This window comes from Corythoichthys intestinalis, chromosome 5 (genome assembly GCF_030265065.1).
Source record: "Corythoichthys intestinalis isolate RoL2023-P3 chromosome 5, ASM3026506v1, whole genome shotgun sequence".
Lineage (NCBI taxonomy): Eukaryota > Metazoa > Chordata > Actinopteri > Syngnathiformes > Syngnathidae > Corythoichthys > Corythoichthys intestinalis.
The window spans coordinates 3,849,088-4,306,933 of NC_080399.1; the positions used below are offsets into that span (position 1 = coordinate 3,849,088).

A 457,846-nucleotide genomic window follows, 5' to 3' on the forward strand; every position below is an offset into this window, starting at 1 on the left:
AGCAGGGCTAAGCTACTAGCCATGCGTATATCTTGGAAGTTAATTTTATTGCTGACACTGCATTTTGGGGTCATCAACATTTTTGTCCCGTGCCGCAAAAGTCAAAATCCACCTTTGTGTAAAGGCCCTGATAATAAAATCCTACAACTTTATTATATTGGGCTTTGCATTGCAAAGACTTAGGGTTCCCCAAAATTCTGTGTAAAAAACTCCCATTCATTTCTAATGGGATGCCATTGACAGCAATGTTAGTCCAAATTTCCCATTCATTTTCAATGGCAGGAAAAAAAATGGCCTTGTGATTTTTGACCATTTACCATGACAGCCCATTGACATTAAACTAGCCCCCAAGTAAGTCTGCCATTGACAGCCATCCACATCCATGCCACTGACGGCCACGTACGCCTAGAGATGGGAATTGATACGATTTTTACGATTCCGATACCATTATCGATATTGCTTAACGATTTGATTCTTCATCGATCCTCTTATCGATTCTAATTTGGAGAAAAGGAAGAACGAACATTTTGATCGGCATCTAGTTTGTTTAACTCATTTGCTCCCAAAAATGTGTAACTACATCCTATTTTTAATTGTTTCAGTGTCCCAAAGACGTATTTATATGTCTTTTGCCTTTTTTTTTCACAGGAGACATCTCTAGGTTCTGATGCAACTTAGCTCCAAAGCACAATGCTAAAAATCCATTTTAAAGCAATAAAACTAGCCACTGGAGGGCAGTAGCGCATTTGTAAGACCCGCAACCCTATTCAACGGCAACAAACGGCCAAGCCGCAAAGCCGGGGCGCCGGTAGAAGACGACCGAATGGATGCCAGACGGCCGATGACCGAGCAGTACAACCGGTAGGACGCCCGGGATGCTAGGCACTGGACAACTGAGCAGAACGACCGGGACCACTAGTGCAGTGGATGATGCCTTTGAGTCTGTGCTGCTCGCGAGCAGAGCCCGCAGAGACTCAAAAAAAATTCATCTTTATGAGACAGGCGGCGATGAGGGAAAAGTCTAACCGGCTGTCAAAGCCACAATAGCGTCATCTTTCAGTTAGTAATGTGTAAATAAATTGTTACTTTGCTATCAAAAGCTCTATTTGTCTTGTTCTTAGTGCGAAGGCCCTATTGATTTGCAATTTGGAGGCCTGAACATGCACGAAAAGTGACCAAAATTTGCACATACGTGCGGAAAATTGTAAATTTCAATAATTTTGCAACGTTGCAAAAAAATGTAATAAAATGGCTCAGTGGCGCCCCCTTGAAATTGAAAAATTGGCCTATAACATTAGGGTCTGTCAGCGTAGAGTGATGAAATTTGGGGAGTCTATACCTTGTTCAAAACCGATCCAAAAAAGCATTTACACCCATATTCCAAACCCAACAGGAAATCGGTTATTTTGGATCGAATATGAAATTTTTATCGATTTACAGGGTGCACATTTGAGACCTTTTCGCCGAGGGAGTTAGTTGGATCATCTTCAAAATTGGTGAGACTGTTCAGGAGACATATGAGATCTTAAGTTTTTAAAATGGTGCGCTTTCATTCACGGGTCTGACCTGGGCGTGGTGGCAAAGTCGGCCATTTTTTCGGCAAAATGACAAATTCAGTAAATGACTAATAGTTCCATGACACAACGTTCAATCTTTTTCATATCTGGCATGTATGTGCTGTATCCCACCCTTAACACGAGTGCATTGAAATATTACCCATTAGGCCTAGCGCTCCCTAGTGAGAACAGAAAATGCCTTTTTTTACGAGACAGGTTCCTCCTCCAAGGGAAAAAAATCTGTTGACCTCAAACCTGCATCAGGGGAGCCTTAAGACCTGTGTTCAGGTGCCTGATGAAAAATATTGAGGTTTCGTTGAAGCGGAGGGGTCCAAACAGGAAAGTGAAAATGACCGTCAACAATTTGTCTCGCAAAAAAATTTGAACAGTCATAACTCAGCAGATATACAACATATCTGCGCCAAACTTCCCGTGCTTGTTGAGAGTCATAGCCTGAAGGGTCTTGTAAGGGTCATTTGCATCAACTCTACAGTGCCAACTAGTGGCGACAGAAAGGAGTTTTAAAAAAGGCCTTTCCTATTGGGTTTTTTCAACGTAGAGCAATGAAATTTGGGGAGTCCATACCTTATGCAAAACTGTTCCAAAAAGTCTCTTGCACCCATTTTCCAAATCCAACAGAAAATCGGGTATTTTGGATCGAATGTGAAATTTGTATCCATTTGTAGTATAGTTTACATTTGGAGGCCTGAACATGCACGAAAACTCACCAAATTTTGCACATACATGCGGCTTTGCATGGATTTTGATAATCTTGCGACGTTACAAAAAAAAAAAAAAAAAAAATGTAACAAAATGGCTCAGTGGCGCCCCCTTGAATTTTTCAAAAAGGCGTTTCCTATTAGGTTTTTTTTTAACGTAAAGCAATGAAATTTAGGGAGTCAATACCTTGTTCAAAAGTGCTCCAAAAAGTCTCTTGAACCCATATTCCAAACCCAAAAGGAAATTGGGTATTTTGGATCGAATGTGAAATTTTTATCAATTAACAGGGTGCACATTTGAGACATTGTCACAGAAGGAGTTGGTTGGATCATCTTCAAAATTGGTGAGACTATTCAGGAGACATAGGAGATCTAAAATTTTCAAAATGGTGCGTTTTCATTCATGGGTCTGACCTGGGCGTGGTGCCAAAGTCGGCCATTTTTTCGGCAAAATGACAAATTCAGTAAATGACTAATAGCTCCTTGACACAACGTTCAATCTTTTTCATATCTGGCATGTATGTGCGGGATCCCACCCTTAACACGAGTGCATTGAAATATTACCCATTAGGCCTATCGCCCCCTAGTGGGAACAGGAAATGCCTTTTTTTAACGAAACAGGCTCCTCCTCCAAGGGAAAAAAATATATTTACCTGAAACCTGCATCAGGGGAGCCATAAGACATGGGTTCAGGTGCCTGATGAAAAATACTGAGATTTGGTTGAAGCAGAAGAGTCCAACAGGAGAAGTGAAAATGACTGAAGCCATTTTGTCTCACCACAAGTTTTGAACAGTCATAACTTCTACAACATATCTGCGGCAAACATCTCGTGCTTGTTGAGTCATACTCTGAAGGGTCCTGTAGGGGTCATTTGCATCAACCCTACAGCGCCAACTAGTGGCAATAGAAAGTCACTCATTTTTCTAATATATGTCCAGTTCTTTTCAGGTTGGTCATTATAGTTTCAAGACCTTTTGAAATATTTATTTTATGGCCCATGTCCACATGTCTCTGTCTGTTGCCGTGACGACCCTTTATTCGCTCCTTTTTTGTAGTACTCTGTCCAATAGGGGTTTTTATCTCTTAGGTGTGTGAATGTTAAGAGGCGACTTTCGAGCATGTTAGGTTCTAATGAGATGATTAGAGAGGACGATCTGCCACCACCCTGACCTGCACACTGTCCGAATTGTGTGACGTCCGAGTTGCGCGAGATTGCGAGGGCCCGCTCAGTCCTGCTTGCAGGCCTAGTATTTTATTTATTTATTTATTTTTCAGGGCAAATGAAAATGGCCAATTTGGAGGCCTGAACATGCACGAAAAGTCACCAAAATTTGCGCATACATGCGGCTTTGCGTAAATTTTTAATAATCTTGCGTTGTTACGAAAAAATATCAAAAAATGGCTAGGTAGCGCCCCCTTGACCCTTAAAATTTTCAAAAAGGCGTCTCCTCTCAGGTTTTCAATGTAGAGCAATGAAATTTGGGGAGTAGAAACCTTATGTCTAACTGTTCAAAAAGGCCTCTTGCACGCATATTCCAAATCCAACAGGAAATCGGGTATTTTGGACCGAATGTGAAATTTTTATCGGTTCACAGTTGGAGTTTACATTTCGCGGCTTGAACATGCACGAAAACTCACCAAAAATTTGCACATACATGCAACTTTGCGTAAACTTCCATAATCTACCAAAAAAATTAACAAAATGGCTCAGTGGCGCCCCCTTAAAATTTTCAAAAGGCCTCTCCTATTAGGTTTTTTCAACTTAGAACAATGAAATTTGGGGAGTCGATACGATGTGTAAAACTGCTCCAAAAAGTCTCTTGCACTCATATTCCAAACCCAACAGGAAGCCAGAAATTTTGGATCAAATGTGAAATTTTATCGATTTACATTTGAGACCTTGTCGCCGAGGGAAATAGTTGGATCGTCTTCAAAATTGGTTAGACTATTCAGGAGACATATGAGATCTTAAGTTTTCAAAATGGAGAGTTTTCATTCAAGGGTCTGATCTGGGCGTGGTCCCAAAGTCGGCCCTTTTTGGGCAAAACACCAAATTCAGAAAATGATTAAAAACTGTGATAGAACGTTCAATCTTTTTCATTTCTAGCATGTATATGAGATATCCCAGCCTGAACACGACTGCATTGAAATATTACCCATTAGGCCTGGTGCCCCCTGGTGGGAACAGGAAATGGCCTTCTTTACGAGACAAGCTCCTCCTCCAAGGGAAAAAAATCCATTGACCTCAAACCTGTTTCAGGGGAGCCTCAAGACATGTGTACAGGTGCCTGATGAAAAATATTGAGGTGTCGTTGAAGCGGAGAGGTCAAAACCGGAAGTGAAAATGACAGTCAACAATTTGTGTCACCAAAAACTTTGAACAGTCATAACTCGGCAGATATACAACATATCTGTGCCAAACTTCCCTTGTTTGTTGAGAGTCATACCCTGAAGGGTCTTGTAGGGGTCATTTGTATCAACTCTATAGTGCCAACTAGTGGCGACAGAAAGAAGTTTTAAAAAAGGCATCTCCTATTGGGTTTTTTTCAACGTAGAGCAATGAAATGTGCCCCGAAATGTGTTTAACCTTCCATCCATCCCTCCATCCATTATCTTCCGCTTAGTCCGGGGTCAGGTCACGGGGGCAGCAGCTTTAGCAGGGAAGCCCAGACTTCCCTCTCCCCAGCCACTTCAGTCAGCTCCTCCGGCGGGATTCCAAGGCGTTCCCAGGCCAGCCGAGCAACATAGTCTCTCCAGCGTGTCCTGGGTTGTCCCCGGGGCCTCCCGCTGGTGGGACATGCCCGGAACACCTCTCCAGGGAGGCGTCCAGGAGGCATCCGAACCAGATGCCCGAGCCACCTCAACTGGCTCCTCTCAACGCGGAGGAGTAGCGGCTTGACACCAAGCACCTCACCCTATCTCTAAGGGAGAGCCCAGACACCCTGCGGAGGAAACTCATTTCGGCCGCTTGTATCCGGGATCTTGTTCTTTTGGTCACGACCCACAGCTTGTGACCATAGGTGAGGGTAGGAACGTAGCTCGACCGGTAAATCGAGAGCTTAGCCTTTTGGCTCAGCTCCTTCTTCACCACAACGGACCGGTGCAGAGTCCGCATCACGGCAGACGCTGCACCGATCCGCCTGTCAATCTCCCGCTCCCTCCTACCCTCACTCGTGAACAAGACCCCAAGATACTTGAACTCCTCCACTTGGGGCAGGATCTCATCCGCGACCCGGAGAGGGCATGCCACCCTTTTCCGGCTGAGGACCATGGTCTCGGATTTGGAGGTGCTGATCTTCATCTCAACCCCTTCACACTCGGCTGCGAACCGCCCCAGTGAGAGTTGGAGGTCACGGCTTGATGAAGCCAACAGCACCACATCATCTGCAAAAAGCAGAGACGCAATGCTGAGGTCACCAAACCGGACACCCTCAACGCTTCGGCTGCGCCTCGTGTCAGCCACGACAGCCCCACAACATCCAGAGCCTTGAGGAACTCCGGGCAGATCTCATCGACCCCCGGGGCCTTGCCACCGAGGAGCTGTGTTTAACCTATCATTTGGAATGTCATAGTGCTGATCCGGCACCGACATTAAGCGGGCGTGATTACTATCCGGTGAGCTGAAGCCGGGTCCGGCATACTGGGGGTAGAGCGTGACATTTAGTCGGGACGCCCGTCGTGGCACGGAATTCATGCAGGAAGTGACATCTCTTTCAGCTGGTCGCACAGCACACCAAATTGAAGAAGCAGCCAGATGCTTGTGCTAGTCATCTTTCAGTGACCAAACGCTGTTTTGACTTGGGTTAGCAAGTCAAAATAACTACACAATATCCCATAATCCATCTGTGCTTGTGTGGCACACAGTTAATGTCAAAATAGTGATTTTAATATTTTGTTGTGTCCACAGATTCCTTCACCCTATGTTTAAAAGCTTTATTTGTTTTAGTTGTGTTTTGGGGAAATAAATACACAAATTTCAACTTTCAACTCCCTCCGCAGATTTTCTATGGGGTTGAGATCTGGTGACTAGCTAGGCCACTCCGGGACCTTGAAATGCTTCTTACGAAGCCACTCCTTTGTTGCCCTGGCTGTGTGTTTGGGATCATTGTCATGCTGGAAGACCCAGCCACGTCTCGTCTTCAATGCCCGAACTGATGGAAGGAGATTTTTACTCAAAATCTCTTGATACATGGCCCCATTCATTTTTTCCTTTACACAGATTCGTCATCCTGGTCCCTTTGCAGAAAAACAGTCCCAAAGCATGATGTTTCCATCCCCATGCTTCACAGTGGGTATAGTGTTCTTCGGATGCAATTCAGTATTCTTTCTCCTCCAAACACCAGAACCTGTGTTTCTACCAAAAAGTTCTATTTTGGTTTCATCTGACCATAACACATTCTCCTAGTCCTCGTCTGGATCATCCAAATGCTCTCTAGCAAACCGCACACGGGCCTGGACGTGTACTGGCTTCAGCAGGGGGACACGTCTGGCAGTGCATGATTTGAGTCCCTGGAGGCGCATTGTGTTACTGATAGTAGCCTTCGTTACTGTGGTCTCAGCTCTCTGTAGGTCATTCACTAGGTCCCCCCGTGTGGTTCTGGGATTTTTGCTCCCCGTTCTTGTTATCATTTTGACGCCACAGGGTAAGATCATGCATGGAGCCACAGATCGAAGGAGATTATCAGTGATCTTGTATGTCTTCCATTTTCTAAAAATTGCTCCCACAGTTGATTTCTTTACACCAAACATTTTACCTATTGCAGATTCAGTCTTCCCAGCCTGGTGCAGGTCTATAATTTTGTCTCTGGTGTCCTTCGACAGCTCTTTGGTCTTGGCCATTGTGGAGTTTGGAGTGTGACTGACTGAAGTTGTGGACAGGTGTCTTTTAGACCGATAATGAGTTAAAACAGGTGCCATTAATACAGTTAACGAGTGGTGCCTCGTTAGAAGAAGTCAGACCTCTTAGATAGCCAGAAATCTTGCTTTTTTGTAGGTGACCAAATACTTATTTTCCACTCTAATTTGGAAATTAATTCTTTAAAAATCAAACAATGTGATTTTCTGTTTTTTTTTCTCCACATTCTGTCTCTCATGGTTAAGGTTTACCCATGTTGACAATTACAGGCCTCTCTAATCTTTTTCAAGTAGGAGAATGAGAGAAAATATATGTATTTTCACAGGTTTTATTAAAACGTATAACCATGTTAAGGTGAACTGATTTCAACTCTGTGCTTTGTGCTTTCAAGGAATCTGCTTTCCAGGGAAGGGAGTGTCAGCTAGGCATCTGGCCAATGCCTTATTTTCGGGGTAAAAAAACAAGGTCTGTGGCAACCCCAAGTGCTCAAAGGGGAGTCACATACCTTAATAGACAAGGGGTTTCGAGCTTACTCGTTTCTCAGGAAACTGTTTGATTTAAAGAACCAATCACCGCATGCCATGTACTCACTTTTTGCATATTCTTTTACTACGTATTATCATGTGTTTTGCCAAATAAAAAGCCTGCACAGCCAGAAAAGAGTTGGAGGTTGTCCCTGTGGCACGTTAAAAGAAACCGAACTCGAGTGGGCTGATTTTTGAATGTGAGCTTTTTCTCCTTGCTACTGTTCTTAGAATGAATCCTGTTTTATTCCCTGACAGAGAACTTGCACAATTGGTGGTTGACTAAATACTTATTTGCCCCACTGTATGCCATGCAGTCTGAACGCAGCCTTAGATGGATCAACTCCAAGTTTAAGTTATGCATGCGATCGATCAGAGCATTAGTAGTCCCTATATGGTTTCCGGGTTCATGTGAGTTTCACGTGAGAATTCTTGGCCTGAAAAGTTGGCATGATCGCTTGTTTAAAAACCCGTTTGGCAAAGACTGAAAAACAGTCATATAATTTGTTTGGTTATTACAGTGGGGAGAACAAGTATTTGATACACTGCCAATGGGAAAACCCATTGGCAGTGTATCAAATACTTGTTCTCCCCACTGTATTTGTGGACTTTCAATAAGTAATTATCGTGTAATCCAGTTGGGTGACATGACTGGCATGACGTGGCCCATTTGCCATCCTCCGACTGGGAGAACACTAATATAAAAGCAATCATCGCCATCGACTTTAGTATCAAGCCTCACAGCTGCAAAGGTAAAGTCCTGGGTGATGTGATGAGAATAATTATTGTCAGATATATCCATTTTTTTGCTCTTGTTTCACAGATGGCCTTCGCTCTACGCTTGTTCTTCCTCCTGTGTGCGATCTGTGGACTTTTTACTAAAGTCGTAAGTCAAAATCTCACTTGACCTATATTGACCGATTCACTATTGGGCTTGTGTCTGTACTGTATGTTTAAATATAACATTTGTTCATTCACTGCTACTCCTCCCACTTTAAATAGATTCTTTTTAGTAGACATCCAAACGCATTTATATTCACTTCATATATATATATAATGTATATATGGCAGAAAACACTCAGGTGACTTGAAGTTCCGCTCTGAAACCCCCAATTTAGCCAACTTTCAAAATTGTCCAATATGCATGTGTGATACATCATTGAAAAACTTAAAATCTCAATTTTCTGGGGGAAGAAAATTTTTGAACGGGAGGGCATTTAAAAAAAAAAAAAAGAAAAAAAAAGTTTTTTTAAACAGCAAAACACTATCTGGAGGTGAGAGCACACGAGAGCAGAATTACAGACGCAATGATTTTTACGAGATAATATCGCGTACTTACTTTGTTTTGATCCAAAAACTCCATGTAGCATGTATCACCGAGTGTCAAGACAGCTGTGAATGGCCACAGCTGTATTTTTGGGTGATTTTATGGGTGAAACATGGTAATATAACAAGGGTCCTGTTGCAGAAATCGCAGACATCAAGGAGTGGTCCAGATTTTCTTTTATATATATTTACCCTTTTAAACATTTTTTTTTTCCAATTTTTCTTTGTTTGGATCGATTATTTAGCATCTAACATATCGGAGAAAATGCGACAGTCACAAAAAAAAAAAAAAATACAACTAAGCGATAGTTATGAGGTACATATCCGTAACTTTTTTACAGACGCCATTTTTTTCATTGTGACATAATTTGTTTAAGTTTAAAATATGTGTGTGAATAATTTTTTAAAGTCTTTTTTCTTTTTTTTTTTTTAAACGAAATATTAGACATCAATTAATGATTCTAAGCTAAAAACAACAGACATTTTGAATAATAAATATCATTAATTATCTTCGTTTTATGGCTGGGTTGAAACAAAGGCGGTTGCGCGACGTCTGTAAACGGGGGTTTTCAGGGTAAAACGGACGGAAAACACAGACGACTGAAAAAGCAGTTTCTGCTCTTGTACTCCTCTTTAAAAGAAACTGCTGTATTTTAAGCCAAAACAACCGCTGTGTTTGATAGAACAATATGTCTATATGCTGCCATAGCAGCTTCATGGCGCATTAAGCCCCTGAACAATTTTTGATTTGTCCGTTTTACCCTGAAAACCCCCGTTTACAGACGTTGGGCAACCGCTTTTGTTTCAACCCAGCCATGAAACGAAGGTAATTATTTATATTATTCAAAATGTCTGTCGTTTTTAGCTTAGAATCATTAATTGATGTCTCATATTTAAAAAAAAAAAAAAACGACTTTAAAAAATCATTCACTCACATATTTTAAACTTTTAAACATATTATGTCCCAATGACAAAAATGGCGTCTGTAAAAAAGGCACGGATATCTACCTCACAACTATCGCTTAATTGTATTTTTTTTGTTACTGTCGCATTTTCTCCGATATGTTAGATGATAAATAATCGATCCAAACAATTTTAAAAAATTTGAATAAAACGTTTAAAAGGGTAAATATATGAAAAAGAAAATCTCGACCACTCCTTGATGTCTGCGATTTCTGCATCGCGACCCTTGTTATATTACCATGTTTCACCCATAAAATCCCCCCAAAATCCAGCTGTGGCCATTCACAACTGTGACTTGACACTCAGTGATACATGCTAAATTGAGTTTTATGATCGAAACAAGGTAAGTACGCGATAATATCTCGTTAAAGTCATGGCGTCTGTAATTCTGCTCTCGTGTGCTCTCACCTCCAGATAGGGTTTTGCTGTTTAAAAAAACTTTTTTTTTTTTTTAAAAAGTCCTCCTGTTCAAAGTTTTTTCTTCCCCCAGAAAATTGAGATTTTAAGCTTTCCAATGATGTATAACACATGCATATTGGACAATTTTAAAAGTTGGCTAAATTGGGGGTCTCAGAGCGGAACTTCAAGTCACGTGAGTGTTTTCCGCCATATTATATATATATATATATATATATATATATATATATATATATATATATATATATATATATATATATATATATATATATATACATATTTATACATACATACGTATGTATATACATATACATATCTACATATATATACATACATACGTACGTATATACATATACATATACATATATACGTATATACATATACATATATATACATACGTATATACATATATATATATACATATACATATATATATACACACACATACATATATACACATATATATACATATATATATATACATATATATATATTTTACAATGTCTCGCCCGCCACTGTCTTCGGTCATTTTTAAAAATTTATTAAAATTTTTTTTTTTTTTTGGGGGGGGGGGGGGTGCGTAAACGGCACCTTGTTGTACCACACAGTATCTTAGTTTTAACTAGTGTTGCACCGATACCATTTTTTGGCCCCGATACCGAAACCTGGCTGTGCAGTATCGGCCGATACCATACCGATACCACCCCGTTTTTATATATATATATTTTTTTTTTTCAAATGGCAACAGATTTGGATGTGAAAATTGTCAGGCTGCTGCTTACCATTATAAAACAGGAAAAAGACTAATACAAAGGGAATCCAGTAGAACCTTTTATTGCATACCTGGTATGGGTGACAATAGTTGAATACACCTTTGGCTCTCACAGGCCAAAATAGTGCTAAATTTGTGAAATTAAAACATGTATAACACAAGCCCAACCGTAAGAAAGTAAAAATACAGTCATAATAATAAACTCTGAATGAACTGATCATTTTTAACTCTCGAAGGCCATACAGTGCGACTTTCATGAAATTATAAGTAATAATAACAATAATTGATCACAGCATCCTGTCTATCTATTAGCCTCCCTTTTTGTGCACCAGCACGGGTCAGGCCCAAAATGTCAATTATTTACGTTCCGGTGGGGTCGGGCCGGACTTAATAAATAAATATATATTTATTAATGTATACTCAAACGATCTATGGATGTTAAACTAAGGATTAATTGTCATAAAATAAATAATTTGGCATGCCTGCGCATGTGAACGCCATGGCCCCGCCCTCTTTTTAGTCTTCCCCACCCTGAGTCTGCATCCATTACGTTTACGACCTGGTATTTGCTTTTCGACGTGAACGCCGTAGCCCCGCCCTCTTTTTAATCTTCCCTACCCCGAGTCTGCATCCATTACGTTTACGACCTGGTATTTGGTTTTCGACGTGAACGCCGTAGCCCCGCCCTCTTTTTAATCTTCCCCTCCGCGAGTCTGCATCTATTACATTTTTGACCTGGTATTTCCTTTTCGTTATGGAGCAGCAAGAAGTGAAAAATAAACTAAAGCCGGGGGAATTGATAAGGCCAACATGCACCGGTAGGAGAGGGGTATGGAAAGGCTTCAAATTGATTGTTGAAGATGCCATACAGAAACCTGTGCCGGCTTCGCTGAATGTAAAAAAATGTGGCGCTTTGCTCTCATACGAGAAATATATGTAACAAACATTTCCAGCGTTATTTCGTTGTGTAAATGCAATTATAATGACCATAAAAATATTTAGACTATTTAAACATAAAATTAAAATAAATGTCATATCCGCTATCCACCTGACAGAACAGAGACACAAATATAAAAGATATTTTTATTGAAAATGCAGCTTACAGGTTTTGCTGAACTGGGAGAATCCGTTACAAAAGACAGGCTTTAATTTGTTATCAATATGCACAGGCATCTTCACAAATGTTACGCAAAACGCAACCTTTTTCCAAGCAGTGCTCTGTCCAGGTCTGACTGACGCATCGCATCCCCGTATGTCCTCCTTCTCCTTAGTCCTCACAAATAAAACATACAATTTCAGGGGGTTTTCGGGATGAAGGCTACAAATAAAACATAACATTTTCAGTTTTTTTCGGGCTCGGGCCGACAGATAAAATCTAAAATTTAGGGGTTTTCTTCGGGCTCGGGCCTGAATATCAAGTTAACTGATCGGCCTCGGGCCAAGTCGAGCTTTAATACCCGTAATACCCGGGCTGGATTTTTTAGGACCGATCTTATCTCTACTCACAAAACAGAGTGTAGTGAGGGTCAGGAGAAAAAAAGCTGTGTTCAGTGTCACCGGACCGGTTTGTTGGTACTTGCCGATACCGATACCAATATTTCGGGCCGGACCCCCCCGCCATTGGTGCCGTGACCCGGATCGGCAGCGAAGGTTTTCGGGGGGTGAGTGTTACGGGTACACGCAGGTCCGCCTGTGTGAGGTGGTGCGTGGAAAACCTTCCCTCCGATGCCTTCAAGTAGGGACGCTGACGGCTGCACTGTTGGCACGAGCATTATTGGCGCAGTGGTTAGCGTCCCGGCACTGTTGATGTGGAGCTTGTCGTGCAGCGCAGTGTGGGCTCGTGTCCCAGCCTGGTCAGAGGCACTTCCAAGCAGTTTGGGAAGTTCCATAGCCACCAGAAATCTGCAATGGCTTCCCACTGACTGGCTGTAGGACACGGCAAACAAATCGAACCAGAGACCTCGGACAAAACGCTAGACGCAGTGCTCGACGGCAGTTTGAACCTAGCCGCTACAGCTAGCTGGTTTCCATCCGAGGCTAAAACTCTCCATGCGGCATCAAAATTTGGACAGACCACCTTGAAACCGTCGCCTGCGCCTCAAGATATGTATGATCAACATTTATTCAAAGTTGATGAGCTGAAGATCCGCATTCAAGCGTTCCATCTTGCATTCTTTTTTTTCTCCGTTAAACTAGACAAGAAGAAGTCAACAAGCATGTCCCAAAACCGTACAAACATAACGCCACACCCCTCTAGTGGCTTGGAGGTGGATTACAGAGCAACGCGTTCCCCCAACGCAAAACTATCGAATGCCAAATGACGCCGTAGACGCTGCGCCGTCACCGCAACGCGGGAGCATAACTCAGGCTTAAGAATGGAACTGGTTCGTTACCCAAGACTACCTGTATATACGCATGTATTATTTTTAGGGCTGTCAAACGATTACAATTTTTAACCGAGTTAATAACAGCTTAAAAATTAATTAATCGTAATTAATCGCAATTCAAACCATATATAAAATATGCCATATTTTTCTATAAATTATTGTTGGAATGGAAAGATAAGACACAAGACGGATATATACATTCAACATACGGTACATAAGTACTGTATTTGTTTATTAAGACAATAAATCAACAAGATGGCATTAACATTATTAACATTGTCTTAAAGCATGCCATGGATAGAAAGACTTGTAGTTCTTAAAAGATAAATGTTAGCACAAGTTATAGAAATGTTATATTAAAACTAGGGCTGTCAAACGATTAAAATTTTTAATCGAGTTAATTACAGCTTAAAAATTAATTAATCGCAATTCAAACTATCTATAAAATCTGCCATATTTTTCTGTAAATTATTGTTGGAATGGAAAGATAAGGCACAAGATGGATATATACATTCAACATACGGTACATAAGGACTGTATTTGTTTATTATAACAATAAATCAACAAGATGGCATTAACATTCTGTTAAAGCAATCAATGGATAGAAAGAATTGTAGTTCTTAAAAGAGAAATGTTAGTAGAACTTATAGAAATTTTATATTAAAACCCCTCTTAATGTATTTGGTTTAATAAAATTTGTAAAAATTTCAATCAAAAAATAAAGTAGTAGCCCGCCATTGTTGATGTCAATAATTACTTACAAAATGCTAATGGGTGCTGAAGCCTATAAAATCAGTCGCACCCAAGCGCCAGCAGAGGGCGGCAAAACTCCATAGACACAACAAGTGAGCGTTCCACTGTACTGTCATTTAAATCTGTCTGAACGGGCCATCTGCGTTAATTGCGTCAAATATTTTAACGTGATTAATTTTTAAAAATTAATTAACGCCCGTTAACGCGATAATTTTGACAGCCCTAATTAAAATCCCCCTTAATGTTTTCGTTTTATTAACATTTGTAAAATTTTCAATCAGAAAATAAACTAGTAGCTCGCCATTGTTGATATCAATAATTACACCATGCTCACTCATTGTGCTAAAGCCCATAAAATCATTTGGACCCAAGCGCCAGCAGAGGGCGACAAAACTCCAAAAAAACACAAGTAGGAAGTTGACATTGCACTGTGCTGTCATTTTAATCTGTTTGAGCGGGGCATGTGCGTTAATTGCGTCAAATATTTTAACGTGATTAATTTAAAAAATTAATTACCGCCCGTTAACGCGATAATTTTGACAGCCCTAATTTTTTTACCATCTTGGGTAGGGAAACTACAAGTAGTTCTCAAAAAGTACATGTGTAAAATCTTTTCTTAGTACTCCCAGATAGTGATAATGTCATTTTAGGCCGTATCGGTGCAACACTCATCCTTATTTATGGCAAGGTGCTGGCGGCCAAGATCTAATCGAGTGCTTTTCTTTACAGTCGTCTCTTCATAAGGAAGAACAGAAAGGTACAACACTATGACAGATACAAAGATTTGTCAGAATTGACACCAGATATGTTTGTTTTCTTTCTAACACAGTCATTTTGTTGTAGATAATAACTGTCCCAAAGGATGGATTCGCTTGGACTGTCACTGTTACATCTACCAACGAAATCCGAGGATGCTTGCAGATGCAGAGGTATGGAAAACAACAGTCAGCTGACGTTCCTAACCATTGTCTAAATCTCTGACCAAGTGAAAATAATTTTTCTTTTCGCATCAGAGCGTCTGCAATATTCTTGGTGCAAATGTAATGTCCATTCACAATTCCCTGGAAAACGTGTTTGTTCACGAACTGTTTAAAAGGGAAGCGTCTTCGAATGACACCGCTGTCTGGACCGGACTCCATGATACGTTTGAGGTAAAATAATGACAAGCATCTTCTAAATGAATGACGTCGCTAGCAGGAGTGGGAACCACAGGGCACCTCACGATACGATACAATTCACGATACAAGTCTCATGATAACGATTATCTCACGGAATCACAGCGAATATCAATATATAGGTCAGAAATTTGATACATGATATTCTACTGTATACAGAGATAAGAGGCAGTGTCAAGTGAGTGGAGTAGACACAAGCATTCATTGGGGTCGTGCTTTTAATTGGCAAAAGCTTTGTCATTTCTCCTACAGCAACTATAAATATTGTGGGAAGCAACGTGGGGAATAATGACCGGAGTTGATCTTTTTCTTAACACCCTGTTGTGTACCCAACGCAGAGAGGATATAGCATTTGCAGCAACCACACACAGTCATGGTTGCACACTTCCCATCATGCATTTGGGCAGAACAGTTAAGTCGCTACAGTATAATCTTAGGGCACCTCACGATACGATACGATTCGCGATACAAGGCTCACGATAACGATTATCTCACGATATCACGATACAGCGATTATCGATATATTGGTCAGAAATTGGATACATGACATTCTACGATACAACTGTTGAAACGAAAAAAAAAAGATATTTAAAAATAGAAAAAAATACTGTTTAAGTCATTTATTAAACAGTGACACCTTTTCTGTGCAACATTGCTGTAAAATATAAATTTACTGCAAATTGTGCACCTACACATATAGAGGAAACAAACCACAACCACTGATATCGCTTGGAGAGATCATGATGAATGGCACCCTTAATTTCTTTAAAGTTTTAAATCTTAAAAAAAAAAAAAAAAAAAGTGCCGTAGGTGTCAGCAGTTGAGCTTGGAGTGGGGCAATGATAAAATGGTGGGTCTTTTCTTCGTATTTGACCTTTGTTGCTTGGTTTGAGCACTTCCACTATCTGCTTCAGCATTTAAGATGTCAGACTTGCCCAGTCACAGTCTTCCTCACCTTGAAAACAACAAAATAAGACAAAAAAATATTAGCTACTTCTTAGCTTTTGAGTTGAAATCCTGATTTTTTTGTGTGTTGGAAGTATTGAATTAAAAAAATATATTAATTGAATGTATAGAACTTAAAAATGCAATAATTACATATTTTTAATATGTAGGCTACATTAATTATCATGCACATCACTTTATAAATCTTGGAACCTATTCAAACCATTTATATAGCTTATTGTATCAAAATGACGGTAATAACAGTCTGTGTAGTAAACTAGATGGAAAGTGGTTCTCAAATAATATCAAATAAATCGGTAAATTCACGTGGGCTTGTTCGATATTCATTTTCATCCAGTTTAGGATCCTGGTTTATTTTATATCATTCAACACCAAATTTCATCAAAATAATACATGTAAATTAAAAAGTCAATTACATTGCAAAACTTTCTTACCTCAAGTGATGAAAGCGAAGCTCACAAACTCCGGTGTCCACTACGTCATCAGCTGCCAGTGAAACTTATTTTTCTTAGACAATTCTTGCATACAGCAAAGTCCTTGTTCACCTTACTTCCTTTCTTGTTGGTGTAAAATCTAAAGTGTGTCCCCATGTGTGATTTGTAGCAATATTTTTCTCATTTTTTCCAACACCGTTCTCACGGAGCTTTTTTATTTTTTTCAAACCACTTGGAGCTTCTTCTCTAGACGACTTGTGCGCACTTTACCCTCACCGCCACTCCCGAGCGCCCCTAGTGGACCGCCAAGGAATTGCTCAACAAACATTGAGCAGTTTACAGCATCCATACTCCATTGTATGGCCAATATGTTAAATAAAAGTATCGATACTTGGCGGGAGCATATCGATAACCGATCGGCTTGCAAAATATCGCGATATATTGCTGTATCGAGATATTGTCACACTCTTAATATACTCTCATACTCTCGGGACGCAATGCGGTCCGTTTCTCATTGCTACCCGAAGACTGCGCTGTGTATTAGTTCCGCTTTACTTGACATATTTCAATAATCGGAATTTGGATGTTTGTGAATCGTTCTCGAATCTTCCATGGCCGAATCGCTCAAGGATGTAATGACGGCTGGGCATGTTGTACCGTGGTTCTAAGTGTTGGATGGTGCATCTTTACTCACGAGAGATAATGTCTCGTCATCCAGAATGAATTCTTCGGCAATGACTCTTGTTATTCCCTGGGTTTTGGGACTGTCGAGTGCCAGTTTGTCACGCATAGCAAAAGTTTCTGCCAGTGTTAGTTGCGTAGGACCTTTCTTTTTGTCTTCGGTTTTCTTAACATACTCCTCATATTGTTTGTGGTGGTATTTCACTAAATGCTTGATTAGGTTGGTTGTTTTTAAAGTTCTTACAGCTTTACCACCACGCTTGACTTTATTGTGGCATATGTTGCACTCTGCCTCATCGTCTTTGTCGTCCTTTAAGATGAAATGATCCCACACAGCTTACATTTTTACCGATAAAGTCTCTCGGTAAATTGGGAGACGGTAATGTAGTGTGTTGTAGGTTTGCCGTAAAATGCGGACCGGATTTTAAGGGAAACCGAAGCAAAAACTGGAATGGATTATGTAAATCGGTGCGCTGGAAAACCCGGACCGGATGGGCAAAAAAACTGGATCGGAAGTCGGATCGGAATTTTTCCGTGTCGGCCGATCCGATACCGATGCGCATTTTTTTGCCCATATCGGCATCCGATATTTGGATCGGATCGGGACATCTCTAGTATGCACACTGTAAAATTATTTTAATAATTAAATATACTGTACAGAAAATAATTTTGGAACATTTTTGGTTTGTGGTGTGCCGCGAGATTTTTTCCAATGTAAAAACGTGCCGTGAGTCAAAAAAGGTTGAAAAACACTGACTTAGAGGACTGAAGTTCAGTGAAGCATTTTATTCTTTCAGCAAATTGAACAATTTTTAACACTCTGATCACGTCATCTTTTCCTAACTCGTCCTACCTCAAAATCTAGTGTGACATTAGTTTCCTGATGGTATTGTATGACTGTTGTGGCTAATAAGCCACCCCCCCCCCCCACATATGACTAATTAATATGTAAATGTATTCCAGGACAATGAATTCTTATGGATTGATGGCGTAGAATTTGATTTCAGCGCATTTGATACGGGTGACGGCGAGCCTGATAGCTACGCTAGTGGTTGTGTATCGTTGGCTCTGGATGGTAAGTCATTGGTTAATATTTTCTAAAATATCATGTCACTATACTAACGCCTTTATTTCTTACAGATGGACTCTGGGACACTGAAGACTGCTCAACGGAATATCCGTATATTTGCCTCATGGATGTTATGGATCATTCACACTAATCACACTCTTCCCATACTGCCTTGAGTAACAATCGTGCTCTTTGTGTGACCATATCACTCTTTTGTGGTGGATTTGAATGACTTGGTTTACTATTAACTCTTTGTATCTTCTTCCGCAATGCTTAATAATTGTTAACGACAAATTTGTTACGTCAAAGAGTATTGCTCTCTTAAATGAAGGAATCTGTCTGCATCAAAATATCTTGTCGTGTCTGATTTTTCCACTCCATTTTAATCATAGCACTCAGGAATTTAAGTTAAAACCACTATTACGATAAGCTATGACAACGTTGTATTCATTTAAGATTACAATTAACCAGTGTTGGGAATAACGCCATTAAAAATAACGCCGTTACATAACATATAAAATATGATTGGCAATTAATATTATAATTATTATAATACTATTATACAGTGGGGCAAATAAGTATTTATTTAGTCAACCATTATTTGTGCAAATTCTCCCACTTGAAAATATTAGAAAGGGCTGTAATTGTCAACATGGGTAAACCTCAACCGAGACAGAATTAGGGGGAAAAAAACAGAAAAACACATTGTTTAATTTTTAAAGAATTTATTTATTTTTATAATTTTTATATTATATTTATTTTTTTTAATTTATTTCAAAACAATTCTTATAAAAAAAGAAATGTCTAGCATTATTATTATTATTATTATAGTATACTACTATATACAGTGGGGCAAATAAGTATTTAGTCAACCACCATTTCTGCAAGTTCTCCTGCTTGAAAAGATGAGAGGCCTGTAATTGTCAACATGTGTAAACCTAAACAATGAGACAGAATGTGGAAAAAAAAAAACAACAGAAAATCACATTGTTTGGTTTTTAAAGAATTTATTTCCAAATTAGAGTGGAAAATAAGTATTTGGTCACCTACACACGCAAACTGCCACAACACGATCCCCAATTCCTAAATCGCAAATTGGCAAAAGCACGAACCCCAATTGCCACAACACGACAGCAAGTATGGAGGACCAGGAGGGCAAAAATTCAATAAATAAATACACAATTAAATAAATACTTAAAAGTGTCATTAAAATGCTTTTATTTCAATATTTCTTTATTTATTTCAATATTTATTTCAATTTTTATTTATTTATTTCAATTCATATTTATTTATTTCAGTTTTTATTTATTTCAATTCATATTTATTTCAAATTTTTTTTCGATTTTTATTTATTTATTTCAATTTTTAATTATTTTGATTCATATTTAATTATTTCTATTTTCATTTATTTATTTCAATTTATATTTATTTATTTCAATTTTTATTCTTTTATTTCAACTTTTATTTATTTATTTATTTCATTTTATATTTATATATTTCAAAATGTATTTCAATTTTTATTCATTTATTTCAATTTTTATTTATTTATTTCAATTTTTATTAATTTATTTCATCATTCATTTATTTATTTCAACATTTATTTATTTCACTTTTTATTTATTTCATTCTTGCACTCTTGTTCCCCATGTGGCCGCATGAATAGGGCCGCATGAAATAATTTTATCTGTCATTGGCTCATCAAACTCAGTGGGCGGGCGTGAACTAGGCGGGGTTTGAGTTGATCGAGTAATAAGCGATTGCTTCGTCCTATTTCTTCCCAACATGGCAGCATTATCTGACATTTTGCATGAGCTCTCTTGGGACATGTTAGATTTCTCAGAACAAATTGAAGCAGGACATTTGGACCCTGAGTACGTGTCCTACAAAACAGAGCAATGAATTAACGTTACTGGCATCATCTCGGCTCTGTCAGATCAAGATGTTGATCGAAGAGTTTTCGATAGTTTAGAACTGCGGTCAAGCCAGCCTCCACTCGTAAAAACGAAGTCAAACCAGCCGCCCCTCATTTGGATTATTGTTTGCATTGTGTGCATTACTGTAATGAAATGCGCTGGCTTCAGAATGCATTGAGGTGGCTTCAGAGCGCAAGTCCCTTTATTAAATATATGGGGGGAAAAAATGGTGACCTATTCGACAACGGGTCCACTTTAGAGAGACACTGGAGCACCCCTAGACCCAAACTAAATCATTATCATGTAAAAATGATGTCGGAGTTCAGAGTAAAACTACTTAAAAACTGCTAGTTATTTCTGTCATTTAGCCTTATTTCAAAACTTGATTAAAAAAAAATAAATAAAAATCTGGTAAATATCCAAGGACCGTTCCACTTCTGAGTTATACTAGAGTTTCACGTATGCAGACATCAGCCCGTTTAAAGGCGCTGGCCCGCGCGATGTAGAAGCCATAGACTGGACTCCACCATGGGCTGCTGGTGGAGTTCTCCTCAATTAAATTTGCTGCTTCTCTGAGCAGCTCTGGGCACATTTTGGACATATGTATGTTTTGCTTGGACAACACGCGAAATGTGTCAAAGCCTACTACCGCTACACTGACCACGCTACTAATCTTCGTCGTTTTTGTGATTTTGAGGGAGCAATTACAGTGCCTTGCAAAAGTATTCGGCCCCCTTGAATCTTGCAACCTTTCGCCACATTTCAGGCTTCAAACATAAAGATATGAAATTTAATTTTTTTGTCAAGAATCAACAACAAGTGGGACACAATCGTGAAGTGGAACAACATTTTTTGGATAATTTAAACTTTTTTAACAAATAAAAAACTGAAAAGTGGGGCGTGCAATATTATTCAGCCCCTTTACTTTCAGTGCAGCAAACTCACTCCAGAAGTTCAGTGAGGATCTCTGAATGATCCAATGTTGTCCTAAATGACCGATAATGATAAATAGAATCCACCTGTGTGTAACCAAGTCTCCGTATAAATGCACCTGCTCTGTGATAGTCTCAGGGTTCTGTTTAAAGTGCAGAGAGCATTATGAAAACCAAGGAACACACCAGGCAGGTCCGAGATACTGTTGTGGAGAAGTTTAAAGCCGGATTTGGATACAAAAAGATTTCCCAAGTTTTAAACATCTCAAGGAGCACTGTGCAAGCCATCATATTGAAATGGAAGGAGCATCAGACCACTGCAAATCTACCAAGACCCGGCCGTCCTTCCAAACTTTCTTCTCAAACAAGGAGAAAACTGATCAGAGAGGCAGCCAAGAGACCCATGATCACTCTGGATCAGGGGTCGGCAACCTATGACACGCGTGTCAGCACTGGCACGCGAAGGGTTAACCAGTGACACGCGAGTGCATGGCAAAACAAAACAACAACAAAAATCGTGTTAAGTTTTATGTTTATTGTCAGTTGTATCTTTATCAGTTGCTGAAGCGCCCCATCTTGTGGCCGTTTTATTTATTGGTTCTAAAACAGTAGAAGAAAAATGCAAATAGGAAGTTCTTCAAATGTGATTCAGTGTGTTACATGGCAGCTCCACTCTCACAACTTCTGTGGCATTTGTGTTTGTTAGAGCAACGTCTGTGAGTATTTTGTTGTCAAATTGAGAATTTCACTCTTTATATTGTCTTTAGGTTGCATGTTTGAGGGGAAATGTGTTTGATATTTCTAATTAAGAACTACTGAATACAGGCTAATTGTGTTTGCATATATGGATGGCATTTATGTTATTTGCAGCATTGTTGCTGATTGCATGTATTTTTTCATTGTTTTAGTCTCACAAAAAAGGAAAGAGAGACATAAAGGATTACTGAAAACATCCGGAGTGTGAACCTTTTCATGTTTAGCTGCTTGGATAAGCGGAAGCGAGCCCATTTACAATGCGCCTTTTTACCGGAAATCAAGGCATTTTCAGATGCGCGCCCTGTTATTTAGGGGCTTTACTGGAGCGCCCCAGTCACCCACTTTGCCTGTGGCGTTATATGCGAGCAGTCATGGATTTTGAGCACACCTCCAGCTCTTCCTCTATTTCTCGACTCCTGCGCTTGTCGGATTTTTTTCTCTGCGCGTTTAATTCAGCCGACGCTACTAACGTGTCACGAAGCCGACCAATCAGAGAGCTGGCGGAGGTACACTGTGTTACTAATTGCACTTTTTGGTAATTGCAGTGGTTTCAACTCTGCACCGTAGTGTGTAGTAGAAAGGCGATTAAAGTGGCTTGTTGTCATCGATTCGCCCAGTGCTTACTTCAGAGAGGTGGTGATGTGTATAAAAACACAGTGACACGTTGGATGGCATTTTGCTGGAGACTTTTATTAACAAAACTAAAACCATCATGGGACACAGCCACTTTTCAAGGCGCTCTTCGCACAACTCTCTCTCTCAACACCTTGTTTCGCTGCCTCTCTTTTTCTCACCCTTAACTAGTAAGCCGGTCAAACTGTCAGGGACAGCGGCCCCTTGGGGATGCCGGTAACAACTGGTTGGCTGGTTACTTCCGCTAGCTCTGTGCATTATGCCTCAAGAGCGTTGTGTGTGTGTGTCACACAACAAGTGTCAAACACCACTATGAGACAAAACATGAAAATTCATGGAAAACAGGGCCAGGGATCACATTAAGGTAGGCATCTTTTGTATTTGTTATATAAAATCTAAAATTGTGCATGGAATTCACTGTTAGTGAACAAGACAAAGTAGTCGCCTGTTCTGACTTTGAAGGTTAAAACAGCCTGCTCTGTACTGTGAGAGACCTGCACTGAGAATCACGCTTGTTCCCGTTTTCTTGCTGGGTTGTGTGTGTGTGATATGTTTACATAAGATGATGCTCAAGTTTTGATTTTTTCTACAATATACATTTATTTTTTTAGTTATTTGATAAAGAATGGTAGTTATAAGATTTCAACGTATGTTCATGTTGTTTTCTTTGGAGTAAAATTACAGCTCTGTTGAATATAAAAATTCAGATGTGCGTCATTATTCTTGGTGTGGCACACTGATTGACAAGAAAATTTGAAAGTGGCACGCCACACCAAAAAGGTTGCTGACACCTGCTCTGGATGAACTGCAGAGATCTACAGCTGAGGTGGGAGAGTCTGTCCATAGGACAACAATCAGTCGTACACTGCACAAATCTGGCCTTTATGGAAGAGTGGCAAGAAGAAAGCCATTTCTCAAAGATATCCATAAAAAGTCTCGTTTAAAGTTTGCCACAAGCCACCTGGGAGACACACCAAACATGTGGAAGAAGGTGCTCTGGTCAGATGAAACCAAAATTGCACTTTTTGGCCACAATGCAAAACGATATGTTTGGCGTAAAAGCAACACAGCTCATCACCCTGAACACACCATCCCCACTGTCAAACATGGTGGTGGCAGCATCATGGTTTGGGCCTGCTTTTCTTCAGCAGGGACAGGGAAGATGGTTAAAATTGACGGGAAGATGGATGCAGCCAAATACAGGAACATTCTGGAAGAAAACCTGTTGGTATCTGCACAAGACCTGAGACTGGGACGGAGATTTATCTTCCAACAGGACAATGATCCAAAACATAAAGCCAAATCTACAATGGAATGGTTCAAAAATAAACGTATCCAGGTGTTAGAATGGCCAAGTCAAAGTCCAGACCTGAATCCAATGGAGAATCTGTGAAAAGAGCTGAAGACTGCTGTTCACAAACACTCTCCATCCAACCTCACTGAGCTCGAGCTGTTTTGCAAGGAAAAATGGGCAAGAATGTCAGTCTCTCGATGTGCAAAACTGATAGAAACATACCCCAAGCGACTTGCAGCTGTAATTGGAGCAAAAGGTGGCGCTACAAAGTATTAACGCAAGGGGGCCGAATAATATTGCACATCCCACTTTTCAGTTTTTTATTTGTTAAAAAAGTTGAAATTATCCAATAAATTTTGTTCCACTTCACGATTGTGTCCCACTTGTTGTTGATTCTTGACAAAAAATTTAAATTTTATATCTTTATGTTTGAAGCCTGAAATGTGGCGAAAGGTTGGAAGGTTCAAGGGGGCCGAATACGTTTGCAAGGCACTGTATTTTTCAGATTATACGGATCTCTACTGCCACCTTATGTATCGGGTGTACATAAAAATTAGCCAACGCCTCAGGCGTCAATCTATTATCGACTAGTTAAGACTTGCTTTGCTGAGCAAACAATCAGACGTTAGAAACTTTGACGAGCAATAAATAAATAAAAAGTGAAATAAATAAAAGTTGAAATAAATAAATAAAAGTTGAAATAAATGAATAAAAATGGAAATAAATAAATAAAAATCAAAATAAATTTTGAAATAAATAAATGTAAATTGAAATAAATAAATATAAATTGAAATAAATAAATAAAAATTAAAATAAGTATTGAAATAAATAAATAAATATTGAAATAAAAGCATTTTAATGACACTTTTAATTATTTATTTAATTGTGTATTTATTTATTGAATTTTTGCACTCCTGGTCCTCCATAAGCAAATGGCTCGCAGCACGAATGCAAATTGCCACAAGACAATCCCCAATTCCTAAAGCGCGATTGCAAATTGGCAAAAGCACGAACGCCAATTGCCACAACACGACAGCAAATGGCTCGCAGCACGACCGCAAAAGGCTCGTAAGACAATTGCAAAGACAATGACCCAGAAGTTAAAAAAATAAATAAATAAATAAGACGACAATTTGCTATATGTGCTTTGTGACCATCTCTACGGGCCTCCGTAAAGTTGCCCCCCCCCCATCAGACGCAAAAAATGATGTTAATCGTTTGTGCTGCAACGGTTTTGTAGATACAGTATTATGCTTTTATTGAGATATTAATTTCGAGTGGGGACGTCACTCGTAGCTTTTTCTTAGCTTAGCTCCCGCAGCTAATGGAGCGTACCAACTCTCTCAATAACAGAGGGGTGTCCTAACAAATAGCACGAACAGAGCACAAAAAAATTCGTGTCCATTTGGCGGTAAATTGGGGGGCTTCAGATACTAATTTTGAGTGATCACGTCCCTCTAAGCCCCTCATTTACAGCAAAATGGTTCCGAATTGGTGCCATTCATTTGTGCTAGTTGTTAGGACACCCCTCTGTTATTGAGAGAGTTGGTACGCGCCATTAACATAACATAACCCCTCTGTTATGTTATGTTATGTTACAGTTTTTCTCGAATGTCAGAACACATTTCAGGAAACTGCCCTCCATTTTCTCTAAACTCTAAACACAAAACACTTTTCTCAAGCTAACGCCACAAAAACTCGCATTCTCTTTGCAAAAAGAAACTCCCACTCCAAAACCCAAACTTTCAATTCAAAACTGTTGCCCCAATGGCCAAGACCAAACTTTGACAACAAAATGGTCCTCACACCTTGCAGAAATGTAAACACTATTGGATAGCTATCGCACACTTCAATAAAAATTTAAAACACAAAGTTCAGGGTGTGATGTTCTAAGTACCCCATCATCTGTATAGTAATCAATAGTAAGTCACAGATTATTTTTTTAGGGGGAATTGAACCCCATTTATTGATGACAACCTGTACAAATGTACTTTTCCCAAAACAAATATTTCAAAAGAGAACAAAAGCTTACATGGGGAATGAATACACGTCACAAATTCTTGTATGCACAGTAAAGAGGTACTATGGTGTCTGCAGGGGGGCCTGTGCGGGGGCCTGGGCATCACGTCGTCGGGTGGGGTCAGGCCACAGGACCTCGTCCACATTGCAGGCTATGTTTTCTCTTGCCAGGCAGCGGGGGAAGAAAGCTCTGGCATGCTGGACCCAACCTGAGTAATCCCCCACATCATCACAGGCCAGGTCTATGGCCCTGAGGAGGTTCTCTCCACTACAGACCCTACTCACGTGACGTAACAGCCACGCCCCCGCGCCATGTTGTCCGTATACTCGTCGGCATTAGCGCTTCGTAAATTCCTCCTATTATGGCGTGTTTTTCTGCTCGTTAACATTAATAATCAAAATGGTGAAGTCGTGTGTGGCGGTCGGTTGCAAAACCAGAGAAGATAGACGGAGAGACTTGAAGTTTTACCGTATTCCGAGAGACCCGGAGAGGAGACCGAGATGGACTGCTGCAATTCGACGAGAAAACTGGGCTCCAAACGACTACCACAGATTATGTAGTAGTCATTTCATATCTGATAAGATGCATTTAATATATATTTAGAGGGTTTTGGGCTGACAACCACAACTAAGATCATTGCTAGGCTAATCGCCGACAACATACAGTCAGACGTTGTGAATGAACTACCTGAAAATATATAATTATAAGGGGATAATCAGACAGTTGTCATACAATTAATTTACAATTTCACTATTGAGGTCAAAAGCCAAAAAATAAATTCAACTAGGGACAATCTGGAGTAGTGCTATCGCACTTCATATTTATTACATATTATATATGTATGTAGTGAGAGTGCTATCGCTAAACCATATAAACATTAAAAGCCCTAGCTCCATTGACAAATGACATGAAATACATTAGACTTGACAGTGGATGTTAGCAAGAACAAAAGATTTTGAATTGAAAATTTCGTAACTCACCTTCCCGAGCACACGATAGATTCCTGCCGAATTTTCGTGGACGAGGACCTGTTTCACCCAACCAGCAACGAAGTATTTATAAGCCTCCAAGCTCTTAGTTTTTCAAACTTTCGTGAGAATAGGTTGTTTTTGTGTGGACAAGATAGTTGTAAATATCAGGGTAGCTAACAGATGTCAGGCGAAGACAGTGGGTCGAAAAACATCGATTTAAGCATCAAATATGGATCTGACGAATGGATAAACTGAAGCTTTTCCACATAACGCCTTTTATGCAACGCATCCAATGAGTTTACAGCGTCAGATAACACCGGGGCTTCCATGAATTGCTCTATAACTTGCACGACTAATTGAAAACAATGAGAATAAGTCTAAAAAATACGGACAATATGGCGGCCGGATACAGCGACACGTCAGTTTGTGATGTAGGTGAGTAGGGTCTATATGGTTCCCCGTCATACACCTTCAACTGCCATGATGAGAAGAACTCCTCTATGGGGTTGAAGAAAGGTGTGTAGGGTGGCAGACATACATTTAGGAACTGTTTGTGTGTATTGAACCACTCTCTAATCTAGTTGGTGCGGCAAAAGCCGATGTTGTCCCAGATGATGACATAGATAGGAGGAGGCTGTAATGGAACCAGATTCTGCTGCTCACAGTCAATCAGGATGTCCTGTAGCTCTCCCAAGAATGTGAGCAGACACTGGTTGTTGAAGGACCCAAGGAGAGCATCAATTTTGAGTCGTTGTGCATTCTCAAGAGGCCAACGTGGATAGTCTCATGTGTCTTCAATTTTGAGTTACGGTGTTTAAGCAATGACGCCTGTGCTTTCATTGTGTGCACCTTTTGATGTCTGAGTCTACCATTTTGCATTGTGTGAGCAAATGTGTTTAGTGAATGAGAATGTGTTCATATGATTGCGCAAAGTGTGTTTTAGCAAGAGCGAACGTGTTTAGCCTAAGTGTGAATGTGTTTAGAGAATTGCAATTGTGTTTAGAGTTTTGTGAAATTGGAAATTGAGTTGAAATGTGTTTATAGTTAAGCCAACTAGCGGCCTGATTTAATAAATGCGTTTCGGCAACTGGTCATTGTGCTCGGAGATCAAGAAATTGTGCTTTAGCAATCGAGAAAAACTGTAATGGGGCCATTAACATAACATAACCCCTCTGTTATGTTATGTTAATGGCACGTACCAACTCTCTCAATAACAGAGGGGTGTCCTAACAACTAGCAGAAACGAATGGCACCAATTCGGAACCATTTAGCAGTAAATCAGGGGCTTAAAGGGACGTCATCACTCAAAATTAGTAACTCAAGCCCCCCAATTTACCGCCAAATGGACCCGAATTTTTTTGTGCTCTGTTCGTGCTATTTGTTAGGACACCCCTCTGTTATTGAGAGAGTTGGTACGCTCCATTAGCTGCGGGAACTAAGCTAAGAAAAAGCTACGAGTGACGTCCCCACTCGAAATTAATATCTCAATAAAAGCATATTACTGTATCTACAAAACTGTTGCAGCACAAACGATTAACATCATTTTCATATAAAATCGCATCTGATGGGGGGGGGGGGGGGGGGGGGCAACTTTACAGAGGCCCGTAGAGATGGTCACAAAGCATATAGCAATATGCAACGTGACGTCTTTTTTATTACTATTATTATTACTTTTTTTTTTTTTTTTAACTTCATCGTCTTTGCCATGTCTTGCGAGCCTTTTGCGGTCGTGCTGCGAGCCATTCACTGTCGTGTTGTGGCAATTGGCGTTCGTGCTTTTGCCAATTTGCAATCGCGCTTTAGGAATTGGGGATCGTGTTGTGGCAGTTTGCATTCGTGCTTTTTTTCTTTTGGAAAGCGTTTGCAATTGCGGTTCGTGCTTTTTCTATTTGCAAAGTGTTTGGACTTTGCATTTCGCCTGACACATCTCGGCCACTGTAAAAATGCGACGAATAGAGCCGCAAAATGTCATTGTTTAGGTCTCCCTACTCCAATATTTTTACAGGATATTTTTTTTATTCAAGTATTTTCCCCAATATCAAAACGAATGGTATGGTCATGACAAATAACATTATTGCGCTAAATGGAATATGAAATCATTAAAATGCATTCATTCAGTACGACATGGCAAAATCACTCCATAATGGTCAAAACTGGCGACTTCACCTTTACTGTCGCACTTCCCGAATGATATTTTATGCCACCGTAGTTAGTCGAGCTTTTGTCATTTCCCTGCCCCGGCTTCGGAGAATGTAAACAAACCAAGAGACTTTACAGCTAGCCGACATGCTAACTCGAACCGAGTGATGTTTCAAAGTCTTCGAAGCGAAAAATCACATATAAAAAGCTCTGATCTTTTCACACGGCGGTGGGGTTGTCGATTGTCTTCGCCGATCGGCAACCCACCTGGTGGCGAGCAAGTTAGGGCTCGTCGTTCCCCTGCTGAAGGCTCGTTTGCGGGGAAGCAGCTGGACTATGACCGCCGGACAAACCGGCCGACGTTGGCGGAGTGCCTCGCTGCCACATGGTCAACACGAATATGGCGTAAAATAATGCTTTACTACACGGCGAAGATGTAAACAGCGAGAGAGTCATACGAGACCGGCTGCAGTTGTTGTGCAGCTAACATGGCAGAATGTGTCTGAGGATAGCTTTTCTACAGGTCCGTCCATGATCAAACGTAAGTAAATTGTCCTTTAGGAAGTTTGTAGTGTTTACTTTTTAATCGCTGTATTTGCAGCCATTTTTAACACAAATTTGCAATTTCTGATCGGGTGGAAAATTTGACACAACACTGGGCACACGAAGAGGGCAATAAGCTGAGTATAGTGCTCTCCCGGCGGGGGGATGTCGGTCGTCTGCTGAGTGTACAAGGTACGTGTCAGCTACAAAATGCAAGCCACCTATGTATCAAAATGATCCCAGTATTTGACATAATACAAAACACGATGTTTACTCACTTCCTCGTAAGTCCGATGGTCCCACAGTTGTCACACACTTGTTTTGGCCGATCTCGGTGTGAACGGGAACTTTCTGAAACCCCAAAAAGGCTCACACGCCTCTTCCTGCTGCAGCCACAAAAGCCCACAGCCGTTCGGCTGGCATGATGCGAAAAATAAATGAATTAATCCGCAAAATCAGCTGAATCCGCAGTTTATCTGCATGCTATAAAGCAATGCTGTATTGTGAGATGCTGACCCGGGTGATGTCACATTCGCATTCGTCCTAAACCCAAGACTGGAGCCGGAAGTCGCTCATTTTCATTGCGCGGGATTCCAAAATTGAATATATAGAACGATCGCTTCCGCACACATTCAAGCGGTCCATTTCATTCAGGAGCATAAAACACCACGTAAAATATGTCATATTTTTCAGAGATCATTTGTAGAAACATCAACAATACCCACACACTATTTTCTGTAGTTGACAAACAGACAAACCTGCAAGCATCAGTACCTCAGGGATTGGCATCTGAGGTGTCCTGTAATGATTTCGCAGCATTCTTTACACACAAAGTATTAAAGATTAGACAGACTGTGTGCAACTCCAGATTAACAATTGTTACACTAAATGCCTCCCAAAATGTTCTCCACGTCAGTCTTAGACAGTTTAGCCTCATGGACTATTTCACTTTAACAGAAATTGTGTCAAAATTAAAGCCCACAACATTTTGCCTTGACATTCTTCCTTCAGACTTTTTCAAAACTGTTTTTCATTGCGAAGTGTAAAACTATATTTCCATTTATTCACAATAATCATATGTGGTAGCAGCCACTTTGCTTTTCTTCCTATATTCACACAGGCCCTTTGTCCTATTACCAGTGTATGTAATCTGATCAGGGCTGGGGGTTGTATTGGGGAAGTTAACCTTCCCCCAAGGGGGAAGTAAGAAAAAGTGTAGGAGCTGTGAAGCGGGACACCGGTTCCGGCATGTCAAGTCTTTTCCGTTTGTCTGTCTTTACGTGTAAATTCTTTGTTCTTTTTATTCCTGAATTCTGTGTCAACATCTCCTGTTCGTTATAAGAATAAAACAACCTGTCACAAGGGAAAATCGACTCTTTTCCTTCAATAGCCCTAAACATACTTCAGATTATAAATACTTCTCTCCAAACAAGAGAGTTCCCACAGACTGCAGTAATAAAACCTCTTCTTAAAAAAAACCTAATCATGATGCCTCAACCATTAATAATTATAGGCCAATATCAAATCTGACATTCCTGGGGAAAATTATCGAGAAGGTTGTGTTCGAACGGATCCAGGTTTTATGATGCAAAACAATCTTTTTAACTCATTTCAGTATGGATTTCGGCCACAACACAGCACCAAGACCGTGCTTATCAAAGTCCTAAATGATATTCTTTGGAATACCGATGCAAGCAAATCATCTTTCTGCTACTATTGGATCCCAGCACCGCATTCGTTGATCACAACATACTACTCAGCAGATTGGAACATTGGGTAGTGCTTACTGACACTGTTCTTCAGTGGTTCACAGCTTATTTACATGATAGGGATGTCTTTGTGTCAATCGGAAACCATCAGTCAGAACGAAACAAATTCACGTGTGGAGTCCCTCGAGGGTCAACTCTTGGACCACTCTTATTTAACATCTATATGCTTCCCCTAGCTCAGATTATGGAACAGTATGACATCAATCACACCTATGCAGATGACAAACAACTCTACTTTTCTGTGTCCCCATGATTATAGTCCCTTAGTCTCCCTGAGTAATTGCATTCATCAAATCAATTAATGGATGTGCCAGAATTTTGTCCAGCTAAATGTGGAGAAGACAGAGGTGATCATTTTTGGGCCAAAAAAGGAAAGGTCAAAGATAAGCAGGCACCTGAGCACAATGTCACTTACAGCTACAAATCAAGTCAGAAATCTTGGCGTAATTATTGACTTAGACCTCAAATTTTATCGCCACCTAAAGTCCGTCACTAAAACTGCTTATTACCACCTAAAATTGATCGCCATCTAAAGTCCGTCACTAAATCTGCTTATTACCACCTAAAAAATATAGCCAGAATTAAGGGGCTTCTGACTCGACAAGACATGGAAAAACTTATGCATGCATTCATTTTCAGTAGATTGGACTATTGAAGGGGTGTCAAACTGGTTCCACAAAGGGCCGCAGTGGGTCCTGGTCTTTGTTCCAACAGATCCAGCACAGACAGTTCAACCAATGAGGTTTCTGCTTGAATAAGCAGCACCTGACTGCAATCAAGTGATTACACTTGTAAGACACCAGATTAGTAAAGAGGTATTCATCTTGTTTCGTTGGAATGAATTCCAGTACCCACTGCGGCTCTTTGAGGACCGGTTTGACACCTGTGGACTATTGCAACGGTATATTTACAGGTCTTGATAAAAAAAAAAAAAAAAAAAAAAAAAAAAAAAATCAGTCAGGAAGCTGCAGCTAGTACAGAATGCTGCAGCCAGAGTCCTAACAAATACAAGGAAACTGGACCATATTACACTGGTTTTGAAATCGTTACACTGGCTTCCAGTGAGTCAAATGATAGACTATAAAATACTACTGCTTGCCTACAAAATACTTAATGGCCTTAGACCAAGTTACATGCTTGATTTGTTAGCTCCTATGAAGCATCTAAACCCCTAAGGTCGTCTGGAACCAGTCTCCTGTATGTTCCAGGAACAAGAACCAAGCAGGGTGAGGCAGCATTAAGTTATTATGCTCCTCACCTCTGGAACAAGTTATCTGAAGGTCTGAAGTATGCTCATACTGTTAGCTCCTTTAAATCTGTCAGGAAAGCTCAAGTTTGAACTCCAAGACAAGTGTTACCTCGATAGCTCGATTAGAGAAATGAATACGACCCCAACCATGGATTGCTTTGCTTCGAAGGCTTTATGGACAAGAGCTCTTGGGGACAAAATGATGTGATTCAGCCAGGAGCCAGAAGTACGAAGAAGTACAATCAGGGGTGAAAGTGGGCCGGAACGCACCGGATTGGCGTTCCGCTATGAAATACGATGGCGGAACGCCGTTCCGGCATACGGTTCTTTGATCCCGAAAATATGACGGCAACTGTCAAAACCCAATGTTTTTTAAAAAAAAAAAACCTGCCATGCTGCCACACGCGCATCTCCAATAAGAACAATCTACTAATGTCAGATTTACATACGCAAGTGTTTACAATACAAGCTTAATAAAGAGCTTGCTTAGCGTCATCCGTTTCCACTGATTTTTATTATTCATTTATTCTACGTAGTTCACCCCAGCGTCTCTCTCTATCTGACAAGTCGCATCGCCTGTAGTCCTTTTCACACATATTACCAGGGAATTTCCCGTAAAAGGTGACACAGGATTTATTCTCGTCATTGCTTGAAAAGATTCCAGAGAATGAAGCCGGTTGGACGCTTTCACTGACTTGTCCTGTGTTGCCCACTGGCGCTCTCTGTGCGTGGAAGGCTGCTGGGCGATTTTATAACCTGGACATTACGTCATTTTTGGTCAGCATGGTCACAATGTTGGTCAAAACCTGTCGAGTTTTGTTCCGGAGGGAGCGTTCCCCTATGTGTAACCGCAACCAATTTAAGGTCATCAAGAGGTAAGATCGGGCCTAAAAAAATCCAGCCCGACCCGACCCGGGTCCGCTGGTATTAATGCCCGACCCGCCCGAGCCTGTCAATTAACTTGATTTGCAGGCCCGAAAAAATCCCGAAATGTTATGGTTTATTTGTAGGCCCGAGCCCGGGAAAAAACAAAATTTTATATTTTATTTATAGGCCCAAGCCCGAGAAAAAACCCCTCAACATTCTATGTATTATTTTTGAGGAGGAGAGGGAAAGGGATGCCCCAGTCAGACCTGGACAGATCACTGCTTGCTGCTTGGAAAAACGGACTGATTGCATTTTGCTTGATCACATTTGGTGACAATGCCTGTGCATTAAAGCCTGTCTTTTGTGACGAATTCTCAGTTGGCAGAAAAAAACTTTTCTTAATGTTTAAATAGTCTACATATTTTTATGATCATTTTAAATGCATTCACACAACAAAATAACGCTGGAAAAAACTGCAACTTTTCTTAATGTTTAAGTAGTCTACATATTTTTATGATCATTTTAAATGCATTCACACAACGAAATAACGCTGGAAAAGTTTGTTAAATGTAAATAAACAGATGCGGTTTTGCATCGCAGAGGAGAAAGAGTAAAAAGAGGGCGCATGGCACGCTCTGGCTCTGCAATGACCATACAGCGCCTTGTCTTTTTTATCCAAATTATTTGATAACAAGTATTCCTTTGTTTAACATCCATACATCGTTTTGGTATACGTATATAAATATATATTTATTTTAAAAATTTTGCGAGAACCACGGCCCGACCCGAACGTAATGATTGACATTTTATTTCCTTATGTTTTCAGTTTAATTTAGCCATTTCCAGCTTGCCCTGTATATAGCCCTGCTTTCACACACACCAGGAGAAAACCAACGCAGGCATGGTGAGAACATGCAAGCTCCACACTGGAAGGCCGGAGTCCGGGATTGAACCCTTGATATCAGAACTGTGAGGGGAACGTGCTAACCACTGTGAAAACTGTAGTGTGAAGCGGCGTGCAATGTTAAAGAGTCTTGTTAGCTCAATTGCTGTGTCCAGCGCTGTAACTCTCATGCTCTATGTGAACTCTCTAATCAGCCGGAACGCACGCGGCTCTTTATAGGGTCTGTGTCACGTGACTGACGTAGCCGGTAACGCGCACGGCCAAATGGACACTCAAGTACGGTGGGTGAATTATGTAAAACAAAGGGTCGCCACACAGGTCCCCCCAGAATTCACCCACACAGGACGCCAGGCGCAACCCGAATCAACAGAACGGAACGGAAGGGTTGCGCGGCCGGGGCGTCTGTGGAAAACGACAGAACGGACAGTCAGGCGGCCGTCCAGGATGCCAGATTCGGGACGCCCAAGCAGAACAGTCTGGAGGACGCCCAGGATGCCAGGCAGCAGGTGACCGAAAGCGACGTTCAGGCGGCCGTCCAGGACGCCAGATGCGGGACGTCTGAGCAGAATGGTCTGGATGACGCCCATGACGAGGAGTGCGTCGAGCAGCACCGCCCAGGCGAGGCCGGGGAAACGGACGCCGAGAGAGGCGGCACGCGTCGCTCAGCAGCGGTCAAGGAAGAGGTCAAGACGTGCGACGAGCAGCACCACCCGGTCGAGGCTGCAGACGAGGGCGACGGGCGCGGCGGTCGGAGTCGCCCGGCCGTGGACAAGGGCGACTGGCGAGGCGACCCAATTCGATCGGTCGCAGCTGGAGCGGGGGAAACGCCGAAACCGGAGACGAAGCGATGTCATCGTTGTCCACAAGCGGAGGAACAGGAGAGACGGCGGCGGCGGCGTTCGCAGGCGCTGGCCGAGGTGCGACCACGGAGACATCCGGAGGTGCAGGCACAGCAGCGAGGTTAGCAGCAGAGGCCAGCGGCGCTGGCAGAGGACTGACCTCGGAGACCCCTGGAGGCGCAGGAGCGAGGTCAGTGGCGGTGGCGTCCAGCAGCGCCGGAAATGTGGCGACCTCGGGGACTTCCAGAGGCGCAGGTGCTGGAGCGACGTCGTTAGGAAGTCGACGAGAAGACGAGGGCCGGACGGGACGCCGTCGAGTAGACCAGGGCCGGACGGAACGCCGTGGAGAAGACCAGGGCCAGACGGAACTCTGTCAAGCAGGCCCGAGGCTGACGGGGCGTCGTCGAATAGGCCCGAGGCGGACGGGGCGTCATCGAGTAGGCCGCAGGCGGGCGCACCGTCGTCGAGTAGGCCGCAGGCTGGCGCAATGGCGCCGCAGCCGGGAAAGCCAGGGACGGGCGCAGTGGCGTCGATGGAGAGCAGCGACGGAGCCGAGGCGAACTAGAGCGGGGCTGGAGGCGAGACAGCAACGTCGGCGTCGGGAAGTGCCAGAGCGGAAGCGCGCGGCGGTGGCGTGGGTACCGGGACAGAAGCACGGCTGCGAGGAACCGGGGCGGAAGTGCCGCCATCTTTGGCGGGAACCCCGGGCAGCAGGGCTCTCGAGGCGGGCACCCTGGGCGCCTCTGAAGTCGATTTGTACGACGGTTCAAAAAGTGGTGCGCCTTGAGCCCCGTGTACTTGCCCACCTTCGGCGGATAGACCACGAAGCGCTGTGCTCTAACCGCCGTTGAGTACCCGAGCGCGGCCACCACGTGGTAGAAGCGCATGGTGTCGTCGGAAACACCACGGAGGACGAACTGCTCCTCCGCGCATGCAAACCACGCGGCCGCAGCAGACTCGTTAAACATCGCTAGCTTGTGAAAGCCAGCATCCGCCATTTCGTAAAGTGTTCAAAAATGCCTCTGAGACTTCAGCGAGGCTCGTCGGGGTCACCAGTGAAGCGGCGTGCAATGTTAAAGAGTCTTGTTAGCTCAATTGCTGTGTCCAGCGCTGTAACTCTCATGCTCTATGTGAACTCTCTAATCAGCCGGAACGCGCGCGGCTCTTTATAGTGTCTGTGTCACGTGACTGACGTAGCCAGTAACGCGCGCGGCCAAATGGACACTCAAGTACGGTGGGTGAATTGTGTAAAACAAAGGGTCGCCACAAGTGTTTTATTGTGTGTTATATTTATAACTGTGCCAAAAGTTCTTGCATTTTGGTGGTTTTATGAGGTGGGCAGGCAGGTTGTGTGGACCCAAATGCAGGGAATCAATAATAATAATAATTTGCAGTGTGAAAGTTAGTATATGTCAATACTAAGAGTGGAACGGTACATGTATTTGTATTGAACCGTTTCGGTACGTGGTGCTCGGTTCGGAACGGAGGCGTACCGAATGAGTTTGTGACGTAATGTAACCCTTACTTTTTGAGGCTGTGAGTCGATCAGGTTACAGTTTCTTTGTGTATATATTCACTCTGTCTTCTCTATTATAATGAGGACCAACATGGTAGGACAGTATATAACCCAGAAACGTCAACGGCGCGACAACGTGGCAGCCGCGAGAACGCAGTGAAACGCGGGCGTTAAAGTTGATCAGCCAATGCACACTAGTCGCAGTGCGGCCGCGTGTTAGACGCGTCCCAGAAGCGGCTCAACGTGACGCACGCGAAAAGAACGGCAGAGTTTATTATTTGATGCGAGACGCCACTCTCCTGCGTCAATACTTGTTGTGTTTCTCAGTATTTGCACTGCTCTTAATGGCAAACAGAGGTGTGGTGCATTTAGCGAACGGTCCTTTAAATGTTCGTGTGTGACATCGTTGACATGTGATCAAATTTCCGTGCGTGTCACGTGATCGTCTTGTCACATTTGAAAAGGCAAATGCCGCGATCGTTCAGCGCGACAAGTAGTGAGCCTTGACCCGGTGTACAGCCAACAGGTAAAGCACTTCTATTTCGTTATGTTGTGGGTGATGTTGTTTTCACTGTTACAATGCAATGCTTTATACTTAACAATCTCGCAGTTTACGCTACTTGATGATGCCGCTTTGCTAGCGTCTCTGAGCTGTCATTCTAACCATGTAGCGATGTTTGCAAAGTCCTCAAAATGGCATACTCACATGATGATGATTGGGGATTGTGTTATCTGGGTTTGTGGATGTACCGCGTGCCTTGATCGTCACGTTTGCTCTGTACTGGACTGTCTCAGGAAATTAGAATACACAATATTCTAATTTTTTGAGACAGTCCTGTGTATATATACAGGACTGTCTCAGGAAATTAGAATACACAATATTCTAATTTTTTGAGACAGTCCTGTGTATATATACAGGACTGTCTCAGGAAATTAGAATACACAATATTCTAATTTCCTGACTGTCTCATTAGAATACACAATATTCTAATTTCCTGACTGTCTCAGGAAATTAGAATATTGTGTATTCTAATTTCCTGAGACAGTCCTGTATATATACACAGGACTGTCTCAAAAAATTAGAATATTGTGTATTCTAATTTCCTGAGACAGCCCAGTAAAATGTAAGCCGTGAGAGCGGGTTTAACCCAGCTGCGAGTGATTTCCTGGTACCGCAAGGCATTATGGGACTTGTAGTTCTCGTAGAGCAGACTGTATATTGTATAGTTTCGCACTGGGTTATGTGAATTGATGTAAATACGGTTATACTACTGAAACGTATATAAATATAAAATATGTATATTTATAAAATATATATATATAATTCATGAATTTAAATTTTATAACATGAGTTAATTAATTTACATTGATGCTGCTGATGTGTTGGTGATGGTGCTAATTTATTAATAATTTATGGATCACTCATGTTTTGTTCACTGAATACATTGAGACAGTTTTAAATGAAATTGTGTAGTTTGATATGATCTTTATATTGGCGATATGCTTGTTAACACATTTGTGGTGTTTATGCTACCAGGACCGTATTTAGTAAGTGGGAGAATTATTGGTTTAATATATGCATCTAACCATTTTTTTGGGAAACTGAAATTTATTTAACATTGTTCAGGTTGTTACCTGCTGCCACGACTACCACTATTGCTACAATGGCTGATCCTGTTCCTGCCTGTCATTTTATACTGCAAAGAGCAAAATAAAAAAGGAAAAAGTGGAAAAGTGTGCTGAGTAATTCCCCATACACCGTGGTCAACCCCTTTCCGTGGGGAAAACGGAACAATACCACTACCAGTACTTATGTACTGTATGTTGAATGTATATATTCGTCGGAGTTTTATTCATTTATTTCTTAATGCATTGCCAAAATGTATATGATCGGGATAAATTATCGGGAATGATTGGAATTGAATCGGGAGCATAAAAAAAGCAATTGGATCAGGAAATATCGGGATCGGCAGATACTCAAACTAAAACGATCGGATCGGGAGTAAAAAAACATGATCGGAACAACCCTAATAATAACCAACATGGCCCCGTGTTCAATACAAAACCCTCCTACCACAACAAAACAAGTAGGAACTAATATTCACATAGGAACCAAAGTTTTACAACATAAAATATACAATATAAATGAATACTACATCACATTTGTAAAATATAAACACATAATAAAATAAATAATAGCCCATTTAAATAAAATAAATTGAAATGAGCTAAAACACCTGTCATTAAATAATAAGAATAATACACAGATCCTGCTTACACAATTGAATTGATTAATTTCTGTGTGGCGCTTTAACTTGAGAAAATCCACCAATAAAGCTTTTGAAAACCGTTCCTAAGAAAAGAAATATGATTCATTGAGGCATTTCATTTGTAAAATACATGTTCAAATCTTTGTCATTGGGATTGCTTTTCTCTTTAGCACAGGACTTCTTTTTTCTTCTTTCTTCCAGAAAGAAAGCTGACCAATACGCGGGGTCTGAAAGGCAAATTGTTGTTGGATTATCTTTAAATACCCGCTACTTTTTGAGCAGAATTCTACCTTTGTATAGGTTAATGTTCCTATTGTTGAAAGCACAAAGGTGTGTAATAAACATCTAGCACATTTATATTTTGGATTTTGTATTCTTACTGTACCAAAAATGAACCGAACCGTGACCTCAAAACCGAGGTACGTACCGAACCGAGATTTTTGTGTACCGTTACAGCCCTAGTCAATACAGATTTATTTTACAGATATATTTATTATATCATTTAGCCTATCAATTAAATAGGTGGATATTGCTGAGAAATGTAGCCCACACCCCGTCCACCCAATCTATTTGGTCTTATTAATGTCCCGTCACCAGCAAAAAGTGTACATGCAGGTTATGCTGTTAAATCGTTTCTCCCAATATTGAGTCCAAACCTACGCCCTTGGTGTATTGGTCATCAAAACACCGTAGAATTAAAGTTCAGACATACAAAATAAGGAAACACATCTATATTAAACACTGTAAACGGTAGCATTGCTACATTGAGGCTAATGGGAAAAATAGACATCCTACAGTGGGGCAAATAAGTATTTGGTCAACCACTAATTGTGCAAGTTCTTCCACTTGAAAATATTAGAGAGGCCTCTAATTGTCAACATGAGTAAACCTCAACCATGAGAGACAAAATTTGGGGGAAAAAAAACAGAAAATCACATTGTTTGATTTTTAAAGAATTCATTTGCAAATCATGGTGGAAAGTAAGTATTTGGTCAATACCAAAAGTTCATCTCAATATTTTGTTATGTACCCTCTGTTGACAATAACAGAGGCCAAACGTTTTCTGTAATTCTTAGGCTTTTCACACACTGTTGCTGGTATTGTGACCCATTCCTCCATGCAGATCTTCTCTAGAGCAGTGATGTTTTGGGGCTGTCGTTGGGCAAGACGGACTTTCAACTCCCTCCTCACCCCAAAATTTCCGGGGAAGCGTAAATTTTTTCCAAATTCTGTATACAACTTTTATGCCCCTCACCGTCCCGGAATTTTTGATGCCCAAATTATGTGATTTGGTCAAAAATTGTAGGACTAGATACATTTTGAAACTTTTTTTTTTTTTCTGGAAAATTGCCATTTATAGGCGAACGGAAAATTTTTCAGGGCCGTTTGAAAAATTCCCATCGTTGCGCGAAAATTCCGGTCGTGCCGATACTTGAACGGTGCCGATCGGTGCTACGGTTCGGGCTGTGCGGCGCGCCGAGAAACGCGGAGAATAGGATGAAAAATAATAATAATAAGGAAGAAATAAGTAGGCTAAAGTTGCAGAACAACACTACCTTGGCTTTCTCTTTGGAAAAGACCCAGGTAATAAATAAATAAATAATAATAAAGTCGCAGAATAACATTATCTGGCTTTGCCAAAAAGGCAAAGACCAGATAATAATAAAGAAGAAAAGATATAAATAGGCTAAAGTTGTAGAACAACATTACCTTGGCTTTCCCTTTGGGAAAGACCCAGGTAATAAAGTTGCAGAACAACACTACCTTGGCTTTCCCTGTGGGAAAGACCCAGGTAATAAGAATAAAGTTGCAGAACAACATTACCTTGGCTTTCCCTTTGGGAAAGACCCAGGTAATAATAACAAAGTTGAAGAACAGCATTACCTTGGCCTTTCCTTTGGAAAGACCCAGATAATAATAATAATAAAGAAGTACAATAAAGGTGCAGAACAACACTACCTTGGCTTTCCCTTTGAGAAAGACCCAGGTAATAAAGTCGCAGAATAACATTATCTGGCTTTGCCAAAAAGCAAAGACCAGATAAGAATAAGTACAATAAAGTTGCAGAACAACACTACCTTGGCTTTCCCTTTGGGAAAGACCCAGGTAATAGGACGAATAAAGTTGAGAAACAACACTACCTTGGCTTTCCCTTTGGGAAAGACCCAGGTAATAATAATAAAGAAGTACAATAAAGTTGCAGAACAACACTACCTTGGCTTTTCCTTTGGGAAAGACCCAGGTAATAAAGGAGAAAAGATATAAATTGGCTAAAATTGCAGAACAGCATTACCTTGGCTTTCCCTTTGGGAAAGACCCAGGAAATAAATAAATAATAAAGTTGCAGAATAACATTATCTGGCTTTGCCAAAAAGGCAAAGACCAGATAATAAGTACAATAAAGTTGCAGAACAACACTTCCTTGGCTTTCCCTTTGGGAAAGACCCAGGTAATTAAATAATAAGAATAATACACACATCCTGCTTACACAATTAAATTGATTAATTTCTGTGTGGCGCATAACTTGAGAAAATCCACCAATAAAGCTTTTGAAAACCGTTTGTAAGAAAAAAAAATGTTTCATTGAGGCATTTCATTTGTAAAATGAAACATACATACTGAGCACATACTGAACCAAGATTTTTGTGTACCGTTACACCCCTAGTTGCGGCTTGGCCTGAACGGTTACATTCCCTTCACTTTTTTCAAAAATATTTTTGACAGACTTAACAACTGTATGTAATTTATATTAGCTCGTTTTAGCATCCACAATTAGTTGTGGAATCCGGTTAAATACCATGATATGCAAAACACAAAATGTTGCCAATCCTTCTAGCGGCAGCATCGCATACAAAAGGAATGATTGCTAGTTGTTTAGTTAATTTCGAGCACCACAGCTGCAAAGGTAAAATGCTACTCTTGGAACTTGGTTGCAAGTGACTTTTTCTGCATGAATCGCATTGTTGTATGACGTGATGAGATGTATTTGTTGTCCGATGCAGTTTTTTTGCTCTTGTCTTGCAGATGGCATTCGCGCTTCACTCCTTCTTCCTCCTCTGTGCGATCAGCGGACTGCTGACTGGAGTCGTAAGTCAAAATCTCACTCATCAAACGAAATTGACCTAATCACAATGGCGTTTTGATTCTAGTATATACAGTGAGGAAAATAAGTATTTGAACACTCTGTGATTTTGCAAGTTCTCCCACATGGGAATGATGGGTGGGTGTATTCCCAAATAAGTATTTGGACACCTGAGACAATCAATGTCAATATTTGATACAATAGCCTTTGTTTGCTATTACAGAGGTCAACTGTTTCCTGTAAATTTTCACCAGGTTTGCACACACTGCAGCAGGGATTTTGCACCACTGCTCTGCACAGATCTTCTCTAGATCAATCAGGTTTCGGGATTGTCACTGAAAAACATGGAGTTTATGCTTCCTACAAAGATTTTCTATTTGGTTTAGGTTAGAACCTTGATATGCTTTTTACAAAGCCACTCCTTGGTTATTCTGGCTGTCTGCTTTGGGCCATTGTCATGTCGGAAGACCCAGTCACGACCCATTTTCAATGCTCTAACTGAGGGAAGGAGGTTATTCCCCAAAATGTTAGGGCAAGGTAAGCAAAGTTGATGTGGACCAAAATGCGAGCTGGAAACAGATGAAGGGTGAAGTGATATTTATTGTACAAGGGCAAGGTGTTGAGATGCTGGTGGGTTGAATGGTCAATGGCTGTGACTGCGAGGGCTTTGATGGGTGGGTGTCCTGATTGCAAAAAAATAGAATTAGTTAGCAGTGATGCCTCCAGAAATTTTTCATAGGGGTGGCCAGATGGGGCCACTTAAAATCTTGAGGTGGCCAAAACTAAAAGCCATAATTTCAGGTTTTCATTATATTATTGTAGTAAAAAGGTCAGGGGGAAACTATCAGAAAGACTTAAAGTGCATGTGACACGAAAAAGCATGTTTATTTCATAATACACGCTGTATTTTATGCCCCTGAATGATATGGACCGCTTGGATGTGTGTGGAAGCGATCGCTATATTTATTTAGTTTTTTGAATCCCGCGCCATGAAAATGAGTGACTTCCGGCTTCGGTCTTGCATTGAGGAGGAGGGTGCTGTGACGTGTACGGGTGAAGGCGTCCTCTTCACTAAACAACCGTACTGTTGTTTATGAAGACTAAGGATTCAGCTGATTTTGCGGATTAATACGTTTATTTTTCGCATCACACCAGCCAAACGGCTGCAGAAAAATCATTCTGTATGAGGGAGAGGCGTATGCGCCTTTTTGGAGTTTCAAAAGGTACCCATTCACCGTGGATATTTACTGTGGGACCATTGGACTTACGAGGAAGTGAGTAAACATCTTTTTTTGTATTATGCCAAATACGAATACAGCGATTACAAAGTAAACACTACAAACTTCCTTTAAATGAAGACTACTTACGTTTGATCATTAATAGGCATGTAAAAAGCTCTCCTAATGCTCATTAGCAGCAGCACGTTAGCTGCACAACAACTCCAGCCACCCTCCTCCGGGGAACGAACTGTAAATTGCTCCCCGCCTGGCGGTTTGCCGATCCGCGAACACAATCGACAACCGGGTCGTCATGTCAAATAATCCAGGATAGTTATGTGTGATTTTCCGCTTCGAAGACTTTGAAACATCACTCGGTTCGGGTTAGCATGTCGGCTAGCTGTCACTCCTTCTGGTTTGTTTACATTCTCCGAAGCCGGGGAAGGGAAATGACATATATCCGATTTAGGTGTCATAAAATATCGTTCGGGAGGTGTGACAGTAAAGGTGAAGTCGACAGTTTTGACCATTATGGAGTAATTTTGCCATGTCGTCCTGAATAAATGCATTTTTATTATTTCATATTCCATTCAGCACAAGACTGTTATTTGTCATGACCATGCCATTTATTTAGCAATTGGGGAAAATACTTGGATAAAAAGAATATCCTGTAAAAATATTGAAGTAAAGAAACAGAAACAATGACATTTTGCTGCTCTCTTCGTCGCGTTTTCCTCGTTGTGAATAGTTCCCCCTCGACGGGCTGACTGGTCCTTCTCAAGCCATTTATATAGCTATTGGGGAAAAATACTTGGATAAAAAGAATATCCTGTAAAAATATTGGAGTAGAGAGACTGAAACAATGACATTTTGCGGCTCTCTTCGTCGCGTTTTCCTCGTTCTGAATAATTCCCCCTCAATGGGCTGAATAGTAAAACCGATGAGCCCAGTCTACCGCTGACGTCATCCACCTGTTGGGGACGCTAAAGCCCTATAATGGTAGGCGTGGCTAACCGGCAGATTAAAAGACTAATTTCTCGTCATCTGTACTTTGCTAAATTGTAGTATATAGTCGAATCGTCTCAAAATATAATTCTAATTCACATAATAATGCCATTTAAGACTTTTTTTCTCGTGTCATATGCTCTTTAAAAGACTAATTTCTCGTCATCTGCGCGTTGCTAAATTGTTGTATATAGTCAAATCGTCTCAAAATATGATTCTAATTCACATAATAATGCTATTTAAGACTTTTTTTTACTCCTGTCGTATGCTCTTTAATCAGGGCCGGTCCAGGCCATTTGGGGGCCCTAAGCAAAATAATGCCAAGGGGCCCATATTTTTTGTCACAGTGTACTGTGAAACCCATACATGCAATCCAACCCATACGTCCATATTTTGTATATTAATCAGATTTTTCGTTTCTCTGCTCCAGAAGGATAAATTCTCTTCGACATATTCGTGCATCTATTTTCCAAGCAAATTTGAGCACCAATTATTGCAAAGCAGGTTCAACGTCACTCCCCAGGTTGCCAGATTGTAATGACAAGAAAATGGATGTTTGCACCGATAAACGGCAATGCGCGACACATTATTCAAGATGCTCTATTAACAACGTATAAAATGAGGTTGCCAGATTGGGGGCTCTTAGTGGTCAGGGGCCCTAAGCAGCTGCATAGTTTGCTTATAGGCTGGGCCGGCCTTGTCTTTAATGTTTTCATTCGAATAAAATTTGTAAAATTTTCGATCAAAAAATAAACAAGGAGCTCACTATTGTTGACGTCGCCGAGCGGGACGTCACATGGGAAACCTGCCGTTCTTCCACAGTGTCTTTAACTAGGTAAGGTAATGATTGAAGTACACCACAAGGTGTCAATGGCGAGTTTTAAATGAACTTAGAAATCAAGCCAAATAGTGTGTTTTGTCCCTTGACTGAGGCCGTAGTTCCCTGTTTACTGGTGCATCCATTGTAATTCACGTCATTTGAGTGCTGGTTTCACAACATACGAGACCTCTGATAGTTTGTATGTTGTGACTAAATATTGCCATCCAGTGTATCCGTTGAACTAAACGAAATGTTTGAATAGAGTATGACCAAAGTCTGAATAAGTTTTGTGTATTTTGCATAGCTGTTTTGATTAGGAGTGCCAGTTCTCTTTGCACTGTTGTTTGACTGTGTGAGAATAGGGCCTCATTAATACAGATTGCACTTTTCTTTTTGTGAACATTATTTTTTTGAGAGATATTGTTTTTGTTGTGCTTTCACTAAATGATGAGTGTGTCATTAAATGTGTCAAATATTTTGTGATTAAGTTTAAAAAAATAATTACCGCCCATTAACACAATAAATTTGACAGCACTAATAATATATATATATATATATATATATATATATATATATATATTAGATTTGTGTTTTTACAAATTACTGAACCCTTTGTTGTATTTATCATGCAAGACAGTCAATTAAAACACTTCTGAAAAGCGTTGCTTAATATACAGTGATCCTAGTTTTTCGCGGTTAATGGCCCGACCCTGCGATAATCGATATTCGGGAAGTAGAGATGTACCATCATTTTCTTACTATACTGTAATCTGCTACTTGTTTTTATTCACTTTGAATCCTGCGGTTTATACAGTGGGGAGAACAAGTATTTGATACACTGCCGATTTTGCTGGTTTTACCACTTGCAAGCCATGGAGAGGTCTGTAATTTGTGTCATACGTTCTCTTCAACTGTGAGAGACGGAATCTAATACAAAAATCCAGTACACTGCCAATGGGTTTTCCCATTGACAGAAACGGTAACAGTGGCAGTCAGATACCATTGTAATTTTTTTCAGGTCATTCATTGTCAGACAGAAGCAGTACGGCACAACGTTACGCTAAAAAAATTAAGTAAAAATAATAAAAATGGCTACCCGCTTTGTCCTCTGAAAGACCATGCCAACCCAACATAATGTTTACTGCATATGAAACGTGAATGGATTTGCCGAGCTGGTGTTAAAGTCCGCGCAAGTTGATTCGGTCTTCACATTTTTTCCTCCCGAGTTTTTGGTTTCCGGGAACGTATGAAGAAAACAACCTTCATGGTCGTAATGTCTAGAGTCGTTTCTACAAGTTCCAAAAAAGCAATGCGTGATCGGCATGTTTGTTTTTGAAAGATTACCGGCGAAAAGTAGCACTTTTTACGTTCGGTCTATGCGAGGGCGGGTCTATAATGTCCCACTTCGGCTTTACTTCCGCTTTACGATGCAACGTCACGGTCTAAAAATAGCCTGCGTGCGATACGCCATTGGTTCGAGGCTTCATGGTGGTTCATTTGGTCTTATGACAAACGTATCATGCCGCTGTCAAATAAAGTATTACCGGTTAATATCTTTTGGTGTAAATATCTAACAATACAGTGAGGACAGCTGCGGCTTATAGTCCAGTGCGGCTTATCTATGTAGCTCCCTGGTGAGACAGAAAAGCTTCAGGAGAGAGACGCTGTGATCGGATGGGACATCTCTAGAAAATCCTGCATTTATTTATTAATTTTTCTAATTGGGAAAAAAAAATCCGTGATGGACTGAGGGCGCGATGTTTGTGCCCCATCATTTCTTAGGATTCCCCAATACTGATGACATCATTTTAGGCCGTATCTTTGCAACACTCTTTATATGTCAATGTGCTGGCATCCAAGATCTAACTGAGGGTTTTTCTTCACAGTCGTCTGTTCAAAAGACACCAGCAAAAGGTACGGAATTATGACAGATACAAAGATTTGTCAGAAGTGACACTATGTATGTCTCATTTGCTGTCTTACACAATCATCTTGTTGTAGATAATAACTGTCCCAAAGGATGGCGTCGCTTTGACTGTAAATGCTTCATCTACCAACCCGATGCGAGGATGTTTGCAGATGCAGAGGTATGGAAAACGACAGTCAAATGACGTTCTTAACCATTGTCTAAATCGGTGACCAAGTGAAAACCAATTGTCTACTCTTTTCACATCAGAGCGTCTGCAATATTCTGGGTGGAAATGTAGTTTCCATCCACAGTGCCGCGGAAAATGCGTTTGTTCATGGACTGTTTGAAGAGGGCAGGTCTTTCTTAGACTTTGCTGTCTGGATTGGACTCCATGACGTGTTTGAGGTAAAACATCGACAAGCGTCTTCGCTCTGAATCCTGTCGCTAGTGTTAAAAACAGTAGTGAAATATGCCAGGTCATAGATTTCACTATCAGTTGACGGGAAATTGGGCGCGGGGTCGGTTCGTGGCCAATTTTTTTTACGAATTCAAAACCTTGGAAGCTAACGCCCTAAGTCAGGGGTCGGCAACCCAAAACGTTGAAAGAGCCATATTGGACCAAAAGAACAAAAAACAAATATGTCTAGAGCCGCAAAAAAAAAATTAAAAGCCATTAAGCCCCCAAACTACTTTTAATCTGTCCGTTTTACCCTGGAAACCCTCGTTTACAGATGTCGCGCAAGCGCTTTTGTTTCAACCTAGCCATAAAAAGAAAAGTAATTACCAAGTAATTACCAAAATAACATATAAAGGAAAGACCAGGTATATGTTATTTTGTTTTGTTTTTTTTGAATGGGAATCCTTCGGTGCGCAGCGCAGCCCAAACCGCTTGACCGATCGGCACCGTTCAAGTATCGACATGTCTGGAATTTTCGCGTAACGCAGGATTTTTTTCAAACGGCCCCGAAAAATTTTCCGTTCGCCCGTAAACGGCAATTTTCCGGAAAAAAAAAAAGCAATTTTCAAAATGTATCTAGTCCTACAATTTTTGACCAAATTACATAATTTTGGTATCAAAAATTCCGGGACGGTGAGGGGCATAAAAGCTGTATACAGAATTTGGAAAAAAATTACGGTTCTCCGGAAATTTTACAAAAACTTGCCCATTCATTTTTAATGAGAAAAAAAAGTTTCAAAATGTATCTAGTCCTACAATTTTTCACCAAATCACACAATTTGGGCATAAAAAATTCCAGGACGGTGAGGGGCATAAAAGTTATTAACACAATTTGGAAAAAATATACGGTTCACTGGAAATTTGCCAAAAACTTGCCCATTTATTTTTAATGGGAAAAAAAGAGTTTCAAAATGTTTCTAGTCCTTCAATTTTTGACGAAAACACACAAGATGAGCATAAAAAAAATTGGGACAGCAAGGGGCATAAAAGTGACAGAGAAAATGTTTTTGATAAAATGTACGGTTTCCCGGCAATTTGCCAAAAAGTTGCCCATTCATTTTTAATAGGAACCAAAGAAAAGTTTCAAAATGTATGTAGTCCTTCAATTTTTGAGCAAATCACACAATTTGGGAATCAAAAAGTTTGGGGGGTTGGGGGGGTTTACGGTCCCCCGGAAATTTGCCAAAAACGTTCCCATTCATTTCCAATGAGAACATTTACCATTCACTTACAATGGGATTTCTAATTGAATTTACATTGTATTGATGCCATTGACGGCCGTGCATGTCAAATCTATTGATGCCTATGTACTTGGATTCAATTGACTGTATGGATGTCAATGCCATTGACGGCCATGGATGTCCAAAATTTTTCCCATTCATTTTCAATGGGGAAAACACAAAATTTCCCCAAAACAACAGAAAATGACCAGATATCAATAGGACATTTCCCCCAAATGTCCTCGATTCCATTGACGCTTATGGAGGGTGCTGCCATTGACGTCCATGGACGTCCTAATTTCCCATTCATTTCTCATGGCATTTACTTTGTTTAATGCCATTGACGGGCATGTTTCTCCATTGTATTGACGCCTATGTAAGTCAATGCCATTGACAGCCATGGATGTCCAAAATGTTTCCCATTCATTTTCAATGGGGGAAAAAAAAAAACAAAATTTCACCAAATCAACAGAAAATGACCAGATATTAATGGGACGTGTCCCCCAAACTTCCCCGCTTCCATTGATACTTATAGAGGGTGCTGCCATTGCCAGCCATGGATGTCCTAATTTCCCATTCATTTCTAATGCCATTTACTTTGTTTATTGCCATTGACTGGCATGTTTGTCCATTCTACTGATGCCAATGTATTTGGAGGCCATTGACAGCCATGGAGGTCCAAATTTTTTCCCATTCATTTTCAATGGCAAAAAAAAAAAAAACAAGGTCCCCAAATCATCAGGAAATGACCAGGTATCAATAGGACGTGTCCCCCAAACTTCCCCAATTCCATTGACGCTTATGAAGGGTGCTGCCATTGACGGCCATGGACGTCTAAATTTCCCATTCATTTCTAATTGCATTTAATCATGTTTTTTTCATTCTATTGATTCCAATGTACTTGGATTCCATTGACGCCTATGTAAGTTGATACCATTGACGCCCATGGACGTTAAAATGTTTTCCCATTCATTTTCAATGGGATTTTTTTTTTCCCAAATCAACCGAAAATGAACAGATATCAATAGGACGTGTCCCCCAAATTTCCCCAATTCCATTGACGTTTATGAAGGGTTCCGCCATTGGCGTCCAAATTTCCCATTCATTTCTAATGGCGTTTACTTTGTTTAGAACCATTGACGGGTTTGTTTGTCCATTCTATTGATGCCGATATACTTGGATTCCATTGACGCCTATGTAAGACGATGCAATTGACGGCCATGGACGTCCACATTTCTCCCATTCATTTTCAATGGTTAAATTATAACAATGTCCTCAAATCAACAGGAATTGACCAGATATAATAGGACGTGTCCCCCAAACTTCCACGATACCAGTGACGCTTATGAAGGGTGCTGCCATTAACGGCCTTGGACGTCCAAATTTCCCATTCATTTCTAATGGCATTTAATTTGTGTAATGCCATTGACAGGCATGTTTGTCCATTCTATTGATAGCCCTGGGAGGGGGGGCTACGATCTGTATAGCCACACAGGAAAGACCAGGTGTAATTTCTTCAGAAATTGCAGTTTCTAGTTACATTTATTATATTTATTTTTTTTGTATTTATTTAATAGGGACAGTGCACATTGATGAACATCTAAAAAGATGTAAATATGCCAGATTGTAGCAAGTATATGCTAATTTACATCTGTAGTCCCTATTATTCGAAATGTCTGTCATTTTTAGCTTGGAATCATTAATTGATGTCTAATATTTAGTTAAAAAAAAAAAAACTTATAAAAAAAATTATATAAAAAATATTCACTCGCATATTTTAAACTTTTAAACAAATTACTTCACAATGAAAAAATTGGCGTCTGTAAAAAAGTCACGGATATGTACCTCATGACTATCGCTTGATTGTATTTTTTCCTTAATGTCGCATTTTCCCCGATATTTTAGATGATAATCGAGACAAAGAAAAATTGGGAAAAAAATGTTTAAAAGGGTAATTATATGCAAATGAAAATCTAAACCACTCCTTGATGTCTGCAATTTTGCAAGTTCTCCTATTTGAAAATATTAGAGAGGCCTGTAATTGTCAACATGGGTAAACCTCAACCATGAGAGACAGAATGTGGAAAAAACAAATCGAAAATCACGTTGTTTGATTTTTAAAGAATTTATTTCCAAATAAGAGTGGAAAATAAGTATTTGGTTACCTACAAACAAGCAAGATTATTGGCTGTCAAAGAGGTCTAACGAGGCTCCATTCGTTACCTGTATTAATGGCACCTGTTTTAACCCATTATCGGTATAAAAGACACCTGTCCACAACTCAGTCAGTCACACTCCAAACTCCACTATGGCCAAGACCAAAGAGCTGTCGAAGGACACAAGAGACAAAATTGTAGACCTGCACCAGGCTGGGAAGACTGAATCTGCAATAGGTAAAATGCTTGGTGTAAAGAAATCAACTGTGGGAGCAATTATTAGAAAATGGAAGACATACAAGACCACTGATAATCTCCCTCGATCTGGGGCTTCATGCAAGATCCAACCCCGTGGCATCAAAATGATAACAAGAACGGTGAGCAACAATCCCAGAACCACACGGGGTGACCCAGTGAATGACCTGCAGAGAGCTGGGACTACAGTAACCAAGGCTACTATCAGTAACACAATGCGCCGCCAGGGACTCAAATCTTGCACTGCCAGATGTGTCCCCCTGCTGAAGAAAACACTCGTCCAGGCCCGTCTGCGGTTTGCTAGAGAGCATTTGGATGATCGAGAAGAGGACTGGGAGAATGTTTTTTGGTAGAAACACAGGCTCTCGTGTTTGGAGGAGAAAGAATACTGAATTGGATCCGAAGAACACCATAGCCACTTTGAAGCATGGGGGTGGAAACATCATGCTTTGGGGCTGTTTTTCTGCAAAGGGACCAGTACGACTGACCTCTGTAAATAAAGGAAAGAATGAATGGGGCCATGTATCGAGAGATTTTGAGTGAAAATCTCCTTCCATCAGCAAGGGCATTGAAGATGAGACGTGGCTGGGTCTTTCAGCATGACAACGATCTCAAACAAGGGCAACAAAGGAGTGGTTTCATAAGAAGCATTTCAAGGTCCTGGAGTGGCCTAGCCAGTCTCCAGATCTCAACCCCAAAGAAAATCTGTGGAGGGAGTTGAAAGTCCGTGTTGCCCAACGACAGACCCAAAGCATCACTGCTCTCGAGGAGATCTGCATGGACGAATGGGGCCAAAATACCAGCAACAGTGTGTGAAAAGCTTGTGAAGCGTTACAGAAACCGTTTGGCCTCGGTTATTGCCAACAAAGGGTATATAACAAAGTATTGAGATGAACTTTTGGTATTGACCAAATACTTATTTTCCACCATGATATGCAAATAAATTCTTTAAAAATCAAACAATGTGATTTTCTGTTTTTTTTTCCGCATTCTGTCTCTCATAGTTGAGGTTTACCCATGTTGACAATTACAGGCCTCTCTAATATTTTCAAGTAGGAGAACTTGCACAATTAGTGGTTGACAAACTACTTATTTGCTCGACTGTAAATGCTTAAATCCCGAATTTCTATAGATATGAACGTACACAGTCAAGATTCTTGGTTAAAAGCAAGAAAAGGGGAAGTTATCATTCATTTTATGTAAATGTTTCAAGCTAAAGTTCCGCTATTTTTTTTCCCGTTCCTTTCATGTTTTTCACAATGTTTCAGAGTGCATGCATTGTGCTATTTTATACACTAATAATTACCTTGAATCCTCGACCAAATCACTCTCGAGAAACTCTTGCCTGCTTGTATGCGCTAAAACTTTCGTCCCGTTTCCACCTAAATCCGGCATTAGAACGCAGCATGTTTGAGTTTGCATGGCCCGGCCCCCGACGGGAAGCCGAGGCGCAATGTCTGTAGAAGCTGTCTCGTCAACTGATATTGAACTCTATGGCCAGGTGTTCACTTGGAGGACTTGAGTTCAGCTTTGGAGAAAATCCATTGATTCTTTTAGTAAATTGAAGTTTCTCTAACACTCCGATCACGTAGTGCTGTCCTCACTCTTCCTACCTCAAATATAGGATTGCATTAGTTTCACTATGATATTGCATGACCTGAATTCTTTTTTTTCTTCCACATATGACTAACTCAGACTTTATGCAAATGTGTTCCAGGAAGATAAATTCCTTTGGATGGATGGCTCAGAATTTGATTTCGATGGCTTTGATGCGGATGATGATGAGCCTTCGGTCATGTCAGAGGGTGTCTGTGTATCCTTGGATGAGGATGGTGAGTCAGTGGTTAATCTTTTCCTAAATATCATGCTATTATATTTACACCGTTATTTCTTCCAGATGCACGGTGGGACACTCGAATGTGCACAACGGAATTTACGTATATTTGCATGACCGACGTTCTGACTCACTGACACTAATCATTACTCTTCCTATATGGCCTTGAGTAACAATGAAGCCCTCAGTGTGATCATATCACTTTTTCGTGGTGGATTTAAACAACTTGGTTTACTATCAATTCTTTCTTTCTTCTACAGCAATGCTTAATAATTGTTGACGACAACTTTGCGTTGTCAAAGAGCATCGCTCTGTTAAATAAAGGAATCTGTCAGCATCAAAACATCGTTTTGTGTCTTCATTTCCACGCCATTTTAAAACTACCACTCAGGGATTTATTGGTGCAAAACCATGACAAAGATGAAGCTGTAACAACATTGTATGGTCATTGAATATCATAATTCACACATTGAAAGCTATTGACAGCGATCAACATCAGGTCCATTATTATTGCCGTGCAAGGCAATGAATGCCAATGAGTTAGTGGAATTTATTAAATAGCATTAAAGAGCATACGACAGGAGAAAAAAAAAGTCTTAAATGGCATTATTATGTGAATTAGAATCATATTTTGAGACAATTCAACTATATTGTGGCGCCAGGAAAAAGGAGTCGTAGGCGGAGTGATGGGATCACCAACTGGGAACATTTATTTCCCTGCTCAGCTCAAGCTTGCAAGCTATCAGTTCGCAGACACGTGCGTAGTGTAACCAAAAAGAAGAAGAGGTCCGCCAGGGGGGGAAGTCTGGGCGGAACTCTCAACACACGTAGAAATTCCTTTAGGTGAATTATGTCCGAACAAACACCATAATATACAACATTTTACAACATACAACAACATTTCTTCCATGCATTTCATGGAAGACCCGGTGCTTTCGGATGCCGTAAACTCACTTGATGCGTTGCATAAAAGGCGTTATGTGGAAAAGCTTCAGTTTATCCATTCGCCAGATCCATATTTGATGCCTAAATCGATGTTTTTCGACCCGCTGTCTCCGCCGTATTTGCCTGACATCTGCTAGCTACCCTGAACTGTACAACTATCTTGTCCACACAAAATCAGCCTATTCTCACGAAAGTTTGAAAAACTTCAAGAGCTTGGAGGCTTATAAATACTTCGTTGCTGGTTGGGTGAAACAGGTCCTCATCCACGAAAATTCGGCAGGAATCTATCTTGTGCTCGGAAAGGTGAGTTACGAAATTTTCAATTCAAAATCTTTTGTTATTGCGAACATCCACTGTCAAGTCTAATGTATTTCATGTCGTTTGTCAATGGAGTTAGGGCTTTTAATGTTTATATGGTTTAGCGATAGCACTCTCACTACATACATACGTGTATGTTGTCGGCGATTAGCCTAGCAATGATCTTAATTGTGGTTGTCAGCCCAAAACCCTCTAAATATATATTAAATGCATCTTACCAGATATAAAATGACTACTACATAATCTGTGGTAATCGTTTGGAGCCCAGTTTTCTCGTCGAATTGCAGCAGCCCATCTCGCTCTCTTCTCTCCGGGTCTCTCGGAATCCGGTAGAACTTCAAGTCTCTCCGTCTTCTCCGTCTATCTTCTCTGTTATTGTACTGGTGATACTGGTATCGGTGCAACTTTACTTTTGGAGATCTTGGTTTTGATGTGTCTGATGTGGGGTTTCCATGATAATTTACTATCTACAATAACTCCTAGAAATTTGAATTCATTTACATTCCCGATTGGGACCCCATCAATCTTTATTTGTAGTTCTGAGTTATATTTTAGGTGACTAAATACCATTACCTTTGTCTTATTTAAGTTAAGTGATAATTTGTTTATATCCATCCACCTTTAATTTACTTAATTCCTCATTTACGGTAGTTATTCGTTCATTTTGGTTTTCACTACCATAGAATATGTTTGTGTCATCTGCAAAAAGTATAAATCTCAATAACTGAGATCCAGTATATATATCGTTGATATAAATATTAAATAATTTTGGTCCCAAAACGGACCCCTGAGGAACCCCATGAGAGATACTGAGATATTCTGATGACCATTTCCCCATATTGTACCCTTCCTGTTGAATAACTTCTCAACCACTCCCCAGCAACCCCCCTGATACTATACAGATGTAGTTTCTTGAGTAAAATTGTGTGATCAATTGTGTCAAACGCTTTCTTTAGATCAATAAAAATTCCAACCGCATGTTTTTTTTCATCCAATGCATTTGTGATTTCTTCTACTGCATCTGTAATTGCCATTGAGGTGGTTGTTTTTGTTCTAAACCAATAATGGCCCTGGTTAATTATGTTGCGTAGCGGCTTGGCCTGAACAGTTACATTCCTTTCCCTTTTTTTCAAAACTTTTGACAGACTTAACAATTGTTAATTGTATAAGGTCGTTTCAGCGTCCACAATTATTTGCGGAATCCGTTTAAATACCATGACTGGTCCAACATGAAATGTTGGCAATCCTACAAGCGGCTGCAGAGCATATAAAAGGAAAAATTGCTTTCGTCTTCAGTATCGAGCAACACAGCTGCAAAGGTAAAATGCTACTCTTGCAAGTCGGCTGCAAGTGACTTTTTCAGCATAAATCGCATTGTTGTATGACGTGATGAGATAATTTTATTGTCCGAAGTATAATGTTTTTTTTGCTCGTTTCGCAGATGACATTCACGCTTCACTTGTTCTTCCTCCTCTTTGCGATCAGCGGACAGCTCACTGGAGTCGTAAGTCAAAATCTCACTCATCAAACTAAATTGAGCTAATGACCATGTTTTTTTTTTTTATCCTGGTATTAACTGTGAGGAAAATAAGTATTTGAACACCCTGTGATTTTGCAAGTTGTCTCACACGGAAATGATGGGTGGGTTTGAAATTTTCATGGTAGGCGCTTGTCCACTGTGATACACAATCTAAAAAAAAGAAATCACAGTGTATGATTTAAAAGAAATAATTTATTTGTATTCCCTGTATTCCCAAATACAGTGGGGCAAATAAATATTTAGTCAACCAACAATTGTGCAAGTTCTTCTGAGTCCCTGGCGGCGCATTATGTTACTGATAGTAGCCTTTGTTACTGTGGTCCCAGCTCTCTGTAGGCCATTCACTAGGTCCCCCCGTGTGTTTCTGGGATTTTTGCTCACCGTTCTTGTTTTTATTTTGACGCCACGGGGTGAGATCTTGCATGGAGCCCCAGATCGATGGAGATTATCAGTGGTCTTGTATGGATTCCATTTTCTAATAATTGCACCTACAGTTGATTTCTTTACACCAAGCGTTTTACCTATTTAGATTCAGTCTTCCCGGCCTGGTGCAGGTCTACAATTTTGTCTCTGTTGTCCTTCGACAGCTCTTTGGTCTTGGCCATAGTGGAGTTTGGAGTGTGACTGACTGAGGTTGTGGACAGGTGTCTTTTATACCGATAAGGAGTCAAAACATGTGCCATTAATACAGGTAATGAGAGGAGCCTCGTTAGACCTCGTTAGAAGAAGTTCGACCTCTTTGACAGCCGGAAACCTTGCTTGTTTGTAGGTGACCAAATAGTTATTTTCCACTCTAATTTGGAAATAAATTCCTTAAAATCAAACAATGTGATTTTCTGTTTTTTTTTTCCACATTCTGTTTCTCATGGTTGTGGTTTACCCATGTTGACAATTACAGGCCTCTCTAATCTTTTCAAGGAGGAGAACTTTCACAATTGGTAGTTGACTAAATACTTATTTGCCCCACTGTAAGTATTTGAACACCTGAGAAAATCAATGTCAATATTTGATACAGTAGCCTGTGTTTGCAAATACAGAGGTGAACTGTTTCCTGTAACTTTTCACCAGGTTTGCACATACTGCAGCAGGGATTTTGCACCACTGCTCCACACAGATCTTCTCTAGATCAATCAGGTTTCTGGATTGTCACTTTAGTTTAGTGGGTTTAAGCTTCTCAAACGATTTACTATTGGGTTTAGGTTGGAACTTTGATATCGTTTTTACAAAGCCACTCTTTGGTTAGGGTTAGGGTTCGGGCCATTGTCATGTCAGAAGACCCAGTCAGGACCCATTTTCAATGCTCTAACTGAGTGAAGGAGGTTATTCCCCAAAATCTAACAATACATGGCCTTGGTCACCATTTCCTTAATACAAAATCATTTTCGATTACCAACATAGGCGCCCGCCTCTGGAATGTTCTGGACCCTGCACTGACCAACATGGAGTCATGTTCTTTTTTGACAGATTACTGGCAGAAAACAAACAGTAATAACATGAGTTGTATGCAAGGGCGTGTCTGTGTTGACCCACTTCCGGGTTACGATCGTGACGTCACAGTCTAAAAATAGCATTCGTGCGGTACACTATTGGAAAAAAATCCGCAATGGACTGAGGGCGCGATGTTTGAAGCGCGAAATAGCGAGGGATCACTGTAATGGGCCTCATCATTTTTTTAGGACTCCCCGATACTGGTGCTCCTTTATATATGTGTCAATGTGCTGGTATCCAAGATCTAACAGAGTGCTTTTCTTCACAGTCGTCTGTTAACAAGACACCAGCAAAAGGTACGAAATTATGACAAAGATTTGTCAGAATTGACGCTACGTATGTCTCCTTTTTTGTCTTACACAATCATCTTGTTGTAGCTAACAACTGTCCTAAAGGATGGCGTCGCCTTGACTGTAAATGTTTCATCTACCAACCCAATGCGAGGATGCTTGCAGATGCAGAGGTATGGAAAGCAACAGTTCAAATGAAGTTCCTGACCATCATCTAAATCTCTGACCCACTGTCTGACTAAATGAAAATATTTTGTCTACTCTCCTTTTCAAATTAGAGCGTCTGCAATATTCTTGGTGCAAATTTAGTTTCCATCCACAGTGCCGTGGAAAATGCGTTTGTTCATGAACTGTTTGAAGAGGGCAGGTCAACAACTGACACCGCTCTCTGGATTGGACTCCATGACGTGTTTACGGTAAAACATTGACAAGCATCTTCTCTCTGAATCCTATCGCTAGTGTTAAAAACAGTAGTGAAATATGCCAGGAAACGGGGCGCGGTTTTTTTTTTTTTACAAATTCAAAACCTGGGAAGCTAACGTCTAAGTCAGGGGTCGGCAACCCAAAATGTTGAAAGAGCCGTATTGGACCAAAAGAAAAAAAACAAATATGTGTACAGCCGCAAAAAAATTAATGCCATATTTAAGCCCTTAAATGAAGGCAACACATGCTGTATGTACAGTTGTGGTCAAAAGTTTACATACACTTGTGAAGAACATAATGTCATGGCTCTCTTGAGTTTCCAGTTATTTCTACAACTCTGATTTTTCTCTGATAGAGTGATTGGAACTGATACTTCTTTGTCACAAAAAACATTCATGAAGTTTGGTTCTTTTATGACTTTATTATGGGTGAACAGAAAAAAGTAATCAAATCTGCTGGGTCAAAAATATACATACAGCAGCGCTAATATTTGGTAACATGTCCCTTGGCCATTTTCACTTCAATTAGGCGCTTTTGGTAGCCATCCACAAGCTTCTGGCAAGCTTCTGGTTGAATCTTTGACCACTCCTCTTGACAGAATTGGCGCAGTTCAGTTAAATTTGATGGCTTTCTGACATGGACTTGTTTCTTCAGCATTGTCCATAAGTTCTCAATGGGACTTTGAGAAGGCCATTGGAAAACCTTAATTCTAGCCTGATTTAGCCATTCTATTACCACTTTTGATGTGTGTTTGGGGTCATTGTCCTGTTGGAACACCCAACTGCACCCAAGACCCAATCTTCGGGCTGATGACGTTAGGTTATCTTGAAGAATTTGAAGGTAATCCTCCTTCTTCATTATCCCATTTACTCTCTGTAAAGCACCAGTTCCATTGGAAGCAAAACAGCCCCACAGCATAATACCACCACCACCGTGCTTGACGGTAGGCATGGTGTACTTGGGGTTAAAGGCTTCACCTTTTCTCCTCCAAACATATTGCTGGGCATTGTGGCCAAACATCTCGATTTTTGTCTCGTCTGACCACAGAACTTTCCTCCAGAAGGTCTTATCTTTGTCCATGTGATCAGCAGCAAACTTCAGTCGAGCTTTAAGGTGCCGCTTTTGGAGCAAGGGCTTCCTTCTTGCACGGCAGCCTCTCAGTCCATGGAGATGCACAACATGCTTGACTGTGGACACTGACACCTGTGTTCCAGCAGCTTCTAATTCTTGGCAGATCTGCTTTTTGGTGATTCTCGGTTGAATCTTCACCCTCCTGACTAATTTCCTCTGAGCAGCAGGTGATAGCTTGCGTTTTCGTCCTGATCGTGGCAGTGACAAAACAGTGCCATGCACTTTATACTTACAAACAATTGTTTGCACTGTTGCTCTTGGGACCTGCAGCTGCTTTGAAATGGCTCCAAGTGACTTTCCTGACTTGTTCAAGTCAATAATTGTTCAAGTCAATAATCACTCACAAGAAATTGCTAATTCGTGTTGCTGTATGTAAATTTTTGACCCACCAGATTTGATCACTTTTTCTGTTAACCCATTATAAAGTCATACAAGAACCAAACTTCATGAATGTTTTTTTTGTGACAAAGAAGTATCTGTTCCAATCACTCTATCGGAGAAAAATCAGAGTTGTAGAAATAACTGGAAACTCAAGAGAGCCATGACATTATGTTCTTCACAAGTGTATGTAAACTTTTGACCACAACTGTATCTATACTGTATTAGCTATAATAGCCTACTATCAAAATGACTAAGTTGGCTACAGATACATAATGAGCCTTCATGATTAAATGTTTTTCCTGCAGTGCATCCTATAGAGAATGATGCTTCAGGTGACTACTCTGTTGTACAATGCAGCATCAAGTTTAACATAATTACAATATTATGAGTTAGAAAAATGTTTGTGTCATGTTTGTACGGAGTCCCCAAAGGGACATCGACAGAAATAAAATAAACTTAAGCAATCTGGTGCGCACCAGAAACTATCTGGTAGCATTAGCATTACAGTATACAGCATTTAAGCCAGCAGACTTTTGCTATGCAAGTTAGCCAATTGTTGCAATTGGCCTTTTCTTTATTTTCTTTATTTTTTTATGACTGTGGTCAAGCTCGCCTACTGCGCAAAAGACGAATTCAAGCTAGGTGCTAAAGCTATTACCGAGCTCCATCGCTACCGTAGCGTACTGTCTCTCTCGCTCTTTGCCGTCGTAATTGCTGTACGAATTCCAATTTGGGAGACTTGACAGTTCAGACCGCTACCACATTCAGAAAATATGTGGCCCAGATCTGATTTAAACCACATAGATCCTTATGATTTACAAATTAAGCACTGCGTTGCGCAATTTCTGTCGGAGCTGTCTCGTCAACTGATAGTGAACTCTATGGCCAGGTGTTCACTTGGAGGATTTGAGTTCGGCTTTGGAAAAATAATCAATTTATTCTTTCAATAAATTGAAGTTTTTCTAACTCTTCGATCACGTGATGCTGTCCTCACTCCTCTTACCTCAAATATAGAGTATAACTAACGACTAACTTGATTTTTATCCATGGGGCCAAATTTAACTTATTTTTCTAAAATTCAGGACTAACTTGATTGGTAGCCCGTCTAATTGATCATGAAAAAAATCGTTCTCAATACACTTGTACAAAGAGGTCACTGTGAGCTGATGCCTACAGCCACGAGACCAGAGGGCGCTTGGGACGTCAAGACCAGCGTCGGTCACTGTGGCAACTACGTCCTGTCCGCGCACGAACCTAACCGCCCATAACCGGCCACAGAGGGATGATCCCGAAACAACACCCTTCAGCCCGGCCCACTCGACCGCAGCCTTCAAAAACACTGGACACTGAGATAACAAACAAATTCGCTGCTCGGAAACTTTTCTATATAGCCTTGTTTTGGACTGAGAATTGTTCCTCCGTTGTCTATTTTTGCCTTGTTTTTTGACCATTGTCGATGAATAAATTGTCAACCTGTTTTTTGGTGAGCCTTCTTCAAACTTTTGGAACATGGAGTCAGTACAAAGGGTTAACACAAGAGGTGAATGCGCGGAATATCATCCCTCCTGGTTGACTCACCGAAGCAGTAAGCAGCGGAGCAACATTTCCGTTCGGCTGTCGCCGTTTCCGTGCAGCTTGGCTTAGACATTAGTTTCAGTATGATATTGTATGACTTGTATTTTTTTTCTTCCGCAATGACTAACTCAGACTGTATGTAAATGTCTTCCAGGATGACGAATTCTATTGGACAGATGGCACAGAGTTTGATTTCAGTGGCTTTGATACGGGTGATTCAGAGCCTGGGAGCACGGCAGACGGTACATGTGTATCCATGGCTCAGGACGGTAAGTCAGTGGTTAATCTTTTCTTTTTTTTTTTTTTTTTTTTTTTTTTTAAATATGATGTTATTATATTTACACCGTTATTTCTTCCAGATACATTGTGGGACACTGAAATGTGCACAGAGGAACGTCCGTATATTTGCATCACTGAAGTTCTGACTCACTCACACTAATTATTACTCTTCCCATCTGGCCTTGAGTAACAATTAAGCTCTCAGTGTGACCATATCACTCTTTCGTGGTGGATTTGAATAACTTGGTTTACTATCAATTCTTTCTTTGTTCTACAGCAATGCTTAATAATTGTTGACGACAAATTTGTATTGTCAAACAGCATCGCTCTCTTAAATAAAGGAATCTGTCTGCATCAAAACATCTTTTTGTGTCTTTATCTCCGCACATTTTCAAAAGTACCGCTTAGGAATTTATTGGTGTAAAACCGTGACAAAGATGAATCTATAACATTGTATGGCGATTGAATATCACGATTTCCACATTTAATGTAGGGCTACCAAAATTATCGCGTTAACGGGCGGTAATTAATTTTTTAAATTAATCACATTAAAATATTTGACGCAATTAACTAGAGCTGAAACGAATACTCGAGCAACTCGAGTAACTCGAGTTTAAAAACTGATCCGAGTAATTTTATCCACCTCGAGTAATCGTTTATTTTGACAGCTCTAAGCATCACGTTTTGCTCGGGCTACTTTTAATGCGGGACAGCGCGCTGATGTCACGTGCGTAGAGGAAGAGGCAAAAAAAAAAAAAAACTTACTGCAGCCGACAGCCGCTACAAACGATGCCAACGTTGCTAAATACGAGCCCGCATGATGCTACGTTGGTAGCCGGTAGCGTCTGATGAGTCTCATAGAGATCACATGTATTTTGAACTAGATGCAAAATGACAGACTCGGCCGTGTCTGGGCAGCGTTATTAAACAGCCGCCATCTTAAAGCAGTAGAGCGCTAAGCGCTAATAAAGAGCGCTAGGCGCTAATAAATAAGATTAACGGTACTGTCACTAGCTCACGTAACGTTAGCCCTGCGGAGGGCTAGGTTTTTATTAATTATGACCACTTTCGATGCGTGGCTAACGTGTCTTACATGCAGGCTTTAACATAACATAGCGTTGTGGAGTGATGAGGGTGTAAAATAAAAACTCAATAATGCTAACTATCAATTTTAGCACGGCAGTCATTGCTGGATAAAACACCAAGTAGCACTGGTCCCTAATGTGCTCCAATACAGCCTGTATCATACATTTATTTTGAACAGTGCAAAAACTCAAAATCCTATCAGGACTTACAGTTTAGACTAACTTAAAACTTAACTAGAACTTAATAATGGCTTGACACAAATAGAAATTCAATTGAAACACGTGGGAAAAAATCCAAACTTTTAAGTGATGTGTGTTATCAAGTGTAACGGCATTTTTAGGTGCATATTTTTAATAAGATTTAATAAGTTTTTTTGAGTGAAAGCAGTGAATTAGTCTTTTTTTTTTTTTTTTTTTAATTCTAGTTACATCTGAGATGCAATTGTTGGCTGTTTTCAACAATATACATCGAAAATAAAGACATTGATTGACTGAAAATGGTTCAAGATTAGATGAAATGTCTTGTTTTCTCATTTATATTTATAATTGCTATATTTGTTTGATCCGATTACTCAATAGAATTTTCAGTCGATTACTCGATTACTAAAATATTCGATAGCTGCAGCCCTCCAATTAACGCACATGCTTAAACAGATTAAAATGACAGCACAGTGCAATGCCAACTTGTTACTTGTGTTTTTCGGAGTTTTGTCGCCCTCTGCTGGCGCTTAGGTACGACTGATTTTATGGGCTTAAGCACCCATGAGTGTTTCAGGACACTCAGAGACTCTTAACATTGCGTTATTTTTTAACCTAGTATTGCAGCCACAGCTGCCATGGGGCAGTCTGACAGAAGCGAGGCAGCCAATTTGCGCTTCTGACCACGGTCAGTCACTTGTTCTCACGCTAATTTCGCACAAGCAAGTCGGATGAAGTATCTTGCCGACCGCATTTTTCAGACTATAAGTCGCAGTTTTTTTTTTCATAGTTTGGCTGGGGGTGCGACTTATGCTCAGGAGGGACTTATGTGTGAAATTATTAACACATTATGATATAATTTCACTAGGGCTGTCAAAATTATCGCGTTAACGGGTGGTAATTAATTTTTTTAATTAATCACGTTAAAGTTGTTGTGATCCAGGGCTATACAAATAAAATTGAATTGAATTAAAATATTTGAAGCAATTAACGCACATGCCCCGCTCAAACAGATTAAAATGACAGCACAGTGAAATGTCATCTTGTTAATTGTGTTTGGAGTTTTGTCACCCTCTGCTGGCGCTTGTGTAAGTAATTATTGACATCAACAATGGCGGGCTACTAGTTTATTTTTTGATTGAAAATTTTACAAATTTTATTGAAACAAAAACATTTTGAGGGGTTTTAATATAAAATTTCTATAACTTGTACTAACATTTATCTTTTAAGAACTACAGGTCTTTCTATCCATGGATCGCTTTAACAGAATGTTAATAATGTCAATGCCATCTTGTTGATTTATTGTTATAATAAACAAATACAGTACTTATGTACCGTATGTTGAATGTATATATCCATCTTGTGTCTTATCTTTCCATTCCAACAATTTACATAAAAATATGGGATATTTTATAGATGGTTTGAATTGCGATTAATTACGATTAATTACTTTTTAAGCTGTAATTAACTAGATTAAAAATTGTAATCGTTTGACAGCCCTAATTTAATGCCATTGACGCCGATCGACATCAGGTCCATTTTTTACTGCAATGCTAGGCAATGAACAGTGTTGTCACGGATTACTTGAAAAAGTAATTACCGTATTGACCCGAATATAAGACGGCCCCGATTATAAGACGACCCCCTCTTTTTCATGGCTCAAGTTTGAAAAAAGACTTTTTGAACACCAAATTAATTTTTATACAGAAAATAATTACAGTACATCCAAAACAAATGATTATAACAATATATTTGAAAGAAAAAGCATGTTATCTTGCCTCATTCAAATCTTAATATCTCAACATTTAAATATGTAAACTAAAGTGCAATCAGATTCGTAAATGAATGGCTTCTGGTTTTTGAAATGTAAATAAACCAATCTTTTGTGATAAAACAACAAAATTGCAATAACTGCATTTAACCATCAAAGTGAAGTCTAACTGTAACTGTAGCCTTGAAACAAATCTGAATAAGGAAAAACATTGCAATAAAATAAAGCAAACTGGTTCAACTTGAGAGTAGCTGACAGAACATCGCATCTGCCATTTAGCGTCATGAATAGGTATAATGTCTAGACCGCGAATATAAAGACGACCCCCTCTTTTTCAGTGTTATTTCAATGCAAAAAACACCGTCTTATATTCGGGCCAATACGGTAAATGACTGATTATGCCTCAAAAAAGTTAGTCTAGTTACCTTACTGATTTCTTTATTTTCAAAGTAACTTAGTTACTTTAAAGGCCAAATGTGAACTAAGGTGAGCCAACCATGTTTTTGAATAATATCATATTTTCTTTTTTTTTTTTTTTAACGCAACCCTTCCAGATTGTTTGTTTAACCCATAGCAACGCCCCTGACAACGAAAAAGCTTTTCTTCGGCGATCTTCGGAAATCTTCGGAAATTACGTCACACCGGGAAGTGCGAGAAAGTCCGCCATAGAAGAGTATTGTTTGTTGCATTGCTTCTCGGTAAGATGCCACGGCGGTGTGTGGCGATGTTTTGTTCTTGCTCAAACGAAAAGTTGTATGAGTGGCCAAAGGATAGCAGGGCATGTAAATGGACATTTCGTTTGCACGAAGCGAATGAATTTCACGCCATCATCGAGTAGTGTTCTCTGCTGCAAACACTTCGAAGATGCCTGCTTCCTTAACCGGTCTGCTTATGATCAAGGATTTGCCAAAAAGTAAGTGTGATTTTTGGATCGATGACTGATGACTTTGTCAAAGCAGAGCTGCCAACTGTTGTGGAATGTACAGTAGAAGCTAGCGACGTTAGCCGAAAGCCAACTCGTGGCAATAGGCTTGGCATAGTTGTTGTTGTGTTCGCTAGTGTTACGTCCCAAGGACGGCTCGCGAAGGGCGTAACATAAAACGAGCCACACAATTTCACAAGTAGCACAAAATTTACACAACAAACTCGCAATGAATATGGTAAATGGTGTTATACTTATATAGCGCTTTCCCACCTTTCAAGGCAATATGTACAATATGTAGATGAAGTGCGGCTTCAGGGCAAACAAAAGGAATCTACACTTGAACCCCAACCGCTAACTAAACCCTGATCATGAATATGAACGAAGAAAAGACAGCCACTACCCTAGCTTCTTACGCTAAAAAACACAGGAGAAAACGGGTTGAACAGAAATGGTGACTTACCCCTTCTTGCTTCAGTGCTCTTATTTACAGTGGTGAACAAAAACGATCCTATAACGAATAAACACAAAAGACCTCACCGAAAAAGCGGGAGTGTATCAGACTAGCGATCAAATGCAAACGAGCGTGAATGGCGAGCTAACAGCTGCAGAATGCTGTCAAATGTGAACGTTGACAGCTCAAGTCTCGCAGTGAATCATGGGAAATGTAGTCTCAGGACAACACTGAAGTGGTGCTTTATAATCTGTTCGCTTGTGTGAAAAAACTACATTTCCTCACGCCATTAGACGCCACTTCCTGCCGATAGCCCCAGGAAGTAGTAGTAGCTGGAAGTACGAGGCGAGGCGGAGATGAGCGACAGGCAAAACTTTGCGGTCGAATGTGGCGGCAGTCCGCTATTATTTTGTTTTCTTATTGTTACCACAATAAAGTGGAGAAAGCCATCAGCGACTCATCTCCCCCCCCAACGTTTTTATATTATTATTTTATATGCATGAGCACTGCTGGATCTGCCAAAATGAACATGCAGTCTGATTATTATTTTCTTTAACAATGTCATCAGAAATACAAAACATAAAATTATGTGCAAATGCCTGCATCTTCAAATCATGAAAATAATAACAGCCTATATCTTACCAATCTTGTAATCTCGATGGGTCTTGTCTCCATTCCATGTCAGGTAGTCTGGGCACATTGTTTGCATCCTGATTAGCGTCCGGCTAATACATGTACGATCCAACATAAAATTCCAACCTCCTCTTCCTCCAACTCTTCAAAAACTTGGATCTCCTCCCTTGCGCTCGATCTATCGCTCATATCGCTGTTTGAATCATTGTTTAAAGGGCTTTGTATGGCGGCCTTATGTATGGAGCTGCCATCGCTGTTCTCAGTGTGACGTATCACTTCCGGGTTCGTCCCCTTTCAGGCTCGAACTTCGGAAACGCGATTATTTTGTATTATATACAACATCTAAATTATTTTTCATGCTTTATTTGTTGGACAATGTTTAATTACTTTAATTTGTGACCCTATTTGGCATGTTATGAAATTACTTCACAGTACAGCTTTAAATGTAATTAATCAGTTACTTTTTACCAGTTTTTCTCCCTTTGTTACCACACCATAAAAATGTCATCGCATGTAATTGACTTTCCGATAGTTGAATTTAAAGGAGAAGATCAGAATTTTTCACATAAGGCTTAATTTTCGAGGTAGTGGGGAATTAGTCAATGGAGTTGATTTCAAACACGACTTACTCGTGCTAGCTTAGCCACTCCGGAGCCCTGAAACTAGCAAGTGACGGATTTTATGGAATTTGTTGAAATCAACTCAACTGACTAATTCAACCCCCGCTAACTCAAAGATTAAGCCTAATGTCAAAAATTCAGAACTGCCCCTTTAAAATAAAGACCTAGCCATTAAAATGTTGTCCGTAAAACTTGTACAGCAGTAAAACACACAACAAAAATGAATGAACAAGAATCCTACAAAGCATTTCATAATGAGTCAAAAATATTTTTCGAACAGATCATGTACCTTCGAGACAGTCGTTTGCTTTGCTTAGCCAAAAATATACCTGAGGAGGCAGGAGGGATATTTTGAAACCAAAGCTTTCAAAAGCTTCAACAACAAGTGAGCTTGAACCGAGGATTGTACACGAACAGTGTCAATATGTATACAGTGGAGCAAATAAGTATTTAGTCAACCACCAATTGTGCAAGTTCTCCTCTTGTTTAAAAGTTTAAAATATGCGAGTGAATTATTTTTTTAAGTTGTTGTTTTTTTTTTAAACGAAAAAGCAGCCATAGCTTTTTTTCTCTTTCTTTAAATATTACATTGTACCAGTAATATTCACACATTTAAAAAATATCCAAATTTAAGTTAATGCTTATGCATCTGCCATTCAAATGCAACATAACATCATCATCTACAGTGGGGCAAATAAGTATTTAGTCACCACCAATTGTGCAAGTTCTCCTACTTGAAAAGATTAGAGAGGCCTGTAATCGTAAACCTCAACCATTAGAGACATAATGTGTGTGTGTGTGTGGGGGGGGGGGGGACAGAAAATCACATTGTTTGTTTTTTAAAGAATTTATTTCCAAATTAGAGTGGAAAATAAGCATTTGGTCACCGACAAACAAGCAAGATTTCTGGCTGTCAAAGAGGTCTAACTTCTTCTAACGAGGTCTAACGAGGCTCCACTCGTTACCTGTAATAATGGCACCTGTTTTAACTCCTTATCGGTATAAAAGACACCTGTCCACAATCTCAGTCAGTCAGTCAGACTCCAAACTCCACTATGGCCGAGATCTAACAGCTGTCGAAGGACACCAGAGACAAAAATTGTAGACCTGCACCAGGCTGTGAAGATTGAATCAACCATGAGAGACAGAATGTGGAAAAAAAAAAACAGAAAATCACATTGTTTGATTTTTAAAGAATTTATTTGCAAATCATGGTGGAAAATAAGTATTTGGTCAATACCAATAATTCATCTCAATACTTTGTTATGTACCCTTTGTTGGCAATAACGGATGCCAAACATTTTCTGTAACTCTTCACAAGCTTTTCAGACACTGTTGCTGGTATTTTGGCCCATTCCTTCATGCAGATCTCCTCTAGAGCAGTGATGTTTTGGGGCTGTCGTTGGGCAACACGGACTTTCAACTCCCTCCACAGATTTTCTATGGGGTTGAGATCTGGAGACTGGCTAGGACCTTGAAATGCTTCTTACGAAGCCACTCATTTGTTGCCCTGGCTGTATGTTTGGGACTATTTTCATGCTGAAAGACCCAGTCACGTCTCATCTTCAATGCCCTTGCTGATGGAAGGACATTTGCATTCAAAATCTCTCGATACATGGCCCCTTTCATTCTTTCCTTTACACAGATCAGTCGTCCTGGTCCCTTTGCAGAAAAGCAGCCCCAAAGCATGATTTTTCCACCCCCTTGCTTCACAGTGGGCATGGTGTTCTTCGGATGCAATTCAGTATTCTTTCTCCCCCAAACACGAGAAACTGTGTTTCTACCTAAAGTTCTATTTTGGTTTCATCTGACCATAACACATTCTCCCAGTCCTCTTCTGGATCATTCAAATGTTCCCTAGCGAACCGCAGACGTGCCTGGCTGGGCGTGTACTTTCTTCAGCAAGGGGACACGTCCGGCAGTGCAGGATTTGAGTCCCTGGCGGCGCATTGTGTTACTGATAGTAGCCTTTGTTACTGGGGTCCCAGCTCTCTGTAGGTCATTCACTAGGTCCCCCCATGTGGTTCTGGGATTTTTGCTCACCGTTCTTGTTATCATTTTGACGCCACGGGGTGAGCTCTTGCATGGAACCCAAGATCGAGGGAGATTATCAGTGGTTTTGTATGTCTTCCATTTTCTAATAATTGCTCCCACAGTTGATTTCTTTACACCAAACGTTTTACCTACTGCAGATTCAGTCTTCCCAGTCTGGTGCAGATCTACAATTTTGTCTTTGGTGTACTTCGACAGCTCTTTGGTCTTGGCCATAGTAGAGTTTGGAGCCTGACTGACTAAGTTTGTGGACAGGTGTCTTTTATACCAACAATGAGTTAAAACGGGTTAATACAGGTAACGAGTGGAGGCTTGTTAGACCTTGTTAGAAGAAGTTAGACCTCTTTGACTTGCATAATTGGTGGTTCACTAAATACTTATTTGCCCCTATGTGTATCATCGGTTCAATAAAATGTAAACAAAGCTACTCGTGTGGCTATCTCACGACATCATTTCCTCGTTGAGATTTTACAACATTGCTAGCAAACATGCAAAAACGGCGGACCTCTTTCAACAGACTAATTAGCACAATTTTCTCGTCAAAAGCAGTCAGGAGTCGTTCGACTGTTTCTGCATGCTTTGGCAGCGTGACGTGGACGTGAGCAGCGGGAACAACGTGGCCGTAGTACGTCATGCGGAGAGTCAGAAACATAAAAGAATGAGGTGGGTAGCAGGTGCGTCAACATTGAAAACATTTTTTCGAGAGCCCTCATAGCCTCGGGATTACAAAAAAACCTGCAGGTGAACTTTGTCAAATTCTTCCTCTTATATATTGTTCACCTCATCTGAGCAATTATATGCTCTCATTGCTTTTACACAAAAAAATCTTGTTCTTAAGAATTTTGTTCGTTTGTTCTGCCAAAATATCCTCCATCGGTGAAACGTCTGCCAATGGCGAATTTGACACCCTAAGTACTACCGTGTGCTTTCAGCTTGTTTTTTTTCATGCATACAGGAAGAATGTACCAAAAAAATGCCTTATGAAAATACTTAAACATATTAACTCATTCACTCCCCGCCATTTTCACCGGAGCGAGGCCCTTCGCCCCCGGCCGTTTTACTGGATTTTGACTGATTTTGCAAGGTCTGCAGAAAATTCTGTTCTATTGCTATATAAACATGGAACCAACCAAAAGAAAGATTAATATCTTTTCTTTAAAGGGTATGTCATGCCCTGGGAAAATGTTAATATTCCATCATTTATCCATAAACGCATGCCTTTTGTATTCATATCATGCCACTTCGTGTAATTACACACAAGAAAATGAGAGAAATTTGGCTCTATTGTCAAGCTAAAACGACCGGCGCCCAGAATCTGACAGATTGTGTGTGTCACGTCATTTCAAGTAAAGAGAGTGCCACCGCCACAAGGGGGCAGCGCCTGTCTGCATCAATATAATTCCTTCTAGTGAGGGGAGAATTAGCGGTGTTTTGAGCTGTTTATGCTGTTGCATTGTGTTCGTCCTGCACATATTCCAGGTTCCCTCATGAAGAAACACCCCTCGTTGTCAATAAAAGAGAATTCAGAATTGACAGTGAGGGGTGTTTCTTCAACAAGAAAAAAGGCTCAGTGCTTTAATACTGAATGGCGGCGATGATGGCAGACAATTTCGTTTCTAGTTTCAGCGACGAATCCGACATAGAAGGACGTAACGAATGTTCATCTAATGGTGACGAGGAGAGTTACGAAGCTTTAATTGATGTTTTAGGTTACCAATTTGAGCCCAAACGAACGCCAATGCAGCGTAATGAAACGGTCATTGAGGGGAGCAATGACACTGATGAAACGTCGGCAGCAGATCGTGTGGGAAACAACAAATGATATTTTTTGCATTTCTTTTTGTGAAGCTGATACACCGTGACCGCATAATAATGTATAGAATAATTATCATTTATTGCGCTATCATAGTTTTTCGCTCTGCCAACAGACACAAATATGAATGGGATCAGAGGATTTGTTCTATATATTTTACGAGCGATAATTTATACATGTGTCCAGTCCTGTATCCAATGCGTGACATTTTTTTATTATAAAAAAGTACTCACTCTGGCCATTTCGAGCTTGGCTGCTCCCCTCCTTTGCTTAGCCTTAGCCTCCTTTGCCAGTCATCGTCCTCTTTCTTGATATCTCGGGACATTTAGGTGGCTGGTGTATGGTGGGCACCGCATCTGCTTTGAGCAGCAATCTTGCAGCAAAACCCGATTTCACTTGTCCATAGTTCGAGAAGCTTTCAGGTGGAAAATAACAGAAAACGGTGCCGGAGGCTGGGTCTAGAAAATTAGCCCTCTTTGCACGGACGAACTTTACCCATTGTCTGCGTAGTCCAGGTTTTTTTTTTTCGCGTTCAGGAACTCATGGATACTATATTCCGATAAATAACTATTTGTACACCACATAGCACAGCAGTTTTGAACCATTTTAGTGATGTTTTGGTCAAACAAACCCGAACGCTACTCTCTCGTCGATAAAAAACAGTGGCACCTGGGTCCGCCTCGACTGTCAATCACTTGTTGTGATGTCCCCGCCCCATTCGGCTGTTTCCGGAACACTTTCGGAAATGTTCGTCATTTTCGATCTATTTTCGATAATTGCTCATTAATGTGATTGATTTTTTTGTTAACTTTATCAGTATTTGTTATCTTGGCACAAAACAGTTCTATTGATGTCTCACACCCCCTTTGCCGTTACATACCCTTTAAGCAGAAAAAAAGTTCATATATTTTTCCATTCTTTAGAAGTCAGCATTAGAAAATAGCTTAATTTGAGCAATTTTCCAATTTCTGATGAAAAAACGGAGAAATTGAGCTTTCTGGGAAAGCATACATTTCAAACATAACTTTGACTTTAACACAGCTATTTTTTTGCTTTAGGAACATCCCAAACATCTGAATAATGTTTTCCTTTTACAAAATAATATAAACAACAAGACAAATAGAGCTTTTGATAGCAAAGTTACAGTTTATTTACACATAACTAACTGGAAGATGACGCTATTGTGGCCGCGACTGCCGGTTAAACTTCCCTGATCATTGCCTGTCTCAAAAAGAGAGACAGAGACTCGCAACACCGACTCAACGGCATCTAGTGGTCCCGGTCGTTCTGCTCGGTTGTCCAGCGCCTGGCATCCCGGGCGTTCTACTGGTTGCTCTGCTCTGTGGTCCGCCGCCTGGAATCCATTCGGTCGTCTTCCGCCGGCTTTGCGGCTTGGCCGTTCGTTGCCGTTGAACAGGGTTGCGGGTCTTACCAAATGCGCTTCTGCCCTCCAGTGGCAGGTTTTATTGCTTTAAAATGGATTTTCAGCTTTGTGCTTTGGAGCTAAATTGAATCACGAACCAGAGATGTCTTTTTTGGGGGACAAAATATATAAATAAAATGTAAAAGACATATAAATATGTCTTCGGGACACTGAAACAATTAAAAAAATTGAAAGTATTCATAAGTTTTTAGAAGCAAATGAGTTAATATAAAATAAGGGTGGTTTAAATACACTTACAGTAGGGAGAATAAGTATTTGATACACTGCCGATTTTGCTGGTTTTTCCACTTGCAAAGCATGTAGAGGTCTGTAATTTGTATCATAACTTCTCTTCAACTGTGAGGGACGGAATCTAATACAAAAAAAAACAGAAAATCACGTTGTATGATTTTTAAATAATAAATTTGCATTTAATTGCATGAAATAAGTATTTGATACATCACAAGAATCGAACTTAATATTTGGTACAGAAACCGTTGTTTGCTATTATAGATACCAAACGTTTCCTGTAGTCCTTGACAAGGTTTGCACACACTGCAGCAGGGATTTTGGCCCACTCCTCCATGCAGATCTTCTCCAGAGCCTTCAGGTTTCGGGGCTGCTGCCGGGCAACACGGACTTTCAGCTCCCTCCATAGATTTCCGATCGGGTTCAGATCTGGTGACTGGCTAGGCCACTCCAGGACCTTAAGATGCTTCTTACGGAGCCACTCTTTAGCTGCCTTGGCTGTGTGCTTTGGGTCGTTGTCATGCTGGAAGACCCAGCCACGACCCATCTTCAGGGCTCTCACTGAAGGAAGGAGGTTGTCAGCCAAGATCTGGCGATACATAGCCCCATCCATCCTCCCCTCAATACGGTGCAGGTGTCCTGTACCCTTGGCAGAGAAGCAGCCCCAAAAATTGATGTTTCCTCCTCCATGTTTCACGGTTGGGATGGTGTTCTTGGGGTTGTACTCATCCTTCTTTTTCCTCCAAACACGACGAGCCGAGTTTAAAGAGCATATGACACGAGAAAAAAAGTCTTAAATGGCATTATTATGTGAATTAGAAGCATATTTTGAGACGACTCGACTATATACAACAATTTAGCAAAGCACAGATGACGAGAAATTAGTCTTTTAATCTGCCGGTTAGCCACGCCTACCATTATAGGGCTTTAGCGTCCCCAACAGGTGGATGACGTCAGCGGTAGACTGGGCTCATCGGTTTTACTGTTCAGCCCATTGAGGGGGAATTATTCAGAACGAGGAAAACGCGACGAAGAGAGCCGCAAAATGTCATTGTTTCAGTCTCTCTACTCCAATATTTTTACAGGATATGGATGGAATATGAAATAATAAAAATGCATTTATTCAGGACGACATGGCAAAATTACTCCATAATGGTCAAAACTGTCGACTTCACCTTTACTGTCGCACCTCCCGAACGATATTTTATGACACCTAAATCGGACATATGTCATTTCCCTTCCCCGGCTTCGGAGAATGTAAACAAACCAGAAGGAGTGACAGCTAGCCGACATGCTAACCCGAACCGAGTGATGTTTTAAAGTCTTCGAAGTGGAAAATCACACATAACTATCCTGAATTATTTGACATGACGACTCGGTTGTCGATTGTCTTCGCGGATCGACAAACCGCCCGGCGGAGAGCAATTTACAGTTCGTTCCCCGGAGGAGGGTGGCTGGATTTGTTTTGCAGCTAACGTGCTGCTGCTAATGAGCATTAGGAGAGCTTTTTACATGCCTATCAATGATCAAAAGTAAGTAGTCCTTCATTTAAAGGAAGTTTTTAGTGTTTACTTTGTAATCGCTGTATTTGTATTTGACATAATACAAAACAAGATGTTTACTCACTTCCTCGTAAGTCCAATGGTCCCACAGTAAATATCCACGGTGAATGGGAACCTTTTAAAACTCCAAAAAGGTTGTTTTTGTTTTTATGTGTGATATGGGAGTTGAGACCCAGGGTGCGCTGGGTTTTCAACATGGGGAGGGAAGCACATATCTCTTTTTGTATGCATATGGTCAAGTTTATGAGTCACAGACCGTTTCAGATATATTCTTTTCCAATATTTCCCCTTGTCTGCAATGGCCAATGCTAGACTAGGTGGAGATGTCAAGTTTGTGAGCTGGAATTGCAAAGGTCTAAACAATCCTATTAAACGGAGTAAGGTCCTGCATCATATTCATCAACTTAATGCTCATGTTGTCTATCTACAGGAGACTCATCTTAAAAATACAGATGCCTTCAGACTGAAGCGGAGCTGGGTTGGCCAGACATTTCTTTCCTCCTTTACCAGTAGAGCAAGAGGGGTGGCTATAGTTTTGCACAAAAACATTCCATTTGCCCATACCAAAACCATTTCCGATTCTAATGGCAGGTTCATTATTGTCATTGGCCACATTTATGAGGTCAAGGTTATCCTTGCGAATATATACGCGCCAAATTGGGATGATGTGGGTTTCTTTAAACAGATTTTTTCAATGTTACCGGACTTGGCACAATATAAATTAATTCTGGGTGGTGATTTTAACTGTTGGTTAGATCCCTCATTAGATCGCTCCTCTTTAAACTCAGTGCCACAGTCAAAATCAGCTAGAACGATTAGAGCCTTTATGGATGAGTTTGATGTTTCTGATCCTTGGCGCTTTTTTAATCCGGATAAAAAGGAATATTCTTTTTTCTCGCATGTACATCGAACTTTCACTCGAATTGATTTCTTCTTATTAGATAATTCTATACTTACAGCTTGCTCTGGCTGTAAATATGACTCTATTATTCTATCCGACCACGCCTTAGTTTCTATGAAGATACATTTTCGCAAATTTATAAACACTCGCCCACCGTGGCGCCTTAATACCCAACTCTTACTGGACAAAGACTTTGTTGAACATATGACAGAGCGATTGAATTTTTACTTTCAAGTTAACAGAACTCCAGGTATTTCGGCTGCGGTGCTATGGGAATCCATGAAGGCATTTATGAGGGGGGAAATTATTTCATATGAAGTACATCAAAAGAGGACAATGAGCTCAAAATTGGCCAAATTATCTCACAATATAGCTGTGCTGGATTCTCAGTATGCCATCTCTAAATTACCAGAAACTTATAAGGAGCGGATGTCTCTACAGGCAGAGTATGATTTCATCACTTCTCAACATACTACAAGGCTCTTACTCCTATCAAGGTCAAGATTCTATGAGCAGGGAGATAAAGCCAATAAACTCCTCGCTCACCAACTACGTCAAAGGTCATCCTCTCAGCTAATTTCACGTGTGTGTACCGACTCGGGTATTACTTCAGACCCATTAGAAATAAACAAAACATTTTTAGAGTTCTATAAACTATTGTATACATCGGACCACTCTCTTGGTCCTGAACAATTTGAGCCATTTTTTGGCAAAATAACGCTCCCTGTCTTGAATCAAACATTGAGAGAGGAGCTGGAACGCCCTATTACAGGACTTGAACTGGAAAAGGCAGTCAAATCCTTACAAAGCGGGAAGAGCCCAGGATTGGATGGAATTCCGTCTGAGTTCTATAAAACATTTTGGAAGCCATTAGCTCCGCACCTGTTGGAGGTGTTTACAGAGGCTTTTGAACTTGGTCAACTTCCCCAAACATTAAATCAGGCATGTATATCTCTGATTCTCAAGAAGGGTAAAGACCCATTACAGTGTAGCTCATATCGCCCTCTCAGTTTGCTGAACGTGGATTTTAAACTTCTGTCTAAATTGCTGGCTCTTCGCTTAGAGCGAGTCCTACCATTGATCATTTCGCAAGACCAAACTGGTTTTATTCGTGATAGACACTCTTTTTCCAATCTTAGAAGGGTTTTTAATGTTGTGTACAACCGTTCATCAAAAGCTCGGTCGGAGGCCTTGGTGGCCCTGGATGCTGAGAAGGCTTTCGACCGAGTGGAATGGGATTATTTATTTTACTGTTTGGGAAAATTTGGGTTTGGAACCAAATTTGTGTCTTGGATCAGACTGCTGTACTCGTCCCCGCAAGCGTCAGTTAGAACTAATAATACTAATTCTGAATATTTCCACCTATCCCGATCCACCAGGCAGGGCTGCCCTTTGAGCCCGCTGCTGTTTGCAATGGCTATGGAACCTCTTTCGGCTGCACTGAAGTGTTGCCCTGACCTAAGTGGTATAGTGCGACATGGAGTGGAGCTGAAAGTTGGACTTTATGCGGACGACCTTCTGTTATTTTTGTCTGACTTATCTCGCTCCATTCCTGCAGCACTCTCCGTTTTAAATGATTTTAGTAAAATTTCAGGGTACAAACTGAATTTGGGGAAGAGTGAAATATTTCCTGTAAATCAGTTAGCCAAGGTTTATCCATTAGAGAACTTTCCATTTACAGTATCTAAATCAGGGTTTGTCTACCTGGGGGTTTATGTGGCTGACACACTAAAAAACCTGCGTAAGATGAATTTTAACTCACTGCTTGTGCAGCTCAAACAAGACTTCGAAAGATGGTCTTTGCTTAATCTCTCCGTCCCGGCTCGGATAAATTCGGTTAAAATGAACATTCTCCCCCGCTTCCTTTATTTATTCCAATGCATTCCAATATTTCTCCCGCTTTCTTTTTTCAAATCGGTGGACAGCCTTATTACTGATTTTATATGGAACAAAAAGAAACCCAGACTGCGCTATCAGGCACTGCAGAGACCCAAAGAATTGGGTGGAATGGCTCTTCCAAACATTTTGTTCTATTATTGGGCAGCAAACATTAAGAACTTGTCATACTGGCTCCATGGTGAGAGTACTGATACCACCCCATTGTGGCTAGTTGCTGAAGCCAACTCTGTTAAACCGGTGACATTGAAATCCTTATTGTTTTCACCGCTTATGTCACATACATCCTCGTATTCAAAAAACTTTGTGGTATTATCTTGTATTAGGATTTGGAACCAATTTAAGAGATACTTTGGTTTACAGGCGCCTTCTGTCCGAGCTCCAATTTCACTAAATCATGCCTTCCCCCCTTCTCTATTGGATAACACATTCACAATATGGTCTAGGCTGGGCTTAGAAACATTTGAGGATTTATATCTGAACTCAACTTTTGCCTCCTTTCAACAGCTAGCTGAAAAGTTTTCATTGCCCAATTGTCATTTTTTCAGGTATCTCCAAATTCGCAGTTATGCTCGCTCTATTTGGCCAAGTTTCCCAACACTCCCTGCTGCCTCTGCCTTAGATATCTTTTTAAAACCCTTATTATCGTCAAAGGGTGCAATAACTACGGTTTATTCTAATATTTATAAAATCAGCTCAGATAGTACTGTAAATGCCCTTAAGGCAGTCTGGGAATCAAATTTGGGAATGAGTATATCTGAAGAGGTCTGGAGGAAAATTTTATGTAGGACACACAAATCTTCAATCTGCGCCAGACACAGTTTCACTCAGTGTAGGATTCTACACAGAGCTCACTATACCAAAGCTAAGCTAGCTAAAATATTTCATACAGTCTCCTCCACGTGTGATCGCTGTAAGCAGGCCTCAGCCGATTATGCACACATGTTCTGGTTTTGTACGTCTTTAACTTCATATTGGTCTGATATTTTTACTGCTCTATCAAAGATTACAGAGATAGATATTGCTCCAAATGCCTTGACTGCTTTGTTTGGTGTGGTTCCTTCTGCATATGGTCTACCTCCTCAGAAGGGGGACCTCATAGCATTCGCAACCTTGCTGGCCAGAAGGCTAATTCTTTTGAGGTGGAAATCTTCAGTTCCACCTACGCAATCATATTGGATCAAGGAGATGTTTTTTTTTCTCAAATTGGAAAGGATAAGACTGACACTCTGTGGATCAGTTGCGTCCTTTGAGAACGCTTGGAACCCGTTTTTTGCATATGTCAGAAGCACAAATTGCCATCTCTGTGTGGATTCTTGAACTATGCCTGAAAAATTACACCAATATAAAGGTGTATATATATTTATATGTTTTTTTTTTTTTTTTTTCTCTCCCGTTTCTTGGTCTGTGCTCTTTTCCCCTTTAAAGGGAAATAACTATATTAACAATATATTGCTTTTTGAGGATATGTGCTATGGGTATTGGTTGGGTGAGGGTTTTTTCTGTTTTTTTTTTGTTTTTGTTTTTTTTTTTTTAAGGTTCAATGGGGGGAAAAAAAAATGCTCGAATGTTGTTACCTCATTTGCTTGTACTATATTGCTTCAATAAACAAAGTTTAAAAAAAAAAAAAACTCCAAAAAGGTGCATACGCCTCTCCCTCATACAGAATGATTTTTCTGCAGCCGTTTGGCTGGCGTGATGCGAAAAATAAACGTATTAATCCGCAAAATCAGCTGAATCCTTCGTCCTCATACACAAAAGTACACTGTAGCGTGAAGAGGATGTCTTCTACCGTACACGTCACAGCGCCCTCCTCCTCAATGCGAGACCGAAGCCGGAAGTCACTCATTTTCATGGCTCGGGATTTTAAAAAAACTATACAAAAATTGCGATCGCTTCCACACACATCCAAGCGGCCCATATCATTCAGGGGCATAAAATACCGCGTGTATTATGAAATAAACATGCTTTTTCGTGTCACAGGCACTTTAAAATTCCATTTTGGTGTCATCCGACCACATGACCTTCTCCCATTGCTCCTCTGGATCACCCAGATGGTCAGTGGCAAAGTTCAAACGTGGCTTCAGCAGCGGGACCTTGCGTGCGCTGTAGGATTTTAATCCATGACGGCGTAATGTGTTTCCGATGGTTTTCTTCGAGACTGTGGTTCCAGCTCTCTTCAGGTCATTGACCAGGTCCTGCCATGTAGTTCTAGGCTGATTCCTCACCTTCCTCATGATCAGCGATGCCCCACGAGGTGAGATCTTGCATGGAGCCCCAGAACGAGGCAGATTGACCGTCAACTTGAACTTCTTCCATTTTTTAATAATCGCTCCAACAGTTGTTACCTTCTCACCAAGCTGCTTGCTTATTTTCCTGTAGCCCATCCCAGCCTTGTGCAGATCTATAATTTTATCCCTGATGTCCTTACACAGCTCTTTGGTCTTGGCCATTGTGGAGAGGTTGGAGTTTGTTTGTTTGAGCATGTGAACAGGTGTCTTTTATACAGGTAACAAGTTCAAACAGTTGCAGTTACTTCCGGTAATGAGTGGAGAACAGGAGGGGTTTTTAAAAAAGAACTTAGAGCAGAAATATTTACTAGTTGTTAATGTATCAAATACTTATTTCATGCAGTTAAATACAAATTTATTATTTAAAAATTATACAATGTGATTTTCTGGATTTTTGTATTAGATTCCGTCCCTCACAGTTGAAGAGAATTTATGATACAAATTACAGACCTCTACATGGCTTGCAAGTGGGAAAACCAGCAAAATAGGCCGTGTATCAAATACTTGTTCTCCCCACTGTATGTGACTAATGTGGTCAACAGATAAACACTCTGCTTTAAAGCTACCACAAGAAAACACAATGCTTAAAAGCTAACAGAGGAAAACACATGGCAAAAGTATTTTGAGGCAATGGAAAGGTAAAACAAAAAGACTAAAAAAACCAAAAATAATAAGTACTAGCTGCTTTTAACTGCACACTGGACATTAGTAAATGTTTCGCCATGTAGGATATTTTGGCAGAACACCATTTCAAAATAAGATTTGTTCTTGGGCACGTTGCAATTTAAAAACACGGTCCAGTAAAATAAATTAATTGTCAAAAAAAGTTTGACCTTTAATTGGTATTTTTTTGCTATCTTAGTTAATTTTTATTTTATTTTTTATTTTTTTACTATTTAGTTACACCACTATGATCTATAAACCGTGCAAAAATTTGTTGTTGATGAAAATACACCATAAGTCTGATTTTTTTTAATTTAAAAATATGTCCTCAATTTTGACCTTACGGAAGTGGACACCCGAATATGTACATACATACATACAGGATGTCTCTCAAAAAATGGGTGAATAAATATGTACAGTGGCATGAAAAGTATCTGACCCTTTTGGAGTTTCTCACATTTCTGCATAAAATCATCATCAAATGTGATATGATCACTGTCAAAATCACATAGATGAAAAAACAGTGTCTGCTTTAACTAAAACCACCCAAACATTTATAGGTGTTCATATTTTAATGAGGATAGCATGCAAACAATGACAGAAGCGGGAAAAATAAGTAAGTGAACCCTCTGCCTAAGGAGACTTAAAGAGTAACTGAAACCAATTTTTACTAAACAATTTAAGTCAGGTGTGTGCCCAATCACTGATGAGTGGTTGAAAGCTGCCCTGCCCACTATAAAACATACACCTGGTAACAATTGTCTTGATGAGAAGCATTGGCTGATGTGCATTACGGCTTGGTCAAAAGAGCTGTCTGAAGACCTGTGATCAAGGATTGTTGATTTGTCTAAAGCTGGGAAAGGATACAAAACCGTCTCTAAAAGTCTGGATGTTCATCAATCGACAGTCAGAGAAGGTGTCTACAAATGGAGAGAGTTTGGCATTGTTGCTTTTCTCCCAAGGAGTGGCCTTCCACCAAAGATGACGCCAAGAGTTCAGAATACTCAATGAGGTAAAAAGGGAACCCTAGAGCACAATGATTTGGGGCTGTTTTGCTGCCTCAGGGCCTGGAAAACTTGCAATCATTAATGGAAGAATGAATTCAACAGTTTATCAGGATGTTTTGCGGGAAATCCTGAGGCCGTCTCTCACACAGTCGAAGCTAAATAGAGGATGGATGCCGCAACAAGACAATGATCCAAAACACAGAAGTAAACAAACTTAGAATGGTTTCAGAAGAACAAAATACACGTTGTTGAGTGGCCAAGTCAAAGTCCAGACTTGAACCCCATTGAGATGCTGTGGCATGACCTAAAGATAGTGATTCATGACAAACATCCCAGGAATCTGACTGAACTACAGCAGTTTTGTAGAGAAGAATGGGCCAAGATTAGTCCTGATCGATGTGCCAGACTGATCTGCAGCTACAGGAAGTGTTTGGTTGAAATTATAGCTGCCAAAGGGGAGGGGCACAAAATATTAAATGTGATGGTTCACTTACTGCACCCCCCCTGTCATTGTTTGCACACTATCTTCATTAAAATATGAAAACCTCTAAACGTTTGGGTGGTTTTAGTTAAAGCAGACACTTTTTTCATCTGTGGGATTTTGACAATGATCAGATCACATTTGATGGTGATTTTATGCAGAAATGTGAGGAATTCCAAAAGGTTCAGATACTTTTTCATGCCACTGTAGGTCATTTAGATTGTATTCCCATATATTGTACGGATAGAATTGACCCTACTATTATTAAGTGAAACATTTTCATCATGTTCAAACTTACATTTAGCACTTTTCACTTGCTGAATGTACCATTTCTTCCCTCTAAAACGCATATTTCATTGGCTGATGACTTGACCCACCCGACACACACACGCACACTCACACAGCCCCGACAGAAATACATGCCGACAACATGCCGCCTCCTCGGAAGAGGAGGGATGTAAGAAGTTTGTTTTTCGGCCAGCAGCAGCCACTGCAAATAATTTAAAAAGACGCCAATGTTGTGGAAGTGGGAAACACACCACTAACTTTGCTACTGAAAGTCCAACCTGAGTTAGCGTAACAATAAACTGTGTGAACTTGCTAACCTGCAAAACGCGAGTAGGAAGCTGCCTAGAGGGAAGTGCCCTTTTGTTTGTGTTTTCTTCTGTTAACTTTAAACTGTTACTAAAGAACTAGAAAAACGTGAGCAAGAAACTGCTTTGGGGGGGGGGGGGGTGCATAACCTTATACAGTATGTTGCTAACACAACACAACATCCCCCCAAATAATTAACTATGTACATTAATTTTTTTTTTTTTTTTTTGTGGGTGGGTGCCGCATGCTACCCACACTAGCGTTGCAATCGACTGGGCAATCTAAACTGGAGATGTTCTGGAAAGAAAATTGATCTAAAATACCTTCAACCCACAATCCACACCCTCAGTGGAAGCTGTAGAAAGTGTTAAGATGCTGTTATTTTTTTCAAAAGGTGATTGATGTCCATTTTCATTGAAGGTGCCCACATTTCTGGACCTGCTTTTCTTTAAATAATTTCCCCCACACATTTTCGGAACATCGACCAACTATCAGACTGTTAGTCTACGATTTATTACATTTATTTACATCATCATTTACATCATAATGCTCAGCCTTCGCCACGTACAGACGCACTCTGAAGCACTCTCTTATCTTAACCGATAAGCGCTCAGGGCCAGCAAGCTCGACTCCCAGTATGGCTCCAAAGAATTTGAAACCTGGAGACTTGGATGAAATAAAATCCTCCATATAGAAGTTGGAGGTCTCCTTGACTGGCTTGATTCAAAACCAGAATCAAGAAATCATCAGAGAGCTCCATTTAATTCGCGCTGAAAACGAGAAACTCAAGCAGGCGGTCGAGGAGGGAGATGTTCGCATCAAGAAGCTGGAAATTTTGCCTGACGATCTCGACCAGTGCTGACGCGCAAATGAGCTCATCATTTCTGGGTTACAACTGACGCCTGGCCCAGGGGACACAGTGGTGCAACTGGTAATTGCTAAGCTGAAAGAGTATGGAATAAACATGGAACCGCTGGACATCCGTCGCTGCCTTCTGCTCCCATCTGGGGGGAGAGGACCGGCGACGGTGCTCATGAAGCTGGCAGACCACAAGACCAAGACTGCCCTGCTTAACCAGCGCCGCCACCTGAAAGGGTCGAATATTTTTTTTGAATGACAACTTGACTCGCCGAAATGCCGAAATTGCAAGAAAAGCACGTCAACTCAAGAAAGCTGGGAAAATAGCCAACACCTGGGTCTCTGATTGCAGGATCCTTGTCAAGACGCAAGATATGAAGATTAAAGCTATTACGAGTCTTGACCAATTGACTACAATAGCTGGATAACTGTAAATACTACACAGCCAACCAGTATAACAACTCGTGGATGTGGACGGTAAGCTGAAACTTATCAACGGCAGGAGTTACAAGAATCTTGAACACATTAAGAATTATCTACTAAAGGCAACAAAGGCTCTGACTTTAATTTGCACGGATATAACATGACACAAAAGTATTGGGCATCTAGGGGGTGGGGGGGGGGGGGGGGGGGTTGCAATTATGATTGAAAATCTCCTGGAATGTATTGCAATTGAACTCCTAATCCCCAATTGTAAAAACATAAGTATCTGCTGATTCTACCGAGCTCCTGATTCAAATGTCTAGTTTACTGAGTATATGGAAAAGATACTGTATAAAACGAATAATAAGAATGTTTTCGTTGTGGAGACATTAATCTTGGGATAAAATATGTACAACATGTTGTTTGATTTTCTCATACATTCATGAAACTGTTACAGTGACCTTGTGTGCGCCAATTGTTGCCACCATGTACACCTCAGCAATGTATCCTAAGAGACTTATAAGAAAAGCATTTTGAGTCGCTACTCACACCAGCTGTGATAACACGTCACACACATAGCCACGACAAAATGTTCCACAGCAAACAGATGCAAAAATGTCAGGGACATGACAAAGTCATAACCTTGTACGGCCTAAAATGAATCGAGCTGTTTGAATGGACGCTTAGGCTACGTTCATACTACAGGTCTTAATGCACGAATCCGATTTTTTCGTGTTTTTCCGACTCGAGTGAGGCATTAACTTGACGGTCTGAACAGGACAAGTCGCATAGAACTGGATCATTTCAAATCCGATCTGGGTCACTTTCGTTTGTGGTTCAAATCCGATCTGGGCCACATTTTTCCAGACTGTCGCGGCGGTCTGCACTGTCCACTCTCCCAAATCGGATTTCATGCAGCAATTACGTCATTGAATAGCGAGAGAGACGCTTACCGTAGCGGTGCCGCTGTGCGTTATTAGCGCCTAGCTTGCAGTGAACACGGCTTTTGGGGAAGGGCTGGGCTTGACAACAGTCATAAAAATTAAAAATGGGTTGAGGATAAGCCTGAGAATGCTCAGTTTTCTCTCTGCTCCAAGTGAGCAATATTTCAACATTGCCTACACGGCCGAGGTCGGGGCAAACTGCCCGTATGTGTGTTTGACGTGCACGGACCGTGCGTGCATGCCATCAATCCATGTAAACTTTGAATATAAGCCTAAACGGGGATTATTTATGTCTGTTATTTGTGTCCTCCTTTTGAAAAGCAAAATATGATATCCCTGGAATGACGGATGACGTGTGTCATTTGTTTTGATGCTTCTGCGCATGCGGGTTGTCTTGCTCAGCGCGTGTCGGACTGCGAATTAGTGTGCATGCGTTATACTTGAATGGTCTCAATGGACAAAGGCAGTCTGAACGGGCACGCCAAAAAAACAGATATGACAAAAAAATCGGATTCGTGCATTAAGACCTGTACTATGGACGTAGCCTTAGTTACAAATCCCAGATTGTTGACTGTGTTATTTTACAGTTTTGATGTTTGTTCCATGCCTGAATGTGCGTCTTTAGTTGTATGGGGGACGGGAAACTGATAAGCATATGCTTCATCTCGTCCGCCTTTGTTGTCTTCTTCGGTTCCTTTGGGCAAATCATATCACATTTTGTAATTGTCAATGAATGTCAATGATACCGATGATGATGACAATAAAATTCCATAAACAATTTAACTGAAAGTGCTGCCCCATAATTATTTATAAAGGAACAGCTTGGAAATTAAAGGAGTGCCCACGCCATTTTATGCTACTATACAGGCCCTAACCCTAACCTCAGCACTGAGACTAGGCTCTGTGTGCAATCTATCATCCTCAGTCCTGACCTGTAACGTTTTAGAGTTACAAACGGTGATTAATAATGAGATAGGTGAGTGAAAATACCTGGCATATTGACTGCTTTGTCAAAAAACCTGTTTGACAAAGACTGACATTTGGCATATACCAGTAATTTAATTTGAGGTTGCTCGGTTCAACAATTAAATATTCTCCAATCCGGTTTGATTACATGATTGACATGACACTTCACATTGGCAATCCTCCAAGTGGCAGCATATAAAAAGTATCATTGCCGTCTCTCGTATTGAGCATCACAGCTGCAAAGGTAAAATCTTACCCTTCAAGGGATTTTTCAGCATGAATTGTATTGTTGTATGACGTGATGAGCAGAGGTGACGTGAATAGCCCAAAATTCTACTCAATTAAGAGTAGCATTACTTCCAAAAAATTGGTTGCACAGATAGCTGAGCATAGGATCAGGTGCCGCTGATCATCACCTACAGTTGTGGCCAAAAGTTTACATACACTTGTAAAGAACATAATGTCATGGCTCTCTTGAGTTTCCAGTTATTTCTACAACTCTGATTTTTCTCCGATAGAGTGATTGGAACAGATACTTCTTTGTCACAAAAAACATTCATGAAGTTTGGTTCTTTTATGACTTTATTATGGGTTAACATAAAAAGTGATCAAATCTGCTGGGTCAAAAATATACATACAGCAACACGAATTAGCAATTTCTTGTGAGAGATTATTGATTTGGACAATCATTGACTTGAACAAGTCAGGAAAGTCACTTGGAACCATTTCAAAGCAGCTGCAGGTCCCAAGAGCAACAGTGCAAACAATTGTTTGTAAGTATAAAGTGCATGGCACTGTTTTGTCACTGTCACAATCAGGAAGAAAACACAAGCTATCACCTGCTGCTGAGAGAAAAATTGGTCAGGAGAGTGAAGATTCAACCGAGAATCGCCAAAAAGCAGATCTGCCAAGAATTAGAAGCTGCTGGAACACAGGTGTCAGTGTCCACAGTCAAGCGTGTTTTGCATCTCTATGGACTGAGAGGCTGCCGTGCAAGAAGGAAGCCCTTGCTTCAAAAGCGGCACCTTAAGGCTTGACTGAAGTTTGCTGCTGATCACATGGGCAAAGATAAGACCTTCTGGAGGAAAGTTCTGTGGTCAGACGAAATAAAAATCGAACTGTTTGGCCACAATGCCCAGCAATATGTTTGTAAGAGAAAAGGTGAGGCCTTTAACCCCAAGTACACCATGCCTACCGTCAAGCACGGTGGTGGTAGTATTATGCTGTGGGGCTGTTTTGTTACCAATGGAACTGGTGCTTTAGGAGTACCTTCAAATTCTTCAAGATAACCTAACGTCATCAGCCCGAAGATTGGGTTTTGGGCGCAGTTGGGTGTTCCAACAGGACAATGACCCCAAACACACATGAAAAGTGGTAATGGAATGGCTAAATCAGGCTAGAATTAAGGTTTTCAAATGGCCTTCCCAAAGTCCTGACTTAAACCCCATTGAGAACTTGTGGAAAATGCTGAAGAAACAAGTCCATGTCAGAAAGCCATCAAATTTAACTGAACTGCACCAATTCTGTCAAGAGGAGTGGTCAAAGATTCAACCAGAAACTTGTGGATGGCTTCCAAAAGCGCCTAATTGAAGTGAAAATGGCCAAGGGACGTGTTACCAAATATTAGCGCTGCTGTATGTACATTTTTAACCCAGCAGATTTGATCACTTTTTTCTGTTCACACATAAAGTCAAAAGAACCAAACTTCATGATTGTTTTTTTGTGACAAAGAAGGATCTGTTCCAATCACTCTATAGAGAAAAATCTGAGTTGTTTAGGAAGGGTCGGACTTGACAACAGTCATAAGAATTTTTTTAAAAGTTTGAGGATAAGTCTGAGAATGATCGGTTTTCTATCTGCTCCATATAAGCAATATTTCAACATTGCTTACACGGCCGAGAGTCGGGGCAAACTGCCCGTATGTGTGCGTGACATGCACGAACAGTGCGTGCATGCTATTGATCTGTATACTTTGAATATAAGCCTAAACGGGGATTATATATGCCTGTAGAAGCATCAAAACAAATGACCATACAATCACACATGCTGGCTGTCGTCCGTCATTCCAGGGATATCATATTTTGCTTATTAAAAAGAGGACACAAATAACAGGCATAAATAATCCCTGTATAGGCTTATATTCAAAGTATATGGATCGATAGCATGCACGCACTGTTCGTGCATGTCACACAAACATACGAGCAGTTTGCCCCGACTCTCGGCCGTGTAAGCAATGTTGAAATATTGCTTATATGGAGCAGAGATAAAACCGATCATTCTCAGGCTTGTCCTCAAACCCCTTTTTTAAATGACTGTTGTCAAGTGCGACCCTTCCTAAAAAGCCGTGTTCAAGGCAAGCTAGGCGCTAATAACGCACAGCTGCTTTATGTGTGATGGCGCGGTGTGGATTCTCTGTTGTTTGGACAGAATATTAATTAAAGATGAATGAAAACTAAATATTCTTGAATATGTCATTATTATCATTTTAAAAATGTAAGTGACAGGTAAAAATAGATTATGACCGGATTTTTATGACCCTGTCAGTCAAATGACAGACAACAAAAAAGTCTAGCGCAACCTCCGACTGAAACAATTAAAAATAGAATGTAATAATACGTTTTGGGGAGCAAATAGTTCATACCTGTTAAGTTGTAGAAATTGCAAATAGGGAGATTTCTGTTTGCCAACCCCGATGACGCGCGCGCGCGCGACAATCGCTAAGACAAAATGCAACCATTTTTTTTCAAGTTCATTTTGGTCACAACACTTGTGTAAAAATTAACTACACTGTCAAAGAACCTCTTTTTGGTGGCATCAGAGATACTGTAGTCTTCAACTTGCTCCATGTATTGTCTGGCATCATGTGATACTGCTATGTTGCCTGTGTCATGCCAGTTCTCCTTGTTCCTGTAATCAACATCTAGGATATCCTCAGCTTTCCTGATCACATCCATTTGCACAAATTTGGACATCAGCTTCCTCAGCAGCCTCTTCATCTCATCAACCATCACTCCAATTAGGGTTTCGTCAGACTAAATCAGCAAGATTAAAAACATTAATTACATCATTTAGAAAATTAATCATATTTGTTTTTAAAAGTATCTTTGTCATGGCAGTTTTTTAATTGAATTGTAACCTAGAATTGAAACTTTATATTTTTTCTTTCAGCACAGTAATAATGATATAATGTAATAAAGTGTATAGTATACACTTTAGCTTTAGCATAATAGCGAATCTAAATGATTAAACTTCAAATATGTAACGATACGCTTTCTCACTTAAATTCATATATTGTGGGGGTAGGACCGCAGTGGTTTAATATTCCATTATGTTTGATCCACGAAAACACAGAGTAAAGCAGCGACTTCTTCCTCGTCATCGTTCTCCCATCATTAGCTCTAATGCTATTAGCATTAGGCTGGTTAGCTATCGCTGGCAGGTAAGACTTACGGCAATTACGTTGACGAACGTCGTTTTTCCCGAATACTGGAGGCCGACCAGGGTCAGCTCCATCTCTTCCTTCCAAAATAAAGACTTGAACCAGTCTAAAAGCCGGTTTATTAGTGCCAGCATCTTGGGAAGTCGGTGGTGCTTCGCCTCTTCCCTCCCTGTCAGATGTTTGGTTGGGCTTTTCCAGCTCTGAAGGGGAGGGAGGGCAGGGAAGTCGGAGACGGGCAGACTATTCGTTGTTGGTCACTTTCCGAATCGGGCCGAATGGTATCGTTACAAAACGGTGACAAACAAAAACGTTAAAAAAAAAAATTTGACATTTTGGGAAAATCGGGAGATTTGGCTTTCTAATCGTGAGGCGTGAGCATTGGGGTCAAAATCGGGAGTCTCCCGACCAAATCGTGAAACTTAACAGGTATGATAGTTAAGTGGCTCCATTTGCCCACGTTTATTGTGCCACTGTGCACGCCTAGTATGGAGAACAACTGCGAGTATGACAAATTTAGACTGAAACGGCTGTTTATCAGGCAAAACTAAGAAAGATCCTCAGCACCCCCTGCTGCGAGTGACTTCCATTGCACCTGACAATATCTGAAGCAGACACTGTCATTTACACTATCAGATCAAGTCAGCGATCTGCCTCCAAGTCTTAGTACTGTAAATTGTCATATCCGCATTGTTATATTACCTCACCACTTGCGGCTATTCACTTAATCCCCAATCTGTGTACACTGTAGCCTATTATTTTATATTAGCCTTATTGTACTTCTGCTTCTTTTTAATGTGGTGCACATTATGGCGAAGCTTTAAATCTAATTGTACTCTGTATTATGACAATAAAGCCTTTTTATTTTACTCTATTCTATTATGTCATTTTAGTGAGATTTATATATCAGTATCGGTGAAACACTTAAAAAGGAAAGCTCTCATATAAGTATCTACCGTTGCGTGCCTAGTCCCAACCCACAAAGGGAACAAACAGGTTAGCGCCCCCGCTCGGAACCTATAGAAATGCTTAATTATGACTTTGCCGCTGGGTTACAGACAGACTAATTATCATACTTTTTCTGGAAACAGGTTTAGCCTGTCATGTGTCCATTCCTAAGATGATAGCCCAACGTATATAAAAGGTACCATCGCCATCGTGCTCAGCATCAAGCATCATAGGTGCAAAGGTAACATCCTTCTTTTGAAATTTCAGCATGTATTACATTGTTGTATGACACGGTGAGATTGTTTATTGCCAGAAATAATACGTTTTTTGCTCTTGTTTCACAGATGGCGTTCACTCATGGCCTGTTCTTCCTCCTCTGCACAATCAGTGCACTGATGACTGGAGTCGTAAGTCAAAATCGCCCTCACCGACTTAAACTAACATATTCACCTTGGTGAACTGGTGTGTTTATTGCTGGGATGATTTGCAAAGGTCTCCACATATAAGTTTTTTTTTTTGCGTCCACTTTTTCGGTATGCCGCACGGTGCACGCACTTTGACTGATTGTCACCGTTCCTCAACTTTTGTTGTGGCAAAATGCGTGTTTTTGAAGCAAAAACAACAACGTTCTTTTCGAATGGGAAAAACATTGATCATTTCAAATTTCAAAATGTATCTCACCTGACTTCTTTTTGATCCAATTCACAAAATTTACAAATATAAAAATTCAAGGCGCCCAACATTTATGTGCAGTTTTTGCAGACGTGCTTTTCCACCAAACTTTGACAAAAACATTTAAAGCTTCATAATGTACATTTTCCTATATTTTCTATCCAATTCACATAATCTACCCTTAATGAAATCAAGGCAAAAAAAGTTGGCTCCAGTTTTTGCTGAAAACGTATAGTTCCACCAAAATTTGACAAAGACATGCCGGTTTTTTCCCCAATAGCCTTATTGATTTCTAATGAGTGAAACATTTTAAAAATATCTCAACCTGCAATTTTTTTGTATCGAATTCAAATTGTTTAGACTTTTTTTTTAATGAAAATCGGTGCAAAAATTATGTACAGTTTATGCCAAAAGCATACGGTTCCAATAAAATTTGACAAAAACACGCACTTCCGAAGGCCCATTTTTCCAAACGGAAAAAAAATACCTGAATAGAAATTATGGAGGTAGATTTGTGTCTTTATTAGTGCTGTCAAAATTATCGCGTTAACGGGCGGTAATTAATTTTTTAAATTAATCACGTTAAAATTAGGGCTGTCAAAATTATCGCATTAACGGGCGGTAATTAATTTTTTTAAATTAATCACGTTAAAATATTTGACGCAATTAACGCTCATGCCCCGCTCAGATTTAAATTACAGTACAGTGAAATGCCCACATGTTAATTGTGTTTTACGGAGTTTTGCCGCCCTCTGCTGGCGCTTGGGTGTGACTGATTATATAGGCTTCAGCACCCAGGAGCATTGTGTAAGTAATTATTGACATCAACAATGGCGTGCTACTAGTTTATTTTTTGATTGAACATTTTACAAATTTTATTAAAACGAAAACATTAAGAGGGGTTTTAATATAAAATTTCTCTAACTTGTACTAACATGTATCTTTTAAGAACTACAAGTCTTTCTATCCATGGATCGCTTTAACAGAATGTTAATAATGCTAATGCCATCTTGCTGATTTATTGTTATAATCAACAAATACAGTCCCTATGTACCGTATGTTGAATGTATATATCCATCTTGTGTCTTATCTTTCCATTCCAGCAATAATTTACAGAAAAATATGGCATATTTTATAGATGGTTTGAATTGTGATTAATTGTGATGAATTACGATTAATTAATTTTTAAGCTGTAATTAACTCGATTAAAAATTTTAATCGTTTGACAGCCCTAGTTAAAATATTTGAATCATTTAACACAGGCGCGGAATGACCCGCTCATGCATTGCCTCAAACAGATTACAATGGCGCCGTTTTTTGCACGTTGAGCAAGGCGAGTAAACACAGGCGTTCATTGGACCGCGCCGTTTATTGGCGTAAGCTTCGGCAACTGCTTCACAAGCACAACAAAATAATAATCCTATCTCTCTCTCAAAAAAAAAAAAATGTTCACAAAAAGAAAAGCGCTTCAATCTCTATTAATGAGGCCTCACACAGTTAAAAAACAATGCGAAGTTGAACTGGCATTCCCAATCAAAATAGCTATAGGGCTGTCAAACGATTAAAATTTTCAATCGCGTTAATTACAGCTTAAAACTTAATTAATCATAATTAATCGCAATTAATCGCAATTGAAACCATCTATAAAATATGCCATATTTTTCTGTAAATTATTGTTGGAATGGCAAGATAAGGCACAAGATGGACATATACATTCAACATACGGTACATACGGACTGTATTTGTTTATTATAACAATAAATCAACAAGATGGCATTAACATTATTAACATTCTGTTAAAGCGATCCATGGATAGAAAGACTTGTAGTTCTTAAAAGAAAAATGTTAGTACAAGTTATAGAAATTTTATATTAAAACCCCTCTTACTGTTTTCGTTTTAATAAAATTTGTAAAATTTTCAATCAAAAATTAAACTAGTAGCCCGCCATTGTTGATGTCAATAATTACTTACACAATGCTCATGGGAACTGAAGCCCATAAAATCAGTCGCACCCAAGCGCCAGCAGAGGGCGGCAAAACTCCATAGACACAACAAGTGAGCATTTCACTGCACTGTCATTTAAATCTGTCTGAGCGGGCCATCTGCGTTAATTGCGTCAAATATTTTAACGTGATTAATTAAAAAAATTAATTGACGCCCGTTAACGCGATAATTTTGACAGCCCTACGCATTACATAAAAACTTACACAGACTTTGGTCAAACTCTATTCAAACATTTCGTTTAGCTCTCGTTTAGCTCAAGAAATACACTGGTTGGCAATATTTAGTCACAATTTACAAACTATCAGCGGTCTCGTACGTTGTGAAGCCAACACTCAAATGAACGTAAGGTGCAATGAACCCGGAAACTACGGTGTCAGTAGAGGGACAAAACGCACTCATTGGCTAGAGCTCTAATTAATTTAAAACACGCCATTGACACCTTGTGGTGTATTTCAATCACTACCATACGTAGTTAAAGACACTGTGGAAGAACGGCAGGGAGCCCATGTGACAACATCAACAATGGCGAGCCACTAGTTTTTTTTTTTTTTAATTGAAAATTTTACAAATTTTGTTAAAACGAAAACATTAAGAGGGTTTTCAATATAAAATTCCCCACGTTAATGTTCTGCTGTCCAAATTTAATTAATAACCATGTTGTTTTCTTCTTCACAGTCATCTATTCGAAAGCCACCTAAGATAGGTCTGAAACTGCATCCTTATACTTTTTTCCACTCCACCATTTTGTCAGCACTGACACCTAATACGTTTCGTTTTCCTCGCAGACAATAACTGTCCCAAAGGCTGGACTCGTTTGGACTGTCACTGTTACATCTACGAAGAAAACCCGAGGCTTTTTGCAGACGCAGAGGTATGGAAAACAAAACTTGCTAACCATGCTGAAAATATCTTATCAACTGTCTGACTATTCCATTTTCATATCAGGCCGTCTGCAATATTCTTGGAGGAAACTTAGTCTCCATTGAAAGCGCGCTGGAAAATGCATTTGTTCACGAAATGTTTAGAGCGGGCAGGGCTTCGGAAAATGCTCTCTGGATTGGACTCCATGATGCAATTGAGGTAAAACATCAACCAGCACCTTCTGACTCAATACTGTGATTCAAACCATGCCACTGAGTACTTTACTTGAACACCAAAAACACCTTTGAAAAAAAAAAAAGCAGTCTGTGTGCCTCTAAGCCGCCGCACAGCCCTGCACGCTGTTCCTTTTTGACCTGGGTGTATGGTGAGGAGTCCGAGGACATCTGGTGGTTGGAAACAAACAGTGTTACCCTATTAAACCGTGTTCAAATAGTGAAAATTCTTGCACCAGGTTTATTGTGTGGATTATTGCAAAATAATTAATAATAGGTCATTTTCTCCTTTAAAGTTTTCTACTTTAATAATTAATAACCCCGCCCCATGGCTATTTCGATCCGTGTGTCTCTACTCTCTATAGGCAATCATATTTGTCCGTTCTCTTCACGTTATCTAGAAAGGTACGCATCTTTAAGTTCTTCTTTTAATCTAAATTTTATATTTGCAATCCGCCCCTTTATTTCATTTTCTGTGATTCCGGTGGCAAGGCCCCGGGGGTCGTTCAAGTCGAGCGAGCCAGCTGGTACTATACTGAAATTTACGGGTTGGCGGAAAGGCAGATGCACTCACCAAAAAGGCAGAAATGACACACGAGACATAGATTCCTGACACCTGTTCTACAGTCTAGATCAGGAGTCTCCATACCGGTCCTCGAGTGCCGTTGTGGGTCCTGGTCTGTGCTTGAGCATACCGATCAAGCACAGATTTTTTTTTAACCTGTCCTGTTCGGCTGTTTGACACGGAGAATGGAAGTCTAAGTGCCCGGATAGTCTGAACAGTTTTAATGTTTCACATTGAGAGTCTGACATACTCCCTTTGTGATCATTCAACATACCTCATTTATTATGAAAAAACAGCGAACAGGAAGGGGTTATGGGGGAACAGAAGAAAGAAACTCAAGAGAAGAAACACAAACACCAACAAGAAATACATTGAACGCATAACTACACTAACTACTAATACGTTGGTGCTATCGTCAGCTAAATGTATTTCCGGTTGACACCATGTGGGGGGGCTTGTTGACCAGGGAAAGAGGGGGAAGAAGGTGGGGGAGTCTATAAGCTAAGTAATAGAAAGGGGTAGAGTGTACACAAATCATCTCTGTGATCTAGAACCCAGTAATCGTGTGAATCCGTTGTGAGTGTAAGCCTGTTGGCGACCAACCTTACGCCACCCCATCGCCAATCCTGGCACCGGGACCCGCCCGCCCGAGTGCACCCAATCACATCCAGCCGCACGCGAGCCCCGCCGGGCACGCAACAGCCACGCAGACAAGCAGAGACGGCACACGGGCGCCAACACAGGGCCACGGCCCCCACCCAGCCAGCGAGGGAGGGCGGGCCCGAAGGGGGGGGGGGGGCAGCGCAGCTCATCCTTCCTCCCGCAGCCCAGCAAAGGACCCTCCCCCCCGGAATCCAGGGTGGTCCCCCGGGCCATCCGCGTGCCCATCTACCGGCCCTCAGGGATGGCAAGAGGAGACGCACCACCAACCCCACACCCGTCCCAACCCCGTCTGCCCACCCGGGCCACTAGCCGCCGCCGCAGCCCCCCAGCCAACACGGCACGCCACGGGGCCCCCAGCGGCCCACCAAGCCCAGGGCAGGGTCCCCCGCCGTAGCAGGCAACATCCAGCCGCTACACCGCCACCCAGCAACCGATCCGCGGCAGCGCACAGGACGGATACCCAGTTAGAGAAGAGAAGGGAAGGCGGAGGCAGGAGAACACCGAGGAGCCGAAGTGGGGCGACGCGAGACCGGAACCCCGACCTCCCCCCACTCCCGCGGCCGGCAGCCCAGGCAGAGAGTAGGCCACGCCTCGGGAGAAAAACTCTATAACTACACTAAACTATATAGAAAAATAGTGTGGGTCCCACCTACCACCCTATTACTGTCTGCCAGGTTCCCAGCTGTTAGCCATAACCCAGCACCGTGATGGGATCGTGAGGGGAGGGTAGTGCAATGTATGCATTAAAATAGCAGATCTTGGCTTGGGGCAGTGGGAACGCAGCATGGAAATTCAGCCCAACTGCCCGTCCCACCGCCCTTTGCCAGAGCTTTCCTGTGGAGTAAGACCAGCACAGACCTTTGAGCCAATGTGGTTTCTACTAAAACAAGAAGCACCAGACTTCAATCAACTGATTACACTTATAAAACACCAGATTGGTGAAAAGGCGTGGTCTTGTTTTGTTGGAGTGAAATTCTGCACCCCTTGCGGCCCTATGTGGAATAGTTTGGAGACCACTACTCTAGATCATGGGTCTGCTAGTCCGGTCCTCAAAAGCCGCTACCCAGCTTGTTTTCCATGTCTCGCTCCTTTAACACACCTGAATCAAATGATCAGCTCATCCGCAAGCTCGGCAGGAGCCTGAGAACGATCCTGATTACTTGACGCACTCTTAGCACAATGACACTGAAAAATGAGTCAACTAGGAAATGATTTGAAAATTCCCCAAAATGAATAGGAAGTGACCAAAAATCTACTTGGCAAATTCCTCCAGAAATTGTCATTTCTAGTGAAAATTTAAATGTCTTCTAGAATCAAACCTTCTTATGGATGGATGGCACAGATTTTGACTTTATAAACTGGGATGCCTCAGATCCTGATACATCGGCTGGTGACTGTGTGACTATGGTTGAGAGTGGTAAGTCAGTAGTTAATCTTTTCTAATGATATCCTGCTATTATATACACATATTTATTTCTTACAGATGGAGAGTGGGAGGTTGCGTCGTGCTCAGATAGCAACCCGTATATTTGCATCACTGATGTTTCAACTCACTGACACTAATCATTCCTCTAACCATTCCGTCTCGGTTTTCAGTGGAATTTGCTAATCATGAAGACTTAAAGAGACCATATCATTCTTTTGCGGTGTAATTTCATGACTTGGTCTACTATCATCTCTTTTTTTTTTCTCATCTTCTGCAATGGTTAGTTATTGTTGACAGCAAATTTGCGATGTCAAAGAGCATCACTCTGTCAAATAAAGGAATCTGTCTGCATCAAAATGTGATGGTGTCCTATTTCATTCACTCCATTATAACACTTCAAGTACCGTAATTTCGGACTATAAGACAGAACTTTTTTCCATCATTTCGAATCCTGCAGCTTATAGTCCAGTGCGGCTTATTTGTTAATTTATTTAGGTCAATAGGCAACACATGCCTCCAAGTATGCATTGCAGCGCTACAGATGTAAAAACAATCAAAATTCATGTTATGTGCTAATTATTCATTCAGTTACTGTTCCAGTTGTTTCATTAATTCCTTGTTATGGTATTTGGTAACACTTTATTTGACAAACGCGTTATAAGACTATCATAAGATGGTCATATTTATGTCATGACACTATCATGGGCATTACTGAATGCTTATGACAGATGTCATTAAGTGTCATCTGGCAATTTATGTTACTAAATCCAATTTATGTCCAGTTTGGATCTTTTACATCCATTCAAAAGTGAGATAATTTGCCGGATAACACTAAATGACATCTGTTATAAGTAGGGCTGTCAAACGATTACAATTTTTAATCGAGTTAATTACAGCTTAAAAATTAATTCATCGTAATTAATCGCAACTCAAACCATCTATAAATACGCCATATTTTTCTGTAAAGTATTGTTGGAATGGAAAGATAAGACACAAGATGAATATATACATTCAACATACGGTACATAAGGACTATTTGTTTATTATAACAATAAATCAACAAGATGGCATTAACATGATTAACATTCTGTTAAAGCGATCCATGGATAGAAAGACTTGTAGTTCTTAAAAGAAAAATTTTAGTACAAGTTATAGAAATGTTATATTAAAACCCCTCTTAATTTTTTCGTTTTGATAAAATTTGTAAAATTTTCAATCAAAAAATAAACTAGTAGCCCGCCATTGTTGATGTCAATATTTACTTACACAATGCTCATGGTTGCTGAAGCCGATAAAATCAGTCGCACCCAAGCGCCAGCAGAGGGCGGCAAAACTCCATAAAACACAACAAGTGAGCGTTTCACTGTGTACTGTCATTTAAATCTCTCTGAGCGGGGCATCTGCGTTAATTGCGTCAAATATTTTAACGTGATTAATTTAAAAAATTGATTAACGCCCGTTAACGCGATAATTTTGACAGCCCTAGTTATAAGTAGGGTTGTTCCGATCATGTTTTTTTGCTCCCGATCCAATCCCGATCGTTTTCGTTTGAGTATCTGCCGATCCCGATATTTCCCGATCCGATTGCTTTTTTTTTTTGCTCCCGATTCAATTCCAATCATTCCCGATAATTTTTCCCGATCATATACAGTACATTTTGGTAATGCATTAAGACAAAAATGAATAAAACTCGGACGAATGTATATATTCAACACACAGTACATAAGTACTGTATTTGTTTATTATGACAATAAATCATCAAGATGGCATTTACATTATTAACATTCTTTCTGTGAGAGGGATCCACGGATAGAAAGACTTGTGACTTTGTATAATTCGTCCGAGTTTTATTCATTTTTTTCTTAATGCATTGCCAAAATGTATATGATCGGGAAAAATGATCGGGAATGATTGGAATTGAATCGGGAGCAAAAAAAAGCAATTGGATCGGGAAATATCGGGATCGGCAGATACTCAAATTAAAATGATCGGATCGGATCGGGAGCAAAAAAACATCATCGGAACAACCCTATTTGAAGTGTTTACTTTGTAATCGCTGCATTCGTATTTGACAAAATACTATACAAGATGTTGACTCACTTCCTCGTAAGTCCAATGGTCCCACAGTAGTAAGGCTTGTTTTGGCCAATATCCACGGTGAATGGGAACCTTTTGAAACTCAAAAAAGGCGCACACACCTCTCCCTCATAAAGCAAGATTTTTCTGCAGCTGTTTGGCTGGTGTGATGCGAAAAATAAACGTATTATTCCGCAAAATCAGCTGAATCCTTCGTCCTCATACACTACAGTACGGCTGTTTAGTAAAGAGGACGCCTTCACCCGTACACGTCACAGCGCCCTCCTCTTCAATGCAAGACCGAAGCCGGAAGTCTTTATTTTCATGGCGCGGGATTCAAAAAACTAAATAAATATAGCGATCGCTTCCACACACATCCAAGCGGTCCATATCATTCAGGAGCATGAAATACCGCGTGTATTATTAAATAAACATGCTTTTTCGTGTCACATGCACTTTAAGTCTCCTTAGGCAGAGGGTTTATTACTTATCTTTACACCTTATGTCATTGTTTGCATGCTATCCTCATTAAATATGAAAACCTATAAAAGTTTGGGTGGTTTTAGTTAAAGCAGACAGTTTTTTCATCTGTGTGATTTTAACAAAGATCAGATCACATTTGATGGGGATTTTATGCAGAAATGTGAGAAATTCCAAAAGGTTCACATACTTTTTCATACCACTGTAAGAGGAACAATTTTACAAAGCACACCTGAAGTTATTTTGCTATCCAGAGGCGATGACGGCTCTCGAAAAAATGTTTTCAATGTCGACGTACCTGCTGCTCCCCTCATGATTTATGATTCGCGCTCTCCGTGCGACATTCTACGGCTACTTCGCCCCCGTTGCTCACATCCATGTCACACCAGCAAAGCGTGCAGAAACTTTGTAACGACTCTTGACTGCTTTTGCCGAGGAAATTGTGCTCTTGAAGTCAGTATGCATCTCGCCCAATGCAATCAAAGCCTTACAATCCCTCCCCCTGCAATTAGAAAAATCGTGGGAAGCAATGTGGGGAAGCAAGGTAGCAATTGATCTTTTTCTTAACACCTTTTATTATTTCCCAACGCAGAGAAGATATATCAATTGGTAGCACTACGCACAGTCATGGTTGCACTTCCCATCATGCATCTGGGAATGGCTACAGTATCATTTACTGAAAGCTCAACAAATACACTAAATGGCAATATTTAGTCACATTGGTCCTTTAAGAATTACAAGTCTTTCTATCCATGGATCCCTCTCTCAGAAAGAATGTTAATAATGTAAATGCCATCTTGAGGATTTATTGTCATAATAAACAAATACAGTACTTATGTACTGTATGTTGAATGTATATATTCGTCCGAGTTGTATTCATTTTTTTTCTTAATGCATTGCCAAAATGCATATGATCAGGAAAAATTATCCGGAATGATTGGAATTGAATCGGGAGCAAAAAAAAAGCAATCGGATCTGGAAATATCAGGATCGGCAGATACTCAAACTAAAACGATCCGGATCGGATCGGGAGCAAAAAAACATGATTTTTAACATTCTGTTAAAGCGATCCATGGATAAAATGACTTGTAGTTCTTAAAAGGTAAATGTTAGTACAAGTTATAGAAATTTTATATTAAAAGCCCTCTTAATGTTTCGTTTTAATAAAATTTGTACAATGTTCAATCCAAAAATAAACTAGTAGTCATGTCAATAATTACTTACACAATGCTCATGGGTGCTGAAACCTATAAAATCAATCGCACCCAAGCGCCAGCAGAGGGCGACAAAACTCCGTAAAACACAACAAGTACACATTTCACTGTCCTGTCATTTTAATCTGTTTGAGAGGGGCATTTGTGCGTTAATTGCGTCAAATATTTTAATGTGATTAATTAAAAAAATTAATTACCGCCCGTTAACTCGATCATTTTGACAGCCCTAAAATAAAGTTAAACAGTTCCTTGATCAGAACGCACTCCGCACTTTATACTGCTCTTTGGTTCTCCCATACTTCTCATATTGTGTTGAAGTCTGGGGAAACACTTATCAGAGCATGATAAATCCTCTAGTTACCTTACAGAAACGGGCCGTACGGATCATCCATAAGGTCGGGTTTTTGGATCACACACACATTTGTTTATTCAATCAAAGCTGCTAAAATTTAACGATCTTGTAAAGTATAATACATCAATAATCCTCTATAAAGTAGGGTGACCAAGCGTCCGCTTTTGCCCGGACAAGTACTACTTTCACGTAGTGTCCTCGTGGTCCGGGCGGGTTTTATAAATTCATAAAAATGTCAGGTTTTTATGATTTTTCACGGGATCAATTTAAAGAGAATCCCTCCGGCCGCTGGGTGGCAGCAGTTGACATGGCTCCTACTAGAATGGAGGGAAGTAGTAGTTCTTCTTGTTTTTGTTGGCAGTTTACCCCTATCACGAGGCATTACCGCCATCTACTGGGTTGATGATTTGGCCACAATGCCTGTTTTTTTTTGTTTTTTTTTAATGATAAATACGTATATAATGGCAACTGTTGACTTCTGTCGGAGCTTTGACTGTAAAATCCCGTTTGGTGTCGCATCGGCACGCTGCCGATGATTGTAAACTTTTTTGCCTCAGCTAGCTATCAGTAAGCTAAGCCGCGCTAGGCATTATGGGAAACGTAGTTCTGAACTGCTACGTTTGGAAACATGCTGATTGAATAGTTTGTCAGTTTATTTCGGTTTTGTTTGTGTGCAATCTAGAACATTGAATGAGAATGTCAATGGAATGGGAATAACAATTTGTCAAGGACAATTGTCGTGATAGTAATTTATAAAAATGTTTAGTTGGCAAATAGCCTACTGTGTGTGTGTATTGACCGGACTACATTTCTATGTGTCTGCATTTTTTATATATGTGTATATATATATATATATTTAAGTCATGAAGTCATTATTATTTTTTTATTTTTTTCAAACTGCATTTTTCCATCCAGAGTGAGGGGGCACACTTTAAATATATTAAAGTGATATAGGCATCTTTGAGTGAACTTGGAGTAAAATTCAAGTATCTTGAGGCCGGGCTGAGTGTCCTCTTTTTTAGAAATCAAAATATGGTCACCCTACTATAAAGCATTCAACAAAGTATTACCAAATAAATTGCAAAACTTTTTTACAATGAAAGAGAGAAGTCATAACTTAAGAGGATATGGAGACTTCTTAATACCAAAAATTCGAACAACTCATAAAGGTTTTTGTGTGTCTGTGTGTGGAGTGAAACTTTGGAATAATCTGGGAATGCAACACAAGCAATGCCAAACTATCTACAGATTTAAAAGGTTATACAAATTTATGGTCTGGTCACAGTATACTGACATAAGGTCTTAATTACATCAATAAATTGTCTTGGTATGAATGCTGGTTGTTTCTTACCATTGCTGGTATATTGTCCGTGACCGTTGTTGGTATAGTTATTGTTGCCATTTATAATTTGTTGTCCTGTGTGTGTGGCCTTTACCATTGTTGGTATGGTTTTACTTTCATTTACCATGTTGGTATGAAATTGTTTTTGGTTTGGGTGCTACCTGTGGTAACTTCATCACAAGGGACAAAATTTGTTACAAAAATGTATATGTGCAAAACTGTTTGGACTGATTTTTTTTTTTTTGGTGGCCTACATATTTGGAAGGAAGTAGCAAGAATTTTTTGTTCTTAATTAGATGAGAATAGGGGTGGGATTAAAAAGTTTTCTTCTTCCCACTCCTTTTCAGGCATGTACAGTGCCTTGCAAAAGTATTCGGCCCCCTTGAATCTTGCAACCTTTCGCCACATTTCAGGCTTCAAACATAAAGATATGAAATTTAATTTTTTTGTCAAGAATCAACAACAAGTGGGACACAATCGTGAAGTGGAACAACATTTATTGGATAATTTCAACTTTTTTAACAAATAAAAAACTGAAAAGTGGGGCGTGCAATATTATTCGGCCCCTTTACTTTCAGTGCAGCAAACTCACTCCAGAAGTTCAGTGAGGATCTCTGAATGATCCAATGTTGTCCTAAATGACCAATGATGATAAATAGAATCCACCTGTGTGTAATCAAGTCTCCGTATAAATGCACCTGCTCTGTGATCGTCTCAGGGTTCTGTTTAAAGTGCAGAGAGCATTATGAAAACCAAGGAACACACCAGGCAGGTCCGAGATACTGTTGTGGAGAAGTTTAAAGCCGGATTTGGATACAAAAAGATTTCCCAAGCTTTAAACATCTCAAGGAGCACTGTGCAAGCCATCATATTGAAATGGAAGGAGCATCAGACCACTGCAAATCTACCAAGACCCGGCTGTCCTTCCAAACTTTCTTCTCAAACAAGGAGAAAACTGATCAGAGATGCAGCCAAGAGGCCCATGATCACTCTGGATGAACTGCAGAGATCTACAGCTGAGGTGGGAGAGTCTGTCCATAGGACAACGATCAGTCGTACACTGCCCAAATCTGGCCTTTATGGAAGAGTGCCAAGAAGAAAGCCATTTCTCAAAGATATCCATAAAAAGTCTCGTTTAAAGTTTGCCACAAGCCACCTGGGAGACACACCAAACATGTGGAAGAAGGTGCTCTGGTCAGATGAAACCAAAATTGAACTTTTTGGCCACAATGCAAAATGATATGTTTGGCGTAAAAGCAACACAGCTCATCACCCTGAACACACCATCCCCACTGTCAAACATGGTGGTGGCAGCATCATGGTTTGGGCCTGCTTTTCTTCAGCAGGGACAGGGAAGATGGTTAAAATTGACGGGAAGATGGATGCAGCCAAATACAGGAACATTCTGGAAGAAAACCTGTTGGTATCTGCACAAGACCTGAGACTGGGACGGAGATTTATCTTCCAACAGGACAATGATCCAAAACATAAAGCCAAATCTACAATGGAATGGTTCAAAAATAAACGTATCCAGGTGTTAGAATGGCCAAGTCAAAGTCCAGACCTGAATCCAATCGAGAATCTGTGGAAAGAGCTGAAGACTGCTGTTCACAAACACTCTCCATCCAACCTCACTGAGCTTGAGCTGTTTTGCAAGGAAGAATGGGCAAGAATGTCAGTCTCTCGATGTGCAAAACTGATAGAAACAAACCCCAAGCGACTTGCAGCTGTAAATGGAGCAAAAGGTGGCGCTACAAAGTATTAACGCAAGGGGGCCGAATAATATTGCACGCCCCACTTTTCAGTTTTTTATTTGTTAAAAAAGTTTAAATTATCCAATAAATTTTGTTCCACTTCACGATTGTGTCCCACTTGTTGTTGATTCTTGACAAAAAATTAAAATTTTATATCTTTATGTTTGAAGCCTGAAATGTGGCGAAAGGTTGCAAGGTTCAAGGGGGCCGAATACTTTTGCAAGGCACTGTAGTTGATGTTGCAATGTTACTTAGCTTTGCTGCTCTTTTTTGTTATAAGATTGTATGAGCTGTATATATTTGTTGTCTTGACAAGGAATACTGGCCTGAAATAAACGAATGAAATGAAAATGAAAAAATAAAAGGTAGAAGATCACTTTAAAAGCCGGACAAATAGCGTTCGGCTAATCGGTTGTGATGGGCGTCACACACGTCACTGAAAAGTGTCCTTCCTGAAACCGGACAGGTGGTCACCCTAGCTCTGACGTAAGGATCAGTGGTGGATACAAACAGGAGATACAAACAGGTTAACCCGGTCTTTTAGAACCCCCAAAACTGCGTAATCATGACTTTGCCGCGGGCTTACTGACAGAATAATTAACTTTCTTATCTTATTCTGGAAACAGGTCTACCCTGCCACACGAGTTACATTTTTTGGCATATATCCATTTCTAAGATGACAGCCCCACGTATATAAAAGAAATCATTGCCATCATCAGCAGCATTAAGCATCACAGGTGCAAAGGTAACACCCTTCTCTTAAATTTCAGCATATACTGCATTGTTGTATGAAATGAGATCGTTCAATATCAGATAAATTACATTTTTTGCTCTTTCACAGATGGCGTTCGCTCATTGCTTGTTCTTTCTCCTCTGCGCAATCAGTGGACTGATGACTGGAGTTGTAAGTCAAAATTTCTCTCACGGACATCAACTAACATACACTAACCACTAATTGTGCAAGTTCTCCCACTTGAAAATATTAGAGAGGCCTGTAATTGTCAACATGGGTAAACTTCAACCATGAGAGACAGAATATGGAGAAAAAAAAACAGAAAATCACATTTTTTGATTTTTAAAGAATTTACTTGCAAATCATGGTGGAAAATAAGTATTTGAACGTTAAATGTTTTCTGTAGCTCTTCACAAGCTTTTCGCACATTGTTGCTGGTATTTTGGCCCATTCCTCCATGCAGATCTCCTCTAGAGCAGTGATGTTTTGAGGCTGTCGTTGGGCAACACGGACTTTCAACTCCCTCCTCACCCCGTGGCGTCAAAAACGGGGAGCAAAAATCCCAGAACCACACGGGGGGACCTAGTGAATAACCTACTGAAAACTGGGACCACAGTAACAAAGGCTACTATCAGTAACACAATGCGTCGCCAGGGACTCAAATCCTGCACTGCCGGACGTGTCCCCCTGCTGAAGAAAGTACACGTTCAGGCCTGTCTGCAGTTCGCTAGAGAGCATTTGGATGATCCAGAAGAGGACTGGGAGAATGTGTTATGGTCAGATGAAACCAAAACAGAACTTTTTGGTAGAAACACAGGTTCTCTTGTTTGGAGGGAAAAGAATACTGAATTGCACCATACCCACTGTGAAGCATGGGGGTGGAAACATCATGCTTTGAGGTTGTTTTTCTGCAAAGGGACCAGGACGACTGATCTGTGTAAAGCAGACTTGTCCAAAGTCCGGCCCGGGGGCCAAATGCGGCCCTTTGCCAAATTTCATCCGGCCCCAGGCTCTGTCATAAAATCAATAACGTCTGTCCCGCACACAGACTTAATAAATTGGTCAGCAGTACTGCTACCAGCATATGAAGTAGCTTACACACTAAATGCTGCTCCTGATTTACCCACTAAAAGGCAGCAGCACTCTAAGCAACATTACCCCAGGTGACCGTTTATTCCTAACTTTCTAAAATGGCGACAATCAACAAAAAAAAAAGAAAGTTGACTGCGACGGCCGACGCTTCAAGGATAAGTGGAAATTGGACTATTTCTTCACTAAAATACGCAACAACTGTGTCTGCCTCATTTGCAAAGAGACAGTCGCTGTTTTTAAAGAGTTCAATGTGAGGCGATATTACCAAACAAGACACGCTGACATGTACGACAAGTTTACAGAGAAGATACGTAGTGAGAAATTCAAGCAACTTGGAGCTAGTTTAATTTTACAGCTGCAGTATTTCACAAGAACCCGAGAGTCGAAAGAGAACGCCACAAAAGCTAGTTGCGAGATTGTTGAAATTATTAATTAAAAAAATAAAATAAAATAAATAAAGCAAAAGTGACACAAGGAATGGCGTGCTAAAATTTGCTTCAATAATTTGTTCTAAGTAAAGGACATCAGCCAAGGTCGGCCCCCCACATTTTTACCACAACAAATATGGCCCCCTTTGCAAAAAGTTTGGACACCCCTGGTGTAAAGGAACGCATGAATGGGGCCATGTATCGAGAGATTTTGAGTGAAAATCTCCTTCCATCAGCAAGAGCATTGAAGATGAGACATGGCTGGTTCTTTCAGCATCCCAAACACACAGCCAGGGCAACAAAGGAGTGGCTTCGTAAGAAGCATTTTAGGGTCCTGGAGTGGCCTAGCCAGTCTGCAGATCTCAACCCCATAGAAAATCTGGGGAGGGAGTTGCAAGTCCGTGTTGCCCAACGACAGCCCCAAAACATCACTGCTCTAGAGGAGATCTGCATGGAGGAATGGGCCAAAATACCAGCAACAGTGTGCGAAAAGCTTGTGAAGAGCTACAGAAAACGTTTGGCCTCCGTTTTTGCCAACAAAGGGTGTATAACAAAGTATTGAGATGAACTTTTGGTATTGACCAAATATTTATTTTCCACCATGATTTGCAAATAAATTCTTTAAAAATCAAACAATGTGATTTTCTGTTTTTCCCCCCCCACATTCTGTCTCTCATGGTTGAGGTTTAACCACGTTGATAATTACAGGCCTCTCTAATATTTTCAAGTGGGAGAACTTGCACAATTAGTGGTTGACTAAAATTTGTAGAGCTGTTCCGATCGATCGACATCCCGATCAATCGGGTCCGATCACGTCATTTTCAACGTATCGGAATCAGCAAAAAAATATCGGCCATGCCTTTTTAAAAATTATTTTTTTAATTAAATTGTTTTCTTTTTGTATTTAACGTTACAGACATAATATGTTACACTCATCCAGAGCCTTTAGTTTAGGCCAGACATGTCCAAAGTCCGGCCCGGGGGCCAAATGCGGCCCGTGGTCAAATTTCATCCGGCCCCCAGCCTCTGTCATAAAATCAATAACGTCTGGCCCACACACAGACTCAATAAATTGGTCAGCAGTACTGCTACCAGCATATGAAGTATCTTACACACTAAATGCTGCTCCTCATTTACCCAGTAAAATGCAGCAGCACTCTAAGCAACATTACCCCGTATGACCCTTTACTCCCAATTTTCTAAAATGGAGGCAATCAACAACAACAAAAAGTTGACTGCGATGGCCGACGCTTCAAGGATAGGTGGAATTTGGACTATTCTTCACTATAATACGCAACAACCATCTGCCTCATTTGCAAAAAGACAGTCGCTGTTTTTAAAGATTTCAATGTGAGGCGATATTACCAAACAAGACACGCTGACATATACAAAAAGATTACAGGGAAGATATGTAGCGAGAAATTGAAGCAACTTGAAAGCTAGTTTAATTTCACAGCAGCAGTATTTCGCAAGAGCCCGAGAGTCGAAAGAGAACGCCACATAGGCTAGTTGCGAGATTGTTGAAATTATTGATTAAAAAAAAATGATAAAGCAAATGTGACACACAAAATGGCTAGCTAAAATTTGCTTGAATGTATTGTTCTACATAAAGGACGTCAGCCAAGGTAGGCCCCCCACATTTTTACCACACTAAATCTGGCCCCCTTTGCAAAAAGTTTGGACACCCCTGGTTTAGGCTCAAGGTAGGGTTATCAAATTTATCCCAATTACGGCGGTAATTAACTTTTTAAAAAATGTATCACGTTAAAATATTTAACGCAATTAATGCATGTGCTGCACGACCCACTCACGCATTGTCGCGCTCAATCTGTAATGGCACCGTTTTACCTATATAGGGATAAAAGGCAGCGTAAAACGAGTAGAGTGAATTTTGGCAGCCTTTGGAGCCTTTTTTTAATTGGCTAAAGCCTCCTTGAAAGGTGGAAAAGCGCTACATAAGTATAACACCATTTACAATCCCTCTCCCTAGGATTCAAAATATCATGGGAAGCAATGTGGGGAAGCAAGGTAGCAATTGATCTTTTTCTTAGCACCTTATGTTATTCACCAACACAGAGAAGATATATCAATTGGTAGCACTACGCACAGTCATGGTTCCACTTCCCATCATGCATTTAGGCATGGCTACAGTATAATTTACTGAAAGCTCAACAAATACACTAGATGGCAATATTTAGTCACAATATACAAAGTCACAAGTCTTTCTATCCGTGGATCCCTCTCACAGAAAGAATGTTAATAATGTAAATGCCATCTTGAGGATTTATTGTCATAATAAACAAACACAGTACTTATGTACTGTATGTTGAATGTATATATTTGTCCGAGTTTTATTCATTTTTTTCTTAATGCATTGCCAAAATGTATATGATCGGGAAAAATTATCGGGAATGATTGGAATTGAATCAGGGGCAAAAAAAAAAAGCAATCGGATCGGGAAATATCGGGATCGGCAGATACTCAAACTAAAACGATCGGGATCGGATCGGGAGCAAAAAAAACATGATCGGAACAACCCTACTTATTTGCCCCACTGTATATGTTCATTGCTGGGTTCATTTGCAAAGCAAATGTCTCCACACATAAGTCGTTTTTTTCCAGTCCACTTTTTTTGACCTTTGACTTTTTTGTGCATTTCATTCATTTTTGTTGCTTGTTCTACAGTCCCTGACAAAATTCTTGTTGCTTATCCATTTTGTAGAAACAATTGCTAATGACATGACTTTTAATTATTCAATTGGTTTCAGAAATGCCTCGTATGAAAGCTAAGACCCTCTCAAATGATGTTGAATGTACAAAATACTGTATATTTGTTTCACTGAAAAAAGATTTATCATTTAATGAAGACATAAAGGTCAAATTTTGGCAAGACAAAAGATTTGTCGCCGACAGAAAGTAGTGTCAAAATGGAACCAAAAAATGTACTTTATACAAAAATATGTTACACAACATAAGCGAATTAAGAAGTGGTGCTGTGAGATCCAAATTTAACATTTTGTATGACTTCCATGGGCTTCAGCAAGGATTCATACAATTTATTGATCTTCCATGCTTCCTCTTTCATCCTATTCCTAACCCTAACCCTAATGATGTTCATATCTGGTGACTCGGCTGGCCAGTCCTGGAGGATCTTGATCTTCTTTGCCTCGAGGAACTTTGAGGCAGAGATTGAAGCATCCGATGGAGCACCATCCTGCTGCAGAATTTGTCCCTTTTTATGGTTAGGAATGTAAAAGGCAGCTAAGATTCTCTCAGGGTGCAGACAATAAAATAACCATGTAGCATTTGCCAAGGCCCACACCCTGTCAAAAGGATGGATGCTGGAAAAGTGGCAAAAGTTGAATTTTCAGATGAATCTTCCATTGAATTACACCACAGTCGCTGCAAATATTCCAGGAGGCCTACTGGAGCCTGCATGGAGATCTACAGGTTGGAAGGCAACATAAATAGTCGGAAATATCAACAAATCTTAGCTGCCTCTTACATTCCTAACCATACAAAGGGACAAATTCTGCAGCAGGATGGTGCTCCATTGCATACTTCAATCAAGATCCTCCAGGACTGGCCAGCCCAGTCACCAGACATGAACGTCACTGAGCATGTCTGGGGTAGGATGAAAAAGGAAGCATGGCAGACGAAACCCAAGAATGTTGATGAACTCTGGCAGGCATGCAAGACTGCTTTCTTTGATGTTCTTGATGACTTCATCAATAAATTGTATGAATCCTTGCCGAAGCCCATGGAAGTCATACAAAATATTGAATTTGGATCTCACAGCACCACTACTTAATTCGCTAATATTATGTAACATATTATTGTATTTGAAGTACATTTTTTGTTCAATTTTCACACTACTTTCTGTAGGCGACAAAGCTTTTGTTTGCCAAAATTTTGACCTTTATGTCTTCGTTAAATGACAAATGTTTTTTCAGCGAAACACATATTTTTTTGTACATTCATCATTTGGGAGGGTCTTAGCTTTCATATGAGCCATTTCTGAAAACAATTGAATAATTAAAAGTCAGGTTATTAGCAATTGTTTCTACAAAATGGATAAGCGACAAGACTTGTCAGGGACTGTATTGCTTTGCAACTTTTATAAACAATATTTTTAACTCTTAGTTTTAAAAGCATATATAGGAAAGTCAGTTACATGCAATGACATTTTTCGGCCACCCGGTCCCTCCTTACACTTCGCGTAAGACTTTGACCAATTCTCACCGTTCCTTCAGCTTTTGTTGTGGCAAAACGCAAAAACATCAACCCAACAACATTCAATTCCGATAGAGATGTCCCGATCGATCGAGTCCGATCACGTCATTTTCAAAGTATCGGAATCGGCAAAAAAATATCGGACATGCCTTTTTTTTAATATATATATATATATTTTTTTTTTTTTTTTTAATTAAATCGTTTTCTAATTGTATTTAACGTGACAGACATAATATGTTACACTCATCCAGAGTCTTTAGTTTAGGCTTAAGGTAGGGTTGTCAAATTTATCCCGTTAACGGCGGTAATTAATTTTTTTTTACAAATTTATCATGTTAAAATATTTAACGCAATTCACGCATGCGCTGGACGACCCACTCACGCATTGTAGCGTTCAATCTGTAATGGCGCCGTTTTACCTATGTATATATGGAGAGCTTAAAGGCAGCGTATAATGAGTAGAGTGAATTTTGGCAGCCTTTGGAGCCTTTTTTTAATTGGCTAAAGCCTTACAATCCCTCTCCCTACGATTAGAAATATCGTGGGAAACAATTTGGGGAAGCAAGGTAGTAATTGATCTTTTTCTTAACACCCTATTTTATTTCTCAACGCAGAGAAGATATATCAATTGGTAGCACTACGCACAGTCATGGTTCCACTTCCCATCATGCATTTGGGCATGGCTACAGTATCATTTACTGAAAGCTCAACAAATACACTAGATGGTAATATTTAGTCACGATATACAAAGTCACATTTGTTCTTTAAAGTGCATGTGACACAAAAAAGCATGTTTATTTCATCATACACGCGGTATTTTATGCTCCTGAATGATATGGACCGCTTGGATGTGTGTGGAAGCGATCGCTATATTTATTTAGTTTTTTGAATCCCGCGCCATGAAAATGAGTGACTTCCGGCTTCGGTCTTGCATTGAGGAGGAGGGCGCTGTGACATGTACGGTCGAAGACGTCCTCTTCACTATACAGCGTACTGTTGTGTATGAGGACGAAGGATTCAGCTGATTTTGCGGATTAATACGTTTATTTTTCGCATCACGCCAGCCAAACGGCTGCAGAAAAATCCTTCTGTATGAGGGAGAGGCGTATGCGTCTTTTTGGAGTTTCAAAAGGTTCCCATTCACCGTGAATACTGGCCAAGCCCTACTACCGTGGGACTATGGACTTACAAGGAAGTGAGTAAACATCTTGTTTTATATTATGTCAAATATTAATACAGCGATTACAAAATAAACACGACAAACTTTCTTTAAATAAAGGACTACATACGTTTGATCATTGGTAGGCATGTAAAAAGCTCTCCTCATGCACATTAGCACGTTAGCTGCACAACAACTGCAGCCACCCTCCTCCGGGGAACGAACTGTAAATTGCTCTCCGCCGGGTGGTTTGCCGATCCGCGAAGACAATCGACAACTCAGTCATCATGTCAAATAATCCAGGCGAGGTATGTGTGATTTTCCGCTTCAAAGACTTTGAAACATCACTCGGTTCGGGTTAGCATGTCGGCTAGCTGTCACGCCTTTTGGTTTGTTTACATTATCCAAAGCCGGGGAAGGGAAATGACATACAGTGTGTCCGATTTAGGTGTCATAAAATATCGTTCGGGAGGTGCGACACTAAAGGTGAAGTCGACAGTTTTGACCATTATGGAGTGATTTTGCCATGTCATCCTGAATAAATGCATTTTTTTTATTTCATATGCCATTTAGCACCAGACTCTTATTTGTGTCATGGCCATGCCGTTTATTTAGAAATTGGGGGAAATACTTGGATAAAAAGAATATCTTGTAAAAATATTGAAGAAAAGAGACAGAAACAATGACATTTTGCAGCTCTCATCGTCACGTTTTTCTTGTTGTGAATAGTTTCCCCTCGACGGGCTGACTGGTCCTTCTCAAGCCATTTATATAGCTATTGGGGATAAATACTTGGATAAAAAGAATATCCTGTAAAAATATTCAAGTAGAGAGACTGAAACAATGACGTTTTGCGGCTCTCTTCATCACGTTTTCCTCGTTCTGAATAATTCCCCCTCAACGGGCTGAATAGTAAAACCGATGAGCCCAGTCTACCGCTGATGTCATCCACCTGTTGGGGACGCTAAAGCCCTATAATGGTAGGCGTGGCTAATCAGCAGATTAAAAGACTAATTTCTTGTCATCTGCGTTGTGCTAAATTGTTGCATATAGTCGAATCGTCTCAAAATATGATTCTAATTCACATAATAATGCCATTTAAGACTTTTTTTCTCTTGTCGTATGCTCTTTAAGAATTACAAGTCTTTCTATCCGTGGATCCCTCTCACAGAAAGAATGTTAATAATGTAAATGCCATCTTGAGGATTTATTGTCATAATAAACAAATACAGTACTTAAGTACTGTATGTTGAATGTATATATTCGTCCGAGTTTTATTCATTTTTTTCTTAATGCATTGCCAAAATGTATATGATTGGGGAAAATTATCGGGAATGATTGGAATTGAATCGGGAGCAAAAAAAAAGCAATCGGATCGGGAAATATCGAGATCGGCAGATAATCAAACTAAAACGATTGGGATCGGATCGAGAGCAAAAAAAAACATGATTGGAACAACCCTAATTTCCGACAGGAAAAACATTGGTCATTTCAAATTAACTACAAAAACATCGTGTTCTGCTGTCTAAATTTCTAAACATGTGATTTTCTTCTTCACAGTCATCTATCAATAAGCCACCTGAGATAGGTCTGAAACTGCATCCTTGTACGTTTTTTCAACGCCACCATTTCTTAGTTTTTTTCAGCACTGACACAAAATATGCCTCGTTTTCTTTGCAGGGAATAACTGTCCAGAAGGCTGGACTCGCTTTAACTGTCACTGTTACATCTACCAACCTTCCTTGAGGATGTTTGCAGACGCAGAGGTATGAAAAATAGGAGTTGAGTATTCGATTAGAAAAAAAGATTCAAATTAAATTTTGCTGCTTCCAGTATTCGTTTAATTAAAGTGGCCTTGGTTTGTTTTGGAAGTGTTTGCATTTATTTTCATTGATTTGGGTGGATACACAGCCCTCGAGTCTACCTCATTTCACATGGCTGAATTCATCTGCTCCCTGTTAAAACCAACATAAGCTAAGTTTTTCCATCCATCCATCCATTATCTTCCGCTTGTTTCGGGGTCGGGTCGCGGGGGCAGCAGCTTTAACAGGGAAGCCCGGACTTCCCTCTCCCCAGCCACTTCAACCAGCTCCTCCGGCGGGATCCCAAGGCGTTCCCAGGCCAGCCGAGAGACATAGTCTCTCCAGCATGTTCTGGGTCGTCCCCGGGGCCTCCCGCCGGTGGGACATGTCCGGAACACCTCTCCAGGGAGGCGTCCAGGAGGCATCCGAACCAGATGCCTGAGCCACCTCAGCTGGCTCCTCGCTACGCGGAGGAGTAGCGGCTCGACGCCGAGTCCCTCCCAGATGACCGAGCTTCTCACCCTATCTCGAAGGGAGAGCCCGGACACCCTGCGGAGGAAACTCATTTCGGCCGCTTGTATCCGGGATCTTGTTCTTTCGGTCACGACCCAAAGCTCGTGACCATAGGTAAGGGTAGGAACATAGATTGACTGGTAAATCGAGAGATTTGCCTTTCGGCTCAGCTCCTTCTTCACCACTACGGACCGGTGCAGAGTCCGCATTACTGCAGACGCTGCACCGATTCGCCTGTCGATCTCCCGCTCCCTCCTACCCTCGCTCCTGAACAAGAACCCAAGATACTTGAACTCCTCCACTTGGGGCAGGATCTCATCCCCGACCCGGAGAGGGCACTCCACCCTTTACCGACTGAGGACCATGGTCTCGGATTTGGAGGTGCTGATCTTCATCCCAACCGCTTCACACTCAGCTGCGAACCGCTCCAGTGAGAGTTGGAGGTCACGGCTTGATGAAGCAAACAGCACTACATCATCTGCAAAAAGCAGAGATTCAATGCTGAGGTCACCAAAGCGGACCCCCTCAACGCTTCGGCTGCGCCTAGAAATTTTGTCCATAAAAATTATGAACAAAACCGGTGACAAAGGGCAGCCTTGGCGGAGTCCAACCCTTACTGAGAACGAATTCGACTTACTGCCGGCAATGCGGACAAAACTCCGGTCGTACAGGGACCGGTGTCGGTACCCCGTACTCCCGGCGCACCCCCCACAGGACTACCTGAGGCACACGGTCGAACGCCTTCTCCAGATCCACAAAGCACATGTAGACTGATTGGGCGAACTCCCATGCACCCTCGAGGACCCAGCCGAGGGTGTAGAGCTGGTCCACTGTTCCACGGCCGGGACGAAAACCACACTGCTTGTCCTGAATCCGAGATTCGACTTCTCGGCAGACTCTCCTTTCCAGCACCCCTGAATAGACTTTACCAGGGAGGCTTAGGAGTGTGATCCCTCTATAATTGGAATACACCCTCCGGTCCCCCTTCTTAAAAAGGGGGGCCACCACCCCGGTCTGCCAATCCAGAGGCACTGTCCCCGATGTCCACGCGATGTTGTAGAGTTGTGTCAAAGCTAAGTTTTTGTTTGAGCTAATGATTTCTTTGAATGCATTTGTAATTTAGTTGAAGTCCATCTTCCCGTCAATTTTAACCATCTTCCCTGTCCCTGCTATGGAAAAGCAGGCTCAAACCATGATGCTGCCACCACCATGTTTGACAGTGGGGATGGTGTGTTCAGGGTGATGAGCTGTGTTGCTTTTACGCCAAACATATCGTTTTGCATTGTGGCCAAAAAGTTCACTTTTGGTTTCATCTGACCAGAGCACCTTCTTCCACATGTTTGGTGTGTCTCCCAGGTGGCTTGTGGCAAACTTTAAACGAGACTTTTTTATGGATATCTTTGAGAAATGGCTTTCTTCTTGCCACTCTTCCATAAAGGCCAGATTTGTGCAGTGTACGACTGATTGTTGTCCTATGGACAGACTCTCCCACCTCAGCTGTAGATCTCTGCAGTTCATCCAGAGTGATCATGGGCCTCTTGGCTGCATCTCTGATCAGTTTTCTCCTTGTTTGAGAAGAAAGTTTGGAAGGACGGCCGGGTCTTGGTAGATTTGCAGTGGTCTGATGCTCCTTCCATTTCAATATGATGGCTTGCACAGTGCTCCTTGAGATGTTTAAAGCTTGGGAAATCTTTTTGTATCCAAATCCGGCTTTAAACTTCTCCACAACAGTATCTCGGACCTGCCTGGTGTGTTCCTTGGTTTTCATAATGCTCTCTGCACTTTAAACAGAACCCTGAGACTATCACAGAGCAGGTGCATTTATACGGAGACTTGATTACACACAGGTGGATTCTATTTATCATCATCAGTCATTTAGGACAACATTGGATCATTCAGAGATCCTCACTGAACTTCTGGAGTGAGTTTGCTGCACTGAAAGTAAAGGGGCCGAATAATATTGCACGCCCCACTTTTCAGTTTTTTATTTGTTAAAAAAGTTTAAATTATCCAATAAATGTTGTTCCACTTCACGACTGTGTCCCACTTGTTGTTGATTCTTGACAAAAAAATTAAATTTCATATCTTTATGTTTGAAGCCTGAAATGTGGCGAAACGTTGCAAGATTCAAGGGGGCCGAATACTTTTGCAAGGCACTGTGTATATATATATATATATATATATATATATATATATATATATATATATATATATATATATATATATATATATATACTGTGTGAGGCTCAGCTGAGTTATTTTAATTTTTTATATTCCTTATCCGATTACTTGATTATTCGATTATTAGTTCATCGATTAATCGGCTACTAAAATAATCGATAGCTGCAGCCATATTTCGAATGAACGAACGTTTCCAGTCTAAATGGATTGGGCGTCGAGCAAAGTCAATGGCAGCCTTAGAGACACTATTATTGTGGAAGATTCTGGTCGCAACAAGTTGGTCCCTTTATTTATTTATTTATTTTTTTAAACACTGACACCTTTTTAAAACGTTATCTCGATTCTTGGCAGGAGCATATCGATAACCTTTTGGGATACAAAGTATCACGATATGTCACCATTTTGATATTTTGTCACACCCCTAATTCACACCCCAGACCACAGGGTGGCGAGTTAGCATATTAATTAGCTATTGTCTCTCTTAATGCATGACGTCGTTGGCTATTCTGTCAGAATACTGTAGCGTAACCGGGGTCTGGCGGCGGCACCGTGATTGACACATCAACGCGAGGTTCTTATTGGTGCACCCGGTGTGCCAGCGCGTCATCCAATTGATGGACAAGATTGCCGCCTATGTATAGACCCCAATCACATGACGTCACAACTCCGCCCCCCTGACCGGAGCCGCCATATTGTGTGTCAGCCCGTCATTTTTATACATTACCGCTACGTACACGCCTCCTATTACGACGTGTTTTTCTGCTCGTCAATATTAATAATCAAAATGGTGAAGGCGTGTGTGGCGGTTGGTTGCTGTAACAGAGAAGATAGACGGAGAGACTTGAAGTTCTACCGTATTCTGAGAGACGCGAAGATGAGAGCGAGATGGACTGCTGTAATTCGACAAGAAATCTGGGCACCAAACGATCACCACAGACTATGTAGTAGTCTTTTTATATCTGGTAAGATGCATTTAATATATATTTAGAAGATTTTGGGCTGACAACCACAATTAAGATCATTGTGTGACGTTGGTGATTGGGGTCTATATCGTTGCCTCTTTTTCTTTGGGGGCGGAGTTGTTGGTAAGCAGAGTAAAAAGGGAGAAAAATACCACGACTTCCGTGTCTAATTTTTCGCCGCCAAGCAAGTGTTACAATATTAATTAAAAATGAATGAAAACTAAATACTATTGAATATGTCATCATTATCATTTAAAACATTTAAGTGACGGGTAAAAATAGACTATGACCGGATTTTTATGACCCTGTCAGTCAAAATGACAGACAACGAAAATGTCTCGCGCAACCTCTGATACAGAGATAAGAGGCAGTGTCAAGTAAGTGGAGTAGATTCAAACATTCATTGGGGCCGTGCTTTTAATTGGCAAAAGCTTTGTCATCTCTCCCGCAGCAACTATAAATATTGTGGGAAGCAACGTGGGGAAGAATGACAGGAGTTGATCTTTTTCTTAACACCCTGTACTGTACCGAATGCAGAGAAGATATAGCATTTGCAGCCACTGCACACAGTCATGGTTGCACCACTTCCCATCATGCATTTGGGCAGAACAGTTAAGTCGCTACAGTATCATTTACTGAAAGCTCAACCAATACACTAGATGGCAATATTTAGTCACAATATACAAACTCACATTTATCCTTTAAGAATTACAAGTCTTTCTATCCATGGATCGCTTTAACGTAATGTTAATAATGTTAATGCCATCTTGTTGATTTATTGTTATGATAAACAAATACAGTTCTTATGTACAGTATGTTGAATGTAAATATCCGTTTTATCTTTCCATTCCAACAATAATTTACAGAAAAATATGGCATATTTTAGAGATGGTTTGAATTACCAATAATTAGTTTTTAAGCTGTTATTAACTCGATTAAAATTTTTAATCGTTTGACAGCCCTAGTTAAATGTACACCTTATGCCTAATATATACATAACACAATAAAACAAAATTGTTGTGGAACTCAAAATGTTGACTGGACAGTTATGGACTATGCACATGAAATCATTAGTAACATCAAATATTACACAATACACCAAAGTATATCAGTAGCCGTGTCCTTAAAGTGATCCTCTGATTTAAATACATGTAGGCTCTAATAAACCAAAATTGTTGTCTTGTACTAAAATATGTTGTTAGAAACACATAAAATGTTAAATTAATGGCAATATTTTATAATATTTAGTCCATATTTTGACCGTTAGTTGGCGCCATGGTTTGCGGGCTCGCAGTGATGACGTCATTAGTATCTTTCCGAATGTGTAGCGTGTTCAACAATTGCTTATTGCTGCCTAAACTCGCGAAGTGAAATGCCAAGATGTGCTGCTTTTGGATGCAATTTCCAGTCAAATGGAAAAAAAGGGGAGTGAAGTGAGTGGTCAAGGTGGAATTATTAGTTTTAGTGAATAAATGTGCATAAGTGGAAGCTTCTCCCCCTTTTTGGTCCCTGTATGCATGTATCCTACCCACCACGCGTTACAACTGGCGCCCGAAAATTTTTCCTGGATCCTCAGTCAAGTAAGGGTCCCATCGCGTCTGCAATAATGGTTTTGGCTCTGTCAATTTTTTTTTATTCGTCGGTCCCACAGCGGCTTTTCCGATCAGTCTATTTTGTGGAATCGATGGCCTAATCGCGGCTGTGATATTGCCATGGGATCGGTCTAATTCCTGGATCTTCGAGTGAGTAAAAAACGCGGATTTGGATTAGTATTGCTATCTTTTTTGTTGACAATTCTTCGTGGGAGTTTTCCCCATATCATCCTAAATAATTAAAGCACTATGGCACGCTACAGTGACGACAGTGACTCTGACGTGGACCTTACAACAATGTTGGAGTTCGTCAGGGAATGCGTGTTTGTGTATTGCTGAGCTCCCGAGTTAAGAGTGGTCAAGGTGGAAATATTATTTTTTTGTGAATAAATGTGCATAAGTGGAAGCTTCTCCCCTTTCTGGTACTTTTATACACGTATCCTAGCTACCACGCGTTACAATGTACAAGACCTGGATTGCACAAGGTGTGCTCTTTGGCCTGTACTGTATGTAAAGCACATGACAGCTCTGGATGCTAACAATCTACATATATGTATAATTATATTGGGGAAACGTTTGAAAATGCAATATGCTTACCTTGAATATCTGCTAATAAAACCGGTTCCCGAATCCCAACAGCATGCACTCTCGCTCCCAACAGGACTCTCTCGCATCACCAGTTTTGCCCAACTTTTGTCTTATCAGGTATTTGCTGCACGCATTTTTCCCTGAAGCTCGTCTTGTGAACGACCGACAGTGCTGTCCTGCTCTTCACTTTTCAGATCTGGTTCAAATAGGAAGGGTAGTACTGACGACATGTTGGAAAAGCTAACGAGTGACAAACTGGAATTTCGCCATTCGGGGCCAGTGACGTCACGCACTGTGACGTAACAAGAATGGCGACCTATCACTTCAAATAATTTTACAAACTTTATTAAAACAAAAACATTAAGAGGTATTTTAATATCAAATTATTATAACTCATACTAACATTTATGTTTTAAGAATTACTTATTATTATTTAAGAATTAAAATAGAGGATCCCTTTAAGAGGCACGGTCTATTATTTTTAGTTGTGATTTGTTAAAAAGTATTTTTGAATTTAAGACTAAATATTTATCGCGTTTAAATGGGTGTACTTGATCTATTAATATAGACGGTATTCTCACTGTGTTATTGTAAATTGGTTTTTTAAAAAAAAAAATTGGGGGGCGCTATAATATCGCATATCGCAATAATTTATGAGATAAATTATCGCACACTAAAATTTGTTATCGCGACAGGCAGAGTGCCAATACTTTTGTCTGGCCCATTTTTGGAGTTTAGTGATTTAAAAAAGAAAAAAAAAAATCCATTCTCTTTTGTGTTTATTCATTGCAAGCAAAATACATGAAGATATTACTTCCAAAGCATTTGTAATTGCAATCATTTTCTGGGAGAAATTGAGCATTATCTGACAGAATTTCAGGGGTGCCAATACTTTTGGCCAGCAGTGTATAGTGCAGCATTTAGTAATTGTTGCAACGTTCATTGGTGAAAATGAGAGCGCCTCTGTCGGCATCTCTGGCAAAAATAAGGTCAATGTGTAGAATAAAGAGGAAAAATGTAACAACTCTACAGTGTAGCCCAAAATATAAAAAGTATTGCACTATAAAACTACTATAAGAAGTACATTACTCTCAAAAAGTTACTCAAGAAAATGCAAAGTGTTACTACCCACCTCTGGTTACAACATTAACAAGTACATGCAGGTACTGTATCTTGTCTAAATCAAAACACGTAATCGTGTTGACATTGCACTCATTTATTCAAAAAATTTGGAATCAAGATGTCAAGTTCAAAAATAGACCCTTAGGTAAACATTTGTAAAATTACCCAAAAATAAGTAGAGAAGACACTCAGTTTTCTTGGCCAAGGAGAACAAGGAGGGACTAGACAGAGAAATGCTAGATTACGCTGTATAGTCACCAAAATTGATCTAAAGAAAAACCCTCCTTGCTCTTTTTATTAGGGGTTTGTCCTAACACAGAAGGGTGTCGCCCTAAAGGGAGGGGGAAAGCAAGCTGGAGACACCCATGTGATTTTGGTTGGCTATGTGTGAGCATGTAGGTGGAACTAACTAAATACACGTGTGTAAGCAAGGGCACTTAGGTAAAATGGTCAGAATGACCCGGACACTTCAGTTTTGCAACGCTGCGGCCATGGAAGATGTCCTCGAATGGAAGATTGTCCTCGAAAGTCTAGACGAAAGTCCAGACGTAAGATGCTGAAGATGTCCTAGAAGGTCTAGTTACGTAATGATGCGGCCATGAAGCAAGGCAGTTGTCATCCCGACCCTTTTTAAACTTTGTAATACTTAAACATTATACCTCGTATAGCAAGCAATAATCATTTACTGGTTATATCAAATAAGAAAAAAATATGGCAATATGTATTATGTATGTATTAGGGCACAAGCAAATATTCATTCAACCCTCGATAATTAACTCAACACAAGATTTGCATCAAGATTTTAATCTGTGAATGTGATTTTTTTCCCCCCCACCACCAAAATTTACCTTTACTCTTGCACCGAAACAATTTTAAATAGTGTAGATCAGGTGTGCTCGATTGCAACGCTAGTGTGGGTTGATCGCAGCAAATAATGTTCTCTTGTATGTTGTCTGTGCAACAAATATAGTTAATCAACATAAATTGTAAGAATACAGATTATTTTGACTTGGTCATTTCATGAGTAGCTCGCAAAATACATTGCTGCTGTGCTTTCTAGGCTGTCAATAAAAGATTGCGGGAGGTTGTCTCCTTGAAGAGTAGATCTTGGAGCAAAAAATAGTGAGCACTTCTGGTGAAGATCAGTAAGGCCACCAATATTTACATCATTACATTGCAGGACAGAATTCAGGAGTGTCAGGATTTCCACGAATGCACAAATCTATGCTGCAAACAGATGCCTTGGTGGCTGTGCAATCTTCTTCATCCCAAGTTCCATCTGGAAGAAATACAGGTACATATAATATTGTGAAAAAGGTTTTTGTCAGTCAGTTCAGAAAGCGCAACTCACACATAAAGTACATAGTACATACTGTACCTTACACACAGATTGAAAGTTACGGGCCTTTGAATTTTGTAATACAGTGGGGGAAATAAGTATTTAGTCAACCACCAATTGTGCAAGTTCTCCTACTTGAAAAGATTAGAGCGGCCTGTAATTGTCAACATGGGTAAACCTCAACCATGAGAGACAGAATGTGGGAAAAAATAACAGAAAATCACATTGCTTGATTTTAAAGAATTTATTTCAAAATTAGAGCGGAAAATAAGTATTTGGTTACCAGTGTTGGGAGTAACGGCGTTATTTTTTCAGTAACGGGGTAATCTAACTAATTACTTTTTCCGCCGTTACAACGCCGTTACCATTACTGACAGTCAAAAGCGGTGCGTTACTTACTCTGAATAAATCGAAGAAACTACCAGCCGTGTCGAGTCGACTCTGTTCTGTTGATTTGTCATCCAAGACTTGGGGTGCGTTCAGGTTCCAGAATAGCGCACGTACTTCTGACTCCAACCTGTTTGTCCCTGCTCATTCAATTAGACAATGCTTTCCAAAGTTTGGTAACGTTTCTGTGTTTTTCCTCGTTCCCATCTCCCACTATCAGCCAGCAATAATTCTGCTTCCATCTTGAGGACGGCAGACGATTTGAAGTTGACGTGAATTGTCGGGAAACGAGCCTACCTGAATGCGGCCCCTCGAGAGATGCGATGGAAGTGATTGTGATTGGCTGAGGGTTAGAGTCATGTGTGGTGGTAAGCCAATCAGAGCCGGTGATTTTACAAGCAAACCGGAACAGCGCGTGCGGTACACACACACGCAAAACAGATGCACAGGGTCGGGATGGCAGAGCATTCAGAAGAAAAATTGTCCTTTACGAGGTGGAGATATCAACACTATTTCAAGTTTGTCGAAATTAAAGGAAAGAACCTGCATGTAATGTGTAATTTATGTCCCGGGGCAAAGCTTGTGTCGACATCTGTGGTAAGCAATTCAAATCTGCTGAAGCACCTAACAAGTTAACTACCTGTCTGTTCTTCTCTATTCCACTGACTCGAATACTGTTCAGAAAACTTAAAATTCTTTGACATACAACAAGTTCTTTTTAAAGTAACGGAAATAGTTACTTTCCCTGGTAACCAGTTACTTTTACTATAGAGTAATTCAGTTACTAACTCAGTTACTTTTTGGAAGAAGTAGTGAGTAATGTAACTAATTACTTTTTTAAAGTAACGTGCCCAACACTGTTGGTCACCAACGAACAAGCAAGATTTCTGGCAGTCAAAGAGGTCTAACTTCTTCTAACGAGGTCTAACGAGGCTCCCCTCGTTACCTGTATTAATGGCACGTGTTTTGACTCATTATCGGTATAAAAGACACCTGTCCACAATCTCAGTCAGTCACACTCCAAACTCCACTATGGCCGAGACCAAACAGCTGTCGAAGGACACCAGAGACAAAATTGTAAACCTGCACCAGGCTGGGAAGACTGAATCTGCAATAGGTAAAACGCTTGGTGCAAAGAAATCAACTGTGGGAGCAATTATTAGAAAATGGAAGACATACAAGACTACTGATAATCTCCCTTGATCTGGGGCTCCATGCAAGATCTCACCCCGTGGCGTCAAAATGATAACAAGAACGGTGAGCAAAAATCCCAGAACCACACGGGGGACCTAGTGAATGACCTACAGAGAGCTGGGACCACAGTAACAATGGCTGCTATCAGTAACACAATGCGCCGCCAGGGACTCAAATCCTGCACTGCCAGAGGTGTCCCCCTGCTGAAGAAAATACACGTCCAGGCCCGTCTGGGGTTCGCTAGAGAGCATTTGGATGATCATGAGGAGGACTGAGAGAATGTGTTATGGTCAGATGAAACCAAAATAGAACTTTTTGGTAGAAACACAGGTTCTCGTGTTTGGAGGAGAAAGAATACTGAATTGCATCCAAAGAACACCATACCCACTGTGAAGCATGGAGGTGGAATCATCATGCTTTGGGGCTGTTTGTCTGTAAAGGGACCAGGACGACTGATCTGTGTAAAAGAAAGAATGAATGGGGCCATGTATCGAGAAATTTAAAGTGAAAATCTCCTTCCATCAGCAAGGGCATTGAAGAAGAGACGTGGCTGGATCTTTCAGCATGACAATGATCCCAAACACACAGCCAGGGCAACAAAGGAGTGGCTTCGTAAGAAGCATTTCAAGGTCCTGGAGTGGCCTAGCCAGTCTCCAGATCTCAATCCCATAGAAAATCTGCAGAGGGAGTTGAAAGTCCATGTTGCCCAATGACACCCCGTAAACATCACTGCTCTAGAGGAGATCTGCATGGAGGAATGGGCCTAAATACCAGAAACTGTGTGTGAAAAGCTTGTGAAGCGTTGCAGAAAACGTTTGGCCTCCGTTATTGCCAACAAAGGGTACACAACAAAGTATTGAGATGAACTTGATTTGCAAATAAATTCTTTAAAAATCAAACAATGTGATTTTCTGTTGTTTTTTTCCCACATTCTGTCTTTCATGCTTGAGGTTTACCCATGTTGACAATTACAGGCCTCTCTAATATTTTCAAGTGGGAGAACTTGCACAATTAGTGGTTGACTAAATACTTATTTGCCCCACTGTATACGTCAGTGGAATCCAAGTACGTTGTCATCAATAGAATTGACATACATGGGACACAGGGTTTTTTTCCATTGAAATTGAATGGGAAATTTGGACGTACATGGCCATCAATAGCATAGACTTACATATGCGTCATTGGAATTCAAGTGCATTGGCATTGATAGAATTGACATAAATGGCCGTCAATAGCATCTGTGTAAATCGGCTTCAGTGCAGTGTAAATGCCATTGGAAGTTAATGGGAAATTTGGATGTACATGGCAGTCATTGGCGTTGACTTACATATGCGTCAATGGAATCCAGGTTCATTGGCATGATTAAAATGAACACACATTGGCTAAATAGGTGTCAGTGCGTTGTTAATGCCATTGGAACTTAATAGAAATTTGAACGTACATGGCAGTCATTGGCGTCGACTTACTTATGTGTCAATGGAATCGACATTCATGGGACACAGGTTTTTTGCCATTGAAAATGAATGGGAAATTTGGACGTACATGGCCGTCAATAGCATTGACTCAAACATGCGTCAGTGGAATCCAAGTGCATTGGCATCAATAGAATTGACATACATGGCATCCGTGTACATGGGCTTCAATGCAATGTAAATGCCATTGGAAGTGAATGGGGAAATTTGGACATACGTGGCTGTCAATGGCATCAACCTACAAATGCGTCAATGGAATCCATGTTCATTGGCATCAATATAATGGACACACATTGGCTCAATGGGCGTCAGTGCATTGTTAAATTGTTTGGTAAAAATTGGTTTTAATTGCTCTTTAAGTCTCCTTAGGCAGAGGGTTCACTTATTTTTCCACCCTCTGTCACTGTTTGCATGCTATCCTCATTAAAATATGAAAACCTATAAATGTTTGAGTGGTTTTAGTTCAAGCAGACACAGTTTTTACATCCGTGTGATTTTGACAAAGATTGGATCATATTTGTTGGTGATTTTACGCAGAAATGTGAGAAATTCCAAAAGGATCAGATACGTTTTTTTATACCACTGTATGGACAAACCACCCCCATAACTTCAGTTGAAGTTGTTCTCCTATTTTTTACCGAATTTTCATTTAAAAAAACCTTGAAGTTGTTACATTTATCATTATTAAAGCGTCCAGTGGGGCATCACAATACAATTAGCCATAATATGTTCAGTCCACGATCGTATATATCAGTATCTGTTTGATTTTGGTATCAGATTTTTGGAGTCGGTCAATATCAAGGCATCGGTTAAAAATTCATCATTGGACAACTTTAATATATGTTATACATATTACTCTTATATTATTTTGGCACAGTGAAAGAATGGTTAGCATGATGACGTATGTATTAATAGGGATCACTGAAACTTAATACATTTTTTTACAAGTAAAGTAACTGAACATCGAAACTTTGAATCCATCTCGACTGCGACAGGCTAAGAAACCAATGTCAGAAGAAATAATATAATAATAATAATTGCTAATATAAAATGTTTTAATGAGCAAAAGTAGTCAGGTTTTACTTACCAGATGTTTTAATGGATACACATCCGAGACCTGCCATATTAGGCTGTGAGGTAGTTTGATCAAAATTGCGGAAACCTTCAAATGTGCCATCATTCCACATGAAATCAGAATCCTGGAAGACAAAGTTTAAAACAGTATCTTACAAATGTCAGCCAGTAGGTGGAGCTAGTCAGTGGCGCCTCCAGAAATTTTTCATAGGGGTGGCCAGATGGGGCCACTTAAAATGTTGGGGTGGCCAAAACTAAAAGCCATAATTTCAGGTTTTCATTATATTATTGCAGTAAAAAGGTCTGGGGAAAACTATCAGAAAGACTTAAGGACACGGCTACTGATATACTTTGGTGTATTGTTTAATATTTGATGTTACTAATGATATCATGTGCATAGTCCATAACTGTCCAGTCAACATTTTGAGCTCCACGACAATTCTGTTTTTGTTGCGTTGTGTATATATTAGGCATAAGGTGTACATTTAACCAGGGCTGTCCAACGATTAAAATTTTTAATTGAGTTAATCACAGCTTAAAAATTAATTACTTGTAATTAATCGCAATTCAAACCATCTCTAAAATATGCCTTATTTTTCTGTAAATTATTGTGACAATAAATCCACAAGATGGCATTAACATTGTTAACATTCTTTCTGTGAAAGTGATCCACGGATAGAAAGACTTGTGATTCTTAAAGGATAAATGTGAGTTTGTTTTGTATATTGTGACTAAATATTGCCATCTAGTCTATTTGTTGAGCTTTCAGTAAATGATACTGTAGCGACTTAACTGTTCTGCCCAAATGCACGATGGGAAGTGGTGCAACCATGACTGTGTGTGGTGGCTGCAAATGCTATATCTTCTCTGCGTTGGGTACACTACAGGGTGTTAAGAAAAAGATCAACTCCTGTCATTCGTCCCCACGTCTCTTTCCACAATATTTATAGTTACTGTGGGAGAGATGACAAAGCTTTTGCCAATTAAAGTCAAAATTAATTTTAAATTCAAAGGCATATATAATTTGATGCCATTGACGGCCATTTACGTTAAAATTAGGGCTGTCAAACGATTAAAAATTTTTAATCGAATTAGTCACAGCTTAGAAATTAATTCATCGTAATTAATCGCAATTCAAACCATCTCTAAAATATGCCATATTTCTCTGTAAATTATTGATGGAATGTGTCAAGTTCAAAAATAGACCCTTAGGTAGACATTTGTAAAATTACCCAAAAATAAGGAGAGAAGTCACTCAGTTTTCTTGGCCAAGGAGAGCAAAGAGGGACTAGACAGAGGAATGCTAGATTACGCTGTATCGTCACCAAAACTGATCTAAGGAAAAAACCCTCCTTGCTCTTTTTATTAGGGGTTTGTCCTAACACAGAAGGGTGCCGTCCCGAAGGGAGGGGGAAAGCAAGCTGGACACACCCATGTGATTTTGGTTGGCTATGTGTGAGCATGTAGGTGGAACTAACTAAATACACGTGTGTAAGCAAGGGCACAGGTAAAGTGGTCAGAATGACCCAGACACTTCAGTTATGCAACGCTGCGGCCATGGAAGATGTCCTCGAACGGAAAATTGTCCTCGAAGGTCTAGACGAAAGTCTAGACGTCAGGTGCTGAAGATGTCCCGGAAGGTCTAGTTACGCAATGATGCGGCCATGAAGCAAGGCAGTTGTTATCCTGACCTTCTTTACTCTTTGTAACACTTAAACATTATACTACAACCTAGTATAGCAAGCAATAATCATTTACTGGTTATATCAATAAGAAAAAATATGGCAATATGTAGTATGTATTAGGTATGTATGAGCACAAGCAAATATTCAATCAATCAAGCAAATATTCAATCAACCCTCGATATTAACTCTACAGAATGGAAAGATATTGTAAGACAAGACGGATATATACATTCAACATACTGTAGATAGGTACTGTATTTGTTTATTATAACAATAAATCCACAAGATTGCATTAACATTATTAACATTCTTTCAGTGAAAGGGATCCACGGATGGATTCTTAAAGGATAAATGTGAGTTTGTATATTGTGACTAAATATTGTCATCTAGTGTACATGTTGAGCTTTCAGTAAATGATAATGTAGTGACAAAACTGTTATGCCCAATGCATGATGGGAAGTGGGTACCCATGACTGTGTGTGGCGGCTGCAAATAATATATCTTCTCTGTGTTGTGTACAATGCATGGTGTTAAGAAAAAGATCAAGTCCTGTTATTCTTCCCCACGTTGCTCGCCTCAATAGTTATAATTGTTGTGGAAGAGATGTCAAAGCTTTGCGCAATTAAAAGCACGGTCCAAATGAATGCCTTCATCCACTCCACTCACCTGTCACTGCCTGTTAGCTCTATATATACGTAGAACGTCGCCATTATAGTCTATTTGTGGCAATGCGTGAGTGGGTCGTTCAGGCATCCGTTAAATATTTTAACTAGGGCTGTCAAAATTATCGCGTTAACGCGCGATAATTCATTTTTTTAATTAATCACGTTAAAATATTTGACGCAATTAACGCACATGTCCCGCTCAGAAAGTATTCTGCCTTTTGGTAAGTTTTACAGCAAGGCTTTTTTTGCTGTCCAACAGCAAACTCTTGTGGTCGCTTTGCGACATGGTTTATTATTTTCTTGCCAGTTCATTGTGGCTGCACGACATCTCGGGCTGATAATGTTGTGCTTATATGATCCTTGGACAAGATTTGTCCGTAAGTATGGTTGTTGTAAAGAATGTACATATTATCTTAGTAAGCGAAATGTTATATTTTTTGTATGAGACGCTTTTTGTTTATGTTTAGTGAACCTGTATAGCGTGCTAAGCTAACGTTGTTGCTAATGCAATGCTTGTGTACTTTTATTTTGTAGTTTTACAACGGTCTAAAGAGGACAATGGTTTGAGGCCATTTTATTAATAAATCAGATGAAAAAGGAAGAAGTCTAATTATTAAGGCGTCGTTCACTAGCTGTCTAGCTTTGGAAAAAGTAGACGCTTCGGAGTGAGGACAGCATACAGATTTAAATGACAGTAGAGTGAAATGCCCACAACAGTCCTTATGTACCGTATGTTGAATGTATATATCCATCTTGTGTTTTATCTTTCCATTCCAACAATTTATTTTACAGAATATATATATAATTTACAGAAAAATATGGCATATTTTATAGATGGTTCGAATTGCGATTAATTGCGATTAATTACGATTAATTAATTTTTAAGATGTAATTAACTTGATTAAAAATTTTAATCGTTTGACAGCCCTAATTTTAACGTGATTAATTTAAAAAATTAATTACCGCCCGTTAACGCATAAATTTGACAGCCCTAGTTGTGCCGTATGTTGGCTCAACATGTGTGCTTTATGTTAAAAGAACACAATTGCTAAATACTGAAGGAAAGCAATTTAATCAGGTGCAAATTATGTATTTCTATAATGTCGGTTGAAAATATATTTTGGGCTGAACATGAGTGCCTTATGTTGGCTCAACAAGAGTGCTTTATGTTCGCGCAACATGAGTGCCTAATATTGGCTAGACGTGTGCTTTATGTTAAAAGGACACAATTGCTAAATGCTGAAGGAAAGCAATATTTTCAGGTGCAAATTCTTTCCATAATTTTTTTATGTCAGTTCAACACCCCATTTTTTTAGTGTACCCACCTCTGGTTACAACAGTAACAAATACGTGCAGGTATCTTGCGTAAATCAAAACACGTAATCGTGTTGACATTGCACTCATTTATTCAAAAATTTGCCTTGGAATCAAGATTTGCAGCAAGATTTTAATCTGTTAATGTGACTCCCCCCCACCAAAATTTACCTTTACTCTTGCACCGAAACAATTTAAAATTGTGTAGACCAGGTGTGCTCGATCGCAACGCTCGTATGGGTAGATCGCAGCAAATCATGTTCTCTTGTATGTTGTTTGTTCAACAAATATAGTTATTCAACATAAATTGTAAGAAAACAGATTGTTTTGACTTGGTCATTTTATTAGTAGCTCGCAAAATACATTGCTGCTGTGCTTTCTAGGCTGTCAATATAAGATTGCGGGAGGTTGTCTCCTTGAAGAGTAGATCTTGGAGCAAAAAATAGTGAGCACTTCTGGTGAAGATCAGTAAGGCCACCAATATTTACATCATCAGGGAGGACAGAATTCAGGAGTGTCAGGATTTCCACGAATGCACAAATCTATGCTGCAAACAGATGCCTTGGTGCTTGTGCAATCTTCATCATCCCAAGTTCCATCTGGAAGAAATACAGGTACATATAATATTGTGAAAAAGGTTTTTGTCAGTCAGTTCAGAAAGCGCAACTCACACATAAAGTACATAGTACACACTGTACCTTACACACAGATTGAAAGTTACGGGCCTTTGATTTTTGTAATATGGGGCGGAAAACACTCAGGTGACTTGAAGTTCCGCTCTAAGACCCCAAATTTAGCCAAATTTCAAAATTGTCCGGTATGCACGTGTGATACATAAGTGGAAAGTAGGGTTGTTCCGATAATGTTTTTTTACTCCCGATCCGATCGTTTTAGTTTGAGTATCTGCCGATCCCAATATTTCCCGATCCGACTGCTTTTTTTTTTTTTTGCTCCCGATTCAATTCCAATCATTCCCGATTATTTTTCCCGATCATATACAGTACATTTTGGCAATGCATTAAGAAAAAAATGAATAAAACTCGGACGAATATATACATTCAACATACAGTACATAAGTACTGTATTTGTGTATTATGACAATAAATCCTCAAAATGGCATTTACATTATTAACATTCTTTCTGTGAGAGGGATTCACGGATAGAAAGACTTGTGACTTTGTATATTGTGACTAAATATTGTCATCTAGTGTGAGGGATTCACGGATAGAAAGACTTGTGACTTTGTATAGTGTGACTAAATATTGCCATCTAGTGTATTTGTTGAGCTTTCAGTAAATGATAATGTCGTGACAAAACTGTTCTGCACAATGCATGATGGGAAGTGGGTACCCATGACTGTGTGTGGCGGCTGCAAATAATATATCTTCTCTGTGTTGTGTACAATGCATGGTGTTAAGAAAAAGATCAAGTCCTGTTATTCTTCCCCACGTTGCTCGCCTCAATAGTTATAACTGTTGTGGAAGAGATGTCAAAGCTTTACGCAATTAAAAGCACAGTCCAAATGAATGCCTTTATCCACTCCACTCACCTGTCACTGCCTCTTAGCTCTATATATACGTAGAACGTCGCCATTGTAGTCTGTTTGTGGCAATGCGTGAGTGGGTCGTTCAGGCATCCGTTAAATATTTTAACTAGGGCTGTCAAACTTATCGTGTTAACGTGCGGTAATTAATTTTTAAAATTAATCACGTTAAAATATTTGAGGCAATTAACGCACATGTCCCGCTCAGAAAGTATTCTGCCTTTTGGTAAGTTTTACAGCAAGGCTTTTTTTGCTGTCCAACAGCGAACTCTTGTGGTTGCTTTGCGACATGGTTTATTATTTTCTTGCCAGTTCATTATGGCTGCACGACGTCTCGGGCTGATAATGTTGTGCTTATATGATCCTTGGACAACATTTGTCCGTAAGTATGGTTGTTGTAAAGAATGTACATATTATCTTAGTAAGCGAAATGTTATATTTTTTGTATGAGACGCTTTTTGTTTATGTTTAGTGAACCTGTATAGCGTGCTAAGCTAACGTTGTTGCTAATGCAATGCTTGTGTACTTTTATTTTGTAGTTTTACAACGGTCTAAAGAGGACAATGGTTTGAAGCCATTTTATTAATAAATCAGATGAAAAAGGAAGTCTAATTATTAAGGCGTCGTTCACTAGCTGTCTAGCTTTGGAAAAAGTAGACGCTTCGGAGTGAGGACAGCATACAGATTTAAATGACAGTAGAGTGAAATGCCCACTACGGTCCTTATGTACCGTATGTTGAATGTATATATCCATCTTGTGTTTTATCTTTCCATTCCAACAATTTATTTTACAGAATATATATATAATTTACAGAAAAATATGGCATATTTTATAGATGGTTTGAATTGCGATTAATTGCGATTAATTACGATTAATTAATTTTTAAGCTGTAATTAACTCGATTAAAAATTCTAATCGTTTGACAGCCCTAATTTTAACGTGATTAATTTAAAAAATTAATTACCGCTCGTTAACGCGATAAATTTGACAGCCCTAGTTGTGCCGTATGTTGGCTCAACATGTGTGCTTTAAGTTAAAAGAACACAATTGCTAAATACTGAAGGAAACCAGTTTAATCAGGTGCAAATTATGTATTTCTATAATGTCGGTTCAAAATATATTTTGGGCTGAACATGAGTGCCTTATGTTGGCTCAACAAGAGTGCTTTATGTTCGCGCAACATGAGTGCCTAATATTGGCTAGACGTGTGCTTTATGTTAAAATGACACAATTGCTAAATGCTGAAGGAAAGCAATATTATCAGGTGCAAATTTTTTTAATGTCAGTTCAACACCCCATATACCCACCTCTGGTTACAACAGTAACAAATACGTGCCACTGAAAAATTAATTTTTTAAATTAATTACGTTAAAATATTTAACGGATGCACGGAACGACCCACTCACGCATTGCCGCAAACAGACTACAATGGCGACGTTCTACGTATATACAGAGCTAGGAGGCAGTGACAGGTGAGTGGAGTGGATACAGGCATTCATTTGGACCGTACTTTTAATTGCGTAAAGCTTTGACTTCTCTTCCACAACAGTTATAACTATTGATGCAAGCAACGTGGGGAAGAATGACAGGAGTTGATCTTTTACTTAACACCCTGCATTGCAAACATCACAGAGCCACACACAGTCATGGTTACCCACTTCCCATCATGCATTTGGACAGAACAGTTTTGTCACTACATTATCTTTTACTGAAAGCTCAACAAATACACTGCATGGCCATATTTAGTCACAATATACAAACTCACATTTATCCTTTAAGAATCTATCCGTGGATCCCTATCACAGAAAGAATGTTAGTAATGTTAATGCCATCTTGGGGCTTTATTGTTATAATAAAGAAATACAGTACTTATGTACAGTATGTTGAATGTATATATCTGTCTTATCTTTCCATTCCAACTATAATCTACAGAAAAATATGGCATATTTTAGAGATGGTTTGAATTACGATTAATTATGATGAATTAATTTCTAAGCTTTGATTAACTCGATTAAAAATTGTAATTGTTTGACAGCCCTAATTTTAACATAAATGACCGTCAATTGCATCAATTTATATACAGTGCTGCTCGAAAGTTTGTGAACCCCACAGCGATGGTCAGATTTTTTGTAAAAAAAAACTAAAATAACCTTATTAAATGTTAAGTTATACCCAAATCCACAATACTGACATTCCAAATAATGGACTGAAACAAAAGAAATAGTTATATTGTCATTCTTTATTTAACAAAAGTGGTTGATTTAAGAAAAACTCAGATATCATGTGTGCAAAAGTATGTGAACCCCTTCAGTTAATAGGATATTGCGCCTCCTTTTGCAGAGATTACCTCAACCAAACGGTTTCTGTAGTGACTAATCAGCCTCTCACATCTATTTTGGGGGATTTTTGCCCATTCTTCCTTGCAGAACGCAGTCAGTTGAGAGAGGTTTGATGGGCGTCTGGCATGAACTGCTCGCTTCAGGTCCCGCCACAGCATTTCAATGGGATTTAGGTCAGGACTTTGACTGGGCCAGTCCAGAACACGAATCTTCTTCTTTTTCAGCCATTCCTTGGTTGTATTGCTGGAATGCTTTGGATCATTATCATGTTGCATGATCCACCTTCTGCCAAGCTTTAACTTCAAAACAGATGGCGTCAGGTTATGTTCTAGGATTTGACAATATTCCTCAGAATTCATGATTCCCTGGACTATGTGGAGTTGTCCAGGTCCTGAGGATGAAAAGCAAGCCCAGATCTTGACATTCCCACCTCCATGCTTCACTGTTGGGAGAAGGTTCTTTTGGTGGTATGCAGTGTTGACTTTTCGCCAGACATGGCGGTTTTGGTTGTGACCAAACAGTTCAATTTTGCACCTACATCAGTTGATGAAAACTCTTTTTAATTTAGTCTCGACAACACAACTGTTAAAAAAACAAAAAAAACTACTGAATTGATTGATTAGGAAATCAGGTTGAAATAATAGAAAATTCCAAAATGTTGAGGGGGTTCACAAACTTTTGAGCAGCACTGTATGCCTCAATGGAATCCAGTACATTGGCATCAATAGTAGCGACATTCATGATAGTCAATGGCATGGACATACATAGCTGTCAATGGTACTGACTTACTGAGGTGCCACTTCAATGTCAATGGGTTGTAACGGTAAGTGGTCAAAAATCACAACCACCTATGTTTTCCTGTCATTGAAAATGAAGGGAAAAAGTTTGCCATTAAAAATGAATGGAATTCGGGTCATTTTGATATTTAAACGGTGCCGGTCGGTTAAACAATGTGGAGTCTCCAGTGCGCCGAAAAAATGTGGATAATAAGATTATGAAAGAAAGAAATAAAAATAAAGTTGAGGAATTTTACTAGCTGGGCCTTTGCCTTTCAAAGTCCCATCTAATAAAAAATCATTTTTCACATACAAAATAATAATTCAATGGTGATGGTACCAATGAGGTTTACCTTACTTTTTCAGGGAGTTGGCAATCCTACTTTTAAATCTCGCTAGAAATCACGAGACTATTGCAATTAGTTGGCAAGACACATTAACATTATGTTGCATCAACAATATCTAATCAAGCTCCTCATTCACTGTTCATGTTTATGTAAAGACTGCATGATTCAATCATGCTCACCTTGGAAACATGATGGTTTCTTGCTGAAAATGCACACTGTCTTTTAGTAAACTTTACAACCTGCCTGATTCTTTTTTTTTTTTTTTTTGAGTGTAACTCCAAGATTACACCTATCACTCAAAAAATGAATCAGGCAGGTTGTAAAGTTTACTAAAAGACAGTGTGCATTTTCAGCAAGAAACCTTCATGTTTCCAAGGTTAGCATGATTGAATCATGCAGTCTTTAAATAAACATGAACAGTGAATGAAACTCCAAGATTACGCCTATACCCACCTCTGGTTACAACAGTAACAAATACGTGCAGGCATCTTGCGTAAATCAAAACACGTACCGTATTTTTCGGACTATAAGTCGCAGTTTTTTTCATAATTTTGCTGGGGGTGCGACTTATACTCAGGAGCGACTTATGTGTGAAATTATTGACACATTATTAGATCATTTCACATGTTATTTTGGTGTTTTAGAGTGACACTGATGGTTTGGTAAACTTGTTAGCATGTTCTTTATGCTATAGTTATGTGAATAACTCTTAATAGCTATGTTACATTGGCATACCCGCCACGTTCGCCTTTTGTTGTTCATGTATCATGTAACATTATCATACTGTTTATTTATTTCAATGTTGTTCTCGATTGTATTTTTATTTTAAATTGCCTTTCAAGATGACACATCTGCTCTATGTGTTAAGTAAATTTCCCCCAAAAATGCGACTTATACTCCAGTGCGACTTATATATGTTTTTTTCCTCTTTGTTGGGCATTTTATGGCTGGTGCGACTTATACTCAGGTGCGACTTATAGTCCGAAAAATACGGTAATCGTGTTGACATTGCACTCATTTATTCAAAAATTTGCCTTGGAATCAAGATTTGCAGCAAGATTTTAATTTGTGAATGTGATTCCCCCCCACCAAAATTTACCTTTACTCTTGCACCGAAACAATTTAAAATTGTGTAGACCAGGTGTGCTCGATCGCAACGCTCGTATTGGTAGATCGCAGCAAATAATGTTCTCTTGTATGTTGTCTGTTCAACAAATATAGTTATTCAACATAAATTGTAAGAAAACAGATTATTTTGACTTAGTCATTTTATTAGTAGCTCGCAAAATACATTGCTGCTGTGCTTTCTAGGCTGTCAATATAAGATTGCGGGAGGTTGTCTCCTTGAAGAGTAGATCTTGGAGCAAAAAATAGTGAGCACTTCTGGTGAAGATCAGTAAAGTCACCAATATTTATGGCGTTTGCCCAGGCACTGCAGGACAGAATTCAGGAGTGTCAGGATTTCCACGAATGCACAAATCTATGCTGCAAACAGATGCCTTGGTGCTTGTGCAATCTTCATCATCCCAAGTTCCATCTGGAAGAAATACAGGTACATATAATATTGTGAAAAAGGTTTTTGTCAGTCAGTTCTGAAAGCGCAACTCACACATACAGTACATAGTACATACTGTACCTTACACACAGATTGAAAGTTACGGGCCTTTGATTTTTGTAATATAGGGCGGAAAACATTCAGGTGACTTGAAGTTCCGCTCTGAGACCCCAAATTTAGCCAAATTTCAAAATTGTCCGGTATGCACGTGTGATACATAATTGGAAAGTAGGGTTGTTCCGATAATGTTTTTTTTGCTTCCGATCCGATCCCGATCGTTTTAGTTTGAGTATCTGCCGATCCCAATATTTCCCGATCCGATTGCTTTTTTTTTTTTTGCTTCCGATTCAATTCCAATCATTCCCGATTATTTTTCCCGATCATATACAGTACATTTTAGCAATGCATTAAGAAAAAAATGAATAAAACTCGGACGAATAGATACATTCAACATACAGTACATAAGTACTGTATTTGTTTATTATGACAATAAATCCTCAAAATGGCATTTACATTATTAACATTCTTTCTGTGAGAGGGATTCACGGATAGAAAGACTTGTGACTTTGTATATTGTGACTAAATATTGCCATCTAGTGTATTTGTTGAGCTTTCAGTAAATGATACTCTAGCCATGCCCAAATGTATGATGGGAAGTGGAACCATGACTGTGCGTAGTGCTACCAATTAGAGCTGAAACGAATACTCGAGCAACTCGAGTAACTCGAGTTTAAAAACTGATCCGAGTAATTTTATTCACCTCGAGGAATCGTTTAATTTTGCCAGCTCTCAGCATCCCGTTTTGCCCGGACTACTCATAATGCGGGACAACGCGCTGACGTGACGTGCGGAGAGGAAGAAGCAATACAAATTTTTTTAAAAACTTACCGCAGCCGACAGCCGCTACAAACTACGCCCGCATGATGCTAGTTTGGTAGCAGGTAGAGTCCAATGCGTCTCAGATATCGCATGCATTTAGGACTAGATGCAAAATGACCGACTCGGCTGCGTTATTAAACAGCCGTGAGTCACATGCTCACGTAACGTTAGCCCTTCGGAGGGCTAGGTTTCTATTGATTCTGACCACTGTCGATACGTGGCTAACGTGTCTTACATACAGGCTTTATTTAATCTGTAAAAACACAGCGCTGTAGAGTGATGAGGGTGTAAAATTAAAACATAATAAAGCTAACTGTCAGTTTTAGCTCAATAGTCATTGCTGAATAAATGTGCTCCAATACAGCGGGTATCATACATATATTTTGAACACTGCAAAAACTCAAAATCCTACCAGTTAGGAGTGGGAACCTCAGGGCACCTCACGATACGATACGATTCGCGATACACGGCTCACCATAACGATTATATCACGATACAGCGATTATCGATATATTGGTCAGAAATTGGATACATGACATTCTACGATACAACTGTTGAAACGAAGAAAAAAAAAAGATATTTAAAAATAGAAAAAATACTGTTTAAGTCATTTATTAAACAGTGACACCTTTTCTGTGCAACATTGCTGTAAAATAAAAATCTACTGCAAATTGTGCCCCTGCACATATAGAGGAAACCAACCACGACCACTGATATCGCTTGGAGAGATCATGATGAATAGCACCCTTAATTTCTTTAAAGTTTTAAATCTTTAAAAAAATAAATAAATAAAAAGTGCCGTAGGTGTCAGCAGTTGAGCTTGGAGTGGGGCAATGATAAAATTGGTGGGTCTTTTCTTCGTATATGACCTTTGTTGCTTGGTTTGAGCACTTCCGCTATCTGCTTCAGCATTTAAGATGTCAGACTTGCTCAGTCACAGTCTTCCTCACCTTAAAAACAACTACCGTATTTTTCGGACTATAAGTCGCAGTTTTTTTCATAGTTTGGCTGGGGGTGCGACTTATACTCAGGAGCGACTTATGTGTGAAATTATTAACACATTTTTATATCATTTCACATGTTAATTTGGTGTTTTGGAGTGACACTGATGGTTTGCTAAACTTGTTACCATGTTCTTGATGCTATAGTTATCTGAGTAACTCTTAATAGCTATGTTACGTTAACATACTGGCCACGTTCGCATTTTGTTGTTCATGCATCATGTAACCCTTATCATACTGTACACTTATTCAGCATGTTGTTCAATATTGTATTTTAACTCATTCACTCCCAGCCATTTTCACCGGAGCAAGGCCCTTCGCTCCCGGCCATTTTACTGGATTTTGACTGATTTTGCACGGCCCACAAAAAATTCTGTTCTATTGCTATATAAACATGGAACCCACCAAAAGAAAGATTAGACTCTCTTCTTTCAGCAGAAAAAAAAAAGTAAGTTCATATGTGTTTCCATTCTTTAGAAATCAGCATTGGAAAATAGCTAAGTTTGAGCATTTTTCCAATTTCTGATGAAAAAACGGAGAAAATGAGCTTTTTGTAAACGCAAAAATTTCAAACATAATTTTGACTTTAACACAGCTATTTTTTGCTTCAGTGACACCCCAAACATCTGAATAATGTTTTCCTTTTACAAAATAACATGAACAACCAGCCAAATAGAGCTTTTGATAGCAAAGTAACAATTTATTCACACTTACCTAACTGAGAGATGACGTTTGGTGGCTGCGACAGCGGTTAAACTTTTCCCTCATTGCCGACTGTCTCGTAAAGATGGATTTTTTTTTTTAGTCTTTTTTTGTGGTGACCACTGTCTCGTTCGCCTGGGGAACTTATGTTCCTGGGGGGGGGGGGACTGGTTTGGCCGTGCGCGTTTCCGTGCAGGACACTCGAGCGTGCGGTGGACCTGAGCAGCAAGCTGCGGAGGGGCTCTGCTACCTTCCCTAATAAAGTTGTACTGTTTGAATTGGGTTGTGGGGTTTTAACAAATGCGCTACTGCCCTCCAGTGGCCAGTTTTATTGCTTTAAAATGGGTTTTGAGGCTTGTTTTTTGTTTCGGCGATAGATCGGAAGCTCTAGATGCTTCTTGTACAAAAAAACGCAAAAGACGTATAAATACGTTTGTGGGACAGTTAAGCATTTAAAAATAGAACGTCTTTATACGTTTCTGGGAGCAAATGAGTTTAATTTCAAATTGCCTTTCAAGATGAAATATCCATTCTATGTGCTGGATTTTATCAAGTAAATTTCCCCCAAAAATGCGACTTATACTCCAGTGCGACTTATATATGTTTTTTTCCTCTTCATTGGGCATTTTTTGGCTGGTGCGACTTATACTCAGGTGCGACTTATTGTCCGAAAAATACGGTAAATAAAACAAAAAATATTAGCTACTTCATAGCGTTTGAGTTGAAATCCTGATTTTTTTTGTGTTGGAAGTATTGAATTAAAAAAAAATTCAATAATTACCTATTTTCAATATGTAGGCTACATCAGTAATTACCTATTTTTAATATGTAGGCTACATTAATTATCATGCACATCACTTTATATATCTTGGAACCTATTCAAACCATTTTTATAGCTTATTGTATCAAAATGACAGTAATAACAGTTGGTGTAGAAAACTAGATGGAAATTGGTTCTCAAATAAATCGGTAAATTCACGTGGGCTTGTTCGATATTCATTTTCAGCCAGTTTAGGGTCCTGGTTTATTTTATATCATTCAACACCAAATGTCATCAAAATAATACATGTAAATTAAAAAGTCAATTACATTGCAAAATTTCTTACCTCAAGTGATGAAAGCGAAGCTCACAATCTCCGGTGTCCACTACGTCACCAGCTCCCAGTGAAACTTAATTTTCTTAGACAATTCTTGCATACAGCAAAGTCCTTGTTCACCTTACTTCCTTTCTTGTTGGTGTAAAATCTAAAGTGTGTCCCCATGTGTGATTTGTAGCAATATTTTTCTCATTTTTTCCTCCACCGTTCTCACGGAGCTTTTTTATTTTTTCAACCCACTTGGAGCTTCCTCTCTTCTTCTCTAGACAACTTGTGCGCACTTTACCCTCACCGCCACTCCCGAGCGCCCGTAGTGGACCGCCAAGGGATTGCTCAACAAACATTGAGCAGTTTACAGCATCCATACTCCATTGTATGGCCAATATGTTAAATAAAAGTATCGATTCTTGGCGGGAGCATATCGATAACCCATCGGGTTGCAAAATATCGCGATATATCGCTGTATCGAGACATTGTCACACTCTTACTACCAGTACTTACAGTTTAGACTAACTTAAAACTTAACTTAAAAATAGCTTGACACAAATGGAAACTAAATTGAAACACGTGGGAAAAACACGTAGCTTTCAAGTGATGTGTGTTTTCAAGCTTAATTACATTTTTTAGGTAAGAAATAGAAAAAAAATAGAATAGAAATATGTTTTTAAATACAGTATATACAGTATACACACACACACACACACACATATATATATATACAGTGCCTTGCAAAAGTATTCGGCCCCCTTGAATCTTGCAACCTTTCGCCACATTTCAGGCTTCAGACATAAAGATATGAAATTTATTTTTTTTGTCAAGAATCAACAACAAGTGGGACACAATCGTGAAGTGGAACAAAATTTATTGGATAATTTAAAATTTTTTAACAAATAAAAAACTGAAAAGTGGGGCGTGCAATATTATTCGGCCCCTTTACTTTCAGTGCAGCAAACTCACTCCAGAAGTTCAGTGAGGATCTCTGAATGATCCAATGTTGTCCTAAATGACCGATGATGATAAATAGAATCCAAATGTGTGTAATCAAGTCTTCGTATAAATGCACCTGCTCTGTGATAGTCTCAGGGTTCTGTTTAAAGTGCAGAGAGCATTATGAAAACCAAGGAACACACCAGGCAGGTCCGAGATACTGTTGTGGAGAAGTTTAAAGCCGGATTTGGATACAAAAAGATTTCCCAAGCTTTAAACATCTCAAGGAGCACTGTGCAAGCCACCATATTGAAATGGAAGGAGCATCAGACCACTGCAAATCTACCAAGACCCGGCCGTCCTTCCAAACTTTCTTCTCAAACAAGGAGAAAACTGATCATAGCTGCAGCCAAGAGGCCCATGATCACTCTGGATGAACTGCAGAGATCTACAGCTGAGGTGGGAGAGTCTGTCCATAGGACAACAATCAGTCGTACACTGCAAAAATCTGGCCTTTACGGAAGAGTGGCAAGAAGAAAGCCATTTCTCAAAGATATCCATAAAAAGTCTCGTTTAAAGTTTGCCACAAGCCACCTGGGAGACACACCAAACATGTGGAAGAAGGTGCTCTGGTCAGATGAAACCAAAATTGAACTTTTTGGCCACAATGCAAAACGATATGTTTGGCGTAAAAGCAACACAGCTCATCACCCTGAACACACCATCCCCACTGTCAAACATGGTGGTGGCAGCATCATGGTTTGGGCCTGCTTTTCTTCAGCAGGGACAGGGAAGATGGTTAAAATTGACGGGAAGATGGATGCAGCCAAATACAGGAACATTCTGGAAGAAAACCTGTTGGTATCTGCACAAGACCTGAGACTGGTACGGAGATTTATCTTCCAACAGGACAATGATCCAAAACATAAAGCCAAATCTACAATGGAATGGTTCAGAAATAAACGTATCCAGGTGTTAGAATGGCCAAGTCAAAGTCCAGACCTGAATCCAATGGAGAATCTGTGGAAAGAGCTGAAGACTGCTGTTCACAAACACGTTCCATCCAACCTCACTGAGCTCGAGCTGTTTTGCAAGGAAGAATGGGCAAGAATCTCAGTCTCTCGATGTGCAAAACTGATAGAAACATACCCCAAGCGACTTGCAGCTGTAATTGGAGCAAAAGGTGGCGCTACAAAGTATTAACGCAAGGGGGCCGAATAATATTGCACACCCCACTTTTCAGTTTTTTATTTGTTAAAAAAGTTTAAATTATCCAATAAATTTTGTTCCACTTCACGATTATGTCCCACTTGTTGTTGATTCTTAACAAAAAAATAAAATTCTATATCTTTATGTTTGAAGCCTGAAATGTGGCGAAAGGTTGAAAGGTTCAAGGGGGCCGAATACTTTTGCAAGGTACTTTATATAAGGTCTAAGTTTTTTGAGTGAAAGCAGTGAATTTTTTTTTCTAGTCAACTCTTAGATGCAATTGTTGGCTGTTTTCAACAATGTACATCGAAAATAAAGACATTGATTGACTGAAAATGGTTCAATATTAGATGAAATGTCTTTTTTTCTCACGTATATGTATAATTTAGAGCTGTCCCGACTAGTCGACGTAGTCGACGTCATCGATGACGTAACTCCGTCGACTAGCACAACATCCCGTCGACGGTTAATGAAGGGTTAAAAAAATATAGTGTCCAAAACATTGACTTATTTCAAAGAAACAAAAGAGGGTACACTCTTCTGTCCTGTCTCTTCAATGCTAAACTTGGCTGCACGTCGGCCGTGAATAAACACCTCAAGCGCCGTCACCGTTTGTAATTTTTTTTTTTTTTTTGTACACCAGAGGGTGCTGTCGCCTTACTAAATAATAATGTTTCATTGACAATGGGCCTATAAGTGCAATTAGTATTGTTCTTAATGCTAACTGAAAGGTTTATTTCATGTTATGGTTTATTTTATGGTATAGACAATTATATAAGGTCAAAAGGTCATAAATATATACAGTATATACAGTGATTGCACACAAGGGAGAGACTGTCAATGATAAGGTAATAAATTAAGATAAAGGCAATTCATATAGGCAATTCATTGATATATAAATAAGCTTTAAAAGGAAAAAGGTGAAAAGTTTTCGTTAATTTCTAATTGTGTTGTTTATTTGTGTTTTACGTTGCCTTTTATCTCTCTGTATAGGTAAAACCACGCCATTGCAGATTGAGCGCGACAATGCGTGAGTGGGTCGTGCAGCGCATGCATTAATTGCTTTAAATATTTTAACGTGACAATTAATTACCGCCGGTATAGGGATAAATTTGATAACCCTACTTTAAGCCTAAACTAAAGACTCTACATCTAGAGTGTAACATATTTTGTCTGTAAAGTTAAATACAATTAGAAAACGCTTTAATCAAAAAAATAAAAAGGCATGGCCGATATTTTTTTGCTGATTCCGATACTTTGAAAATGACGTGATCGGACCCGATCGATCAGGATGCCAATCAATCGGAACATCTCTACTGGAAAGCTAAAAATATCAATTTTCTGGAGGAAGAACAATTTTTAACAGGAGGGCATTTTAAAAGTAAATAAATAAATAAACAGCAAAACCCTATCTGGAGGTGAGAGCACGCGAGAGCAGAATTAAAGCCGCCATGATTTTAACGAGGTATTATCGTGTACTTACCTTGTTTCGATCCTAAAACTCCATGTAGCATGTATCACTGAGTGTCAAAACACAGCTGTGAATCGCCCAAGCCGGATTTTTGGGGGATTTTGTGGGTGAAACATGGTAATATAACAAGGGTCGCGATGCAGAAATCGCAGACATCAAGAAGTGGTCGAGATTTTCTTTTTCATATATTTACCCTTTGAAATGCTGTTTTTCATTTTGTCTTTGTTTGGATCGATTATTTATCATCTAACATATTGGAGAAAATGCGATAGTAACAAAAAAAAAAAATACAATTAAGGGATAGTTATGGGCAGGGGTGAAAGTGGCTAGAATTTCCCGACGTGAAGGTCGCCACGGAGCAAGAAATTTTATTTATTTCATCATTTTTTGGGGTGGGGTGTTCAAACCTCCTAAAACTACTGAAATGCAAAGAAAACTGTTCTTTCTATAACACACACAAAAACAGATTTTCATTCAAAATTGTATTTTTCCAATGATTTGCAAAATTAAAAGTTAACAAAAACAACAATAACCCATCTAACTCCATCTCCTAATTTTTATTTTCCCTCATTTCCTCACATTCTAAACGCCAAATCTCATTTTTAACTACTTAAAGTGATCCTCTAACTTAAATACATGTAGGCTCTAATAAACCACAATTGTTCTCTTGTACTAAAAAATATGTTGTTCGAAACACATAAAATGTTAAATCAATGGCAATATTTTATAATATTTACTACATATTTTGACCGTTAGTTGGCGCTATGGTTTGCGGGCTCGCAGTGATGACCTCATTGGTATCTTTCGTGTTCAACAATTGCTTATTGCTGCCTAAACTCGCGAAGTAAAATGCCACGATGTATTGCTTTTGGATGCAATTTCCAGTCAAATGGAAACAAGGGAAGTGAAGTGAGTGGTCAAGGTGGAATTATTGTTTTTTGTGAATAAATGTGCATGAGTGGAAGCTTCTCCCCCTTTTTGGTCGCTAAAATGTTTAAATAGAAGTTGACCGAACTCTGAGTAAGTTATACAGTTGTGGTCAAAAGTTTACATAGACTTGTGAAGAACATAATGTCATGGCTCTCTTGAGTTTCCAGTTATTTGTACAACTCTGATTTTTCTCCGATAGAGTGATAGGAACAGATACTTCTTTGTCACAAAAAACATTCATGAAGTTTGGTTCTTTTATGACTTTAACAGAAAAAGTGATCAAATCTGCTGGGTCAAAAATATACATACAGCAACACGAATATTGACTTGAACAATCATTGACTTGAACAAGTCAGGAAAGTCACTTGGAGCCATTTCAAAGCAGCTGCAGGTCCCAAGAGCAACAGTGCAAACAATTGTTTGTAAGTATGAAGTGCATGGCACTGTTTTGTCACTGCCACGACCAGGAAGAAAACGGAAGCTATCACCTGCTGCTGAGAGCAAAATTGGTCAGGAGGGTGAAGATTCAACCGAGAATCACCAAAAAGCAGATCTGCCGAGAATTAGAAGCTGCTGGAACACAGGTGTCAGTGTCCACAGTCAAGCGTGTTTTGCATTTCCATGGACTGAGAGGCTGCCGTGCAAGAAGGAAGCCCTTGCTCCAAAAGCAGCACCTTAAGGCTCGACTGAAGTTTGCTGCTGATCACATGCACAAAGATAAGACCTTCTGGAGGAAAGTTCTGTGGTCAGACGAAACAAAAATCGAGATGTTTGGCCACAATGCCCAGCAATATGTTTGGAGGAGAAAAGGTCAAGCCTTTAACCCCAAGTACACCATGTCTACCGTCAAGCACGGTGGTGGTGGTATTATGCTGTGGGGCTGTTTTTGCTGCCAATGGAACTGGTGCTTTACAGAGAGTAAATGGGATAAGGAAGAAGGAGGATTACCTTCAAATTCTTCAAGATAACCTAACGTCATCGGCCCGAAGATTGGGTCTTGGGCGCAGTTGGGTGTTCCAACAGGACAATGACCCCAAACACACATCAAAAGTGGTAATGGAATGGCTAAATCAGGCTAGAAATAAGGTTTTCGAATGGCCTTCCCAAAGTCCCATTGAGAACTTGTGGACAATGCTGAAGAAACAAGTCCATGTCAGAAAGCCATCAAATTTAACTGAACTGCACCAATTCTGTCAAGAGGAGTGGTCAAAGATTCAACCAGAAGCTTGTGGATGGCTACCAAAAGCGGCTAATGGAAGTGAAAACGGCCAAGGGACATGTTACCAAATATTAGCGTTGCTGTATGTATATTTTTGACCCAGCAGATTTGATCATTTTTGAGTTGTAGAAATAACTGGAAACTCAAGAGAGCAATGACATTATGTTCTTCACAAGTGTATGTGAACTTTTGACCACAAATGTGTAAAGTGCTTAGTTTTCACCACTTTTATGAATAAAGCAGTTGGGGGGGCACTTTGAGTGTCCTAAAAAGCGCTCTATGAGAGCGAGGTGTTATTAGACTTTTATTAAATATGCTATTGCTCCAAGTCCCCCTTATTTGCACATGCTCGAAGGGCCCCATGTTGCTTGTTGTCTAGGGCCCCCGGGGACCCTTGCTACGCCTCTGTCCATAACTTCAGTTGAAGTTGTTCTCCTATTTTTTTTACAGAACGTTCATTTGAAAAACCTTGAAGTTGTGACATTTATCATTATTAAAGCGTCCAGTGGGGCATCACAATACGATTAGCCACACTATGTTCAGTCCACGAGCGTATACAGTATATATCGGTATCGGTTCGATTTTGGTATGGGAGTTTTCAATTTCAATTCATTATCGGACAACTTTAATGTATGTGATTCACGATGAAAGAATGGTAGCATGATGATGTTTGTATTAACAGGGTTGTGTACACTTAAGTGAGGGATCACTGAATTGGGAATACATTTGTTTACAAATAAAGTAACCGAACTTCTAAACTTTAAATCCATCTCGACAGCGACAGGCAAAGAAACCAATGTCAGAAGAAATAATATAATACAGTGCCTTGCAAAAGTATTCGGCCCCCTTGAACCTTGCAACCTTTCGCCACATTTCAGGCTTCAAACAAAGATATAAAATTTTAATTTTTTGTCAAGAATCAACAACAAGTGGGACACAATCGTGAAGTGGAACAAAATTTATTGGATAATTTAAACTTTTTTAACAAATAAAAAACTGAAAAGTGGGGCGTGCAATATTATTCGGCCCCCTTGCGTTAATACTTTGTAGCGCCACCTTTTGCTCCAATTACAGCTGCAAGTCGCTTGAGGGTATGTTTCTATCAGTTTTGCACATCGAGAGACTGACATTCTTGCCCATTCTTCCTTGCAAAACAGCTCTAGCTCAGTGAGGTTGGATGGAGAGTGTTTGTGAACAGCAGTCTTCAGCTCTTTCCACAGATTCTCCATTGGATTCAGGTCTGGACTTTGACTTGGCCATTCTAACACCTGGATACGTTTATTTTTGAACCATTCCATTGTAGATTTGGCTTTATGTTTTGGATCATTGTCCTGTTGGAAGATAAATCTCCGTCCCAGTCTTAGGTCTTGTGCAGATACCAACAGGTTTTCTTCCAGAATGTTCCTGTATTTGGCTGCATCCATCTTCCCGTCAATTTTAACCATCTTCCCTGTCCCTGCTGAAGAAAAGCAGGCCCAAACCATGATGCTGCCACCACCATGTTTGACAGTGGGGATGGTGTGTTCAGGGTGATGAGCTGTCTTGCTTTTACGCCAAACAAATCGTTTTGCAATGTGGCCAAAAAGTTCAATTTTGGTTTCATCTGACCAGAGCACCTTCTTCCACATGTTTGGTGTGTCTCCCAGGTGGCTTGTGGCAAACTTTAAACGAGACGTTTTATGGATATCTTTGAGAAATGGCTTTCTTCTTGCCACTCTTCCATAAAGGCCAGATTTGTGCAGTGTACGACTGATTGTTGTCCTATGGACAGACTCTCCCACCTCAGCTGTAGATCTCTGCATTTCATCCAGAGTGATCATGGGCCTCTTGGCTGCATCTCTGATCAGTTTTCTCCTTGTTTGAGAAGAAAGTTTGGAAGGACGGCCGGGTCTTGGTAGATTTGCAGTGGTCTGATGCTCCTTCCATTTCAATATGATGGCTTGCACAGTGCTCCTTGAGATGTTTAAAGCTTGGGAAATCTTTTTGTATCCAAATCCGGCTTTAAACTTCTCCACAACAGTATCTCGGACCTGCCTGGTGTGTTCCTTGGTTTTCATAATGCTCTCTGCACTTTAAACAGAACCCTGAGACTATCACAGAGCAGGTGCATTTATACGGAGACTTGATTACACACAGGTGGATTCTATTTATCATCATCGGTCATTTAGGACAACATTGGATCATTCAGAGATCCTCACTGAACTTCTGGAGTGAGTTTGCTGCACTGAAAGTAAAGGGGACGAATAATATTGCACGCCCCACTTTTCAGTTTTTTATTTGTTAAAAAAGTTTAAATTATCCAATAAATGTTGTTCCACTTCACGATTGTGTCCCACTTGTTGTTGATTCTTGACAAAAAAAAATAAATTTCATATCTTTATGTTTGAAGCCTGAAATGTGGCGAAAGGTTGCAAGATTCAAGGGGGTCGAATACTTTTGCAAGGCACTGTAATAATAAATGCTAATATAAAATGTTTTAATGAAAAAGTAAAGTAGTCAGGTTTTACTTACCAGATGTTTTAATGGATACACATCCGAGACCTGCCATATCAGGCTGCGAAGTAGTTGCATCAAAATTGCGGAAACCTTCAAATGTGCCATCATTCCATATGAAATCAGAATCCTGGAAGACAAAGTTTAAAACGGTATCTTACAAATGTTAGCCAATGGATAGATCTAGTTGTTACGGTTTTGTTTGTTCTCCATTTCCCCGTTTCTCCAGTTCTCCACGAATGCTCATGTTTCATCATTTTCAATTTGTTTATTTGTTATAAATGTACAGTATATGAATTAAAAAAAAAGATGACCAAGATGTTTTTTGTAAACATTTAGAAAATGAAAAAATGTACCTGAGACGAAGTTTTTTTTTTTTTATTTAATAAAACACAGTCGACTGTTTTTGTTTTCCTTTTCTGTTTTTATCTTTATTTAAATTTGTAAAATAAATAAACATTTAAGTGATTAAATTGAAAATAGTTATGGTTAACTCTTCGGATGGCCTTGACTGCGCTAGATGCCCAATCCATTTTGACTGAGAGTGAACGAACGTTTATTCGATTGGGTGTCTAGCGCCGTCAACGGCATTGAAACATGAGCATTTGAAGCCACCCCTCCCAGTATAATTACATTGGCTGTTTATCATTGTCAATGGCAGGCAATGAGTTATGTCACGGAAACGCGGGAAGGCAGGCAGGTTGTGTGGACCCAATTGCAGGGAAACAAAAAAAAAAAAAGGGCAAGGCAGGTGGCGGTGCAAAAATGATTTAATTAAAGCCAACTAAAAATAAAGTACAAAACAAAGGCTGTGGTAATCAAAAGATAGCACTGAGGCAAACAAAACTATCACTAACAAAAGACTGCTTTTCAAAAACTTACACGGAACACGAGGGCTTGGAATAATGCTGACCAGACCATGGACGTGGACATTGACGATGAATAAAATTACCAATTACCGCTCGTTAACGCGTTAATTTTGACAGCCCTAATATATATATATATATATATATATATATATATATATATATATATATATATATATATATATATATATATATATTTTTTTTTTTTTTTTTTTTTTTAATAAGATGTTAAAGGTTTTTGAGTGAAAGCAGTGAATTAGTCTTTTTTTTATTCTAGTTACATCTGAGATGCAATTGTTGGCTGTTTTCAACAATATACATCGAAAATAAAGACATTGATTGACTGAAAATGGTTCAAGATTAGATGAAATGTCTTGTTTTCTCAGGTATATTTATAATTGCTCTTCACCTAAAAATATGTTTTATCCGATTACTCGATTTATCGACAGAATTTTCAGTCGATTACTCGATTACTAAAATATTCGATAGCTGCAGCCCTAGTGTATTGATACAATGCATTTATTTTCTGCGTAAATTTGGTTAACAGTTACAGTATATCATTCGTTGTCTCACCTCTATTCCATCATGCAATCCGATCCAGGCTTCACTTCCACTACCAGATTCGATTAGATCAACGATGATTGCATTTTCCAGGCTTCTGTGGACTGAAGCCAGATTTCCTCCACTACCAATGCAGGCCTCCTAATGGAAAATAATGCAAAAAGTTTGCCTTTTTTGAAATTCATTGTTTTATCGCCCAGGGTAAATGCAAAGTCTAAACACTTTGCAAATAGAAAAAAAGCACAAACACCAATTGCAAACGCTTTGCAAAAGAAGAAAAGCACGGATGCAAGCTGGCATAACACGACTCCCACTTGCCAAAGCACGACTGTAATTTAGCAAAAGCACAAACCCCAATTGCCACAACACCAGTGTTGTCTTGGCAGCCATTTTAATTTTCGTCATTCTTTTGGACAAAAATACTTATTAGCAGAGATGCCGATCGATCGGGTCCGATCACGCCATTTTCAAAGTATCGGAATCGGCAAAAAAATATCGGCCATGCCTTTTTTAAATATATATATATATACCTAAAAATGTAACCTTAGTAATGTAAGGTGTAAATGTAAATGTAGCCTTTTTTAATATATATATATATATATACTTTATTTTGGTTTTTTTTGTTTGTTTTTTTTTTTGTTACAGACATAATATGTTACACTCATCCAGAGTCTTTAGCTTAGGCTTAAGGTAGGGTTAGCAAATTTATCCCGATAACGGCGGTAGTTAATTTTTATAAAAATGTATCACGTTAATAAATTTAACGCAATTAATGCATGCGCGCAATGGCGCGCTCAATCTGTGATGGCGCTTTATTACCTATACAGAGAGATAAAAGGCAGCGTAAAATGAGTAGAGTGAATTTTAACAGCCTTTGGAGCCTTTTTTTAACTGGCTAGAGCCTTACAATCCCTCTCCCTACGATTAGAATTATCATGGGAAGCAATGTGGGGAATCAAGGTAGCAATTGATCTTTTTCTTAACACCTTATGTTATTTCCCAACGCAGAGAAGATATATCCATTGGGCGCACTACGCACAGTCATGGTTCCACTTCCCATCATGCATTTGGGCATGGCTACAGTATCATTTACTGAAAGCTCAACCATTACACTAGATGGCAATATTTAGTCACAATATACAAAGTCACAAGTCTTTCTATCCGTGGATCCCTCTCACAGAAAGAATTTTAATCATGTAAATGCCATCTTGAGGATTTATTGTCATAATAAACAAATACAGTCCTTATGTACTGTATGTTGAACGTATATATTCGTCTGAGTTTTATTCATTTTTTTCTTAATGCATTGCCAAAATGTATATGATCGGGAAAAATTATCGGGAATGATTGGAATTGAATCGGGAGCAAAAAAAAGCAATCGGATCGGGAAATATCAGGATCGGCAGATACTCTAAAACGATGGGATCGGGAGCAAAAAAACATGATCGGAACAACCCTACTTATTAGTCTTAGTCATATTTTAGTCATTTTAAAATATGTTCGTCTTCGTCTAGTGTTAGTTAACGAAAACTCGGACAAATTTCGTCTAGTTTTGGTCGACAATTCTCAAAATGTTTTCATCGATAAACTTCAAAAGTTTTAGGCCATGAATAGATAAATAAAGGTTTCCAACAATTTTGAATGAACATGACAGACGAGCACATCACTGTAGAGCAGGGGTCGGGAACCTACAGTGGGGCAAATAAATATTTAGTCAACCACTAATTGTGCAAGTTCTCCCACTTGAAAATATTAGAGAGGCCTGTAATTGTCAACATGGGTAAACCTCAACCATGAGAGACAGAATGTGGAAAAAAAAAAACACAAAATCACATTGTTTGATTTTTAAAGAATTTATTTGCAAATCATGGTGGAATATAAGTATTTGGTCAATACCAAAAGTTCATCTCAATACTTTGTTATGTAGCCTTTGTTTTCTGTAACTCTTCACAAGCTTTTCACACACGGTTGCTGGTATGTTGGCCCATTCCTCCATGCAGATCTCCTCTAGAGTAGTGATGTTTTGGGGTTGTCGTTGGGCAACACCGACTTTTAACTCCCTACAAAGATTTTCTTTGAGGTTGAGATCTGGAGACTGGGTAGGCCACCCCAGGACCATGAAACACTTCTTACAAAGCCACTCCTTTGTTGCCCTGGCTGTGTGTTTGGGATCATTGTCATGCTGAAAGATCCAGCCACGTCTCTTCTTCAATGCCCTTGCTGATGGAAGGAGATTTTCACTTTAAATTTCTCGATACATGGCCCCATTCATTCTTTCTTTTACACAGATCAGTCATCCTGGTCCCTTTGCAGAAAAACAGCCCCAAAACATGATGTTTCCACCCCCATACTTCACAGTGGGTATGGTGTTCTTCGGATGCAATTCATTATTCTTTCTCCTCGAAACACGAGGACCTGTGTTTCTACCAAAAATTTCTATTTTGGCTTCATCTGACCATAACACATTCTCACAGTCCTATCCTAGATCATCCAAATGCTCTCTAGCGAACCGCAGGCAGGCCTGGACGTGTACTGGCTTCAGCAGGGGACACGTCTGGCAGTGCAGGATTTGAGTCCATGGCAGCGCATTGTGTTACTGATAGTAGCCTTTTTTACTGTGGTCCCAGCTCTCTGTCGGTCATTCACTTGATCCCCCCGTGTGGTTCTGGGATTTTTGCTCACCGTTCATGTTACCATTTTGACGCCAGGAGGTGAGATATTCCATGCGCAGCCCATCCCTCCTCCCGCCGCCCAGCAAAGGAGCCACCGTCCCCCCCCCGGGACCCAGGGTGGTCCCCCGGGCCACCCGCGTGCCCATCAACCGGCCTTCAGGGATGGCAGGAGGGGACGCATCACCAACCCCACGCCTACACCCACCCCCGCCCACCCACCCGGGCCACGAGCCACAGCCACAGCCCCCCAACCGGCACGGCACGCCATGAGACCCCCAGCGGCCCACCAAGCCCCAGGCAAGGCAGGGTCCCCCGCCGGTGCAGGCGACACCCCGCTGATACAGCGGCGCCCAGCCAGCGACCCGCGACGGAGCGCAGGGCGGATGCCCAGCCAGAGAAGAGAGGGGAAGGCGGAGGCAGGAGAACGCCCAGGAACTGCCACGGGGCGATGCAAGATCGGAGACCCGACCCCCCAACCCACTCCCGTGGCCGGCAGCCGAGGCAGAGGGGAGGCCACACCCCGGGAGCCACGCCATATAGAAAAAGTGTGGGACCCACCTACCACCCTATTACTGTGGCTGCCAGGTTCCCGACTGGCAGCCATCACCCAGCACCGTGATGGGGGTGTGAGGGGAGGGTAGTGCAATGTATGCATTAAAATAGGAGAGCTTGGCTTGGGGCAGTGGGACCGCAGCATGGAGTTTCTGTCCAGCCGCCCGTCCCACCGTCCTTTGCCGGAGCTCTCCTGTAGAGTATGATGTGTGTGGTGCATTTAAAAAAGGTGCAGGGATGGCGAGGCCTGTGGTGAGGAAGCAGCCGTGAGCCCCCCCCCAACAGGTCCCAACCATCCCACAACCTTGGTGTGTGGTGCATTAAAAACAGGGGGGAGTCGGGCTGGGACTGTAAAGCCCCGTCCCAACTCTCCCCGGAGATATTGTCACACTCTTACTACCAGTACTTACAGTTTAGACTAACTTAAAACTTAACTTAAAAATAGCTTGACACAAATGGAAACTAAATTGAAACACGTGGGAAAAACACGTAGCTTTCAAGTGATGTGTGTTTTCAAGCTTAATTACATTTTTTAGGTAAGAAATAGAAAGAAAATAGAATAGAAATATGTTTTTAAATACAGTATATACAGTACACACACACAGCCACACACACACACATATATATATATATATATATATATATATATATATATATATATATATATATATAAGGTCTAAGTTTTTTGAGTGAAAGCAGTGAATTTTTTTATTTTTTATTTACCACATTCTGTCTCTCATGGTTGAGGTTTACCCATGTTGACAATTACAGGCCTCTCTAATCTTTTCAAGTAGGAGAACTTGCACAATTGGTGGTTGACTAAATACTTATTTGCCCCACTGTATGTTAATTTCATTCTTGTGTATTTCGTATTAAAAATACATGACTGATAATTTGTTTTTTAAATGTGCTTTTATCACTCAAATATACACCTAATTAATTCAGATTGTAATAACATTATAATTATATTATTATTTTTAAATCACTTTTTACATTAAAAAAAAAAAAAAAAATTAAAGGGTGACGGTTATTGGGCCGGCGGCTCTACCGAATAAGTGTCCCTTTTTGTTTTTGTTGTTGTTTTTTTTTCTTTTCTCAGTGAGCTGGCAACCCTAATTGTCAGCCATCTTTGGAAGAGGTGACAAGCTCCGCTTCTTATAGGCAGCATGTCGAAAGCCAATGTTAGGAAACCAAATCGTGAAGCGTTTATGTTGCACAGAATCGGTACGTTTTTCCTGAGCCCACACCGATACCTACATTTTAGTGCCGCATCGTGACCCTTTCCGATACGTGTATCGATATCTGTGCAACACTACAGATTAACAACCGTTTGTAGTAGAATGACTTCTGTGTAAAAGCATTTCAAACCTCTGCGTCGATAAAGGTACTCGAGGTAGATTCAAAGATGAAACAGCGGCAGTCCAACATTATCCAGCCTGCAGGACAGTTTAAGTCTGTTGTCGTTTTAGGAAGAAAACAAGACATGTCAGTAAAATTTGGCATCATTGTCGACACAGATGAACTCGTTCAGTGCCCTTGACGACGATAGACATCCAATCATCTGGCGGCCAATCAAGCCTCTGCTGTGAGTTTATCACTAGCAGACGTCCAATCCAATTGTCTTTCTATCGCCGTCAATAGCATGAGGGAACTCCTCGATGCCTGAATTTAGATTTAATTGAAATCATTACAATCAACAGAAACATCATGGGAATACATAAGAACATTGAAGTGCATGTGACATGAAAAAGCATGTTTTTTTTCATAATACACGCGGAATTTTATGCTCCTGAATGATTTGGACCGCTTGGATGTGTGTGGAGGCGATCGCTATATTTATTTAGTTTTTTTAATCCCGCGCCATGAAAATGAGTGACTTCCAGCTTCGGTCTTGCATTGAGGAGGAGGGCACTGTGACGTGTACGGTTGAAGGCGTCCTCTTCACTTTCCAGCCGTACTGTTGTGTATGAGGACTAAGGATTCAGCTGATTTTGCGGATTAATACGATTATTTTTCGCATCACGCCAGCCAAACGGCTGCAGAAAAATCTTGCTGTATGAGGGGAGTGGTGTGTGCGCCTTTTTGGAGTTTGAAAAGGTTCCTATTCACCGTGCATATTGGCCAAAACAAGCCCGACTACTGTGGGACCATTGGACTTAGGAAGTGAGTAAACATCTTGTTTTGTATTATGTCAAATACAAATACAGCGATTACAAAGTAAACATTACAAACTTTCTTTAAATAAAGGACTACTTACGTTTGATCATTGATAGGCATGTAAAAAGCTCTCCTCATGCACATTAGCTGCACGTTAGTTGCACAACAACTGCAGCCGCCTTCCTCCATGGAACGAACTGTAATTTGCTCTCCGCCGGGCGGTTTGCCGATCCACGAAGACAATCGACAACCCAGTTATCATGTCAAATATTCTGGGCTGGTTATGTGTGATTTTCCGCTTCGAAGACTTTGAAACATCACTCAGTTCGGGTTAGCTTGTCGGCTAGCTGTCACGCCTCTTGGTTTGTTCACATTCTCCGAAGCCGGGGAAGGGAAATGACATATGTCCGACTTAGGTGTCATAAAATATCGTTCAGGAGGTGCGACAGTAAAGGTGAAGTCGACAGTTTTGACCATTATGGAGTAATTTTGCCATGTCGTCCTGAATAAGTGCATTTTTATGATTTCAAATTCCATTTAGCACAAGACTGTTATTTGTCTTGACCATGCCATTTATTTAGCAAAGGGGAAAAAGAATATCCTGTAAAAATATTGAAGTAAAGAGAAAGAAACAATGACATTTTGCTGCTCTTTTCGTCGCATTTTCCACGCTCTGAATAATTCCCCCTAAATTGGCTGAATTCTTAAATCAGATGAAATCGTGGCCCTGCCGACGTCATCCAGCTGGGGACGCTATAGCGCTATAATGACAGGCAGAGGCTAAACGGCAGATTAAAAGACTATTTTCTCGTCATCTGCACTTTGCCAAATTGTTGTATATTGTCCAATAGTCTCAAATTATGATTCTAATTCACATAAAAATGCTATTTAAGATTTTTCATGCTGTCACAGGCACTTTAAATTTTGAAAAATATGTTTTTATTAATTAAAAATGTCTAAAATACCATAAATAAGAGGAGAAACCAATACATTGAATTCATTTTTATAAAAATCTCATCTTTTCAATGGCTTTTTTTCTCCATTCGCCAGTCAAAATGGAATGGATGTCTAGAGCCGTCAATGGTCTATGTTATGGAACAACTAAAATAAATAAATAAAAAGGAGGAAATGATCAATAAATTCGTAGTTTTTATTGTTTCAATTTTTATCAAAATGTTTTAATTTTTACGTATTTAAACTAGGGCTGTCAAACAATTAAAATTTTTAATCGAGTTAATTACAGCTTAAAAATTAATTAATCGTAATTGATCGCAATTCAAACCATCTATAAAATATGCCATATTTGTCTTCAGAAAGATAAGGCACAAGATGGTTATATACATTCAACATACGGTACATAAGGACTAGGGATGTCCCGATCCAGGTTTTTGCAATTCCGATCGGATACCGATATTCTTTTGCACTTCCGATCCGATACCGATACTGGCCGATACCGATACCGGCCTATCTGAGCATGTATTAAAGTTTAAAGTTATTTAGCCTCCTTACTTAGTTGTCAGACTCATGTTGAAAAGGGTTTTAGTACTCTTGATAACAACTAGCCAGCTGAATTAGGTGAGTTTGAATAACACACAATGATTGGTAACAAGAAACTGACCTGTTTATTCAGTAACACAAAACATTATAAATAACAAACAGCAATGGCATAGTCAGTCAGTAAAACGTGCAAATAATATTGTGAACTGTCAGTGGAAAATCCCACAAACCCCCCAAGCTATTAGATGCTTTTAATGTTTCGTGCATTAGTTACAATAATTGTGTAAAAAGCCTCTCAGGTTTAAATAAACGAATATTTCAGTATCAAGTTAACATTTTAAAACAGTAAATAAAATACTCAAGTCCCCATTCTGTATCAGCAGCTTTAAACTACATTCAATGCATTTAATTTTGCGAATCAACTGTTAAAGTTGTTAGAATTGCTCCCGTTATTCCATAATTTCCCTTCTCTCTACTTTTAATATGTGAAAGTTTTAAAACTGTTTTGAAGATGGATTCAAGTCAAGATTTTGCCGATATAGGAGTATTTTAGATAAAAAGTTAATTACGTTCGCTTGAAAGGTTCACTACAACAGCCTACAAGGGAAGTCTCCTGCTTTAAGATGGCGGCTGTTTACTAACGCACGTAGTTTTTAATGCACGTGTTGCTAACGGTGTCGAGTCTGTCATTTTGCATCTAGTTCTATATACATATGATATCTATTAGACAAGCATGATGGACAGCATTGCGTCCCGAAGACCGCGCTGTGTATTAGTTCCGCTTTACTTGACATATTTCAATAATCGGAATTTGGATGTTTGTGAATTGTTCTCGAATCTTCCACGGCCGAATCGCTGAAGGATGTAATGACGTCTGGGCATGTTCTACTGTGATTCTAATGCTGCGTTCCAGAAGAGTGGGATGTCGGACTTTTCCGACCTCCGACTAGGAAAATATCATTGGAACGCCACTCGAACTGGGAGGTCCAAGTCGCGAAGTCGGAGAAAAAAATAACTACCCCGACTTCCAAGTTGTTTCAATCTGACGTCACTGGACAAAATGGCACTCAAGAAAACGTATTGAATGATAACACAATAATGAAGTAAATCAAGTTTATTTGAGACGCCATGTATTTTTTCTCAAACAGTGAATTATCTTTGTTGTGCTATGTTTTTATATTGACGATCAGCAAAGGATGTAACTAAAAAAAGGCAGTTTACAGTGTGGGCAATAACGCAGCCGTCGTTTTTCCTCTACTCTTTGATCGCTTATAGGAAGGCAGGTTCGCTGGAGGTCAAAATGTCTTTGGATGGCCAAAATAAAACACACCTCGTCGCGATCAGCCATCGTTGTTGTTTACATTTGCTTGGAACGTTTTGAGGTCGGAACTGGTTCCATTCAAGTGGGATAAATCCGACTTCCCACTTCTCTGGAATGCAGCATAAAAGTGTTGGATGGTGCGTCTTTACTTATGAGAGATAATGGCTCGTCATCCAGAATGAATTCTTCGTCAATGACTCTTGTTATTCTCTGGGCGTTGGGACTGTCGAGTGCCAGTTTGTCACGCATAGCAAGTTTCTGCCAGTGTTAGTTGCGTTGGTTCTATTGAAACTTCTTACAGCTTTACCACCACGCTTGACTTTATTGTGGCATATGTTGCACTCTGCCTCTTCGTCTTTGTCGTCCTTTAAGGTGAAATGATCCCACACAGCTGACATTTTTACCGATAAAGTCTCTCGGTAAATTGGGAGACGATAATGTAGTGTGTTGAAGGAGTGCCGTAAAATGCGGACCGGATTTTAGGGAAACCGAAGCAAAAACTGGAATGGATTATGTATATTGGTGCGCTGGAAAAACCGGACCGGATTTTCAAAAAAAAACTGGATCGGAAGTCTGGATCGGAATTTTTCCGTGTCAGCCAATCCGATACTGATCCGCATTTTTATGCCCATATCGGCGTCCGATCCGATCCAAATATCGGATATATAGAAATTTTATATTAAAACCCCTCTTAATGTTTTCGTTTTAATAAAATTTGTAACATTTTCAATCAAAAAATAAACTAGTAGCTCGCCATTGTTGATGTCAATAATTACTTACTCAATGCTCATGGGAGCTGAAGCCTATAAAATCAGTCGCACCCAAGCGCCAGCAGAGGGCGGCAAAACTCCATAGACACAACAAGTGAGCGTTTCACTTCACTGTCATTTAAATCTCTCTGAGCGGGCCATCTGCGTTAATTGCGTCAAATATTTTAACATGATTAATTTAAAAAATTAATTAACGCCCGTTAACGCGATAATTTTGACAGCCCTAATTTAAACCAATCGTCGAAACTTTACGATTTAAAAAAAACTGCATGTATTAATCATATAATGTACCTATGTATTGTCCCAATGTTTTTAATGTACATGTGTTCAATATAAATTCAAGCATCGAGCATTTAAGCATTTGTTTAATTGAAAAGGCATCACCAACCTCTCCAGTGATTCAAAGGGAAAGACCACTGAAAAGAGGAAAAGGCACATAAGTCAAATACGACCGTAAAACACTTACGCAAACGAAGGCGCCGACACGTCAAACGACATCGAATACGTACACGACGTTCAACATATTCATGAATATGAAATTTCTACTTACGACTCCGGTTAACAGTGCGCTGATCCCACAAAGGATAAACCAGCAACGAGCAAAAGCCATCTGTTTTGAAATAAAAATATTTCTCACTACAATCCTTTTCGCATTTACGTGAAACCTAATCAAAATGGAGTTAACTCTGAAAATTGGATTTCAGAGGTGGAAAGTTACCTCGGCAGTCTCGACGCTCAATGTTGAAAAACACGACGAGCGACCCGAGTATATATGTTGGGTCTTGGAATGTTCAGAATGTATAGGGTAAGTCAGTGTCTCAAGTGATGAGAAAATAACCTTTAACTCTTTCACGAATTATGATTTGGGTTTTTTTTACATTCATATTGGACTAGGCTCTCAAACATACGGACCGGGGGCCCACCCGGCCCATCATACCCCCCATCATTGCAATTGTTAGGGGGTTAGCGATATATTGCTATATTGAAACCAGAAGAATTTTCACCAGATAAATTAAATAGCTCAGTTTGGGATAGCCCTGAACAATATTAGAAAATAATAACATTGCAGAAGTTTATTATTGTGAGCTAAAACATCATTAATTCCAATATCAAAGTATACAGTGGTATAAAAAAAGTATCTGAACCTTTTGGAATTTCTCACATTTCTGCATGAAATCACCATCAAATGTGATCTGATCTTTGTCAAAATCACACAGATGAAACACAGTGACTGCTTTCACTAAAACCACCCAAACATTTATAGGTTTTCACATTTTAATGAGGATAGTATGCAAACAATGACAGAAGGAGGGAAAATAAGGAAGTGAACAATCATATTTAATGTTTTGTGCCCTTTGGCAGAAATGTCTTCAACCAGACGCTTCCTGTAGCTGCATCGATCAGGACTAATCTTGGCCCATTCTTCTCCACAAAGCTGCTGTAGTTCAGTCAGATTCCTGGGATGAATCGCTGTCTTTAGGTCATGCCAGCGCATCTCTATGGGGTTCAAGTCTGAACTTTGACTTGGCCACTCCAGAACATGTATTTTGTTCTTCTGAAACAATTCGGAAGTTGATTTACTTCTATGTTTTGGATCATTGTCTTGTTGCAGCATCCATCCTCATTTTAGCTTCAAATGTCTGACAAACGGCCTCAGGTTTTCCTGCAAAACATCCTGATAAACTTTTGCATTCAGTCTTGCCATTAACGATTGCAAGTTGTCCAGGCCCTGAGGCAGCAAAACTCCCTCCACCATGCTTCACGCTGGGGATGAGGTGTTGATGTTGGTGAGCTGTTCCATTTTTCCTCCACACATGACGTTGTGTGTTACTCCCAAACAATTCAACTTTGGGTTCGTCAGATCACAAAATATTTTGCCAATACTTCAGTGGAGTGTCTAAGTGCCTTTTTGCGAACATTAAATGAGCAACAATGTTTTTTTGGTTTTTTTTTTTTTCGACAGCAATGGCTTTCTCCGTGGAGTCCTCCCATGAACACCATTCTTGGCCATAGCTTTACATATAGTTGATGTGTGTACAGAGATATTGGACTGTGCCAGTGATTTCTGTAAGTGTTTAACAGACACTGTTAGGTTCTTTTTTACATCTGAGTATTCTGCGCTGAGGTATTGGCGTCATCTTTGGTGAACGGCTACTCCTTGGGAGAGAAGCAACATTGTCAAACTCTCTCCATTTGTCGACAACTTCTTTGACTGTGGATTGATGAACATCCAGACTTTTAGAGATGGTTATGTATCCTTTCCCAGTGTTATACAAATCAACAATCCCTGATCGCAGGCATTCATAATGCTATTTTGACCGAGCCATGATGCACATCGGACAATGTTTCTCATCAAGACATTTCTTACCAGGTGTGTGTTTTAAAGTGGGCAGGGCAGCTTTAAACCACTCATCAGTGATTAGGCACACACCTGACTTAAAATGTTTGGTAAAAAATGATTTCAATTGCTCTATAAGGCTCCTTAGGCTGAGGTTTCACTTAATTATTTCCCCCCCCTTCTGTCATTGTTTGCATGCGATCCTCATTAAGATATGAAAATTTATAAATGTTTGGGTGGTATTAGTTAAAGCAGGCACTATATTTTCATCTCTGTGATTTTGACAAAGATCAGATGACATTTGATGGTGATTTTATGCAGAAATGTGGGAGATTCCAAAAGGCTCGATACTTTTTCATACCACTTTAAGTATTTTCCCCAATTGCTAAATAAATTGTACGGTCATGACAAATAACAGTCTTGGAATGGAATATGAAATATTAAAATTGCATTTATTCCGTACGACATGGTTAAAATACTGCATAATGGCAACTGCTCCTGCCATTTCCCTGCGGGGACTCGAAGACTAAGAGCTAGGCTATATGCTAACCCGAACCGAGCGGCTCTTAGAACATTTCGAACACGAAAAATCACATAAAACTACACCGAATCTTGTCACACACGAACGACGGCGGGTTGATTGCCTTCACCGATCGGCCAGCCTCCGGCGGTGAGCAAGTTTCGGCTTATCGATGAGCACTGCCTGCCTGCCGGGGCTACAGCAGGGGAATAAACTGAGAAAATGGCGCATTCTCGGTGGACAAACCGAGCCGACGTCGGAGCGCGTGGCTGCTGGAGCCCGAGCCGAGGACAGCGATATCTCGGCACAAGCCGCCGGTCGTCGGCCGAGGGAGGCGGCCACTCCCGCCTTCTCGGTGGACAGGGAGCATTGTAACCAGCAAAATGCAAGCCACCTCCTTATGAATAAGTGTGCCATAATCCCAGTTTTTGGCATAATATAAAACGGGTAGCTTACTCACTTTCTCGTCCGTCCAATGTTCCCTCGGTTGTCGGACTTGTTTTGGCCATTCTTAGCGGTGTACAGGATCTTTTCAAAATTCCAAAAACCTCACACCACTCTTCCTGGTGTAGCAACAAAAGCTTGCAACACATTAGGCTGGCGTTCGAAAAACAAACTAATTAATCCAGAAAATCGAATTAATCCGCAGTCCTTCTCATACAACAGTGACTGAATAGTAAAGATGATATATCTCGTTGACGTCTCATCTGCCTTCTTTCTTAATCCGAGACATTTTCGTAGCGCTGGATTCAAAAATTGAATAAATAAATCGATCGCTTCTGCACACATCCAATTGGTCCATTTAATTCAGGAGCGTAAAATACCGTGTGTAATTGAAGTCGTCATTAGTCATTCCCATTCACACTCACCAAACCATAGGGTTGGATTGCTCCAATTAGCAACTTGGGTGTTTGCAGGGCAGGGTTGCCTTGGCCTTGTCGGACAGTGGACCGCTCAGGCAGGCAATCGGGCGGACAACCTTTTTACATATTCCAAAAGCTGCAGTTTGCCTACACTTCCTTTTTCTACAAGCTACTGTGTAGCTAATTTTTCGGACAGAGAGGGATTGTGGTGTTTTCATGTCGGACACTTCTTCTCAGTGAATCCTCAGCAAAAAAACGAAAAAGTGTTTTGATGTTTTCCTAACATTTTATCAAATCTTACGAGTCAATCAAAATTGAAAAATGAGCAGTCTCTCATCATTATTCATTTAGGTGGATGGTTTGATGGTTTCAGAGTTGTAAAAGAAAATGTTTTGTCAAAGCATAGACAGCATCTCTGAATTGAGGGGGAAGGTTACAACTAGAGGTGGGAAACTTTGGGCACCTAACGATTCGATTACAATTACGATTCAGAGGCTCCGATTCGATTATAAATCGATTACTGATGCACCACAACCCCCCCCCCCCCCCCCTTTATTTTTTTTGTACACTAGTTCCAAAATTGTTCAAAAATCCTCTCAGGCTAAACAAACTACTGTTTCAGTATCAAGTTAACCGTTAAAACAGTAAATAAAATACTCAAGTCCCCATTATGTATCGGCAGCTTTAAACTACATTCAATTAATTTAATGTTGTGAATCAACCGTTAAAGTTGTTAAAATTGCTCCCATTATTCCATAATTTCCCTTCTGTCTACTTTCAACGTGAAAGTTTTAAAACTGTTTCATCATTTAAATATAGATTGAAGTCAAGATTTTGCTGATTTGGTTTTTTTTTTTTTTTAGATAAAATGTAATTAGGTTCGCTACAACAGAGCCTTCTAGAGAAGTCTACTGCTTTAAGATGGCGCCTGTTTACTTGCGCGGGAAAGTCTGTCACTTCACATCTAGTTCTTGGTATATGATCTAACACGGCCATCGTCTGTCATTTCACATCTAGTTCTAGATATATGTGATATCTACCATAGCCGTATGTTGCCGTATGTTTGTAGCAACTAGCAACTGGGCGCTGTTTGTAGCGGCTGATCGCCGCAGTCAGGTATTAATGTTTTTTTTTTTTTTAATCTAGCGGCATGAGTTGAACATGATATTTACTCTCGGTCCGTTCCTCATTGCGTCCTGAAGACCACGCTGACTGTGTTTTATTTCTGCTTTACCTGGTATAATTCAATAATCGGAATTTGGATGTTTGTGAATCGTTCTCGAATCTTCCACGGCTGAATCGCGAATAATCTAAGAATCGGAAATTTCGCACGCCTCTAGTTACGACACCACCTCTCATCCACATACAATGCAGTATTGGACTTTGCTACCTTCTACACCTTGGTGCATATCAGCACTACAACTTGTCTTTACTCTATTTTTCAGTTTACTTTATATTATAACTTATCTCTACAGCTTCATGTCCTGATCATTATGTTTTATTGTTTGGTAATTGCTCAGTATGGTTATTTAATGTGACCAAATCGTGCACGATTTGACGAAATTGGGAAGATTTCTGAGCTTTTTTTTTTTTTTTTTTGCTGGGGTTTTGTTGCAGAGGACTGTCTGACATTACAGCATTGAGAAGGAACAGCTGTCTCAATAATTTTGAATATTTAGTTGCAATGTTTCTTGTATGAATGGAGCTATACTTGTCATATTGCTGATGGTGGAAGGCTGATGATGCACAACACAAGTCATTTTTTGCACAAAAAAGGAGAAACGGCGAGAACCAAAAGTGGTATTTGGTATGTGGCAAATTGGATTTTGCCATGTGGCATTTTTCTGCCATGTGGCAAAATTGGATTTTGCCATGTGGCATTTTTCTGCTATGCGGCAAAATTGGATTTTGCCACATGGCAATGGCCAAAAAATGCCACATGGCAAAATCCATTTTGCCACATGGTTAAAAAATGCCACATGGTTAAAAAATGCCACATGGCAAGAAAATGCCACAGGACTTAAAAAAAAAAAAAAAAAATCCCACATGGCAAATACCACTTTTCTTTCTCAGCCCTGCCACAAAAAAGCTTTTTATTCAATAAAGAAACGTATGTGAAAAAGACAACAAAAGAAACTGCAGTATATACAAGGCACGGTGTAATAAAAAACAAAATATTTTTTATGTGGTGACATATGGTGCCCTTTTCCCGGGTCTAGGTGTTGGAGGTTGTTGCCAAAGCAATTTTTCCTTCTGGGCCTTCTTTGCGCCCACATGAAAGTGAGCCAATTCCTTTGCGAGACCTACCTAGAAGTGCATCTGTCTCTCTTGCCTTCTGGTGCATGCCTGATACAACACATATGCATTCAGTGCTGCCATGTTAATCATCTTGTAGAACACGGCGACCGGCCATCTCAGTGTTCCTCCGTGTTTGACAAAGCCAAGCAAATATTCAAGATGCAAATTGCAGCTATCCGGAGTGAACCCTACTCCCAAGACACATTTTTAGCCTGTCACGTCATCGTCATGAGAAAATCGTTCGTCGACGAAATGTTTTCGGTATTGTCATCGGTGCAGAAAACAGCAATGCTATTTATATGTGTTGTTGTCATTGACGACAATAATGAAAATATTTCATCGATGAAAAATGTTTCTTGACGATACGATAACGAGGGTAAAACAGACTGATGAGAACGAGACGAAAATATAAGAAAATAGTAATTAAATAGAGATATAATAATAAAAAAATAGTTTCCGTCACATGTTCACAATGTGTAACATGCTAATGTTTAGTTAGCCTGCATCATAGCAGTGTATTGTTGTGTGACTCATGTGACGTCCTGCGCCCCCCCCCCTCCCCCACTCACCAGTGTCCTCTTCAGGCTTACTTCTTTTGAAACATGTTAAGATTTGCACGCTAAATGTAACTCCTAGCATTAGCATAGCATTCACGTCTGTCTCTCTAATAACCATGAAGAGGTTGAAAATCAATTTTGAATGTGCCACTGGAAATGAAAGGAGCCATTCAAAAATATTTCATATTAAAACACATAATTGCATGTTTTTATAAAAAAATAGCTGATATTTTTCGTCCCGCACTGCGAAAATGTTTTCATGTGTGAATCATAACTTGACAAAACCTGTTGGATAGTAAAAATTTTGCATGTTTTTACAATGAAAATAGATAGGGCTTTAGTTTTTAACTTTAAGAGTGGTGTGAAAATAAGCACTGGAAACTAGGTGTGCCGGCTGACGAGCACAAGCACGCTAATTATCGGAGAGAAGACAATTCAACTGGATAAGCTACATACCAAGAAATTAAATTAATTGTCTTCACTGTGACAAGTCGAGTTCCACACCTCGATTTAACGTGAAGGATTCACAAAAATCAATAATTATCATGTAAAAATTCCATGAGTGTCTTTTATAACTGTAATTGTTGTTGTTGTCTTGCCGGTATTATTTACTGGATTATTATGTGGCGTCCAGTCATTTGTGCTGTGATATGAAATAGTTTATCACTCGTTGTCGTCCAATCCATTTGAAGTGAGAGGTTGAACGTTCGTACATCAGTGGAATTCAATGAGCTAAAACCCTTTACATATTCAACAAATATACAGAAAGCATTTGAGGAATAGATTAATACATACAAATAATATAAATCAAAAAAGTTTGAAATGAAGGAAATTAAATGGGAAAGTACATCTGAAAATAAGTGAATGAACTCAAAACTAAATCTATAAAATTGCAATTTTAAAATAATATTTCTATATCAGATTCTATATTTTATATCAAATCTATATTTAAAAATATTTTATTTTTTTTTCTTTACCTAAGTTTAATTTTTTTATCGTTACTTATTTTCTTAAGAATTTATGATATGCATTTTTTGTGTGTATTTCTCAATCAGATGGAAGCTCAGTATGGACATGCAGATACAAAATTATAGATTTTTAATGGAAAAATGTAAATGAACAAATTAGGTATGGTAAAATGACTGATTTTAACCCATTAGCTGCCATTGACGTCGATAGATGTCAAATAATCGTTTCAGTCGCTTCAGATTGGACGTCTATCCCCGTCAATGGCATTGAAACAAGAACTTTCACATCCAATCCTTCTAGTTTTAAGAAATTCAGGTCACTTCCTATTTATTGCTCACCTTATACTGATTTATGGGCATTTGCAGGTCACTTCCTGTTGATTTCGGGGCACTTCTATGCCAAGTCCAAATGGATTGGACGTCTATCATTGGCAACGAATGTGTTAAAAAAAAATTTTTTTAAAACGAGAGCAAATGCCATGTAGAAATGTAATGCTTGTCTGCGTTTGGTTATGACTCAGTAACGACATAAAATCTGGTCTCAAACTTGCTTACCTAACTTAATTATATCTCTTACAATTACAACCCGCCCTACAGGAACGTAACATTGTCACACATGTCTGTTTAGAAATATTCAAAAGAATCAGATTAGTTCAGGGGTAGGCAACTCTCGGCTCTGGCTTTGAACCCTCTGATGCGGTTTAGTTTTGTATGAAAGCAACACAATGTAACTTTTCTCTTATTTGTCCAAAGTCGGCAGAGCAACAAAAGAGACAAAAAGCTTTGTCCGAGGAGGGGAAAAAAAAGGGAGGCTACCAGGATAAACGGATACTTAAGGTTAAATATTGGCCTGCCTTTCACTAGCTGGCATGACGCCCCCCAGCAACCGAACACAGCAGAGCTGACGGGTTCAGGTGATCTGGGGAGGGGGGTAGCCACACCAAGGTCGTAGGTTTGCATATGGATGGTAGGGACATAACACTACCAACTTTTCAGGATGCTATGTATAATGCTCATGTATAATTATATCAGCATACCAAACAAACAAATAACAAAACAGAAAAGAAAGACATTTGAATGCTGCATTTATATTATCTCTCCCCACACACACAAACTACTATAGACTGTTCCACGACGACGGACTGAATATCAGTCGCTTAGCTTCATTTAGCGCCGTTTAGCTTCGCTTGGCTCCGTTTAGCATCGTTTAGCTCCGCTTAGCTGTTCGTTAGCTTCACTTAGCTCTCCCGCGTTTTTCACTCCTCGCTTTTCAGCTCGCTATTTTTACAGCTCACTTGCTACTTTGCACGTCGGCTATCGTTTATTTTGAACACATGAGCAAACGTGCTCTCCATGAGAGCCAAGGTGCAGTGAAGGAGAAGTTGAGAACAGGCCACTAATGCCTTTTTCAACTTTCTTCTTCACACCGAACATAAAATACACGACAGCACACCCTGTGGTGAAACAATGCAATACAGTTCAAATCAGTCGTTCAATTACACTCAACAGCTGGTTAACAGCATTTGCTAACGGAAAAAAAAAATTAAGTCTATTAGTGACGCCACCAGTAATGACGAAGAATGTTTTTTTACGGAGTGTAAAGCTAGCGGTTAGCGGTTTAGCGAACGTACCTCCGTTGAACATTTCAAAATAAAAGCACGTCATGTTCGTCATATAAATAATGATTCATCCCACATACTTCAGAATTAATATAATAATAGGTTGAGTAAATACTATAGAATACAGATTCTACACTAAGAATAGCTTTCAATTGACACTCTTTATGACAAATATGATTGGCAAATATCATACTATTATATACAGTATAGTAGTATACTATAATAATAATGCTAGATTTTTTTTAAGAATTGTTTTGAATAATGTTGGAAAGGCAAAGTCAGTGTTCTGAATCTTTTTATTTTCCATTTTTTGCACTAGTAAATGCTATCAGCATTTAACCTCATTGTTTATTTATTTGGGATTAATCATTGTTATTTACCTGATTATTTGTACTTTAATAAAGAATTCAAGTGTTCCAAAAATAGTTTTGTGAATTAATAAGCGTCAACAAAAAATTCATTGCTAAATTGGTAAAAAAATATATATATATTGGATTAGTCGATTAATCGTAAAACTAGTCAGCTGACTAATCAGGAGAAAATTTTTCGTTTAAGACAGCCCTAGTCAGGGGTCGCGTTACCCGAATAGTTTCCGTCGTTGACCGGTTTTTTAAAATGGTGACGGAAAAAACTGAAGTCCATCCGTCATTTTGGCCGGTTGCAATTCACACCCCAGACCACAGGGTGGCGAGTGAGAATGTTAATTAGCTATTGTCTCTCTTGATGCATGACGTCGTTGGCCTTACTCGGAAAATGTCAGGGCAACTGAGCGTCCGAACTAAGGCTACGTTAATACTACAAGTCTTAATGCACGGATCCGATTTTTTCGTGTTTTTCCAACTCGAGTGAGGCATTAACTTGACGGTCTGAACGTGACAAGTCGCATAGAACGGGACCATTTCAAATCCGATTAATTTTTTAAAAATTAATCACGTTAAAATATTTTAACGCAATTAACGCATGCGCTGCAAGACCTACTCAGTATTGTCGCGTTCAATCTATAATGGCGCCGTTTTACCTGCAGTATATATAGAGCTAAAAGGCAGCGTAAAATGAGTAGAGTGAATTTTGGCAGTCTTCGGAGCCTTTTAATCCGTCTCTCAACAATTAGAAATATCGTGGGAAGCAATGTGGGGAAGAAAGGTAGTAGTTGATCTTTTTCTTAACACCCTATGTTATTTCCCAACGCAGAGAAGATATATCAATTGGTGCCACTACGCACAATCATGGTTGCACTTCCCATCATGCATTTGGGCAGAACAGTTAAATGGCTGCAGTATCATTTACTGAAAGCTCAACAAATACACTAGATGGCAATATTTAGTCATAATATACAAAGTCACATTTATCCCTTAATAATTACAAGTCTTTCTATCCGTGGATCCCTCTCACAGAAAGAATGTTAATAATGTAAATGCCATCTTGAGGATTTATTGTCATAATAAACAAATACAGTACTTATGTACTGTATGTTGAATGTATATATTCGTCCGAGTTTTATTCATTGTTTTCTTAATGCATTGCCAAAATGTATATCATCGGGAAAAATTATCGGGAATGATTGGAATAGAATCGGGAGCACAAAAAAAAAAAAAGCATCGGGAGCAAGTAAACATGATCGGAACAACCCTAACTGTGAGATTCCGACACGGATGATGTCACATTCGCATTCGTCCCCAACCCGAGACCGGAGCCGAAAGTCGCTCATTTTCATGGCGCGGGATTTAAAAAATTGAATAAATAAAACGATCGCTTACACGCATATCCAAGCGGGCCATTTCATTCAGGAGCATAAAATACCACGTGACAAATGAAATAAACATGCTTTTTTTCTGTCATAGGCACTTAAAGGCAAAACACTACCGCTTTTGTCCACCGGCGTCGCTAAAATCGACAAAAACTGGAATGTTATCTAGTGTTGCTTTAAGTGTTAAAATATCCGCTCCACCCAGGGGCCCGCGAAAGCGTAGACGGGCCAGCAAATAACTGTCAACGGCACCCCACGCCCCCGTTGGACGGTCCCGTTAATGCTAATCGCACCCGGGTCCTGTTCACATTTATTCCGCCACTGGTTATGTTGTATAATTATGCCCCTTTTGAGCTTTTAACACCTGTCCACCATCGCCTACTCCATGCAAATGTCCGATCCATAAAAAAGAAAAAAAGATATGTACATATTTTTTAAGCTCAAATAAGAGAATACAGTATACTCTTTATTGATCACCATGCCTCTGGGCTAAACAGGTCAAATCATTTCAAAAGTGACAGGCAGAGTTTGTTATCAGTAACCAATAATAAGTAAGTATTGTGGAAGGAGAAAATAAGAGATGAAGTGGAGCCCTAAAAAGCAAACATAGCTCAAAAGAGCGATATTGTATCGTGTTTACTGCAAGGTATGTTCAAGTAGCTGTCTCAGTTGGTGATGAAGGGCAGGGGCTTGAATCATCCGATTTTGAGCCATGGCACACATCCAGCACGCAAACATATGGAAAGCTCGAGGCGCAGTCTTCGTCCTCCCACTCTCCGCCTGTGAGAAGAGATTATTAATATCTGACAGTGTATTTTTTTTTTATCCAAGCATTGGGGGAATAAAAAGCACATAAAAATAGCAATAATAATACCGTAATAATAAATGAAATATATTCAAAAAAATAAATAAATTGAAAAAATACAACTGGAAAGAGTGAAAAAGAAAAATCCTAAATAAAAAAATATTTTTAAAAAGTTAACAAATATTTTTTTTTCTAAACATTAAATGAAAAGGAATTTATTCATACATTCTTTTTTTTAATATATATTTAAGAAACTGGGAAAAACAATAGTTTTGAACTGTTAAATAAAACCCTTACCCACGTCTGCAATATTGGTTTCGGATCTGTCCATTTTTTTAATTCGTCGGTCCCACAGCGGCTTTTCGGATCAGTCTATTTTGTGGAATCGACGGCGCGACATTGCCATGGGATCGGTCTAATTCCTGGATCTTCAAGTGAGTAAAAAAAACGCGGATTTGAATTACGATTGCTATCTTTTATGTTGACTATTCTTCGTGGGAGTTTTCCCCAAATCATGCTAAATAATTAAAGCACTATGGCACGCTACAGTGACGACAGTGACTCTGACGTGGACCTCACAACAATGTTGGAGTTCGCCAGGGAACGTGTATTTGCTTACTGCTGAGCTCCCGAGTGAAGAGTGGTCAAGGTGGAAATATTTTTTGTGAATAAATGTGGATAGTGGAAGCTTCTCCCCTTTTTGGTACTTTTATACACCTATCCTAGCTACCATGCGTTACAATGCACAAGACATGGATTACACAAGGTGTGCTCTTTGGCCTGTACTGTATGTAAAGCATACAAGACAGCTCTGGATGCTAACAATCTACATGATTATATTCGGATAAGTTTGAAAACGCAACATGCTTACCTTGAATATCTGCTAATAAAACCGGACAGCAGAGTTCCCAACAGTACTCTCTCGCGCAGGGGTCGCGTTAACCGAATATTTTCCGTCGTTGACCGGTTTTTTAAAACGGTGACGGAAAAAACTGAAGTCCATCCGTCATTTTGACAGGTTGCAATTCACACCCCAGACCACAGGTTGGCGAGTTAGCATATTAATTAGCTATTGTCTCTCTTGATGCATGACGTCGTTGGCCTTACTCGGAAAAATGTCAAAGCAACTGAGTGTTTGCCTAGTACGGCCAGACTGTTCTCTCTGTATTTTTCAAACACTGAGAGAAAAGTCTGGGACACAGCCTCTCGAGTAGGTACAAAATCAATCGACAAATCAGATTTGTTTATTTGTGTGACGTGTTCTTCACGAGCAACGTCCCTCTTGCGCGCCGAAAGTCGTCTCTAGAACAACACGGATGGCGAACGGGTGAGCCGAGAATATGTTCCAATCCGCGGTAAATTCAGTTTTAAATGAGCTAAAGCACATCGACAGTCTGTCTCGCGCTAGCCATGTTGAATAAACTCCGTTCTCCTCGTATGTTTACTTCCACGCGCAAGTCTCTCGTCCTGCCCTCGTCGCTTTGCTAACGGCAAGTCTGCCCGTCGCTGATTGGTGCACTCCGCTGTCTGTTTGCCTCTTGTTAAGCTTGTTCGGACAGATTGTTAATTAAAAATGAATGAAAACTAAATACTATTGAATATGTCATTATTATCATTTTTAAAATGTAAATGACGGGTAAAAATAGATTATGACCGGATTTTTATGACACTGTCAGTCAAAATGACGGACAACGAAAAAGTCTAGCACAACCTCTGCTCTCGCGTCACCAGTTTTGCCCAACTTTTGTTTTATCAGGTATTTCCTGCACGCATTTTTCCCTGAAGCTCGTCTTGTGAATGACCGACAGTGCTGTCCTGCTCTTCTTTTTTCAGATCTGGTTCAAATAGGAAGGGTAGAACTGACGACATGTTGGGAAAGCTAACGAGTGTCACGCTGGAATTTCGGCATTCGGGGCCAGTGACGTCACGCACTGCGACGTAACAAGAATGGCGACCTATCACTTAAAATAATTTTACAAACTTTATTAAAACAAAAACATTAAGAGGGGTTTTAATATCAAATTATTATAACTCATACTAACATTTATCTTTCAAGAATTACTTGTCTTAAAAATAGAGGATCCCTTTAAGTGTTAAAATATCTCTGTCAGCCCTTGCGACTTGGTTATCTAAAGGGACCTGCAAAATAATTTGAAATTGCACCCCAAACACACACATACACGTACACAAGACGATCGTCTTGAGGGGCCCATGAATGATTGTCCACTAGCAACTCCCCCAACTGTCACAAGATCCACTCGGGGGATCCCGTTTATGCTCATCGCACCCAGGCTCAGTTCAGATTTGTTCCGCTATTGGTACTAACTGTACGTATTCCCCCAATGCATTGTGGGTATTTTTTAAAGGGTATGAAAACGCAAAGGGGGTGTGAGACATCAATAGAACCGTTATGTGCCAAGATAACAAATATTGATAAAGTTAACAAAAAAATCAATCACATTAATGAGCAATTATCAAAAATAGATCGAAAATGACGAACATTTCCGAAAGTGTTCCGGAAACAGCCGAATGGGTGTTGAGACGTCATAACAAGGAAACAAAAGGTCGAGGCGGGTGCCATCGTTGTTTATCGACGAGAGAGTTGCGTTCCTTTTTTATCAAAAAATCGCTAAAATGGTTCAAACCTGTCATGCTATGTGGTTTACAAATAGCCATTTGTCGCAATGTAGTACCCATGAGTTCCCGAACGCGAGAAAAAGAGCTGGACTACGCAGACAATGAGTAAAGTTCGTCAGTGCTAAGAGGGCTAATTTTGCAATTTTACAGGGAAAAGGCAACCTGACAAGCCAGAAGATATGCCTACAACCTCAAAGAAACATAATTTATGCTACTTCCCAATCACTAAAGACCCACGAACTGCGAAGGAGTGAATTCGTGCCCCGTATTTGAATAAATCGAGTGATTCGAGCATGTCTGTGGAACAGGAATATCAGCTTGAAGAGATCGCAAATCACGGCGACTTAAACGTACATTTGAGACAACAACTCTCCCGAAGTTCTGGATTAAAGTCATTTCAGAATATCCCGACATCGCTAGGAGCGAGCTGAAAACTGTGCTACAATTTCCAGCATCGCTAGCTTGATGCTAGCTTCTCTCACTCTTCCATCTCGTCTCAACGAAACAAACTCAGCCCTCCCACTGATTCAGCGGGTGAGTTGTATTTTTTCCCTGCACTTAACACGACGGGGCTAAAAACAAATGCTATTTTATATTTGCTGTATTTTTCTGCCGCACATTGCCGGTGTTCTAACAAAGTTGGCGTGCGCGTAACGTTAAAAAGGACCGCGAATGCAGCGATTCCTAAGTACACACTACAAACTTTCTTTAAAGAAAGGAATATTAACTTAGGTTTGCCATGTTTGGCGCACACAACAACTGCACGTAGCCCTCTCACTTAACAACTTCGCCGTGTCGTTAAGCGTTAATTTACGCCATTTCCGTGTTGCACATTTATGTTTGTGATGTAAATAGTTTTTTAGCACCATTGGATAACATCGAGAGTCCAACTGAATATAAAAGAGGGACACCTGTCCGTGAAAAAAGACCCAAATCACACCGGTCCGTGGTGCAAAAAAGGTTGGGGACCCCTGCTCTAATCCCATTCATATTTGTGTCGGTTGGCAGAGCGAAACCGATGATAGCATATTAAATGATAATTATTCTATACATTACTTTATTTTGCGGTCACGGTGTATCAGCTTCACAAAAAGAAATGCAAAACAAACCATTCAGTGATTCTATTTCCGCCGGTGTTTCATCAGTGTGATTGCTCCCCTCAATGATCCTTTCATTAGGCTGCATTGGCTTTCGTTTGGGCTCAAATTGATAACCCAAAACACCAAAGAAAGGTTCATAACTCTCCTCGTCACCATTAGAAGAATTTTCGTTTCGTCGGATTCGTCGCTGCAAATAGAAACAAAATTGTCCGCCATCGTCGCCGCCATTCAGTACTAAGCACTGAGCCGGCTGTTTCCTCGTAGTGACGTCACGCACACAATATGCTAGATTTCCGGCATCTCGGGGGCGGGTCCTTTTAGCTTGACAATCGACCTAATTTCTATCATTTTCTTGGTGTTGCGATGTGTGTAATTACACGAAGTGGCATGATATGAATTCAAAAGGCATGCGTTGATGGATAAATGATGGAATATTAGCATTTCCCCAGGTGTTGTCATACCCTTTAAATGTAGATTCACGTGTCAAAGGGTAAATGACAGATTTTACTTACTTGACACGACCATCTCTACACAGTTACCGGTGTCATTAGGCTCCATATCTGCAAAGTTTCGGAAATCTGTCGATGAGCCATCCGTCCATATGAAGTCGTCATCCTGAAAGATGAAAATGCATTTGAGAGCGTCAAATTGGGGCTGTTAGATTTTGCCTAACAAGAACATCCCGACTATTTTCTCTCAAACCCGATTTTTCTAGATATCAGCTCTGTTCTTAATTAAAGCGATTAATGAAAAAAGAAATACATATACAATTTTTGAAACTAAATCAAACAAAAGGTAGTAAATGGTATGATAAAGTATCTGAACCTTTTGGAATTTCTCACATTTCTGCATAAAATCACCCTCAAATGTGGTCTGATATTTGTCAAAATCACACAGATGGAAATACAGTGTTTGCTTTAACTAAAACCACTAAAACATTTATAGGTTGTCATATTTTAATAGAAATAGATAATAATAATAATAATTAACTGCTAACAGTTAATTAGCTCCAAGCCCCAGCTAACAGCAGAAAGTCCCATGTAATTAAAAAGCCAAATGCTCCGTGTTTGAAAAAATGAAAACCAAAATCTCTGCGCACGTCTTATCTTTTTTGTTTTGCGGTCAAAAGTTTCCTCCTTGATTGACCTGTAGGAGTCAGCGCAGAGGAGCAAAGAGGGTGAGAGGGGAGAGACCTCTATTGTAAAGGTGAGTAGGAGAGTAATGATTAGAAAGTGGAGAAAAGCCAAAAAGATGGTTATATGTAGCATTCACACACACCCATACATTATATTTATATATGTACACTGCCTGTCAAAAGTATTGGCACCCCTGCAATTCTGTCATATAATGCTCAATTTATTCCAAAAATTGATTGAAATTACAAATGCTTTGGTAGTGATATCTTCATTTATTTTGATTGTGATGGAAAAACACAAAAGAGAATGGGGAAAAAAAGGAAATCATTATCATTTTACACAAAACTAAATCACACTTGCAGCCAGTTAAAATGGATTAAAAGCAGCCATTTAAAATGGATTAAAGTTGACTCAACCTCTGTCCTGTATCCTTGTGCGTACCACATTGACCATGAAGAAAAGAAAGAAGACTTGACAAGCAAAATTGTAAGGAAGCATGGGCAATCTCAAGGCTAAAAGTCCATCTCCAAAGACCTGAATGTTCCTGTGTCTACCGTGCGCAGTGTCATCAATAAGTGTAAAGCCCATGGCACTGTGGCTAACCTCCCTAGATGTGTACGGAAAAGAAAATTGGACGAGATATTTCAGCGAAAGATTGTGCGGATGGTGGATAAAGAACCTCGACTAACATCCAAAGAAGTTCAAGCTGTCCTGCAGTCCGGGGGTATAACAGTGTCAACCCGAACTATTCGTCGGCGTCTGAATGAAAAGGGACTCTATGGTAGGATACCCAGGAAGACCCCACTTCTGACCCAGAGACATATAGAAGCCAGGCTGGAGTTTGCCAAAACTAACCTGAGAAAGCCAAAAACGTTTTGGAAGAATGTTCTCTGGCCAGATGAGACAAAAGTAGAGCTTTTTGGGAAAATGCATCAACATAGAGTTTACAGGGGAAAAAACGAGGCCTTCAAAGAAAAGAACAGTCAAACATGGCGGCAGTTCCCTGATGTTTTGGGGTTGCTTTGCTTCCTCTAGCACTGGACTGCTTGTGCATGGCATTATGAAGTCTGAAGACTACCAACAAATTTTGCGCATAATGGAGGGCCCAGTGTGAGAAAGCTGGGTGTCCCTCAGAGGTCATGGGTGTTCCAGCAGGACAATGACCCAAAACACACTTCAAAAAGCACTAGAAAATGGTTTGAGAGAAAGCACGGGAGACTTCTAAAGTGGCCAGCAATGAGTCCAGACCTGAATCCCATCGAACACCTGTGGAGAGATCTGAAAATGGCACCCTTCAAATCTCAGAGACCTGGAGCAGTTGGCCAAAGAAGAATGGTCTAAAATTCCAGCAGAGCATTGAAAGAAACCCATTGATGGATACTGGAAGCTGTTGTTCACAGTTATTTTGCCAAAAGTTTGTGCTACCAAGTATTAGGCTGAGGGTGCCAATACTTTTGTCCGGCCCATTTTTGGAGTTTTGCGTAAAATGATCATGATTTTTTCCCCCCATTCTCTATTGTGTTTTTTCATTACAAGCAAAATAAATGAAGATATTACTACCAAAGCATTTGTAATTGCAATCATTTTCTGGGAGAAATTGAGCATTATCTGACAGAATTGCAGGGGTGCCAGTACTTTTGACCAGCATATGTATGTAAAATGGGTGTATATTTATTTGTATGTGGGGGTGGGTACGTGGGTGTGTGTAAGGCAAATTAGCCTGACCTAGATATTCAAGAAATTAGAAATCAATAAATTAGTAGTATTTTACAGGGTTTAAAATTACAGATATTTTAGTTACATACGTGCCCAAAATGTAATCTTTGTGACTTAAAAATATTTGGGAGCAAACAATTACTGTGTTGTGAGCGAAGGTTATGGCATGAGCCTCTATGATTAAACGACTATATGAATGTATGTATGTAGACGCTATGTTCACTTACAGTGGGGCAAATGAGTATTTAGTCAACCACCAATTGTGCAAGTTCTCCTACTTGAAAAGATTAGAGAGGCCTATAATTGTCAACATGGGTAAACCTCAACCATGAGAGACAGAATGTGGAAAGAAAAAAAAACAGAAAATCACATTGTTTGATTTTTAAAGAATTTATTTCCAAATTAGAGTGGAAAATAAGTATTTGGTCACCTACAAACAAGTAAGGTTTCTGGCTGTCAAAGAGGTCTAACGAGGCTCCACTCGTTACCTATATTAATGGCACCTGTTTTAACACATTATCGGTCTAAAAGACACCTGTCCACAACCTCAGTCAGTCACACTCCAAACTCCACTATGGCCAAGACCAAAGAGCTGTCGAAGGACACCAGAGACAAAATTGTAGACCTGCACCTGGCTAGGAAGACTGAATCTGCAATAGGTAAAACGCTTGGTGTAAAGAAATCAACTGTGGGAGCAATTATTAGAAAATGGAAGACATACAAAACCACTGATAATCTCCCTCAATCTGGGGCTCCAATGAAGATCTTACCCCGTGGCGTCAAAATGATAACAAGAACGGTGAGCAAAAATCCCAGAACCACACGGGGAGACCTAGTGAATGACCTACAGAGAGCTGGGACCACAGCAACAAAGTAACACTATGCGCTGCCAGGGACTCAAATCCTACACTGCCAGATGTGTCCCCCTGCTGAAGAAAGTACACGTCCAGGCCCATCTGCGGTTCGCTAGAGAGCATTTGGATGATCCAGAAGAGGACTGGGAGAATGTGTTATGGTCAGATGAAACCAGAATAGAACTTTTTGGTAGAAACACAGGTTCTCGTGTTTGGAGGAGAAAGAATACTGAACTGCATCTGAAGAACACCATACCCACTGTGAAGCATGGGGGTGGAAACATCATGCTTTGGGCTGTTTTTCTGCAAAGGGACCAGGACGACTGATCTGTGTAAAGGAAAGAATGAATGGGGCCATGTATCGAGAGATTTTGAGTGAAAATCTCCTTCCATCAGCAAGGACATTGAAGATGAGGCGTGGCTGGGTCTTTCAGCATGACAATGATCCCAAACACACAGCCAGGGCAACAAAGGAGTGGCTTCGTAAGAAGCATTTCAAGGTCCTAGCCAGTCTCCAGATCTCAACCCCATAGAAAATCTGTGGAGGGAGTTGAAAGTCCGTGTTGCCCAACGACAGCCCCAAAACATCACTGCAACAGTGTGTGAAAAGCTTGTGAAAAGTTACAAAAACGTTTGGCCTCCGTTATTGCCAACAAAGGATAAATAACAAAGTATTGAGATGAACTTTTGGTATCGACCAAATACTTATTTTCCACCATGATTTGCAAATTCTTTACAAATCAAACAATGTCATTTTCAGTTTTTTTTTTTTCCACATTCTGTCTCTCATGGTTGAGGTTTAACCATGTTGACCATTACAGGCCTCTCTAATATTTTCAAGTGGAAGAACTTGCACAATTAGTGGTTGACTAAATACTTACTTGCTCCACTGTACATCCTGGTTATCTCCTGGGGGCTAAGCCCCCTGTAATTCTTAAAAGCTAGTGACGCCCCTGCTCAAGATAAAAAAAAAAGAGGTTTCATTCAACTAGTTGTCGGTCGGCATATTATCAAAAATGTTATCAAATTATTTTGTTAAGGTTGAAATGTTACCTAGTGTTGCTTTAAATGACATAAAAGCAAAGGATTGTTGACCTGTTTTTTTCCTGTATTTCCTGTAGTTATAAGTGTTAATAAGCCAAAGTTTCTGTTCATTTTTCATGCGGTCCACCCACCACCGTCAATGGCACTAACTAGACTAATTAAGCTCAGAGAAGGAAATAACAACTCTAACAAAGTTAAGAGAATCAAATAGTTTTTAACCTGACCTAAAAAAAATCCCAAATTTGAGAAAAAGACTCGATCAGAATGTCAATGTTTTACCAAAATTGCATCATGGAGTCCAAACCAACCCGTCGAAGCACTACCCTCTCGTAACAATTCTTGAACGACGATATTTGCCAGCTTATTGGGGATAGACGCCAAATTTCCGCCAGACCCGATGCAGTCCAACTGATCAAAAATGAGAGTTTAAAAAAGTTTTTTTTTTCAGATCTGTGAGCCTATAAAGGGCTCAATCTACAACTGAAAGTTTAACATACCTCCGCGTCAACGAAGCTCGACGGGCCAGCTCGAAATTGGTAACAGTGGCAGTCCAACTGAGTATAGCCACTAGGACATCTAATCTCTGCGAAAGAAGACGTGTCAACAAAAATCGGGTGTCTTGTTAACAAAGTTTTTCCATTGGAAAAGGTGTCATTTGGTTACAGCTACTAACTTTTCCAGTGATTCAAGGGGTTGGAACTCTGCAAAAAAAAACATCATAATAATGCAATCGATCGGCAAAACATTCAGATAGCTAAACATCGAAGACTACAAGATTTTGACTTACGGCTCCAGGTAACAGTCCACTGATCCCCAAAAGAAGGAAGAAAGAGCAAAGAGCAAATGCCATCTGTGTGATGATATAAAAATACATTTTTATCTCCAATAACATGCGAAATGAAAATTCAGTTAACGTGGGAAAACTTTCGATTGGGATTGAGTACAAAAAGTTGGATTGGAAGTTACCTTTGCTGTTGTGTAGCTTGATGCTGACGACAAAGACGACGACGATTCTTTTATACACGGGGTTGGCAGTCTTGGAATGTTGAATGTGTCAAATCATGTCAAAGTCACATGGCACATCAAGTCCTGCAACAAGGAAATAACTTTTAAGTTTAGCTTGTATCTAGAAAATTAAAATAAATCAGTCAATAAAAACATAAAATGTCCACATACCTGGACATAACAGTGTGGGTCATTTAGTGTGGCTGACATGACTCAAAACGTGATGTCCATGTATGTGGATGCCAGGTCTTGGGAAGTGACTGTTTTCGTCGTTGCCAAACAGGTTTTATCGTCGAGTGAGTCACCAGGGAAATAACAAAGAGACAAATGAAAAATTAAATAATATTGTAGGAGCTACAATTAAGGTAAACACTTCCAAGCCCGTCGACAGGGGGGGCAACCAGGTATGTTGTCCTGGGCCTCAGGACCATAGGGGCCCATGAATGACCCTTAATTTGTAATACTTTACATCATAGGCGGAGTTCGACTTTTGGGGCAGGGGGGCACAACATATTGATGACCGCGAAACACAGTGTCACCAATAAAATTAACCTATAAGAATATAATAATAAGTTGAAAATAAGCCTCTTTTTTTTTGTTTCCCATCATTCTTGAGGGGAATCCTAAATCAGGCTGCGGGCAGGACAGCTATACTTTTCGCCAAGATCATCATCCATTGAATATGGTACGCCTGCCGGTGTCGTGCCAATGTAGTTACCTCAATCAAAAATTGTATCCCCTGGGCGGCGCCATATGGAAGTAGATTTGTGTCTTCATTATTTGATCCAAAAAAAAAAATTTATATACAGTGCCTTGCAAAAGTATTCAGCCCCCTTGAATCTTGCAACCTTTCTCCACATTTCAGGCTTCAAACATAAAGATATGAAATTTAATTTTTTTGTCAAGAATCAACAACAAGTGGGACACAGTCGTGAAGTGGAACAACATTTATTGGATAATTTAAACTTTTTTAACAAATAAAAAACTGAAAAGTGGGGCGTGCAATATTATTCGGCCCCTTTACTTTCAGTGCAGCAAACTCACTCCAGAAGTTCAGTGAGGATCTCTGAATGATCCAATGTTGTCCTAAATGACCCATGATGATAAATAGAATCCACCTGTGTGTAATCAAGTCTCCGTATGAATGCACCTGCTCTGTGATAGTCTCAGGGTTCTGTTTAAAGTGCAGAGAGCATTATGAAAACCAAGGAACACACCAGGCAGGTCCGAGATACTGTTGTGGAGAAGTTTAAAGCCGGATTTGGATATAAAAAGATTTCCCAAGCTTTAAACATCTCAAGGAGCACTGTGCAAGCCATCATATTGAAATGGAAGGAGCATCAGACCACTGCAAATCTACCAAGACCCGGCCGTCCTTCCAAACTTTCTTCTCAAACAAGGAGAAAACTGATCAGAGATGCAGCCAAGAGGCCCATGATCACTCTGGATGAACTGCAGAGATCTACAGCTGAGGTGGGAGAGTCTGTCCATAGGACAACAATCAGTCGTACACTGCACAAATCTGGCCTTTATGGAAGATTGGCAGGAAGAAAGCCATTTCTCAAAGATATCCATAAAAAGTCTCGTTTAAAGTTTGCCACAAGCCACCTGGGAGACACATCAAACATGTGGAAGAAGGTGCTCTGGTCAGATGAAACCAAAATTGAACTTTTTGGCCACAATGCAAAACCATATGTTTGGCGTAAAAGCAACACAGCTCATCACCCTGAACACACCATCTCCACTGTCAAACATGGTGGTGGCAGCATCATGGTTTGGGCCTGCTTTTCTTCAGCAGGGGCAGGGAAGATGGTTAAAATTGACGGGAAGATGGATGCAGCCAAATACAGGAACATTCTGGAAGAAAACCTGTTGGTATCTGCACAAGACCTGAGACTGGGACGGAGATTTATCTTCCAACAGGACAATGATCCACAACATAAAGCCAAATCTACAATGGAATGGTTCAAAAATAGACGTATCCAGGTGTTAGAATGGCCAAGTCAAAGTCCAGACCTGAATCCAGTGGAGAATCTGTGGAAAGAGCTGAAGACTGCTGTTCACAAACACTCTCCATCCAACCTCACTGAGCTCGAGCTGTTTTGCAAGGAAGAATGGGCAAGAATGTCAGTCTCTCGATGTGCAAAACTGATAGAAACATACCCCAAGCGACTTGCAGCTGTAATTGGAGCAAAAGGTGGCGCTGCAAAGTGTTGACGCAAGGGGGCCGAATAATATTGCACGCCCCACTTTTCAGTTTTTATTTGTTAAAAAAGTTTAAATTATCCAACAAATTTTGTTCCACTTCACGATTGTGTCCCACTTGTTGTTGATTCTTGGCAAAAAATTAAAATTTTATATCTTTATGTTTGAAGCCTGAAATGTGGCGAAAGGTTGCAAGGTTCAAGGGGGCCGAATGCTTTTGCAAGGCACTGTACAATGCATGGAACATTGAAAAATGCATTAATATTTTTGTGGCTACAACATAATGATAATGCAGCCGTGCGACTGGCTGGCCACCAGTTCACCGTGTACCTTGTCTCCTGCACTTTGTTAGCTGGGATAGGCTCCAGCACCCCTGCGACCCTTTTGAAGATACGCGGTTCAGAAGATGAATGAATGAATCATGTTTTAGACTCATTTAGCGCTTTTTTTGGACACTAAAAGACACTCAATGTATGAATAAAATTATGAATTAATAAAAATGTTAATTAAAAATTAACAAAATTAATAAACCCTAATATAATCTTGTTATGGGCCCAAATGTAACACTCTAAAGTAGATTTGTTTTTATAATTTCATAGTATTGAACTCACTGCCTGCCACCGACAACAATAAACGTCCAATTCATTTAAACTGAGTGGACTAACTGTGACTTACCATCGACAGTGCTAGACGAACGAACGTTTACTCGCCACTCCCTGTCAAAATGAATTGGACGCCAACAACGTCAATGGCAACCAATGACTTAAACTAGTGTTAAATTTACACAAATGTCCTGATTTATCTAAAAAATCATGACTAAATCATGCGGGAACTTAAGAGAATAAACGTGAATAAATACAAATTGTGTAGCATTAAAACTGTTCAACCATAGCAAACTCATTTGAACTGTGCAAAGATTGAGTTATATTTTTATATCATGTAGGTAAACTTGTTTTTTAATGTTGTTGAACATATAAACCGGTTTAACAATCAAAGCCTCTTTCTACACCTTAATTGCTTGTTGACGCTCCCTTTTTTAATTCCGATGTTACTCTAGAAGTCTTTTGTTTTCATCTAGAATGGTAAATTAAGGACAAATTTTGAACGTGTTTACACATTTTCTTGAATCAAATGGACAAATAAACAGCACTTTGCTAAGAAATGTTTTTAGCAAAAGCTAGCACTAAAATGCTACTTTTTCGGTGGTGGTTATCCATCCGTCCATCTTCAACCATTATCCGAAGACGGGTCGCGGGGCAGCAGTTTCAGAAGGGAGCCCTAAACTTCCCTTTCCCTGGCCACATTAACTAGTTCTGACTGGGGGATGCCGAGGCGTTCCCAAGCCAGTGTCGAGATATAATCCCTCCACCTGGTCCTGGGCTTACCCCAAGGTCTCCTCCCAGCTGGAACTGTCAAGAACCCCTCTCTAGGGAGACACCCTGGTGGCTTTTGCACCAGATGCCCGAACCACCTCAACTAACCCCTCTCTACGCGACTCGACTCTGAGTCTCTCGCGAATAGCAGCATTTCTCTCCCTGTCTCTAATGGAAACGACAGCTATCCGACTGAGAAAACCCATTTCAGCCGCTTGTACCCGCGATATTGTTCTTTCGGTCATGACCCATCGGTCATGACCATAGGTGAGGGTAGGAACAAAGATGTGAACAGTTTATGGAGAACTGTGCCTCTCTGCTCAGCTACCTCTTCGTTGCAACGGTGTGACAAAGCGACTGCAATACCGCTCCTGACGCCCCGATTCTTCGTCTAATCTCACACTGCAATGTTCCCTCACTTGTGAACAAGCTGAGATACTTGAACTCCTTCACTTGAGGCAGGACCTCATTCCCTACCCGGACAGGTTAATCTAGCAGTTTCCTGTCCTTGGATTTCGAGGTGCTGATCCTCATCCTCACCACTTCACACTCAGCTTCAAAATGGTCCAGTGAGTGCTTCAGGTCACAGGCTGATTATGAAATAAGGACCACATCATCTGCAAAAAGCAGTGATGCAGCCCACCAAACTGTAAACCTTCTCTGCCACGAATACGCCTGGAAATCCTGTCCTTGAAAATCACGAACATATTTGGTGACAAATCACAACCCTGGCAAAGGCCATCACCCACTGGGATTGGATGGCCACCCTCATCCCATACTCCCGCAAGACCTCCCACAATATATCCCAGTCATACGACTTTTCCAGGTTCACAAAGCACATGTAGACTGAATGAGCATACTCCCAGGATTCCAGCAACAACAAAGAGCTGGCCCATTGTTCCACAACCAGGACGGAACCCAAATTCTTCCTCCTCAATCTAATTTTTTTTTTCAACCACTTTTCATCTTACTGCGAAGAAAGAGGAAATGACGATCAACCCGCCATGATATTTACGTCATCAGCCTTCGTGCCGTGACCCGGGAATTAAACGTATGCTTCCACACGTGCCGTGTCCCGGACATTAGACTAGGACGCGACCCGGTAAATGTCCGTGTCATCTCCGTGTCAGTCGACCCGGAATGTGTGAAAGAGGATTTAGAAGCATGCAAATGTATGTTGAAACGCTGACGACTTGACACTGATCATATACTGTTCTCAGTTGTTCTTTGTGACATATTAAAGAGTACACGGTCCATGTGATGAAAGCTTTGTGATATATGAGTGTGATGCAATATGTACATTGATCCATGACAGAACCCCCCTCTCAAGGAATGGCTCCAGAAGTCCCAAGAATTGAGCCCACCACGGGCTACCAATCCATCGACCCGTCAGAGTCCATGGCCTCATCCACTGAGGGCATTAGCTCAATCTCCTCCTCGCCAGTGGAGGAATCAACGACCAATGGCACAGGGTTGGGTTCAGAGTCAGAGTCTGAGTCAGATGCAGGCATGGGTTGAGAGCAAGCAGCTCTAGGTCGACCCCGCCGGACGGACAGTTGGTCATGATGGAGGCGGTGGAAGTCTGAAACGAGGGTCCGATCTACAATCCGCCCAGCTGGGAACCACATCCTCTCCTCAGGACCATATCCTTCCCAGTCCACCAGATATCGAAGGCCCCTTCCCTGGCGGGGTGACTTGAGCAGGCGGCAAACTGTGTAGACAGGACCCCCTTCCACCCGGCGAGGAGGGGGAGGTGGCGCTGCATTGAGGACCAGGGGGCTTTCATGGACTGGCTTTTGTTTGGATACATGGAAGGTTGGGTGAACCTTCATAGACCTGGATAGTTTGAGTCGGACAGCTGATGGGCTGATGATCTTCTCGATGGGAAAAGGACCAACGAACCTGGGTGCCAGTTTACGTGATTCCACCTGGAGTGGCAGGGCCTGGGAAGAAAGCCATACCTTCTGGCCCACTTGGTACGCTGGGGCTGCAGTAAGGGTGTGGCTGCACAGCTCAGTACGACTCCTTTTTTGTAGGCCCCTTTTAATTGGTTTTTTTCCACCTAGGTGTGTGAATGTATTTCTCAGAATATACATATACATCTCTGTCAGCAAAGCTCACAACACAAAAGAAGTTCCACACAAAAATGTTTTTTCTCACCAGATGAAAGGGGGGGGGGGGCAGTCAGCCATCACCCTGAGCTGCGTCGGCCGTCGAAGTTGCGCCAAACTGCGACGGCCTGTTCAGTCCTGCTTGCAGTCCTAGTTTTTGTATTGTTGTGTATACAAGATACAAACATTGGAAGCCTTGTTGATCTGTTTTTACAGGTCTTTTGAATATGGATGGATTTGGAAAGGGATCTAGAAATTTTGGAGCAGTCAAGGCTACTGTTATTACACGCACGGGCTGTTTTCAGTTTCCCATGGTTCTGAAATTAGATTTTTCGAGGTGCCCTGTGGCAAACGATGAACAGGTTTGTGCAGCAATGGATAAAATGTTGAGACACAGCATTACATGGCACAATCAGTTCCTGCCATAATCACTGTTTAAGTTGCAATATTTTACTGTAAAGTCGTTAGTAACTACAGTGCCTTTCCACTGGCGTACAAAATTCAAATTACTGAAAGATTCATTTCTTAATTCTTCCTAGTGAACCACTTTGTTTCCAAACCTGTTTGACGAAGCCAAATCATCAGTAATGAAGTGTTTTCCTCGTTGCTAACTCGACTTAGTTGCTTCCCTGTCGTGCGATCTAGTCTGATGTGTCATGTGACTTTGACATGATTTGACACATTCAACATTCCAAGACTGCCAACCCGACATATAAAAGGAATCGCCGTCGTCTTTGTCCTCGCCATCAAGCAACACTACTGCAAAGGTAACGTCACATAAATATCAACACAATTTTAGTCGCTGTACATATTCTGCTTTACATGTTGACAATATCATTCGATGTGAGAAATATGCCTCTAATTTTTTTTTTTTTTAATTAAATCTTTGGACAGATGACGTTGTTTCTTCGCTCGCTGTTCCTCTTTTGTGGGATCAGCGCGCTGTCGACCGGAGTGGTGAGTCCGAATTTTACCGTTTCGAAGTCTTCCTTTGTGACAATATTCTTCTTCTCTTTGCAGAACCCTTTCTCTTTTTGGAATTTTTGGAAACGTTGGTAGCTATGACCCAGTGATATTTTTCCAAACAATTGATTTATTTTGTCAACATGAATGGCTGATTTAATCGTCCTCTTTTTCTGCGTAGCAATCAATAACTGTCCGAAAGGTTGGACTCAGTTGGACTGTCACTGCTACATCTTTCAAAGTGAAGCAAGGGATTCTGCTGATGCACAGGTAGTTATGACACTTTCTCAATCAGTTTATGGTTATAACTAAAGATGTCCCGATCGATCGGCAGATCACGTCATTTTCAAAGTATCGGAATCGGCAAAAAATATCGGACATGCCTTTTTTTTCTTTTTTTTTTTCAATTAAATCGTTTTCTTATTGTATTTAACTTTACAGACAAAATGTTTTACACTCATCCAGTCCTTCGATTTGGCTTAAAGTAGGGCTATCAAATTTATCGCGTTAACGGCGGTAATTAATTTATTTTAAATTGATCACGTTAAAATATTTAACGCAATTAACGCATGTGCTGCACGACCCACTCACCCATTGTCGCGTTCAATCTATAATGGCGCCGTTTTACCTATATATAGAGCTAAAAGGCAGCGTAAAATGAGTAGAGTGGCAGTCTTTGGAGCCTTTTTTTAATTGGCTAAAGCCTTACACTCCCTCTCTCAACAATTAAAAATATCGAGGGAAGCAACGTGTGGAAGAAAGGTAGTAGTTGATCTTTTTCTTAACACCCTATGTAATTTCCCAACGCAGAGAAGATATATCAATTGGTGCCACTACGCACTGTCATGGTTGCACTTCCCATCATGCATTTGGGCAGAACAGTTAAATGGCTACAGTATCATTTACTGAAAGCTCAACAAATACACTAGATGGCAATATTTAGTCACAATGTACAAAGTCACATTTATCCTTTAAGAATGACAAGTCTTTCTATCCGTGGATCCCTCACAGAAAGAATGTTAATAATGTAAATGCCATATTGAGGATTTGTTGTCATAATAAACAAATACAGTACTTATGTACTGTATGTTGAATGTATATATTCGTCCGAGTTTTATTCATTTTTTTCTTAATGCATTGCCAAAATGTATATGATCGGGAAAAGTTATCGGGAACGATTGGAATTGAATCGGGAGCAAAAAAAAAAAGCAATCGGATCGGGAAATATCAGGATCGGCAGATACTCAAACTAAAACGATCGGGAACGGATCGGGAGCAAAAAAACATGATCGGAACAACCCTATTTATAACTAAACTGCATGTGTTTGTTGTTGTCGTTCCACTGACAGCGCGAGACAACAAAATCTATTTCGACAAGTCAAATAAATGTAATCAAAATGGCAAACATTCCTTTTTTTTTTTACACATTTTTGGATTTAATTTTTAAAAATCTCCCAAGTCAACATGGAACGTTAATTTGGCCCTTCGAGTCAAGATGGATTGCGCGTTTAGCCATATAAATGGCAGCCAATGACTTAACAAAACAAAAGAAAAAAAACTAGGACTGTCAAAATTATCGCGTTAACGGGCAGTAATTTATTTTTTAAATTAATCAGGTTAAAATATTTGACGCATTTAACGCACAATCTGTCTGCTCAAACAGACTAAAATGACAGCACAGTGTAATGTCCACTTGTTACAGTACTTGTGTTTTTGGTGTTTTGTCACCCTCTGGTGGCGCTTGGGTGCGACTGATTTGATGGGTTTCAGCACCATGAGCATTGTGTAATTATTGACATCAACAATGGCGAGCTACTAGTTTCTTTTTTTGATTGAAAATTTTACAAATTTTATTAAAAGGAAAACAATAAGAGGGGTTTTAATTAGGGTTGTTCCAATCATGTTTTTTTGCTCTCGATCGTTTTAGTTTGAGTATATGCCAATCCCGATATTTTCCGATCCAATTGCTTTTTTTTTTTTTTGCTCCCGATTCAGTTCCAATCATTCCCGATAATTTTTCCCAATCATATACATTTTGGCAATGCATTAAGAAAAAAATGAATAAAACTTGGATGAATATATACATTCAACATACAGTACATAAGTGCTGTATTTGTTTATTATGACAAAAAATCCTCAAGATGGCATTTACATTATTAACATTCTTTCTGTGAGAGGGAGCCACGGATAGAAAGACTTGTGACTTTGTATATTGTGACTAAATATTGATATCTAGTGTATTTGTTGAGCTTTCAGTAAATGATACTGTAGCCATGCCCCAATGCATGATGGGAAGTGGAACCATGACTGTGCGTAGTGCAACCAATTTATATATCTTCTCTGTGTTTGGAAATAATTTAAGGTGTTAAGAAAAAGATTAATTCCTCCCTTGCTTCCCCACATTGCTTCCCGTGATATTTCTAATCATAGGGAGAGGGATTGTAAGGCTTTAGCCAATTCAAAAAAGGCTCCAAAGGCTGGCAAAATTCACTCTACTTATTTTACGCTGCCTTTTATCTCTCCATATAGGCAAAACAGCGCCATGACGGACTGAGCGCGACAATGCGTGAGTGGGTCGTGCAGCGCATGCTTTAATTGCGTTAAATATTTGAACGTGATACATTTTTTTAAAAATTATTTCCTGACGTTATCGGCATGAATTTGATAACCTACCTTAACCCTAAACTTAAGACTCTGGATGAGTGTAACTTATTATGTTTGTAACGTTAAATACAATTAGAAAACGATTTAATTAAAAAATATATATGTTAAAAAAAGGCATGGCCGATATTTTTTTGCCAATTCCGATACTTTGAAAATGACGTGATCGGACCCGATCGATCGGGATGCCGATCGATGGACATCTCTAGTTTTAATAAAATTTCTACAAATTGTACTAACACTTATCTTTTAAGAACTATAAGTCTTTCTATCCATGGATCACTTTAACAGAATGTTAATAATGTTAATGCCATCTTGTTGATTTATTGTTATAATAAACAAATACAGTACTTATGTACAGTATGTTGAATGTATATATCCGTCTTGTGTCTTATCTTTCCATTCCAACAATAATTTACAGAAAAATATGGCATATTTTATAGATGGTTTGAATTGCAATTAATTAATTTTTAATAATTTTTTAAGCTGTGATTAACTTGATTAAAAATTTTATTCGTTTGACAGCCCTAAAAAAAACAACAACAGTAATAATAAAAAATGCATTACTTTATTTCCTGAAAGTCATTTAAATTTCGAGGTAAATGTTCACTCTTTATTTTTAATTAATTTTCGATGTTTTTTTTTTTCTATTTATTTATTCATTTCATTTAGTATTTTCACATTTTTTAATGTATTTTTCAATTTCATTTTCTAGATTTTAATTTTGTTTTTACTAATATAACTATTTTGTGAATGCTCATCTTTCAACGGGAGCCACTGAGTTGAGCCAATGAGAATTCACCCCTCCCAGTCAAGATGGATATTGGACATTTAGCGCTATCAATGGCAGCCAATGACTTAACAGAGAAACAACTTTAAAATAATAACAATGAAAACAGGAAAATTGGATATTTTGGATTGAATGTGAAAAAACTAGGGCTGTCAAACGATTAAAATTTTTTAATCGAGTTAATTACAGCTTAAAAATTAATTAATCGCAATTAATCGCAATTCAAACCATCTATAAAATATGCCATATTTTTCTGTAAATTATTGTTGGAATGGAAAGATAAGACAAGATGGATATATACATTCAACATACAGTACATAAAGACTGTATTTGTTTATTATAACAATAAATCAACAAGATGGGATTAACGTTATTAACATTCTGTTAAAGCGATCCATGGATAGAAAGACTTGTACTAACATTTTCCTTTTAAGAACTACAAGTTATAGAAATTTTATATTAAAACCCCTCTTAGTGTTTTCGTTTTAATAAAATGTGTAAAATTTTCAATCAAAAAATAAACTAGCAGCCCGCCATTGTTGATGTCTATAATTACTTACACAATGCTCATGGGTGCTGAAGCCTATAAAATCAGTCGCACCCAAGCGCCAGCAGAGGGCGGCAAAACTCCATAAAACACAATTAACAAGTGAGCGTTTCACTGTACTTTCATTTAAATCTGTCTGAGCGATAATTTTGACAGCCCTAGAAAAAACATTACATTTTAGTCGATTTACAGGGTCACATTTGAGACATTAGCGCCAAGGGAGTAAATTGGATCCTCCTCAAAATTGGTGAGACTGTTCATGAGACATATTAGATCTAAAGTTATCAAAATGATGTTTTCATTCATGGACCTGACCTGGGCTGGGTGCCAAAAGTCAGCCTTTTCGAAACACGCCAAATGGTGTTATACTCGTATAGTGCTTTTCCACCTTTAAAGGTCCTCAAAGCGCTTCACACTACATTTCCATCTACCTATTGGAGCAATGTGGGGTTTTAGTGTCTTGCTCAAGGATACTTAGGCGAGTTCATCAGGGCAGAGAATCAAACCCACAACCTCTGGGTTGGGGGACAACTAGTCTACCACTGAGCTGAGCTACTGAGCTATGCCATCCCATCCCTAAATCACTAATAACTCCCTTATCCATGGTTCAGTATTTTTCACATCCGGCATGAATGAGAAGTATTTCAGTCTGAACACGACTGCATTGAAATATTACCCATTTAGCCACGTATATGGACACAAGGTCCTTTTGCCGTTATTTTTTTCCCCAATCACCGAAAATAGCTTCTTGCCCTATGAAGGGTTAACTGTCTGATGAACGATTCAAATCCATTTGTTTTTTCTTTTATTCCTTCAGAGTGTCTGCGAAATACTCGGTGGGGACTTGGTTTCCATTCAGGATATGCTGGAGAATTCATTTGTTGCAGGAATTGGTGAAGATGCTGAAGATGACTTAATCTGGTTGGGGATTGATGATCTCTCTACGGTAAAAAAAAAAAAAAAAAAAAAAAAAAAAAAAGAGACTGATTTAATTGAATATTGCAGTGATGGATGAAGTACCTACTTTTTTATACATGGGCAAAATTATTACTGAAGCAAAAGTAGAAGTAGACAAGAATAAAAAAACACTCAAATAAAAGCACAAAAAGACTTGCTTTAAAATGTACTTACAAGTATGCAAATGATTCACCTTGCTGGCATTAAACTGGTCTTTGGACGTCCAGTTGATCCATTCTTCACATTTTTTACCCCCCGAGTTTGTGGTTTCGGGAAACGTATGAAGAAAACATTCTTCATATGCCATAATGTCTAGAGTCGTTTCGACAAGTTCCATAGCAGCAGTGTTGACTCGGGATGTTCTTTTTTGTAAGATTACCGGAGAAAACGAGCAGAAATAACGCTGGTTGTATGCGAGGGCGTTACGATGGCAACGTCACGGTCTAAAAATAGCATTCGTGCGGTACTCTATTCGAAAAGTAGTGCATTAAAAAGCACAGACACGTACTGTAAAATGTCGTGAAGTCAAAGCAAAATGTACCACTTCATATTTGTACTGAAGTACAGATAAAAAATGTTCTTAAGTACAGGAACAATGTACTGTTAGTTTGTTACATTTCACCACTAGAATACTGTCATAAGCATGCCCTGCAGACTCTCGATTGCTATGCTAACTCGAACCAGGTAAAAGGAAGACTGTGTAAAGTGTTACCCGAACACTTAAAATGTGACTCCTTCAAATGTCACTTTGTCTTCCAGGATGGGACGTTTACATGGAATGATGGATTAAAATGTGACTCCTTCAAATGTCACTTTGTCTTCCAGGATGGGACGTTTACGTGGAATGATGGAGCAGGCACCGGCTTCAGTGCCTTTGGTGAGGGAGAACCTAGTGAAACTTGTGTTGCGATGGATGTGACCGGTAAGTCAAATCTGTGGTTACCTTTTGCTATGAATTAGAGCTGAAACGGATACTCGAGTAACTCGAGTTTAAAAACTGATCCGAGTAATTTTATTCACCTCGAGTAATCGTTTATTTTGACAGCTCTAAGCATCACGTTTTGCTCGGGCTACTTTTAATGCGGGACAACGCGCTGATGTCACGTGCGTAGAGGAAGAAGCAAAAAAAAAAAAAAAAAAAAAAAAAAAAAAAACACTGCAACCGAAAGCCGCGCCAAACGACGTCGTTAAATACTAGCCCGCACTATGCTACGTTGATAGCAGGTAGCGTCTGATGAGTCTCATAGAGATCACATGTATGTTGAACTAGATGCAAATGACAGACTTGGCCGCGTCTGGGCAGTGTTAGTAAACAGCCGCCATCTTAAAGCAGTAGAGCGCTAAGCGCTAATAAATAAGATTAACGATACTTTCACTAGCTCAAGTAACGTTAGCCCTGCGGAGGGCTAGGTCTCTATTAAATATGACCACTTTCGATGCGTGGCTAACGCGTCTTACATACAGGCTTTAACATAACATAGCGTTGTGGAATGATGAGAGTGTAAAATAAAAACTCAATAATGCTAACTATCAATTTTAGCTCAGTAGTATTTGCTGGATAAAAAACCAAGTAGCACTGGTTGCTAATGTGCTCCAATACAGCCTGTATCATACATTTATTTTTAACACTGCAAAACTCAAAATCCTATCAGGACTTACAGTTTAGACTAACTTAAAACTTAATTGAACTTAAAAATGGCTTGACACAAACAGAAATTCAATTGAAACACGTGGGGGGAAAAAATCCTAACTTTTAAGTTATGTGTGTTATCAAGCGTAACAGCATTTTTAGGTATATTATATATATTCATAATATCTATAGGTTTTTTGAGTGAAAGCAGTGAATTAGTCTTTTTTTATTCTAGTTACATCTGAGATGCAATTGTTGGCTGTTTTCAACAATATACATCGAAAATAAAGACATTGATTGACTGAAAATGGTTCAAGATTAGATGAAATGTCTTGTTTTCTCATGTATATTTATAATTGCTCTTCACCTAAAAATATATTTGTCGAGAGAATCGACAGAATTTTCAGTCGATTACTCGATTACTAAAATATTCGATAGCTGCAGCCCTACTATGAATATATTGATGCTCTATTTACATCACATTAACCTCAATTAACTCTAGGGTTGCACCGATACCGAATTCCGACACATGGCTGTGTGGTATTGGTCGATGCTGTACCGATATCACATTTTGGGGGGAAAAAAAATACATTTGTTTCTCTTTTGAGAATAAATTACTGCATATTCAGTTGACTGTAAAGTAGAGCTGTCAAACGATTAAAATTTTTAATCGCGTTAATTACAGCTTAAAAATGAATTAATCGTAATTAATCGCAATTAATCGCAATTCAAACCATCCATAAAATATGCCATATTTTTCTGTAAATTATTGTTGGAATGGAAAGATAAAGACACAAGATGGAAATATACATTCAACATACGGCACATAAGGACTGTATTTGTTTATTATAACATTAAATCAACAAGATGGCATTAACATTATTAACATTCTGTTAAAGCGATCCATGGATAGAAAGACTTGTAGTTCTTAAAAGAAAAATGTTAGTACAAGTTATAGAAATTTTATATTAAAACCCCTCTTAATGTTTTCGTTTTAATAAAATTTGTAAAATTTTCAATCAAAAAATAAACTAGTTGCTCGCCATTGTTGATGTCAATAATTACACAATGCTCATTGTGCTGAAACCCATAAAATCAGTCGCACCCAAGCGCCAGCAGAGGGTGGCAAAACTCCATAAATCACAACAAGTGAGCGTTTCACTGAACTGTCTTTTAAATCTATCTGAGCGGGGCATCTGCGTTAATTGCGTCAAATATTTTAACGTGATTAATTTAAAAAATTAATTAACGCCCGTTAACGCGATAATTTTGACAGCCCTACGGTAAAGTAATTGCTATCATGGATTGATCAGACACTGCTTCACAAATTTTCTGCCATTGACGGCACTAGACGTCCAAACCATTTGAATCCTACTTTAAATGAATTCGGTGTCAACTAGTGAAAAACTCATTGCGATTTACAGTAGAAGGATGATTGGACGCCACACGATATATATATGTATACCTTGGAAGGGTGCGTTCCAGGTGTTCTGTCAGATATTGTACCTCATCAGAAACTGCACGCATAGGCGGATTTACTATTCAGGCAAAGTAGGCAATCGCCTTAGGCCCCCAGCCAGTAGGGGGCCCCCAACCATCTGCCCTTGCCCCAACGAGCCAAGGCTTGGGGCACCGGAGCCAGCAGCACCGCCAACTATTCGTCATGTATAATTATGTCAGCATACCAAACAAACAAATAACAAAACAGAAAAGAAAGCCATTTGAATGCTGCATTTATATGATCTCTCCCCACACACACACACACTACTGTAGACTGTTCCACGACGACGGACTGAATATCAGTCGCTTAGCTTCATTTAGCGTCGTTTAGCTTGCTTAGCTCCGTTTAGCATCGCTTAGCTCCGCTTAGCTGTTCGTTAGCTTCACTTAGCTCTCCCGCGTTTTTCACTCCACTAAGCTCGCTATTTTTACAGCTCACTTGCTACTTTGCACGTCGGCTATCGTTTATTTCGAACACATGAGCAAACGTGCTCTCCATGAGAGCCAAGGTGCAGTGAGGGAGAAGTTGAGAACAGGCCACTAATGCCTTTTTTAACTTTCTTCTTCACACCGAACATAAAATACACGACAGCACACCCTGTGGTGAAACAATGCTGTACAGTTCAAATCAGTCGTGCAATAACACTCAACAGCTGGTTAACAGCATTTGCTAACGGAAAAAAAAATTAAGTCTATTAGTGACGCCACCAGCAATGACGAAGAATGTTTTTTTACGGAGTGTAAAGCTAGCAGTTAGCGGTTTAGCGAACATACCTCCGGTGAACATTTCAAAATAAAAGCACGTCATGTTCGTCATATAAATAATGATTCATCCCACATACTTCAGAATTAATATTATAATAGGTTGAGTAAATACTACAGAATACAGATTCTACACTAAGAATACCTTTCACTTGACACTCTTTATGACAAATATGATTGGCAATGAATAATTATTATAATTATTATACTATTATATAAAGTATAGTAGTATACTATAATAATAATGCTAGATTTTTTTAAGAATTGTTTTGAATAATGTTGGAAAGGCAAAGTCAGTGTTCTGAATCTTTTTACTTTCCGTTTTTTTGCACTAGTAAATGCTATCAGCATTTAACCTCATTGTTTATTTATTTGGGATTAATTAATGTTATTTACATGATTATTTGTACTTTAATAAAGAATTTAAGTGTTCCAAAATAGTTTTGTGAATTAATAAGCGTCAACAAAAAAATTCATTGCTAAATTGGTTAAAAATATATATATATTGGATTAGTCGACTAATCGTAAAACTAGTCGGCTGACTAATCAGGAGAAAATTTGTTGTTTAGGACAGCCCTAGTGTACAAAAACATATTTCCTCCACACCCTTCACACCTTCTTAACCCCTGACCCATGAAGAGGGCTCCTAGATATGTTCGCCTTAGGCCCCAAAATTGCCAAGGCCGCCACTGACTGCACGCCTCCAATTGCTAAGCTAAATGAGATGTCGATGTATGTTTGTGTGGAACTGCAATTCACAACAACAACAAAAATCTATTTAGTTGTCGCCGAAACTAGTAAAGCTATTTACAAGGCTATTACAATCTCTCCTACTCCTTAAAATAAGACTGTGGAACAACAATAACAAGTGGAATCGATCTAAACCACAGCAAATGCACTTGTTTGTCATAATGTGCAGACGCTAACCGATACTTGCTAATTGTTTGTTATTGCTGTATCAGCAGCTACTTGTAAATGCAAATTTGAATTGCTGTTATTTTAGATGATGTTCATTTTATTTTAGTTTCATTCTGCAAGTGTTGATGTTACAAGCAGCTGAAAAAAGTCAACAAACAACACCGACGTCTGACATCATCATTTCGGAGTTTAGCTCGCTGTCTAGCTAGGACTTAGCTCCAACGTCTTGGCAAGGATGATCATAATCATTAAAGGTCCCGATCGATCGGGTCTGATCACGTCATTTACAAAGTATCGGAATCAACAAAAAAATATCGGACATGCCTTTTTTTAATATATATATATATATATATATATATATATATATATATATATATTTTTTTTTTTTTTTTAATTAAATTGTTCCCTAATTGTATTTAACGTTACAGACAAAATATCTTACACTCATCCAGAGTCTTTAGTTTTGGCTTAAAGTAGGGCTATCAAATTTATCGCGTTAACGTCGGTAATTAATTTTTTTTTAATTAATCTTGTTAAAATATTTTAACGTAATTAACGCATGCGCTGCACGACCTACTCACGCATTGTCGCGTTCAATCTATAATGGCGCCGTTTCACCTCCTACAGTATATATAGAGCTAAAAGTCAGTGTAAAATGAGTAGAGTGAATTTTGGCAGTCTTTGGAGCCTTTTTTTAATTGGCTAAAGCCTTACAATCCGTCTCTCAACAATTAGAAATATCGTGGGAAGCAATGTGGAGAGGCAAGGTAGTAGTTGATCTTTTTCTTAACACCCTATGTTATTTCCCAACGCAGAGAAGATATATCAATTGGTGCCACTACGCACAGTCAAGGTTGCACTTCCCATCATGCATTTGGACAGAACAGTTAAATGGCTCCAGTATCATTTACTGAAAGCTCAACAAATACACTAGATGGCAATATTTAGTCACAATATACAAAGTCACATTCATCCTTTAAGAATTACAAGTCTTTCTATCTGTGGATCCCTCTACAGAAAGAATGTTAACAATGTAAATGCCATCTTGAGGATTTATCGTCATAATAAACAAATACAGTACTTATGTACTTAATGTTCAATGTATATATTCGTCGAGTTTTATTCATTTTTTTCTTAATGCATTGCCAAAATGTATATGATCGGGAAAAATTATCGGGAATGATTGGAATTGAATCGGGAACAAAAAAAAAAAAAAGCAATCGGATCGGGAAATATCGGGATCGGCAGATACTCAAACTAAAACGATCGGCATCGGGAGCAAAAAAACATGATCGGAACAACCCTAATAATCATAATTACTTTTTTCAGTGCTTGAAAACCAATTATTAAAATATGCATATACTGTACATAGTATATACAGTATACACATATATAAATACATGTATATTTGTACTTTATATTCTGTGTTCTGTTGAAAACTTGTCTGAGTCAATTTTGTGAACGTACACAGGGGCGAGAGTCATACACTGCTTTTACCAGCAGTAGCCGAGTTGTAATCGAAATAAATTTTGATGAAACAACAAATCTGAAGCCTAACCTTGGATGTTACAGTCATTGCTCAGTTGCACACTCACCACTTGAAGATTACGGGTTGATGGAGAGCCAGATACACTCATTAAAAGAGCCAAATGTGGCTTGTGAGACATAGGTTCCTGACCTCTATTCTATAGTGACGTTAAGCATATTTCTGTGTTTTGGACATTTTGATTGCAGTGTAGCCCCGCCCACATTTTCAAATATTTATTGCCTGACGCAGAGCCTTTGGTATTGGTTTGGAGTCATTTGAGTCAAAATTTAAACCGTAAAGAGTGTTTGGATCACATAAATGGTCAAAATTCTCCATTTTTAAACTTGCAAAAATTCGTAACAATTCTTCTCTTCATCAGACATTTTTGTTTATTGTTCCAAGATATACTAGTACATGCATACCCATTTTCATAAATACAGTGGGGCAAATAAGTATTTAGTCAACCACCAATTGTGCAAGTTCTCCTACTTGAAAAGATTAGAGAGGCCTGTAATTGTCAACATGGGTAAACCTCAACCAAGAGAGACAAAATGTGGGGGAAAAAAACAGAAATTCACATTGTTTGATTTTTAAAGAATTTATTTCCAAATTAGAGTAGAAAATAAGTATTTGGTCACCTACAAACAAGGAAGACTGTCAAAGAGGTCTAACTTCTTCTAACGAGGTCTAACGAGGCTCTACTCGTTACCTGTAATAATCGCACCTGTGTAAACTCATTGTCGGTATGAAAGACACCTGTCCACAACTCAAGTCAGTCACACTCCAAACTCCACTATGACCAAGACCAAAGAGCTATCGAAGGACACCAGAGACAATATTTTAGACCTGCACCAGGCTGGGAAGACTGAATCTGCAATAGATAAAACGCTTGGTGTAAAGAAATCAACTGTGGGAGCAATTATTAGAAAATGGAAGACATACAAGACCACTGATCATCTCCCTCGATCTGGGGCTCCATGCAAGATCTCACCCCGTGGCGTCAAAATGATAACAAGAACGGTGAGCAAAAATCCCAGAAACACACGGGGGGACCTAGTGACTGACCTACAGAGAGCTGGGACCACAGTAACAAAAGCTACTGTTAAGCCTGTCGCAATATGCAATAATTCTATTTATCGCGCGATAAATAAAAATAAAGGCGGTAATTTTTCTGCTGCGATTTATTGCCTCGTGTGCACGTGCGTGCGCGCGTGCGGCAGACATGCTGTTAAAAGTTCGGATTCCTCGTTACCAACTATATATATATATATATATATATATATATATATATATATATACAGTGCCTTGCAGAAGTATTCGGCCCCCTTGAACCTTGCAACCTTTCGCCACATTTCAGGCTTCAAACATGAAGATATGAAATTAATTTTTTTTTGTCAAGAATCAACAACAAGTGGGACACAATCGTGAAGTGGAACAACATTTATTGGATAATTTAAACTTTTTTAACAAATAAAAAACTGAAAAGTGGGGCGTGCAATATTATTCGGCCCCTTTACTTTCAGTGCAGCAAACTCACTCCAGAAGTTCAGTGAGGATCTCTGAATGATCCAATGTTGTCCTAAATGACCGATGATGATAAATAGAATCCACCTGTGTGTAATCAAGTCTCCGTATAAATGCACCTGCTCTGTGATAGTCTCAGGGTTCTGTTTAAAGTGCAGAGAGCATTATGAACACACCAGGCAGGTCCGAGATACTGTTGTGGAGAAGTTTAAAGCCGGATTTGGATACAAAAAGATTTCCCAAGCTTTAAACATCTCAAGGAGCACTGTGCAAGCCATCATATTGAAATGGAAGGCGCATCAGACCACTGCAAATCTACCAAGACCCGGCCGTCCTTCCAAACTTTCTTCTCAAACAAGGAGAAAACTGATCAGAGATGCATCCAAGAGGCCCATGATCACTCTGGATGAACTGCAGAGATCTACAGCTGAGGTGGGAGAGTCTGTCCATAGGACAACAGTCATACACTGCACAAATCTGGCCTTTATGGAAGAGTGGCAAGAAGAAAGCCATTTCTCAAAGATATCCATAAAAAGTCTCGTTTAAAGTTTGCCACAAGCCACCTGGGAGACACACCAAACATGTGGAAGAAGGTGCCCTGGTCAGATGAAACCAAAATTGAACTTTTTGGCCACAATGCAAAACGATATGTTTGGCGTAAAAGCAACACAGCTCATCACCCTGAACACACCATCCCCACTGTCAAACATGGTGGTGGCAGCATCATGGTTTGGGCCTGCTTTTCTTCAGCAGGGACAGGGAAGATGGTTAAAATTGACATGAAGACGGATGCAGCCAAATACAGGAACATTCTGGAAGAAAACCTGTTGGTATCTGCACAAGACCTGAGACTGGGACGGAGATTTATCTTCCAACAGGACAATGATCCAAAACATAAAGCCAAATCTACAATGGAATGGTTCAAAAAGAAACGTATCCAGGTGTTAGAATGGCCAAGTCAAAGTCCAGACCTGAATCCAATGGAGAATCTGTGGAAAGAGCTGAAGACTGCTGTTCACAAACACTCTCCATCCAACCTCACTGAGCTCCAGCTGTTTTGCAAGGAAGAATGGGCAAGAATGTCAGTCTCTCGATGTGCAAAACTGATAGAAACATACCCCAAGCGACTTGCAGCTGTAATTGGAGCAAAAGGTGGTGCTACAAAGTATTAACGCAAGGGGGCCGAATAATATTGCACGCCCCACTTTTCAGTTTTTTATTTGTTAAAAAAGTTTAAATTATCCAATAAATTTTATTCCACTTCACAATTGTGTCCAACTTGTTGTTGATTCTTGACAAAAAATTAAAATGTTATATCTTTATGTTTGAAGCCTGAAATGTGGCGAAAGGTTGCAAGGTTCAAGGGGGCCGAATACTTTTGCAAGGCACTATATATAAAATATAATTTAAAAAAAAAAAAAAAAAATTGTATTGAATCGGATCGAAAATTGTGTCCCCCGTATCAAAAATCGTACCGAACCATGACTTAACTGTATCGTTGCATCCCTATGGAACACCATTGCAGAAGCTATGACGGGAAAAGTTTTCATTTGCCTAAATGCTTAAGTTATTAAGTGCATTTTTTTTTCATTTTTTTTTTAAAACACATTTTATCTATTCTGTGTTTCTGTGCGGTATCGATATTGTTGTTTTTTACTTAAGAGGCATGGTCTATTGTTTTTAGTTGTGATTTCTTAAAAAGTATTTTTGAATTTAAGAGTAAATATTTATCGCGTTTAAATGGGTGTACTTGATCTATTAATATATACTGTATTCTCACTGTGTTATTGTAAATTGGTTAAAAAAAATGGGGGGGGGGGGGGGGGCGCAATAATATCGCATATCGCAATAATTTATGAGAATAATTATCCGCACTAAAATTTGTTATCGCAACAGGCCTAGCTACTATCAGTAACCCAATGCGCCACTCGGGACTCAAATCCTGCACTACCAGACGTGTCCCCCTGCTGAAGAAAGTACACGTCCAGACCTGTCTGCGGTTCGCTAGAGAGCATTTGGATGATCCAGAGGAAGACCGGGAGAATGTGTTATGGTCAGATGAAACCAAAATCGAACTTTTTGGTAAAAACACAGGTTCTAGTGTTTGGAGGAAAAAGAATACTGAATTTCACCATACCCACTGTGAAGCATGGGGGTGGAAACATCATGCTTTGGGGCTGTTTTTCTGCAAAGGGACCAGGACGACTGATCTGTGTAAAGGAAAGAATTTATGGGGCCATGTATCGAGAGATTTTGAGTGAAAATCTCCTTCCATCAGCAAGGGCATTGAAGATGAGATGTGGCTGGGTCTTTCAGCATGACAATGATCCCAAACGCACAGCCAGGGCAACAAAGGAGTGACTTCATAAGAAGCATTTCAAATTCCTGGAGTGGCCTAGCCAGTCTCCAGATCTCAACCCCATAGAACAGGGGTCATGAATTAAAAATCCTCCGGGTCCGAAATTAAAAAATTACAACAAGCTCGGGTCCGGATATATTTTTAATGCTTCATTTTTTTTTCCAAAAAATACAAACGTAGCTTTACGTGGCCATGGTTATAATTACAACATTCAAAAATGTAAATAAAATATAAAACATAAATTTATAGTAAGTAATAAATAATATTTAATAATAATAATTAATTAGTAATAAATAATAAAGCGATCATATTGAGCCCTTAATTCCGCTATTTTTTGAGAACAGATGGCAGAGTTCATAGGGAAACTTTGTGAAAAAGCTGCGTGCTTCGTTTCATAGTGCCTTTTCAAATGGCTGCTTTTTACAAGCGCTTCCGTTGTTCGGCCATTCCTTACTACGAGGCGAAACGTCTACACAAGATGGTTGCTCGCGCAAGCATCCGCACGCATGCGCACATCGGGTAGAAGTGGTGAGTACTCACTATTTTTGTTTTTATTTAGTTTTTTTAGAACCTTTTCATTGCCAGAAAAATGCTTTTTGCATGTATTACCCTCTCATACTTTTAACCATTGTGGCTTTTTGTGTTAGCTTTGAAGCAGTTGACCTCATTAGTCACGTAACATATTATAACTGTCCTTATTTGGTATAACTGCATTTAAGTATTTTCTTAAGGCATTTTTTTAGTATGTTCTGCCTTTATGCATCCAAACAAAACAAGTTTAGCGCGCACGGTGGTACTTTGGGTGTCAAATTCGACTAATGTAGGACGTTTCGCCAATGTAGCAGATTTTAGGAGAACACAGTCTCTGAACAGATGAGGATAGCGGTCTTGTGCTGCCGCCAGGTAAAATGAACAAAAATGTGTTGGTCTACTCCTCCTTAAACACGGTTTTCTGCATCAATCTTGCTTAGTTTTGACCACGCCATTTGCCGTACCTTTTCGCTCTTTCCTCCAACCTCATTCGGCTCAGTTTTTGGCTGTCAATCCGCGGAGTCTGGAAAGCGAGTGTGAGACGTGCTGTTCTAAAAATAACTTTCAAATGCTTCACTCCCATTGGCTGGTTTACGCGCGTCACCGCTAAGGTTTTTGTTTGTTGCCGCTCTGCAAACCTGGAGAAAAAAAATTTTGTTGTTGCAACGTTTATTAGTTCGGACATCTTGAGATCCGGTCCAGACGGCTTGGGGGTCCGGAACCGGACCGAGGTCCGCGGTTCCGTGACCTCTGCCATAGAAAATCTGTGGAGGGAGTTGAAAGTCCGTGTTGCCCGACGACAGCCCCAAAACATCACTGCTCTAGAGGAGATCCGCATGGAGGAATGGGCCAAAATACCAGCAACAGTGTGTGAAAAGCTTGTGAAGGGTTACAGAAAACGTTTGGCATCCGTTATTGCCAACAAAGGGTACATAACAAAGAAATTAACTTTTGGTATTGACCAAATACTTATTTTCCACCATGACTTGCAAATAAATTCTTTAATAATTTAAACAATGTGATTTTCTGTTTTTTTTTTTTCCACATTCTGTCCCTCATGGTTGAGGTTTATCCATGTTGACAGGCCTCTCTAATATTCCCAAGTGGGAGAACTTGCACAATTAGTGGTTGACTAAATACTTATTTGCCCCACTGTATGTTATGCTCCTTAATTTTCAATGTTTCTTTTTTTTCTTTTTTTTGAACAGACGGTTCTTGGCAGGATGAAGACTGCGACTCTGCGTACCCGTATGTTTGCATCAGAGATGTGGTAGATCATACATGAGACAATGTAAAAGTCTTGAGGTGTCTTCGTATTGCTGGGTTTGCAGTCAACTGCTTTTCATCAATTCTGCTCAACTGTTATCGACAACAAAATTGTAATGTGGAATCGCAACCCTCTGCTCAATGAAAACATCCTTCTGAATCCAAATGTTTTTTTGTCTTTATTTCTATTCTTGCCATTTTGAACATGCTGGTTTTCTCACCATTTAACCCTTTCAGTGTTCACTACAGTGGACAGCTATTCAAAAGTTGCCACGTAATCAATTGTAACGTCATCTTAATAAACTTAAAAAGCAATTTTTATTATATATTTTGTGATTTTTCATATGTTTTTGATATTTCTTTACAATTATGAATACATATAGCGGAAAACAGTCAGGTGACTTGAAGTTCCGTTCTGAGACTCCAAATTTGGCCAAATTTCAAAATTGTCCGATATGCACGTGTGATACATCATTGGAAATCTTAAAGTCTCAATTTTCTAGGGGAAGCAAATTTTTGAACAGGAGGGTATTTAAAAAATGTTTTTTTATTTAAACAGCTTAACCCTAACTGAGATTATAATTAACTCATTCACTCCCAGCCATTTTCACCAGATCAACCCCCTTCGCTCCAGGCTGTTTTACATGATTTTGACTGATTTTGCAAGGCCCACAGAAAATTCTGTTCTATTACTATATAAACATGGAACCCACCAAAAGAAAGATTAGACTCTCTTCTTTCAGCAGAAAAAAAAATTAGTTCGTACAGTGCCCTCCATAATTATTGGCAACCCTGGTTAAGATGTGTTTTTTTAGCTTCTAATATTTTTTTTAATTCAAATAATATTGGGCCTTAATGGAAAAAAAGAGAAAAATCCAACCTTTAATACAAGTGCATTTATTCAGTGGGGAAAAATTCCCACATAAAGAAATAATTATTTGACATCAAATAATGTGTGTCACAATTATTAGCACCCCTGGTGTTAATACTTTGCACAACCCCCTTTTGCCAACAAAACAAGGTCTGGGGACTGAGATGGCCATGGGAGGAGCTTGATTTTGTGTCTGCTGAACCATTTCTGTGTAGATTTGGCCATATGTTTAGGGTCATTGTCTTGCTGAAAGACCCAGTGACGAACTATCTTCAGCTTTCGGGCAGAGGGCAACAGATTTTGATTAAAAATGTCCTGGTATTTCAAAGCATTCATGATGCCATGCACCCTAACAAGGTTCCCAGGGCCTTTGGAAGCGAAACAGCCCCACAGCATCACTGACTCACCCCCATACTTCACAGTGGGTATGAGGTGCTTTTCAGGATGCTCATCTTTCGTGGCACGCCAGACCCACTTAGAGTGTTTGTTGCCAAAAAGCTCAATCTTGGTCTCACACAAAAATACATTTGTTTGTTTGTTAGTTTGCGTTAATTGACTTAGTTTTGTGTTAGTGTAGTTATGTATTCATGTTGTTTTATGTTTCTGTGTGAATATATTTTGACTTCATGTATATATTTATCTGTGCTGTATGAAAATGATCTGACTTAATGTATATATTTGTCTGAACTGACCTTATGTATATTTTTATCTGTATTGTTCAGTTCTCACGGCATTGTCAAGGCAATTCAAGGCATTGTCAAGGCAAATCAAGTTCTGTGATTAAAGCCCGTAAATGAGAAACAGCTTGGTTCGTCATTTCGACTCGAGAGGGAATTACACACTCTAAGTGGGTCTGGCGTGCCACGAAAGATGCGCATCCTGAAAAGCACCTCATACCCACTGTGAAGTATGGGGGTGGGTCAGTGATGCTGTGGGGCTGCTTCGCTTCCAAAGGCCCTGGGAACCTTGTTAGGGTGCATGGCATCATGAATACTTTGAAATACCAGGACATTTTAACTCAAAATCTGTTGACCTCTGCCCAAAAGTTGAAGATGGGTCGTCACTGGGTCTTTCAGCAAGACAATGACCCTAAACATATGGCCAAATCTACACAGAAATGGTTCACCAGACACAAAATCAAGCTCCTCCCATGGCCATCTCATTCCCCTGACCTTGTTTTGTTGACAAAAGGGGGTTGCACAAAGTATTAACACCAGGGGTGCTAATAATTGTGACACACATTATTTGATGTCAAATAATTATTTCTTTATGTGGGAATTTTTCCCCACTGAATAAATGCACTTGTATTAAAGGTTGGATTTTTCTCTTTTTTTCCATTAAGGCCCAATATTATTTGAATTAAAAAAAATATTAGAAGCTAAAAAAACACATCTTAACCAGGGTTGCCAATAATTATGGAGGGCACTGTAATGTTTTGTTTTCACTGTCATATTCTGCTAGTGCCTCTTTGGCTAATGATTGAACACTGTCTGACTGTTATGTAATATGTCATTCCAGTGAAAAAAAACCTCGTGACGATGATGTCATTTTATATCTTTTTTAACAAGTGTCCCTTTGCAACATTCACACTGCTTACATTTACAACATGTTTTACATAATCATGGATTGGGTGCGACTGTGGTCAGTATAGTGGACATCTATGGCGGAAAACGCAGACAAGGCTGAAAAAGCAGTTTCTTCTCTTGAACTCCTCTTTAAAAGAAATTGCTATATTTTAAACCAAAACAACTGTTGCGTTTGATAGAACAATATGTCTATATGCTGCCATAGAAGATTCACGGCACTTTAAGCCCCTGAACTAGTTTTAATTTGTCCGTGTTACCCTGGAAACCCCCGTTTACAGACGTCACGCAACCGCTTTTGTTTCAACCCAGCCATAAAACGAAGGTAATTAATTATATTTATTATTCAAAATGTCTGTCGTTTTTAGCTTAGAATCTTTCAATGATGTCTAATTTTTTTGTTTGTTTTTGTTGTTTTTTTTTTTAAACTTAAAAAAATTATTTACTTGCATATTTCAAACTTTTAAACAAATTATATCGCAATGAAAAAAATGTTGTCTGTCAAAAAGTCTCAGATATCTACCTCATAACGATCAAACTTATAAATGTTTGGGTGGTTTTTAGTTAAAGCAGACACCGGATTTTCATCCGTGTGATTTTGACAAAGATCAGATCACATTTGATGGTGATTTTATGCAGAAATATGAGAAATTCCAAATGGTTCAGATACTTTTTCACACCACCGTAGATGCATGTCCACTTCTAGAGACATCATCTAAAAAATAAAAATCCAGAACTCACATTGTATGATTTTTCAATAATATATTTGTAATTTACTGGTGTTCATAAGTACCTTGTACCTTAAAAAAGTCCACCTTTACCTCATAAGTAACCACCCACCCAGCACTCATTTGAGCTCATTATTGTCATCTGTGCACCCCACAGTTAGTCATAATCCCACAGCTACCAAGGGCAAGACCAGAGAGCTTTCGAAAGACACCAGAGGGGGAAAAAAATGTTGAGCTCCACAAAGCTGAAAAAGGCTCTGCGAGAATTGGAAAGCAGCTTGGTGAGAATAAATCAACAGTTGCAGCAATTGTTAGAAAAGGGAAAAGACTAAACATGAGTGATAATCTACCTCGGACCGGGGCTCCATGTAAAATCTCTCTTCGTGGGGCATCACTCACGACGAGAACAGTGAAGGCTCAGCCTAGAACTACACGACAGGAGCTGGTCAATGACCTGAAGAGAGCTGGATGCACAGTTTCAAAGGCTACTGTCAGTAGAACACTACGGGGCAATGTTTTCAAATCACGCATTGCTCAGAAGGTTCCCCTGTTGAAGCCAGTATATGTGGAGGCCCATCTGAAGTTTTCCAAGTACCATCTGAATGATGCAGAGGGGCCATGGGAGAAAGTCCTGTGGTCAGATGAGACCAAAGTAGAACTTTTTGGTGCAAAATTTACTCGTCATGTGTGGAGGAAAATTAAGGATGAGTACAATCCCAAGAACACCATCCCTACTGTGAAGTATGGGAGAGGAAAACATGCTTTCGGGCTGCTTTTTTGCAAAGGAGACTGTATAAAGCAGTGGATGAATGGTGGTCAGATTTGGAGCAACAACCTCCTTCCCTCAGTCAGAGACTTGAAGATGAGTCGTGGCTGGATCTTCCAACATGACAATGATTTGAAGCACACACCCAAGCTAACCAAGGAGTGGCTGCGTGAAAAGCCTATCAAGTTTCTGGAGGTTCTTCGGACCTCAATCCAATAGAAAATCTTTGGTTGGAGCTGAAATTTGGTGTTTCTCAATGACAGCCCTGAAAACTGACAGATCTAGAGAAGAATTGTGTGGAGGAATGGGCCAAAATCTCTGTTTCTATATGTGAAAACCTGGTAAAGAACTACAGAAAGCGTCTAACCTCTGTAATTGAAAACAAAGGCTTCAGCACTGAATATTAGCACAGATTTTTTTCAGGAGTACAAATGCTTATGAATCCCAGCAAATTACATATAAATTATAAATAAAAAATCATACAGTGTGAAATCCGGACTTTTTTATATATACCAGTATATAGTAGGGCTGTCAAAAATATCGCGTTAACGGGCGGTAATTAACTTTTTAAATTAATCACGTTAAAATATTTGACGCACATACCCCGCTCAAACAGATTAAAATGACAGTACAATGTAATGTCAGCTTGTTACTTGCTTTTCAGTGTTTGGCGCCCTCTGCTGGCGCTTAGGTCCAACTGATTTTATGGGTTAGTACCATGAGTGAGCATGGTGTAATTATTGACATCAACAATGGCGAGCTACTAGTTTATTTTTTGATTGAAATTTTTACAAATTTTAATAAAACGAAAACATCAAGAGGGTTTTTAATATAAAATTTCTAATACTTGTACTAACATTTATCTTTTAAGAACTACAAGTCTTTCTATCCATGGATCGCTTTAACAGAATGTTAATAATGTTAATGCCATCTTGTTGATTTATTGTTATAATAAACAAATACAGTACTTATGTACCGTATGTTGAATGTATGTATCCGTCTTGTGTCTTATCTTTCCATTCTAACAATAATTTACGGAAAATTTTGCATATTTTATAGATTGTTTGAATTGCGATTAATTATGATTCATTAATTTTTAAGCTGTAATTAACTCTATTAAAAATTTTAATCGTTTGACAGCCCTAGTATATAGATTATGTCTCTATATGTAGAAATGCATCCATGATTGAAATTTCAGAGCTCTAACTATTCTCTAAGTGGGTGTAATACCTTTGCTCCTCACTGTATTTTTTTATTACTCATGGCTTGTATTCAAACAAAATGATCTCTGTAAAAAAAAAAAGAGAAGTGCGCAACAGGCAAAGGTGGAAGCAGCATCACGTGACTTGTTTCACTTTACATTTGTGTTCATTAACCACGATACACGTGCTGTATGTCAAGCTACCGTTGAGGAATGTTCTTTAGCATGTAGGTTGAAGCAAACATGACTTTTACTTCATCCGATTTATCAAGCATGGGGCTCAACGGTACGCTCACGGCTTATCAGGTAATAAGACCTTCCAAATTTTCAGCCGCAAGACATAGAAAATCTGAGCTAAAATATTGTTTTGTTTTCCAGATTGATGTTCTTTCAACCGTGTATTTGCTCTCCTTAACTCCCAGGTGATATGTGTCATCATTCCTTTTTTTTCCTTCAGAATTTTTTCAAATTAAAATCATACACATTTCCACAATCCAATCAATTTCGAATACGTGTGCTTTTTTTTTTTTTTTTCCCCTGTACTTTTATTGATGAAAACAACTCTGCGACATCATCAGCAAATGCTAGCACAAACACAATGGACAAAAATGTCAATGAATTTTTTTTTTTTTTTTTTTAATTCATTATGGGGACTACTGTGAGATCTATTCAAAATTGGACATTTAAGACTTTTATCCCTTTAAAAAAAAAAAAGTCAAATTAAAACCTTGAACCATCTAATGGTTCGACCAATGTCGCAATTCCGCATCAAATGTAGTATTCATGACAGGCCCTAGGGGGCACTACAGATTTACAAGGCGACAGCCAATGATGCACTTTGATCTCCTCAGCCCGGAAGACATCATGTAATCAACATATTTAAATTAAAAATATTGTATAAAACAATATGACGTGTACGAGTGCTGACGTTATCGGTGCGGGTCCCACGCCGCGGGAGCTTTTGATATGCATGCGCAGCAAGCCCCCCGCGATCAAATTCTTCCACTTTGGAGGCAGGATTCCAAGGTTTGCGCCTTTGCCTTCGCCGACACTATACGAACGCGAGGCCACTCCACAACACAGTCATTGCGTCTTGGTGTCGCAGAGTCGCCATGTAAACTGCCTCTAAGCCACAGGTTGCTAAGCGTCATATGCTATTGTTTAGCCACAACTGGGTCATTACCTTATTACTATTCATCCTTCACACAGCTGCTGGAAACAGAAATGCTGTTTATTCCATTTGCAGGCAACCGGGAGATTGAGTTTTAATTGACTGATGATTTTACGACACTGCAGGTGTGCGCTGGTCCTCATGGGAAACACAATCTCCCTTAAGGCAAAACATTACCTCTTTTGTCCACCAGCGTCGCTAAAATTGACCAAAACTGAAAAGTTAAAAATAAAGGGCATTCATATGCGGCTCCCACATAAACTCCAAGCCTTTGTAAAAATGGAACGTCCTCCTCATAAGAGCTCATTGAACGTGCATGTTTAGTTTTGTGAAATGCGAGCAAAAACACGTTTGTCAGTGCATGGCGCTGTTCTTCAATAACTTTATTCCGCCACTTGTCCGTAGGGCGAGTGGGGTCCTGTCTGACATCGATAGAGGCAGTCGGACATCCGGGCATTTAATGACGTCACCAGCCACAACAAAGCGTCGCCATATTGACAATGGGGTAAAAGACCAGTCACTTATAATAGAAACGCATTGAACTTTCGTCTTATTTGCCGTCTTTTTTCCGTGGGAACGGCTAAAAGTTGCTGTGTTGCGGGTTGTCACACAAAGAAGAGTTCACAGCTGCATTTGAAGTTCTTCATTCTTCCACGTGAGAAAAAAAGGAGTAACAAATGGCTGAGCGCAATTGATCGAGGAACAGTAAAAGAAGACGGTTCCGTAGACTATTTTCGCCTGTGGGAACCTAAATCCAAGCACATTTACGTTTGCAGCCGACATTTTATTACTGGTGAGTTTAATCGATTATTTTTTGCCCCAATTAGCTGCTACGATTCAATAGACTAGTCAGTGGTTATTTTTACCTTAACCGGCAACTCGCAAAGCGTTTTTTTTCTTTTGCCGTGAACTGCTCTGATTAGTCAATCGGTATATTATTGGCCTGGTGGGATTTGTTTTTTTTGCCATGACGTGTTGACGGCTAAATAAAGCTTGGAGGCGAATTACTGGTAACGGCAGAAATAATCACTTCGTATGTACTACTAATTTTCTTAGTTCCACACAGTACATATTCCACGTACATGATAAAGGTCAACTTACTGGGTGACTTTATGAGGTAGTTGTAGATGTTTCCGAACTCCACTGCAGGTCATTCCTTTGTTTATCCAGCTATCAGCTGCGACTTTGTATCGGCAGCTTTGTACACCAATAAACGCTAATTTTAAATTGCATCGTCTCCTCGCGTCTGTTGGCAGTGACTCTTGATAATAGTAAGCCACGTTTAAGACGTTTTTAGGAAAAAAGACGCAAAACACACCTGAAATATATGAATTTCAGACGTCTGTCTATGGAATGTTAAGCTGTGCGTAGCCCCTTCACAAAATGGCGACACGTTGCTAAGCGAGGTGACGTCATCGTGACATCACACCGACTTCCTCCATAGTTTGCTAAATTGCCACATGCTCCGTTTTTTCGTGCTTTTCAAAGTTTGGATGGCTAAAATTATTTGACCCTACATAAAATGCGCGGCTCTTATTAGTGACATTGGGATTCTCACGGCAAATGTTGCACCACATTTCCGTGCGAGCATCATTTGCTTCTAGCCATGGTACCTCCTGCAGCCACTTTTCAGCAAAAGTCCTTTTTTTGGGTAGCTCCGGTGACGTCTGTCGTCTGTCTGTCTTTTGACGGGGGTGGGGGAACACGGAAATAATTACTCAGTGGGGCCTGCCTCTTTGACATTTTGAGAAGTGATTTTCTCGTGTCCGCCGCAAATACAGTGGTCAGCCATCGGTACGCAAAAGCATATGGAAACCGTTGAGGGCCAGCGCGTTTGTCTACGTCCAGTACGCATGCGCGCATGCGGACCATTTATGTGCACCCCTGATTATAAATACCTTCATAAATGAATGCAATATAAATAAAAAATAAATTGAAGTCATTAAAATGAACAAAAGCAGAAATGCACCCTGGTTATAGCCATTAGTAACACTCCAAAGTTGATTTCATTGAATATTAAAAAAAAAAAAAAAAAAAAAAAGAAATGACCCCCCCCCCAAAAAAAATAAAATAAAATAAAATTGTACAATTAACAGCAATGAATAATAATTTAAGAGAATTATTTCTTTAATCTTTGGCTCCCATTGACGGCACTAGACGCCATTAATGGTAGCCAATGAGTGCCCTGTAAGTGTTTAAAAAATATATATCATAATTCTTGCGTGAAAAGGGTTAGATTTGTATCAAATTGATGAAATCTGCCAAGTTAAATTTTCTCAAATAAGCCTTTTTATCCTACGGAAATTTGACATTTTAAGGGATCTTATCAGGGGCGCAACTACCAATTCATGTCACGGTATGCGAAATGAAAGACTGTAGATAGCCGAAGGTTTGATTATGATTCATTCCTAGTTGTCTTTATTATCGTTACGCTAATTATTGTTTTCGTGTGTGATAAATGTAACCCGTCAATTCACATCACCTTCATTCCAATTGGGGAATTTTCAATGCCACAAAATGAGAACAACTTTGACGTAAACTAGCGTCACCGAACTTCGGCGCGCCCGTTGGAGCATAATTACTAGTTTTAGCAAACAAACATGTCAGTTACAAAAGAGCAACTCCAACAACTCAACTGAATACCGATGAGAGAGCATTTAAAAAACTTTTAAATGCTCAATTGTACAGAAATGAATACCGATGAGAGAAAACTTCAGCAACTGAATTGTACAGAAACACAACAGAACACGCCAAAAACAATGCTAATTGACGTTGACGCGTGTGTATTGTATTTGCTTGTAATTGGACAAACTGAACACATTGTTACAAAACGGTTGCGTGTTGTGTTCTGCAGCGTGATTGGCAGCTGTTCTGTGCTGGTGGTTTCCTTAATGCGATGGAGGCATCTGAGAGAACAGGTTTGATTGTCTAATGGCTAACGAACTGGTTAGCAAGAATTAAAGCATGGTGTTAATGTGTGCAGGTGCTTCTCCTGGTCCAGCTGTCCTTGGCAGACCTTGCGGCTGCTGTGGTCCTGATGTTCACCAGTGTCTTGAATAAAGTCCAGGAGGACAACAATGTAACCATTTGCCAATATAGCCTGCCTCTGTCATTGGTAAGCAATAGCATGTCTGAATTTTGTTTTACATAACAATGTAACTAGATCAGTAGTTCCAAAAGTGCATACGACATGATAAAAACAGTCTTAAATAGCATTATTATGCGAATTAGAATCATATTTTGAAACGATTCGCCTACAGTGCCCTCCATAATTATTGGCACCCCCCTCTAATATTTTTTAAAATTCAAATAATGTGGGACCTTAATGGAAAAAAATCCAACCTTCAATACAAGTGAATTTATTCAATGGGGAAAAATTCCCACATAAAGAAATAATTATTTGACATCAAATAATGTGTGTCACGATTATTAGCACCCCTGGTGTTAATACTTTGTACAACCCCCTTTTCCCAACAAAACAGCACCTAATCTTCTCCTATAATGTTTCACAAGATTGGAAAAGACAGAAAGAGGGATCTTCAGCCATTCCTCTTTGCAGAATCTCTCTAAATCCCAGACCCAGTGACAACCCATCTTCAGCTTTCAGGCAACAGATTTTGATTTAAAATGTCCTGGTATTTCAAAGTATTTATAATGCCATGCACCCTAACAAGGTTCCCAGGGCCTTTGGAAGCGAAACAGCCCCACAGCATCACTGACCCACCCTCATACTTCACAGTGGGTATGAGGTGCTTTTCAGCATGCGCATCTTTCGTGGCACGCCAGACCCACTTAGAGTGTTTGTTGCCAAAAAGCTCAATCTTGGTCTCATCTGAACAAAGCACACGGTCCCAGGCTTCAACTGGGAGCTTTTTGGCTTTTTGGCCAAGCTTTTTGGCAACAAACACTCTTAAGTGGGTCTGGAGTGCCACGAAAGATGCGCATGCTGAAAAGCACCTCATACCCACTGTGAAGTATTGGGTTGGGTCAATGATGCTGTGGGGCTGTTTCGCTTCCAAAGGCCCTGGGAACCTTGTTAGGGTGCATGGCATCATGAATACTTTGAAATACCAGGACATTTTAAATCAAAATCTGTTGCCCTCTGCCCGAAAGCTGAAGATGGGTCGTCACTGGGTCTTTCAGCAAGACAAATACCCTAAACATATGGCCAAATCTAGACAGAAATGGTTCACCAGACACAAAATCAAGCTCCTCCCATGGCCATCTCAGTCCCCAGACCTTGTTTTGTTGGCAAAAGGGGGTTGTACTAGGTATTAACACGAGGGGTGCTAATAATTGTGACACACATTATTTGATGTCAAATAATTATTTCTTTATGTGGGATTTTTTTCCCCACTGAATGAATGCACTTGTATTGAAGGTTGGATTTTTCTCTTTTTTTCCATTAAGATCCCATATTATTTGAATTAAAAAAATATATCAGAAACTAAAAAAACACATCTTAACCAGGGGTGCCAGTAATTATGGAGGACACTTTATATACAACAATCTGGCAAAGCGCAGATGATGAGAAATTAGTTTTTTAATCCGCCGTTTAGCCACGCCTACCATTATAGGGCTCGAGTGTCCCCAACAGGAGGATGATGTTGGCAGGGTGATGATTTCATCTGATTTAGAATTCAGCCCATTGAGAGGGAATTATTCAGAATGAGGAAAATATGACAAAGAGAGCCGCAAAATGTCATTGTTTCAGTCTCTCTACACCAATATTTTTTTACAGGATATTCTTTTTTATTATCTAAATTATTTATTTTTCTCCAATTGCTTAAATAAATGGTATGGTCATGACAAATAACAGTCTTGTGCTTAATGGAATATGAAATAATAAAAATGCATTTATTCAGAACGACATGGCAAAATTACTTACATTTAGGGTTGTTCCGATTGCTTTTTTTTTTGCTAGCGATTCAATTCCAATCATTCCTGATAATTTTTCCCGATCATATACATTTTGGCAATGCATTAAGAAAAAAATGAATAAAACTCGGACGAATATATACATTCAACATACAGTACATAAGTACTGTATTTGTTTATTATGACAATAAACCCTCAAGATGGCATTTACATTATTAACATTCTTTCTGTGAGAGGGATCCACGGATAGAAAGACTTCTGACTTTGTATATTGTGATTAAATATTGCCATCTAGTGTATTTGTGAGCTTTCAGTAAATGATACTGTAGGCATGCCAAAATGCATGATGGGAAGTGGAACCATGACTGCGCGCAGTGCTACCAAGCGATATATCTTCTCTGCGTTGGGAAATAACTTAAGGTGTTAAGAAAAAGATCAATTGCTACCTTGCTTCCACACATTGCTTCCCATGACATTTCTAATCATAGGGAGAGGGATTGTCAGGCTTTAGCCAATTAAAAAATGGCTCCAAAGGCTGCCAAAATTCAATCTTCTCATGTTACGCTGCCTTTTACCTCTCTATATAGGTAAATCGTCGCCATTACAGATTGAGCGCGACAATTCGTGAGTGGATCGTACAGCGCATGCATTAGTTGCGCTAAATATTTTAACGTGATACATTTTTTTAAAAAATTAATAACCGCCGTTATTGTGATACATTTGCTAACCCTACCTTAAGCCTAAACTAAAGACTCTGGATGAGTGCAACACATTATGCCTGTAACGTTAAATACAATTAGAAAACGACTTAATTAAAAAATATATATATATATTAAAAAAAAAAGGCATGGCCGATATTTTTTTGCCGATTCCGATACTTTGAAAATGACGTGATCGGACCCGATCAATGACATCTCTACTTACACTACTTACTTAAAATACCATTGGTGTGTGAAATGTGTGCGTGAAAGGGTAAATATGTGCTAACGTAATCGCTTTGGGCACGTTAAACATGTAGATATATGCGCTATGTAAGTACTCCTTATTTACCATATGAATAGGAAGAGATGATTACATTCAGGGGTAATAAAGTCAAAGGTCACAGAGGTTTGAAAAGAAATTTTACGACAACTTGTTTTGCACTTAAAGGAAGTTCATACTCCACCGAATATGGCGGTGCTTTGAATTTGGCTGCTTAGGTGAAAGTATGCTCTCTCAGAAAAGATGACCAATATTTCAACTAGTTCAATTTTTTTTTCTCATTTGTTTTGTGAAGTGCTTTAGCACAGTTTTGTGAAAATATAACATGAATAAAATAGTTAAGAAATATCTGAATAATACCCTATTACATGAGCTGTTCAGATATAGTTATTACTTTGAATGCTATCATTAAGCAAAGCGACGGTGGAATGCTTGAATCCATTCAGGCTCTTTCAAAAAGTAAATATGGGCAATAGTCACACTGTCAGATTGCATATGCGTCCAACACAAAACGAACACAAGCTAGTTCAGCAGACAAAGGATTACTTATTTTTTAACGTGCAACAGAAAATTTTCAGTGCTGTTATTTAGAGTCACGAAAGCAGAAATGGGATTTTTTTTTTCTTTCCCAGCTCTACACTGCAGCTGTGCAGTTTCAACAATATTTTAATGATGATGATGTGGGAGGAGGGAACTAAGCATTAAATTGCCCAGAAACTTGACAAAATCACTGCATTTTGTTTGCCAAATAAGTCTGAAATGTTGACCGAATATGTATTGACAGTATATTTTGCTTTAAAATACGTAATAAATAATAAAACAATTAGTTTTATCCGTTTCACTTGCAACTTTTGAACAAACTTTAGAGGACACTGAGAGAGCAGAGCTCTGCCTAAACAGCCCAATTCAACCCATTTCAGACCTCTGTGAACTTTGACCTCATAACCCCAAAATTTAATCACCTCCTCCGTTTCGTATTACATTACAAACCTATCCAAAATGTAAATAATAATTTGTTCTTGAGTAGTATATTTTCAATAAGAAACATATTTCTGACCTCTGTGACCTTTGACCTTATTATCCCCTCCCCCAAAAACGCATCCTCCATTTCATATTACAAGCATATATACATACGAAACGGAATACATATTTAACTTTGATGGATTACTTTTATTTTGTACATTAAATAGCAGTTTTTTATAACGATTTTTTATTAGTTGTGACAAAATATACATGTATGTACGTATTTATTAAATGGAACTTTGCAAGGCAAAGACCCATATAATAAAAATTCCTTTTTTTGTTGTTGAATGGCGTTTCTTCGACGCACCACACAGGCCAAACCGTATGACCGACCGTCACCGTTCGAATATCAAACTGACCGTAATTTTCGCGCGACGCAGGGCATTTTTCTAATGACCCTCTAAAATTTTCCGTTTGCCCGTCGAAAAATTTTTAAAAATTCAAAATGTATCTAGTCCAATTTTTGACCAAATCACATAATTTACACAGCAAAAATTCCAGGACGGTAAGGAGCATAAAAGTTGTGTACAGAATTTGATAAAAACTTGCCCATTCATTTCTAATGGGATGCCATTGACAGGCATGCCATTCTATTTATTTGTAATGGCAATCATTGGCCCTTCATTTTCAATGGCAGGAAAACATACATAGCTGTGATTTTTTTGACCGCTTAAAATTACAGCCCATTGACATTCAACTGGGGGCCATGTAGGTCAATGCCATTGACATCCATGTTTGTCCAAATTTCCCATTCATTTTCCAATGGCAGAAAAACCTGTGTAGTTGTGATTTTTGACCAAAAACCCACCATTACAACCCAGTGACATTCAACTGGCACCCAAGTAATTCAGTGCCATTGATAGCCATTCAACTACCTCACAGCTCTCCAGTCCCAGCGTCTCTTAAAAGGACTGTGCATAGTTACGGACATTACAGTATGAAATAAAATAATAATATGCATGAATTCATTTACAGAACTAATCCCAAGAATTGCATGTTGTTTATAAAAATTTAACATTATTTGAAAGAGTCAGAGATTTGTTGATGCACCGAAAAGCTGGACTAACAAATCACGCCACTGACATTAAAAAAAAAATTTTTTGTAATAGAAATTTATTTTTTTTAATTGGCTAAAGCCTACAATCCCTCTCCCTATGATTACAAAAATCACGGGAAGCATTGTGGGGAAGCAAGGTAGCAATTGATCTTTTTCTTAACGCCTTATGTTATTTCCCAACGCAGAGAAGATATATCAATTGGTAGCACTACGCACAGTCATGGTTCCACTTCCCATCATGCATTTGGGGCATGGCTACAGTATCATTTACTGAAAGCTCAACAAATACACTAGATGGCAATATTTAGTCACAATATACAAAGTCACAAGTCTTTCTATCCATGGATCCCTCTCATAGAAAGAATGTTAATAATGTAAATGTCATCTTGAGGATTTATTGTCATAATAAACAAATACAGTACTTATGTACTGTATGTTGAATGTATATATTCGTCCGAGTTTTATTCATTTTTTTCTTAATGCTTTGCCAAAATAAATAAATAAATAATCCAAATATCAGCAAAAATATCAAAAAATTGACAAAAATGAAAGATTTAAAGTGGTATATAATAGTATAATACTCAAATATTTAATTTTTTTTACAAATCATTTTGAATAGATAAAAATCTGATATGCAAATTTCTTTCAAGTATCACCAAAATGCAAATGTGAACTGATTTACATTGCTATAAGGGACAAATTCAATACAAGATGTCAAAAATTTGATATTTGATATTTTCTGCGTCCTTTATGGTATACTGGGGACGAGTTTCAATAAGCTTCGGCTTCTCCCGTCAGCCCTTTTCTTTTCGGGTTGAATTAATTGTAAACACATATAAATGCTGTATGTTTGTTTGGATTTGTCATGCCTGAAGGGAAAATAAATAAATAAAAATGTATATGATCGGGAAAAATTATTGGGAATGATTAGAATTGAATCGGGAAATATCGGGATCGGCAGATACTCAAACTAAAACGATCGGGATCGGATCAGGAGCAAAAAAACATGATCGGAACAACCCTAATTTATACCATGGATATTATCTGAAATGGAGGCTTGTAATTCCTACAGCATGGCAAGTGGGCATTTACGTATTGTTTTCAGCACCATTTTCTGCGTATGTTCTGGGACCTGTGCCCGTTTCATCATCCCTGTGCTGTCATATGTACTTTGCATTTCGGCACTTTCTGATTTACAAATTAAGCACTGGTTTCTAGTTATTATTTATTATTCTTAGATTTTTATTTTATTAGCTAATATTTTGTATTGTATTTATGCAGTTCATTTCCATGGGAAAAAAAAACAGACAAAAAAAAAAAAAACAACATCGACTCTCAGAATGTTCAAATAAAAATGTTTTTATTGTATTTTTCAGTAATAACTCATTCAGTGACACTCATCTCTATAGTAGTCACAGAGTATATGTTGTGGTACTAAGTAAAAAAAGAGCAAAATGTGTTCATTTTGATAAAAAAAAAATCACATTGACGGCGATAGACGTCCAGTCTATTTTTCATTTTTTTCTCCCTCTGATCTGTATTGACTTAAAAGACTTGACCGTCATCACAATTCAAAAACACGTGTGTTGTAAAATCTGAAAAATGCGAGCACACTTGTAAAAAAAAAAAAAGTGACATCATTCCCAGGAGAAGTGTACTTCCAGTCCACGTGTTACATAACAACATCAACAGATTGTGAACAATCATTACCTCAACAACTGCTTTTGTAATAAAATTACAGTCCAATCCATTTTCAGTGACGGTGAATGTGTTCAACTTGTGTGCTTTGTCCTTTTTGCTCTCCAGACATTTTATCTGATCTCTTTCCTGCTGGTGGCAGTATACGCGTGGAAGTCCAAAAACAACATAAAAGGATGGAGAACGACGCTCGTCGAAGACGAGGCTGGGCGGGTGGGACATCAACATGTGTAATGTTGACCACGTTTTGACATTATCTACATAAATAATACTTGTATGTCTTATAGCGTCCCTGCAGGAGTCGAGTATTATCCTTACCGGTGTATGTTTACGTGTGGTAAGAGTCTCTTTTAATTAAAACTGAGTTAGTTTGTCACCCATAGATGTCCACTTCATTTGAAATGGGGGGGCGGCAACCAGGGGCGCTGCCAGGGATTTTGGGACCCATTAAAAGATATCATTTTGCACCCCACCACCAGTGCCGGGGCACACACACACATTTAGAGTATCAACTACGTAATTTCCTGCGTTCTGGTGAATCTTTACATTCTAATTTGTGCATTTTCTACATTAATTTAAGATGAAAATATATTTATGTAAACATACAGCGTAAAGAGCAATAATGAATAGACTGATATCCATAAGAAATGTACTGAAGGCCATATTTTACAATCTAAATATATTTTTATTAGAAATATTCTCAAAGCAAATACCATAACAATTGACTTAGAATAAATGTTTTGTTTTAACTTAACTAAACTACAGTATACATTACAGTACACAGTATACAACTGTTTTAGTATGAAGAGCTTGCTAAGGGTTTGCCTGCTGTACTGAATAAATGTAAGCTAAAAGTGCAGCAAACACTAGCTAGCTAACAAATACAGTATTTCATTATGGAGTAGGTTTAGCCTAGGGTGACCATATTTAGATTTCCAAAAAAAGAGGACACCCAGCCCGGCCTCAAGATACTTGAATTTTACTCGAAATTCACGCAAAGATGCCTATATCACTTTAAGTGTGCCCCCTCATAAATAAATAAATATATATATATATATATATATATATATATATTAGGGCTGTCAAGCGATGAAAATTTTTCATTTAGTTAATTACAGCTTAAAAATTAATTAATCGTAATTAATCGCAATTCAAACTATCTGTAAAATATGCCATATTTTTCTGTAAATTATTGTTGGAATGGAAAGATAAGACACAAGACGGATATATACATTCAACATACGGTACATAAGTACTGTATTTCTTTATTATAACAATAAATCAACAAGATGGCATTACCAATATTAACATTCTGTTAAAGCGATCCATGGATAGAAAGACTTTTAGTTCTTATAAGATAAATGTTCGGACAAGTTTTAGAAATTTTATATTAAAACCCCTCTTAATGTTTTCGTTTTAATAAAATTTGTAAAAATTTCAATCAAAAAATAAACTAGTAGCCCACCATTGTTGATTTCAATAATTACTTACACAATGCTCATGGGTGCAGAAGCCTATAAAATCAGTCGCACCCAAGCACCAGCAGAGGGCGGCAAAACTCCATAAAACACAATTAACATGTGGGCATTTTACTGTACTGTCATTTAAATCTGTCTGAGCGGGGCATGTGCGTTAATTGCGTCAAATATTTTAACGTGATTAATTTAAAAAATTAATTACCGCCCGTTAACGCGATAATTTTGACAGCCCTAATATATATATATATATATATATATATATATATATATATATATATATATATATATATATATATATATATATGTGTATATATATATATATATAATGCAGACCCATGGAAATGTAGTCCAGTGAATACACATACACACAGTAGGCTATGTGCCAACTAAACATTTTTATAAATTACTATCGCGACAATTGTCCTTGACAAGTTGTTATTCCCATTCAATTCATATTCTCATTCAATACAAACAATAACCGATAAAAACTGACAAACTATTCAACCAGTATGTTTCAAAACTTAGCAGTTTAAAACTACGTTTCCCATAGTCTGTAGCGTGGTTTAGCTTACTGATAGTTAGCTGAAGCAAAAATCAAACTTTGCTACAAAAGTTTACAATCATCGGCAGCGCAACGATGCGACACCGAACGGGATTTTACGGTCAAAGCTCTGACAGAAGTCAACAGTTGCCATTATATACATATTTATCGTAAAAAAATTAACAATTGGGCAGGCGTTGTGGCCAAATCGTCAACCCAGTAGGTGGCGGTAATGCCTCATGATAGGGGTAAACTGCCAACAAAAACAAGAAGAAGAACTCCTTCCCTCCGTTCTAGTAGGAGCCATGCCACCCAGCGGCCGGAGGGATTCTCTTCAAATTGGTCCCGTGAAAAGTTAAAAAAAACGGACATTTTTATGAATTTATAAATCCCGCCCAGACGACGAGGATACTACGTGAAAGTAGGACTTGTCCGGGCAAAAGAGGACGTTTGGTCACCCTAGTTTAGCCCCATCTGGAAACTCGCGATCTCTACTATAGGCTACAGCTCCGAAGCGAGGTTCCTTTTTAAAAAACTGAATTAAATTGATGACAAACTAAATTCAATAAATTCTGGACAAACTTGCTTCAAGCCGATTTTAAAAAAGTAAATTTCCACAACAACTTTCAACATCTGTAGGATACCAAAAAATGCCGTCATTGTTTGGAATTCATGTTTTTGAATAGGTGACTGTCGCTCATTGAGGCCGGGAAAATCCCGTATTTCTTACGGAGTGAGCTGGGACCTCGCTTTGGAGCTTTGTAATAGACATCGTGAGGTTCCAGATGGGGCTGGAGTGGGATAAGATAACAGGTTAATTTTCAGCGCTACACTGACACAAGACACTAACCTTCCTTTGTGAAGTACTTTTTCACATCCTGTTGGCCTTTTTTACCCCTCTCCTGTTGTGCTTTCTTTTCTTTCCTCTTTTGAGAACCCGATTTTTGTTTTGAAAACATTTCTGCAGTACCGCGCACTCCGAGTCATTGACGAGTGTAAATGCGCACCGCTGCTCCCGGTCTGAGCGAAGGAAGGGCGGACCAAACCATTTCACGAAATTATGGGGGTTTGGGGGGTGGGGGGGGGGGGGTGGGTGGCATACATATGCTCTCTGGGTGTTTACTTTTTGCCGAAAAAAAAAAGTTTTATTCCTATTAAAATTATAATGATTAATATTTAAATTTGCAAACGATTACCTAATGTTCTAATTTTCTTTGTGGGCCCCATCAGGGCCCACAAAGAAAACCCTTAGAATCAATATCACTTTTCATCCCTATACGGCGCCCCAGGCTGCAACAGTTTAAATGGATTGGACGTCTATAATGAGTGTCAGAAACGTTGTGGCTAACGTCTTACAAATTTTGATCAGGTCGATTCCTGCTGCCGTCTACTTATCGTACGTGTTGACTCCCTTCATCAAATCGGCTCCACTCGATCCAAACCTCAAAATCGTCACCCGTCAAGACTGCGCAAAATATTGCTCCAGGTCAGAAGCGCACTTTTTTTGTTCAATGCAAAAATATGTTATTGCTGACCTTTTTGATTACTTTTTTATGATTTTCAGTTGTCTATTGTTCTTACACATATGGAAGGATTCCTGCTCAGATGCGGTGAGTGTCAAAACATTGCCTTGCTTCAAAGTTGCTTCGAAGTTCACAATACCGAGCAACACAGAATGTGTCACTTAGCATCGTTAAATTTGGTAAACAATAAATTACATACAAGACATTTTGGCTTTTTTTTTTTTTTTTAACCTGTCCTGTTCAGCTGTTTGACACGGAGAATGGAAGTGTAAGTGTCCGGTTAGTCTGAACAGTTTTAATGTTTTACATTGAGAGTATAACAGACTCCCATAGTGATCATTCAACATGCCTCGTTTATTATAACAAAGCAGCGAACAGGAAGAAAAGAAACACAAGAGAAGAAAGAAAAGAAACACAAACAACAAGAAATACATTGAACGCCTACACTAACTATTAATGTGTCGGTGCTATCGTCAGCTAGATGTATTTCCGGTTTACACCATGTGGGGGGCCTGTTGACCAGGGAAAGGAGGGGACCGGGGTGGGGGAGTCTATAAGCCTAAAGAGGTAGAGTGTACACAAATCAGCTCTGTGATCTAGAAGCCAGTAATCGTGTGAATCCCTTGTGAGTGTAAGCCCGTTGGCGACCGACCCTACGCCACCCCACCGCCAATCCCGGCACCGGGACCCCCCATCCGAGCGCAACCAATCACTTCCAGCCGCACGTGAGACCCACCAAGCACACGACAGCCATGCAGACGAGCGGAGACGCCACGCGAGCGCCAACCCAGGGCCATGGCCCCCACCCCGCCAGCCCGGGGAGGGAGGGAGGGCGGCGGGGGAAGGCAGCACAGCCCATCGCGCCTCCCGCAGCCCAGAAAAGGAGCCCACCCCCCGGGATCCAGGGTGGTCCCCCGGGCCACCCGCACACCCTTCAACCGGCCTTCAGGGATGCCAAGAGGGGATGCACCACCAAACCCACGCCCACCCCCGTCCGCCCACCTGGCCCACGAGCCACAGCCGCAGCAAACCGGCACGCCACGGGAGCCCCAGCGGCCCACCAAGCCCAGGGCAGGGTCCCCCGCCGGAGCAGGGACCATGCATCCGATACCCCGGCGCCAAGACAGGGATTCGCGACGGAGCGCAGGGCGGATACCCAGTCAGAAAAGAGAGGGGAAGGCGGAGGCAGGAGAGCGTCGAGGAGCCCCTGCGGGGCGATGCGAGATCGGAGCCCCGACCTCTCCCCACTCCCACGGCCGGCAGCCCAGGCAGAGGGAAGGCCACGCCCCGGGAGCCACGCCATAGAGAAAAAGTGTGGGACCCACCTACCACCCTATTACTGTGGCTGCCAGGTTCCCAGCTGGTAGCCATTACCCAGCACCATGATGGGATTGTGAGGGGAGGGTAGTGCAATGTATGCATTAAAATAGGAGAGCTTGGCTTGGAGCAGTGGGACCGCTGCATGGAATTTCTACCCAGCCGCCGTCCCACCGCCCTTTGCCGGAGCTCTCCTGTGGAGTATTATGAGTGTGTGGTGCGTTAAAAAAGGTGCAGGAATGGCGGGGCTTGCCGTGAGGAGGTAACCGTGAGGCACCCCACCCAACAGGTCTCATCCATCTCACTACCTTGGTGTGTGATGCAATAAAAACAGGGGGGAGCCGAGCCGGGACTGTATGTGCCTGTCCCAACTCTCCCCGGAGAAATCAATGAGTATGTAAGTGCCAGGGTGAAAGATATTTACAGTGCCGAAGTGAGGAGTGCGTGAGTTAAGAGGCAGGCTCCCGCGGGCGTGGTCCTCTCCAGCAGAACCACTGGCCGCAGGGCGAAAGAAGCCCCAGGGCCCCGATCAACCCCCGCCCCAGACCACCCACGGCGCACCCGCAACCGCCCAGTCCTCGCCGATTGTAATTAAATTTTGCTGCTTCGAGTATTCGTTTAAAGTGGCGTTGTAATGCTTTGTTTTGAAAGTGTTCGCATTTAGTCTTATTAATTTGGGTAAATAAGCTGCCCTCTAGTGGCAACAGTGAATATGATATAACCCATTTCTAATTGCTAAATGCAGCTGCTCCCTGTTAAGACCAACATAAGCTGTTTTTGTTTGAGCTAAGTTTTTTTTTTTTTTTTTTTAATGCATGCATAGTTATATTTAGCTGTTTTGTGAGGGAATATGTGTTTGAACCATTTTTTACGAGCACTGTAAAAAAAAAAAAAAAAAATTGTAGCATTTAAGCTAGCGGACTTTTGCTCTGTAAGTTAGCCAGTTATTCTTTTGCTGTACTTACTTCTTTATTTATTAATTTTTTTATACAGTTTGAGGCTAAGCTCAGGTATTTTAATTTTTCAGTAGACTAAAATTGGCATTTACCAAATTTACCAAACCCCGACTTGACAATTTTGTTGAAGGACAGGAAAAAGGCCGTCTTCAGGCTCTTCACCTTGATTCCTACCTCGCCATCCTTTAGTTGGAGTAGTCCAAAGATAGGGCATGGCACCTGGACATGAAGCAAACAACCCAATTTTGAAAATGCATTAGCATGTTAGCATTAGAATGCTAATTTGTAGCATGGCAATATGCTAAAATAGTACAATAATAAGCATATACAGACGCAGAAGATCACATGAATTTTGTTGAAGGACAGGAAAAGAGCCGTCTTAAGGTTAAAGTTTAGCCTACCAATTCTTTCACACCATTTGTTTTTCTTTCTAGGAAATCATCCATTACACTTTTATGCGAGTCTTTCTGTTTGCAGTGGTGATTCCTGTGATGTTTTCTTGCGCCGTAAGATTCCGCCCAAATCGCAAGTCTGTTCTGACATCTTTGAGCCTCTAGCAGTGTTAAAACTGGTTCTTGTTTTTATGAACGAAAGGTTATTTACCATAAGGTGGGCAGGTGGTACGAAGAACACCAACAGGAGGCGCTTTTCCCTGTGGAAGGAGATGGGCGTTCCAGCAGGAGATTGAAAGGTGTCTATTCCACAGCCAGAAACATGGTCATGGTCATCTTTTTCTGTTGGGCACCAGGTACAGTACTCTATAACAATCCTAAACTTCATTCTCAACTAAAAATGTTATTAATTCATGCATTCACGGGTTGGCTAATCTGAAAACGTCTGACTTCGAATTAGTTGCGAGTGATCATCAATCTTGTGGTTATGGATTATGGTTTAAGGATGATTTATGCTTCTGTGTTGCATTGACGGCGGAGCGACAACATAGACCCTACGTTGCCGTTGAGAAGCTGAAGTTCTGCGTTAAGGGAACATGTTGCTCTGTAATTCACTGACAATCCACTAAAGCGGTGTGGCTTTGTCTGACATGTGAATACACTCTTAGTTGCAACCTGGACGCATTGTCAGTGATGCACCCGGGGTTTTAGGGTGTTTCGGGTCTTACATAAGACACCCTCACCCGGTAGACCAAGCCAGGGTGGATCAGCCTCCGACTTGTGTCCACTTAGCACACTTCCCCACATGTCCCCCCTCCTTAGCCAGAGCCGCAATGAAGCCATTTCGGCATCCACCAAGATGTTCTTGATGGCTTGTCTCCTGTGCACCGTGCAAATCCCCAATAGTCCCAAGACCCGGTGCAGAGACTGCTGTTTCCTTAGGTCAGGGGTGGGCAAATTCCACAAAGGACCGCAGTGGGTGCGGGATTTTGTTCCAACCCCTCATTAGGACAGACTTTCACCAGTCTGGTGTCTTACAAGTGCAATCAGTTGATTACAGTCAGGTGCTTCTTGATTCCACTGAAACCTCATTGGTTAAACTGTCCGTGCTTGAACAGTTGGAACAAAGACCAGGACCCACTGCAGCCCTCGAGGACTGGTTTGCCCACCCTTGCCCGAGGTCAACCAGGATCTGCCATTCTCTTGCTGTCGCGAGCATGCCCCCTTGTGTCTTAGTACAGTTTGGGGAACTGTTGTCGAATTCCTTTAGTTTTCCTCCTGTTATAGACAGCAATGGCAACGGAGATGGAACGTGTTTATTTGGAGCTGCAGCTTATCAACATTGAAAACAAATGTTGAAGTGTTTGCATGTAGCTCAAGAATGTTAAAAAATTGTAGTGCTGTTGTGCTGAACCAAAAACAACGTTCTGGGTGGACCAATCACAGTCCTTTGACATTTACGTGACACGTTGAGGTGGCGCGTAGTCAGGATTTTTTGGGGAGGCACACGTCAGGCTAAGGCGTAGGGTCCAAATCAGGTTCTACAGTAACGACTGTTTGGTGTTGAGGTTAAGGTTTAGGGTAAGGGTTAAGGGTGAGTGTTAGTGTTTGAGGTTGGTATTAGGTTTCGTGTTTCAGGTTCTAATGTACAGTATCACACCATGGTTAGGTAGTTGAATGTAGGAGGCATGGTTAAAAAGTTTATATCCAATTTTGTATATTTTTGTACTACCTATTGGATTAATTAACATATAAAGTATTAAGTTAGGGTTTAGTGTCAGGGCCAAGGGTTAGGTCCACCGACACGCCTTCCTTTAAGGAGCAAAGTTTGTGGACTTCGAGGTGGGCTCTCCTATCTCTGGGGTCGAAGTCACTGAGGTGGTTGGAAAGCTCCTCTGTGGCAGGTCCCCGGGGGTGGATGAGATCAACCCAGAGTTACTAAAGGCTCTGGATGTTGTGGGGCTGTTGTGCCTGACATCGCGTGGACATTGGGGACAGTGCCTCTGCCAATTATAGAGGGATCACATTCCTCAGCCTCCCTGTTAAAGTCTATTCAGGGGTACTGGACAGGAGGGTCCGTCGGCAAGTTGAATCTCGGATTCAGGAGGAGCAGTGTGGTTTTTGTCCCGGCCGTGGAACAGTGGACCAGTTCTACACCCTCGGCAGGGTCCTCGTGGGTACATGGGAGTCCTTACAACTGGTCTACATGTGTTTAGTGGATTTGGAGAAGGCGTTCGACTGTGTCCCTTGAGGAGTGGTGAGAGGGGCACTTCAGGAGAACAGGGTACCAAGTCCCCTGGTAAGGGCTGTTCAGGCGCTGTACGACCAGTGCCAAGTGCCAGAGTTTGGTCGGCATTGCCGACATTAAGTCGGATTTGTTTCCAGTGAGGGTTGGCCAAGGTCCATAAGGGTCACTGTAGGTGCAGGTTTTTGTTCCAACGGATTCAGTACAGACAGTTTAACCAATGAGATTTATTCTGAAACAAGCAACACCTGACTGAAATCCTCTGATTACACTTGTAATACACCAGATTGGAAAAAAGATTGGAATGACAACCTACACCCGCTGTGTCTCTTTGGAAATAGTTTGAACACCCCTGGATTAGGGTTTAGAGTTAGGTTTTAGGGTTGTTGTTAGGGTTGGATTTACTTGCAGCTAGTAAATCCATGTTTCCAATTGTTTTCAGCCCTCCTTCTCATTTTGCTCTCAACCTTGATGGTGTGGCCCGGTGTTGAACAGCGCAGCCTGTTCGTCGCCTACCTGATCCAGGTACGTTCTGTACTTTTATTACTGTTATCAAAAGGAAGAGCTATATTCGTTCAAGGTGGTCTTGGGTTCATTTCAGGCCGCCAGCGTGTCTTTACAAGGCTTCTTCAACAGTTTGGTGTACGCATGGGGACGCCCCAACTTTACCCTGGCAGTACTGGGCGAGAGAACGCCCTTGATGGCGTACCGACACACGGCCTTCTTCGATGAATCGCTACAGAGTGAAAACAAACATGAAAAAGTGATTTTATTTAAATGAGATGTCGCTACGACTGGAAGTGAGAGCGGACGCACAAAAACTGGTCAAGTGTCCTCTCTCTGAAACTGCTGAGGTCAATATGAACTTTCCGAATTATTTCTATTTTCTAAATTGCCACGATCAACTCAATAGATGTTAAAAATCATAATCCAGGAAGTAAAACGTTTTGTTACAGTCGTGTTTGTTTTTCAAGTTGCTCTGTAAATTAATGAATCATATTGTTGGTATGCCTGAAGTTGAACAGCTTGTTTATAACCTACATAAAATGTGAGTGTTAGGTAGGTTTCACTTTAAGTAAGTTCATTACCTCTCAGTGGGAGGCACTGCCACCCTCCCACTTCAAACAGATTGGACTTCTGTGATGTCAGTGGCAGCCAATGAGTGCATTTAAGGGCAGGAGGGCGGAGACGAGGCGGGAATGCTCTGGACTCTGGTTTCAGTCCCATTGGCGGTGCTATCGTCCAATCCAGTCGAAATTAATTGGAAGTTCTGCGCAATTAATGGAAGTTAGGGATCTAATGTATTCTAATGGAAGATGTTGGTAGCAACCTATTTCCCCTACTTTTTTTTTTTTTTTTAACAGTGCACCTTTTTCAAATGATATATCGATTCTTGTGGGAGCATATCGGTAACCTTTTGGGCTACAATGTATTGCAATTAGGGCTGTCAAAATTATCGCGTTAACGGGCGTTAATTAATTTTTTAAATTAATCACGTTAAAATATTTGACGCAATTAACGCACATGTCCCGCTCAGACAGTATTCTGCCTTTTGGTAAGTTTTACAGCAAGGCTTTTTGTGCTGTCTAACAGCGAACTCTTGTGGTCGCTTTGCGACATGGTTTATTGTTTTCTTGTTAGTTCAATATGCCTCCACGATGTCTCGGGCTGATAATGTTGCGCTTATATGATCCTTGGACAAGATTTGTCCGTAAGTATGGTTGTTGTAAAGAATGTGCATATTATGTCAGTAAGCGAAATGTTATAATTTTTGTATGAGACGCTTTTTGTTTATGTTTAGTGAACCTGTATAGCGTGCTAAGCTAACGTTGTTGCTAATCCAATGCTTGTGTACTTTTTTTTTGTAGTTTCACTACGGTCTAAAGAGGACAGTGGTTTGAGGCCATTTTATTAATAAATCAGATGAAAAAGGAAGAAGTCTGATTATTAAGGCGTCGTTCACTAGCTGTCTAGCTTTGGAAAAAGTAGACGCTTCGGAGTGAGGACAGCATAGACAGATTTAAATGACAGTAGAGTGAAATGCCCACTACAGTCCTTATGTACCGTATGTTGAATGTATATATCCATCTTATGTCTTATCTTTCCATTCCAACAATTTATTTTACAGAATATATATGTAATTTACAGAAAAATATGGCATATTTTATAGATGGTTTGAATTGCGATTAATTGCAATTAATTACGATTAATTAATTTTTAAGCTGTAATTAATTCAATTAAAAATTTTAATCGTTTGACAGCCCTAATTGCAATATATCATTTTTCTAATATATTGTCACAACTAGGGTTGCGAACTGTCACTTGAAAAATGGAATCGTCCGGTATTCAGAAACAAAAGTACGCGTCCCGTGTTAACCTTACAAAGAACGCGCTTTGTCCCGTATTATCATGAACATTAAAAAAAAAAAAAAAAAGTGTTTTGTTTGCGGAACAAACGAATACTGGAAGGTTACTTTTCAAGAATATGTAGAGGAACGCATTGCCCCGCCTCTCCTGCTTTCTGACCAATGAGCTGACAGAAAAATGACAATCCTGCTCATCTTATTGGTCGAGGAGGTACTGTAGCGTGCCATGAGGAAAACAAAAGACCACATAAGAGTGTGGGAGATAAGAGGTTTGGGTGAAGCGTGAGTAAAAAGCATGACGATCATTTGTTTTCTTGCTCATTTCTAAATATTTTTACTATTTGTATTATATTTATGTGTTGTGTCAATTTTGTTTGCATTTCCACAATATATTTGGAGTGATCGTTTGCGAAACTTTTATTGCTGAAGGGTCTGTGAACGCACCTAAATTGTTCAAATAAAAATTTTAAAAAACTTTACCTCAATGTTTATGTTTGCACATTTTAAAAAAAAAAAGTGTTTTTAAAAAAATGTAGGGGGCCAAAAAAGGCTGAAGACATTCAGAGTTAAATTATACAGACGGCACGCAGGTCAGGGTGGTGGCAGATCGTCCCCCTCGCATCTTATCATGAGAACCCTCTTTTGTTTGGGATTACAAATATAGTCTCAAACACCTAGGAGAAAAAAAACCCTATTGAAGAGGGTCCTACAAAAAAAGGAGGCGCAACAGTGCTGTGCAACCACGCCCTTATTCAAAACCAAAATCAATCTTCCAATTGGATCAATTTTCGTGGCTCCACAAGGTGCCCAAGTCCCTGAAAAAAATCGACTTCCTTCTAATGGCAAACAAAGAGTCGTCCCAGCAACAGTGACATGTTGACATGGGCCTTAAAATGTAGTATTACAAAAGGTCTTGTAACTACAATGAACAACCTGGAAAGACCTGGACATGTATCAGTAAAATGAGTGACTTTCTGTTGCCACTAGTTGGTGTTGCAGAGTTGATGCAAATAACCCCTGCAGGACCCTTCAGGGTACGACTCTTATCAAGCTCAGGAAGTTTGGTGCAGACATGTTGTATGTGTGCCAAGTTGTGACTGTTCAAAATTTGTGGACAGACAAAATGGCGGTGGTCGTGTCCATTTACCTGTTTGGACCCTTCTGCTTCAATGAAACCTAAATATTTTTCACCAGGCACCTGAACACATGTCTTAAGACTCCCCCTGATGCAGGTTTGAGGTCAAATGATTTTTTTCCCTTGGAGGAGGAGCCTGTCTAGTTTAAAAAACAACAACAACAAAAAACAAGGGCATTTCCTGTTCCCAAAAGGCGGCGCCAGGCCTTTTCAATGCAGTCGTGTTCAGGCTGGGATACCTTACATGCCACATATGATGCCAGATAGTCATTTACTGAATTTGGTATGACTTTGGCACCCCGTCTAGGTCAGACCCGTGAATGAAAACTTACCATTTTGATAACTTATGATCTCATATGACTCATGAACAGTCTCATCAATTCCGAAGAGGATCCAACTAACTCCTCATATTTTTTTTACATTCAATCCAAAATACCCGATTTCCTTTTAGGTTTGGAATATGCGTGCAAGAGACTTTTGGGAGCAGTTTTGCACAAGGTATCGACTAATACCTAATAGGAGAGGCCTTTTTGAAAAATGTGCAAATTTTGGTGAGTTTTCGTGCATGTTAAGGCCTCCAAAAATATGCCAATTTCATTTGCCATGAAAAAAAAAAAAAAAAAATCCGTTGCACTCCAATAGGGCTCTCGCACCACTTGGTGCTCGGGCCTGGAGACGGTTATTAGGCCAGCCGGCTCTACCAATGAGGTGCCCCTTATTTTTTCTTTTCCAGGGAGTTAACAACCCGAGTCACGCCCTAGCAACAATCTCTCTGTGGCAATGAAATGAAATGCAAACTAAACAACATGCTTGTAAGCATAAAAGTGACTGCTGACACGGTGCACCGTAGCAGTTCGGGTGGGTTTAATTCTATTAAAAATCCATAGATAAAGATCTTTGTTGGGTCATTACGTAGCGACCCCTCCTGCTAGCGGGCCCGTGCACGTAAACATCATAACCGGCGCCGTCGCTCGCTTCCCGGTCGTCTTCGTGATCCTCCACGACGCAGTGGTGTCGCTCTTGCAGGCATTCGCGATCACGGAGGGCGACGGTGGCTTTGACGCTCGGCCAGCTTTTCTTTCGCAGGCTCCCGGCGGAGTCGCGCAGAGAAGGCACCCCCCTCCGCAGGTCGCCACGGATCGGGGTCGGCTCCGAAGAGCCGCGACACACCCCGAGAGCGCCTTTGATGGAGTTGAGCGAAGCCTGAGAGCCGCAGTGGTGCTCGTGAACGCAGCGAGAACCGGAAGATGATGACCTTCTCAGGGCCTGCAGGGATTGAAGCTCCTCGGAAAGTTCTCCCAGTTCTCCTGACAGCTTCTAGAATTCAAATGCAGAATTTTAGGAAAATTCCAGTCTCGCTTTTTTATTTTTTTTATGAACCATGTAAGTGCAGTCATAGAATCTTTGGTCCGCTTTTCATCTGGCAAAAGGTTTTGTCAGTCTTTATACGGCACTTTTTTAACTCATTGGCTATGGGACGCCGTTTGTAAAGCAGCGCATGCTGAAAACTACAACATTTTCTCTCGTTTAGTACCACACAGTGTTTAAAATGTGGTGTGAAAATTTTAGAGTCACTTTTTTTTTTGCACATTTACAACATTATTTAGCTACTTAAATATTTATTTTCAAATAATATGTATTAGACCCAAATGTTCAAATCCAGAAGTAAATATTTAATTTAAATTTTAAATGTAAATCTTAAATATATATCATAAATTTAAATCCTAAATCTAAATCTTAAATATAAACATTAAATATAAATCTTAAATCTAAATGTTAAACATAAATCTTAAATTTATATCCTAAATGTAAATCTTAAATATAAATACTAAATTTAAATGTTAAATCTGAAAATGGGTGAAACTAAATAGATAGCTAATATGCAAATTCACATGACTGTAGACTAGAGTAACAAAATAAAAGCTGGAGCAGCTCAGACTGTGTTTGTTCACGTTGCTTGAAAATGGATAAAACCTACTCAACTGTGGCAGTCGGCTCTTGAACATGGACCATTAAGTTATTCATTTATTTCATTTTATATACCGTATATTTTGGACTATAAGTCGCACCAGCCAAAAAATGTGCAATGAAGAGAAAAAAAACATATACAAGTCGCACCGGAGTATAAATCGCATTTTGGGTGTAAATTTGTTCCATAAAATCCAACATCAAGAACGGACATGTCATCTCGAAAGGTAATTTGAAATAGAATGGAAAACAACAGGCTGAATAACTGTACGGTACGCTAACGTTACATGACACATAACGAACTGAGAACGTACTGTTTTCGGCTGCATATTTTTGGTGCCATTTTGTTCAGCCCTTCTCAGTTGTTTTTATAAGTTACCGTCAATATTGAAACACAGCCCTTGAGCGGCCTTTTGCGGCCTAGTCTGAAAAATAACGTAAAATAATATAATCATGTGGTAATAGTTTCACACATAAGCAGTGCTTAATCTGTAAATCATAAGATGCCGGAACGCAAAGTACATATGACAGCGCAGGGATGACGGCACGGGGACAGGTCCCGGAACATATGCAGAAAATGGTGCTGAAAACAAAATGCAAATGCCCACTCACCATGCTGTGGGACTTTCCTTTTTTTTCTTTCTTTTCTATGTGCTTTTCTGACTCGTTTTGAAGCATCTTCCTTCTTTTTGAAAAAAAGACAGTAAATGCAACGGTCTTCTTGGCATGTTGAAATACCGTTTGATCCTGGCTGCTTGCTCCCCAGATGCCGCAAATTTCAAGTTTTTTTTTTTTTTTTTTTTTTTATGTCAGGGGTGTGATTTGTTGGTCCAGCTTTTCAGTGCATCAACAAATCTCCGACTCTTTCAAATGACGTTAAATTTTATAAACAACATGCAATTCATGGGATTTGTTGTGTAAATGAATTTATGCATATTATTATTTTATTTTATTTTGTAATGTCCGTAACTTTGTGTAATATTCTGATACAATTTTTTCCGAGGCACCCTGAAGTGCACGCAACGTTACTGTTGTTTTGGTCTCATGATGCAGGAGTGTGATAGAGAGGCACAGGCTCTATCTATCGCTCTCCTCGGTGCCGAGAGCCCCGAGCTGTGTTCGTACTGTTAGCTCCATGTGTTAATAAAGAAATAAAGTTGTCAGCACGTTGTGTGTTCGATACCTTTGTCAACAAAAAGCTCATTACAAGACACTATGCACGATCCGTTTAAGAGACGCTGGGACTGGAGAGCTGTGAGTAGTAGGAAGCGGTCGAATGTGGCGGCAGTCCGCTGTTATTTATTGTATTGTTGTCTTATTGTTGGAGAAAGTGGAGAAAGCCAAAAACAACTCCTCTCCTTCTTTCCCCCCCAAACGTTTTTATATCACCGTATTGGCTCGAATATAAGATGGTGTTTTTTGCATTGAAATAAGACTGAAAGAGTTGGGGAGGTCTTATATTCGCGGTCTAGACGTTATACCCATTCACGACGCTAGATAGCGCCAGAAGTCATTGAAGCGATGTTCTGTCATGACAGATCTCAGCTACTCTCAAGTTGAACCAGTTTGTATTATTTTATTGCAATGTTTTTCCTTATTCTGATTTGTTTCAATACTACAGTTACAGTTAGACTTCACTTCTATGGTTAATGCAGTTATTGCAATTTTGTTGTTTTATCACAATCGATTGGTTTGTTTACATTTCAAAAACCAGAAGCCATTCATTTACGAATGTGATTGCACTTTAGTTTACTTATTTAAATGTTCAAATATTAAGATTTCAATGAGGCAAAATAACATGCTTTTTCTCTCAAATATATTGTTATAATCATTTGTTTCGGTTGTACTGTAATTATTTTCTGTATAAAAATTAATTTGGTGTTCAAAAAGTCTTTTTTCAAACTTGAGTCTTGAAAAGAGGGGGTCATCTTATAATCAGGGCCGTCTTATATTTGGGCCAGTACGGTATTATTATTATTTTATATGCACAACAGGTGCCGGATCAGCCCAAATAAGTCCTGGAACACAGGGAGGCCAAAATAAAGAGGTGCCGGATCATGTTCCGGCAAGATAAGGCTCAAATTAACTCCTGCATATAAGGCCAAACTATAAAAAAACTGTGACTTAATGTCCAAAAAATATGGTATATAAATTAATAAAAAGTACTCACTTGCCTTAAACGGTTTAAACATGTACTTGGTAAAACAACATCTTAGAAAGAAATGCACTGCCCAGTGTCCTAAACCTTGTTTTCAGTCGCAAGTGATGGTTTTCGCACACAGACCTTTTCTCTGAGCGTCAATAGTTCATAATGCGGAGGCTCAAACGCCGCATGGAAGTTGTCGCGCTGGAACGAGTTATTCTTGCGTACCAACACCTGTCGAGCAAAACGCGCACGGTCACCATTTGAACATGAGGACATGATTAGAAATATCTGGTTATGCGAATACCTTCTTGCGCGGCTGTTTGATTTGCACTAAAATGGAGATTACCAGGAGAAGCATAACCAAACCCGTGGACACGCAGATCACCGTACTGTGAGTTCTCGTCATGTGCTGGAAGATTCCTTTCTGCTTCTTCTCTGCAACACAATAACACATACAACACCTAGCAAAAAGTATGGAATCACCAGTCTCAGACGAGCACTCACTCAGACATTTTATCATGTAGAACAAACACGGATAAAAAGCTTGAAAAAAATAATGAATTAGTTCAAAAGTGCAACTCTTTAGCATTCAGAAACACTAAAATAAATGAATAAAAAGTATTGTGGTGGTCAGTAAATGTTACTTTTATAGAGCAAGTGCAGGGAAATATATATGGAATCACTCCATTCTGAGGAAAAAAATATGGAATCATGAGAAACAAACAAAGAAATAACAATCAAAGCACATCTCTAGTAGAGGAGTTCCAAAAAATCGATTATTACATGCATTGCGATTCGACACGTGACGATTCGATTACGATTCATAAAGGTTCAAGAACGATTATTTTCCCTCATAACCTTATGGCAGCCGCTCGTAGCAGACCAAAATTCAAGACACGTCTGCCGCCCGGGCACCGTTAACAGGCGCACGCACGTCATAATGGCTGCTGCTGGGAGAGAGAGAGATTTACTCTTTTTTAAAAGACTGGTAAACAAATTTATGTATGAGACAGGAAGGAAACAGAAGTGCGACCCTGCGCAAGTTATTTTTTAGAGCAAGAGGGGAGAGAGAGATAGTTCGTTGCGCCTTGTCTTTCAGATGTGCAGCAGTGGTTTTAAGGCATTTCAAGTTTGGTGCTGTTCCAGTGAGATTTACAAAGATGACTGCCTGAATAAAACATCAAAATCCCCTCAGTCCTTGATGATATGGGGATGCATGTCAGGCAAAGGCACTGGGGAGGTGGCTGTGGTGAAATCTTCAATAAATGCACAAAAAGGGAGACACAAAAAGGGTCCGTGACAGTTGGTCGGGAACAAAAAAACAAAAAAAAAACAGAGGGAAAACCACAGAGAGAGGCAGGCAAACAAAAAATAAACCAAGGCAATTGTGCAACTAGCAATGAAGGGATGTACAAATTGTCAAATGGCGGCCAGTCAGTATTTCGGCAAGCCGCCTAGGAACGGTTTAAAGAAACTGCTGATAAGCTGGAATTGGATGCAGGTACGACGTTGGGAACTCATCCCACAGGTCTGTGACAAAACAATCTGACCAGCAGCAGAATGTGACAAAATCATGGCTGTCGTCGTACTAGCTTCGCTTGCTAGCACTTGCTATTCTCCCAGTCCAGCCCAACCACATCGTCACCCCCAGCGTGCATTGCACGTGTAAAACATGGCGCCCTTCGTAGGTCAAAAGATGTACTAATTATTATATTTTTTTTTAATAAATGGCAATGATATAGTATGTGTCTCTAATACCATATTTTTGTAAAAGTGAACAATTGTGGCTTTTTCGAGCCTACAAGTCTTTAAGTCCAATGTTCCCTTTGAGGCATTTCTGGGTCACTTTCTGTACATTTTATTTGAGGAGTTTTTTGTTTTTTGTTTTTTTTGGGGGGGGGGGGTTACCAACAATGGAGATATTTTTTCTTTGCAGGTCCAAGTTGAAAATCAATAGGAGTGAATGGAAATGTTAGACTGGGACCATTGAAAATGTATGGGGAGGTTTGTGTCAAATTTTGGTGGAATTGTATATTTTTGCTTAAAATGCCTTTAGTATTATGATTAATGGTTTGAATTTGTGAATTTATGTTTGATTTATGTAAATCTGACAAGTAGCAGTTTAAAAATATTCAATATTTTTGCCTTCGGAAAGAAATCGGGCTGTTTTTGTTTTTTAAAAAAACAACAACAACTTGTTTTTGTAAATTTTGTGTGAATGTTTTGAAAAAAAAATTCTAAATTTTATATGTGGGGTGCTTGGCTTTGCAAAGAATCCTTAAAATTACAGGTTGGAAAGACATACCACATTGTTCTGATAATTCATATAGTTTTTCAAGAAATGAAACCCAAAAGAATTACCTTTACAGTTGCTTTCGTCCCAGGGAAAGACACAGTTTTGTATACCGTTGCACACCAGAGAGTTGTTGATGCACATGTTGCTGTGACAGAAGAATGTGCGGCCTACGCAGGGAGCTGCAAACATAAAGAAATATATTACAATCAGTGGCGGAACAAATGTGAGCAGGACCCAGGTGCGAGGAGCATAAACGAGACACCCTGAGCGGACCGTCCAACGGGGGGTGCTACTAGACAATAGGCACTTTCGCACTGTAAGAATTTGAGTACTTGGCTCCTTTAACTATCCCGCCCTCCTGTAGTTCGAGGAGCTATCCTTCGCGAAGCAGTCGTGTTCGCACATGGGGTACTACGCCCAATTTGACCTGCTGTGATGTTTTAGTCTGCGCCAGTGACGCATTATTTACTCGCCAGTCGCCACACCAAGCAGCGGCGCATAAGCTAAACGGAAGACAACGAAATGGAGACCGTTGAAGACACCGCAGCAATTCTTGCATGTTTGAAGGGAATCGTTTCCATCAGCGAGCAATCCCAGCGTCTAACGACGAGACTGGTAGCGCACATTAAAAGACAACAGAGCCAAAGGCAAGCAATGTTTCTTCGTTTCATGGAGACCGAAAGGGTAGCAGACGACCGTAGAAGACAAAGGAGGCTACGGGTAAGTGTAAAACAATGTATTTGACGTGTTTACTAAGGATGTAAGTGTTCACGTGATGCGCGAAAAGTAAGGGGCGTGTTTGCGCTGATTTCAGCGAATCCCCAAAGAGCTACGTAATATCGTTCCTGCGGCCCCGCAGAAAGTACTCACTTCAGAGTCAGCGCTAAAATGTAGCTCGGAAGACGAGGTCCGCGTCCTAGGTTCCTACATATCCGAACACACTAAATGACGTCATCCACCCCCAAAAGGGTCGAGGAACTGCGTATAGTTACAACAGTGCGAAAGCGCCTGATTATCATGGGCCCCTCCACACTTTCGCAGACCCCTCAAGACGATCGTCTTGTGTATGTGCCTAAAAGCCGAGTTCAAGCTAGGCGCTAACGGTAATGCTCAGCTCCATCGCTGAAGTCCTCCCTGCCTCTCTCACTCTTTGCTGATGTAATTGCTGCATGAATTCTGATTTGGAAGACTGCAGAGGACTGCAGCCGCATTGTGAAATATGTGGCCAAAATCAGATTTGAGACCACATACGAAAGTGACCGAGATCGGATCCAAAATGGTCCACTTCTATGTGATTTGACCAGTGTTGTTAATAACGGCGTTACAATATAACGGCGTTACTAACGGCGTTATTTTTTTCAGTAATGAGTAATCTAATTAATTACTTTTCTCATCTTGGCAACGCCGTTACCGTTACTGTGGCGGGAAAGGCGTGCGTTACTATGCGTTACTAAGTTGGTTGAATAAAAAAAGTCTGAGAGAAACGGACTCACGGGGACGAGAGCAGAGCAGGAGTGGGGAAGACGCCGTTGCAACCGCGATGCTAGGTGGCTCCAATAATACCTGACTGCAGCCATAGCCGACAAACTACGCCCACATGACACGGTAGATATCATATTATAGAACTAGATGCAAAGATAGACACTGCTGCACTGCCAACATGTTTTAAGGACTACATGCGTTTGTAAACAGCCGCCATCTTAAAGCAGTAGACCTCTCAGGAAGGCCCTGATGTAGAGATCCTTCCTAGCGAACCTAAGTAATTTTTTTAAATCTAAAATGCTCCTAAATCGGCAAAATCTTAACTTAAATCTATCTTTAAATGATGAAACAGTTTTAAAACTTACACATGTTTAAAGTAGACAGGAGGGAACTAATGCAATAACGGGAGAAATTTTAACAACTTTAACGATTGATTCACAACTTTAAATGACTTCCACACATAGCAAAGGTTACTAGCTAGTTATCGCAATACCCTTGTGTCTAGTTAAGTGGAGGGTAAAGAATTGGGCTAGGGCCAATTGTCCCCCAAACACTTTAAGCTTCACATTGTGTGACCTGTGTGTGTGTGTTTTTTTTTTTTTTGAGAAAGAAAAAAACATATCACTAGTTACTTTGCCAAGTAACTAATTACGCTTACATTCAGGTAACTGAGTTACTAACGCAATTACTTTTTGGGAGAAGTAATTCATTCATTCATTCATTTTCCATGCCGCTTTTCCTCACGAGGGTCGCGGAGGTGCTGGAGCCTATCCCAACTGTAATTAATTACTTTTTTTAAAGTAAAATTAACAACACTGCATGGCACTAAATGCGTTAGTAGACAGCCGCCATCTTAAAGCAGTAGACTTTTTAGGACGGCTCTGTTGTAGAGAACCTTCCTAGCGAACCTAAGTAACTTTTTATCTTTTTTTAATCTTTTTATATAAATACTTCTAAATCGGCAAAATCTTGACTTGAATCTATCTTTAAATGATGAAACAGTTTTAAAACTTTCATATGTCGAAAGTAGAGAGAAGGGAACAAATGCAATAATGGGAGCAATTTTAACAACTTTTTACAGTTGATTCAGGGTAAAGGGTAAATTAGGGTAAAGAATTGGGCTCGGGCCAATTGTACCAAAAACCTTCACAAAAAACTTCACATAGTGTGGCCAATGTTTTTTTTTTTTTTTTTTTTTTTTTTTTTTTTGAGGGGGAAAAAAAAAAAAGTAATTATCACCAATTACTTTGCCAAGTAACTAATTACTCTTACATTCAGGTAATTGAGTTACTAACGCAATTACTTTTTGGGAGAAGTAATTTGTAACTATAATTAATTACTTTTTTTCAGTAAGATTAACAACACTGGATTTGACCCATTCAGACCATCAAGTTAATGCATCACTTGAGTCGGAAAAACCCAGAAAAAATCAGATTTGTGCATTAAGACTTGCAGTATGAACCTAGCCTTAGAGGCCCGGGCCCGTGCACACCCCCCTAAGTTCCGCCCCTGATTAAAACACTTGTATTTATTAAAGAAAACAATTTGTAAGTTAAATTACAACAACGCTGCCATTTGTTTGAATATATTCATTGCTTAGCTATTTTCAGTAGGTAGCCCAAAAGGGAAAAAACAAATAAATTACTATATGACTATAGAAGAACAAAATCCAGGAATTTGGAAAATAAAGAAGTACAGGTAGTCCCCAGGTAACAACCCAGTTCCGTTCCTACGCAGCAAGGTAACCTGAATTTCCGTGTAAATCGGAATTAATCCATTAATACAACTAAATACCCCCCAAATCTCAAAATAACTATCCTAAAAAATATATTATACTTCATTGTACCGTCCTCCAGTCTGCCAAGCCACGTTTTTAGTTCCTCATCGTCATGAAAAAATTTTTCGTCGACGACATATTTTCGGTATCGTCATTGTCGCCGAAAACAACACTGAAACAAACCAATCAAAATCTAAAAATATCAAGATTTTGAGTCAACTCACGGTCAGAGAAAGAGGTGAACAACATCCGAAAGCGACTGAGGCGGCTGTTCTCATCCGCCCACATCCTGATCACGCCCACACCCGTGTCTAGCATGACGTCATTGGCCACCGTGCTGCAAAACTTGGCCTGTGACACAAATGACAACATGTTTGCTCTAAGATTGTATCATGATCATGTTAGTGTTAGATCATCCAACGTTACAGGGTACTTTTAAAGGGGAAGAACATAATTTTTTACATTAGGCTTAATCTTCGAGTTAGCAGTGGTTTAATTAGTCTGAGGAGTTCATTTCAACAAATTCCGTTCAGTTTGTCAGTTATATGTTAGTTTCAGGGCCCGGAGTGGCTAAGCTAGCGCGAGTCAATGGTGCCTGCTTAGCATGCCAATAAAAAACGATATTTACAGATCTAACATAGTGAAATAAATTCAAAATGCAGATCATTGTTCGAAATACCCATGAGGCCAAAACAATGTCATACTATACTGCCGTAATCCATCTCATTTTGCGGGACAAATTTTTTTTTTAGATTCGTAATGCGACCGCAAAAAAGAGGAGTGCTTCAGCTACTTGTGCTCAGTCTGCTCTTTCGTCCCCACAAAACAAATCAGCTGTGAAAAAAAACAATGTGACGTCACTCCGCCCTGCTTGCCTAGACAGCCTGTACCCTGCATAGCTGCTGGATTACAAATGTTGCTGTTCAAACTAGAGATGATGCCGATCGATCGGGTCCTATCACGTCATTTTCAAAGTATCGGAATCGGCAAAAAAATATCGGCCATGCCTTTTTTTAATATACTGTATGTACTGTATATTTTTTAATTAAATCGTTTTCTAATTGTATTTAACGTTACAGACATAATTTGTTACACTCATCCAGAGTCTTTAGTTTAGGCTTAAGGTAGGGTTATCAAATTTATCCCGATAGCAATTAATGCAAGCGCTGCACGACCCACTCACGCATTGTCGTGCTCAATCTGTAATGGCGCCATTTTACTTACATAGAGAGATAAAAAGCAGTGTAAAATGAGTAGAGTGAATTTTGGCAGCCTTTGGAGCCTTTTTTTAATTGGCTAAAGCCTTACAATCCCTCTCCCTATGATTAGAAATATCATGGGAAGCAGTGTGGGGAAGCAAGGTAGCAATTGATCTTTTTCTTAACACCTTTTATTATTTCCCAACGCAGAGAAGATATATCAATTGGTAGCACTACGCACAGTCATGGTTCCACTTCCCATCATGCATTTGGGCATGGCTACAGTATCATTTACTGAAAGCTCAACAAGTACACTAGATGGCAATATTTAGTCACAATATACAAAGTCACAAGTCTTTCTATCCGTGGATCCCTCTCACAGAAAGAATGTTAATAATGTTAATGCCATCTTGAGGATTTATTGTCATAATAAACAAATACAGTATTTATGTACTGTATGTTGAATGTATATATTCGTCCGAGTTTTATTCATTTTTTTCTTAATGCATTGCAAAAATGTACTGTATATGATCAGGAAAAATCATCGGGAATGATTGGAATTGAATCGGAAGCAAAAAAAAAAGCAATTGGATCGGGAAATATCGGGATCGGCAGATACTCAAACTAAAACGATCGGGATCGGATCGGGAGCAAAAAAAAACATGATCGGAAGAACCCTAGTCCAAACTACAATTATTGACATGCAATGGTAAGTTTTAACAACTTCCTCCTGAAGCCTAGCCGAAACTATTGATTGCATGGGTCATTAGTGATTCTCATGCGTGCATATGTTGTTGTTTTTTTATTGGTATGCTAAGCAGGCACCATTGATTCGCGCTAGCTTAGCTCGTCTGGAGCCCAGAAACGAACAAATAACTAACATACTGCACGGAATTTGTTGAAGGTAACGCCACCAACTAATGAAACCCTCGCTAACTCGAAGATTAAGAGGCATAATGTTGAAAACATGTATTGCGCTTAGATTTGCATTTTTCAATACACATGGATATTCTGTTTACATGTAAGTAGTGTTGCACCGATACTGATGTATCTGTACCGATACAGCATTAAAATTACTGCATCAGTATCGGGAAGTACTAAGAAATTATGTGCTGATGTTGCGCAATATGTACTGTACAGTGGGGGAAAAAAGTATTTAGTCAGCTACCAATTGTGCAGGTTCTCCCACTTAAAAAAATAAGCATTTGGTCACCAACAAACAAGCAAGATTTCTGGCTCTCACAGAGCTGCAACTTCTTTGAGAGCCTCAACTGTTCTCCACTCATTAGCTATATTAATGGCATGTGTTTGAACTCATTCTCAGTGTTAAAGACACCTGTCCACAACCTCAAACAGTCAAACTCCAAACTCCACTTCGGCCAAGACCAAAGAGTTCTCAAAGGACACACCAAAAACAAAATTGTAGACAACCTCGCTGGGAAGACATAATCTTCAATATCTTCAATAGCTAAGCAGTTTGGTGTGAAGAAATCAACTGTGGGAGCAATTATTAGAAACTGGGAAACATACAAGACACGGATACTCTCCCTCGATCTGGGGCTTCATGTAAGATCTCACCCTGTAGGGTCAAAATATCACAAGAGCAGTGAGCATAAATCCCAGAGTCACATGATGGGACCTCCTGAACGACCTGGGCTGGACGAGCTGGGACCAAAGTAACAAAGGCTATGATCAATGACACACTCCACCACCAGGGACTCAAATCCTGCATTGCCAGACATGTCCCCTTGCTTAAGCCAGTACACGTTCAGGCCCGTCTGAAGTTTGCTAGAGAGCATTTGGATGATCTAGAAGAGGACTGGGAGATGTTCATATGGTCAGATGAAACAAAAGAAAATAACTTTTTTGAAGAAAGGCAAACACTCGTGTTTGAAGGAGAAAGAATGCTGAATTGTATCCAAAAAACACCATGCCTACTGTGAAGCTTGGGGGTGGAAACATCATGCTTTACGGCATTTTTTCTGCAAGGGGACCCGGACGCCTGATTTGTGTAAAGGAAAGGATGAATGGGGCCATATCTCGTGAGATTTTGAGTGAAAACCTCCTTCCATCAGTAAGGACATTGCAGATGAAACGTGGCAGGGTCTTTCAGCATGACAATGATCGCAAACACTTTGCCTGGGAAGCAAAGAGCAACCTCGTAAGAAGCACTTCTAGCTCCTGGAGTGGCCTAGCCAGTCTCCAGATCTCAACTCCATACAAAATCTTTGGAGGGAGTTGAAGGTCCATGTTACCAAATGACACGCCCAAAGCGTCACTGCTCTCAAGGAGGTCTGCATGAAGGACTGCACCAAAATACCTGCAGCAGTGTGTGAAAACCTTTTGAGCTATGACCTCTGTCTTTGCCAACAAAGGGAATATAGCAAAGTATTGAGATGAACTTTTGTCCCGGACCAAATACTTATTTTCCACCATAATTTGCAAATAAATTCTTTAAAATTTATCCTGAGATGATGATAGACGTCCTATAGCATCCTATCATCAGTACTGACACCAATTCTAGAACCTTGCTTATAGATGCAATTGCAGGTTCATTCTCCCTGAAGAATTTATAACAACAATCTACACTCTGTTTTATATATTCACTGACCTTGAGATCCTCGATGGCGTTGCTCCCATCATAAACAGCCACAAAGTTCTTCTTGCACTCATTGGAGTTCTCCATCTGGTACTCCAGGAATCTTAGGTAAATCTACAACGTGAAATGGTCAGGTTTGTGAATCATCACGATCCAGTATAAACATTCTTAAACATATTCCAGATCGCTAAAGATTAAAACAGCAAGGAGTTGCACCTTGTTGTTCTTGGGGGCACGTATCGTCCAGATGCAGTCGACGGCCTGGTCAGGCATGAGTGTGTACTCTTCCTCCACTTGACTAGATCGGATCATGCCGTCAGCCCCGGACAGCTCAAACTGACAATCTGAAGGAGAAGTTGTCAGCATGTTTTTTTCATTCAAGGATAAGTCATTAAGAGGCTACCTGGGATCGGGTTTAGGAGTCCTCCAACGTGCAGATGGAACTCCGGGTCTTTGGATAGAAAGGTGTGCACACATTCACGTTTTTAGAAATCATAGAAAACAGGGGTCTCCAAACCGGTCCTCAAGGCCCGCTGTGGGTCCTGGTTTTTGTCCAACACAGACCGTTGAACCAATGAGGTTTCTGCTAAAACAATCAGCACCTGACTGCAGTCAACTGATTGCACTTGTAAAACACTACACTGGTGACAAGCTGTCATCTTGTTTGGTTGGAACAAAATCCTGCACCTACAACGGACCTTTGTGGAATAGGTTGGGGAACCCTGGTATAAAATCCTCAGATAGACTTTGCGATTTAGTTTAGAGACGTTACCTGCCGTGAAGCTGTAGTGAACTCGGAAGCCGATGCCCTCCAGCTCTTCGTCGCTGTAGAAGCGGATCCACATGAATCGTCCGCTGGAGAGGACGAGCCCGGGACACTTGGCACCGCAGAAGCGATTGATGAGCGGCGAGAAACTGAAGGGCCCGTCGCGCACCTCTATGTGGTCGAATCGACACTCGAAGGACGCTTCGATGTAGAAGGACTTGTTGAACAGCAGCTCGATCCTTTGCCGGGGGAGCGCTGTGGGTAGATTCATACTGCTGTTTCTTTACATCAAATCCAGTGATTGTGGACACCAGAAGAGAGCACAACCACATGCAGTAGTGTTGTATTTTTACTAAAAATGTCCCGATCGATCGGCATCCCGATCACGTCATTTTCAAAGTATCGGAATCGGCAAAAAAATATCGGACATGCCTTTTTTAAATATACGTATATATTAGGGCTGCCAAAATTATCGCGTTAACGGGCGTTAATTATTTTTTAAAATTAATCACATTAAAATATTTAACGCAATTAACGCAGATGCCCCTCTCAGACACATTTAAATGACTGTACAGTGAAACGCTCACTTGTTAATTGTGTTTTATGGAGTTTTGCCGCCCTCTGCTGGCGCTTGGGTGCAACTGATTTTATAGGCTTCAGCACCAATGAGCATTGTGCAAGTAATTACTGACATCAACAATGGCGGGCTACTAGTTTATTTTTTGGTTGAAAATTTTACAAATTTTATTCAAACGAAAACATTATGAGGGGTTTTAATATAAAATTTCTATAACTTGTACTAACATTTTTCTTTTAAGAACTACAAGTCTTTCTATCCATGGATCGCTTTAACAGAATGTTAATAATGTTAATGCATTCTTGTTGATTTATTGTTATAATAAACAAATACAGTCCTTATGTACTGTATGTTGAATGTATATATCCATCTTGTGTCTTATCTTTCCATTCCAACAATAATTTACAGAAAAATATGGCATATTTTATAGATGGTTTGAATTGCGATTAATTACGATTGATTAATTTTTAAGCTGTAATTAACTCGATTAAAAATTTTAATCGTTTGACAGCCCTAATATATATACTTTTTAATTAAATCGTTTTCTAATTGTATTTATCGTTACAGACAAAATGTCTTACACTCATCCAGAGTCTTTAGATTTGGCTTTAAAGTAGGGCTATCAAATTTATCGCGTTAACAGTGGTAATTAATGTTTTCTTTTTTAATTAATCACGTTAAAATATTAAACGCAATTAACGCATGCGCGTCACGACTCACTCACGCATTGTCGCGTTCAGTCTATAATGGTGCCGATTCACCTATATGTAGAGCTAAAAGGCAGCGTAAAATGAGTAGAGTGAATTTTGGCAGTCTTCGGAGCCTTTTTTTAATTGGCTAAAGTCTTAAAATCCCTCTCTCAACAATTAGTAATATTGTGGGAAAGCAATGTGGGGAAGAAAGGCTGTAGTTGAGTTTTTCTTTACACCCTATGTTATTTCCCAACGCAGAGAAGATATATAAATTGGTCCCAATACGCAGAGTCATGGTTGCACTTCCCATCATGCATTTGGGATGGCCACAGTATCATTTACTGAAAGCTCAACAAATACACTAGATGGCAATATTTAGTCACAATATACAAAGTCACATTCATCCTTTAACAATTACAAGTCTTTCTATCCATGGATCCCTCTCACAGAAAGAATGTTAATAATGTAAATGCCATTTTGAGGATTTATTGTCATAATAAACAAATACAAGACTTATGTTCTGTATGTTGAATGTATATATTCGTCCGAGTTTTATTCATTTTTTTTTAATGCATTGCCAAAATGTATACAATCAGGAAAAATTATCGGAAATGATTGTAATTGAATCGGGAGCAAAAAAAAAAAGCAATCAGATCGGGAAATATCGGGATCGGCAGATACTAAAACTAAAACGATCGGGATCAGATCGGGAGGAAAAAAACATGATCCGAACAACCCAAATTTTTACCTTCCAGCACATACAGGCACTCCTTATTGGGCGGGTAGGTGTTGGGGTAGTTAGGGGAGCTGAAGCTACCACCATCCGCATTTCGCACCCAGTTCCCGCAATAGCGAGAACGTGAAGGTCTTGGAGATGGTTTCACCCCTTTGGACGCGGCGCCGCCATCTGTGCAACAGTACAAAAAATACGATGTCCGTAAAGGATTAGTCAGCAGAACATTTTTCGACATTCTGGGGAAAAAAGACCAGAGCTTCACTTGGCAACAGTTCCGTTGATAAGAATACTAGCAATGATCAGGACAGCAGAGGCTAATGTGTCATTAACTGTTTTGCAACAATACCAAAAAAAAAAAGCGATGTCAAAGTAGTCCTGCAACGATTAATCGATCAACTCGAGTAATTCAATTAGGAAAAAAAGCTTTAAATCAAATTTTGCTGCTTCGAGGATTCGTTTAATTGGAAAGGCATTGTAATGGTTAGTTTTGAAGTTGTTTGCATTTAGTTTTGTTGATTTTCGTGGATACACTGCCCTCTAGTGGCAGCAGTGAATGTGACAAACTGAACCTCATCCAACATGGATGGATCCAGCTGCTCCCTTTTAAGACCAACATAAGGTTGTAAGTTTTTGTTTGAGCTAATATGTTTGTTCATGTATTTGTAATTTAGTTAGGAAGTTTTCAAGTTATTTATACTTTTTGTTTTTGATGGAATATGTGTTTGAACGATTTGTTAAGAGCATTGTAAAACCAAAAAAAGTTTGTATTTTATACCATTTAAGCTAGCGGACTTTTGCTATGAAAGTTACCAATTTGTTCTTTTGATGTAATTCAAACACAAGGGTGTAGGTTTGCATAGGAACGGTAGGCATATAAGACGACCAACTTTTCAGGACGCTCAAATTGTCCCCACAAACTTTTAAGCAACCTTATATGCATGATATAATAAGTTGTTATATAGGTCATTTGTCTTCCCATATGTTGTAAGGATAGAACTGACCCTACCATTATTAAGTGCATTATTTTCATCATGTACAAACTTACAGTGGGGCAAATAAGTATTTAGTCAACCACCAATTGTGCAAGTTCTCCTACTTGAAAAGATTAGAGAGGCCTGTAATTGTCAACATGGGTAAACCTCAACCAAGAGAGACAGAATGTGGGGGAAAAAAACAGTAAATCACATTGTTTGATTTTTAAACAATTTATTTCCAAATTAGAGTGGAAAATAAGTATTTGGTCATCTACAAACAAGCAAGAATTCTGTCTGTTAAAGAAGGTCTAACGTCTTCTAACGAGGTCTAACGAGGTCTAACGGGGCTCCACTCGTTACCTGTATTAATGGCACCGGACGACTGAATCTGCAACAGATAAAACGCTTGGTGTAAAGAAATTAACTGTGGGAGCAATTATTAGAAAATGGAAGACATACAAGACCACTGATAAGCTCCCTCGATCTCGGGCTCCATACAAGATCTGACCCCGTAGCGTCAAAATGATAACAAGAACGGTGAGCAAAAATCCCACAACCACACGGGGGGACCTAGTGAATGACCTACAGAGAGCTGGGACCACAGTGACAAAGACTACTATCAGTAACACAATGCGCCGCCAGGGACTCAAATCCTGCACTGCAAGACGTGTCCCCCTGCTGAAGAAAGTACACGTCCAGGCCCGTCTGCGGTTCGCTAGAGAGCATTTGGATGATCCAGAAGAGGACTGGGAGAATGTGTTATGGTCAGATGAAACCAAAATAGAACGTTTTGGTAGAAACTCAGGTTCTCGTGTTTGGAGGAGAAAGAATACTGAATTGCATCCGAAGAACACCACACCCACTGTGAAGCATGGGGGTGAAAACATCATGCTTTGGGGCTGTTTTTCTGCAAAGGGACCAGGACGACTGATCTGTGTGAAGGAAAGAATGAATGGGGCCATGTGTCGAGAGATTTTGAGTGAAAATCTTCTTCCATCAGCAAGGGCATTGAAGACGAGACGTGGCTGGGTCTTTCAGCATGACAATGATCCCAAACACACAGCCAAGGCAACAAAGGAGTGGCTTCGTAAGAAGCATTTCAAGGTCCTGCAGTGGCCTAGCCAGTCTCCAGATCTCTACCCAATAGAAAATCTGTGGAGGGAGTTGAAAGTCCATGTTGCCCAACGACAGCCCCAAAACATCACTGCTCTGGAGGAGATGTGCATGGAAGAATGGGCCAAAATACCAGCAACAGTGTGTGAAAAGCTTGCGAAGAGTTACAGAAAACGTTTGGCCTCCGTTATTGCCATCAAAGGGTACATAACAAAGTATTGAGATGAACTTTTGGTATTGATCAAATACCTTTTTTTCCACCATGATTCGCAAATAAATTCTTTAAAAACGCGCTCACACCGACTCAGCCCCGACAGAAATACATGTCAACATCATGCCGCCCCCTTCAAAGAAGGGGCTATTAGAAGTTTTTTTTTTCGGCCAGCAGCAGCCACTGTAAGTAATTTAAAAAGACGACAATGTTGTAGAGGTAGGAAAGACACCACTAAATTTGCTACTTAAAGTTCGACCTGGATCAGAGTTAGCATAACATTAAATTGTGTGAACTTGCTAACCTGCAAAACTCGAGTAGGAAGCTTCTTAGAGAGACGTGTAGTTTGTGTTTTCTACTGTTAACGTTAATTAAACTGTGAGAAATGTAGTAAACTCTGCTGGAAACTCTACAACTACAAAAACGTTAGCAAGAAGCTGCTTAGAGAGAGGGGTGCTTCATAACCTCATATGTTTCTCACACAACACAACATACTCATACACACAACATAATCATAATTAACTATGTATATAAAACATGAAAATAAAACAATGAGGGGTGCCGCAGGCTACCCACACTAGTGATCAGCGTAATGACCAAATCTGTTTGGTCTTATTAGTGTCACATCCCGAGCAAAAAGTGTACATGCAAATTATGCTGTTATACCATCCCCTAGTCGCGTTTAATGCTCTTTGAAAGTGCAATATTAGCAAGCCTTTGTTATACATTCCTAAAATTTATTTAATCTAATCCGTTTACTCCATTATTCGAACTAATTGATAAATTAAGTAATCGATAGCAGCAGCCCTAAATTGAAATATTCTTCTTTTGTGAAGTCACAATATATGGCGGAAAACACAGACAATACTGAAAAAGCAGTTTCTGCTCTTGCACCCTCTTTAAAAGAAACTGCTGTATTTTAAGCCAAAACAACTGTTGTGTTTGATAGAACAATATGTCTATTTGCTGCATTTGCAGATTCATGGCGCAATAAGCCCCCGAACTATTTTTAATTTGTCCGTTTTACTCTGGAAACCCCTGTTTACAGACGTCGCGCAACCGCTTTTGTTTCAACCCAGCCATACAAAGACAGTAAGTAATAATATTTATTATTCGAAATGTCTGTCATTTTTAGCGTAGAATCATTAATTGATGTCTAATATTTAGCAAAAAAAAAAAAAGACTTTAGAAAATTATTCACTCGCATATTTTAAACTTTTAAACAAATTACGTCACAATGAAAAAAATTGGCGTCTGTATAAAAGTCACGGATATCTACCTCATTACTATCGCTTAATTGTATTTTTTTTTGGTGTTACTGTCGCATTTTCCCCAATATTTTGATGATAAATAATCGATCCAAACAAAGAAAAATTGGGGGGGGGGAAGTTTAAAAGGGTAAATATATGAAAAAGAACATCTCGACCACTCCTTGATGTCTGCGATTTCTACATCACGACTCTTGTTATATTACCATGTTTCACCCATAAAATCCCCCAAAAAATCCGGCTCTGGCCATTCACAGCTGTGTCTTCACAGTCGGTGATACATGCTACATGGAGTTTTTGGATCGAAACAAGGTTAGTACACGAAAATATCTCTCACCTCCAAATAGGGTTTTGCTGTTTAATTTTTAAAAAAAAATTTTTTTTTAAATACCCTCCTGTTCAAAATTTTTCCTCTCCCAGAATATTGAGATTTTAAGCTTTCCAATGATGTATCACACATGCATATCAGACAATTTTGAAAGTTGGCCAAATTGGGTGTCTCAAAGCGGAACTTCAAGTCACCTGAGTGTTTTCTGCCATACATATAGACCGAGGAGGGAACTAGTGTGATAATATGTATGTGTTGTCAAGAAAACAAGCTGATTTTTATCTTACCTGCAGTCTTTTGAGCCCGAGCAAATCCCTCCTCAATGAAAAGGAGAAGTATCCAGACTGTAAAGGACGGCCGCAGACAGCACATGAGGACGAGAAGGGAATGAAAAGGAAAGCCAGACAGTGCTTAAAGGGATTTGTGGGCCTCCACTTGTTGTCTTTGGCTCGGAATATATATGAGAGGGAGAAATAAACACAGAACTTTTGTGCCATCTGCTACCTTGAGTCTCATTCTGAGTTTTATAGTTTTCTATTATTGTCTATCTATTTTGTCCACTAATATAAGTCACACGCTATTCTCATTAAAATATGAAAACCTATTAATGTTTAGGTGGTATTAGTTAAAACAGACACTGTTTTTACATCTGTGTGATTTTGACAAAGATCAGATCACGTCTGATGGGGATTTTATGCAGAAATGTGAGAAATTCCAAAAGGTTCAGATACAGTGCCTTGCAAAAGTATTCGGCCCCCTTGAATCCTGCAACCTTTCGCCACATTTCAGGCTTCAAACATAAAGATATGAAATTTAATTTTTTTGTCAAGAATCAACAACAAGTGGGACACAATCGTGAAGTGGAACAACATTTATTGGATAATTTCAACTTTTTTAACAAATAAAAAACTGAAAAGTGGGGCGTGCAATATTATTCGGCCCCTTTACTTTCAGTGCAGCAAACTCACTCCAGAAGTTCGGTGAGGATCTCTGAATGATCCAATGTTGTCCTAAATGACCGATGATGATAAATAGAATCCACCTGTGTGTGATCAAGTCTCCGTATAAATGCACCTGCTCTGTGATAGTCTCAGGGTTCTGTTTAAAGTGCAGATATCATTATGAACACCAAGGAACACACCAGGCAGGTGCTAGATACTGTTGTGGAGAAGTTTAAAGCCGGATTTGGATACAAAAAGATTTCCCAAGCTTTAAACATCTCAAGGAGCACTGTGCAAGCCATCATATTGAAATGGAAGGAGCATCAGACCACTGCAAATCTACCAAGACCCGGCCGTCCTTCCAAACTTTCTTCTCAAACAAGGAGAAAACTGATCAGAGATGCAGCCAAGAGGCCCATGATCACTCTGGATGAACTGCAGAGATCTACAGCTGAGGTGGGAGAGTCTGTCCATAGGACAACAATCAGTCGTACACTGCACAAATCTGGCCTTTATGGAAGAGGGGCAAGAAGAAAGCCATTTCTCAAAGATATGCATAAAAAGTCTCATTTAAAGTTTGCCACAAGCCACCTGGGAGACACACCAAACATGTGGAAGAAGGTGCTCTCGTCAGATGCAACCAAAATTGAACTTTTTGGCCACAATGCAAAACGATATGTTTGGCGTAAAAGCAACACAGCTCATCACCCTGAACACACCATCCCCACTGTCAAACATGGTGGTGGCAGCATCATGGTTTGGGCCTGCTTTTCTTCAGCAGGGACAGGGAAGATGGTTAAAATTGACGGGAAGATGGATGCAGCCAAATACAGGAACATTCTCGAAGAAAACCTGTTGGTATCTGCACAAGACCTGAGACTGGGACGGAGATTTATCTTCCAACAGGACAATGATCCAACACATAAAGCCAAATCTACAACGGAATGGTTCAAAAATAAACGTATCCAGGTGTTAGAAAGGCCAAGTCAAAGTCCAGACCTGAATCCAATGGAGAATCTGTGGAAAGAGCTGAAGACTGCTGTTCACAAACACTCTCCATCCAACCTCACTGAGCTCGAGCTGTTTTGCAAGGAAGAATGGGCAAGAATGTCAGTCTCTCGATGTGCAAAACTGATAGAAACATACCCCAAGCGACATGCAGCTGTAATTGGAGCAAAAGGTGGCGCTACAAAGTATTAACGCAAGGGGGCCGAATAGTATTGCACGCCCCACTTTTCAGTTTTTTATTTGTTAAAAAAGTTTAAATTATCCAATAAATTTTGTTCCACTTCACGATTGTGTCCCACTTGTTGTTGATTCTTGACAAAAAATTCAAATTTTATATCTTTATGTTTGAAGCCTGAAATGTGGCGAAAGGTTGCAAGGTTCAAGGGGGCCGAATACTTTTGCAAGGCACTGTATATATATATATATATATATATATATATATATAAATAACTGTATATATATAACTTCTGGAAGACATAATGTAAGTGTTAATATCTGATCATTTTGTTGTTAAAAATGGAAGAGCATTAAGAAAACAGATGGCAAACAATGTCCTGTTTCACTCACCTGTGCGTCTACAGGTTTGGGTTTCACTTTAGTCTTTGTCCAAGTTGTTTTGTTATATTGTTCGTTTGCTGTTTCTTTGTGTTTGTTAGCCATGTTGGATTGCCATAATCCGTCCTGCAGTTTTCTTTTGAGAATACATGTACATAATTTTTCCTAATGTCCTGCCACACCGAATTTTAGTGGCCCCTCACCTATCAAATCCCACTTGATACTTGTATCTGTGTAATACTAATTAAATCGTGGTCATTTAAAGTCCCACTTCTCTCAATTTAAATGAATTGGAAGTCTGTTGATGTCAAGCAATGAGCTGAATATGTATTATGATTAGGGCTGTCAAACGATTAAAATTTTTAATCGAGTTAATTACAGCTTAAAAATTAATTAATCGTAATTAATTGCAATTAATCGCAATTCAAACCATCTATAAAATATGCCATATTTTTCTGTAAATTATACATATATTCTGTAAAATAATTTGTTGGAATGGAAAGATAAGACACAAGATGGATATATACATTCAACATACGGTACATAAGGACTGTATTGGGCATTTCACTCTACTGTCATTTAAATCTGTCTATGCTGTCCTCACTCCGAAGCGTCTACTTTTTCCAAAGCTAGACAGCTAGTGAATGACGCCTTAATAATCAGACTTCTTCCTTTTTCATCTGATTTATTAATAAAATGGCCTCAAACCACTGTCCTCTTTAGACCGTAGTGAAACTACAAAAAAAAAGTACACAAGCATTGCATTAGCAACAACGTTAGCTTAGCACGCTATACAGGTTCACTAAACATAAACAAAAAGCGTCTCATACAAAAAATATAACATTTCGCTTACTAACATAATATGTACATTCTTTACAACAACCATACTTACGGACAAATCTTGTCCAAGGATCATATAAGCACAACATTACAACGTAGGCGTCAGCCCGAGACGTCGTGCAGCCATATTGAACTGGCAAGAAAGCAATAAACCATGTTGCAAAGCGACCACAAGAGTTCACTGTTAGACAGCATAAAAAGCCTTGCTGTAAAACTTACCAAAAGGCAGAATACTGTCTGAGCGGGACGTGCTTTAATTGCGTCAAATATTTTAACGTGATTAATTTAAAAAATTAATTACTGCGCGTTAACGCGATAATTTTGACAGCCCTAATTATGATATTAAAAAATAAATAAATTAGCTATTGGGTGTTATTGTGGAGTGTTTATCTGATTTTACTTGTCATAATTGTTTGCATCATTTTATTAATTTAAAATGTTAACCGTGGGTAATTTTTTAACACCAAATATTCACTGGACAACAATTATTTGATTATTTATTTATTATTTTTTTTGTTTTGTTTTGTTTTGTTTTGTTTTTTTGACGATTGTATGCAATTTTTGGTCAGATACAGTGGGGCAAATAAGTATTTAGTCAACCACCAATTCAAAGTTCTCCGACTTGAAAAGATTAGAGAGGCCTGTAATTGTCAACATGGGTAAACTTCAACCATGAGAGACCGAATGTGGATTAAAAAAAAAAAAACAGAAAATCACATTGTTTGATTTTTAAAGAATTTATTTCCAAATTAGAGTGGAAAATAAGTATTTGGTCACCTACAAACAAGCAAGATTTCTGGCTGTCAAAGAGGTCTAACTTCTTCTAACGAGGTCTAATGAGGCTCCACTCCTTACCTGTATTAATGGCACCTGTTTTAACTTATTATCGGTATAAACGACACCTGTCCACAATCTCAGTCAGTCACACTCCATACTCCACTATGGCCAAGACCAAAGAGCTATCGAAGGACACCAGAGACAAAATTGTGGACCTGCACCAGGCTGGGAAGACTGAATCTGCAATAGGTAAAAAGCTTGGTGTAAAGAAATCAACCGTGGGAGCAATTATTAGAAAATGGAAGACATACAAGACCACTGATAATCTCTCTCGATCTGGGGCTCCATGCAAGATCTCACCCCGTGGCGTCAAAATGAAAACAAGAACAGTGAGCAAAAATCCCAGAACCACACGGGGGACCTAGTGAATGACCTACAGAGAGCTGGGACCACAGTAACAAAGGCTACTATCAGTAACACAATGCGCCGCCAGGTTTTCAAATCCAGCACTGCCAGACGTGTCCCCTTGCTGAAGAAAGTACACGTCCAGGCCCGTACGTGGTTCGCTAGAGAGCATTTGGATGATTCAGAAGAGGACTGGGAGAATGTGTTATGATCAGATGAAACCAAAATAGAACTTTTTGGTAGAAACACAGGTTCTCGTGTTTGGAGGAGAAGGAATACTGAATTGCATCCGAAGAACACCATAACCACTGTGAAGCATGGGAGTGGAAACATCATGCTTTGGGGCTGTTTTTCTGCAAAGGGACCAGGGCGACTGATCTGTGTAAAGGAAAGAATGAATGGGGCCATGTATCGAAAGATTTTGAGTGAAAATCTCCTTCCATCAGAAGATGAGACGTGGCTGGGTCTTTCAGCATGACAATGATCCCAAACACACAGCCAGGGCAACAAAGGAGTGGCTTCGTAAGAAGCATTTCAAGGTCCTGGAGTGGCCTAGCCAATCTCCAGATCTCCACCCCATAGAAAATCTGTGGAGGGAGTTGAAAGTCCGTGTTGCCCAACGACGGCCCCAAAACATCACTGCTCTAGAGGAGATCTGCATTGAGGAATGGGCCAAAATACCAGCAACAGTGTGTGAAAAGCTTGTGAAGAGTTATTGCCAACATTATTGCCAACACAGGGTACATAACAAAGTATTGAGATGAACTTTTGGTATTGAACAAATACTTATTTTCCACCATGATTTGCAAATAAATTCTTTAAAAATCAAACAATGTGATTTTCTGGGTTTTTTTCCCCCACATTCTGTCTCTCATGGTTGAGGTTTACCCATGTTGACAATTACAGGTCTCTCTAATATTTTCAAGTGGGAGAACTTGCATGATTAGTGGTTGACTAAATACTTATTTGCCCCACTGTACACATGCAGGAGAGTTCCCTCTTAGCCAATTGGTTGCCAGGAATGCTAGGCAATACAATGGCAGAGTAGCTATAAGTATGTTCAGTAAACTCCGGGAGCTGCAAGTACCAGCCAAACTGTATTTTTGCCTCTGTATCCTGAAATTTCTTTCCTAACAAGAGGCAATATTTTCCCATTGAGGCGTGTCTTAACCTGAAAATTATGTATGTAGAGACGTTCGTGAGTTACCACTCTATCCATTCTTTTTTTTTTTTTTTTTTTAATCGTTGTCAACATTAGCTTATTTTTTGACATCTTTCCACATGTTGGCGCTTTTTGACTGTTGTACAGTAACACACATGTAATTTTGCATATTTTTAAAGCATCAACTATACTCCAACTTTTTTCACAATAATGTTATACAACAATAACAATACAAAACTTGTGTTTACAGGAAAAAATATGAAGTTAGAATTTGATTCAGCACCCCAAAATGACCTAAAAGCAAGCAATGCAACACCTTTTTTTTGCTGACTAGTCTTACCATTCATTCGTAAAGATCAAAGCGAATGACAACTTTATGCAAATATGATCACCAAGGAGCTACTCAATTCACTAATTCAACCAAATAAATGAACAAGAGAACATTTTACTCACCCGCGTTCATCCTCTCTGCTCGGATGTCTAGCGGTTTCTAGTTTGAAACTGGAGATGGAATTGACATGTTTACATCAAAGTTGTTGAGGCACGAAAAACGACGATTTCTCATAATAATCCCCAACGCCAGCAGATTGTCGAGATACCGATTCAGCACATCAGTTAGGAGGAAGAAGAGGAGGAGGAAGAGGATGCCACAAGAGGGGTTTAAGACTGGAGGGTGAGGGAGGGAGAGATCACTGCACATGTGCAATTACTACTGAACTTCAACATTTATCATTTTTTAACTCTTTAGGTGTCAATGACAACTATTACAAACTCAATTAAATATCTTTAAATGAGTTTATTACCAGTAGACGTCAATTGAAGCCAGTGAGTTAATCGTGTTCGAAAAATAAAATGACGCAACTACACATGACATGAAAACAAACATGCTGAGAAAAACCTGTTTTTAAGAGGCGGGCTCCCGCAGGTGGGGCCCCGTACGCCAGGAACCCCGGCCGCAGGGCGTTGGCACTCGCAGTTTTATTACTGGGGTTAAAAAGGCACTGAGCACACATCAAGACAAACTCCTAATTCGCAACCAGTACTTGACTGGGTACAGAGGTTTGTCAGTACAGACCCGAAAATCCCTCAAAATCAATAGGAAGTGACCCAGATATGGCCTAAAATCAACAGGAAGTGACCCAAAATCCACAGGGAGTGATATACGGAAGTTAACCGACCAACACAAAAGGATTCCCAACTATTTCTCCAGAAATAGCATTAAAGGGATCCTCTATTTTTAAGACAAGTAATTCTTAAAAGATGAATGTTAGTATGAGTTATAATAATTTGATATTAAAACCCCTCTTAATGTTTTTGTTTTAATAAAGTTTGTAAAGTTATTTTAAGTGATAGGTCGCCATTCTTGTTACGTCGCAGTGCGTGACGTCACCGGTCCCGTTGCCGAAATTCCAGCGTGTCATTCGTTAACTTTCCCAACATGTCGTCGGTTCTACCCTTCCTATTTGAACCAGATCTGAAAAGTGAAGAGCAGGACAGCACTGTCGGTTGTTCACAAGACGAGCTTCAGGGAAAAATGCGTGCTGCAAATACCTGATAAGACAAAAGTTGGGCAAAACTGATGCGAGAGAGTGCTGCGGTTGGGAGCGAGAGTGTATGCTGTCCGGTTTTGTTAGCAGATATTCAAGGTAAGTATATTGCGTTTTCAAACTTAGCCCAATATAATTGTGTAGATTGTTAGCATCCAGAGCTGTCGTGTGCTTTACATACAGTACAGGCCAAAGAGCACACCTTGTGTAATCCAGGTCTTGTACATTGTAACGCGTGGTAGCTAGGATACGTGTATAAAAGTACCAAAAAGGGGAGAAGCTTCCACCTAAGGTCGTCTGGAACCGGTCTTCTGCATTTTCCAAGAACAAGAACCAAGCAGGGTGAGGCAGCATTTAGTTATTATGCTCCTCACCTCTGGAACAAGTTACCTGAACGTCTGAAGTATGCTCAAACTGTTAGCTCTTTTATATCGGGGCTAAAAACGCTTTTGTTTAGCACTGCATATCCATAACTCTATATATTTCAATCTACTTGCTTTCTATTCCTCTTGTGCTTATCTCAATTGCTGATTTCAATTATTATTATTAGTAGTAGTAGTTTTTGTTTTATTTTCATTTATTTATCTGTATTCTATTTGTTATTAAACGCGATTTTTATGTATAATTTTATTTCCGATTTTGATTGTCTTGGTTTTTACGTTGTATTGATTTAAATGTGATTTTTACGATCTTCATGTGATGTAAAGCACTTTGAATTGCCTTGTGTTGAATTGTTCCATATAAATAAATTTGCCTTGCCTTGCCTTATACACATTTATTCACAAAAAATATTTCCACCTTGACCACTCTTCACTCGGGAGCTCAGCAGTACGCAAACACGCCTTCACTGACGAACTCCAACATTGTTGTAAGTTCCACGTCAGAGTCACTTGTCGCCACTGTAGCGTGCAATAGTGCTTGAATTATTTAGTATGATTTCGGGAAAACTCCCACGAAGAATAGTCAACAAAAAAGATAGCAATAGTAATCCAAATACGCGTTTTTCTACTTACTCAAAGATCCAGGAATTAGACCGATCCCATGGCAATGTTGCAGCCGCGATCAGGCCGTCGATTCCACAAAATAGACTGATCCGAAAAGCTGCTGTGGGACCGACGGATAAAAAAAAAAGGACAGATCTGAAACCAATATTGCAGACGTGGTGGGACCGTCGGATCCAGAAAATAGACGGATCCCTTACTTGACTGAGGATCCAGGAAAAATGTTCGGGCGCCAGTTGTAACGCGTGGTGGGTAGGATACGTGCATACAGGGACCAAAAAGGGGGAGAGGCTTCCACTTATGCACATTTATTCCCTAAAAATAATAATTCCACCTTGACCACTCACTTCACTCCCCTTGTTTCCATTTAACTGGAAATTGCATCCAAAAGCAGCACATCGTGGCATTTTACTTCACAAGTTTAGGCAGCGATAAGCAATTGTTAAACACGCTACACATTTGGAAAGATCCCAATGACGTCATCACTGCGAGCCCGCAAACCATGGCGCCAACTAACGGTCAAAATATGGACTAAATATGATAAAATATTGCCATTGATTTAACATTTTTTGTGTTCCTAACAACATATTTTAGTACAAGAGAACAATTGTGGTTTATTAGAGCCTACATGTATTTAAGTTAGAGGATCACTTTAAGTATTTATGTAGTAATTAGTTTTTTTTCAAATGACCAATCATAGTCACTTGGTCTATAACAGGTTAATATTTATTTTATTGTTATTTTCTTATTTTATTTACTTCTTCCAAAAGTAAGCAACAAGGCATTAAGAGAAATCACCGTCGCCACGGCAACCCGCTATGGTGTCTCGCCTGCTGAGTGTGATGTAATCAGGTACCTAGAAAGCAGACGTTGATGAACCAAGGGATCAAAAGTGAAAGCAAATCCTCCTTCCTCCTGTTTCCGTCTCTTTTCAAACAGGATGTGCTGTCTCAAGCCCCGTGAGTGAGCCAACGCAACAGCAGGAAAGATTCCCTGTATTTTTAATTTTTTTATTTTAAACGTCTGCTCATTTGCAGCGCGCTTTGACTTACAAAAGCCATTGCAATCAAATCACAAGCCACGTTGAATCATCTACTAGGTCACACAATTCAACTCAATTTGATCTGTTGTATGAATAAAACAGTGGGAATTTGTAATCTGTCAAAAACTTCACCATTCTGGCAAGTCACAGCTTAACCCTTTGTGGGCACTCAGTGAACATCGCTGCCAAACCTCCCTGTCAAAATGGTTTGGATGTCTAGTAGCGTCAGGGGCAGCCAATAAGGTAAAAATGACATACACAATCTGCCCAGTCATACCCTAGTCCAGGGTTCATGAATTCAAAATCCTCTGGGTCCGAAATTAAAAATTATAACAATCTCAGGTCCGAAAATATTTTTAATGCTTCTTTTTTTCCAAAAAATACAAACGTATTTTTACGTGGGCATGCTGATAATTACAACATTCAAAAATGTAAATAAAATATAAAGGGTGCATAAAACTAAAAAAGTACTTTAATTGAATCATTAAATACAGTTGTGGTCAAAAGTTTACATACACTTGTGAAGAACATAATGTCATGGCTCTCTTGAGTTTCCAGTTACTTCTACAACTCTTATTTTTCTTCGATAGAGTGATTGGAACAGATACTTCTTTGTCACAAAAAATATTCATGAAGTTTGGTTCTTTTATGACTTTATTATGGGTTAACAGAAAAAGTGATCAAATCTGCTGGGTCAAAAATATACATACAGCAACACGAATTAGCAATTTCTTGTGCGTGATTATTGACTTGAACAATCATTGACTTGAACAAGTCAGGAAAGTCACTTGGAGCCATTTCAAAGCAGCTGCAGGTCCCATGAGCAACAGTGCAAACAATTGTTTGTAAGTATAAAGTGCATGGCACTGTTTTGTCACTGCCACGATCAGGAAGAAAACGCAAGCTATCAACTGCTGCTGAGAGAAAATTGGTCAGGAGGGTGAAGATTCAACCGAGGATCACCAAAAAGCAGATCTGCCAAGAATTAGAAGCTGCCGGAACACAGGTGTCAGTGTCCACAGTCAAGCGTGTTTTGCATCTCCATGGACTGAGAGGCTGCCGTGCAAGAATAAAGCCCTTGCTCCAAAAGCGGCACCTTAAGGCTGGACTGAAGTTTGCTGCTGATCACATGGACAAAGATAAGACCTACTGGAGGAAAGTTCTGTGGTCAGACGAAACAAAAATCGAGCTGTTTGGCCACAATGGCCGGCAATATGTTTGGAGGAGAAAAGGTGAGGCTGTGACGGCCGCTGGCCGTTTAATAGTTAATTTTCTGAGATTCTTCCAGTCAGCTGATCGTCGCCTCCACCAGCTGGCTGCTTCCCCTCCCACTGTGACGACAGCTGATAGACGCAGGACGGACCGACAACGTCACCGCCGCTGATTGGCCACGGAAAAAGGCGCCAAGCTTCTTAAACCTGCATCTGTCAACGCTCTAGGAGGTCGCATTTGACAGCATTCTGCCGCGGTCCTCCTCGCCAGCTCTTTGCTCGCCATTCACGCTCGTTTGCAGTTGATCGCTAGTCTGATACACTCCCGCTTTTTTGGTGAGGTCTTTTGTGTTTATTCGTTATTGGATTGTTTTTGTTCACCACTGTAAATAAGAGCACTGAAGCAAGTAAGGGTAAGTCGCCATTTCTGTTCAACCCGTTTTCTCCTGTTTTGTATAGAGTGGGAAGTTAGGTTAGAAGCTGTCTTTTCTTTGTTCCTTTTACATGATCAGGGTTTAGTTAGCGGGTGGGGTTTAAGTGTAGTTCCTTTTCTTTGTTGTTTTGGCCTAGGCTTACCCTGAAGTCACGCTTCGTCGGCATTCTGTAAATAAATTTGTGTCCACTCGTATATTTGTGTGGCTTGTTTTATGTTACGCCCTTCGCGAGCCGCCTTTGGCACGTAACAGAGACCTTTAACCCCAAGTACACCATGCCTACCGTCAAGCACGGTGGTGGTAGTATTATGCTGTGGGGCTGTTTTGCTGCCAATACAACTGGTGCTTTACAGAGAGTAAATGGGATAATGAAGAAGGAGGATTACCTTCAAATTCTTCAAGATAACCTAACGTCATCAGCCTGAAGATTGGGTCTTGGGCGCAGTTGGGTGTTCCAACAGGACAATGACCCCAAACACACATCAAAAGTGGTAATGGAATGGCTAAATCAGGCTAGAATTAAGGTTTTCGAATGGCCTTGACTTAAACCCCATTGAGAACTTGTGGACAATGCTGAAGAAACAAGTCCATGTCAGAAAGCCATCAAATTTAACTGAACTGCACCAATTCTGTCAAGAGGAGTGGTCAAAGATTCAACCAGAAGCTTGTGGATGTCTACCAAAAGCGCCTAATTGAAGTGAAAATGGCCAAGGGACATGTTACCAAATATTAACACTGCTGTATGTATATTTTTGACCCAGCAGATTTGATCACGTTTTTCTGTTCACCCATAATAAAGTCATAAAAGAACCAAACTTCATGAATATTTTTTGTGACAAAGAAGTATCTGTTCCAATCACTAGATCAGAGAAAAATCAGAGTTGTAGAAATAACTGGAAACTCAAGAGAGCCATGACATTATGTTCTTCACAAGTGTATGTAAACTTTTGACCACAACTGTAGCAACATAAGAGCATGTTCAAGACTTGTTTTTTTGAATTGTGGCTGCTGACAGGGGGATTTGCTTTATTTTTTTGACAGACCTCTTCTTTTTGCTTTCCATCAACAAAGTTACAGCTGACAATTGGTGCGTCACTGAAAGACTTTTTGTTTTGACCCAATATCCGTGCTATTCTGAGGGAGAATTCATTTGCGCATTGCTGTGCAGTGAATAAATGAACCATGAGCCTTGAGGTGCGATCATAATGAGCCCTTAATTCCGCTATTTTTTGAGAACGGATGGCAGAGTTCATAGGGAAACTTTGCAAAAAAAAAAAGCTGCGTGCTTTGTCTCATAGTGCCTTTTCAAATTGCTGCTTTTACAAGCGCTACCGTCTCTGAATGAGTCTCAGATGAGGCATAGCGGTTTTGTGCTACCGCCAGGTAAAATGAACAAAAATGTTTTCTGCATCAATCTTGCGTAGTTTTGAGCACTCCATTTGCCGTACCTTTTCGCATCTTCCTCCAACTTCATTCGGCTCAGTTTTTAGCTGTCACTACGCGGAGTCTGGAAAGCGAGTGTGAGCAGGAGTGAAAGTGGTTGGAATTTCTTGCCGGAACTCCCCGACATGAAGGTCGCCACGGAGCCAGAAATGTCTTTCTTTTTTGGGGGGGGGGGGGGTCAAAACTACTGAAATGCAAAGAAAACTGTTTTGGTCAGTTATTTCGATAACACATACATGAACTGATTTTCAATCAAAATTGTATTTTTTCAATGATTTCCAAAATAAAAGTGAACAAAAAACAGATATAATTATAATTTTTATTTTCCCTCATTTCCTCACATACTAAATGCCAAATCTTAATTTCAACTACTTAAGAACATAGGATGTATATTAAAATTGAAGATAATGTAAACGTTTACTTTTTGTTTTTTTAATTATAAAGATATAAGTGACATACATTCAGAAAAATAAGTACAAATGACTTATATTATGCAGAGTGAAATGGAATAATTTTGATGATTGCGTAAACATTGACTTTTTTTTAAATCATGAGGAAATGAATAAGTAGCCTAACATAAATGGACAAATATAAGTCCAAAGTGCACATTGACAGCTAAGATGTCCCCAACAGAGCAAATAAAACTAAATATGATAAATAAGCCACTTTAACTCTTTCCTTGGTCTTAAAGATTTGATCCATTTTCTGTTGCATTGCCCTATTTTTTTGTTTTTTTTTTGCTGTTTCAGAAAACATGCACATTTGAACCAGTATGTCAGCCAATTGGATGGATAAATGAGTCCAGGCCTTTTGCTTTCCTGCGTGCATTCGCACATTGAGGTGACTCATCATTGTCAGACTCAGATAACTGCAGCAGCTGGGGAAACCTCCATGCCGTCCGTGGAATAAAATCAATAATAAATATCGGTGGAACCGTTTTACGCTACACAAGCACTTTATTATGCTTGTTGTCAACACTTGTGTATGGAAATCTGATGTTGGTAGATCATTTTCTTCTTGGAGATGAAATGCATGTGTGGCAGCTTTATATATATATATATATATATATATATATATATATATATATATATATATATATATATATATATATATATATATATATATATATATATATATATATATATATATATATATATATATATATATAAAGTTTTAGGCAGGACACCTGCCTAAAACTTTTGCACAGTACTGTATATTTTTATTATATTATGTATATACAGGATATACTGTATGCTGTATGTATATATTTTCCCCAAGTGGAAGCTTCCATGATCCTAATAAAATTAAATAATTTAAAAAAATAAAAAATAAAATATATATATATATATATATATATATATATATATATATATATATATATATATATATATATATATATATATATATATATGTATGTATATATATGTGTATATTAGGGGTGTCAAACGATTAAAAATTTTAATCAAGTTAATTACAGCTTAAAAATTAATTAATCGTAATTAATCTCAATTAATCGCAATTCAAACCATCTATAAAATATGCCATATTTTTCTGTAAATTAATGTTGGAATGGAAAGATAAGACACAAGATGGATATATACATTCAACATACGGTACATAAGTACATACGGTACTGTATTTGTTTATTATAACAATAAATCAACAAGATGGCATTACCATTATTAACATTCTGTTAAAGCGATCCATGGATAGGAAGACTTGTAGTTCTTAAAACATAAATGTTAGTACAAGTTATAGAAATTTTATATCAAAACCCCTCTTCGTGTTTTCATTTTAATAAAATTTGTAAAATTTTCAATCAAAAAATAAACTAGTAGCCCGCCATTGTTGATGTCAATAATTACTTACACAATGCTCATGGGTGCTGAAGCCTATAAAATTAGTCACACCCAAGTGCCAGCAGAGGGCGGCAAAACTCCGAAAAACACAACAAGTACACCTTTCACTGTGCTCTCATTTTAATCTGTTTGAGCGGGGCATTTGTGCGTTAATTGCGTCAAATATTTTAACGGGATTAATCAAAAAATTAATTACCGCTCGAAACGCGGTAATTTTGACAGCCTTAATGTATATATATATATATATATATATATATATTTTTTTTTTTTTTTTTTTTTTTTTTTTTTTACATAGCGTTTTGCCAGTTGCCATCATATTTTTGGAATCAAACCACCGTACACCGGAACTGCGTTCCTGACCGTTCCCGCCCACTTTCACCCCTGAGTGCTGTTCTAAAAATAACTTTCAAATGCTTCATTCCCATTGGCTGGCTCACACGCGTCACCGCTAAGGTTTTTGTTTGTTGCCCGCCTCCACTCTGCAAACCTGCAGGAAAAAAAAGGATTTTTGTTGTTGCAACGTGTATTAGTCCGGACAGCTTGAGATCCGGTCCAGACGGCTTGGGGGTCCGGAACCGGACCGAGGTCCACGGTTCCGTGACCTCTGCTCTAGTCTTTCCTTTCCTCCTTTCTGAGTGCCCAACACTGTAAAGCAGTGATTGATTTAAAAACAACACTACAGTACAGTGGTTTGTTTTCTGCAGCGGTTATTTAGTAAAAAATACAATTTCAAAAATTTGTGAATGTAGCTTTTATTTATTTATTTTAACAATGGGGTTACCTATCTGCCAATCCAACTCATGTTGGGTCTTTCGTACCAAGAACACGAAAGATTTTTACTCATCTATCAGCAAAAGAGAAACATGCATAACATAAACATGTCAGTATTCGTATTCTTTTTCCTTTTCAGTGTGTTACTGCTATTAAAGACCTCTTTACTGGATGTTTACTTCATTTTTTTGCAATAATCCTCATGATTTTTCACATTAACATCAGCTTAAGTCTCTAAGGATAAAACCCAAACATTCCTGCATTGAGTTAGACATGAAATAGAGCTAAGCTTTATACTTAATCCGTCTGACCAATAACCATGAGTTATGAATACATCATTTTAGCTTGCCTTTATATGCTCATAACTGTCGTTGAAAGCCTTTTACATGTATTTGAAGCCATGTGGAGACTTTCTTTTGTAGAGTTTGGTCTTTTGCGAACAGGGAGGTAACAAAGTTTTCAACCACAAAAGGAAATTCCTGCTTTAATATAAAGATGGCCCTTCTTCCTAAAGCTGTCGCCTGGGCGCCATATGGCCAATCACCAGCGTTTTAGGGACAGATGGCCAATGGCGGCGACGCTTAATCAAAAGAGGAGTTAAGCCCAAGACGACCAGCGGCAAGATTAGTCTGCTTGAAGAAGCTGTGAGTGTTGAAATTGTGTGACAGTGACTCTTTTGTTTGACCCTTAGAGCTGCAACATGTCCGGTTCAACTCAGGTCACTCAACAAAGTTCAGATTTTCAGCAAAGTTTTTTTTCACTGTCCGAGTCCTATGGTCACGCCAATTAACGACAACATTTTCTCACATTTAGCGCCGCCTCAGTGCTCAAAATGTGGTGTGAAAATTTTAGAGTAACTTTTTTTGCACATTCACGACATTATTTAGCAATTTAAATATTTATTTTTAAATAACAAGTACTAGACTTAAATGTTTAAATCTAGAACTAATTTAAATCTTTAAATCTTAAATGTAAATCTTACATAAATATCTTAAATCTAAATGTTAAATATGAATCCTTAATCTAAATGTTTAATCTAAAATGTTAAATCTAAATCCTAAATCTAAATGTCAAATATAAATCCTTAATCTAAATGTTACCTTTAAATCTTAAATATAAATCTTAAATATAAGTCTTGAATATAAATCTTAAATATAAATGTTAAATCTAAATCTTCCCGGGCTTCGGCCTTCCTGTGTGGAGATTGCATGTTCTCCCCGTGCCTGCGTGGGTTTCCTCCGGGAACTCCGTTTTCCTCCCACATCCCAAAAAAGTGCATGGTAGGTTGATTGAACACTCTAAATTGTCTGTAGGTATGAGTGTGTGCGTGAATGGTTGTATGTCTCCTTGTGCCCTGCGATTGGCTGGCAACCAGTTCAGGGTGTCCCCTGCCTAATGGCCGTAGTTGGCTGGGATAGGCTCCAGCACCTCCGCGACCCTCGTGAGGAAAAAGCGGCATGGAAAATGAATGAATGAATGAATATATATATATATCTTAAATGTAAATCTTGAAACGGGTGAAACTCAATATTTATGTAATATGTAAATTCATATGACTGGTGACCAGACGTAAAAAAAAAAAAAAATTAAAAAATCAAAGTTGGAGCAGCTCAGACTGTGTTTGCATATTAGCTAAATATTTAGTTTCACCAGTTTCAAGATTTAGATTTAGGATTTACATTTAAGATATATATTTAAGATTTACATTTTAAATTTAAGATTTATATTTAGGATTTATATTTAAGATTTAGGATTTAGATTTAAGATTTAGATTTACAATTTAAGATTCACGATTTAAGATTTAGATTTAAGACTTAAGACATAGATTTAGTTTAAAAATGTAAAGCAGCACATGCTGAAAATTAACGAAAACATTTTCTCACATTTAGCACAACCTCAGTGTTCAAAATGTGGTGTGAAAATTTTAGTCACTTTTTTTTGCACATTTACGACATTATTTAGCAATTTAAATATTTATTTTTAAATAACAAGTACTAGACTTAAATGTTTAAATCCAGAACTAATTGAAATCTTTAAGCTAAATCTTAAATGTAAATCTTACATAAATATCTTAAATCTAAATGTTAAATCTAAATCCTAAATCTAAATGTTAAATATAAATCTATCTTGAAACGGGTTAAACTAAATATTTATGTAATATGTAAATTCATATGACTGGTGACCAGAAGTTAAAAATAAAAAATCAAAGTTGGAGCAGCTCAGACTGTGTTTGCATATTAGCTAAATATTTAGTTTCACCACTTTCAAGATTTAGATTTAAGATTTACATTTAAGATATTAAGATTTACATTTTAAATATAAGATTTAAAATTAAGATTTATATTTAGGATTCATATTTAAGATTTAGGATTTAGATTTAAGACTTAAGGCTTAGATTTAGTTTAAAAATGCAAAATAAAAATAAAAAATCACACTGTGCTATGTTAAATGTGAGAAAATGTCGTCGTAACTTTCAGCATGTGCTGCTTTACAAATGGCGCCCCATAGGTAAGCGTCGTGTTTCTTCTTCAAAAATCTACTCAAGTAATAGTAAAAAGAATGGCTCTGTAAAATTACTCTTAAAGTACATTTTAGTCCCTCTTCAAAGATCCAAACTTGTATTCGACTTTGACTTTTGGTCCCAAAGCTTTCACTCAGTCAGCCCTTTAATTACGCCGCTAAAGCCCCTCCCGACAAGTGCTTAGGCTTTGATTGCGAAGAGCAGCTTTGCATATTGGACTAAATTAAAGAGTGGACAAGGAAAAACGGACTAATACATTCTGTCTTTCCTTTTCAACCATGCAGTAATAAATGAAATTATGTACAATTTTGAGTTCCTAAAGAACACTCTCCCACTTACCCACATCGATCATCTTTTACCCTTATTCCGGCACCAAAATTAATCAATAGATGGCATTTTGAAAATAATCTTACCAAGTAAGTCCTTATACAAATGACTATTTTTAACAAAATACGTAGAAATGTTGTTTTTTTTAAATGAAGTCAGAGTGCTGTAGGACTGCTCATCCTCCTCCAGGCTTGCTGCCATTTTCGCAGATCAGGCCGGACTAAGACGATTTGTTTTTTCACAAGAAAAAGCCTGTCAAATTTGTGGGTCAAACATGGACGAAGGAAGCAAAGGGTTATCTAAATCACTCTCTCCGTCGGTTGGATGTCAGAAAATTTTTGTGGATTTTTATCCAGTAAAAAAATGGTGTTAACGTCCAACGCTCCTGTCAGTCATTGACTTTAACTGTCTACTACTGCAGACATGTCCCAAGTCCGGCCCGGGGACCAAATGCGGCCCATGGTCAAATTTCATCCGGCCCCCAGCCTCTGTCATAAAATCAAAAACGTCTGGCTAGTTGTGAGATTGTTGAAATTATTTTTTTAAAATGAAAGCAAATGTGACACACAGAATGGCTGGCTAAAATATATTAATAATAATAATAATACCTCAAACTTATATAGCGCTTTTTTGGACACTCAAAGACGCTTTACATAACATAACACAAAGACAGAATTAAGAATTAAGAGGTGGGAAAAGCTAGTTTGAACAGGTGGGTTTTTAGGAGTGATTTGAAGTTTTGTAATGAGTCCGAGTTCCTGATGGGTTTTGGGAGTGAGTTCCAGAGTGAGGGAGCAGCAGCGGCGAAGGCTCGGTCCCCCAAGGTTCGGAGCTTAGTGCGAGTGATGGGTGTGAGGAGATTAGAGTCGGCAGAACGTAGGCGGCGGGAGGGACAGTGCTGTTGAAGAAGGTCAGTGAGGTAGGAAGGGGCCAGGTTATGGAGGGACTTGTAGGTGAGGAGGAGGAGTTTGTACTGAATCCGGTATGATTGCCCATTTCGCCGGAATAGTAAGTTCCCCTATGGACATGACAGCACCGCAGAGGAACGTACGGTCGATTTTCTTGTGTGAGAAATCAACAAAAAAGGTTTCAAAAACGTCTACAGGTGGTGAAATAAAGAAAAAGGCGACGCTTACCCAGAGGCGTAGCAAGGGTCCCCGGGGCCCCCAGGCAACAAGCAACATGGGGCCCTTCGAGCGTGTGCAAGTAAGGGGGATAGTTGGACTTGGAGCAATGGCATATTAATAATGGTATAATAACGCCTCGGTCTCATAGTGCGCTTTTTAGGACACTCAAAGTGCCCGGTTACTACTACATTAGGACATAAAACTACAGTAACATAGTACACTCACCACTGTCTTGCTTCCTTTTCTCCTCTTCTGCTTTTTTCTCTTTCTTTTGTCGCTTCCAGAAGGATAACTTCTCTTCATTTTGGATATACGCCAGTTAAAAAAATAAGCCAAATCGCTGCTCACTCTCACTCTGAGTCACATGTGGGGGGGGTTGTAGAGCGAGTGAAGGGGCCCCTTCAGGGAACTCAGACACAAGGCTTTCACTGGCACTGTCTCACTTGTCGCTGCGACAGTTCAGTAAAGCTGCGTGTGCTAAAACTGTTGGCCCTCTGTGGGCCCCTGCTGGCTGGGCGCCCTAGGCAATTGCCTGGTTTCCCTAATCGGACGCGACGCCTCTGCGCTTACCTTTTAAATGGAGTTGCAAATAATAGAAATATGAGCGTGGGGTGCGGATCCATGAACTGGCTCAAGAATACATCTCCACGGTCCTCCTCCGACCACCGTTCGCCAATCTTTATAAGTTAAGCTGACAATTATTATTGTGGTAACATTTATTTCACAACTCAAGCTCACCGCTCTGTCTCTGGCACGTCAGCCCAGCGGTGCGTTCAGGTACAGCAAAAAACGTCCGCACAATTTGTTACATTATTACAGAAACTATTGTTATTATTATATTATTCCGATTTTTATTTTTAATTTATTTGTTTTGCTATGTATAACTGCCATTTGTAATAATACCAGCAGTATTTTTACTCCCAGTCAAAATGGATTGGATGTCTACCGCCATCCCTGGCACTGAAAGATGATAGTTCATGGTCAGTCCTCCCAGTTTAAATGAATAGGACGTCTATTGCTATCAATGGGTTAAATGAGTTAAATACTTAAAAAAATAAATAAATAAAAATAGAATTTAAAAAACTTAACGGTGGCATTGGGGCCATAACTACATAAACTAGAGTGTATTTCTATGTCATTTTTTTTTAATTAACATTCGTTCGCCTGTGTGTTAAAGAGTCAATTTCCTTTAAGAGGTTCAAAGTTTCAGCACTTTCACTGCTGCAAATAAAGTTCCTGAATCTTTTTGTTTTTTTCTGGTGATACACAACAAGAGAAATGTCTGAGCAACAGAAAGACCGAGTGTTGCGTGTTTGTGAAATGCAGACTTTGCCGTTTTAATTACACAGAGCAGTTACTACAGTGATTGAAACACCAGATTAATTCCAACCGCTAACGGAATTAACTGTGTTAATATTGCAACAGTGTCAAACTTGCACCCCGGGCCCGTTTAAGTAAATTATGTGCGTCAACTTCATGGTTTATTGCTAAAATAGAATTTATATACAATTTCTGTTGTCCTGTAATGATTTTTTAAAACTTTTTTTTTTTAAACATTATCATTATTATTATCATTATTATCTTGACAAAAAAGGTATTTACTGATTTTTCATTAAATTCTAATGAAAGAGAGGATTATTTCTGTTACTTTTTTTAAATTAAAAAATGTAAATAAGTAATAGATAAAAATGGGGAAAATAAATGAATAAATACATTAAACGAGAATATTTTTTTCTTTTCTTGATAAAAAAAAAAAAAAACAATTAAAAATGTGTTTTAAAAAAGGGAATATTTACAAAAAGGGGTTATAAAAATGAGGGAAAAAATAAGAAGATAAAGGAGAGCATTTGAACATTAAAGTGGGCTAGATGTCTATTGCAGTCAATGGCAGTCAATTATTATTAATAAGATTTTTTAAATTAATTTATTTTTTAATAAAAACGTTAAAGCCGACTGAGCAGTAGGCATATTGTTGATCTTTTTCCGTAGTTTCAGTGTTGTCAGTAGTAATTTGACAACTTATATGCACAATTTAAAAACAGCTAATCTTATGGCAACTCTGGTTCCTCCATCTCCATTAATGGCAGCCAAGGAGTTAATGTATTTCTACACGAGGTACTCATTTAATAAAAACTGAATTGCAGTCGATTTCAGAATAGAAAATCCATAAATTAAGGGCAAATATGACGGAAGTGACACAAAATATGCCGCGACATCAACGGATGTGACGTATATTACGCTGCGACAAGTATCAATGCAGTAAAGCGCACTAGCTCCTATTGTAAATCAACAAACGAAGCCCTAAGCACAAAAGAACAAATGCTGTCGTATAAACAACAACTGTGGACAACAATATGTCGGATGGACGCCGCGTTTTGCCGTCTTGGATGTCCAAAAAGGATAGAGCGAAAGAAAAGCAGACTCTGAAGACGACCAGGAAGGATAACAAAGCCGCCAGGTAGTTCAATTCCGCGAATTTTACTTTATCATTCATCAAAGTTCTAATATTGATTGTAAATATCGATTCCCTAGGACTGTTTTCTACTGCATGAACGAAAAAGAACTAGTAGAAGCGGCTGAAGCATATCTTGCTCACCAGTCCGGCCAGCAGGTGACGCTATTTCCTTTATTGTGCTAAAAAAAAACTACAGAGATATTGACGAACTGCCGATGTGATACTGTACCAATACAACTTTATTTTATTTTATTTTTTAAATATATTTTAGGGCTTTCAAACGATTAAAAATTTTAATCGAGTTAATTACAGTCGTGATTAATCCCAATTCAAACCATCTATCAAATATGCCATATTTTTCTGTAAATTATTGTTGGAATGGAAAGATAAGACACAAGACGGATATATACATTCAACATACGGCACTTAAGTACTGTATTTCTTTATTATAACAATAAATCAACAAGATGGCATTAACATTATTAACAGCATCATCAACAGCCACATCTCTTAAAGCGATCCATGGATGGAAAGACTTGTAGTTCTTTAAAGATAAATGTTAGTACAAGTTATAGAAATTTTATATTAAAACCCCTCTTAATATTTTCGTTTTAATAAAATTTGTAAAATTTTCAATCAAAAAATAAACTAGTAGCTCACCATTGTTGATGTCAATAATTACACCATGCACAGTCATGGTACTAACTAGGGTTGTTCCGGTCATATTTTTTTGCTCCCGATCCGATCCCGATCGTTTTAGTTTGAGTATCTGCCGATCCCGATATTTCCCGATCCGATTGCTTTTTTTTTTTTTTTTTTGCTCCAATCATTCCCGATTTCCCCGATCATATACATTTTGGGAATGCATCAAGAAAAAAATGAATAAAACTCGGACGAATATATACATTCAACATACAGTACATAAGTACTCTATTTGTTTATTATGACAATAAATCCTCAAGATGGCATTTACATTATTAACATTCTTTCTGTGAGAGGGATCCACGGATAGAAATACTTGTGACTTTGTATATTGTGACTAAATATTGCCATCTAGTGTATTTGTTGAGCTTTCAGTAAATGATACTGAAGGCCATGCCCAAATGCATGATGGGAAGTGGAACTATGACTGTGCGTAGTGCTACCAATTCATATATCTTCTCTGTGTTGGGAAATAACATAAGCAGTGGCGCCACCAGGGGGTGGCCATGGCCACCCCTATAAATTGGTTGGCCACCCCACTGGCCACCCCGCTTGCCAGTATATCGTTAGATTGTTGTAGCATCAGTTATGCATTTCATCCCAAATGAATGCATTTATTTTGTTTCGTTAAATGTAGGGCCAAATTTATCGCGTTGACGGGCGGTAATTAATTTTTTAATCACGTGAAAATATTTATCGCAATTAACTCATTCGCGGTACGACTCACTCACGCATTGCCGCAAACAGCCTACAATGGCGCAGTTTTACTTATATATAGAGATAAGAGGCAGTGTCAAGTGAGTGGAGTAGATACAAGCATTCATTGGGGCCGTGCTTTTAATTGCCAAAAGCTTTGTCATCTCTCCCATAGTAACTATAAATACTGTGGGAAGCGACGTGGGGACGAATGACAGGAGTTGATCTTTTTCTTAACACCCTGTAGTGTACCCAACGCAGAGAAGATATAGCATTTGCAGCCAATTCACACAGTCATGGTTGCACCACTTCCCATCGTGCATTTGGGCAGAACAGTTAAGTCGCTACAGTATCATTTACTGAAAGCTCAACAAATAGACTAGATAGCAATATTTAGTCACAATATAGAAAACAAACTCACATTTATCCTTAAATAATCACAAGTCTTTCTATCCGTGGATCACTTTCACAGAAAGAATGTTAATAATGTTAATGCCATCTTGTGGATTTATTGTTATAATAAACAAATACAGTACTTATGTACAGTATGTTGAATGTATATATCCGTCTTATCTTTCCATTCCAACAATAATTTACAGAAAAATATGGCATATTTTAGAGATGGTTTGAATTGCGATTAATTACGATTAATTAATTTTTAAGCTGTGATTAACTCGATTAAAATTTTAATCGTTTGACAGCCCTAGTTAAATGTACACCTTATGCTAATATATACATAACACAATAAAACAGAATTATTGTGGAACTCAAAATGTTGACTTGACAGTTATGGACTATGCACATTAAATCATTAGTAACATCAAATATTACACAATACACCAAAGTATATCAGTAGCCGTGTCCTTAAGTCTTTCTGATAGTTTTCCCCTGACCTTTTTACTGCAATAATATAATGAAAACCTGAAATTATGGCTTTTAGTTTTGGCCACCCCAAGATTTTAAGTGGCCCCATTGGGCCACCCCTATGAAAAATTTCTGGAGGCGCCACTGAACATAAGGTGTTAAGAAAAAGATCAATTGCTGCCTTGTTTCCCCACATTGCTTCCCATGATATTTCCAATTGTAGGGAGAGGGATTGTAAGGCTTTAGCCAATTAAATTAAGGCTCCAAAGGCTGCCAAAATTCACTCCACTCATCTTACGCTGCCTTTTAGCTCTCTTTATAGGCAAAACGGCGCCATTACAGATGGAGCGCAACAATGCGTGAGTGAGTCATCCAGCGCATGCATTAATTGCGTTAAATATTTTAATGTGATACATTTTTTTAAAATTAATTACTGCCGTTATTGGGATAAATTTGATAACCCTACCTTAAGCCTAAACTAAAGACTCTGGATAAGTGTAACATATTATGTCTGTAACGTTAAATACAATTAGAAAACGATTTAATTAAAAAATATATATATTAAAAACAGGCATGGCCGATATTTTTTTGCCGATTCCGATACTTTGAAAATGACGTGATCGGACCCGATCCCGATCGATCGGGACATCTCTAGTACTAACCCATAAAATCAGTTGGACCCAAGTGCCAGCAGAGGGAGCCAAACACCAAAAAACAATTAACAAGCGGACATTACACTTTACTGTCATTTTAGTCTGTTTGAGCGGGGCATGTGCGTTAATTGCGTCAAATATTTTAACGTGATTAATTTAAAAAATTATGATTGAAATTTTGACAGCCCTAATATATTTATGTAGAAGTTGTTGCTATAATGACTTGGTCAGACACTGTTTAACTTATTGCCTGCTTTTGACAGTGCTAGTCGTCCAATCCATTTGAAGTGGGAGGGTTGGTAGCCTCTTAGTTCAAATCGATTTGGCGTTTACTAGTGATAAACTAATTGGTGGGAGGCTGCCATTGACGTGATTATTATATTATTTCTTGGCATTTGCCGATACCCACATTTCACTCCCATATCGGTACTGATACTAGTATTGCAACACTACATCATAGACAAATTATACATGTCGTCATAATGATTAGTTTTTGTCTCTGGAAATGAAGAAAAATAATGACAAGTCCATCTTTTTTGACTGATCTGCCTCTCCACAACAGGTTCTATCCAAAATGGAGGATGCTGTTGAAAACGGTGTCTCCTCACGAAAGTGCACACAGGATCTTGTGACATTTGAGAAGGTGTGTGAGGAAGCAAATGTCTCCAAAACTGATTTGAATGTTGCCGAGATGGCAACTGCACCGTACGCCGTGAGCGCCCAGGAGGAGACGACGCCAGATCGGCAAACGGAGAAAGCGGAGGAGCAGATCTTGACGGAAAAGCAAGGTGGTGATGACGACATGCGCCTTGTACGAGAAATCTTTTTCACCTGAAAATACTCTCGCTGACATAGCATCAGTGTTGAACCCGTTTCTCTCTGGGATCTTTTCAAATGGACGACAGCTGGAGTTGTTCTTCCGCTCCGATGACTTCTATTTGTTTAGAGGGAAAGACAACCTCTATCATGGTTATCATGTCCATCTCAGCGAATGAATCTTGTTTGATAAATTTTTTAAAAATCCTCTGGCGTGCGTGCGTGCAAATTATTCGTTCGTGGTGATGTGCATGGATGCTTTTGTAGTGTAAACTTTTATCTGGGACTGCCAATCGAATGCAGTACCATTGCATTCTACGCATGACACAATTTGTTCTTTTTGAAATTCTCTTCCTCAGGACGTAACCTAGGTGTTTTCAGTCACAGCTATCGATTATTTTAGTAGTCGATTAATCTATCAACCAGTTAGTTCGAATAATCGAGTCATCGGATTAGGAACCTTTAATGTGTTGCAGAATACATTTTAGGAGATGTAAAGCAAAGGCTTGCTCAGATTGCACTTTCAAAAGAGAAGTAAATGTGAATACAAAATAAAATTCCCAAGTGTTTATCATCAAACTGTGCAGAGTTGCACTTTCATTAAAAAAAAAAAAAAAAAAACCTGAGCTTAGCATCAAACCATATTAAAAAAATTAATTATCTAAGGAAAACGAACAATTGGCTAACTGCCAAAGCAAAAGTCCGCTACCGTAAATGCTATGAAATGCTAACTTTTTTTTCTTTTTCAATGCTCATAACAAATCGCTCAAACACGCATTCCCACAAAAAATGGCTAAATATACCAATAAACTAAATTGCAAATGCATAAAAAAATAGCTCAAACAAAAACCTATCTTATGTTAGTCTTAACAGGAAGCAGATGGATTCAGCCATGTTAAATGAGTGATGTCGTATTCACTGTTGCCACTAGAAGGCAGTGTATCCACCCAAATCAATAAAACTAAATGCAAACACTTTTAAAACAAACCATTACAATACCACTAATCAAACGAAAATTCACAACAGCAAAGTTTGATTCAAAGTCTTTTTTTAAAAATTGAATCACTCAAGTTAATCGATTAATCGTTGCAGCACTAGGTCACAACATTTGATCCAGCAGGGTGTGTTTAAAGGTTTAGCGGCAGGTCGTCAGCTCGCCTTCCACATAAAAAACTTTATCAATATTGATAATAAAATCACGAGTTTGTACTTTCAAAATCAATTTTGAAATTTAAGCATTACAATTAAAAATCAATTCTATTTTGGTGGACATGGAAGGAAACATGCTAATGCAAAGGCCCTCTGGTTTCTGGAATTAAAAAATAAATAAATTGATTGAATCATGATACCACTACCTATTAATTCAATCTGAATAAATATCATATACCATGAATACCATATCACAACAATCCAATTAAAAATGGCAAAATTTCAAATTAAACAAGTAAAATAAACATTTCATATTGTTAATTGAAATAATATGCAATTAACAGCTGACTACCTGCTTTCATACGTGATTAAAAAATGATAAACACACACAAAAAAGACTTTTTAACGTTTGCTACTGGTGGATAATTGAGTTTAGCTTTAATTTCATGAATACTAGGAAGACTCAAATAGACAATGACTTTATTTTACAGTAATCCACAGTATTTTAAAAAACTTATTGTAGCAGAAGCTACATTTGATATGTATTTTGTTATCTGACAAAATAGAAATACACTCAGTATTGTCTTTAATTTAGCAGGCTCAGAGTTCATGTGACATTTTTGTCTGTTTTCCCGTGAGGTTTTTCTCATAACTCCATTTTGATTGGAAAACACTAATAAATATGTGTCAAATTTAAATACAAGTGCCTCAGTATTGCGGTTATTGTTTCATAATACTGCGTAATTCATGTTTTCTATTCCCATGAGATACATTGCCTCACTAAAATACTATGTTTATTAGCTAGCAACAGCTAACATTGTTTGAATTTAAAAGAAATACATAGGACAAAATGTCGGTCAAAGTTAGTTATTTCTGAATGTGAGCATGAAATTTACTTCGAGTTTAACTGTAGTATGTAATTTTTTCATTTTATTTCATTATTTTTGCAAAATGTAACTTTGAACTAACGGAAATAATGGCGACAACCCGCGCTAATACATTCAAATGACTTCATTTTTTTAATTTTTTTAATGTACTTTATTTTACTCAATGTTGATTCACCGTTAATGTGGATTTTTAGGACATTACACTTAAGTATTTTATATTATAATAATTATGACCTAAATTCCACGGTCTGACGTACATCATGACGTCATTGCTACGTGACCAGCATGCGTCGTTTCATTCATACAACTTCAATGAGGTCGTACTAGTTACCTAAATTATTTTAATACGTGTCAATTACTTATCCATTCACGGGTATCTTGTGTTTCAAATAATGACGCTTAGTTTTGAGTTTCCGAATATGCGGAGCTAGCATGCTAGCCTTAGCACGCGTAACCTAGATCGATAGCTAAATAAACATGCTTTCACCTTTCATCTACTTTCGTAAAGCCCTGCCGCGCTTGGATTGATTGTGTTCCGTGCCCTCTTTACACGGACACAACTTTTTAAGTGTAAAATAGCGTAAAGGTTAAAGAAATGTTGAGGCGTTCGTACGCCAGCATCATTGAACGAGCGTCAAAAAGAGGCAGCAACTTCCCCAACGCGCCACAGGTTTTTATTTTGTCTTTTTTCAGTCATACTATTAACTGTACACTTGTTTGTTTTAACGAGCTTTGTTTGGGGTGTGGGCTCTCAGTTTCGCTTCCTCACGGAGTTCCTCAAGCAAGCACGCCAGCATCGACACTCTTCATCTTTCTGGGGTTTGTCGCCAAGACGCGAGCAGAAATTGTTGACAGGTGTCTCCTTGAAGACTCAAAGTGGACTTCAGCTATCAACACATCAGGATTTTGACTTTCAACCCAGTTCAGGGCAGATCGATGGCATTCTGCGAGCAAATGAGCAGGTAATTACTAAGGGTGGAAATCTCTGGGTAACTCAGGATCAGGTTCTCAGGGGAACATGAACAAGAACTTAATAGACCTTACAACAACATAACTTCCAGTTTAACCAGCTTTAGAGTGTAATTGGCTGTGACTTTAATTGGGAGGGGGGCATATTGACTAGAAATCAACACTGTCATCAACACTTTCTGGCTACGACTCAGTCTGCCTCTTTTCTTCCTTCAACCTCTATATCAAAACTTCCTCAACTTGTTGAATAAACCACATCAGATGTTCACTGAGCCACCATCAGCGCAGTTTTTTTCAAAAAATATTTCATTTATTATCCATATTTGACAACTCTAGCACCTAATAATTCAGTAATGATATCAAATGTAATAGAAATGGTTTTTGTAATTGTTTTTATAATTGTTGTATTTTATACCTGAATATCCTTGCAAATTGGGTTATTTTTACCAGTTGTGCTCAGTTGATGAGGGATCTACTGCCTTTAGCAGCCTAATCCAGCTCCTTTTACTATTATGATTTTTAATCCCTCAACCTCCTTTCCTTACGAGGCATGTCTACATAATGAAATATAAATCTTTAATTTAATCACGTGAAGAGAGAGAAGACAAAACAATTAACAAGGGTGACTAGCGGGAACAATACAAAAATATAAATTTTACAACAGAATACGTAGAAATAGAATTACCAACACTAAGATTCATTCATTCATTCATTCATTCAAACACCAAAATCACAGAAAATGAAATAAAGGGAACAATTGCAAATATTACATTTAGAATAAAACGAGAACTTAAAGATGTGTACCTTTTAGATTACGTTGTGAAGAGAACGGACAAATATGGTTGCCTATAGGGATTAGAGACACGGATCAAAATAGCCATGGGGTGGGGTGAGGGGTAATTAATTATTAAAGTAATTAATTTTGAGGGGTAATTAATTATTAAAGTAGAAAACTATATAACAGAAAATTAAGTATTATGATTTTATTTAAATCACCACAATAAACCTGGTGTAAGAATTTTCACTATTTGCTCGAAAACAGTTTAATAGGGTAACACCGTTTGTTTTCAACCACCAGATGTCCTCAGATTCCTCACCACAAACCCAGCTCAAACAGGAACAGCGAGCTGGGAGGGGGTGTTAATAGGTGGGCTAAAAAAGGAAAGGTCAAAGATAAGCAGGCACCTTAGCACAATGTCACTTACAGCTACATATCAAGTCAGAAACCTTGGCGTAATTATTGACTCAGGCCTAAAATTTGATAGCCATCTAAAGTCCGTCACTAAATCCGCTTATTACCACCTAAAAAATATAACCAGAATTAAGGGGCTTCTGACTCAACAAGACATGGAAAAACTTAAGCATGCATTCATTTTCAGCAGATTGGACTATTGCAACGGTACATTTACGGGTCTTGATAAAAAAAATTAAAAAATTAGTCAGGAAGCTGCAGCGAGTACAGAATGCTGCAGCCAGAGTCCTCACAAATACAAGGAAGCTGGACCACATTACACCAGTTTTGAAATCGTTACACTGGCTTCCAGTGAGTCTGTATAATTTTATTTCCTATTTTGATTGTCTTGGTTTTTCCATTGTATTGATTTAAATGTGATTTTTATGATTTTCATGTGTTGTAAAGCACTTTGAATTGCTTTGTGTTGAATTGTGCTATATAAATAAAATTGCCTTGCCTTGCCTTAATAGGGCAGCTATATAATTATAAATTATAATTATAAATGTACATGAGAAAACAAGACATTTCAAATATCTAATCTTGAACCATTTTCAGTCAATCAATGTCTTTATTTTCGATGTATATTGTTGAAAACAGCCAACAATTGCATCTCAGATGTAACTAGAATTTAAAAAAAAAAGACTAATTAACTGCTTTCACTCAAAAAACCTATATCCTATTGAAAAAAAAATAAATTAATAAATAAATAAAAAAAAAAATATATATATATATATATATATATATATATATATACCTAAAAACGCCGTTACGCTAGATAACATACATCACTTAAAAGTTAGGATTTTTTTTCCACGTGTTTCAATTCAATTTCTATTTGTGTCAAGCCATTTTTAAGTTCTAGTTAAGTTTTAAGTTAGTCTAAACTGTAAGTCCTGATAGGATTTTGAGTTTTTGCAGTGTTCAAAATAAATATATGATACAGGCTGTATTGGAGCACATTAGGGACCACTGCTACTTGGTGTTTTATCCAGCAATGACTACTGAGCTAAAATTGATAGTTAGCATGATTACGTTTTTATTTTACACCCTCATCACTCCACAACGCTATGTTATGTTAAAGCCTGTATGTAAGACACGTTAGCCAGGCATCGACAGTGGTCATAATTAATAGAAACCTAGCCCTCCGCAGGGCTAACGTTACGTGAGCTAGTGACAGTAACGTTAATCTTTATTTATTAGCGCTTCGCGCTCTTTCTTAGCGCTCTACTGCTTTAAGATGGCGGCTGTTTACTAACACTGCCCAGACGTGGCCGAGTCTGTCATTTCGCATCTAGTTCAACATACATGTGATCTCTATGAGACTCATCAGACGCTACCTGCTACCATCGTAGCATCGTGCGGGCTAATATTTAGCAACGTCGGCGTCGTTTGTAGCGGCCGTCGGTTGCAGTAAGTTCTTTTTTTTTTTTTTTTTTTTTGTGCTTCTTCCTCACGCACGTGACATCAGCGCGTTGCACCGCATTAAAAGTAGTCCGAGCAAAACGTGATTCTTGGAGCTGTCAAAATAAACGATTACTCGAGGTGAATAAAATTGCTCGGATCAGTTTTTAAGCTCGAGTTACTTGAGTTGCTCGAGTATTCGTTTCAGCTCTAGATACAACAGTTATCGATACATTGGTCAGGAATGAGCATATCAATAGTAGACATCCGATCCATTTGAACTGGGAGGGTGGCAGCGAATGAACACTTTAAACCGATTGGACATCTATGGCCGTCAAATACTGTTGTAGGCTACAAAGTTTCTATTTGATTGGTTTGTGAGAACATTTAGGGTTCATTGTGTACAGTGCATGATTTTTGCTAAAACGTTTCTGTGTTACAGAGTGTGATCGTGCCATCGTATGACGGGCTCAATCTTGTACGAAAGTTTGAGAGCAACCAGTTGGCTGCCAACAACCCGAATGAAGACCGCCGCAGCGCAGCCACCTGTTTGCAAGTATGCAGAGATTCTATGCCTATTTCCACTTTGACACATTGATACATTACAATTCAATTCATTTGTTCCTAAGCCTGAAAATCTAGACTAAATCTGTAATAAATACTGCTAGTACTATTACAAATGGCAATTACTTAAGGCGATAGTACCTATTCTCATAGGTACAGTCTAACTGCTTCCATTATTCTAACACACTTAATATAATCAATCAGGGAATAGTATTGCTTTGCATATTTTCTGTTTGACTGTTTATATTACTCTAAAACACCCAATATAAAATAAATAGCATTTATGCCATAGTTTAAGGAAAACATGCAGAATATTGGGCATAAGATATACAGTGCCCTCTATAATTATTGGCACCCCTGGTTAAGATGTGTTTTTTAGCTTCTAATATATTATTTTTTTATTCAAATAATATGGGACCTTAATGGAAAAAAAGAGAAAATTCCAACCTTCAATACAAGTGCATTTATTCAGTGGTGAAAAAATCCCACAAAAAGAAATAATTATTTGACATCAAATAATGTGTGTGACAATTATTAGCACCCCTGGTGTTAATACTTTGTACAACCCCCTTTTGCCAACAAAACAAGGTCTGGGGACAGAGATGGCCATGGGAGGAACTTGATGTTATGTCTGGTGAACCATTTCTGTGTAGATTTGGCCATATGTTTAGGGTCATTGTCTTGCTGAAAGACCCAGTGATGACCCATCTTCAGCTTTCGGGCAGAGGGCAACAGATTTTGATTTAAAATGTCCTGGTATTTCAAAGCATTCATGATGCCATGCACCCTAACAAGGTTCCCAGGGCCTTTGGAAGCGAAACAGCCCCACAGCATCACTGACCCACCCCCATACTTCACAGTGGGTATGAGGTGCTTTTCAGCATGCGTATCTTTCGTGGCACGCCAGACCCACTTAGTGTTTATTGCCAAAAAGCTCAATCTTGGTCTCATCTGACCAAAGCACACGTTCCCAGGCTTCAACTGGGACCGTCTGGCGTGCCACGAAAGATGGGCATGCTGAAAAGCATAGGTTACTATTAGGGTTGTTCCGATCATGTTTTTTTGCTCCTGATCCGATCCCGATCATTTTAGTTTGAGTATCTGCCGATCCCGATATTTCCCGATCCGATTGCTTTTTTTTTTTTTTTTTTTTTGCTCCCGATTCCATTCTAATCATTCCTGATAAATTTTCCCGATCATATACTTTTTGGCAATGCATTAAGAAAAAAATGAATAAAACTCGGACGAATATATACATTCAACATACAGTACATAAGTACTGTATTTGTTTATTATGACAATAAATCCTCAAGATGGCATTTACATTATTAACATTCTTTTTGTGAGAGGGATCCACGGATAGAAAGACTTGTGACTTTGTATATTGTGACTAAATATTGCCATCTAGTGTATTTGTTGAGCTTGCAGTAAATGATACTGTGGCCATGCCCAAATGCATGATGGGAAGTGGAACCATGACTGTGCGTAGTGCTACCAATTGATATATCTTCTCTGCGTTGGGAAATAACATAAGGTGTTAACTGTTAAGAAAAAGATCAATTGCTACCTTGCTTCCCCACATTGCTTCCCATGATATTTCTAATCATAGGGAGAGAGATTGTAAGGCTTTAGCCAATTAAAAAAAAGGCTCCGAAGGCTGCCAAAATACACTCTAATCATTTTACGCTGCCATTTATCCCTCTATATAGGTAAAACGGCGCCATTACAGATTGAACGCGACAATGCGTGAGTGGGTTGCGTTAAATATTTTAATGTGATACACTTTTTAAAAAATGAATTACCACCGTTATCAGGATAAATCTGATAACCCTACCTTAAGCCTAAACTAACGACTCTGGATGAGTGTAACATATTATGTCTGTAACGTTAAATACAATTCGAAAACGATTTAATTAAAAAATATATAATATATGCCAATGGGTTTTCCCATTGTGAGTGTATCAAATACTTGTTCTCTCCACTATATATATTTTAAAAAAGGCATGTCCGATATTTTTTTGCCGATTCCGATACTTTGAAAATGACGTGATCTGACCCGATCTCTAGTTACTATGGTTTTGTTTTGTTTTGTTTTTTGAAAAAATGGGGGGGGGGAACATGAAAGGTAACACCAGTTACTTACTCAATACTAAAGTTACATACATCATTAAATGAATTGAATGTAGTTTAAAGCTGCTGATACAGAATGGGGACTTGAGTATTTTATTTACTGTTTTTAACCGGTAAATTGATACTAAAATAGTAGTTTGGTTTATTTAGCCTGACAGGATTTTTGAACAATTTTGGAACAAATATACAAAACATTTAAAATAAAATAAAAAATGGGGGGCATCTGTTAGGGTGTGCGTGAGCAGGAGGGGATCCCAATGTAGACAAACGGGTTTTGGCGAGTAGTATTTTATTAGCGAGCACCAGAAAGAGCGTGGCGGGCGGAAGTCTTGCTTGGCTCGGGGTAGTTGAGCTGACGAGGAGGCTCAGAAGGGAGGCAGGCGTGGAATCCGACGAGGGGCGCGCAGAAAACAGGACCTGAGACGAAAGCAAGGTAGTCGTGAGCCAGTGAGCAGAGATATAATGTAGGAAATGCGAGATACAACTAACGTGTGTAACAGCCGAGTTGATCGGGCGACGAGGTGGAGCGTCTGCTTGGCTTTTAAAGCTGGCTGATGTTCATTGCCCTCAGGTGTGGCCGCTCCACTCGTCTGACCTGTAATCAACTAAAAAACATGCACACCTGCTGGAGGTGGGCATGTCTCAGTAGGAAGGGGAAGAGGACCTAACAGGCATCGATAATTGATTTATAATCGAATCGAAGTTTCTGAATCTTAATCAAATCGTCAGGTGCCCAAAGAATCCCACCTCTAATAATAAAGCTGTCAATTTTAGCTCAGTAGTCATCGATGGATAAAATGCCAATTAGCACTGGTGCATAATGTGCTCCAATTCAGCAGGTATCATACACATTAGAGATGTCTCAATCCGATATTTGGATCGGCTCGGATGCCGATATGGGCAAAAAAATGCGCATCGGTATCGGATTGGCCGACACGGAAAAATTCCGATCCAGACTTCCGATCTAGGTTTTTTGAAAGTCCGATCCGGGTTTTCCAGCGCACCGATTTATCTAATCCATTCCAATTTTTGCTTCGGTTTCCCTAAAATCCGGTTTGCATTTTACAGCACACCTTCAACACACTACATTACCGTCTTTTAATTTACCGACAGACTTTATCGGTGAAATGTCAGCTGTGTGGGATCATTTCACCTTAAAGGACGACAAAGACGAAGAGGCAGAGTGCAACATATGCCACGATAAAGTCAAGCGTGGTGGTAAAGCTGTAAGAAGTTTTAATACAACCAACCTAATCAAGCATTTTGCGAAGTAATACCACCACAAACAATATGAGGAGTATGTTAAGAAAACCGAAGACAAAAAGAAAGGTCCTACGCAACTAACACTGGCAGAAACTTTTGCTATGCGTGACAAACTGGCACTCGACAGTCCCAAAGCCCAGGGAATAACAAGAGTCATTGCCGAAGAATTCATTCTGGATGACGAACCATTATCTCTTGTGAGTAAAGACACAACACCCAACACTTAGAAACACGGTACAACATGCCCAGCCGTCATTACATCCTTGAGCGATTCGGCCGTGGAAGATTCGAGAACGATTCACAAACATCCAAATTCCGATTATTGAAATATGCCAATTAAAACGGAACTAATACACAGCGCGGTCTTCGGGATGCAATGAGAAACGCACCGCATTGTGTCCTGAGAGTAAACATCATGCTTGTCGTAGACCCGGGTAATGCCAATGCTCGACTCACGGCTTTAGCTCAACTCATGCCGCTGGATAAAAAACACAAGAATACCTGACTGCTGCTGACAGCTGCTACAAACTACGTCAACATCGTTTTACTGTAGATAATAGATATCATATGTATATAGAACTAGATGCAACATGACAGACTTAACTGCGTTAGCAACATTGAAGTATTGAAAACTAGATGCGTTAGTAGACAGCCGCCATCTTGAAGCAGGAGACTTCCCTAGTAGGCTGTTGTAAACCTTCCAAGCGAACCTAATTAACTTTTTATCTAAAATACTCCTAAATCGAGAAAATCTTGACTTGAATCTTTCTTCAAAACAGTTTTAAAACTTTCACATGTCGAAAGTAGACAGAAGGGGAATTATGGAATAAGGGGAGCAATTTTAACAACTTTAAGAGTTGATTCGCAAAATTAAATGAATGTAGTTTAAAGCTGCTGACACAGAATGGGGACTTGGGTATTTTATTTACTGTTTTAAAATGTTAACTTGATACTGAAATAGTTGTTTATTTAAACCTGAGAGGCTTTTTATACAATTTTTGTAACTAATGCACGAAACATTAAAAGCATCTAATAGCACGGAGGTTGTTTGCACTTTTTACTAACTGACTATGCCGTTTCTGTTTGTTATTTATAATGTTTTGTGTTTGTCACTGAATAAACTGGTCAGTTTTTTGTTACCAATCGTTGTGTGTTCAAACTCAAACTAATTCAGCTGGCTAGTTGTTATCAAGAGTACTAAAACCCTTTTCAACATGAGTCTGACAACTACGTAAGGAGGCTAAATAACTTTATAAACTTTAACACATGCTCAGATAGGCCGGTATCGGCCAGTAACGGTATCGGATCAGAAGTGCAAAAACCTGGATCGGGACATCCCTATAACACATACAGGTGTGCTTGAGCCTATCCCAGCTAACAACTGGCATAAGTTGAAATGTGAACATCTCCGTGCAGACGAAGGGAATGCTCTTCGGCGTGTTCGACGGCCACGGCGGCTGGGCGTGCGCGCAGGCGGTCAGCGAGCGCCTGCTTAACTACATCGCCGTCGCCATGATGTCCAAGCACAGCCTGGAGGAGCTAGAAATTTGCACGGAACACGGCAGGCCCGTCCCGCCCATCCTGCAGTGGCATAAGCACCGCACCGACTTGAATCATAACGACTCGGCTTCGCTCTACGCCCACCATCTTCGGGTCTTCTGGCAGGAGCTGCTGGAAAGCCAGGAACACGAGGAAGGCATGTGGTATGTGTTCAATGTGTTTGTGCTGTACAAAAATTAAAAGGGTGTATTGAGTGTATTCGGAACACCTGTCTATTGTACCGGCAGCCCATCGGATGCCATGCATTACGCTTTTAAGCGTCTGGATGCCGACATCTCTTTAGAGGCTCAAGTTCCACTGGACAACGATATGATGAGGAACACAGCCATTCAGGTATCATGGAGTATTTTCGTTGTTTTCTAAATATGAACCCCAAATTTAATATACAGTGTAGTGCTGCAACGATTAATCGGATAACTGGAGTATTCGATTAGAAAAAAATATTCTAATTAAATTTTTCTGCTTCGAGTATTCGTTTAATTAAAGTGGCGTTGTAATTAGGGTTGTTCCGATCATGTTTTTTTGCTCCCGATCGTTTTAGTTTGAGTATCTGCCGATCCCGATATTTCCCGATCCAATTGCTTTTTTTTTTTTTTGCTCCCGATTCAATTCAAATCATTCCCGATAATTTTTCCCGATCATATACATTTTGGCAATGCATTAATAAAAAAATGAATAAAACTCGGACAGATATATACATTCAACATACAGTACATAAGTACTGTATTTGTTTATTATGACAATAAATCCTCAAGATGGCATTTACATTATTAACATTCTTTCTGTGAGAGGGATCCACGGATAGAAAGACTTGTAATTCTTAAAGGATAAATGTGACTTTGTATATTGTGACTAAATATTGTCATCTAGTGTATTTGTTGAGCTTTCAGTAAATGATACTGTAGCCATTTAACTGTTCTGCCCAAATGCATGATGGGAAGTGCAACCATGACTGTGCGTAGTGACACCAATTGATATATCTTAACATATGGTGTTAAGAAAAAGATCAACTGCTACCTTTCTTCCCTACATTGCTTTCCACAATATTTCTAATTGTTGAGAGAGTGATTTTAAGGCTTTAGCCAATTAAGAAAAGGCTCCAAATACTGTCAAAATTCACTCTACTCATTTTACGCTACCTATTAGATCTATATATAGGTAAAACGGCACCATTATAGATTGAACGCGACAATGCGTGAGTGGGTCGTGCAGCGCATGTGTTAATTGCATTGAATATTTTCACGTGATTAATTTTTTAAAAATTAATTACCGCCGTTAACGCGATAAAGTTAAAGATAAAGTCCTACTTTAAGCCAAAACTAAAGACTCTGGATGAGTGTGACATTTTGTCTGTAACGTGAAATACAATTAGAAAATGATTTAATTAAAAAATATGTATATATTAAAAAAAAAAAGGCATGTCCGATATTTTTTTGCTGATTCCAATACTTTGAAAATGACGTGATCAGACCCGATCGATCGGCATCCCGATCTTTAGTTGTAATGGTTTATTTTCAAAGTGTTTGCATTTAGTTTTGTTGATTTGAGTGGATATACTGCCCTCTACTCTGCCTCATTTCACATGGTTGACTCCAGCTGCTCCCTGTTAATACCAACATAAGCTAAGTTTTTGTTTGAGCTAATGTTTTTTAATGCATTCGTAATTTAGTTTATATTTAGCCATTTTTTTGTGGGAATACGTGTCTGAACCATTTGTTAACAGCATTGTTGAAAAAAGTTTTACCATTTTATAGCATTTAATCTAGCGGATTTATGCTATGTAAGATAGCCAGTTGTTCCTTTGTTGTACATAGGTCCTCATTTATTTATTTTTATATACTGGTTGAGGCTCGGCTCAGTAGAGGTAAGATCTTGTGCCCGAACCCGACATGGTCGGGCCCATAATATTAAGCCTTCACGTTCGGGTTGGGTCGGGCCGCTGCGCCGGACGAATAAATTATATTTTTTAAAAAAGGGATAAAACCGAGAGCAGGCTCTCTGTAGTGTGCATTTGCTTGTGCACGCACACACAAGAACGGCGTGGCGCTGCCTGCTTTTTTTTCTTCTCCTCCCGCTGTGGCACTTGTTTTTGTTTTGTTTTGTTTTTTTAAACTTTCTCAGCGTTATTTCGTTGTGTAAATCCTTTTATAATGATCATAAAAATATGTAGACTATTTAAACATTAAGAAAAGTTGCGTTATTTTTTCTGCCAACTGAGAATTCGTTACGAAAGACACTTTTATTTATGCACACAAAGGCAACAGAAATGTGATCCTTTTGAATCTTCTCTCGGTGTCTGCAAAACCGTATGTTTTTTTTTTATATTTAACTTTACCAGCGTTATTTCGTTGTGTAAATGCTTTTATAATGATCATAAAAATACGTAGACTATTTAAACATTATGAAAAGTTGGAATTTTTTCTGCCAACTGAGAATTCGTTACGAAAGACACTTTTATTTATGCACACAAAGGCAACAGAAATGTGATCCTTTTGAATCTTCTCTCTGTGTCAGCAAAACCGTATGTTTTTTTAATATTTTTTCCGAGCATTATTTCGTTGTGTAAATGCGTTTATAATGATCATAAAAATACGTAGACTATTTAAACATTAAGAAAAGTTGTGTTTTTTTTCTGCCAACTGAGAATTCGTTACGAAAGACACTTTTATTTATGCACACAAAGGCAACAGAAATGTGATCCTTTTGAATCTTCTGTGTCTGCAAAACCGTGTTGTTGTTTTTTTTTTATATTTAACTTTCCCAATGTTATTTCGTTGTGTAAATGCTTTTATAATGATCATAAAAATATGTAGGCTATTTAAACATTAAGAAAACTTCGTTTTTTTCTGCCAACTTGAAGAAATGAAAATAAATTGCTGCTGCATTTTTTTTTCTTTTTTCGCATCACTCCAACAAATTAAAAAATAAACAAAAAAAATCGGGTTTTTCTGGCTCGAGCCTGCAAATCTAGTTAATTGATCGAGCTCGGGCCAGGTCGTGCTTCAATACCAGCGGGCCGTGTCGGGTCGGGCTGGATTTTCTAGGCCCAATCGAACCTCTACGGCTCAGCTCAGGTATTTCAATTTTTCATGTCCCCTATCCAATAACTCGATTATTCGAACTAAATAGTTTATCGAGTAATCGATTACTAAAATAATCAATAGCTGCAGTCCTAATACAGTGGTATGAAAAAGTATCTGAACCTTTTGGAATTTCTCACATTTCTGCATAAAATCGCCATCAAATCTGATCTGATCTTTGTCAAAATCACACAGATGAAGTTCAATTTATGCAGTCGGTTTTGTTTCCCGTTAACCGCAATAAATGAGGGAGATCTGTACTTCCAGTGTACGTTTATGTTTATCCGTCACACTCGCTACTTGGCTGGAATTGTGTTTTATTTCTCGTTATTTGCGGGTTCCAGGTCGCCTTTGCCGGGTCCACGGCCTGCGTGGCTCACGTCAGCCCAGACGGCATCTACGTGGCAAACGCCGGTGACTGCAGAGCGGTGCTGGGCGTTCAAGAGGAGGACGGTTCGTGGACCGCCGTGCCCCTCTCGCAGGACCACAACTGCCACAATTTGGCTGAGCTCCAGCGAATCAGGGCCGGGCACCCGCCCTCGGAAAGGGAGACTGTAGTCACGGACGACAGACTGTTAGGGGTGAGAAATCTTTGGAGCTGTAAAATCCAATTTATTTTTGTCCAATTGGTTCGATTTGCGTTGTCAGGTATTGATGCCCTCGCGAGCGTTTGGAGACGTGAGATTCAAGTGGAGCCACGAGTTGCAGAGGAGTATTTTAGAGTGCGGTGCTGACGTATATGACTACACCCTGCCCAACTATCTGACGCCGCCCTACCTGGACGCCATTCCAGAGGTGACATACCACAAAGTGGGGGCGCGGGACCGTTTCCTGATCCTCGGTACCGACGGCCTGTGGGACGAGCTGAGGAGCCAAGACGCCGTTCGGTTTCTTGGCGAGCATCTGAGCGCTGCCCAACTGCAGGTATGGCTTGTGTGATAATTATATATTATATATATATATTAGGGTTGTTCCGATCATGTTTTTTTGCTCCCGATCCGATCGTTTTAGTTTGAGTATCTGCCGATCCCGATATTTCCCGATCCGATTGCTTTTTTTGGCTCCCGATTCAATTCCGATCATTCCCGATAATTTTTCCCGATCATAAACATTTTAGCAATGCATTAAGAAAAAAATGAATAAAACTCGGACGAATATATACATTCAACATACAGTACATAAGTACTGTGTTTGTTTATTTTGAAAATGTAAATGCCACCTTGAGGATTTATTATTAGCATTCTTTCTGAGAGAGGGATCCACGGATAGAAAGACTTGTAATTCTTAAGGACTTGTATATTGTGACTAAATTAGAGCTGAAACGAGTACTCGAGCAACTCGAGTAACTCGAGTTTAAAAACTGATCCGAGTAATTTTATTCACCTCGAGTAATCGTTTATTTTGACAGCTCTAAGCATCACGTTTTGCTCGGACTACTTTTAATGCGGGACCACGCGCTGTCACGTGCGGAGAGCAAGAAGGGAAAGAAAAAAAAACTTACTGCAGTTGACAGCCGCCACAAATGACGCCGACGTTGCCAAATACTAGCCCGCACGATGCTACGTTGGTAACAGCTAGCGTCTGATGCGTCTCTTAAAGATCACATGTATGTTGAACTAGATGCGCAATGACAGACTCGGCCGCGTCTGGGCAGCGTTATTAAACAGCCGCCATCTTAAAGCAGTACAGCGCTAAGCGCTAATAAAGAGCGCTAAGCGCTAATAAATAAGATTAACGTTACTGTCGCTACTAGCTCACGTAAAGTTAGCCCTGCGGAGGAATAGGTTTCAATTAATTATGACCACTGTCGTTGCGTGGCTAACGTGTCTTACATACAGGCTTTAACAAAACATAGCGTTGTGGAGTGATGAGGGTGTAAAATAAAAACTTAATCATGCTAACTATCAATTTTAGCTCAGTAGTCATTGCTGGATAAAACACCAAGTAGCACTGGTCCCTAATGTTCTCCAGTACAGCCTGTATCATACATTTATTTTGAACACTGCAAAAACTCAAAATCCTATCAGGCTTTGGCTTGACACAAAGAGAAATTCAATTGAAACACGTGGGAAAAAAATCCTAACTTTTAAGTGATGTGTGTTATCAAGCGTAAAGACATTTTTAGGTTATATATATATATATATATATATATATATATAATTATTATTATTTTTTTTTTTTTTTAAATAAGATCTAAAAGTTTTTGGAGTGAAAGCAGTGAATTAGTCTTTTTTTTTTTTAATTCTAGCTACAATATACATCGAAAATAAAGACATTGATTGACTGAAAATGGTTCAAGATTAGATGAAATGTCTTGTTTTCTCATGTATATTTATAATTGCTCTTCACCTAAAAATATATTTGTTTTATCCGATTACTCGATTAATCGATAGAATTTTCAGTCGATTACTCGATTACTAAAATATTCGATAGCTGCAGCCCTAGACTAAATATTGCCATCTAGTATATTTGTTGATCTTTCAGTAAATGATACTGTAGCCATGCCAAAATGCATGATGGGAAGTGGAACCATGACTGTGCATAGTGCTACCAATAGATATCTAGATATCTTCTCTGCGTTGGGAAATAACATAGGGTGTTAAGAAAAAGATCAATTACTACCTTGCTTCCCCACATTGCTTCCCACGATATTTCCAATCGTAGGGAGAGGGATTGTAAGGCTGTAGCCAATTAGAAAAAGCCTCCAAAGTCTTCCAAATTTCACTCTACTAACTTTACGCTGCCTTTTAGCTCTCTATATAGGTAAAACGGCGCCATTACAGATTGAGCGCGACAATGCGTGAGTCGGTCGTGCAGGGCATGTATTCATTGCGTTAAATATTTTTACGTGATACATTTTTTTAAAAATTAATTACCGCCATTATCGGGATAAATTTGATAACCCTACCTTCAGCCAAAACTAAAGACTCTGGATGAGTGTAACATATTATGTCTGTAACGTTAAATACAATTAGAAAACGATTTAATTAAAAAATATATATATATTAAAAAAAAGGCATGTCCGATATATTTTTGCCGATTCCGATACTTTGAAAATGACATGATCGGACCCGATCGATCGGGACATCTCTAATATATATATATATATATATATATATATATATATATGTATATATTACATTAATTTTTAATTCAGCAAAAAAAAGTGAAAAAACATGTCTTACATGGATCTTTTTCCAAAGCTAAATCTGAATAAATACTTTGAACATGCACAAATGTTTTTTTTTGTTGTTTTTTTTTAATCACTCCATTTTGAGTAGAAAATACAGACACACCCAGTCAATTTCCTTTCCTTAGTTGGGCCCCTGCCTCAGATTAGATCTGCTCGTTAGTCAGCAGTTAAAAACAGCACAGTTGTCACACCTTGGAGGGCTGCTGGACCAAGTGGATTCTCAAGCATCATGGCTGAAACTAGAGAGATGTCTGAACCATTTAATAAAGTCAAGCATTTTTCTACTTTATTCTTGTTTAAAAATAATTCGATGGGACAGTACCATGTTTAAAACTGATCTTAATTATTATTTGATTTGCTTAAAAACCATAGATTAAAAAATATATATGTATAAATAATTTTTAAATTATACTTAATGGGAAAAAAAAGCAAAAAAAAACATGTCTTAAATGTATCTTTTTCCAATGCTAAATCTGAATAAATACTTTGAACATGCACAAATTTTGGTGGCGCTACATTTTTCATTTATTTCGGTGGGTTCCCCATTAACTGCGAAAAACGAGGCATTACTGTACAATACAACTAAACTGTACTTTGACCGCTACTCACTTGCATTACCATTACGAGGGAGCCCTAACAACCCACAAAAATCCTTAAAACAGTCCCGATTTCATCCCGCAGACTCCCATCGCTCAGTCGGAGCGTCGGCTTAAGCTGGGTCAGCTACACCGGCTGCTGCTCAAGCGTCAGTCCCGCGCCCAGCCCGCTCCGGACGCCAACGGCGCCACGCACCTGATCCGGCACGCGCTGGGCACCGGTGAGTACGGCGAGCTGTGCCACGAGAGGCTGGCCACCATGCTGGCCCTGCCGCAGGACTTGGCCCGTATGTACCGCGACGACATCACCGCCGTCGTTGTCTATCTCAACACGGACTTGCTAGCTTAATACCAAAAAAAATGTGAATATTTGTTGCATATGCGCCGTATGTTCGTTCAAAAAGGATTGGACGTCTTGCACCGTTATTGACACTGAAAGATGAGCATTTACAGCCTCTCAGTTTGATTGGACGTCCGCTACTGTCAAACAGTTAAATACTATGAAAATAAAAAATGTAAAGTCTTTTGAGTGTCATTGCAGGCCAGTGTTTTAATCATATTGGATTATTATATTTATTCATTAAACATGCAGTCCCTGACAAAAGTCTTGTCGCTTATCCATTTTGAGAAACCATTACTAATAACTAGGGGTGCACGATATCAATTTTTTGAAACCGATATCGATAACCGATAATATATAATTTTTTAAAATGTACCGTATTGGCCCGAATATAAGACGGTGTTTTTTGCATTAAAGTAAGAATGAAAACTTGGGAGACGTCTTATAACTGCGGCCTAAAAAAAAAAAAAAAAAAAAAAAACTGCGGCCTAGACATATACCCATTCACGACGCTGGATGGCGCCAGTCATCAATGAATCGAATGCTGAACTTCAGTTACAGTTAGACTTCACTTTGATAATTAATGCAGTTATTGCAATTTTGTTTTATCACAATATTTTTTTCTTATTTATATTTCAAAAACCAGAAGCCATTCATTTATGAATTTGATTGCACTTTAGTTTACATATTTAAATGTTAAATGTTTAAATGTTCAGATATTGAGTTTTGAATGCGAAATTAAATGCCTTTTCTCTCAAATATATTGTTATAATCATTTGTTTCAGATGTATTGTAATTATTTTCTGTATAAAAATTAATTTGGTGTTCAAAAAGTCTTTTTTCAAACTTGAGTCTTGAAAAAGAGGGGGTCGTCTTATAATCGGGGTCGTCTTATATTCGGGCCAATACGGTATATTCACCGGAGGTTTTGAACACCAGGAATATAAAAAAATAATAAGAATGGTGGATTCAACATAGATTTGCCTTTGACCTCACCAGAATTTTCATAATGACATGAACATTATTATAATGAACAAAACAAAGACAAGAACAGTCTTGACTTCAAATAAAGTGCCAATATTTTTTTCAAATAAATATCATTTGATTCAATCACAATCATTTAGTCAATATAATTGAAGATGTGTTTCCTGAACAATGAGCACTCAACTAAAACATAAACCCAACAGGTATTGTGCTTAGTCATCAGATAAAAAATATTTGGTGGTACAGGAGACTGTTGTGGTCTTGGTCCATGAAACAACTTTCTTAACCTGGGAGGCACGTTAGGACAGCAAGTCTATCAATAACCAAAAGGCCTCTCAATAAGTTACTAACTTATAACCCTGTAAAATGCAAACATTATATAGCAAGGTTTGTCACTCATTCCTCATAACAAAAATATGGTAGAACAAAAAGGATTAATGGCTTTCCTTATAATAATCGATATAAACGGCAGTGAGTGAACCCATATTCAAATAAGTATGAGGTTTCTTCTCTGCATAGTATAAAATCCTACCAAGGATGCTGACAGGACTAACATTACACGACAACTATTTTATGTATGTATAGCATAGTACACTAGCTTGAGCTACTAGCCTTAAGCATTGGCTGGCTTCTATAACACAACAACTTATGAAGTTGTGTACATATGGCCCTTCACCACCAAAGTAAACCTATATTGCACATCCATATGTTATAGTAAACATAAATACTTAGACATATATCTGAGGCGGTAACGTAAGTAACAGAAAGCATTCACGATTGTCATTGCTACCGCTAGACACAGCACTGTGTAAAGTGAATGAGTTTGTGGGCCAAATTATATATGCAGTGAAATATTCTGACCGGCAGGTGGCAGCAATGCCCTGCAAATGCTCAAATGATTTCAAGCCATCCAGCACAGTCATATTAAGGGCGCTCGGGAAAGGAAAGGAAAATTATAATCAAATTATGCCGAATAAGTAATTTAGTATGCCCAAATACCTACCCTATGACTGAAGGTCTTCAGTCAAATTTGCGCTCCTAATGCGGTAGGCGAGATCTCAGGTCTCTTAAGTTATTGCCATTTGTTGCGGCCTGCCTCGACAGTTCAGTCATCTGCCACGACAGTTCCGCCACCTGGCGCAAGATAGTATCCACTTTTCTTCATCCGTCCTCGGACCGAACCGTGAGTCCATGGAACCAGTTCTCGATCTGAGCCTCGACGCGTTCCTCCAATGCCTTGAATCACACCATTTGTTCCGTGGTCAATTTGTTGATTTCCTTGAAGGCTACCGTCTATGGAGGACCAGGAGTGCAAAAATACAATAAATAAATACAAAATTAAATAAAATTAAACGTGTCATTAAAATGCTTCTATTTCAATATTTATTTATTTCAATATTTATTTCAATATTTAAATTAATATTCATTTATTTTAATTTTTATTTATTTCAATGTATATTTCATTTAATATTTATTTATTTCAATTTTTATTTATTGATTTTTATTCAATTTTTATTCATTTATTTCCATTTTTATTTCAACTTTTATTTTATTCATTTTTTTATTTATTTCATTATTTATTTATTTCAACATTTATTTATTTCACTTTTTATTTATTTCATTCTTGCACTCTTGTTCCTTCAGAGGTGCAACCATGAAATAATTTTATCTGTCACGTTTGCTTGTCAAAGTTTCTAACGTCTGATTGGTTGCTCAGCAAAGCAAGACTTCACTAGTCGATCTCACATAATAGATTGACTCCTGAGGCTTGGCTATAATTGCTCCCTCAAAATCACAAAGACGAAGAAGATTAGTAGCGTGGTCAATGTAGTGGTAGTAGGCCTTGACGCATTTCGCGTCTTCAAGAAAAACACATATTGTAATAGCCCCGAATGGGGAAATAGAAAGGAGAGGGCTGAATGATGGCTTTCTTCACTTTATTGTGGCATTAATCGCTCTGTTTTGTAGGACGTGTACTCAGGGTCCAAGACTGCATGGATGAAATAAATAAAAAGTGAAATAAATAAATAAAAGTATAAATAAATAAATACATCTTGAAATAAATAAATAAATAAAAATGGAAATAAATAAATAAAAACTGAAATAAAAAATAAAAACAAATAAAAATCGAAATAGATGTTGAAATAAATATAAATTGCAATAAATAACTAAAAATCAAAATAAATATAAATTTAAGTAAATACATAAGATTTGAAATAAATATCAATCGAAATAAATATGTATTAAAATAAATAAATACAAATTTAAATAAATGAATATAAATTGAAATATTGAAATAAATAAATATTGAAATACAAGTATTTTAATGACACTTTTAATTATTTATTTAATTGTGTATTTATCCATTGAATTTTTGCACTCCTGGTCCTCCATAGCCGTCTTGGAAACTTTCCAATAGAACAGGGCACCTCCTAAGCCAAGCAGAAGGAACTCCACAATCGTCACACCAAACAGCCAAATATCCTCGATGTCTTCCACCGATAGGACAGTAAGACACGCTGGTTTCCAGTGATCCCATGAATCTCTCACATAACCAGCGGCGAAGGTCCCGTCAGGGCAGGATGGCTCCGCTGGTGCACCGTGTCTTGTTGGAAAAAATCTCGTCAATTGCACTGATAGACCAACTAATCACATCCATTTTTGTATGAGAGAGCAGCGCGGTTGATCCACAGAGGGAAAAAAAGCAGACAGACAAAGATAACAGCAAGCAGCAGCAGGGAGGAAAAACACGTCCGCCCTCGTTGGAGGCTGGAAGGCAGCAATCTCCAGTCTTCTCCCGAGTATCACGGGCGGGTCACATGGTGATGCCCTATCTGGGTTTCGGTGGTGGTCATTGGTCGCGGGGTCCAGCCCTGGGTGCGGAAGCGTTGGGGCCTGGAGTGGGGCTTGTTTTCCCCTGCTGGTAAGGTGGGTATACCCTGGTCTCCGGCGCTTGGTGTGGCGCCTGTCTGGGGGTGCAGGAGGGGGGGGGGTGCCCTTGGGTGTCTCCCGCCGGCATTTCCACTCATCTGTAGAAATATCACATCTGATGGGACTCACGCATGACTAGTTGTAATTAGGCACACTCAAGTAGTAAAACTCAGTGTCAGAATTAGCGATCAGATAGCATAGAATAGGATACCAGCATACTCGGACTGAAAAGGGATTCACACAAATACTGGGTTCTACACCTCACATGGCTGATTTGTGTACACGCCACCCCTCCCAATCACTTATCTTTCTGACTCTCCCCTCTTCTTTTTCCTTGGTCATCAGCAGTGTTGTTAATCTTACTGAAAAAAAGTAATTAATTATAGTTACAAATTACTTCTCCCAAAAAGTAATTGCGTTAGTGACTCAATTACCTGAATGTAAGAGTAATTAGTTACTTGGCAAAGTAATTGGTGATAATTACTTTTTTTTTTTCCCCTCAAAAAAAAACAAACAAAAAAAAAACAACAACAACATTGTCTACACTATGTGAAGTTTTTTGTGAAGGTTTTTGGTACAATTAGCCCGAGCCCAATTCTTTACCCTAATTTACCCTTTACCCTGAATCAACTGTTAAAAGTTGTTAAAATTATTGCATTAGTTCCCTTCTCTCTACTTTTGACATATGAAAGTTTTAAAAATGTTTCATCATTTGAAGATAGATTCAAGTCAAGATTTTGCCGATTTAGAAGTATTTTAGATAAAAAGTTACTTAGGTTCGCTAGGAAGGTTCTCTACAACAGAGCCGTCCTAAAAAGTCTACTGCTTTAAGATGGCGGCTGTCTACTAACTCATTTAGTGCCATGTCTGTCATTTTGCATCTAGTTATATCTATGTACAGTACATGTGCTATCTACCATGTCTACCATATCTACCATAACATGCGGGCGTAGTTTGTAGGCTATCGGCTACAACATGTATTATTGGAGCTACCTAGCATCGCGTTTGCTCGGCGTCACAACTTACTTGCCTCCTCCCTACTCCTGCTCTGCTCTGTCGTCTCGGTGAGTCTGTCTCCCTCAGACTTTTCGACCAATATAGTAACGCATGCCTTTCTGTCCTCAGTAACGGTAACGGCGTTGCCAAGATGAGAAAAGTAATTAATTAGATTACCCACTACTGAAAAAAATAACGCCGTTAGTAACGCCGTTATATTGTAACGCCGTTATTAACAACACTGGTCATCAGCCCCCTACATGGTGTCAACTGGAGATACAACTTGCTAACGATAGCACCAACATATTCATAGTTAGTGACGGCGTTCAATGTATTTCTTGTTGTTGTTTGTACTTCTGTCTCTCCTTCTTTTCTTCTGTCCCCCAATAACTCCTTCCTGTTCGCTGCTTTCCTACTATTAACAAAGCATGTTGAACGATCACAATGGGAGTATGTCATACTCCCATGATATACATTAAAATCGTATATATAAATAATAATTAAAAAAAAAAACACAAATAGAGTTTGAGTCAATTGATTTTATTCTCTTTAATTCACTCGGTTTGATGAGCGATCAATGTTTGCCGCGGAACACATCTCTGATGCAAACATAAGGTGTCTCGGTATCGCAGGCTGAGGTTTGCCAAGATCCATCTGAAAAATTAAAAATTTGTAAGTTAGGGGTGGGAACCTCATGATATGATACGATTTGCAATGGAAGGCTCATGATGACGATTATCTCATGATAGAGTATTGGCACCCCTGCAACTCTGTCACATAGTGCTCAATTTTTCCCAGTAAAATGATTGCAGTTACAAATGCTTTGGTAGTAATATCTTCATTTATTTTGCTTGCGATGAAAAAATACAGAATGAAAAAAAAATTAAATCATTATCATTTTACACACAAAACTCCCAAGCCGGACAAAAGTATTGGCACCCTCAGCCTAATACATGGGAGCACAACATTTAGACAAAATAACTTTAGACAAAACAACCGCTACCGGTATCCATCAGTGAGTTTCTTACAATACTCTGCTGGAATTTAGACCATTCTTCTTTGGCCACTGCTCCAGGTTTCTACGTAACTTTCAATAATCCTTCAATGTTACGAAAAAATGTAACAAAATGGCTAAGTGGCGCCCCCTTGAATTTTTAAAAAGGCCTCTCCATTTAGGTTTTTTCAAAGTACAGTGATGAAATTCGGGCAGTCGATACGTTGTGCAAAACTGCTCCAAAAAGTCTCTTGCATGCATATTCCAACCCCAACAAGAAATCGGGTATTTTGGATTGAATGTGAAATTTTTATCGATTTACAGGGTGCACATTTGAGGAAATTAGTTTGATCATCCTCAAAATTGGCGAGACTGTTCATGAGGCATATGAAATCTTAAGTTATCAAAATGATGTGTTTTCATTCACGGGCCTGACCTGGGGAGGGTGCCAAAGTCGGCCATTTTTTCGGCAAAACACCCAACTCGGGAAAATGACTGATAACTCCGTCATACAACTTTCAATCTATTTTAAATCTGGCATGTGTGTGAAGTATCCCAGCCTGAACAGGACTGGATTGAAATACTAGAAACTGCAATTTCGGGAGAAATTACTTACAGATACAGATCTTAGCCCCAGCCTAGGTTGGTTTGGGGACAATTCGGGGACAATATCAGGTGAGATCCTGTCTATTTGGGGACATTTATGGGGCCTGGGATAATGATATCAGGTCATTTTGGAACATTTGGGAGGCGTGGCCTATTCATATCAGGTAATTTGGGAGCATTTGGGGGCGTGGCCTAATCATATCTGGTCATTTGGGAACATTTAGGGGGCGTGGGCTGATCATATCAGGTCATTTGGGAACATTTAGGGGCGTCGCCTGATCAAATAAGGTCATTTGGGAACATTTGGTGGGCGTGGCCTGATCATATCAGGTCATTTGGGGGCGTGTCCTATTGATATCTGGTCATTTTCTGTTGATTTGGGGAAATTTTGTGTTTTCCCCATTGAAAATGAATGGGAAAATTTTTGGACGTCCATGGCTGTCAATGGCAATGACTTATATAGGCGTCAATGGAAAACAAATACATTGGCATCAATACAATGGAAAAACATGCCCGTCAATGGCATTAAACAAAGTAAATGCCATGAGAAATGAATGGGAAATTTGGACGTCCATGGCAGTCAATGGCAGCGTCAATAGAATCGGGGACGTTTGGGGGCCACATCTTATTGATATCTGGTCATTTTTTGTTCATTTGGGGAAATTTTGTTTTTTCCCTCATTGAAAATAAATGGGAAACATTTTGGACACCCATGGCCGTCAATGGCATCGACATCCATATAGTCAATTGAATCCAACTACATTGGAATCAATAGATTCGACATGCATGGCCGTCAATGGCATCAATGCAATGTAAATTCCATTGGAAGTGGATGGGAAATGTTCACATTAGAAATGAATGGGAAAGTTTTTGGCAAATTTCTGGGGAACCGTCAATTTTTCCCAAATTCTATATACAATCTTTATGCCCCTCACCGTCCCGGAATTTTTGGACCCGTCCTGGAATTTTTGAAGTCCAAATTATGTGATTTGGTCAAAAATTGTAGGACAATTTGCGTTTTGAAAACATTTTTAAAAATCGGAAAATCGCCGTTTACGGGTGAACGGAAAATTTTTGGGGGCCGTTTGACAAAAAGCCACGGTCACACGAAAATTCCGGACGTGTCGAAACCTGAACGGTGCCGATCGGTGCAGCGGTACGGACTGTGCGGCCCGCCGAAAAGACGCAGAGAATAAGTAGATTGATAAATAATAATAAAGTCGCAGAATAACATTATCTGGCTTTGCCAAAAAGGCACAGACCAGATAATTACCAATTGTGCCTGGCGCCTCCTAGTGGCAACAGGAAATGTCCTTTTTTACGGGACACGCTCCTCCTCTAAGAGGAAAAAAATCAATCGACCTCACACCTGCACAAGGGGAGCCTTAAGACGTGTTCAGGTGCCTGATGAAAATTATTGAGGTTTGGCTGAAGCAGATGGGGTCCACCAGTAAAGTGATAATGACTGTCACAATTTTGTCTCTCCACACATTTTGAACAGTCATAACTTGGCAGATATACAAGATATCTGCTCCAAACTTCCCGTGCTTGGTGAGAGTCTTACCCTGAAGAGTCCAGTAGTGGTCATTTGCATCAACTCTGTAGCGACAACTAGTGGCAGCAGAATTTGGGGCCCTTACATGCTTGAAAACTCAAAACAATTTCTCATCTCAAAAAAAGAGGCAAGTTTAAAGCATGGTAGGTTCTCATTAGATGATTAGAGGGGGGCGGTCTGCTATCACCCCGACCTGCGAGGGCCCGTTCAGTCCTGCTTGCAGGCCTAGTTTTACATATAGTTGATGTCTGCACAGAGATATTGGACTGTGCCAGTGACTTGCAGTAATGAGCATATGTGATTTCTGTGGCGTTTGCTAACTTTTTAAATGCGCGGACACACTAGATTAGAGATGTCCCGATCCGTTATTTGGATCGGATCAGACGCTGATATGGGCAAAAAAATGCGCATCGGTATCGGATCGGAACACGGAAAAATTCAGATCCAGACTTCCGATCCAGTTTTTTTTTTTTTTTTAACTCTGGTCCGGGTTTTCCAGCACACCGATTAACATAATCCATTCCGGTTTTTGCTTTGGTTTCAATCCGGTCCGCATTGTACGGCACACTTTCAACACACTACATTTACATTACCATCTCACAATTTACCAAGAGACTTTATCAGGTAAAAATGTCAGCTGTGTGGGATCATTTCACCTTAAACAATGACAAAGACGAAGAGGCAGAGTGCAACATATGACACAATAAAGTCAAGCGTAGTGGTAAAGCTGTAAGACGTTTTAATGCAACCAACCTAATCAAGCATTTAGCGAAATACCACCACAAACAATATGAGGAGTATGTTAAGAAAACCGAAGACAAAAAGAAAGGTCCTACGCAACTAACACCGGCAGAAACTTTTGCTATAGGTGACAAACTGGCACTCGACAGTCCCAAAGCCCAGGGAATAACAAACGTAATTTCCGAAGAATTCATTCTGGATGACGAGCCATTATCTCACGTGAGTAAAGACGCACCATCCAACACTGTATCCAACACGGTACAACCAGCCGTCATTACGTCCTTTAGCGATTCGGCAGTGGGAGATTCGAGAACGATTCACAAACATCCAAATTCCGATTATTGAAATATGTCAAGCGGAACTAATACACAGCGCGGTCTTCGGGACGCAATGAGAAACTGACCGCATTGCGTCCCGAAAGAAAACATATTGGTTGTCATAAACCTGGGTAATGCCAATGCTCAACTCACGGCTTTAGCTAAACTCATGCCGCTGGATAAAAAACACAAGAATACCTGACTGCTTCTGACAGCCGCTACAAACTACGTCAATGTCGTTTTACTGGAGATAATAGATATCATATGTATATAGAACTAGATGTTACACGACAGACTCGACTGTGTTAGCAACATTGAAGTATTGAAAACCAGATGCGTTAGTAACGGCCGCCATCTTAAAGCAGAAGACTTCCCTAGTAGGCTGTTGTGAACCTTCCAAGCGAACCTAATTAACTTTTTATCTAAAATACTCCTAAATCGGCAAAATGTTGACTTGAATCTATCTTCAAAACAGTTTTAAAACTTTCACATGTCGAAAGTAGACTGAAGGGAAATTATGGAATAAGGGGAGCAATTTTAACAACTTTAACAGTTGATTCGCAAAATTAAATGAATTGAATGTAGTTTAAAGCTGCTTATAGAGAATGGGGACTTGAGTATTTTATTTACTGTTTTAAAATGTTAACTTGATCCTGAAATAGTCGTTTATTTAAGCCTGAGAGGCTTTTTATACAATTTTTGTAACTAATGCACGAAACATTAAAAGCATCTAATAGCTTGGGGGATTTGTAGGATTTTCCACTGAGGTTGTTGGTGTCTTTTGCTTTTTTAAGACAGTTTACAATATTATTTGCTCGTTTTACTGACTGACTATGCCATTTCTGTTTGTTATTTATAATGTTTTGTGTTTGTCACTGAATAAACAGGTCAGTTTCATGTTACCAACCGTTGTGTGTTATTCAAACTCATCTAATTCAGCTGGCTCGTTGTTATCAAGAGTGCTAAAACCTTTTTCAACATTAGTCTGACAACTAAGTAAGGAGGCTAAATAACTTTAAACACATGCTCAGATAGGTCGGTATCGGCCAATATCGGAATCGGATTGGAAGCGCAAAAAAATATCGGTATCGGATCGGAAGCGCAAAAACCTGGATCGGGACATCCCTACACTAGATATCATGAAATAGCAAACTAGATGTGCACGTCCTATGCCATTGGCTACGTGAACCCAGAGTGATTATGGGACACATAGTCCATATACTACATTGATGAATTATAAACCGCTATGACTGAATGGAAGAAGGCCAAATCAATCCATACCAGTGACTATAGATAATGCTGCAAATATTGTTAATTCAGTACGTGACACAGATGGATTCGGACCACAAATAGGATGTCTTGCTCATGTAGTAAACCTAGCTGCTAAGAGAGCTGTAGCAATCAACAGTGTGCCACGCCTCACTTTAAACAACAGTAAAGATTGTTCTCAGCACTTTTATACTAAATTTCTTCAAATCAGTAAGAAGTAAGCACAAAGATAGATTATGCACGAAAATGCATGTTTATATGATGGCAATTTAATTTTTGCCCGTTTGCAAAAAAAAAAAAAATACAGTTGTTATTTTTTTATTTTTTAAATGTATTGAATCAGATCGAAAATCGTACCGAACAGTGACTTAACTGTATGGTTGCATCCCTATGGAACGCCATTGCAGAAGCTATGAGGGGAAAAGTTTCCATTTGCCTAAATGCTTAAGTTATTAACTGCAATTGTATTTTTTTTTCTTGAAAAACACATTTGATTTATTCTGTGTTTCTGTGCGGTATTAATATTGTTGTCTTTTACTTAAGAGGCATGGTCTATTTTTTCTTTAGTTGTGATTTCTTATCGCGTTTAAATGGGTGTACTTGATCTATTAATATATACCAGAGGTCTCCAACCCAGTCCTCAAGGCCCACTGTGGGTCCTGGTTTTTGTTCCAGCCAATCCAGCAGAGACAGTTGAACCAATGAGGCTTCTGCTAAAACAAGCCACACCTGACTGCAATCAACTGATTGCACTTGTAAAACACCAGATTTGGGAAAATGTGTCGTCATCTTGTTTGGTAGGAATGAAATCCTGCACCCACACTGGGCCTTTGTGGAATAGGTTGGGGACCCCTGATATATACTATTCTCACTGTGTTATTGTAAAATGGTATTTAAAAAATTGGGCGGAGGCGCAATAATATTGCACATTGCAATTTATGAGATAACAAATTTTAGTGTGTGATAATTTATCGCGACAGGCCTACTCTCAACTTCCTCTTCACAATATCCCCCAGATTCTCTATGGCAGGGGTCCTCATCTGCCAGGCCCCTTCTTTTGGTAGAAAGACAGGTTTTCGTGAATACTGAATTGCATCCGAAGAACACCATACCTACTGTGAAGCATGGGGGTGGAAACATCATGCTTTGGGGCTGTTTTTCTGCAAAGGGACCAGGACGACTGATCTGTGTAAAGGAAAGAATGAATGGGGCCATATATCGAGAGATTTTGAGTGAAAATCTCCTTCCATCAGAAGATGAGACGTGGCTGGGTCTTTCAGCATGACAATGATCCCAAACACACAGCCAGGGCAACAAAGGAGTGGCTTCGTAAGAAGCATTTCAAGGTCCTGGAGTGGCCTAGCCAGTCTCCAGATAGATAGATAGAAAGATAGAAAATCTGTGGAGGGAGTTGAAAGTCCGTGTTGCCCAACGACAGCCTCAAAGCATCACTGCTCTAGAGGAGATCTGCATGGAGGAATGGGCCAAAATACCAGCAACTGTGTTTGAAAAGCTTGTGAAGAGTTACAGAAAACGTTTGGCCTCCGTTATTGCCAACAAAGGGTACTTAACAAAGTATTGAGATTAGGGCTGCAGCTATCGAATATTTTAGTAATCGAGTAATCGACTGAAAATTCTATCGATTAATCGAGTAATCGGATAAAACAAATATATTTTTAGGTGAAGAGCAATTATAAATATACATGAGAAAACAAGACATTTCATCTAATCTTGAACCAATTTCAGTCAATCAATGTCTTTATTTTCGATGTATATTGTTGAAAACAGCCAACAATTGCATCTCAGATGTAAGTAGAATTTTTTTAAAAAGACTAATTTACTGCTTTCACTCAAAAAAACATTTAGATCTTATTAAAAAATATATATACAGTATAAATATATACCTAAAAACACCGTTACGCTTGATAACACACATCACTTAAAAGTTAGGATTTTTTCCCACGTGTTTCAATTGAATTTCTATTTGTGTCAAGCCATTTTTAAGTTGTAGTTAAGTTTTACGCTACTCTAAACTGTAAGACCTGATAGGATTTTGAGTTTTTGCAGTGTTCAAAATAAATGTATGATACAGGCTGTATTGGAGCACATTAGGGACCAGTGCTACTTGGTGTTTTATCCAGCAATGACTACTGAGCTAAAATTGATAGTTAGCATTATTGACTTTTTATTTTACACCCTCATCACTCCACAACGCTATGTTATGTTAAAGCCTGTATGTAAGACGCGTTAGCCACGCATCGACAGTGGTCATAATTAGTAGAAACCTAGCCCTCCGCAGGGCTAACGTTGCGTGAGCTAGTGACAGTAACGTTAATCTTATTTATTAGCGCTTAGCGCTCTTTATTAGCGCATAGCGCTCTACTGCTTTAAGATGGCGGCTGTTTACTAACGCTACCCAGACGCGGCCGAGTCTGTCATTTCGCATCTAGTTCAACATACATGTGATCTCTATGAGACTCATCGGACGCTACCTGCTTTCAACGTAGCATCATGCGGGCTAGTATTTAGCAACGTCGACGTCGTTTGTAGCGGCTGTAAGTTTTTTTTTTTTTTTTTTTTTTTTTTGGGTCTTCTACGCACGTGACATCAGCGCGTTGTCCCGCATTAAAAGTAGTCCGAGCAAAACGTGATGCTTAGAACTGTCAAAATAAACGATTACTCGAGGTGAATAAAATTACTCGGATCAGTTTTTAAACTCGAGTTACTCGAGTTGCTCGAGTATTCGTTTCAGCTGTAATTGAGATGATACTTATTTTCCACCATGATTTGCAAATAAATTCTTTAAATTTCAAACTGTGATTTTCTGTTTGTTTTCTTTCCCACATTCTGTCTCTCATGGTTGAGGTTTACCCATGTTGACAATTACAGGCCTCTCTAATATTTTCAAGTGGGAGAACATGGACAATACTAAATACTTGACTAAATACTTATTTGCCCCACTGTATGTGCCTGTTTTGGTTTTAGGTCGGTAGCAGCTTTGGTTTTGTAAATATTTGAATTTGACGTTTTTGAAAATAGGCCCCCTGCGAATCGGCCCCGTTTCCCGTGTCATGTCAATAGGTTATCAAGTCTCTGCATCAGGGCTGGATCAGGGAGGCCATTGACATCTGCAAGCGGGGCCCGAGGACCATACACAGGGACGAGGGGGCTTCCGTGCTCTCTACTACCTGGACCAGCATGCTGGAAAAGTGAATGGTCAGCAGAGGGCGTGACTCGCCTATCAATCTGACAGTTGAGTCACACCTTCATCCATCAGCTAATAAAGACGCGTCCCACCAACACCAGTGACTATCTGACGAAAGCGGAGGTTTTTTGCCGAAACATGTCAGGTAATAAAAACAACCGAAAATAACTGTCTGGGATTAAAGAAAAAAAAATCAACTAATCTATAAGTGTAGACAAAATGAACTCAGTACAACGATGATTTTACTTACCGCTCTCATCCAGCTCTGCACAGTCACCAGTATCAGAACTTGGCTCCGAATCATCGGTATTAAAATTATTAAAACCGAATGTTATATCAGTATCAGTCCATGCGTAGGTGTTGGGCTGAAAGACAAAGTGACATTTTGGCCTACTTTACTGACATATTTGAACTCATTGACTCCCATTGACGGAGCGAGACGTCCACTACAGTGGGGCAAATAAGTATTTAGTCAACCACCAATTGTGCAAGTTCTCCCACTTGAAAATATTAGAGAGGCCTGTAATTGTCAACATGGGTAAACCTCAACCATGTGAGACAATGTGAACCCCGCCCCAGAAAATCACATTGTTTGATTTTTAAAGAATTTATTTGCAAATCATGGTGGAAAATAAGTATCATGTCAATACTTTGTTATGTACCCTTTGTTGGCAATAAAGGAGGCCAAACGTTTTCTGTAACTCTTCACAAGCTTTTCACACACACTTGCTGGTATTTTGGCCCATTCCTCCATGCAGATCTCCTCTAGAGCAGTGATGTTTTGGGACTGTCGTTAGGCAACACAGACTTTCAACTCCCTCCACGGATTTTCTATGGGGTTGAGATCTGGAGACTGGCTAGGCCACTCCAGGACCTTGAAATGCTTCTTACGAAGCCACTCCTTTGTTGCCTTGGCTGTGTGTTTGGGATCATTGTCATGCTGAAAGACCCAGCCACGTCTCATCTTCTGATGGAAGGAGATTTTCACTCAAAGTCTCTCGATACATGGCCCGATTCATTCTTTCCTTTACACAGATCAGTCGTCCTGGTCCCTTTGCAGAAAAACAGCCCCAAAGCATGATGTTTCCACCCCCATGCTTCACAGTGGGTATGGTGCAATTCAGATGCAATTCAGTATTCTTTCTCCTCCAAACACGAGAACCTGTGTTTCTACCAAAAAGTTCTATTTTGGTTTCATCTGACCATAACACATTCTCCCAGTCCTCTTCTGGATCATCTAAATGCTCTCTAGCGAATCGCAGACGGGCCTGGACGTGTATTTTCTTCAGCAGGGGGACACGTCAGGCAGTGCAGGATTTGAGTCCCTGGTGGCGCATTGTGTTACTGATAGTAGCCTTTGTTACTATGGTCCCAGCTCTCTGTAGGTCATTCACTAGGTCCCCCCGTGTGGTTCTGGGATTTTTGCTCACCGTTCTTGTTATTTTGACGCCACGGGGAGAGATCTTGCATGGAGCCCCAAATCGAGGGAGATTATCAGTGGTCTTGTATGTCTTCCATTTTCTAATAATTGCTCCCACAGTTGATTTATTTACACCAAGAGTTTTACCTATTGCAGATTCTTTCTTCCCAGCCTGGTGCAGGTCTACAATTTTGTCTCTGGAGTCCTTCGACAGCTCTTTGGTCTTGGCCATAGTGGAGTTTGGAGTGTGACTGACTGAGGTTGTGGACAGGTGTCTTTTATACCGATGATGAGTTAAAACAGGTGCCATTATGACAGGTAACGAGTGGAGCCTCGTTAGAAGAAGTTAGACCTCTTTGAAGGCCAGAAATCTTGCTTGTTTGTAGGTGACCAAATACTTTTTTTCCACTCTAATTTGGAAATAAATTATTCAAAAATCAAACATTTGATTTCCTGGTTTTTTCCCCCCACATTCGGTTTCTCATGGTTGAGGTTTACCCATGTTGACAATTACAGGTCTCTTTAATATTTTCAAGTAGGAGAACTTGCACAATTGGTGGTTGACTAAATACTTATTTGCCCCACTGTATTTGGGGTCTCGCCGTCAATGTCATGAGTATTCACAGCCATTTCTCTTCAGTTTGAATGAAGTGGACATCTACTGTTGTCATTGGCAAACAATGAGTTTGATACAATGAAATTTTGTGTAAATCCACTTTAAAGTATAACCAGACTGTATATCTGTTTGAATTAATTTTGCTTTGATGAAGTTATATTTTGTCATTAACCCTTCTTAAGGGCGCTCATTTAAATATGGTGGATTTCACACACAAAAATCTTCGTATATACTAAAGATGTCCTGATCGCGTCATTTTCAAAGTATCGGAATCGGCAAAAAAATATCGGACATGCCTTTTTTAAATGTATATATATATATATATATATATGTACACATGTTTTTCAATTAAATCGTTTTCTAATTGTATTCAACGCGTTAAAGGCGGTAATTAATTTTTTTAAAAATTAATCACGTTAAAATATTTAACGCAATTAACGCATGCGCTGCACGACCCACTCGCGCATTGTCGCGTTCAACCTATAATGGCGCCTTTTTACCTATACATAGCGCTAAAACGCAGCATAAAATGAGTAGAGAGAATTTTGGCAACCTTTGTTGCCTTTTTTTAATTGGCTAAAGTCTTACAATCCCTCTCTCAACCATTAAAAATATCGTGGTAAGCAATGTGGGGAAGAAAGGTAGTAGTTGATCTTTTTCTTAACACCCTATGTTATTTCCCAACGCAGAGAAGATATATCAATTGGTGCCACTACGCACAGTCATGTTTGCACTTCCCATCATGCATTTGGGCAGAACAGTTAAATGGCTACAGTATCATTTACTGAAAGCTCAACAAATACACTAGATGGCAATATTTAGTCACAATATACAAAGTCACATTTATCCTTTAAGAATTACAAGTCTTTCTATCCGTGGATCCCTCTCACAGAAAGAATGTTAATAATGTAAATGCCATCTTGAGGATTTATTGTCATAATAAACAAATACAGTACTTATGTACTGTATGTTGAATGTATATATTCGTCCGAGTTTTATTCATTTTTTTCTTAATGCATTGCCAAAATGTATATGATCGGGAAAAATTATCGGGAATGATTGGAATTGAATCGGGGGCAAAAAAAAAAAAGCAATCGGATCGGGAAATCTCGGGATCGGCAGATACTCAAACTAAAACGATCGGGATCGGATCGGGAGCAAAAAAACATGATCGGAACAACCCTAGTTTTATGTGTATTTTGCATAGCTATTTTGATTGGGAATGCCAGCTTTTCTTTTGTGAACATAATTTTTTTGAAGAGATAGGAATATTATTTTTGTTGTGCTTTCACTAAATGATACTTATGTTTGTTGTGAAGGAGTTGCCGAAGCTTATGCCAATAAACGGCGCGGTCCGATGAACGCCTGTGTCCACTGCCTTTCTCTGCCTCTTAGCTCTCAATGTGCAAAAAGCGGTGTCATTGTAATCTGTTTGAGACAATGCATGAGCGGGTCATTCCGCGCATGCGTTAAACGCGTCAAATATTTTAACGTGATTAATTTAAAAATTCATTACCGCCTGTTACGCAAAACACTAACTGCACTTTTTTTTGCTTTTAACCAAGAATCGAGACTGTTTTACGTCCATATCAATGAAGTAATCGGGGATTTAAGCATTTATTCACAAGAATTTTCGCCACAAAAGCTGTTTATCCCAGGCGGCCGCTAGCCTTATTTGCTAACATAGTAACTTTGTACTTCGTCAATATATGTAAAATAAACGCTAACTGCATGGTTTCGTTGCTTTTAACTAAGAATCGAGACTGTATTACGTCCATATCTATGAAGAATTTGGGGATTTAAGCATTTATTCACAAGAATTTTTGCCAGAAAACCTCCTTTTACGCCAGGCGACCGCTAGCCTTATCCGCTAACACAGTAGCTTTGTACTTCGACAATATAGGTAAAACGCGAACTACACGGTTTTTTTGCTGTTAACCAAGAATCGAGACTGTTTTACGTCCATATCTATGAGGAATTCGGGGATTTAAGCATTTATTCACAAGAATTTTTGCCAGAAAAGCTCGTTTTCGCCAGGCGACCGCTAGCCTTATCCGCTAACATAGTAGCTTTGTACTCCGTCAATATATGTAAAATAAACGCTAACTGCATGGTTTCGTTGCTTTTAACTAAGAATCGAGACTGTATTACATCCATATCTTTGAAGAATTTGGGGATTTAAGCATTTATTCACAAGAATTTTTGCCAGAAAACCTCCTTTTACGGCAGGCGACCGCTAGCCTTATCCGCTAACACAGTAGCTTTGTACTTCGCCAATATATGTAAAATAAATGCTAACTGCACGGTTTATTTGCTTTTAACCAAGTATCGAGACTGTTTTACGTCCATATCTATGAAGAATTTGGGAATTTAAGCATGTATTCACAAGAATTTGTGCCAGAAAAGCTCTTTTTACGCCAGGCGACCACTAGCCTTATTCGCTAACATAGTAGCATTGCACTTCAACAAAAAACGTAAAAATAAACACTAACCGCACATTTTTTTTGCTTTTAACCAGGTATCGAGACTGTTTTACGTCCATATCTATGAAGAATTCGGGAATTTAAGCATTTATTCACAAGAATTTTCGCCAGAAAATCTCCTGTTAGCTACGCCAGGCGACCGCTAGCCTTATTCGCTAACATAGTAGCTTTGTACTTCGTCAATATATGTAAAATAAACGCTAACTGCATGGTTTCTTTGCTTTTAACCAGGAATCGAGACTGTTTTACGTCCATATCTATGACGAGTTTGGGGATTTAAGCATTTATTCACAAGAATTTGTGCCAGAAAAGCTCTTTTTACGCCAGGCGACCACTAGCCTTATTCGCTAACATAGTAGCATTGCACTTCGACAAAAAACGTAAAAATAAACACTAACTGCACAATTTTTTTGTCTTTTAACCAGGTATCGAGACTGTTTTACGTCCATATCTGTGAAGAATTTGAGGATTTAAGCATTTATTCACAAGAATTTGTGCCAGAAAAACTCAGTTTAAACCAGGCGACCGCTAGCCTAATTCGGTAACATAGTAGCATTGTACTTTGACAATATACGTAAAATAAACACAAATTGCACGATTTTTTTGCTTTTAACCAAGAATCGAGACTGTTTTACGTCCATATCTATAAAGAATTCGGGGATTTAAGCATTTATTCAAAATAATTTGTGCCAGAAAAACTCAAGTTTACGCCAGGCGACCGCTAGCCTTATTCGCTAACATAGTAGCATTGTACTTCGACAATATATGTAAAATAAACGCTAACTGCACGATTTTTTTGCTTTTAACCAGGTTGTTGAGACTGTTTTACGTCCATATCTGTGAAGAATTCGAGGATTTAAGCATTTATTCACCAGATTTTTTGCCAGAAAAGCTCTTTTTACGCCAGGCCGCTGCTAGCCTCATTCGCTAACATAGTAGCATTGTACTTCGTCAATATACGTCAAATAAACGCTAACCGCACAGTTTTTTTTTTTGCTTTTAACCAAGAATCGAGACTTGTTTACATCCACCACTATGAAGAATTCGGGGATGTAAGGATTTATTCACAAGAACTTTCGCCAGAAAATCTTTTAGCTACTGCAGGCGGCTGCTAGCCTTATTCGCTAACATAGTAGCATTGTATTTCGATAATATCAGTGGTGCCGCCAGAAATTTTTCATAGTGGTGGCCAGATAGGGTCACTTAAAATCTTGGGGTGGCACACCAAAACTAAAACTAAAACTTTTCATTATATTATTGCAGTAAAAAGGTCAAGGGAAAACTATCAGAAAGACTTAAGCACACGGCTACTGATATAGTTTGGTGTATTGTGTAATATTTGATGTTACTAATGATGATAAGCGGGGTGGCCAGTGGGGTGGACCTACAAATTTATAGGGGGGGGCCGTGGCCACCCCCTGGTGGCGCCACTGGACAATATATGTAAAATAAACGCTAACTGCACGGTTTCTTTGCTTTGAACCAAAAATCGAGACCTATGTCCAATTCTATGAAGAATTCGGGGATTTAAGCATTTATTCACAAGAATGTTTGCCAGAAAAGCTCTGTTTATGCCAGGCGGCCGCTAGCCTCATTCGCTAGCATGGTAGCATTGTACTTCAACAATATACTGTCCGTAAAATAAACACTAACTGCACGGTTTCTTTGCTTTTAACCAAGAATCGAGACTGTTTTACGTCCATATCTATGAAGAATTCGGGGATTTAAGCATTTATTCGCCAGAAAAGCTCTATTTATGCCAGGCGGCCGCTAGCCTCGTTCGCTAGAATAGTAGCATTGTACTTCGACAATATACTGTACGTAAAATAAACACTATCTGCACGGTTTCTTTGCTTTTAACCAAGAATCGAGACTGTTTTACGTCCACATCTAAGAAGAATTCGGGGATTTAAGCATTTATTCACAAGAATGTTCGCCAGAAAATCTCCTTTTAGCTACGCCAGGCGGCTGCTAGCCTTATTCGCTAACATAGTAACATTGTACTTCGACAATCTACGTAAAACGCAAACTACACGTTTTTTTTGCTGTTAACCAAGAATCGAGACTGTTTTACGTCCATATCTATGAGGAATTCGGGAATTTAAGCATTTATTCACAAGAATTTTTGCCAGAAAAGCTCGTTTTCGCCAGGCGACCGCTAGCCTTATCCGCTAACATAGTAGCTTTGTACTTCGTCAATATATGTAAAATAAACACTAACTGCAAGGTTTCGTTGCTTTTAACCAAGAATCGAGACTGTTTTACGTCCACATCTATGAAGAATTTGGGGATTTAAGCATTTATTCCCAAGAATTTTTGCCAGAAAAGCTCCTTTTACGTCAGGCGACGGCTAGCCTTATCCGCTAACATAGTAGCATTTTACTCCGACAATATACGTGAAATAAACAATAACTGCACGGTTTCTTTGCTTTTAACCAAGAATCGAGACTGTTATACGTCAATATCTATGAAGAATTCGGGGATTTAAGCATTTATTCACAAGAATTTTCCCCAGAAAAGCTCTGTTTACGCCAGGCGGCCGCTAGCCTCGTTCGCTAGCATAGTAGCATTTTACTTCATCAATATGTGCAAAATAAACGCTAACTGCACGTTTTTTTTTGCTTTTAACCAAGAATCGAGACTGTTTTACGTCCACAACTATAAAAAATTCGGGGTGTTAAGCATTCATTCACAAGAATTTTCGCCACAAAAGCTCATGTTTACGCCAAGCGGCCGCTAGCCTAATTCGCTAACAGTATATAGTGTATAATGATAATAAAGGGCTATTCTATTCTATATTAAGTTCTGATTGTATATAGAATTTATTAATAATCTATTTGCATATTATTTATAATTGATTCTGCATGTTTTCCTCAAGTATTAAGGTTCTGATGTTAAATCAAGTGATTTATTAGCTGTTGGAAAACATTTAAGTTGCTATTTTGGTCAAAAACTTATATGTTAAATATTGCTATTGATCCAGAAAATGTAGCTGATTATCTCTGCATTTGGTGATTTTTTGATACCGCTGCTCATGGAGATGGCTAAGGTAGGTGCCCGTTTTGGTTTTAGGTCGGTAGCAGCTTTGGTCTTGTAAATATTTGAATTTGAAGTTTTTGAAAATAGGCCCCCTACGAATCAGCCCTGTTTCCCGTGTCACGTCAATAGGTTATCAAGTCTATGAACAAACATAGGTTTTCACACAAACTAATTAAATGTGTTTATCGCTAGTAGATGTCCAATGCATTTGAAGTAGGATGGCAGCGAATGATTTATGCAGATGCTCTGATGCTCTGTACTGGTCAGCACTTTACCACAGCTAAATCAGTGAGTCCAATCCAGGCTGTTGCGGAGTTGCCGGCATCTCGCATAAGTTCGAGAACAAAATCATTTTCCAAATCACTTTCGATGTAGACCAGATGTCCACCAAGACTGTTGCAGACAAGCTGACGCACAAAGAGAAGAGACAAGAACATTTCACTGGTTAAGCATGACCGTTAGCAAAAAAACAAATGATATGAGGGGGGGTGACACTTTATGGACCATTTTATTAAATGATATGGATATGCCACGACAAAGACTCCACCATCAGTTGACAAGACCAATCCCACAGACATTGCGCCACACCTTCTCGTAGGTATGGAGGACCAGGAGTGCAAAAAATCAATAAATAAATACACAATTAAATAAATAATTAAAAGTGTCATTAAAATGCTTTTATTTCAATATTTATTTATTTATTTATTTCAATTTTTAGTTATTTATTTCAGTTTATATTTATTTCAATTTATATTTATTTATTTCAATTTTTATTTCAATGTATTTATTTCGATTCATATTTATTTCAATTTTTATTTATTTCAATTTATATTTCTTTCTTTCAAAATGTATTTCGATTTTTATTCATTTATTTCAATTTTTATTTATTTCAAAATGTATTTCGATTTTTATTTATTTATTTCAATTTTTATTCATTTATTTCAACTTTTATTTATTTATTGCATCATTTATTTATTTATTTCATCATTTATTTATTTCACTTTTTATTTATTTCATTCTTGCACTCTTGTTCCCCGTGTGGCCGCATGAAATACAGTGCCTTGCAAAAGTATTCGGCCCCCTTGAACCTTGCAACCTTTCGCCACATTTTAGGCTTCAAACATAAAGATATAAAATTTTAATTTTTTGTCAAGAATCAACAAATGGGACACAATCGTGAAGTGGAACAAAATTTATTGGATAATTTCAACTTTTTTAACAGATAAAAAACTGAAAAGTGAGGCGTGCAATATTATTCGGCCCCCTTGCGTTAATACTTTGTAGCGCCACCTTTTGCTCCAATTACAGCTGCAAGTCGCTTGGGGTATGTTTCTATCAGTTTTTCACATCGAGAGACTGACATTCTTGCCCATTCTTCCTTGCAAAACAGCTCGAGCTCAGTGAGGTTGGATGGAGAGTGTTTGTGAACAGCAGTCTTCAGCTCTTTCCACAGATTCTCGATTGGATTCAGGTCTGGACTTTGACTTGGCCATTCTAACACCTGGATACGTTTATTTTTTAACCATTCCATTGTAGATTTGGCTTTATGTTTTGGATCATTGTCCTGTTGGAAGATAAATCTCCGTCCCAGTCTCAGGTCTTGTGCAGATACCAACAGGTTTTCTTCCAGAATGTTCCTGTATTTGGCTGCATCCATCTTCCCGTCAATTTTAACCATCTTCCCTGTCCCTGCTGAAGAAAAGCAGGCCCAAACCATGACTCTGCCACCACCATGTTTGACAGTAGGGATGGTGTGTTCAGGGTGATGAGCTGTGTTGCTTTTACGCCAAACATATCATTTTGCATTGTGGCCAAAAAGTTCAATTTTGGTTTCATCTGACCAGAGCACCTTCTCCCACATGTTTGGTGTGTCTCCCAGGTGGCTTGTGGCAAACTTTAAACGAGACTTTTTATGGATATCTTTGAGAAATGGCTTTCTTCTTGCCACTCTTCCATAAAGGCCAGATTTGTGCAGTGTACGACTGATTGTTGTCCTATGGACAGACTCTCCCACCTCAGCTGTAGATCTCTGCAGTTCATCCAGAGTGATCATGGGCTGCATCTCTGATCAGTTTTCTCCTTGTTTGAGAAGAAAGTTTGGAAGGACGGCCGGGTCTTGGTAGATTTGCAGTGGTCTGATGCTCCTTCTATTTCAATATGATGGCTTGCACAGTGCTCCTTGAGATGTTTAAAGCTTGGGAAATCTTTTTGTATCCAAATCCGGCTTTAAACTTCTCCACAACAGTATCTCGGACCTGCCTGGTGTGTTCCTTGGTTTTCATAATGCTCTCTGCACTTTAAACAGAACCCTGAGACTATCACCGAGCAGGTGCATTTATACGGAGACTTGATTACACACAGGTGGATTCTATTTATCATCATCGGTCATTTAGGACAACATTGGATCATTCAGAGATCCTCACTGAACTTCTGGAGTGAGTTTGCTGCACTGAAAGTAAAGGGGCCGAATAATATTGCACGCCCCACTTTTCAGTTTTTTATTTGTTAAAAAAGTTGAAATTATCCAATAAATGTTGTTCCACTTCACGATTGTGTCCCACTTGTTGTTGATTCTTGACAAAAAAATTAAATTTCATATCTTTATGTTTGAAGCCTGAAATGTGGCGAAAGGTTGCAAGATTCAAGGGGGCCGAATACTTTTGCAAGGCACTGTAATTTTATCTGTCATTGGCTCATCAAACTCGGTGGGCGGGCGTCAACTAGGCGGGGTTTGAGTTGATCGAGTAATAAGCGATTGCTTCTTCCTATTTCTTCCCAATATGGCGGCGTTATCTGAGATTTTGCATGATCTCTCTCTGGACATGTTAGATTTCTCAGGACAAATTGAAGCAGGACATTTGGACCCTGAGTAAGTGTCCTACAAAACAGAGCAATTAATTAACGTTATTGGCATCATCTCGGCTCTGTCAGATCATGATGTTGATCGGAGTTTTCGATAGTTTAGAACTGCGGTCAAACCAGCCTCCACTCGTAAAAACGAAGTCAAACCAGCCGCCCCTCATTTGGATTATTGTTTGCATTATGAATAAAAATTGAAATAAATTTTGAAATAAATATAAATTGAAATAAATATAAATTGAAATAAATAAATATAAATCAAAATAAATAAAGAAAAATCGAAATAAATAAAAGTTGAAATAAATGAATAAAAATTGAAATAAAAAAAAAATCAAAATACATTTTGAAATAAATATAGATTGAAATAAATAAATAAAAATTGAAATAAATGAATAAAAATTGAAATACATAAATAAAAATCGAAATAAATTTTGAAATAAATATAAATTGAAATAAATAAATGTTGAACTAAATAAAGAAATGATTAAATAAATAAATAAAAATTGAAATAAATCAATAAAAATTGAAAGAAAGAAATAAAAGTTGAAATAAATGAATAAAAATTGAAATAACTAAATAAAAATCGAAATACATTTTGAAATAAATATAAATTGAAATAAAGAAATAAAAATTGAAATAAATGAATAAAAATTGAAATAAATGAATAAAAATTGAAATAAATTTTGAAATAAATATAATTTGAAATAAATAAATATAAATCAAAATAAATAAAAATCGAAATAAATAAATAAAAGTTAAAATAAATGAATAAAAATTGAAATAAAAAATCTAAATACATTTTGAAATAAATAAATATAGATTGAAATAAATAAAAATCGAAATAAATTTTGAAATATAAATTGAAATAAATAAAAAATTGAAATAAATATAAATCGAAATAAATATAAATTGAAATAAAAAAATATAAATTGAAATAAATAAATACAAATTGAAATAAATATAAATTGAAATAAATATTGAAATAAATAAATAAATATTGAAATAAAAGCATTTTAATGACACTTTTAATTATTTACTTAATTGTGTGTTTGTTTATTTTTTTTTTTTTTTTGCACTCCTGGTCCTCCATACGGAGGTGGCCGATCCAGGCAGAAAGTTGAGTTGGCTTTCACTGTGATAAACACGCTATGTTCTAAAGCCAGATTTAGGTGGAAATAGGACGAAGGTTTTACTGCATAGAAGCAGGCAGGAGTGTCTCAAGAATGATTTGGTCAAGGATTCAAGGCAATTATTGTATAAAATAGTACCAGGCATGCACTTTGAAATGTTGTGAAAAAAATGAATGGGAAAAAATTTGCGTGAATTTAGCTTGAAATATTTACATAAAATGAACGATAACTGCTTGGCTTTTTTGCTTTTAACCAGGAATCTAGACTGTTTTACGTTCACATTTATAGTAAATATTCCGCAATTTAAGCATTTATTGACACAAATTCTCAACTTAATAAGCTCTTTGTTTGGTGACAGCCGCCATGTTGGATATTGTATGACTACACAATAGCAGAATTCAACCGAAATAAGTTGTGATTGTATATAGAAAAATGGCAATTTTGCTTTAGTAAAATTAACTGCGCGCTTTCCTCAAGTATTAGTACTAGTTGTATTTCTCAATTACGTATTCTGTATATTTTATTTACTTATATATAAACAATTAGAAAAATATACAGTGGGGCAAATAAGTATTTAGTCAACCACTAATTGTGCAAGTTCTCCCACTTGAAAATATTAGAGAGGTCTGTAATTGTCAACATGGGCAAAACTCAACCATGAGAGACAGAATGTGGAAAAAAAAAAAAACAGAAAATCACATTGTTTTATTTTTAAAGAATTTATTTGCAAATCATGGTGGAAAATAGGTATTTGGTCAATACCAAAAGTTCATCTCAATACTTTGTTATGTACCCTTTGTTGGCAATAACGGAGGCCAAACGTTTTCTGTAACTCTTCACAAGCTTTTTACACACTTTCCTTTACACAGATCAGTCGTCCTGGTCGCTTTGCAGAAAAACAGCCCTAAAGCATGATGTTTCCACCCCCATGCTTCACAGTGGGTATGGTGTTCTTCGGATGCGATTCAGTATTCTTTCTCCTCCAAACACGAGAATCTGTCTTTCTACCAAAAAGTTCTATTTTGGTTTCATCTGACCATAACACATTCTCCCAGTCCTCTTGTGGATCATCCAAATGCTCTCTAGCGAACCGCAGACGTGTACTTTCTTCAGCAGGGGGACACGTCTGGCAGTGCAGGATTTGAGTCCCTGGCGGCGCATTGTGTTACTGATAGTAGCCTTTGTTACTATGGTCCCAGCTCTCTGTAGGTTATTCACTAGGTCCCCCCTGAAGGGAAAAGGTACCGTCATCGCACACACCATATAATTGTTTGCATTAGTCTAACACATTCATCTAACTATTGTTTAAGCAGACTCCACTACATGCCCTTTGACACAGTAAAGTGAATCACCTTATCTGGGCTAATGAGGGGGAGATGAGAAAAATGGTACAGTTTCTCGTAGGCACTGTCTAACTGTTTGCATTACTCTAACACGCGAAATATAATTAATCAGGAAATAGTATCATTTTCATATTTACTGTAGGACTGCACTTAGTAATATAAAATAAATAGCACACCATAGTTTAATGAGAAGAAATAGAAGAGATACACAATGCCGTCTTATCACAGAAGCCCAACGCGTGCATCACGAACAAGATGGACGCACCAACTCTTGCAATCAGCTCTCCCAGCAAACTCCAAGAACAAAGCGCTTTGCCCTAAAACAAGTAGAGACAGCCCGGACAACAAAGTTGATAGCGGGCGTCCCATCCGTGCACGAACCTAAGCCGCCCAAAACCGGCCACAGAGGGGAAGACCCAAAAGCAACGCCCAGAAACACCTTCGGACACACCTTCGGCACGGCCCGCTTCACCACGGACTTTAAAAAGACTGGACACTTAGATAACAGATTTTGCTGCTCCGAAACATGTAGCTTTGTTTTGGAGCCAGAATTGTCCTTCCGTCGTCTGTTTTTTGCCTTGTTTTTGACCATTGTTGACGAATAAATTGTCAACCTGCTTTCGGCGAGTCTTTTTCAAACTTTTGGAACATGGAGTCAGTACAAAGGGTTAATATCAGAGGTGGACGCGCAAAGTTCTGCCTTCCCGGTTGGTGCACGCGAGGCAGCATCGGCCGAGCAGCACTTGTTTTGGCTGTTGCTGTTTCCGTGCGTCTTGTGGTTCTGGGATTTTTGCTCACCCTTCTTGTTATCACTTTGACGCCACGGGTTGAGGAGGGAGTTGAAAGTCCATGTTGCCCAATGACAGCCCCAAAACATCACTGCTCTAGAGCAGATCTGCATGGAGGAATGGGCCAAAATACCAGCAACAGTGTGTGACAAGCTTGTGAAGAGTTACAGAAAACTTTTGGCCTCCGTTATTGCCAACAAAGGATACATAACAAAGTACTGAGATGAACTTTTGGTATTGACCAAATACTTATTTTCCACCATGATTTGCAAATAAATTCTTTAAAAATCAAACAATGTGATTTTCTGTTTTTTTCTTCCACATTCTGTCTCTCATGGTTGAGGTTTACCCATGTTGACAATTACAGGCCTCTAATATTTTCAAGTGGGAGAACTTGCACAATTAGTGGTTGACTAAATACGTATTTGCCACACTGTGTATTCAGTAAGATGCACACAGACTACTTTTCATTGTGTCAAAGTGTCATTATGTCAGTGTTGTCCCATGAAAAGATATACTTAAATATCTACAGAAATGCGAGGGGTGTACTCACTTTTGTGATACACTGTATATCGTCATATCGTACAGCGCTAATTGACAGCCGTAGACGGTCAACCCATTTCAAATGGAAGGGATCATCCGATCTCTGCCAGCCCCTCCCATTTCAAATGCATTGGACGTCTTTAGCCGTCGATGGCAGTCAGATCGATCAATTGTCAACTACCTTCCAGCTGTTGTTCCCCATACCTCTGCATCTGCATGTGTCCTCCCATCTTCCTGATAGATGTAACAGTTGCAGTTGAACTGGGTCCAGCCGGAAGGACACCTATTGACTGGAAGAAAATTGTTTTCGCCAAGAAAACAAAACACGTCAGTCAATATTCATGACCATAGGCGGAGTTAGACTTTTGGGGGGGGGCACAACATGTTGATGACCCCAAAACGCAGTGTCAGCAATGTAATTAACTTACAAAAATATTTATAATAATAAGTTGACAACGAGCGTTTTTTTGTTTCCTCATCTTTCTTGAAGGGAATTCTAAATCAGGCTGCTTAGGCAATACTTTTCGCCAAGATCGTCATCCATTGAATTTGGTACGCCCGCCGGTGTCGTGCCAATGTAGTTACAGCCAGTCAAAAATTGTATCCCCTGGGCGGAGTCATATGGTGGTAGATTTGCGTCTTTATTATTCAATCAAACAAAAGTTCCTTCAATTCAAAAAAAAAAAGTTGCTTCAATCAAAATATATATTTTCACTAAAGATGTCCCGATCGATCGGGTCGGATCACGTCGTTTTCAAAGTATCGGAATCGGCAAAAAAATATCGGACACGCCTTTTTTTAATATATATACAGTACTGTGCAAAAGTTTTAGGCAGGACACCTGCAGATAGAAAGACTTGTAATTCTTGAAGGATAAATGTGACTTTGTATATTGTGACGAAATATTGCCATCTAGTGTATTTGTTGAGCTTCCAGTAAATGATAATGTAGCCATGCCCAAATGCATGATGGGAAGTGCAACCATGACTGTGCGTAGGGGCACCAATTGATCTTCTCTGCGTTGGGAAAGAACATAGGGTGTTAAGAAAATGATCAACTACTACCTTTCTTCCCCACATAGCCTCCCACGTTACTACTAATTGCGGAAAGAGGTATTGTAAGGCTTTAGCCACATAAGAAATGGCTCCAAAGCCTGTCAAAATTGTCTTTACTCATTATACGCTGCCTTTTAACGCTATCTATTGGTAAAACAGCGTCTTTATAGATTGAACGCGACACTGCGTGAGTGGGTCGTGCAGCGCATGCGTTAGTTATTTAACGTGATTAATTTAAAAAAATTAATTACCGCCGTTAACACAATAAATTTGATAGCCCTACTTTAAGCCAAAACTACTCTGGATGAGTGTAAGACATTTTGTCTGTAAAGTTAAATACAATTAGAAAACAATTTAAATAAAAAATATACAGTATTGTGCAAAAGTTTTAGGCAGGATATTTTTTTTTAATTAATCACGTTAAATAATTAACGCACGCGCTGCACGATCCACTCACGCATTGTCGCGTTCAATCTATAAAGACGCTGTTTTACCTATAGATAGCATTAAAAGGCAGCGTATAATGAGTAGAGAGAATTTTGACAGGCTTTGGAGCCATTTTTTATGTGGCTAAAGCCTTACAATACCTCTTTCCGCAATTAATAGTAATGTGGGAGGGAATGTGGGGAAGAAAGGTAGTAGTTGATCATTTTTTTAACAGTTCTTTCCCAACGCAGAGAAGATATATCAATTGGTGCTCCTACGCACAGTCATGGTTGGACTTCCCATCATGCATTTGGGCAGAAGTTAAATGGCTGCAGCTGAAAGCTCAACAAATACACTAGATGGCAATATTTAGTCACAATATACAAAGTCACATTTATCCTTTAAGAATTACAAGTCTTTCTATCCGTGGATCCCTCTCCCAGAAAGAATGTTAATAATGTAAATGCCATCTTGATGATTTATTGTCATAATAAACAAATACAGTACATATGTACTGTATGTTGAATGTATATACTCGTCCGAGTTTTATTCATTTTTTTCTTAATGCATTGCCAAAATGTATATGATCGGGAAAAATTATCGGGAATGATTGAAATTGAATCGGAAGAAAAAAAAAAAGCAATCGGATCGGGAAATATCCGGATCGGCAGATACTCAAACTAAAACGATCGGGATCGGATCCGGAGCAAAAAAAAAACATGATCGGAACAACCCTAATTTTCACCCCAAAAAAGTCGCTTCAATGAAAAAAAAAAAAAAGTGTTTGAATGCAAAAATAAATTTGAAACTCAAAAAACTCCAAAAAAATGCATGTGATTTTTGATTAATTTTTTTGTTGGGTTTTTTTGGGGGGATTGAAGCAACTTTTTGATTGTAATGTTGATTCATGTTTGGGCCACATTTTGGCTAGAACATTTCTTCATTATTCAATCAAAAAATAAGTTGCTTCAAAAGAAATATAGATTTTCAAATAGAAAAATCCCTTGAATCAAAAAAAAAAAGAAAAAAGAAAAATTCCAATCATAGAAAAAAAGTTTTTGAATGCAAAAAAAATATTTGAACACATTTTTCATTGAAAAGGTTTTCTTTGATCGAAGTAATCCTTTTTGTGTTTGGGCCATATTATGATTAGGACATTTGTGTCTGAATCATTCAATCCCCCAAAGAGTTGCTTCAATCAAAATATATATTGTCAACCAAAAAAAAAGTAATGGCAATAAAAAAAAATTTTTTTTAAATAATGTGTTTGAATGCAAAAATAAATTTGAAACAAAAAAAAATGCATGTGATAGTTATTTTTCTTTGATTAATTTTTTTTAAATATTTGAAGCAACTTTTTGATTTAAGTAATGTTGATTTGTGTTTGGGCCCACATTTTGGCTCGGACATTTTTGTCTTCATTATTGAATCAAAAGCTTAAAAAAACATATTTTTCAAGATTTTCAAATAGAAAAATCCCTTCAATCAAAAAAAGAAAAAATTCAATAATAGACGTTTTTGAATGCAAAAAAATATTTGAGATTGAAAAATTTGTATTTGAAAACATTTTTCATTTTTCAAAATTTTCTTTGAACAAAGTAATGCTTGCTGTGTTTGGGCCATTTTATAATTAGGACATTTGTGTCTGAATCATTCAATCCCCCAAAAAGTTGCTTCAAAAATTTTCAATCAAAGATAAAAACTAATTTTTAAAAATATTTTTTTTCTCTAATTTTATGCAAAGCAAATGACCATCTAAGGCGCTCGAAAAAAAATGTCGACCCATTATGAAAATGTTTTTTTGTTCATTCCATTCATTTTTGTTGCAGTTTTATTGCTTTACAACTTTATATATATATATATATATATATATATATATATATATAGAGAGAGAGAGAGAGAGAGAGAGAGAGAGAGAGAGAGAGAGAGAGAGAGAGAGAGAGAGAGAGAGAGAGAGAGAGAGAAAAGTCAATTACATGCAATGACACTTTTCGGCCACCAGTGGGGCATGCCCCCCCTTAAAATCCGCTTATGTTCATGACCTCAAATAACAGAGTTGTGGCAACTAACCTATCCTACTTGTGGGCTTTAAAGTTCCCTGTAAAGAAAAGTGCATAGCTTAAATCAGACTGGAGGACATTTGCACAAATGTCAGCGAGTGAGATCGGTCTTACGGCGCTGTTGAACAGTCCGCTGATCGCACAGAAGAGGAACAAAGATTGAAAGGCAAATCCCATCTGCAATGGAAGCAAAATACATCTTTTAACTTATATCGGCAGCAAGGGCGGATATCGAGGGGGACAACTAAACTGTCCCCCCAAATAATTTGGGTCAGAATAATTATTTTTGGAACTGTAGATTTATTCTGACTGAAATATATTGAAGTGAAAAGGTACCATTCTCGCACACACAATATTATTGTTTGCATTAGTCTAACACATTCATCTAACTATAAAGTTTAGGCAGACTTCACTCAGTGCCCTTGACACAGTAAAGTGAATCACCTTATCAGGGCTCCTGAGGGGGAAAAGGAAAAATGGTACCATTTCTCGTAGGCACCGTCTAACTGTTTGCATTACTCGAACACACGTAATATAATTAACCAGGGAATAGTATTATTTCTCATATTTACTGTAGGACTGCACCTAATATAAAATAAATAGCACACCATAGTTTAATGAAAAGCAGCATAGATACACAACGACATCTTATCATAGAAGCCCAACGTATGCATCACAAGCAAAATTGACGCACCAAAACTTGCAAATCAGTTCTGCAAGGACAAAGTGCTCTTTGTCCTAAAACAAGTAGAGCCAGCCCGCATAACAACGTTGATAGTGGGCGCTTGACACGTCAAGACCAGCGTCGGTTGCGGTGGCAACCACGTCCCATCCGCGCACGAACCTAAACTGCCCACAGAGGGGAGGACCCAAAAGCAACGCCCGGACACACCTTCGGCCGGCCCACTACACCACGGACTTAAAAAACACTGGACACTGAGATAAGACAGATTTTGCTGCTCGAAAACACGTAGCCTTGTTTTGGATCCAGAATTGTCCCTCCGTCGTCTGTTTTTGCCTTGTTTTTGACCATTGTCGACGAATAAATTGTCAACCTGCTTTCGGCGAGTCTTTTTCAAACTTTTGGAACATGGAGTCAGTACAAAGGATTAACATCAGAGATGCACGCGCGAAATTCCGCCTTCCCGGTTGGCGCGCACGAGGCAGCATCGGCAGAGCGGCACTTTGTTTGGCTGTCGCTGTTTCCGTACGGCTTGACTGGGGAGGCGAATTTCAACAACATTCAATTTAATGCTTCAACGATTAACTCGAGTAACTCGATTTGAAAAAAGATTTGAATTAAATTTTGCTGCTTTTAATGTAAGTGGCGTTGTAATTAGAGATGTCCCGATCGATCAGCATCCCGATCACGTCATTTTCAAAATATCGGAATCGGCCAAAAAATATTGGACATGCTGTTTTTTTAATATATATATATATATTCTAATTAAATCGTTTTCTAATTGTATTTAACGTTACAGACATAATGTGTTACACTTTTCCAGAGTCTTTAGTTTAAGCTTAAGGTAGGGTTATCAAATTTATCGCGTTAACGGCGAGAATTAATATTTATTACATTTATCACGTTACAATATTTAACGCAATTAACGCATGTGCTGCACGACCCACTCATGCATTGTCACGTTCAGTAGGGATGGGCTACCAAAATATCGATATTTCGATCCAGTGCGTTAGCTATCGATCCCCAAGCAAAAGTATCGATATCTGGAATTAATATGTTATATATTTTCTTTGTCAATTTTTGGGTATATTTTTGTGCACACTTTTTGTACTACTTTACCCTTTCGCATTCTACACGCACGTAAGCAGTGCAAACACATAAGCAGTGCACCGGCGTGTGCTCCCGCCCCCATTCACGTCCCAATCCTGTGTTGAACAGCATGCTTTTCCTCCGCCCCTCTCACGCCTAATTTCTTACTTAACCTGGTAACACTTTATAATAACTATCCGTTTTCCTAGTTAATAGATCATTAGTAAACTGTTAATAAATGATTTATTGTTGATTTGTGAAGTATTTGTTAACAGTTTGTTAAGCATTTACAGGGTGTTCCAATATAGTTGACCCCATTCTAATTGCCCATGCTAGTTGATGGATCTTAATAAAACTATATACACTTTATGTTGATGGTCATAAGTTTTATTGGTTAAATATTAGGGCTGTCAAACGATTAAAATTTTTAATCGAGTTAATTACAGCTTAAAAATTAATCAATCGTAATTAATCGCAATTAATCGCAATTCAAACCATCTATAAAATATGCCATATTTTTCTGTAAATTATATACATATTCTGTAAAATAAATTGTTGGAATGGAAAGATAAGACACAAGATGAATATATACATTCAACATACGGTACATAAGGACTGTAGTGGGCATTTCACTCTACTGTCATTTAAATCTGTCTATTCTGTCCTCACTCCGAAGCGTCTACTTTTTCCAAAGCTAGACGGCTAGTGAACGACGCCTTAATAATTAGACATCTTCCTTTTTCATCTGATTTATTAATAAAATGGCCTCAAACCATTGTCCTGTTTAGACCGTCGTAAAACTACAAAATAAAAGTACACAAGCATTGCATTAGCAACAACGTTAGCTTAGCACGCTATACAGGTTCACTAAACATAAACAAAAAGCGTCTCATACAAAAAATATAACATTTCGCTAACTAACATAATATGTACATTCTTTACAACAACCATACTTACGGACAAATCTTGTCCAAGGATCATATAAGCACAACATTATCAGCCCGAGACGTCGTGCAGCCATAATGAACTGGCAAGAAAACAATAAATCATGTCGCAAAGCGACCACAAGAGTTCGCTGTTGGACAGCACAAAATGCCTTGCTGTAAAACTTACCAAAAGGCAGAATACTTTCTGAGCGGGACATGTGCGTTAATTGCGTCAAATATTTTAACGTGATTGATTTAAAAAATTAATTACCGCGCGTTAACGCGATAATTTTGACAGCCCTAATAGTACATCAACCCTGCAGTGTTCTCAGCCATTCTGATGATATCTAATGTACAACTACATCAAGCACTCAAAAACTATTAAGTCTCTTTGTGTCAAATATGCTTTGCAATGGAAAACTGCTGCTTTTAATAACGTGCAAAGCAGTTTCCCACAAACTCACAAACCAATCCATCAACAACAAACTCTGTTTAGTCAGTCTCACTCTTTAACCATGACCCTTAAATTCATATATACAGAACATTTCCCTGCTACACGTTGTATTTGATCAAATTTTAATCTACCTAAATTAAATATTTTTGATCTAATTAAAGAACGAATTAATAGTAGCATGTTACAAAAACAAATCCAATAATCAATAGTCACTTGCTGTTTTTGAATTTTATTTTACTAACACAATTTTCAAATAGATTTTGAAAAAAAAAAAAAATAATAATAAAAATAAATAAATACACTAAAAAAAAAAAACAGATCTTGAAATAACTGAAACAGACCTTTAACAAAATAAAAATAAGTAGCAACAAAACATAAGAAATCAAACATTTAATTTTTTGTAACATAAAAAAATATGGAAAAACATTTCATGAAAAAATAAAAATATTAAACATAAATTCACTAGAAATAATAATAAATGAATAAGAAATAATCATAAGGTTAAGGGTAACACTTATAATAACTATCCGTTTTACTAGTTAATAGATCATTAGTAAACTGTTGATAAATGATTTATTGTTGATTTGTAATGTATTTGTTAACAGTTTGTTAAGCATTTACAGGGTGTTCTTAACCTGAAACACAGTTTGTGTAGAAACTCACAAATTTTTGTGTGTAACGTTTGGAATTTCTATCTTTTCTGGTTAAGAAATGCCGTTCACTTCAAAAGAAAAGGCATTTTGATAAGGCATTTTGCAGGCAGCGCTCATGTTGCACATTAATGAAAATCTGCCATAGAACCAACAAATGTTTGTACATTTCTTTGTATATTAATATAACATTTCTATAACTATCTTTTAAGAACTACAAGTCTTTCTATCCATGGATCGCTTTAACAGAATGTTAATAATGTTAATGCCGTCTTGTTGATTTATTGTTGTAATAAACAAATAAAGTACTTATGTACCGTATGTTGAATGTATATATTCATCTTGTGTCTTATCTTTCCATTCCAACAATAATTTACAGAAAAATATGGCATATTTTATAGATGGTTTGAATTGCGATTAATTACGATTAATTCATTTTTAAGCTGTAATTAACTTGATAAAAATTTTAATCGTTTGACAGCTCTAATAGACTGTACATCTACAGTGCCTTGCAAAAGTATTCGGCCCCCTTGAACCTTGCAACCTTTCGCCACATTTCAGGCTTCAGACATAAAGGTATAAAATTGAAATTTTTTTTGTCAAGAATCAACAACAAGTGGGACACAATCGTGAAGTGGAACAAAATTTATTGGATAATTTAAACTTTTTTAACAAATAAAAAACTGAAAAGTGGGGCGTGCAATATTATTCGGCCCCCTTGCGTTAATACTTAGCGCCACCTTTTGCTCCAATTACAGCTGAAAGCCGCTTGGGGTATGTTTCTATCAGTTTTGCACATCGAGAGACTGACATTCTTGCCCATTCTTCCTTGCAAAACAGCTCGAGCTCAGTGAGGTTGGATGGAGAGTGTTTGTGAACAGCAGTCTTCAGCTCTTTCCACAGATTCTCCATTGGATTCAGGTCTGGACTTTGACTTGGCCATTCTAACACCTGGATACGTTTATTTTTGAACCATTCCATTGTAGATTTGGCTTTATGTTTTGGATCATTGTCCTGTTGGAAGATAAATCTCCGTCCCAGTCTCAGGTCTTGTGCAGATACCAACAGGTTTTCTTCCAGAATGTTCCTGTATTTGGCTGCATCCATCTTCCCGTCAATTTTAACCATCTTCCCTGTCCCTGCTAAAGAAAAGCAGGCCCAAACCATGATGCTGCCACCACCATGTTTGACAGTGGGGATGGTGTGTTCAGGGTGATGAGCTGTGTTGCTTTTACGCCAAACATATGGTTTTGCATTGTGGCCAAAAAGTTCAATTTTGGTTTCATCTGACCAGAGCACCTTCTTCCACATGTTTGGTGTGTCTCCCAGGTGACTTGTGGCAAACTTTAAACGAGACTTTTTATGGATATCTTTGAGAAATGGCTTTCTTCTTGCCACTCTTCCATAAAGGCCAGATTTGTGCAGTGTACGACTGATTGTTGTCCTATGGACAGACTCTCCCACCTCAGCTGTAGATCTCTGCAGTTCATCCAGAGTGATCATGGGCCTCTTGGCTGCATCTCTGATAAGTTTTCTCCTTGTTTGAGAAGAAAGTTTGGAAGGACGGCCGGGTCTTGGTAGATTTGCAGTGGTCTGATGCTCCTTCCATTTCAATATGATGGCTTGCACAGTGCTCCTTGAGATGTTTAAAGCTTGGGAAATCTTTTTGTATCCAAATCCGGCTTTAAACTTCTCCACAACAGTATCTCGGACCTGCCTGGTGTGTTCCTTGGTTTTCATAATGCTCTCTGCACTTTAAACAGAACCCTGAGACTATCACAGAGCAGGTGCATTTATACGGAGACTTGATTACACACAGGTGGATTCTATTTATCATCATCGGTCATTTAGGACAATATTGGATCATTCAGAGATCCTCACTGAACTTCTGGAGTGAGTTTGCTGCACTGAAAGTAAAGGGGCCGAATAATATTGCACGCCCCACTTTTCAGTTTTTTATTTGTTAAAAAAGTTTAAATTATCCAATAAATGTTGTTCCACTTCACGATTGTGTCCCACTTGTTGTTGATTCCTGACAAAAAAAATTAAATTTCATATCTTTATGTTTGAAGCCTGAAATGTGGCGAAAGGTTGCAAGATTCAAGGGGGCCGAATACTTTTGCAAGGCACTGTATATATACATATGTCCTCCATTTTGACCTTATAGAAGTTGTGAATCTACACCTAGAACAGTCAAATAAGTTAGAGATTTATACAGATTGGTCCACATAATGAACCTCTGAAGGCTAGCAAAACTACAATGTGGCACGTGAGAGAGTTTAAAGTGCCTGTGACACGAAAAAGCATGTTTATTTCATAATACACGCGGTATTTTATGCTCCTGAATGATATGGGCCTCTTGGATGTGTGTGGAAGCGATCACTATATTTATTTAGTTTTTTGAATCCCGCGCCAGGAAAATGAGTGACTTCCGCCTTCGGTCTTGCATTAAGGAGGAGGGCGCTGTGACGTGTACGGTAGAAGACGTCCTCTTCACGCTACAGTGTACTGTTGTGTATGAGGACGAAGGATTCAGCTGATTTTGCGGATTAATACGTTTATTTTTCGCATCACGCCAGCCAAACGGCTGCGGAAAAATCATTCTGTATGAGGGAGAGGCGTATGCGCCTTTTTGGAGTTTCAAAAGGTTCCCATTCACCGTGGATATTTACTGTGGGACCATTGGACTTACGATGAAGTGAGTAAACATCTTGTTTTGTATTATGTCAAATACGAATACAGCGATTACAAAGTAAACACTACAAACTTCCTTTATATGAAGGACTACTTACGTTTGATCATTGATAGGCATGTAAAAAGCTCTCCTAATGCATTAGCAGCAGCACGTTAGCTGCGTTAGCTCCAGCCACCCTCCTCCGGGGAACGAACTGTAAATTGCTCTCCGCCGGGCGGTTTGCCGATCCGCTAAGACATTCGACAACCGGGTCGTCATGTTAAATAATCCAGGATAGCTATGTGTGATTTTCCGCTTTGAAGACTTTGAAACATCACTCGGTTCGGGTTAGCATGTCGGCTAGCTGTCACGCCTTTTGGTTTGTTTACATTCTCCGAAGCCGGGGAAGGAAAATGACATTTGTCCGATTCAGGTGTCATAAAATATCGTTCTGGAGGTGCGACAGTAAAGGTGAAGTCGACAGTTTTGACCATTATGGAGTAATTTTGCCATGTCGTCCTGAATAAATGCATTTTTATTATTTCATATTCCATTCAGCACAAGACTGTTATTTGTCATGACCATGCCATTTATTTAGCAATTGGGGAAAATACTTGGATAAAAAGAGTATCCTGTAAAAATATTGGAGTAGAGAGACTGAAACAATGACATTTTGCGGCTTTCTTCGTCGCGTTTTCCTCGTTCTGAATAATTTCCCCTCAATGGGCTGAATAGTAAAATCAATGAGCCAAGTCTATCGCTGACGTCATCCACCTGTTGGGGACGCTAAAGCCCTATAATGGTAGGCGTGGCTAACCGGCAGATTAAAAGACTAATTTCTCGTCATCTGTGCTTTGCTAAATTGTTGTATATAGTCGAATCGTCTCAAAATATGATTCTAATTCACATAATAATGACATTTTAGACTTTTTTTCTCGTGTCATATGCTCTTTAACATCCTTGCTATAGAGTCTACCCACGCACCACGTGTTCGCTGTAGGGTTCCGCCCACTTGTCCGTCAAAACATAGTGTTAACCTATTACGGCTACGTACATTTCTCCTATTTACGGCGTGTTTTTCTGCTCCTTAACATTAATAATCAAAATGGTGAAGGCGTGTGTGGCTGTTGGTTGCACTAACAGAGAAGATGGAAGGAGAGACTTGAAATTTTACCGTATTCCGAGGGATCCAAATAGAAGAGCGAAATGGACGGCTGCAATTCGACGTGAAAATTGGACACCAAAAAATCACCACAGACTATGTAGTAGTCATTTTATATCCGGTAAGATGCATTTAATATATATTTAGAGGGTTTTGGCCTGACAACCACAATTAAGATCATTGCTAGGCTAATCGCCGACAACATACGACGTAGTACGACATAGTTTCAAATTCAAGATGTTTGTGACTTCCCTATCTTCCACCATCGTTATTTTTTGAATAATATTTAGCTGGTACCAAGTAAAAGAAACTGGCCTCGTCTACGGGGCTGACAAATAACCACAATTAAGATCATTGCTAGGCTAATCGCCGACAACATACGACGTAGTACGACATAGTTTCAAATTCAAGATGTTTGTGACTTCCCTTTCTTCCACCATCGTTATTTTTTGAATAATATTTAGCTGGTACCAAGTGAGGGAAACTGGCCTCGTCTACGGGGCTGACAAATAACCACAATTAAGATCATTGCTAGGCTAATCGCCGACAACATACACGTATGTATGTAGTGCGTGCTATCGCTAAACCATATAAACATTAAAAGCCTTAACTCCATTGACAAACGACATGAAATACATTAGACTTGACAGTGGATGTTAGCAATAACAAAAGAATTCGAATTGAAAATTTCGTAACTCACCTTTCCAAGCACAAGATAAATTCCTGCCAAACGAGGACCTGTTTCACCCAACCAGCAACGAAGTATTTATAAGCGTCCAAGCTCTTGAAGTTTTTCGTGAGAATAGGCTGATTTTGTGTGGACAAGATCATTTTAAATATCAGCGTAGCAGATGTCAGGCAGACAGGGCGAAGACAGTGGGTCGAAAAACATCGATTTGGGCATCAAATATGGATCTGGCGACTGTTTAGAACGAAGCTTTTCCTCATAACGCCTTTTATGCAACAGATCCAGTGAGTTTGCGGCATCAGAAAGCACCGGGTCTTCCATGAAATGCATTTTAAATTGCGCCATCAATTGAAAACAATGCAAATACAGAGTCAAAATGATGGACAAGTGGGCGGAACCCTACAGCGAACACGTGGTGCGTGGGTAGACTCTATAGCCTGCTAGTTACTTGTTATCCATTAGCTTAGCTTTTAGCAAAAAAAACAAGTTGGGTTAGTTGTCATAATTTGAACAAAGATGATTATCTCATCACCACATCCTAATTATAACGCTTGTCACACCGTTTTAGCCAACAAAGAAGTTTTCAAATTAATTACTATTAGCTAAAAATTTAGCACATTTGTTTAGCCGTAATAAGTAAGTCGAATTTAAAATGCAGTATTGTAAGCCTATTCTTATTTAATTGTAACGTTATGAAGTACTTTTTTGCCAATATTAATTCAGATAATTCATTAAATACACTTAAATTCCACTATTAAATTGACATCGTTTTTCCAGATAATATCAAAGATATTAAATGTGACACCAACATTTGAAAAAGAGTTTGAAAAGCAGGACGTAAAGTAAGAAGGACGTTACCTTTGCGGTGGTGATGCTTTATGCTGGGAAAAATGACAAGCTTGCTTTATATACGTTCAGTTGACATCCTTGGAATGTTGAACGTGTAGATCGTGTTTGTCCCTAAGAACGATGACTTTCAACATAAGGTATAGTTAAGAATGTCACCTAACAATGAAGAAGAACAACCTTTATCGCTGTCTGGTCTCGATACTCGACTGTGGTACTAAACGGAGAATATCTGACAAAATATATGAATAAACTCTTACCTCTGAAACTTTCACTGTGAATTTCGATGAGTTTTTTACGAGTATACGTCCAATGGATCGGATGTACGTGGCTGTGAAAGGAAGCCAATTTAAATTTGAAGATTGGAGGACTGGACGCTACACGATTCGTGTGTAGCTGGCGGCCATCTTGGGTAGAGTGACCGGAAACTTTATCTAGACGAAAACATCGGCACATTATTTCTTTGAACTCGTCGATACCGAGGACATCATTTTAGCATCGTACCGGTATCGGTAACAACACTCATAGACTTCACCATCAATTGACGAGACAGCTCCCACAGACATTGCACCACGCCTTCCCGTAGGGGGCCGACCCAGGCAGAATGTTGTCTTTCACTCTGATAAACTCAAACACACGATACGTTCTAACGCCGGATTTAGGTGGAAATAAGACTAAGGTTTTACTGCATACAAGCAGGCAGGAGTGTCTCAAGAGTGATTCGGTCGAGGATTCAAGGTAACTATCATATTAAAGAGCATATGACAGGAGAAAAATGTCTTAAATAGCATTATTATGTGGAATAGAATCATATTTTGAGACGATTCGACTACATACAACAATTTAGCAAAGCGCAGATGACGAGAAATTAGTCTTTTAATCTGCCGATTAGCCACGCCTACCATTATAGGGCTCTAGCGTCCCCAACAGGTGGATGACGTCAGCGGGAGACTGGGCTCATCGGTTTTACTGTTCAGCCCATCCATCCATCCATCCATTATCTTCCGCTTGTTCCGGGGTCGGGTCGCGGGGGCAGCAGCTTTAACAGGGAAGCCCAGACTTCCCGCTCCCCAGCCACTTCAACCAGCTCCTCCGGCGGGATCCCAAGGCGTTCCCAGGCCAGCCGAGAGACATAGTCTCTCCAGCGTGTCCTGGGTCGTCCCCGGGGCCTCCCGCCGGTGGGACATGCCCGGAACACCTCTCCAGGGAGGCGTCCGGGAGGCATCCGAACCAGATGCCCGAGCCACCTCAGCTGGCTCCTCTCTACGCGGAGGAGTAACGGCTCGACACCGAGTCCCTCCCGGATGACCGAGCTTCTCACCCTATCTCTAAGGGAGAGCCCGGACACCCTGCGGAGGAAACTCATTTCGGCCGCTTGTATCCGGGATCTTGTTCTTTCGGTCACGACCCAAAGCTCGTGACGATAGGTGAGGGTAGGAACGTAGATCGACTGGTAAATCGAGAGCTTTGCCTTTCGGCTCAGCTCCTTCTTCACCACTACGGACCGGTGCAGAGTCCGCATTACTGCAGACGCCGCACCGATTCGCCTGTCGATCTCCCGCTCCCTCCTACCGTCACTCGTGAACAAGACCCCAAGATACTTGAACTCCTCCACTTGGGGCAGGATCACATCCCCGACCCGGAGAGGGCACTCCACCCTTTTCCGACTGAGGACCATGGTCTCGGATTTGGAGGTGCTGATCTTCATCCCAACCGCTTCACACTCAGCTGCGAACCGCTCCAGTGAGAGTTGTAGGTCACGACTTGATGAAGCCAACAGCACTAAATCATCTGCAAAAAGCAGAGATTCAATACTGAGGTCACCAAACCGGACCCCCTCAACGCTTCGGCTGCACCTAGAAATTCTGTCCATAAAAATTATGAACAAAATCGGTGACAAAGGGCAGCCTTGGCGGAGTCCAACCCTCACTGGGAACGAATTCGACTTACTGCCGGCAATGCGGACCAAACTCTGACACCGGTCGTACAGGGACCGAACAGCCTTTACCAAGGGGCTCGGTACCCCGTACTCCCGGAGCACCCCCCACAGGACTCCCCGAGACACACGGTCAAACACCTTCTCCAGATCCACAAAACACATGTAGACTGGTTGGGCGAACTCCCATGCACCCTCGAGGACCCTGCCGAGTGTGTAGAGCTGGTCCACTGTTCCACGGCCGGGACGAAAACCACACTGCTCCTCCTGAATCCGAGATTCGACTTCTCGGCGGACTCTCCTCTCCAGCACCCCTGAATAGACTTTACCAGGGAGGCTGAGGAGTGTGATCCCTCTATAATTGGAACACACCCTCCGCCCGAAAAGGCAACGTGGGTTCCCCTTCCTATGGGCTCACCACCTGTGGGAGGGGCCAAAGGGGTCGGGTGCGTAGGGAGTTGGGCGGCAGCCAAAGGCGGGGGCCTTGGCGGTCCGACCCCCAGCTGCTGTTCAGCCCATTGAGGTGGAATCATTCAGAACGAGGAAAACGCGACGAAGAGAGCCGCAAAATGTCATTGCTTCAGTCTCTCTACTCCAATATTTTTACAGGATATTCTTTTTATCCAAGTATTTTCCCCAATTGCTAAATAAATGGCATGGTCATGACAAATAAGTCTTGTGCTAAATGGAATTTGAAATAATAAAAATGCACTCATTCAGGACGACATGGCAAAATTACTCCATAATGGTCAAAAATGTCGAGTTCACCTTTACTGTCGCACCTCCCGAACGATATTTTATGACACCTGAATCGGACAAATGTCATTTCCCTTCCCCCGGCTACGGAGAATGTAAACAAACCAAGAGGCGTGACAGCTAGTCGACATGCTAACCCGAACCGAGTGATGTTTCAAAGTCTTCGAAGCGCAAAATCACACATAACTAGCCCGGATTATTTGACACGACGACTGGGTTGTCGATTGTCGATTGCAAACCGCCCGGCAGAGAGCAATTTACAGTTCGTTCCTCGGAGGAGGGTGGCTGCAGTTGTTGTGCAGCTAACGGGCATGAGGAGAGCTTTTTACCTGCCTATCCAATGATCAAACGTAAGTAGTCCTATATTTAAAGAAAGTTTATAGTGTTTACTTTGTAATCGCTGTATTCGTACTTGACATAATACAAAACACGATGTTTACTCACTTCCTTGTAAGTCCAATGGTCCCACAGTAGTAGGGCTTGTTTTGGCCAATATCCACGGTGAATGGGAACCTTTTCAAACTCCAAAAAGGCGCACACGCCTCTCCCTCATCCAGCAAGATTTTTCTGCATCCGTTTGGCTGGCGTGATGCGAAAAATAAACCTAATATTCCGCAAAATCAGCTGAATCCTTAGTCCTCATACACAACAGTATGGCTGTTTAGTGAAGAGGACGCCTTCACCCGTATACGTCACAGCGGCCTCCTCCTCAATGCAAGACCGAAGCCGGAAGTCACTCATTTTCATGGCGCGGGATTCAAAAAACTAAATATAGCGATCGCTTCCACACACATCCAAGCGGTCCATGTCATTCAGGAGCATAAAATACATTAAGAGTGTGACAATATCTCGATACAGCGATATATCGCGATATTTTGCAACCCGATGGGTTATGGATATGCTCCCGCCAATAATCGATACTTTTATTTAACATATTGGCCATACAATGGAGTATGGATGCTGTAAACTGCTCAATGTTTGTTGAGCAATTCCATGGCGGTCCACTAGGGGCGCTTGGGAGTGGCGGTGAGGGTAAAGTGCGCACAAGTTGTCTAGAGAAGAAGAGAGGAAGCTCCAAGTGGGTTGAAAAAATAAAAAAGCCCCGTGAGAACGGTGGAGGAAAAAATGAGAAAAATATTGCTACAAATCACACATGGGGACACACTTTAGATTTTACACCAACAAGAAAGGAAGTAAGGTGAACAAGGACTTTGCTGTATGCAAGAATTGTCTAAGAAAAATAGGTTTCACTGGGAGCTGGTGACGTAGTGGACACTGGAGTTTGTGAGCTTCGCTTTCATCACTTGAGGTAAGAAAGTTTTGCAATGTAATTGACTTTTTAATTTATATGTATTATTTTGATGACATTTGGTGTTGAATGATATAAAATAAACCAGGACCCTAAACTGGATGAAAATGAATATCGAACAAGCCCACATGAATTTACCGATTTATTTGAGAACCAATTTCCATCTAGTTTACTACACAAACTGTTATTACTGTCATTTTGATACAATAAGCTATAAAAATGGTTTGAATAGGTTCCAAGATATATAAAGTGAAGTGCATGATAATTAATGTAGCCTACATATTAAAAATAGGTAATTATTGATGTAGCCTACATATTAAAAATAGGTAATTATTGAATTTTTAATTTCTATACATTCAATTCATATTTTTTTAATTCAATACTTCCAACACACACACAAAAAAAATCAGGACTTCAACTCAAACGCTATGAAGTAGCTAATATTTTTTGTTTTATTTAGTTGTTTTTAAGGTGAGGAAGACTGTGACTGAGCAAGTCTGACATCTTAAATGCTGAAGCAGATAGCGGAAGTGCTCAAACCAAGCAACAAAGGTCATATACGAAGAAAAGACCCACCAATTTTATCATTGCCACTCCAAGCTCAACTGCTGACACCTACGGCACTTTTTATTATTATTTTTTTTAAAGATTTAAAACTTTAAAGAAATTAAGGGTGCCATTCATCATGATCTCTCCAAGCGATATCAGTGGTCGTGGTTGGTTTCCTCTATATGTGCAGAGGCACAATTTGCAGTAGATTTATATTTTACAGCAATGTTGCACAGAAAAGGTGTCACTGTTTAATAAATGACTTAAACGGTATTTTTTTCTATTTTCAAATATCTTTTTTTTTTCTTTTTTTCGTTTCAACAGTTGTATCGTAGGATTTCATGTATCCAATTTCTGACCAATATATCGATAATCGCTGTATCGTGATATAATCGTTATCGTGAGCCTTGTATCGCGAATCGTATCGTATCGTGAGGTGCCCTGAGGTTCCCACTCCTAAAATACATTATGAAATTAACATGCTTTTTCATGTCACATGCACTTTAAATAGCACCATGCATGCACTTTGAAACGTTGTGAATACAGTAAAATGGAAAAAATTAGCCTAACTTTCACTTGAAATAATTACGTGAAATGAACGATAAAAGCCCGTTTTTTTGCTTTTAACCAAGAATCTAGACTGTTTTACGTTCATATGTATAAAAATTCTGCGACTTAAACATTTATTTACAAGTATTTTCAATGTAAAAAGCTCTTTGTTTCGTGACGGCTGCCATGTTGGATTACATAATACTTTAACTTTGGCTTGAAATATCTACGTAAAACGAACAATAACTGCCCGTTTTTTTTTTTTTTGCTTTTAACCAAGAATCTAGACTGTTTTACATTCATATCTATAAAAATTCTGCGACTTAAACATTTATTTGCAAGTATTTTCAATGTAAATAGCTCTTTGTTTCGTGACGGCTGCCATGTTGGATTACACAATAATGAAACTGTTACTTTGTGTGTATTTGGCTTGAAATATTTACGTAAAATGAAAGATAACTGCCCATTTTTTTTGCTTTTAACCAAGAATCTAGACTGTTTTACATTCATATCTATAAAAATTCTGCGACTTAAACATTTATTTACAAGTATTTTCAGTGTAAATAGCTCTTTGTTTCGTGACGGCTGCCATGTTGGATTACACAATACAGTTTTGGCTTGCAATACTTACGAAAAATGAACGAACTGCCCGTTTTTTGCTTTTAACCAAGAATCGAGACTGTTTTACGTTCATATCTATAGAAAATCCCAAATTTAAGCTTTATTTCCAAGAATTGTCAATTTAAAAAGCTTTGTTTCTTGATGGCCGGCATGTTGGATTACACATTACTGTAATTTTAGCTTGAAATATTTACGTAAAATGAACAATAACTGCCCGTTTTTTGCTTTTAACTAAGAATCTTGACTGTTTTACGTTCATATCTATAGAAAATCCACAGTTTAAACATTTATTTACATGAATTATTTACTTAAAAAGCTCTGTTTCGTGATGGCCATCATGTTGGATTACACAATACTGTAACTTTGGCTTTAATCTGCGATTTAAACATTTATTTACAAGAATCTTCAACTTAAAAAGCTCTTTGTTTTGTGACGGCCGCCATGTTGGATTACACAATAATGTAACGGTTACTTTGTGTGTATTTGGCTTGAAATATTTACGTAAAATGAACGATAACTGCCCGTTTCTTTGCTTTAAACCAAGAATCTAGACTGATTTACGTTCATATCTATAGAAAATCCATGATTTAAGCATTTATTTACAAGAGTGTTCAATCTAAAAAGCTGTTTCGCGACGGCCGCCATGTTGGACTACACAATAATGTAACTTTGTGTTATTTGGCTTGAAATATTTACGTAAAATGAACGATAACTGCCCTTTTTTTTTTGCTTTTAACCAAGAATCTAGACTGTTTTATTTTCATATCTATAGAAAATCCATGATTTAAGCATTTATTTACAAGAATGTTCAATTTAAAAAGCTCTTTGTTTCGCGACGGCCGCCATGTTGGATTTCACAATACCATAACTTTGGCTTGAAATATTTATGTAAAATAAACGATAACTGCCCGTTTTTTACTTTTAACCAAGAAGCTAGACTGTTAAGTTCCCGATGTGAAAATTGAGTGATTGAACAAAAAAGTTTTTTTTTTTTTTTTTTACTTTTTGATATGGTAAATATTGCTATTGATCCTGAAAATATAGGTGATTTTTTTCTGCATTTGGTGATTTTTGTGCATCTAGCGTAAAATTTGAGAATTTTACAGCCATTTTAAGTTTTGTTATACTGTAAAAAAAAAAAAAATTATTAGGGAACAACTTGTTCATGGAGGCTCATATCTGCCTAAGGGAGGTGCCATGATTGGTTTTAGATTGCTAGCGGCTTTGGATGTGAAAAATTGAATTTTAAGTTTTAGGGAAAAAAATTTTCAAGTCAATGCAACACTATATAAAATCATCCTTTTATAGAGCAAATTTTACATTATGTCTGCTCTGAAACATGAACTCAGTGGCTGTCATTAACAGATGTCCAATACATTTTGACTGGTAGGGGAGGCATTCATGCCTTGTCAACCTTGAATTTTCTTGCTTTTCTGCGACTCTTCCACTCTGTGACATTTCTATAATGACTTCATTCAATTCACAAGCCAATTATAGAACACCGCACCTCGATGCCAAACAGGTCAAACCACTCCAAATAAGAAGCTATAGGGTCGCTTTAACCCGAAGGAGGAAAATGCCTTGCAAATGATAATAGGAAAGTATTTCAAACCCATACCGGCTACTATAGACGTCTTCCTTTAGGCGTCAGCGGCGTTTGTGTCAAGGTTTGTTGTCAATAACACCAGAGTGGAAGAAAAACATGAGGCAGTTTTCTCTTTCATTATTACTGACAGTTTGAGATGTCAAATCTACTTTGAGTACGTGGGCTGGCAGCAATCGAGACAGTCAAATTGGATTGAACGTCTGTCGGTGTCATGGCAGCCAATGGGTTTATAAACAGTCAAATTATAATCGTATTTAATCAATCTGTCCAATCCTTGGAAAGGATATACACAGTGGGGCAAATAAGTATTCTGTCAACCACTAATTGTGCAAGTTCTCCCACTTGAAAATATTAGAGAGGCCTGTAATTGTCAAAATGGGTAAACCTCAACCATGAGAGACAGAATGTAAAAAAAAAACAGAAAATCACATTGTTTGATTTTTAAAGAATTTATTTGCAAATCATGGTGGAAAATACCAAAAGTTCATCTCAATACTTTGTTATGTACCCTTTGTTGGCAATAGACCCTACTCACATGACGTCACAACCACGCCTCCGCGCCATATTGTCCGTCAACTCGTCGTGTTGACGCATTACCGCTATGTAAATTCCTCCTATTATGGCGTGTTTTTCTGCTCGTTAACATTAATAATCTTAATGGTAAAGGCGTGTGTGGCGGTTGGTTGCAGTAACAGAGAAGATAGATGGAGAGACTTGAAGTTTTACCGTATTCCGAGAGACCCGGAGAGGAGAGCGAGATGGACTGCTGCAATTCGACGAGAAAACTGGGCTCCAAACGATTACCACGGATTATGTAGTAGTCATTTTATATCTGGTAAGATGCATTTAATATATATTTAGAGGGTTTGGGGCTGACAACCACAATTAAGATCATTGCGAGGCTAATTGCCAACAACATACAGTTTCAAATTCAAGATGCTTATTTCTTCCACCATCATTACATTTTGAATAATATTTAGCTGGTACCAAGTGAAAGAAGCTGGCCTCGTCTACGGATCATCAGTTAAACAGGTGTGTCCAAACCTTTTGCAAAGGGGGCCAGATTTGGTGTGGTAAAAATGCGGGGGGCTACCTTGGCTGATTTACATAGAACAATATATTTAAACACATTTTAGCAAGCCCTTCTGTTTGTCACATTTACTTTATGAATTAATGAAAAAAAATTTAATTTCAACAATCTCGCCTTTTTGGCGTTCTCTTTCGACACTCGGGCTCTTGCGAAATACTGCTGCTGTGAAATTAAACTAGCTTCTAGTTGCTATAATTTCTCGCTGCGTATCTTCCCTGTAATGTCGTACATGTCAGCGTGTCTTATTCGGTAATATTAGCACGTCACATCGAACTCTTTGAAAACAGCGACTGTCTCTTTGCAAATGAGGCAGACACAGTTGTTGTGTGTTTTATTGAAGAAATAGTCCAATATCCACCTATCCTTGAAGCGTCGGCCATCGCAGTCAACTTTTTTTTTTTTTGATTGTCGCCATTTTAGAAATCACACATGGTAATGTTGCTTAGAGTGCTGCTCTTAAAGTTTTTCAATATTTTGTGAGAATAGGCTGATTTTGTGTGGACAAGAGGCAGAGAGGGCGAAGACAGCGGGTCGAAAAATATCGATTTAGGCATCAAATATGGATCTGGCGAATGGATAGACTGAAGCTTTTCCACATATCGTCTTTTATGCAACGCATCCAATGAGTTTACAGCGTCTGAAAGCACTGGGAATGTTCTATAAACTGAACGACTAATTGAAACCATTGAGAATAGGGCTAAACAGAGACGGACAATATAGACCCTACCCACCGACGTCACAAAATCACGTGCTCGCTGTATGGTTCCGCCCCCTTGTCCGTCATTTTGTGTCTGTATTATCAATGGTTTCAATTGATCGAGCAATTTATAATGCATTTCATGGAAGACCCGGTGCTTTCGGATGCCGTAAACTCACTTGATGCGTTGCATAAAAGGCGTTATGTGGAAAAGCTTCAGTTTATCCATTCGCCAGATCCATATTTGATGCCTAAATCGATGTTTTTCGACCCGCTGTCTCCGCTGCCTGACATCTGCTAGCTACCCTGATATTTACAACTATCTTGTCCACACAAAATCAGCCTATTCTCACGAAAGTTTGAAAAACTTTAAGAGCTTGGAGGCTTATAAATACTTCGTTGCCGTGAAACAGGGTCCTCGTCCACGAAAATTCGGCAGGAATCTATCTTGTGCTTGGAAAGGTGAGTTACGAAATTTTCAATTCAAAATCTTTTGTTATTGCTAACATCCACTGTCAAGTCTAATGTATTTCATGTTGTTTGTCAATGGAGCTAGGGCTTTTAATGTTTATATGGTTTAGCGATAGCACTCTCACTACATACATACATGTATGTTGTCGGCGATTAGCCTAGCAATGATCTTAATTGTGGTTGTCAGCCCCAAACCCTCTAAATATATATTAAATGCATCTTACTAGATATAAAATGACTACCACATAATCTGTGGTAATCGTTTGGAGCCCAGTTTTCTCGTCAAATTGCAGCAGCCCATCTCGCTCTTCTCTCCGGGTCTCTCGGAATCCGGTAGAACTTTAAGTCCCTCCGTCTTCTCAGTCTATCTTCTCTGTTATTGCAACCGACCGCCACACACGCCTTCACCATTTTGATTATTAATGTTAACGAGCAGAAAAACACGTCGTAAATAGGAGGAATGTACGTAGCCGTAACAGGTAAACATGATGTGTTGACGGACAATTGGGCGGCGCCAGTCAAGAGGAAGGAGTTGTGACGTCATGTGGGTAGGGTCTATAGCGGCCGGATACAGCGACACGTCATTCTGTGACGTCGGTGAGTAGGGAAGCTTTTCACACACTGTTGCTGGTATTTTGGCCTATACCTCCATGCAGATCTACTCTAGAGCAATGATATTTTGGGGCTGTCGTTGTGCAACTTTCAACTCCCTCCACGGATTTCCTATGGGGTTGAGATCTGGAGACTGGCTAGGCCACTCCAGGGCCTTGAAATGCTTCATACGAAACCACCCCTTTGTTGCCCTGGCTGTGTGTTTGGGATCATTGTCATGCTGAAAGACCCAGCCACGTCTCATCTTGGATGCCCTTACTGATGGAAGGAGATTTTCACTCAAAATCTCTCGATACGCAGCCCCATTCATTCTTTCCTTTACACAGATCAGTTGTCCTGGTCCTTTTGCAGTTTAACAGCCCCAAAGCATGTTTCTGTGGCACACAGTTAAAATCAAAATAGTTATTTTAATATTTTGTTGTGTCCACAAAGTGATTCACCATATGTTTAAAATGTTTCATATTATTTTATTGGGTTTTGTAAAATATACACAGACGTTTCTGCCTGAAAAGAAAATTGTACTGACGGGTTTTAGCCAGCAGGTGTCAGCGTTCACTGTTTGGCGTGCATGGGCTATGGGAAGTCGCATTTTGGGAGCGAATAAGAAAAAGCCGTCTGAGCACTTGTACATCCACGTCAGAGGAACGTCGTGCTAAAAAGTATTTTCTTGTGTTACAGGTGAGAAAAATGCTAGAATTTGACTGTGTATATTAGCAAATTACTTTGTTTTGGACTGATTATAATGCAGATTGTGTGTTGATATAGTTTAGGAATGTGTTAATTGTTTAGTGTGTTAGTGAATGAATGCAGAGGTTCTCGTGGGGACGAGCGAAAGACGAGTGAATGCGCGTAGGGTTTACAATGAAAAAGTGAAATATGTTCTGTCACAGATATTTGTTTATTAATATAATTAGACAAGAGTTCTTATTTTAGTGTGAAGAATAAGAAATAGCCGTCTGAGCACTTGTACAGCTAGGCCAGACGAACATTGTGCTAAAAAGTATTGTGTTACAGTGTGCAAAAAAAAGGAAAATAAAATAAATGTGTAGCGACAGACCTAAGCATTTCGTCTTTGTCTGCACCACGCTACATTTCCACCCCGATGCTTCACTTCGGATGCTATTCAGTATTCTTTCTCCTCCAAACACGAGAACCTGTGTTTCTACCAAAAAAGTCCTATTTTGGTTTCATCTGACCATAACACATTCTCCCAGTCCTCTTCTGGATCACCCAAATGCTCTCTAGCGAACCGCAGACGGGCCTGGACGTGTACTTTCTTCAGGAGGACACGTCTGGCAGTGCAGGATTTGAGTCCCTGGCGGCGCATTGTGTTACTGATAGTAGCCTTTGTTACTGTGGTCCACAACACAACTCATCACCCTGAACACACCATCCCCACTGTCAAACATGGTGGTGGCAGCATCATGGTTTGGGCCTGCTTTTCTTCAGCAGGGACAGGGAAGATGGTTAAAATTGACGGGAAGATGGATGCAGCCAAATACAGGAACATTCTGGAAGAAAATCTGTTGGTATCTGCACAAGACCTGAGACTGGGACGGAGATTTATCTTCCAACAGGACAATGATCCAAAACATAAAGCCAAATCTACAATGGAATGGTTCAAAAATAAACTTATCCAGGTGTTAGAATGGCCAAGTCAAAGTCCAGACCTGAATCCAATCGAGAATCTGTGGAAAGAGCTGAAGACTGCTGTTCACAAACACTCTCCATCCAACCTCACTGAGCTCGAGCTGTTTTGCAAGGAAGAATGGGCAAGAATGTCAGTCTCTCGATGTGCAAAACTGATAGAAACATACCCCAAGCGACTTGCAGCTGTAATTGGAGCAAAAGGTGGCGCTACAAAGTATTTACGCAAGGGGGCCGAATAATATTGCACGCCCCACTTTTCAGTTTTTTATTTGTTAAAAAAGTTTAAATTATCCAATAAATTTTGTTCCACTTGACGATTGTGTCCCACTTGTTGTTGATTCTTGACAAAAAATTAGAATTTTATATCTTTATGTTTGAAGCCTGAAATGTGGCGAAAGGTTGCAAGGTTCAAGGGGGCCGAATACTTTTGCAAGGCACTGTAAATCTAAACCTGATAATTAACATACATAAGTACAGTCATGGAAATGGGGAAAAAGTGTTATGGAAAAAACATGGGGGAAAGTTTTAAAAATTAATCGGTAAAAATGTGACTCATTAGAAACCCATCCTCATGGAAGAGTAACATTTTTTTGTCATTTTATTCACAGAATGATTCCGTGGAAATAAAAAGGGAGGCTGCAATCCGTGGGCTGGTGGTGTACCCCAGTGAAAAAGAGGTGAATCTCTTTTAAGAGCGGTTGGTATGTAAAGTAAATCTGAAACGGAACAACTGTTCTTTGTCTTTCTTTTAAATCTGACCTTAACCCTTTAACACCTAAGCCTATTTTGGCTGAATTTGCATGCCTTTTATGTTGCCTTTATATTTCAAAGAAAAATTGTTCACAGTGGCCAGGTTAGGTCCCTTTTTTTCAGGACACCTTGAACTTCATGTCCAAACAGTTGTTTTCATCACTGACCAATTATAATCCACATTTTGGCCCCAAAAACAAACAAACAAACAAAAAATCTGATTTCAAAATTTGTAATGTCGATGTCCCATTGACAACCAAACATGCTCGACCAACCGTTTTGAAGCGTGATAATATTTATTCAACTTGTTAGGATAAACATTCAGAATACCGTAATTTCCCGAATATAACGCTCACTTTTCCCCCCCAAAATCAACTTGTAAAATCATGGTGTGCATTATAAACGGGTACATGGATGGAGACAGAAACATATATATAATATGTTGAACACCTAACTAGTTTAGCTTCAAAGTAAACTTTGTTTCTAAATAAAACATGGCCAGCGCAAGGTATATGTGTCTGTGGTGCGTCCTGGAGATTACTGAAACAGTGCGTTTCGTCAGCGCTCAATTCAGTATTTTGTTGGGTTGTACGGTGTACCGGTGTCTGGCAATACCTTGCTACGCGGCGCAACGTCCTACACAATGTTCAGTGATCTTGCGCAAACATTCACACGCATGCGCACATCAGTTAAAAGCAGTGGCGCCACCCCACTGGCCACCCCGCTTGCCAGTATATCGTTAGATTGTTGTAGCATCAGTTATGCATTTCATCCCAAATGAATGCATTTATTTTGTTTTGTTAAATGTAGGGCTGTCAAATATATCGCATTAACGGGCGGTAATTCATTTTTTTTTTAAATCATGTGAAAATATTTATCGCAATTAACACTTTTGTGGTACAACTCATTCACGCATTGCCGCAAACAGCCTACAATAGCGCCGTTTTACTTATATGCAGAGATAAGAGGCAGTGTCAAGTGAGTGGAGTAGATACAAGCATTTATTGGGGCCGTGCTTTTAATTGGCAAAAGCTTTGTCATCTCTCCCACAGCAACTATAAATATTGTGGGAAGCGGCGTGTGGAAGGAATGACAGGAGTTGAACTTTTTCTTAACACCCTGTAGTACACCCAATGCAGAGAAGATATAGCATTTGCAGCCACCACACACAGTCATGGTTTCACAACTTCCCATCATGCATTTGGGAAGAACAGTCAAGTCACTACACAATAAATACACTAGATGGCATTATTTAGTCACAATATACAAACTCACATTTATCCTTTAAGAATTACAAGTCTTTCTATCCGTGGATCCCTTTTACAGAATGTTAAAAATGTTAATGCCATCTTGTGGATTTATTGTTATGATAAACAAATACAGTACTTATGTACAGTATGTTGAATGTATATATCCGTCTTGTCTTATCTTTCCATTCCAACAATAATTTACAGAAAAATATGGCACATTTTATAAATGGTTTGAATTACGATTAATTTTTAAGCTGTGATTAACTCGATTATAAATTTTAATTGTTTGACAGCCCTAGTTAAATGTACACCTTATGCCTAATATATACATAACACAACAAAACAGAATTGTTGTGGAACTCAAAATGTTGACTGGACAGTTATGAACTATGCACATGAAATCATTAGTAACATCAAATAATACACAAAACACCAAAGTATATCAGTAGCCGCGTCCTCAAGTCTTTCTGATAGTTTTCCCCAGACCTTTTTACTGCAATAATAAAAATGAAAACCTGAAATTATGGCTTTTAGTTTTGGCCACCCCAAGATTTTAAGTGGCCCCATCTGGCCACCCCTATGAAAAATTTCTGGAGGCGCCACTGGTTAAAAGCTGAAAGTACACACTATTTTTGTTTTTATTGAGTTACCTTTTCATTCCCTCAAAAATACTTTTTGCATGTATTACCCTCCCATACTCTTAACCATTGGTTTTTTTGTGGTAGCTTTAAAGCAGTTGACCACATTAGTCACATAGCGTATTTAAATCGTCCTTATTTGATATAACTACATTTAAGTATTTTATTAAGGCTTTTTTTTTTGTTGAGAGATGTCCCGATCGATCGGGATCGGGTCCGATCACATCATTTTCAAAGTATCGGAATCGGCAAAAAAATATCGGACATGCCATTTTTTAATATATAATTTTTTTTTAATTAAATTGTTTTCTAATTGTATTTAACGTTACAGACAAAATGTCTTGCACTCATCCAGAGTCTTTAGTTTTGGTTTAAAGATTGGTTCATAATAACAACAAACATCCTCCCCTGCCATTTATTGTGATGTCACTTTTAAGTCGAGTAAGTAGGTAAACTACTTCTTTTGAAGATTTTTGTTAGAGCACTATTCTGCACTCAATGTTTTAGTTTATATGTTTATTGTTAACATGTTTTATGGCACAGTGCTGATAAGCTTTGTTTTGATCCAAAGCAGTGGAACAATGTCATGTTGGACAATAAAAAAAAAAAAAGATACTTGGAGCAATTCATTTTTTTTTCCTTAATGCATTGCCAAAATGTATATGACCGGGAAAAATGATCAGGAATGATTGGCATTGAATCAGGAGCAAAAAAAAAAAAAAGCAATCAGATCGGGAAATATCGGGATCGACAGATACTCAAACTAAAACGATCGGAACAACCCTAATTATTTTAGTACGTTCTGCCTGTATGCATCTAAACAAAACAAGTTGAGAGTGCACGGTAGTACTTTGGGTATCAAATTCGCCTCATATAGGACGTTTTGCCGATGTAGACATTTTGGCAGAACGCCGGAACATACGTCCTCCACACCCTTCTCACCTTTTTAACCCCTGATCCATTTTCATGCCTGGTTTTTAACGTGTTGTTGTTTATCTCTTCGAGCTGGATCCAATATTCAAAAAGAGACCCAATGGGAGCATCATCAAGAAGGGGGACACACCCTGCCAATGTACAGGGGTACCAGGGGTTCCACATCCTTAGTTTCCATCTAAACAGATTCGTCCCTGGTATAAAGTTTTATTATTGATTATGAAAGTTAATATTCTGTGCTTTCTAAAATAGTGAAATGTAAAACAATAACATTTCTATCCTCTCGTCTTTTCAGGAACGCTGGAAAGTCCAACAGTCTTCCAAGCATTCCTCTTGGATGGTCTGGCAAGGTGGAATGAGGACCGAGCCAGGGCAGCTGAGGGAAAGCATACCTACAGTGGCTTCAATAGGCATGCTATCAACCAGCTTTCTGTGGAGGTCCTTGGGACGCAGCTGATTGACTACTAAGAGCCTCGCAAATATACAGATATATCTAGTGTTGAAGAATATATTTGGTCAGTTGTGACACATATATTTGCCCACGTTTTGCAAAATAGTTTGGGATAGTTTTAGTGTTAATGTACAGTTATTGTTTAGGAGTTTAGTTTTGCTTCTGATTTCTCTGGTATTTTGTCAGGTGAGCTCATAGGTATTGAGTACTTATACAACCAGACAGAAAGTGCTTTGGAGGACCACAAAAAAAAAGTATTATACTGACGCGTGTTGTCTGGAGAATTTTCATTTCCAAATATCTTTGCCTATTTTTTTAGATAATACTCCTATGTTGGCTGAAGTTCAACTAGCAGCTCCCTCATCTTCATGCCTCCAGGTAACATTTTAGTCCTTGTACAGGGTAACCCAAAAAGATGCGTACCCATGAAAATTTCAATTGTGACTTTGATTAAAAAGCTATTTCAAATTACAACCACACATTATTTAGTTTATGGAAGACCATTCACCAGATCCCGAAAGAGGAGTGTGTAAAAGTGATTGACAACTTTGTCAGACGAGTACAGGTTTGCTTGCAACGGAACGGTGGACATTTGGAACACATCTTGGGAAAGCCATAAATTGACTAAAAATTGACAGAAATAGCTGAAACTCTGGTGAATGGTCTACCATAAACTGAATAGTGTGTGGTTGTAATTTGAAACAAATAGCTTTTTAATCAAAGTCACAATTGAAATTTTCATGGGGACGCATCTTTTTGGGTCACCCTGTATTTGTTTACAATATGTCAGATTCTTTCAACAATATTATTTTCTCTATAATTTTCACAGAACTCCATCCCACTAAAGAAGCCTAAGCCTGTTGACGTTGGGAGTGACGGTGCAGTTCAGTCATTGGCCAACTATGTGCACCTTGAGGGACCATAGCCTTGCGTTGTCTACGGAGGAGTCTCGTCACGTCGTGTCCCTCTGGAGTGCACTGAGTGAGTTTGACAAAGCCAGGACAGTGTATCCACCAAGCTGGCGAAAGGTCGCTTTAGGGCCACCAAGAAACTTGTGGCACCAGGAGTCCAATCCACTAGACGGTATGTAAAGTTGACATACTTTGGCTAGTGCGCTTTCTAACAATCAAGAATAAAACAAGCAGGTCAAGGTAGTTAACACCACATGCAGTAATTTTTTTCACATTTCAGCTGCTTCGCTGGCTTCAATACCCCAGCTCAATGGCCTGACTGCAACCGTGTGGTCGAGGCCATCTTTGTTAAGCTCTGCTTAGCAATCACCGGTCGCAAAAAAAACCCCAGATGGCTCGGCGCGAGGCCCGTCATCAGGCCCATGATCGTCGTCGGATGGCCCAGGAAAGTGTCGAGGCCGGTTGGCAGGCTCTTCGGCAGGCCGGTCACCAGGCCCATGATCGTCATCGGATGGTCCCAGGATCACGGGCACACTCATGTTCAGATAGGCCAGGAACACATGAGGCATGTTAGCAGGCTCGTCGACTTAGGCAGCCTCGTTGGCCTTGACATGTTGGGTCTTGGCTTAAAAAAAATAGTCATGTTCGGTCTTCCGCAGGCTCCTCCGCAGAATGGCCAGCAGGATCACTCGCAGCCGCTTGGTCATATTGCTCAGGCACTTTGTCATTACGTTCACAGTTAGGCTCCCAAGAAGGCTCGTCAGCAGAATCGATGGCAGCGGCGCCAGAGGCGTCAGGTTCGTCAGCAGGGCCACCGGCAGGCTCGTCAGCAGACTCATTTTCAGTTAGCCCAGGATCCTAACATGTTCAGTCGTGGCTTAAAAAAAAAAAAAAAATTCACTTGCTCGTCAGCAGACTCATTTTCAGTTAGCCCAGGATCCTAACATGTTCGGTTGTGGCTTAAAAAAAAATAAATTCACTTGCCTACATTGAATAGGAGTATGTGTATGTATGTAGGGCAGCGTTTGTCAATCTTAACTGAGTCACGGCACGTTTTTACATTAGACGAAATCTTGCGGCACACCAAAAACCAAAAATATTCCAAAATTACTTTCTGTACAGTATATTCAGTTTTAAAATAATTTCTCAATATTTATACTTCGTGTGAAGCCTGTTTAAATAAACACAAAGCCGATATCCTAGCAGGAATCATTGTCAACAGATCTCAGTCTCAGTATTTTTTTTTATAGCGCTTATGGCACTCACAGCTTCAGGTAGCAAATCAGTGTCCTTGTATTTCAGCATTCTTTTAAAACTGTTAATTTGGTATTTCCATTTCTTATAAATTCGCTCAAAGTCCTTTATCAAATCATTAAACTTTGCTTCTTGTAAGGATTTTCCTTTTTCAGTGAGTGTGCGTGCGCGCTGACTTCTCCGTGGAACTTCCGGATGTGTGCAATCAGTGAACATTGATGACAGAAGTGTTTCTTCTCGAACTGCTTGAGCTTCTGAATGCTGTTCTTTCTTCTTGTTTTCATCCTGCACAAATAATGCTGCACTGCTTTGTCCAGCGGGCTGGATTATGTCTTTCTTGTCTTCCGCCATTTTGCCTTGTTTGCACTTTATACACATACAGTGACTTGTCTTGTTGGCAAATGTGCAACTTTTTGCATAAATGTCACTTTGGAAGTACTTGTAATACTTGCTATACACAAGTCTTAGTGATTTCTTGATTAGCTTTTACTTATTAGCTTGCTTATTGACGTCTTCAATGCATTCTCCAAACGTGTGTAGCATGTCTGTCTTGCAGCTTCTTTCGACCGCCATGTTGCCTTCTCTGGAATTCTTTCTCCCGAGCAGGAATGTTCTACTTTCTCTCTTCGAAGCAGAAGTGTTCTACTATACCGGCTTGTTCACGAATGGAGACTCGAGTTCTTGTTTAACTGATGTTTACTGTAGTCTTGCTTTCACTACAGGTCCACCGTAGAACTGGCGATACAATGAAGTGATGTACAATTGAATAAATGAACATATACAAAATATAAAACACAAATGAAAATATACATACCACTTTGGCCTGCTCATGAACAAACAGGGAACTTGACGTATTTAGCTTTTATATGGCTTCCTTTCAGCAACTCGAACGAGCTAGTGCTGCTTATGCTACAGCTCGCTGCATCGGACTTTCACTTCCTCATTGGAAAACAGGACGCGACCTGATTTGGTTGTGCGTTCACTGCAATTAAACTTGGAAATTTAACCATTTTAGTTTCTTTCAACTAATTATTAACAATATACTTCCATGAATTGTAAAATGACAACAGGAAAATAAAAATAATTCACACAAAAAAATATTAAGTTGCACGTCTTGTAAAAGTTAAATTAACTTTAGCGATTCAACAGCTCCGCTTGCTGGCGAAACAAAAAATTGCGGGACAACTTGACAGCTGTGACATTATTTTTTTTAGGGATGGGAATCTGGCATGAAGCCGATTCGATATGTATCTAGATCAGTGCTTCTCAATTATTTTCTGTTACGCCCCCACCCCCCCAAGCAAGACGTAAATGTTTCGCGCCCCCCCCCAAACTATCTGCCGCCACTGTAAATAGTATCATTTGTCTATAAAATTACTATCATAAATACACATCTGCCTAACACTGTGTCCTTTTTTTCTAATAAAGAAAAAAAGTAACATAGATTAACTTATAATAAATTATAACTTTATTAACGTTATTTTGTTTGTAACAGAGAAGACTTGACGAGCATCAATTTGCCTGAATTAATAAAAAAAAAAAAAGTCAACGTTCAAACTAAAAATACACTCAAGGTACATTTTTGACCATTTGATACAGAAAAATAAAATGTAATAAAATCAGTAAATAATAACAAATTCCGAATTGATTAGAAACGTTCACTCATGAGGACAATATGCCAAAAAATTTGACCGAAAAAAACAAAAGTGAATAAAAGAAAAAAAAGTGTCCTTGGACAGAAGGACACTTTTTATTTTTGCTGCTTACACTCAGTATTACCTCCTTTGCAATGGTGTGGAGTTATTTTGCAATGAGCATGCGATCAATGCTCACTGGTTTACTGATATAACACTGACAAAGCAGGACGATTGTTGGCAGTATTCGGCACGTTTTCGCTGAAAAACAATCAAGCGGCTTATCAATGAGATTGGGTTCGAATGTCTTTAAGTGGCGTCTTAATTGATTTGGCTTCTGGTTGTCCGCTATAAATATTTTTGGACACAGTAAACAGTGGTCTTTCCTCATCACACACTGTATTAAAAGTCAAAGCTAAAAGGCAAACGGCACGAAAAAAGCGCATTCTCGGCGGCCGAGGTAGAACCGTAGGTGAGGGCGGTCGACGTGACGATCCCAAGCCGAAAATGGCACTTCTCGGGCGGCGACGTGAGAACCCGACAAGACCGTGGGTTGCTGCGTGAGTGAGTCCGGTCGGAAAACGGCTTTCGAAAACGGCGGCGGCGCACTGCTCTTCATATCTGTTTTCTATGTGCTGAGTGCTCTTCCTTAGTTCAAAAATACTGAACGCACTCTGTAAATGAGAGCGCCACTGCCACCCACCGAGTGGATGTGCAAGTACACGTTATTCCAGTACGGCAAAAAAAAAAAAAAAAAAAAAAGCATATTCCCCGAGGACACATGCGCCCCCCCTGGCATCGCTCTGCGCCCCCCAGGGGGGCGCGCCCCACTATTTGAGAAGTACTGCCCTAGGGGGTCTGTGTTTCCCTTCGTATAGCAATTCTTGTGGGCTGGGCTGAGTCAAAGTCCAGGGCTGCTTTTTAGTCCCAGTCCGCCCCTGGTTATCGGTATCGGTTGAAAAATGTATTATTGTGCATCACTACAAAATATGTAACCATTGACTGCCATTATAATTCATAAATTTGGATTTATTGTACACCTGACGTATTTTATTGCAATTTTCGTGATTTTCGTATCAATCCTGTCAACGACGGTCAAATAACATGTGAGACGGATAGTGTATTTACACCCCTAACCCTGCAGGTGGCGCAAGAGACCACTAAATGATTTTGCATGCAAACTCAATACTGTTAAAAAGGTGGATTTTCCGCTACTTTTGGTATTACCATGCTTGCTGATGGTTGCTCACACCTGGTCGTGAAGAACTATTCACTATATTGTGTTCTTAACGTCTTTTTTTGACCACGACTTGGAATATTTTTGTGTTTTACAATAGATTATTTCGATGTACAAGTAGTTTTTTCATCTGTGGTTACAAGTGACTTTTGTCTCAGAAAACGCGACAAGGGGGAGACAAAACTCGTGAGGTTGTAATTGGTGGTTTTTAACCTGAAGCAATGAAAAAACACCCGTAAAAATAAAAATACACTTGTAAATGGAAAAAAATTACTTGTAGATTTTTTTTTTTTTTACATTGTGTTTTTTTTTCCATGTTTATTTCACAACGCAAAATTTGGAAATACAAGTTGTTGGTTTTTTGTTTTACAAGTTAAAATTAGTCATTTTACAGTTGTTGTTTTTTTTATTTTATTTTAAAACTAGGTTACGAGTATCTTTTTTGGCTCATAAAACTCGACAAGAATGTGACAAAACTTGTGCACTTGTAATTGGTAATTTTTAACCCGTAGTGAAGAAAAAACACCTGTAAAAAAAAAAAAAAAAAAAAAAAAAATACGTGCAAACAGAAAAAAAAAAACACTTGTAGAACAATGTATTCCTTCAAGTTTTTTTCATGTTTACAACGCAAAATTTGGAAATACAACTGTTTTTTTTTTTTTTAGTTAAAATTGGTCATTTTACAGGGATAATTTTCATTTTACAACCTCACTTCTTTTGGCGCTATTCTATCTCCACAGAAAACACTCAGGTGACTTGAAGTTCTGCTCTGAGACCCCCAATTTGGCCAAATTTCAAAATTGTCTTATATGCATGTGTGATACATCATTGGAAAGCTTAAAATCTCAATTTTTCTGGGGGAAGAAAGATTTGGAACAGGAGGGCATTAAAAAAAAAGAAAAAAAAAAAAAAAAATTAGACTGCAAAACCCTAAAAAAAAAAAAAAAATTGACTGCAAAACCCTAACTGGAATTGACTGCACGCGAGAGCAGAATTAAAGACGCCATGATTTTAACGAGATATTATTACGTACTTACCTTGTTTCGATCCAAAAACTCCATGTAGCATTTATCACTGAGTGTCTGTCAAGACACAGATGTGAATGGTCACAGCTGGATTTTTTTGGGTGAAACATGGTAATGTAACAAGGGTCGCGATGCAGAAATTGCTGACATCAAAGAGTGGTCGAGATTTTTTTTTTTTATATATTTACCCTTTTAAACGTTTTTTTTTTCCCTTCAAATTTTCGTTTGGATCGATTATTTATCAGCTAACATATCGGTGAAAATGCGACAGTCACAAAACAAAAAAATACCGTATTGGCCCGAATATAAGACAACCCTGATTATAAGACGACCCCCTCTTTTTCAAGACTTAAGTTTAAAAAAAAAAACTTTTTGAACAACGAATTAATTTTTATACAGAAAATAATGACAGTACATCTGAAACAAATGATTATAACAATATATTTGAGGGAAAAAGCATGTTATTTTGCCTCATTCAAATCTTAATATCTCAACATTTAAATATGTAAACTAAAGTGCAATCATATTCGTAAATGAAAGGCTTTTGTTTTTTAAAATGTAAATAAACCAATCTAATGTGATGAAACAACAACATTGCAATAACGGCATTAACCATCAAAGAGAAGTCTAACTAGCTGTGGTCTTGAAAAAATTCTGAATAAGGACAAAAATTGCAATAAAATAATGCAAACTGGTTAAACTTGAGAGTAGCTGAGATCTGTCATGACCGAACATCACTTCAATGATATCTGGCGCCATCTAGCGTCGTGAATGGGTATAACACCTAGACCGCGAATATAAGATGACTCCCACTTTTTCAGTCTTATTTCAACGCAAAAACCACAGTCTTATATTCGGGCCAATACGGTACAATTAAGCGATAGTTATAATGTAAATATTCGTGTTTTTTTTTTTTTTACAGACGCCATTTTTTTATAGTGACGTCATTTCTTTAAAAGTTTAAAATATGCGAGTGAATAATTCTTTTAAGTCGTTTTTTTTTTTTTTTTTTTTTAAACGAAATATTAGACATCAATCTAGGTAGGGTTGTTCCGATCATGTTTTTTTGCTCCCGATTCAATTCCAATCATTCCCGATAATTTTTCCCATCATATACATTTTGGCAATGCATTAAGAAAAAAGTGAATAAAACTCGGACGAATATATACATTCAACGTACAATACATAGGTACTGTATTTGTTTATTATGACAATAAATCCTCAAGATAGCATTTACATTATTAACATTCTTTCTGTGAGAGGGATCCACGGATAGAAAGACTTGTAATTCTTAAAGGACAAATGTGACTTTGTATATTGTGACTAAATATAGCCATCTAGTGGATTTTTTTTTAGCTTTCAGTAAATGATAATTCAGCCATTTAACTTCTGCCCAAATGCATGATGGGAAATGCAACCATGACTGTGCGTAACAGTACCAATTGATATATCTTCTCAGCGTTGGGAAATAAAATAGGGTGTTAAGAAAAAGATCAACTACTCAATTGTGACTAATTATTGCCATCTAGTGTATTTGTTGAGCTTTCAGTAAATGATACCGTAGCCATGCCCAAATGCATGATGGGAAGTGCAACCATGACTGTGCGTAGTGCTACCAATTGATATACCTTCTCTGCGTTGGGAAATAACATAGGGTGTTAAGAAAAAGATCAATTACTGCCTTTCTTCCCCACATTGCTTCCCACGATGTTTCTAATCGTAGAGAGAGGGATTGTAAGGCTTTAGCCAATTAAAAAAAGGCACCAAAAGCTGCCAAAATTCACTCTAATCATTTTACGCTGCCTTTTAGCTCTATATATAGGTAAAACGGCGCCATTACAGATTGAACGCGACAATGCGTGAGTGGGCTATGCAGCGCATGCATTAATTGCGTTAAATATTTTAACGTGATATTTTTTTTTTAATTAATTACCGCTGATAACGGGATAAATTTGATAGCTCTACTTTAAGCGCCAAAACTACAGACTCTGGATGAGTGTCTGGATGTGTTTCTAATTGTCTGTAACGTTACATACAATTAGAAAACGATTCAATTAAAAATATATATATATATTAAAAAAATGCATGTCCGATATTTTTTTTTGCCGATTCCGATACTTTGAAAATGACGTGATCGGACCGGATCGATCGGGACATCTCTAATTCTAAGGTAAAAACGACAGACATTTTGAATAATAAATATAATCAATTACCTTTGTTTTATGGCTGGGTTGAAACAAACGCGGTTGCGCGGCGTCTGTAAACGGGGGTTTCCAGGGTAAAACGGACAAACAAAAAATATTTCGGGGGCTTAATGCGGCATGAATCTGCTATGGCAGCGTATTGTTCTATCAAACACAAGGGTTGTTTTGGCTTAAAATATAGCAGTTTCTTTTAAAGAGGAGCGCAAGAGCAGATTTTTGTAGAAAACATGAAATACTGAACCAAATTCTCATTATACTGTTATGATGATTAATTCCATTTCAGGGGCAGAATTGAGTAATCCATTTGACTAAGGATACAGCCAATTTTAGCAGAGTGGGCCAGCATCCTGAGGAAATCTTCAAGGGGGAAAGAACTAGAGGTGTGCATCGGCACTGCCCTCACGATTCGATTACGATTTGGAGGGCCACGATTTGATTCGATTCAATTCAGAGGGTCACGATTCGATTCGGTTCGATTCGGCAATGCGTCGCGATGCATTAAAGCCTGGGATGCATTCAAATCCTAAAGCAAAGCATATTTTTCGTGAATCATGAGGCAACACAAGCGGTCAGACATTAAACAACTTTTTATTGGCTCTTGTGTCACTCCTGGTTGAAGTCAAATGAAAATACTTTCAGATATATATATTTAAAAAAAAAAACGGATCGCAGCATTTAATTAGTGCTTTGAATGACACCAGGGCTTTCTCTTTTTTTTTTACACATAGTAGCAGCCTTTCACACAGTACAACATCTGAACTCCTGTGCAAAATCAGTAGTAACAGTCACTGTATTTTAGTCACAACGACCCATCAATAATAATATTCAAGTAAATATTAAAGAAAACGACAAAGAAAATATTGTAGTGCAGCAGCATCTTTATCGCAATATCAATCCAGGGATCAGTTCAGTTGCAAACAAAACATCAACTAAATTGCAATGTAGAACAAAAGTCAAATGTAGGCCTAGAACACTATATATATGCAATAGAGGTTAGATCGGGCGTAAAAAATCCAGCCCGACCCAACACGGCCCGCTGGTATTGAAGCCCGACCTGGCCCGAGCCCGATCAATTAACTAGATTTGCAGGGCCAGCCCGAAAAAACTGTTTTTTCTTTTTTCTTTTTCTTTTTTTTTTTTTTAAAGAGTGATGCAGGGGAAAAAAAAAACGAAAAAAAAAAACGCAGCAGCAGCAATTTATTTTCATTTCTTCGAGTTGGCAGAAAAAAAAAACGCAATTTTCTTAATGTTTAAATAGTCTCCATATTTTTATGATCATTATAAAAACATTTACACATCCAAATAATGCCGGGAAAGTTTATTAAAAAAAAAAAACATACGGTTTTGCAGACACACGGAGGACAAGATTCAAAATAATCACATTTGTGTTGCCTTTGTGTGCATAAATAAAAGTGTCTTTCGTAACGAATTCTCAGGTGGCAGGAAAAAACGCAAGTTTTCTTAATGTTTAGATAGTCTACATATTTTTATGATCATTATAAAAGCATTTACACAACCAAATAACGCCGGGGAGTTTAATATGATAATTTAAAAAAAACCATGCTGTTTTGCAGACACACAGAGGAGAAGATTCAAAAGGATCACATTTGTGTTGTCTTTGTGTGCATAAATAAAAGTGTCTTTCGTAACGAATTCTCAGTTGGCAGAAAAAGCGCAAGTTTTCTTAATGTTTAAATAATCTACATATTTTTATGATAATTATAAAAGCATTTACACAACGAAATAACGCTTGGAAAGTTTAATATATTAAAAAAAAAAGCCTGCTCTCGGTTTTATCCTTTTTTTTTTTTTTTGCCTTTGTGTGCATAAATAAAAGTGTCTTTCGTAACGAATTCTCAGTTGGCAGAAAAAACGCAAATTTTCTTAATGTTTAAATAATCTAGATATTTTTATGATAATTATAAAAGCATTTACACAACAAAATAACGCTTGGAAAGTTTAATATAAAAAAAAAAAGCCTGCTCTCGGTTTTATCCCTTTTTTTTTTTTTTTTTTTTTGCCTTTGTGTGCATAAATAAAAGTGTCTTTCTTAACAAATTTTCAGTTGGCAGAAAAAAACGCAAGTTTTCTTAATGTTTAAATAGTCTACATATTTTTATGATCATTATAAAAGCATTTGCACAACGAAATAACGCTGGGAAAGTTTAAAATAAAAAAAAAAAACATGCGGGCCACGGCGTTCATGTGTGTGCACAAGCAAATGCACAATACAGAGAGCCTGCTCTCGGTTTAGGGTTAGGGTCCCATTTAAAAAAAAAAAAAAAAAAAAGTATTAGTCCGGCGCGCCGACCCGAACGTGAATGCTTAACATTTTGGGCCTGACCCGAATTCCCCAAAATGTTAATCGGGTTCGGTCACAAGATCTAACCTCTAAGACAGACCCGGGCATTTTACGGCCCGCGGGCCAAATACGGCCCGCGGACCCACTCCGACTGGCCCGCGAAAGGTTGCTTGGATTTAAGAAAATAAAACCTACTTTCAAAATTGTGCGTAATGCGTGGACTAAAACAGCAGGGCTTTTACTTTGAAACCTGTTTACGGCATGCGTACGTCATTTACGTCCAGGTACTGAAACAAGTCTGAGTGCATGTGACTAGCAGCAACTCAATGGTAACCCTAAAATGTCTGCATACGCCAAAAAAAGAAACGTGGACGCTAAAGTTCGTGGTTTTAAAAAAAATATGGACAACTAAATATTTATTTACAGACGTCGGTGGTAAACCCGTGTGTTTACTTTGTGGTGAGCAGGTCGCCGTGTTTAAGGAATACAACGTGAGTAGGCATTACGAGACGAAGCATGCAGAAAAATACGGACATCTGACTGAGGCTGGAAGAGCGCGGTTATCTGAAGATTTGCTAGCGAAGCTAGAAAAACAACAAGGCTATTTTACCAAGCTATATGCAGCCCGGGATGCAGCAACCAAGACCAGCTTTGTGATATCTCATAAAATCGCTAAAAACTGTAAGCCATTTTCGGAGGGAGAGTTTGTGAAAGAGTGCTTGGTGGACTCTGCAGCACTAATATATCCGGAGAAAAAAGAAGCATTTGAGAAAGTCCCGCTGTCCAGGCGAACGGTGACCAGAAGGGTGGACGACATCGCGGAGAATCCCCGACTTCAGCTAAAAAGTGGAGTAGCAAGTTTTGACTTTTTCTCCTTGGCTTTGGACGAGAGCTGTGACGTCCGCGACACGGCGCGGTTACTCGTGTTTCTCCGAGGAATAACACAGGATTTCACGATTACGGAGGAGCTGGCAGCAGTGAGATCAATGAAAGGAACAACCACGGGGAGTGATTTGTTCAAGGTAAACGCATGCATGGACAAGCTTGAACTGAAATGGGACAAACTGGTAGGAGTCACTACTGATGGTTGTCCCAATCTGACCGGGAAATAGTAGGACTTTTGAAACGGATGCAAGATAAAGTGACTGAACTTGACGCTGAGCATAAATTGGTGTTTATTTGGTGTTTTTCTACCTACACATGTGAGCAAACATTCTCAGTAATGAAGTTTACCAAATCCAGGTACAGGTCCTCTCTGACTGAAGACCATCTGTCAGATGTGCTTCACATCTCCACCTCAAACATTCAACCTGACCTTGATGCTCTTGTTAAAGCTCAACAGAGGCTAGATTTCTCTCGCTGAAGAAAAAAAAATACTGAAACATGTTTGTTCTGCACTGTTTGGCAGTTTGATAAAAATGTTGAGTTATGTTACATTATTGTGGTATCGTTATAGAAAGTTAAAAATAAAGCATTGTGGTAATGTGACTGAAAAGCAGTCAAAAATGTAGCAAACTTACCTCTGTTTTCACTGAATAAATTCAGTTTTTTTGTAAAACAACCTCACTCTCTCATTATCTAACAATAACACATACTCTTACCAGCTTCTGTAAACAATACAATTTACTTATTTCAATGTTGAAATAAAATTAATAACGAGTAGATTTCAAATTTTGGTCCGGCCCTCCACAATATTTTCTGCTTCTCATTTGGCCCCTGGGGAAAAATAATTGCCCACCCCTGCTCTAAGAGATAGGACATAATATAACAATGGCTGAAGCGGAGAAAGGGGGAGCGAGAAAGATTATTGATGCACCTAAGACATTGAAAGCAGACATCTGGAGACATTTTGGCTTCTACGGTTGGTGGGAAACTTGACCAGAGTTGTGCGGTGTGTAAAAAAATGAAACATGAGAATAATAATACAAATGGGGATACCAAATCCGTTGCATCACCGCAATTGCGCAGGGAAGATTTTTGAACGTACTTATATATTTTAAAATGCGCTGAATCGATTCGGCTTTTTGCCCGCATCGAATCGAATCGTCCATGCCCCGCATCGGGATGCATCGCCGCATCGATTATTGTTGACACCACTAGAAAGAACTAAATATTTGTTCAAATATGGCGTAGGCGAATATTTTAAGAGGGTGACTATTTACAAATAAAGAGTTATGAATGTGTTTTGTGTCACTGATGTGAGCGAAGTGTGTGGGGGGTGGGGGGTATATTCCAGTGTGCTTGTGTAAATACGGTCATTATGTACGACGGTGAACAATCAAAGATTATTATTGAGGCTATGAGGTACATTATTATCAGCATAGATTTTGGATTGAGTGAATTTCTTTTTTGCTTACAACTTCTCCACATTTAGAAAATACTTGCTCACAGGAAACATGATGCTGGTGTGCTGTATGTTAATATTGACAACTTTCATTAAGGGGTGTACTCACTTTTGTTGCCAGGGGTTTAAATATTAATGGATATATTTTGAGGGGAAAATAAATGAACTCTATTGTATAAGCTGCACACTGACTACTTTTCAATTGTGTCATTTTGTCAGTGTTGTCCCATGAAAAGATATATCCTAAATATCTGCTGAAATGCGAGGGGGGTACTCACTTTTGTGATCCGCTGTATTAGGGCTGCAGCTATTGAATATTTTAGTAGTCGAATAATCTATAGACTAGTTAGTTCGAATAATTGAGTAATCGGATAAGGAACATGAAAAATTAAAATACCTGAGCCTCAAACAGTTTATTTTTTAAATGAGGATCTATGTACAACAAAAGAACAATTGGCTAATTTACACCGAAAAAGTCCGCTAGCTTAAATGCTATATATAGCTAAAGTTTTTTTTTTTCTTCCATGCTCTTAACAAATGGTTCAGACACATATTCCCACAAAACGGCTAAAATATACCTATAAAGTAAATTATGAATGCATTAAAAAACATTAGCTCAAACAAAAACTTTCGTTGGTCTTAACAGGGAGCAGTTGGATTCACCCTTGTGAAAAGAGGCAGATTAGAGGGCAGTGTATCCACCCTAATCAATCAAACTAAATGCAAACACTTTCAAAATAAACCACTTCAATTCAATTCTCGAAGCAACAAAATTGAATTCCAACATTTTTTTTTCTAATCGAATACTCGAGTTGATCGATTAATCGTTGCAGCACTACACTGTATTATCCAGCCCCATCATTACAAACACAGACATTACACATTAGGCTACGTGGTTTTAATTTTCGATTTGGAGCTGATATCGGTACATATTGAAACCGTACTTGATGCATGAACTTGCTCTCAAAGTATTGTCTGTCAACGTCAACAAAAAGCCACAAGTCCTCTTTTCGTCACAGCAATTGTCATTTGGACAAGCTTAAAATGTTATTCCTGTGCATGAGACACATTGTGAAAAGAAAACTAAGCATTCCAAACCCTATCTCAAATGCAGTACAAAGTAAACACGATCCTGTATATACAGTATTTCCAGAAGGGCTGTTTTTAAAAAAAAAAAATTTAACATTATAACTCTGAACTTTTTTTTCCTTGCTTGAACAAATAGATGCAAAGCTTAACACAGTGACGATTGGAGAATAACCATCCCTCAGTTTGGCGGGGGAGTTAGAAGTCATACTTCCTGAATGCCGTTCTCCGGGCGTTCGCTGTGTCGGGCAGCCAGTAGAAGTGGGCAAACTCCGTCTCCAATTTAGCAAAGTTGGGAGCCTTGTTTAATATTTTGTTTGCCTTGTTCATATTACCCCTAAAAAGGAAGTGATACTTAGTTATTTCATGAAAACATAACTAGGGCTGCAGCTATCGAATATTTTAGTAATCGACTGAAACTTCTATTGATTAATCGAGTAATCAGATAAAACATTTTTTTTTTTTTTTTTTTTTTTTAGGTAAAGAGCAATTATAACTATACTTGAGAAAAAAAGACATTTAATCCAATATTGAACCATTTTCAGTCAATCGATATCTTTATTTTCGATGTACATTGTTGAAAACAGCCAACAATGGCGTACCGCACGCAGGTTATTTTTAGACCGTGACGTCGCATCGTAAAGCGGAAGTAAAGCCGAAGTGGGACATTATAGACCCGCCCTCGCATAGACCCAACGTAATTAGTGCTACTTTTTTCCGGTAATCTTTCAAAAACGAACATGCCGATCACGCATTGCTCTTTTGGAACTTGTAGAAACGACTCTAGACATTACGATACATGAAGGAATGTTTTCTTCATACGTTTCCGGAAACCAAAAACTCTGGAGGAAAAAATGTGAAGACCGAATCCACTTGCGCGGACTTTAACAACAGCTCGGCGAATCCATTCACGTTTCATATGCAGTAAACATTATGTTGGGTTGGCATGGTCTTTCAGAGTACGAAGAGGTGAGCCATTTTTATATTTTTAACTTATTTTTTTAGCGTAACGTTGTGCCATACTGCCTCTGTCTGACAATGAATGACCTGAAAAGAATTACAATGGTATCTGACTGCCACTGTTACCGTTTCTGTTATATATATATATATATATATATATATAAAAACAACTTTAGTAAGGGTGAAGTGTAAATAAATTATAGGATTAAGATGTGTTATCAATGAAAAAAATTAAAAGTGTTCGTTGGCTGTCACTGAGTAGCATTTGTGATCGCTACACAAAGCTAACTACCGGTAAATTACCCCCAAGAACGGTCAGAGACGTAGGACAACCAGAGGATATATAAGAAAGAGAGGGCTGATGGTAAAGGATAGCTTGTTGAAACAGGAGAATGTCATTGTCAGTCGCGTCGATAAAAAAGCTAAAGCTATGCTTAGGTCGGCTTGTTTTTTTCGTCTTTTTCAGCCTTCGACACTAAAGCCATCTCCTTAACTGAACATTTTTATGTTCTTCCACATCTTTGCCAGTCAATTTGGCACCAGGCACATCATTTTTGAAGAGAATTGGTAGGTTTAGCTCTGTAAACATCTCCTTCGTACACGATTTCCATTCATTTCCTATTAGGGACAAACGGTGGCTTGTCCCTACTTAGGGACAGTAGCTAATGTCATGAATATTAATGAGCGGAATTGACGTGTTGCTTGCGGTACGCCATTGCATGTAAGATGTGACTAGAAAAAACTGCTTTCACTGCTTTCACTCAAAAAACTTCTAGATGTTATAAAAAAAAACAAAAAAATATTTCGTACCTAAAAATGTAATTACGCTTGATAACACACATCACTTGAAAGTTACGTGTTTTTCCCACGTTTCAATTAATTTCCATTTGTGTCAAGCTATTTTTAAGTTCTAGTTACGTTTTAAGTTAGTCTAAACTGTAAGTACCGATAGGATTTTGAGTTTTTGCAGTGTTCAAAATAAATGTATGATACCTGCTGTATTGGAGCACATTAGGGACCAGTGCTACTTGGTGTTTTATTCAGCAATGACTACTGAGCTAAAACTGACAGTTAGCTTTATTATGTTTGAATTTTCCAACCTCATCCCTCTTCAGCGCTGTGTTTTTACAGATTAAATAAAGCCTGTATGTAAAACACGTTAGCCACGCATCGACAGTGGTCATAATCAATAGAAATCTAGCCCTCCGAAGGGCTAACGTTACGTCAACGAGTGACAGTAACGTTATATTTATTGGCGATGAGAAGTTTACTGCTTAAAGATGGCGGCTGTTTACTAACGCTGCCCAGACGCGGCCGAGACTGTCATTTCGCATCTAGTCCTGAATGCATGCGATATCTATGAGACGCATCGTACACTACCTGCTACCGCACTAGCATCCTGCGGGCGTAATTTTTAGCAACGTCGGCGTATTTTGTAGCGGCTGTCGGCTGTGGTAAGTTTTTTTTTTTTTTTTTTAAATTGCGTCTTCCTCTACGCACGTGACGTCAGCGCGTTGTCCCACATTAAAAGTAGTCCGGGCAAAACGTGATGCTTAGAGCTGGCAAAATTAAACAATTGCTCGAGGTGAATAAAATTACTAGGATCAGTTTTTAAACTCGAGTTACTCGAGTATTCGTTTCAGCTCTAAACATAACGTAAGTCAGAAGACAATTTGTATTTTATGTGCGCTAGGATTAGACAGTCAACCCATTCGGGCAGTTTATGAATGAACACGGCTTTTATATTTGTATTCTGTTAACATTTTGGAAATGAATGTGCACTGGTGGCTGGCTCTTTCCCCATCATCAGATCTGCTCTAAAAAATAGCTTTTTTAAATTGACCACATTGTAACTTTGGCAGACAGTGGGGCAAATAAATATTTAGTCAACCACTAATTGTGCAAGTCCTCCCACTTGAAAATATCAAGAGAGGCCTGTAATTGTCAACATGGGTAAACCTCAACCATTAGAGACAGAATGTGGAAAAAAAAAAACAGAAAATCACATTGTTTGATTTTTAAAGAATTTATTTCCAAATTAGAGTGGAAAATAAGTATTTGGTCAATACCAAAAGTTCATCTCAATACTTTGTTATGTCCTTGGTTGGCAATAACGGAGGCCAAATGTTTTCTGTAACTCCTCACAAGCTTTTCACACACTGTTGCTGGTATTTTGGCCCATTCCTCCATGCAGATCTCCTCTAGAGCAGTGATGTTTTGGGGCTGTTGTTGGGGAACACGGGCTTTCAACTCCCTCTACAGATTTTCTATGGGGTTGAGATCTGGAGACGGGCTTGGACCTTGAAATGCTTCTTACGAAGCCACTCCTTTGTTGCCCTGGCTGTGTGTTTGGGATCATTGTCATGCTGAAAGAACCAGCAGCATCTCATCTTCAATGCCCTTGCTGATGGAGATTTTCACTCAAAATGTCTTGATACATGGCCCCATTCATTCTTTCCTTTACACCAGGGGTGTCAAACCGATTCCACAAAGGGCCACAGTGGGTCCCGGTCTTTGTTCCAACAGATCCAGCAGAGACAATTCAACCAATGAGGTTTCTGCTAAAATAAGCAGCACCTGACTGCAATCAACCGATTAGACTTGGAACACACCAGATTGGTGAAAATGTATTTGACACCTGTGCTTTACACAGATCAGTCGTCCTGGTCCCTTTGCAGAAAAACAGCCTCAAAGCATGATGTTTCCACCCCCATGCTTCACAGTGGGTATGGTGTTCTTCGGATGCAATTCAGTACTCTTTCTCCTCGAAAACACGAGAACCTGTGTTTCTACTAAAAAGTTCTATTTTGGTTTCATCTGACCATAACACATTCTTCCAGTCCTCTTCTGGATCATCCAAATGCTCTCAAAACTGCAGACGGGCCTGGATGTGTACTGGCTTCAGCAGGGGAACACGTCTGGCAGTACAGGATATGAGTCCCTGGCGGCACATTGTGTTACTGATAGTAGCCTTTGTTACTGTGGTCCCAGCTCTCTGTAGCTCATTCACTACGTCCCCCCCGTGTGGTTTCTGGGATTTTTGCTCACCGTTCTTGTTATCATTTTGATGCCACAGGGTGAGATCTTGCATGGAGCCCCAGATCGAGGGAGATTGTCAGTGGTCTTGTATGTCTTCCATTTTCTAATAATTGCTCCCACAGTTGATTTCTTTACACCAAGCGTTTTACCTATTGCAGATTCAGTCTTCCCAGCCAGGTGCAGGCCTACAATTTTGTCTCTGGTGTCCTTCGACAGCTCTTTGGTTTTGGCCATAGTGGAGTTTGGAGTGTGACTGACTGAGATTGTGGACAGGTGTCTTTTATACCGATAATGAGTTAAAACAGGTGCCATTAATACAGGTAACGAGTGGAGCCTCGTTAGAAGAAGTTAGACATCTTTGACAGCCAGAAATCTTGCTTGTTTTCAAGTGACCAAATACTTATTTTCCACTCTAATTTGGAAATAAATTCTTTAAAAATCAAACAATGTGATTTTCTGTTGTTTTTGTCCCACATTCTGTCTCTCATGGTTGAGGTTTACCCATGTTGACAATTACAGGCCTCTCTAATCTTTTCAAATAGGAGAACTTGCACAATTGGTGGTTGACTAAATACTTATTCCGGATGGAATATCAAGGAGGGTGCTCAGAGACTATGCTGACCAGCTGTCGGGGGTCTTCACCACGCTTTTCAACCAGTCCCTGTCACATGCCACTGTTCCATCCTGCCTCAAAACCTCCTCCATCGTCGCGATCCCCAAGAAGTCATCAGTGGATAGGCTCAATGACTACAGGCCTGTTGCACTTATGGCTGTGGTCACTTCGTAAGCCGTAAGTGTTTATTTTATTGCCATGAACCTGAACGCACCCCAAGTCTTGGATGACAAATAAACTGAGCAGAGTAGACTCGCTACGACTGGTAGTTTCTTCAATTTATTCAAAGTAAGTAACGCATCGCTATTGACCGTCACTAAAGGTAACGGCGGGAAAAAAAGTTAGATTACCCTGTTACTGAAAAAAAATTAAGGCGTACAACGGAGTTATTTATAACAGCGTTATTCCCAACACTTGGTTTCACAAACGGTTGGAGGTACAAATCCATCTAGACAGTTGTGTCCTCACCTTAGAACTTCAATTGTTGACATTACGTCGTAAGCAAAGTCACATTTGTTGTCAATTTCGATGGCTTTTCTGGCGAGGTCCATGCCCAATTGCAGGTCTTTTTTCCACCGGACCTGTAATAATCTGCAGCAAAACAGAGATCATGAATTAGTATATATGTTTAACACCCTTTAAAAAGTCTTTTCAGCTGACACTTCACACATTCGAGTTACAAACTACAAGAGAAGGCAAAAATCCTCATTCAGGTTATTGCTTGACATTATAACTAGGGTTGTTCTGATCATGTTTTTTGCTCCTGATCCGGTCCCGATCGTTGTAGTTTGAGTATCTGCCGATTCCGATATTTCCCGATCCGATTGCTTTTTTTGTGTGCTCCCGATTCAATTCCAATCATTCCCGATAATTTTTCCCGATCATATACATTTTGGCAAAGCATTAAAAAAAAAAAAAAAAAAGAATAAAACTCGGACGATTATACACATTCAAAATACAGTACATAAGTACTGTATTTGTTTATTATGACAATAAATCCTCAAGATGGCATTTACATTATCATCATTCTTTCTGTGAGAGGGATCCACGGATAGAAAGACTTGTAATTCTTAAAGGATAAATGTAACTTTGTATAATGTGACTAAATATTGCCATCTAGTGTATTTGTTGAGCTTTCATTAAATGATACTGTAGCCATTTAACTGTTTTGACCAAATGCATGATGGGAAGTGCAACCATGACTGCATAGTGACACCAATTGATATATCTTCTCTGCGTTGAGAAATAACATGGTGTTAAGAAAAAGATCAACTACTACGTTTCTTCCCCACATTGCTTCCCACGATATTTTGAATTGTTGAGAGTGGGATTTTAAGGCTTTAGCCAATCAAATAAAAGCTCCAAAAACTGCCTAAATTAAATCTACTCATTTTACACTGCCTTTTAGCTCTATAAATAGGTAAAACGGCGTCTTTATAGATTGAACGCGACAATGCGTGAGTGGGTCGTGCAGCGTGTGCGTTAATTGCATTAAATATTTTAACGTGATTAATTTTAAAAAATTACCGCCGTTAACGCGATAAATTTGACAGTCCTACTTTAAGCCAAAACTAAAGACTCTGGATGAGTGTAAGACATTTTGTCTGTAACGTGAAATACAATTAGAAAACGATTTCATTTAAAAAATATATATATATATTAAAAAAGGCATCTCCGATATTTTTTTGCCGATTCCAATACTTTGAAAATGACGTGATTGGACAGCTTTAATTATAACGTCTCGTTATATGCATTCGTGGATTTTCGGGGGGGCAGTGGGGCGAGCACCCCCCCCACCCCTGTATAGGAAAGTAATTGACTTTCCTATACAGTATATGATTTTAAAATTAAAAAAATTTCCTGCAAAATATCGTCTATAAAAGTTGTAATGCAATAAAACAAACAACAAAAATGAAACCGCTGTATTTTTGCTCACGGTTATCATACCGTCAAAATCTCATACCAGCACATGCCTAGTGGTACTTAATGCAAGCCTTTGCAACCGCTTAACTCATTAGCTTCCAAAATCGTACAAATACCTTCTATTTTTAATTGTTTCACTGTCCCAAAAACGCTTTTACGTTTTACGTTTTTTCACAAGAGACTAGTGCTGCAACGATTGATCAATTAACTCGATTATTCGATTAGAAAAAAAGATTCAAAAGAAATTTTGCAGCTTTGAGTATTCCCTTAATTAAAGTGGCTTTGTTATAGTTTTTTTAAGTGTTTGCATTTAGTTGTATTGATTTGGGTGGATACACTGCCCTCTAGTCCGCCTCATTTCACATGGCTGAATCCAGGTGCGCCCTGTTACGACCAACATAAGCTAAGTTTTTGTTTGAACTAATGTTTTTTTTTTTAATGCATTCGTAATTTAGTTTAGGTGTATTTAGCCTATTTTTGTGGGAATATGTGTCTGAACAATTTATTAAGAGCATTGTAAAAAAGTTTGCATTATATCGCATTTAAACTAGTGGACTTTTGCTATGTAAGTTAGCATTCATAATTTAGTTTATAGGCCTATTTAGCTGGGTTTTTTTGTGGGAATATGTGTCTGAACCATTTGTTAAGACCATTGTAAAAAAAAAAAAAAAAAAAAAAGTTAAAAGCATTTAATAGAAATGAAGCTAGCAGACCTTTGCTATGTAAGTTAGCCAGTTGTTCTGTTGTTGTACATACATCCTTATTTATTATTTTATATTGTTGAGGCTCAGCTCAGGTATTTTAATTTTTCATGTTCCTTATCCGATTACTCGATAATTCGAACTAATTAGTTCATCGATTAATCGACTAATAAAATAATCGATATCTGCAGCCCTACAAGAGACATCTCTAGGTTCTGATGCAACTTTGCTCCAAAGCACAGAGCTGAAAATCCATTTAAAAGCAATAAAACTGGCCACTGGAAGGCAGTAGCGCATTTGGTAAGACCCGCAACCCGATTCAATGGAACGAACGGCTAGACCGCAGGGCCATGGCGCCGGCGAAGATGACCGAATGGACGACCAGGATGCCAGGCGCCGAAAGTCCGAGCAGGACGATCGGGAGGACGTCCAGGATGCCAGGCGGCGGACGACCGAGCAGAACAACCGGGAAGACGCCCGGGATGGCAGGCGCTGGGCGACCGAGCAGAACGACCGGGACCACCAGTGCAGCGGACGATGCTGTTGAGTCTGTGCTGCTTGCCCAGCAGAGCCCACACCGATGTGCTCGGCTGCTCGCATCCCCAGCACCCTCCGGTGTCCCCAGCCGTAAACGCGCACAGCCAAACCAATCCCCCCCCCCCCCCCCAGGAACACAGCATGCCCCACACAAGTTCCCCAGGCGAACTCCGCCACGAGGCAGTGGTCACCACAAAAGACTAAAAAAAAAAAAAAAACATCTTGATGAGACACTACAGGCGGTGACGAGGGAAAAGCCCACCCCGTCCGCCGAGACAGCCGCAGCGGCCACAACAGCGTCATCTCTCAGTTATGTTTAAATACAGTAAATTGTTAATTTGCTATCAAAAGCTCTATTTGTCTTTTTGTTTATGTTATTTTGTAAAAGGAAAACATTATTCAGATGTTTGGGATTTAACTAAAGCAAAAAATAGCTGTGTTAAAGTCAAAGTTATGTTTGAAATGTACGCTTTTACAAAAAGCTCAATTTCTCTGTTTTTTAACCCTTTAACACCGAACGTGTCGGCAACGACGCATTTACGCATATCGTCTTTGAAGTTTCGTCACGCTGAAATTACGTCATCCACGCATAATGTCATTTGAGTTTTATAGTTTTATTGCACTCATAAATATGCATTAAAACGCCGCATGGACCATGTATCTATCTCCATACTTCCATCATTTCCTGTCCTTTTTCAAAACCAAAAGCAGCACAAAATACTACATATCCCAAGAGCCGTTGTGATGTCAAAAAGACGAACCGAATGTGAACATTTTTAATAAATTTCCGAGCGAGGCGCCAACTAAGGAACGTCCGGTTAGATTGAGCGACCGACTTTGAAACGTGCAGAATGAATCTAAAACTAAATTTTGCGCAAGCTAATGCATTACAGTGGTACCTCTACATACGATCGCTTCGACACACGAACTTTTCGACATCCGACGTAAAATTTGACTCGCCATTTGTTTCTACATCCGACGACATGCTCGAAATACGACGACAATGGCAGCACCGCAGACGAATGCACGGCGGATTTTCTTGTGTGACAAATCAACACAGGTTTCAGAAAAGGTTGGTACAGGTGGTGAAACAAGGAAAAAGTTGACGCTTACCTTCTAAATAAAGATGCAAATGACAGAAAAATATGAGCGTAGGGTGGGCATCCGTGAAATGGCTCAACAATACATCTCCACGGTCCTCCTCCGACCATCGTTCGCCAGTCTTTATAAGTTAAGCTGACAATTCTTATTGTGGTAACATCTCCAGAGAAATCGCCAGCTTCGCCACGTTTTCAGCATTTCTTTCACAACTTATTCAACACAAAACGCCTGCTGTCTGCCACAATTGACGATGTTCTCAAGAAAGCATTGAAAGCGAAAGTAAACTTTCACCCGCTCCCCTCCCTCTTTGTCACGTCAGCGCCGCGGTGCCTTCAGGTACAGAAAAAAACGTCCGCCTTATTAGAACCCGTTTCGTTACACTATTAAAGGAATTATTATTATTATTATATTATTAATCCGATTTTTATTTATTATTTATTTGTTTTGCTATATGTAATTGCCATTTGTAATAGTGCCAGCAGTATTTTTTAAGGATTTAGTGCAGGTTTTTGGGCTGTGGAACGAATTAATGGAATTATAATGTATTCCTATGGGAAAATCCTGCTCGACATACGACCATTTCGACTTACAAACAAGCTCCTGGAACGGATTAACTTCGTATGTAGAGGTACCACTGTATTTCATTAACTCAAGGAAGATGAGCCGTATTTGTCGTTTTCTTTAGATGAGTCGGCGTCTCGGCGAGTAGAAGTGACAGCAGCGTGCAAACGGCGAAAGAGTAGGCTGTGTGACGTTGTGTGTGACGCAGCTCCCTCCGTGACCTGTTTTTTTTTTAATATAGATGTGTGTTCGAGAAGCTTATTGCATGTACGTATATATTTTTGATAAGGTGATGGGTACAATACCTAACTTCACAAAGAGATATCCTCCAAACCCTTTTTGTGTTAGATGATATATATATATTTCTTTCTCACTATTTTGCGCTGTATATAACCTGTTTTGACCATAGTATGTGTAAAGGCCAAAAACGCCAATGACCATACCTGCTGTTTATGTTGAATTGTCAAACATAAAACTATTCAATCTTATTTTTTTCTCCTGAATGTTTATCCTAACAAGTTGAATAAATATTATCAAGCTTCAAAACGGTTGGTCGAGCATGTTTTATTGTCAATGGGACATCAGCATTACAAATTTTGAAAAAAGATTTGGGGATTTTTTTTGCCTTTTTGGGTCCAAAATGTGGATTATAATTGGTCAGTGAAGAAAACAAGAGTTTGGACATGAGGTTCAAGGTGTCCGTAAAAAAGGGACCCAAGTTGGCCATTGTGAACATTTTTTTCTTTGAAATATAAAGGCAACATCGAATGCATGCAAATTCGGCCAAAATTGGCTAAGGTATTAAAGAGTTCATCAGAAATTGGAAATTGCTCAAACTAAGCTACTTTCTAATGCTGATTTCTAAAGAATGGAAAAAGATATGAACTAACTTTTTCGTCCTGTTGAAAGAAGAGAGTCTAATCTTTGTTTTGGTGGGTTCCATGTTTATATAGCAATTAGGGCTGTCAAAATCATCACGTTAACGCGCGGTAATTAATTTTTAAAATTAATCACGTTAAAATATTTGACGCAATTAACGCACATGTCCCGCTCAGAGAGTATTCTGCCTTTTGGTAAGTTTTACAACAAGGCTTTTTGTGCTGTCCAACAGCGAACTCTTGTGGTCGCTTTGCGACATGGTTTATTGTTTTCTTGCCAGTTCAATATGGCTGCACGACATCTCGGGCTGACGCCTACTTTGTAATGTTGTGCTTATATAATCCTTGGACAAGATTTGTCCGTAAGTTTGTTTTTTGTAAAGAATGTACATATTATGTTAGTAAGCGAAATGTAATATTTTTTGTATGAGACGCTTTTTATGTTTAGTGAACTTGTATAGCGTGCTAAGCTAACGTTGTTGCTAATGCAATGCTTGTGTACTTTTTTTTTTTTTTTTTGGAGTTTTACGACGGTCTAAAGAGGACAATGATTTGAGGCCATTTTCTTAATAAATCAGATGAAAAAGGAAGAAGTCTGATTATTAAGGCGTCGTTCACTAGCTGTCTAGCTTTGCAAAAAGTAGACGCTTCAGAGTGAGAACATCATAGACAGATTTAAATGACAGTAGAGTGAAATGCCCACTACAGTCCTTATGTACCGTATGTTGAATGTATATATCCAACTTGTGTCTTTATCTTTCCATTCCAACAATTTATTTTACAGAATATATATATTTACAGAAAAATATGGCATACTTTATAGATGGTTTGAATTGCGATTAATTGCGATTAATTACGATTAATTAATTTTTAAGCTGTAATTAACTCGATTAAAAATTGTAATCGTTTGACAGCCCTAATAGCAATAGAACATAATTTTCTGTGGGCCTTGCAAAATCAGTCAAAATCCAGTAAAACGGCCGGGAGCGAATCACCTTGCCCCGGTGAAAATGGCTGGGGGTGAATGAGTTAAGAGCGTCATCCTTACCCTTTGAGAACATATTTGGTGGCGTCGTCTGGTTCCAGTTCAATACACTTGTCGTACATCTCGTTTGCCTTTGCGAACTGTTGCTCAGAGGTTAAAACCTGGGAAAGACAACCCAGAAAGTTCCAGTTTAGATGTCACAGTAATAATGAATACACATTCCCAGTGTTGTTAATCTTACTTTAAAAAAGTCATTAATTACAGTAACTAATTACTTCGCCCTAAAAGTAATTGCATTCGTAACTCAGTTACCTGAATGTAAGAGTAATTAGTTATAGTGGTGACAACAATAATCGATGCGGCGACGCATCTCGATGCGGGGCATGGACGATTCGATTCGATGCGGGCAACAAGCCGAATCGATTCAGCGCATTTTAAAATATAATAGTAAGTTCAAAAATCTTCCCTGCGCAATTCCGGTGATGCAACGGATTTGGTTTCTCCATTTGTATTATCATTCTCATGTTTCATTTTTTTACACACCGCATAACTCTGGTCAAGTTTCCCACCAACCTCGTAGAAGCCAAAATGTCTCCAGATGTCTGCTTTCAATGTCTTAGGTGCATCAATAATCTTTCTCGCTCCCTCTTTCTCCGCTTCAGCCATTGTTATGTTATGTCCTATCTCTTAGAGGTTAGATCTTGTGACCGAACCCGATTAACATTTTGGGCAATTCGGGTCGGGTCGGGCCCAAAATGTTAAGCATTCACCTTCGGGTCGGGTCGGGTCGCCGTGCCAGACTAATAATTTTTTTTTTTTTTTTTACTGGGATAAAACCGAGAGCAGGCTCTCTGTATTGTGCATTTGCTTGTGCACACACATGAACGCCGTGGCCCGCATGTTTTTTTTTTTATTTTAAACTTTCCCAGCGTTATTTCATTGTGTAAATGCTTTTATAATGATCATAAAAATATGTAGACTATTTAAACATTAAGAAAACTTGCGTTTTTTTCTGCCAACTGAGAATTCGTTAAGAAAGACACTTTTATTTATGCACACAAATGTGATCCTTTTGAATCTTCTCCTCTGTGTGCCTGCAAAACCGCATGTTTTTTTTTATATTAAAGTTTCCCAGCGTTATTTCGTTGTGTAAATGCTTTTATAATGATCATAAAAATATGTAGACTATTTAAACATTAAGAAAACTTGCGTTTTTTCTGCCAACTCGAAGAAATGAAAATAAATTTGCTGCTGCTGCGTTTTTTTTTTCGCGCCACTCCCAATAAAAAAAAAAAAAATCGGGCCGGGTCGGGCTATAATACCAGCCGGCCGTGTCGGGTCAGGCTGGATTTTTTAGGCCCGATCTAACATCTATTGCACATATATAGTGGGCAAGGCCCACATTTTACTTTTGTTCTACATTGCAATTTAGTTGATGTTTTGTCTGCAACTGAACTGATCCCTGGATTGATATTGCGATAAAGATGATGCTGCACTACAATATTTTCTTTGTCGTTTTCTTTAATATTTACTTGAATATTTTTATTGATGGGTCGTTCGTTGTGACTAAAATACAGTGACTGTTATTACTGATCTTGCACAGGAGTTCAGATGTTGCACTGTGTGAAAGGCTGCTACTGTGTGTAAAAAAAAAAAAAAGAGAAAGCCCTGGTCTCATTCAACGCACTAATTAAATGCTGTGATCTGTTTTTTTTCTTCAAATATATATATCTGAAAGTATTTTCATTTGACTTCAACCAGGGGTGACACAAGGGCCAATAAAAAGTTGTTTAATGTCTGACCGCTTGTGTTGCCTCATGATTCACGAAAAATATGCTTTGCTTTAGAATTTGAATGCATCCCAGGCTTTAATGTATCGCGATGCATTGCCGAATCGAACCGAATCGAATTGTGACCCCCTGTATCGAATCGAATCAAATCGTGGCCCTCTGAATCGTAATCGAATCGAATCGTGAGGGCAGTGCCGATGCACACCTCTAATTAGTTACTTGGCAAAGTAACTGATGATAATTTTCATGTTTTTTTTTCTCCCAAAAAAAAAAAAAAAAAAAAAAAAAAAAAAACAACAAAAAAACAGGTCACACAATGTGAAGTTTAAAGGGTTTTTTGGGACAATTGGCCCTAGCCCAATTCTTTACCCTAAACTTAACCAGACACAGGGGTATTGCGGATATTGCGATAACTAGAGAGTAACGTTTGCTATGTGTGGAAGTCATTTAATGTGGTGAATCAACCCTTAAAGTTGTTAAAATTGTTCCCGTTATTGCATTAGTTCCCTTCTGTCTATTTTCGACATGTGTAAGTTTTAAAACTGTTTCATCATTTAAAGATAGGTTTAAGTCAGTGCTTTTCAATTATTTTCTGTTACGCCCCCCCAAGGAAGACGTAAATGTTTCGCGCCCCCCCCCCAACTCTCTGCCACCGCTGTAAATAGTATCATTCGTCTATATTACTATTATAAGTACGCCTCAGCCTAACATTGTGTCCTTTTTTTCTATTAAAGAAAAAAAGTAACATAGATCAACTTATAATAAAGTATAACTTTTTTAACATTGTGTTGCTTGTAACAGAAAAGACTTAACGTGCATCAATTTGCCTGAAGTTAAAAAAAAAAAAAAAAAAAAAAAGTCACATCCAAACTGTAAAAATACACTCAAGGTACATTTTTGACCATTTGATACTGAAAAATAAAATGTAATAAAATCAGTAAATAATAACAAATTCAAATTGATTAGAAACATTTACTCTTCAGGACAACGTGCCAAAAAATTTGACCGAAAAACAACTGAATAGAAGGGGGGGGGGAAAAGTCTTTGGACAGAAGGAAAGTTTTTATTTTCGCTGATTCACCACAGTGCTCACTGGTTTACTGATATATCACTGACAAAGCGGGACGATTGTGACAATTGGCAATATTCGGCACATTTTCGCTGAAAAACAATCAAGCGGCTTATCAATGAGATTGAGGTCGAATGTCTTTAAGTGGCGTCTTAACTGATTTGTCTTCTCCGCTATAATCATTTTTAGACTCAGTAAACAGTGGTCTTTCCTCATTTCCCACTATATTAAAAGTCAAAGGCAAACGGCCCGAAAAAAGCGCATTCTCGGCGGCCGAGGTAGAACCGTAGGTGAGGGCGGTGGTCGTGACGATCCCAAGCCGAAAACGGCACTTCTCGGCCGGACACGTGAGAACCGAAGAAGACAGTGGGTCGCTGCGTGAGTCCAGCTCTGCATGAGTCTCTTCCGTGTGCTCTTGCTTATTTCAAAAATACTGCACGCACTTTGAAAATGAGAGCGCCACTGCCACCCACGGAGTGGATGTGCAAGTACACTTTATTCTAGTACGGCAAAAAAAATAAAAAAAATAAAAGCATGTTCCCCGAGGTCACTCGCGCCCCCCCTGGCATTGCTCTGCGCCCCCCTGGGGGGGCGCGCCCCACCATTTGAGAAGTACTGGTTTAAGTCAAGATTTTGCCGATTTGGGAGCATTTTAGATAAAAAGTTACTTAGGTTCGGTAGGAAGGTTCTCTTCAACAGAGCCTTCCTGAGAAGTCTACTGCTTTAAGATGGCGGCTGTTTACTAACGCATCTAGCTCTTCATTATACATGTTGCTAATGCAGCCGTGTCTGTCATTTGCATCTAGTTCTGTGTATGTGTGATATCTACAGAAGCATCATGTGGGCGTTGTTTGTAGGCTATCAGCTACAGTCAGTCAGGTATTAATGGTGCCACCTAGCATAGTAGCATCATCGCGTTTGCAACGGCGTCAACCTCCCTTGCCCCCTCCCCACTCCTGCTCTGCTCTCTCGTCTCCGTGAGTCAGTCTTTCTCAGACTTTTATCGCGTCAGTCAACCAACATAGTGACGCACGCCTTTCCCGCCTCAGTAACGGTAACGGTGTTGCCAAGATTGAAAAGTAATTAATTAGATTACTCACTACTAGGGGTGTAACGGTACACAAAAATCTCGGTTCGGTACGTACCTCGGTTTTGAGGACACGGTTCGGTTCATTTTCGGTACAGTAAGAAAACAAAATGCAAAATATAAATGTGCTAGTTGTTGATTACACACTTTTGTGCTTTCAACAATAGGAACATGAGCCTATACAAAGCTAGAATTCTGCTCAAAAAGTATCGGGTATTTAAAGATAATAATCCAACAACAATTTGCCTTTCAGACCCCGCGTATTGGTCAGCTTTGTATCTGAAAGAAAGAAGAAAAAGGTTCTGTGCTAAAGAGAAAAGCAATCCCAAAGACAAAGATTTTAACATGTACAGTGCCTTGCAAAAGTATTCGGCCCCCTTGAATCTTGCAACCTTTCGCCACATTTCAGGCTTCAAACATAGAGATATGAAATTTAATTTTTTTGTCAAGAATCAACAACAAGTGGGACACAATTGTGAAGTGGAACAACATTTATTGGATAATTTAAACTTTTTTAACAAATAAAAAACTGAAAAGTGGGGCGTGCAATATTATTCGGCCCCTTTACTTTCAGTGCAGCAAACTCACTCCAGAAGTTCAGTGAGGATCTCTGAATGATCCAATGTTGTCCTAAATGACCGATGATGATAAATAGAATCCAACTGTGTGTAATCAAGTCTCCGTATAAATGCACCTGCTCTGTGATAGTCTCAGGGTTCTGTTTAAAGCGCAGAGAGCATTATGAAAACCAAGGAACACACCAGGCAGGTCCGAGATACTGTTGTGGAGAAGTTTAAAGCCGGATTTGGATACAAAAAGATTTCCCAAGCTTTAAACATCTCAAGGAGCACTGTGCAAGCCATCATATTGAAATGGAAGGAGCATCAGACCACTGCAAATCTACCAAGACCCGGCCGTCCTTCCAAACTTTCTTCTCAAACAAGGAGAAAACTGATCAGAGATGCAGCCAAGAGGCCCATGATCACTCTGGATGAACTGCAGAGATCTACAGCTGAGGTGGGAGAGTCTGTCCATGGGACAACAATCAGTCGTACACTGCACAAATCTGGCCTTTATGGAAGAGTGCCAAGAAGAAAGCCATTTCTCAAAGATATCCATAAAAAGTCTCGTTTAAAGTTTGCCACAAGCCACCTGGGAAACACACCAAACATGTGGAAGAAGGTGCTCTGGTCAGATGAAACCAAAATTGAACTTTTTGGCCACAATGCAAAACGATATGTTTGGCGTAAAAGCAACACAGCTCATCACCCTGAACACACCATCCCCACTGTCAAACATGGTGGTGGCAGCAACATGGTTTGGGCCTGCTTTTCTTCAGCAGGGACAGGGAAGATGGTTGAAATTGACGGGAAGATGGATGCAGCCAAATACAGGAACATTCTGGAAGAAAACCTGTTGGTATCTGCACAAGACCTGAGACTGGGATGGAGATTTATCTTCCAACAGGACAACGATCCAAAACATAAAGCCAAATCTACAATGGAATGGTTAAAAAATAAACGTATCCAGGTGTTAGAATGGCCAAGTCAAAGTGCAGACCTGAATCCAATCGAGAATCTGTGGAAAGAGCTGAAGACTGCTGTTCACAAACACTCTCCATCCAACCTCACTGAGCTCGAGCTGTTTTGCAAGGAAGAATGGGCAAGAATGTCAGTCTCTCGATGTGCAAAACTGATAGAAACATACCCCGAGCGACTTGCAGCTGTAATTGGAGCAAAAGGTGGCGCTACAAAGTATTAACGCAAGGGGGCCGAATAATATTGCACGCCCTACTTTTCAGTTTTTTATTTGTTAAAAAAGTTTAAATTATCCAATAAATTTTGTTCCACTTCACGATTATGTCCCACTTGTTGTTGATTCTTGACAAAAAATTAAAATTTTATATCTTTATGTTTGAAGCCTGAAATGTGGCGAAAGGTTGCAAGGTTCAAGGGGGCCGAATACTTTTGCAAGGCACTGTACAGTATATCTTTGTTATGGTTCTTCTTGGGGGAAAAAAATAATGAAGAAAAAAAAAAATTCGCCGTGGCACGACATGGTGAGGCTGTCCGACTCCGATGCAGCCCACCACCACAGTTTCAAAAAATCCTATGGGAAACACTGCATTGTCTTGCTGAAAGACCCAGTGACGACCCATCTTCAGCTTTCGGGCAGAGGGCGACAGATTTTGATTTAAAATGTTCTGGTATTTCAAAGTATTCATGATGTCATGCACCCTAACAAGGTTCCCAGGGCCTTTGGAAGCGAAACAGCCCCACAGCATCACTGACCCACCCCCATACTTCACAGTGGGTATGAGGTGCTTTTCAGCATGCGCATCTTTCGTGGCACGCCAGACCCACTTAGAGTGTTTGTTGCCAAAAAGCTCAATATTGGTCTCATATGACCAAAGAACACGGTGTGTTTTTGTGTGAGTTGTGCGGTTTTTCACTTATCGCGGCGGGTTCTGTTCCCCATTAATCCCGAAAAACGAGGGATCACTGTATATCCACACATTCCTGTCTTTCACACACATACAAAATACATCAACATCTTTCCACGCATGCTCCCACTTGCTCATTGATCCATCCATCCATCCATCCATCCATCCATCCATCCATCCATCCATCCATCCATTATCTTCCGCTTAGTCCGGGGTCGGGTCGCGGGGGCAGCAGCTTTAGCAGGGAAGCCCAGACTTCCCTCTTCCCAACCACTTCAGCCAGCTCCTCCGGCGGGATTCCAAGGCGTTCCCAGGCCAGCCGGGCGACATAGTCTCTCCAGCGTGTCCTGGGTCGACCCCGGGGCCTCCCGCCGGTGGGACATGCCCGGAACACCTCTCCAGGGAGGCGTCCAGGAGGCATTCGAACCAGATGCCCGAGCCACCTCAACTGGCTCCTCTCAGCGCGGAGGAGTAGCGGCTCGACACCAAGCCCCTCCCGGATGACCGAGCTTCTCACCCTATCTCTAAGGGAGAGCCCGGACACCCTGCGAAGGAAACTCATTTCGGCCGCTTGTATCCGGGATCTTGTTCATTCGGTCACGACCCACAGCTCGTGACCATAGGTGAGGGTAGGAAGGTAGATCGACCGGTAAATCGAGAGCTTCGCCTTTTGGCTCAGCTCCTTCTTCACCACAACGGACCGGTGCAGAGTCCGCATCACTGCAGACGCTGCACCGATCCGCCTGTCAATCTCCCGCTCCCTCCTACCCTCACTCGTGAACAAGACCCCAAGATACTTGAACTCCTCCACTTGGGGAAGGATCTCCTCCCCGACCCGGAGAGGGCACTCCACCCTTTTCCGGCTGAGGACCATGGTCTTGGATTTGGAGGTGCTGATCTTCATCCCAACCGCTTCACACTTGGCTGAGAGCCGCCCCAGTGAGAGTTGGAGGTCACGGCTTGATGAACTCAACAGCACCACATCATCTGCAAAAAGCAGAGATGAAATGCTGAGGCCACCAAACCGGGCACCCTCAACGCTTCGGCTGCGCCTAGAAATTCTGTCCATAAAAATTATGAACAGAATCGGTGACAAAGGGCAGCCTTGGCGGAGTCCAATCCTCACTGGGAACAAATTCGACTTACTGCCGGCAATGCGGACCAGACTCTGACACTGGTCGTACAGGGACCGAACAGCCCTTACCAAGGGGCTTAGGACCCCGTACTCCCGGAGCACCCTCCACAGGACTCCCCTAGGCACACGGTCGAACGCCTTCTCCAAATCCACAAAACACATGAAAACTGGTTGGGCGAACTCCCATGCACCCTCGAAGACCCTGCCGAGGGTGTAGAGCTGGTCCACTGTTCCACGGCCGGGACGAAAACCACACTGCTCCTCCTGAATCCGAGATTCGACTTCCCGACGGATCCTCCTCTCCAGCACCCCTGAATAGACTACCGGGGAGGCTGAGGAGTGTGATCCCTCTATAATTGGAACACACCCTCTGGTCCCCCCCAGTCTGCCAATCCAGAGGAACTGTCCCCGCGATGTTGTAGAGGCGTGTCAGCCATGACAGCCCTACAACATCCAGAGCCTTTAGGAACTCCGGGCGGATGTCATCTACCCCCGGGGCCTTGCCACCGAGGAGCTTACCAACCGCTTCAGTGACTTCAACCCCAGAGATCGAAGAGCCCACCTCAGAGTCCCCATACTCTGCTTCCTCAAAGGCAGGCCTGTCGGTTGAATTGAGGAAGGCTTCGAAGTATTCTCCCCACCGACTCACGACGTCCCGAGTCGAGTCAGCAGTACACCATCTTCACTATACACAGTGTTAATGGTGCACTGCTTTCCTCTCCTCAGACACCGGATGGTGGACCAGAATTTCCTCGAAGCCGTCCGGAAGTCATTTTCCATGGCCTCGCCGAACTCCTCCCATGTCCGAGTTTTTGCCTCGGCGACCGCCGAAGCCGCAGTCCGCTTGGCCAGCCGGTACCTGTCAGATGCCTCTGGAGTCCCACAGGCCAAAAAGGCCTGATAGGCCTCCTTCTTCAGCTTAACGGCATCCCTTACCGTTGGTGTCCACCAGCGGGTTCGGGGATTGCCGCCACGACAGGCACCAACCACCTTACGGCCACAGCTCCGATCGGCCGCCTCAACAATGGAGGTGCGGAACATGGTCCACTCAATGTCCCCCACCTCCCTCGGGACAAGGGAGAAGTTCTGCCGGAGGTGGGTGTTGAAACTCTTTCTGACAGGGGATTCCGCCAGACGTTCCCAGCAGACCCTCACAATATGTTTGGGCCTGCCAGGTCTGGCCAGCAACTTTCCCCGCCATCGGAGTCAACACACCACCAGGTGGTGATCAGTTGACAGCTCCGCCCCTCTCTTCACCCGAGTGTCCAAAACATGTGGCTGCAAGTCCGATGACACGGTTACAAAGTCGATCATTGAACTGCGGCCTAGGGTGTCCTGGTGCCAAGTACACATATGGACACCCCTATGTTTGAACATGGTGTTCGTTATGGACAAACCGTGACGGACACAGAAGTCCAATAACAGAACACGACTTGGGTTCTGATCGGGGGGTGCCGTTCCTCCCAATCACGCCCCTCCAGGTCTCACTGTCATTGCCCACGTGAGCGTTGAAGTCCCCCAGTAGAACGAGGGAGTCCCCAGAGGGGGCGCTCTCCAGCACACCCTCCAAGGACTCCAATAAGGGTGGGTATTCTGAGCTGCTGTTCGGTGCATAAGCGCAAACAACAGTCAAAACCCGTCCCCCCACCCCAAGGCGGAGGGAGGCTACCCTCTCGTCCACCGGGGTAAACCCCAACGTACAGGCACCAAGCCGGGGGGCAATAAGTATGCCCACACCTGCTCGGCGCCTCTCACCGTGGGCAACTCCAGAGTGGAAGAGAGTCCAACCCCTCTCGAGAGGATTGGTACCAGAACCCAGGCTGTGTGTGGAGGAGAGTCCGACTATATCTAGTCGGAATTTCTCTGCCTCACCCACCAGCTCAGGCTCCTTCCCTGCCAGAGAGGTGACATTCCATGTCCCAAGAGTTAGCTTCTGCAGCTGGGGGTTGGACCGCCAAGGCCCCCGCCTTTGGCTGCCGCCCAACTCTCTGCGCACCCGACCCCTTTGGCCCCTCCCACAGGTGGTGAGCCCATGGGAAGGGGAACCCATGTTGCCTTTTCGGGCTGTGCCCGGCCGGGCCCCATGGGGACAGGCCCGGCCACCAGACGCTTGCCTTCGAGCCCCACCTCCAGGCCTGGCTCCAGAGGGGGGCCCCGGTAACCCGCGTCCGGGCAAGGGAAACTGGAGTTCATTTATTTTTTTCATCATAAGGAGTCATTTTGAGCCATGCTTAGTCTGGCCCCTCACCTAGAACCTGTTTGCCATGGGTGACCCTGCCAGGGGCTTAAAGCCCCAGACAACATAGCTCCTAGGATCATTGGGACACGCAAACCCCTCCACCACGATAAGGTGATGACTCACGGAGGAGCTTGCTCATTGAGTGACTCTTATATCAAGTGCCATTGCCTGTATATAGTTGTGCATGTTGCCAAGTTGTATTAAAACTGCCAAAGACCAACTCCACTCTCCGCTCCTTGTGTTCTAACCGACACCTCGAAGCGAATGAACCATAAAACATATTGAACCCAGAACCTCATACAGTCCATTAGTCCAAATTAGAATCGATAAGAGAATCGATAAAGAATCGAATCGTTAAGCAATATCGATGAGGGAATCGGAATCGTAAAAATCTTATCAATTCTCATCCCTACTGCATATTCCTACCTGAGCGTATAGTGCGTAGCCCTCGGCACACTTGGGAAACCTTCTGATAACGTCCTCGAATCCATCCATGACTCGTGTCTTGGACGGCGTGTTCCAGGTGTATGCTTGTTGGTACTGGAGAACACAGTTGTAGTTTTTAACCCAAAATATTCAACAGACGTGATGGATGGTCATAAAAACTCACCAGAGCGAAGCACTTCCACGCCTGGGCGGGAGCAAAGTCAGATCTGAGCAGGATGCATTTGTCAAAGTCTCTTACAGCTTTGTCCATCTCGTCCAGCAGGATGTTAAGCTGGGAGTAATTACAACAGCAGTATGTCACCTTTTGGAGAGATTTCCAGCTGTATGAAAAGCCGCTTGCTCCTACCTGCCCCCTGTGATGGTACACGTCGGGATTGCGTGCGTCGATCTCTGCTGCCGTGTTGAAGTCCTGTGTGGAAAGCGACGGTTGCTCCAGCTCCATGTACATGGTCCCACGCTTGATGAGGGCATTGGCTCGCAGCTGTGGACAACCATGGACAAGAAAATAATGAGCGGGTGTATGCGGAAGCATTTTAAATAGGATTTGACCCAGTGCTTTATAAGCCTGGCAGGCCGCCATGCTTAGAATCTTGGGGCTTTGGGTAGATTTAGAGTCTCTGCTTACTACTAGCAGCATTTTGGGTAAGCTGATATACTATCAACATTCGTACGTATTTAACAAAGACTGTCTTTACTAGGGATGGGAATTGATAGGATTTTTACGATTCCGATTCCATAATCCATATTGCTTAACGATTCGATTCTTTATCGATTCTCTGATCAATTCTAATTTGGAGAAAAAGAAGAACAAACATTTTGATTGGCATCCGGTTTGTTTAATCAGAAGTCGTCCATGGCCATGACATTGACTGGATGAGTCTTTCTCCAAGGAATGCTTTAACAGTTTTAGCTCTGTGGCATGATGCATTGTCATCTTGGAAAATGTCAAACATATTTCCAATTGAAGGGATAAGAAAGCTGTCTAAAATTTCAATGTTAACGTGTGCATTTATTGAAGATTTAACCACAGCCATGTCCCCAGTGCCTTTGCCTGACATGCAGCTCCATATCATCAAGGACCGAGGGAATTTTGATGTTTTCTTCAGGCAGTCATCTTTGTAAATCTCACTGGAACAGCACCCAACCAGAGTTCCAGCATCATCACCTTGTCCAATGCAGATTCTTGACTCTTGACAAGGTGATGATGCTGGAACTTTGGTTGGGTGCTGTTCCAGTGAGATTTACAAACGATTACCGTTAGTCGTAGCAACACAAAAATACCCCCATCGGATGCGGGGGGGGGTAAATACTTTTGTGTGAAATCAGTAGTCAGATTGGCACCACAACCCAACAAATTTATTCAGAAAAAAACACTGATTGGTGGACTACCGACCAAAATGAGTATTAAAATTACTAATAAAATCATTTAGGATTCTTTTAGATGCATATATGTTATATTTTGGTTATAGAGTATTCGACGAGGAATACGATAGACACGTTAATAGACTTTTTTGGAAAAATCACCGTTTCTCATGAATAATGACATGGCCTGTGAAGCTCATTGCTAAAGCACTCGGCGACGACTCTCCAGATTATTCAAAGAGGTACCCTTCACTGAGGATAATCACGTAAACTTACTTTCTGAATCGAACGTGCTTAATATGCATAGGGCAATTAGGTGACGTAATTTGTGCTGGTCGGAATCTATTAGAGAATCGTTAGATAAACTGCCAAACGATTCCATGGAATTGAAACGCACGGAACAGATTCTCTATAGGAACCGGTCCTCTATTCCCATCCCTAGTCTTTACGGATACGTACAACAAAGTCCACCAATATATTGTTGCCGACTTCGGCACTCCGGGACGACACTGAGAGCTATCTCATGGTTCATCTCTGATTAAACAATGAGTGGCAAATTAAGAGCGCTGTACTCATAGGCGGAGTTTGACATTTGGGGCAAGGAGGGCACAACATGTTGATCACCCCGAAACGCAGCGTCAGCAATAAAATGAACATACAAGAATATTTAGAATAATAAGTTGACAATTAGCGTTTTTTTGTTTCCCATCATTCTTGAGGGGAATTCTAAATCAGGCTGCTTAGGCAATACTTTTCGCCAAGATCGTCATCCATTGAATATGGTTTGCCCGCCGGTGTCGTGCTGTAAGATATGCTTGATTGTATCCATTATACTCTGCGGGTGATACAAGTTTGCTCTCCCACAGCTATTATACGCGCTCTCCCAAGCTGTTATGGAGAATACAGTTTTAGTCCATAATCATGTGCTTACATTTTTATTACCAGCAATTGCTCACATTCTGCTGATAAGTAGATACGCACACATATGTTGATTCATCACACAACGTCTCAGTACTTTTCCACCAAGCTACTTCGAGTGCAAATGTGTGTTCAAAACAAAGTTATCTTGCTCGCTCAAAAGTGTGACTGTTAATTTAATCAATGAGTGTGACTGTTAATTTAATCAATGACAAGAAAAGGGAACTTGCCCGATCGAAACTGCCACGTTGGACAACAGTGTTGTAACTATATTCTGCCCAGCAACAAGCCCTCAATAAAAGTCAGCAGCGCGGGGAGCTCTGACAGACTTCAATGAGACGCTCTTAGTCACATTGCCCGATCTCAGACCTCTCCCCAAACTGCAGTTGGTAAAAGTCCACTCTGCCTCCTGCCTCCTTGTGTCCTGCCTTTGTCACCTCGCTCTGGGTCAACAGCTAAATTGAAGAAGGTGTTTTAGACCCAACCCGTGCCAATGTAGTTACCCCAGTCAAAAATTGTATCCCCTGGGCGAAGCCATATGGAGGTAGATGTTTGTCTCCATTTTTCAATTAAAAAAAAAGTTGCTTCAATAAAAAAAAAAAAAAAAAGTTGTTTCAATCAAAAAATATATATTTTCAGCCCAAAAAAATTTGCTTCAATTAAAAAAAAAAATGTTTGAATGCAAAAATAAATTTGCAACTAAAAAAAAATGCATGTGAAAGCTATTTTTCCTTGATTGATTAAAAAAAAAAATATTTTTTTTTAATTGAAGTTAAATTTTTTAAGCAACTTTTTTGATTGAAGTAATGTTGATTTGTGTTTGGGCCACATTTTGGCTAGGAAATTTTTGTCTTTATTATTCCATTAAAAAATAAGTTGCCTCAAAAAATATATTTTCAAAAAGAAAAATGTCTTCAATCAAAAAAAGAAAAATTTTAATCATGGAAAAAGTTTGTGAATGCAAAAAAATATTTGAGATTGAAACATTTGCATTTGAACACTTAATTTTTTATTAAAAAAGTTTTCTTTGATTGAAGCAATCATTTTTAGGTTTGGGCCATGTTATGGGTAGGACATTTGTGTATAAGTCATTTAACCCCCCCAAAAAGTTGCTTTAATCAAAAAAATTTTTTTTCCAATCAAAGAAAAAAATCATTTGAAAAATAAAATTGCCCTCCCCTATTTTTTTTTTTTTTTTTTGAAAACTATATGCGAAGCAAATGACTGTCAGTTGCTAAGCACATGATCTGTTTGAAAAATAATTTTGACCTGTTATAGAATTTTTTTTTTGTTCATTTCATTCATTTTTGTTGCAGTTTTATTGCTTTACAACTTACTGTATATTAAAGTCAATTACATTTTAAGGGGGGGGGGGCACAAGGGGGGCAGGCCCCCCCTTAAAATCCGCTAATGGCTGTACTTCAAACTCGTTCTGTTTATAAAAGTCGATTGTCAAATGCTGGTGTTGGCATTTGTTAATTTTTTTAATCCCCGAAAACACTCGCGAGCAAACACTAGATATTATCAAATAGCGAGATATGCTACGTTAGACTACCCCCCCCCCCCCAATCCCCATGTCATTGGCTGCGTGAGCCCAGCGTGATGATGGGACGCGTGGTCCATATGCTACATTGATGAATTAAAAACCACCATGACTGAATGGAAGTTAAGCAGGCCAAATCAATCCATACCAGTGACTATAGTAGGGCTGCAGCTATCGAGTATTTTAGTAATCGAGTAATCGGCTGAAAATTCTATCGATTAATTGAGTAATCGGATAAAACATTTTGGGTTTTTTTAAGGTAAAGAGCAATTATAAATATACATGAGAAAACAAGACATTTCATCTAATATTGAACCACTTTCAGTCAATCAATGTCTTTATTTTCGATGTACATTGTTAAAAACAGCCAACAATTGCATCTCAGATGTGACTAGAATTAAAAAAAAAAAAAAAAAGACTAATTCACTGCTTTCACTCAATTTTTTTTTAGATCTTATAAAACCATATTGGCCCGATTATAAGACGGCCCTGATTTTAAGACGACCCACTCTTTTTCAAGACTCAAGTTTGAAAAAAGGATTTTTGAACACCAAATTAATTTTTATACAGCAAATAATTACAGTACATCCGAAACAAATTATTATAACAATATATTTGAGAGAAAAAGCATGTTATTTTGCCTCATTCAAATCTTAAAATCTGAACATTTAAATATGTAAACTTAAGTGGAATTACATTAGTAAACTAGGCCTGCAAGCAGGACTGAACGGGCCCTCGCAATCTAGCGAAACTCGGACATCACGCAACTCGGACAGTGTGCAGGTCAGGGTGGTGGTAGATCGTCCTCTCTAATCATCTCATTAGAACCTAACATGCTCGAAAGTCGCCTCTTTACATTCACACACCTAAAGGATAAAAACCCCGATTGGAGAGAGTACTACAAAAAAGGAGCGAATAAAGGGTCGTCACAGCAACAGACAGAGACATGTGGACATGGGCCGTAAAATAAATATTTCAAAAGGTCTTGAAACTACAATGACCAACCTGAAAAGAACTGGACATACTGTATATTAGAAAAATGAGTGACTTTCTATTGCCACTAGTTAGCGCTGTAGGGTTGATGCAAATGACCCCTACAGGATCCTTCAGAGTATGACTCAACAAGCACGAGATGATTGGCGTAGATATGTTGTAGAAGTTATGACTGTTCAAAACTTGTGGTGAGACGAAATGGCTTCAGTCATTTTCACTTCTCCTGTTGGACACTTCTGCTTCAACCAAACCTCAGTATTTTTCATCAGGCACCTGAACACATGTCTTATGGCTCCCCTGTTGCAGGTTTAAGGGGAATATGTTTTTTATGTTTTTTTCCTTGGAGGAGGAGCCTGTTTAGTAAAAAAAGGCATTTCCTGTTCCCACTAGGGGTCGCTAGGCCTGATGGGTAATGTTTCAATGCACTCGTGTTAAGGGTGGGATCCCGCACATACATGCCAGATATGAAAAAGATTGAACGTTGTGTCAAGGAGCTATTAGTCTTTTACTGAATTTGTCATTTTGCCGAAAAAATGGCCGACTTTGGCACCACGCCCAGGTCAGACCCGTGAATGAAAACGCACCATTTTAAAAACTTAAGATCTCATATGTCTCCTGAACAGTCTCACCAATTTTGAAGATGATCCAACTAACTCCCTCGGCGAAAAGGTCTCAAATGTGCACCCTGTAAATCGATAAAAATTTCATATTCGATCCAAAATAACCGATTTCCTGTTGGGTTTGGAATATGGGTGTTAATGCTTTTTTGGAGCGGTTTTGGACAAGGTATAGACTCCCCAAATTTCATCGCTCTACGCTGACAGACCCTAATGTTATAGGCCAATTTTAAAATTTCAAGGGGGCGCCACTGAGCCATTTTGTTACATTTTTTTGCAACGTTGCAAAATTATCGAAATTTACATTTTTCCGCACGTATGTGCAAATTTTGGTGACTTTTCGTGCATGTTCAGGCCTCCAAATTGGCCGTTTTCATTTGCCCTAGAAAAAAAAAAAAAAAAAAAAGTCCTTTGTAAAACAATAGGGCCTTCGCACGCTTAGTGCTCGGGCCCTAATGAATGACTTCTGGTTTTTGAAATGTAAATAAACCAATTTATTGTGATAAAACAACAAAATTGCAAAAACTGCATTAACCATCAAAGTGAAGTCTAACAGTAACTGTAGTCTTGAAACAAATCTGAATAAGGAAAAACATTGCAATAAAATAATGCCAATTGGTTCAACTTGAGAGTAGCTGAGATCTGTCATGACAGAACATTGCTTCAATGATATCTGGCGCCATCTAGCGTCGCGAATGGGTATAATGTCTAAACCGCTGAGAGCTGTCATGACAGAACATCGCTTCATTGATATCTGGCGCCATCTAGCGTCATGAATGGGTATAATGTCTAGACCGCGAATATATGACGACCCCCTCTTTTTCAGTCTTATCTCAATGCATAAAAACACCATCTTATAATCAGGTCAATACGGTATATATATATATTTCTTACCTAAAAATGCCATTACGCTTGATAACACACGAACGACGAACAACGAAAAAAATAACTATTCACCTTCTCACTGAATCTAGTAAAACTCTTTACACGGCTATTAGAACCCCCACTCTCCTTCCTTTGAAATGGGTCCGTTGACAGAAGGACTGTTATTGTTGTGGTAATGTAGTACTTATAAGGGCCAAATAAAAGGAAAAAGAAGGACTATGACGGTGGTCTGCAACCTGAGGCTCTAAGGCCGTGTGCGGCTCTTCAGTGCGGCTCTGGAGCTTTTTTTTTTTTTTTAAAACGAAAAAAGATGGGAGAGGGAAATATATTTTTTGTTTTAATAGGATTTCTAGGAGGACAAACATGATTCGATAGCAGGCTAATATAGCTTGATTCGATACATACAGCCAGTGTTGCTATCATTATAAGGCTTATACAAGGCTTTTAATTTTTTGCGGCTCCAGACATACTGTATCAATTTTTAATATTTTGGTCAAATATGGCTCGTTCAACATTTTGGGTTGCCGACCCAAGTCACTACGAGATGTAGGTCGTACTATTGCTATCAGAAAAAAAGTCATATTATTACGTAGGGTAACGTAGCTGTAATCAGCTACGCATTTTACGTAAATGTACCGTAGCTAAGAGCTACGACATTAGCCTAGTTAATGAAATATTCCAAATATATATTTGTTATGTTGTTATTGGGGGAAAAAAATAATGAAAAAAAATTTTGCTGTGGAACGACATGGTGAGGTTGTCCGACTACGGTGCAGCCCACCACTACAGCTTCAAAAAATTCTAGGGGAAACACTGTACATGTTAGGTCCAACATAAAATTCCAACCTCTTCTTCTTCCTCCAACTCTTCAAAAGCTTGGATCTCCTCCCTTGCGCTCGATCTATCGCTTAAATCGCTGTTTGAATCATTGTTTTAAGGGCTTTGTATGGCGGCCGTATGTATGGAGCGCTGCCATCGCTGTTCTCGGTGTGACGTATCACTTCCGGGTTTGTCCCCTTTCAGGCTCGAACTTCGGAAACGCGATTATTTTGTCAAATATGCAACATATAAATTATTTTTTCATGCTTTATTTGTTGGACAATGTTTAATTACTTTAATTGTGACCCTATTTGGCATGTTATGAAATTACTTCCCATTTCTGCTTTAAGATGGCGGCTGATTACTAACGCCGCTGACTTAGTCATCTCGCATCTAGTTCAACATACACGTGATATCTATGAGACGATTTAGACGCTAACTGCTACCACTGTAGCATACTCTGCGTAGCATCATGTGGGCTAGTTTTTAGCAACGTCGGTATAGTTTGTAGCGGCTGTCGGCTTCAGTAGGGTATTTCTTCTAAGGGGTGTACTCACTTTTGTTGCCAGGGGTTTATATATTAATGGGTATATTTTGAAGGGAAAATAAATGAACTGTACATCCATACATCCATCTATGGGATCTGGTGCTATTAGCAAATGTACCTTGACGTTGGCTTCCGGCATATTGATGACGCGTTCCAAGTTGGTCTGAGCGGCCGTGGCGTTGCCAATCAACAGGTAAAAGGTGGCGCGCAGGAGCAGCGCCTCAGCCATGTAGCGGCCCTCAGAGTTCACCTCCTTAGTGCATTCGCTGATGATTTTGTCGTAGTCCTCCTCATCCATGTATTGCTTGGCTTTCAGGTAGCCCGAACTGAGGTGGTGACACAGACCAATTATTAATAGGGATGTCCCGATGCTCATTTTCTGAATCTTTCCAAGATATGTTTTGCCAATCCGATAACTACAGTGTATCCCAAAAGTGAGTACACCCCTCGCATTTCTGCAGATTTTTAAGTATAGCTTTTCATGGGACAACATTGACAAAATGACACTTTGACACAATGAAAAGTAGTCTGTGTGCAGCTTAGATAATAGAGTTTATTTATTTCCCTCTCAAAATAACCCAAAATATAGCCATCAATATCTAAACTCTCTTGAAACAAAAGTGAGTACACCCCATAGAAACTACATCCCTAAATGTCCAAATTGAGTACTGTCATTTTCCCTCCAAACTGTTATGTGACTCGTTAGCAGTGTTGCTAATAACGGCGTTACAATATAACAGCGTTACTAACGGCGTTATTTTCTTCAGTAGTGAGTAATCTAATTAATTACTTTTCTCATCTTGGCAACGCCGTTACCGTTACTGAGGCGGGAAAGGCGTGCGTTACTATGTTGGTTGACTGACGGGATAAAAGTCTGAGAAAGACGGACTCAAGGAGACATGCATCCCTAAATGTCCAAATTGAGTACTGCTTTTCATTTTCCCACCAAAATGCCATGTGACTTGTTACAGGAGTGCTGTCAGCATTGCTGCAGTGATTGAAGAGGTGGGGGGCGTCAGCCTGTTAGTGCTTAGACCATCAAATCACTGGAACCATGTCCTATGGTCTGATGAGACGGGCGGGCTTTCTTGTGTACAGTCTTCAGAAGAGGCTTCCTCCTGAGGTGACAGCCATGCACACCAATTTGATGTAGACTGCGGCGTGTGATCTGAGCACTAATGGCTTATCCCCCACCTCTTCAATCTCTGCAGCAATGCTGACAGCACTCCTGTAATGAGTCACGTGACATTTTTGGAGGGAAAATGACAAGCAGTACTCAATTTGGACATTTAGGGTGTTGTGAGTAAACCCTGCTCTTTTAAAACACTGGATGATCTTAGCCTCTGTGCTGCAGCTCAGTTTCAGGGTTTTGGTAATCTTCTTGTAGCCTTGGCCATCTTCATGTAGCGCAACAATACGTCTTTTAAGATCCTCAAAGAGTTCTTTGCCATGTTGTGCCATGTTGGAAATTTCAGTGACCAGTATGAGAGCTGCACTACAAATTTGAACACACCTGCTCCCTATGCACACCTGGACCTAGTAACACTAACGAGTCACATGACATTTGGGAAAGAAAATGACAAGCAGTACTCAATTTGGACATTTAGGGATGTAGTTTCGAAAGGGGTATAGTCACTTTTGTTGCCAGGGGTTTAGATATTAATGGCTATATTTTGAGTCGTTTTGAGGGGGAAATAAATGAACTCTACTATATAAGCTGCACACAGACTACTTTTCATTGTGTCAAAGTTTCATTTTGTCAGTGTTGTCCCATGAAAAGATATACTTAGGAGGGGTGTACTCACTTTTGTGATACACTGTAAAAAAGCGCAACAGTGAGCAAGTGACATTTTACAGTAGTCAGACAAGCAGGTAGATGGCTGACCTGATATGATAGTGAAAATTACAGTATGAGCATATACAGTATATTGATGTGCAAAAATGTTATACAGGTCCTTCTGTATCTTGGGGCACCTTACAATTCAGAGGCTACGATTCGATTATAAATCAATTATTGATGGAAACTCCCCTGCAGATGTAATATTTGCAGTGTTACAGGTCCTTCTAAAAAAAAAATGCATATTGTGATAAAGTTCATTATGTTCTATAAATATATATAATTTCTATATCTATATATACTGATAACATTAGACTTTCATATGTTTTAGATTCATTACACACAACTGAAGCAGTTCCTTTTATTGTTTTAATATTGATGATTTTGGCAAAAAAGTCAAGAAAAAACAAAAATCCCTATCTCAAAAAACTAGCATATCATGAAAAGGTACTCTAAAGAAGCTACGGTACTAACCTAATCGTCTGAATCAATGAATTAACTCAAAACACCTGCAAAAGATTCCTGAGGCTTTCAAAACCGCAATTATGGGCAAGACGAGAAGAGGAGACCACACCCTGAGAAAGTCTGTGGAGAAGGGCCGATTCCAGACCTTGGGGGACCTGCAGAAACAGTGGACTGAGTCTGGAGTAGAAACATCCAGAGCCACAGTGCACAGGCGTGTGCTGGAAATGGGCTACAGGTGCCGCATTCCCCAGGTCAAGCCACTTTTGAACCTGAAACAGCGGCAGAAGCGCCTGACATGGGCTACAGAGAAGCAGCACTGGACTGTTGCTCAATGGTCCAAAGTACTTTTTTCAGATGAAAGCAAATTTTGCATGTCATTCGGAAATCAAGGTGACAGAGTTTGGAGGAAGACTGGGGAGAAGGAAATGCCAAAATGCCTAAAGTCCAGTGTCAAGTACCCACAGCCAGTGATGGTCTGGGGCGCCATGTCAGCTGCTGGTGTTGGTCTACTATGTTTTATCAAGGGCAAGGTCAATGCAGCTAGCTATCAGGTAAGGGTGTAACGGTACATGTATTTGTATTGAACCGTTTCGGTTCGGGGTCCTCGGTTCGGAACGGAGGCGTATCGAACGAGTTTCTAACGTAATGTAACCCTTACTTCTTGAGGCTGTGAGTCGATCGGGTTACAGTTTCTTTGTGTAGATTATATTTACTCCGTCTTCTCTACTATAATGAGGACCAACACGGTAGGACACTATAAGAAACGTCAAAGGCGCGAGAAGGTGGCCGCCGCGTTTCACTGCGTTCTCGCGGGCGTTAAAGTCAATCAGCCAATGCACACCAGTCGCAGTGCGGCCGCGTGTCAGAAGCGGCTTAACGCGACGCACAAGAAAATAACGGCAGAATTTATTTGACGCGAGACGCGGCCCTCCTGCGTCAATACATACTACTAGCTAGCATCGGGCAGACCAGAAGTCACTCGTGTAAAAACACGGTGGATCCGGTCGATTTTCAAACTAATATGCAATCGTAACCTACTTTTTGAGTCCATCAGATCTCTTGAGTGGTAGACCGGGGCACAGTTGACTTGTCTTTGTTGATTTACTGCTGTCTTCTCTGCTATAATAATAACCAACACAGCCCCGTGTTCAATACAAAACCCTCCGATCACAACAAAACAAGTAGGAACTAATATTCCCATAGGATCTAAAGTTATACAACATAATATATCAATGAATACTACATCACATTTGTAAAATATAAACACATAGTAAAATAAATAATAGCCCATTTGAATTGAAAGGAGCCAATACACCTGTATTTAAATCATAAGATCCTGCTTACACAATTAAATTTATTAATTTCTGTGTGGCGCTTTGAGAAAATGCACCAATAAAGCTTTTGAAAACCGTTCATAAGAAAAAAAAAAAAAAGATTCATTGAGGCATTTCATTTGTAAAATACATGTTAAAATTTTTGTCATTGGGATTAGAGATGTCCAGATCCAACATCTGGATCGGCTCGAACGCCGATATGGGCAAAAAAATGCACATCGGTATCGGATCGGCCGACACGGAAAAATTCTGATCCAGACTTCCGATCCAGTTTTTTTTTTTTTTGAAAGTCCAGTCCGGGTTTTCCACCGCACGATTGACATAATCTATTCCAGTTTTTGCTTCGGTTTCCCTAAAATCCGGTCCGCATTTTACGGCACACCTTCAACACACTACATTACCGTCTCCCAATTTACCGAGAGACTTTATCGGTAAAAATGTCATCTGTGTGGGATAATTTCCCCTTAAAAGGACGACAAAGACGAAGAGGCAGAGTGCAACATATGCCACAATAAAGTCAAGCGTGGTGGTAAAGCTGTAAGAAGTTTTAATACAACCAACCTAATCAAGCATTTAGCGAAATACCACCACAAACAATTTAAGGAGTATGTTAAGAAAACCGAAGACAAAAAGAAAGGTCCTACGCAACTAACACTGGCAGAGACTTTTGCTATGCGTGACAAACTGGCACTCGACAGTCCCAAAGCCCAGGGAATAACAAGAGTCATTGACGAAGAATTCATTCTGGATGACGAGCCATTATCTCTCGTGAGTAAAGACGCATCATTCAACACTTAGAACCACGGTACAACATGCCCAGCCGTCATTACATCCTTGAGCGATTCACAAACATCCAAATTCCGATTATTGAAATATGTCAAGTAAAGCGGAACTAATACACAGCGCGGTCTTTGGGACGCAATGAGAAACGGTCCGCATTGCGTCCCGAGAGTAAACATCATGCTTGTCATAGACCCGGGTAATGCCAATGCTCAACTTACGGCTTTAGCTCAGCTCATGCCGCTAGATAAAAAAAACACAAGAATACCTGACTGCTGCTGACAGCTGCTACAAACTACGTCAACATCGTTTTACTGGAGATAATAGATATCATATGCATGTTAGCAACACATGTATTCAAAACTAGATACGTTAGTAAACAGCCGCCATCTTAAAGCAGACTTTCATAGTAGGCTGCTGTAGCGAACCTTCCAAGCGAACCTAATTAACTTTTTATCTAAAATACTCCTAAATCGGCAAAATCTTGACTTGAATCCATCTTCAAAGCAGTTTTAAAACTTTCACATGTCGAAAGTAGACAGAAGCGAAATTATGGAATAACGGGAGCAATTTTACCAACTTTAACAGTTGATCCACAAAATTAAATGAATTGAATGTAGTTTAAAGCTGCTGATACAGAATGGGGATTTCAGTATTTTATTTCCTGTTTTAAAATGTTAACTTGATACTGAAATAGTCGTTTATTTAAACCTGAGAGGCTTTTTATACAATTTTTGTAACTAATGCACGAAACATTAAAAGCATCTAATAGCTTGGGGGGGTTGTGGGATTTTCCACTGAGGTTGTTTGTGTGTTTTGCTTTTTTAAGACAGTTTACAATATTATTTGCAAGTTTTACTGACTGACTATCCCATTTCTGTTTGTTATTTATGTTTTGTGTTTGTCACTGAATAAACAGGTTAGTTTCTTGTTCCCAACCATTGTGTGTTATTCAAACTCACCTGATTAAGCTGGCTAGTCGTTATCAAGAGTACTAAAACCCTCTTCAACATGAGTCTGACAACTAAGTAAGGAGGCTTAATAACTTTAAACTTTAATACATGCTCAGATAGGCTGGTATCAGTATCGGCCAGTCTCGGTATCTGATCGGAAGTGCAAAACAATATCGGTATCGGATCGGAAGTGCAAAAACCTGGATCGGGACATCCCTAATTGGGATTGCTTTTCTCTTTAGCACAGGACTTCTTTTTTCTTCTTTCTTTCAGATACAAAGCTGACCAATACGCAGGGTCTGAAAGGCAAATTGTTGTTGGATTATTATCTTTAACTACCCGCTACTTTTTGAGCAGAATTTTAGCTTTGTATAGGCTAATGTTCCTATTGTTGAAAGCACAAAAGTGTGTAATCAACAACTAGCACATTTATATTTTGCATTTTGTTTTCTTACTGTACCGAAAATGAACCGAACCGTGACCTCAAAACCGAGATACGTACCGAACCGAGATTTTTGTGTACTGTTACACCCCTACTATCAGGAGATTTTAGAGCACTTCATGCTTCCATCTGCTGAAAAGCTTTATGGAGATGAAAATTCCCTTTTTCAGCTCTACCTGGCACCTGCTCACAGTGCCAAAACCACTGGTAAATGGTTTAGTGACCATGGCATTACTGTGCTCAATTGGCCTGCCAACTCTCCTGACCTGAACCCCACAGAGAATCTATGGGATATTGTGAAGAGGAAGTTGAGAGACACCACACCCAACACTGTGGATGAGCTTAAGGCCGCTATCGAAGCATCCTGGGCCTCCATAACACCTCAGCAGTGCCACAGGCAATTGCCTCCATGCCACGCTGCATTGAAGCAGTCATTTCTGCAAAAGCATTCCCGACCAAGTATTGAGTGCATAGCTGATATCATTAATTGAATGTTGACTTTTTTTTATATTAAAAAACACTTTTTGTATTGGTCGGATGAAATATGATAATTTTTTGAGATAGGGATTTTTGGTTTTTCTTGACTTCTTTTTTTTTTTTTGCCAAAATCATCAATATTAACACAATAAAAGGCTTGAACTACTTCAGTTGTGTGTAATGAATCTAAAATATTTGAAAGTCTAATGTTTATCAGTATATTACAGAAAATAATGAACTTTATCACAATATGCTAATTTTTTTAGAAGATTATTACTAAAGATGTCCCGATCAATCGGGACCGATCGGGATGCCGATCGATCGGGTCCGATCACGTCATTTTCAAAGTATCGGAATCGGCAAAAAAATATCGGACATGGCTTTTTTAATTTAAAAAATTTTTTTTATTTAAATCGTTTTCTAATTGTATTTAACGTTACAGACAAAATGTCTTACACTCATCCAAAGTAGTTTTGGCTTAAAGTAGGGTTATCAAATATATTGCGTTAACGGCGGTAATGAACCTTTTTTTAAATTAATCTCGTTAAATAATTAACGCATGCGCTGCACGACCCACTCACGCATTCTCGAATTCAATCTATAACAAAATGTCTTACACTCATCCAAAGTAGTTTTGGCTTAAAGTAGGGTTATCAAATATATTGCGTTAACGGCAGTAATTAATTTTTTTGAATTAATCTTGTTAAATAATTAACGCATGCACTGCACGACCCACTCACGCATTCAATCTAATCAGGCGCCATTTTACCTATATATAGAACTAAAAGGCAGCACATAATGAGTAGAGAGAATTTTGACAGCCTTTGGAGGCTTTTTTTACTTGGCTAAAGCCTTATAATCCCTCTCTCAGAAATAAAAATATCGTGGGAGGTAATGTGAGGAAGAAAGGCAGTAGTTGATCATTTTCTTAACACCCTCTTTTCTTTCCCAACGCAGAGAAGATATATCAATTGGTGCCCCTACGCACAGTCATGGTTGCACTTCCCATCATGCATTTGGGCAGAACAGTTAAATGGCTGCAGTATCATTTACTGAAAGCTCAACAAATACACTAGATGGCAATATTTAGTCACAATATACAAAGTCACATTTATCCTTTAAGAATTACAAGTCTTTCTATCTGTGGATCCCTCTCACAGAAAGAATGTTAATAATGTAAATGCCATCTTGAGGATTTATTGTCATAATAAACAAATACAGTACTTATGTACTGTATGTTGAATGTATATATTCGTCCGAGTTTTATTCATTTTTTTCTTAATGCATTGCCAAAATGTATATGATCGGGAAAAGTTATCGGGAATGATTGGAATTGAATCGGGAGAAAAAAAAAAAGAAAAAAAAAAAAAAAGCAATCGGATGGGGATCGGCAGATACTCAAACTAAAAAGTTCGGGAGCAAAAAAACATGATCGGAACAACCCTAATTATTACATATTACATATGCAGGGGGGTTTGCATCAATAATTGATTTATAATCGAATCGTAGCCGAATCGAAAGGTGCGTCAAGATTCCCAACTCTGTTAACCATATAGTGGCAAAATGTTCTATCGTACGTAGCTGTGACGTCGGAGGCCTCGCCCTCATTGTCCTTGTCTTCATCTTTCTTCTCGCCCTTCTGCAGCGGCTGCGAGATGATGTCATCGGTGAAAGAATCAAAGTAGGATTTGATGATCTGAGGAGAAGGCATCATCGACTCTCGGTTCTAGAACCCGAAGAAAGATTTACATTTTTTTTTTTTTGTAGAACAACTTGGACGTTAATAGCAAAAGTACACACCTTGTATTCGTCTTTGGCCTTCTCCTTTACCAGCTTTTTGCGCACTTTGCTTGACAGCGTCGCACTCTCAGTGATCTGGAAGTCCTCCATGATACACACAGCGGAGACATCTGACAGAAGTAACTCAACGACCATTAATGTCGTCGGGCCTGATAAATATTTGACTAGTTTTACTCACCTTCCAGGCATTCCTTCTTATTGTCCAGTTTCTCATGAGCTTTGGCCCTCAAGAAGAGAGCTTCTGTGTAATGTGGGTTGAGCGTTACTGCCTGTGAGCAGTCTTGCACTACCTCAGTCCATTTCATCTATGGTCAAAGCCAACCGTTGGTAACAGAAAGGTCTCCCATATGCAGCAGAGATGCACTAAAGCGCTATTTGCTAAAGGAGTAGAGTAAGTGGCAACCTGCTGCTCATTCGCCGCCGCTCGGTTCTGATAGAATGTCGACAGGTCGCTCTTCTCTTCAGTGGGGCAGAGTGCAATGGCGTCTGTGAAACACTGGATGGCGTTCTCGTACTTGGCCGCCTCAAAGTATTTGTTGCCTTTGTTATTTGCCGCTTGGGCACGATCCAAAGCACTCTGGAAGGGGAGAAAAATGTCTATTAGGCTATTATTGTCATCAATAGCAGCCAAAGATGAACTACAGTCCCTCACAAAAGTCTTGTCGCTTATCCATTTTGCAGAAACAATTGCTAATAACCTGACTTTTAATTATTCAATTGGTTTCAAAATAAGCTCATATGAAAGCTAAGACCCTCCCAAATGATGTTGAATGTAAAAAAATATTAGTTTCACTGAAAAAAAAGATTTATCATTTAATGAAGACAAAAAGGTCAAATTTTGGCAAGACAAGAGTTTTGTTGCCTTCAGAAAGTGGGGTGAAAATTGAACAAAAAATGTCATGCTGCAACAATTAATCGATTACCTCAAGTATTCGATTAGTAAAAAAATATTTGAATTCATTTTTATTTCTTCGAGTATTCGTTTCATTAAAGTGGCGTTGTAATGGTTTATTTTGAAAGCGTTTGCATTTAGTTTTATTGATTAGGGTGGATACACTGCCCTCTGGTCTGCCTCATTTCACACGGCTGAATCCAACTGCTCCCTGTTAAGACCAATGTAAGCTAAGTTTTTGTTTGAGCTAATGTTTTTTTATGCATTCATAATTTAGTTTATAGGCATATGAAGCCAGTTTTTTTCTGGGAATGTGTGTCTAAACCATTTGTTAAGAACATTGTAAAAAACAACATTAGCATTTTATAGCATTTAAGCTAGCGGACTTTTATGTAAGTTAGCCAATTGTTCTTTTGTGGTATATAGATCTTTTTTATACCGTTTGAGGCTCAACTCAGGTATTTTAATTTTTTATGTTTCTTATCCGATTACTCGATTATTTGAACTAACTAGTTCATTGATTAATCGACTACTAAAATCGATAGCTTCAGCCCTAAAAAAATGTACTTCAAATACAAAAATATGTTACATGACATAAGTGAATTAACCCTTGAGAGTCGAAGGACGCGCCGGCGCGTCCTCAGCGCACGTTGTCTTTGAAGCGCCCTCACGTTTTAATTACGTCACCCACATGCCGTTGGTTGGTCTCGTTTTAAAGTGCGGAAGTTGCGGTTTACTCTCATTATTTGAAGTCAATCGACCAACTAAAACGTGAGATATTGTCATTTAAGTTTTATAGTTTTATTGTCCTGTCAAAAAACATTAAAACGCTGCATGGATCATTTGTTTATGTCGAAATTTCCACCATTTCTTGTCCTTTTTCAAAACGGAAGCTCCATGAAAAAAACACAAATCAAACGAACCCTTTCGAAGTCACAGTGGAAGCACAAAATGCGTCTTTTTTTTAAATAAATATAACTGCCGTGCGAGGTTCCACCGAACGAGAGGGAGGAGTGTTCTGAAGCAGCGAGGTGGCGAGCGACGGCCGTTTGGATCGAGCAGCGACTTTGTGTGACTTTGAGAATGAACGGAAAACTAAATTTAGCGCAAGCAATTGTGCTTTTTGATCAACTTGAGGAAGAGGATGGTCCAAATTCGTCATCATCGTCTTCTTCGGAAGAGTCCTCGAGTGAAGATAGTGACGGATTGAACACACGTGGGTGACGCCATCGACGAGCAGAGGTAAGCCAACTCACTTTTTTTTTTTTAATGCTGAAAAAGTTTCTTTTGAAAGTTTCTTTTGATATTGCAAGACAAAGTTAATTTTGATGCTATATAAGTGTGCGTTTGTGTATATAATAATGTGCATATCAGATCAAAGTCGTAAGTGCACTGTGTGTATCCCAGGCAGGAATTTATCATTTGTGGTGTTCTTCTTTCGATATGAAGATTAGGGATGTAGCACATATTCAGCTATGGTATTCTTTCTATTGTCATACATATAGATTTCCATTATTATTTATTGCTGTATATATTTTTATTTTATACTTTATTATTTTCATAAATACTAACTTTTTTTCATGTACATTTATAGTGACAATGAAAGTAAAGTGAAATGAAAATGGAAGGGTGGAAAGAGGACCGACACCCCATGGAAGTGTGGTCTGTGTTATGTAGCCTTGTGTCTAATTCCAGGACGAAACTGCTTTTCGGAGTGGCATGCCTGAAAAAAATTTAACTTGTTTATTGTAAATATTTTTGAAAATACTTTTTTTTCCAATGTTATATATATATTTTTTCCCCACAATCAGTCTTCTCAATTTGTGTATATAAATGTGTGTTCAAGAAGCTTGATTGTGTGTACATAGTTTTCATCAGGTGATGGGCCGCAATACCTAAACTCATAAAGAGATGGCCTCTAAACACTTTTTGTGTTAGATGGTATATATTTTTTCACTGTTCTTCACTGTTTGGTCTGCTGTATATAACCTGTTTTGACTAGAGCATGTATAAAGGCAAAAAACGCCTATGGCTATACCTGTTGTTTATGTTGAATTGTCAAATATAAGACTATTTATTCTAAATTTTTTTGGTTGAATGTTCATCCTAACATGTTGAATAAACATTACAAAGTTTCCAAACGGTTCGTTACGCATGTTTGGTTGTCAATTGGACATCAATATTAAAAATTTTGACAAAACGATTTTGGAATTTTTGGTCTTTTTGGGCCCAAAATGATGATTTATAATTGGTCAGTGAAGGAAACAACAGTTTGGACATGAAGTTCAAGGTGGCACAAAAAAAGGGACCAAACCAGGCCATCGTAAACAATTCTTTCTTTGAACTATAAAGGCAACTTCAAAGGCATGCAAAATCAGACAAAATAGGCCCAGACCTTAAAGGGTTAAGTAGTGGTGCTGTGAGATCCAAATTTAATATTTTGTATGACTACCATGGGCTTCGGTAAGGATTCATACAATTTATTGATGAAAGCATTAGGAACATCAAAGAAAGCAGTCTTGCATGCCTCCCAGAGTTCATCAACATTCTTGGGTTTCGTCTTCCATGCTTCCTCTTTCATCCTACCCCAGACATGCTCAATGATGTTCATGTCTGGTGACTGGGCTGGCCAGTACCAGACATGATACTGCAAATTCTGCACCATCCTGCTGCAGAATTTGCCCCTTTTATGGTTAGGAACGTAAGAGGCAGCTAAGATTTGGTGATATTTCAGACTATTTATGTTGCCTTCCACACTGCAGATCGCTCAGGGTGCAGGCAACTAAAAAACCATGTGGCATTTGCCAAGGCCCACAGCATGTCAAAAAGATGGATGCTGGAAAAGTGGCAAAAGGTGGATTTTTCGGATGAACCTTCCATTGAATTACATCACAGTCACCGCAAATATTGCAGACGACCTACTGGAGCCCGCATGGATCCGAGATTCACTCAGAAAACAGTGAAGTTTGGTGGTGGTAAAATCATGGTTTGGGGTTACATTCAGTATGGGGATCTGCAGGGTGGAAGGCAACATAAATAGTCTGAAATATCAACAAATTTTAGCTGCCTCTTACATTCCTAACCATAAAAAGGGACACATTCTGCAGCAGGATGGTGCTCCATCGCATACTTCAATCTCTACCTCAAAGTTCCTCAAGGCAGAGAAGATCAAGATCCTCTAGTACTGGCCAGCCCAGTCACCAGACATGAACAGGATGAAAGAGGAAGCATGGAAGACGAAACCCATGAATGTTGATGAACTCTGGGAGGCATGAAAGACTGCTTTCTTTGATGTTCCTGATGATTTTATCAATAAATTTGATGAATCCTCTCCTAACCACATGGATGCAGTCCTTCAAACCCATGGAAATCATACAAAATATTAAATTTGGATATCACAACACCACTACTTAATTCGCTTAAGTTATGTAACATTTTTGTAGTATTTTTGTATTTGAAGTATTTTTTGTTCTATTTTCACACTACTGTCTGTAGGCGACAAAACTTTTGTCTTACCAAAATTTGACCTGTATGTCTTCATTAAAAGATCAATCTTTTTTCAGTGAAACAAATATATTTTTGCCAAAAGTGCTACATACAATTGTAACAAAAGTCACCATCAAATTTTAGTAAACATGATGTAGCTTAAGATATTGATTGCACCAGGTTATATGTGACAATATTACCAACAAATTCATATTATTTTTAAAAATTGAGTTTTTTGTTTTATATTGCATGCTATATAAAACGTATGATTAGTCACCAATTTGTAAGGGCATACGTCACTATTTGTAAGATTGCCAACAGCCTCGAGTTGACAGGTATGCTTGAGGTCACTGTACTTGAAACCCATTCTTTGGAGTTTCACCCCCCCCCCCCCCCCATTCTCTGGCCCCGAAGTTCCAACCGCCTTACAAATTGTACAACCCAACCCCGAATATCCCATAAGAAGCAAGGGGTAGCAAGTCTGCCTTACCTTGAACTGAGCTGCTGTGCAAACCCCGTCGCTGGAGGATGTCCCACTTTTTTCTCCACTCAGTGCACTCTCCTCTCCTTCTGGATCTTCCTTTGAGCGAGCTAATGTCTCGCTTCCCGCCTTTCGCTCCGGCTGCTTGACCGGGCTAGCTGATGCCAGGGTACAGGCCTGTTGTTCCGGCTGTTGGTGGTCCACCTGGCTGACTGCTGGCGCTGTAGTAGCCTCCTGCTTGGATGGCTGTCCGTGATCCTGGCTAGCTGCTGCAGCGCTAACCTCCTGCTGCACCTGTTTCTCACCGTTAGCATGATCGCTGCAGCTGCCCTGTTCGCCGGTTGTTGCTTTTCTGACTCGTTTTGAATCTTCCTGTTTTGGAAAAAAAACTGTAAATTCAATTGTTTTTTTGGCATATTGAAATAATGTTTAATAATGTTTCATCCTGGCTGCTTGCTCCCCAAATGCCGCCAAAGTTTTTTTAAAAAAATTTTTTTATGTCAGTGATAGGCGTGATTTGTCATCAACAAATCTCCGACTCTTTCAAATGACGTTTTTTTAAAAAATTTTTATTAACAACATACAATTCTTGGGATTTTGTTCTGTAAGTTATGCATATTATTTCGGGCTGTCAAAATTAACAAAATTAATTTTTTAAATTAATAACGTTAAAATATTTAACGCAATTAACGCATGCGCGGACCGACCCACTCAAGCATTGCCGTGAGCAGACTACAATGGCGCCATTTGAAGCATATGGAGAGCTAAGGGCAGAGACAAGCAAGTGGAGTGGACGCAGGTGTTACCGGCACCCGCCAAGGGGGCCGCTCTTATTTTCAATGTGACCGGAATTATCAGATTGAGCAGTGAGGAAGAAAGTGGTCGAGCGAGAGAGGGAGCAAGAGAGTAGAGAAAGTGCGCAGGTAGCGCAGGCTCAAGTGCTGCGTCCCCCACATGCTTTTGTTTTGTCAATAAAAGTACCCACAAAAAGCCATCCAATGCCTCTCGCTGTTTATATGTACTCTGCCGCCTTCCTCAAGGAAATTGGACGAACCGAGCCAACCGACGACAACGAGCCAACATGAATCGCGGTCCACTCCTCACTATGGTGAGGAGGTGAAAGCACCGCCAATTACCAAGAAGGGCGAATTGGTAACAGGCATTTATTGGAGCCGCACTATTTGTTGGTATAAGCTGTGGCATTTCTACCACAATAATTATAACTATTGTGGCGAGCGACATGGGGAAAAATGACTGGAGATGATCATTTTCTTAACACCTTGTATTGAGCTCAACGCAGAGAAGATATACCATTTGCAGCCACCACTGTGACTCATGGTTGCTCAAATTCCCATCATGCATTTGGGCAGTTAAGAACATTTAAGTTGCTACAGTATCATTTCTTGAAAGCCCAACAAAAATAATATTCATATCTCTCAAAAATTAAAATAATGTTCACAAAAAGAAAAGCGCTCAATGCAAAGAAATCTGGCATTCCCATTCAAAATAGCTAAGCAAAATAATACTCTATTCAAACATTTAGTTTAGCTCAACAAATACACTAGATGGCAATATTTAGTCACAATATACAAACTATCAAAATTACTATAACTTGTACTCACATTTATCTTTTAAGAATTACAATTCTTTCTCTCCGTGGATCCCTTTCACAGAAAGAATGTTTATAATGTTATTGCCATCTTGTGGATTTATTGTTATAATAAACAAATACAGTACTTATGTACAGTATGTTGAATGTATACATCCGTCTTCTCTTATCTTTGCATTTATAATTTACAGAAAAATATGGCATATTTTAGAGATGGTTTGAATTGCGATTAATTGCGATTAATTAATTTTTAAGCTGTGATTACCTCGATTAAAAATTTTAATCGTTTGACAGCCCTATTTTTTTATTTCATACATTTTTTAAAAACGTTTTTATATTATTACTATTATGTTCTAAACACGAGAGGTAACAGATGTCGCCAAATAAGTCCCGGAACACAGGGAGGCAAAAATCAAGAGGTTTTTTTAACCCCTGCCGCTAGATAAAAAAACAATACCTAACTGCAGTGGACAGCTGCTTCAAACAGTTGCTAGTTGCTACAAACGTAGGGAAGCATACGGTTATGGTAGATATCACAAATATGTAGGGGTGTACACAAAAATCTCGGTTCGGTACGTACCTCGGTTTTGAGGTCACGGTTCGGTTCATTTTCGGTACAGTCAGAAAGCAAAATGCAAAATATAAATGTGCTAGTTGTTTATTACACACCTTTGTGCTTTCAACAATAGGAACATTAGCCTATACAAAGCTAGAATTCTGCTCAAAAAGTAGCGGGTATTTCAAGATAATCCAACACAATTTACCTTTCAGACCCCGCGTATTGGTCAGCTTTCTTTCTGAAAGAAAGAAGAAAAAAGAAGTCCTGTGCTAAAGAGAAAAGCAATCCCAATGACAAAGATTTTATCATGTATTTTACAAATAAAATGCCTCTATGAATCTTTTTTTTTCTTATGAACGGTTTTCAAAAGTATTATTGGTGGATTTTCTCAAGTTAAAGCGCCACACAGAAATTAATCAATTTAATTGTGTAAGCAGGATCTGTGTATTATTCTTACTATTTAATTACAGGTGTTTTAGCTCAATTTATTTTATTTAAATGGGCTATTATTTATTTCATTACGTGTTTCTATTTTGCAAACGTGATGTAGTATTTATTTATATTGTATATTTTACGTTGTGTAACTTTAGTTCCTATGTAAATATTAGTTCCTACTTGTTTTGTTTTGGTAGGAGGGTTTTGTATTGAACACGGGGCCGTGTTGGTTATTATTATAGCAGAGAAGACAGCAGTAAATCAACAAAGACAAGTCAACTGTGCCCCGATCTACCACTCAAGAGATCTGATGGACTCAAAAAGTGGGTTACGATTGCATATTAGTTTGAAAATCGACCGGATCCACCGTATTTTTACTCGAGTGACTTCCGGTATGCCCGATCCTAGCTACCAGTAGTAGTATTGACGCAGGAGGGTCGCGTCTCGCATCAAATAATAAACTCTGCTGTTCTTCTCGCGTGCGTCGCTTTGAGCCGCTTCTGGGACGGGTCTAGACCTACGTTCACACTACAGGTCTTAATGCACGGATCCGATTTTTTCGTGTTTTTCCGACTCGAGTCAGGCATTAACTTGACGGTCTGAACGTGACAAGTCGCGTAAAACTGGACCATTTCAAATCCGATCTGGGTCACTTTCGTATGTGGTTCAAATCCGATCTGGGCCACATTTTTCCAGACTGTTGCGGCGGTCTGTACTGTCCAGTCTCTCAAATCGGAATTCATGCAGCAATTACGTCATCAAAAAGCGAGAGAGACGCCACGGTAGCGGTGTAGCTGTCCGTTATTAGCGCCTAGCTTGCCTTGAACACGGCTTTTTAGGAAGGGTCGGACTTGCCAACAGTCATAAAAAAAAAAAAAATGGGTTGAGGATAAGCCTGAGAATGATCGGTTTTCTGTCTGCTCCATATAAGCAATATTTCAACATTGCTTACACGGCCGAGAGCCGGGGCAAACTGCGCGTATGGTGTGACATGCACGGACAGTGCGTGCATGCTATCGATCCATATACTTTGAATATAAGCCTAAACTGGGATTATTTATGTCTGTTATTTGTGTCCTCTTTTTAAAAAGCAAAATATGATATCCCTGGAATGACAGATGACAGCCAGCATGTGTGGTCATTTGTTTTGATGCTTCTGCGCATGCGGGTCGTCTTGCTCAGCGCTTGTCGGACTGCGAATTAGTGCGCATGCGTAATACTTGAATGGTCTCAATGGACAAAGGCAGTCTGAACGGGCACGCCAAAAAAACAGATATAACAAAAAATCGGATTCGTGCATTAAGACCTGTAGTATGAACGTAGCCTAACACGCGGCCGCACTGCGACTGGTGTGCATTGGCTGATTGACTTTTGATTGACAGGCATGTTCAAATACTTTTTTTCTAAGTGCGCGTTGCTGTTTTTTAATATCTGGACCAAATGAGGTCACTGTACTTGAAACCCATTCTTTGGAGAGTTTCATCCCCCCCTGTATTCTCTGGCCCTAAAGTTCCCACTGCCTTACAAATTGTACAACCCAAACCCAAATATCCCATAAGAAGCCAGGGGTAGCAAGTCTGCCTTACCTTGAACTGAGCTGCTGTCCAAACCCCGTCGCTGGAGGACGTCCCACTTTCTTCTCCGGTCAGTGCACTCTCCTCTCCTTCTGGATCTTCCTTTGAGCGAGCTGATGTTGCGCTTCCCGCCTTTCGCTCCGGCTGCTTGACCGGGCTAGCCGATGCCAGGGTGCAGGCCTGTTGTTCAGGCTGTTGGTGGTCCACCTGGCTGACTGCTGCCGCTGTAGTGGCCTCCTGTTTGGATGGCTGTCCGTGAACCTGGCTAGCTGCTGCGGCGCTAACCTCCTGCTGCACCTGCTTCTCACTGTTAGCATGATCGCTGCAGCTGCCTTGTTTGCCGGTTGTTGCTTTTTTGACTCGTTTTGAACCTTCCTTTTTTGGAAGAAAAAAAACCTGTAAATTCAATTGTCTTTTTGTCATCTTGAAATAATGTTTAATAATTAGGGCTGTCAAACGATTAAAATCTTTAATCAAGTTAATTATAGCCTAAAAATTAATTCATCGTCATTAATCGCAATTCAAACCATCTATAAAATATGCCATATTTTTCTGTAAATTATTGTTGGAATGGAAAGATGAGACAGAAGACGGATATATACATTCAACATACGGTACATAAGTATTGTATTTGTTTAGTATAACAATAAATCCACAAGATGGCATTAACAATATTAACATTCTCTTAAAGCAATCCATGGATAGAAAGACTTGTAGTTCTTAAAAGATAAATGTTAGTACAAGTTATAGAAATTCTATATTAAAGCCCCGCTTAATGTTTTCGTTTTAATCAAACTTGTAAAATTTTCAATCAAAAAATAAACTAGTAGCTCGCCATTGTTGATGTCAATAATTACACCATGCTCACTCACGGTACTAGCCCATAAAATCAGTTGGACCCAAATGCCAGCAGAGGGCGCCAAACACCAAAAAACGAGTAACAAGCGGACATTACAGTGTACTGTCATTTTAGTCTGTTTGAGCGGGGCATGTGCGTTAATTGCGTCAAATATTTTAACGTGATTTATTTAAAAATTAATTATCGCCCGTTAACGCGATAATTTTGACAGCCCTATTAATAATGTTTAATCCTGGCTGCTTGCTCCCCCGATTGCCGCCGAAGTTTTTTTTTTTTTTTTTTTTTTATGTCGGTGAGGGGTGTGATTTGTCTTCAACAAATCTCCGACTCTTTCAAATGACGTTTTTTTTTTGTTTTGTTTTTTAATAAACAACATACAATTCTTGTTTTTTTTTTCTGTAGATGAATTTATGCATATAATTATTTTATTTATTTTTAAAAACGTCTTTATATTATTATTTATGTTCTAAACACGAGCGGTAACGGATCTCGCCAAATAAGTCCCGGAACACAGGGAGGCCAAAATTAAGAGGTGCCGGAACATGTCCCGGCACAAATCAACCCCTGCCGCTAGATTAAAAAAACAATAATTCCTGACTGCAGCGGACAGCTGCTTCAAACAACGCCCAGTTGCTAGTTGCTACAAACATACGGTTATGGTAGATATCACATATATGCTGCATTTCGACCATTTTGCGGGCAGTAAAACGCATGAAAACAGAGAACACAAACGGAAAGGAGGCTTCCATGTTGCTTTGCATTGTTAACTTCCTTGAACTGAATGAACTCGGTCGCACTTGTCGAAGCGCATCTTAGCGTGGTGACGTCACGCACCTTACGCACGGCTGAGGAGGGGTGCGGGTTAGACGGGTGAACAAAAAAAAAAAAAAAAAAAAAAAAAAAAAAGACACGGCTTTTTTCGTCAATGGGAAAGGTGCCAAATGCCAATTGCTAGTGGGATCCATCGGCTTGGAAAAACGCACGTTGACCCACTAGTTTCAGTGGAAAAGGGGTATTATAGGTCAAATCAGACCTCAGGAACAGACTGCAAGGTGAACACCTTGCTGCCTGCCTGGGAGTCTCCATAAATGGACCAAGCCCTGATGCGTTCAATTTTGGAAGAACTATGGAAATTTTCTTCACAAAGCCAGGAAAAATTAAATGTTCAATGGCAGGGTGCAGAGTGTGTCAGTAGTGAGTGAATGAACAATGGATTGAATGAGTGAGTGAATGAATTAATGACTTTGTGTCATGGCTTTTTGATTCAAGATTACATTTGAAATATTCCTGATATGCCTTTGTGTGTTCTTAAGGATGATACCAACCTGTTATGTTCATGTACAGCAATTTATATTACATTCAGTGGTCTCAAAATGCCCGAAAGAGATACACCAGGCTTGAAAATGTACACACACACCTAAGAGTGTGACAATATCTCGATACAGCGATATATTGCGATATTTTGCAACCCGATGGGTTATCGATATGCTCCCGTCAAGAATCGATACTTTTATTTAACATATTGGCCATACAATGGAGTATGGATGCTGTAAACTGCTCAATGTTTGTTGAGCAATTCCTTGGCGGTCCACTAGGGGCGCTCGGGAGTGGCGGTGAGGGTAAAGTGCGCACAAGTTGTCTAGAGAAGAAGAGAGGAAGCTCCAAGTGGGTTGAAAAAATAAAAAAGCTCCGTGAGAACGGTGGAGGAAAAAATGAGAAAAATATTGCTACAAATCACACATGGGGACACACTTTAGATTTTACACCAACAAGAAAGGAAGTAAGGTGAACAAGGACTTTGCTGTATGCAAGAATTGTCTGAGAAAAATAAGTTTCACTGGGAGCTGGTGACGTAGTGGACACCGGAGATTGTGAGCTTCGCTTTCATCACTTGAGGTAAGAAAGTTTTGCAATGTAATTGACTTTTTAATTTACATGTATTATTTTGATGACATTTGGTGTTGAATGATATAAAATAAACCAGGACCCTAAACTGGATGAAAATGAATATCGAACAAGCCCACGTGAATTTACCGATTTATTTGAGAACCAATTTCCATCTAGTTTACTACACAAACTGTTATTACTGTTATTTTGATACAATAAGCTATAAAAATGGTTTGAATAGGTTCCAAGATAAAGTGATGTGCATGATAATTAATGTAGCCTACTTATTAAAAATAGGTAATTATTGATGTAGCCTACATATTAAAAATAGGTAATTATTGAATTTTTAATTTCTATACATTCAATTCATATTTTTTTAATTCAATACTTCCAACACACACAAAAAAAAATCAGGATTTCAACTCAAACGCTATGAAGTAGCTAATATTTTTTGTTTTATTTTGTTGTTTTTAAGGTGAGGAAGACTGTGACTGAGCAAGTCTGACATCTTAAATGCTGAAGCAGATAGCGGAAGTGCTCAAACCAAGCAACAAAGGTCATATACGAAGAAAAGACCCACCAATTTTATCATTGCCCCACTCCAAGCTCAACTGCTGACACCTACGGCACTTTTTATTTATTTATTTTTTTAAAGATTTAAAACTTTAACGAAATTAAGGGTGCCATTCATGATGATCTCTCCAAGCGATATCAGTGGTCGTGGTTGGTTTCCTCTATATGTGCAGGGGCACAATTTGCAGTAGATTTATATTTTACAGCAATGTTGCACAGAAAAGGTGTCACTGTTTAATAAATGACTTAAACAGTATTTTTTCTATTTTTAAATATCTTTTTTTTTTTTTTTTCCGTTTCAACAGTTGTATCGTAGAATGTCATGTATCCAATTTCTGACCAATATATCGATAATCGCTGTATCGTGATACAATCGTTATCGTGAGCCGTCTATCGCGAATCGTATCGTATCGTGAGGTGCCCTGAGGTTCCCACTCCTACACACACCCTACTCAGAGGGTCAGAGACCCTCCCACCACAGTCTCCTAAAATCCTGTGGGAAACACTGAACGCCGTTATTAACACTGAATGTAATGTACAAAACATTAAAGGCGTGGGGGGCGGGGGGGGGTTGGTAACATCAATAATCGATTTGTAATCACATCAGAGCCTCTGAATCGTAATAGAGGAAGTCGGACATCCGGGAATTAATGACGTCACCAGCCACAACAAAGTGTCGCCATATTGAAAATGGGGCAAAAGACGAATCACAAGCAGTTGCTCTGTCGTGCATTGTAATACAAACGCGTTGAACTTGGGTCTTATTTGCGGTCTTTTTTCCGTCGGAATGACTAAAAGTTGCTGTGTTGCGGGTTGTCACACAAGGAAGAGTTCGGAGCCGCATTTGAAGTTCTTCATTCATCCAAGAAACAAATGGCTGAAAGCAATTACTCGAGGAACAGTAAAAGAAGACGGTTCTGTGGACTATTCTCGCCTGTGGAAGCCTAAATCGAACGTTAACGTTTGCAGCCGACATTTTATTACAGGTGAGTTTAAGCGATTATTTTTTGCCCCAGTTAGCTGCTACGATTCAATAGACTAGGCAGTGGGTATTTTTACCATAACCGGCAACTCGCAAAGCACTTTTTTTCTTTTGCCGAGAACTGCTCTGATTAGTCAATCGGTATATTATTGGCCTGGTGGGAATTGGTTATTTTGCCGTGACGGGTCACGACTAAATAACGCTTGGAGGCGAATTACCAGTTACGGTAGAAATAATCGTGAGAAGAAATAAATGGCTGAAAGCAATTAATCGAGGAACAGTGAAGAAGACGGTTCGGTGGACTATTTTCACCTGTGGGAGCCTAAATCCAAGCACATTTAACGTTTGCAGCCGACATTTTATTACAGGTGAGTTTAATCGATTATTTTTTGCCCCAATTAGCTGCTACGATTCCATAGACTAGGCAGTGATTATTAGCGTAACCGGCAACTCGCAAAGCGTTATTTTTCTTTTGCCGTGAACTGCTCTGATTAGTCAATCGGTATATTATTGGCCTGGTGGGAATTGGTTCTTTTGCCTTGATGTGTTCACGGCTAAATAACGCTTGGAAGCAAATTACCGTTACCGGCAGAAATAATCACTTCATATATACTACCAATTTTCTCAGTTCCGCACAGTACACATTCCACGTAATTGATAAAGGTCAACTTACTGGGTGACTTTATGGGGTAGTTGTAGATGTTTCCGAACTCCACTGCAGCCCATTCCTTTGTTTATCCAGCTATCAGACTTTGGGCAAATTTGCAAGCCAAAACACGGTCATTTTAAAGTGTATCGCCTCCTCAGCTCCGTCGGCAGTGACTCGTGATAATAGTAAGCCATGTTTAAGACATTTTTATGAAAAAAGACGCAAGACACATCTGAAAAATATGAATTTCAGACGTTTGTCTACGGAATGTTAAGCTGTGCGTGCCCCTTTCGCAAAATGGCGACACCTTGCTAAGCGTGGTGACGTCATCGTGGCATCACGCCGACTTCTTCGCTCACTTGAACAAATTACGCCGAAACCGTACAACTTGACAGGTATGTAATAAAAATTATTAATTCAACTCCATTGTTTGTTAGAGCTCATTTGTGCGTCAAAACGTTCGTAGCAAGCTTAGTTTCGTAATTAACATGTAACATTAGTCCTACCGTCCTGCTGCGGGTCCATTTATACACGGCTCCCAATCCGAGCACTATGGGCGCTCCGACCAGCAGAGCTAGCTGCCAACGGGGGAGGCCGGTGCCCAACTGCGACGCGACTAGCTTGGAGGCAGCCATGATAAGCAACCTTGGTGCGGCTAGCTAGCTAGCTAGTCAGCAGCACTGGCCGTGAGGAACTCTAGGATACGAGATGATGGTTTCTGGAGGTAGATATGGGACCGAAAGATTTGTACTCGTGTTTACACATTCGTGTTCGTATATAAAATATTTATGTTCTTATATAAATATTCGTACTCATATTTACGGATTCGTGTTCATAATTAGGCCTTTGTATCTGTAAACACAAAATTCTGACGTCGGATTTTTTGTGGGTATGTAAATACAACTCTCTTTCCGACAACTACGAATTTTGTCTGTGGAAAGTTTAAGGCTACGAAACAGAGCCGTATAAACAGAGTTGCGACCGTCTCTGATCTCGCCGCAGGTGATCACGTGGTTCACGTAGGGTTTGAGTGACAGAGCCGTATAGACCCTACTCACCTACGTCACAAAATGACGTGTCGCTGTATCCGGCCGCCATATTGTCCGTCATTTTTTAGCCCTATTCTCAATGGTTTCAATAGGGAATGGGACGTACTACGTCACTGTTTGGCTAGGCCGCCATGCTGGCAATATCCTTCCGGCAGACTCAACGGGGGTTGTAACGTGTGGTAGTGCTAACCTAATTCCTTCGGTGTATTAGAAAGAAAATATGGGTGTGCATTGTTGTGTTACCGGGTGCAACAGTGTCTCCTGCGACAAAAAAAAAAAAGGGCGAGGAAAACTGGACTCACTTCTCACCGTTTTCCTGCATGGAGGACCAAATATCAGATCATGAAGGCACGACGGATGGCTGGGTTGCAGCGGTTCGTCGGAAAAGCATTTCTTTTGATCATATTTCTGCTGGAATGAGAGCGTGTTCCCGTCATCTCTACTCTTGTAAGTTGAACGATTTATCCGTTTTGGTTTCAATACGTTTTTTTATTTATTTTTTTACCGTTGTGTAAATCTGCCTCGGTAGCAATGCTAACCTACTCCTCCTCCTCACCTACCTGTTGTGTTACTAGGAAAACCTGCATATGAAATGCTGACAACACATCCCGATTGGTCACCATATCTCTTCTTGGGTTATTCTGAGGTCAAGCGCACCACATCGGAACGTTATGAGAGGTTGGAAAGGCGAAGAGTGCACGCTGAAACTTCTGTTTGCTCTGCTCTTACAAACACGATCCCAAGTGTTGTTGTGAAAAGTCAATAAAATATGAATACCAAAACATGACTTGAACAACTTCTTGACAAACTGTAACTGCTTGTTGTTTACTTCAGGTCTTCATAATAAACAGGTGTAATAATTACAAAGTCAGGTGACTTAATTTTGTCATTCTATTTGGAATATGCATTGACAATGTGTGGACAGTGTTGTAGACAAGAACTGGGACTGATAAGTTGCAATAGATTTATTTCAATTCATGCAACTTCTCCAATACAATATTTGAGCTGACAGTTTAAAATCTTTAAATTAGTGCAAACAAGGCTCTGACCTCTGACGGGGTCAGCAAATATTGTATAATTATAAGTAATATATACAAGTTTAACATAAATGTGTCTTTGTCAAACCAGTTTAAAAACTATTTACTGGCCTTGGGTAAATTGCCAGACAGAATAAATATGTGGTTTAAAGTTCTTGCATTTCCATTTTAGGTATTGCAAGTTCTCCAACACAATATTTGAACTGACAGTTTAAAATCCTTTTAGTGCAAAATGGCCCACACTCTGACAGGGGGTAGCAAATATTATAATACATAATACATTATAAAAAGCTATATACTATATAAATACAAGATCACAACAAAACCTGTATTTTTCAAAGCAGTTAAAAAAACATTCAGTGGCCTCAGGTAGATAAAGGTGTATAAATATGTACATTACAGTTCTTGCATTTCTATTTTAGGTATTGCAACTTTTCCAACACTATTTGAATTGACAGTCTAAAGTCTACATTAGTGCAAACAAGAATAATTATAAATAATAAAAGAATTGATCAATTCAACATTACAATGAAACGTGTCTTTGTCAAAGTGGTTAAAAAAAACAACAACACTTCACTGGCCTTAGTTAAATAGCCAGGCAGAATAAATATGTGCATTAAAGTTCTTGCATTTTCACAAGTTAAAAGCCCGCAGTTTATCAGCAAGAAAGGCAGACCCAGACGGCGTCTGCTGCAGGGGCTTGTTTGATTCCGACACAAGACAAATGGAACCACTCAAATGAACAAATTTTCTTTGTCAAATAATCCAAGAAGAGAGATGGTGACCAATCGGGATGTCTTGTCAGCAGGTTTACCTAGTAACACAACAGGTAGGTGAGGAGGAGGAGGTTAGCATTGCTACCGAGGCAGATTTACACAACGGTAAAAAAAAATAAAAAAACGTATTGAAACCAAAACGGATAAATCGTTCAATTTACAAGAGTAGAGATGACGGGAACACGCTCTCATTCCAGCAGAAATATGATCAAAAGAAATGCTTTTCCGACGAACCGCTGCAACCCAGCCATCCGTCGTGCCTTCGTGATCTGATATTTGGTCCTCCATGCAGGAAAACGGTGAGAAGTGAGTCCAGTTTTCCTCGCCCTTTTTTTTTTGTCGCAGGAGACACTGTTGCACCCGGTAACACAACAATGCACACCCATATTTTCTTTCTAATACACCGAAGGAATTAGGTTAGCACTACCACACGTTACAATCCCCGTTGAGTCTGCCGGAAGGATATTGCCAGCATGGCGGCCTAGCCAAACAGTGACGTAGTACGTCCCATTCCCTATTAGTCATGCAATTTATAGAGCAATTCATGGTGCGCGCCGTTAGCATCATTAGCATCAACGGCAGGCAATCGCACAGTACTGTGTGCTAACGCAAGGAACTGCTCAGATGCCTTAGTTGTTATGTTCGACGAAAGCCTCAACAAGACAACCAAGTCCAAACAGTGGGACCAACATGTGAGGTATTGGATCGGCGACCAAGTCGCATCCAGATACTTTGGGTCGCAGTTTATGGGTCATGCGAAGGCAGTGGACCTGCTTAACATTTCAAAGTAAGTTTCCAATTTCTCCAATTAAAATGTGTTAGATGCAATAATGTATTTCTGCACGGTTTGCCTTTCGAATGAATGTGAATTTCGCAGTTTTAACTCAAGAGTTAGCCATGTTCAATGGGGTATAGACCCTACCCACGTGACGTCACAACTCCGCTCTCCTGACTGGTGCCGCCCACTTGTCCGTCAACACATCGTGTTGACCTGTTACGGCTACGTACATTCCTCCTATTTACGGCGTGTTTTTCTGCTCGTTAACATTAATAATCAAAACGGTGAAGGCGTGTGTGGCGGTCGGTTGCAATAACAGAGAAGATAGACGGAGAGACTTGAAGTTCTACCGGATTCCGAGAGACACGGAGAGGAGAGAGCGAGATGGGCTGCTGCAATTCGACGAGAAAACTGGGCTCCAAACGATTACCACAGATTATGTAGTAGTCATTTTATATCTGGTAAGATGCATTTAATATATATTTAGAGGGTTTTGGGCTGACCACCACAATTAAGATCATTGCTAGGCTAATCGCCGACAACATACACGTATGTATGTAGTGAGAGTGCTATCGCTAAACCATATAAACATTAAAAGCCCTAGCTCCATTGACAAATGACATGAAATACATTAGACTTGACAGTGGATGTTAGCAAGAACAAAAGATTTTGAATTGAAAATTTCGTAACTCACCTTCCGAGCACAAGATTCCTGCCGACTTTTCGTGTACGAGGACGTGTTTCACCCAACCAGCAACGTAGCATTTATAAGCCTCCAAGCTCTTAAAGTTTTTCAAACTTTCGTGAGAATAGGCTGATTTTGTGTGGACAAGATAGTTGTAAATATCAGGGTCAGGCAGAGACGGCGAAGGCAGCCGGTCAAAAATCATCGATTTAGGCATCAAATATGGATCTGGCGACTGTATAGAACGAAGCTTTTCCACATAACGCCTTTTATGCAACACATCCAGTGAGTTTACGGCATCAGAAAGCACCGGGTCTTCCATGAAATGCATTTTAAATTCCTCGATCAATTGAAACCAATGCTAATACAGAGACAAAATGACGGACAAGTGGGCGGAACCACACAGCGAGCAAGTGGTTTTGTGACGTCGGTGGGTAGGGTATATAGGCAGGTGCACTAGCCTTAGCATGGATAAACCGGAGTCGTAGATTCACCATCACTCTCAGATACACAACACGGTTGACATTGATCTGAATAACATGGCATGGTGATAGGCAAATTATAATGTCGGTGAAAGTAAAACACCTCCTGGTATATTTAAATGTTTTTCTTGATTAAATAAGAGTATGAATTTTCTCTATCTGATTAAAAGAAATGCCTTCAATAGCTAACGAAGGATTAACATGTGTTTTTTTTATACTTCTTGTAATGTGATGAGAAAAAAAAACAATTACCAAGGGAAATGGTCATGTGTAGCTTTTTTATTTTGTGGTAATTAATGGTAAACTACTGCCATTTAGTGGCTGTTTTTTTAAACTTTCACTGCCAATTGCAAGCACTTTACAGTTAAGGTGGCCAACTTGACAATCCCCTACCTACCACCTTGACTAGGTCCTCTTAAATGGGAAACCTGCTGTATTGCAAATGTAATTTCTGAAGTTGCTTTACAATAATAGTGTAAAATCCATTTTATCCTTGGAAAAAAAATTCTGAAAGACCTTATATTTAAATGTGTTTTAATTGTATCTTCAATAAATGTGCATTCTTTTGTCAAACACACTTAGTAATTGAGGTTGAATTTGATGTTCAGTGCTTTATTTTTTAAATATAATTCAATATTATCTAAATAATGGGTGCAAGAAAAGTATTAATTTTCAGTTGAAATGGCATTAAAAAAAGGTCTTTAAAGTCTTGAATTTAGATTCATCAATCCTGGGGGGACCCTGTTAAAGCCAGGGCCGGCCCTGCTTAAAGCGCGATTGCAAATTGGCAAAAGCATGAACCCCAGTTGCCACAACACAACAGCAAATGGCTCGCAGCACGAATGCAAAAGGCTCGCCAGACAGTTGCAAAGACGATGACCCAGGTTTTTTTGACCACGACTTGAATGATATTTTTGTGTTTTGTGTTTTACAACAGATTATTTCGATGTACAAGTTGTTTTTTTTGTCTGTGGTTACAAGTGACTTTTTTCTCTGAAAACGCGACAAGGGGGAGACAAAACTCGTGAGGTTGTAATTGGTGGTTTTTAACCTGTAGCAAAGAAAAAACACCCGTAGAACAAAAAAATCACTTGTAAACGGAAAAAAAAAAAAAAAAACACTTGTACAAATTTTTTTCAACATTGTTTTTTTCATGTTTATTTCACAACGCAAAATTTGGAAATACAAGTTGTTTTTTTGTTTTACAAGTTAAAATTTGTCATTTTACAGTTTTTTTTTTTAAACTAGGTTACGAGTATCTTTTTTGGCTCATAAAACTCGACAAGAATGTGACAAAACTTGTGCGCTTGTAATTGGTAATTTTTAACCCGTAGTGAAGAAAAAACACCTGTAGAACAAAACAAAAAAAAAATACTTGCAAACAGAAAAAAACAACTTGTAGAACAATTTATTCCTTCGAGTTTTTTTTTCATGTTTATTTTACAACACAAATTTTGGAAATACAAGTGTTTTTTAGTTAAAATTGGTCATTTTACAGGGGTAATTTTCATTTTGCAACCTCACTTCTTTTGGCATAATTCTATCTCCATAGTTTTCCGCCATACATAAAATAAAACCCAAGATAAAGTGATTTTGGCGATTATTGTAAGAGGATGAGGAGATAGCACATCAAAATCAGCTTTACTGAGTGCATCACACTTCAGGGCTCGGAAAGGGGTTGTGAGCCCCTGCAGTTCCAGCTTTTGCCAGGAGATGTCACTGGTAATGAAGTTTCATTAACTGAACCTATTTTCGAATCAATTTGGCCAAGAACTTCAAAAGCTTCATTGGCCATCACTAGATTTGATCAATTTCTCCGTGACCCTTTGTCGCAATTATCGCTGTCGATTCCATTGCAAACCACTACAGCGCTGCTTGTGCTCGGAACTACTCACGCCTCACATAAACCACGTGACCACCTGCGGCCAGCTCGGAGAGTGTCGCAACCCTCTTTACCTGCCCCTGGTCTAAACGCAATACGAGTGTCGTGTGTCTCTGTACGAGTGACGTGTGCGCGCTCCCGTCACGGGGGTATTTTGCGTCACAACAGGACCGCCCGCTTCAAGAGGAGCTATTCACAAACACGCACGCAGCGAACTAACGGTGGATTTCGCTTCAAAAAGTACGAAAACTGTATTAAATACAAACAGGAAGGATTATCTCAGGAGTGATTTGTTCGAGGATTCGAGGTAATTATTATATTTTTCGTACCATGCATACTTTTTGAAACGTGGAAAAAATTTGAGAAATTAGCCGCCAAGTCATTGGCATCATAGTTCGCAATATTTGCGTAAAATAAATGCTAGAATTGAGACTGTTTTACGCCCAAATCTATACAGGAATCAGGGATTTAAGCATTTATTCACGAGATTTTTAAAGTAAAAAACACTGTTATGGTAAGGTGGCGCCTCGGTGAACTTGAAGACGAGCTGCACATTCGACACATTTACGTAAATTAAACGCTCAATGCGCGTTTTTTTTTTTTTTTGCTTTTAAACAAGAATGGAGTCTGTTTTACGTCCATATCTTTAAAGAATTGAGGGATTTAAGCATTTATTCACAAGGTTTTCGACGTAAAAAGCTCTTGTGTAAGGTGGCGCTACAGTGAACTTAAAAGACAAGCCGCACATTCGACGTGTTTACGTAAAATAAATGCTACCTGTGCGTTTTTTTGGGGGGTATTTTTTTTGCTTTCAACCAAGAATCGAGACTTTTACGTCCAACTGTTTTACGTCCATATCTATAAAGAATTCAGGGATTTAAGCATTTATTCATAAGATTTTTAAAGTAAAAAGCTTGTTGTTGTGGTAAGGGGTGCCACAGTGAACTTAAAGAGCATACGACACCAGAAAAAAAGTCTTAAATGGCATTATTATGTGAATTAGAATCATATTTTGAGACGATTCGACCATATACAACAATTTAGCAAAGCGCAGATGACGAGAAATTAGTCTTTTAATCTGCCGGATAGCCACGCCTACAATTATAGGGCTTTAGAGTCCCCAACAGGTGGATGACGTCAGCGGTAGACTAGGCTCATCGGTTTTACTATTCAGCCCATTGAGGGGGAATTGTTCAGAACGAGGAAAACGAGACGAAGAGAGCTGCAAAATGTCATTGTTTCAGTCTCTCTACTCCCAATATTTTTACAGGATATTCTTTTTATCCAAGTATTTTCCCCAATAGCTATATAAATGGCTTGAGAAGGACCAGTCAGCCCGTCGAGGGGGAACTATTCACAATGAGGAAAACGCGACGAAGAGAGCGGCAAAATGTCATTGTTTCTGTCTCTTTACTTCAGTATTTTTACAGGATATTCTTTTTACCCAAGTACTTTCCCCAATTGCTAAATAAATGGCATGGTCATGACAAATAACTTGTGCTAAATGGAATATAAAATAATAAAAATCCATTTATTCAAGACGACATGGCAAAATTACTCCATAATGGTCAAAACAGTCGACTTTACCTTTACTGTCACACCTGCCGAACGATATTTTATGACACCTAAATCGGACATATGTCATTTCCCTTCCCCGGCTTCGGAGAATGTAAACAGACCAGAAGGAGTGACAGCTAGCCAACATGCTAACCCGAACCGAGGGATGTTTCAAAGTCTTCGAAGTGGAAATCACACATAACTAGCCTGGATTATTTGACATGACGACCCGGTTGTCGAGTTTCTTTGCGGATCGGCAAACCGCCCGGCGGAGAGCAATTTACAGTTCGTTCCCTGGAGGAGGGTGGCTGGAATTGTTGTGTAGCTAACGTGCTAACAGCTAACTGCTAATGAGCGTGAGGATAGCTTTTTACATGCCTATCAATGATCAAACGTAAGTAGTCCTTTATTTAAAGGAATTTTATAGTGTTTACTTTGTAATCACTGTATTCAAATTTGACATAATACAAAACAAGATGTTTACTCACTTCCTTGTAAGTCCAATGGTCCCACAGTAAATATCCACGGTGAATGGGAACCTTTTGAAACTCCAAAAAGGCGCATACGCCTCTCCCGCATACAGAATGATTTTTCTGCAGCCGTTTGGCTGGCGTGATGCAAAAAATAAAAGTATTAATCCGCAAAATCAGCTGAATCCTTCGTCCTCATACACAACAGTACACTGTAGCGTGAAGAGGACGTCTTCTACCGTACACGTCACAGCGCCCTCCTCCTCAATGCGAGACCGAAGCCGGAAGTCACTCATTTTCCTGGCGCGGGATTCAAAAAACTAAATAAATATAGCGATCGCTTCCACACACATCCAAGCGGTCCATATCATTCAGGAGCATAAAATACCGCGTGTATTATGAAATAAACATGCTTTTTCGTGTCACAAGCACTTTAAAGACGAGCCGCACGTTCGACATTTACGTAAAATAAATGCTACCTGTGCGGTTTATTTTGTATATTTTTTGCTTTCAACCAAGAATCGAGACTGTTTTACGTCCGTGTCTGTAAAGAATTCAGGGATTTAAGCATTTATTCACAAGATTTTTAAAGTAAAAAACACTGTTATGGTAAGGTGTCGCCTCGGTGAACTTGAAGACGAGCTGCACATTCGACACATTTACGTAAATTAAACACTAAATGCACGTTTTTTTTTGCTTTTAAACAAGAATGGAGACTGTTTTACGTCCATATCTTTAAAGAATTGAGGGATTTAAGCATTTATTCACAAGGTTTTCGACGTAAAACTCGTTGTGGTAAGGGGTGCCACAGTGAACTTGAAGACGAGCCGCACATTCGACATATTTACGTAAAATAAATGCTGCCTGTGTGTTTTTCTTTCCTTTCAATCAAGAATCGATGTTTTACGTCCATATCTCTAACGAATTCAGGGATTTAAGCATTTATTCTCAAGATTTTCAACGTAAAAAGCTCTGTTGTGTAAGGCGGTGCTATAATGAACTTAAAAGACGAGCCGCACATTCGACATATTTACGTAAAATAAATGCTAGCTGTGCGTTTAAAAAAAAATTTTTTTTTTTTGCTTTCAACCAAGAAATGAGACTGTTTTACGTCCATATCTTTAAAGAATTCAGGGATTTAAGCATTTATTCACAAGGTGTTCGACGTAAAAAGCTCGTTGTTGTAAGGGGCGCCACAGTGAACTTGAAGACGAGCCGCACATTCGACATATTTACGTAAAATAAATGCTACCTGTGCGTTTTTTTTTCTTTCCTTTCAACCAAGAATCGATGTTTTACGTCCATATCTCTAACGAATTCAGGGAATTAAGCATTTATTCACAAGATTTTCAACATAAAAGACTCTGTTATGGTAAGGTGGCACCTCAGTGAACTTAAAGACGAGCCGCACATTCGACACATTTACGTAAATTAAACGCTAAATGCACTTTTTTTTTTTTTTTTTTGCTTTTAAACAAGAATAGACTGTTTTACGTCCAGATCTATAAAGAATTCAGGGATTTAAGCATTTATTCACAAGATTTTCATTGTTAAAAGCTCGTTGTTGTGGTCAGGCGGCGCCACAGTGAACTTAATGACGAGCCGCACATTCTACCCATTTACGTAATTTAAACGCTGAATGCACTTTTTTTGCTTTTAAACAAGAATCGAGACTGTTACGTCCATATCTTTAAAGAATTCAGGGATTTAAGCATTTATTCACAAGGTTTTCGACGTAAAACGCTCGTAGTGGTAAGGAGCGTCACAGTGAACTTAAAGACGAGCCGCACATTCGACATATTTACGTAAAATAAATGCTGCCTGTGCGTTTTTTTTTTCTTTCCTTTCAATCAAGAATCGATGTTTTACGTCCATATCTCTAAAGAATTCAGGGATTTAGGCATTTCTTCACAAGATTTTCGACGTAAAACGCTCGCTGTGGTAAGCGGCGCCACAGTGAACTTAAAAGACGAGCCGCACATTCGACATGTTTACGTAAAATAAATGCTACCTGTGCGTTTTTGGGGGGCGGATTTTTTTTGCTTTCAACCAAGAATCGAGACTGTTTTACATCCATATCTGTAAAGAATTCAGGGATTTAAGCATTTATTCACAAGATTTTTAAAGTAAAAAGCTTGTTGTTGTGGTAAGGGGTGCCACAGTGAACTTAAAGACCAGCCGCACGTTCGACATTTGCGTAAAATAAATGCTACCTGTGCGGTTTATTTTGTATTTTTTTTTGCTTTCAACCAAGAATCGAGACTGTTTTACATCCGTATCTCTAAAGGATTCAGGGATTTAAGCATTTATTCACAAGGTTTTCGACGTAAAAAGCTCGTGGCAAGGGGCGCCACAGTGAACTTAAAGACGAGCCGCACATTCAACATATTTACGTAAAATAAATGCTACCTGTGCGTTTTTTTTTTCTTTCCTTTCAACCAAGAATCGATGTTTTACGTCCATATATCTTTAAAGAATGCAGGGATTTAAGCATTTATTCACAAGATTTTCGACGTAAAAAGCTCTGTTGTGTAAGGCGGCGCTATAATGAACTAAAAGACGAGCCGCATTCGACATATTTATGTAAATTAAACGCTAAATGCACTTTTTTTGCTTTTAAACAAGAATCTAGACTATTTTACGTCCAGATCTATTGAGAATTCAGGGATTTCAGTATTTATTCACAAGATTTTCAATGTAAAAATCTCGTTGTTGTCGTCAGGCGGCTCCACAGTGAACTTAATGACGAGCCGCACATTCGTCACATTTACGTAAATTAAATGCTAAATGCAGGTTTTTTTGCCTTTAAACAAGAATCGAGACTGTTATCTCTATATCTTTAAAGAATTCAGGGATTTATTCACAAGGTTTTCGACGTAAAATGCTCGTTGTGGTAAGGGGGTCCACAGTGAACTTATAGACGAGCCGCGATATTCAACATATTTACGTAAAGTAAATGCTACCTGTGCGTTTTTTTTCTTTCCTTTCAACCAAGAATCGATGTTTTACGTCCATATCTCTAAAGAATTCAGGGATTTAAGCATTTGTTCACAAGATTTTCAACGTAAAAAGCTCTGTTGTGTAAGGCGGCGCTATAATGAACTTAAAAGACGAGCCGCACATTCGACATATTTACTTAAAATAAATGCTAGTAAAATAAATGCTAGCTGTACGTTTTTAAAACAATTTTTTTTTGCTTTCAACCAAGAAGGGAGCTGTTTTACGTCCATATCTATAAAGAATTCAGGGATTTAAGCCTTTATTCACAAGGTCTTCGACGTAAAACGCTCGTTGTGGTAAGGGGTGCCAGAGTGAACTTAAAGACGAGCCGCACATTCGACATATTTACGTAAAATAAATGCTACCTGTGCGGTTTTTTTTCTTTCCTTTCAACCAAGAATCGATGTTTTACGTCCATATATATATTAAGAATTCAGGGATTTAAGCATTTATTCACAAGATTTTCAACGTAAAAAACTCTTTGTTATGGTAAGGTGGCACCAAAGTGAACTTGAAGACGAGCCGCACATTCGACACATTTACGTAAATTGAATGCTAAATGCACGTTTTTTGCTTTTAAACAAGAATCTAGACTGTTTTACGTCCAGATCTATAAAGAATTCAGGGATTTAAGCATTTATTCACCAGGTTTTCGACGTAAAACGCTCGTTGTGGTAAGGAGCGTCACAATGGACTTAAAGACGAGCCGCACATTTGACATATTTACGTAAAATAAATTCGTTTTTTATTTATTTATTTTTGCTTTCAACCAAGAATTGAAACTGTTTTACGTCCATATCTATAAAGAATTCAGGGTTTTAAGCATTTATTCACAAGATTTTCAAAGTATAAAGCTCGTTGTGGTCAGGCGGCGCCACAGTGAACTTAATGACGAGCCACACATTCGACACATTTACGTAAATTAAACGCTAAATGCACTTTTTTTGCTTTTAAACAAGAATCTAGACTGTTTTACTTCCAGATCTATAAAGAATTCAGGGATTTAAGCATTTATTCACAAGATTTTCGATGTAAAAAGCTTGTTGTTGTGGTCAGGCGGCGCCACAGTGAACTTTATGACGAGCCGCACATTCTACACATTTACGTAATTTAAATGCTAAATGTACTTTTTTTTGCTTTTAAACAAGAAGAGACTGTTACGTCCATATCTTTAAACATTTATTCACAAGAATTTTCAATGAAAAAACTGATTCCACAGCTTTGAAGGCCTCGCCAACAATGCAGGCCCCCTATTTATGGGCCCCGTGTCCCGTCAATTACGTTATGAAGTCTGTGGTTTACTTTCTTAAAAAGTACAAAAACAAATTATTTTTTTCAATAAGAGAGTAAATAAAATACGGTGCAAAGCGAAATGCAAAGTCCAAACACTTTGCAAATAGAAAAAAGCACGAACCCCAATTTCAAACAGTTTCACGTACGAGTGACGGGGGCGCTCCCGTTGGAAAGGAATCCAGCACCCACAGCTGCCCGAGGTGGAATAGTTTGGGAACCCCTTAGGGCTGGGCGATATGGCCTTAAACATGTATCACGATAAATTGAGCAGATTTATCTCGATAACGATAAATGACGATAAATTCGCCCAAGCGGACTGTTATATAATTTGAAAATCTGAATCAATGCATGAAATACAGATTAACTATTTCTTGTTGATTTATTTACCAGCATTCAATTTGATATACTGTATTTAACAATTGTACATGCAGTCTAAACATTAAATTTATAAAAATTAGGGCTGTCAAAATTATCGCGTTAACTGGCGTTAATTAATTTTTTAAATTAATCACGTTAAAATATTTGACGCAATTAACGCACTTGCCCAGCTCAGACATATTTAAATGTCACTAGAGTGAAAGGCCCACCTGTTAATTGTGTTTTGCGGAGTTTTGCTGCCCTCTGCTGGCGTTTGGGTGCGACTGATTTTATAGTGTAAGTAATTATTGCCATCAACAATGGCGGGCTACTAGTTTATTTTTTGATTGAAAATTTAACAAATTTTATTAAAACGAAAACATTAAGAGGGGTTTTAATATAAAATTTCTATAACTGATTTAGAACTGATGTATTGTTATAATAAACAAATACAGTCCTTATGTACCGCATGTTGAAAATATATATCCATCTTGCGTCTTATCTTTCCATTCCAACAATAATTTAGAGAAAAATATGGCATATTATATAGATGGTTTGAATTGCGATTAATTACGATTAATTTTTAAGCTGTAATTAACTCGATTAAAAATTTTAATCGTTTGACAGCCCTAATAAAAATGTATTGTAAGCAATAAGAATTCAAGTATGAACATTTATAACAGCGTGTATGACTTGAACAATGTACATTGTCAAAATCAATATGCCTGTGCAAGCATGTAATTGTAACACAAATGACTTGCAGCTTGAACAGTACACTTCAAAAAGACAACTTATTGTTAATGGCTGCTGTGATATAATTATTAAATACAAGTGTTTACTTTATGGTTTAAGGGTCCCCCCCCACCAGTGCATTTTTTCATAAATGCACGCACAATAAAAATAGCTGGGGCCATTTCTCGGTCATTATAAGTTTCGCCGTTGGATTGTACTTTATGCAGAATTCTTTACCATCACAAAAGCTATCAGAGGAATCACACACACAGACAGATACAAAATAACGCCACATAGTAATTGCTAGATGCAGTCCGTGCCCAATCCACTCATTAAGTTCAGCCGTTTCGACCAGGTTAGAGCCTCTATCGGACTCCATAACGTTCATTTGTAGCGTTAGCCGCTAGCTAGCGTTAGCCTGGCTACCAGTAGAAAGCACTGAAAGCACCATCTCCGGAAATCGTGAGAACAAAGGAGGACAGCGGGTGAAAGCCCGTCTGGATGCCACCAAGAGTCTACTAAATGTCGGTTGAAAGTTTGGTGAACCTCCCTTAAGCCACACTCCATCACGTTTTGCTTGTAGCGTTAGCTGCTAGCGTTAGCTTACCGGGCTTTTGTTTGATTGGCTTCCTGATGATCACGTGACTCCCTACGCAAGCACATTCACAGCTTTCTTAAAGGGGAATGAACATAGACGAACAACACAGAATCAAAGCGGGATGAAAAGACTATTTTCTTGTTTTATTAATTTACCGAATTTACCGACATGGTCAAAATTACGTCGGTCATCGTTAAGAATTTCGGTGACGGTAAATTTTCGGTTTACCGCCCTGCTCTAGAACCCCTACATTAGCGCCTGTCACGTTAAGTTTGGCTATTTGTTGAAATGCTTTCATGTGCCAATGGCCAAAACCCTTCAAAAGCGCTAAGTAAATACAGTTGTGGTCAAAAGTTTACATACACTTGTGAAGAACATAATGTCATGGCTCTCTTGGGTTTCCAGTTATTTCTACAACTCTGATTTTTCTCCGATAGAATGATTGGAACAGATACTTCTTTGTCACAAAAAACGTTCATGAAGTTTGGTTCTTTTATGACTTTATTATGGGTTAACAGAAAAAGTGATCAAATCTGTTGGGTCAAAAATATACATACGCGGCTCTGAAAAAGCGAATCATTGACTTGAACAAGTCAGGAAAGTCACTTGGAGCCATTTCAAAGCAGCTGCAGGTCCCAAGAGCAACAGTGCAAACAATTGTTTGTAAGTATAAAGTGCATGGCACTGTTTTGTCACTGCCACGATCGGGAAGAAAACGCAAGCTATCACCTGCTGTTGAGAGAAAATTGGTCAGGAGGGTGAAGATTCAACCGAGAATCACCAAAAAGCAGATCTGCCAAGAATTAGAAGCTGCTGGAACACAGGTGTCAGTGTCCACAGTCAAGTGTGTTTTGCATCTCCATGGACTGAGAGGCTGCCGTGCAAGAAGGAAGCCCTTGCTCCAAAAGCGGCACCTTAAGGCTCGACTGAAGTTTGCTGCTGATCACATGGACAAAGATAAGACCTTCTGGAGGAAAGTTCTGTGGTCAGACGAAACAAAAATCGAGCTGTTTGGCCACAATGCCCAGCAATATGTTTGGAGGAGAAAAGGTGAGGCCTTTAACCCCAAGTACACCATGCCTACCGTCAAGCACGGTGGTGGTAGTATTATGCTGTGGGGTTGTTTTGCTGCCAATGGAACTGGTGCTTTACAGAGAGTAAATGGGATAATGAAGAAGGAGGATTACCTTCAAATTCTTCAAGGTAACCTAACGTCATCAGCCCGAAGTTGGGTCTGGGGCGCAGTTGGGTGTTCCAACAGGACAATGACCCCAAACACACATCAAAAGTGGTAATGGAATGGCTAAATCAGGCTAGAATTAAGGTTTTCGAATGGCCTTGACTTAAACCACATTGAGAACTTGTGGACAATGCTGAAGAAACAAATCCATGTCAGAAAGCCATCAAATTTAACTGAACTGCACCAATTCTGTCAAGAGGAGTGGTCAAAGATTCAACCAGAAGCTTGTGGATGTCTACCAAAAGCGCCTAAGAAAAAAACTGCGATTTATAGTCTGAAAAATACGGTACATAGCGGCCACACACCAGTATCATACCTTTTCACGCCTATTAGCATTTCTACTGCCCGTAAATTATCCAGTAGTTAGAGCATTTAATGATTAATATCCATAATTAAAATATCTTAATAAATGTCATTGGAATACACACCAATCTGACTTAAATTGTACCTTATTTTTCACGTCTTAACATATATAGGACTTGCATTTGGTGTACTGATATGTCAGTGCTCTCATCTACTATGAGTGTATGCCAGGGTGCATTTTTAACACTGCACATAGTCTCGTTCTCCACTATATCATTGATTGAGTTTTCAAATTCAAAGGCATAGTTTTTACTTCGCCAGCTTTCTGGTATACTCACATACTTTGCCATGTGATTGTGGATTTGTTGAACTGACACCATTGACGCATTCATTTCGATGGTGAGTAAAATATTGTCAATGAGAACTTCAACTTGCTCTGGGTCAGATTTTGTTTTGTGGGACAGCTCGTTTCTCTTCTGTCGGTCTTTTGCATTCTCCCGCAATAATGTACCAATCCCCTGTCGCATCTTGAGTCTTTGTAATTTTCAACAGCTTTCAAATGACTTTTCTGCAGAATATGACGCTTGAGGTAGTCCAACTTCCATTCAGTCCACATTTTTCCCTCTGAAAACTCACTTGGTACTTTGGCTTCAGTTTCACCGATTGTTCGTCTATTTGCACATGCTATGACAGCCACTCCTTCTTATATGGACCGCATTTCTTTTTACTTTGGCTTGGTGAGTGGATGTGTCGCTGCCCGTTCGTTTCGCCATGATAAGGGGTTGGCCTTTACGTCTCCCAACTCCGCCGTACTCACGCACTGTTGTCAGCTTGCTAACCTACACCGCGAGTGTAGGCTGGGCAATACACAAGCAATGGCAATGCTATGATTGGCTGCGTAGCGGAAGTGAACCTTATCGTATCATTTGCTGGACACCTGTCACTCACCGATTTACAACATACGTTTCTGTTGATTTTTTTTGTTTTTTGTGTTTTTTTTTTGTGCGCAGCATTGAATTTCTTGTGCGCAGAGGTGCCAGCAGTGCGCGATTGCGCACGCGCGCAGCTTAGAGGGAACATTGCATGTTACCAAATATTAGCGCTGCTGTATGTATATTTTTGACCCAGCAGATTTGATCACTTTTTTCTGTTCACCCATAAGAAAGTCATAAAAGAACCAAACTGCATGAATGTTTTTTGTGACAAAGAAGTATCTGTTCCAATCACTCTATCAGAGAAAAATCAGAGTTGTAGAAATAACTGGAAACTCAAGAGAGCCATGACATTATGTTCTTCACAAGTGTATGTAAACTTTTGACCACAACTGTATTTCAAATTTCATACACTTCTCATACAAGGTCGAAAGAATGCAGCGATTGGTTTGGGCGTCTCTCCAGGAGGAGGCGATTGGGGCTGGTGAGTTAATTTTTTTCTGATTCCTGCTAGTAAGGTAACAAAGATGCTTTACACTATGTAAATGTAACACAATATACTGACAAAGTACTGGATACTGTGCTGAGACTGGAGCGACGTTCAGCTCAGCATGTGGTGATTACGATTAAGCTATTGATGTAACAGGAATACACAGACATGATTATGAACACGTTTTTGATTATGGCCTGAACAAAGTACAATACATACACACACTTATAAATAGTTCTAACCTGGACGAGGGGGAAGGATCGCATCGCGCGGCACGGTCCAAACCGCTTACACTGGTGCCGTGACCGGGATCGGCAGTTAAGGTTTCATGGGGTGAGTGTATCGGGTACACGCAGGTGTACTTGTTACACTGCGACCCCCCGATGCGATGGCTTCAAGTGGGTGCAGCGGCGGAAAGACCGCGGAAGGGGCCAAATTTTTATAAAGTAGTAAATTGAGAACGCCCAGATAACATTTTAGCATATTGTATATTATAGATTAGTAAAAATGCACGTATGTGTCACGGCCTTAAAAGGCCGTGTGTGCGCGCCATTCTTCCGCCATCCTTCCACAATGTACAGTGTATCACAAAAGTGAGTACACCCCTTGCATTTCTGCGGATATTTAAGTATACAGTGGGGCAAATAAGTATTTAGTCGACCACTAACTGTGGAAGTTCTCCTACTTGAAAATATTAGAGAGGCCTGTAATTGTCAACATGGGTAAACCTCAACCATGAGAGACAGAATGTGGGGAAAAGAAAAAAAAACAGAAAATCACATTGTTTGATTTTTAAAGAATTTATTTGCAAATCATGGTGAAAACAAGTATTTGGTCAGTACCTAAAGTTCATCTCAATACTTTGTTATGTACCCTTTGTTGGCCATAACGGAGGCCAAACATTTTCTGTAACTCTTCACAAGCTTTTCACACACTGTTGCTGGTATTTTGGCCCATTCCTCCATGCAGATTTCCTCTAGGGCAGGGATGTTTTGGGGCTGTCGTTGGGCAACACGGACTTTCAACTCCCTCCACAGTTTTTCTACGGGATTGATATCTGAAAATTGGCTAGGCCACTCCAGGACCTTGAAATGCTTCTTACTGTGTTGCCCTGGCTGTGTGTTTGGGATCATTGTCATGCTGAAAGACCCAGCCACGTCTAATCTTTAATGCCCTTGCTGATGGAAGGAGATTTTCACTCAAAATCTCTTGATACATGGCACCAATCATTCTTTCCTTTACACAGATCAGTCGTCCTAGTACCTTTGCAGAAAAACGGCCCCAAAGCATGATGTTTCCGCCCCCATGCTTCACGATGGGTATGGTGTTATTCGGATGCAATTCAGTCTTCTTTCTCCTCCAAACACGAGAACCTGTGTTTCTACCAAAAAGTTCTATTTTGGTTTCATCTGACCATAACACAATCTCCCAGTCCTCTTCTGGATCATCCAAATGCTCTCTAGCGAACCGCAGACGGGCCTGGACGTGTACTTTCTTCAGCAGGGGGACACGTCTGGCGGTGCTGGATTTGAGTCCCTGGCGGTGCATTGTGTTACTGATAGTAGCCTTTGTTACTGTGGTCCCAGCTCTCTGTAGGTCATTCACTAGGTCCCCCCGTGTGGTTCTGGGATTTTTGCTCACCGTTCTTGTTATCATTTTGATGCCAGAGGGTGAGATCTTACATGGAGTCCCAGATCAAGGGAGATCATTAGTGGTCTTGTATGTCTTCCATTTATTAATAATTGCTCCCACAATTGATTTCTTTACACCAAGCGTTTTACCTATTGCAGATTTCGGTCTTCCCAGCCGGGTGCAGGTCTACAATTTTGTCTCTGGTGTTCTTCGACAGCTCTATGGTCTTGGTCATAGTGGAGTTTGGGGTGTGACTGACTGAGGTTGTGGACAGGTGTCTTTTTTACCGATAATGAGTTAAAACAGGTGCCATTAATACAGAGGTAACGAGTGGAGCAGTTGTTAGACCTCGTTAGAAGAAGTTCGACCGCTTTGACAGACAGAAATCTTGCTTGTTTGTAGGTGACCAAATACTTATTTTCCACTCTAATTTGGAAATAAATTCTTTAGAAATAAAAAATTGTGATTTTCTGTTTTTTTTTCCACATTCTGTCTCTCATGGTTGAGGTTTACCCATGTTGACAATTACAGGCCTTTCCAATCTTTTCAAGTAGAAGAACTTGCACAATTGGTGGTTGACTAAACACCTATTTGCCCCACTGTATACTGTAATTGTCGGACTATAAGCCGCTACTTTTTTCCTTCATTTTGAATCCTGCGGCTTATAGTCTAGTGCAGCTTATTTGTTGATTTATTTCGGTTAAAATGGAACACTTTATTTGACAGCGGTGTCATAAGACTGTCATAAGACCATCATAATTATGACATGACACTGTCATGGGCATTACTGAATGCTTATGTCATTAAGTGTCATCTGGCAAATGATGTCACACTAACACTAAATGACATCTGTTATAAGCATTCATAAATGCTCATGACAGTGTCATATCATAATTATCATTGTCTAATGACAGTCTTATGCCGCCACTGTCAAATAGAGTGTTACCAAATACCATAACTAGCAATAATGAAACAACTGGAACAGTAACTGAAGAAATAATTAGCACAGAACATGAATTTTGATAGTTATTTGCATCTGTCGCGCTGCAATGCATGCTAGGAGGCATGTTGGACAACAGTTTTGACCGCAGGTAGTAGCAGAGGTTGACTGTCTCGCCGAAGGGAGCAGTGATGACCAAATGAAGCTTCCCAACCAAGTGGTTCAAAGCTTCATGGAGGTTCATTTGGTCTTATGAAAGTTGTTTGATTTTGCTGTCAAATGAAGTATTACCGGTTAATATCTTTTGGTGTTAATATCCCATAATACAGTGAGGACAGCTGCGGCTTATAGTCCGGTGTGGCTTATCTATGAACAAATGCCGTTTTCATGCCAATTTTTGTGGGTGGCGGCTTATAGTCAGGTGCGCCTTATAGTGCGAAAATTAGGGTATAGAGCCTACCCACGTACCACGTGCTCGCTGTATGGTTCCGCCCACTTGTCCGTCAAAACATAGTGTTAACCTGTTACGGCTACGTACATTTCTCCTATTTACGGCGTGTTTTTCTGCTCCTTAACATTAATAATCAAAATGGTGAAGGCGTGTGTGGCTGTTGGTTGCACTAACAGAGAAGATGGAAGGAGAGACTTGAAGTTTTACCGTATTCCGAGGGATCCAAAGAGGAGAGCGAAATGGACGGCTGCAATTCGACGTGAAAACTGGACACCAAAAAAATCACCACAGACTATGTAGTAGTCATTTTATATCCGGTAAGATGCATTTAATATATATTTAGAGGGTTTTGGCCTGACAACCACAATTAAGATCATTGCTAGGCTAATCGCCGACAACATACGACGTAGTACGACATAGTTTCAAATTCAAGATGTTTGTGACTTCCCTTTCTTCCACCATCGTTATTTTTTGAATAATATTTAGCTGGTACCAAGTGAAAGAAACTGGCCTCGTCTACGGGGCTGACAAATAACCACAATTAAGATCATTGCGAGGCTAATCGCCGACAACATACGACGTAGTACGACATAGTTTCAAATTCAAGATGTTTGTGACTTCCCTTTCTTCCACCATCGTTATTTTTTGAATAATATTTAGCTAGTACCAAGTGAAAGAAACTGGCCTCGTCTACGGGGCTGACAAATAACCACAATTAAGATCATTGCTAGGCTAATCGCCGACAACATACACGTATGTATGTCGTGAGAGTGCTATCGCTAAACCATATAAACATTAAAAGCCTTAACTCCATTGACAAACGACATGAAATACATTAGACTTGACAGTGGATGTTAGCAATAACAAAAGATTTTGAATTAAAAATTTCGTAACTCACCTTTCCAAGCACAAGATAGATTCCTGCCGAACGAGGACCTCTTTCACCCAACCAGCAACGAAGTATTTATAAGCCTCCAAGCTCTTGAAGTTTTTCAAATTTTCGTGGGAATAGGCTGATTTAGTGTGGACAAGATAACTGTAAATATCTGCGTAGCAGATGTCAGGCAGACAGGGCGAAGACAGTGGGTCGAAAAACATCGATTTGGGCATCAAATATGGATCTGGCGACTGTATAGAACGAAGCTTTTCCTCATAACGCCTTTTATGCAACAGATCCAGTGAGTTTGCGGCATCAGAAAGCACCGGGTCTTCCATGAAATGCATTTTAAATTCCGCCATCAATTGAAAACAATGCTAATACAGAGTCAAAATGACGGACAAGTGGGCGGAACCATACAGCGAGCACGTGGTACGTGGGTAGGCTCTATATAGGAAAGTCAATTACATGCAGTGACATTTTTCGGCCACCAGGCCCCCCCCCCCTATAATCCACTTATGGTATCAATGTGTCATTTTGTCAATGTTGACCAATGAAAAGATATACTTAAATATCTGCAGAAATGCGAGGGGTGTACTCACTTTTGTGATACACTGCAGATTTGACATACATGAACTAAACTACAACAAAGTAATATTCACTTGATAGATAAGAAAACATTAGGTTTAGCAGTAAGTCAAATTTAATTGATTGTGCAAAATGTTACAAAGATTTGACCAAGTAAATCACACCAGTTTTTTTTTTTTTTTTTTAACCCAGTGTTAGAGGCATGGCTCATCAACGATGTCTGGAAAAAATCTCGGAAAAACACAGGTTGTAAATCCCAGAGGAAAAGTAAGTCTTCATTTTCTCTTTTGCTATTAAAAATTTGATCGCTATTGGCCTGCTCTAGACCAATGAGAGCGGGCCAATAGCCACTCTTAACCAATGCCGGGGCTGCTTTTTCATATGGAGGAAAAACAAACTACGAGAGTAGAATGTCAGCGGTCTGGACATGTTTCAGTTTAGAATCTCCGTCGAGTACAATAACTGCATGCGAGATTTGCGGCCTGAAAGTTTCGAGTTTCTTATTTGCGTTACAGTTGTGGTCAAAAGTTTACATACACTTGTGAAGAACATAATCTCATGGCTCTCTTGAGTTTCCAGTTATTTCTACAACTCTGAATTTTCTCCGATAGAGTGATTGGAACGGATACTTCTTTGTCACAAAAAACATTCATGAAGTTTGGTTCTTTTATGACTTTATTATGGGTTAACAGAAAAAGCGATCAAATCTGCTGGGTCAAAAATATACATACATGGATCTGAAAAAGCGAATCATTGACTTGAACAAGTCAGGAAAGTCACTTGGAGCCATTTCAAAGCAGCTGCAGGTCCCAAGAGCAACAGTGCAAACAATTGTTTGTAAGTATAAAGTGCATGGCACTGTTTTGTCACTGCCACGATCAGGAAGAAAATGCAAGCTATCACCTGCTGCTGAGAGAAAATTGGTCAGGAGGGTGAAGATTTAACCGAGAGTCACCAAAAAGCAGATCTGCCAAGAATTAGAAGCTGCTGGAACACAGGTGTCAGCTGCCGTGCAAGAAGGAAGCCCTTGCTCCAAAAGCGGCACCTTAAGGCTCGACTGAAGTTTGCTGCTGATCACATGGACACAGATAAGACCTTCTGGAGGAAAGTTCTGTGGTCAGACGAAACAAAAATCGAGCTGTTTGGCCACCATGCCCAGCAATATGTTTGGAGGAGAAAAGGTGAGGCCTTTAACCCCAAATACACCATGCCTCCCGTCAAGCACGGTGGTGGTAGTATTATGCTGTGGGGCTGTTTTGCTACCAATGGAACTGGTGCTTTACAGAGAGTAAATGGGATCATAAAGAAGGAGGATTACCTTCAAATTCTTCAAGATAACCTAACGTCATCAGCCCGAAGATTGGGTCTTGGGCGCAGTTGGGTGTTCCAACAGGACAATGACCCCAAACACACATCAAAAGTGGTAATGGAATGGCTAAATCAGGCTAGAATGAAGGTTTTCGAATGGCCTTCCCAAAGTCCAGACTTAAACCGCATTGAGAACTTGTGGACAATGCTGAAGAAACAAGTCCATGTCAGAAAGCCATCAAATTTAACTGAAATGCACCAATTCTGTCAAGAGGAGTGGTCAAAGATTCAACCAGAAGCTTGCCAGAAGCTTGTGGATGGCTACTAAAAGCGCCTAATTCAAGTGAAAATGGCCAAGGGACATGTTACCAAATATTAGCGCTGCTGTATGTATATTTTTGACCTAGTAGATTTGATCACTTTTTCTGTTCACCCATAATAAAGTCATAAAAGAACCAAACTTCATGAATGTTTTTTGTGACAAAGAAGTATCTGTTCCAATCACTCTATCGGAGAAAAATCAGAGTTGTAGAAATAACTGGAAACTCAAGAGAGCCATGACATGATGTTCTTCACAAGTGTATGTAAACTTTTGACCACAACTGTACTGTATATAATAACTTCAGTTATATAGGTCATTTACACTGTCTTCCCATATGTTTTAATTATTGTAATTGACTCAACCATTATTAAGTTAAGTATTTTCATTATGTTCAGACTTACATGTAGTTCTTTTCATTTGCTGAATGTGCCGGTCCATTTTTTCCCCCCTTCGAAACGCACCTTTGATTGGCTTATGATTTGACACCCCCCCCCCCCCAACACCCCCCCCCACACACACACACACATCATATATTAGAGCTGTTAGGGATATTAAAAGTTTTTTTTTTTCCAGCCAGCAGTAGCCACTTTGAGAAATGTAAAAAGACGTCGATGTTGTGGAAGCAGGGAACACACCACAAATTTTGCTACTGAAAGTCTGACCTGCATCTGAGTTGGCATAACATTAAACTGTGTGAACTTGCTAACCTGCGAAACTCAAGTAGAAAACTGCTTAGAGAGGTGTCCACCTGTATATGTTTTCTACTGTTGACGTTAACTGTTTAGAAATGCAGTGAACCGAGGTTTTTCCTCCTTCTCCCCAATTTGCTTTTTTAAAATTTATGTGGTCTTGAAGCAGCTTACAAGGGAACTTTCATTTTTTTTGTTGAGTTTGGGTGTGCTTGTGGACAAAAGCAGTAGTTTTTTCCCTGAAGGACAGTTCCATTTTTATTTTTTGTCATTCCCGGACAAAGACGTTTTTTCAGTTATATTTCATTTATTTAGGCGATGTTGAATGATTTTAAAACGAATGTTTTTTTTTTTTTTTTTTTTTTAATTCCTGGATAGTTAAGAGATTATTAACAAACTTGTGTTCACTGTGTATGTTAGTATAATTTATGTTCAATAATGCAATTTTAAATTTGCTCATAAAATCCAGACATTTTTTCTGGAAGTTTTCAAAATGTTTCTTAAGTAGTTTTTGAAAACAAAGCTTTGAACGGTGTAGGCTGAACCAGTACACATAAAAGTTACTAAAGCAATACAGATTTATTTTGCATTTATCATTATGAATGTCCCGTCCCCAGCAAAAAAGTGTACATGCAGGTTATGCCATTTCGTCCCTACCAATGTTGAGACCGAACCTACGCCCTTGATTATAACAATAAATCAACAAGATGGCATGAACATTATTAACATTGTGTTAACGCGATCCATGGATAGAAAGACTTGTAGTTCTTAAAAGATAAATGTTGGTACAAGTTATAGAAATGTTATATTAAAACCCCTCTTAATGTTTTCGTTTTGATAACCGGCATGAAAATCATTCACCTTTCGGCGAAATTCGCCATTTTGAAGTCAAAAGGGGTGACCTATGTGAATTGTGTAGATCCGAGGAGAAAATGTTTAAGGGGGTGTGGTTGGGGGGGGGGGGGGGTCGTAATTCCATCTAACTAACTAATGATATGTTTTATTGAAGTTGGTAAGCCTTTCGCGATATGCAATGAGTCCATTTGTCGCAAGGTGAATAAAAATGTGGGCGATAATTTTCACGGCTGCACTTTATCACCGCGTGCGTGCATGCATACATTTGTGCGTGCGTGGAGAGAACATATGAGACTCCAGTTCATTTTACAGATGTTTATTGGTAATCAACACGTCATAGAATTTAGGCCTGTCGCGATAACAAATTTTAGTGTGCGATAATTATTCTCATAAATTATTGTGATATTATTGCGCCCCCCCAATTTTTTTTTAACCAATTTACAATAACACAGTGAGAATACAGTATATATTAATCGATCAAGTACACCCATTTAAACACGATAAATATTTACTCTTAAATTCAAAAATACATTTTAACAAATCATGCCTCTTAAGTAAAAAACAACAATATTGATACCGCACAGAAACCAAGAATAAATAAAATGTGTTAAAAAAAAAAAAAATTTGCACTTAATAACTTAAGCATTTAGGCAAATGAAAACTTTTCCCGTCATAGCTTCTGCAATGGTGTTCCATAGGGATGCAACGATACAGTTAAAGTGACTGTGACACGAAAAAGCATGTTTATTTCATAATACACGTGGTATTTTATGCCTCTGAATGATATGGGCCGCTTGGATGTGTGTGGAAGCGATCGCTATTTTTATTCAGTTTTTTGAATCCCGCGCCATGAAAATGAGTGACTTCCGGCTTCGGTCTTGCATTGAGGAGGAGGGCGCTGTGACGTGTACGGTAGAAGAAGTCCTCTTCACGCTACAGTGTACTGTTGTGTATGAGGACGAAGGATTCAGCTGATTTTGCGGATTAATACGTTTATTTTTCGCATCACGCCAGCCAAACGGCTGCAGAAAAAATCATTCTGTATGAGGGAGAGGCGTATGCGCCTTTTTGGAGTTTCAAAAGGTTCCCATTCACCGTGGATATTTACTGTGGGACCATTGGACTTACGAGGAAGTGAGTAAACATCTTGTTTTGTATTATGTCAAATACGAATACAGCGATTACAAAGTAAACACTACAAACTTTGTTTAAATGAAGGACTACTTACGTTTGATCATTGATAGGCATGTAAAAAGCACGTTAGCTGCACAAGAACTCCAGCCACCCTCCTCCGGGGAACGAACTGTAAATTGCTCTCCGCCGGTGTTGTGCGGGGCGGCTATTTTTCGGCACAACACCGGGTCGTCATGTCAAGTAATCCAGGATAGTTATGTGTGATTTTCCGCTTCGAAGACTTTGAAACATCACTCGGTTCGGTTTAGCATGTCGGCTAGCTGTCACGCCTTCTGGTTTGTTTACATTTTCCGAAGCCGGGGAAGGGAAATGACACATGTCCGATTTAGGTGTCATAAAATATCGTTCGGGAGGTGCGACAGTAAAGGTGAAGTCGACAGTTTTGACCATTATGGAGTAATTTTGCCATGTCGTCCTGAATAAATGCATTTTTATTATTTCATATTCCATTCAGCACAAGACTGTTATTTGTCATGACCATGCCATTTATTTAGCAATTGGGGGAAATACTTGGATAAAAAGAATATCCTGTAAAATTATTGAAGAGACAGAAACAATGACATTTTGCCGCTCTCTTCGTCGCGTTTTCCTCGTTGTGAATAGTTCCCCCTCGATGGGCTGACTGGTCCTTCTCAAGCCATTTATATAGCTATTGGGGAAAAATACTTGGATAAAAAGAATATCCTGTAAAAATATTGTAGTAGAGAGACTGAAACAATGACATTTTGCGGCTCTCTTCATCGCGTTTTCCTCGTTCTGAATAATTCCCCCTCAATGGACTGAATAGTAAAACCGATGAGCCCAGTCTACCGCTGACGTCATCCACCTGTTGGGGACGCTAAAGCCCTATAATGGTAGGCGTGGCTAACCGGCAGATTAAAAGACTAATTTCTCGTCATCTGTGCTTTGCTAAATTGTTGTATATAGTTGAATCGTCTCAAAATATGATTCTAATTCACATAATAATGCCATTTAAGACTTTTTTTCTCGTTTCATATGCTCTTTAAGTCATGGTTCGGTACGATTTTTGATACGGGGGACACAATTTTCGATCCGATTCAATACATTTAAAGCTCTGTAAAAAAAATATAACAATTGTATTTTTTGTTTGTTTTTTTTTTTTTTTTTTTTTTTTTTTTGCTAACGAGCAAAAATTAAATTGCCATCATATTCACATGCATTTTAGTGCATAATATTTATGTGCTTACTTCTTACTGATCTGAAAAAATTTTGTACAAAAGAGCTGAGAACAATCTTTACTGTTTGTAAAGTGAAGCGTTCAAGCTGTTGATTGCTACAGCTCTCTTAGCAGCTAGGTTTTCAACATGAGCAAGACATCCTATTTGTGGTCCGAATCCATCTGTGTCACCTACTGAATTAACATTATTTGCAACATTATCTATAGTCACTGGTATGGATTGATTTGGCCTTCTTAACTTTCCTTGAAAGGTGGAAAAGTGCTATAGACCCTACTCACGTGACGTCACAGCCACGCCCCCGCGCCATGTTGTCCGTCTACTTGTCTTGTTAAAGCATTACCACTTCGTAAATTCCTCCTATTATGGCGTGTTTTTCTGCTCGTTAACATTAATAATCAAAATGGTGAAGGCGCGTGTGGCGGTCGGTTGCAATAACAGAGAAGATAGTCGGAGAGACTTGAAGTTCTACCGTATTCCGAGAGACCTGGAGAGGAGAGCGAGATGGACTGCCTCCAAATCCGAGACCATGGTCCTCAGTCGGAAAAGGGTGGAGTGCCCTCTCCGGGTCGGGGATGAGATCCTGCCCCAAGTGGAGGAGTTCAAGTATCTTGGGGTCTTGTTCACGAGTGACGGTAGGAGGGAGCGGGAGATCGACAGGCGAATCGGTGCGGCGTCTGCAGTAATGCGGTTTACCAGTCGATCTACGTTCCTACCCTCACCTATGGTCACGAGCTTTGGGTCGCGACCGAAAGAACAAGATCCCGGATACAAGCGGCCGAAATGAGTTAACCTCCGCAGAGTGTCCGGGCTCTCCCTTAGAGATAGGGTGAGAAGCTCGGTCATCTGGGAGGGACACAGCGTCAAGCCGCTACTCCTCCGCGTAGACAGGAGCCAGCTGAGGTGGCTCGGGCATCTGGTTCGGATGCCTCCCGGACGCCTCCCTGGAGAGGTGTTCCGGGCATGTCCCACCGGCGGGAGGCCCCGGGGACGACCCAGGACACGCTGGAGAGACTATGTCTCTCGGCTGGCCTGGGAACGCCTTGGGATCCCGCCGGAGGAGCTGGTTGAAGTGGCTGGGGAGAGGGAAGTCCGGGCTTCCCTGTTAAAGCTGCTGCCCCCGTGACCCGACCCCGAAACAAGCGGAAGATAATGACATAGACATACAAAATAAGGAAACATGTATATTAAACACTTTAAACGTTAGCATTGCTACTAATGGGGAAAAAAAGACAACCTACCTTAGCCTGCTATAAAACATTGGCACTCTTGTCCAAAACGCAAACTTGCGGTTAAAAGGTGACACTTACAAACATTAAAAATCGCTGGTTAACAGCATTTGCAAATAGAGGTGCACGATAATTATCGGTCCGACGGCTCTTTGGTCTTGGCCATAGTGGAGTTTGGAGTGGGACTGACTGAGACTGTGGACAAGTGTCTTTTATACCAATAATGAGTTAAAACGGGTGCCATTAATACAGGTAACGAGTGGAGCCTTGTTAGACCTCTTTAACAGCCAGAAGTCTTGCTTGTTTGTATGTGACCAAATATTTTTTTCCACTCTAATTTGAAACTAAATTCTTTAAAAATCAAACTATGTGATTTTCTCTTTTTTTCCCCCACATTCTGTCTTTCATGGTTGAGGTTTACCCATGTTGACAATTACAGGCCTCGCTAATCTTTTCAAGAAGGAGAACTTGCACAATTGGTGGTTGACTAAATACTTATCAGCCCCACTGTATGTTAGTAGTGTGCCATCTTAGACACCCCACGGTTCGATTCGATTACAATTCAGGGTGCTACGATTTGATGTTTGAACAATGATCACGGTATTGACGATTCTCACGGTTATCGCGATTATCATGATTATTGATGCATTGTAAAAGTCCATGATTATCTGAGGCAAAACTGTCAGCTGTGTCAGTGAAAAACAACTCCATTTATAGACCCTACCCACCGACGTCATAAAACCACGTGCTCGCTGTATGGTTCCGCCCACTTGTCCGTCATTTTGTCTCTGTATTAGCATTGGTTTCAATTGATCGAGGAATTTAAAATGCATTTCATGGAAGATCCGGTGCTTTCTGATGCCGTAAACTCACTGGATGTGTTGCATAAAAGGCGTTATGTGGAAAAGCTTCGTTCTATACAGTCGCCAGATCCATATTTGATGCCTAAATCGATGATTTTTGACCGGCTGCCTTCGCCGTCTCTGCCTGACCCTGATATTTACAGCTATCTTGTCCACACAAAATCAGCCTATTCTCACGAAAGTTTGAAAAACTTTAAGAGCTTGGAGGCTTATAAATGCTACGTTGCTGGTTGGGTGAAACACGTCCTCGTACACGAAAATTCGGCAGGAATCTTGTGCTCGGAAGGTGAGTTACGAAATTTTCAATTCAAAATCTTTTGTTCTTGCTAACATCCACTGTCAAGTCTAATGTATTTCATGTCATTTGTCAATGGAGCTAGGGCTTTTAATGTTTATATGGTTTAGCGATAGCACTCTCACGACATACATACGTGTATGTTGTCGGCGATTAGCCTAGCAATGATCTTAATTGTGGTTGTCAGCCCAAAACCCTCTAAATATATATTAAATGCATCTTACCAGATATAAAATGACTACTACATAATCTGTGGTAATCGTTTGGAGCCCAGTTTTCTCGTCGAATTGCAGCAGCCCATCTCGCTCTCTCCTCTCCGTGTCTCTCGGAATCCGGTAGAACTTCAAGTCTCTCCGTCTATCTTCTCTGTTATTGCAACCGACCGCCACACACGTCTTCAGCTTTTTGATTATTAATGTTAACGAGCAGAAAAACACGCCGTAAATAGGAGGAATGTACGTAGCCGTAACAGGTCAACACGATGTGTTGACGGACAAGTGGGCGGCACCAGTCAGGAGAGCGGAGTTGTGACGTCACGTGGGTAGGGTCTATAGACATGATTGCATTAGGCGAGATGCATACTGACTTCACTACCCAGACATTCAACGGCTGTGATTGATATGCGGATCTAGCGAGCTGACGCCGGATCCGCCACACCTGCTGTCGGGGTAGTTGATTCCATTTATCACAACGTGATTCAATTTATTTTCTGCCCATTTTAATGGTTTTAGGTCAAAGAATTTACAGCAGGGGTCTCTAAACCTTTCCTCAAGGGGCGCTGTGGGTCCTGGTTTTTGTTCCAACCGATCGAGCACAGACAGTTTAACCAATGAAGTTTCTGCTAAAACAAGCATCACCTGACTGCAATCAACTGATTACACTTGTAAGACACCTGATTGGTTCAAAGGTGTCGTCTTGTTTTGTTGGAATGAAATCCTGCGGCCCTATGTGGAATAGTTTGGAGACCACTGATTTACGGTGTTCATCTCAGAAACAAGAAATCTTGTTCAAACAACATTCTAGACTTAATTCGAGATAAAAACTAACGCTTTTTTTTTCTCTGCCAACAGAACGTGAACGCAAAAGACCTGGTACCCAAGGGCCTTCGGGGTATCAGGGGGGCGTATGTCCGGTGGGGCAGGGCCTGGGTGGGCCTTCGGATTCAGATAAGTCTTCGGGACCTCCTTCAGCCTCCTCTCCATCTGCCTCGTAGGCAGGCAGGGCGGTGCTTTTGAATTATTTCCAGATGTGAATGAGCATAATTAACGAAAATAAAATCACAATTGGAAACAAAATGACAGACTTTGTCAAGCTTGAGCCGGAAAATACAGACAAGGCTGAAAAAGCAGTTTCAGCTGTTGCACTCCTCTTTAAAAGAAACAGCTGTATTGTAAGCCAAAAGAATTGTTGTGTTTGAGAGAACAATATGTCTATATGCTGCCATAGCAGATTCATGGCACATTAATAAGTCCCCGAACTGTTTTTAATTTGTGCGTTTTACTCTATGTACAGGTGTCGCGCAACCGCTTTTGTTTCAACCCAGCCATAAAACGAAGGTATTTATATTATTCAAAGTGTCTGACATTTTAAACTTAGAATCATTAATTGATGGCTAATATTTCGTTCTGCAAAAAAGTCAAGGATATTTAACTCATAACTATCGCTTAAGTGTATTTTTGTTGTTTGTTACTGTCTCACTTTCTCTGATATGCTAGATGATAAATAATTGATCCAAACAAATAAAAATTGAAAAATTTAAAAGGTTAAGTTAGGCTTGTGCCAGTATGAGATTTTACGGTACGATAACCGTGAGCAAAAATACCGGTTTCACGGTATCACGGTATTGCAATTACAGCTCCAAAATGTGTTATTTTGAGATGTATGGGTTAAAAAAAAAAAAAAAAAAACTTTTTCCATTGAACAGGATTTTTTTAAAAAAAATTCAGAACATAGTTGCAAATTGGAACATGAATATATTGTTAAAAAAATAATTTTCAAAAAAAAAAAAAATACACTCACCGGGCACTTTATTAGGTACACCTGTCCAACTGCTCGTTAACACTTAATTTCTAATCAGCCAATCACATGGCGGCAACTCAGTGCATTTAGGCATATAGACGTGGTTTAAGACAATCTCCTGCAGTTCAAAACCGAGCATCAGTATGGGGAAGAAAGGTGATTTGACTGACTTTGAACATGACATGGTTGTTGGTGCCAGAAGGGCTGGTCTGAGTATTTCAGAAACTGCTGATCTACTGGGATTTTCACGCACAGCCATCTCTAGGGTTTACAGAGAATGGTCCGAAAAAGAAAAAATATCCAGTGAGCGGCAGTTCCGTGGGCGGAAATGCCTTGTTGAGGTCAGAGGAGAATGGCCAGACTGGTTCGAGATGATAGAAAGGCAACAGTGACTCAAATAACCACCCGTTACAACCAAGTAGACATGTGCCGGTTACCGGTTTCACGGTTTACCGTGGTGTGAAAACGTCACGGTTTCAAAACCACTAAAATTTTCCGTCATACCTTAGTACGGTATTCGCTATTTTCCATGTGCCAAAATGCAGCCGAAGTGGCTTGGTGCGGCACCGCTCACCCCTTCCCGTTTGTTGCCGTGAGTGTCACTAAACAGCCAGCAAACCCAAAAACAAATCCTCCAAACACAAGGCGTACTTTTCTTCAATTTATTGAGCTCTCAAATCGTGGTGAAATATACAAAAAATACATTTAAAACGCTGTACAATTGTATTTTTCCACGTGTGATTAGGTTCAACAGGATAGCAGTAGCTCCATTAAAAAGTTCGCCAAAAACAAAACACACATTTTCCTTTCAAATTCAATATACAAACTAACTAAAACTTACAAAGACGAATGTTAGCCTATGCTAAACTGGGAGAGCAGCTTCTTTTATGTCTCACAGCTGCTGAGTGAGAGAAAAGCTTGAATGCAGCGGGGAAAGAAAAAGAATCGCGTCAAAGATCGCTAATTGAGAGAGGAGGTCCCACTCCTCACTTTTTTTTTTTTTTTTTGATGAAACCTTTCCTCAACAATATTTACATTTTAACTAATTTATAAAACTAACTTATACATTTTTAACTAACTTATTAACTTATGAATTCTTTGTTCTTTTTAACACAAATGCATGGCATCATGTAGACTAGAGTTGACACAGTGGCTGAAAATGTCGAAGCTTCACTTGAGCTTCCCCCCTCAAAAAAAAGTCATACAGTATATATTTTTAATTTTATTTAGAAGTGTTTTTACTTTTTATAGCAATTATTTTGTTCTTACTCTAATATTGAGCAACTTGAGCTGTGGCTGTGGGTATAGTCGAGGTTCTATTTATTTTAATTTTATATATTTGTTATTTTTTGTTAATTTATTTATTTTCGCATTATATTCATGTTCCAATTTGCAAATATGTTTTGAAAAAATCCTGTTCAATGGATTTTTTTTTTTTTTTAAACCCATACATCTCTAAATTTTGGAGCTATACTTGCAATACCGTGATACTGTGAAACCGCGGTATTTTTGCTCACGGTTATCGTACCGTGAAAATCTCATACCGGCACATGCCTACAACCAAGGTAGGCAGAAGACCATTTCTGAACGCACAGTACGTCGAACTTTGAGGCAGATGGGCTACAGCAGCAGAAGACCACGCCGGGCGCCACTCCTTTCAGCTAAGAACAGGAAACTGAGGCTACAATTTGCACAAGCTCATCGATAGAAGATTGGAGAAACGTTGCCTCGTCGGATGAGTCTCGATTTCTGCCGCGACGTTCGGATGGTAGGGTCAGAATTTGGCGTCAACAACATGAAAGCATGGATCCTTTCTGCCTTGTATCAACAGTTCAGGCTGGTGGTGGTGGTGTAATGGTGTGGGGAATATTTTCTTGGCACTCTTTAGGCCCCTTGGTACCAATTGAGCATCGTTGGAATGCCACAGCCTACCTGAGTATTGTTGCTGACCATGTCCATCCCTTTATGACCACACTGTAACCAACTTCTGATGGCTACTTTCAGCAGGATAATGCGCCATGTCATAAAGCTGGAATCATCTCAGACTGGTTTCTTGAACATGACAATGAGTTCACACCAGATCTCAATCCAATAGAGCATCTTTGGGATGTGGTGGAACGGGAGATTCACATCATGGATGTGCAGCCGACAAATCTGTGTGATGCCATCATGTCAATATGGACCAAACTCTCTGAGGAATACTTCCAGCACCTTGTTGAATCTATGCCACGAAGAATTGAGGCAGTTCTGAAGGCAAAAGGGGGTCCAACCCGTTACTAGCATGGTGTACCTAATAAAGGGGCCGGTGAGTGTATTTCGCCAATGCCGTTCTCTATAGGTCCAAGCTAATATCCGTTCCCGTAAATTTGGACCATGCTCTGATGAGGTCAAGGTGGCCCTTTTTAAGGCCCATTGTACACCACCTTACACTGCACATCTGTGGTCTAATTATAACAAAGCAAATTTCCAGAGACTACAAGTGGCATATAATGATTCACTGAGAATCTTGTTGAGATGGACCAGTGCTTCAGAAATGTTTGTAGCAGCTCGGGTGAATACCATCCAGTCTGTTTTAAGGGTACCGCCAGGGGTGAAAGTGGCTAGAATTTCTTGCCGGAACTCCCTGACGCAGTCGCCATGGAGCCAGAAATTTCATTATTTATTTATTCCTTATATTGGGAGGGGGGGTTCAAACCTCCTAAAACTACTGAAATGCAAAGAAAACTGTTTTGGCACACTTATTTCTATAACCCATTCAAAAATGGATTTTCATTCAAAATTGTATTTTTTCAATGATGTGTAAAATAAAAGTTGACAAAAAAAGCTATAACCCCAACCTCCATCTCCTAATTTTTATTTTCCCTCATTTCCTCACATACTAAATGCCAAATCTCAATTTTAACTACTTAAGAACATAGGATGTATATTAAAATTGAAGTTAATGTAAACGTTTACTTATTTTTAAATCATAAAGATTTAAGCAACATCCATTCAGAAAAATAAGTACAAATGACTTATATTATGCAGAGTGAAATGGTATATATTTTGAAGATCGGGCAAACATTGACTTTTTTAAATCATAAGGAAAGTAGCCGAACATACAGTACTGTGCAAAAGTTTTAGGCAGGACACCTGCCTAAAACTTTTGCACAGTACTGTATATATATATTTTTTTAATTATTAAATTTATTAGGATCATGGAAGCTTCCACTTGGGGAAAATATATACATACAATATATCCTGTATATACATAATATAATACAAATATACAGTACTGTGCCAAAGTTTTAGGCAGGTGTCATGCCTAAAAGCCTCCTCAACTCTTTCCTTGCTCTTAAAGGTTTGATCCATTTTATGTTGATTGTCCTTTTGTTGTCGCCTCAATTCAACAAGCTTTTTTTTATTTTATTTTATTATTATTATTATTATTTTTTTTTTTTTTTTTTGCTGTTCCAGAAAACATGCTATGGAGGACCAGGAGTGCAAAAATTCAATAAATAAATACACAATTAAATAAATAATTAAAAGTGTCATTAAAATGCTTTTATTTCAATATTTATTTCAATTTTCATTTATTTATTTCAATTTATATTTATTTCAATATTTATTTATTTATTTCAATTTATATTTATTTCAATTTTTATTTATTTATTTCGATTTATATTTATTTCAATTTTTATTTATTTATTTCAATTTATATATTTTTTTTTATTTATATTTATTTATTTCCATCTTTATTCATTTATTTCAGCTTTTATTTATTTATTTTAATTCTTTTTATTTCATCATTTATGTATTTCAACATTTATTTATTTCACTTTTTATTTATTTCATTCTTGCACTCTTGTTCCCCATGTGACCGCATGAAATAATTGTACAAGTGGTACCTCTACATACGAATTTAATTCGTTCCAGGACCTTGTTTGTAAGTCGAAATGGTCGTATGTCGAGCAGGATTTTCCCATAGGAATACATTATAATTCCATTAATTCGTTCCAAAGCCTAAAAACATACACTAAATTCTTAATAAATACTGCTGGCACTGTTACAAATGGCAATTAAACATAGAAAAACAAATAAGTTATAAATAAATAATTCAGAATAATATAAGAAGAAGAAGAATTAATAATTATTCCTGAAAATAATGTAACGAATCGGATTCTAATATGGCGGACACTTTTTACTGTCCCTGAACGCACCGCGAAGGTGACGTCTCCAGTGAGATAGGTCGGTGCGGTAGAGATAATACTTTCGTTTTCCTGAGAGCAGTCAACTGCTTAAGACAATGAGCGTTTTGTGTTGGATAAGTTCTTAAATAAATGATAAAAACGTGACAAAGCTGGCGATTTCCTTGGCAATGTTACCACAATAATAATTGTCACCTTAACTTATAAATAGTGGCGAACGGTGGTCATAAGAGGACCATGGAGCTGTATTGTTGAGCCAGTTCAGGGACGCGCACCCCAAGCTCATATTTTTCTATAACTTGCATCTTCATTTCAAAGGTAAGCATCACTTTTTTTCCTTGTTTCTCCAACTATCCACTTTTTTTGAAAACTGTGTTGATTTCTCACATAAGAAAATCCACCGTGGGTTCGTTTGCAGTGCTGTCATGTCGTCGTATTTCGAGCAACTCGTCGGATGTAGAAACAAATGGCGGCTCAAATTTTACGTCGGATGTCGAAAAGATCGTGTGTCGAAGTGATCGTATGTAGAGGTACCACTGTATCTGTCATTGGCTCATCAAACTCGGTGGGCGGGCGTGAACTAGGCGGGGTTTGAGTTGATCGAGTAATAAGCGATTGCTTCGTCCTATTTCTTCCCAACATGGCGGCGTTATCTGAGATTTTGCATGAGCTCTCTCGGGACATGTTAGATTTCTCAGAACAAATTGAAGCAGGACATTTGGACCCTGAGTACGTGTCCTAAGAAACAGCAATTAATTAACGTTATTGGCATCATCTTGGCTCTGTCAGATCAAGATGTTGATCAAAGAGTTTTCGATAGTTTAGAACTGCGGTCAAGCCAGCCTCCACTTGTAAAAACGAAGTCAAACCAGCCGCCCCTCATTTGGATTATTGTTGTTTGCATTATGTGCATTACGGTAATGCAATGCGCTGGCTTCAGAATGCAATGAGGTGGTTTCGGAGCGCAAGTCCCTTTATTAAATATATGAAAAAACTGGTGACCTATTCGACAACGGGTCCACTTTAGAGAGTCACTGGAGCACCCCTAGCACCCCAAACTAAATCATTAAGATGTGAAAATGATGTCGGAGTTCAGATTAAAACTACTTGGACAACTGCTAGTTATTTCTGTCATTTAGCCTTATTTCAAAACTTGAGTAAAAAAAAAAAAAAAAAATCTGGGAGATATCCAAGGACCGTTCCACTTTTGAGGTATACTAGAGTTTCCCGTAAGCAGACATCAGCCCGCTTAAAGGCACTGGCCCGCGCCATATAGAAGCCACAGACTGGACTCCACCATGGGCTGCTGGTGGAGTTCTCAGAGTTTCCTCGATTAAATTTGCTGCTTCTCTGAGCAGCTCTGGGCACGTTTTGGACATTTGTATGTTTTGCTTGGACAACACGCGAAATGCGTCAAGGCCTACTACCGCTACACTGACCACGCTACTAATCTACGTCGTCTTTGTGATTTTGAGGGAGCAATTATTTTTCAGATTATACGGATTTACACTGCCACCTTATGTATCGGGTGTACATAAAAATTAGCCAATGCCTCAGGCGTCAATCTATTATCTCAGATCGACTAGTTAAGACTTGCTTTGCTGAGCAACCAATCGGACGTTAGAAACTTGGACGAGCAAACGTGACAGATAAAATTATTTCATGGTTGCACCTCCGGAGCAACAAGAGTGCAAGAATGAAATAAAAAGTGAAATAAATAAATGTTGAAATAAATAAATAAATGATTAAATAAATAAATTAAAATAAATAAATAAAAGCTGAAATAAATGAATAAAAATGGAAATAAATAAATATAAATCGAAATATATATAAACTGAAATAAAAATTGAAAAAAAATATAAATCAAAATAAATAAATCAAAAATTGAAATAAATAAATAAATATTGAAATAAAAGCATTTTAATGACATTTTTAATTATTTATTTAATTATGTATTTATTTATTGAATTTTTGCACTCCTGGTCTTCCATAACATGCACAGGGGCCTCCTCCCACGTGAAGTGCAATCGAACTCTAGCGACACCTGCGCTCAACGTTGACGCCCGGGGCCAAACTTTAGAGTCAAGGGTCAAAGGTCGAGCGCGATGCAGCCTCTGTCTTCAAATCGCGAAACGTTGACTGATTTGTATCAATTCTGCCCTACAATTAAATACGCCCTCTCTGATTGGTCATCAGTCCAGACTGTGGGGTGGTACCCCAACCCTGCTCTGATTGGCCAGTACTCCTTCCGGTCTGCAATCTGTGTGTGACCGAACCCACTCCAATTGAACATCCCCTCCTGGCTGTGAGTTTTTTGTAAAACAGTTTATGAATGAGTTTAAAGTGTATTTAAACAATGAGCACTAATTCCGGTTGCTTACTGCACTTTAGGCCCACATAGTCTAGTCAAATAATTTTCTCCATCTTGTTTTGCGCGTTAAAGACTATTTAACAGATGAATGTGAGATTATTCCACTTACTTACTTCAGTAAATATTGCCATTTGTTCTTATTAAGCACATACATCAAAAAGTTGTTCGTTTTTTACCTAAATAAAAAAAAAAATTGCTTTCAAATAATGTTTTGAACCATATTTATTCTGGAATTAAGAATATTTATGACATTTCAAAGCTTTTTAAAGATTGAATATATATGAATTTATTTTAAGGAGGTGTGTTTTTGGCCAATGTAAAAGAATCCTAAATGCCTTTGTTAGGTGAACTTTTCCCCGCAGAATATATAAAATACGTATTCACAGATGAGCTGATTCATTCATATTTTAAGGTCAATTTGTGTGTGTTGTCTTTTCTGTGGTAGTTGCAGGCGGTTGAATACGGCTGTTTGAATGTTAGAATAGAATAGGCTTTGTCATTCAAATAGTACAATGACATTAAAAATAGCAACACCCTATCAGTGCATCACACAATAAATTAATGTCAATACATAAATAAATAATATACACTACTACTACCTAAAAATAAATTTAAACTAAGCAGTGTACGAAGGATGATGTTGAAATAAATAAAATGATAGCTGACTCCTGAACTACGCCAATAGCAAACTGCAATATGCAAGTGTTAATCAGATATACAAGTGTTAAGAAACTAGTATTCCATTAGAAGTAAGTCACTAGGTTTTAAATTTTCATTCACGAGGTCATTCTGCCCAACAGGTAACAAGTTACCTCTGGGTGGTCTTGGCATCTTTCCATTCCGCAGGGTGGTTGAGCATCTGTTCAGAGGCTGCGGGAGGGCGGGACCAAAGTTTGACGTTGTTTCCTTCAAGTGACGTCGTAGTCCGAAGCGCAGCATTATAGATTTCATCATTACTGCGTTTTAGCTGTTGTGTTGTCTTGGCCTATTTTTTCTCCACTTTCAATTAAGGGCATTAGGACTTTTCCCAATCTCTATGCTTTAAATGTATTTGTTATAACACTCAAATTCCAGTTTTTTTCTTGTATTTCAATAAAGGAGCTATAGTACACAGTAAAAGTTAAGCAGCCATTATTGAGTCTTAAATAAGTTTAATGATAAGCAAGTGTTTTGCAGATATTGAAGTGTTGAGAAATAAGGACTAGGTTTTTAATTTTCTGTCTGCACTCATTGGGAAAGTGCACAATATACAGGACTATATGCTATGCCGAACATACTGCATATTTGTGTGTGTAAAAAGTAGCTGAGACATGAAGTACATATCAATGTGTTTTATTTTACAAGGTCATTGACCGCCTCCTTAAAATTTACAAAGTTTTCAAAAGACCTGCCAGAAAGTCCTTTGGACGTGGACGCCTTGACCGTGTAGTTTTTGTTTGTTTGGTTTTTTTTGGAATATTTTTTTTGACCCTGTGCGGATTGGCCACAAAGCGCCCGGGCGCGTAGTATTTTACATTGCCAGTCTTCATCATCACCTTGTGGTGGTGGTGCTTGTTGTTGTGCTGCTGCTACTGCCGCTGCTGCTGATGGTGTATTTGCTACAGCAGGTCATGTTGATAATGCTGCTAATGCTGATGCACAAGCTGACGTGAGGGGCGTAGCTGGTGCAACTTTGCCTTTAGCTCGCTACAGAACAAAAAATAAATATCACGGGTAAGCCCTGAAATGCATTAAAACACTGGCAAAGGAAATTATGTTATTTTTTAATCAACCTACTAACCTCCTCCTCCTTTGTGAGGATGTACAATCGAAATCTCTTAACGTGACATTGATGTCCTACTCCGTCATCAGTAGCCACTGACGCACAAAGCGGAAGGCTTCCTGGGCCATCTTCCATTCTTCTGCGCTTTCGGCCTGGAGATCGTTACGGATGAGCTTGGAGAAGTCATAAAACTGCCACATATCCTCAAATGTGAAGGACCGGAAGCGGCCATGCCCGCAGATGGCCCGGTCGATGTTCTGCTCCAAGTGGCATGACACCGGAGGGAACATATCCACGTAGCGTAGAAGCTGCTCCTTCAGCCTCCACTCCCCAGTTTTGGTGTCGCACCTTCCCTTCTGTCGTCGCCTCTCCTTCACGTGGCCATCGAGGAGACTTTTTAAGAGAGCATGCAGTAGTTGTTTTAAACCGATTTTTTTATTTTGGGTAACAAAGACACACAATCCACTGCCTATTATCAATTTCTTATATATACTCACTACTTGACATAGCCGACATCTTCCTCCGTAAGCCACATGAAGGTCTTGCCTTTGTATTTCCCAAAGGTCACCGTGAGCTGGCCGGGGATCTGCTGGCCTGTTGGAGCTGCGGTGACGGCAAGGCAGTTTTTCCTACCTGTTAGGTGTAAAAAAAAAAATTTTTTTAAAAAACACATCAGACAAGAAGTAATAATATAGTTCAATTCATTTTATAAATGAAGGAGATGTTGTTGTTTTTTTAAAAGGCATCCAGAACAATACCTTGTTTGTACATGTACCTCTCAAGCGCAGTTTAGGCAGCAAAGCGTGGTGGCCGGTCATCGCTTCTGATGTACACTGAGAAACACAAAGGCAAGTATCAACACAAAAGCAGGACATGACACGGAGGAAAAATTCTAGATGATGGTAATAATAAAATTGCGTTTTTGTTGGTTTTGAAGAGGATGCCTCCATTCCTAGCTGGCAATTAGAAAAAGAAAAATGACTTGATGTTCAGAGATGCTAAAATGTTGAGAGGGGTGTCTTGAGTTCATCTAATTCCCAAATTCCAAATAAAACCGAAGTTATTGGGGAAAATGCAAAATTGGCCCACTTACAAAATGATGACGTCTATGTAGTACAGTATTTCTGTCTTGTTTAGTTTTTTTTTGTAATCCAAATAGGGAGCATTTACAGTGTGGGCATCATACTAGGGAGGATCACGTCACAACAAAAAATGCATTGAACACAAGTGAAATGAATGAGTTATCGGTTAAATTTGTGACTAGTTACAAGTAATACAAGACGTATAGCACACGGAGTCGTTGAACGTTAACGTTACGTGCGTGCCTGCACATGGCTAATTATTATTAGCGCGGCGCAACGCGCACAACACGGCTTATCCACACACCAGCTAGCCTAGCTAGCGTTAGCTCGAATCGGTAATTGAAAAACAACACTCGGTTTGCATCGTTTTTGGCGAATTTCATACACAATATTTACCTTTTCGGCTTGTCGATTGAGCGCGTGGGTCTTTTCGCCGATTGCGTCTTTTGGGCCAACCGCAGGCGCGTCGTAAGGA

The 457,846-nt window shown here is 39.5% G+C and overlaps 10 protein-coding genes and 4 long non-coding RNA genes across 17 annotated transcripts; 9 read left to right on the forward strand and 5 right to left on the reverse strand.

Moving 5' to 3' along the window:
* The first annotated feature begins 14,897 nt into the window (after positions 1-14,897).
* Positions 14,898-15,424, forward strand: LOC130915882 (uncharacterized). Its single transcript, XR_009063193.1, has 3 exons — positions 14,898-15,030; positions 15,117-15,202; positions 15,287-15,424. It is a non-coding gene; the product is annotated as an uncharacterized LOC130915882 (long non-coding RNA).
* A 26,813-nt stretch (positions 15,425-42,237) lies between these two features.
* On the forward strand, positions 42,238-53,305 carry LOC130915991 (galactose-specific lectin nattectin-like). Its single transcript, XM_057836312.1, has 6 exons — positions 42,238-42,300; positions 47,224-47,251; positions 47,339-47,424; positions 47,514-47,651; positions 53,052-53,166; positions 53,232-53,305. Exons 1-6 carry the CDS (start codon positions 42,238-42,240, stop codon positions 53,303-53,305), a joined length of 504 nt encoding a protein of 167 aa, XP_057692295.1.
* A 2,577-nt stretch (positions 53,306-55,882) lies between these two features.
* LOC130915992 (lithostathine-1-beta-like) lies at positions 55,883-61,698 on the forward strand. Its single transcript, XM_057836313.1, has 6 exons — positions 55,883-55,935; positions 57,728-57,755; positions 57,837-57,922; positions 58,028-58,165; positions 61,414-61,528; positions 61,619-61,698. Exons 3-6 carry the CDS (start codon positions 57,905-57,907, stop codon positions 61,696-61,698), a joined length of 351 nt encoding a protein of 116 aa, XP_057692296.1. The 5' UTR covers positions 55,883-55,935; positions 57,728-57,755; positions 57,837-57,904.
* Positions 61,699-89,955: 28,257 nt separating this feature from the next.
* LOC130915731 (lithostathine-1-beta-like) lies at positions 89,956-96,421 on the forward strand. Its single transcript, XM_057835742.1, has 7 exons — positions 89,956-89,969; positions 90,073-90,135; positions 93,081-93,108; positions 93,191-93,276; positions 93,351-93,485; positions 96,039-96,144; positions 96,211-96,421. Exons 2-7 carry the CDS (start codon positions 90,073-90,075, stop codon positions 96,282-96,284), a joined length of 492 nt encoding a protein of 163 aa, XP_057691725.1. The 5' UTR covers positions 89,956-89,969; the 3' UTR covers positions 96,285-96,421.
* A 32,985-nt stretch (positions 96,422-129,406) lies between these two features.
* LOC130915789 (galactose-specific lectin nattectin-like) lies at positions 129,407-202,852 on the forward strand. Of its 2 annotated transcripts, XM_057835870.1 has the most exons (9): positions 129,407-129,520; positions 135,342-135,464; positions 174,396-174,449; positions 185,582-185,644; positions 185,708-185,738; positions 185,832-185,920; positions 190,466-190,594; positions 191,431-191,527; positions 202,566-202,852. In XM_057835870.1, exons 1-9 carry the CDS (start codon positions 129,464-129,466, stop codon positions 202,640-202,642), a joined length of 720 nt encoding a protein of 239 aa, XP_057691853.1. In that variant the 5' UTR covers positions 129,407-129,463; the 3' UTR covers positions 202,643-202,852. The 2 variants fall into 2 exon arrangements, with proteins under 2 accessions (XP_057691853.1, XP_057691854.1); XM_057835871.1 differs by lacking the exon at positions 174,396-174,449.
* On the reverse strand, positions 169,319-185,305 carry LOC130915790 (lithostathine-1-beta-like). Its single transcript, XM_057835872.1, has 9 exons — positions 185,248-185,305; positions 179,170-179,258; positions 178,960-179,082; positions 178,781-178,843; positions 178,667-178,694; positions 178,491-178,576; positions 178,273-178,401; positions 173,756-173,858; positions 169,319-169,481 (listed from the first exon to the last, which is right to left on the reverse strand). Exons 4-9 carry the CDS (start codon positions 178,841-178,843, stop codon positions 169,354-169,356), a joined length of 537 nt encoding a protein of 178 aa, XP_057691855.1. The 5' UTR covers positions 178,960-179,082; positions 179,170-179,258; positions 185,248-185,305; the 3' UTR covers positions 169,319-169,353.
* Positions 202,853-208,045: 5,193 nt separating the features above from the next.
* Positions 208,046-228,487, forward strand: si:dkey-30c15.2 (uncharacterized protein LOC558938 homolog). The gene is made up of 12 exons (XM_057836314.1): positions 208,046-208,078; positions 208,151-208,194; positions 211,798-211,861; positions 211,927-212,058; positions 218,689-218,793; positions 218,868-218,917; positions 221,969-222,085; positions 222,164-222,209; positions 224,830-224,901; positions 224,990-225,143; positions 227,475-227,557; positions 227,634-228,487. The coding sequence occupies exons 1-12, from the start codon at positions 208,046-208,048 to the stop codon at positions 227,811-227,813; spliced, it is 1,080 nt and encodes a 359-aa protein (XP_057692297.1). The 3' UTR covers positions 227,814-228,487.
* Positions 228,488-231,083: 2,596 nt separating this feature from the next.
* neto2b (neuropilin (NRP) and tolloid (TLL)-like 2b) lies at positions 231,084-424,808 on the reverse strand. 2 transcript variants are annotated; one of them, XM_057835868.1, is made up of 13 exons: positions 424,585-424,808; positions 256,807-257,019; positions 250,953-251,009; positions 246,784-246,942; positions 244,773-245,021; positions 244,404-244,451; positions 244,217-244,344; positions 244,013-244,114; positions 240,427-240,553; positions 237,009-237,122; positions 234,952-235,082; positions 234,786-234,878; positions 231,086-231,850 (listed from the first exon to the last, which is right to left on the reverse strand). In XM_057835868.1, exons 2-13 carry the CDS (start codon positions 256,814-256,816, stop codon positions 231,407-231,409), a joined length of 1,662 nt encoding a protein of 553 aa, XP_057691851.1. In that variant the 5' UTR covers positions 256,817-257,019; positions 424,585-424,808; the 3' UTR covers positions 231,086-231,406. The 2 variants fall into 2 exon arrangements, with proteins under 2 accessions (XP_057691850.1, XP_057691851.1); XM_057835867.1 differs by lacking the exons at positions 256,807-257,019; positions 424,585-424,808 and having other exon boundaries at positions 231,084-231,850; positions 250,953-251,382.
* On the forward strand, positions 278,126-296,549 carry pdp2 (putative pyruvate dehydrogenase phosphatase isoenzyme 2). The gene is made up of 8 exons (XM_057835869.1): positions 278,126-278,528; positions 278,614-278,820; positions 281,905-282,018; positions 286,836-287,122; positions 287,207-287,312; positions 290,404-290,640; positions 290,708-290,983; positions 293,934-296,549. The coding sequence occupies exons 1-8, from the start codon at positions 278,454-278,456 to the stop codon at positions 294,195-294,197; spliced, it is 1,566 nt and encodes a 521-aa protein (XP_057691852.1). The 5' UTR covers positions 278,126-278,453; the 3' UTR covers positions 294,198-296,549.
* LOC130915791 (lithostathine-1-like) lies at positions 299,647-325,913 on the reverse strand. The gene is made up of 6 exons (XM_057835874.1): positions 325,663-325,913; positions 325,559-325,586; positions 322,212-322,297; positions 315,620-315,751; positions 308,037-308,151; positions 299,647-299,753 (listed from the first exon to the last, which is right to left on the reverse strand). Exons 1-6 carry the CDS (start codon positions 325,723-325,725, stop codon positions 299,674-299,676), a joined length of 504 nt encoding a protein of 167 aa, XP_057691857.1. The 5' UTR covers positions 325,726-325,913; the 3' UTR covers positions 299,647-299,673.
* LOC130915792 (uncharacterized) lies at positions 345,529-355,700 on the forward strand. Of its 2 annotated transcripts, XR_009063147.1 has the most exons (7): positions 345,529-345,593; positions 347,174-347,242; positions 350,209-350,333; positions 350,432-350,651; positions 350,907-350,965; positions 351,417-351,670; positions 351,779-355,700. It is a non-coding gene; the product is annotated as an uncharacterized LOC130915792 (long non-coding RNA). The 2 variants fall into 2 exon arrangements; XR_009063146.1 differs by having other exon boundaries at positions 350,432-350,965.
* Positions 364,067-416,781, reverse strand: LOC130915786 (mitochondrial import receptor subunit TOM70-like). Its single transcript, XM_057835866.1, has 14 exons — positions 416,357-416,781; positions 410,913-411,275; positions 406,733-407,095; positions 402,268-402,441; positions 402,043-402,169; positions 401,865-401,974; positions 401,642-401,790; positions 393,895-394,102; positions 386,439-386,573; positions 386,256-386,363; positions 386,072-386,185; positions 375,946-376,043; positions 369,665-369,787; positions 364,067-364,921 (listed from the first exon to the last, which is right to left on the reverse strand). The coding sequence occupies exons 1-14, from the start codon at positions 416,483-416,485 to the stop codon at positions 364,783-364,785; spliced, it is 2,340 nt and encodes a 779-aa protein (XP_057691849.1). The 5' UTR covers positions 416,486-416,781; the 3' UTR covers positions 364,067-364,782.
* On the forward strand, positions 422,708-447,670 carry LOC130915793 (uncharacterized). Its single transcript, XR_009063148.1, has 4 exons — positions 422,708-422,846; positions 433,448-433,505; positions 438,192-438,266; positions 447,021-447,670. It is a non-coding gene; the product is annotated as an uncharacterized LOC130915793 (long non-coding RNA).
* Positions 447,671-455,843: 8,173 nt separating this feature from the next.
* Positions 455,844-456,502, reverse strand: LOC130916520 (uncharacterized). Its single transcript, XR_009063297.1, has 2 exons — positions 456,308-456,502; positions 455,844-456,213 (listed from the first exon to the last, which is right to left on the reverse strand). It is a non-coding gene; the product is annotated as an uncharacterized LOC130916520 (long non-coding RNA).
* Positions 456,503-457,846: the final 1,344 nt, after the last annotated feature.

Excerpts from the sequence above, each read along its gene's own strand:
- LOC130915786 (XM_057835866.1), bottom strand. The coding sequence starts at position 416,485 with ATGGCTGCCTCCAAGCTAGTCGCGTCGCAGTTGGGCACCGGCCTCCCC. Across the intron at positions 407,096-410,912 it reads GGACAGCAGCTCAGTTCAAG|GAAGATTCAAAACGAGTCAG; the intron begins GTAAGGCAGACT and ends TTTCCAAAACAG. Across the intron at positions 386,574-393,894 it reads TGCCGGAAGCCAACGTCAAG|CTGCGAGCCAATGCCCTCAT; the intron begins GTACATTTGCTA and ends GGTTGTCCACAG.
- pdp2 (XM_057835869.1), top strand. The coding sequence starts at position 278,454 with ATGTTGAGGCGTTCGTACGCCAGCATCATTGAACGAGCGTCAAAAAGA. Across the intron at positions 287,313-290,403 it reads TGAGGAACACAGCCATTCAG|GTCGCCTTTGCCGGGTCCAC; the intron begins GTATCATGGAGT and ends TGCGGGTTCCAG. Across the intron at positions 290,641-290,707 it reads CGGACGACAGACTGTTAGGG|GTATTGATGCCCTCGCGAGC; the intron begins GTGAGAAATCTT and ends TTGCGTTGTCAG.
- LOC130915731 (XM_057835742.1), top strand. The coding sequence starts at position 90,073 with ATGGCGTTCACTCATGGCCTGTTCTTCCTCCTCTGCACAATCAGTGCA. Across the intron at positions 93,109-93,190 it reads TCGAAAGCCACCTAAGATAG|ACAATAACTGTCCCAAAGGC; the intron begins GTCTGAAACTGC and ends TTTTCCTCGCAG. Across the intron at positions 96,145-96,210 it reads TGTGACTATGGTTGAGAGTG|ATGGAGAGTGGGAGGTTGCG; the intron begins GTAAGTCAGTAG and ends TATTTCTTACAG.
- LOC130915791 (XM_057835874.1), bottom strand. The coding sequence starts at position 325,725 with ATGGGATTTGCCTTTCAATCTTTGTTCCTCTTCTGTGCGATCAGCGGA. Across the intron at positions 325,587-325,662 it reads GCGGACTGTTCAACAGCGCC|GGAACTTTAAAGCCCACAAG; the intron begins GTAAGACCGATC and ends TTTTCTTTACAG. Across the intron at positions 299,754-308,036 it reads TGCAGAGCTGGATGAGAGCG|ATGGATCTTGGCAAACCTCA; the intron begins GTAAGTAAAATC and ends TTAATTTTTCAG.
- LOC130915991 (XM_057836312.1), top strand. The coding sequence starts at position 42,238 with ATGGCATTCGCGCTTCACTCCTTCTTCCTCCTCTGTGCGATCAGCGGA. Across the intron at positions 47,652-53,051 it reads GACTCCATGACGTGTTTGAG|GAAGATAAATTCCTTTGGAT; the intron begins GTAAAACATCGA and ends AATGTGTTCCAG. Across the intron at positions 53,167-53,231 it reads TGTATCCTTGGATGAGGATG|ATGCACGGTGGGACACTCGA; the intron begins GTGAGTCAGTGG and ends TATTTCTTCCAG.
- si:dkey-30c15.2 (XM_057836314.1), top strand. The coding sequence starts at position 208,046 with ATGGGGCTCAACGGTACGCTCACGGCTTATCAG. Across the intron at positions 218,918-221,968 it reads CCGGTGTATGTTTACGTGTG|GTCGATTCCTGCTGCCGTCT; the intron begins GTAAGAGTCTCT and ends AATTTTGATCAG. Across the intron at positions 222,086-222,163 it reads TGCGCAAAATATTGCTCCAG|TTGTCTATTGTTCTTACACA; the intron begins GTCAGAAGCGCA and ends TATGATTTTCAG.
- LOC130915790 (XM_057835872.1), bottom strand. The coding sequence starts at position 178,843 with ATGGCATTTGCTCTTTGCTCTTTCTTCCTTCTTTTGGGGATCAGTGGA. Across the intron at positions 178,577-178,666 it reads CCCCTTGAATCACTGGAAAA|AGATTAGATGTCCTAGTGGC; the intron begins GTTAGTAGCTGT and ends CTTCTTTCGCAG. Across the intron at positions 173,859-178,272 it reads GACTCCATGATGCAATTTTG|GATGACGACTTCATATGGAC; the intron begins GTAAAACATTGA and ends TTCATCTTTCAG.
- LOC130915789 (XM_057835870.1), top strand. The coding sequence starts at position 129,464 with ATGCCTTGGTGCTTGTGCAATCTTCATCATCCCAAGTTCCATCTGGAA. Across the intron at positions 174,450-185,581 it reads GAGAGACCTCTATTGTAAAG|ATGACGTTGTTTCTTCGCTC; the intron begins GTGAGTAGGAGA and ends ATCTTTGGACAG. Across the intron at positions 185,739-185,831 it reads TTTTTGGAATTTTTGGAAAC|CAATCAATAACTGTCCGAAA; the intron begins GTTGGTAGCTAT and ends TTTTCTGCGTAG.
- neto2b (XM_057835867.1), bottom strand. The coding sequence starts at position 251,037 with ATGTGCTGTCTGCGGCCGTCCTTTACAGTCTGGATACTTCTCCTTTTC. Across the intron at positions 244,452-244,772 it reads TCACTACAGCTTCACGGCAG|ACCCGGAGTTCCATCTGCAC; the intron begins GTAACGTCTCTA and ends TTCTATCCAAAG. Across the intron at positions 234,879-234,951 it reads TCAAACAGCCGCGCAAGAAG|GTGTTGGTACGCAAGAATAA; the intron begins GTATTCGCATAA and ends TTTGCTCGACAG.
- LOC130915992 (XM_057836313.1), top strand. Across the intron at positions 58,166-61,413 it reads GACTCCATGACGTGTTTACG|GATGACGAATTCTATTGGAC; the intron begins GTAAAACATTGA and ends AATGTCTTCCAG. Across the intron at positions 61,529-61,618 it reads TGTATCCATGGCTCAGGACG|ATACATTGTGGGACACTGAA; the intron begins GTAAGTCAGTGG and ends TATTTCTTCCAG.